At 46.0% G+C, this 576,716-nt stretch overlaps 2 protein-coding genes across 6 annotated transcripts; one reads left to right on the forward strand and one right to left on the reverse strand.

The window, feature by feature from the left end:
• Positions 1 to 116,606: 116,606 nt before the first annotated feature.
• LOC119652770 (cytochrome P450 6a8-like) lies at positions 116,607 to 118,393 on the forward strand. The gene is made up of 2 exons (XM_038057077.1): positions 116,607 to 117,762; positions 117,908 to 118,393. The coding sequence occupies exons 1-2, from the start codon at positions 116,688 to 116,690 to the stop codon at positions 118,321 to 118,323; spliced, it is 1,491 nt and encodes a 496-aa protein (XP_037913005.1). The 5' UTR covers positions 116,607 to 116,687; the 3' UTR covers positions 118,324 to 118,393.
• Positions 118,394 to 186,414: 68,021 nt separating this feature from the next.
• Positions 186,415 to 457,793, reverse strand: LOC119651796 (5-hydroxytryptamine receptor 1). 5 transcript variants are annotated; one of them, XR_005249494.1, is made up of 4 exons: positions 457,650 to 457,793; positions 456,442 to 457,026; positions 310,921 to 310,999; positions 238,678 to 238,717 (listed from the first exon to the last, which is right to left on the reverse strand). XR_005249494.1 is itself a non-coding variant. In XM_038055579.1 (3 exons), exon 3 carries the CDS (start codon positions 189,654 to 189,656, stop codon positions 188,229 to 188,231), a length of 1,428 nt encoding a protein of 475 aa, XP_037911507.1. In that variant the 5' UTR covers positions 189,657 to 190,660; positions 238,665 to 238,717; positions 247,525 to 247,584; the 3' UTR covers positions 186,415 to 188,228. The 5 variants fall into 5 exon arrangements, 1 of the variants encoding a protein (XP_037911507.1); XR_005249492.1 differs by having other exon boundaries at positions 457,276 to 457,791; XR_005249493.1 differs by having other exon boundaries at positions 457,553 to 457,790.
• Positions 457,794 to 576,716: the final 118,923 nt, after the last annotated feature.

The raw sequence follows: 576,716 nt of genomic DNA on the forward strand, positions 1-576,716 counted from the left end.
TTTTAAGGGTAAACGAAGCCATTTACTCTCTAGAAATCCGAGAGCCAATCAGACTGCCTCATAGAAAATAATGGAGTAAATGAAGCCAACAAGTCCGGAGGTAATGCCTGGATTAGTGTCACGCTTGCGAATTCTCAGGGCCAAAAACTCGGTGGTGGAAGTTGACGAATAATACGCGAGGAAACTTCTTAAGAGCGAGAAAATCAGATTTGGTTGGGTAGTATGTAGACTACAAATTCGGACCACCCCCACCAAATGTTACAGATGTTTAGATTATAGGCGTACGTTTGCAACCTGGCAGGGACCTGACAGGAGGGCAACATGTTGCATTTGCGGCCAGGTATGTTATATACCGAAAACCTGCAATGAAAAGGGAACGTGGGGTCTTTGATGAGAGCGTTTCGCAGACTGTGGGGGGGGGAGGGGGTGGTGTCCAGTTTTTAGAAAAGAAAGTTCTACAGATCAATATGCACCGGAGAGCAATCGCTCAAGAGTTACAGGCGTAGCTTGGTGGGGGAGATGAAAGCTGATCTAGTGCTCATTAGCCAACAATACCGAAACAAGAACCCAGTTTCACGCCACCCCGATATATCAGGTACCATTGCCATTTGAACCCGCGTGGTTTCTGCTGGGGGCGAAGTGATGTGGCGGCTGATCGGAGGTGCGTACCTGAACGTCACCGCCTCTGCCGCCGCATTGAACGACGGCCTGACAGGAGACCGAAGCGAGAGATGTCAAAGTGAAAAGAAACTCTCAAGTAACGTTTAAAAGTAAATAAAGTCAAAAAAAGTCAAAACGAATTTTTATTTCACATTGGGGAAAACCTATCCCCAAACACTCCCTTGCAGCGGCCAACAGAGCCTTCAACCCCTTTCGTTCGCTTCCACGATAGCGTAGTCAGCTAAACTTTATGCCACTCCATCGGGACGTGACCGATGTCGTTCGTAGCACCTAAGAGATTTTTGATGGCTGCCCAAAGTATATCTGCCGTCCGAACAGCAAGATGGTTCTCCCAGTGTCGTGTGACAGCTGGAAGAGAGCTGTAGAAATCGACAAATGTACCACCAATATCGTTACGTTGGCGATCGATTGTGTTTTCCCATCACATATCCGTGCAATGTGTTGTTAAATCCCACCTTGGTATTCAGATCATCCATCACTATCACAATGTCTTCTTTAGGAAGCTTCCTTTGAACTTGTTGTTGTTGCAACGGTTTGTATACTGGTTGAAGCTACGTTTAAACTGTTGACAGTTGGTAAAGTGACAAAAGGCTGTTCATCCTCTGATTTAGGGAGCACTAAGGGCGATATGAACCGGAGAACTTTAGGAGAAGTATATGCGAACCTTCGGGGTAGGTTTTGGTAGGCCATACACCTAAGCTTTTTGAGGAACTTTGCGTGGAGGCAGACTTAAACTCGTGGGGAATAGTGTAAAACCTTTTTATGAAAAAGATGAGGGGACGAACAACTGATAAGCCTGCATTTTTTTCTCGATATAGGAATGGTGTCCTTCCCCTTGTATAAAGTGGATCACAAAAAGAGTTACCAAGCGCTGGACGACTTTGCGGTGATTTAGAAGGAACATGCGGAGGTTTTCCAGAGAATCGATGGTAGTTAAGTTCCCGACGTGGATACTATTTTCATTAGAACCCTTAAGCTCGTTGGTAAGATCAGACCCGAGTGGTTAATCAGCGCATTTGAGACCTACATGTCAGAAGTAGTTTGCCCCGCTCCGTGGAAGAGGCAAACAATAGTTTCTTTTACCGAAACTAAATAAGCCACTACGTGACACATCATCATGCCTCCCTGCTTTATAATCACAATAGGCAAGATACCAGAAAGGGCCATCCATAATAGGCACCCTCTTTCATACAATAAAGAGGTTGGCCTATCGGACTGACAATTTGGTAGTATTGAAGCTGGTTCGAAATATGAAGTCCTGCAACAAATGCTGTCCAATGGTGACCTTGGACGTCAAGAATGTATTCAATTTTGCCAGCTCGGTAACACGGGTGTTCCTAGTTTCCTGACTAAGTTACCCTGAAGTTATTCTCGGATATTACACTTTGATACGGTATGGTTGAGGGACTTAAGCATTTTATCTTCAAGGCAGGAGTACCACAGAGCTGAGTGTTGGGTCCTCTCCTGTGGAACGTGATCACAAGGGAGTCCTGAGGGTGGCGATTGACGTAACGATCAATTTCAAGGGACAGCTGGACTATGCCCCTGAGAAAGCGGCAAAACAAGTGTATCATTCGCCCGGATGACGTCTCACATTAGAGGCCTAAAGTACGGCCGCTGATTTCTTGTGGCTGGAAAATTCGCTCTACGCTATTAAACGCAGTATTGGTCTGGAAGGAAGCACAGGCGCGTGAGAGCAATCGGAGGAGGGTAAATATAACTTATCGTGTCGGCGACGTCTTCAGAGCAATCTCAGGGAAGATAATGTGTGTTATTGCTGGAATGGTGCCGATGGTCATTCTGGCAAGTAAGGCACGCTGTCTGTACGGGAAAAGGAGAATAAATTTATCTGAAAAGGATACAGAATACCAAACATCTGATAGGTACTATTCGTTGAAAAGGTGGCAGCAATGATGAGGTAACTTGTAGGAGGCTCACTGGACCCACGCATCGATTCCCCTCATTGAGGAGTGGATTTAGCAACGACAAGGCAAGTTTAACTACCACCTGATCCATTTCCTGTCAGGACATGGTGATTACGCGATACTTCCTGCAGATTCGGGTTGGATGAGTCCCTTTTGATTGGTGCCCAGTGAACTCGGCATTGAAAAGGATTTAGGCGGAGTTTGGGAAGCCAAGAGTGTGTAGGGCCGGGCTGGGAGTAGGCCCATCCAACTGACGAGGATCTGCTTGTCTGCTGGTCATGTGCTAGGGGCAAGTAGATCTGGCGGGGGGATGGACCGAAGCAACAGCCCGGGGATCATCCTCCCTGCACCGGAGAAGGTGCTAATAGACCCCAAGCCAAGGTGAAACAGCATACGCCGAGGGCTGCGTGGCCAATGGGGAGCTTGGTCTTTAGTATGCGAACTCTGAATACCTTGGGCACCTTCAGTTTCAAATAAGACCCTTACCCTGGTGGCCGGGCCAGCCAGGGTGGACATTCTTCCGGGACTACTCGTGGGACCAAGACATGGACTCAATTAACAAAAAAACTAAAACGACGATAGAAGAGGAGGAGATGATGCCAGGCGCATCATCGGAGGACGAGCTGCTGGCCTCTAGCCAGGAGACAGTGTCCGTCGAGAGCAGTACACTCGGTGCCAGCCGTAGCACCGTTGTGCTGAAACCAACCGCAGGGACCTCCCGGAGCGAGGCGTCAGACGGACTAGTGGCTTCCAGCCTAGAACCCACTGCCGTCAAGCTGGGTGTAGCGAGTACCAGACATAGTACTCCTGACCCGAAGCCCTCAGCGTCGGGGGATCCCTCGAAAGCAAAAACCGACAAGAGTGTCGGTCGCCGGAAACCGGTTAAGAAGCGAAGGTCCACGGGTGTCCTACTCAAGAGCCAGTACCAGAAGGCCATGCATATTCTCGGCAAGATTGCCAAGAATAAGGAGGCCGGCATTGTCGACGAGCGGGATGAAAAAGACTTCGCTAAATACCAGGCGATTGTTGATGAATACAACAGCAAACCCCGGGCTGACGAGCAGAAGGCAAAGCCCATCGCTCTAAAACGCAACCGATTTCAAGATGAGGTCGAACAAAATAAGAAGCGGAGCAGAGTAGGCAAGAGCGCAGACGCCAAGCAACATACGGAAGAAATTGTACAGCAACCGTCAGCCGGCGGGCCAGGTACTGCGAAGCCCTTCAGCGACGTGGCCAGGAGTCACTTACGTGTGGCGCTGGCGGATGGCAATTCTGCTAGCGGCAAACTAACGCTGGAGGTGTGGACCAGTGTTGAGGCTAGGCTGTCGGGCATGGTCTATGAACATCTCGTGGAAACCGGAGGCAAACACCCGGGACTCACTCCCCACTTTGATTCATCTCAGGTGGTCCGTGGGTTCCACGTAATAGCTTGCATGGACCAGTTCTCTAAGGACTTTCTCGGCTCGTGTGTCGCTAAGATCAGCGACGCCTGGGAGGGCGTTAAGCTCAAGATTATTCCTTACGACGAGATTCCCAGGAGACCGGTCGCTCGCATCTGGTTGCCGAAGATCCGCATGGAGAAGGACAAGCTCGTCCATTTCCTGCGCCTTCACAACCCCGGGATTCCCATGGACGACTGGGTTGTTATAAAGGAGGAGGAACCTCAGATACACAGCCAGCCCGTACTACTCCGCAGAAACGAGGAGTGCCTGGAGGCACTGAAAAAGGCTGATTATAAAGTGTGGTTCGGAGTCAGGAATGCCAAAGAAAAAGTGTTCCATTCTGCGAAACCGGACGACGACCTAGACCCAATCGACGCCGCCAACGAGCTGTTGGAGGAGATGACGATCGACGGTCCGACGGGTGCTGACAAACCCCCACGCAAGCAGATCATGCTGAGGGTAACGCAGATAAATCTGCAGCACTCGAAGTGCGCCTCGGCTAATCTGCTCGTCGACATCGCATTAATACAGGAGCCCTGGGTCGGAAGCGACCGAACCATCAAAGGGCTCCAAAGCAAATATTTTAATTTATTCCACAGCACGGGAGACGCTGATCAGGCTAAATCTAGAGCATGTATTATTGCGAGGAAGAGTCTGCACGCTTTCCTGTGCCCGGACCTGAGTTCCAGTGACCTAGTTGTGGTCAAGCTGGAGCAGGTGGGGGCAGAGAACGTGTATATTTCTTCGGCGTACATGGCTCATGACCGATCAGCTCCGCCAGAAGAACTACAACATCTGACGAACACCATAACACCAAAGAAAGCCAACCTGCTGATAGGCTGCGAGACAACCTCAAAGAAACCCAACCTGCTGATAGGCAGCTGTCCGAGACTATCAATCGGTAATTACCGAGGATAGGATCGGCTGGGCTATAAACAGCTTCTCCGCATACAAATCTCCAGGCCCAGATGGCATAATGCCAGTCATGCTACAGAAGCAGCAGGAAAGGGTTGTGCCGTGGCTTGTTGAGATTTACCGGAGCTGCATCACTTTCGGATACGTATCGCCGTCCTGGAGGCGCGCACGGGTGGTTTTCATACCGAAAGCCGGCAGGCGAGGTCATGAGTCCGCGAAGGACTTTCGGCCAATCAGCCTGACCTCTTTCGTGCTGAAGACGCTAGAACGCGTTCTGGACATTCACTTAAGGACGATTATGGAGAGAACGCCTTTCTCTAAGTCCCAGCATGCCTACCTCAAAGGAAAATCCACAGAAACCGCCCTCCACGAGGTAATTGGCACGGTTGAGCGGTCGCTGCAGTACAAGCAGTATACCCTTGCTGCCTTCTTGGATATAGAGGGAGCTTTCAACAACGTTAGTACCAACGCCATCAAGGAAGCCTTGACCGGTGTTGGATTGGAGGGGTATCTCACGCATTGGATTATATCCATGTTGAGTACCAGGATAATCCAATCCGATCTGGGAGGCAACCACTTGACTAGAGCTGTGAACAGAGGCACGCCCCAGGGTGGTGCCATCTCACCGGTGCTCTGGTTAATAGTAATAGACAAAATTTTACGTACATTGGACAGTAGCGGGGTGAAGGTGGTGGCGTATGCCGACGACTTGGTGATATTAGTATCAGGGATGTTTCTGTCCATTATGAGCGACATCATGGAAGGAGCGTTGCGAAAGGTGTTCCTGTGGGCCGCAAGATGCGGACTCAGCATAAACCCAACCAAAACGCAATTGATGCTATTCACCACCAAGGCAAGGATACTTGAATTCCATCTACCACGGCTGAATGAACAAAGATTGGTTCTTTCCTCTAATGTAAAGTATCTGGGTGTATTCCTGGATCCTAAGCTAAATTGGAGGTTGAACATAGAACTGAGGGTTAAGAAGGCCTGTATAGCCTTCTATGCCTGTAAGAGAACCTTTGCGAAGAAATGGGGTCTCCGGCCGAGGATGGTTCTCTGGATGTACACCGCTGTAGTGCGTCCGATCCTGACGTATGGATCTATTGTATGGTGGCAGGCTTTGAAGAAGAAATACAATAGAACGAAGCTTAGTAGGATTCAAAGAACCGCGTGTGCAGGTGCTACGGGGGCTCTGCAGTCCTGCCCGGCAGATGCTCTCAATGTACTCCTGCATCTCCTCCCCTTAGACCTCCACATCAAATATGTTGCAGCGTGCAGTGCCATCAGACTACGTGAGTCCGGATGCTGGGCAGCGAAGTCCTACGGCCATAGCAACATTCTAGATGAAATACCTCGAGAAATCTGGGCATCCCCCACGGACTATGTCACACGCAAGCTGAACTTCACGAGAAACTTTACTGTGGACCTTCCAACCAGGGCAAAGTGGAAGACCGGCGGCGTGTTGCGAGACTATAACACGGTATTCTTTACAGACGGATCAAAGATGGCCTACGGAGTCGGAGCGGGGGTTTTCTCGAATACACACGGTGTATCCAAGTCGTATGGTCTCCCAGGTTTCACCAGTGTATTCCAGGCGGAAGTACGGGCGATATTGGAAGTCTGTCGATGACTGCAGCGTGATTCGAGCCCCAAGCGTAACATAGCCATTCTGACCGACAGCCAAGCGGCCATCAAGGCCTTGTACTCAACGACGACATCTTCCCGGTTGGTGGGGCAGTGCAGAGACACGCTCAACCATCTGGGCGGTACGCTCAAGATCACTCTCCTCTGGGTTCCCGGGCATAGGAACATAGAGGGGAATGAGCGGGCTGACGGATTGGCCAGGCAAGCCTCTGCTCTTGGCAGTCCCTCGGGGAATACAGTCGGTGTTCCGCTGGCGACTGTCGGGGGCCGAGTCTACTCGCATTACCTAGCAGCCGCGGGCCTGAGATGGCGAAGGCTTACAAGCTGTGCCAAATCAAAGAGAATTTGGCCCGCTTATAACATAGCCCGATCACGAGAGCTCCTGTGCCAGACGCGCGCAAATGCATTCAAGATTACGGCGGTCTGCACGGGGGCACTGGCCCATAGGCGACTATGCCGCTAGGCTCGGCTTACCCTACAACTCGCATTGCCGAAGCTGCGATTGCCCAGTTCTGGCTCGAGTCAGGCTGCGGACACTGGGTAAACCATTCATTGGGGACCTCAGTGAGATTTCTAGCTGCAGGGTCGGAGAGCTGCTTTCCTTCGTGAATGCTACGGGCTGGCTCTGAAGATCCGAGCCAGCTTGACTCTGCTTCCCTGTTCCTATAACAACAGTCACGGTCTTAGGAGTTTGTGGCATCAAAACGGCGCACCAAAGCGCTAATTGGGCTCCTCGGAGCGGCCACTGATACCTACCCTACCTACCCTTGGGAAAGCGTAGCAAGGAAGGCTTGGAGAGGTTGACTAACTTGTGTTGACCCACTCAAAGCTCACTAGCGTCATAAATTGCTGCAAAGCCGTATCCACAGTGTAAACCGATTCCAGTATTCTTCTTAATCCGCGGAGGCATTTTGTGTTTCCACGGTAGAAGATTCCCTAAAATTAAATCCTTTTTCGAGGAAAATCACCAGATGTTTGTATAAAATGTTTAGAATCCTTACGCAATCGATGATGCCGTTGAGTGAGCAATGTTTGTTTGGTTGTCGCCATTCTATCCAACAAATTATTTGGATGCTTTCAGGATTTGGTATGCATGGTTTTCCCAGGGGCTGAATACGAGCAGCCAAAATATTATTTAGAGTTATCTCTCTGCAGCGTTTTTGCATGTGGTCCTAACGCTTGTAACTTGATAATATGAAGGAGGATGTGTATTTTTATTCCTGCTGTGTCGAATACAGCCTTTGAGGCATCAACAACAAAGACAAGTCCTTTCGATCCCAGCCGTTCCAGTTGTAGACATTATGAATATGAATATTATAAAGGCATCAGCATTGTTCAAGCTAAATACCTACTCATTCTCTCCTATTCGATTAGACTAATCAATTTCTCATCCTTTTGTAAGCAGCTTAATCCTTGCGGTTGCTATCTAGCGCTTAGACAGTCTGTTTTACTTTGGAGAAGGACCTTCTCTGTTGTCTCTTTACTGTTTTAGCTAAAGATTCAGTTTTACATGAATTATTCATTTGGTCTCTTCTTTAATTTTATCGAAGGACTAGGTCCTAATTTCAAGGACTACCGACTATGTTCTGGGATAATAAGGCAGTCATCACTGGTTGAATTCGCCTCCGTATAATATCTTAACACGTTCAAATATCCTTGCAAACAATTCTCGCAACAAGCAAACATCACATCACAGTTGGACTATTTCGAAACCCTATCATATGCTTCCCTTCCCACATTTTGGGCGGGAAACCCTTTTCAACATTCCCAAACATCGTCCTTCTTCCACAACAAAACATATTCGTTCAAGCAAAAACTTCCGAATGAAGCCATTTATAGCATCACATGAAATTTTGAATAATACATTATTTTTGTAGACCCGATAGCAAGGAAGAGTGGAAGACTTGGGAGAAATCGTGTTCATCCGGTAGAGGAGATAGAAGCATTCATCCAGGACCCTTGGGGGATTAATACTTCGAGTTACAATTCACTTAACAAAGACCATTTAAATACACATGTGTAAGTCTATTGGCGTTGTATTAACACACATAAGAGAACCAGGAAACAGGATAACAACAACGGTCTAGGGAGCCATTTCTCTGTAGATTCAAAGCGGGCTCAAATATTCATATGCCGGAAATTGTGAAACCGCAACTAATGCAGAGCCTAAATGGGCCACCTGTGTTGTTTGCTTGGCATATTTGTGCCAGGACTTAATTATGTATTACCATTTTACTATTTATGGGATGACTTCATCAGCGCGTATCTATTCAGCCATTGTTCATGCTCTATCTCATTTCCGTTTTCCATTTGATTTCACCGGCCCAGATTGATTAATTGCTTTCTAGTTGCCTGGTCCGTGATTTATTTTTAGTCCTTTAGGTTAAGTTGAGGACTGCTAGTCAAGTGGAATATCTTGAAGCTGTAAACCTTTGATGCTGGCTTGTCCCATCACAGATAGACTAATGATGCTATTAATCCCACTGAGTCAATGGCTTTGATGTTAATCCTGCCGAGAGGAAAGATTAGAAGTGAATGTTCGTTTTGAAGTTTTTATGTCCTAAGGTGCGCTGAGAGTTGTGTATGAGAAGAAGGTTAGGATCTTAGTCCTTGCCACGCTATTTTAGTTCCAGGATACCTCGTGATTAGATATGTCACCATAAAGTTTTTGATGGAGCATAAATTGCAGGAGGTACTAACGTCTCTTTTTCCTTTCATTGCGTCTAGGTACAGAATCCTGCGGAGCTTGATGAAAACAGGTGCTTACTATAAAATTTGTTGAGATGATTTACGAGCAAGAAAAAAGGACTGTGACACAAAATGAAGCCATTGGTTATTTGTGTGTGGTGATTTGTATAACATCACAAGTGTGATATCACCTTAAAGTTTAATATCACTTCACTATCACCGAGCGCGACCTAAATACCACCAAACATCATTGCATCACTTAACATCACAACATCACTCCGTCACCATTCAGTAGAGAAGTGATGGTGATATTAATCTCGTGGTAAATAATGTTTTGTAATGTCCGTGGTGATATGATATCACATTATGAGTTACCATTAGCACTGTATCATTCAATGTATCACATCATGCGTTTCCCTTGAGATGGATTTGTTGCTCACGTATAGCCAGTTATTTGGTGTCATCAGTTCCTTCCACGATGTTTGGTTGGCTGTTTATTATCTTGTCCATTAGCAACCCAGGTTGTTTGCTCTATCGTAGATTATTTGTCAATGAAGAGTAGAAAATGTTGTGCTGCTTGTTGCATACTATGAGCTCAGAATCATTCATCTCGAAATAATTTCCTGTTTGCAGTTTTTTTTTTGGGATAGGGAGGTGAAATGCGTTTATGTCCAAAGTGCCGCTAAAACACCCCCGGAAGCGTCCAGGACTATTCAGTATAGGAGCAAAACCTCGCGGATTCAGGGAGCCTCAGCTACCCTGGTATCTCTCTTATCCATCTCCCCCTTTTTCAATTATGAAACACTCTTCCATCAATAGGTGCGGCGATGGTGCTCCCATCTTCTGCAGAAGGAAAAAGTCTGGCAGACATCATCCATCACGTCCTTGCAATAAATACAGTTGGGTGACCATGATTTCCTCATTTTGTCCAGGTAAGATTGAAAACATCCGTGTCCGCTGAGCAACTGGCTTAATATTCAACCTCACCGTGTTTTCAATTGAACCACGGCCCCATGTTTTTTTATGAGATGCGCGGTCAATTTACTTCTCGATTCACTTTCCCAGCCTTGTTGCCATGCACATAGAGTACGGGCCCTCTTTTCACCAGCGGTTGTTTCCTTATTTTCCTCCCCTTTGCGGCGGTACACAAGCCCTCGTTCGGTAACATGGAGAGTGAGCCGAATAACTTCCGCTATCACTATTTCAGCAGGCTTCGAGACGGTATGATAGGCAGACGCAACTTGCCGAAACTCTCGTCTTTGTACATTTCCTTACTGAGGGAGTTAGCCCATATTTTAGAACCGTAAAGGAGGGCGGACTGAACCGCACTCGTCAGCAAGCGATGCTTGCTGGACAAGGGACCTCCAAAGTAGAACATCAGTCGGAAAATCGCAAACATTCTAGCAGCAGCCTTTTCTGCGATGTTGCGAATTTGCTCGAAGAAGCTCATCTTCGTGTCTATCATGATGCCCAGGTATTTCACCGCTGGCTTGAAAAAAATCATGGTTTCACCAACCTGAATAGTGAGAAATGTGGGAGTTCTCTCCACGGTCAGCACAACGACTTCAGTTTTCTCCAGAGCGAGGGAGAATCCATGCTCAGCTATACATTTGCTTACTCGCCGTATCACGTTTTCCAGTGTGCGTTAAGCTTGCTAAACTGTGCGTTCAGTAGCCGGTACCGCAGCCTCGTCCGCGGACGAGATGCAATCCATGAGGCATCTCGAATCTTAGAAGACTATCGTATAAGGCGTTCCAAAACTCCAGACCAGGGGTAGATCTCTGAAACACCCCCGATGTTAGTTTCATTCTGCGTCGTCGTTTAAGGGCCTCATAGAGTAAGGTACGGGCCTTTGAATAGTCCATCAACATCCGCAATAGCAATAGCCTGGAGTATGGAAACGATCTTCAAGTGCCTTAAGCATGTCGCACCACCTCACAGAATTAAAGGCGTTTCTTATGTCGAGGGTTACAAAGAACACCACTCGTCGATAGTCGCGACTGTGTACCTCGGCCAGTTTGACCGTTTGTACCACTCCCTACCAAATTGTGTTGGTCAGTAGCCTTCCGCAGCACATATTGCGTCAGTCATTCGTGGCTTGATGAACTTCTTAAGCAGCTTCCAGCTGTGTCCAACATGCTGGGCAGACGGTAAGCTGATGCGTCTCTGGGTCTCCTTTACTCTTGCTAATCAGCACAAGTCTCGCAATATTCCAGCGGGAGGGAAAACACCCGCTGTCAAACATGCGTTGAATGCACCGAGTAGAAAGTCCGGCTTGTATTTACATACTTCGCTGGGAATAGCGTCCGGTCCTGGTGCCTTTTTTTCTTCATGGACAGGATCGGTTTCTCTAGTTCCTTTAGAGTGAAGATTGCGCATTCCTCAACAGCGTCAGTTCGGATAAGGCGGACAAAAAAAGGGCCTGCACGATCACTCCCATCTTCACTGTTTCCATAGAACAGGGAGATCGATGGGCACCGAGTTTTTCTGGAAACCAGCTTATACCCGAGGCCCCATAGCTTTCTATTTGTGTCGTTGAATAGCTCCTCCCAACAGCTTGTCTGCGGTTTGTTGATTTTGTGATGGAGTTCCTTTTTCCCATTCTTATGCTCTGTGGTGCTAAGCGCCGTCTTGGCGTCTTGCGCGCTGAGTAATCCCCCGGTCTAAAGCTAAATTGAGGAACTTGCCTATGCCTTCAAGAGAATTTTTACAAAGAAATGGGTTCTCTGGGAAAGGATAGTTCTCTGGATATACACCGCTGTAGTGCGTTCGATCTTAACGTACTGCTCTATTTATGCTTTACGCAAAAAATACAATCGGATGAAGCTTAATAGGATTCAAAGAACTGCGTGTGCAGGTGCTACTGGGGCTCTGCGGATGCTCTCCATGTACTCCTGCATCTCCTCTTCCTAGACCTTCACATTAAATACGTTGCAGCGTGCAGTGCCGTCAGACAACGTGAGTCCGGATACTGGGCAGCGAAGTCTAATGGCCACATCAACACCGTAGACGAAATCCTCGGGAAATCTGGGCATTACCCATGGACTATGCCACACGCAAGCTGAAATTAACGAGAAACTTTGCTGTGGATTTTGCAACCAGCACAAAGTGGAAGACCGGTCGCGTGTTGGAATGTTATGACTCAGTATTCTTTACCGATGGATCAAAGTTGGTCTGCGGAGTCGAATACACACAGTATATCCAAGCCGTATGGTCTCCCAGGATTCGCCAGTGTATTCCAAGCGGAAGCACTGGCTATATTGGAAGTCTGTCGATGACTGAAGCGAGATTCGAGCCCCAAGCGTAACATATCATAGCTATTCTGACCGACAGCCAAGCGACCATCAAGGCCTTGTACTGAGCGACGACATCTTCCAAGCTGGTTAAGCAGTGTAGAAACGCACTAAACCGGTTGGGCGGCACTCTCAAGGTCACCCTTCCTCCGATTTCCGGGCATAGGAACATAGAAGGGAATGAACGGGCTGACGGCTTGAACAGGCGAGGGTCTGCTCGTGCTAGCTCTTAAGTGAATACAATGGGTGTTTCCCTGGTGGCCGTCAGGGGCGGATCCTACTCGCATTACTTAGCAGCCGCGGGCCTTAAATGGCGAAGGCTTACGAGATGGGCCAAGTCAAGGGGAATTTGGCCCGCTTATATAAGATTACGGCGGTCTGCATATAGCACTTCAAAAGTGTGCAGTTCAGAGTTTCTAATTCATCTTGAAGCGTCAACGGAGCCCTTAGTCGCCTAGGGAGCTGCACATTATTGCCAAGAAGTTCATTAAACTTTGTCTAATCCGTTTTCCTAGGATTCTATCTTAGTATTGCAGACTTTTCGCCCGGAATTGTCAGACTGAATTCTAGGTATCAGTGATCCCACAGAACATTCGTCTGTTTTCCACTTAGCTCCTTGACTGTTCGGTTTGTATAGATTCGATCACTCGAACCGGCATCAAGTCAGTTCTGTTCACCTCTCTGGCTTCCTTTTCTTTCGCCTGTAGGCGCAGGTGAGATTCACTCTGTAGTCTCTTCACCAGGCCCAGGCCCTCCCTTCACCGTCACTGTATGCACCATCCTCCGCGCGCAGCTCCACTGTAAGATAGCACACCGAGGATGATCCAATTTGCTTTATGTTGTGTGAGTCGAAGACCATCATTGTTATTCGCACTGAAAATGGAGATGATACTTTACAGTTTCCTGATATAATAGAATTTCAATCTATCTAGCAAAAAGTGGAGCATCATCTGTTGACTTCCCCTGAGTACATTCAGACCCTTTTGGACCAGTTCGAATACCAAGCTGAAACCCTCCACGTTTGTGGATTTTTTCTTCCTGGCATTCATTAACTTTACCCTCCAGTCTCTAAGGTCCATGCCCGGGTTCTGTGCACCCAGCATGTGAATGTTCTCTGCCTTCCTTCCAGGGGGCAACTCAGTGTTCGCAATAGTGAACGAGAGCCGATCGCCACAACTCAAAGTCGGGATTACCTGCTGGAACCACTTTAAGGCAGCCTCATCAGTGCACTCCAAATGGAGAAGCTCATCGTGAAAACCGTGGTTGTTAAATATTGGCTTCGTTCTAGGTTCCCGCATTTTTTCCACAGGCATTCCCGGATGGTGGTAAATTGTCCCTCTGACATTTTGCCATTCTTAGAGGAAACTGCCATGGCAGCTGTCAGAACTGAGGCTGCAGCTTGCGCATACGTTCTCTTCCTTTCTGCCTTCGTGTCCGTATTCCTATGGGAGGCACCAGTTTCATTGAGATATCTCTTGTTGATTTGATCACCTGTCGCCACACCGGTCCGTGGACGCGTGGCTATAAGCTCTGGTGTAGAGCAAAATAAAACGTAGGCCACCACAGATGTGTTGGTCTCACGCTTCTTGCCCGCATTACCGCTGATAAAAAAGTTTGGTGCGCCCAGTGTGGATCTCACCGGAGTTACCAGCTTATCTCCACCTTCCGCCGAAGATTCAGGCTTCCTTGTGTCCGATTTCTCTGGACATCATCGCACTTAGTGGTACAGCCACGTCCATGTCCTCATTCCCAAGGTGTTTCATCTTCCTTCGCAAAGCCGTCTTCTGCTGCCGAATTGGGGCCTTTCGTCCACGTCACCAGCTTCCCCTTTCTTCCGCTCTTCCCGATAAGGGTAAACGAGAAAGCTCTGACACGCAGGATTCAGTCTGTAGTCCCCCCTCCTTTGTGGCCGAAGTTGTCTTCTGCCGAGCCATCCTCTTCCGTTTGCGGGTAGATTTGGGGTGTAGTACGGTGGAAGGACGGGCGTAGTGGGATTTCTTGTTTCTCCCAAATTGACAGTTTCTGGCTAGCTTCGCCGTGGGCACTGAATGCAAACTTTCTACTGAGTCGAAAAGTATGCCTACAGATTTATCCATAGGGGTATGAATGTGATGAGGCCTCCAAAATCCGCGCTTCGGCCGTGACATGATTGCTCATGGTCGCGGGTGAATCCGAAGTCTGTGACTTTTTACCACTTGGAGAGTTTAAATCCTTTGTTTCCATATTCACGTTTTGGACACCCCCGTGTAGTAGTAAACTTTTACAGGCTCCCCCACCACAACAAGGTAGTAATGGGACCAGGCCTACGATAGTTCACCACTAGGTTGACTGGAGGTTACTCGGGACTACCGACTGGAAGGTGTGAGTCGACTTGTTCCGGGAATAAACAAGGATCATTTCAGTCCAGTAATTTGGCCCATTTGGCCCCACCATGGAGGTGTTGATTTTACGCTTCTTGCGCATCTTACCGCTAGCCAAAGAGTCTGCTACGCACTGGGAAGGTCTCATTGAGGTTACTAGTTCATACCAACTTCCCACCAAGGTTTCCGTTTTTTGCACTCAATTTCTTTTGACGTTACCAATCTGGTAGTGTAAGCGCGTCTCATTCCCAGGGAGCTTCCTTTTCTCCGGCAATGTTTTCCTTCCTGCGCCTGGCGACCTAGCGATGTTTATGGTGTCCGGTCCACATGGCTCCATTTTGACAGATCGACATTGGAACAGTTGCGTCTACATCACCAGCTTCCCTTCCTTCAGCTGCTTCTAGTAAGGATGGGAAGAGGCTTCCATGAGGCAGAATTTACTCTGCAATCCCATAGACTTTGTGGCTGGAGCTTCCTATTCCCCAGCAATCCTCTTCCGTTTTCTGGTCGAGTTCCTTCAATATGAGAGTTTCCGCACTTCCTTCCGGTAAAACCCCTTAAAAGCGAGGTGAACATGATCTTATCGTTTAGAAAAAGATATTCTGCTGAAGGACTAAGTGACCTAAATAACGTTCAATTTACAAGGATAATACGCGTTGGCTGGATGCGTAACACTTTACTCCTTCAGGATTTATGTGTTAATCTCTTAATCCTTCGAGCTTTAAAAATCCCGTTTAATTCATATAGCTCCCATATATGACCGAATTTCAACAGAAACCACGACAAATTTCAATTTCCTGCACTTAAAATCCACACAACCACACTTCGGTCAAACAACATTTCATGCAAACTTGGTACACGTAAATGTTTGGTCACCTAAAACCACTACAAATATATCCTAGGGAAATTTCGTTATTTTATCAAAAACCCTGAAACCGTCCCTAATTGACCTCCATTATGCCTGTCATAACAATAAAATGCATAATTAACTGCTAACATTCATCCTGACAGTTAAAAGCGGTTCCGGTCGAAACCTTTGCCTTTCTCCAGGGTTCATCCCTTGGTCCTTGCCGTCCAGCGTCCCGTTTTCCAGTTCTCAGAATTGAAAGTTTTTCCCTTAACCTAATTTACTTTGACCATTTCAACTGCTGCTATCGTTTCCAAAGTTTCGTAATGAAAGTCTCTCCACATTCAACTCATCCTTGTCACAGGACAATTACCGGGTTCTAAAGTATCTTCCAACGAGACCATCAGATGCATTCGGGGATGTGTTCATATTAGATTTTTCCTCGCTGGGGCGCAAGGACTATATGTTCATGTTTGGCCAGGCATTGTCGTTACTATAAACTTGTTTTTGCATAGATTAATGGATACCGAGTTACCTTCGTCTTGGATATTTCTTTGCTATTGTCATTATCTGTATCTGGAGGAAGGAGAGTCAGGTGGGAGGAGAGGCGAACTGAAATGGATAATGTTGAGCACTTCCGGGAGTAAAATTTAAATTAACTCCATTGCGAGTCCTTTTTGTCGGTGTACCCCTTGTTACCGGTCGCAAGTGCTTATTTGAGTGTACAATGGCTCCCGTTGGCTGCCGTATAACAAAGTCTATCCTAATTGGATTAGACTAGTTCGACCAGAAAGTAACTTCTCCTATTTGTCTCTTGCTGTTTGCGAAATAGTGAACTGAATTAAGGGAGGTTTTGGTCAAGGCTTTTGCGTTGATCCTTCACGAAAGTACGTTTGCTATTTCGGGAAATAGAAGGTGAAGAAGTTGAGGGAGTACCATGCGAAGACCACGTATGGAAGTGAGTAATTACTGGATTACATTTTGGAAGTTCAATTTTAGTTGATTTAATTAAATTTGCTCACAGGATCTACTCAAAGGATCGCGTGAAGTGTGACAGATGCTTTTGTAGGTCACCTTTAAGTCAGTAAGCAAGCTGGACCGAAATTTCCTCATTACTTTATGGTATGAATTCCGTCTGGTGGGGTTGAAAGTTGTGAAAGGGTTGGTGCATGGAAAGGATTCCAAGAAGTCTATTAGTGGAGATTAAAAGAGGTAGGAAGGAAGGCAACAACGTATGGAAAGTGGAAACTTTATCTTCTTCCTAATCGCTCCTATATTTAGGTGTGTTGAGCGGAGAAAAGTTGAACTGGAACCTCGGAAAAGCAATGGAAAATGTGAATCGATGGAAAAAGTTTCCTTTTTTAGGAAGGATCCTCTACTGGATTTTGGCAATCACTTTCCTCATATTTTGACGACAATAGGAAACTTTTTCTATTACTTCTCGTTTGAGGACATGCTAACCGTCACAATCCATACTTAATGAAGAAATAGAAAGGTTTCTTCATTTTGATTATTATTATTATTCTGTTAGGGGAAAGTCGCACCGCATCCTTGAAGAACTATTGTGCCCCTTTTACTGGCTATAGTACACCTGTTGATCATAGTATCTCAAGCAGGCCTGTAACCGTTAGGAACTTTAGTATGTTCCCCACTTCCAGAAGTTTCAGCTTTGCATCTGGTATTAAGTGTTCTCCCAGATGTATCGACCTACTTTGCACAAGTGCCGGACACTGCCCCAGGACGTGTATAGAGGTTTCGTCCTCCTCCTCACAGAACCTGCAGGCAGTGTCCGTAGATATCCCTGGCTTCCCTAGGTGATAGTTCAGCTGACAATGACCAGTGAGAATTCCCACTATGATTCGGAGGTTCTTTTTGGTGAGGTTTAAGCAATCCTTTGTGCGCATGGGTTCGTATCCCCCCATAAGTACCCTGGACTGCTCCATCCCTGGTAGGCCCGCCCAATATAGTTCCCTCAACCGTTTCTCTTCGTTTCTTAGAGTCATAGTCATGAAACCGTTTCCGATTTCACAGAAGGGCTCTGGCCCGTGTAAAGGCATCCCTGCTCCCTTCTTGGCTAGTTCATCCGCTGCCTCATTTTCTTCCAACCCAGCATGGCCTGGAACCCAAAGTATCCAGACCTTGTTGGACGAGCCGAGTGTATTCACTCTCTGAAGGCATTCCCATACCAGTTTAGAGTTCATCTGGTTGGACCTAAGTGCCTTGATCGCTGCTTGGCTATCGGTGAGAATATCTATGTTCTGCCCCCTGTAGTTCCTTTGCAGATTAAAGGAGGCACATTTGCCTATGGCGTAAATTTCCGCCTGGAATATGCTAGTGTACCTGCCCATTGGCTCAAAGTACATTCTCCTTGGACCAATGACACCGGCACCCGCTCCCTCTGCTTTGAGGGATCCGTCAGTGTACCAAGTAATCAGTTGCTGGTTTAAGCCGTATGTCGCAGCCACGCTCTCCCAGTTTGCCTTGTTACTGCAACGTGTTTCAAACTTCTTATCGAAGTGAAACCTCGTTATCATGTTGTCCTCGGTATCAGTAATTCGGGATACCGCCTAGAAAGGATATCAATCTTCCTTCGATTTAGGCAGCTCCCCGCCTCACTCATACTACCGGCCATCCTGAATATTGATCTCCTTGCCTGCATCTGTATGTGCAGATGGAGAGGGGTTAATCCGAGAAGGACCTCCAGGGATGCCGTTGGGCATGTCCTCATTGCCCCACTGATACACACGCAAGCCAGCCTTTGGAGCTTATGTAATTCCCTGACTTGTGTGCTGAGTTGGGTTCTTTCTGCCCAGATTACCGCTCCATACGTAATCAGTGGCCTTACTATTGCAGTAGTATCTTCGGGCTGCAACCCCATTTTTTTCCTGCTATGGATCTGCAAGTCATCAGAGCCCTCGTGGCTTTTCGACAAGTGTTTCCGACATGTGTCTTCCGGAGTAATTTTTGGTCTAGCGTGATTCCCAAATATTTGACTTCTGTTTCACGTTTCACCTCCATATCATGTAATGTTATGGCTTTCAGGTGATCCAGCTTACGCCTCCTAGTGAATGGTACTATGGTGGTTTTGGTTGGGTTGATCCCCAGTCCCGCCTTCCTGCACCAGGCACTAGTAACCCTTAATCTAGTTTGGATTCTATCACATAGGGTATCTTCATATTTGCCCCTACAGATTAGAACAATGTCGTCCGCGTAGCCCTGGACTTGTATTCCAGTATTAGTTAACACGTGCAGGAGTTCATCCACTACCATACTCCACATCAGCGGCGATAGTACTCCGCCCTGTGGACAGCCTTGAGTGGTGTTGATGATAATAGAATTTGTACCTGTTTGTACCTCCATTTGTCTGCTTTCTAGCATTTTGCCCATCCAGAGTGCCAGGGTGTTTCCCACTCCTTTGCGGCTCAGGGCATCCTGTATCTCTGTGTGCGATGTGTTGTCGAATGCTTCTTCGATATTCAAAAACGCGCACAGTGCAATTTCCTTTGTTTCTATGGCGTCCCGTAGTACCTCTGTCAGCTGATACAGAGCAGTTTCAGTTGACCTTCCTGCCCGGTAAGCGTGTTGACAGTGATGTAGGGGATTACGCTTTAGAACGTTAGTTCTAATATAGATGTCTATGATCTTCTCCACCGTTTTGAGTACGAACGATGTTAGGCAGATTGGTCTGAAAGATTTAGTGGAAAGGATCCTTTTTATCCGCTTTCGGAATAAAGACCACTTTTGCCCGTCTCCATGCCCTTGGTATATAACCCAGTGCTATGCTCCCCCTTACCACCCTCAGAAGAGACTCTAAGATAATTCCTAGGCCTCTCTGGATAAGTGCTGGGAAAATGCCATCTACTCCGGGAGATTTCATTGGTTGAAAAGTTCCCACTGCCCATCTTAGCCTAGCTTCTGAGCATACCTCTTTTGCTAGTTTCGAGCTTTCTTTCCTTCCCCTTTTATTCGTTGTTGGGGTGCCAGGCAGATTATTGTCGCCTGCCGCCGAGGGGTAGGACCCCGGGAAATGAGTTCTGAGAAGCAGGTGTACCCTGTCCTCCTCATTCTCGGTGAATGTCCCATCTTCCTTTTTCAAGCAGACAGAGGATATTCCCCCGTCTTTCGCTACAGCCTTGAACAGCCTGGTTGCTTCTGTGATCTGTTCAATCCCCTTCATTTTGATAATAAGACTCTAACTTATAGCAGTAAGTCAAAGGAAGTTTCCTTTTCTCTTCACTTCGTCTACAGCCAACCATCCTACTCGGTCGATGCGGTTACTTCTGGCAGGGTCCACCAGTCAAGAATGACACAGTAAATGTGTTTGTTGTTGTCACGCTGACTAGCCAGAACTAGGCTCATTAGATTATCAATGGATGATTAGTTATCCTGTTTGACCAGCACATGTTTGATGTGCATATTGGGGAGCCGTCATCGGTTTCTGCTGCGAACCAGAAGTGCAACCATAAGCTCATTGCACCAATGGTACCAAAGCGCTGGATGGATTTTTTGGAGTCAGTACTAATGTTTTGGAGTGTGGTTATCGCCTAAAGGACACAAGGTCCTACCGGAGAGAAGTGATATCCTCGGAATTAAGGCATCTATTAATGCACTTGGTAAATGGATGTAATGATTTGAGCCAAAGCATGTCTGGCAATGAGGTGAATCGAATAATGCTTGGCCAAGTTGACCGCCACTGTCATTCCGTTCAAGTAGTACCAAATTCCTCCAAAGTCGTAAAAACCTAAAAACTTACGTACCAATTGGAAAAGTGATCACTCTTTGGGGAATTCACAACACTGAACGATACAAATACTAGGATGAACCGTCCACGATGGCTCTCGTGAACCTGCGAAAAGTGGAACAGACTGTACTTGCCGTGTATAGTCTACCAACACTCAGAACGGAGAGCAGGAACGCCAGGTGTGGACCGTCACTTCATCCAGTGACACGCCTTGATCATATCTGGAATCAGGATATTCCCGATTTCGGTCACTTTGCAGCAGCATGTACTGTGAGCATGATCCCTCGAAAATGTGTAGAAAGTGTGGAGATGGGGGCCTATTTGGCAAAAATTGCACAGGAGATCTACGATGCCCGTTGTGCAAAGGGAAAAAGGGAGTGGATGGGGTAGTGGCAGGACATCAGAAATGGACGAGGCGACAGTCGAATCAACAACAGAAGTGGAAAAGCCAGGATAGTTCTCGAACTTTCGAGGAATAGACATTTCTGGCGGACTTAGAAGGAGGCCACGATCCGGAGGGAGCGACGGTGGCAAAATTGAGCCAGCTATGTCAGCGGATAACTGAGGCATGCGACTCTACATTGCCGCAACAGAGGTTCCACCGCAGAAGGAAACCAAATTACTGGTGAAACCAGGAAATCCCGCTGTTGAGATCACTATGTTTGTTGCGAGGAAGCTTTCATCGTCATCATCATCATCATCAACGGTGCAACAACTGGTATCCGGTCTAGGCCTGCTTTAATAAGGAACTCCAGACATCCCATTTTGCGCCGAGGTCCACCAATTCGATGTCCCTAAAAGCTCTCTGGCATCCTGGTCTACGCCATCGTTCCTTCTTAGGCAGGGTCTGCCTCGTCTTCTTTTTCTACCATAGATATTGCCCTTATAGACTTTCCGGGTGGGATCATCCCCATCTATACGGGTTAAGTTACGCCGTAACCTATTGAGCCGGATTTTATCCACAACCGGACGGTCTTGGTATCGCTCATAGATTTCGTCGTTATGTAGGCTACGGAATCGCGGAGCGCTGTCTAAGATCGATGCAATAGCAACGGTCGTGGTCGGCGGGAGGTGTCAGCCGCTGGTAAGTGATGTCCAGTGGTGATGCTTGATGTGATGCTCGGGCAACTAAGGCAACCTGGCTAAACTGCGTCTCCTTGGTTAGGTAGTGTTGAATGGTTTTGCAGACCACTTGGTTAAGTATGGTTAGTGACCGATGCCTAATATTGGAGGGCCAGAATCAAGTCGCCGACTGCTTATCGCAGCGGTGGTGAAATCTATCCTGCTATACGCGGCTCCTGTCTGGGAGGGAGTACTGGATAACACGGTAAACCAGAGAAGGGGGAGTTCGGCATATCGGTCAGTTGCAGTGGAGGTTAGGCAATATGTGTCATTGCGGGGATGATTCGCTTGGATCTTCTAGTGAATGAGACACACTGTCTCTACAGGGGACCCTCAACGGGGCCCTCAATGTAGATATCGGATCTCATAAACTCGTGGAGGAGATGCTGATGTTAGAAGTAAATTAGAGCGGCGTCTACACGGGACGCAGTTCCATAGCCACGAATAGAACCTTTTAGGCCGAACAGGGCAAAGTTCCTTACAAATAACTCTCAGATCAGAGGAAACCACTTGGCTGATTATTCGTAGTCTTGAAAATATGTACTCCTCGCAAGAGATTCTTCAAGTAAGGAATGTCAAATATGCTGCCTGATAAGCCATCGTTTCATCCAAGGCAAAGTAAGGGCACTGTAGTCCGAACTTGCGTCTAGTTAAGCCCTGCCTATTCGCTTCCAAAGGGGTAATGACTAAACTAATTGTTCAATGGAAAAACTGCCAGCGTTGCGCTAAATATGTTGTACGCACGGACCAGGTGGGTATTCTCCAAATGCGTGAACTGTGAAATCGGTGACTACTCCATCTACTACCTCAAGTATTTTGGCTTCATTAGAATTATAGTGAGCAGGGAAGCCTAAAAACGGGTGTATCATCCTGGAGTAATGCACAGGGTAATTGGCAAAAGTGTTAGCCCCAGTGGAATCTTCCTTGATCCACTCAATCTGTAAAAGTTGTCCTTTCATCTTAACCAAACTTTGGTTATCCAAGCATGGATTGACTGAAAGAAGCGGACTCGAACCTGTAGATAAAGAACGGAAGAAGTATAGTGTCTTCGTAAGCCTTGCTTCCCAACCAACTTTGAAGGTGATTGAAGCGACCAATGAAAAAATTCAAGGTCCAGGAGATATCCTGGTATGTAGCGGGGCTTACAGTCATATGTGATAATAATAATAATCGTTGGCGCAGCAATCCATATTGGATCAGGGCCTTGAAGTATGTTAGAGCACTTCATTCAAGACCGCAACGGTACACTAGGAGGCAATGTGGTCAGCATTGCGCTCGTCCGAGATTATTACCCTGATTTGACTCAGGTACTCATTCACAGCTGAGTCGACTGGTATCCGACATCAAGTCACGATACAAATCCCACTGCCACCAGCGAGATTTGAATCGCGGCCTTCCGTATGACAACCCAGTGCTCTAACCACTGAGCTATCCGGACATATGTGATGTGATAACCCAGGAAATTGCGGGTAGTGGAGGTCGTTCGAGCCCTTGTGAAATACGATCCGTGTTTGAGCTGAGGAACCTGGAAAAGGCGTACTCAAATCAAAGTCAATGAAAGCTCCGAACTGTTATAGGGTCGAACATTCTGGACATTCGGATTTGTCGAAAATGAGAGTATAATTCGGAACAAATGCTTCCCTTAGTCCTTATTCAATCGCATGTACTGTACTTTACTGATATGTACTCATGCACGGCTCAAACAGGTTGACAAAATTTAATCAATCTCAATCACTATTCTTACAAAGCATTGGGGAAGTAACTGAAGTTATGGCGTTAGTTTGCGAATCGTACTGGAATTATTGTAGCATTAATTGGATGATGCATAAGTCTGGCGATAAGGCTATATGAGGAAGTAATAACACTCCTGAGAGCCAGTTTTGTAAGGACAAACGTTTTAGTGCAGTAATCGTACTGTTTGAGGAGACTCTAGGCGGAATGTTTTTCGACACTACAGACCAATGCGAGTTGTAATCATGCACCCGGTCTTTCTTGACAACCCAAGGTGTTGGTTCACTTTAATTTTCCTGGTAGCGGTCAAAGGGTAGTATAGGTCCCAGGGCGAAACGTGGATTGGTACCCACGATGGAGTATAAAACCTGGGAAATGCCTGCTGAACCAACACCTCCACGTGGTGACCGCTGGGAGCTCTTTCTTAACGAAAAGCTGCAGACGGAGAAGGATGAAGGCGAGTCTCCCGCGCCTAAAAACGGGACAAATTATACCAACTGGTCTTCCAGGTTGGGGGTTGGGTAGGGCTGACAACCCTACACGGAAAACCGATGTTACAAAGTCACAACAGGAGCCTCGGACTGGACGGACAAACCCGGCAACGACAAAAGAAAAACGATTTGCGCATTTCCTCATGGAACGTGCGCTCCCTGTACAGAGATGAAGCTGATGAGCAGCTGGCCGAAACCCTGTCCCAAAATAGGGTTGAAATAACAGTGTTACAGGAGATGCGTTGGACAGGGGCCGGTTTCCTGGAGAACCATATATTATAGTGGCCATCCAGTAAACCATGTGCTCGGAGTAGGTTTCTTAGTCAGCCAAAAACTGAAACCTGCTGTTATCGGCTTTGAAAATATAAGCGAAAGGCTATGCACTCCGCGTTCGAGAAGCAAGCTTAGAAACATAAGCCTCATAAACGCTCACGCCCCTACAGAGGAGATTGCAGAGTCGGAGAAGGATACCTTCTACGAGGCAGTTGAGCGGACCTTCGAAGCCTGTCCCAAGTATGATATCAAAATCATACTTCGAGATTTCAACAGTCAAGTAGGGACGGAGCCAGTATTCAGGCGATACGTTGGCTCCCATAGCTTACATAAGGATACCAATGATAACGGATTGCGCATTATCCAGTTAGCAGCATCACATGAAATGGTTGTTGGAAGTACCTGGTTGGCATGGAAAGCGGTTCACAAACATACGTGGGCCTCTCCAGACGGGACCACTTTCAACCAAATCGACCTCGTGCTGATTGAACATCGCCACCTCTCAGCCTTGATGAATGTCAGAACATAAAGGGGGGGGGGGCAAGGGGGCCAATATAGACTCGGATCACTATCTCGTTGGCATGGTGCTCCGAGCTCGAATTACGACACCACCTAGAATCCCCTCTGACAATCAAGTGAGAGTTAATAGTGAAGCCATCCACAACACAGCCCTCTGTGACACCTATAACAGGGAAGTGGATGCCGCAATAACCGCAGTCAACAGAGGTCCTGGAGATGAAGCATCGACAAATGATCTTCACAACCACCTGAAGAACGTTATCATGGATACGGCCGCAAACATATTTGGCCCCAGCCGCAAAAGGAGTCGGAACGACTGGTTTGACGATGAATGTAAGCTAGCAACGGAACGGAAGAATGCCGTATACCGAGTAGTGTTGCATTCTCAAAGAACGTGGGCACGTGAAGAGACTTATCACGAACTCCGTCGAGCGGAGAAGCGACTTCACAGACGGAAAAAGGAAACCTAGGAGAACCAACAGGTCTGTGAATTCGAAAAATACAGGGAGGAACCGCACCAGGCGCGGAAGTTGTACCAATAAGTCAGCAGGATGAAGCCTTATACACCTCGATGCTCATCCTGCCGAGACAAAGAGAGAAATCTGATTTCCGACAGAATGGGCATATTGGAGCGATGGGTTGAGTACTCTGATGAGCTCCTGAACAACCAGAACATCGGCGAGTTGGAGGTCCCGGCCAACTGCAGACGACGGACAAATACTGCCACCACCAAGTATAGGAGAAACAGTCCGTGCAATTCATCGGCTAAAAAATCATAAGTCGCCAGGAGCCGATGGCATTACAGCCGAATTGGTTAAATATGGAGGCGACCAATTACACTAACTGGTTCATCAACTGATGTTCAAGGTATGGGACAGCGAATTAATGCCTGACGATTGGCAACGAGGCATTATATGTCTCTCAGCAATTATAGAGGTATCACGTTGCTGAGTACCATCCATAAGATATTCTCTGCTATCTTGCCAGGCCGGATAACCCCATATGCCCAGAACAAAATTGGCCCATACCAAAGAGGCTTCACTCCAGGCAAATCTGACTAGGCTGACCATGACCAATGTACGAGGTCAGTTAAAAGCAGCAGGATCACTCTCAACACCATTCATGCTCTATCATGCGTCCTCTTTAAACTGGCCCTCGAGAAAGTGATCCGTGATTTTGAGGTAAATGCAAGAGGTACGATCCTCTTTAAGTCCACCCAACTACTGGCCTATGATGACGATATCGACATCATGGGAAGAACCACCCGAGACGTACCAACTGCCTTCATCCAGATTGAGCAGGCGGCAATTGGCGCGAGATCTTGGGCTGCACATCAATGAAATCAAGACAAAGTATATGCTGATCACGTTAGCATCGAAGACGAATCAACCAACAACATCAAACCACACTGGTCAAACACAAACATGAAGAAGAATAAGGATAGGGGAATACAACTTTGAGACCGTTGACAATTTCTCCGATCTAGGGTTGAAAATCACAACCGATAACAACTACGATGATGAAATCCGCGCACGGTTGTTGTCAGCCAACTGAGCCTATTTCAGCTTACAAAGACTTTTCCGCTCGAAACGTCTCACCATAGGGTCAAAGCTCTTACTGTACAAGACTATGATCTTGCCAGTCCCCATGTATTCCTCGGAAACTTGGGTTCTTAGCAAGAGGAATTGCGAACTCTTGGCCGCGTTCGAGAGAAGAATCCTCCGAAGAATTTTTGGCCCCCTACATGAGGATAGACGATTCCGTAGCCTACACAATGCCAAAATCTATGAGCGATACCATGACCGTCCGGTTGTGGATAAAATCCGGCTTAATAGGTTACGGTGGGCGTGTCACTTAATCCGTAGGGATGAGGATGATCCCACTCGGAAAGTCTATAAGGGTAATATCTATGGTAGAAAAAGAAGACGAGGCAGACCCTGCCTAAGATGGAGCGACGGCGTAGGTCAGGACGCCAGAGAGCTTTTACGGATATAGAATTGGTGGACCTCGGCGCAAAACCGGGATGTCTGAAGTTCCTTATTAAGGCATGCCTAGATCGGATACCTGTTGTTGCGCTGTTGGTGATGATGATGGTAGCGGAGACCTAGCTTAAGGTTTTTTATTATTACTTGTGATCTAGGAAGTTCGAACAGACTTGTCAACGCCTCATAATAATACTCTTTTATAAAGGTTACATCGTTTGGTATCGTATGGTAATCCAAGTGAATCCTCAGGTGTTTCATGAAGCATAACTTCAGCGTGTCACTCTTGGCCATATCGGCTTCAACTTCTTTTGGAAATTTGCTAGAATCTTCAGTTATGACCTTGTATCCGATTCTACCATTCCTCCTTAAGTCATTTGGCCCGAGTGGCGCCCCCTACCCTGAATCCTTTATATATCCTGCTTCCACCAATCACATATTTCCACCCAACTGTGATGGAACCGCTCTGCCTCCTACGTTTGATCAGAAATCTGGTCACTACCCGAATAGATCCAATTATTTCATAAAAGCAATAAAGTAAGATTTTTTATTACCCTTCAGAGTACATTCACCCAACTGTTACTAAGAAAGCGATTGCCCTACCATTCTCAAACGCCATAAATTGCACATGTAATTCCAAAATCAATGACTCCCTCTCAGCCAGATATTGTGATATTCCACTGAGACACGGAGGAATTGTTTCTGACTTGGCAAGAAACTAAAGGGTTCCTTCTGCTCTTCTGCCTTTCAGAATGAACAAAAGATTGAATTTCCGATTCCGATGATTGGGAAAATTTTATTCTTCACTGGAAAGGAGAAAATAACAAATTCTAGAAGGCAAACGTGAAAGGTTCGGCCATTAGCTGGCACGTGATGGTACGATAGGTACAATAGGTTTCATGCTATTGAGATGGAAGTGTTCGTTTCAAAGTCCTTTTTGATTATCAAGTCCAACAAGGACGAACATTATTCATGTCAAAATGCAGGGCTGATAATGGGAATGCTTTCGTATGAATGCGAATATGATATGAATATCCTTTTCGGATTGTTCATTTGTTATTGCTGAAATTGATTCTAATGGACTGACTTGGTAGCTGTCTTCTTCATATATAGAGTTGAACGGAAAAATATCTGGTTTCAGAAGGATCATATGCGCGAGAAATATATCATATGAATTTCTAATAGTATCCTTTAGATATCCCAGTGTCTCTCTAATCACTGATTGGGAGCTTCTGTTGTAATTATTCCTGAAGCTTACAATATTCAATTTGTCAATCAAAAACTTAACCTAGTCTTCACATAAGAAAGTTCTTCCTGAAAACTAAGTTAACCAGACCTAAGCCATCATTAAAGGAACCAAGAAAGCGAAGCACATGAGGGGAAGGCTCCCACAAAACCCAAACCTGAACCCAAAAAGGAGAAAACCCGGGTAAGTCAGGGGTGAAGGCAGGAATCAGAAAGCCCACCATTAGCTATGCTAGTTCGGTCAAGGGTATTCGACTGGCCATACTGCCAAAAATGTTTTCCGAGGAAATACTCACTCGTGAGGAGCAGGAAACTATCGAAGACCTTGTCGTCAGGCAGATGTGCAAGGGATGTAGTGCGAAGATTGTCTTCGGGATACGCTGTCGACCAGATCATATACTAGGGTGCTGTCTGACGGAGGACACTGAGGAGTCGCTTAGGACTATAGTTCCTAAATTGCCTAAATTCCACTAGAGGAACATAGAAGTGGTCCCAGTCGGAGGGTAGTTGTCTCTTTGGTTGTGACAAAGGAACGTTTCCGTCTTTGTAAACGGGTTTGGCTTCAGATTCGAAGCCGCCTGCCATGAACCCCCCATCTTTGACGCGAACGTCAATTTGTCCGTCCATCTCTCGAATGAATGGTGTGTCCGGATGAACATCGGGCAATGGCTTGGTGTGGCGGTAATTGTGCTCAACCGGATAGAGAGGAACTTTCACGGCTGAGCTGGAAAGTTTCCCGACTTCCGTTGCCTAGAAACTTGACCAATTAACGAAGAAGTCGTACTTTATCCGGTCCGAAGTTGTGACCACGCCTGTGACTTTGCCTTCTGCTTGCTCGACCTTTTTCACCGCGCACTGCTCGATCACTGTTACGCCCTTTCGATGAACTTCCTCGATTAGGGAAGTGTACACTTGGTGGGGGTTGCACACACTGTTTCCTGGAACAAATAGGCCGCCGACAATGTCGCCCAATTATATTATGGGGCAACGCACTTTGCATTTTTCTGGGGTGAGGAGTTCACAGTCGATTCCCCAGGACCTAAAATGAAGATTGTAAGCCTCAGTATTTATGTGAAATATGGAAAGAGGGATGCTGCCTGCCTGAGATTTCAACCTCCTGAACATAGTCACCCGGTTGAACTCCCTCGCGACATTCACTGCGTTGCGCTGCTTTCAGCCCGCCGGAAGTCCTTTGACCTGATCAAGGATCGGGTCAATCGAGTAGTGCGACAAGTGGACCATAGTCTGCGATGATTTGAACGTTGGCGTCAGGCCTTTCTGATGCCAAGGGGTGACACCATCGGCCTGAGCCTGTTCTACGAGCACCGTGTCCTTCCACCACCATGCCTTGGTGAGATGGTAAACAATCTAGCCACCCATGATTCCGCCTCGTACTCGGTCCGGCAGGGCGACATTGTAGTTTCCGGTATCGAGGGTCTTCGGGATGAACTCGCACTTCTGCGACTCGTCGGGCCGCAGTGATTTGTGGCCTGTTGTGATGACTCGGATTGAAGTTAATCCGTGCCAGTGATTTGTCCTACATAGGTACGACCCATGGTTGGTGAGGTGTCTCACGACAACTCAAGCCAGGTGGCACACCTGCAGATTATGCAGCATTAGCAATCACTGTCTCTGAGTTGGTATAGACCGTCTTTTTTTTTGTGCGTACACGGAGGTGGAAAATCTTAGAAAGACACGTCCGCCGCAGCTCCGCCGCCCAAACGGCGGAACTACAGCGGGCGCGTGTGGGATTCACACCCGCTAAAAACCACCTCCGGTCTCTCCAGCCCCAGCCCCGCGGGACCACCATTGAGGTATTACTTCGCGGGGTAGGTTTGCTCTTAGGCACTCATCCTTCTCCTATTTGCAGCTTTCCTCCTTCTTTGTTCCTTCAGCAACTCCTCCTGCATTTGGATGATTGCGGAGCCAATCGCAAGCCACTTCTTCTCGAACTCCAGCATCTCAGTAACCAAGCTCTCCGGGGTCCCGTTCCTGCCTAACACCTGGTTTAAACTCCTTCTCTCCATCGTAAATAGTGGGCAGTGAAACATCACATGCTCTGGATTCTCCGGTATGCCATCGCATCTGGGACAGTTCGGAGAATCATCCAACCCAAAGCGGTGCGGATACTGCCTGTAGCAACCACCGTATCCCGTGAGGAACTGGGTAATGTGGAAGTTGATCTCCCCATGTTTTCGCTCATGCCACACCCTAATGTTAGGAATGAGCCTGTGCGTTCACCGACCTTTCGTAGACTCGTCCCATCTGCGTTGCCAGAGATCAAGCGACTCTGACCTTGTCGCATTTCTACGCTGTGCATGCCCCTCCATACGTCTTGCATTGTACAGGAGATTCATTTCTTTGGCCAGAATGTCGACTGGGATCATGCCTGCCACCACCAATACTGCCTCATCTGATGTGGTTCTAAAAGCACTGCAAACCCTCAAAGCCATCCGCCGGTAAACCGAGTTCACCTGCTTCAGTTTTTGAGAGTTTGCAAGCGCCTCTGCCCACACAGGCGACGAGTAGAGCAGGATGGAGCGCACCACTCCGGCTAGCACCAACCTCCGGCAATGTTTCGGTCCACCAATATTTGGCAACATTTTTGCAAGTGCCGTGGTGGCACTGGCTGCCTTTTGGCCTGCATACTCTAGGTGTTCCCTAAAACTCAGTTTGATGTGAATTATTACCCCCAGGTATTTGATAGCCGGCTTTGATACGACCGTATGTCCACCGACCTCCACTTTCACAGTGTACCGTTCGTTATTAAGACCGCTTCCGTTTTCGTGTCCGCCAAGGTCAGCCCGGCCTTTTCTAGCCAGGACTTTACCGCTCTCACTGTTTCCGTTGCGTAAACCTCCATATCTTCTGGGTGTTTTGCTGCAACAACCACAGCTAGGTCATCAGCAAAGCCGACAATCGTAGTCCCCTCTGGGACGGGAAGAACAAGCACCCCATTATACATGATATTCCACAGCAGGGGACCAAGTACCAATCCCTGTGGTAACCGGGCTGTGACAATGTACTCTTTGGGGCCCTCATACGTCCCGTGCCAGAGAGTCCTCTCTGAGAGGTAGTTTTCCATCAAATTCGATAAGTATCCGGGGACACTTATGTCAGCCAACGTCCCTTTAATTCTATTCCAGTTGGCCGAGTTGAATGCGTTTTTGATATCCAACGCCACCACGGCACAGCAGCCGCCAGAAATCAGTGCACCTTTTGCCAGGTTTACCACCATGCCAATTGCGTCCACCGTAGAGTGGGCGCGTCGGAAACCAAACTGGCGTTCCGATAAACCATTGCTGGCTTCGACGATGGGCTCCTGCCCATCGTCATTTAGCTGGACAAAAGTTTGCCTTCCCCTATTTTCATGGTGAGCGAACAGAGTGGTAACAATCTGTTTCAGGAGGCGCGGACAGGTCTATGCCGCGCGGTATAGACCGTCTGTGCTTTGCGTTAGGGCAGTAGGACTAAATTAGATTCTAGATCCGCCTTCCGAAATGGACGATCGGGATGTTCGGCAAGTACCAGGGCATGTTGGTACCATCGTAAGTTCGCTGAAAACACTAAGACCACCGTCTTGCCGGGAGTTTTGGCGGCTGCTACCCGAAATACAGTGCCACGTCGCCCCACAATCTATGCCACTACAGGCGCTGAAGTTTCGTTTCTTCCTGTATCCCGGCATCTGTTTAGAGGTGGCGGTGAGGAAGATGGGGCGGTAACCCTATCGGCCAAACCAAAACCAAGTGGCCGAGGAGAACCTCCATAGTGATGGCACCGGGAGACGCTGTAATCACTTTGGTTTGTCGGCCGTGATTCAGTAGGTGAATGCTCCAAAGGCCTAATCAGGGCGACCAGACCCGAGTCTGCACGGGGACTCATCTGAAGTGGCAAATTGGTCACGAAACATTACCAGGGCTATACTGGTACCATGGGAACCGGGAAAGTCCCTGGGCTCACATAATTCGGGTGAACTCCTGTTGTATGTGAGGACAACTCGGTTATTTGCGGTTGGCCCCCCTAGTGGGAGTTTCATGGTGATTGTGGTTGTGCTCAAGCGAGAAGAGGCCTTCGGCCCCGACGTGGTGTTGCGTATCAACACGGGTGCCGTACTCTATAGTCGGGTAGAAATTTAGGTAATTCTTGCATCCACCAGTATGAATGCTAAGCCATGCACTCGGTATAGACTGGTACCGTTGTTGCTTGTCTCAGCGGGGCCCGGATTGTGGTCACAAAATCAATCCGTGTCTTAAGAGGACCGTAGGATTAAGTCTCACGACAGGTGTCTACGTAAAACACCATGGGTTTCACTGCATGCCGGCATCACAGTTAGCACTGGAACCATTATCACGGATATCAGCATACCCATCTTAGGCGTGGATTTCCTGTATCACTGTGGTTTGCTAGTGAATCTACATAACAAGTCCTTCATTGACCCAATAATTTCCCTGAGGTCATCAAGGAAAATCTCATCCTGCTCACTCAGTACTCTTTCCATCGTTTTTGGAGACGTTGTCGGCCCACGTATTCGCGCACTTCTTCAAAAATACCGCAACATTCACTTCGATAAAATGTTTAAAACATGTTTGAGTAACAAGATAAACTGGGAGAGCATGACTGTGACATATGGCGTAAACCAGCAACTGATTATTTGGTATACTGACGGATATCGCGCAGCAGAGGGAGTGGATACCGGGGTTACTGATCCAGGCGTGCCTCCTTTAATCTGCAAAGGAACTTCAAGGGGCAGAACATTTCTATTCTGGCTGACAGTCAAGTGGCGGTCAAGCAATTTAGGTCCAACCAGGTGAACAACTCTAAATTGGTATGGGAACGCCTTGAAGGATTGAATAAGGTCTGGTTACTCTGGGTCCCAGGCGAACTGGCGAAGAAGGGAATAGGGACGCCTGTGCACGGGCCCTTCTGTGGAATCGGAAACGGGTTCATGGCTATGACATTAAGAAATGAAGAGGAACGACTGAGGGAACTGTGCTGGGGGAACCTTCTAGGAATGGAGCAATCCAGTGTGCTTATTGGAGGATCTGAATTCAAGCGCCAAGGACTCTTTTACCTTTGCCAAAAAGAGCCTGCGAATCATAGTAGTAATTCTCACTGGTTACCCTCAATCACCTAGGGAAGCCAGGGATATCTACGGGCACTGCCTGCAGGTTCTGTGCGGAGTGTCTTGAAAACTCTGGGGGAGCGCCCGGGACTTAATACTAGATGCGAAGTTGAGAGATTTGGAAGTAGGGAATATACTAGAATTCCCAACGACGTGAATATATGATAACTAAAGGCGCTTGAGAACTACGGATACTTCAGCACTCTAGATAAAGATTTGTACTCAAGAATTTCATAATTGCAGGCTGACCTCAATTAAATCACGAATTAAAGCAAACTCCTTCAATTAACCGAAATTCAACCTGTCCTCGTAGAAACACTTCCACAACTTAGAACTCTCTAATCCTTACATAATGCTTTTACCCAACTTTTCGTCCATAAATATTGGAGTAGGTTAAACCAATTTCTCTCACATGAGCGCCACAACAAACTGCCATTAACTGGGATCCTCTAATTAGCCAATTTCCCTCAACTCCAATCTTAGGCGCCAGAAAATTAGACCAGTTGGAGCCTTGAGTTAGGATTCCGTCGAAATAATTGCATTCCGCTCGTAATCGAATTAGTCTAATAGTATCCGAGGAGCATTACTTGCACACCCTAATTTTGCGAAAAGTTTTAATTTACAAATCACGTAGCGTTTTCTGCAGCAACTTTTCGAATTAATGTTTACAAGTGGAAATAATCCATTCTGTTAGCTCCGCTCCTGGTTCTCCCGTTTCAGTTCAATTGTGTACATGTGGTCCTGCAGCGAGGGAGCATACCAGGGGGATTTCTAGAGAGTATTCAAGGTGTTCGAAGGATACGAACACACAGGGTGGTTTCAGCTTTATATCATTGAAGTGTTAAGATTCCGTATCTCCTGCGTCTCCATAGTCATCTTTCGCAGGACCCAAATGACACCTAGAGAGATCCTGCTTTTGATTCAGATTCACATCTCAAGTTCACTTAGCAATATCCTTAGTCGTTGCCGACATAACCGCCATTTGAAAAACATCCTGCTACCAAAAGCAACTAAGTCACCCTGCCTATACGGCATACTTGTATGCGGCCGACCAAGTTACTCTACCAGGACTCGGCCTCAGAATCCTGGCGGTTTTTCCTCATCATCTCTACCACAACTTGCACCACTACTAATGGCACTCTAACTTGAGCTAATCAAATTAAGGACAATCTAATTCTGCGAATTGTAGTGAAAGTTCGGTTCAATTTTTAATTAGTTTTCCAGCTTTATATCTTGTGCCTTTAAAGATACTCGACCTGCAGATTTCAGGAGCTCTTCTGTGGAACTTTCTTGAGAGTCGTGAATCCGCTGCGTTGATATTAGAGGAATTGAAGGTTGAAATCGAAGAATCGTACATTTCTGAGAAGGCAATCTTAGAGATGCGATAGGAAGTAACAAGTTCCACTCTGGGGATAGTTAGGACGCTTATTTGGATAGTTTCTGGGTCAGTCATTTACAACATGCGTGCCCAGTCTTGATGCTATACTGGAATGCTCATATGTCAATAGTACCTGCTTGTTGTGCACCTCTATGTGCCCGGGCGGGCTGCATCAAAAAGCGCCAAATGGACAGGGAAACTGCCAATGCGAAATGGCGGTCCCTCAGGGGTCGTCAGCGATCCTTAACGGGTCGCTTATAATACGGGTAGTGACGTCCCTGAGGTGTCCTACTATATAGTTCTGACCCCTTAGCTAGCAGTATACCTGCGTTCTAGGTAGTAGCCCTCTGTCGACGTCGATGGGGTTATGTGAGCTTAGCTCTGCCAAGATGGTAGTTCCGACGTGCAGCAGGGGTCAGCCCGTTGGGGGATCTGGTTGGATAGTGTGCATTGAACCGGTGAACCGTGAAACCTTACCAAGTTCCGCGACTGACGGTGCGGAGACGGCCACTCCAATACCCTCTAGTGTCCCTGTTCCGGAAAAAAACCCAGTCAGAATCGCTAGTCATGAGCAGCTAGATTCGGACACAATCCAAGTAGAAGTGCAGCCTATTGTCCTAGCTAGAGCCGAAAAGGAAAGGTTCATCAGGAAACACGCGGCAGTGGTGAAGCGTATGCGGTTGGCAACATTCCTTCAGAGGAACATCAGCAAAGGCGTCAAAAATCGGACTGAAGAAACTGGAGGAACCACTGGATAGAATCTCCTGCTGTAGGCAAACGAGGAGTGACGTGGGAAGACGCTTGAAAGGCAGAAACAGCCACGCTTCCCGCTAAGAACACTGTTAGCGCCAAATCGATCGCAGATAGCGCACTGCAAAGCGAACTGGAGAAAAGGAGAAAGTTGTAGGAGGAGTAGTTTCCAGGGCCTTAAAAAAAAGGAAGCAAAGAACCATAAAAGAAAATAATTGGCTACGTCGCCAAAGAACCCTCTGTCTAAAGACAATGAGGTTACAAACCAAATGCCAGTAGCAGAAAAACGAGGAAACCAAGAAGGACTAGACCTTCGGCTCTGCTCATTAAGTCGACGGAAGACAAGACATTTGCGAAAGTCCTTAGTTACATCCGCTACAGGATGAAACCCGAAGAGAACGGAGCAGAGATGTTTTCCATACGGAAAACGAAGGGTGGTCGAGTTCTCGTCGAACTGGGTCCGAAGATAACTAACAAGAGTAAGAGTAAGAGTAAGAGTAAGAGTAAGAGTAAGAGTAAGAGTAAGAGTAAGAGTAAGAGTAAGAGTAAGAGTAAGAGTAAGAGTAAGAGTAAGAGTAAGAGTAAGAGTAAGAGTAAGAGTAAGAGTAAGAGTAAGAGTAAGAGTAAGAGTAAGAGTAAGAGTAAGAGTAAGAGTAAGAGTAAGAGTAAGAGTAAGAGTAAGAGTAAGAGTAAGAGTAAGAGTAAGAGTAAGAGTAAGAGTAAGAGTAAGAGTAAGAGTAAGAGTAAGAGTAAGAGTAAGAGTAAGAGTAAGAGTAAGAGTAAGAGTAAGAGTAAGAGTAAGAGTAAGAGTAAGAGTAAGAGTAAGAGTAAGAGTAAGAGTAAGAGTAAGAGTAAGAGTAAGAGTAAGAGTAAGAGTAAGAGTAAGAGGTCAAGAGGTCAAGAGGTCAAGAGGTTACTAGGGGAGAGAGTCTTCTGTTTCTAGTCTAGCGCCGATGTATTGTCTAGGAATCAGAGATTTCGACACTGCCTCACAGAAAAGCTCGAAGTGGAAGAGGCCAAAAAGCATGAATGTCCAGAGGTAACCAATGTCCGGATATGTATCATCTCTGTAAATTCTCGAGTCGAAAAACTCGTCATGGTGGAAGTCCCCGAGCAATATGCGAGCAAACTCCTTAGTAGGGTGAAAGTCAAAATTGGAAGGGTAGTATGCAGGGTACGAATGCGGATAGTCCTCACCAAGTGCTGCAGGTGTCTGAACTATGAATACACGTTAGCAACTTGCAAGGGACCGGACAGGAGAACAGCATGCCGCAGATACGGTCCGGTAGGTCACCTGCAATGAAAGCGGAAAGGGATCGCGGCGCGTTTGGTGAGGGCGTCGGACACACTTCGGAATCGGGACGATGTCTAATCTTTAGGGCGGAACTAGAAAAGGTTTGGACGCAAATGGCATGATCGGTATTCTACTAACTAACATGCATCGCAGTGCAACTGCTCGCCAACTGCCAGCACAGTGCAGAGGCAACGGCTGATTTAGTGCTAATCAGCGTGTAATATCGAAACAGGGTCTTGGTTTCATGGCGTCTTAACTTATTGGGAACCGGTGCCGTCTGAGATCGGGACGACGTTTAACTTCGTGCTATTGCCTAAAGCTGAGGGAATGACTTTATCTGGATTTGGTGTTTAAGGATAATATTTTTTAGCGTTTACCTGACGCCGAATGAGACGACGTCGGATTTTCGGCGTCAGTTTGATTTTCTGGTGGAAACCGTTTCGGGCATAGCGGGGTGAACCCTAGTACGCTGTGATTTTAATGCTAGGGTCTTTGAAAGGGACATGCTTCAGCCAGACTCCAGTGGGAAACGGGTCCTGGAAATGGCGGTGATAACCGGGCTCGTAGCTCCAAATACTTGATCCACGCCAACGCTTTCCTGCCCAGGCTACGAAGGAAGCATCCCTGACATCACTTTTGCGTCGGAATCTTTGGCACCATCGGTGCACGGGTGACGAGTCCTGGAAGACTTTTCAGCAAGTGATCACCAGTACATCGCGTTCGAAGTGGTTGACGCTACTTGCCGGCGTGCACCACCCCGGCGCTCCCTCTGTGTTTGGAATATCGCGAGGGTGAACGTCGGGAAGTTTGTCGAAGTTCTTCGAACAGGCAGAGTCGCGCTGGAGGGCGCTTCGGGGTGGTAGCGTTACAGTTGACACTGTCGTAAACTCAGTGATAAACTTGATAACGATGGCGGCTTCCATGCTACGGAGGCGCACCAACCTTCTATATACTGGTGGCCAGTGGAAATTCCCGACCCACAGAGGGAGTATCATAAGTTCCGCCATTTGGCACAACATTTACACCCCAGCGAGGAGGTATGCGCCATAAAGACAGAGTATATCTCAGCAAAAAAGGAGACTCCACCGCGTGATAAATGAAAACAAAGCCCGCGGCTGGTAGAACGTGGTCAACAAGGTGAATGAGAATCCGTGGGGTTTTGGCTATTAGCTTGTCACCCGGCAAGTCGGGGCTCGGTCGAAGCCTTGCATATTAAGTACTGACCAGATGCACCGCATTGTACGGGGATTATTCCCCAGAAATACTGTACAGGTTGATGTCAATAGCGCGGGAATCGTCAAGCATTGCCCGCTGAGAGAGAGATCGAAGAAGCGGTTCTCACCATGGAAAACGAGAAGGCGTCACGTCTTGCTGATATCCCGGCGGAAGTTTATAAACTAGTGTTCCGCCAACGGCTAGACTTGCTGCTCGGTGTGTTCAACACTTGCATGAAGGAGGGCATTTTTCCTTGTTGCTAGAAGGTAGTGCTCAGAGGTGGCGGTGAGGAAGACGGAGCAGCAACCCTGTCGGTGAACCAAAACCAAGTGGCCGAGGAGAACCTCCATAGTGGTGGTACCGGGAGACGGTGTATCTCATTGGTTTGCCGGCCGTGATGCAGTAGGTAAATGCTTCAAAGGCCTAATTAGGGCGATCAGACTCGAGTCTGCACGGGGGCTCACCTGAAGTGCAATAGGTCACGGTTGGTGTGGTTGGCCCCCTAGTGGGAGCTTCATGATAGGGGTTGTAGGTTACGTTCAAGCGAACAGAGGCCTTCGGGCCTCGACGTGGTGTTGCGTTTTAACACGGGAGTCGTAGTCCTTAGTTCGGTAGGAATTTTGGTAGGTCTGCATCCACCAGTATGAATGCTAAGCCATGCGCTTGGTATAGACTGGTACCGTTGTGCTTGTGTCAGAGGGGCTCTGATTGTGGTCACAAAATCAATCCATGTCTCAAGAAGACCGTGGCATTAAGTCTCCGAGACAGGTACTCGCGTAAAACCACAGAGACGTAACTACCGCGGGAAGGTAGCGAGACTTGCGCTGATTAACAAGGGAAAAAGCGGTCCGGAGCTGGCGCCTGCATACCGACCGCTGTCTATGCTTGACACGGCCGGGAAAGTGCTCGAAAAGCTCATCAGGAGTAGATTCGCTAAAGAGATCTGCGCTGCCGTGGATTTATCCCAAGGCAGTTCGGGTTCCGAACGGGAAGGCCCACAGTGGATTTTGTTATGGAGGTCATCTTCGCGATTAATTAAACCGAGGTACACAGCCGCCGATCCTGATGGATAGTGCTCCTCATAACGCTTGATGTCAGAAATGCCTTCAACTTCTTAAGATGGACAGATATGCTAGGTAAATTAGAAAACTCATTCCATTTGCTAAGCTATCTCCATTGAGGGATTATCGTAAAGACCGCTCCCTGTTCTATGAGATGCTAGAGAGCCAGAGGAGCATAGATATCATTTCGGGAGTACCACAGGGATCCATCCTACGATATTCTGCTACCACTCGATATATGGGAGCAACGCAGCCGGTTCTGCTCTATAGCACAGAGGTTTGAGCTGATGCCTTCCACAGGGAGGTCCATAGTAAGCGCCTTGCTCAAGTGCAGAGACAGGAAGCTTTACCAGTGTCATGTGCTTATCGCACTGTCACAGGGAAGTGATCCTTGTGATTGATTGTCTTCCTTGCCAAGCCCCGTAAAGCTATCTACAACCGTAAGGACGAAAACCTAAACGAGGTGTTTGCCCGTGAAAAACGTCAACGCACCCTTACCGAGTGACAATTCTCTTGGCAAAATGAGCGAAGTGGCAGGTGGCTGTGCGGCTCATCGATAATTTAGATTTTGGGCTTAAAATAAACGCATGGGAAGATTGATTACTTCGTTACCTAACTTCTAAACGCGTGTGGAGATTTTCAGTCTTACCTGCACAAGATTGGCAAGGCGCGATCTCCTGATTGTGTGTTCTGTAATGGAGTGGCGGGCGACGCTGATCACATCCTTTTCTCTTGCGAGAGTTGGGGGGAGCTCTCTCCAGACAATATTGTCAGAGAGATTCTGAAGCGCGCTGGCGACTGGAATCTTGTTGCCCATTATGTTCAGGCTCTTCTTATTGCGAAGATTGAATTCGACTACCAGAGGGACCGAAAGGTAAGGGGTTCTCTCAACTAACAACTTCCTTGCTCCCCTCCCCTCTCGTTGGTGAAAGGGACTCCCTGACTTGAAGGCTCCCAAAGCGGAGAGAGCGGGAGGCTATTTCTCTGATGACAGGGAGGTGTTTAGTTGGTAGTCCGATAGCGCACTATTGAGGGAGTCCAACACTTTGTGCGTCAACGCATTCACCTACCCAACTCCCTAAAAAAGGATAGTTTTATTGGGCCTGAGTAAGCTTCTCTAGTGCTATTATTGCCTTCTTTTGTTTTTGGCATTGATGTGACCAATAACTTAAAGAAGCTAAGCTAGTCTAAGATCATTTTCAGAGTGTGAAAGGCCGAGATAGTTTTCTCAGGCCATTTTCTTCATTTCTTCGGTTCATTAAAAAGTTCTTCGCTACTGGGTTTCTCGTCAGAGTATAGCCCGAGAGTAAGGGCTTGCAAATGTTGGCGAAGGCACATTCAGCCACCAGCTACGTAGGTGAATAGCTTCCACTTAAACTTTGACTCCTGGGTCTTCCGGACACCTAGACTCAGTTCCGGGGGTCAGGTCCTCCAGATGACGCACGTCAAGGAGTTTTCTCCCATTGCATCAGCTGCCTCAACTGGTCGTCACTGGGAAAATGGGTATCTGTGGTGACGTTCGTGAATATCGCTGCAACGTGTTACTAAGTGGGTGCTTTAGGCATTCCACGTTTTCCCCGCAAGACTTTTCGAAGTTTTCAGAAGGTGCCAGTTTATTTCTTCAGATCAATCCTTAGAGGTCCAAGTCTGACGATGACCCCCTTGAGCGGAGGGCCGTACAACGATTTCGCCACGGCCAAGAGGAGGACGTGAGGCGGCTGGAAGGGCAGGCGCTCTTCTTGGTTCAAGTGTACGCCAGTAGTGGGAAGACCCGGCGGCAGGTGGAGATCGTCCTGCGACAACATAAGGAACGACAGAGGGTCGAGAAATTGGTGTACCGGGAACGAAAAAAGGAAGATGCAGCGATCGAACAATCACAATCTCAAAACTAACAGATGAAAGGATTAATTCTTGAGGCACACTATTAGAGGAAAGGACAGGATACCCACTGCCAGCGAAAAGGAAGAGGCACTTTACAGCACAAAGAGTTCACTAACATTTGCTTCTGGAGAAATGTAGTGAAGTCACATGCACGTGGAGCCTAGTTGGGAAACATTTGTCTCTCTATTCGACGCAGCAAAACGAAGTTCTGAGCCGGAATAGGCTACCTTTCTACAAGTTTATCGTAATGAAACCGAAAGAATGTGTGGCCCCACGTTGGGCGCCACTTTTTTAAACTTTGGTATAGGTCAGGGTTGACTTCGACAATTCTGAATGTTTTTTTTTTTGAAACATCCTTAATTCGAAAGTTCGTTACAGAAGTCAGGTTAATACTAGATTGGTTTCTTTGATAATGTCAATTGTCAACTGAGTAATTTACCAAAGGAATGGTGATAAAAGGATATATTTCCTGCAGCTTTTAAGCATTGGTCAGGGTCCAATGTCCTTGTAGGAAAGGAAAAAAGGTCGTGCTAAATCCACCCTGCTATCGGAATTCCTTTATCTACTCATCCATTACCATCTTAGGAGCATACCTATAATATTGCATCGTCTGTCTGAGCTCATCCTTAAAAAGGATTCAAAGGTAAGATTTGTATTTATTAGCAAAGCACTGCACACAATACACAATTACTTCGATATAAAACCTGATTTTCACTAACTTCAGCAAAAGAAAACCCCCGAGTTTCCTCATTAAAAATTCTTGGCCATAAATACTTATCAAGAACTCCCACTGAGCACGACTCCATTGGTTGTTTAATAACCTGGGAATCCTCCTGCGAGAAAAAAGGTTCTAATTGAATTAAGTCTTTTATCGTCTGAATTCGTTAATATTTCATCCTTTACCAGCCACGTCATGCTCAAAAGGCACTTCTTCTTCATTTCAATAAATATTTCACCTTTCAATGGCAGATGATGCCTTCCTTACTCCTTGCTTGCCTAGTGTAGAAAAAAATATCCTCAGATCAAGGCTGGAAGAATCTATAAAAAGGATTTCTTGATACCATCTTGGGTTCTTGCCTGATCCTGACCTCTAATCGTCGTACAACTGTCCCAATATAGACGGAATATCTGCAGACCAGCCAATTGAAAATGGACTCAATTCAGTGCCATAATGAACTCCACAAAGGACATCCTGTAAAGTTTTCCACTCCCAAAATTGGTCCTTACGAGTAATTTGTAAATTGCAAAAATTCCTTCCTTCTTAACTTATATTTTTTGTCTGTTTTCCGGTTTACAAACACTTTCTCCGCCCCCAAAAACGTCCGGATACAACCTTTAGTGCCGAACACAGAGTTTTCACAATTTGTCAACTGACTTTAAAGGTGGCAGTAGTCACCGAACAAGGCGAATCGTTATAAATAAAAGAAAAACGGATGCTTTGAGACTTACCCGATTGTACGCATTCCAAGGAATCCAACTGAAAAAAAAGCAGAAAAGATCTTCAAGGATATTACCTAGTGACAGAAAAAGGCAACCTCTAGGAATCTTGACAGTTTTGAGAAAGGCAAAAAGTAGTATGAAAAGGACACAAGTGAAGGGTAAGTAATTCATTGCTATTTGCCTTAATGCTATGGGATTTCGTGGGAAAGGGTAAACGATGTGATACCGAAAAAGGTCCTTTCATATCATCAGATGCGAGTAAATCGAACAAGTGCAGTGCCGAGATTTTCCTTTAAGTAAGATAATACCCTGAAACGGATACCATAAATAGTAGAAATTGGACTGCGTGTGTCTGTTTTTAGGTGATTTGTCCGGGAATATGTTTTCATTTCCATGAAATATAGATGATGATGGTCCTTTTGTGATGGAGCGGGTTTTCCCGGGTATATCTGCAACTGGTTGGGTTGGTTCAAGTCCTATTGTGATGGAGATTTGATGAATCTTTCTGTGGGACACCTATTTCATTTTGGATTAATGCGTTGTCAACATGCTAGGATACTAGGCAATATGCGACCCTAAAACAGAATGATTCGTTATTTGGTATACCAGTAGATGCAACCCTGATATTTGTAGGAACACAGTGAATTTAAAAACAACTTAAAGCATAGACAGGAGAGTCAAAATCTTTCAATTTCGGGAATGGGCCAGGAAGAAGCTGGGTTTGTTGTGGCTTAGTTCAGCAGGAGCTCCAAGCAATTAGGCCTCCTGGTAAATCTATTGGACTGTTCGCTAAAATGGCCTATCCGATGACATCCCGACTGCGGCGTTAGAGAGCGTGAAGCAAACCTTATTGGGAGGCCTAAGCAGCCCAGGGCAGCTGCATATGAAGTGCGGAGCCGTTTCCCCCGCTTTATGTCGCGAAGATTAACGCTCCAATTTTTTCCGTGTGGTAGTTTAAGGTGCAGAGTCCGTTTTTATGTTCCATTTCCTAAGGGCAATAAAAATACCGCCCTACGGGCAACAGGTTCCTCAAAAAGTTCCTTCGTTCTATTGTGTCATTCCCTGCAATTTCACATTACAGAGCAGACTTGACAGTAGAGGGCCGGGTGCCAAATGCTGGCTAGAGTCCCGCCATTGTGGAACCAGATCCTTAGCGAGTCAATCTTCCCAGCGATCTCCAGGTGTCCTGGCGGTGCGACCTTGCCCTTTGGAAAATGGTCGTTACTTTTCCTAGCAGTTGGACCAGTTTCATAATCCGGTTTCCCAAGAACACTCCTGAACTCAATTTGTCTTCCATGACTGACCCGTCGGTCAATATTATCTTCCCTTTTGATGATTACGACAGAGAATGTTTTATCAAAGATAATTCTGGAAGCCTATGATCAGTAGGCATCAGAACCACTTGTTTGCCAAGGATTTCTAGATAGGCCTATGACGGTATGTTTGGTTACCTTTCCAGGCGCCGATGGTATCGAGCCTGTACGCGTCGTTGGCTGGTTTCCGTTTCACGCCCAAATGAATGGAGGGTAGATTTAGGATAATTTCGAGTATTGCGCTTGGCATAGCACTCATTCGGCAAATAATAATTTAAGCAATCGATCCAGCTTCATGTTGTTAGCAAATTTCAGTCTCGGCCACCAAGTGATGCATACCTTCCACTAAAATAGGCTTACATTGTGATGAACGCTTCCAAGTGTTGCCTAACGTGGTCTTACAGCAATAGAACAATCCGCAGGATCCCTCATATTGTTCCTGGACATGATGCTTCCGACTTAGCTGGATTTTCAGCCTTGATAAGGTGGGAAGCGTATAGTTGCCCCTCCTTACGTCCTCAGTGAAGTCTGTAGAGCCTTTAGATCCTTTACGAAGACACCGATTGTGGATTATCTCCAGAGTTGCATTTATACGGCCGAATACTGTACCTGCGAATTTTTCGATAATTATTACGGCTTGATCGTCTGCAGATACTTGTCAAGAGATTTTTTTTCTTCCAGGAGCCCCCTACTGGTACTTGCTAAGACATCCTACCTTAGTGGCTGCTCTCATGTTAGTTGTGATCATTTGAGTTGTTTTCTCAACTCCTCTAAGAAATTTTATGCGGCTTCCAGCGATCGTAACTCGGACGCTCAGTTCTGTTTGGTAGGTCATCCAATGCGGCTTTGGCGGATTCCGAAATGAGGTGGCTGGAGGTGAACTCCCCTAGCAGATGAGATCGACGATGGTATCGCATCAACATCAGCATCGTTGAGGGAGAAGCAGCACCGCCTCAACAAATTGTGCCTGCTTTCAACCGCAAGCTTTAGCCGTAACATTTCATGGAATACACCTTGGTACCCGAAGAGACACTTAATGCCTTGTGATGATGCAGTGTTTGCAGTTGAGAAGGCTTTCCTTTTAAACGGTCCAAACTGCTTCCTACTGTAGCTGAATTGATTGATGTCGTTATAAAAGACCCATCGATTTGCAAAAAAAAACTCAGCCATTGCTGACCTAGGATATTGGCTGCCCTTTGTGATAAGGAGTTAGGATCACCGTAGATTTGCCCGGAGGCATTGTTTTGTCAGCCCGGAGGCTGTTTTTTGTCCGGAGGTAGATGTCTACCCCTGGGCAACACTTTGGCCTCAGCAAGTGGCAACGAAGGCACCCGGGGCCAGGAGTATGAATCTAGACTTAGGTTTTCCATCGCTCAGGATTACCCATCACCCAGTTTTGGATCATTACGATTGAAATTTAATTTTTTTGTTTCTAGGTTTCATTGGCTGCCATGGATTCCAAAAACTGGTTCTGGCCCCACCATTGTGGATCCAGACACTAGGCGAGCCAGTCTGTCCGCCTCCTCATTACCAGCGATGTTTGAGTGCCCCAGTACCCACATCTGGAATGTTTTGTTCAGTCGACCAAGTTTCAGCAGTACCTGATGACATTTACTGGCTTGATATGTCGTTGCTGTTTAGTACTGATAACGCCATCTGACTGTCGGAACAGATCCGATTGGTGCGACCTCCAAGTGAATGGGAGGTGAAACGGAAGGCAGCCAGCCGAGACTGAACTTTGCTAACAGCAAGAAGCTCCGAATTGGAGCCAGGAGTGCTGACTGAAGGGGCCTGCTTCAGCTCGTCCATTTCCTGGAGGATTTTCCTTACTGAGCTCTCTTATCACGACAAGGAAAGTAATCGTTATCGTAATCGAAGAGCATAGTTAAAAACCCGTTAAACAGGACTTCAGTACTGAAGGTTGATTTAAGCGAACCTAAAGAGAGGTGGGGTCTAGTTTGTTGGTGGAAGCCGTAGCTTCAAGCGCGGAGGCCTTTGTCAGGCTCATTGTGCTATACCAAAAAATGCCTGCAACATCCGCATACTTTGATGAATCCAACCATTACCAGTGATGTTCCAATATTCTCGCAATTTCATCATATACATATATTTCCTTCAGCCGACCTAGTTTCACCAGCAACTGGTGGCAACTATGGCAGCTGGCTTGATATGTTGCAGCTATTTAGTACTGCCTGACTCTCGAAACAGATTCGAATGGTTCGGAGAGGTTGGGTCAGTGCCATAAACCGATTTTCCGAGAACACCCCGGATATCCCGATCAGGCTCCGAAAACTGACCCGTCGGTGAACATTAAAAGATTCGCAGCATCTTGTCGATGTTTTATTGATTACGACGGAGTATGTCTTTTCAAAGATGATTTCCAGGTTCATCTTTGGGATATGGTTGGCAGGCATTAGAGCTACCTGATGTTTGTCAAAGGACTTCAAGATGCCTTTCCACGCGCTTAGTGTATCAAGTCTACATTCGTAGTTCCCTGTTCTTCATTTTACCCCCAAATTCATGCGGAGTAGATTTTGGATTAACTGAATTGCCGCGGTTAACGTATTACTTGTTGCTCCAGTAATAGTTAGGCAACCGATGCATGCTGGCATCAAAATTGGCTTTATTATGGATGTGTATATCCAATGAATCCCTTTTGGTCCTCAGGTCTTGCCTGCATCAGACCAATCTATTGGATTTCTAATGTTGTTCCTGGATATGATGCTTCCACTCCTAAAGTTGTTACTGAGCATAGTCTAGTCTTTCTAGAGTTCACCGTTAGGAGTACTAGTCTTTTCGGAAAAGTGTCTCGATAATGATCGTTTAGCCGAATTTATGCTCTTTTTAGAGCATTCTGAGCTATTTTATACGGGTTTCAGGCTGAATCGGACTTCAGGACTTGGTTAAGGCACCCCTGTCATTCTTCTATTTTTTGGCAACTCCAAGTTCTACCATGGTATTTCGCCCTTCATTGGCGTATTAAGTAGATAGCTTTTATCATGTTGTGTTCATCTGGGTTGTTTTCTCAATTCCAATAGTGGATTCGATGCGCCTTCTAGGGATCTCAACTTGGACACTCAGGTCTATTTCGTACGTCGCCCAATTAGACTTCCGTGGATTTTGAAATGGAGCGGCTGAAAGTATCTATTCCGAAATCAATGTCGCTGCGATCTGAGAGCCTGATATAGTTCGGTACTCTCTTTTTCTCCCCGAACAGAGCTGCCATGTTAGGGGATGCTACCGTATTGTTGATGGCCTCTGGCCTAACCGCATTGATGAAACCATGTGCATTAACCCAAACTGAGGAATTTTAGTTCTGTTTCTTTCAGATATTATAATGCTCACGAAAGATCGTGTTGATATTAGAACTCCCCTAACAGATGTGGTGGGTGTTGGTATTACATCCTGCTATTACCTCCACGCCTTTACTGTTGGCATACTCTAACGAATGACCCACTGAGAATTTCGTTCTCGTCATTGGGATAATAAGCAGAGAACAAGGAATCTCCTTATTCTCCTGTTTTTCATGGTTAGTCTGGCCGTTCTTTTATAACGACCATTCAGATGTGGAATCTAACGGTCCCATTGACCTATAAAAAGTCAGCATGTTGGAAGTTCAAACCCCTGATTTCTCTAGAAACAACCAGGATATTTATATACCTCAAACATGGACCATGTTGTGTGACGTGTATAAATGTTCTCATCCTACGACAAACAAGTGCAGTAACAACTTTACAATGCTGCACCCAATCCTGTATTACTGCTGGCGGCGCTTTTGTTCCCGAACCTTCTTAATATCAGGCTGCTCCCCTGCTTTGCTGGTGGTGTTAACAATTTTCTGGACTGCAGGCTGTTCCAGAACGTCAATATCATTACGCTCTTCATTTGAAAGCCAGAAAAAAACACTTTTTGAAGTTCCGAGAACTTTTTTGGGGCTATCCCTGCACCCCCTCATACATCTTTGTGGTAAGAGCAGTACTGCTTGGGCCAATTGTTCGTGCTTCCGTTGGCAAAGGTACATTTATCGAGGAAGGAAGGAAGGGAGCGTTCTTAAAGCTAGGAGGAGCTTCCTCTTAAGCAGTTCGCACTGCTCGGTCGTCATACAATACCCAATAATCAGCTTTGATAGACAAGGCTATAAATGAAGGCTTAACCGTTGTTGTCATAGCCTTCTTGGCTGTCCTTTGGTTTGAGGAGTTAGGGTTGTCAGAGGACGGATGCTATTTTGGTTTGCCCTTAGTTGACGTTTCTTTCCCTTTAACCTTGGCACAGCCCAATGGTTGTGGTTTGCCAGAAAGTGGTTTGAGCGAAGTTGATTTGCTTGAAAGCAGTTTGCCCGGCGGCATTGTTTTGCCAGAAGGCAGTTTGCCTGAAGGGAGATGTTTACCCGTGGATAACTTTAGCTTCAGTAGGCGGTGCGATTGGACCCCAGAGTCAATAGTGTTGCTTGAAGACTCTTGCTTCGGCTCATTTCGAATTGGGTCTAAATTGGATTGGTTCGTGATTGAATGATTGAAGCTTCTGAGTCTGGATTCACATTCTCCATCGATAAGCTCAGGGTGGCTCACTCACTCAGGCCACGTTCGAAATTTAAAGCGATTAGCTTTAGGGTGACCTTTCTTGCCTTTTCGGTTATAGGGTCATCTGCCTGTGTTTAAATCAATAGGACAAAGTAGGTCTCCTTAATTTCTTAGCATATTGAGTTAATGCTGAGTTAAATACGCATTGGTGCTGCTCAGAGATAGACTACCAGCTAAAACACCGCCTCTTGCTTTCGGGGTAGCAGCCTGGAACTGTTTAATATATTACTCTGAGCTAGGTATATTTGTATGGCTGGCGCCTGGTCCATTCTTAGTTGAGAAGGATTCCCCCCGAACTCGCGATATCGTGCCGTAGAGGATTTTCCCAAGGTATAGCTGTATATTATCTTTAATGGTGGTGCGGAAGCTGAGTAAGACTAGATTCTGTAGTTAGGCCATGAGGTTCTCGGTTCACACGAGAGAGCTGTTTTTAACGTGCGGTGGAAGCGCTCTACCATGTCATTTGAGAGAATTCGCTAATTTTGGAGAACAGGGCGGATTCGAACTGATCGCCGGGCTCATCCACCTATCGATAAGGACTCTGGCAACGGTGACAACTTGGTACTCTGCAAAGGGGTATTGTTTCTGAGCATCTTGTAAATCTGTCCGCAATAGTGAAGAGTGGAAGTGTGCTGGAAACCTCAGCAGGGAGGAAGTTCCATGAGGTGGACATGTAGCCATTGAACTGTCCCTCCAGTGTTGGGAAATGGCCCTAGACGTGCGCGGATATACCGTTGAATTTTATCTGTTCGGCAGAGTTCGTACGAAGGCGTTCAACGATTAAGATCTTGGCACATGTCTGGTTAAAAGAATTGTGAGGATACGAGGTGTCTGGTAGAACTGACGCTTGGGTGTGAGAAGTTATGAAGAGCCTGAAAAGATGCCGCAGGAGCTCGATATACTTGGGGTGTGCTGAAGTTCCTGGTCTGCGGCCTGCACTAAGCTAAGCCTTGGATTTAACATTGCGGACATTGATTTTGAAGAAAATCTTTGGACATTTTGCCGAGGGACGCCAGGATATGGGTTGCTTTTAGGATTCATCGTCGATAGTAATTTGGCAGTTCCATGTAGTGACTAATTTTAGTGATGATGTTGAAAATATTGTGCGTGATTACCGCAAGCGATACTAATGTCGTCCAGACATACTATTGTGAAGGGGAGGTCAGGAAGAAGATGGTTCATAGTCCGCTGAAAAGATTGTGCCGTACAGCGTTGTCCAGGGAAGATTGACCTTCAAAAGGCCAAAAGGCGTCTTGATAGCGGCTCTCGGTATGTCCTCCTCGGATCTGGTAGAATGGGATCTTCAGATCTTCAGCCGATCGGTAAAGGGTAACAATCCGAGGCCAGATTCGTTTGTTTTCGGGGTGGTTGGATGCAATCAGATGTTTGAAAATAGGCGGGTCAGACGTATATATTTCGTGGTGGATCTCAAGTCAGGCAGTTCGAATGTTGAGTCGTCTGGTTGGGTAAGGTCGACGAAATATTGCATTATGCTGTGATTTTTGGCGCCCAGATTACTAGGAGGCGAATTAGTATGGCTAGCGGTGGAGACACTATGGGCTGGCGTCAGGATTGTGGAGCCTTTTGACGCGAGGTTGCGGAGAGGCATCGGTTAGCGTTCGATTTCCAAGCTCGATGAACTGGTTTTGCTACAGCCATGTGTACGTCAAGTCGCCTGCCGTAAAAGTTCATTCGAAGAGTCGATTTAACTGTATATTGCATTTTATAGCTTCCTACGTGGCAATCGATGAGAAGTTAGCTGCAGCGATCACATCCCCTTTAGTGCCGTTTTCGAGAGCAGTGAGGTGACGGGGTTGAATTCGGCTTAAAGTTTCGTGTGCGAACCTCCCTGGTACACGAACCTGCGATTTTCTGTTGGATCTGAAGTAGCGCTGACCATAGTCGTCTGAATCGGGGTCCTGTATTTGCGTTCGTTATTGCCGTAGCTGGTCACCATGTTGGGTTGTCGGTTTTGAAATTTTGATGTGAAGTATACATAACGCCAGTTTTCTCCCTGCCTTCGACTAAGGGAGAGGAATTGGACAATCGAGACGCGGATGATTGTTACATCCTCGGTCAAGGATTCAACTCTGGGGAGTTGAGCTGTGATAGTGGTGGATGTTGATGTGGCATCATTGTCCTTTTCCTCGTCAGATATTATAAGGTAGGGGGTCATCATTTAGGTAGTTCTTCAATTTCCACAAGAGGCAGCTGGAAACATGAGAACGATTTTCTTATGCCCAAAATATGTCAGCGTTGCGAGGAGCACAAGGGGTATTAACGGTGGTAGCTGTATACCTCGGTCGGACTACAAGCTTGGAACATGCGCTGAATAGCAAGTCTGTCTTATATCTAAATAAATGCTTCAGCACTCTATTGGGAGCAGCTTCCATAGCAATCTGTTTATTGTCTTCAATAGATGAGACGAGCCGTGAGTCTTTAGTGCTAGGGTCGGCTACGATACACCAGACAGGAAAACCCCCCCCCCCCCTAACTTTCGCTCGATACGTATTTACAGTAGGTCAAGGTTTTGAGGAAAGCTGTCGATGGCAGCGTGATTTTTCAACCCCTTCTGAAGTTATTTTGGTAGCATAAAGGCTCTACAGTAAACATCGTTTCCTGGATTATGCCCCTGAAACCAGTGTACCAGGATGTTGGAATACTACCACTGGTTAGAACAAGGAATTGTTTCCTAGCATTGTGTGTGCACTCTAATAAGCGTTAATTTTCTTTCAGATTGAATCTGAGGGATCAGATAAGATTCCAAAAATATGGATGCATTGTAACTGTCTGACCAAATTACCAACCAATTGAGTCCTGAACATAGCCAAATAAGCTTTGTTTAACTCTGAATCACTCGTTCAACAAAGTGTTTTACGACGAAGAAAATAGGATTATGGGTCGTAAGCTAAAATTTATTAGATTTTCGTGATGATTTGCATAAAAAGAAAAATGTATAAAACATGTTATCCCGATATTATATGGACCCTGTTAGACCCATGTATACACAATAAAATTCAATATATGCGTATGTTCACTGTTATCTCCCCATTCGTTCATTTAGGATGCTCCCATGAGTGCATAAATCATTCTTATATAGAGTAGCGAACAACATATTTCTGCCATTGGGAAAGTTAAATATTTTTCAGAAAATCTATTTTTTTTTCTGAAATAACATACTTATACATATCTTCTATAAGTTATCCACATAATATTTTTCTTTATATTGAGATTTGTTTTTAAGGTTTTGTGTAAAACAAAACCTTATTAAAATCGATTCAATGTCTGTTTGTTTGTCTTTTTTTTTTTTTTCCCGATGGAAGGTGGAAAGCTTCAAAAGCTACCGCAGGCTCCTACCACACGGTTATGTGGGACTCTTACCCACTAAAATCACCTCCTTCTCCTTCCACTCTCCCCGCGGGACTCCCATTTGGTATTACGTCGCGGGGCTGGATCAGAATTTATTCTGCGCTCATGTCAACATTCGTGTTCCTCTCGCGTTCATTCTTTCGGATGACTTCCTCCTGCCAAGCTTCTTTCCGATGGCTGTAATAACTTTTTCAACTTCGGTCCATATCCCCTTGGCTTTCACCATAAGCTCCATGATATTTTCGGGTGTAAAGTGCTCCCAGGTTGTAGCTTCTAATGTAGCCCTTTGGGTTTCGAATCTGGGGCAGTGAAAAAAGACGTGTTTTGCGTCCTCTGGAAAGTTTGCACACTGTGGGCAATATGGCGAATCATCACGCCCAAATCGATACAGATATGCTCGATAGCCTCCGTGTCCGCTCAAGAATTGGGTTAGGTCGAAACCTATTATACTTCGCGGTGAGGTCGTTCGATCCATTTCCGGATATCCCATATGATTTTGTGAGTCCAACGGCCTTTTTCTGACTCGTCCCACTTCTCTTGTGATTCCGCGACAGTTTCAGCTCGTGCGAACTGTCGCCGACGGGCAGGAGATTCTCTGGTGAGGTACGTTCGATCGTAAAAACGTTGTATTTCTTTCGCCAGAATCTCAATCGGGATCATTCCTGCTATCACGCAAGCTGCTTCATTAAAAATTGTTCTGTAAGCGCAACATGTTCGGAGTACACTTATGCGATACGCAGCTCCACTCTTTTTCTTATTTATTGTATTTTCCAGTGCATCTGCCCATACTGGGGCTGCATACAGTAGGATCGAACTGACCACCCTTGAAATAAGGAGTCGACGGCTCGGCCTTGGGCCACCTATATTTGGTAGCATTCTCGCAACCAGCGCTCCGATGTTATATGCCTTGGTTGCTGCATCCTCCACATGCAATCTGAAATTCAACCTACCTCTGGTCAATCATTACACCTAAGTACTTAAGTGCAGTCTTGGAATAAATTGTTTGCGTTCTAACTTTGATCTTCATGGAAGTGCACTTTCTCCGCTTGGTAATAAGTACTACTTCCGTCTTATGCTCTGCGAGCTGTAGACCAGCATTCTCTAACCAGGATTTAATCTCATAGACTGCTTCATTTGCATAGAGCTCGGCTTCCTCGAGGAGGCGTGCAACAACCGTCACACCAATATCGTCCGCGAAACCAATGGAGGCCACACCAGTAGGAAGGTCTAGGGTCAGTACCCCGTTATACATAACAATCCACAAGAGTGGCCCTAGGACAGACCCTTGTGGAACTCCGCATGTCGTTTGGTAGGATTTCATTCCTTCATCTGACTCGCAGCACAGAGTCCTATCGATTAGGAAGTCGGCAACAATACGCACCAGGTACTTCGCCACGCCTAAGTTGATTAGGGACTCAAGTATCTTGCTCCATCTAGCGGAATTGAAGGCATTCTTCACACCAAGTGTAATCACTGCACAACATTTGCCCTCGTCAAGTGCGGTCTTAGCTGTGTTAGCTACTAGGACAAGCGCATCGGTTGTAGACCTCCCCTTTCGAAAACCGAACTGATTTTCGGAGAGACCGCCATCCATTTCGGCAATTCGAATTAATCTGTTATAGATTACTCGTTCGAATAGTTTGCCAGTATTATTTAGAAGGCATATCGGCCTGTAGGACGAAGCTTCACCCAAAGGTTTGTTTGGCTTGGGGACTAGAATTAATTTCTGCTTCTTCCATTGTGTAGGAAATACTCCTTCTTTAAGGCATGTGGTGAACGCCTCGGCAAACATATTTGGAGCTATTTTTACTGCTGCCTTCAGAGCTTTATTGGGGATGCTATCCAAGCCAGGTGCTTTGTTTCCAACAATTTTATCCGCAGCTTCGAGGACCTCCTTTTTGTTTACCATTGGAACTTCGGCGGTGTCTATCTCGACAGTGGGAAGGTCAGCGGTACTCACATTCTGTGGGAAAAGATCCGTTACTATTTCATTAAGCAGAGTAGGGGAAGAGATCGGTGGGGAGCGTTTGCCTTTAACTTTCGATATTACGGTTTTATAGGCGCCACCCCAGGGGTTCGTATCAACTTCATTACACAGTCGCTTAAAGTGTACGCTTTTACTTTTCATGATGGCCACATGTAGTTTCTTCCGAGCGTTTTTATATTCTTCATGTAATTGCTCGTATCCAGATCGGTTTCTATTTCGCTGACTGCGCCTTCTGGCCTTAAGGCAGGCCTTGCGGCATTCTCCGATTTCAGAATTCCACCAAAAGTTCGGAACTCGCTTCTGTGATACAACATACCTTGGCATGGATGCGTCACATGCTCGTTGCAACTTCTCGCCAATCTGCAGAGCTTTATTTTCTGCGCTTCCTTCAAGCGCTGTATTTTGCAGCAGAACCTCTCCGAAAATCTCCTCGTCAAACCTATTAGCTGCCCACCTTTCAGCTCTCGTCCGAGACCGTTTCATTCGTTTTCCATGTCTGATTTCAAAAATGATGGCCTGGTGGTCGCTATGTGTATATTCGTCACCGACATACCACTGCAGATCCTTAGCTAAAACATCGCTAACAAAAGTGACATCTATCATGGACCCCATTTCTCTCTTACGAAAAGTGTTCACGCATCCAGTGTTAGCCACTACAAGATTCAGACGAGAAAGAGTTTCGAGTAATATTCGTCCTCTTGCGTTCGTTTCTCGGCTGCCCCATTCGTCAGCCCATGCGTTGAAATCTCCAGCCACTATCTTAGGACTATGGTTTTGTGCGTCTGTTGCTAGCCTCTCCACCAAAGAATGGAACTCCTCTGTCGTAAGGCTTGGAGCCGCATAACGGCTGTAAATAGATTTTCCGCCAATTTTTGCTCTAGTGAAGCCATTCTCAAGGTTCTTGGTGGTTCCTTCTATGGCCCGATTTCCGCATGTCCATATCGCTGCCTTTCCGCTCTTATCCGCGACCCATACTCCACTGTCTAGGTTTTTGTACTGCTCGCAGATAATAGCAACGTCGATTTTGTTTTCCAATATCGTCTGGGAGAGCAGGTCCTAAGCCGCTTGGCAATGGTTCAGGTTTAGCTGTAGGAACCTCATTGCGCATAGTGTTGATCGCCTTCCTATACACCGGACATGTGCTGCTGCCTGTGACATGGGCGCTGTCAATGTCGTTTATTTGCCTGCAGAACAGACAATTGGGTTTTTCTTCGCAGGCTTTTGCAATGTGGCCTTTATTTCCGCATTTACGACACAGGTCGGACCTATCGTGAACGCTAGTACATTTCTTCGCCACGTGCCCAAATTCCAAACACCTAAAGCGTCTTTTCAGAGTTACCTGCTCTCGTAGTCGGCAGACGACCCAGCCAATCCGAACTTTACTGGCTGTGATAGCCCTTTTGGCCGCTTCAAGTGATAGGCTTATGGACGCAGTTTGTGTGCCGCCATATGCCTTCCTCAGCCGTAGAATATCTCGCTCCTGGACCGACTGTATTCCCAACTGGGATCGTAGCGCTTGACAAACTTCTTCCTTCGTTGTGATCTCGTCCAAGTCTTTACACTCAATAACCACTCGATTTTGACTGACCTTCACTTCTGCTGCCTCACCCAGTGACGACTCGATTTTTTTCTGCAAGTCTTCTGACTTGTTTTCTCCTGGTTTGAATTCCAGCAATAGGTCGCCCTTCTGTGTTCGCCTTATGCGGTTCACACTTTCACCTAGCTCCATTAACGAGGTGTCTGTTTTGACCTTGCGCAGAATATCAGCGTACGTAAGCTCACTTGTTTTTGTCTGTTTGTCTGTCTGTCTGTCTGTCTGTCACACGCATTTTCCTCCAAAACGGCTAAACCGATCCGAACGAAATTTGGTGGACAGATGGGAACTATGAAATCCCCCGCATACAGCGAGTGGCATAAATTTAGGTGGAGTTTAAAGGGGGGCTCCCCATACATGCAAAGAGGGGATTCAAAATTTTTTTTCACCGGATATAGGTGCGTAGGGTATCAAATGAAAGGCCTCGATTTGTACTTTCCGAAACTGACATTAGTTCTGGCATAAATTGCAAAGTGCGTGAGTAGTGAGACAGGACTCATTTTCGGAAACTACCCAACCCAAAAATCCGAAAAAAATCAGAGTGGTGCGCCTAGATGAAATCTAGCCCTCAAAATATGTCCCACTCCGATATCTGCTCAAATAAACTTACTAATAGTTTATTACTACTTTTTAGAAATTTACTGAAAAAACCCCCTTAAATTCATCCTAGGACGTGTATATGCGCTAAATTTCATAGAAATCAGGCAATTAACGCCAAAGTTATAGCAGTTCAAACTTAGCAATTTCGCGCGAGTTTACTGCTTCGGATCCTGACGTCATAATTACCCTGAATAATTGACATTCGCGTGGAATATTAAAGTCACATTTATGAAGAATCTATTTATCCGCAGCCCTTTTTAAGGTTTTGTGTAAAACACTTATGTGAAATCTAATCTTCGAGAGATGTCCCATTCCGGTATCTGCTCAAAAAATTTACTAATAGTATATTATCAACTTTTAGAAATAGACTAAAAAACTCCCCTTAAGTTCATCCTAAGTGTACTAAATTTTGCACCGACATAGAGGACAGCCACATGCATACACATGCCAAGTTTCATGAAAATCCAACTATTAATGGGAAAGTTATAGCAGTTCAAACTTATCAATTTCGTGCTAATTAACAGCATTCTAAGTCATACAAATAAGATGCTGACGTCATAATTAACGAGAATAATTGACATTCTAGTGAAATATTAAAATTCCTTTCAAGAAGAATCTAGTTCTCCCTAGCCCTTTTTAAGGTTTTGTTTGTAAAACAAAACCTTATTAAAATCGGTTTACTGTCTGTCTGTCTGTCCGTCCGTCTGTCTGTCTGTCTGTCCGTCACACGCATTTTTCTCGGAGACGGTTGTAGCGATTGGCACCAAATTTGGTAGAAAGGTGGGAACTGTGAACGCTCACGCATATAGTGAGCTACATCCTTTTACGTCGAATTTAAGGGGGGGTCCCCATACATGCAAAGGGAGGGTGTAAATTTTTTTTTCATCAAATATAGTCATGTGGGGTATTAAATTAAAGGTCTCGATTAGTACTTTTCGAAGCCGGTCTTAGTTTTGACATTTGTTGAAAAGGTGGGGGGTGCGGGGGGTTGAAAGTGGTCATTTTTTTAACGAACCCATTCTCAGAAATTACCCAACCGAAAAATCTGAAAAAAATCAGGGGGCTGTCACTACATGGTGCCTAGGCTCCGAAATACCCTCCATACCGATACCTGTTCAAATAAAGTTAATAATAGTACATTACTGTAATTTTTAGTAATTGACAGGAAAACCCCCCTTAAGTTCAGCATAGAGCATGATCCTGCCAAATTTGGTGAAAATCGCACTATTACTAACAAAGTAATACTAAGTCAAAACTGTCGCTTCTCTACAAATTCGAGACTATGAATGTCAATATCACTTGAAAGTGGCTATTTTCACATAATATATGCATATTTTACGTGCTACATGCTAATGGGACAAATGCACACCCAAATCTCTTCATAAAAGAAATAAACAAAACCTTTCATACCTGAAGCGTCTAGCTTCCGGTGTCCCGACTTGTTTATATTTGATGTTGGTTAAATTGTTGGCATTTGCTAATAATATTAAACTCATAATAATAATAAACAGGGGCGTATGAAGTTGACCATTATCAACACAGGGCTTTCCATCAAATGATTTATTTAAATCGCTTTGTAGGAAATAGAGGGTAATGGAATTTTTAGCTATATTACACGGAGCTGTCGTGCCCTTGTCGCTCCTCACATGTTTTTCTTTTTGTTCAGCCATCAGTTCACAAGCGGGGTCGGCCTGTGGTGATCGGTTTCGTCATTTTATTTTATCAAATGCCTGATCAGGATGTAATCTTGAGACCTTTAAATCCCCATCCAGCATATTAAACCACCATTGTTTTGGCCGGATTTTTGGTTGCTTACCATTGTTTTTGATGTTGTGACCAATACTGGTCGTTGAATTCTCGTTAGTGTGAGTTACGTGACCACACCGTCGAAAACGCCCCTCTTGCAGTTTTTCCACGATCGGTGCAAACCCGTTCGATCGCGGATATTCTCATTTCAGACCTAATCAAAACGTGTCACGCCACCAGTGCAATGCAACTTCTTCGTCCCCATTACCGCAAGACGCCGTTCATTGACCTTTATAGTCGGCCAATACTCAGAACTATAGAGAGCGGCAGACGGACGACATTGCAGTAAATTTTAGATTTGGGACGTGCGCTGATACGTCGATCACAAAGAACACCAGTTGGGGAATGCCACTTCATCCAGGTTGCGTTAATGTGTGAAATAATTTCATTACGCAGTTCTCCATTGGCAGATAGCATTGACTCGAGAGATTTAAATCGTTGAGTTCTGGCAATGGCAGTAACCTGCCCCTCGAGATATTTAAATCGCTGAGTTTTGGCAATGTCGGCAACCTGCCCTTCGAGATATTTAAATCGCTCAGTTCTGGCAATGGCAGTAACCTGCCCAGAACTGAACGATTTCAATATCTCGGGTCAATGCTATAAGCCAATGGAGATCTACGTTATGCTCCTCACATAGGGAAACACAAAACCTTTTATACCTGAAGCGTCAAGCTTCCGGTTTCCCGACTTGTTTTATTTTCAAGGAGATTGTACTTCAGCGTCGTTCGCATTACATTTAATACTGTCAAAGCCATAAGCCTACAGCAGCGGGGCAAGCACAAAGATAGGTTCAAACATCCAAGACGATCCGGATTCAAACCAGAGACAAACCGAAAAAGACGCTTACCTGGGTCGGTTTTCAGATTTTTTTAAGCGTTGGAAATCTGCAAAAGACCAACCTCAGGGCTCACAATCTTTGAGAGAGTGAGATTTTTATCCACTAAAGCCACCTTTTGCCAAGCTGCAACTGAGAGCAGCTTTCTTTGCATATTTTAGTTTCGTTTTTATTGGGAGAAGACCTCAGGTTTTTACGCTGGTCTGCATTACGAATGAACCAGAGAGCGTCTACTATATTTCTAAGCACTTTATTTTGGAACGTTTGTATGACCTTTGGATTTGATTCTTTGGCACAGCGGCAGTCTCTTAGCTTGGCTATAGTAGGAAGTTGCGATACTGGTCGATGCGATTCTACTCTACTTGGTTCCTTCCCCAGTTTGGGTATCATTATAAGTTCGGCCACCTTCTATTGTCGAGGGACGTATTTTAATCAGAAAGTTTCATTAATTATTTGTAATAATTTAACTAGACCCTTTTTTGACAATTCTTTTAGTATTCTCCCTGTTTTAAGCCAGGATCTTTATTAGGAGATTTCTGTCCTCAACTCATTTTGTTTTACACGGCCTATTGAGTAATGGCCCACTTTTCTGATTGGTTTTAAGCATGTAGATGCTTGTGTATCTAGAGGCTGGAAAGTCCTTTAAAGAAGCTTCGCAAATTATCCTAATCAAAACGAACCCATTGCACGTTTTCCTGCTTAATAGGTGGAATTTGTTATCAGATCTTTTGTGTGTGCTTTTTTGTGCTGTAAGATTTGAGATATATCTGTTGAAGGACTCGTTTCTATATTTGGTAATGAAGGCCTTTAGCTTGTTTGTTAGGTTTCAGGTTTTTTCTCTTTGCGTTGTGCGATTTCTTTGCTGTAGTTTGCTAGCTCTACGTTTCCCTGCAATTATTAGATTGTTGCATATGAAATGGCCGATTTGGCAATCAAGTGAACTTAGTTGCGATTTTGCTGCATCAAACCACAGCCAGTTGGCGCTGTTGCTGTCGGATAATGAAGTATAAATACTCCTACATTTAATAAAGGAGAAACTTCAGTTTTGACCATCGTTATGATAACAGTGAATGAAAAGGAAAAAAGGATGGAAAAGAGCCAAGAACGTATACTTTTTCTGTATGAGTTCAAACTCGGTCATAAAGCAGCGGAGGCGACCAGGAACAGTAACATCGCATTTGGAGCTGATACGGTAAGCAAACGAACCACACGCCGGTGGTTCGAAAAATTCCGGTCAGGCGACGTAAACCTTCAAAGTGAGCGACATGAACATCCAGGACCATTGATTGATAACGATGAGCTGCGTGTGCTAGGCGAATCCGACACACGTCAGTCTGTGAGAGACATTGCAGAGAAACTAGGTGTACACTATTCGACAGTTTTCCGGCACTTGCAACAACTCGGAAAGGTGAAAAAGATCGACAAATGGGTACCGCAAGCCCTTACGGAGCAAAACATGGTGCTTCGAATGAACATTTGCAGTTCTTTACTCTCCCCCAACAGAAGCAACCCCTTTTTGCACCTAATAGTTCGTTAATCTCTGTAGGACAGTAAGGATATTTGTTATTCAGTCCATGATGAGCAGGAGTAGTTTTCCCACCCGCCTGTTATATTTTCAGTGTTGTTCAGTGCTTTTTGAATACTGCTCAATTTTTCTGTCTATTAGTCAGCCTGGAGGAGATTGTTGTTCCCCCTTTTGTCGGCCGACTGGGTGTGTTGCAGGATATCAGCAAGAGCCACCGTGAGGTAGCTTTGTGCAATAAGACAGCTGCCTATCATCTCAGTATAAAGAAAGACTTCCAACTCTTGTTGGTGCTGTTGCAGCCCTTTCGGATTCTACGTTATGATTTTCAGGACATTTGTCAATTTTTTTGTTATATTTTTGTCTCCATAGGTTGTAGGTTGATTTTGTGTCGCTTAGTTCGTCGATTTTCGGGAACAGCTAACTTTGGCGGCAGCGGTCCTTTTGCATCTCAGTTTGTCTAGTTTTTTCATTATTTCGCAACCTCAATAAATGGCCGGGTGTTAGCCTTTTCAATTTACACATTTTGGCAGGGAAACTCTATTGTTTGGATATTTTGATGATTTGAGCTTGGATTTGGATTACAATACCATTGTGTGTTATTGAAACCTTGGCGTATTAGGTTGCTGGTTTTACCCAGTGCTTCTATTTTGACCTTCATATTAACGATAGCTCTGTTTGGGTCTTCACTATTGTCGAACGTAAGCATGAACAGTGGGAGACCTCGCTTTGTGATTACTGTTTCTCTTCTTTCTCAGCGTCAATGATCTTAAACACCTTTTTCTATAGATCTTCTACAATGTCGCCTTTTTTGGTACGTTGGGTGGAGTCCCCTAACCATAACCTTGCGAAGCATGTTGTTTTTGCCTTCATAAGTTTACCATTGGATTTTTTCCACGTTCAGCTTTTTCGTGAGGGCTCGGTCAGTCTTTTTGTGACCATTTGTACTTCATCTGTGTGGTATTCTTTTGGTTCATCTATACTAGGAGTGCAGCAGTTCACTGGGAATGAACCAGCCGAAGTTGGTTTCTTGAGGATTTCATTTTCCTGCTGTAGTTCTTTAATTTGCGAACTAAGCTGTAATGTAAGATTGTCTAGTTTGTTGAGCCTTTCGCGCAGTTCCTTATTTTCCATTTCCTGAAGTGTTTTCGCTACATTATTAGATGGTTTATAGTTTTAGGTTTTCCTTCCTTCGGTGTTAATGGTATTTTTCTTTGTTATTTGGGTAACATTTTTGGTCGATGGTGGTGATCTTCTAGTCCTCGAACTCTTTTTAAAAGGGTCGATCAAATACAATAAAAGGTCTTTCCCAGAATCAGTAGGACCAATCTCAAGAGAGGGTCGATTCTCCAGTACAACTGATCTGCCGCTTGGGGCGGTACTTCACCTCTGCTGGGTTTATATGTACGGTTTGCTGGGGTTACATCTACCCTGGCCACTTTTGAGATGTTGGGCATTCGTCCGAAAAGAGTGGTCCATGCACATCTACTAAATGGAATCAGAACCTCTATATCCTCTATAGTGTAAAGGTTGGTTCAACCCCATCCCTGGAGAAGGTTTTAGTAGGCCAATCCAAACGTAGCAAGTAATCTTAGTATTCTGCAGCTGACAAGCAAAGCTTTGCCAAAGGGTAAGAAGAATAGTCCTAGATCTAGATTAGGGAGATCTGCGATGTATTGGAGATAACAAGATTCTGGGATTCGACAGGGTTTATTGATTTGCCTCGGGAAAACGATGGTCGTGAGTAAAAGTTAACCATTAGTGATGCTAGATGACAGGGATGCCTATAATTCAATCAACAGGGGCTGGATTAATGGTGTTTTGGTTAAACTGGGTATCTCTAGCTACTTATATACGATAATTTGGCTCTGGTTGGATGTCGGGACGAAAGAGTATATTGCGACAGTAGGTGTTCCTCAAGGTTCTGTATTGGAACACCTTACATACGGTCGAATCCTAGGTTTTCCTTAGAGTCAGTTTTCTTTATGAATAGGGGTCGGTGATAAATTTAATTTACACATTTTTGGCAAGGTTATTTGGGATTGCTTGTAAGAGTTCCAATTTCGCTGGGATTAGAGGTTTTTTAATTCGACTGTTCTTTCTTTAAACCTGAATGGACTTCAAATGTGACTGTAGAACAATTATTTGTTCACTTAAGAGTGAACTCGGTGGAGTGAGGCTGTCCGATTCGGTGTCGTGCTGCCTTACGCGAATTATTCCTTGCTATGGTGCCCCCCAGCCAGGTCGGCGTGCTAATTTTGAGCCTGCGCTTCTGTGTTGGCGAGCATGGGACTCAGTATTTCGCCCAAGCTCGCTCAGCTTAAACCTGCATTAATACCCAACCAGCTCTCATCAATTGTACAAAACAGTACGGCAAATGCAGTCGTTTCGATTCTACCAGCTCTTACGTTATCTACGTTCTCTGGTAATCAGGGATAATGGGAAAGTTTTAAGCAACGATTTTCGTCGCAATCATCAGTGCAAAGCTCCGAGCAATCGCGACTCTCACTCAGGTGAAAATGCAACGAATGTCACCAGTGTTCCAGGGGCTTCTGGTGATTCGAGCAGTAACGTTGCTTCGCATAACGTTTTTACCGAAGCTATGGTGCTATTACCAACAGGACGCGTGGTGATCGCAAATTCCTCCGGAAAATCTTTAGCGATTTGTGCATTAATTGACCCGGGTGCTGAGAAGTGCTTTATTACGCAGCGTACCATGCAGCATCTTAGGTTCGACACACAAAGAACCTCACTTTCAGTATTTGGATTTGGTACTACGGAATCGTCAAAATACAATTCCCTTGTGTACAGGATCCTACAATCAAGCAGAAACCAGGAATTTGGCATGGGATTTTCCGCTCTCACACTCGTCGAACTAATGCGTTTCTTGTCGAAAGAAAAGATTTCATACAGCAATTTTCCGGATCTCGCAGGTGTGAATCTCGCTGATCCTGGCTACGGTGACCATTTGAAGGTAGACTGTATTCTAGGCACGGACATATATTCAACTATCATCTTGCACGGACTAATGAAAAGCCCAGTCGGGACTCCTGTCGCTCAGCAATCAGTGTTTGGATGGCTGTCATATCTATGCCTCCTGCCCAAGACTCTTCGTTCGGCATTCGAGTATTCCATCTCTGTATTGAGTACTCCCTCTCGCACGTGCTCACGCAGATTTCGGAAATCGAAGAGGTTCCACGTAAATCGTTACTGATTCCTGACGAGAAAAGATGCGCAAACCATTTTTCTAATGCGTTTGCCTTTTGCCCTTTGCAACAAGATCCTCAGCTTGCAGAGCGTTCTGAGACCTTTATGCAAGAATACGTGGACTTGCAGCACATGGAGTTGCTTCCCTCTCATGAGTTGAACAGACCAAACTATTACATGTCCCCAAAGCACATGTGAACCATGAGAATCCAAAAATCCCTTCTGTCTGACCCTCAATGACTTACTCCTATCAGGGCAAAATTGCAAGCGGACATCTCAATGGTTTTCACGGATTGGAAGTTTTATAAATTCGTATCAACGGCTGACGTTGTCAAGATGTTTAGGCAAAAACGGGTGCACCATGACGATACCGATTGGCAACGCATCTTATGGCGACGCGGTTGCAGCCGAGAGGTTAGGGACTTCAGGTGCATGACGGTAACATACAGGACTTCACCGTCTACGGAGTATCCTGAGGCGGCTGCTACTCTTCGGTACACACTCTACGTGGACGACCTCTTTGGTGAAGCAGACATGACCGAAGAAGCACTTCATTGACGAGGGCAACTAGTGGCATTATTGGCATCCGCAGGTATGACACTCGGCAAATGGGCAGTGAATGAACAACAACTTTGGAAAGGTTGACGTGAATGTTTCTGCACGAGGTAAAGGTCAAACTGAATGAGGTCATATCTGCCCTTGGTTTCAAGTGGTTCCCCAAGGACAATGCCTTTATATTTAAAACCTCAGCTGCGCCTTATAAAATGGAGATAAAAAGCGATTAATTTGATCTGAGATCGCCCGTCTATTTGATCCATAGGCTGGCTTGCTCCAGTGATTGTCATAGCCATTATGTAGGACTTGTAGCTGGACAACTTGAATTGGGATTCCGCTTTACCGCAACACTTTCGAGATCGTTGGATGCGCCATTTCAAGGCAACCTTGTGGCGATCTCCGCCGTGTTTGAGGACGACTACCGACCGCTTCAGGGATTTGGAGACGCTTTGCATCAAGCTTATGCTGGCGCTATTTACACTGTCGTTTCTGGACATGTATCTACGCTGCCAACAGCAAAAGCGAAGGTTGCTCCAACAAAGGTTCAATCCTTACCTCGATTGGGACGTTGTGCAGCGACACTTATCGCTTGATTGGTTTCGCATATCCTCGATAGAGCGGACCACCGAAGGCGACTCATGTATGGTCAGACTCCCGAGTCGTACTAGAATAGCTCAAGGGCGATGCGTCCAAACGGCAAAAATTTATTGCTAACCGCAAAAGTGAAATCATCACCCGGCTTGCAATGGCTACTTGGAGGCATGTGCCATCAGCTGACAACACCGCAGATTGTGCAAGCCGAAGCCTGAGCGCTGCTGACCTCGCTTCCTATCGCCTTTAGTGGGATGGATCAAATTGACGAAACCGATTGGGCATCCTAACTGTCTGTCGGCTCGCAGGAGGACGTGCATTCCCTTGCTATCTTGGAGGAGAGAACAGAATTGTAATGTTGTAATTGTTTGTCGGAGCTGCAGCGGTTTTCAAAATTTGAAAAAATCTCCACCGCTTGTTCTCGATGACGAGATGTTCATCAATCGCCACTGGAGTACTTCGTCGGTGCGTTCGCTGTACTCGATTCGGTGCAGAAGACTTGTGCAGTAAATGGGCCCGTTACCCTTCGAGCGCGTCCTTCCATAACGAATCTTCGCCGTTCCAGGCTTAGACTACGCTAGACCAGTGCTCTTGCTGTTCTCGAAAGGTAGATGAGCTAGAACCACGAAAAGCTGCATAGCTACTTTTATCTGTTTTGTAATTCGAGTAATGCACATCGCAATTGTATCCGACCTTTGTTCGAATGCATTTTTTCCAGCTAACTCCTGATTCTGCGTTCATCGAGGAGTCTGCGCGAAGTTCTACTTCAACAATGCTACAAACTCTGACAAGGAGTTACAAGCTCTTTTCGCAAAGTCGTGGACTCCTTCATGGACAACCATAGCCACGGCTTTGGCTTCCGGAGGCGTCGAGTTGCCATTCACGCGCATTCGCGCTCTACACTTTCCCGGCCTCTGGGAGGCAGCGGTGAGTAACTTCAAGTATCACTTTCACAGAACTATCGCAGTTTTCACTTTTACCTTTGAAGATGTGCCAACGCTGGCTGCAAAAGTCGAAGCATGTCTCAACGCGAGGCCTCTCTGCCCACTAAGTTCAGATCCCCACCAAGGACGCTGCGGCCCTAATGCCGGTCTATTTCTTAGTTCGATCATCCTTGGTGGTGCCCTCCCGAATCATACAGCGACTCAGACCAGCGTATGTCCATCAAAAACTGATGGAGGCTACTCACCAACCTGCGCGACTCCTTCAGTGCTCGCTGGAAGAAGGAGGTCTTATATTATATGCAACGACACATCCTGGTGCTGACGGCCATGTCCAACTATAACCCTCACTCGACCAGAAGTTAAGCTTATCAAACTACCGACTGAGCCCGAATTGAACGCTTTCTACCAAAAGCAAACAAAGTATTGTTCAACTTCAGCCGCGGGAGGCGAAGAAAAGATCGATTTAAAAAAAAACAAACAAAGAGTTTTTTTCCTCTCACATCTCTGTAAATTACCTTAATAAGGCAGAATAATTATTGATTTTGTTCCTTGTTAATGTATGGATTTTCATCTCCGGGCGATAAAAGACAGCAGGCGGTTTTTTTCTTTGCCGCTCATTGAGAGGAACGGACGCTCCCGCGATGTGATCCCCCTTTTAAAGGTTTTGTTACAAAACCCTTATTAAAATTGGTCTGCTTGCCCGTCTTTTTTTTGGACGTTGGCAGGTGGAAAGGTTCAAAACCTACCACTGGCCCCTGTCATATGGTTATGTGAGACTTTTACTCACTAAAACCACCTCCTTCTTCTTCCCTTACCCCGCGGGACTGCCATTTCGGTATTACGTCGCGGGCAGGATCAGTTGTGAACTGCGGCTCCTGTCGTCGTAACTTTCCTCCGAAGCTCCTCCCTCCTCAGCAGATTGTGTATCGCCTTCATTAGTTTTCCCGCCGCTAGCTAGAGGCTAGCATGTGGTCCAAGATACTCGGGTGTCAACCGTGCCCCGCTGTCAGTTTCCACTTCCACTCTGGGTGCGGCGAACCACCGGTAGTTAAAAACAACATGCTCCGCATCCTCCGGAATCATCATGCATGTCGGACAATACGGAGAGTCGTCACGACAGAAGCGATAAAGATATGAACCATACCCTCCGTGTCAACTTAGGAATTGAGTTAGGTGGGAACTAACCTCTCCACGCCTTCATTTGATCCATTAGAGACATCTGGAATAATCCTTTGTGTCCAGCGTCTTTTAGGTCAATCATCTTATCTTTTTTACCATTCCAAAATTGATTCACTTCGTGCCAATTGTCGACGATTGGTATAAGACTCACCGATTGCATATAATGGGTCATAGAGGCATCGACACTTGTTCGCCAAGATGTCGATGTGGATCATGCCTGCTATCACATAAGGTGCTTCGTTTGAAGTTGTACTGCAAGTGCACGATGTTCGCAATGTACTCAATCGGTATGGGGTTGCGATTTTTCTTCTATTTGCTTTCAACTTCAAAGACAGTGCACAGACTGGAGCTGCATAAAGCAAGATGGAGCTGACAACTCTCGAGATCAGAAGCCCACGGCTTTGTCTAGGGTCACCTACATTTGGTAACATTCTTGCCCACAATGCAGCCACTTCGGAAGCTTTGGTTGCAAAATTTTCAAAATGGGACTTGACTTTCAGTTTTTGGTTGACCATGACTCCTAGGTATTTAAGCGTTGGCTGCGACTGTATAATGTGTTCACCAATCCTGATCTTTATCGACGTTTGCTTTCTTCTACCACGGTTTTATGCTCCGCGAGTGCCAGGCCAGCTTCCTCTAGCCAAGAACTGATTTCGAAAATTGCCTTGTTTGTGAGTACCTCGATCTTATCAATATCTTGTGCCACGATAGTCACTTCGATGTCGTCTGCGAAGCCAATGTTTGTCCACTCCTCCACAGGAGAGGACAGAGGTCTGATCCTTGTGGAACCCCGCAAGTTGCTGTATACGTCTTAAGTGAAGAGAAGTTCCATGAGTATGTGCACTAGGTATAAAGGAGCGCTCAATTTGGCTAAAGCCACAATTATTTTGCTCCATTTTGCCGTATTAAAGGCATTTATTTATTGGTCTCCATTGCTTTTTTCGCAATTTCCGTGCTGATGTCATTGACAGTAGATCTTGCCTTTTGGAATCCGAACTGTCTGTCTGTGAGACCACCCTCCTTTTCTGTGATTGGTACAAGCCTATTGAAGATGACCCGTTCGAAGAGTTTGCCGATGTCGTTTAGCAGGCATATAGGTCTATAAGACGAAGGATCTCCCAAAGGTTTATTTGGCTTAGGGATTAGCATAAACTCCTGTTTCCTCCACCCTTCCGGGAAAATCCTATTTATGAGACTCGTCGTAAATGTTTCAGCGAACCACCTTGGAACTGTTTCGACGGCCACTGTCAATGCTTTATTCGGAATGCCGTCTAAACCTGGGGCAACAATGGTTTCTTTCTATAATTCGGCAGCATGATGTCATGCGGGAGTTTGTTGTATACAAACTCATCGACTTTGATCAGTCCGGTATTTCTGCGTGTAACAGTATTGATGGCGTCTGTAGCCAAAATGATTGCTTCGTCAATTTCTTTGTCTGACAGATTGCGATCTGTAGCGAGTTTTTTCAAGTTCAGCATTGGTGCTAAATCTGACTTGAATTTGTCCCAATCAGTGTGGGCGAATGATCTGATGGTTACCTTAGCTCGCTTCTGCAGTTGTGAAGTTGAGGCCATTTTGAGTTCAACTGCAAAATGGTCGAACTTGCCTGGCAAAGTTTTACAGAAAGTTATCTGAAAACTTTGCTTGGTTTCATCAGACGGCAGGAAAAACTCAATGATGGATTGACTAGCGGACCTTGTCGACGAATCCGACGAGACCACCTCAAGGTTGACTGGCGTGAAAGGGTCGTGGATCCAGTTGTATAGGGTTTTCTGTTTCTGTGCATCGATTTCTTTATGGGAAGGACCAGAAGGATCGAGAAGAAAGTCCGTCCGTCCCTTGACCTTGTCAGTCTCATTGGTGTCCTTTGACAGGCTGCTACCCAGATATTTAAAGCTGTCTGCGAATTCGATGTTAAGGTTCCCTATGTTGATGCTCGAATGAGCTGGCGTTCTACTGCTTGACTGCATCATTATTTTCGCTTTATCCCCATTGATGCGTATTCCAACTTCTTTTGCAGCAGTGTCCAGAGTATGCAGAAGTTCCTCTGCGTCCGTCAGGTTTAGAGACATGATGTTGAAGTCACCTGCGTACGCTAACAATTGTTTCAACTTAGTAGCGTCCCGCTGACTTTGGTATCCATTGCTCGGATAGCGTATTCCAGTGCTTGGCTGAAGAGCACCGACGTGAGTCCGCCGCCATGCTTTAAAACGGTATACGCTTCAAAAGTATTAGTCAACCGAAATATCGACATGTGCATAATAAAATCACTACTAGGGACGGAGACGGTGTTACCTTTTAATTTCCTGTTCTGGATCCTGACCTGTGAGATGGAGTTGGTCATATTCATCCTCGTCAGTCGTACTAGTTTAGCTGATATACCAAATTGCAGCATTATGTTGGAAAGTACTTCACGATCTTTACTGCCGTATGCCTACTCCATTGGATTTTAACAGCTCGGCTGGAATCTCTTCCGCGCCCGGTGCTTCATTTGATCGTCGCAATCAACTTCTCCTGTTTTCAACAAACTTCTTCGCGGCTTCCAGGACTTCTTCAGTGGTTACCTCTGGAATTTCACGGGGATCTATCTGGACAGTGGGTAGGTGCCGGATTCGCCGTTGTCCGAACGTCTTTTTGTGGCTTCGTAACCCCCAACTTGGGGGCCTGTTGGTACAATTTGTCCTATTTTTAGGCGTCGGAGACTCGCTTTCATCCTTCTCCGTCTACAGCTTTTCGTTAAGAAAGAGCTCCCAGCGATCACCACGTGGAGGTGGAGTTAGGGTTTGGCAGTAGAGCTGTTGGTGTTGATTTAGCAGGGCTTTCTCAGGTCTCTCAGGTTCTCAGCTCAGGGCGGGGTCCATGGGGACGTTCGCATCCACGAGAAAACCTGGATTTAACTTATCGCTTCCCACTGTAAACGCGAATATATTATTTTATTAGAATCATTAAAATTTAACAATAAAACTTGTCATATGCAACATTTTACTCCCGCGGTAGACGCATAAATCCCCACAATAAACGGAAGATGCCAAAGCACGTTCCAGAGTAAATCATTGCCGGATCTACATACATCCATAACATTTGTCACTTATTTGTATCTGTTCACCTCTGTCCCTCCCTCGGAGGAAGTTTAATTACAATAAAACATGTTTCCCAACTTTATGTCATATGCTGGGAATTTATATCACTTGGAGTTGTACATATGCCGCGAGATTATGTTCACGTAATAAAGTTCGCCTTGGCGAGGTCCATGAAAGTTGAGGACTCTGCAAAGAATATTATTTTCAGGAAAAACAGAATATTTATCTTAGACACATAAAATGCTCATTGCAGAGTACATTTATGCCGACAACAATAATTAATCTTTTTTCAGTGACATCTTCATTCGTTACGCTATGCCTCCTTATTCAAATAGGATTTGTCTTGTGGGAGCCATAAAATAAATTGTAATTTGTGAACACCTTCATTAGGAAATAAATCCCAATAGTAAGCCTGTCAGGATTTACTTCTGAGTAATACGTAATGAATGCTCTAAGACTCGTCCCAAGGCCATTCCTTGGATAGGGAAACTAAGAAGATATTCCAAATAGATACATCCGCATATAAAATTAAATTCTCAATTCCAGGAACCATTGGTTACCATGAGTTGTTCATCTGAAATTTCAAATTTCAAATCTAATATTTCTTCCCTTCAGTAGGATAACATTCACCAAAAAAGATTTTTTCTATTTTGATTCGCTTTTTCTTGGAAAAGTTCTGTTACGAATTTCCTGAGGAGCCCTCAGGACTAGGATTTCCAAGATTATTAGCTCGAATTTTCCTAAACAAAAAGAAAGCTTTGACCGGAAATGAAACGTGGACCAAGGATATTTAACGGGCATGGGTGTATATCGACATATTTTGTAGTTGATTTCTTGACGAAACAAACTAGCGTCCCTCTCAAAAATATTACGTTGTTGCACAGGAAATGGCCGATTTGGCAATCAAGTGAAGTTAGTTGCGATTTTGCTGTATCAAACCACCACCCGTTGGCGCTGTTGGTGTCGGATAATGAAGTATAAATACTCCAACATTTAATCAAGGAGTCATTTCTCGAGTTGGTGTTAGTCGTCCGAGACGAACGGACGTGTCCATAAAGTGCTCCGAGTAAAGTGCAAAGTGAAAATTAGAACCGTGACCATAGTGACTCCCAAGGATCCATCAGTCGCGTGGCGTTATGTCTAAACGCCCGGTTGACGACAGGTCACTGTCGCCCCAGGGGATGGATCCTGAGCCCCATCCAGCCCCGAAGACAGTTGGGAATCTGCCCCCGAAGATAGCGAGTCGGATATGGCTCGCGATACCGCCGATGAAGATGAAGATGAAGTCGCCGTGCTATGGAGACAACTAGACGAACTAGTTCAATGCCGGAACTGCCAGCGCATTGGGCATGCTGTGTCAAACTGCAACCTGCCATACCGTTGCGTTAAATGCAACACCCCCACGGTCCACGTCAATGCCCTAAGAAACAGGATGAGAACCCATCTTGCATTAACTGCGGAACCAACACACATCCAGCGAGTTATCGCAACTGCCCGATGTTCATTCAAGCTCGCGCCCGCCAGGCACAACAATCCCTCCCCACAAAGCCAAAGCCCATCCCACCAACCAAACCCGATCCCCAACTGAAACCCGATCAGATTACTCCTTCACATAACCCTACATCCCCACCATCCTCATACGCTGCAATGGTTAGGGACGTCTCGCGCCCGACGCCCATTTTTGACCTCGACTCCGAGATCCCCATCCTCCTAACTCACCATATTCCTCCCCACATACAATTCCCTTTCCTCGCCAATGGAGAAGAGACTCGCGTTCCTCTCCTTCCTCTGCCAAGTGTCCCCCCGTAATGTCCACTAAAGTGGTTTTTCTGAACGTCAATTCTGTTGTCAGTCGACGAAAACGCCACGAACTGACCAACTTTCTTTCCGCCCACAAACCCAACCTACTCCTTCTCACTGAATCCAAACTCAACCCTAGGCATAAGCTACACATCCCCAATTATACCACCTTCCGCTCCGATCGTATTGACCGCCAAGGCGGAGGCGCAGCCATATTAGTAGTGAATCCTCTAGACGCCCAACGGGTTTGCATCCCATCCAGCATCGCCCCATCCATTGAGTTAACCGTCATTTCCATAGCCACACCGTCCTCCATCATATTCATAGGTAGCCTCTACTGCCCCGACCAAACCCTTGCTCCCGCCGACATCTCCAACCTAGCACAGCACCTCAAAGCCCTACCAGTTAACGAACACGAACGTTTCTCCCTCGTACTAGGGGGTGACCTAAACGCCAAACATAATACATGGTATAACACCACCATAAACGCCAATGGCAATAGGTTAGCCAACTGGTACACGCTACACTCCCACAAACTGTCGACTATTTGCCTCCCGCCCCTTTCCTTCCGAAATCGACTCCGCCGTGGAAAAGTTCACGGAGTTAACTCAACAAGCCTGCAATGAAACCATCCCCTCAGACTCCTAAACTACCAGGGCCTAATCACCCTCCCACCCCATGTCCTTGACCTCATCAAGCAGAAAGCCACCCTAAGACGCCAACTCCACCGCCATAGATACGCTCCCCAGTTTAACTTCCTTAAATCACGTATCTACTCCCTGTCACACCTCATCCAATCGCACATTCAGACGCTATACGCCGACCACAACGCTGTGAAGCACGCGAATATCTCGCTCAATCGGCAAACGTGCAGCAAACTACGTGGTACTTGCACTCGCCTCGCGAAACCGCGCGTAGCCAGCGTCCTCCCCCATAACACCTCCCCCAAAGCCCACGCCGACCTGATTGCCAATAGCTTCCTGGCAGCCCATAGCACCACTCTACATCTGTCCGACCCACCCACGACACAACCAAACTACCACACCATCCATATACACCCATTTCCCAATCCCCCCACCCCAACAGACAACACCCAACTGCCTACCAATACATGCCGTCACACCCGAGACAGTAGAATCCATCATCCTTTCCCGAAACAACAAAAAATCATCCGGCCCTGACCATCCTTATCATCATCCTAAAAAAATGCGCAAAATCCCTAAGCCCGTTCCTCGCCCAACTCTTCAACCTATGCCTCTTATCTGCATACTTTCCCTCGCCATGGAAAGAATCCCACATCGTCCCAATCTTAAAAAAGGAACAGCCCTCAGCCTTCCCGAGCAGCTACCGCCCCATCTCCCTTCTCAACGTGACATCGAAAATTTTCGAGCACGTCATCCACGACATCATGCTCCAACACATCACCGACCACGACATTATCCCCCCCCTTCCAGTTTTCCAACACGCGTGGCCACGGCACCTCACACGCCCTCCTAGTTCGCAAAACCGACATCCTAACCCAGTTAAACAACAACATCCCCACCACCGCTTGCCTCCTTGATATCCAAAAAGCCTTCAACGCAGTCTAGCACGAAGGCCCCACATACAAACTCTCCCACATTTTCAAATTCCACCCACAATTATGCAAACTCATCCTTAACTACCTGTCTGATCGCCAATCCTTAGTCCGTATCCACGATACCCTATCTGGTCTTTATAGTCCTCCCGCAGGCACCCCCCAAGGCTCAGTTCTGTCAGTAACCCTCTTCTTCCTATACACCGCCGATATCCCACTCCAGCACCCTACCAACTCCCCCCAAGCAGTCAAAACCATCCAATAGGCCGACGACACCTCTTCCCGGAGCATACAATCCCCCCAAAGCCGCATCAATACCATAATCCGAAACCTCAACAAATTCCTCCAATCCTGGAAACTCCTACTCAACCCCTGCAAATGCGAAGCTGTCGTCTTCCGCGGTAGAGCCACCTTTACCCGCAAAATGCTGGCCGACACCCGCAACCTCACGATCAAGATCGGACCATCCACCATTCCCTCCGTCCAATCCACTAAATACCTGGGAATAACCATGAAGTCTCGCCTGTCACCCGTGCCTCAAGTAAATTCCATCCTTTCAAAGACCCTAACAGGCTTAAAATCCCTATAGCCCATCCTCAAGAGAGACTCCGCCATCCTCCCAAAAGTCAAACTCTTCTGCTATAAGCAGTTGATCCGACCGATAATCACGTATGGATTCGTCGCATGGTGTGACTTCTCCTCAGCCCAGATGGAACGTCTACGGGTACGTGAAAGGAGGTTCTTCCGCTTGTCCCTGAACCAATACAGGCTCCACTCAAACCAAGTCGTCTATGACGAGATAAAGTGCTCCCGCATAGACCAGATCCTCCTTACCTCGCTGACCAAATTCCTCAACAAATGCCTAACCCACGAAAATAACCTCATCCAATTATACTCCCACACACGCAGCCACATCACGGACCCATCATACCGCCACCATCCCCTCCCTTCTGACCTCCTAACCCTCTCCTCCGCCAAGAGGTGTAAGATGATACACCCCGAGGAGATGTCATCGGAAGAAGAAGGCAGTTCCTCAGAGCTGCAAGCATTGAACGCGACCCTCCTCGAAAAAATCGAGGGACTAAAACAAGAAAAGGCCGCGATGGTCCAGCAGCTGGACTGTCAGCAAAAAATTAAAAAGCAGTTAGAGGATCGCTTGGCATTCCTCGAAGAGAGGATGCCAATCGCAACGTCGGAGCAGCAGCAACGACAACATCTGCAACGTGGAGAACGCGAACAACGACAACATCATCGTGAACAATAACAACATGAACAACAACTGAAGAAGCAACAACAGAAGGATCAACAACACCATCATGTTCGAGAGATGTGCTTTGTCATCCAAGAAGAGGCAGACGACGAGTTCAACTTCCTTCAGCGGAGGAAAAAGAGAAACAAAGAAAAAGTGAGTCTAAGTAGAGTCAATGCTCCTCCGGCAAACCCTCAGGCACCCTCCCCCCAGGCTACCCGCCCAAAAAAGGCAAAAATTCTGCCCATCACTGGGTATAAAATCAATGTTCCTGAATTCTTGAGGATACTAAAAGAGAAAAGGTTAAAAGCAACCCTAAAAAATACGAGGGCTGATAGGACCCTCATTTTTGCGCAAAGCCTTGAGGATCATGCAGCGATCTTCAATCTTACTAAGGATAAGGGACTGCATGCCATGACCATTACCCCTCCGTCTTTAAGGACTCAGTCCTTAGTAATCCGTGGTCTTCATAACGCGCGAACTCAACGAAGAGTATCCGCACCTAAAGTTGAAAAGCGTGTCAAATCTAGTCACGCGAGCCGACAAACTTGCTGACAGCCTGAACCCACCGCTTTCGTTGAAGTCGCAATCGGGGCTGTTCATGGCTACTTTCGAGCCAGAACAAGATCTAAACGAAGCATTTAAGGTGAAATATATCCTTCACCAGAAAATTTCGCTTGAGAAAGTCAAGCCGATTCAAGAAGTGCAGTGCTACAACTGTCAAAACTTCGGGCATATCGCCATCCATTGCTCCATCGTACACCGCTGCGTGAGGTGCACGAAAACACATATGCGAGGGGAATGCTCAAATCCCATCGCAGACAAACCAACTTACTGCAATTGCGGCCAGTCCGGACACCCCGCCAACTACCCCGGATGTCCGGCATACAAGGACATGGTTACCAGAAGGGAAGCTGGCAGGGCAAAAAAAAAATGCCGAGACCATGAAAGCCAAACAGGCGGTGACTCAGATGTCACAAGGCTAGGCCAAACCGGGCGTTTCTTACGCTCAATCAGCTAGGAATACTCTCCCTAGAGCTGCAGCCCCCCAAACTCCTCTTACCCAAACAACTAGGAACACTATTCCTAGAACTTCAGCCCTCAAGTCCCTCAAGGCAACAAGTTGGCCTTCAAAAACTTGGTCGAAACTCTCGCTTCGGCCCAAACAAATGAACGTCGACAATTAGCCGCTATTCAACTTTTGATGAGTTTATGGAGTTAAAAATCGTCACATTTAATTTTGCGTCCTTGGTATCACACGCCCAACGTGCCACCGCACAAGAGTTGGTCGATTCCCTGAAAGCAGACTTCTTCTGTGTTTCAGAGACACATTTAAAAGGCAGGCACAACGCTAATATTACCGGGTATAACATTATCCGGGCCGAAATCAACAACGGTACCGCCCTTTTAGTCAGAAAAGACTATGCATTTGACCTGCAGGCCTGTTCCGCGGCAGCGGCCTTAGTTAAAACTAATGACAATAGACGCATAAAATGCAACTCTCCCTCTGAACAGCTGGGCCAAGACTTACAAATCTTGGGGGGGACTTTAACTCACGGCACACTTCTTGGGGCGATTTGGCAAAAAACCGAAATGGGGTAGCCCACGAAAAATGGATCCATAATCAAAGTCCATTGAACCAGCTTGAGATGATCTTGCCGGATACACCCACAAGGCCTGCAAGTCAGTCAATCTTCTTTTTCTTTTTTTTCTTCAGCCTTTGTCCCGTTCACAAGCGGGGTCGGCTCGTCGTGATCGGCTTCGCCATTTGGCTCTATCGAATGCCTGATCTGGATGCAATCTCGAGGCTTTCAAATCCCTATTTAGTGTATCAAGCCACCGTTGTTTAGCTCTGCTTTTTGGTCGTTTACCATCGACTTCGATGTTCAGACCAATCTTGGCTAGTGAATTCTCGTTTGCACGAATTGCGTGACCATACCATCGAAGACGCCTCTCTCGCAACTTTTCCACGATGGGTGATTTCCCTATCCCGGTGATCAGACTTATAATAAGTATCTTCGAAGATAGGCATTTTTACGTCAGCGTGAGAAATGATTATTCCGATCTCCTACCTGTCACTTCTGGAGTACCGCAGGGATGCATTTCAGGACCTACACTCTACAACATTTTCACAGCCGACGCTCCAATCCCAGAGAGCGGCACAGAACTATTATAGTTCGCTGACGACACGCTTATCTTCTCGTCGAGCCTCCGACCCTGTAAGGCAGCTAATGCTATAGAGAAATACTTAACATATCTTTGTAAGTACTGCCAGACCTGGGGGATAAAAATCAACGAGGCCAAAACACAGGTTATTACTCTTGGAAGAAAATCCTGATACTTGGGACCTAGATCTATCCACAGGAAAGCTAAACGCTTAAAGCTACGCATCATAAGACCGATTCTTTGCTGCGGAGCCCCTATATGGATCTCTTGTTCGACCAAAGCTACGAAGAAGTGCGAGTCCTTCGAGCGGAAAATTTTGAGACACTGCGTCGGCTTGTCATACAATTGGAAAACCAAGAAGTGCGGCCGCAACGCTGAAGTGTACAGGCGAGCAAAAGTTAAACCTCTTCGAGAGTTCGTTCTCAACCTGTTAGAAAGATTTTTCGAAAGAACGTGCAGCGGAGGCGACCAAGAACATTAACAGCGCATTTGGAGCGGATACGGTAAGCGAAGGAACTACACGGCGGCGGTTCGAAAAATTCCGGTCAGGCGACGTAAACCTTCAAAATGAGCCACGTGGACATCCAGGACCATCGATTGACAACGATGAGCTGCGTTTGCTAGTCGAATCCGATACACGTCAGTCTGTGAGAGACATTGCAGAGAAACTAGCTGTACACTATTTGACAGTTTCCCGGCACTTGCAACAACTTGAAAAGTTGAAAAAGCTCGACAAATGGGTTCCGCATGTCCTTACGGAGCAAAATATGGCGTTTCGAATGGAAATTTGCAGTCCTTTACTCACCCGTAACAGAAGCGATCCCTATTTGCACAGAATAGTGACATCTGATGAATCGCCGATCAGCACAATGGCTAGATGCTGATGAACCACCGAAGCATATGCCGAAACCGAACCTCCATCCGAAGAAGGTAATGGTGACTTTTTGGTGGTCTACACCTGGCGTTATCCACTATTCTTTTTTGGCACCTGGAGAAACGATAAATGTACAGAAATACTGTGCCCAACTCGAGGAGGAAATGCACCAAAAATTGAGTATTTAACGGCTGAGATAGGTCAACAGAGATGGTGTGATACTCCTTCACGACAATGCACGACCTCATGTATCCAGAACAACGGTTCAAAAGTTGAACGAATTGCGATATGAGACTCTGTCTCATCCACCATATTCACCGGACCTTTCGCCCACCGACTACCACTTTTTTAAGCATTTGGATCATTTTTTGGCGAAAAAATAATTTAGGAACGAAGAGGCTGTCAAAATTGCCTTCGACGAATTTATCAACACCCGGCAGTTGGACACTTTCTTCGAACCTGGTTGAACTGATCTGTATATCTCTATGCGGCAGTCCCAAGGAAATCTGTTTCCACCATAGGGTATGCAGCGAGAAGGTACTGATCGTGTGGGCTCCGGTTGATCGTTCCGCCACAATACTCCAACCCCAGCAGAAACCAACGCGGTTTCAGCGAGGAACCAGACGCATGGTTCCCTGAGCTTTAATCGAGCCCCTGAAGATGAGGCTATAATGGTGGACTTCGAACGGGCCCTTCTAAGGTGACTGCAGCGGTCTCCGAGAGGTATGCGTCCTAATTAATAATTGCCTGCAGAATTCGTGATCCCTGGTCATGTCAGCCACCGTTTTCGTGTGGTTGGCGGATGGTGGTGGCTTCAGCTTCGGCATTGCGTCCTTGAGGAGACGTAAGAAACTGGTTGTGATGAGTCTCGACCAGATGTCGAGAACAGGGTTACTGGGGAGTCTTAGCGCTGCAGGACTTGCAGCAAATTCTTCTCGATTGGCTGCCCGGAGGCCAAGTAGAACGAGTGGCAGGAGGGTCGTCTTGGGCCATTATAGCTGCTTTTAAAGTCCTGTGCCACCTTTCGAGCATCCCGGCTCAAATCGATCTGGATTGTGTGGAAACGCTTGGTCGACCGGGGGAGCGCGCCTACCTCTTTTCTCACATGCTTTGCAATTTGGCACTTTTGGCATGGGATGCATCTAGGCCAAGAATTAATTTCCGGGTTCCTGGACAGCCAGAAATGTTCTGCAGTGACTGGCTGACCCGTTGTCCGAATGCCTGAGTGCGCCAGATCGTGAACGGTGTGAAATACTTCCTTTCTAAAATTGGCCGGAATACATGGTTTAAGTTCCTTGTCTGGAGTCTCGCAGTATATACTGAATGTTAAGCCGAAGTTAGGAAACTTTCTAAACATGTATTTGGAGTTGGTCCTCAGATCCTGAAGAAATGCGTCATCCGCTGTAGCTTGCTGAGGGAATACCAGAAGTGCAGCATCCACCAGTTGTTGCTTGGTGGTCGTCTGGACAGCTTCTGGGGACCACACAATCAGGCTAAAGTCTTTCATCTTCGGCCGAGACAAATAGATGTTAAGGATCGATTGATGGTGGGGGGCCTTGGGCAAGAAACTGCCACAGAAGTTTAACATCTCCAAGAACGGTCTCAGAATGCGACCCACGTATTCGGTTGGTAACGTCTTCAAAAACGACGGAAAGAGTGCTGGTTCGTTGGTTCCTGAAAAACTAAGGAAAGTTGTGGGGTCAATGAGGGTTCTGTTACATAGATCCACTAGTGGTATAGGTATTCAGCGCCTTAGAAGGGAATGCTGATGTTTGGGATAATGAAAACGCTCGTCAATGTCCAAAACTCAAGTCTACCTGCCCTGTAGTCATACGTGCGGATCGATGAAGAATTTGCTGTCGCCAGTTTTAAAAATTGCAGTATTCACCGCGTGTTGCACGGCTTAAATGGTCTTAATTATAAGGCGACGCTGTGCTGTACTACGGGAAGTAGTCGTCAGAACTCCCGGTAAGTCTATTTTTGTTTGGTGACAAATTGGAGGGGCTGGTACATTTCTTTCTCTTTTCTCTAAACCTACGATGGTACCAGTATGCCTCGGTACTTGCCGAAGGTTCTGATGACTTGCTATCCGATCGCCCACTTCGGTAGGTGGACCTAGACCCTGATCTAGTCCTACTGCCCGAACGCAATGCACCGACAGCTTATGCGGTAGCTGTTAATGCTACCACCGTCCGCTGTAGCTGAGCCACTTCCCCAACTTCCCCAACCATGGGTCGCACGAGGACCTGATAAATTTCGTCCGCGCTAGCTGTTAACATGCCCAGACACTCCGAATCCGCACATGTCAGAATGGCCTGTGTGCTCTCTCATAGACTGTAGCAGCTCGGTGGCGACTTGGTCACCAAAGATTAAGTTTAGCTATCTTATTCACTGACAGGCGCTTTATGAGCCTTTCTTTTCGAGAAAGTCGGAGACAAACTCAACTGTCTCCTCATCTAGCCCGACTAGCGCGTGATTGAAGCGAATGCTGTCCAATAGTGACGCCGTCAAAATGAATTGAGCCTCGAGCTGGAGGAACTACGCTGCCGGGCTTTAACGCCAAAACCTCGGTACCGGTACGGCCACGGTAACTACCGAGGGACTTGCCTCTATTTTGGTGGACATCGTGAGTGGAAGCGCACAACATATAAGAGATCAAAAAACGTAAGCGAAGCGAGTGCAGAAAGAGCAGAACGACGAAGTGCGCGCACTAGGCTTCTGTCTATTGGGTTGAGTCTCGAATATCGAAATCGGCTGCATGATCTGTATGGTGAGCTTTTCTCTTTTGATGGGCGTTTGGCCAACGGGGATTGGCAGCGGTTGAGGTGGACTGAGGATATGAACCTCTTCATCATCTTACCCTGCGAGGCAGGTACACTATCCTACCACCCCTAGTTTCACCAGAGATTCGTCAGGAGTTTCTCGTAACCCGTGACCGTGACGGTGTAAGGAGTTGCAGAGCAGTATCGGTTTCTTACTCGCAGTGGGACAACCCCGGCCGTCATCAGGGAGTGTGTTCGACTTGAGGTCATCGTGGAAACTGGTGAACAAGAGTCGATGGGGCAGAGTCGGCGACATCAACAAGACCACCCTGCAATCCGGGCAACAGTTTTGGTACTTATCGAAGCACTCTCCTTCACCGACCTCCTGACGTCTGAGATTAGGGACGAATTCCAAAGAGCGTGTAGAAAATTCTGAAAACACTAGAATAGAAACTTTGCGACGGTATAGAAGAAAATACTCCAGAGTATTCAGAATCCCAGGCCACCAAAGGAACTGAAAAATATTTGGTGTTTCTCTGTGAGTTCGCCCGGTGTTTGGGCACTAGGATAAATGAGGATTGTCTAGTTCAGGAGACGATCTAGATACTTAGGCTGTAGATGTATCCGTACGAATGCTAAATGCTTCAAAATGAAAATCGAAAAAGGAAAGTGGAGGGCCCATAAACGATAACAAACTTCCTATTTTGCGCTTCCCTAGGAGAGAGGAGAGAGGAGAGAAGAGAGAGGAGAGGGGAGAGGGGAGAGGGGAGAGTGGAGAGAGGAGAGAGGAGAGCGGAGAGAGGAGAGAGGAGAGAGGAGAGAGGAGAGAGGAGAGAGGAGAGAGGAGAGAGGAGAGAGGAGAGAGGAGAGAGGAGAGAGGAGAGAGGAGATAGGGGAGAGGGGAGAGGGATTTGAAAGGTCTAATCGTCCTCTATCCATGTGTGTGATCACGAATTAGGCTCCTTTTCTGGGAATTCTCAACATTACGGGAGATGCGGTTAAGAGGAGGTTCCATATGTGCAGGGGGGGGAGCAGCCAACTTTTTTTTCCAGGTGAAATCGTGTGGGGTATCAAATGAAAGGTTTCGATCAGAGCTTTCCGAAACCGATATTTGTTTCGATAATGGTTCCAGTATCATCGTAAAATAGCGGGAGAAGATATCAAGCCATCAAGGTCCATATTTTCTCTTAAATTTAATAAAACTTTGAGAGTTTGTTTTGAAAGTTGAAAATTGCTACGGAAAACTTTTGATCTTATCCAATCATTTTCATTTGAATGCATAAATTATTCACATACACATGGAAACCATCCAATCTGATGCGATGCATGACCCGATAAAAGGGGGACAGCATTATTCCTTACACTTAGCCATCCATCAGCATAATTCTCATTTCGTATTCAATCCTTTGTAAATCTCAGTTGATGGTTGAAGGCAATATCCATTAGAGTGTATCCTTCCATACTCCCTGCATTTGCTCCGATTGCTTCTATTTTCCTTGGCTAAGACTATCCTCCTCTTTGTTGGCAATGTGCTTCGGAGTTTCCTTCATTGGATTCCATCTTCGACTAAACGTTTCTATAGAAGGGTGGGGGGTGGGTCGTTGCATATTCTCGGTATTAGAAATAGTGCAATGGTGTCTGGGGCACTTCCATGGCTGTTGGAGGATATTCTATTTGCGCTTGGCGACACATTATCTTCGATTGTTTTAAATGAAATGAATTTTCTTGAAATGAGTCTGGAAGGATTGCACTGGGATCCATATGCTTCATTTAACAAGAATTAATCATGATTTTATGTGGAAATTCTAGAAGTAATTGAGGGTCATGTCGAACGTGTGGAACTTTCCAACCTTTGCTTAAGACTCGACGAGGAATTCGTCTTGAGGATATGACATCGGTGGCTTAATTGTTATAATAAATTTACTCTTTCCATAGGCGCGAGCCCAGAACGCCTTGAAGGATTTGCCTCTGCCGCCGCAATGAACGGGCAAAAATGGCTCTTTTCTCAGCGGGCTTGTTTCGGACGTGCTTGAGGATTGCTCGGACGTCCGCTTGAAGGAGAAGCTAATTCGGTGACTTTCGGTGAGTGATGAAGCAAAGCTTAATTACTTACTGAATGAGCTGACATTGGGCTATCGTACCCCCAGCCAGTTGCTTTGGGAAATGAGGCAGTTGGGTGGGGATAAGGTTGGCTCAGAGTTACTAAAGTCCCTCTGGCTGCAACGACTGACATGAGATGTACACGCGCCTCGTGGAACAGACGTCAAAGTCGACACGGGCGCTGAAGTCTCGGTTCTGCCTGTACCTCGTCCAAAAACCCTACTTCTGCAGAACTTACGACTGGTTTCCACGCACTCCTCCCCCATCCGCAACTATGGCTTTAGGGAGGTGGACGTAAATCTCGGACTGCGCCGAACAGTAGCACCCCCCATATTGGGGGCAGACTTCCCCTGTCACTATGCGCTATCGGTGAACCTGCCAAACAAAGCCTTGATAGACCCCGTAACCTCTCTATAGACGTCAGGGAAGATTTCCCCACGCAAAGGCGGCATCTCTTCGACAATGTTGTCTGGAGAGAGACCCCCGGTGTTTCAATAGAACTGCTGACGAATCCTATCCTACCTTTCACAAGAGAAAAAAGTGTGATAGGTGTCGCCCACAGCTCCATTGCAAAACACACAATCCGGAGATCGTGCCTTTCCAGTCGTGCGCAGGTAAGACTGAAAGCCTCCATGCCCACTTAAAAATTGGGTAAGGAAATAGTCAGTCTCGCCATGTTTCCGATTCAGCCACGTACTTAAGTTGCCGATGAGCCGCGCAGTCCATCTGCCTCTAGTTTCATTTTGTGAAGAGAGTTGCTACTCGTCTAGGGTGCATTGCTGTTCTTCACGAGTAAACACCTCCCTTGTGCTTGTATATGGCTTGACGCTCTTTAGCAAGAAGGGCAAGGGGAATCAATCCTGCGATCACCATCACAGCCGGTTGGAAGACGGTGCGGTACGCAGACGCCACCCGTAGAACTCACCGTTTCCGTACTTCCGCGAGACGTTTACGAAATATCTCCTTGTTAAGAACGTCAGCCCATACCTCTGTGCCCCTAATGTTTGCCATTGGCCTTCTTAACGCCGAAACTCCACCGTAGTGTTGTTCGCTGCTGCTTTGATTTGATCAAGAAAGCTCATTTTTGAGTCCGCTGGTTTTGGCTCGATAATCGACTCGCCGAACGATATGGGATGCAGGGTCGGAATTCTCTTTTTGGTCAGGGTGACTACTTCGGTTTCTTCCAGTGCAAGCTTGAAACCATCCGCTTACCCGTCGCATCAATATGCCGAGCCTGCTTTACGCCTGTTCGACAGTGCGTTCAGCAACAAGCGCCGCGACATCATCTGCATAGTCGACCAGGCACGAATCTTCTGGCATGTCCAGTTTAAGTAGACTATCATAGGTAGCGTTCCAGAGGTCCGGCCCTAGGATGGATCCCTGTGTTACTCCGGATGTAACCTCCATCCTCCTCTGACCCTCCAGTGTTTCGTAGAGCAGGGAGCGGTTTCTAAGGTAGTCCCTCAATATTCGCAAGAGACAGTTCGGCATGTTTAAAATATTGTCTAGTGTGCCTAGAATGACTTTCCATCTTACGGAATTAATGCGTTTTTGACGTCAAGCGTTACGAGGAGCACCAGCCGTCGACCTCTGCCGCCGTGTGTCTCCACCCGCTGAACGGCATCCGGCAACTGCTCTAAAATCAAACCAAAACCATAGTAATAAGTCACCTGCAGTGCATATCGCTTCAGCCACTCTACTTCTGATGAGCTTTTCGAACACTTTTGCAACAGTGTTAAGCATACTAAGTGGGCGGTATGAAGCCGGCAACTCAGGGTCGCCTCTCCCATTGTGGATCAGCGCAGGCTTCGCCACCTTCCAACGAGGAGGGAAAATGCCTTCTTTCAGGCAAGCGTTGAAAACGCCGAGCAGTAGATCTGGCCCGTGTTGGAATACCAGTTTGTATATCTGTGCTAGAATACCGTCGGGTCCTGGCGGTTTCTTTTTTTTCATAGAGAGGACTGCCTGTTCCAACTCTTTTATAGAGAAAAGTGGACAGTCCTCTGCGCTCTGAGCGTCGACGTCATCATCCCATACGGGGTACGCAGGGAATAGTGCCCTTACAATGCGGTCTAACTGCTCGGCCTTAAGTGAACTGGATATCCGCAGAGCCCCGATTTTTCGGGTTGCCAGTTCGTAACCGAGCCCTTACGGGTCCCCACTCACCTCGTCGACCAGATCCTGCCAGCAGCGAGCTTTGCTTTTGTTTATTGCGATGCGGAGGGTTCCCTTTTTGGCTGATTTGTACTACGTTACTATGGTTCAGGCCTCCTCCCGGTTACTTAGACGTTGTGTTAAGCGGCGGAGCCTTTGACACTCCTTCCAGAGCTATGCGATTTCCACTGTCCACCAGTACATAGAAAGTTTGCTACGTCTCCACGCTTCTGCCTCCAGGATTATCCTCCAGCGCGGCCCCACCTGTTCGGAACTTAATAAGCAGAGCTGGCGGTCTAGTCCTCCTTTGTCTCCCCACCTTTTCTTTTGGTGCTCTGTCCTTCGTGTCCGCCTTAATTTTGGGCAGAGGTTTTTCTGAGGGCGCGATGTGTTATTGTTTCTTGTTCCTCTTCGTCTTCTTCTTTTGAGCCCTGGAGAGTTCCTGACTGAAGTCTCCTTCAGATGTCCCTTCCTCCTTTCGTTTTTTTCCCAGTTCGCTCTGCAATGTTTGCGATCCGTTTGGTACTCGTAGTGTTCCTGTCGAGAGGCGCGATTATTTCTGCTTCCCGCGGATTTTCTCTTACTTTTCATGTCCGCTTGTAATATGAAATCCTGTCCAGGAGCTCCTCCAGTTCCATTAGCCCATTTCCACCTCTTTGCTAACGTTTTTCAGGAGCAATGCCGCAGATCGCATACGCTTCACAACTGCCTCGCATTTCTTAATAAACCTTTTCTCTTCAGCATGCGCCAGAGTAGTCTACAGCTCTCCCACTCAGCTTATATTCGAAACCACTTGGTTAGTTTCTGCAGTTTCCACTGTGCCTCTTTCCGCAACTATAGCACTGCGTGGTATGATCTGGGTTTCTGTCTCCGTTGCAGGTGCCGCATCACTTTGCGAGTCCTTCTCGCGATGTCTCGTCGGGTATTTCAGCCTTTGTTGCGTCCTTCACTGGGCACTGGGGAGAGTGGTGCATTTTTGTGCTGCGAATAAACGCAGCCAGCTCACTCTCCACTTCCTCTATCTTCTCGTTTGATTTGTTTTTGTTCGCCATTTGACTTGTTTACCAGCGCATCGTGTGCAAGGGAGGTGGCCGCAATAATCAGGAACGGGTATACCCTCGGGGACAAAGCCCCTACCCCAGTTCCCTGGGGCCTGACCTACGATTAGCTGATCCTGGAACGCTCGGGGCAATGCGGTCTACCGGTTCAATGCATACTACCTGACCAGGGTCCCGAAGGGGCTTGCTCGTGATACACGCCACAACTACCACTTTGGCAGAACTAGGCTCCCCACCTCACCCCATTGACGTCTACAAGCAGTTTTTGGTGACTCCCAGTGTGTCCCGGCATGTATCGGTCATTAGAGCTCTTCACCGAGAAACTTTCGGGGGGTTAGTACCGAGGATGCAGGAATTATGACAGCTAGGCGGTCAGAGCTACTTGCTCGGACACCTCGGGGACCCTACTCCCCGTATCGTAAGCGACCCGTTAAGGATAATTGACGACCCCTGTGAGGGGCGAACCTTAACGCCTACTTGTCTTGGCACAAAACTAAAGACTCCCGCGAAGTTGCGTGGTCTGCTGAGGCCATCCATGCGTTTCAGTCAGTCAAACAACAGTTTGTTGATGAAATACTGCTGGCATCTCCTCAGGTAGATGCACCTCTAGCTGTGTTCGTCGATGCTTCAGATACAGCGATAGGCGTCGCTCTTCACCAACGGGTGAATTAAATCTGCCAACCGTTGAGTTTCTTTTCAAAGCAGTTCAACGTTATTCGCTGCGTACCCTCGGTATAAAATACTTCCGTTTCTCCCTTGAGGACACCGTTCACGGTGTTCAGGGACCACAAGCCGAGGCTACTTTCGTGCTTAGAGAAAAGCCCGACAAAGCGTTCCCTCGCCAACTTCGGCACCTGAGTTATATCAGTCAGTTTACTTCTGATATCGAACACGTGTCTGGAAATGACGATGTTGTTGCAGACCCATTCTCTAGAATCTCGGAGGTCATATTCCCTGCTGCGGTAGATTATACGGCAATTGCCGAGGCGAAAAACGATGCCTGAGGACAAACTTCAAATACAAGTTCAAGGAGTTTCCTATTTTCTGCTCAAATTTTTATTTACTCTGCGAGACCTCAGATAAGGGACCTAGTCCGTTAATTCCGAATGATTTTCGCAGGGAAGTACTCCACGGAATACACGATCTTGTGTACCAAAGCATCAGGACGATGAACCGGTTAGTCATCGAAAAATACTTCTGGTCGTCCATGAACAAGGACACAAAGGAAGCAGGCGTATTCGCTAGGTCAACCAGGCGCTTCCACACCATTCATCGCGACATCATTGGCCTTTTGCGAGACTCGCACGGATACAGGTATTGGTTCATAATTATGGACAAGTTTACGCGGTGGCCTGAAGCAAGACCTCTGTCTGAGATTAAGACGCAATCATGTGCCCAGACCCTCTGTTGGGAATGGATTCCGCGCTTTGGTGGACCAGCCGTAATCGTTACGGATCTGGGAATGCAATTCGAGTCTACTCTACAGCCACCGAGAGGAGTTCACAGGAGGAGTTCAAGTTCTCCCCGCGGAGATTGTGCATGAGGAGAGTTCGCGCCTTTCCGCGCTCCCTGAGGTGGCCATCAGAGAATGCTGTTCAGAGACCTGGCACGCGACAACGGAGGACAAAACTGCCAGGGACCTTGGGACATATTCACACGTCCTTATTAGGGTGGACTGTCCTCGGAAGTCGCTGCAACCACCATCCGAGGGATCCTTTAGAGTTCCGTAATGAGGCGAGAACTCGTTCAAGCTTGATGTCCAAAGCGGGCCCAAGTGGGTCACCTAGTCGAGGCTGAAAGCGTTCGATGAGCCGTTAGTCGCTTCAAACAATCGCACATGAAGTGTTAGGTTCGCTCAGTGACCCCATTAGAGGGATTACGTGGTCAGTTTGCCCCGCTTAACCCGCGCTATTTCAGTTGGGGTGGAGTGATGTGGTGCCACATCAGAGGCACGAACATGGAGAATTCGCCTCTGCCGCCGCAATGAACTGACATGAAAACAGAAGTCCAATGCGAAGAATCCTGTTTTAAATTTAACAATCAACAGCTATATGTTGGGGAAAATGGTTCCCATCTCCTAGCACCTCAATAGGAATTCCGAAATAGAGTCATTACCCAGTTGAGGCCCTAAAAATAGGATAGATCCAAGCAAGTACTCGACATCCATAAAACTTCAATGACTCCTATTAACATGTTCATATTTTTGTTCGCATTAACCGAGCCCATGTCCTCAACTCAGAACTGTCGTTAACAATTTAAGACGACGATTTTAAGTAATATAATTCCCGAAATGTCATCAACAATTCCAATTGGTATCCTGAAAAATTCCCAAATGGACGATATAACCCGGGAAAGTCGGAAAATATTTTCAACGAAAACTTTTCTATTACCTCATTGTAGCCATCATTGTCGTCGTTGCCCTTGTCGTCATGGTCGTCAATAAATGAATGTCCTTACATCCACATAGTGTGGGTGTTACGAAGGAATGAGATAATGCCAAAACTTGATTTTGGGTGGTTTTCCATTAGTCCATTATCCAGAAAATTTTCATGTTATTTAGGGGAGTGAGCGAATCAAACAAAAAAAAAGATCTGCAAGTTATGAAATAGGTACAGGATCCTTGTCCAGGACTTGTCCTTACGAAACGTAATTTCGGTTGAATAGCACAAACAAAAAGCGAGACAATAAACCAAGTGGAACTATGTGGAGTGGAGCCAGGGAAAAACTTTTTGCGGCTTCCAAATGAAGCTAACCAAAATCGAGTCCTTGGTCGGACCATGGAAAATTGTTCTTTGGCGTTACCAATGTTTTTAGGGTGATGCAAAACGGATCGCCCAAATGGTTTTGAGTACTCTTCCTTCCACTTTACGTATTAATAATTCCGTGCTTGATGCGGAAGGAGAACATTGATTTGCGACTGTTCTCGTACTTTTTTATGGTTGAAGCCTAGATGAAGATTTCTTTCGAATTAATGGAATGCATTCAGGAGAGGAAGGAGTCAACGAAGCGAAGCAAGTATTTTGGCACACTAACCGGAAACGGATAATTTAACACTGGGAGAAGTAATTGAATTTGAAAATTCCCTGGTCTGACCAATACGAACAAGTGTTTCCATTAAGCGCGACATTGTTTCGAATAACTTTAAAAGGACCTCCAAAGAACTGTAAGGAAACCTCCAATAAAACAATTTCTCCATTACTACCCAATTACGTCGCAATTCGTACGCACCCTGCATCTCACCACGTCCTGACAATTCCTAATAAAAACGGAAAAGGTCAAGCCTCACTCACTCGATGCCCAACAGCCTTTTTCCTGGAACACGAACCCTAGACAATCACGTGCACGGAGCTCGGAAGTGAAATGTGTATCTAAACATAGACCAGGGCCAACCAGTTCAGGACAACATTGTTGAAAATGTTTATCTAATTTTCACATGTTAGCTAATTATCCTGAATTGAAGGTTGAATAGTATGTCCATTTGGTATGCCCAATTCGGATTTGATTGGGGTTCACTGGTCCACTGGAGTTAATTGGATTTTATTGTATGGAAGAAAGTATGAACTTGAGAAGGATATGGAAGGTGTTGAGGAGAAGTGTAACATTTTCTGGGAACAATAAATTTGTGAAGTGAAAATATACAATTCGTCATGGATAAATGTACACGAAGAGGATTTGCAGAAGCGTGTAACGTCTCCACAACGCAAGCCTGATGTTCGTCAGGGTTTTACTGTAAATTGGCTATGGAAAGGATACTCAGAAATAAAACCAAGCATGGAGGAGAAGAATAGACGTAAAATTGCGGTGCAAGGCTTCGGGAATCCAATACCAGCGGTTTTTGGGTGTGGGCAAGCAGGCTCCCACCGCCGATATCCAACGACCGCAGTAACACAGTAGTGGGAATATTGTCTACTGTGGCATCAAAGGTTACAAGCGCGATGGATGGCAGATTTACACTTTTACACTTTTTGGTGGTGATATCTTCACCCCTCACTCCCCTACGTTTCACTCGATATTAAATATGGAACCAGTTTCGAAAAGTACTAACTGAACCCTTTCATTTGATACCCCACATGATTATATTCTGTGAAAAAAATGCTGCACCCCCTTTGGCATATATGGGAAGCCCCCCTTAAACCCAATACAAAAAGGGATTCACAGACCGCATATTCTCACCAAATTTCGTAACAACTGGTCTAGCCGTTTCCCAATAAATCGGGTGTGACAGACAGACAGACAGACCGATCATTCTTGAAGCCGAAGAAGATTTCAGGCTGGTCTGCAAAAGCTTTGGATGAGCAGACCTTTATAGAGGCATGGTTAGATCAACCTGATAAAGCAGGCGCCTCTATGAAAAAAACCGTCCATGTGGCTCAATGCATCGCCAAAGTATGTGAGACGTCCATGCCTAGGAGGTACTCATTCCCCAGTAGAAGACCAAACTACACGTGGAATGATAAACTGGACAACCTTCGGTTAGCCCGACACGGAGCCAGAAGAGCGGCTCAGCGCGCGATAGGTAGAGTCGATCAGAGGTAAAAGCTGTGCATTTATAAGGCAGCCCGCAAACACTCAAGCTCGCCATCTAGAGAAGCAAGATGGAATGCTTTAAGGAGCTCTGCTCTGAAAAGAGCATAAACCCGGAGGGGGGGGGGTGTTTATAGAATCGTGATGGGACGATTCAGAAGCCGTTCATTTCTATTGCTCACGTATCCTACCCTCTTGTTGAAATTCATTCAGGAGGTTATTCCCCCAGCAAGAGGAGGATACCGACACATCCCAACCACCCCTCAATGTGATGGGAATTGCCATCCGGTTACCAGAGGTGAGCTGGTGGAGCCCTGTGGTAGAATAGGAGAGAACAAAGCGGGGGCCTGGACGGATTACCGAATAAGGCCCTTAAAATTACAATGAAATCTAGACCGGACAGCGTCCATATCAGAGGGAATATTTCCAGCGGCATGGAAGCGGCAAAAGTTGGTACTTCCACTTAAGCCTAGTAAACCCCCAGTTGAACCACACTCATACAGACCCATATGTCTTTTGGACACTGTGGGGAAAATATTAGAGCGGGCAATCTGTAATAGATTACTCCCGGTTGGCTTTCAGATTGGCAGTATGGGTTCCATAATGCCAGATCAACCATTGATGCCATCAAATTGGTTACTGGTTTGGCCAAAGATGCAATTCACGGAGAGGCTAATATCAACAAATATTGGTGGTAGTAACCCTGGACGTGAAAAGTGCATTCAATTTAGCCAATTGGAATCGAATACCAAAATCCCTAGCGAAGGCCGGTATTCCCGCCTATCTCGCCGCAATTCATCATCATCATCAAAGGCGCAACAACCGGTATCCGGTCTAGGCTTGCCTTAATAAGGGACTCCAGACATCCCGGTTTTGCGCCGAGGTCCACCAATTCGATATACGCCATCGCTCCATCTTAGGCAGGGTCTGCCTCGTCTTCTTTTTCTACCATAGATGTTGCTCTTACAGACTTTCCGGGTGGGATCATCCTCATCCATACGGATTAAGTGACCCGCCCATCGTAACCTATTGAGCCGGATTTTATCCACAACCGGATGGTCATGGTATCGTTCATAGATTTCGTCATTCCGTAGGCTACGGAATCGTCCATCCTCGTGTAGCGGGCCAAAATTCTTCGGAGGATTCTTCTCTCGAACGCGGCCAAGAGTTCGCAATTTTTCTTGCTAAGAACCCAAGTTTCCGAGGAATACATGAGGACTGCCAAGATCATAGTCTAGTACAGTAAGAGCTTTGACCCCATGGTGTGACGTTTCGAGCGAAACAGTCTTTGTAAGCTGAAATAGGCTCTGTTGGCTGACAACAACCGTGCGCGGATTTCATCATCGTAGCTGTTATCGGTTGTGATTTTCGACCCTAGATAGGAGAAATTGTCAACGGTCTCGCCGCAATTGTCGATAGTTATTTAACTGAAAGGAGGCTCTGGTACGACACTGATGGCGGACCGCAGGAGTACGTCGTTTCAGCCGGTGTCCCGCAGGGCTCCGTTTTGGGCCCACTACTGTGGAACATCATGTACAACGATGTACTTAATCTTCCCCTTCCGGAGGAAGCCACAGTGGTGGGTAACGCTGACGACATAGCACTGGTTGTTGTCGCAAAGCATCTAGAAGATGCTGAGTTATACTCAAGCGAAGCAATCAGTGCTGTTAAAAGTTGACTAGAGAGCTCAGGTCTGACACTGGCGGAGGAAAAAACAGAAGCAGTCCTTATCACTAAGCGCTGGAAAAGAAATTACGCCTGTATTAGAATCGGGAGTCATATCATCACTTCCAAGCCGACCATCAAATACGTGGGGGTGGTGATGGACAGGAAGCTCAGTTATAAGCAACACGTGCAGTATGTTTGCATTAGATCGTCCACTGCTAGTATGGCCCTGGCGAGGATGATGCCGAACGTGGGAGGGCCACGGCATACCTCTAGGTTGCTTATAGCGAGGGTGGTGGCCTCAATCATGCTCTATGCGACCCCAGTTTGGAAGGAGGCATTGCAGATGTCAGATAACATTAACAAACTGAGTGCAGTATACAGGAGGACAGCCTTGAGGGTATGCTCTGCCTTCAGGACTGTCTCAGGTGATGCAGCATTCGTCATATCTAGAATGATGCCGATAGATATCTTGGCAGATGAGATGGCGAATAATACAACGCGAAGTCAATTTCTTCCTTATTACAGACGAAGAATACTGAGTGGGAGAGATCCATAAATAGATGGCAAGAGCGGTGGGAGAGCTCGCGAAAGGGTCGGTGGACTCACAGGGTCATTTCTGCCATCAAGGAGTGGTTGGAGAGACGACACAGTGAGATTAATTATAATCTCACGCAGTTTCTCATGGGGCATGGAGGATATCGCCAATACCTGGATAGGTTTAAATTGGAGACCTCACATGACTGTCCAAATTGCGATGGAGTCCCAGAGGACCCAGAGCATGTATTCTTCCACTGCTCGAGATTTGTGGAGGAAGGGAGGAAATTAGAGGGCACTCTAGGAGAAGTGCTGGTACCAGAAAATCTAGTGCCGAAAATGCTAACACATCAAGAAAATTGGGACAACCTCATGATTGCATCTATCTAAACTAAACTGCAAAAGGCAGAGGAGAGGAGAAAAGCGCGGTCGCATGCGCCGCGTATAGAAGAAAGGTGACTAAGCTAGAGTGAACTGACTCCGCCCCGTGATGTAATACTTTATGGTGGTTCCGCGGGGCAAAGAGGGAGTCGGGGCTGGTTTTAGTGGGTAAAAATCCCACACGCTGGTGTGTCCAGATCAGTGTCCAGATTTCCACCTTCTGAAAACAAAAAATAAAGAGGGACAGACAGACGGACAGACAGACAGACAGACAAACAAAACCTTAAAAAGCCAAAGTAAGGATAGCCAACCTTGAAGGAAAAAATGGCGAACTGGCGAAGACACTTGAAGATCTGCCAATCAAATGCCAATATTAATGGAGAAAACTGAAAAGGTTACGGAGCAGCTAGTGGCTGGGAAGGCGGGCCCGCCCTCTCCAGAAGTGGTCAGGAAAAAAGTGAAGGTTTCTTCGAATACTTCTGTAGCCATGGAGGAGCCGGGCTGCCTTGAGGGCGAGCAAGTTTTTGGCGGGAAATCTGTCCATCAGTTATGGAGGACATGGGAAACCATCAAGCTGACGATGTGATAGGCGGTGACAACTGTGATGCTAGAAATGTCCCAGACGAGGGTGATAATCAGGCTGCACTGAAAATTTAAAAAATGATCCGACTGAGGACAGAGGTAGCACCCAAAATAAAGAAATGGGGAAACGGTGCCCCTATTAATGTATATAAATTAAGTGGTACAGATTTAGCCACTGTACTTAATGGGAGCCTGGGACTCTCGAATTATATTATCAAAAAGACGGGAACCGAGAGAGTCCAAACCAAATCTAAAAAAAATAGCGGATTACAAAAAAGCACAGGAGGTCCTCGAGCGAATGAAGGCACTTCACCTACACTCAAAAGGAAGAGAAGGTGCAAACGTTCCTTCTGAAAGGCTGCGGAGGAAGAGCCCAATGAGGCGCTCGAAATGCTCCGGGAGACGGTAAGTGAGGTCAAGTTTTTCTCACTGTCGTTCAGAAAAAATCGTCTGTCACAGACAGACAGACAGCATGGACATCTTTATGCGCCGGGGAAAAACACCTACCAGTGGACAAAAATGACTCTGGGAGAGACACCCAGAACAAGAAATCAACATGGATGAAGAAAGAAAAATTTATGGTACTGGGACTAGGAACTCCAGTACCAATGGCTTTTCGGGGGGCAAGCAGGCTCCCGGCCGTCGATATCCCTCCAGTGCAGTGCCTCAGAGGTGGATTACTTGGTCACCGTTAATTTGAATACTAAAAGTAGCCTTGAGAAAGAGGCATTGAAAAGGAGTACATCACTCCAGGGAACACAAACACAATGTCCACCAGGACACCATAAACATGGCTCGAGTCATTCATGTACTGTACAATAGTGCCAAGGATGAGAAAAATGCGTCGAAGAAATCAAAGAGCACTCAGGCAACATAAGTGACACCCCTTCAAAATCTAAAGGGCGGTAAGTGGAGTAAGAGGAGTAGAGAGTGCGCGAACGATTATTTCAGATCCTCGCAGGAAGCCTTTCACCGGCAAAGGGGAAGGAAAAAAAATAACCAAAATCGTGGAAATTGCGGCGCCATCTCCAATCGACAAAAGGAAGGTAAAGCAGGATAAGCAGGATAAGGATAAGCAGGATAAAAAGGAACCAAGGAAGCATGGACCATGGCTGGCGGAAAGGCCCGAATTGATTATCATTTGATTCTGGAGCTGGAGAAGTTTTCGGGCAAAACGGTTGAAAATTTTCTCGGCAAGATTGAGAAGTCCTTAGGAGACGGGGCACAAGTACCCGTCAGATAGCAGGGGATTGCTATAAAATGTAAGGCATACGACGCGCAAACGCCAACTATAAGCTTACCAATTGAAATAGCGTTCAAACTGCTGGCTGCTGGTAGAGTAAAATTTAGTGCTTATCAGTGAACAGTACCGAAACAAGGCCCCAGCTTCATGGAACCCTGACATATCAGGTATCGCAGCCATCTGGGTTTGGGACGGCATCCTGCTTAGGGTTCACGCCCAAGGCAGAGGAACGATTTTGTCTGGATTCCGTATTTAGGAATAACGTTTTTCAGTGTCTATCTTACGCCGAGTGAGACGATTCCGGGACACCATCTTGGGCACAGAGGGCCGAGTCCTGGTCCCTGAGACTCCTCAGGGAAACGCATTTTCGAAATGGCGACGAGAACAGGACTGGTCGTTTTAAACACCGGATCCACCCCAACGTTCTGGCGCCCAGGCTGCTAGGGAAGCATTCCAGACGTAACCTATACGTCGGAGTCACTGGTGTTGCTGGTGGACGGGTGGCGAGTTCTGGAAGACTCCTCGGCAAACAACCATCAATACATTGCCTTCAAAGTGGTGGACACAAACTCTCGGTGTGCGCACCCCGGCACTCTTTGTGTGCATGGAACGTTTCGAAAGTGAACACCGGGAGATTTGTCGAAACTCTCGGAACAGATGGGGTCGCGTTTGAGGGACGTCCTGGGGGTTGTGGCACTGTAGTTGACACTGTCGTCAATTCAGTTATGAACCTGCCTGCGGAGCTTCCAAGCTCAGGAAGGCGTCGAGACGGGGTAAACCCTCTATGTATTGGTCGACAGTGAAGTTTGCAGAGTTCCGGACGGAGTGTCACATGCTCCACTGCTTAACACAACGCCTAAGCTACCGGGAGGAGCCATGTACCATAATTACAAAGTACAGATTAGCTAAAAGGAGACTCTGCAGCGCAATAAACAGGAGCAAAGCCCGTTGCTGGTAGGATCTGGTCGACGAGGTGAATGGGGATGGGACTCGTTTACAAATTGGTAACCCAAAAATCGGGGCTCTGCAGAAACCCTGTTTACTTAAGGCCGAGCAGATGGACCGTATTGTACGTGCACTATTCTCTGCGTACCCCGTACGGGAGAGAGAGCACTGAGAACTGCCAACTTTTCTCTATAAAATAGTTGGAACACTCCTCTCTATGAAAAGCAACAAAGCGCCAGGACCCGATGATATTCCAGCAGAGGTATACAAACTAGTATTTCAACATCAGTCAAACCTACTGCTCGGCGCATTCAATGCTTGTCTGAAAGATGGCATTTTCCCTTCTCGTTGGAAGGTGGCGAGGCTTGCGCAAATGCAAAGGCGACCCTGGGTTGCAGTTTTCATATCACCCACTTAGTATGTTTGACACTCCTAGGAAAGTGATCGAAAAGCTCATCAGAAGTAGACTCGCTGAAGCAATACGCGCTCCTGGAGATTTATCTTTATGGCAGTTCGTTTTTAGAGCATGAAGATCCACAGTTAATGCTGCCATGCAAGTCGTGGATGCCGTTCGTCGCGCGGAGGCATATAGCCACCGAGCTCGACGGGTGGTGCTTTCGTAACGTTTGACGTCAGAAACTTCTTAAATTCCGTAAGATAGAAAGACATTCTAGGCACACAAGACTATACTTTCCACGTGCAGAATTTTGGAGGACATTTGACTGACGCTCCCTGCTTTATGAAACGCTAGAGGGTCAGAGGAGAATGGAGGTCACGTCGGGGGTAGCGCAGGGATCCATCCTAGGGCCGGACCTCTGGAAAACTTCCTATGGTTCACTTAAACTCGACACGTCAGAAGAGTCGCGCCTGGTCGGTTATGCAGATGATGTCGCGGCGCCTGTTGCTTGAAGTACTGTCGAACAGGCGCAAAGCAGAATTGACATAATGATGCGACAGGTAAGCGGATGGTTCCAGGCTTGCACTGGAAAAAAACGGAAGTAGTCACCCTGACCAAAAAGAGAGTTTCAACCCCGCATCCCATATCGTTCGGCGAGTCGATAATCGGGTCAAAACCAACGGTAAATGACCTTGGACTGACACCTGACTCAAAGATGAGCTTTTTTGAGCAAGTCAAAGTAGCAGCGAACAAGTAGGCTAACGGCAAATATTGGGGGTCCTACGTTTAGCAGGCGACGCCTCCTGCTCGACAGTGCAGAGGTGTGGATTGACGCTCTCAGCAGGGAGGAATATCGTAAACGTCTCGCGCAAGTACAGACACAGGGAGCTTTGCGGGTGGGGCCTGTGAACTGCACTGTCTCTGAACTGGCTGTGATGGAGATCGCAGGAGTGGTCTCCGTCGCCCCTTTTGCTAAGGAGCGTAAAGTTATATATAAGCGCAAGAGAGAAGAGCCAAGGGAGGTGGTTGCTCGTGAAGAATGACAATGCACCCTGGATGAGTGACAACTTTCTTGGCAAAATGAAACTAGAGGCAGACAGACTGCGATGCTAATTGGCAACTTAGGTGCGTGGCTGAATCGAAAGCATGGTGAGACTAGTAGTACTTTCTGAAACTTCTTCGATCTTATTTCTGATATTGAGGGAAATATAGGTTAGATAGGGCAGACAATGTCGATTTTGGAGTGCGTAGAGTTTTTCACATGATGATGATGAAGATGAACAGAAAACCTTTATACACGAAGCACCCAGCTACCGATATTCCGATATTATTGTTTTATCTAATTTTTGAGCAGTTACTGTATTGACAACATACAAATGGAATAGCTGCGTACATTATTCTGACACAAGAAAGAAATAAACCCTTTCATACCTGAAGCAGCAAGCTTCCTGATTTTGTTCTAATATATTTACAATGCTACGTACATATCCATGCTAGCGTCCAATTGAATGCATTTTGTCGAGCGGGTGGATGTAGGCAACTAAAAAATATTGATTCAGTTGATTGTCGGAGGGAGGGAGGGAGGAATGGGTTTTTGTTCTTCGTGTCGAGTAACCTGTTGATCCTGTGAAATATCGAAGGGGAGAAAGCTTTCGGGGCACTGGACATTTGAAATTGAGGTTGCCGAATTTCGGAGAGGAGAATGGAAAATCAATCTTTGAATAGTTGGGTGATATTTTTAAAATCTGTAATGAAAAATCATATTGGAGAGTATCGAGGAAAAGGCAGCTTTTACGGTTTGAGTTTCCAATTGGGGTGATGATCACGTGTACAGGAGCAGATGGGTGCATTTGGCGTCTATTACGTGTCATGTTTGGTCCCCGCATGATGGTGGGAGGGGTCCTTTGACGTCCAGATGGACCAGCTGGCACCTTCTGTTAGGGATATCGAATGGCTGGAACGGATTATTTGTGTGTAGTCCGATTTTGGCTCGCTGGTAACGTAGGCAGCTACGTGTCCAATGCATTTACCCTTCCGCATTCCTGGCTAAAGGATTTTTTTTATTAATTGCGTTAAGCGTGGCTGGCTTCTACAAACCCAGGCGCAAGGTTTCTTAAATTTCTGTGCATGCTGCCGTTATTTCCTATGAACGCAGTACGCCTGGTTGGTTTCCGATTCCCGGCGCCTCCTGGACCCTGTGCGCTTACCCTTGCTGGGATCGCAGCGTTTCGGGGATTGAGTCGTGTCAATCCGTTCTAGGCGACTGCGGATTTTAATCAATTCATTATGAAGGCCGCCATGCATTGGAACTGGCGAAGGCAAATGTGCAGCTACAGCGGGGACTTGGAACGGCTCTCGGACCTCCAAGGTGTGATTGACCATTTCTGACGAACGCAATAAGTCTGTGGCTTTCGAGATGCTCAGGATGGCTTGAATGCTGGCCGGCAAGCGTTATAGTCACAGTGATTTAAGCATGGTGTCTGTGACTTTGTTGCGAATATTTCTGGTCTTCCAGTTCCAGGTCTGTGAGTATATTACGGAGTTCAAACTGCATGGGTGAAACATTTTCAACAAATGGCGGAGTCTTTCACCGCTTGACATCGTCGTCGAAAAACTATATGTGCGGTTCCGACTGCTGTACAGGCGCTGAAGAAAACAAGATGTTTTCGTCCCTTGTTGGGACATACACCTGGGCGTCGTGGGCGACCGTTCAATGCACTATTTTTGAAATGGAACCTGGCCGTTGGTTTGTCACCAATGATGATGTTGCGAGTTTATTCGCTGGTCGTCTGCGTCCCCAATGTAGTGAAAACGTCGTTGTATTCAGTGTAGAAGAGGGTGTTTGTTGCCAGAGGCAATGCGCGATCACCGATGTAATTCAGGTGAGGAAACGCAATGACTCCCCCTTGTTGAGGCGTCGATGTAAGTGAGGCGTGTATCTGACGCGCTGATCTGATTTGATGGTGACCAATGTAGGTGACGATGCGAGTGATTTAGCACTTTGCCCTTAGTGGGGATCACTAATGTAGGTGACAATGCGCGCGGATTGTAATCTGTTCCGCTTGGGAGTCACAAATGTGATCAAGGCGTGCGCGCGAGTCGTCGGATGGTCACCAATGTAGTGGGACTCGTTTTAAATGCAAAGCTTTTACCTGTCGGTCCTTTGATGTCAGTAGACGAATACGAAAGTTAATAGATAACAAATAAAAGTATATTTACTTCAAAAGAATACAAGATCGGCTAGTTGAGTTCAACTGTGCCCACGTACAAGTCAGTGCCTCTATTGGTCAGCCTTCGAAGATAACGTAAAGAGTAAAGTTCGGTGCTCTTAGTTGAAACAGATCTGGCAACTTCTCAGAGGTCTGTCCGCCTGTCTGTCTGCCTGTCTGTCACATACACTTATCTCGGGAACGGTCATAGTGATTGACAGACTTGTGGAAAGGTGGGAACTGGGAACGCTCACGCATACAGTGAATTACATCATTCTACGACGAATTTAAGGGGGGGGGGGGTCTTCATACATGCAAAAGGGGAACGTATATTTTTGTTTCATCAAATATCATCGGTGGTATCAAATGGGCACTAATGGTGCAACTGTCCACTCAAATATTTTTATGAAAGAAATACACGAAACCTTTCATACCTGAAGCGTTCAGTTTCTGGTTTCCCGACTTGTTTTAAGCCTTACATTGTGGCCGGCGTCCGGAGAGTACGGACGCCGGTCGGAATAAAAAGAAACAGGAAGAGCAACGCCACGGGCTCATACCAGGCCACCAGATATGTCGGCGGCAATGCAGTGCGTCGACGTAGGTCTTCTCACCGCCGGCAATGCAGTTGGTGGTTCTTGCCTCCTCTGTGCTGCCACAATATATTCCCTTCTGATCCCATCAAAAATAGTGTATCACAATCCATCTTTCTTTTTGGTTATTCTCTAATCTTAAATTCCTCTCGAACCGGGCAAGCCGGATTTCGGTGGTAGTATGCCAATTTTCCTGCTGCCATTCATTTAATTCATGAGGTTGAAATTTTCCTAATTTGTGGACTTGTCTTATTTCATATTTAACTGATTTTTGCACTGTTCATAAATTTTAACGTCATCTTTTCCCAATAAGGCTGTGGCGCGGCAGGATCTGCAGCATTCGAAATTTATTTCGAATGTTGCGGATGCGGACGAGTAGATGGCGCGGAACTCTCCACTCACTCATTTTAGAACGGACCAAGGGAGTGGAGAATTAGCGGTGGGAAAAATGCCGTTGGTTGGGACAGTAAGGACCGCATGGAAATAAGCCGGTCTCTTCAGTTTCCAACCGCGGTGGTGAACACAGCAACGGCCGTCCCCAGCACCGCCAGCGCAGCCGCTACAGCCCAGCTCCGCTTCAGTGTTGTTCAGTGTCACTCCGCCGGGAATCCTCCACAGGAACTACACTCTTAAAAGCTGCCAAGTATCTGGAGCTACAAGAGCAGCTGAATTCTACATCATCAGCAGTCGCGACATCACTAACAACCTGACTGCCAACACTTCCGTCATCATCATCATCGTCTTCATCAGGCATAGCCTACTACAACTTCATTCCAACTAATGCTACAACAACCACATCTTTTACTATAAAAACCACATAGAAGTTTTCTACACTATTTATTCCGCATTTGTATATTTAATATATATTATTATATTATATTCATAGTTCAGATAATAATAATTAAAAATCGCTGCAAGAGACGGCGGTGAAGTGTTTCTCATCGTGGGTTCTCCGTTTTCTTGGCGGGTTTCTGGGTGGTGATTTCGGTCTGCTCTGGAGAGCGTCCGCTTCGGTCGTCATTTCTGTGTTCGTGCGTGCATTTGTGGGTGCGGCCTGCCGTGTCGGAGCAAAATTCACCGCGTTTCATTATAAACTCACCGCGTGTTCATTGCAAACTCGTACTTTTCGTTACTCAAGATGTCGTTCGACAGCAAAGACGCGGCAGGCCCATCGGACCCGCAAGTGACCGCCCTCGCCGTACGCGTTCCTCCGTTTTGGCGGCGGAACCCGGAGCTGTGGTTCGTGCATTTGGAAGCGCAGTTCCAAATGTCCGGCATCACATCAGACGCGACCCGCTTCAACTACGCGGTGGTCGGCCTGGACGAAGAGTCTATTCTTCTGGTGTCCGACGTAGTGAAGTCGGCATCGTATACACAGCTCAAGAGCGAGTTGATCAGGCGCCTGTCGGCAAAATTAGACCACTTGCTGGCGGGTTTAACGTTGGGTGATCGAACTCCCAGCCAATTGCTTCGCGAAATGAGGCAATTGGGTGGGAGCAAGATTGGCGATGACCTGATCAAGACGCTCTGGCTGCGACGGCTCCCGGAGGGCACCCAGGCGATCCTAGCTTGCGTCTCCGGTTTCTTGGAGGAACTGGCAGCGACAGCCGACCAGGTGCAGGAGGTGTATGTACGCCCAACCATAGCGGCCGTTCAACCACAGTCGGATGAGGTGAGCGACTTAAGGCGCGAGATAGCTGCTTTAACAGCCAGTGTGGCCGAGATGCGGGCGACGTTGGACGCTCAGCGTTCGAGTGCCAGATCGCGAGCTCGCTCACGGTCTGCCACACGAAAAGGGCGTTCGAGTAGCAGGTCGTCAAGACAGCCTGCGAACAAAGGTATTTGCTGGTACCATCTGAGATTCGGAGATAAAGCGACAAGATGTACGCTACCTTGTAAATTCGCGCCTACCGCAGAAAACTAGGTCCGCGGGGGGTCTTGGCGACGGCCACCCAGAGCGCAGCGCCACTTCGCCTAACTATTTTCGACCCCCTCAGCAGGCGCAACTACCTCGTCGACACGGGTGCGGAGGTTTCGGTTCTTCCCGTACCCCGGCATCATAAATTCTATCCACAACCCCTCAAACTGGCGGCAGCAAATTCCTCCCGCATCAATACATACGGGTACAGGCAAGTGGACGTGAGTCTTGGCTTGCGTAGGACGTTTTCGTGGCGTTTCATCCTGGCGGATGTCAGCTTCCCCATATTAGGCGCAGACTTCTTGTGTCACTATGGATTGCTGGTGGACTTGCAAAATAAGTCCCTTATAGACCCCACAACCAACCTTAATTCGTCGGGCCAAATGGTATCTCACGCTGACAATAACCTTTCCGTTCTTTTGGAAGACATCACCGACTCTCGTGTTCGGACACTCCTCCAAAAGTTCAGCCAGATTACTACCGAGTGTAGTCTCTCGAAACCAGTGAAGCACAATGTGCAGCACCACATAAATACTACTGGTTCCCCGATTTTCCCGAAGGTGCGTCCTCTACCACCCCAGAAACTGGCTATTGCGCGGAAAGAATTTGAACAACTTGTTCAACAGGGTATCTGCAGGCCCTCAAACAACCGTTGGTCTTCCCCATTGCATATGGTCCCTAAGCAAAATGGCGAATGGCACCCCTGCGGGGATTACAGAAGGCTAAACGCACAGACTGTTCCTGACCGATATCCGATTCCACTCATCCACGACTTTGCGCATCACCTCGCGAATTGCCGCATCTTTTCGACCTTGGACTTAGCCAAGGCATACCACCAAATCCCAGTAGCTCCTGAAGACATTCCAAAGACGGCAATATGCACACCCTTTGGACTCTTCGAGTTCACCGGAATGACTTTCGGATTGTGCAATGCGGCGCAAACCTTTCAAAGGTTCATTCACTCAGTCCTGCGAAACCTCGATTTCTGTTTCGTCTATTTGGATGATGTTTTGGTCGCTTCTTCCACTGAGTCTGAGCACTTAGCCCATCTCGAGTGCATTTTTCAACGTCTCCTTGAGGCCGGTTTAGTCCTAAACGTTGAGAAATGCAAATTCCTTCAACAACAGGTGAGATTCCTCTGCCACTCCATTTCCTCTGAAGGAATACAGCCCGACCCAGACAAGGTGCAAGCAATTACAAGCTTCCCGCGTCCGAAAACAGTGAGGGAGTTGAGGAGGTTCTTGGGCATGCTAAACTTCTACCGTCGTTTCCTGCCCAAGGCCGTTCATCACCAGTTCGTTTTGAACGGGTACTTGTCTGGCCCCAAAACAAAAGACACACGAGAGATTGTGTGATCTGAAGAGGCTGTCCGCGCGTTCGATAAATCCCGACAGCAACTGGTTGATGCTACACTCTTGGCATTTCCTCTGCAAGATGCACCCCTAGCCGTTTTTGTTGATGCCTCTGACATCGCAGTAGGTGCTGCCCTTCACCAAAAGGGGGATCAAGTTTGGCAGCCGTTGAGCTTCTTCTCGAAACAGTTGAATCCCGCTCAACGGAACTACAGTACCTACGATCGCGAACTGCTCGCCGCGTACTTGAGCATCAAATACTTCCGTTTCTCCCTAGAAGGCAGGCCGTTCACAGTGTTCACGGACCATAAGCCTCTCACGTATGCTTTGAAGCAAAAGCCCGACAAAGCGTCCCCTCGTCAACTTCGACACCTGAGCTTCATAAGTCAATTTACGTCAGACATCCAGCACGTGTCCGGCAAGGACAACATAGTTGCTGACGCTTTGTCTCGTGTCTCCGAGGTTAACATTCCCGCCTCACTCGATTTCTCGGCTATTGCCAAGGCGCAGGTGGATGACGCAGCACTTCAGAGCCTCAAGTCCAACCCCAAATACAAATTTCGGGAGTTGCCCATCTTCGGCTCAAACATCTCGCTCTGCTGCGAAGACTCGAAAAAGGGACTTCGGCCATACATTTCGGCCACATTTCGCAAGGAAGTGTTCCACGCAGTTCACGACTTGGCTCATCCCGGCATCAGGACAACAAACCGGTTAGTCACCGGAAAATACTTCTGGCCCTCCATGAACAAGGATATCAATTCCTGAGCCAGAGAGTGCATCGCATGCCAAAAGTGTAAAGTCTCCAGGCATGTAAGGAAAGAAGTGGGCTCATTCTCCCGCACTACCAAGCGTTTCCACACGATACACCTCGACATAATAGGGCCCTTGCGAGACTCGCACGGTTACAAGTATTGCCTCACAATCATCGACAGGTTCACGCGGTGGCCTGAGGCAATACCTCTGAAAGACATTACGGCGCAATCTTGTGCCGAAGCCCTCTGCCGAGAGTGGATACCTCGCTTTGGCGGCCCTGCAGTGGTCATCACTGACCAGGGAATGCAATTTGAATCCACCCTTTTCTCGGAGTTAGTCAAACTCCTTGGTTTTAAACGCCAGCGGACTACGGCATACCACCCGCAATCCAATGGGATGCTAGAACGTTGGCACCGGACGCTGAAAGCCGCCATTATGGCACGCGACGACCCGTCCTGAACTCAAATCTTGCCTCTCGTCCTACTCGGCCTACGTACAACCCGCCGAGAGGAATTTGCTGCCAGCCCCGCGGAGCTGGTTTACGGGGAGAACCCAAGACTCCCAAGCGATCCGGTCTTCGACAAGAGATCGGGTCTCACGGAGTCGGGGTTGGTGCGTCTGCTGAGGGGCAATCTCCGACGCATCAAAGCGCCACCACCCACTCGACACTCGCCCATACCTGCTTGTTCGCCCAAGGAACTGGATACATGCACGCACGTGCTGATCAGGACGGATGCCGTCCGGAAGCCGCTGCAGCCTCCATATGAGGGCCCGTACCGCGTTCTCGAGAGGGGAGAACATTGCTTCCAGCTCGAGATCGGTGGACACAGGAAGGCGGTCTCTTTGTCCAGGCTGAAACCCGTGTGCGCCCCGAAGCAGCGTCGTGTCCGCTTTGTGGATTAACGGGGAACGAAGTTCCGGGATCCGTCGCCGAAACCCCCTAGGTTTCGTCTGGGGGCGGAGTGATGTGGCGCGGCAAGATCTGCAGCATTCGAAATTTATTTCGAATGTTGCGGATGCGGACGGGTAGATGGCGCGGAACTCTCCACTCACTCATTTTAGAACGCACCAAGGGAGTGAAGAATTAGCGGTGGAAAAATGCCGTTGGTTGGGACAGTAAGGACCGCAAGGCTTCCATGTCGAAATTTTCTAATTTTTCCAGTGGTCTACCATACTAGCGATTCTGGCGTCAGAGTCACCAGCATGTCAGAATTTATTGAACCGCTCCTGGTACCTAATTATTTATTTTTAAAGGCTGAGATCTAAAAGACTGTGACTTTCTGACTCCTGAGCCAGAAGGGACATTGGATGAGATTGTGATAGTTTCTAAATTGCGGTATTCGGGGTAGTTTTTTTCAGGTCCACCTGAGGCGCCTTTTTATTTATAACCGAAAATTGTCTGCTTTGAAAAAAAAACAGTACGCTTAGTCTAAAAAGATGGATCCAGGGTCCTAAAAGTGGAAAAATGTTGCTCTTCAATTGGTCCGGTCTTCTATCAAGTAGATGGCGGACTCAGGACTTTAGGATCCCTAAAACAAAAATATAAGAAATTGGCAAAAGCTTGGGAAATGAATCACTTTCTGTGTGGACTATGAAAGGGGTGGGAGTTCCAATTATTCCAATTATAGCTGAAATTTTCACTTCAGGGGCCCTCTCTAACTCCTTTCTTTAGATCGGATATAAATTGTAATCTTTAAAGCGCTTTCTATTTTTAAATCCTTTTGAATTCTATTCACCTTCTGGGAAATCCCCATAAGAAATTTATTTCCATGATAATGCTCAAACTTCTTAAGATTAAATTGATTGGAAATTAAACACACATCTCCCAACAAAACGGAAAACTCAACAATGAACGCTTTGATCTTATACAAATCCTGCTTTATTCCCACTTCAGGGTAACTTACTACCGGTGGCGGAAAATAATAACAGCACATGCACCCACACGCTTCAATGCTTCTCAACAGGATAATACGGATACCCACCCCTCATAAATAATACTTTCACTTTAAACGGGCCTTTGATGCCGAACGCTATGAAATATCAAAAACAAACAATAGATTCATCCCTCCCCCGCCCCCCGTGGTAAGGGAGCTTTTATTATTTCCCAATAATATTTGCGACGTTCTTTTCGTGACTGGTGACTCCCCATCAACCCCGCAAGTAACCCTTTTTGGAGCCCCGGCAGACCGTGTCTAGGGAAAGCATGAAACGGAGGGAGCACAGGATGGAGGTGAAAGAAAGTAACATAATACGAAAAAGGAGCATGGAAACTCCGAAATGAAAGCAAGAGAAAGTTACCTTTTTGGAGATACTTTTGGGGCATATTATAATAAAGTCATTGAATTTTATTTTAAGGATTTATGTGTAGAGGGTTGTTTTTATGATTGTAACTGAGTTTGCTTGGCTTGGATTTGTTTGTGTGTTTGTTTTATTGATTACTGGAAATCCTTCCTAAGGTTATAAATGTATTAAACAGATGACCCTTTTTTTGCTATTTAATTTTGCAGTTATTGGAATTTTCTTTTTGGTATATCATCCTGGATTCGGCAGGAGTTAGCCCCGGACATTGAGGGAACAAGGAAAGGAAAATGTAAATATACAGACCGAAATAATTGGGTGTTTTCATATCAGTACAATTCAACTAGAAGGTCCTTAGTGAAGGTCCTTAGTCCTTCACCAAGGACCTCTACAAGGATATAAAAGTGGACGATGTTACCTTGAAATTGTCAAGATTGTCCTCAATTGAGTTAGAGTTTATTTGTAGCTTTTGTTCTATATTTGCAGCTAATCTGTCTCCTTGACGCAGATTATGGAGATAAAAGGAGCTAATTTCCGGAAATTAAGTGCTCAGAGTCCTTTGTGCCGATATCCTTCTGCAATTGCGACAGACGGATTAAATCTTGCTAACTCGCATTAGCTGGTAGGGTTTCATACAGGCGCGTATCCATGCAAACTGAAAAAGTTCCCTACGTTTTCCCTTTCACCATATTTCCGAGGTCCTTTATTTGAAAATATGCTTTTCAACACCCTCAGCGATTTACGACACATTTCACAAAGTTAGTGAAAATCATATGAAGCAATTCAGCTTGGAGATGCAATTAGAGGGACTCATTATGCTCCTTGACGTGAAATTGAACGAGAAAAGGATTTCATGGTCGAATAAGTGTCATTTCAATAGAATCCTGGGATGATGGGATGAGGGAAGAGTTTTTTGATGGTGACAAATGACAGAGGGCTTTGCTTTGAAGCCGCTTAACAAATGAGGCCAATTTAAATTCGAAAGAGTGAAAAGCTGTGAATTATGTTGGACCATTCACTATGTCAGCCGCTTCCCATTGAGTTATGGAACGGTAGAGGTAGATCAAAGGAGATTACTGGTGCGAAGGCGCTTTATTCAGTTGAGCGCAATCCAAGCATGTCGTTTGAATCGTCATCATTAGCAAGGGATGAATGAATCTGCTAGAGCTGGTGGTTTAGCGCTCTTTGTTAGTATATACAAGAGGAATAACAATTGGGTAAGCAGTTGAGTGAGTTTGAAGTTATATACTTCGTAAAAAACTGAGGCTGCTACCCTTACCTAGCCAATTCGTCTGATGCGTTATTTAAGTCGCTGTCTGGCTTGAAGATTCATTGAACTTTAGGATAGCAAATTTGCAAGTGAACACTTTGTTGGGAGACTCAGACAGATATGATATCCTGAGAACACTTCGTTCTGAAGAGCACTCAGGATGCGCAACCTGTTGACGCTGTAGAAAGCCTCCTTGATACATATCAAGGGTAGATGAAGGGGAGTTCTGAATTAGGCAAACCGTCACAATAATCTGTAAAGTGTCGATATGGTCAGTACACGATGATACAGACTAGAATTAAGACTGTTCCTTGTCGATTTCTGAGGTATTCCCAGATACTTTCCAGTATTAGCTTTACGAGGATAACGTTTGCAACAGCAAGGAATACGCCAGCACACGTTCAACTTGTCTATTGAAGATACGTGCGCTTTTCAGAATCTTAACAATTATCTCTTTTTCCTCTCACTGGGGTTGTAAGAAATCTTTCTGCTGGGTTACCGTCAGGTCCTACATTTGCCACTACGGTCAATAAGGTATTCAACCCTGTTCATTGGTAGTCAGCCAGGTCTTGTATCGTCCTCCCTGGATGTGGTCTAGCGGGAGTAGAGGCAGAGAAAACCAAATTTTGAATAGCAGGCCAATGTTTGCCAGTAACTCTCGAACGACGTTATCTGGCTGAGAGCCAATGTTCATCAACACTCTCAGGGTTATTTAGGGTATCTGCCGCCCAATGAACTAAATAGCGCTCCCAACAGTTGAGCGATAGCTGGATCTAATAAAAGGTCAGTGTTGCAGTTGAAGGGGTTGAAGTTCTCCAACTCTGCGAGATGCCATGGAGTACAAGGAAACTCAAGCGACCATAAGCTGATAATTCCTTTCGAGGCCGATGTCAACGCTTCTCTTGCTACGTACAATCTTTTTGGCAATCTTAAGTTCATTGCTAATCATAATGTGACTTTATCAGTGGTTCTGTCCTTGAACAATGCGTCGCCAACAATGAGGCGCTCGAAGCTACGATCACCAAAAGTTGGGTTTCTTCAAATGTCTGAGAAATTGACCATAATCCAATTGTAATTCAGATCCCTCACCAAGAAAACAATGTAACTTTTAAGTAGCCTTTTTTGAGGGGCACTTAGTTATTCGTAGAAAGCCCCTTCCTGCTTCGTATAGGAAGTTACAGTATTATTGAAATGTTCCTGATTTTGAACTCGAATTCTGGAATCCTGGAGTCGTTGCCGTAACGGCCCCCAGGTAATGAGGGTATTGAAGTTAAGCAGGGTGGGTGACTCAAAGAACTGGTCCGTTGTGCGGACTGATGATGAACTCGGGAAGGATTGATCTGTTGTGCGGACTGATGATGAATGCTTCCCCTATGCTCGATATTGAATTGGACCTTGGGTTCGCCTTGTCGACCGCTTGGTGGTATAGTTTTCTTGGTCTGAATTCCCTGACGGCGGTGATTGTATTATCTCGGTTCCTTCGTAGCAGGTACGCTGGTTTGAACCTGTCCGTTGAAATTGTTGCCTCCTTGTCGGATATCTGCATGGTGTGATACTTCCCCAAAAATTATTAGAGAACTTTCAGAGGTCTGAAGCGGAAGTATCACACCATCCAAATACCCAAGAGGCAACAATTCAGGAATTCCTTCTACCAACGACGAGGGGGAGGGGGAGGAGGGAAGGAACTGTAAGTTCAAGGAACATCTTGCCATCCAGTTCCTCCACCGGTCGGGCTCCATCTTCCTTGCAACGAGATGGACCTGAACGTAATGGATCACAGGGGCTCAGCTGTCAACACTCCTCAGCATCTCCTCGACAATGTTATTTGGAGAAAGATCCCTTTGTTGATACATCACACATTCCACAAAAAAGGTGTGCTGGGCGTCGTCCACAACTCCATTGCAAAACATACAATCCAGAGATCGTGTCTTTTCCACCTTGTGCAGGTAAGACTGAAAACCTCCACGCCCACTTAACTGAGTAAGGAAATAGTCAGTCTCATCAAGCTTCCGATTTAGCCACGCCCGTAAGTTGCCAATGAGCCGCGCAGTCCATCTGCCTATAGTTTCAGTTTGCTAAGAGAGTTGTCACTCATCTAAGGTGCGTTGCCGTTCTTCACGAGCAATCACCTTCCTTGGCTCTTCTCCCTTGGGCATGTATATAACTTGACGCTCGTTAGTAAGAATATGGGGCACTGAGTCGGAATTCTCTTTTCAGTCAGGATGACTACATTGGTTTTTTCCAGTGCAAGGTTGAAGCCATGAGCTGTCATTCATCCGCTTACCCGTCGCATTAATATGCCAAATCTACTTTGCGCCTGTTCGACAGTGCGTCCCGCAACAAACGCACGACACCATCTGACCATGCGCGACTCTTCTGTCATATTGGGTTTAAGTAGACTATTATAGGTAGTGCTCCAGGGGTTCGGCTCTAGGATCGAGCCCTGCGCTACCTCAGACGTTACCTCTTTCATAGAGCAGAGCAAAGAGCGATTCCTCAGATAGTCCATCGATATCCGTAGAAAGTAGTTCGGTGTCTCGTGGCAAGTACGCTGGTTTGAGCCTGTTCGTGAAATTGTTGCCTCCTTGTCGGGTATCTGGATTGTGTGATATTTTCCCAAACGTTTCAGAGCTCTGAAAGGTCTCTACTAAGGAGGTTTCAGAGGTCTCTTGGCGCCACCTAACAGAAAAACATGTGCCCAGGACGATAGATTTTTGGGCCAGTAGACTCGTCCTGGTTGATGATAGATATCATCCTCTTCGGAGTCGTCTTTAGTCTTCCTATTAGTGGTTGATCATCTGTGCTGATTGCTGTTGGTTCGGATAGAGTTGAACCTAGGAACTGGGCGAGAGTGTTCAATAAGTTCGATTTGAATTGACATTCTTGGTCCATTATGATGCAGTGAGGTGCACGGAATCTAGCTATCCAGCGGTCCTAGAATACCCTGGTGATAGTCTTCGATGTAGTTTATTCGACAGGAATAGCTTCCGCATAGTGTGTGCATCTGTCGATCATGGTCAGGGAGAACCCTTTTGCCTCGGACGTAAGTAAAGGGCGTATGGTGTTGAGGTGGAGCCCCTCTGGGTTTGAAGGTGTGCTTATGGATCTTCGATCGTTGGTAAGCTTTCCAAACTGGCGAACATTCTCCAATATTGTGATTCATGTTTGACCAGAAGCAGCGTTGAGTAACGAGTTTTCGAGTAGTTCGGATGACGTAATGGCTGAATTCATGAGGGTTACCGAAGATGCTTCTTCTGAAGCGGTTGGCATGTAGGGCCGTGGTTTTGAGGTTGTTTCATACAGAGAAGAGGCTTCCATTCCTGGGATTTCTATCCATTTGAGTTGGAGGTTCGGTTTAGCCTGCAAGTCTCGCAAGGATGAGTCGTCTCTCTGTGCGTTGGCTAGTCAAGTTACATTTCTAGATAAACTTATTTCTTCCACCCTAGAGGGTACATCGGTGACTACATCCGCTTAGGTACCTTATGTCGTCGGCGACTAATGTAGTTGAGTTGCCTGATCCTCATGGTTTGCCTCCCTGCCGGGTAGTTGGCTAGTGTAGTGCTTCCCCGAACGTTTAAGAACTCTAAAAGGTCCATCAAAAGGTTGTTTCAGAGGTCTCTTGAGGCCAGTTCGTGGAAGGAGGAGAGATCCTTGGGCAAGCAGACCCGTCCTGATTGCTGATGATCGAGGTCATCTTCTTGCGAGTCGTGTTCAGTCTTTCTACTATTAGCTGATCCTGTGTATTGAACGCTGTTGGAAAAAAATGCATCTGGAAGCCGCAAGCTACTGCCGTAGATCAATTCGGAGGTGCTATCCAGTATCTTCTCTCGGAGTGGAACGAAGTCCTAATAGAACTGTGGGCAAATGTCGAGTCCACTGCGGATCATTGGAGTGAACCATGATATTGCTTTTCAGCGATCGGTGTTAGCGTTTGACACGACCGTTGCGTGCGATGCGATAAGTTCGCCTCGAATTGACGTCCTTGGTTACGTCTAATGCCGTGAGGTGCACCGAACCTAGATTCAGCGGTCGCAGAATGCTCTGACGATCGTTTGCACTGTTGTTTCTTCAACTGGAATAGCTTCTGCCCAACAGGTCGATCGATCATGGTCAGGCATCTGGTTGAAGGTGAACACCAAAGGTTTGTTTTCTGTGAGGATGGTAAATTGTCTGGCTGAATTATTTGCTGAAAGAGACGTACGCACTGTTGAAAGTTGTCTATCATATGTAGAGTGCTTGCCCTGAACCTCGTTGAATGCCTTTTAGCTGTTATCAAGTTCCTTTGACTCGTTGGTGGTACAGCTCCCATCTCATTATCCGAGGCATCACAATAAAACGATATTTCTGCCTCTGGGTCTGGATGAACTAGTAGTGTAGCTTTCTGAAGATTTACTTTGGATTTTCCGAATGCAGCTACTGCAGAGTCGATCCAGAGGATCGGAGACTTGTCTTTCTTCTCCTTGATGTGTGTAAAAATACGTTTAGCGGCTTCTGGGTACTGGCTGCATGTGCAAGGCATATTCGGTTGAAATTCAACATCGTGATGAATCTCCTTAGCTGCATTACCGTCTCCGGGCGTGTGTAGTCCTGGATTGCCAGTACCTTCCTACGTAGTTGACCTAGAAAGTCGATTTCTGGCTGCCAAGATTTTGCTCTGAGAGTCTCTTAAAGATTATCCTGAGATGGTGCTCGTGCTCCAAATTGTCTTTTTAGGCGATGAGTAAATCGCTCAGGTATTCGAAGACGAAGTGTAGATCCATGAAAATCAAATCAATGAATTGCTGGAAGTTCTGTGCTGCATTCCTGAGGCCCAAAAGCATTCGAAGGTATTCGAACAACCCAAATGGTCGTTCCAGATCGCGCTTAGAGAAAATATGTTTGCCGTACGATTCCGAGTTGAAGTCTGCTATGTTATGCATACCATAGTTGCCAGGTAGAGTGTGTGCGTTGAGTCGGCGGTAGTCGGTACAAGGGCCACAGAGGACTGGATCAAGAGGTAATGAACGGTCGGCTGATTACACTGAAGTTCTTGTTTTACCGCTTGACACTTTGCAGGGGAAGTCTTCTAGCCTTAGCGGTCACGATATGGCCTGCAGTTTCTATGATGTCTTCCACAGCGGGCTTTGTCGTTCTTTAGGTTGCGCTAGTCTTGTCAGTTCAGAAAACTGGGTGATGAGATGCTGGAAGCGATTGTCTTCTGGGACCGTTAAGACTGTGGGTAGATTGCTTTGCATAACTTTTCCTTTTGTAGTGAGGCCGATTTTGCGATCAGCTGTCGACACTGGAGATTTGTTAGCAGAAGGTCGCCAAAAAGTCCTATGAGACTCCTATGATGGGACGCTTTATTTGTACGATGAGGAATTTGCACTGAAGAAGTCGTCTTAAGTTCAAATCCAGAACCTTATTGGTTCTACCGAAAGTCTATCGGTGGCTGCGTAAAGAGTATAAGACTCTGGTGCCGCCTTGGAGTTTTTAGGTGTCGCTGATCGTTGATGAAAAGGTGGAATGGTGTACCAGCAGAAGTTTCCGCTATTAAGGTTACTGGTGGTTTTTAACTTACACGCAGCGTGACACCTGCGTTCTTCTGCGCCAAGTTTATGATGGTAGTAACAGTAGCTATCGTACAATTTGGGTTTTGAGCTCCTGCGCGTTCTCGCGTTGTTTCGATGTGGCGTCCTTGAAGCTGTAGTTGGGGGATTTCCTAATGGAATACAATTGCACAGTGCCTCAAGGGGAGAGCAGTGTTCTTCCGAGCTCCACTTTCTCATTTCTCCTAATCTCAAACAGCTCAGCGCTGGAATTCTCGCTCATATGGAAGAAAGCGGGCATTCTAGAGTCCTAAGACACTGTTGTAGAGGAGCGTATGTACATTCCAGGATCCAATTCTGTCCTTGTAGGACGGTTAAAACTTAGGACTAGAGAGAGAAAATTGAGGCCCGGGGTGAAAATTCTGCTTGCCCCCATATTTTCCCTCTTTGACTTGCCTTCAAGAAAAGTCCAGGCTTGGGGGGAAATTTCCTTCTCGGTATGACTGTCAAAAGCGTACCATTAGCAGAAAGGGGAAATATAGGTCCCGAGGCCATATATTTTTAATTTTTTCAACACTTTGACTGAATCCTTAATTGTCAACTCAACGGGGGGTTACTATGCAGGTGTGGATATTGTTATTACGGCATGAGATTTCCCTGCCTACTCCCTGAGGTGCTAACCAGCCATTTAGTGAGTCATTTATTCACCAATCATGGGAGAAAAGCTGTGTTGGTGTACAGATTGACCGTTTACCGAGTATCTGGAATTGACGATTTGGCACACTTATCTTTATGAGATGTCTAAATTTTGCCTGTGAGATGGCGATAACCATTGGCGTATTGCCGGAAGGATGATGGGCAACATTTAAGATCGGGTAAGAGAATTTTCGGCGGGGTGCCGTAAGATACCTCCTGATATGTGGGGGAGCTGTCAGCATGAAAAGTAGGAAAATTCCATTTGAAGGAGAGACAGAACATGGAAAAGCTGTAAGAAAGGAGCCAATGGGAAGGTAACACCAAGACCGACTTCTTGTATCGCGGAGTGAATCCTGCAAAGACAAGACATTATTGGCCACAATGCGAGAAAATTCCAGTGAAAATATGGTGCCCACCTAAAGTAACCGATTCGATGATTCCCCCTTTTTCCCTCTCTTATCCCTATGGTCGGGAACTCAGAGCAGTGCACAGTCCAAACTGTTCAGCGCGTCCCTGACTTCCCCACCAGCCGAGCCACCACTGAGTAGTCAGCCTTAAGGGTCGTTTGGGAGACTGTACGACTGAACCTTCTTTGATCTGTCAGTGAAGAATTGTGCATCACAGTCTCCGAAACTCCATCTTGAAGCTCAATATGCGTGTGACATAGTCCATTAGGAACGATCTGTCCCGTCCAGGTACTTCACTAGGATGTTACCATGGCCGCAGGGTTTCACTGGAGTCTAATGGAGCCACATTACAGCGTACTTACTGTGGTCGTCCTGAGAGAGGAGGCGCATTAGTTCATTGGCAGAGCTCCAATAGCACCCAGTAGCCTCGTTTTATTGTACTTTTTGCTCAGCGCTTGCCAACACACAGTAGAATCGTACATTATCTTAGGCCGAGAATCCCATTTCCTTACAGTTCCCAGTTCTATGTTCAGTCTCCAATTTAACTTAGGGTCCAGGATTTCTCCTAAATACTTTATATTGGAGCAAAGGACCATGGAACAGCCATGCGAGGTGAAATTCATTCGGGAACCCTTTTCTTGGTGGTAAATAGCATCACCTTCGTTTTAGTTGATTCATAAGGGGTCTCTGGGGTCTTCAACACGAGAGGGGTTAGGATGATAAGCTTAAAGTCAGTTTTTTTTATAAGGATTGAGGAGTTCTTGGTCGGCATCCACTTGATGTCGGATCGGACGAAATAGAGAGCATATTTTTTTGTCCACCGACTCCTCCTTTCGGGCTTAACACGCATTACCTCTGCCCTGAGAGCAGCGTGACTTAAGCCGTTCGCAGGTGTTATACGCTCTTTCTTATAATTGGAAAAACACAACATGGGTGTTAATCAGAAAAGGGGGCGTATAACCTCTGCCAACACCTTCGGCCACGCTGCTCCTAGGGCAGAAGTGAGGCAGTGTATGATGAGCTATTTCAGCCCCGGTCCGAAACCGCCCCCTTTTAATTCTTAAAATCATATCATATATTAGACCTTGTGGACCTTGTAGAAGTCAGTAGAAAGCATAGGCTTTTTCATCGTATTGGGTTGATTAGAATACAGGAAATAGGCGCTGCATAAGGAAGGTAAGTGTTTAGATTCACAGTGTCCAGATTCTTAAAATCTTTTTTATCACCTAGATAAGGAAGTATTCTGCGTGCCCTCTACATCTTAGAAGCACGCACATATTTTAGTAACCAACCCTTTTCAAAAGGTAGTCTTATTTGAAAAACAAGCCCATGTTTGAGCTATGAAAAATCTCTCATTATCAAGCAAACACAAATTTTGGAATTGGGCAAATGTTATAATCATCCGTTAAGTCGATAAACGCCGTTCGAGTAATGCTGTCAGGGCAGGCTGCCTTCCTTTTTCTTCACTTTAGGAGTCACCAGAAGAGCATATACAGGAGTATCTTCTCCCGGCACATTGCTTGAAGTTGTATGGTGGAAGAAAAGTATCGCACATGTTCGTCGCTCTTCAATTACTTACGCATTGACAGCGTTTTGCTGGTGTTGGTGTCGCGTCGGTGATGAAGTTGTCCAGATTTTGATAGGGTACTTCACACGTTGTGAGATAATAAGCTGCTTGTGATGCAATGGAAACCTCAATTTTGGTCCCACGATTCCAGCCATTCATTTAAGGATATCAAATAAAGTTCGTTTGAGCTGGGGTTAGAATTCAGTTAAAGTTTTCTTGTTTTAAAATGTAACTAAAAAGGATATAAATTGATGGGTTCGTAACCTCGAAATATTGAAACTACCTTACTTTCGAAATGTCAACCACAATGGGGGTGGCCTTACGATTAGGGCCTTTAGCTACCGAAAACGGTTTATGACTGGTTTCTGAAATTTGCACGCACTCATTGACAATAGTAACCAATCCCCCCCCACAAGGACCGCTTTTTCCAACTGGAGGGAGAATCCCGATAATGTAAGGTGGCCATTCTAGGCCCAAGCAAACTGAGATAGTGAGACACTTTTGAGTCCTTCTTTCCATCTTGCGCTACCGTGCTTTTGTACTCTGTAAAGCCAAGTGATAGCAGACGCGAACCTGGACTGCTGAAGATGGATTCTGCAATATGCGTTCGCATGACTTTGAAACCTGTTTCAAGATTTCAGTCCACGTTATAAAACATCACAATTGTACGATGCTACACACCAACAGCAATGCATAGGAGAAGGACATTTTCTGTGAGTTACTACACACAGTGTAGGAGATGCTTATTGAAGGTATTATGGTAGGGAGTGACAATACCCTGTGTGGGTAGCTGGTAAGAAGCGGGGGATGAAAGATTTGCAGATTTCTACATCGTTCAACGTCTGGTCATCCGGTTTGAGCAGGTCTATCACAAGGTCTAGGTTTTGACTGACGCGTAATGAATATCTAAACATATCGACGATATCGTAGTTAACAGTGGATTTAGGAGTTTTCTTCGGAGTACACGAATCAAAATAGGTACTCACGTCGGCTTCATAAGGGATCTGCATGTGATGGTTGATCATCTTCGTTTGCGTGTCCCTACTGCGTCGGTCCTGAGTTCAATACGGGTCGTTTCCATGGTGTAGCTGTCTATCAGCTGTGAGAAATCTTTTCTGCTTTGCGACAGATATAAACTGCGCTATTGTTAGAAATGTTTTTATTTCTGGTCCAGATGATCGCAAGATCTGACTGAACTTGGAGACAAATCGATTACCGTAAAGAGTTGAGGGTTGCGATTGGCAGTGAGCGCGACGCTCTGGAGCTAGTGTACGAGAAATGAAGGGGAGTGCACGCAATGACAAATGGAGTTGCATCTGACACACGTATCAAAGATTTCGCCACCGCACATCGCATCACAAGAAAGTTTGCAGATAGTCGTGAGCCTTTAGATAGCGCATGAAATCAAATGGTAGAGGAGGGGGACTACAAGCTTCTCGGGAAGTTCTGGAGGGAGCTGAAGCACATTTAATTAAACCGACAACAATGGTATGTAGGCGTGGGTAAGTCCAGTTTCTGGTACCATATTAATTTGCGACAAAATGAAACTACAAAGGTGATATATATTTCACAAATTTTGTAAGACCACAATTAACGATTTCCACTCTATAGAGCCACTAATCACGGTGTTGCTACTCGTAATTAATCTTTATCAAAAAGTATCTCCACTGAGCCTATTTATTAGCATTTGATTTCCAATCCACTTGTCAATTGCTACTTGTATTTCACAACACCAGAAACAGATAATTGGGCCCCAAAAGTTAAATATGATAGTGCAGCTGATAAGGGAATAAATAACAAACTGCTCGGCTTGATTAGGCTCAGTGTTTTGGTGTTACTATCCCGGTACAGATTGGATTGAAAAGTACTCAAACTTCTAAGATGTTTTTATTAGTGGTGTTAGCAGGTGCTCTAACCGTGGTCTATTTACTGACCTTATGGCTGAAAGACTGGTACTCATTTTGGAAGAAAATGGACGCCCCATACGAAGAGCCGGATCTCTTCTACGGGAATTTGACAAGTGTAGCAAAGAAAATGGACCACCTCGGGGGTAGTATGCAAAAGATCTATGAGAAGTTCAAAGGTCGGGCGCCGTTTGTTGGTATCTATATGTTCCTGAAGCCAGCGGCTCTGCTGGTAGACCTCGAACTAGTGAAGAATGTGTTGATCAAGGATTTCAATTACTTCCATGATCGCGGTGTGTTCTACAATGAAAAAGATGACCCCATATCTGCGCATTTATTTGCACTTCAGGGTCCCAAATGGAAGCTACTTCGCAATAAACTTTCTCCGACCTTCACCAGTGGAAAGATGAAAATGATGTTTCCTACGATTGTCGATATTGCAAAGCGCTTTGAAGCCACTATCGATGAGGTCGCAGAGCGTGATGCCGATCTCGATATCAAGAAATTAATGGCCCGTTTTACGGTGGAAGTAATCGGGGTGTGCGCATTCGGACTTGATTGTAACAGCGTCGCGGATGAGAATAGTGAATTCTACCGCGTAGGACTCAGTGTGTTCAGTAATCCAAGGCATAGCTTCCCCGTTGACTTGTTAATGATTGCATATCGCGAATTGGCAAGGAAAATTGGCTGTAAACGCTTCCGTGATGAAGTTTCTGATTTCTACACGCGAGTGGTAAAGAGCACTGTGAGCTTCCGCACAGCGAATGATGTCCACAGGCATGATTTCATGGAGTTGCTCATTGATTTGTACCAACGGCAAGATGACAACAAAATCACATTCAATGAGCTTTTGGCCCAGGCGTTTGTGTTTTTCATTGCTGGATTCGAGACATCGTCAACTACATTGCAATTTTGCTTCTACGAATTGGCAGCTAACCCTGATATTCAGACTAAAGCTAGGAACCATATCAATGAAGTCCTGGAGAGACATGGTGGAGACTTGACCTATGAAGCGATGATGGATATGAAGTATCTGGACCAGATAATAAATGGTATTTCCCAAGTTTATCAGTGCCAATTCAGTTTTTCGTCCCAATAGTATCTTTAGATACGTAATCTAATCTTAACTAATACCGCATATATTCTATTAAAAATTGGCTATGGAAACTACATAACTTGAAATCTAAAATTTTTCAGAAACTCTACGCCTCTACCCGCCTGTGATGTCACTTTTCCGTGAAACCGACAAGGACTACCCCGTCCCCGGAACGAACTTCATTTTGAAGAAAGGAGTAACCGTCCTTATTCCAGCTTTTGCTATTCAACGTGATCCCGATGTATACCCGAATCCACTCAAGTTTGATCCTGATCACTTTTCTGAGGAGAATATGAAAGGTAGGACTCCAGTCGCATTCTTGCCATTCGGGGAAGGACCCAGAATTTGTATTGGTGCCAGGTTTGGAATGATGCAAGTTCGTGTCGCGCTTATAACTGCTTTGAGGAAATACAAATATAGTTTGTCACCAAAGACGAAATCACCCCTGGAGTTGTCAAAGAATGCCTTCATTACTTCCCCGGTTGGAGGTATATGGTTGAACGTTGAATCGTTATAAAGTAAGCGCGCTTATTGATAACTCTATGTGGAATTAAGGACAATAAAGTTGCTTCTAGATTACATCAAAACAATTTGCCAATACTTTAAGGTCCTCTACAAAGTTTCAGCATAATAATATTTGTGCATGTTTGTGTGGTATCTCGGGGCCTCGCCTAGGTAACAATGGTTCATTAACATGGCTCAAGATGAGCGCCGCCGAATAGCTGTGGCCTATGATGCCAGCGGTTTTAGTTGGATCTCTTGGAAACCATGAAACGATGATGCTTCCTGCTTGACACTTTTCTGCCAAAATAGTAGGTATCAAAGGACAGTTCCTCTCGTTGTGAATCCATTCTAGCTTTCGGGATTATGTGTGAATCTGGAGCCTGGAAACCACTATCGTTGAACTGGATGAAGCAAGTACCAGCCATATACTCCTATCCAGAGACCGTCACCATCCATGGTTCCCAAAGAAAAAGTGGCAGACAAGAGCTACGGAAAGTGAGCGAAGAAAATATAGGTCTCCCCTGCATTGGAAAAGGTGCTAATAGGACCCCAAGCCAAGGTGGAACAACATACGCCGAGGGCTGCGTGGCCAATGGGAAGCTTTGTCTTTAGTATGTGAACTTTGCACACCTTGGGCAGACCCTTAAAACCTTATCCTGGTGGCCGGGCTAGCCAGGGTGGAAATCCTTCCCGGACTACTCGTGGGACCAAAAAACAATAAACCGACAATAGAAGAAGAGGTGGAGGTGGAGGACAAGCTGCTGGCATCCAGCCAGGAGTCAGTAGCTGTCGAGAGCAGTACACTCGGTGCCATTCGTAGCACCGCTGTGCTGAAACCAACCGTAGGGACCTCCCGGAGCGTGGCGGCAGATAGACTGGTGATTTCCAGACAGGAATCCACTGCCATCAAGCTGGACGTAGTGAGCACTAGACATATTACTATTAACCCAAACCCTTGACGTTGGGAGATCTCTCAAAAGTGAAGACCGTCAAGAACATAAGTCACGGAAAATTGGTTAAGAAACGAAAGTCCACTGGTGTTCTGCTCAAGAGCCAATATCGGAAGGCCATGCATATTCTCAGGAAGATTGCAAAGAATAAGGAGGCTGGTACTGTCGACGACCGAGGTGAAAAACACCTCCCGAAATACCAGGCGATTTTTGAGGAATAGAACAGCGAGCGCCACAATTCCGCCATTAAGACCACCAAGAGGCGGTCTTTGTTGGACTATTGTCAGAACATCGAAAGCGCCAACGAATCCGCCAGGCGAGGATTCTGCCCAAGGAATATAGGAGCCCAGCCTTTCTTAAAAAGTTGGAAGGCTCCTGGATGGAATCTTCTAGTGAAAACTTAGAGCTACTGGTTCAGACGCACTTTCCCGCCAGCGAGGAGGACTGTCAGTCAATACCTTGCTTGGAGGGTTTGCAGCCATCCCAGTCATATGATAATATCGAATCGGTAATTACCGAGGATGAGACCGGCGGGGCTCTAAATAGCTTCTCCGCATATATCTCCGGGTCCAGATGACATAATGCCAGTCATGTGGCAGAGGTAGCAGGAAAGGGTTGCGCCGTGGCTTGTTCAGAGCTGTATCTCTTTAGGATACGCACCAATGTCCTGGAGATCCGCACAATTAGTTTTCATTCCGAAAGCGGATATGCATGGTCATGAGTCCGCGAAGGACTTTCGACAAATCAGCCTGACCTCTTTCGTGCTGAAGACCCTAGAGCGCGTCCTGGACATCCACTTAAGGACGATTATGAAGAGAACGCCTTTCTCTAAGTTCCAGCATGCCTACCTTAAAAGAAAATCCACAGAAACCGCCCTCCACGAGGTAACTGGCACGGTTGAGCGGTCACTGGAGTACAGGAAAAATACCCTAGCTGCCTTCTTGGATATCGAGAGAGCATTCAGCAACGTTAGTACCAACGCCATCAAGGAAGCCTTGATTAGTATTGGATTGGAGAGGTATCTTATAAATTGGATTATATCTATGCTAAGTGCCAGGACCCGAACAGAGAACAGAGTCACGCCTCTGGGTGGCGCCATCTCTCCGGTGCTCTGGTTAATAGTAATGGACGAAATTTTACGAATATTGAACAGTAGCGGGGTGAAGGCTGTGGCGAATACCGACGACTTGGTGATATTGGTATCAGGGATGTTTCCGTCCATTATTATTGACATCATGGAAGGGGAGTTGGGTGGGCTGTGGGCCGCAAGATGCGGACTGGGCTTAAAACCAACCAAAACGGAACAGATACTATTCACCACCAAGCAAAGGATACCTGAATTCCATCTGAATTACATCTAATGTAAAATTTCTGGGTGTTATCCTGGATCCAAAGCTAAATTGGAGGTTGAACATAAAACTGAGGGTTAAGGAGTTCTGTATACCCTTTTAGCCTGCAAAAAGGGGAAAAGGGGACCATGCCACCAAGCTTGGCATACCCTCTGCTATTATCCACCTCCAGGTGAAGTCAGGCTATGGACATTGGGTAAATCATTCTTTGGGGACCTAAAATAAATTTCTACCTGAACGCTACGAACCGTCGCTAAAGCCTGCTTTCATAACAGCAGTCACGGTCATAGGAGTTTGTGGCATCATAACGGCGCACCACAGCGCTAATTTGGCTCCTTTGGGCCTACCGGTGGCTTAGTGGACAGAAAATCTCGTTCAAAACGAGCATCTCTTAAACTCTCGGATCCCCATAGACGGCTGGGTTTTTATGAAGGAGGGGGAGCCCCAAGTGAATAACCGAGCTTTTTCTACTCTGCAAGTCGTTTCGTTAAAATGGTAGACGACCTGGACTCAGCCGACACCGCCAATGAGCTCTTGTAAGATATCGAAACCGACGGTTTGACGGAGACTGAAGAACTCCCTACCCAAGTAGATTACGCTGAGACAATAACGCAGATGAATCTACAGCAGTTAAAGTGCATCTCAGTTTATCTGTTGGTTATCCCCTAAGAGGACCTTGCATTGGTATAGCAGCTCTGGTTTCGAGGGGGCCGATCGATCAAAGGGTTTGAAAGTACATATTACAATTTATTTCACAGGACAAGGGATTGATTGATTGTTTGGGGCAGACCTAGAGCATGTACCCTTGGAGCGAAAAGCAAGCACGTGATCCTGTGGTTCAGTGCCAAACACAAACAACCTGACCGTGGCAAATGTGTTTATCTCCTCGGCTAAAATTGGCTCACGACTGATTTGTTCTACCAGAAGAACTGCAACACCTGATGTTTAACATCGAGACTAAGGAAGCTAATCTGCTGAAATCAAATGCAAGGCATATGTGGCTTAGAAAGCAGCGAAGGAGGTGAGTCTTACTTTGAGTTTATAATTAACGAAACCCTATCGGTGTGAAACAGAACCAGTAGACCAACGTTCGATTTTTTGAGTTTGGAGACCTGTAACGATTGGGAGGAGGTGCTTGATACACCGTCAATGGGACTTTTAGGGTAAAGAACTGGTATAATGATGGATCAAATCTCACGTAATTGACCAGGGAGGTCTTCAACATTTACTACAAGGACGAATACTGTCCACCATACAAGGACTGTCTCAAGAGGTTCAGGAAGCGGTCCTGACTAGTCTTCGCGACCCAGTAAGATTTTGGTCTCACTTGAAAATTCGGAATCGTCTGGTGAGAAGCTGGAGCTATTAGTACATAAGCACTTTCCGGCCAAAGAGGAGGACTGTGAGTCAGAATCTGGCTTGGAAAGTTGGGATTCCCAATCTTGCTAGGTTATCAAATTGGTAATTAGTAATCGTTGGCGCAAAAACCTAATTGAGGCATATTAGAACACTTGACTGACACTTGACGAAAACTCAATGTGATCAGCGTTGCGTCTGATTTGGCTCAGGTACTCATTCACAACCGATTTGATTGATGTAGCACTTCCATCGGTAATCACCAAGGATAAAATCAGCCGTGCCCGGATAACTGAATGGTTAGAGCACAAGGCTATCGTACGGAAGGTCGCGGCTCAAATCTCACTGGTGACAGTGGAATTTGTATCGTGATTTGACGTCGGATACCAGTCGACTCAGCTGTGAATGAGTACCTGAGTCAAATCAGGGTAATAATCTCGGACGAGCGCAATGCTGACCACATTGCCTCCTACAGGGTACTATAATCATGTAGTGTACCATTACGGCCTTTAATAAAGTACTTAAATACACTTCAAGACCCTAATCCAATTGGTTCAATAGGTCCCGATGGGTTTCCTAACTACTTTCTTGTTAATTGTAAACAATATACTGGCCTCTCTCTAGGTATTATCTTGAACAAAAGTAAGAAAAACACCCTTATTACCCCTATCCTAAAGGGCGTAGCCCCTTATCAAGCTGAGAACTCCAAAATCGTCGAAAGATACGTCTACGGGAGGCTGACCATGCACTTCGGCCAGCTCATTGTAAAAGAACAGCATTGCTTTTGGCCTTTACCAAATTTGTTGTAATTCACGCCAGGAGGTGCTCCATCGGGACGTTGTCGACAACCTGTGTAACACCTTAGAAAAGGGCGTTCTTGATGACTACCTAATACTTAGTGATATTCTCAGGCGGGTGACTCAGCGTACCTGCCTGTCAATCAGCAGGGCAGCTTTCCTATTGTCGAGTGACAGCTGGATAATACAAGCGTTCGAATTTGCGGGGCCAGAACCCCGTCCCTGCGAGAAGTGGAGGACGGTCTATGGAAAGAATCATGAATTCCGGAAGGCTGGCTCGCGCAATGTGACAGGTAGGGACCATGGATTGGAGTTCAGCCGATTTGATGACAGATGCGTCTGGTCTTGGTTTGTCTCTTGGCTTCCCATTGCGTACCTAATATTATAGTCGTTTTCTTACTTCCCTCGCTGTTACTTTATTTAATTTATTTTAGATGTTTAATGGCGAATGGTATGTCATGAGCTCGCAAGGAGACTACTGCAGGTACCCCAGGACAGGTGAACGCCGGTTTGTTTTAGGACGTAGGTGTAGCAAGCTATTAGTATCTGGTGTATTCAGAATGACATCAGACCAGAAAAAGGGTCGGAGGAGGGGGCTCACGATGGTGTTTTTGTAGCTTTTATTGTGGATGATATCTTCCCATTCCAGACAAATAGAACTACTAAATTAGTCTCCCCCAATAACAAGATAGAGTTCTTTGCCGTTATTGAAACTTTCAAATTGTGACTTAGTTGATGCTATCTGCGAAGCTATTAGGTGTTCTTTAGATACATATCACTAACACCAGAACACAGGTGCCATCTTAATGTTAATACCCCAAAAATATGAAAGCCAAAAGCAACGTAAATTTTCATGAAAACCCTAAGTGCCATGGCCACATGTGCACCTCATACACATATGCTTTCATAGCCTCGAAACCCATAATTTACTGTTGAAGCAAAGCCATATAGTCTACATGTATACACGTCAAGATGACCAAATAGAAGTCATTCCCGACCCAGCAGTTCCAAATACAATCAGGAAAAGTATTTTCAATTGTCCTCCGTTATCACCACTAAAATTTCACATAGAACCACCCATTACACTTGGTACCACTGTCTCAGGACTCCCATACAATTTTCAACTCAAACATGGTTGAACATTTTGCTCAGCTGATGCCACCGGAATTTATTTCCACTCCAGAGCGGTCGTGGCTTCCATTTCTCAGCACTCATAACCCATTATGCAAATTTGCACTTAAAATGGAAAATGTTTGCTGGAAATTGGGAAGGTTTTCCTCGAGTGTGTATAAATGTCGGTTTGTATGTGAGAATTTTGGGAGCTGGGCAAAGAGTCTAGCTTTGCTGCTCTCTGTTATTTGGGGGTTGGTTTTTGGTTAACTAAAAATTGAAATCAAGTGGACATAGGACAGGATAATCATATTTTACTTCACATTTAGTTGCATTTGACTCCACTAAGAATTTCTCGTTAAGTCAACTCTTGGTTTTTCAACAACTCCAGGTGGTCCAAATTTTATCTAAATTAGTTCAAGCTTATGGCTACTGATGCCAGGATGCCAGGAATTCTAATCATCTCTAATTATTGATATCTCGATTTTGGGGCCTATCAGAACGTGGCTCAGGCAAACGAGTCCTTGACGTCGGGGTAAATACTTAACAGCTTTGCCATGGTCTACTTTTGGCCACTTAACTAAAGCTCCATAGATAAGCACAGGTCTCACTACTACTTTATAATTCCAGTATCCATGGGTGGAGCTCGTGATGCTTGTTCTAATTGAGGTTTGTATTCAATGCAGTTTCCAGATACTTAGCCTCATTTGACAGCTGAAGCTATTTCTCCAAAAAAGTGGGTCTTGGTTTTCCTTTCTGGTAGAGGCTACCTTTGTCGGGGTTTGTCGTAAGATTTTCCAGTTACACCTTGCTTTCACAGCGCAGAAATTGCTGATCAAGTTTCAAAAAACTTTGTAAGAATTTTCCAATAATGAGTATGCTGAAATCATCAGCTGTCAGATACTAGTTGATGCAAAGTTATCTCACAGGATTTCTCTGCTTGATAAGCATGCTGGCAAGGATGTACAGGGTGGAATCTCCATTTTGTGATCCTCAACCAACTTTTTAGAACTATTGCCAAGCACATGAAGTCAGATTGATTGTCTTAGAACATTTACCATGGGTTTCGTCATAGCTTGTTCCTTCTAGAGAGGCTTCTCCTTCCACTTTGCAGGCCAAGTATTACTCTATTGTGCAAGACCAATTCATTCTACTGTTTTGTTTTTATTCTAGAACCTAAGAAGTAGATTTCTGGAAGGATTCCCTGAGCTTCCTTCCCGGTGTCTGTAAATAATCCGCCAGGTTTCTTCATTGTCCGAATGGGATCAGCTGGATCTTCAGAGTCATTTGAAGGCGCATTATTCCTTGAAGTGCTTCCATTTCCTCACAAAGTTTCGTTTGCGAGACACTTTTAATTTTGAGAAGCTCATTGCTGGATCGGGTGGGGGTTCGTTTGTATTCCTCCCATTCACTTGTCATCCTTGCCTTATTAGATAGTCGTCATGTTTAGCAACGTGATGATTTCACCAGCTACATTTAGCTAGTTTGTGTTTCTTTGTATAGAAGGACGAAACATCATGTTAGTTGATAATGTAATTTTTTTTTTTTTCAGGGGTAGGGTAGGTGAATGCGTTTACGCACCGGGTGTTGGACTCCCGCAACAGCACGCTGGCGGATTACCAACTAAACACCTCGCTGTCATCAGAGAACTAGCCTGGAACCGTTTGACATATTACTTCGGGCTAGCCCTCCCGCTCTCCCGGCTTTGGGAGCTTTCAAGTAAGGGAATTCCTTTCACCAACGGGAGGGGAGGGGAGGAAGGGAGTTGTTGTTAGTTCAGGGAACCTCTTAACGTCCGATCCTTCCGCCGGTCGAGTTCAACCTACAGCATCTCTCTGACAATGTTGTCTGGAGAGAGCTCCCCTGTGTCTGCATAAAGCTACTGACGAAGGCCGTCCCACCTCTCGCAAGAGAAAAAGGTGTATTCAGCGTCGTCCGCCACTCGATTGCAGAACACACAACCAGGAGATCACGCCTTCCAATCCTAAGCAGGTAAGACTGAAAACCTCCATGCCCACTTAGAAGTTGGGTAAGGAAGTAATCAATCTCACCGTGTGTTCTGTTCAACCACCGGTCTAATTTGTCGATGAGTTGCGCAGTCCACCTACCCCTTGGTTTATTTTGGCAAGAAAGTTGACACTCGGTAAGGGTGCGTTGACGTTCTTCACGGGTAACCACCTCTCTTAGGTTTTCACCCTTACGGCGGTAGATAGCTTTGCAAGCAGGGCAACGGCGATCACTCCCGCGATCACCATCGCAGCCGGTTCGAAGACGGTCCGATAAGCAGACGCCACTCGTAAAGCTCCCCGCCTCTGCACTTGAGCAGACACCAAGCGTTATGAGGAGCACTATCCGTCGAATTCAGCGGCTGTGTGTCTCGGCTCAATTAATCGCATCTACGACCTCCATAACAGCATCCACTGTAGATTTCCTTGTTCTAAACCTGATCTGCTTTGCGGATAAGTCTCCGGCAGCACGGATCGCTTCAGCAAGTCTACCCCTGATGAGCTTCTGGAGCACTTTTCCGACCGTGTCAAGCACACACAGCGGTCGGTATGCAGACGGGAGCTTCGGGTCTCCTTTACCCTTACTGATCGAGTCTGGCCACTTTCCAGCGACAAGGGAAATGCCCTCCGTCAAGCAGGCGTTGAACACTTCAAGCAGCAATTCTGGCTTTCGGCGGAACACCAGCTTGTAAACTTCCACCGGAATGCCACCAAGACCTGGCGCCTTCCTGTTTTTCATAGTGAGAACCGCCTCCTCGAGCTCTCTCATTGCGAAAAGGGGGCAATCCACGACGCTTTCCGCGCTATTTACATCGACCCGTACAAGGTGTCTGGGGAACAATGCCCGCACAATGTGGTCCATCTAGTCGCTGCTCAGTATGCAAGGCTTCCGCATAGCTCCGATTTTCCGGGTGACAAGCTTATAGCCAAGGCTCGACGAGTCCTCATTCACCTCGTCAACAAGATTCTGGCAGCCGCGAGATTTGTTTTTATTTATAGCGGAGTCTCCTTTTTACTGATCTATACTGTGCCTTTATGGCACATGCCTCCTCGTTGGCGTACAAACGTTGTGCCAAACGGCGGAGCTTATGACACTTCTTCCGTAGGTCGGCAATTTCTGCCGTCCACCAGTACATAGAAGGCCTGGGGCCTCTCCGGGGCATGGAAGCCTCACACGCCGTCGTTATCAGGTTCATCACTGAATTTACGACAGTGTCAGCTGCGACACTACCACCCTCTGGAGTGCCCCCCAGCGCTGCTCTACCTGTTCCAAGAGCTTCGACGAACTTCCCCATGTTCACCCTTGCGACATTCCACACGCAAGGGGAGCGTCGTGTTGGTGCTCGCCGGCAAGTAGCGTCAACCACTTTGAACGAAATGTACTGATTATCACTTGGCGATAAGTCTTCTAGGAGTCGCCACCCGTCCACCGATGATGCCGGAGTTTCCGATGCAAAAGTGATGTCAAGAATGCTTCCTTCACAACCTGGACGTCGAAATGTTGGCATAGATCCGGTGTTTAAAACTACGAGCCTGGTTCTCGCCATTTCCAGAATCCGTTTCCCTTTGGAGTCTGACTGAGGCATGCCCCATTCAAGAGCCCTGGCATTAAAATCCCCACCAAACAGGCGTCCTTCAGAGCATCAAGCTGGTGCCGAAAGTCCGGCATCGTTTCATTCGGCGTCAGCTAAATGCTAAAAAACGTTATCCCTAAACACCTGGTGCAGAAAAATCCGCTCCTCCGGCCTTCGGCAAGAGCACGAAGTCGAACGTTGTTCCGAACGCAGATGGCAGCGGTGCCCGATAAGTCGAGATGCCATGAGGACGGATCCTTGTTTCGGTATTGCTTGCTAATCAGTAGTTGATAATGTGATAGCACATTACTATGATAATCGTTGATATTACAGTGTAATATCACAAACATCATCTTTTATTACAAAAAAAAAATTACACTCGGCGGACGATATTACCTTATATAGAAGTGTTTATCGCTATGGTAATATACACTTTCTATTGCCTTACCCGGGGTTGTGTTCACCGCTGGGCCATTGACAATCTTATCCATTGTATTTGCTGAAATTCGGGTACCTTGCTTAAACTATAGGTGGTGTGCTACCAAAACCATACATCAATTCCACTTTAAGCAAATATTAACCTGAAATCATTTTTCCAGGGGAAAGCCAGTCAAGAGCACAGGGAATCATAACAACTATAGATTTACAAGCAGTACTCGACGTCGCTATCCGCTCGGCATTCGACAATTGCCACCGCCACTTATACTATGAAGAGCGGTGATGTATGATGATGTTTTGTAATATGGTGTGTGATATTACATTATGAAACATTACCTATTACTAAAGTAAAATCACCATTACTTTGGTAATGCTGTAATGTTAGGTATTGTGGTGATGTTTGGTAATGCGATGACGTTTGGTAATGCAGTGATGTTTGGTTATGTTTGGGTCTTGCTTAGTGATGGTAATGTGATATTACACTCTAAAGTGGTTTGTTTCCTTACATTCTAAGTGGTAGCTTCGATGATACTTTTATTCGAGCGTGCCCATGATTGGACTAACAAACAAAGGAGATGCCCTCCTGTCAGTGCTTTAGCAGGTATAATTTTCGCAGCCGTTGCAAGTACTTAGTTCTTTACAATCGCTAAGGTTAGGTTCCTTGCTTTACGATACCTTGCAAGCTGTGGTGAGGAGATTTCATTTCCTTTTTTTCGACCTATAATATTTGTTCCACTGGATTGGTCTCAGTGCATAGGAGATGTTGAAAACTCTTCAGTCTCATTTTGGTCCTTCTGAGATCATGTAGAAAATGGGTTTTCCTCAGATGATTTGGAATTCGAATTCTTGGAACATTTGGAAGTTTGTGGAATGCTTTGTGATAGCCCACATGTTCTGAGGTTGCTTAGTCCATGAGTCAAGTAGGTCACTTTCCAGTCATTGTCGTTGGTTTTCCATGTATTCCATAGTTAAAGCCTACCTTTCTGATACATTCTGAGAATTCCTGGTCCATGTGTTTTTGCCCTAGTTATTTGCAGTTAACTGCTGGGGGTTGTGGTTACGTCCATATCGCGAACAGGGTCTGTCTCAAAAGGGGTTTAGTTCGGTAGAGATTTGCAGACTTGCATCCACCAGTATGAACGCTGAGCCTGCACTCAGTATAAACTGGCACCGTTATTGCTTGCCACAACGGGGCTCTGACTGTGGTCGCATAATTAACTAGTATCTTAAGATAACTTTGGGATTAGTCACTCTCCACTATCATAATTATCATCATCAACGGCACAACAGCAGGTATCCGGTCTAGGTTTGCCTTTGTGAAGAACTTAAGGCTCGTGGTTTTGCGTCGATATCCCTAATAGCTATCTGGCGTTCTGGTCTAAGCCATTGTTTGATCTGAGGACGGATCTGCTATGTCTTCACACTCTACTATAGATATTACTCTTACAGACGTTCCGGACTGGATCGTTCTCATCGCGGATCTGGAGTCTAGGGGTTTGTTGCTCTTCCAGGCTTCCTTTTTCAGTCTGCGTTCGACGAAGTTCATGATAGATTTCTATGTATGCCCCCATCGTTGTTGTGAATTTTTTTTTTCGACTTCTTCAAATGACAACAAATTTAAGTCGGCATCAGATGCCCCAGAAAAGTTCCTGCCTAAAAGCGATGGCCTTAGCAGTATTGAGCGAGTCCGTTCTTAAGGTAAAGTGGGGTTTGCTTTGCGCCTGTGAAGGCGGATTTGGTGTTCTACAATACAGCTTCTGCCGCATGCATCCAGCCTATACAGGGACTTCCAAAGAGTCGGTGGAACTCAGTAGCCATCTTTGGCTTTACGAAGTCTTCGTTGACTTGGTGTCTGCACGCTAAAAATTTGATCCTTTTTGCGATGGTAATGTAGCCGAGATATTCTGCTTCCGTTCCTCGAGCGAAATTTTGAGAAGTTACTGTAGGGATTATAGGATTTGCTAATGCTTGAACCCACACTATAAACCTGGCGAGCGGACAGTCATGGTTTATGATGCGTTGAGTGAACTCACAGGGGCCATAGGCTGCTGTAATAGGAGTTCGGGATACTTTTCCCCGCTATTTGGTATATTAACAGCGCTAGATCGGCTTTCATTGCTAAATCACAGAAGGCGGAATTGCCAGTTAGTAGGTCACACATTAAGGAGGGGCGGCAATAGCATCGCTTTCGTCACCATGCACTAAAACCCAGTCTCCCAAAATGGCCGATGAGTGACTTGGCTGGAGAACACTTGGGGCAAAACAGTAGAGAGGAAGTGGTGGCGTCTCGAGAAGTCTAGCGGGAGCTGAAGCGATATACCATCGCGTAAGCAGGTTTGAGCCTATCGATGTATACTGTAATGATACGTCAGGCAACTTCAAATTTAAAGAACCTATCTGTTCTGCTGATCACCCGATATGGACCCTGGCATGGATGCTGCAGTATTTTCTTTGGACCATCATTGCAGATGAAGACATAGCTTGTTGTTGTCAGGCCTTTGAATATGAAAAGTCTTTTGCAGTCTGCACGTAACATTTGAAAACGCTGTCTCAACTTGTTGGCGAAATTAGACGTGTATGTCTGCTGGTTGTTGGATTGTAAGTCGGAAAATTCAGTTGGGAGGCGTAATGGCTGGCCATACACCATTTCTGCTGGAGTTGCGCCTAGGTCTTCCTTGCTCTGTGGTTATCCGAAGTGGTATGCCGAACCTGAAGACCCATGTGTCAAGCAACGCTCTGACAACTGTGATTGCTTCTTGATAGGGGATCGGTGCTACTTCCGGTTAACGTGAGAAATACTCTACCATGGTTAAGCAGTAGCGATGCCAATTACAATAAAACATAACGATAATATTCCGACGAACCCGCTCGAATTTAGATGATGAGTCACTTTTGATCGCTGGCAACTATTGCAACCACGCGTCCAATCCCTGCAACGGGTTTTGATAGATCGTCCAACATACCGCCGTATTACAAGTTTAACGGTGGCGTTTGTTTCTGGGTGGAATAGTAGTGTAAGTCGTTGAAAACAGTTTTTCGGAATGGTTGAGTGATGTAAGGCCAGATGGTACCACTGGATACATCACACCATAGCTTGCAGCTGACAACAGTTGTAAAAGAGCATCCACACGAGTATTGCTCTGGCAACGATGATGCCGAACGTAGGAGGCCCGCGGCATACTTGCAGACTGCTCATAGTCAGGGTGGTGAGCTCTATCATGCTGTATGCAGTCCCAGTTTGAGGAAAAGCACTGCATGTTTTAGGCAATACACATAAACTGAGTACGGTTTACAAAAGAACATCCCTAAGGGTGTATTCTGCCTTCAGGACCGTCTCGATGCAGCGTTCGCCATCTCGGGAATGATGCCGATTGACATCCTGGCAACCGAAATGATGAACATTTATAACACCAAGTCCATCTCTCCCTGAAAAAAACCGAAAGGGAGAGATCCCTAGGCAGATGGTAACAGCCATGAGATCAGTTAGGAAAGTGTCGTTGGACTTACAGGTTGATCCCTTCCATCGGAGAGTGGCTGGAGAGAAAGCATGGGGAAATCAATTATGATCTCACCCAGTTTCTCTGCGGCCATGGAGGATATCGGCAATACCTGTATAGGTTTAAATTGGACACTTCATCTAATTGTCCAAACTTTGGGGTCCCAGAGGACCCAGCGCACGTTTTCTTCTAGTGTCCTAGGTTCGTGGAAGAAAGGAGGATCCTAGAGGAGGAGTGCTATCAGCGGAAAATTTTGTACGGAGAATGGTAGCCTGTCAGGAAGACTGGGATGCGATCAATTCCATGATCGCTCTAACCCAGGATAAACTGCGAAAAGCAGAAGAAGTGAGGAAGACTCGGTTATGAACCCCGCGGGTAGACGAAAGACGCCCCGTGATGTAATACCTAAAGGTGGTTCTACGGGGTAGGAGGGGAGTCGGGGGTGGTTTTAGTGGGTAAAAATCCCACACTCTGGCGTGCCCAGGCGAAAGTCTTTTGAAGATTCCCACCTCCTCAAAAAAATTGCTTTAGTTGATGCCCTGTGTTTCCTGGTTGCATTATTTTGAGCCCTTCGTCCGCGGACTGAGACGCTGCAAGCTTTGCATAATCGATAATTGATTGAAACTCCTCAATAGGCGATAAAGTGTCCGCGGTAACGTTGTCGCAACCGAGTACGTATTGGTGGTAAACGTCATTCTTTTGTGGAAGCCGGAAGTTAGCGGCTTGGAATCCGTGAAGATAGTGAACTCCCTTTCCTCAACCATATGACAAAAGTGTTTTATCGTTAGGTACATATCCAGTAGTTCCCGGTTGTACGCTCCATAGTTACGTTCCGCTGGTTCGATCTTTCTTGAAAAGAAACCCAACGGTTGCCAGCAAGACTTAATCCGCTGCTGGAGTACTGATCCAATGCTATTTTGGAAACTTCAAAACCTGCGTTAAATTTGCTGGTCCAGTTGATTGGTGAATTTCCTTTAGTGCCTGTACTACTGCTGCTCTGGGCATGAACTTTCTGTAAAAACCTAACATACCCAAGAATGCTCTAAGCTTCACGTTGGTTGATTGCGGGTACTTGGATTGACATGGGATGTATCTCCTCCTTTGAGACTAGATTAGGATACCTAAACTGGCCTTGTGCTGACCAAAGACGCCTATGCCTGGATTCACGACTACTCCATATTGTTCCAAGTTTCAACCTTTGGAACAGAGTTCTTAAGTAGCTCGATGCAGGTATAGTAAAAGTCAAAACCTCTCAAAGCCTGCAAAGCCGCATGGTCTTCACTCGTTATTCTTTTTAGGCATCATAGGCAAGGGTGCAGCTCACGGACTATTTAATGGACGCGCCAACTATAGCGGGGGGGGATGTTCAACTTGCCCGAGACTAATCTGGGGGTCCTGCTTTGTGACTATATAATGCTTAGTTCGGTGACACGTCATTTTCCCTGTTACGTCCGGACGAGTTATATCCGTGATAAGAGGTTCCTCCAGTACTTGTTTTCAGGGTCGGGATTGTACATTCTGTCATTTCTCGTTGGCAGCTAAGGAGAGTTGTTGAATCGTAAAGACCACCGTGCTGAAGATCTGGAAGGAGTTCTTTATGTGGTGGGAGGAGCCTGCTTGGCCCATGAGGTCAGCAGTAAATTCATCTACTATCTAGATTGATTCGCGATGACATCTCCTGTGAACGCATATGCCTCCGGAGCTGCTTGGGTTTTTGTCGCTAAACCCTATCTCGGTGATGAGATAAAGGCGGTGTCAGGTCAAGGGAAGAAGGGGAGAACTGGATCGTAAGGTATTCAACCAACGAACATAAAATGATAGAATCAAATGAAAGTGGTGTACCCTGACCCAACTACACGAATCGAAATAAAAGGAAGATGAAAAAAATTGCTGCCTGTTATCTACCAAAATACTGTTTCTCCTAATTTCAATATATATCAAATCAGACCCGTCTCCTGTTATCCTTCTGTCAATATTTTATCTTGTCAATGTGTACTTATGTAAAAATCAATTTGTATCGTCACTCACCTCTTCACTGTCTTCTATGAATAGCATCAAATTGAAACCACACATATACAAAGAGGTGATACCGATAGAGGAGCATTTTCTGCCGACAGCAGTTCTCCCATCAACTGACATATGAGAAATGGGAAAGGACATAAAGGATTCTTGGTTAATTTAAAATTCATGAAAATGATCGTAATGTAGTCAAGATTGCTTACATATGCGTCACTTGATTTGGATCTGGATATTGTCACAAATGGGGCACTTGTGCTCCTCTAGTTGTTCGCCGTAGGCAAAAAGGAGTCCTTAAATATTTGATTTTTTCCATATAATAGCGATGACATCGTAAAATGTTACGTAGGTCCATTGATGCAAAGAAGATAGCTCTAAGAAATTTACAGAGATTTGTTGGAAAGAAGCATTTCAACGTTTCTTTTGGGGAATAAATGAATGGGAAATTTTAGAAATGGATTCCATGAATCTTTTGGATCAGTCATTTGGGAGCAGTTCAACTACGTAGTTTAGGGTATGACAAATACAGGCAGTTGAATTGTAGATAAATTGGGTTTTACAAGTGCAAACCAGACTGATTTTTCGAAAACTTTGACGGGGATTCATGCTAGTATATGACAATTTGAAGTTATCTACAATTTGAATGCTAAAAGACGTACCTTAAGTTCGTTTTTAAAAGGAGTAGGATTCTGTCATTATATTCTGAATGGCCAAGGCACTTCTAGGCTACGCAGAGAATGGGTGCTAAAATTTCATGCATGGTTAATAGTAGCCATCATTAATTTATCTTCTCCCAAATTCAGAGAGTGCAGCTCCTGTGAGACGCGGACTAAAAATTCGTCAAAAGGTGACAGCTAACATAGGGGGGAGATATGCGGTCAAGTTAACTCTAAATTTCAAAATTTACATGTGCTATGGAATTATAATCCATTCCTGGAATAAGGACTGGTTACCATTTTTGGGTATCGTAAAAGAATACGGAATACTTTCAGAGCAGATGAACTGGAGTCAAAGGCCGGGGCTCTGAAAAAGGCATTCGATACCGTCTTTAAATTCTCGTGTCGTGCTAAATATAGCAAGAAGACACCGCCACCGTGGTGGAATGAGGATCTCTCTGGCCTCAGAAAGATGACGGGGGACATCTTCAACATCTACAGGCATAAATACTGGTAGTCATACAAGGAGTGCCTGAAGAAGTACAAGTCGGCCATTAAGACCGCCAAGAAACTTAACTGGACTATTGTCAGAACATCGAGAGCACTAGCGAATCCGTGAGGCTCAGTGAGATTTTGTATAAGGAACATAAGAGCCTACCCTTTTTTAAAAAGTCGGAAGGCTCCTGGACGGAATCTTCTGGTGAAACCATGGAGTTGCTGCTTCAAACGCACTTTCCTGCCAATGAGGAGGACTGTGGGTCAGAACCTTGCTTGGAGGGGCCACCCCAGCCGTGCGAGAATATTAAATCGGTAATTACTGAGGATAAGATCGGCTTGGCTATAAACGGCTTCTCCGGGCCTAGTTGGCATAATGCTAGTCATGCGATAGAAGCAGCAGGGATATGTTGTGCCGTATTTTGTCGAAATTTACGGGAGCTGTATCTCTTTAGGATACGTACCACAGTCCTGAGGACGCGCACGAATGGTTTTCATACCGAAAGCGGCAGGCGGGGCCATTAGTCCGCGAAGGACTTTCGACCAATCAGCCTCCTCTTTCGTGTTGAAGACCCTAGAGCGCGTCCTGAACATCCACTTAAGGGCGATTATGGAGGCAACACCTTTCTCTAAGTCCCAGCATATCTACCTCGAAGGAAAATCCACAGAAACCACCTTCCACGATGTAATTGGCACGGTTGAGCAGTCACTGCAGTACAAGCAGTATACCCTCGTTGCCTTCTTGAATATAAAGGGCCCATTCAACAACGTCGAAGTAACGCCGCCATAAAGAAAGCCTTGACCAATATTGGAGGGGTATCCTACGCATTGGATAATATCCATGCTAAGTACCAGGATAATTCAGTCGGATCCTGGAGATAACCAGTTGAAGATGCAGACAGTGGCACTATCTCTCCGGTACCCCGGTTAATAGTGATGGATGAAATTTTACGAATATTGGACAGCAGTGGCACCCGACGACGTGATGTCAGTGTAAAGGATGTTTCCGTCCATTATGAGCAATGAATGAACAAAGATTGCTTCTTTCCTCCAATGTAAAGTATCTGGGTATAATCCTGGATCCAAAACTAAATTAGAGATTGAACATAGAACTGAGGGTTAAGAAGGCCTGTATAGCCTTCTATCCCCGCAGAAAAACCTTTGCAAAGAAATGGAGTCTCCAGCCGAGGATGGTTCTCTGGATGTTCACCGCTGTCATGCGTCCAATCCTAAAGTACGGCTCTATTGTATGGTAGCAAGCTTTGAGCAAAAAGTACAATAGAACGAAGTTTAATAGGATTCAAAGAACCGTATGTTCGAGTGCTACTGGGGTCCTTTCCGACAGATGCTCTCAATGTACTTCTGCATCTCCTCCCCCTAGTCCTCCATATTAAGTAGGTTGTAGCGTGCAGTGTTCACAGGCTGGGGGGGTTCGCTTGCTGAACAGCGAAGACCTTCGGCCACAGTAACATCCTAGACGAAGTACCTCAGGAAATCTGAGCATTCCTCACGGACTATGCCACATGTGAGTTGAACTTGACGTCACACTTTGCTGTGGGCTTTCCAACCAGACCAGAGTGAAAAACTGGCGGTGTGTCGCACGGCTATGACACAGTATGCTTCACCGATAGATTAAAGATAGTCTATGAAGTCTGTGCGGGGTTTTTTTCGAATACACATAGTGTATCCGAGTCGTACGCTATGCCAGGTTTCGCCAGTGTATTCCAAGGGAAAGTACTGGGGATACTGGTAGTCTGTGGATGGCTATAGCATGATCCGAGCTCCAAGCATAATATAGCCATCCTGACCGAGAACCGACCGGCCACTAAGGCCTTTAACTGAGCAACAACATCCTTCAGCCACGCTCAAGATGGCCCTCCTTTGGGTAGCCGGGCATACGAACATAAGGGTGAATGAGCGGGCTGGCGGATTGGCCAGGCGGACTCTGCTTTTGTTAGCCGCCCTGTGGATAAAGTCGGTGTCTCGCTGGCGGCTGTCAAGGGCGAAACCTACTCGCACTACTTAGCAGCCGCGGCCCTTAGATAGAGAAATCTTACCACTGGTGCCTAGTCAAAGAGGATTTGGCGCGCTTATAGCAAAACCCGATCACGAGAGCTTCTGTGCCAAACGAGTACAAATGTATACAAGATTACGGCGGTCAGCACGGTGCACTGGCCCATAGGGGACTCGATATACCCTACAGTCCGCATGGCCGAAGTTGCAGAGAAGGGGGGGGGGGGCGGGGGGGAGGCTCAGGCACTTCCTCTGCGATTGCCCAGCTCAAGCTACGGACACTGGGTAAACCATTCTTTGAGGACCTCAGAGAGATTTCTAGCTTCCTTCAAAGCGTTTTGGTGCTGAATATGACTAGATTTGCAAGCACGACACTGCAGGTAAACGCCTGTCTTTAAGAGGTATTGCCTCAGGCTACCAATTGAACCTATCCTTAATTTTGAGGCAATACTGTGCGAGTCTCATAGAGGGTCGATTATGTCGATATGGATTGTGTGAAAGCACTTGGTTGACCTAGGGAACATGCTTGCCTGTTTTCTTATCTGTTTCGTTGCACTTCTGGCAAGCGATTCACTGTCTAGCCCAATAATTAATGTCCTTTTGCATGGACACGAAGAAATATTTTGCGGTTCGTTGTCCAGATGCCTGGGTGCGTTAGATTGTGAGCTCCACTGGTACCCTGTCAAATGTCTCACAGTATATGTATGGACGTCGAACCGAAGACAGAAAACTTGATGCTACTCCTGAGGCTCGGAGCAACTGCGTCGTATTTCTGCGACCACGGGGTTACCGGTAAATCGAAAGTGTCGGGGATTTCTACCTCTACAACGCGTTCCAGATACGTATTGAACGTTGAAAGTGTACTGGCTGATGTACTGTTGTCAAAGTTGGGAGGGGAGGGGAAGGATTTGTCCGGCTTATGGTCTGTGAACACTGTGGAAGACTTTTTTTTTTTGGGAGTAGGGTAGGTGAATGCGTTTACGCACAGAGTGTTGGACTCCCGCAACAGCACGCTGGCGGACTACCAATTAAACACCTCCCTGTCATCAGAGAACTAGCCTGGAACGGTTTGACACATTACTTCGGGTTAGCCCTCCCGCTCATCCGGCTTTGGGAGCCTTCAAGTCAGGGAATTCCTTTCACTAACGGGAGGGGAGGGGGAGGAAGGAGGTTGTTGTTAGTTCAAGGAACCCCTTACCGTCCGATTCCTCTGCCGGTCTAGTTCAATCTTCTTCGTAGTAAGAAGAGCCCGAACATAATGCGCATTACGATTCCAGCTGCCAGCGCTCTTCAGCATCTCTCTGACAATGTTGTCTGGAGAGAGCTCCCCTGCGTCTGCATAAAGCTGCTGGCGGAGGCCGTCCCACCTCTCGCAAGAGAAAAAGGTGTGTTCAGCGTCATCCACCACTCTATTGCAGAACACACAATCAGGAGATCGCGCCTTCCCAATCCTGTGCAGGTAAGACTGAAAGCCTCCATGCCCACTTAGAAGTTGGGTAAGGTAGTAATCAATCTCACCGTGCATTCTGTTCAAACATGGGTCTAATTTGTCGATGAGCCGCGCAGTCTACTTGCCTCTTGGCTCATTTTGCCAAGAAAGTTGCCACTCGCTAAGGGTCCGTTGACGTTCTTCACGGGCAACCACTTTTCTTAAGTTTTCGCCCTTACGGCGATAGATAGCTTTACACTCCTTGGCAAGGAGGGCAACGGGGATCACTCCCGCAATCACCATCAAAGCCGGTTCGGAGACGGTACGATAAGCAGACGCCACTCGCAAAGCTCCCCGTCTCTGCACTTGAGCGAGGCGTTTACGATGCACTTCCTTGCCATGGGCATCAGCCCATACCTCCGCACCATAGAGAAGAGCGGACTGCGTTACTCCCATGAGGAGACGTCTCCTAGTTGATATAGGGCCCCGGCATTCGCCATTAGCCGACTCAAGGCCGCGACTCCTGCTGCAGCCCTGTCCGCTGCTGTTTTGATTTGCTCGAAGAAGCTCATCTTCGTGCCGAGCATTAAACTCTATAGTCAACTCGCCGATTGATATGGGACGCAAGGTCGAAATTCTCCTTCTGGTCAGGATGACTACTTCGGTTTTTTCCAGTGCAAGGTTGAAACCGTGAGCAGTCATCCATCCGCTTACCCGTCGCATCAATATGCCAAGTCTGCTTTGTGCCTGTTCAACAGTGCGTCCGGCAACAAGTGCCGCAACGTCGTCTGCATAACCGACTGGGCGCGACTCTTCGGGCATATCGAGTCTCAGCAGACTATCGTAGGAGGCGTTTCAGAGGTCCGGCCCTAGGACGGATTCCTGCGTTACTCCCGACGTGATTTCCATCCTCCTCTGGACATCTAGCGTCTCATAGAGGAGGGAGCGGTCTTTCAGATAATCCTTCAATATCCGCAAGAGATAACTTGGCACGCGAAAGGAGTTCTCAAGTGTGCCTAGTATATCTGTCCATTTTACGGAATTGAAGCCCTTTCTGACATCAAGCGTTATGAGAAGCACTATCCGTCGAGATCGGCGGCTGTGTGCCCCGGCTTGATTAAACGCATCTACGACCTCCATAACAGCATCCACTGTAGATTTCCCTGTTCTAAACCCGAATTGCCTTCGGGATAAGTCCTCGGCAGCACGGATCGCTTCAGCGAGTCTACCCCTGATGAGCTCCTCGCGCACTTTTTCCGGCCGTGTCAAGCATACACAGCGGTCAGTATGTAGACGGGAGCTCCGGGTCTCCTTTACCCTTACTGATCGAGTCTGGCCACTTTCCAGCGACAAAGAAAAATGCCCTACTTCAAACACGCGTTGAACACTTCAAGCAGCAATTCTGGCTGTTGGCGGAACACCAGTTTGTAAACTTCCGCCGAGATGCCATCAGGATCTGGCGCCTTCCTGTTTTTCATAGTGAGAACCGCTTCTTCGAGCTCTCTCATTGTGAAAAGGGGGCAATCTACGATGCTTTCCGCGCTATTTACATCAACCCGTACAGGGTGTTTGGGAAACAATGCCCGCACAATGCGGTCCATCTGGTCGGTGCTCAGTGTGCAGGGCTTCCGCAGAGCCCCGATTTTCCGAGTGACAAGCTTATAGCCAAGTCCACACGGGTCCTCATTCACCTCATTAACAAGATTCTGCCAGCCGCGAGCTTTGCTTTTATTTATAGCGCTGCGGAGTCTCCTTTTTGCTGATCTATATTGTGCCTTTATGGCACATGCCTCATCGTTGGCATACAAACGTGGTGCCAAACGGCGGAGCTTATGACACTCCTTCCGTAGGTCGGCAATTTCTGCCGTCCACCAGTACATAGAAGGCTTGTCGCGCCTGGGGCCTCTCCGTGGCATGGAAGCCTCACACCGTCGTTATCAGATTCATCAATGAATTTACGACGATGTCAGCTGCGACACTACCACCCCCCGGAGTGTCCCCCAGCGCGGCCCTACCTGCTCCAAGAGCTTCGACGAACTTTCCGATGTTCACCCTCGCGATATTCCACACGCAGGGGGAACGTCGTGTTGGTGCTCGCCGGCAAGTAGCGTCAAACACTTCGAACGCAATGTACTGATGATTACTTGCCGAGAAGTCTTCCAGGACTCGCCACCCGTCCACCGATGATGCCAGAGATTCCGATGCGAAAGTGATGTCAGGAATGCTTCCTTCACAACCTGGGCGCCGAAACGTTGGCGTGGATGCGGTGTTTAAAACTACGAGCTCGGTTCTCGCCGCCATTTCCACAATCCGTTTGCCTCTGGAGTCTGACTGAGGCATGCCCCATTCAAGAACCCTGGCATTAAAATCATCGCCAACCAGGATTCGTCCCTCCGTGCTCAAAACGGCGTCCTCCAGAGCATCAAGCCGGCGCCGAAAGTCCGGCATCGTCTCATTCGGCGTCAGGTAAACGCTAAAAAACGTTATCCCTAAACACCGGATCCAGACAAACCCGTCCCCCGGCCTTCGGCAAGAACACGAAGTCGAACGTTGTCCCGAACCCAGATGGCAACGGTGCCTGATAAGTCGAAATACCATGAGAACGGGTCCTTGCTTCGGTATTGCTCGCTAATCAGCACTAGATCAGCATTTACTACCGCAGCGAACTGTGCTAGCAACTGGTGAGCGGTTGCACTCCAGTGCATGTTAATTTACAAAATCCGGATCATGGCGTTCGCACTCTAGCCCTCGCCAATTCCGCCCTGAAGATCGGAGACCGTCCCGAGCCCGCAGTGTGTGCGACGCTTTCGCCAGACGCGCCGGGATCCCTGCAGAGAACGCAATTCTCGCTTTCCTTGCAAGTCTTTGCTTGATGACCCACTTGGCGCATCTCCGGCATGCTGTCCTCCTGTCCGGACCCTTGCAAGCTGCTAATGTGTGTCCCTAGTCGAGACACCTGTAGCACTTAGTGGGGACTATCCGGATTCGTACCCTGCATACTACCCATCCGATTTTGATTCTCCCGCTGTTAAGGAGTTTCCTCGCATATTGCTCGGGGACCACCACAGCGAGTTTTTGGCCTCGAACATTTACAGAGGTAATATCTACCCGGGCATTGGTTACCTCTGGACATTCACGCTTTAGCGCCTCCTCTACTTCGACATTTTCTGTGAGGCAGTCAAGATCCCGTATTTCTAGAGAGCACATGGGTTCTAGGCTGGAAACAAGAGCCTTCTCTCCCAATAGCCCCTTGACCGCTTCGCAGAACGTGCTCTTGTTGGTCGTCTTTGGGCCCAGTTCGACGAGAACTCCACCACTCCTCGTTCTCCGTATCGAGACACCTCTGCTCCGTTCTCTTCGGGTTTCATCCTGTAGCGGATTTCACTAAGGACTTCCGCAAATGTCTTGCCTTCCGTCGGCTTAATGAGCAGAGCCGACGGTCTAGTCCTTCTTCGTTTCCTCGTTTTTTTCCGCTCCTGGCTTTTGGTTGGCAGCCTCCTTGTTTTTGGACAGACGTGTCTCTGGCGACGGAGTCCCTTGTTTCTTTTTCTCCTTTTTCGCCTTCTTTTTTTGGGCCCTGGAGACTACTTCGACAAAGTCTCCTTCAGGCACGTCGTCCTCATTCCGCTTTTTCCCCAGTTCACTTTGCCCTCTGCGGTCCGTTTGACACAAGCAGCATTCTCAGCGGGGAGTGTGACTGTTTCTGCTCTACAATCGTCTTTCGTTGCTCTCCATGTTCGTCTATAAAAGGAAATGCGGTCCAGTAGTTCCTCCAGTTCCATCAGCCCATTTTTGATGCCTTTGTTGACGTTCCTCTGAAGGAACGTTGCCGACCGCATACGTTTCACCACTGGTGCGCACTTTCTGATGAACCTTTCCTCTTCGGCTCTAGCGACGACGGTCGAATGCACTTCCACTCGATTTGTGTCCAAATCCATTTGCTCAGGACTAGCGATTCTCACTGAGCTTACTTCCAGAACAGGGGCACTGCAAGGTAATGGAGTTGCCATCTCCTCACGGTCAGTCGCGCCACCTGATGAGGCTTCCTCTTTATTTGGGCGTCCCGGTGTCACATCTGGTATGTCAGCCCCCGTTGCGTCTTTCACTGATCGCTGCGGTTAACGACGCATTTTTGTGTTCCGCCCAAACGCACTCAGCTCTTCTTCCTTGTCTGTTGTTTCGTCGTTTTTCTTTATAAGTTTTTTGATATTCTCCATGAAAAAGTAACCAGCGCATCGTGTGCAAGGGAGTGGGCTGCAATAGTCAGGAACGGGTATACCCTCGGGGACAGCCCCTACCCCAGTTCTCTGAGGCCTGACCTACGCTTAGCTGATCCCGGAATTCACGGACGGATCAGCGCTCGCTCGGGGCAACGCGGTCTACTAACACCGGTTCAATGCACACTTCCCGACCAGGGTCCCGAAGGGGCTGGCTCCTGATACACGTCGCAACTACCACCTTGGCAGAGCTACGGTCACATCACCCCGTCGAAGCCGACAGAGAGTTGTCGATGGCTCCGGAGACTCCCAATGTGTCCCGACGTGTACCGGTCATTCGCGGTTCGCTCTTCACCGAGAAACTTTATCGAGGCTACTACCTAGGACGCAGGTATGCTGTCAGCTAGGGGGCAGAACTACTTACTCGGGCACCACGGGGACGTCACACCCTGTATCGTACTGTGGACGGCTTGCCTTCAAGGGGATATCTGAAGTATTTTATTGTGACGTACACGGCTAAACCAGCCCAACCACCTCCCTCCCTACCCCGACCGGCTGTCAAATTCCGTTCACCTTCGACGATCTCTGGGGGATCGACGAATACGGCTAGGGGTGCTTCTTGTTGAGAGAATGCCAGAAGTTCAGCTTCCAACATATGTTGCTTAGTGGTCCCAAATGCCTGAAAAACCTCTGGAGAGCACGCAATCAAAACTTAGGGACCATGTGAGGTTGCGAAGACCAACAGCTGTTTGAGGGTTTGGAAACAGCCTGATTAGGGATTTCTTCGAATACTTTCTACGCAATTAGCAGCTTCTGCGGTGCTTATGGACGACCATAAGGGCTGGAACATTCAGTGGCCTTCTCGAAGAGTTTCGGTGATTGCAGTATGGTACGGTACTTGTTGAGAGTCCCTAATAGTTGCTACCCGATGGGTCTTTTTGGGAGGCGAATCTAGACAAGGATCCGGGATTACATCCTTCTGCTGATATTGATAAGTTCCTGTGTGCAATATTCTGACGTGATTGGACCTTCTTGACTTTTCTGATACTTTTTGAGGATCCACTTCTGAAAAGTTTACCTCGCTCTCCGAAATATTTCTAACACTCCAATTTCACAGGAAAAATTCCTCTTCATAACTAGGATACCAACAGTAAAGTGAACATAATCCCTTCTAAGTGCAACACTAATTGTAAGACAAACTTTTCAACCCTTTCTCACCACGAAAACATCCTGCAATTTGGCCGTAAGTTTTCCTCCCCCCCCCCCCCCCCCCGAAACACAATTTCCTTCTGAGAACTACTCATATTTCAGGAAAATTCAAGTCGTAAATCATCGAAAAGGATCTTTAAGTCTTTAAATTGCACTCCTTGCTCTGAACAGTTTTCCTGAACGAATGTACTTTTAATGATAATTTTGAGGGAATTCATATTCAAATTTTGTATTCCTCTTCAACTGGCTCGAAATTTGATTTTGATATTGAGGGAGTAGTTGGAAATTGCTACCCCATTAATTCTAAGTACATGTAAGTCTTCGGATTTGCAATTTCAATTGGGGGGGGGTGGGTTTGGGAAATCCTAGATCGACCATATTCTGTCGGCAACTCCTGGTTGTTATAAACTGAGTAAATAAGAAGCAATTGCATGACTAGGGAGCGCAATTAGATTTATAGGAAACATGGTAACTTCTATCTTATTCAGGGAGGGCTATGATGAAGGTTGAGTGGGGAGTGGGGAGTGCGAAGGACTTGGGGTCAAGCACTGACAAAGCCCGGTAACTCTATATTATCCTGTTCTTCTTGCTCAGATAATTTGCAAAGTAATTTTTGAGTCCTGTTCTGAATACACGAAATATTTGTCCAAACTCAGAGGCTTAAGATCCAATTACAGTCCAGGTATTTTTACGCTCATATCCTTCGTCGTTATTTCTGTAATAAAACTCTGTAAACGATTTCAGCACCTACACACATTTCCAGCATTCATAAAAGGATTTCTATCCATCCAACTGCTCCTGAAATTCAATTACTTGTCAACTTAGCATGAGGTTCGCGATAAAATCGTACCGATTCAACTCCTGAGAAAATGAAAGGACTCCAGACCGAAATCTCTCCCTCTCTCTGGGTTGTCTGGTCCTTGTGTCCATGACACGACCCCTCTAACCAAATTACAATGACAGACCTCGAGCTCACCTGTAGCAAAAGGAGTTCCTCGTTGAAAAGGCGAAATTCATATCGTTTCGCAGGAAAGCTGTATTCACCCGGGTCGTTTTCCGGCTGGCTTCCATAATGTGAACAGCCATGGCAGGGGTTGTTTGTGAGTTGGCGGTCGTTTGTGTGTAGTTTTTCCTTTTGCTGGCTGCCGGCTATACCAGCAAATAAACAAACGAACAAAAATTCGATTTATCTCTTCCCAGCCCTTCTGTCCTGGTCCGAATGGAACATGTTGACAGTATGGGGGTTGTTAAAGGCAACCCGGTGAATATCATCTTGAAGATGTCCTCGAGCGACATAGTAATTTGTGTGTTTGCGAGTAATGGCTTCTATAAAAATATTAAGGAAAAATGTAAGGAACCGAGAAGAGTTTGTAATTGGGTTTTTTTTTCGACTGTAATGAAAGGAAAGTTCGCTTTGCACAATGTTGAAGAACATGGAAAGGTTTTTTGTCGATGCTTTCTTTGGCTTCATTTTCAATTGATGAAAATACTTTGGAACAGCAATTTCAAAAGGCAAGTTCAGGGGGGGGGAGCGGGGGAGCATCCTCCCTGACTACAATCAACGGAGGCTTTTAGCCCGATCCTGGAGTGAGACTTTTTGCAGATAGTGGGGCGAGAATAATTGATCATATACCGGCACCAAAATAATTTCTTTTGCTGAGCTACATGGCCTGTTATAAGGGCACCCTCATAAAACAAGGTGCTCCCTAGCCTAAATTTTCCTAGAAGGTTCTGTAAATTCTGTCTGTTAATGACGCGGTCTTAGGAATCTGAGCACCCTCTGTAGTTAAGTGAAAGACAAAAACTTGAGATTGTCGAAGTGTCCTCCAATGTTATTAGGATCCCCATACAAGGTGGAATAGCATGCCCGAGGGCTACGTGGCTAAGGAGGGTGCCTAATGTAAATGCTTTGAATGCCTTGGGTACCTTTGATTTCAACTAGGACCCTTACCATGCCTGTTGGGCTAGACACGTTGGACACTTTTCCCAGATCACTCGTTGGATCAAGACATTGACTCCAAATAAAAAAAATATAAAAACTGACAATGGAAGAAAATGTTGTATTGACGCCAGACACACCATCAGATGACCAGCAGCTGGCCTCAATTCAGGAGAGAGTAGCTGCAGCCATCCGTAGCACCGCCGTGCTGGAACCAACAGCAAGGACTTCCGGGAGCGAGATGGCAAGCAAATTAGCGGTTTTCAGTCTGAAATTGCTGTTGTTTCTGGCGTAGCGAGTACTAGGCGCAGGCTCCTAGTCCGATCCTTCGACATTGAGGGTTTCCCAAGTAATAAGAATTGGCAAGAATGTCAGTCAGTTGCCAGAAGGCAGCGGAGAAGCGCAAGCTACAATCTTGTTCAAGAAGCATTACCAAAATGTCATCCATATTCTAGGCAATATAGTGAATAATAAGGAAGCTGGTACTCTTAACGATTAGGCGGAAAGCTCCTCGCTAAATAACATCCGATCGTCCTGGAAAATTCACAGCCTACCGCCTTGAAGGGCTATCCATCCCAGGATGAAGTCGAGCAGGAGCAGGGATTCCAAGTGCATAGAAACCAAGCAATTTCTACGAACAGTGAAGCAGCCTCCTGCAAAACACAATGGAAAAACATTTCTTCCGTAATGGAGTGAAGATCTGCCCAACCAATCACAGGCAGGTATTGAACATCCACTACAGGCACTAATATTAACCGTCATACAAGGACTGCTACAAGAGGTACAAGTCGCCCATCAAGAATGCCAGAAAGCGCTCCTGGCTCGACTATTTTTTGAAATCCTGGAGCTGCTAATCAACAGGCTCTTCAAATCGGCTCGGATTGGAACATCGGCAACGAGGAGGAACAATTATACGACCAACATTGGGGCGACGTCCCGCTACCAGCATCCACCCTCCTGGAAAATAAACCCCAGTCTGTTCTTTTTGAAGGTTAGGGTGACGTTCAATATGCACCGTATCCATTCGGACGAAAACAAATGCGACTTAATCGTGTCCTTTCTCGATCGCGACATTATCCAGGAAATGGGTTCCAGAAACCGACAGATTTGTGCACATTAAGGCTGCCATCCTCAACAGACTTACTGATTCAGCCGACCGATAACTTCACAAGTTTCTTATCGAGAGCTCCCCCCCCCCTCAGAAAAATGCACGCTTTGGCTCCTGCTCCACGGATGACGCATTACGTGTAACGTGGCTGAACCTTCTTCTTTCAAGCGCAAGCAGGCTGCTGCAGGTCCTCAAGCAACCCCCGCAGACGAGTTCATCTCAACGGACTCTTCCATCAACGCCGTCGGTGCGCGCCAGCCTCGACCTTCATCCTTTGCCCAATCAAACGACAAACCGATAGCCAAGGAGCTAGCAGCGCTCCGTATGGACATAGCTCAGGATGTCTTCCTGACTATGCCCTTTAGGAAACCGCATGAATGTTCCAGTTGTTAGGAAGAAGCCTCTCCAGGCTCAGCCTGTCGCCGTCTATGCAGTTAACGCCTCACCGATCGTCACATTCAGCATTCACGCGGTGACGCTGAATTTGGGCCGTCGTAGACGTACAATCAAAGATTATCGGCGCAGATTTCTTATCCAAGAACGGCACACATTCGGCAACTTAGAAGCCCATCCCATACATAGCATCTCCATCATCACAAAAATCGTTACACCTTCAGGAGAGATCGGACTTCGGTACACGGCTTTACTCCAAGTATGTATTTAAGGTCGTTTGCTTCCCGCTTAGCGCAGCCTTCGTGCTTCCAGACTTGACGCTGTTTCACGACATACAAACAATGGGTCCGCTGGCCTTCGAGCGATCACTCAGGCTGGTCGGCAATCGCCTCAAAACCACCAAGGAGCAATTTGGCGACTTACAAGAGCAGGGAATCATCCATCCATCATATAACAAGTGGGTCAGCCCGTTCCGTCTGGTTTGTAGGCTATGAAACTTCAGTCTTGTAAGATTTCCAAATCGGTAATTGCCAAGGATAAAATCGGTTGGGCTATAAAAACCTTCTCCGTATATAAATCACGTGGCTCAGAAGTCATAAGTCATTGCTCGACAAAGGTAGCAAGGGTCCTTTTTCCTACTCGAGTAGCAATTCAAATGATAGAAGCTGGAAATTCTTGGCCTAAGTGAAGTTAAATGGTGGGACTCTGGAGAGAACTCCTTTGTGGAAAGCCAAGTAGTTGCGGAATCTGGTGTCAAATTGCTTTTGACGGCTGCCGCAAGGCACTCTCTCTTGACCTGGGAGCTGATTTCTGACAAACTCCTGAATGCAACATTCCAGTTCATGCACCAACGGAGACTTCTGTTATAGAGGAGAAGGTTGCTTTCTACGAGCAATTCCATGTTGTTCAAGAGAGCCTTCCTTAAGGTGATACTGCAATCGTGATGGGTAATCTGAATGCCAAAGTGGGCTTTGACAACATCTTGCTCGGGCATGTGATGCAGAAACATGGTCTTGACGACCGTAACAATAATGGTGGGGCGTTTGTGGATTTCTGCAACTTCGACCGCTTGCGTATTATATCCGCCACTTATCGCAGGATTGGAGAACTATAATCTCCCAAGTTCAACATCGACCGCTTGTATGATCCAGTTGCCGGTCGACAGTGGGAGACTTACCTTGTTGATAATATGACAGACATGTTAAGGTATTCGCTTGAGAGTATAAATGGGCATTGGATGGTTTCTCGGATGCTATACATGTTGTTCGCCACTTTCCGAAGTAGGCACCGTGACAAAAGGGAATTTGCTATTGCGCTAGTCAGGAAAGTGGAAGCAAAGAGCAGTTCTGTGGAAATGCTGTCAGGCCGAACAAATTCACTTTCCTTGAGCGCTTTGCGGACAAAAGGTTTGAGGGAGCAATCCATATCCGCAAGTTACGGTCGCTAGCTATTTGATACACAAGAGTCGCAAATTCACCAAGTGATGCGTGGTTGAGCACCAGCATGAGGTGCTTCCTCAATCTGATTTGCGACCACCTGTAAGCCTTTTCGTGATTTGTTATATCATAACGATTCGCTGCAGCTCCTGCCTCCATTGGCTTCCTCTGAACTCCTAAGTTCTAACCCTAAAAATACCTCGGGAAAGTGTTATTCAATAAGGAATCTACTCACCCTCTGTCTCCACCCTTAGATTTGCAATGAACTGAGAATGTAGTAGGCAGGATATTTTCTAAAGAGATTTACTTGGGATTTGCACTATAAGGCTAATTTACTCTATCTATCAGAATGGACAAGGATCATCTATAAAATCTGGCATTCCACATCTGGTGTCATCTTTCTGATCGGCGTATCAACGCATGCAAAATGCAAAATTTACCGTAGTGTCGTCGGCTTTGTCGCCTTCTATGGTTCTGAGTGTTGGCCGACTATCAAAGGCAACAAACGCTACCTCGCAGTAATGGAGATGAAAATGTTCCGTTGGACTAGTGGCGGAATACTCAGTGAGTGTACATATCTTTCACTATATCAATCGAAAAATGTTAGCTCAGACCATCGGAGAGCGTCCGATCCATAGCTTCGCGAAGATGAAAGAAAGAAAGGGATCCGGTGGGTTCTTTCCCATTATTATCCTCATGTTAAGCAGGAGCACGGTTAGCCACTGATGTCAATGGGAAAAGTGCGGTCATCAATGTGCAAATAGTCCTATAAGGCTGGCCCGGTAGTTTCCGGATTGATTTTACTCGCTTGGAAACATGGGAACAGCTCCGCAAATCCTTGTAAGATAATTTTTTCAAGGTCAACGAGCGATTGTTTGAATGCTGGTGCTGGCTTAATAGTCTAAATGAAGTGACCTAAGCCTTCCATGAACGATTAAGGATTCGACTATTTGTATTCCGGCAAAGAAAAGAATTCTGCAGGGATTCTGGGCGTTATTCTAGACAGCATCTTGGATGATGAAGCTTGAACGTCCTCGTTGAAAACTGTTCGAAGGTTGAAGACGACTGTCGGTAGCAGCTTCAGTCAAGTAGTGTTACGAATGAACATCCGTGTGGCCTTTAGCTTTCTATGGAAGCGCTCAACTATGCCGTTCGATTGAGGGTAATGATATGTTGTTGGTATTCGTTTGACGGGGAGGAGCTTAGTCGGTTTGGTGAAAATCGCTGATTTAAACTGCGTGCCTTCGTTTGATATGAGCATGAACGACTAACCGAAGGTATAGATCATCGATGAGAACAGGGCATTAGCGATGGCCAGCGAGAAAATCTCTGTACCCGTTAGATCTAGCATCCGAATTATAATATATCAACGTGAATGCAATCGAACCGGTTGGTGGGTATATCAAAGGGCGTCCCAGGGCACTGCAGTTGTGACGGTACTTCTGCGAAAGCGGGCGAACTTAGGCTCTCACGAGGAATGTGCCAGGTTGTGAAGTGCTTCGAAAGCTCCCCTGTGCGGCTGGTAGAGAGGAACTGATGTTTCCGATGAAACGGTCGCACAGGAGGAGGGTGGTCGTCGAGGTCCAACTATTTGAGAGCAATCCGGGGTTTCTGAGTAGATCTAGGATTTGCCGGTTGCTTACTTGAACTTCGGTGACGGCGTCCGCATTAAATATAGAGAGTACATGGCGAACGTGTCGTCAGCTACTTTGTTGCCCGTTCCCTTGAAGATTACCTGGTGCTGCAGGAGTCCTTATCCGAGTGCTGATGCTGATGATGAAGGGGTGGCCTTCCGAAAAGTGTTAAATGCACCCAGCTCTAGATCGTGGGCTTTCTAACGCTTCTTCGCATTTGACAGTTTCTTAAAGAAGAGACTTATAGGGCGCCAGGTACCACGAGGAAATTTCAGCGTGAGGAAAGCGCCCTGGTGGTATTCGATGGATCCATCCTCGGAGCTAGAGTGGCTATTTCGGTGGCAGTAATGAGGTTGTCGTCGCACTGTCAATTAGGCGGAGCTTCTTGTTTTTGGCAGGAACTCCCTTAAGGAGTTCGTTCAGTGGCTACGAATACTATAGATGCGAGAAATGTGTTCGGAGGAATACTTCCAAAATCCTGAGCACTTCCATCCTCCTCGTATTCTGACATACCTTTTGCTCCCACAGTAAACACTTTTACTGGAAAACAGGCGTTCGTTTTTTTGGATGAATTCGTCACAACTCGGCAGAAAACATTTTCGTCAAAACTGGCATCCATAATATCTGTAGCCCACAATTGCCATCGGAAGCAAAATTTTCACACTCTCTGAAGAGACATTGTAGTTGAGGTATTCCACTCCATTTCTTCTCAGGTTGATACGTAAGTACGTATGTCTCGCGGAAAACAAGTAGCATATACAGTATCGTAGGACGTGCTCTTTTAGAGCGCCTAGGTTGCATTTTATAGTCCTACTGATGACCGGGTGAATTCGAAGAGGTCAAATGGAGTTGTAATGGTCGTTTTTGGAATGTCCATTTCTGCGGAACCTGGAAAACCGCCTTACGGAGATCGGTCACAGAAAAGACATTGCCTCTCACCTCCTGCAACAAATATTTAATGGTTGACAGAGGTTAACTATCGGGAGTTGTGCTAGAATTCAGACGCTCTTAGTCGCCGGTAATTGGTCATGCACGATCTGACTTGGAAACGACATGGATCAGTGTGTCCCACTGGTAGGACGACGGTCGAATGATGCCCTGCTCCTGGAAATGGCGGTTTTGAGGCAAGGTCCGACAAACCTGTGCGGCGCGTTCGAAAATCAGGGGAACCGTTGTGTCAATCTTGCGATTCACTAGTAGGACTGAAACCAAGATGGTTGTGTTCTGTGGGGGAAATCCTTATCAGATGCTTTTAGGGGAGCTGCATAGTGACGCTCAGATTCTCCCGGAGGTGTGAAAACTTCCAAAGTGATGGAAATGTTGTGAATCCAAATAGATTATTGTGATTGTATGAGGTAAGTCGGTTCAAAGAATCCTTTAATACGAATGTGAGAGGACGCCGTGTGAAGGCAGGTGGTCTGGCCCCCATGATAGCATGGCGATGTGTGTACTATACACAGTGATAGGCATCGCATTGGCTGCGTGCAGTCTGAAGATTAAGAACAGGATATACGAGAGATACTAAATCGATCAACTACTCCATTGCGGTATCATATCGGTTGACTAAATGCATGCGCTTTTTTGTAGGAGTAGTAGCGCCGATCTCTGCTGTCTCAATTGCTTGTTGCTGCTGAAGGAGCAAGGGGCCCTGCATTTCTGCGCTTGTGGGAGTTGTTACTAGTGGTATTAACAACAGTGTGGGTTAGATGCCGGAGTGATAAGGCGACTCCTTTCTTCCCTGTGTTTCCTTCCTCTATAACGTCCTGTTGAGCCCAAGGTCCGCTAGCTCCTTTGCCACCAGATTGACGTCTGGTGGAGAAACGGATGAAGAGTGCGGTATGCGTGTACCAACGGCGGAGACGGGGCCTCCAAGGAAACGGTTCTTTTGTGAATGTTGACTACTCTCGAAACTAAAGGCCTTGAGCACCTTCAGTAGTCTGCTCACGTTTGGAAACAAAGCTTCACTCGCAGCGCGTCGTCATTGTGAAGCTCCAATTTGGTGAGCACCTTGTGAAGTTGCCCATCAACTAAACCTCGGAGGCTGTCAAGTATCTCAGTTGCTCTCTGGCGGGTTGAAGGGAATGCCCGCCATCTCCTGTACGACCTCGGAGTAAAGGAAAGAAATGACCGAAAGTGGTGAGCGTTGAACCTTGCTTCCACTTTCAAGAAACATAGTCTGGGGTTTCTCTTCGAAAAGTGCTTCTCCGCAGTCAAGAATTGATGTCCGCTGTCATTGCTTTAAGCCTTTAGAAAGCTCATCTTTGGAACTATGTTTGTAGCCGGCGATTCTCCTTAGGTTTCTCCGAGGTTAGAACCACAGATGTGGAATGAAGGATAATAAAAATGCCGGTCAGGTACACGTGCCAAAAGGCGCATATGGATGATCGTTGCGTTCTTCAGGGTCACCATTATAGGGATTCAAAAGGGTCACCTACAAGAAGTAATAGATAGTAATGCGAATACTAGTTATATTTTATTAAATGCGAAATATCAGCTCAGATCCTTGAAGAACGTCCGATCTCTGGCTAGGAGAAGATGAAAGAAATGAAAAGAGAGAGGGAGATCTCGAAGGACGATGGGGACGCCCTTTATACTCATATTATTAACGACAAGGAATAGTTCAGAGCTCGTCAATCGCGGCAGGGGGGATCGATTTGCACCTGTCTAAAGATGCAACAACGTGGTATGAGGATGCGCTAGCAAAGGGTGCTGCCAACGGTAAAGACAATTGGTGGTGTCGAAAGTTCAAATTGACAAAATAATGTTTAGCCTCTGTAAAGAGGCACCGTTTACCTCTGATTGATCATTAGAAATACTACTCACTTTCTGTCACTCTCAAACAAGGTATAGGAAACCCAAAAAAATCAAACGGAGAACTTTGAACCATTATTAAGTGAAATTTGTGGGAAGGGAGCGTAGGTTTAATGAATCCAAAATCATTAACAGAATTTTTGTTCATTAATAATAGGCACATTCCTTAGCGCTTTTGGGGATGAAAATTTCCTGAGAACAGCATGGATTCCTTATAAAGGGTTGTAGCTCTAGCTCCTGTTTTGAACACAATAATCTGCTTTATAGTCGTAGTGCGGTGGGAAGGAATACCTAAAATGACTGCGGGGAGTGTTAAAAAGCAACCCCCAGCCTTTCCTATTAAAAGGAGTCTATAAAAGAGTAAAAGGGTTTCGAATTATTACATATTTCCGGTGGTTTAATCGACTCTTCACCCAATAATTTTTTTCAATTAAGCGACACGTGTGTATGCTATTCAACAATCCACGCAATGAGTCGAAAGAGATCCTTTTCAATCTTCTCATTCCGGGAAATCTGAATTTTAATTTTGAGGCACTTTAGTTAGAATTTGACTCCGTATGTAAATGGTGAAGGCTTATCAGATTCAATCGCCAAGAGCCCATAAACATTGGAATTGAAATGAAATTGAGTTCTCATCCCTGACGTCTTTCCTTTTCTTTTATGCATGAGGGGTTGAAAAGTTGGCAGTAGGCAGGATGAATTTAGTGGAATTTATTAAGGGATGCATCAATTGTAATTCAATTTGAGAAAACCTACCCAGTTGAAATTTTGGTTTGTTTTGCCTGCAAGGTGTAAGTGCGGATTTGGTGGGACCGTGGGCTGGAAGTCGATCTCTTTATCTGCTTGACTGACCACGCCAAAGGTCTGAGCTTCATAGGTCGTGGGTGAAAATCCGTAGTTATTTTTGGATTTGTCTGTTTTATGTGGGCCTAGATTCCTTTCATTTCCAAAAGGCTGATCCACACAATATGATTCCAAACCTGGAATAAATCCTTTTGAATTTGAATGTTTAACAAGCGTTATCAAGCGATTCAAAATATTTTGTTAGGAAATAAAGGTAAACCTTTGGCAATCGCTTTGCAATTTCTTATAGATTTGTGGGAATCAATTTCGAGGGATATCTGAGTAGCGGGTTGACGGCGGAGTTGGCAAATTTTTCACTGTCTTATGATTTCGTGGTCATTAACCTTTGGGATACACTGAGGACTCCCAAGTCCTCGCTGCGTTGATAGCTCTCTGCAGATGTCAGTGTGGTGAAGTCAATCTGTTGTTAGTTCCAGGGTGTATCAGCAAGCAGACCGTGATCCGGTAGCAAACGCTAATTTATCCCTAAGTTCCGGGATCAACTGCTGCTGGCTATGATCCCGAGGCTGCAACCATTCCTCACTTTTGTAGCTCGTCTCCTGGCACAAGATACGCTGGTGCAAATTCTGTGGAATATAAAAGAATTAAGACCCAAGAGATAGTAGGAAAGGACGAAGCGCAGGCTGCATTTTTGCATAGTACGAAAATGCGCCGTTGCGTCCAGCAAAGGAGAGGCAGAAACTCCAGTACCGTGCAGTCTTCCTATTCCCCAAGGAAACCGAGAGTAGATCATAGAAACCGAGCAGATCGCTTTGAACATAGACCAAGTGGAAGCCAAGTCGACTATCCTTGTCAGGACTGAAAAGAAAAAGCTGATCCATAAATGTATCGCAGTTGTCAAGCCTAGGCAGTCTGTAACTTTCTCTCAGAAAAACGTCTGCAATCACGTGAAATCCAGTTGATTGAGCTGCAAAAACCACCGGACTGTATTTCCTTCTATGGGTGAATATGTAAGACGCGCAAGTAGCGTTGGGCACATAGGCCATTGTAGAGTGAATTATAGGTAAGGCGAAATGAGGAGACTTCATGGCCTAAAGAAAGAAGGCGATGAGATGTATATATATTTTGAACCACACCTACTGACCATCGCTCGTAGCTACCTGATATGCCATCCTTCTCTCCCAACAATTTCCTGAGATCCATGCACTCTTTTTGTACTGTTTTTGCACAAGATTGCTGTTGGGGTGACGCAACCGTCGGTCATCTTGAGAGATTGGATTCCACTGGATAGCCAACAATGCAATTGTCGCCCTTCCTTCATGTATGACCTATTCATTGCCACTTCTGCCTTCTGATCACAGCGGGTACGAGTGCCAGACCTGTACCCCGACCAAGTTTTTCGTTTGTGATAGTATGAGGCCAGCGTACCCCAATGATTCAGAGACAATGGATCAGCGTTGTTAATGCGTCAGCGAATATCCAGGTCGGTGCCACCACGCCTCCTAGATAGACAAATTGATCCATGCCTTCAATGTTCTGCCCATAAATTCAGATAGAGAGAGTGACATGTCAGACTGGGTACTTTGATTTTGTTAGCGTTCATCTTCAATCCAACTCTACTTGTCTCTCTTTAAAAATTCAGAGGGATTTGGTCAAGGGCCATGACCCAATCAGAGAACAAACAGATGTCATCAGCGTTGTCGAGGTGTCTGAGGAAGGATGTCATCGTCTATTAAATTCGCCCACGTCTTCCGGACAAGACAGCATGAAACCATCCTGCTCTCTATCGAGCTAGCTTTCCTGATGTTCTTAATTGTGTTCCAGGATTGGTTCAGCTATTATCTTTGCGACGAACGGGAGGACGCAATTACCCCTCCTATTGTCATACTCAAAACGGGTGCCTTTCTTGGAATCTTAACAATCATTCCCACCTTCAACTCTCTGGGAAATGTTTTGGATTCTCAACGCACAGTGTAAATAGCAGATCTGCAGTAACTACATGATATCGTCAAGCCCAGCGACGGCCGAAATCATTTCTCTTCAGCTTGGAGTATAGGTGGTCAGTATCCGCAGGTTACGGTGACTAGCCATTTCATCCACAAGAGGGGGAACTTTACCGGATGAGATACGGTTCTTTCTACCTTTTCAGTTGCTTGTCGTCGTGGATGAGGTGTTGATCGTTAACATTCTTCACAGGACCATCGTAAGATCTGCGACCACATACAAGTGCTTTCGTGATGCGGTATGGACTTCTGAAATCATTAGGTTCTGCGGTATCTTTCGCTTCCTTGACCAGCGCAGTATTCCCTTTCGTTATGGCGCACACTAGTTCGAAAGCGTCATGTCCGCCATCACTTGCAGCAGTCAGCAGGGTCTTCAGCCCCTTCTTCATCGGTCGGTTTCCACGATTACGCAGTCAGCCAGACGGTCCCTCGGGACGTAGCCGAATACCTGCGCAGCATCCGAGATATTTTCAGTCGGCTTACTCAGTATATCTGCCGTCCGTTTAGCAAGATAGCTCCCCTACTATCCAACGATAGCTGGATCATTCAACGGTCGATGTTGGACTCGGGGGTAGTAGCTCTCCAACTTTGCGAGAAGTGGCGGACGGGACACATGAAGGAGTTTAAGCGACCATTAGATGGTGATCCCTTTCGAGGCCAATGTCAGCGCCTTTGTTGTTAGGCACATCCAGGAGACAACTTCTAAATCTACTGTTGATCGCCAAGTGGTTGACCTAATTGCTCGTACGCTGTCGATCAGTTGAAACCCAACCGATATTATGGCAGACTCTGCGCTCGAATAATGTGTAACCAATGAGGAGGCGGTGGAAGCTACAGAAATCCACAAACCTCCCACATACGCTAAGGTTGTGCTTCCCATATGTCCGAGCAAAGTGTTATCAGAGTCCACCTTGGCATTCAGATCAGGATGCTTCCACAGAACTGCCTGTAATTGCTCGTAGAAAGCATCCCTCTCCCCTATACCGAAAGTTCCCGTTGAGGCATAGTACTGTACAATAAGGACGCTCCTTAACCTGGACCGGAATATTGAAGTCAGATGTACCGTCAGAGTACCGTTTAAGTATAATACCTTCAATTGATGAAGTGAATTTCTGGCTGCATATTGTTCTCAGAGGGAGGAGCAATTTAGTAGATAAACTTATGCTTAAAACTAAGGAAGGAGACAAAGCCGAAGGACCTAGTCTAAAGGGTGTTGCAGGACCGGCATAGTAGTGAAAGAGTAAAAGTAAATGTCAACCTCCTACAAGGGGCGTTCAAAAATGTCCCTGCCACGTGTTCTACAAAAGGCGGTGCGGGAGATAATATCGGAGTTAGCGGAGCAGTCCATTAGGCAGTTTCAAACTTTGAAAGGGATGCACATATTAAGGAAGATGTGGCGTTTTTGCGGGGATAGGATGTTGAGGGTGTGCAGTCGTGAAGGACAGTCGACGCCAGGAAGGTTCTTTTTGAAACTGAAAGTTCGGGTGAATTTGCGTTGTAGAGCTTCATGAGCCCGACTGTTATGGTTGCCGAAGGCAGACCAGTTAGTTAGTTTAGTTAATTGTGGGGAGCCGCAGCTCCGAGCACTCAGGCCATTATTAGGCCCATTGTACTATCCCCGTAAGTTGCCTATTCAATGGCTTCCCGAAGTTCCTCACCGACGTTTATACCCAGGTCTTGAAAAGAGCTCTGTTGTGAAAGGGGTTGTCCATCGAGAGAGTGGAAAAAGGATTTTGGGGGTTATAAGCGATTAGCGCATTGAGTAGCATTTGCACATTCAACAAATGGTTTGGCAGTAGAATTGGACTGCAAGAGACGACAGTCCAGTGGGGATGAAATAAAGTCAAATTATTTAAGGTCGTCTGCGTAAACCAAACACGTGCAGGTGAGGATGGAGGGGAGATCAGTGATGAAAAGCTGGAATTGTAGGGGTCCCAGTACAAAAAATTTTGGGAAACAACCAGAGGAAGGAGTCAAGGAATGGGATGAGTAACCCTGAGAAGAAAGGAAGGGTATGGATGACTGGAAATCCAGAAGATGATTGAGGAGGGGAAATTGAGTAGAGATAGTTTGGAGAGAAGAATATTATAGTCAGCAGTATCAAAGGCTTTGGAGAAATCGGTGTAAATAGCATATACCTCCTGTCGTGCATTAAAGCATTTAGCAATGAAGTTGGTAAAGACCAGAAGGTTTGGAACAGTGGGTCGATGTTTCACGAAATCATGCTGCTCTTTCACAATGAGATAACCAAAGTTCATGGTTAGTAGTCGTTTACGTATCTCTAATTTAGAGCAAGAGGAGAAAAGGAAAATGAGGTGATAGTTCGCAGCTAGAGAAGGGTCACCGTTCTGGAGAATAGGGATAATAAGGGTCTCTTTCTGACATAAGCAAAGTAGAATTAATCGAGACATATACAGAGGGAGGGAAATGTCTACAATTAACAGGCATAGGGGATGCGCAAGAAATAAAGAAAGGTGGCGCTCGGGCAGGCTGGAAAAGAGGAGGTTGGAGCGCGGTCCGTTGAATTTTTCATGATATTGAATTGCAAGGCAGAATTTTTTTTATTCAGCCTTTGTCCCGTTTACAAGCGCCATTTGGTTCTATCAAATGCCTGACCTGGATGCAATCGCAAGACTTTCAATTCCCAATCCAGCGTATCAAGCCACCTTTGTTTTGGCCGTCTTTTGGTCGTTTACCATCGACTTCGCAGTGTGGACCAATCTTGGCTAGTGAATTCTCGTTATCGGAAATTGTGTGCCCATACGCCAGACGCATCTCTCCTCTCTCTCTCTCCTCGATCGCGGATATTCTCATTTCGGATTTGATCTAAACGTGTCACGCCACTAGTCCAACTCAACATCTTCATTGACTCTTATAGTCGGTTGACACTCAGAACCATAGAGAGTGAATTACAGGGAGAAGAGAGAGTAAAAGGAAAGAGAGAGAGGACCTCACTGCCACTGGACGTGATGCATCCTCTTTTTTTTTTGTGCGTACACGGAGGTGGAAAATCTTAGAAAGACACGTCCGCCGCAGCTCCGCCGCCCGAACGCCGGAACTACAGCCAGCGTGTGTGGGATTCACACCCACTAAAAACCACCCCCGATCTCTCCAGCCCCAGCCCCGCGGGACCACCATTCAGGTATTACTTCGCGGGGTAGGTTTGCTCTTAGGCACTCATCCTTCACCTATTTGCAGATTTCCTCCTTCTCTGTTCCTTCAGCAACTCCTCCTCCATTTGGATGATTGCGGAGCCAACCGCAAGCCACTTCTCCTCGGATTCCAGCATCTCAGTAACCAAGCTCTCCGGGATCCCGCTCCTGCCCAGCACCTGGTTTAAGCTCCTTCTCTCCATCGCAAATCGTGGGCAGTGAAACATCACATGCTCTGGATCCTCCGGTATGCCATCGCATCTGGGACAGTTCGGACAATCATCCAACCCAAAGCGGTGCAGATACTGCCTGTAGCAACCACCGTGTCCCGTGAGGAACTGGGTAATGTTGTAGTTGGTCTCCCCATGTTTTCGCTCAAGCCACACCTCAATGTTGGGAATGAGCCTGTGCGTCCACCGACCTTTCGTAGACTCGTCCCATCTGCGTTGCCAGAGATCATGCGACTCTGACCTTGCCGCATTTCTACGCTGTGCATGCCCCTCCATATGTCTTGCATTGTACAGGAGACTCATTTCTTTGGCCAGAATGTCAACCGGGATCATGCCTGCCACCACCAATACTGCCTCATCAGATGTGGTTCTAAAAGCACTGCAAACCCTCAAAGCCATCCGCCTGTAAACCGAGTTCACCTGCTTCCGTCTCTGAGAATTTGCAAGCGCCTCTGCCCACACAGGCGACGAGTAGAGCAGGATGGAGCGCACCACTCCGGCTAGCACCAACCTCCGGCAATGTTTCGGTCCACCAATATGGCAACATTTTTGCAAGTGCCGTGGTGGCACTGGCTGCCTTTTGGCAAGCATACTCTACTTAATTTGGTGTCAATTATTACCCCCAGGTATTTGATAGCCAGCTTTGATACGACCGTATGTCCACCGACCTCCACTTTTACAGTGTTATTTTTCCTGCGTTTCGTTATTAAGACCGCTTCCGTTTTCGCGTCCGCCAAGGTCAGCCCGGCCTTTTCTAGCCAGGACTTTACCGCTCTCGCTGTTTCCGTTGCGTAAACCTCCACATCTTCTGGGTGTTTTGCTGCAACAACCACAGCTAGGTCATCAGTAAAGCCGACAATCGTAGCCCCCTCTGGGACGGGAAGAGCAAGCACCCCATTATACATGATATTCCACAACAGGAGACCAAGTACCGATCCCTGTGGTACCCCGGCTGTGACAATGTACTCTTTGGGGCCCTCATCCGTCTCGTACCAGAGAGTCCTCTCTGAGAGGTAGTTTTCCACCAAATTCGCTAAGTATCCGGGGACACCTATGTCAGCCAACGCCCCTTTAATTCTATTCCAGTTGGACGAGTTGAATGCGTTTTTGACATCCAACGCCACCACGGCACAGCAGCCGCCAGAAATCAGTGCCCCTTTTGCCAGGTTTACCACCATACCAATTGCGTCAACCGTAGAGTGGGCGAAACCAAACTGGCGTTCCGACAAACCATTGCTGGCTTCGACGATGGGCAGGAGTCCGTTGTAGATGACTCTCTCCATCATCTTCCCCATTGTATCCAACAAGCAGATAGGACGATACGACGCTGGGCTTCCAGGATGCTTGACAGGCTTCGGAAGCAACACCAACTTTTGCTTTTTCCACTGGGCAGGGAATATTCCTTCTTTTGGGCACGCCTCAAAGTTGTTGGCGAAAAGGTCGGGCCTAGTCTTCACTGCCAGTTTCAAAGCTCAGCTGGGGATGCCATCCAAACCTGGGGCCTTGTTGTCACCGAATCTACCACATATTTCCCGCAGCTCCTCCACATTTACAGGCGGTATTATGCCGTCATTTAGCTGGACAAAAATTTGCCTTCCCCTATTTTCGTGGTGAGGGAACAGAGTGGTAACAATCTGTTTCAGGAGGCGCGGACAGGTCACCTGGGGTGATTTCCGCAGCCTTTTCATCACCACTCTGTAAGCCTCGCCCCAAGGGTTTATGTCGGCATGGTCGCACAGCTGTTTGAAGCAGTTCTTTTTGCTCCTCCGAATGGCTTCCTTTAGGCGGCCACGCAATTGCTTGTGTGCCTCCTCTCGACCGTCGCCACCGAGTTTTCCCCTGAGCCTCTGGCAAAGCCTCCTTGCCCGAAAACATGCGGCTCGCAAGCTTGCGATTTCGTTGTTCCACCAGTCGTTGGGTTGCTTACTGGGGAGCAATCGCCTTCTGGGCATAGTAGCATCGCATGCTTCCGTCACCCATCGAGTGATCTGGGTGGCTTTCTCTCCAGCCGTACCATTCAGGGATATGTCAGAATTGAGCACCGCGGAAAACGTGTCCCCCTCGAAAGCTTTCACTGTCCAGCCAAGCATACCACCCGGCATTTTGCGAGAACTCTTTTTCGAGCTCGATCCGCCCTTGATCTCTATGCAGATTGCTTGGTGGTCGCTGTGAGTATAGTTCTCACTGACATGCCAAGTGATTCTACTGGCTAAAGTGGCACTCACGTATGTCAGGTCCACTATAGACCCCAGGTCCCTTCTCTGGAAAGTGTACGAAGACCCAACATTCGCCAGTACCACGTCCAACTACGCGAATGCCTCGAGGAGGACATTAGTTATCCGGCTGCCCCATTCAATAGCCCACGCATTGAAATCGCCTGCTATTATGGTCGGCCAACGTCCTCTTGCATCCAAAACAAGAGCAGCAAGCATCCGCTTATACTCGACGAGTATAGCGCTGGGTGGAGCATAGCAGCTGTAGATGTGGATGCCCTTCACCTTCGCTCTGATGAAGCCCTCCTCCGGGTGCTCCATTATTTCCTGCAAGGCTTGTTCTCCACAAGTCCATGGCGCTGCTTGGCCCGTTTGGTCTTTGAACCAAACGCTACCACCGCGGTTTCGGTATGGTCCACTTAGTATGGCCACATCGATGTTTTTCTCGCGGATGGTTTGCGCGAGTAGATCCTGCGCCGCCTCGCAGTGGTTGAGGTCGATTTGTATCAATCTCATCTGCAATTTGTGCTAAGGGCTCTTCTGTATTCCGAGCACTTGCTGCTGCCCGCAATGTGCCGATGGTCCACACCCTCCTTTCCTTTGTACAGTAGACAATTTGGGTCAGCTCCGCAGTCCTCGCTGATATGGCCTTCCACTCCGCATCTCCTACATTGCTTTGACTTATCATTTGGGTTAGTGCATGCCCTCGCAATGTGACCAAAGCCAAGGCATCTAAAGCACCGTTTTAACGCCACCTGTTCCCTAAGGCGACACATAATCCAGCCTATTCTCACTCTCCCTGCAGCTAACAGTTTGAGTGCGTTCTCCACTGGTAGGCTGATGATGGCGGTTTGTGTTCCCCCATAGGCTTTCCTTAGCGTTTTCACCACTGACTCTTGTAGTCCGGCAAAATCGAACTGTTTCTCCAACGCTTCGCGAACCTCCTCCTTCGTCGTGATTTCATCTATATCTTTGCAGATTATAGTGATCTCCGGCCTGCTAGCTCTTATGTCGGCTTCCTGTCCTAAAGTCTTCCCGATTTGGCTTAAGAATTTGTCCGCGGTTACATCCTTGGATTTCTTAAGTTCCAACATAAGATCTCCCTTCTGCGACCGTCTTATGCGGCTGACATTGTCTCCCAAATTGGTGAGTTCGGGGTCTGCCTTCACTTTCCTGAGAATGTCGGCGTATGACCCTTCGCCCCGCTTGGAAATGAAAATCACCTCCGGTCTAATCTTCCTCCGATAATTTCTTTGCCGCGGTTCTACCTTCCTCCAAGCTTCCGCATCCGCCTTTGAAGGTTCGATCCCTTTTCTCGAGGTAGCCACTGCAGTATTTTCCTAGAGTTTGGAACGGACCCCATCCGGACAAAATTGGGATGGGGTCCGTTCCAAACTCTAGGAACTACAGGGGAGCTACCTCGGGACAAAATTGGGATGGTTTTCGTCACCAACTCTATGAGGTGCGGGGGAGATCGCCCCAGGCAAAATTACCACAAAGTCGCTAGAAAGCTATGACAGATAGAGTCGTGTTATGGGATAAAGATTAATGTCGACTGGTCGACTGGTCTCTCCATGCCTCTCCTGTTGGTGAAGAGAATTTCTTGACTTGTAGACCTCTAAGGCGGTAGAACGGACGACTATCCCGAAGTAATATCGAAAAGGGTTTCAGGCTAATTCCTTGATAACAGGGTGGTGTTTATTTGGTAGTTCAACGGCTCGTCAACCCTATTCTACCGGAGAAAAATGGAGAAAATTAAGAGAGTCATAGGAGATATCTCAAATAAAATTTATCGCTTTCAAAAAAATTTGGTAGAATATTATTTCTGCTATTAGAGAAAGCATTTTTAATCTCATATTTAGTCATGGAATGTTTTCCAATAAACTGCTCTCTTAACTGTATAGAAAGTTTAATTAGCGTCGTCCTGACACTGGGATGGCTCTTCGGATGTAATCTCAAGTTTATAATAGTAATTGGACGCTACAATAAAACAATTGTAATTGTAGTTTACATCAGTTGGCGGAACAGTTCAATTCTATATACAGGATGGGAGTTTCATATTGGATTCTGATGGTCCATAATTTTCCTTCAAAGCCTTTTGTAGTATCCTCGGTTTCATGCACGCAAACCATTTTCTTTTTTCCTACTACATAGCACTTATTTTCATCATTCTATCTCCAATTTTCTGTATCCTACCCCAAGTTCATAGTTTTAAAAATAAACGCCTCTAAATTATTAACTCCTAATGAACATTTGAACTTTCCCACGAAATTTTTACCCAAAATCCTGCAACTTTAGAATCACCCGTGCTATGTGTCAGTTCATGTCACTGTACAATTATCTGCATTTCCTCTAAGAATTTCTCTCAAGCAATACATATAAAGGCATTCAAGAGTGATATTATGAATTTGTGGATGCGCACTGCACTGGGTCATTTTCGGATGGTTGTAAAAATGTGTGTAGACCTGTACTTAAAAATAGCCACAGTTTATGGCGATATTGTTGATAATCTGATAATATGCTTGTATTCTTAGAAATACGAAGGAAAATAGAAAATCTCAACATGTTTTTGGTTCAAGTTGAAACGTAGGCTTCCCATGACCTGCATAATCCATCTGGTTCTCGATTAGTTTTCCCAGTACCACTCACTCTTTGTGTGTTTTCATTCCCTACATGCAACCACCTCTCTTGAGTCCTCTCCCTTCTGGCCTTAAATTGTCTACAGCTATGGCTATATTCAGTCGAAATTTGAAACTCCATTACCAAGTTCCACGCAAGAATGTCTGCCGCCAAACAAATGAATTTATTAAAAATTTAAGGACACCAACTTTGCCTTTATTCCCGCTGATATAAATAGGAAATTACGTTTTCTTCACCACCTGTTGGTTTTCAGTTTCACAAAAATTTAAAATTAGATCCCAGACGTATGGTTGGATGATGCAATTAAAGCAGGTCCTTGTCTAAATCCACTCAAAACAGGAGCTGGATCAATACTACTAAATTTTGAAAGCCAATAATTTATCTGAGCACTCGAATGAAGTCCTGGTGATTACTTTCAAAACATTAATTACCCTCGGCTTCTTAGCTGCAATAATACGCTATCTTTCATGTCCTAACACCGTAACATTACCGCCAATGACATTGAAAATATCCTTAAAGCGAACCTAAGTAACTTCCTCTCCATTTATCCCTGCCTTCGGTTGATTTACATTAAACGATGTTCTGCGTGTCCTTAACACATTTGCCGTGTTAACCAAAAATCGATGACGTTCAGACCTTTCGAATATTCCTACATAATCCTTGGTGGATAATATCAGGGTAACGTGTAGGAAAATCAATAGAGCTTAAACCTTGAAAATATCGTGGTCATGGCTTGTAATTATAGGAGTCAACGCAACCCCACTAAGAATTTTGGGTCAATGGTACGGTGGGGTTTCTTGGGAGCTAAGATTTTTTCGCAAGATATGTGGATTAAGGATAATTGTACGTTTTGGTGGGTATTTTACTGGCTCCGTAATTGATTTTCTTGACGAATCAGGATTTCTTGGAATATATTTTCCGCATTTGGTTGGATAATGCCCACTTGTCGTTTTATAATGGGCGAAATAAAAAAGCGAGAATTAAGGTAAAGGTAGGAAGCAAAACTGCCTTGGAAGCAGCACCATATGGGGAAGGGGTATATTTGTTATTTGATATTTGGTTAATTCCTGGTAATTCCTATTTGGGTTTACTGATGAAGTATTTTTCCAGTTTGAACTTTGTGAAGGTTTTTCTTTCATTCGGTTGTTTGAGTTGTTTTTGAATGAATCTGTTTAATCAACTTTGGACAAGTGGTCAACCTTGATACTTGTCATCCCACATACCATTTGTTTGGTTTATACGAATATTTTTCGAAATAGGCCTCCAGCAGCGTCAATTCAAACCACGCAATATGAACAGAAAGTGCTTTTTGCGTCTCCTCAAATTTGAAGAGATGATCACGAATGAATCCTGTCATAAGCAGTTCGTTCACTTTCATCGATCGATAAAATTCATCACTACACTGAATGGTTTCACTTGTATACAGTACCACGTCCTGTAAGTGTTTTGCATCCACTACCACTGCTAGGTCACCTGGAAAACTAATCAATGTTGCCTCCTTTGGTACGCGAACGCCGAGCTTTCCATCATCCGTTTTGTTCCACAGTACGGGCCCTAGTACGGAGCCTTGGGGAACGCCTGCTGTCTCAACATATTCCTTTAGCCCGTCGCGTCGTCGCGAAGTCTCTCCGAGAGGAACTCTCGATTATGCGAGCTAAGTTAACCAATGACACATAGTTTAACCAGGGTGCCTATCATTTAATCCCAGTTAACCGAATTAAAGGCATTCCTGACATCCAGCGTGACCACCGCGTAGCACTTACCAGCTTTGGATTGCGCTCTGCGAAACCTATACTGCCACTTCGATAGACCACCCCTTAGCTCGACGAAGGAAAGGAGCCTGTTGGATATCAGCCTCTTCAACATCTTCCCCATAGTCTCTAAAAGACAGGTAAGACGATTTGAAGAGGCCGCTGGTGTTTTTGTGGATGCGGTAGCAGAACCAACTTTTGCCTTTTCCACTGAGCGAGAAACACTCAGACCATGAACAATTCAAATGTACTTATGAACCATGCGGGCCTGATTTGACTCAAGGCACAATTGCTCGAAGCAATTCCGCCTACTTTCTCGTATAGCTTTCTTAAGGTTACTTCGAAGATTGCGGCATTTCTTCTTCGTCTGCCGATGTCCTGGCTTTCCTCTAGTCCTTTGGTAAAGCCTCCTCGATTGCAGACACGATGCTCTCAACAGCGAGATTTCTTGGTTCTGGCAGTAATTTAGTTTCCTACTGTGGTGGGGCTCAGTTACGCGTTGACACAACTGGCTCACTTTTTCCATGGCTATCCCTTTCGGATCGTAACCTTTTTCTAAACGCGCCAGGAATATTTCTTCCTCGAATTCTCCAGGTGACCACCCAGCTATCCTGTTTTTTCCGCTTTTGATGCTTACTCAACTGCCCTGATCATGATGTTCAGAGAAACGGTTTGGTGGTCACTGTGGGTATAATGCTCACTCACCCGCCAGACCATCCCTCTCACGAATGAGGTACTGCGGTAAGTCAGATCGACGATTGAGCCTAGCCCTTCTGGCTTGGAAGGTAGGCATGCACCCAACGTTGGCTAGTATGATGTCCAGCTCTTCAAAGATTTTAAGCACTCAACTTCCCCAGTCTAAGGTCCAAGCGATTATTTTGGGGCTGTGGTCTCTTGCGTCCAACACTAAGCCGTCTAGCATCTCCTCATATTGCGCTAGTGCTGCACTGGGAGGAGTATAAAAGCGTAGAACATAAACATAGATATTGACGCTATTGACTTTTGCCACATTCGACTCTCGAATGGTTTGCGAGAGCAAGTCTTGAGCTGCCTCGCAATGATTGAGGTTGATTTGTATAAACCTAACTTAGCCCTACGATTCAACTCCCTCCAATGTCCCGGGCACCTGCAACTTGCCCGTTGTCTTTGCACAACATGCATCGTGGATCTCCCGTGTAGTCTTTGATAAGGTGGCCCTTTTCTTCACACTTCCTTCAGTTTTTCGGCCTATCGGGTCACTAGTGCATGCTGCTTCAAAGTGACCAAAATCGAGGCATCTAAAGTATATCTTGAGGAATACTTGCCGCCTAAGTCGGCACATAGCCCAACCTGCTCTTACCTTGCCCCTCGTAATCAGTTTAATCCTTGATTCTATTGGCAAGCTAATAATAGCGGTCTGTGTACCTCAGTATGCCTTTTTTATCCTTTTGATGGCACTTTTGTGTATTCCGCTAAGGTTGAATTGTTCCTTTAGCGTAGCACAGATATCCTCTCGTAATGTGACCCCGTCTAGGCCTTTTCAATCGATTACTACCTGTTACTTTCGAGCTTCCACGTCTACTTGCTCACCTAGCACCTTTTCCACCTGACCGCGAAAACTACCCCCTGTCTTCTCGCTAGAGTTGTTTCCCTGCAGCATCAGATTCCCTTTTACGCCCGTCAGATGTGACTCACACTGCCATCCAGGTCTGTCAATTCCGCATCGGCTTGGATTTTCTGGAGGATATCTGCGAAGGATATATCTCCTTCTTCGAAATAATAATTATTTGACGACGAATCTTCTTTTTCTCTTTCTGCCTTGTTTTTTTCCGTTAACCTTTGTCCATTCTTTGGGTGTACGAGCTGTAGACTCTCCCCCTTTTGTCAAAGTTGAAACCGCAATCGAAGAACTACCCAGAACTTTCGCCGGTCCAAATTTTTTCCACGAAGAGGGCTTTTCCTTGTTGGCCACTTGTTAGGCACCAAGAAATTCACTTATTCCATCCCCACTCCATTTGCTCGTGTTCTCACCTACCTTATGTTGATGAAGCATCCCCTGCGTCTCCCGGGTGACTTTGGCTCATGATGCTTGGGCGTTTTTCTCCTCCACTGTCTGCTGCCTTCCGCGATGGTTTTTTACAGCACCAGTTCCGAGACTGTCCAAGTTCCTTTGCGAGTCCTGCTATGAATTTCGACTGGCTACGAGTTATTACTCTGGGTGGTGACTTCCCAAGTTTTGAGCTTTTGCGAAAAGGATCCGGTGTAGATCTCATTTCCACTCCACTAAGATCTCTTGTAGTATTCGATGCCAAAGTAGCCAAGTTTCCCATTACTGAAGCATTGCAGTCGCAGGATATCGAAGGCCGAGAGCAAACTTGACCACTCCCAAAGACCGCCGATACTGGGTTTCCGAAGGTCTGCACCGTAAAAAAACGAATTTTTTTCCAAAGGCGGACGTTTAATCCGTCCTACGTTCATGCACACACATCGCTTGATGCGTGCACCGAGCGTTTTCTTATCTGCACGAAGGGACGCGCTCGATGGGAGATTTGGCAGTTCCATGCAGCTGTTGTATCTGTCCCTCCTATTGCTTGAAATGTTTCCCCATTTCTTCCATAGATTTTTTTTTTAATTCGTTATCCCGTGTCCAATCTTCGGTACCCATCACAAATTCACATCAACGAAAATTAAGATTGTTTACATATAAAATCTAAATGATCAATTATTCCATTCTTCTTTGAAATGATCCAAAACTGTGCTAACCTGTTGGCTCTAAAATCCCGTTTGGTAACTATCCCATGACATTAATTGCAAACTAGAATGATCATTGCTCTTGGATTTTTCTCCTAATTGCCTACCATAAAGTGCAAATTACCTCACGGCTCGATAAAGGCAATAGAGGAATTTTTGTGTAAGTAAGACCAGAGGCAGCTTATTGTCATCGTCATATTTTGTGGATTGAACTCTCCATCTTTCCTTTTATTCAGCAACGGAGCTCCTGCAGCTTTTTCGGAATAGTGAAAATCGATCGCTTCGAGGACGATCGTCTGCCCGTCCTGTCGCTGTGGTAAGGTATAAACCTGGTTCTTCGCAAGAATGTGCTTGTTTTCCTTGTTTTATCTGATTTTCTTTTGTCAGAAAGTCCTTGGAAACAGAGTGAGCTCTACTACTTCTACTTTTATTCAGCAACGGATTTCCGGACTATCAAAAGGTGGTTCGACGATCGCTTCTGTACACCGTCCTGTCTCTGTGAAACGTTTCACAGTTCTGTAGACCTTCGTTAGTTTGAAACCAGTCGTTTGAACAATGTCAGCAGTAATCATTCGTTCATTTTCCAACTGGACGACGGTGACATGAAAAGTAAGTGTTTTTGTTTAAGGGTTGACGGGGTCTTAAAGCACTTTTTTGAATTTTTCAATTATTCTGTATTTAGCTCAAAAAAAGAGGGGTCAGTAGACCACAAATCTGGAAGAAAGTTTCTTCCCAATGGTCTGGTTCGACATCTACTGGATGAGGATTTAGGACTCCCTCAATCCTCAAACAGAAATAATTTCGTTTCAGCGTAGTTTGGGTCTGAATATATAAGGCGGATTTTACTTGGATACATTTCATACCCATGCCGTGTTTGCGATCATACATAAAGGAACGATTGCCACCGGTGGCGACTTTCGGTCACCATGCTCCCAAGGCAGAGGCTTCCTGACACAGGAAGCAGAGTAGCGTCACCTACATCTCCAGTGGATCCGTGCCAAAATATTCTTTGAAATATTGCCCTCATCTCCAGCCTAGTCCTTACAGGGTGCATTATAAAAGAAATGCGCATTTACCAGGAAAAATAGATTTATTCATCCGATTGGTACAGACGGTTAAAATTCTTCAAAATAGTTTCCTCCTGCGGAGACGAATCCGCCATGCCTGGAAAGCATCCTGAAACTCCTCGACTGGAATGCCTCTCAAGAACCTTGTAACTTCAGTTTGATTGTTCCAACCGATTCGTAGATCAGAGTGAAATTATGCGGTGTTTCCAACGATTAATTAATAGAAGTAATGAAAACTTGTTGTTTCTTTTCCTTAGAACCTTAATGTCGACAGATGAGCAAACTTGTTTGCACTGATGAAGGGAACAAGTGGTTCCCGAAATATCGGTATTTGCAAGAATAAAATACCTACACCAACGGAAAAGAAACAACAAGTTTTCATTACTTCTATCGATTCGTAGAGCTTTCCCTTCAGCTCTTTTTTCAGTAAGGGGAATAAGGGGAGCCAAGTCAGGGTTGTAAAGAGGCTGGCTGGGGTACCACGGAGGTCTTGATCTGGATCAAGAAGTTGGTAACGACAAAGTCGGTGTGGCTCGGGACATTGTCGTGTTGGAGCTTGAAAACGTCTTTGATATCAGGTCTGACGTGTGCGACCCGTCATTTCAGCTTCTTGAGCACCTCCAGGTAGAAGGCTGCGTTGACAGTTTGTCCTTAAAAGTAGGCAATTCCTCTGACGTCGAAGAAGACAATCGGCATCATTTTCAAGCGAGGGTCTTCAGTGACCTACTCCCGGCCATCCTTGAAGGTCTTGTACCACTTTCCACACCATGATTTCGAAATGTATCCCTCCTTAAAGGCCTCTTAAAGCATTTGATAAGTTTGTTAATAGCATTCTTCTCTAGCCGCACATGAAACTTGATCGTGTACCGCTGTTGCAGTGAGCGCTCCTTTACGCAGTGACCCATTCGAAAGACAGACGCAAAGACACGTCTTGACACTCCTACTGCTCGAAGCAAACTGAGATAAGGCGCATTTGAAAGGGCACAACGCTATTCACAATTTCCGACTGGTTTGATCGCGCTGCCATGTACAGTTGTGTCATAATAAAATAATGTGCATTATTTTCATAATACACCCTGTATGAATGTTCTCCAGTAGCATTGCGAAAAACTAATGGTATATGGGGATCAATGCAGCAATTTTGTTGTTTCCAATCCAAACTTCTGAGTTTCAGTAATAAGTAAAGTAGGAAAATGAACGACTCCTTTCCTCCTAATCACTCCATCGAGCCGAATCGCTTTTCTTTTTGTCATTATGAAATTTAAAGGGCACTGCATGGTTCCAACTCGAACCAAACCTCTATATAAGTTGTAAAGCGCAAATCGCGAATCATCATCATCATCTCATGTCCGATACCCTGCCCACTCCAAGCAGCTGATTTCCTTGGTTATTAATGACCTCCTCCGTTAGCAGCTTTTATGGTCGGATCATCATTTTCGAGAAATTGCATACGTGCACAGCTCATTCCATTACTCTACAACAATGAAGTGAAAGGAATTGACTTAAGCATTATCCATCTAATTGCCCTATGAACAAGTGAAAGTGCATAGCATTGCAGTAAATAACATCTCTCCTAAATTTTGAAGGATTGACGAAACTTTGAGAAGATTGACGAAACATTCACCTATTTTTGGGAGCTGTTACTTACCAGGGATAATTTCCAAAAAATCCTGAATAAAAAATTCCAATATTTCCAGTAATAATGCTCAATTTTCTTATTTTTTTTTTGTATATTTTACATTTCTCATTATTCCATAGTTTTTGGTTTTTCTTGTTTGCATTTACAAATTAAAAATAATCTCTCAATACATAGCTGCCATGTGGAAAACAATTCACAGATACAGTCAAAAAACAAGTACCAACTGTGTCCTGCGAAATTATTTAATAAATAACTAACAATTAATAAGAGAAAGCAGTTTCCGTTTCAAAACAATAACAACACTAAGAAAGAAGGGAAGAAATTGTGATTGACAGGCAACTTATGAAACGACAATCTAATACTGAAATTTACATATCCTTGCTTCCATGAGAAGGTGGTTCCCCGAACTGGCTGTTGTATGAGTTCTTATTGGAAATCGGCGAAGGAAATGATTTTTTTCGGTGAAAATTATAATTTTTTTGTTGTTTGTAATCATTTCTCCTTCATGTATAATACGCTTGGATGTGTGGATATTTAAGGAGTCTAGCTATGCCTTGGTTTCAAACAGCGCGCGATACTATTACACGATGACGATAGAAATTCAACTGATTTTTTACTTAGAAATAAATAACATTAAATAAAATAGTACAAATTTCCATTGTTCGTTATAAACAGCATTTTTAACATTTATTAAACATTTTTTTATTATTTATTACTTCTGTTTTTTGTGTTTATTCCATTTAAAATGTTTTTTTTTCATTATCCATGATTTTTTTTGGTTGCGTCTGCTTAAAAGTTGTTCTAATTTTTTTTTTTATTAATGTTACTATTTGCTACAGTTGCGTTCCAGTTTTTGTTATATTTTCTGATGGATTTGGATTGGTTTTTTTTCATATTTATATTATTTACTACATACAATTCACTGTTTGTTTTTTTTTCATTTAAGTTTAGTCACTTTTGTTTGTTTTTTGAGCTTCTGATGACATAAAACTGCACCAGGTGGTATTATTTTAAAATTTACTACAATAGAATTCTTTTGTCAATTTTCTGGTTAATTTTTTTAATTTTGTTTCAATTTTTTTCTCATATTTCTAAGTTAATATGGTTTTTTAAAATTTTAATTTTTTCTTAGATTTTTGTATCACAGAGAGACGTGACGTTTGCTTACAATTAAGGTGAAAAGAGAGGGAGAGAGACTAATTTAATTTCTCTAGTTTGATTTAGTTTGGATATTGATTTAGTTTTTTTGGTATTTTTGCGGTTGCTGTGTTAGCTAGTTATGCTTATAGTTTAGTTGCCTTTTTTGGTTAATTTTCAATATCCTTTTTAGTCATCTACTTGTCTGTGTACTACTTGATGCAATATGAAACACTTTTGTCCGACTTTATATTATTATGCACATACAAATTTGTTTATTTGGTTGCATTAATGATTAATGCAATTAGTACTAAGTTTACACACTAGAAGTTTTGTCAGCACTCTTTAGTTGCTCCTTGGGTCCAGTGCATATTGAGTGAAACTGCTGAGCATGGGATGAGGCTTGAACACTTTCAATCTACTCTGATGGTAGCAAATTACACCCATGGTGATTCAAGGATCGAAAAACCCATATTTCTAATAACTTTATTACGTCAAACAATTATTCAAAAATTGTAATTTAAAGAGCCCATCCAAACTTTTCTTCTAATTTTCTTCCTGGTGAGTTGGTAAAAATGTCGACCACTACGACACTGAGCTTGAGAAATGTTGACATACGTACAGTTATCACCCTAGAAACGCCTACTAAGAAATACAGATGTGCTACCACAAAAGAGATTTTGCTGTAAAGTGTGATATCACATCACCATCACCGAACATGATCTTAACATCGCCGGACATAACAGCATCAACCAACATCACAGCATCACTACTCAATAGAGAAGTGATAGTGATATTACGGTTCTGATAAATAATCACCTAACATCACCAAGTAGCGCCGGTGATAGCACTTTGTGATCACTTTGTGATATCACTTTTCCCAAAAAGTAATGTGGTATCACATTACCTAATAAGGTAATTTTTCACGCATCTCTACTTTGAAGGCGAGATAACAAATTGAAAAAGAGATAATGTGGGTTTAATTTATAAATCGGGATGCATATTTGGAAAACATGTATATTCTCACAATGCAAGGGTTTTTGATTTTTTCTTAGAAAAGGAGGTTGAACATTTTGGTCCTTAGATAGTCACAAATTCTGTTAAGTGAAATTGTACTGCGTCCTAGGACTATTGTCCCAATAAAAGGTAAGGGGAAGTGGTTGCGACATCTATCTAATCTACTGACTAAGGTAGAAATTTTATCAAAAAACATTGGTCAGTTCAATCCCCATGCCCATGCCATAATAAATCAGGTACTGATGGCTGCGAACACACTAGATAGGTACTTTTGGAAGGGACTTCGATGTGATTACGGAGTGAAAGTCGTACACCAATATGTTGCCGTCTGGCACTTTCGAATCATAGAAATCAACATTTTCCTAATGCTGCTCTCATAAGAGTTGATGATGAGTTGACAATATTTTAGATATTTATTTTTTAGTTTTTATTTCACCCTATTTGCAATAATTGGCATGATTCTTTTGTCCATACCTAGGTAGGCCAAATATTCTTCGCCTGTTATATTCCTCCTATTTCTGCAGATGAGAGAAGTGCATTGGCCCTTGAAACTGAAAGCATCAGTTCGTCGCTATTACGTATCATCATTTTGAGTCTTGGTGTCGATTTCTGCAGCTCTAGGGCCATTTAAAAGTCGAGGAAGTCTGAAGCTTTCATCACAATTGAAATTTTTAACATTTATTTGTCTGGAGTGGTAATGAGCTTTGCGATTGGAAAAATATCTGTTCATATTAAATTTTATGAAGTTTCCAAAAATGGTGTCAAATCTGGAAAATATTGATTTTGTTGAGGAGGTCAATCTTATTGGCACTATTCACGATAAACAGTGTAACTCTGTGAAGGTAAAAAATAGAGTCATCATTCCAGGGAACAATCAGTCTTTTGTCATCTGTCATCCTTCATAAGTCAGCTGTCATCCGTCATCTGTCATTATCTCATCTGCCATCTGTCATCTGACATTTGGCACCTGTCATCTGTTATCTGTCAGCTCTAGTCCTTCATCAGTCATTTGTCATCCGTCATCAATCAACAGTTATCAGTCATCAATCATCAGCCATCAGTTCGCAGTCATCAGTCATCCGTTATCTGTCATCACTCGTCTCATCTGCCATCTGTCATCTGACATTTGCCACCTGTCGTCTGTTATCTGTCACCTTTAATCATTCATCAGCCATTTGTCATCAGTCATCAGTCATCAGTCATCAGTCATCAGTCATCAGTCATCAGTCATCAGTCATCAGTCATCAGTCATCAGTCATCAGTCATCAGTCATCAGTCATCAGTCATCAGTCATCAGTCATCAGTCATCAGTCATCAGTCATCAGTCATCAGTCATCAGTCATCAGTCATCAGTCATCAGTCATCAGTCATCAGTCATCAGTCATCAGTCATCAGTCATCAGTCATCAGCCATCAGCCATCAGTCATCAGTCATCAGTCATCAGTCATCAGTCATCAGTCATCAGTCATCAGTCATCAGTCATCAGTCATCAGTCATCAGTCATCTGTCATCTGTCATCTGTCATCTGTCATCTGTCATCAGTCATCAGTCATCAATCATCAGTCATCAGTCATCTGTCATCTGTCATCTGACATTTGCCACCTGTTATCTGTCACCTTTAATCCTTCATCAGCCGTTTGTCATCAGTCATCAGACATCAGTCATCAGTCATCTGTCATCTGTCATCTGCCATCTGCCCTCTGCATTTGCCATCTGTCATCTGTCATCTGTCATCAGTCATCAGTCATCAGTCATCTGTCATCTGCCATCTGCCATCTGCCCTCTGCATTTGCCATCTGCCATCTGTCATCCGTCATCTGTTATCTGCCTTCTGCTGTTTGTCAAATGTCATCTGCCATCTTTCATCTGTCATCCGTTATCTGTCATCTGTCATCTGTTATCTGTCATCCGTCATTCGTCTCGTCATCTGTCATCTTTCGTCTACCGTTTTTTATTCGCCACCTGTCATCTTCCAATTGTCTTCTGTCTTCAGTCAGCTGTCATCTGTCATCTATCATTTATCATTAGTCATTTTCGATTTCGTAACCTACATAACGACGAAATCGACGTAGCCTACATAACGACGATACCATGACCGTCCAGTTGTGGATAAAATCCGGTTCAATAGGATACGGTGGGCGGGTCACTTAATCCGTATGGATGAGGATGATCCAGTCCGGAAAGTCTAGAAGGGCAATATCTATGGTAGAAAAAGAAAACGAGGCAGACCCTGCTTGAGATGGAACGCTGGCGTAGGTGAGGACACCAGACAGCTTTTAGGGATATCGAATTGGAGGACCTCGGCGCAAAACCGGGATGTCTTGAGTTCCTTATTAGGGCAAGCCTAGACCGGATACCAGTTGCTGCGCCGTTGATGATGATTAGTCATCTTTCATATGTCTGCTCTCGTCTGTCATCTGCCAGCTATCAGGTGGGAGTGGTTAAAAAAACTCATTGGCTAAAAGAGCGGTCTCTAGTTACTTGACTAAGGTTCTCGGAAATTATCTCTCGAAAAGGATACGTTGGTACGATATGGATGAGAGACCCAAGCAGAACCCCATCACAGCAGGAGTACCATAGGGATCAGTGCTAGGTCCTCTCCTATGGAAGTTGATGTGTAACGGAGTCCTTGTCCTTCCCGTGCCAAAGGAGGTTACGATAATCGGTTTCGAAGATGATCTAGCCATGGTTGTCGCCGCGAAACAGCCTGAATATGTTGAAGGCTAAGCTAACGAAACCATCAGTGCCGTTAAAGTGTGATTGTAGATGGTTCGGCTTGACTTTGCAGAACAAAAGACAGAGGTGATCTTGATTAACAACCGTAGAAAAAGGAATACGATTAGTATTTGCATTGGTGGCAACATCATTACCTCAACCGTGAACAAATACCTGGGGGTTACGATTATCGCAAAGATCACTTTAAAGAGGTGCCTGAAATATGCCTGTGAGAAAGCGTGGACCTAACATTAGGGGCCCAAGGTACAGTCGCAAATTACTAGCGGTTGGAGTGGTTCACTATACAGTATTATACGCGGTACCAGTTGGAGAGAAGGGACTAGTATGTGAGAGTAAACATGGCTTACCTCTCAGGCGAAGGAGCATGTGCTATTGCAGTAATGATTCCGGTAGACATGCTGCCAAGTGAGGCACGCTGTTTGTTTGAGAAAAAGAGAATTAATCCACCTGAAAAGGATACAGAATATCGAAAGGTAAGACGCGAGTCTCTCGAAAAGTGACCGCAACGGAGGAGCGGGTTCACTGTTTAACTACCACCTGACCCAATTCCTCTGGGCGCATGTAGCGCATAGTTAGAGGATGTATCCGCATCAATTCAGGTTTCATTATTCTCCCTTTTGCCCTGAATGTTGTTACACACCCTGAGGACGTGGAGCATGTTATGTTCTACTGTCTGACTGTCCGTCAGAGAGGAGGAGCCTGGAAGACTCTTTGAAAATTATCATAAGCCCGCTGAACATCGTCGGGGAAATACCGAAATCGGAGGAACTCTGCAATCAAAAGGATTCAGTCATTTCTAATGACTTTTAAGTGAAAAGGACATAAGTGGACATGGTACCTTCCAGACCTTTTGGCAGACCCGTCAATTATTGATGCTCCTCCCATAATTCTGGCTTAGTGCTGATGATGTGGTGAATGCGTCTGCAGATTTTGAGTTACAAAACACAACCGTTGGATGTAAGATGACGAAGCCGAAACCCAGTTGCACTCAATAAATGGACGAAGCTATAGAATCTAAAAACACAGTTTGTCAGACCAATGAATATACGGCGAAACTGGCAGAGAGAATGGGGATTAAATAACGTTTCAAATGTGGTTGATAGGGAGGAACCTTAGCTTTGGCTACCACTGCAATTGACAGTTGTAAATTTATTATTTGTCTAGGAAAAAACGGGGGGGGGGGGTTGACAATTTTCATTAAGCATTTTGAAGTTAGGTTTCTGGTTTGCCATCCAAAGGGAAAGGGATCAAAAATGTTGCAATTATGAGTACTGAAGTGGAATGACTAAAATCATGAACTCAATGTCCCGTACCAGAGCACGGTGATCACGTCACACTAGGATCAGAGGGTAGTCCGCTTCTGCCATGAAAGTTCTGGTGTTTTTTTTTCGGAAGAGTATCGTAGATGTGGAATGGAGCTGTTACGCGACACCGTGCAATGGATTCCGGAGGAAGATCTGCAGAAATTCCGTTCCACCAAAACAAACCTTCTGCTGAAACGGATTCATATTTACCAAGATGAAGCAATTTTCTAGTTGGCGGACACTCTGACTCATATTTGGTGGACCGCCGAAAGTAAACCTGTGGTACGAACATGCAAATACCTTCAAAAGTTCCTCATACACGGTGTCTTCAGCAAGCGAGGTTTTGGTACTTTGAGCGTATTCACGGGCAATTTGAACGCCGATCGAATATTTAGATTGTACCGTCCTGCACTGTTGCTACTGTCAACAAATAGAGCAGGGGAAATCGCGGTTGGGTTTTGTTGAAGGACCTTGATCCGAAGCACAAAAGCCGACTGACTGCACGAGGCAAATGAGATCACAACATTACGAGTAGTTTGGTCGACAAAGTTTCCCGTCTGTGATCCAACCAAAAACGTCTTCCCATTTTACAGACTCAGAGCAAAGGATTTCATTAACTCAAGATGTGAGCCAAGGTATGCCATCTTGATATGAATGCGTTATTGACAAACAAGACAATTGGATAAATTATTGTTTTGTCAGTACCCCCCGGGCTTGCGATTTAGAGCACTGAACTAACCGGGATGAGAGCTTGCTTCGGTTCGTAGACGTTGTAGAGATAGAGATAGCAGGGACCTCTACACCACAATTGGGCACGCGTCGCTGCTTGTAGACTATCGTTGGCTTGTGTGCTGAAGAACATGTCCATTCTGAACGCCCGCAATTATATCAAAACGATAAAAACGTTGAAAAACAGACCAGCAAAAAATCGGCAACAAAATTTCAAAAGAGGCAAGCATGAGTTGGACCCTTTACCACCGGATTTTGACTCAAGATCTGCAAGTTGAGAGTAGAACCACAACCAAAAAAAACCCATCGACTAACTTGAGCCAGGACTTGAAAAAGGGATTGAAATGACAGCATAAGCTTCTTGTCAAAACACATTTATGATGACAGTTGCTGTTACGGATATGACCCAGAAAACCAAGCAAGTGACAAGCCGTTGAAAAACTCCCAGTTTTCTCAGACCAAAAAAAGCGCGACAAGTCAGGTTATTGGGAAGACCATGGTCGGTCCCTTTTATGATGCATCGGAAATTTAGTTCTCTAGGCCTCACTGTTAACCAGTACTTTTATTTGAAAGTTTCAACAATTCTGGGAGGGGATGTTCGGAGAAAATGCCCAGAACTTTGGTCATCAGCCGTCTAATTCCTTCTTTCCCTATTGACTCCGCTTTCAGCAAACATCCTTCTGATCTTGCAGGAGTGGTTTGCCAATTCGTACCCTTCGTATTCGCTGGATTTAGGTCCTTCCACATTGCTCTGTTTTCCAGAATGAAGAGACATTTAAAGGGGAAGTGCTTTCATGTGGTGGAGAACTTTGCAATGACCATTGTATGATGTAAAAATTGAACGGTTCCTGAGGTGTGTCAAACACTGAGAAAAAAGGCTTAGGAAGTACATCACATTTAATGGACAGTACTTTGAAGTCGTGTGAGAAAAAATTGTACAAGAGATGCAGCAATTCCTGGGTAAACATCAACTAGTTTTTATCCTTATGTGATGACCCGATCATTCTTTGAGGAACCGAAACTACTGTGCCGGTGACCAGGGCCTTTTTAGATTATGGACATGATCATTTTTACGGTCGATTTCAAAGGCGTTTTTGGAGTTGATCTGGTTCAACCTCCTGGAAAAGTGGTAATTATATTCCAGGCTGACAGACACGATCTTGTTTTGGCTGACGATGACAGATTGGTTCGTCAAGAAGCTGGCTTTAGAAAGACCAAAGTGGAAACTTATCTTCATACCATTGTCAAGATTGTTCAGAAGGAGAAAGTTTCATGAGTTCTTGTAACTGAAAGGTTCATGTTAATTTCATCTCCTGTCAGCCGTGGTCGCTGAGCGGCTTTCAAGTAGTTCCTGAAGAAGGAAGGCATAACTATCCTAGTAAGGCTTCGAAGAGGCCACTATTACCTGGAGAGAATGGAAGTCATGGGATCAGTTGTCAGAAGAAGAAAAGACGGCCGTAAATTTCATATTCAGATGAAGATATTTCGGAAAGGTCTATTTCAACGAAGTATCCTCTCGCTCGTGCGACAAACGATACACAGAAAAAGGTAAAAGTAAAAACAGTGGCAGCAGTTACTTTCCCGGGTAGGTGGAGAACAGAACTTTGAACGGCAGTCCAGCTAATTCGTTGGGGATCAACCAGACCTGCTGGGTCCAAGAATGAGGACCGCCGTCCCAGTAATCACAACTGTCAGGAAATGATAACTAATCGTACCTTGGTATGTCTGGCCTGCAGACATGTTTGGGGGTACTTTAAATAAAGTTGGGATTGAAATAGGGGGTAGTGGGTAAAAAGCTGATTTTACTTTTAATTTCAGGTGGTTTGATTTATCTCGACAAAACTCCTCCACTACGAGCTTAACTGAGAGACACTGCTAGTGGGTTCACATTCGTCCAGCGAATTTGATCTGAGGAGTTTGCCGAAAGATCAGTTTCTTGCTTCTTTCGCACAATAGGCGCTATCTTGGATAGTTTAGTGTACCCAAAAAACGCTAACACGTCATAGGATGGCTAGTCCGGATTTTATCTCCATCCTTCTTTCTTGACCTGCAGCCATCCTGTCATATTTAGCCCTTTCAGTTTACTTGTTCAAGAGTGGTATCTATTTCGAAGAATTTTGAAAGAGGTGGCCTGACTTAATGGGTAAACAGAAATACGAATTTGGCAATATGCAGTGAACCTGCTTTTGCTGATTCCCTCTTCTTCAAGGGTTGGACTATTATCGTACGAATTTTGGCAAGATGGTATCAAATGAATGGTCCCGGGGAGTACCTTTCAAAGTCGTCTAATTTTAGGAAGAATTTGAAATATCAAAAAGCGGCCACTGGTCCAAACCATCTCCTGGTTTGGACCAGTTCTAATTTTGAATCTGACATCGGGTTTGAAGGAATAGCACTCGCGTATATTCCTATGTAACTAGAGCCGGAGAGGAAATATTGGACAACACAATCCTTTAGAGTTTTACTCCACCTTTGGTTTGAGTAAATCAACAGGGAGCATCAAAATCTGTTAAAATAATTCAAAATTAGCTTGAATCGTAATACACTTTTGTAAGGCAGATGATGTGGTAGCACCGAATAACCCAGAGACTTCCTTGACAGTCAGGCTCGAAAGGGATTTGGGTAGGAAAACTAAAGGTCCAACTCCGAACAGTAAGGTAGGAGGTACCTCCTTCATTTTAACTGAAAAATAATTTCAGCAATTCTTCGGAAGGAAATGTTTAAAATTTGCATCCAAATATAGAGACTACCTAAAGCAGGGACTAATTTAGGAACCACCTCAAAACAGTATTACTGAGGAGTTCGTTTATAGATGATGTCCTAAAGCGGCAGCAACCAAATCGACAGTCGAAAATCAGTGGAAAATTTTTGTGAAAGCAGAACCGGTACCCTGATTAGGAACATAGACAAGGGGAGGTTTTAACTACGTCTACGTAGGCCTGCTATGACGGAGTTGAAACACTGTTGAACAAACTGGAAACGATTTAGACGTCATTGCTGATTATTTTGATGACACCCAGGTCAGAAGAAAACAGGTTGTCCTCGCTAAAATTTCAGATTGGTTGTTGGCAAAGAAAAGACGCGAAAGTTGTAAGGAGCTGTGATAATAAGTAGCTGACGATAGGTCCACAAAACGAATTAACTGAATCTGAATGTTGGTCCCGTGAAGCAGGGCCGGAGATATCGAGACTTCTTGTTAGTTGCTGAAAATCTCAAAAGTATCCCCTCCACTTTGGATGTCTGACGTGCCTTTCAAAGTTTGTACATACCTCCATGTCAAAAAGGAGCTAATACCAAGAACAGATTTTTCACTTAGGACTTGAATTTTTACAGGGCAAATTGTCGCTTATTATTGAAACCCACAGAGAAAACATTGAAACTTGGGCGTGCGGATAGTAGTCCTCGCAGGTCTGTCAACTCCGCTCCTCAATTTCCGTTTCTGCAAACCAAGTGACATACTGGCTCAATTTTTAAGGTTTTGTTTGGAACAAAAATTTAAATCGATTTAGGTTATGCCTGTCCGTCTGTCCATTTGTCTGTTTGTCCATCTGTCACATGAGACTTACTCTGAGACGGCTAGAACTATCGTTACGAAATTTGGTGAGGCTGTGTGCACTATGAACCGCTGCGAAAGGGAGATGTATAGTCATGTGGGGTATCAAACAAAAGGGCTCAATTAGTAGTTTCCGAAGATCTGATCTGATCTGTTCACAAAGGAATAAGGTTGTTGTTTAGGATCTGCGGGATCCTAAGTCCCCATCCACTTGATAGTGGACCGGACTAAATGAGGAGCAACTTACTCCCTCGTTTTTTAGTCCATGGATCCCTAGTATTGGAGCGTAGCACCCCAAGCATTAAGAATTGAAAAAATCAAAAATTTTGACTGACGGTTTCGTCCAACTCATCAGACGCTGCCTCACCTCTGCCCTGGGAGCAGCGTAACCAGCGTGCGAAAGTGGACGAAACCGTCAGTCAAAATTTTTGATTTTTTCAATTCTTAATGCTTGGGGGGGGATTCATTGAAGGTAGCACGAAATGCGGTCAGTTTTAGAAAGATTGTTGACAATGTCGTGAACGTACTGCTTGAAGATCGGAAGATCACCACCAGCCAACTTACTATTCAGTTTGAGGATTGAAGGAGTCATCAACCCGTGTCGACTTGATGACGGACCGGACCATTTGGGAAATAATTTTCTTGCTCTCTTGTGGTCCATGGACTCCCTTTTTTGCGTCAAACATCCAAAATTTACTGAAGATTCCGTCTAGGGCTGAGAGTACTCATCAGACGCTGCCTCACCTTTGCCTTGGGAGCAGTTGAACCGAAAGTGGCGACTCAACATGCATGCGCTTGCGATCATATATAAATAGAGCCATTGACACCTGTCAACACTTTCGATTATGATGCTCCCTAGGCAGAGGTGAGGCCTTTGTTAGCGATTCATTATCTAAGGATCTCCAATGGCATGTGAGCGAGGAATATACGCACAGTGACCATCAGGCTATCATCTTCCAGATGGAGCATACGACAGGAGCAAAGCGAATCAAGAACACTGCAATATCGGGTTAGACCTCCAAAAAACTTGATGAGGAAATGTTCGAGGAAATACTTCTGCAGGAAGCGATGCCGGTGGGAAATGCACGAGAAAAAGTGGCGCAGGTCCTTGAAAAGTTACAAGAAGCTTGTGACGTTTCCATGCCTCGCCGCACGGTACTCAAAAAACGAATGCCCAACTTCTGCCGAAATCGAAGAACTTCGTAAGGTTTGCCTTAAAGCCAGAAGACACAGCCAACGTAGCAGAAACCGGTCTGAGTCTGAAGAGTTGCGCAACCAATATAAGAAGGCAAGGAAAGAATTGCAAGCAGCCATCTCAAGAAGTAAAACTGAACACTTCAAGAGATTATGCAAGGAAGCGGACTTCGACCCATGGGGAGGTGCATACAAGGCAGTTATGGCAACAAACAAAGGAAAGCGCTCACCGCCGATCACCAACTCTGATTTGCTGCGGGAAATCATTAGCACTCTCTTCCCATACGCTTCAAGTGAGTCGAACCTACCCACTGTCCAGGTAGATCCCAGTGAAATTCCCGAGGTAACCACGAAAGAAGTCCTGGAAGCCGCGAAGAAGATTGCCGAAAATAAAGCCCCAGGTTTCGACGGCATTCCGAATAAAGCATTGACAGTGGCCGTCAAGACAGTTCCAAGGTGGTTCTCTGAAACATTTACCACGTGCCTCAAAGATGGGATTTTTCCGGAAGAGTGGCGGAAACAGAAGCTTGTGCTAATCCCGAAGCCAAAAAAACCTTTGGGTGATCTATCGTCTTATAGACCTATATGCCTGCTAAACGGCATCGGCAAACTTTTCGACCGGATCATCTTCAATAGGCATGTACCAATCACAGAAAGGGAGGGTGGTCTCTCAGACAGGCATTTCGGATTCCGAAAGGCAAGATCTACTGTCAATGCCATCAGCACGGTGACGGAAATTGCGGAAAAAGCAATGGAGGCCAATAAATCTTGCGCGGTAGTTACTCTCGATGTGAAGAATGCCTTTAATACGGCAAAATGGAACAAAATAATTGCGGCTTTAACCAAATTGGGCGCTTCTAAATATCTGGTGCACATAGTCATGGAATTTCTCCGGGAGAGGATATTGCGTTACGATTCGGACGATGGACCTAAAACGTATACAACAACCTGCGGGGTTCCACAAGGATCAGTCCTCGGTCCTCTCCTGTAGATAATAACGTATGACGGAATTTTAAAGTTGCAACTACCCAAAGGAGTGACAATAATTGGCTTCGCAGACGATATCGGAGTAACTATCGTCGTACAAGACATTGATGAAATCGAGGTACTCACAAACGAGGCAATTTTTGAAATCAGGTCTTGGCTAGAGGAAGCCGGTCTGACACTCGCGGAGCATAAAACCGAGGTAGTTTTGATTACAAAGCGAAGGAAGCAGACGTCGGTAAAGGTCAGGATTGGAGAACACATAATACAGTCGCAGCCAACGCTTAAATACCTGGAAGTCACGGTTGACCAAAGACTGAAATTCAAGTCTCATCTTGAAAATTTAGCAACCAAGGCTTCCGGAGTGGCTACATTGTTGGCAAGAATGTTGCCAAATATAGGTGGTCCTAGGCAAAGTCGTCGGCTCCTGATCTCGAGAGTTGTTAGCTCCATCTTGCTTTATGCAGCTCCAGTCTGGGCATCGTCTTTGAAGGTGGAAGCAAACAGAAGAAAAATCGCAGCCCCATACCGATTGAGTGCATTACGTACGTCATGCGCTTACCGTACAACTTCAGATGAAGCAGCTTGTGTGATAGCCGGCATGATCCCCATCGACATCTTGGCGAATGAGGGTCGACGCCTCTATGACCCATTATATGCAATCGGTGAGTCTTATACCAATCGTCGGCAATTGGCACGAAGTGATTCTATTTTGGATTGACAGAAAAGGTGGGATGATTCACCTAAAGAACGCTGGACACACAGGATTATTCCAGATGTCTCTAACTGGATCAAGCCAAGACACGGTGATGTTAGTTACCACCTAACTCAATTCCTAAGCGGACACGGAGGGTACCGTGCATACCTTCATCGCTTCGGGCGTGACGATTCCCCGTATTGTCCAACATGCGTGATGATTCCGGAAGATGCGGAGCATGTTGTTTTTAACTGCCCGCGGTTCGCTGCACACAGAGCGGAGGCGGAAATTAACGCCGAGCACGGTTGACACCCGAGAATATCGTGGACCACCTGCTAGCCTCTGAAACATCTTGGAGGGCGGTTGAAAAATTAATGAAGGCGATCCACAATCTGCTGAGGAGGGAGGAGCTTCGGAGGAAAGTGACAAATAACGACAGAAGCCGCAGTTGATAACTGATCCTGCCCCGCGATGTAATGCCGAAATGGCAGTCCCGTGGGGTAAGCGAAGGAGAAGGAGGTGCTTTTAGTGAGTAAAAGTCTCACATAACCGTATGGCAGGAGCCAGCGGTAGGTTTTGAACCTTTCCACCTTCCAACGTATAAAAAAAAGGCAGAGGTGAGGCAGTGTCTGATGAGCCTGTGCCCCAAATGAAACCGTTGGTCAATTGCTTTACTATTTAAGTTCCAGAGATTTTCAGCACCATAACTTGCAAGATTTTGATATGAAAAATTGATGTATCAGAAGGTATGAGAGTCTATGGTTTAGAAAGCGGAGGCGCGAGGGGTAATCCACACGAGGGAAGCTTTTCTTAAAGAAGAGGGAACGGGTGAATTTACGTTGCACATTTTCAAGGGCAAGACAATCACAGTTACGAGTGGGTGACCAGATCACGGAGCAATACTCGAGGGTATTCCTCACAACGGAATTGAAGAGAGCTAAGGAGGGTTGGATGGAGTCAAAATCAGAGGAGGAGCGAAGAATAAAGCCTGACAATTTTGCTGGTCAATTGATGACATCGATGCAATGGGTGTCAAAGCGGAGCTTATTGTCGAAAGTGACTCCGAGGTCTTGAGTGGAATTTAAACAGGATAAGGAATGTCTGTCAAGCGAGTAGGAGAAAGAAGTGGGTGAGGATTTTAGGGAGTAGCACATAGTGACACTTTCTGACGTTTAGCGCTAAACCATTAGTCGAGCACCAACGAACCAGAGTGTCCAGGTTATTCTGAAGGGAAACACAGTCCATAGGCGACGATATAGGGGAAAACAGCTTAAGGTCGTCTGCATAGAGCAAACAGGGACAAGTAAGGAGGGGAGGAAGGTCGTTAATAAAAAATAAAAACAGCAAAGGAGCAAAGGACCCAAAATAGACCCTTGTGGGACGCCAGAAGAGGGCGAGAAGGAGCGGGAAGTACAGCCGTCAAAAAAGACGCGGCAGGATCGGTTGGAAAGGTAAGAGGCAAGCCATAAAACAAGTGGTATGGGAACGTTTAGGGACGAGAGTTTGGATAGAAGTATCTTGTGATCTACAGTGTCGAAGGCTTTCGCGAAGTCAGTCTAAATGGTATGCACTTCTTGCCGTGAATTTAGACATTTGGCGACAAAGTTGGTAAAGTCAAGCAGGTTGGAGGCAGTGGACCTACGTTTAACGAAGCCGTGTTGTTATTTCACTATGTGTTGGCCAAAGTGGGTGGACAACCAGTCGCGGACATATCTTTCCAGGATTTTGGAACAAGAGGAGAGGAAGGAAATGGGACGATAATTCTCGGCAAGCATACGATCGCCACTTTTGTGAATGGGGATAATGAGAGCCTCTTTCCACAAGCTGGGAAAATGATTCTCTTCAAGGCTTTTGTTGAAAATAAGAGATAGGGGAAGGGAGATGGACTTACCAGTTTTGATCAAAAAGAGTTCTGGAAGACCATCGTAGCCAGGTCCGACCTTGGCATCAAGTTCGCCAATGAGGTATTCGACAGGGATAGGGGTAAGAAGGGGAATGGTAGGCGATGTGGGGCAGGCTACATCTACTATCGGGAGGGATTCGGAGGAAGGAGGAGGAACATAGACTGACGAAAAGTAGCGGCAGAGTAAACTCAATTTTGAAGAAACCGGATAAATTTAAGCAAACTCAGTCAACTGGCAAAGTCATGGCAGGCGACTTTTGGGACAGGAAATAGCTGTTGTTGGTTGACTTTACATTTCTTGGAACATTAATAAACTTTGACAGACGGTTCAAAAATATGAGGGTACCCCATGACATCGCTTGACCTCAAGTCTCTGTTCAAAGGCGGTACTTGCTTACAGATTTTGAGGGGACAGTCATGGTCCACCTTTTATAGTCCTGATCTATCCTCAAGTGATTACCATTTGTTGTCAAAATTAAAGGAAAACTTGGATGGAATACCCTTAAACACAGGTGGTGAAGACAAGGAAAAGGTTACTCAAGGAGTTGGTGGTAGAATTTTATGACCTGGGTGTACGATGGTTGGAGCATCGTAAGCAAAAGTGCTTGAATAGAAACGGTGACTATGTAGAAGGAGCTAACGACAGGTGCTCAAATTTGCCTGATGTTGAAAAGGTAGGGGCGTAGAGGAAACATCCGGACCGGGATGAAAATTATACGGCTTCTCTTATTATCCTTTTTCGTCCCTGAAGAGTCTTTTCCGAGTCCCCCGAGAAAACTGTATGCCCTAGTGGGAGGGGTTGACTCCTTTTCCCACTCTCTCAATTCAGGCTTGTCTACCAGGTCACTAGACTATTGAGTGGAGTAGTTTGTCAGCGACTCGACACATTTATCCTTGCTCCTGATCGTTAGCCGTATCTTTCCCAATTTTTGTTTTTTGTTTTTTGAAATCCGCAGTTGCCGGCGCCTTATTTCCTATTTGAAGAAATTGATGCTGATGTTTCCATTTTTTCGTAGCAAACAAGTCGCCCCCCCCCCTTTTCTCGAAGAGCCGACTTATTGGAAGAATTTGGAAACATTCGAAAGTAGAAATCATTATCTTCATTGATTTGAAACGGCTTCCCTGAAGTAGGGCCTATTACCCCCTTTTCCGATACATCTAATTTCAAGGATCCTATTCTGCTCCAGCGAAAAGTATTTCATGAATAACATCCCCATTACTTGCATCCCTTCCTCATATGAATATCCAGAAATTTTCTCCTCCATTGGGGCCTTGATTACTGGTCCATTTGCATGCGATGACCATTGACCGAACACAGCCTACATTGAGGGCGTTGAGTCTCCTATCCTTCGTTAAATTATAATGTACACGTAAGCCAACCTCAAAGCTACCCCAAAACGTAATCAAATGCCCAACAGCAAAAAGCCTAACCCTAGAGTTTCCCTAACTGCAATCCCAGCAAATATACCGACGAATTTGACGTAACATGCTAGTATCCTTGTGGTCACTGGGTGGTCTAATGAAGTTTTTTCCATGCAGATGGATGGAAGTCGTCCCTTTAATTAACGTAACCACAGCTCGCATCCTCACAAACAGCTTATCGTCGCACTCAAGCACACACGGAGCGTAGAAAATCGTTACAAAGAAACATAATGATAAGAGCAAATGAAAGGACGAAAGGACTTCTACATTATACTTTAATTAGATACATGCTCATCATACTCACTATTATTATACGTTTAAGCTATACATAGTCTTCGTCATAGTACCACATAATGCAGCGCTTTGCGATGCATCTTACAATAAATCTACGGTGAAAAGGATATCCAATGGGGTTGTGTATGTATGTGTGTTAGCAAAGTTGAAATCGGGATGATAAATGGCTAGGCTACAAGACATTACAGGCAAGGTGGGAGTGGGTTCAGAGAGTCAGTTCTTGCACTTGGGCGCAGGATTTAAGGGAGTTGACCACGGTACGGTCTGTTCATTTTTTCAATAATTTTCAGAGAAAACTCTCGCGTGCTCCTTGTCCTTCACCACCAAGTACAACTCGCTGGGACGGCGGCTCCCCGTACTGACTGTGGTAGAAATCCTCGCGCATCATCAAGTTCAAGCTGGAACATCGAAAGTACAGTATCTCCTGGAAGGGTTTTCGGAAGTCCCGATTTAGAGTTGCATAAATTATTGGATTTAGAAGTGAATTGGCATAGCCAAGCCATAAAAATAATGACGAAAGAGTCTCGGGAATGTGGTGATTCTCCCGTTCTAAAAATGGACGAATTAGAGCTAATATAAAAAACGGTAGCCAGCATATCGTAAATGCTGACATTATAATTCCTAGAGTCGTGGATGCTTTTCGTTCTTTGGCTAGTTGAAACCGAAGCTTCTTCTGATGCGGCGAACCAATCAGTATTGTTCCCGGACCGCCCGGTCCAGGTGTATTGCAACCTACACCGCCTGAGGAGCAATGGATCCCGCCCCCTGAATCGATCTGTTTTTGGTCCTGCATCGCGCCATTCAGAGCGTTCTCTAAGCGGGTCTGGGCACGCTTCTCGTCCATGACTATTCGACGGGCTGCTCTGAATATCTGGTAGTAGACGAACAACATGACCGTTAGTGGGATGTAAAAGGAACCTAAAGTGGCATAGATTTGATAGCCGAAATTCTGACATACGAAGCAGACAGCCTCGCCGTGTTCGCCGACATGTTCGTTGCCGAGTATGAGGAGGGGTGGTAGTGAGATGCAGGCCGCTGCTAGCCATACCAGGCCGACGCACATCATCATGCGTCTGGGAGTCCTCTTCACTCCATATTCCAGGGGCTTTGTGATGGCCCAGTAGCGATCCACGGATATGGCACACAGATTGAGAATGGAGGCAGTGCAGCACAGGACGTCGAACGAGACCCATATATCGCAGAATACGGAACCAAAACTCCATTTCTTTAGTACCTCGTACAGCAAGGCAGTAGGCATGACTAGAATTGCTACACACAAGTCCGACACCGCCAGGGAAACCAGGAGGTAGTTGCACGGCCGGCGCAGCTTCCGTACTAAACACACTGCGACACATACCAGTACGTTACCAATAACGGTCCCAAGGATGATAATGAGAAGGATGATGCTCACGATGATGGCCTGGAATGGCGGTAGACTGGCTGCTGCGATCGCTGATAGATCGGAGGCAGTCTGGTTGATTCCTACCCCAGCTTGCAGGGCAGTTGTCTGATTGATGCTTATGTTAAGCGTGGTCGTTGATGTTCCAGATGCAACGATGTTACTCTCCAAAATGCCACTGCCTTCAAGAAATGTCACTGCAACAGCCGCGGCTGCTTCGGAAGGATACGAACTAATTGCTGTGGTGGTAGCTGTTGCTGTTAAGTTGAACGGAAACGCTTCGGTTAGAATTTGATTTACTGTAGATGGATCCATGCAAGTGGGTTAAGAGTATGTTCAAAGGATAACAGGGGCCTGGCATACGTCCTACTTGGCGTTGGTCGTATTACGCCCCCATCATCTTCTGCACGAATGTTTTCTTTTCTTTCCAAATAACAGTTGCTGGTGGACGAGTAAGGGTCGACACTGCTTCCAATTCACTTTTTCATACATACGATGTTAATTATTCGAAGAACCGCGACAGGATTTTCGTTATATCGTCCACTTAAGCGGTAAGATTTCCCGTGGTATTTCACTCTTCGCACTCACTATGTCCTTAACTCAGTCCTCATGCGACCAGGACTTGAATTCTTCTGGCAGGAGAAAGGGTTTCTTTACACATTCCTCTAAAGCAAGTTTATTCAAATCCTGAAGTGGTGTTTTCTCGTCAAGAGTCCTGGAGTCACCTGGAGTGCTTTCTTTACACACATGCATTTATGTCCTGAACAAAGGAGGTCGCTTGCTTGCACAGTAGAGTTACAGGCACTAGTCGTCGACAAAGTCGGGTAACGTTTCCCATATCACATGTAATGGAATCAGCAGACTAGTAGCGACAGAAGCACCGTAAAGGACCTGCAATCATATTCATTTCTTACTACGACCTAAATACACACTCGAAGGACTGAGGACAATTCATCCTGATGGCACTTGCGTAGGATGTCGCCGTTCTGTGGGTTCCAACGTGTCGGTAAACAACATGCAACCGGAGAAGAAAGTAGAATTTTTATGTCCTTAGCCGCTTTGTTTGTTTTTATGCAGGAGACGATCCTCATTTACGAGTCCTGCTGGTTTTTTTTAAAGGAGTTGGCTGTTTGTAATTAGGTGCTCTGGAATACAGGAGTTACGTTTCCCTGTTGCATGAATTAATTTCTTGCTTACTGGACTGTGCGAAATGGGTTCAGGTTTAATGCTGTGCCTGGTACTCGTCCCGGAGTCGGATATTTCGGGGATGTGTTTCCGTTTAAAGAAGCAGGTGAACTATTCGTTCTATGGCTGTGCACCTGTAATTGAAAAAATAAGAAATAACCGTCAGTGAAATTATTTATACCAAATTAATTTTGCTTTATAATAAAATATTTGAAAACAGATGACATCTTTGGACAATATTGTCGGGGGTAGTGCGAATAGGTGTACGAATATGCTAGTGTCCTCGAAAATTTATGGAACTGAAAACAAGTAACTTTTCCAGAGTGCCGCGAATCTTTGCAATACTTTTCAAAAAATACAGGAAACATAGAAGCTCTTGACATTGTCCTCTCTAACCTTCCTGTGCATTGCCTTTCCCAAACCCTTCATGTTCCGTCTGAAGTTACTCTTGACGCCCATCATCCAGCTCTCGAGTTCCATGGTCAGATAGGCCGACTCCACTGTCACTCGCAATCCTACCATGTTCAACTTTCGTAAGGCGAACTTCAAAGGTCTGAACTCAGCCCTGACGGTAATCAACTGGGTTCCCCTCTTCTCTCCATTTGGGTCTGACCAAACATTCAATGCCTTCTATATCATTTTATCTGATCTTCTTACTTCTTAAGTCGCCTCCTTTCCTAAGTGCTTACGGTCTTACCCCGTCTGGTCCACCACTGAAGTCCACAAAAAACTACGTCAAAAACAGGAAGAAGTTCCTCCCTTCTGGAACCTATGCGGACTAAGTTTTTTTCAAATCTCTACGTTCTCGGTCAAAACCTTAATAAGTAAGTCCAGAAACAAATATTTTACAAGTGTTGAAGACTGACTAAAGCGCGGAAACCTGAAACCTTTCTGGTCCCACATTCGCAACTCCCGCTGCCCTACCCAGTTATCCTTTCCGTCCATTAAATTCTCAGGCTCCTCAGATAACTCCCCCCAACTATTATATCTTGTGATTTACTCTGCCGCTACTTTTCCTCACTCGATGTTCCCCCTCCTCCCTCCGATTCCCTCCCGATAGTGGATGTATCATAGTTTGCCCTGCATCGCTTACCATTCCCCTCCTTCCCCCTTCCTGTCGAGTACCTCATTGACAAACTTGATGCCAATGTCGAACCTGGCAACGAGGGCCTTCCAAATATCTTTTTGCTCGAAACTCATAAGTCCATCTCTCTTCCCCTATCTCTTATTTTTGGCAAAAGTCAACTTCCATTACCACTTGATTTATGGCTTGTCCCTTACTTTTCCAACCGATCCTGCTGGGTCGCTTTTGGCGACTGCCCTTCTCGCCCCTTCTCCCCCTCCTCTGGCATGCCACAGGGATCTATTCTGGGCCCTTTGTTATTTTTATTTTTTATTAATGACCTTCTCCCTCCTTACTTGTCCCTGTTTGCTCTATGCAGACGACTGTTTTCCGCTTTATCGTCGCCTATGGACTGTGTTTCTTTTCAATCTAACACACTAGTTCGTTGGTGCCCGACTAGTGGTTTAACGTTAAACGTCAGAAAGTATCACTCTATGTGCTACACCCCAAAATCCTCACCCACTTCTTCCTCCTACTCTCTTAACGACATTCCTTATCCTGCTTCAATTCCACTGAAGAGCTCGGAGTCATTTTCGACAATAAGCTCCGCTTTGGCACCCATTGTCTCGAAGTCAGCAATCGGTTTTGGACTACCAGGCTGGAACTGTTTGCGACATTACTACGGACTAGCGCCGAGATTTCCTGCCTTGCAGATCCTGCAAATCAAGGAATTCCTTTCACCAACTGAATGGGAGGGGAGCAAGGGAATTGTTAGCTCAACTGTGAAGGAAAAATTTGGGTCTGGGGTAAAAATTATGCGGGGCAGTCACGTGCCCGGTCTTGTCTTTACCATGACCAGGAAGGCCTTAACAAGTTTGCCTTCTGGACCTAAAGATTCGATTCTCCATGTCGTATTGGAAATTTCCTATAGCTCTTTTTTGATTTCTGTGGGTAGTACTCGCCTGTCAAAACTCTGATGACAGTCATGATTTCAGTAGGAAATAAGTTCACGTGATTTGTGGGGACATATGGGTTTTGAGTGGTCCTATCATAACCCCAAAGAAATCCATTTAAAACGTATGTTCATCCTTGAGCAGTGCCCTTCCAACCGTGCTCTTTATTTCGCAACTCAGCTGACTTGAGGTCCTTCTGGGAACTACTTCGCAACCCAACTGACTTGATGTCGTCCTTCTGGGCACTGCTTCTACTTCACTCGGTCTAAGCTACGACCTTCTGGATAATGATCTTTCCTATGAGTAGTTAAGGAGGGGGGATATGTAGCTCAGTCTGAACTGGGGTCCAGATTGACTTCCGAGGAGGTCTGGGAATATCAATCATGAGCGACTCTTCAAGAGTTGAGTCAAATTTATTAACTTTATTTTTCCGACCCAATTAATATCTACCTCAGTTCCAGGCATATGATGCTCTCAGCAATATGGTTATCTTGTAAACCCTCCATTCCTTCGGGCCCGAAATGCATGCAGTCCCCTCTGTGTTGTCAAACAAGACTAATCATTTTAAAGTCTTTTTCCGGACCTTTGAGAATTCTCCAATCCCGGGACGAATCAATACATAATTGACCGGTGAAGGTCAAGTTCTACCTTCTTTGCAATGGGAAGAACTTGAACATAATGCGCAACATATCTCCTCCTGTCAGCACTACTCAGGATCTTCTCGGCAATGTTGTCTGGACAGAGAGCTCCTGTATTTAATAAAGTTGCGTGGATTTTTTTACCTAGCTTCTATGTGGGCATAGAGGGTTTCACCATCTCCAGATTGTATATTTTGCAAGGGGGTTGACGAATCTCATCCCACCTTCCACAAAAAAAGGTGCGATGGGTGTCGTCAACCTCCTTGCAAAATACACAATCTGGAGATCGTGGAAACCTCCATGCCCATTTAGGAGCTAGGTGAGGAGACAGTCAGTCTCACCATGCTTCCGATTAAGCCACGCACCTAAGTTGTCAATTTATCGCGCAGTCCATCCTCTTCTTGTCTTATTTTGCCAAAAGAGTTGCCACTCATTTAGTGTATGTTGTCGTTCTTCACGAGCCACCACCTCGCTCGGCTCTTCTCCTTGCGCTTGAATATGGCCTTACGCTCCTTAGAAAGAAGGGCAACGGGAATCACACTCGCGATCACCTCCCGTAAAACTCCTCGTGTCTATACTTACGCAAGGCGCTTACAATATATTTACTTGTTAAGAGCGTCAGTCCAGACTTCCACGCCGTAGAGCACAACAGACTGCGTTGAACACATCAGGAGACGTCGCCTACCAGACGTAGGACACCCAATGTTTGTCATTAGCCGATTTAAGGTCGAAACTGCAGATACTGTTGATTTTAATTCGATTATTGACTCGTCGATCGATATGTGACGCATCGTAGGGGTTCGCTCTTTATTCAGTATGACAAATTGGGTTTTTTTTCAGTGCAAGGTTGAAACCATTAGCAATCATCGATCTGTTTGTTTGATAGTGCGTCCGGCAACAACCTCCACAACATCATCTGCGTATCCGACCAGGCACGACTGTTCTGGTGTTCTGGTACGTAGAGTCTAAGCAGACTATCATACGAAGCGTTACGAAGGTCCGGCCCTACTACGGATCTCTGCGCTACCCCTCACATGACCTCCATCCTCTTCTCACCTTCTAGAGTCTCATAGGGCAGGAAGCGTTTCTACAGATAATCCCTCAATATCCGTAAGAGATAGCTTGGCACGTGGAAAGTATTGTCTAGTGTGCCTACAATATCTTCCCATCTTACAGAATTAGATGCATTTCTGACGACAAGCGTTACGAGGGGTGCAACCGTCGACCTCGGCGGCTATGTGCCTCCGTTCGATGAACAGCATCCTTGGTTTGCATGGTAGCATTAACCGGGACTCTCCCTGCTCTCAAGCCTAACTACCTTGCAGATGAGTCTCCGGAAGCACGTATCGCCTTACCGAGTTTACTTCAGATGAGCCCTTCTCGGCACTTTCCCGGTAGTGACAAGCATACAAAGTGGTCGCTATGAAGGCAGCAACTCAAAGTCGCCTTTGCTGATCAGCCCAAGCCTCACTACCTTCCAACAAGAAGGGTAAATGTTCTTTTTGAGGGAAGCGGTGGTCAGCTCGATGTTGTTACCAGTTTATTTGCCTCTGCCGGGATACCATCGGGTACTGACGCCTTCTTGTTTTTCATAGAGAGGCCTGCATTTTCCATCTCTTTTATAGAGAACAGTGGGTAGCCTTCGCGACCTCTGCACTGCTGTTATCATCCCATACGGGGTGCGCATAAATAGTGCCCGTACAATGCGGTCGATCTGCTTGGTCATAAGTTAACCAGGTTCAGGATTTTTTAGGTCACTTCGTCGGCTAAGCCCTGCCAACAGCGAGCTTTGTTTCTTTTTATTGTGCTTCTCTTTTGGCTGATTTATGCTCTGTCTTTGAAGAAGAAAGAGATAAACAGGATGTTCATCATCTTGTCTGTTAGGTTGTCAATTGGCATCATTCCCGAGGCGACGAACGCTGGATCATCTATGACGGGCTTAAGGGTAGACCCCACCCTTAAGGCTGTTCTTCTGGAGACTGCACTAAATTTATGTGCAGTGCCTGAAACATCCTGCGCTTTTCACCAAACTGGGACTGCATATAACAAGATAGAACTCACCACCCAGGTTATGAGCAGCCTGCAAATACGCTGCGGCCTTCCTACGTTCGGCATCATCCTTGCCAGAGCCATACTCATGGTGGGTGCTCTTTCGTAAGTATGCTCTATGCGACTCTCAAAATTGAGTTTTCCGTCAGTCATCACTTCCAAGTATTCGAAGGTAGGCTTGGAAGTGATGACACGATTCCCAATTCTAATACAGGCGTTATTTCTCTTGCGGGGCTTAATGGTGAGAACCGCTTCCGTCTTTTCCTCCCCGGGTGGCAACCCGGATTTGAGAGCTTGATTGATCCTACCTGTTGCTCTCTGAGCTCTGTCCGTCGATGTGCCTGCTTTGTTAAGCGGGCCTAACCACACCTCCATGAGCGTTTGTTCGTCCATCACTTTTTCACATTATCCTGGTGTCCTTTTTGATTTTAGCTTCTGGGATGCGGGTCTCCTGTCCTGTGGCTCCGTCCTTAGTTGAAAGGCGATTGCCTGTTGGTCTCTGTACGTGAAGTCCTCGCTAACTTGCCAGGACAAAAGTCAGATCTACAATTGAACCAGATCCCCCTTTCCGATAATTGTTTACATAACCCTCATCGGCCAGAACTGTATTTAACTGGGCAAATGCTTCTAATAAGTACCGCCCCTTTCCATTAGCCCCTTTGCTGCCCCACTCGATGGCCGCGCATTAAAGGACCTCGCCTTGGTCTTCAAACTCAGGCAGTGTGAGGCTCAGTGGGGCGTAGAAGCTGCAAGCGTGTATATCACTTATTTTTACCCATACAGAGCTGTTAGCTACCTGATCCATGCTATATTGTATGGTTTGACGACCGCATGTCCGTCGAATCTGTGACCCATAGACCACCGCTAAGGTTTCTGTACGGTTCACCAAAAATAGCAATCTCGCGGATTCGTAAGTGGTATGCGTACATAGATCTGATGTTTTTATCACTTGGTCACTAAAGTCAGTTTTTTCCATGCTCGATTTTTTCAGCTCAAATATGAGATAGCCTTTCTGGGTCGTCCGGATTTTGCTGACATTTCTGCCTAGGTCTCTTAGGTGGGGGTCAGATATCACCTTTTCTAGAATCTCCGCATACGATAGGTTTCCTTTGCTGGAGATTACAATTGTCTCTGGGCGAATTCGCACCTTTGGTTTCATGTTCCTATTTTTGTTTACGACCATAGTTCACCCACCGTTTTTATTTGCCTTTGGTTTCGCTTCGCTTGCTGGCATTTCCATTTTGGGCACATGTTTTCTCCCTTCTGAACTTTTACTTCCATTTGTTGGACTGGTCAGGGCTCCTTTCTGACGCCTGTTGATTTCCTAAAGCTTCCCTTTCTTTGTCTCGCACTCTCTTACTTGATCAAAAGTGTCACTTGGGGCGCCTGTGACACTGCTGGGGCAGAGGTGTTTGGCCTTTTCTTTAGGATTTCTTTTTTCTTCCTGCGACCAATTATCAAGCACCCTGATTACTCTCACCATGTACTTAATGACTTGGTGCACGTTGTATAATACTTGTCCTTGATGATTTCGGACAGCTCAACTATTTCAGCCCCAAGCTGCATAAGAGGTAGTTCTTTTGGATCACGGCTCTGTTATCGGTGAGGCTTGGCCAGATTTCTCCTTTTATGGACTCCTTCACCCTTTCCAATTGCTGAGCTCCCATGAGTTTTCTCTTTTGCCGTCTTTGGAATTGGAGGAAAGCGTAAAATTGATGCGCTTTTCTTAAATGGATCTACTTGCTGCTGCTGGAGTACCTCTTGTCCAGATCTGGTGGGTGTCGAAATCGCCTTCTTTGGCCAGTTATCTCCCTTTTAACCCATAGTTCTTTGCCTTTGCAATTGGTGATCTTGGCGGAGTTGTTCTTCGTTTGAACACCTCCTTTTCTGAATCTAAAACATTTGAAGCATTAGATAACACAGGGTCCAAGTTGCCCATCACCGGGGCACTGCAGTCGAGGAATATTTATGGTCGGGAGCCCGCTTGCTCACTCCCCCAAGCCATTTAGACTGGGGTCCTGAACCCCTACAGAAAATCGCTTGAACACATATTTACACACCAATAAGTATGCCCCTATCGTGCGCCTAGTGTCAGACCTGATGGGGACTTCCATCTATTCCACATTTGTTTCACCCACACAGGACGACTCTTCAATTTTATTGAGCACTTGAGAGGGTGGTAAAAGTCCACTCCAACTCGGCAAGAACAATTTCCAGTCCACAACCCCAATCGAGCGCGCCACAAATACTTGAAAATTCGTCCTGAGCTTTGTATTTCAATTTTATCAGGACCGTATCTGAGCAGGAATTGCGTATTCCGTATCCTGCAACTGCTGGGTTTTGTTATTACTTCCGGATGTTCTGGAAGTTCTAGTCATGATGAATGTTCGGATTTTAATGGGTTTCGCCAAGTTTCTAGGTGTATCTGGAATTGGTGTGTGTTCTAAAAACGTATCTAGCAATAGAAGGATGTTGGTTTCGAAGGCGAGGTGCGTTTATATAGATTTGAATTGCATTTCACAAAAAGGATTCGGCGAAAGCAATTTAAATCTAAAAGACGAAAACTGCACAAGAAGGACTCACCTGGACAATTGTTAATCAGGAAAATAAATGGATTTCAAGCGGTAATTTAAGGTATTATCTAGGAAGACTGCAAGTGTTGGAATAGATTAAAGTGGTTTTAATCCAATAACCGGATATTTTGTCCTTAATAGAAATCAGAAAACAAGAGATTGGACCAATTGTACAGTTTTGACAATAATTTCTGAGCACTCTTATCGGTTTCGTGTTCCCCATTACCCTCAAACCGTTTTCGGGAATGCAATCTCTTACTTATTTTTTGGCATCTCCTCAGCAGTGATTGTATATATCGTGGATTCGTTTGACAGTTTCAAAGTTCTTCTGATGTTTAAAAGGGTGACCAGTATTCCTTGAGAATGTGTGGATTGGTTTCCTGGAGGCACTTTCGTCCTCGTAGTCCTTCCTTTACGACTCTTAACCAGGGGCTTTTGTCAGCCCCCTCATATAACTGAGGGGTCCCAAACGCAAAGAAAACTGGTATAGACCATAAAAATGTGGACCAGGCAATATTGAGGTCTTCAACATTTCCAAGCAGTCCAGAAAGTGTTGAACAGTTCCTTGATCATCTCCAAAATCACTTTAGACTGTAGAGCTGCTTTGAATATCTGGATTCAAAACAATGAAGTCACTCTGGGTCCCTGCTCAGCTTGGCTGCTTGGAGCTCTTCTCTGATGTCGGAGTGCTATTCTTCTCTTCCTCTGACATAACAATTGAGACTTAAGCCGTTTACGCGGAAATGGGTGGCAACTGCAATACAACGTGTCCATTTCGCCAAATGCAAGTAGGTCGCAGCCACGTCCCGGGACTTCTTAGCTGAACCCGCAACTACAAAGTGCATTTCGCCCGAAATTATGTGAAATCCTTTAAAGAATTTCGTTAACTACTTCCCCATTCAGCGTATCAAGATACTGTTGGTTAGGCCGGGCTTTTGGTTGTTTCCCGTCGACTTCGATATTCAAGCCAATAATGAGAATTCAGTTAGCTCGAATTAGGTGACCATACCATTGAAGACGCATTTCACCACGGTCGCTGCAACCCCATATCGATCCCGGATATCCTCATTTCGGATGTGATGAAAATGTGAGACGCCACTAGTTCAACGCAACATTATCGTCTCTATTACCGCAAGACGGCATTTATTGTCCTTTATAGTCGGCCAACAGTTAGAACCATAGAGAGCGACACAACGGACCATATTGCGGTAAATTTAAGATTTGAGACGTTCTTTGATACGTCGAACACAAAGAACACCAGTTGTGGGACGCCACTACATCCAGGTTGGTATGGTCGGGAGCCCGCTTGCTCACTCCCCAAAGCCATTGAGACTGGGGTCCTGAACCCCTACAGAAAGTCGCTTGAACACATATTTATACATCAATAAGTATGCCCCTATCGTGCGCCTAGTGTCAGGCCTGATGGGAGATCTGGTAACTCTTCACAGGCTGTCAGTCTGTCACACTCGATTTACTTCTTTTCTAATATCCTGGGCCCTTTAAAGTTTAAAAAAATACCTTCGCGAAATAGTTTACATTACTTACTAAGTGTAGTCTTGCATATAACTCTATTCAGGACTCAGGTCGAGTTGTCAGTCTTTGTCAAATTCACCTTAGCTCTCAAGAAGTACCCTTAACTTAGCTTGAAAAAATATATCCTCATATCTTTGTTAACCTTTTTAAATCTTCTGGCGTTGTCCTTGGGAAAGGAATTCTCCTTTTATTTATTCGCTGCAATGCATCATCTGCAACTTAAGCCACTGCCGGAAAGGATTTGTTATGCACATCTCCAAATCTTTCCAGTAAATCTTCAGGAATCTTATGAATAAATAGGACCTAAGCTCAGATAAGTTCTTGTGGAAGCAAATTGTGTGCATGTTTCATGATTTCACTTACAATTCCCGAGGTTGCACATATTTAAATATCCTGTAAAAAGTATCTCCCTCTCTCTGTTGAGGGGCCAGATATCACCTCACTCAGTGCGAAATAAATTTTTCACCACATTCATAGACGAATCCGCCTAAAACGTAAGATTGGATTCCGAAACAGTCTGACTGCCGTTGAAACGAGAATTTCGCCCCAGGGAACACTTTACTGAAAGAACCACTTTCCTGGGACGAATTCCAGCCCTCCATGGTGCATGGAGGACCATCAAGCTGCCACAAACATCTGCAATTTTTTTATTTTACCGAAATAGTGCACCCATTCAATTAAGGAGAAAGCAAGCAGAACATCTGTTGGGAACGTTCCAGCTGGAGGAGCCATGTAATCCTTGAGTGGAGTCACTATCAAATTGCAACCAAAGCATTTCTAATGCTTCGGTTGCAGGATTGCCAGGAATGCTTTTCCGAATTTAACTTCGGGGGAGGGGGGAAGGGGGAGGAAAGTGTTCAGCCACCGAGGAAGTTAGTAAAAAATTTAAAGAAGCTCCCACAGGATCAGCAGTGAAAATGATACGGAGCATCTGTTTGAGTCCCATGTGTTTGTCCTTGCGTCAAGCCATTTCTGGGGGGATGAAAAATTTTCCTGGCTGGAAGCCGTTTGGAGTTCCGTATGCGTCTTGAGTTCTGGTTCCCTCGTTCAGATAATGTGATGCTTCGAATTGTGAAAGTCTTTAAAATTACTTTTGTTTTTATTGCTTCCAATAAATTCTACTTAAATGGATGGTTTGGAAGAGGACTTTCTTGGATTTGATTTTCGAGTTTGGCGAGGCATTAAATCTCACCAAATGGATTTGGGGGCGACTATGTAAAGATGCTGAGCGCAAACATTAATTTAATTAAAAAATGCGTTGGAGTTTTATGGCTCTGGTTATGGTGTACTAAAAGCTACATGGTGTTGAACGAAATCGCGGAATCGAAGGAATTAAAAATCATAAAATGTTGAGACAAGGATGAATGGGGGATCTTTCTTGTTAATATTGAGAGCGGAAGTAATTTCCCCTTAAGATACTCGAAGTTGGTCAATGCTTGATAATGTAGTTGTGGAAAAGCGCTTACTTTCCATTTTTTTGGTAAGGCAAGTCAGAACAGGACAAAAGATTAAATTGGCAATTCCTGGGGCAGAGTGGAGAACCGGCGGCGTGTTGCAAGGTTATGACACAGTATTCTTCACCGATGGATCAAAGATGGTCTGTGGAGTCCGTGCGGGGTTTTCTGGAATATACACAGTGTATCTGAGTCGTATGATCTCCTAGGTTTCGAAAGTATCCTGTGAGAAGTGGCCAGATCTCCCATCAGGCGCGACCCCAGCTGGCGGATTGGGGCATATCTATTGATGTGTAAATATGTGTTCATACACTTTTCTTTTCTGACTGTGCATGGGCTAGTGTTTGCTCATCTCTGGTGCGCGGACCTAAATGGCTATGGGAAGGATACCCAGAATATAAAACCACCATGGAAGACGAGAGAAGGAGTAAACTTACGGTGCAGGGGCTTGGAACCCCAGTACCGGCAGCTTTTGGGAGTGAGCAAGCGGGCTCCCGGCCGTCGATATCCCTCGACCGCAGTGCCTCGGTAGTGGACAACTTGGCCACCTTGGCATATAATGTTACAAGTGATTTGGATCTGGAGAAGGAAGTTTTCAAGCGAAGTACGACCTTACCGAGAACACCAGTAGCAAGAACAACCAAGGATGAACTTAAGACGGATCGTTGGACGACAAAAACCGTGACAACACCCAGCACATATGTTAAAGATGCGCGGCAGCAGGAGGTGCTCCAGGAACAAGAAAAGGATCCGTTCAAAAGAAGCTTATCAACTTTGAGATCTCCACCAATGCTAAAAACGATGAAGGATAAAGCACAGGCAAGGTCAACAACCGCCAAAAGTGAAGGAGCGTACAAAAGGAGTAACCCTGTCGGGGCTTATAGGGAGCGGAGTCCCGATCCGGAGGAATTACCCTTTACCCAGCTTGGGGCAAAAATAGTTGAGCTGTCCGAGTTCATCAAGGACAAGTACAACGTTCACCAAGCCATAAAGAATATGGTGAGAGCTATTAGAGTCCTCTATAACAGATCGCAGATGGAGGAAAAGAACACCAAGGATACGCCGAACCCCGCTGTGCCAACAGTGTCACAAGTGACCCAAGTGACGCCTAACCGTACTACCACTGAATCAGCGCGAAATAAACGAGTACGTGAAAAAGAGGGGGATCCTTTAAATAATCAGCAGGCGCCTAAGAGAAAAAAAGGCGGACAGGAAACTCTGAAAACCAACACTAATAGCTCTGAAGGAGGAAAGCGTACAGCGAATGTAGAAAATTCGACCAGCCTTCCGGAGCCCAAGACGAGTGGAAACGATGGATGGACTAAGGTTACGAGCAAAAAAGCCAAAGGAAAAACAAAAATGCGAAACTGTCCAGATGCGATTGTTATCTTCAGTAAGGGCAATCTGTCCTACGCAGAGATACTCAGAAAGGTCAAAGCGGATCCCGACCTAATAAATCTGAGCGGAAATGTGAATCGAATCCGAAGAACCCAGAAAGGGGATCTCATGTTCGAGTTAAAAAGATCCAGCATGGGCAAGGCTGATGACTTTTGCACTCGGGTGAAGGACTCACTTGGGGAGAATGTCGCAGTGCGTGCCCAAAAACATCTACCTACAATGTAAGGATCTCGATGAAATAACATCAAAAGCAGAAATTTGTACTGCTCTGAAGGATCAATTCAAGTTGCAAGAACTTGCCGAGGAGTCTGTTGTGAGTTTACGAAAAGCCTATGGCGGTACTCAAAAGGCCACAATACGAGTACCCGCTGAGACAGCGCAGAAGTTGTTGGCAGCCGGAAAAGTTCGGATTGGATGGGTTGTCTGCCGGTTAAGAGAACATGTTTGGGCACTTCGCCAAGGTATGCACGAGCAGCATTGATCGATGCAGAAGGTGTGGGGAGAAGAGCCATATTGCCAGAGAGTGCAGTAGGGACCCCAAATGCCTATTGTGCGAGGTGAGAGAGGGACAGGATAACCGGCATATTGCCGGAAATAGTAAATGTCCGGAATTTAGGAAGGCGCTCACTGCAATAAGAAAATGAGGTTTATTCAAATAAACCTCAATCATTGCAGGGTCGCTTAGGATTTACTTGAGCAGACCACGTTCGAATCTGAGATGGAATCACCAGGCAATCTTCTTTGAGACTGGTGTGGAGCCTCAGGGCAAAGAGCTATCATCCCCGAAACCGAAAAAGATCAACCTGATAAAGAAGGCGCCTCCACGGAAAGAGCCGTCCATCTGGCTCAATGCATTGCCAAAGCATGTGACGCGTCCATGCCTAGGAGGTGCTCATTCCCCCGTAGAAGACCAAACTACTGGTGGAATGATGAACTGACCGGTCTTCGATCAGCCTGCCACCGAGCCAGAAGAGCGGCTCAGAGGGCGGTAGGTAGAGTCGACCAAGGACAGAAAGAGTGCGCCTACAAGGCAGCCGGCAAAACCTTCAAGCTCGCCATCCAGCGAAGCAAGAGAAAATGCTTTAAGGAGCTCTGCTCAGAAGCGGACATAAACCCATGGGGGAGAGCTTGTGTAATCGTGATGGGACGATTCAGAGGCCGTTCATCTCCGCAGATCACGTGTCCCACCCTCTTGCTAAAAATCATCCAGGGGTTATTCCCCCAGCAAGAGGAGAGCACCGACACATTCCAACCACCTCTGAATGTGACGGCAATCCCGCCCGTCACCAGAGACGAGCTGCTGGAGATCTGCAGCAGAATAGGAGACAATAAAGCGCCAGGCCTGGACGGAGTACCGAATAAGGCCCTTAAGCTTGCCGTCAAATCCAGGCCGGACATATTCGCTGAGTTGTTCGAAGCGTGCATGTCCGAAGGAATATTTCCAGCGGCATGGAAGCGACAGAAGGTGGTACTTCTGCCTAAGCCTGGTAAACCTCCAGGTGAACCATCGTCATACCGACCCATATGTCTTTTCGACACGGTAGGGAAAATGCTAGAGCGGGTAATCTATAATAGATTACTCCCGGTTGTTGAGAGCCAAGGGGGCCTTTCAAATCGGCAGTATGGGTTCCGAAAAGCCAGATCAACCATTGATACCATCAAATTGGTTACTGGCTTGGCCGAAGATGCAATTCACGGAAAGGGTAGTACCAGCAAATATTGCGTGGTAGTAACCCTGGATGTGAAAAATGCATTCAATTCGGCTAATTGGAATCTAATACGGAAATCTTTAGCGAAGATTGGGATTCCCGCCTATCTCGCTGCTATCGTCGATAGTTATTTAACTGAAAGGAGGCTCTGGTATGACACCGATGACGGACCCCAGGAGTACGTTGTTTCCGCCGGTGTCCCACAGGGCTCTGTATTGGGCCCACTACTGTGGAACATCATGTACAACGATGTACTTAATCTTCCCCTTCCGGAGGAAGCCACAGTGGTGGGTTACGCTGACGACACAGCATTGGTTGTTGTCGCAAGGAATCTCGAAGATGCTGAGTTATACTCAAGCGAGGCAATCAGTGCTGTCAAATGCTGGTTGGAGAGCTCTGGTTTGACGTTTACGCCTATGTTAGAATTGGGAATCATATCATCACTTCCAAGCCGACCATCAAATACTTGGGGGTGGTGTTAGACAGGAAGCTCAGCTACAAGCAACACGTGGAGTATATTTGTGATAAATCATTCACTGCCGGTATGGCCCCGGCGAGGATGATGCCGAACGTGGGAGGGCCACGGCATACCTCTAGGTTGCTTATAGCCAGGGTGGTGGCCTCAATCATGCTCTATGCAACCCCAGTTTGGAGCGAGGCATTGCGGATGTCAGTTAATACTAGCAAACTGAATGCAGTCTACAGGAGGACAACTCTGAGGGTATGCTCTGCCTTCAGGACTGTCTCAGATGATGCAGCATTCGTCATCTCTGCAATGATGCCGATTGACATCTTGGCAGATGAGATGGCGAATATATACCATGCGAAGCCAATCTCTCCCGTACTGCAGACAAAGAATGCTAAGAGGGAGAGATCCATAAATAGATGGCAAGAGCGGTGGGAATGCTCGGGAAAGGGTCGGTGGACTCACAGGCTCATTCCTGCCATCAAGGAGTGGTTGGAGAGACGACACGGTGAGATTAATTATAATCCAATACCTTCACAGGTTTAAATTGGAGACCTCACCTGACTGTCCAAATTGCGATGGAGTCCCAGAGGACCCAGAGCATGTATTCTTCCACTGTCCGAGATTTGTGGAAGAAAGGAGGAATCTAGAGGAGACTCTAGGAGAGATGCTGGTACCGGAAAATCTGGTGCCGAAAATGTTAGCACATCAAGAGAATTGGAATGCGGTCAACTCCATGATCGCATCTATTCAAGATAAATTGCGAAAGGCAGAGGAAAGGAGAAAAGCGCGGTCACGTGCGTCGCGTATAGAAGAAATGGGATTAAGCTAGAGTGAGCTGACTCCGCCCCGTGATGTAATACCTTATGGTGGTTCCGCGGGGCTTGGAGGGAGTCGGGGGTGGTTTTAGTGGGTAAGAATCCCACACGCTGGCGTGTCCAGGCCAGTGTCTTTTGAAGATTTCCACCTCCTCAAAAAAAAAAGGTTTCGAAGTGTATTTCAAGTGAAGGTACTGATGATACTGGAAGTTTGGCCGTTCTGACTGGCAGCCAAACGGTCATGAAGGCCTTGTACTCACCGACGACATCCTCCAGACTGGTGGGGCAGTACAGAACCGCGCTGGACAATCTGGGCGACACGTTAATGAGCACGGAAATGAGCGAGCTGACGGATTGGCCAGGCGGGGCTCTGCTTTTTCGCGGGTACAGTCAGTGTCTCGCTCGACTAGCAAGGACGGAATCTATTCACTCACTACTTAGAAGCCGCGGACCCTAGATGGTGAAGGCTTACCACCTGTGCCAAGTCAAGAAGCTGTTGGCCCGCTTAAAACAAAACACGATCACAAGAGCTCCACGGCGTACTCGCCCATAGGGGCATGCTGCTAGGCTCTGCATACCCTACAGTTCGCATCGCCGAAGCCGCGGAGCAGGGGGAAAAACCTTCAGTCACTTCCTCCGCGATTGCTCTAGCTCTAGCCAAAGTCAGGCTACGGACACTGGGTAGTTCATTCTTTGGGGACCTCAGGGGATTTCTAGTTGCAGGGTGGGAGAGCTGCTTTTCTTCGTGTATGCTATGGCCTGGCTCTGAAGACCAAAGCTGGTTGTATTCAGCCCCCATGCTCCCATAACAGCAGTAATGGCTTTAGGAGTTTGTCACATCAAAATGGTACCTATCTATCCTGGTTGTGTTAGTCCAGAGTTTATAAAAAGTTAGTGTCATCATAGCCTAACCCATGAATGAAGAAACTATAACCAGTTCATCGGGAATGCATATCCGGGCCTACCCTACGTCATTTCTGGTCGCCGTTTTTCGACATGAGCTTTCCCCCGCATATTTGACTAAAGTTAAGTCAAGGGTAATATTTTGAGAATTCCCATGGCATTAGGACCACAGAAAGTCGCTGGATCTTTTTCGTATTCCTAAAATTAAGTGACCTTCGTGTAAAACGAAATGGTAGAATGCGTCGCTCCACCCCCGGGTCCCTGCAGACGGATGGAAGGATGGAAAGCGGCATTGGTTTTACTAGTCACAGATAGAAAGAAGTGGTTCATATCAATAACAAGGGTTGGGACAGTGCTGGCGAAATTACTCAGGATGGAAGTGAGCACGTTAGCGATACTGGTAATACCCCAAGTTCGGCGAACCCAGCGTTATGCTCCACCTCTCTGACAACGTAGTTGCCTGAAACCTCAAGCACTCTTGCATGAAAGGCCATAGGTCAGATGAGTTCGTTGTTCAAATCTGGAGCGAATTCATGTCTCTCGTAAACTTCCAAGGAAGCTCCTTTCGAATTAAAGGCACATTGTTATTGAATAATGTCTGGCAGTCCAATTCTAAACGATGGCATTTGAAGCTTTCCGCGTGCGTTAATGAATAAAAGACGAAAAGGCAGACATTATTTTACGAAGTTGCCAAATCTGTCCCCTAGCACTTCCTTTCGTTGGAATAAGGGAACTTTTGGCGGAGGCATATAACAGATCGGTTCATCCATGGATGAAAACCTAGAACAAGACAATAATATGGGATCAAAACCTAGCCCAAGAAAGTAATATGGGGGAGCAAACGAGAAATTTACGGCAGATATGCAATTGACAAGTAGGTTGTCAGCCATCAATGCCTTTGACGGCTACTGGTCAGCGCTGGTTTACTTGTCATCATTGTAATTAGTGTTACGGGTAGTGTAGGAGAAGAGGTGTTTCTGGGGATACTCCGCTGGATAGAAGTACCATTGCAAGGGCCCGGAAAGGTGTCATTCGAAGGACTCTACACAATAGTGACAAGCCACACCCGAGATACCGCAAAAAGGGGAAAAAAATGAAAACTGCAGCAGACAAAGATAAAAGGAGTAATGCACGGTCTCTCTGTGGAGAAAGCACGAAAATGCGAGAAAACACCGGTCTAAATGACTGCAGAGTAGGTAAAGCCTCAGAAAAGCTAAGAGGGAAGTGTATCAACTTTGGTCAATAAGAGGAGAATACATTCCTTATTGGTTACCACCTCTAGAGAAATCAATATGACATACGTTCTCTGGAAGTTCAAATCTAATCCGGAGGGTAAGGCTTGTTGAAAATTTATTCCAAACTAGATTGTCGGAAAGTAGTTGGAGAAAGCAATGAATAAGAGCCTCTGTCAGCTTGAAGTACTGGCCAAAAGCCAATTTACCAGTAGAAACAGCGTTTAAACTGCTGGCAGCGCGGTAAACTAGAAATAAACTAACGTTGTTTCAGATATCGTAAATATGGCCAAATAACGACAGTACACATCGGTGGGCGTTAGAAAGGTTTGATTACATCTTGGTGGTTTTACGAGAATACGCACCGCAGAGATTGATTTGGTAACCATAATCAGAGCCCCATTGTGGCTACCCCAACGTTTTTTTTTAGTAGGGTGAGTGAATGGATTTACGCACAAAGTATTGGGGTGCCGCATTGGTACGTCGTCGGACTACCAACTGGACACCTCCCTGTCGTCAGAGAGCTTGCCTGGAACCGTTTATCACATTACCTCGGGCTAACCCCCGAGCTCAGGGAATCTCTTTCACCAATGGGAGGGGAGAGGAGGAAGGGAACTGTCAATTCAATGGAACTCCCTGCCGCCTCCTCCATCTTCACGGGCAATCACTTCTCCGCTCTCACGATCTCCTCCTTTGCACTTATAAATGGCTTTACGCTTCTTAGTAAGAAGGGCAAAGGGGATCACTCCCGTAATCACCATCATGGCCGGTTTAGAGACAATGCGTACGCACACGCCACCCGCAAAGTTCCCCGTATCTGTACACGAGACGCTTACGATATTTCTCCTTGCCAAGAGCGTCAGCCCAGCCTCTGCGCCGTAGAGCAGGACAGACTAAGTTGAATTCATCATAAAACATCGCCTACTAGACGTAAGACCCCCCATATGTGCCTTTAGCCTACTTAAGGCCGAAACTCCAGCTACAGCCTTGTTCGCAGCTGCTTTGATTTGATCAAAAAAGCTCATCTTTGAGTCTAGGGTCAGGCCAATATACTTTACCGTTGGTTCTGGCTCGATGATCGAGTTGCCGAACATATTAGTGCATACTGTTTGTGCTGTGCAGGCTCAGCATTCATACTGGAGGATGGAAGACCTACGTGAACTCTCTTCCGAACTAGAGAGTATGGCACACGAGTCACAACCTAACCCTCAGAGTTCCCAATACGGACCAACTGCCAATAACCGTTCCGAGAATACATAGTCCCATAGTACCAGATAACCTTTGGCTTAGATCTGATTGCTCTAGGCTTTGGAGCATTCACCATAACCAGCAAGTCAATGTGAATACAGCGTTTCCTGGTTTGACAACTTGGAAGGTCTCCTTGGCTATTTGGTGTTGACTCTGCCAACAGGATTGTTGCCGGTCAGCCACTTTGCCACCTCTGAATACCAATCAAAATGGTGCAAGAAATATAAAGGAGCAAACCATGAGACACAAAGTGATTTTTTGAGTAGTCCTGAGATAATTGTACCTTAGATAGACAGAGCCTCTTCCATCTCCAGTAACGAGCTCTAGTTCAGGGGAAAAAGTCTTTTATGTGTTTCTTATGCTTTTGTGCGCTCTCCTAGAATATCTTTTGTGGCGTTACTTTGGCTCCAGGCTTAATTTCGCTAATTACTAACTTGCCAGATTGTTGTCAAAACTAGGGCCGGTATCGGAAAGTACTAACCGAGACCTTTCATTTGATAACCTACATGACTATATTTGGTGAACAAACAATTTATGCCTCCCTCTTGCATGTGTGGGAACCCGCCCTTAAATTAAACTTAAAATTATGCAACTCACTGTATGCGTGAGCATTCACAGTTCCCACTTTTTCATCAAATCGCTACAACTGTCTCCGAGAAAAACGTGTGCGACAGACGGACAGACGCACGTGCAAAAAAGCATCCACCGCGAGTGTGGCTCTGGCAAGGATGATGCCGAATGTAGGAGGATCGCGGCATACTTGCAGGCTGCCAGGGTGGTGAGTTCTATCTTGCTGTATGCTGCCCAGTTTTGGAAAAAGGGCTGCATGTTTTAAACAATGCACATAAACTGAGTACGGTCTACAGAAGAATAGCCTTATGGGCCGTATCAGATAATGCAGCGTTCGTCATCTCGGCATCCTGGCAACCGAAATGATGAACATTTATCGCACCAGGTGCACATCTCTTTTATGGCGGATGAAAAAAGTAGAAAGGGAGATTCATAAGCAGATGACAATAGCGATGGGACTAGTCAGAAAAGGGTCGTTGAACTTACAGGTTGATCCCTTCCATTGGGCAGTGGCCGGAGGGAAAGCATGGGGAGATCCATCATAATCTTACCCAGTTTCTCACCGGCCATGGAGGATACCGTCCGGGGAATGGTAGCTTTCCAGGAGAATTGGGATGCGATCAATTCCATGATCGCAGTAATCCAGGATAAAAGCAGAAGAAGTAAGGAAGGCGGGGTTACGCATCCCGCCGGTAGACGGAAGGAGACCTAGCTAAGGTAAGCTAACACCACCCCGTGATGTAATACCTAAAGATGCTTAAGGGGTTAAGGGGGTTAAGGGGGGGTTAAGGGGGAGGAGAGTTGGGGGTGGTATTAGTGAGTGAAAATCCCACACTCTGGCGTGCCTAGGCCAGGGTCTTTTGAAGATTTCCACCTCCTTCAAAAAAAAAACAGATAGACGGACAGACAGAACCAAACTGGTTTTTGAACTAGCTAGAAAAGCTTACGACGAAGGGAAATACTGCGCACTGTTGACTCTTGACATCAAGAGCGCGTTCAATTCTGCCAATTGGAACCATATCATCGAAGCGCTCTTCGCGGTACAAACACCAAAATATTAGATATAATCTTCGATACCTTCCGATAGCGGAAGCTACTTTATGATGCGGACGAAGGGTCGAAGATATATATAATAAGGACAGGAATTCCGGAGTGGTCTGTGTTCTGGGCCCTCTGCTATGGAACTTAATGTATAATGCCGTTTTACGGCTTCCAGTAGCTAAACAAGTCGTTGTCGTCGCATTCGTAGATGACATTGGGGTGGTCTTAGCATCCAATCACCCCAACGAAGTATAGATGCGAATGAGATCATACGGATGATCAACTCATGGCTTAAAGGCACCGTGCTGGAGCTCCCCCAACACAAGACGGAGTTGGTGCTTGGTTGGTGGTGAAACAGAAAACTGTTGAAATTTCCATCGGGGTGCATGCCGTTAGCTCTCAGCTATCCCTGAAATATCTGGGAGTAACATTCGACTGGGCAGAAAGCGGCGACTATCAACTCAACATTGGCAAGGATGCTTCCAAATGTAGGTGGCCCGAAACGCAGTCGACGATTACTCTTATCGTGAGTCGTCAGCTCCGTACTTTTATACGCGGCACCAGTGTGGGCGTCAGCGTTCAAAACCGGAGAAAATCGCAGGCAGCTTCAAACTGCATACCGGTTAGGTACTCTTCGAACATGTTGCGCCTACCGAACAGTATCATACGAGGCGGCATACGTGATTGCGGGGATGATCCCGGTGGATATTCTTACCGATGAGGCAAGTCGTCTATCCGCGAATCTGGAAGCGAGCCTAAAGAACCAACGTGAGTGTATGCAGTCATTGCGGCCGGTGGAGACACTGGTTTATCCCAGACATAAGTACGTGGGCTACGCGGAACTGCGGTGACACGAGTTATGATCCGACTCAGTTCTTAACCTCAATCACCTCTAAAGGTCCGGTCTGGATGAATCGTCCGATTGTCTAGGTATGAAAGTGTAGCCGAAAAATGTCTAGGAATTAAAAGCTCAAGGAGAAGGCTACAACTAAAAGCATCTGGAGCGCGCGGAGACATAGAAGAGAAGCTACTGCAATTAACGCCAGGATTTCAGGAAAGACACTAGATGAAAGTGACTTCTACTACTGTCTTCGATAGATCCGAAAAATTGTTGTCATTCTTTGGGCCTGTGGATACAGATCGTTCGTTACGATGAACAAGATTGGACGAGGCGCACCGCATAAATTCTTTCCCACAGCGCCTGTCATTGGCTCGAAAACCCCCTTTGATGTATCTTGCAAACCCTTGGGAATAACTCACGTCATCAGACAGAATTGCAAGACAAAAACGCTGCATACTCAAGCAAAATCCCTCCGCAGAATGTGCGTACCCCGGACAACTCCTTCCAACTGCCCAGTGAAACCGAAAACATCGCCCGCAGCTCCTCCAGTCCCTAACTGTGGAAGTTTACCGAACGGACGAATTTCACTTACGTATACCGCATCCTAATTGATGCCAGTTTTTGAGCCACCACCAACAAATCTTCCATATACTCGACAAATACTAGGATTAATAATTTGATAGTTCTCCCAATTCCGTGAAGGCTACCGACAGCGTTTTACCACTTTATATTAGAAAGATATTCATAAAAAGATTTGGCGCACTGCTTGTGGCTTGTTAGTTACAAAAACTGCTTAAAACACTAAACAAAGTGCGTACAATTTTCCTTAAAATTGCAACCAAACTGTCCTATGCTGGCGACCTTTCTCGGGCCGACATTCACCCAACAGCGGTACTATTAGATCCCAGCACTTGTAAGTGGAATATTTCGCTTTAGCCAGAAGCACGTGTAGCAATGCATTTCGTAATATGCAACAATGATCAAATCTACGTACGAACAACAACCAAAAAGGTTAATGATCGTTTTCGAAATGTTGGAAAAATTCTACGCTAACCGTGACATATTTAAATGAATTTTAAGGTTTTGTTGGAAGTTACAAGGTGATACAGTTATGTAAACAAAATTATGAAAAAATGAAAATTATCATTTTAACAATTAATGTTTGATAGTAAGCCGATGTTGGGATAGGAAGTTGAAAGGAAGGTAATGAGTTTCAAAGGGCATATATCGTGCACCTATGAAAAAGCTGAAAAAACGTAAGTGGATCAAAACAGTGTCGCACGGTTATAGGTATTGTCTCACAATCATCGACAGGTTTACGCGGTGGCCTGAGGCAATGCCTAATGAAATTACGGCGCAATTTTGTGCCGAAGCCCTCTGTCGAGAGTGGATACCTCGCTTTGGCGTCCCTGCAGTGGTCATCACTGACCACGGAATGCAATTTGAGTCCACCCTTTTCTCGGATTTAGGCAAACTCCTAGGGCTTAAACGCCAGCGGAATACTGCATACCACCTGCAATCCAATGGGATGCTAGAACGTTGGCGCCGGACGCTGAAAGCCACCATTGTGGCACGCGACGATCCGTCCTGGACCAAAGTCTTGCCTCTCGTCCTATTCGACCTACGTACCCCCCGCCGAGAGGAATTTGCTGCCAGCCCCGCGTAGCTGGTATACTGGGAGAACCCAAGACTCCCAAGTGATCCGGTCTTCGACAAGAGATCGGGTCGCACAGAGTCGGGGTTGGTGCGTCTGTTGAGAGACAATCTCTAACGCATCAAGGCCACTCCTCCCACCCAACACTCGTCCGCATCTGTCTGTGCGCCCAAGGAACTGGACACGTGTACGCACGTCCTGGTCAGGACGGATGCCGTCCGGAAGCCGCTGCAGCCTCGTTATGAAGGCCCGTACCGCGTTCTCCAGCGGGGAGAACGTTTCTTCCAGCTCGAGATCGGTAGACGCAAAAAGGCGGTCTCCCTGTCCAGGCTGAAGCCTGTGTGCACCCCTAAGCAACGGCGCGTTCGCTTCAAGGACTGATGGGGAACACAGTTCCGGATTCGGTCGCTGAAACCCTTCGGTTTCATCTGGGGGCGGAGTGATGTGGCGCGGCAGGATTCGCGGGATTCGAAATTTATTTCTCCACTCAGTTTAGACCTTGCTACAGGAGTGAAGAGCAGAATAGGTGACGAGAAATGGCCGCGCCACAGTCTGATTGCGCTGAGGGTATGCAGCACCTTTCGAACTAGCTCGGATGATGCGGTGTTCGTAATCGCAGGGATGGTCCCTATTGACTTGTTAGCGAGAGAGATGCGATTCCTGTATGAATGCAAGCAGCGGGTCTATCAGGAACGGAAGCAGATCACCGGCAAATGCAAGAGGGGAGTCGCATAGACTCTGGCAACCACGGTGGGGTGAGTCGTCGAAGGGTCGGTGGACATACAAGCTTATTCGAGGAGGTCACCTGTCGCAGTTTCTCACAGGGCACGGTGGTTGCTACCGAACGTATCTGCATCGTATCGGTGTGAATGATTCCCCGAATTATTGCAGATGTCGTGGGATCCCAGAGGACCCGGAGCATGTGCTGTTTGAGTGCCTGAGATTCCGGGAGGAGAGAAGAAGCCTCAGACTTAATCCGGGAGATGCTTAGGTTGGAGGCAAACTGAACTTCGGTTATCCACAGAATTGTGCGGATACAAACCCAACTCCTGAGAGAAGCACGCGCAAGAAGAGCGCAAAGAAATGGTGAAGCTGTTGAGGAATGGATGTGCCTTTCTAAGATTTTTTAACACCTCCGCGTATTAAAAGGAAAAAAAAGCTGCTGAAGGGAAATAAGTAGGAGAAAAAAAGAAGAAAAATATGTTGAAACTCTGAAGTTAGTCTCCCAATCGTTCGCCACAAAACCAAGAGAGCAAAAAGGATGCGAATGCCGAGGAGCCATGGACACTAAAATTTAATTTTATCTAATTTTACTCAGGAATTACTTAAAATATTGTCGGTTGGATGCTTTCTTTCCATCCATCAAACAATTCTTCCAGATGAAAAAATAACACCGAATCCTTGCTAGGACATAAGAGCGGTACGTGACACTCTAATTCGTTAATTCGCTAGCGCCAACTTCCTTATCTACAAGTTTTGTTAATTAAAATCCACCACCTCAGAGTAATGTCCTTTTGAAAAGTTATCTTCCGGTATCTCCGGTATCTCCAGTATCTTCTTACACTTCCTCAATGGACATAAACCATTACTTATCTCTTCAATGACATTTTTACGCGCTCCAAGCTAAGTATCGTCAGCCATGAATAATTCCTGGCAATGGTAAAAACCGCACCTGCTCACATTCCACCCCCGACGGTTGACTACAGCGGTTTTTCCTGCAGCACACTGTTCGCCCTAATGAGAAACGCCGCAGTATGATGTCAGGATTGGGGGGGTGTGACAGAAAGTGATTCTTTGAGTAGTCGTGGTATCCTAAGATAATTGTACCTTAGATAGACAGAGCCTCTTCCATCTCCAGTAACGAGCTCTAGTTCAGGGGAAAAAGTCTTTTATGTGTTTCTTACGCTTTTGTGCGCTCTCCTACAATATCTTTTGTGGCGTAACTTTGGCTCCAGGCTTAATTTCGCTAATTACTAAGTTGCCAGATTGTTGTGAAAGCTTCAAACACGCTCGAAATGGATGGCTCGTAAGTAACCAGATATTAGACAAAGACCAGGAAAATTTTCCATTTGAGCGTGAATTGAATGGCGGACGTCGTTTCTTTTTTGTTCGACAGGGAGAGGCAGAGATAATTGGGATGGTGTTTGCTGATGGGATTTCATCTCCCACAGATAAGCACCTCAGGTGTAATAGCTCCCGTTTTTTGTGATGGAAACAAGAGAAAGTGATGCCTTATGAGTCAAAGATTGGCTAGAATTTCTATGGACCTTGACGAAAGCTTGTCAAAAGTGAAATGCCTGATCAGTCTGAAGCCCATTTATATGGTACTCTCGAGCGAAAAGGAACCATTCTTTTATTGTCAAGATAGATGAATATAAACTTATAAAAAAACCACCACTCGTTGAGTATATTTAAAAAAGGGTGGGGGGGGGGGGGAAAGGGATTTTTTTTGGGGGTAGGGTAGGTGAATACATTTGCACACAAAGTGTTGGAATCCGGGTTCGGTACGCAGTCGGACTACCAACTAAACACCTCCCCATCGTCAGAGGGTTAGCCTGGAACCGTTTGTCACATTACTTCGGGTTTTCCCACCTTGCGGAGCCTTCAGATCAAGGAGTTCCTTTCACCAATGGGAGGACAGAGGAGGAAGGGAACCGTCAGTTCAAGGAACCCCTGCCATCCGGTCCCTCAACCTGTCGAGCTCTATCTTCTTAGCAATGAGAAGGACGCGAACGTAATGGGCAACTTAATGCCGAGCCCACAGTGTGCGTCCTCATCAGTCACGTCACGCTCCCTGCATAGGACGCATCTTTCCTTTTCGTTGCAGGTGTTCGCTTGCCTGACTGACCGCATTTACATGCCGTCTTTTGTCAGGCCCCCGACTGGTTGCAGATGTGTTCCCATAATCCAAACATCTGTAAAATTTGATTGGGCGCAGTCTGGATGATGTAAGCCTCGTTCAAGTGCTCTGGTATTAAATTCACCCCCGATCAGGACCCGCCGCTCTGTGCCCAAGATAGCATCCTGCGGAGCATTAAGCCTGCCTCGAACGTCCGGCATCGTCTCATTCGGGGTAGGATAGATACTGAAAAACGTTACCCTTGAACACCGAATCCAAACAAAGGTCTCCCCTCGACTTTGGGCAACAACCCTAAGAAGGGCGCTGCTCGAACCCAGGTAACAGCTGTATCTAATATATCGAGGTGCCATGAAGCTGGGTCCTTGTTCCGGTACTGCTCACTGATGAGCACAAAATCAGCTTTGGTCTTCGCAGTGAACTGCGCCAACTCGTGAGCGGTTGCCCTCTGGTGCATATTGATTTGTAGGATGTCAATCATGTTGACCGCGTCCTAGCTCTTTCCAATTCAGCTCTAAAGACCACACACCGCCCCGAGCCTGCAGTGTTCGCAACGTTCTCAGTAGACGCACCACGGTCCCTGTATAGGACGCAGCTTTCCTTTTCATTGCAGGTGTTCGCTTGCCTGACTGACCACGTTTACGGCATATTGCTCGTCTGTCAGGTCTCCGACAGGTTGCAGATGTGTGCCATAATCCAAACATCTGTAACATTTGGTTGGGGCGGCCCGGATTCGCATCCTACACACTACCCAATTCTTTTTTTCCTGCTGTTTAGAAGCTTCCTCACGTATTGCCCGACAACTTCCACCACAGCAGGTGTTTGTCCTCGGGAGTTCGCAGAGGGGATACCAATCCGAACATTGGTTACCTCCGGATACTTGCGTTTGGTGGCCTCTTCTACCTCGTTCTTATCTTTGAGGCAGTGAAGGTCTAGGATTTCCAGAGAACACGTGGGTTCCAGGCTGGTAACCAAAGCTTTCTCTTCCAGAAGCCCCTTGGCTGCTTCACAGAACGTAGCTTTATTTATTGTCCTCGGGCCTAGTTCGACAAGGACTCCACCACTCTTCGTTTTACGAATGGAAGACACTTCTGCTCCGTTATCTTCGGGTTTGATCGTGTAACGGATTTCGCTGACGACTTCCGCAAAAGTCTTACCTTCCAACGGCTTAATAAGCAGAGCTAGTCCTCCTTCGTCTCCCCACCTTTTCTTTTGGTGCTCCGTCCTTCGTCTCCGTCTTAATTTTAGCCTGAGGTTTTTCTGATGACGTAACGTGTTGTTATCTCTTGTTCCTCTTCGCCTTCTTCTTTTGAGCCCCGGAAAGTGCCTGAGTGAAGATTTCTTTAGACATCCCTTCCTCCTTTCGTTTTTTCCCCAGTTTGCACAGCAATGGGTTGTCTGCGATCTGTTTGGTACTCGTAGTGTTCTCGTCGAGAGGCGCGGTTTTCTCTGCTTCCCGCGGATTTTCTCTTACTATCTATGTCCGTCTCTATTATGAAATCCTGTCCAGCAGCTCCTCCAGCTCGATTAGCCCATTTTTCACCCATTTGCTGACGTTTTTTGAAGGAACGTCGAGATCTCATGCACTCCAGAGCTGGGGCGCAGTTTTTAATAAGAAGCCTTTCCCTCTCCAGAGTAGTCGACGGCCCTTCCACTCGGCTTGTATTCGGAACCATTTGGTTAGTTTCGGCAGTTTCCACTGTACCTCTTTCCGCAATTATAGCAATGTGTGGTAAGGTCTGGGTTCCTGTCAGCGTTGCCACATCCCCTCCTTCTGCGCACCCCGATGTGTTGGGTATTTGAGCCCTTGGTGCGTCCTTTGCTGCATTTTCGTGCTGCGTATAAACGTTTAGTTTGCTTTTGTTCGCCATTTGAGATGTTTACCAAGAAAAGGTTTTGGGGCAGGACGGGTGGTATGCAGGACAGGGGTTGGAGTCAGAACAAGAAGGGGCCCTAATAATGGGAGGTTTATAAAATTGAGAGTCGGAGTAATTCCCTATGTAAAAGACTACTCAACCTTGGGGATCAAAAAGACGGTTCTCAGATTGGGGAGGGATAAGAGGAGCTGGGGAAACAGAAGAGTCCGAAGACGGTTATCTTCAACGATCTCGATCGGCATTGCCTTGGGGACAAGAGGATTGGGATGGGATTGACACTTGAGCAGCAAGTTGAGGGCATGGCGGGCAAAGAAGGCATCCATATGTGGGGTTTGGCAGGACTCGTAGAGGATCAAGTTGTATTTGGAGCGGTCCTCGTTTTTAAAAATGTTGGCGCAGTGGCAAAAGATTTTGCGCTCTTTAAGGCGAAGTCTTTCCATTTGGGATGTGGACAGTCGGATCAAAAATTTACGTCGAAAATGAGGAGTAGTCGGATAAGCTGCTTATAACAAACCAGCTTAATCATTTTGGAGGTAGGGATATTATATTTAAGGATGGGATGCAAGGACCTGAAGGCACATTTTGCACGACCTTCGTTATATGAGGTACGTGGTAGAGGGTGGGACGGGGGGGGAGAATTCCTTGTCACTCCAAGGTTCGTGACTTCTTTCACAGTAGGGATGTGATCGCCATGGATTTTGAGTGACAAAGATCTGATGTCACTCCACATTTTCGACGTCATTCTCATCCTTCCATGGAAGACGTTGGTCTCCCATTTGTCGGGATTTAAGGAAAGTTTTCCACCAGTGAAATAATGGTAAAGCTCGTCTAAATAAGAATTCCGACGAGCTTCACCGTAGGAGATGTCTTAGGTGGCGGCATAAAGGATTAGGTCATCCGCGTATTGAAGGATTCGGATAGGACACGGGTGTGGAGTTGGTTTGGGGATGTCAGCGGTGATTAAGGAGAAAAGGGTTGCAGAAAAGACTGAAGCCTAAGGAATGCTGGCGGGATAAGCATAGGGCGAGGAAAGGTGCTGTTTGATGTTGTCTAAGGATTTTCGCCCATCTAGAAAGCTAGCAGTTAGCCTACAGAGGTGCGGATGGTAAATGAGGATTCCAGAAAGCTTATACGCGAGTTCGTAATGCTATACGGAGGCGACAGCTTTCCTTAAGTCGAGGAGACAGGTATGTCAGTGGGTGTCCTCCGATTGATACCTAGAAGGATATCAGTTTTGAGGACAAGAAGTGCGTGCTCAACCGAGTGTTTAGTTCGGTTGGCGAATTTTAACTCAGGAAGAGTGTTTTTGGAAATACAGTGAGGGAGGGATGAGGGGAGTGAGGGATTCAATGATGCGCTCGAAAATTTTGGTGGAGGAAGGTAGGATAGAGATAGGCCTGTAGCTATCAGGATTAAGTGGATCAAGGTTATTTTTTGGAATGGGTACAATGTGACCACTTTGCCAATCGGTGGGGAAGGAAGCGTTCAGGAGGGAGGGATCAATGATAGACGAAAGTGTGGTGGAAATGTTGGGAGTCCATTTTTTCAAAACTATGGAAGGAACCTTGTCGAGACCCACTGATTTTTTGTTCTTGGAGGCTGCAATCGCAGGTTCTAATGAACTTGGACTGAAGCATCATCATGTTTATCGGGATGGATAAGGGGTTGGGAGAAAAGGTTTAGGCTAGGATGTGAATGATGAAGTTAGTGAAGAATGGAGTTGTTCTATGGATTCGCTCACAACACTTTCGAAGTATTGATTGCGAATGTGGAGGGTGCAATGGTACCCTTGAAGGAAGTGGTTGGCTAAGATTTTCGCCTTTTCGGGAGTGAAAATATTTTACGGAAGGATAGTGGTTTGCTGGGTCGATTTACCTAGACGGGGCAATTTTTCCTGAGTCCCCTAAGGGTGTCAGGGTTCAGTTCTACGTTGGACAGGCGTTTGTGGAGGTAGTTGGTGTAAAAGGTTAAAATTCTATCGCTGATTCACCTGTTCAGGGAAACTATTTCGTCACGGAGAGGCGAGGATTGCAGAGAGTATCTATTTCTAAATAGCCTCCCCCTTATGGTGCGTTTGTATTTGATATTCTCGAGGATATCACTTGGGAGAGAAATTAGGTTGCGGTTGTTTGAGAACGAGATGGAATCAGTTCGTCACATACTTGTTGAACTACTTCAGTGTATTGACGAACTGTCCAATATATAGTCTCATTGGAAACTATTTTTTTGGAAGGGAGGAGGAGCGATTCAAGTTTGGATTTGAGTGTTCGATTGATGAGTTTCCAGTTCGCCTTCTGGAAGTCTGGGACTAAGGTTGGAGAGGGCCCGATGACTCTGTCGGGGAGTGAAATATCCAAGCCAACTACATCGTGGTCACTGACACCGGGGGCTATTTCTAGGAAGGGATAAGTAATTGGGATTGCGTTTGAAAGTTAGATTGCTTCTGATTAGGAAGTCGTCGTAGTAGGAGTGGTAATAACCTTTATTAAATGGGGGAAGGGCAGGGCTGAAGTGGGAAAGGTTGATATTGGAGGTAATTGGGAAATGGTGGAACCATGACAGGTGCCTGGCATTGAGGTCTCCACCTATGATTATGAACCAGGACTTGGCTGCTCTCGACTAAGCGACATAATAGGATAGGATATAGCGGATGTCATGGGTATCAAGGGATTGATCCGGACAGTAGATAGTAGCAACGAAGACCAAGGACGATTGGGGTTTCTAAGGAAATAAGAGTAACCTCAATGGATTTGATAGCTATTAGGTGGAGGGAACAATTGTTTGGCAAGGAATTTGTCAGAAATAAGGATGGCCGTTTCACAATAGGTGTCTCGGCCTTGAGGATTGGGCTGAGGACGGTCAGTTCTGAAAATGATTAAATTCAGGAAAATGGGCCTATGCTGATAGTGCAGCCTGGTTTCACACAGGAGCACTATGTGGGGATTATGCTCGCCAAGAGTTCGTGTCTGCGGGCATGGTCGATGATCGAGTTAATGTGTAACTTAATTATCTTAACGTCCATTATTGGACATTAGGATACCGACCATTGCGTTAAATATGTGCAGGAATTCCTGCGATTTCCTGGTAAACTCAAGGAAATCGGGGTTGGAGATGTTCTGGGGGTTTGTGAGTTGAAATTATGAGCAAGACGGGGTTTTACTCCGCACGGCATTTGCGAAGGACATAGATGACCGTGTGAAAGCGGGATTTGTGGTTGTTCTGGGAGTTGGACTAATACGGGAGGGTGGTGCTCGTTTTTGAGCATTTCTCCTCTCCATAACTTGGACGAACATCAGGCAGTTACGGTAGTTTGCGGGGTAATCGTTGCTGCCACAGTTCATACACTTTGCCACTTGCTCAAGTGTTTTGGGAGCATTCGCCTGGACATGAACCTCGTCACACTTCACACAGCGGTAAGAAAGGTGTCAGTTTGTTGCTGCGTGACCCACTCGTTGGATATGGTACTCTCGAGGGAAGTCATTTTCTAATAGATGTCTTCAGCTCGGTTGATAAGCCAGTTAGACTTTTATGAATGCTCCTAAAACGCTTAATGCTATTGGAACAATCACATCACTATCACTTAATTCCGTGCAATTCCACAGATTCTCCTGTTCGGAATCAGTTTATAGCATTCAATGGGGTGGTCTGCACAATTGCACTGGCCGGCGGGCGATGCATTCAGTTGGCTATCGCAAAGATCAAAAGTATCTTCATTAATCTTTGATTAGTTGTATCTAATTATGGCTGCACGCCCCATTACACATCGTAATTACAGTAACCGAGCCATACACGCGATTAATTTTGCATACAAATTACACAATTATCGTTGGGGTCCGATTTGAATTCTGCGTTCACATAGGGCAGTGGGAGATGTGAGGGTAAAGAATGGCAAGTATCCAGTCGGTGACTGGTAACAGAATTTTAATGAGGCGACGAGTATCAGATACAATTTTCTAGATTGTCCCTGACAATTGCATACCTCGCAACTGATTAAATTTATTTATTAGCCCTTTTCGATACCACCCCCTCTCCATGTATCTAGTATCTTCTTCCGGTCGTTTGTCCTGTGAATCCATAGCAAAACATTTGCAATGCTGGAGGGGTGTGTTCACATTTGCCAGGATACAGAGCAGAAAATATTCAATTTCGGGAGCGTCATTTTCAATTATAGCTCACAAACCGCTAAATCCATTTCAATTGGGTCCAATTGTATTTCCCGAAAGGGTTGAATGCAAAGTGGCCAAATGTGTTCGAGTGGTTCTTGGTTAACCAATATTGAGTAGACAGGGATGAAATCGTGCTCCCTCGGGCCCCAGGACCAAAATGCAATCGTTGTAACTGCATCCGTTTCAATTATGCATTTCACAATTCCATTTGCATTAGCATTCGGATAAATTATTATAATGCACTTTGACTGATACCCCATTTTGTCAACGCGGAAAATCAATTTACAAAAGGAGGTATTCGGGGCCAACGGGGCGGAAAAACTGCTCATTTCACACAGCCAATTACTGAGTGGAATCAAACATTATACGCTAATGGATTCTAAATGCGATAGATTCAAAAATATCCAGCTTTGTAGTGGTACTTGAAAGTCGAAAGGCTTGAACTTCCACCCCCCTTTCCGCACTCCTGGGGAAAATCGGTCCCATATCTCAACTTTGATGTTTTATCTGTAAATCAACGGAAAATTCCATGTGCCAAATTTTGAAAATTTACCCAGCAGGTGGTCAAAAAGTACCCGGTCAGCGAAAATATGAATGGGTTGCGTTGAAGGACGTAAGCTAACAGTTGTACAATGAAGGAGATCCGCAAATTACGTCGGTCTTTCAAAAGAAAAAGAAAATAAATTTGAGCTATTTTTGGATGGGGCTATTTTAAGTTGGGAAATTGGCAGAAATGAGAAGAATTTTAAATATTCACATCTTACTTTGTAATTTTTTTGTGAATACCAATTAGAGTTGTCCCTATAGCTTCTTCGGCACTACAATAAATAGCTGGGCAAATAGCTCTAGTAACAGGGCCCTACTCTCAACTCCATGTTGGTAACCACTAGACAAGACAAAGTAGCAGACTACAAAAGGTGAAACGGCGAGTTCTCCGCCTCGTAAAACAGAGATGAGCCTACTGGTCGTCCATGTTGAGGGCTAAAAACCTGTTGGCAGTATACGAAATAGTGTCCCGGATTGGATTGGATACAACATAAACTACCGGAAAGGAAAAGGACTACGTTCAGAACTGGCGCCCTTAGAGCACTCACTGACCGGGTCGAAAAGTATAAAATAGATGTTTTAGCGCTCCAGGAAACGAAATAATTTAACTCTCGAAAGCCCAATATTTTTAAAAGTTTGGAATGCAAGAATGCCTCTCTTGCCGACTACTTGAATTTCGGTCGAAAGCCTGATGATTCTTAGATAAACTTAAGGGGATCACCCTCTTAAACAAGCAACCAAATTTCGTATCAATAGGAGTAACCAATTGATGATACGGTGCCCATAAAGAACCAGCATTGGAAATCGAAAACGGCTTCTCGCCTGCAAGCCTTCATCAGTTATGGCTATTGATTAATCGACTTCATTTTCTAGTTTTGAGTTACACGCCCCTCCCCTCTGAAGACAATGTTCCTTTTCCTCATTCCCATCTGTATTTTAGAGTCTCTTATCCCCTTCTACGTAGGACACCACAACAAGTATTGGTATCCTAGCGGTTGTCTAGGGCAGACTCTAGATGGCGAGATCTTCGAGACACTGATAGTGATCAATTCCGGGATCGATTGTTGGCATTATATCTGCGAAAAATGCGACTCTTGCAAACTTTATATATTCAGGGAATTATATAGTTGGGAATACAAATGCGTCACATATCTGCCCATTCTCCTCATCACGTCGATAATTTTCCAAGGTGTATTGCCAACTTTCCAAATGCGTTTGGACCGACAGGACAAAGTTGCTGGATGCAAACGATGCTTGTTATTTCCGAATCGACTCACACTTCCCCTGATAACCACTAGTCAACTTGTTGGTGAACGACGACGACCCGGCATTGCATTGATTTATGATTTGTCAAAGGATTCGAAAAAGGTTGCACATGAACTGGCAGCTGCGGCATTTAGTTACCTTAGTACACAAGAGTCACACCACATTTCGTGGAAAAGTGCTTTCAGGTTAATGTTACAGTTGCCTCCTTCCCAATAAGAACCTTGGCAGGACTGCTAGTACGTACAAAGCTATGACACGATTAAGTTGGCAGTGTAGGCTCAGTTCAGATGGACTTCTGACTAGTGCCTGATCCTGATTTTGAACAAAAACTCCCCAATTCACTACGCCCACCGCTTCTGACAGCTAAAATGGAAGGTTTCACTATTACTTCATTGCCAGTTACGGCGATCACCTACTGGAAAAGTAGAAAGGATCACTGTCCTAAGGACGAAGGAGACTGGAAGTTAAAAAGGGGTGACACCATGGAGGCTAAGCCAAAAAGGAGAGATGTCATTGAATTCGAATTCCGAAAAAACCGCAAGACCTCAAAAAGAAAAGGCAAACTCCAAGCTGCGTAACAAACTCCCCAGGTGGTCCTACGGAAAATGAAGGTGGCTACTGTCGTCCAACGAAACATCTTCATGGATGTCAAAAACGGCATAATGGAGATGAAATTGTTGAACCTTATTGCACACTAGCTAATTGCTAGTGCAACCCATAGTTGCACAAAACGCAATGCTCACAGTCCCCCAAGGGGCGAATAAACAATCAATAAAAGGATGCGAGGGGAAAACAGCGTGGATATGCTGACGAAGACGCAACAAGAAAAAAACCGCGAAGTGGTAACCAAAGGTCGAAAAAAGGAGGAAACTCAGCAACAACAACCTAAGTTGAATGGCAATGGCAGCGGCTCCACTGTAGCAAAGTCGAAGTTGACTACAACGGCAACATCAGTGAAAAGAGAAGGGGCAAACCACTGCCGGAGACCATTTTCATCAAGCCAGGCGAAGGGAGATCTTTCGTGGAAGTTCTTCCAGGATTCCGTAACAATGCAAAACCAGAAGACCTGGAAAATATTGTGCGACTGTGAATCTGAAAACGAGAAATGCCTTATACAAAGGTCCCTGGTGGCGTCAGGAGTTCCCAACTAATACGCTGTTATTATAAATAGTTACCTAGAAGAAAGAAGGCCCTGGTGATGATATCGAATGTAGGAGGGCCGTGGTAAATTTGTAGACTACGTACTGGTTACCCCGATATTGCTCTATGCGGGGAAAGGTGCTTGGGATCTCATGTAACGTACACGGATTCTACAGAAGGACAGCCTTAAAGGTACCTTCCATTTTCAAGATCGTTTCAGGTGAGATCTTCTTGCTGGTCCGAAGCCCAGGTAAAGGAGAAAGGTTCAGGGCGACCTATTTTGTACTACCCGCAGTAAAACAAAAACTCTGAAACCAAGGAAAGAGATAAATAAAGTATAGTAGGAGTTACTACACTATGCTAAATCCTATCTGATCTCTCTTGGGCCGGGCCAGCCCAATGAAGAACCGGATCGAGTAACAAGGTTCAGAAAAATGCTAGGGCATCCACTTCATTCGACGTGGTAGGGCGGACTTTAGGCCTGTCGAGAAATGGGGAAGGCGTCAGGATGTAGCTAAGTTGGTCTGAACAAAACAACTACGTGTCTGGACGCTAAATGTTGGCACCCTTTCTGGAAGGACCGAGGAACTCGTAAGAAACCTTCGGAAAACGCGCATTGATATCTGCGCTCTACAAGAAACCCGATGGTCTGGTGCGAAAAGCAGCGACCCAGAACGCGGATGCCGTAAAAATGGCTGTAAACTTCTCTATTTTGATAGCCAACACAGTCAGTACGGTTGGCATTACCATCTCAGAGGGTTTCCGTGACGCCATTAAAAAAGTCTAATGATTTGATGACCGGCCGATAAAGCTCACCATTATATCAACTAATCATACTATTCACTTCTTCACCGTATAGACAGATCGACCTGATGCCGAGCAAGATGCCTTCTGGCTACTTCTAGATGCAAAGACCTACAACAATCATGGGGGATGGAGGGAAATTTCCATAGCCTCGCTTCCTGACATCCAAAGTAGAATTCACTGGGTTGACTGCTGAGCCACTCGGATGCTACCAAACGAACGTGTAACACAGACTTTACCAAGTCCCACTCCTCACTTACAATTCGAAGGCAGTCGGAAAGCAGTTAGAAAACGAACCTTTGGGGCGGCAGTGGTGAAGAAAGAAGAAAACAAAGCGCCAGCGATAACGGCAAAAGGTGCCAAACCATCAAGTCTATTACTTGTTTCGCCAGCCTGCTTATGCGATATATAGGTGCAAAGGATGTTGCATAGACCTCTGGGCACCTGACGGGACTAGCCAATCATCAGTAGGCAGAGTATACGCGCATACCACACGCATTGAAACAAATCGATGGCGTTCCTCCTTTAACCAAACCCAATGTTAACATCTTGGGGCTGATTTCGTGTACAAGTTCCAACTAATAATTGGTCCCCTGAATATTCAATAAAAAACAAACATTAGTTGACTGCATACCATATAGTAAAGTGCTAAGCTATTAATGACAGTTTATCTATGTTGTGGCAGCACCTTTAAATCTTTTCCACCGGCGAAAAATTTTTTCAAGCTGATATCAAACCGATGCTGGCTTTGAAAATCATTGACCAGTCAGAAAATATCCGCCCACCTTGCGGTGAAACTGCAATGTAAAGTTAATGCCTTCGCTGTAAAGGACACCGTTTCTGTAACTCTCATTATTTCAAAGCTTTTGCGGTAGGCTACATTCATCAAAATTTTCCTGGATATGACGCCTATGGACATTAAATGTATATTTTCCAATTGGGTACTTTCGGAGAATAGGTCATGGTTCATTTTAAATTTGTACCCTTAATGCCAAATCCAAGCCTGGTTTTTTCATATACTGATTCAGACCTTTCATTTGATACCACACATGGCTATATTCAGAAAAAAAGTTGGACCCCTTATGGGGTTGTTTGGCAACCCCACTGTACAAAATCATATCGTTCACTATCTGGATGGGATTAACCCGCAAACCTATGTTCTTCTATGTCCCTCAATGTTAGTTTTGAGGTAAATTCCTCCGATAAATCGGCGACGATATGGCGACAAGCGCATTCCAAAGTAAGGTTTAAAGGATAATGAATTAAATTCGTCATGGATCCCTTAGTCAAGCCTATGTGTTTAAGAATATCGGGCTCATTGTCCGCTTTCGCCTTCTTATTTTTCATTCTTCGTCCTTGCCTTGCTTCGCGATTCTCTTCAAAATATTGACTTAAGGTTCATATTGGTGTGTTAAGTGATTTTCGTAAATGAGGTACGAAGGCCTGAAGTATCCAAACGACCACATTCAGATTTCTAAAATATCGGCGAAGAACTCAAGGAGATCCCGGCAGAATGGACGAACAGTCTTCACTTTCACGTCTCTAGGATAGTTCTTTCCTCCTATTTGAAGATAGTTAGCTCGGATGGTTAGTTTGGCTACAGATACGTGCGTCACACTCCTTTTTCTGTAGTAGGATCGCCATTTCCCTACCCCACTTGGCATCTGTTACCTGGATCAATGTAGTTGTAATTTGCATCGGAACAGGGAACCTTAGTACCGTATTGTCTTTTCTGGCAAAACACTTCAATTCTCCTCAGGCTTTTAACTATCCTGTACTAAATAGCTTTAGAATTACTCACTTGTCGACCGGTAAGACCGACCGACCAAACCGGAATAGTGGGTTTTACTTCACGACCTAGCTTACAACAGGGCTGTCAGCCATTCCTTCTATCTTTCTACTGCCATTTTTATATCTTAATCAATAGGGACCATCCCCCCGAACAAAAAATATAAAAAAGCCCTGATAAGTGGGATCCATACGTTTAAATGTTTGAAGGAATAATTTTTTTCAACCATGACATAGTACATAGTGGGGGCTAGCAGGTACCCCATTAGAAAGTACCTAATGTAGACCATTGAATAGTACCTTATGTCACTGAAAACATCTTATTATTAAGAAGTAGCTTCCGAAGTTCACCATATAATCTCACAAGAAGTTGAAAAAATTAATGAAAATTCTGAGCTATATTCGCTGTTCCCGAGGGCTCACAAATTTCACGTCATTAAAACATTTCCTTGGGAATACAATTTCAACTTATCACAACTAATTACACCCCAAGACTCCACCATGAAATTTGGAATTGCTCCTCTGGGAACGTGAAGAAAGCGTCCAGTCATTAATCTTTCATACAAATTTTGTCTCCTAATTTATCTTTGTCAAGTAAAAGAACCGAATTTCTCCTAAGAGTACTTTATCCATCGAATCAACGTTAAAACAAGCAACTGAAACTTTTGATTAAAGGAAGCAAGCAGATATGGATGCTGCGCTAGATTTTTCGCTTGAAAATAGACGAGTATTACTACGACGTGGTTGGTTTGGTTCTATATGTTGAGTAAGTCGAATGCAATCAGTGTGGGTTGCAGCCCCGGACTATGTAGGTGCAACTTTATTTGCTTAGATTCAGTAACAATTTGGGTTAACGGAGGAGCTATCAAAGGAAAGCTCTGAAACGTGCCAGTTTGTGAAGAGAAGTCCGCTACTCAAGGAGGAGATTTCAAGGGAACTAAGATTGTCCAGTCCAGTAGTTGAATGCAATGCCTACGTCGATGGCCTCCCAATTTTTGCCCAGAAAGGCATCTTGTGTCGTCTGCCACCGATAAATACAGCGTAGTTGAAATACAGGAAGAGAGCGACATACCTGGGAATTACAATCGCGGAACATATGTATTTGTACTCGCATCTAATCAAGCTCAGGATGCCTTTCAACGAAATTGGTGTACATATTAAAGTGTGTTATGAATTGCATTTTCTTTTTGTGCGTACACGGAGGTCGAACGTCTTCAAAAGACTTGTCCACTCCAGCTTCGCCACTCAAACATCGGAGGTAGAGCGGGCGCATGTAGAATAGCCCCCCCCCCCCGCTCTGGTACCATCACGGGATGGGTTTGTCTTTAAGCACTCGTTCTTCTATTCGGCTTTCTTCCTTCAGTAACTCCTCCTGTATTTTTACAATTTTGGAGAAAATCATCTCAGCATCATCATAACTAAGTTCTCCGGGGTCACGCTCCTGTCCAGTTTGGTTAAGATTCCTCCCCTCCATTGCGAACCTTGGGTATTGAAACATCACATGCTCCAGATCCTTAGGAATGCCACTGCATCCGGGACAATTCGGTGAATCATCCAACACAAAGCGGTGCAGATACTGTATGTAGTAACCACCGTGTCACGTGCGGAGCTGGATAATGTGGTAGTTGGTCTTCTCAGTACGTCTTACAAGATGCAGTACACTCATTTTGTTAACCAGAATGTCGATAGGGTTCATACCCGGCACCCAGTACCGTCTCATCTGATGTGGTTCTAAAAGTACTGCAAACTTTCAAAGCCATCAGCCGTTAAATCGAATTTACCTGTTTCGGTCTTCGCCATCCCCGATCCGTACCAGGGAGTCCTCTCTGAGAGGTAATTTCCAACTAGATTCGATCCCCGGGAGCACGTATGCCAGTCAGTTGCCTCTTAATTCTGTTCCAATTGATCGAGTTGAATGCTTTTTTGACATCCAATATCAACATGGTGCAGCAGCCGCCAGAAACTAGTGCACCTTTTACCAGATTCACAACCATGCTCAATTTCCATCCACCGTAGAGTAGGCTTGCCGGAAAGCAAACTGGCACTGCGAGAAGTTATTGCCTGTCTTCGACGATTGATAGTTGTAGATGACCCTCTCTATCATCCTCCCCGTTGCATCCGGTAGGCAGATCGCGCGATATGATGCTGGATCTCTAGGTGCATTCGGGCAGCAGCACCAATTTTTGCTTTTTCTACTGGACGTGAAATATTCCTTCTTTTTGGCACACCCCGAAAGTATTAGCAAAAAGGTCGAACGTAGTCCTCACAGCCAGCTTCAAAACTCTGTTAACGATGCCATTCAAGTCTGGGGCCTTGTTATCACCGATCCTACAACATATTTCTCGCAACCCCTCCACAGTTACTGAAGGTATTATGCCCTCATTGAGCTGGACAACCGTTTGCCTTCCGCTATTTTCGTGGTAAGGAAACAGAATAGTAACAACCTCTTTCAAGAGGCACGAACAGGCCACCTAGGGTGATCACCGCAGCCAATTTATTTCCACCCTATCGGCCTTACCTCACGGGTTTATATCGGCATGGCCGCACAGCTATTTGAATCAGTTCCTTTTACTCTTTCAAATGGCTTCTTTCAAGCGGCCAAGCAGTTGTCTGTGGACGAGGGTGGTCTGAAAAAGTTTCCGACCTCAACGTGAAAATGGCAACACTCGTCAATAAAAGCTAGAGAATGTGGTTGTGCATCTTTTGACAGATATTCACCAAAAATTCAGCCATTTTGGATCCACAGTTGTTGTTTGACAATCGTTGAAGTGAGTCGATGTGAGTGTTTTTGTGAAAATGGAAAAAAATCGAGTATCGAGCTATCATTAAATACTTGTCTTTGAAAGGCAATACGCCTAAGCAAATCTGCACCATCATTTACCACTTAAAATTTTAGGCAGCTGAATTCAGTCAGCTCCAAAAAAGCAAAAACTGCTTGTTCGGCTGGGAAAGTGAAACCAAATAGGAAAAACCATTACAGGAGCGCACTATGTATCATTACTAGACAAGATAAAGGCGGAAACTGGGGAAAACCCACAACATTTGAAGAAAAAATGATTCTTTTTCACCAAGACAAAGCGCCATCTCACACCTCTGTGGTTGCCATTGCGAAAATCCACGAATTATGGTGCTTGACAACCCTCCTTATTCACCAGATCTAGCGTTTTGTTCCCTAATATAGAAATTGCGCTCGAAGGACAAAGATTTTCGTCATCATCACCTTCGTAAACAAATATTTTGCAGAGAAAGACGTCAAGTACTATTCGGACGAGTTAAAGAAATGGGAGCATCGCTGGGAGAACTGTGTAGACTTACGAGGAGACTATGTAGAAAAATTAAAATAAATTTAAAGAAGAAATATCTTGTATCATTGTTAGGTTGGTAGCTTTTCAGCCCACCTTCGTATCTCGTCTCGCCTGTCGCTTCAGGGCTATCCCCTGAATCTCTGGTAAACCCTCCTTGCCTGGAAACATGTGGCTCACAAACTTACAATTTTTTTGTTCCATCAATAATCGGGTTACCAACAAGGGAGCAATCACCTTCTCGGCAAGGTAGCATCGCATGGTTCCTTGACCTATCGCGCGATTTGGGTGGCTTTTTTTCTAGCTGTACCATGCACGGATATGTCGGATTTGACCGCCGCAGAAAACGTATCCTCCTCAAAAGCTTTCGCCATCCTGACGAGCAAATCACCAGGCATTCTGTGTGAGCTTTCTTCGAAGTGGCCACTGTGAGTATAGTCTTCACTGACTTGCTAAGGGACTCTACTGACCAAAGCGTTCTCTTCCCTTGAGAATGTATGAAACCCTTACATTTACAAGTACTACGTCTAGCACCGCAGATGCTTCGAGCAGGACACGGATTCGTTGTTCGGCTGCCCCATTCAAGAGCCTACGCATTTAAATCAACTGCTATGATGGTCGGCCAACGTCCCAAGCCAGAACGCTCAGCATCCGCTCATACTCAACTAATGTAGCACTAGGTGCAATAGTTGTAGATGTGAACCCCTTTCACCTTCACTCTGATGAAGCTTTCCTCCAGCTGCTCCATTATTTCCTGTAGGCTTGTTCTCCGCAAGACCTTAGTGTTGCTGGGCCTGCTTGGTGGTTGGCTCAAATGCCCCCCCCCCCGTGGTTTCAATAAGGCTTACTAACTACGGTTACATCGATGTTTTCCTCGCGGATGCTTTGATAGAGTAAGTTCCGCGCCGACGAGCAGTAGTTGAAGTTAACTTGTATGAACCTCATCTGCTATTTGTGTTGAGAGTTCCTTTGTGTTCTGAGCACCTCCTGCTGCTTGCAATATGGCAATGCTCTGCGCCCTCCTTCCTTTTGCATAGTAAGCAAATTGGGTCAACTCCTCAGTCCGTCCCTCCTCCTGGGTCAATCCACTCCACATATCCTGCGTTGCTTTGACCTATCGTTTAAACTGGTGGATGTCTTCGTGGTGTAACCCGACCCAAGGCATATAACGCATCGCTTCAGTGCCACCTACTCCCTAAGACCGCAAATAACCCAACCTATTCTTCCTCTTTCTGCTGTTAACAGTTCGAGTGCCGCCTCCACTAGTAGGCTGATTATAGCCGCTTGTGATCCTCCGTAGGTTTTCCTAAACGTTGTCTCCGCTGACTCCTGTCGTCCGACAAGATTGAACTGTTTCTCGAATGCTTCGCAAGCCACCTCTTTCATCGTGATTTCATCTATATTTTTCCAAATTATAGTGATCTATGGCCAGCTAGCCGTTATGTCGGTTGCCTGTTCTAACGACTTTGAAATTTGGTTGAAATATTTGCCCGCGGTTATATCCTTTGATCTCTTTGGCAATAAACAGCATAAGGTTTCCTTTCTGGGACCGTTTAAAGCTGCTAATAACATTATCTCTCAAATTGTTGAGTTCAGGGTCTGCCTTCACTCTCCTAAGAATGTCCCCATATGACCCGTCACCTCGTTTGGAGATGATAGTCACCTCCAGTCTTATCTTTCTTCGGTCCTTCCTTTCCCGAGGGGCCACCTTTCTCCAGGCTTCCACATCTGCCTTGAGGTATCTACTGCCTTTTCCCAGAGTCGCGGCTGCGAAAGTTTTGCCGACAGTTTCAGCAGCCATTCTCAGGTGCCCCACTTTTCTGGGAGTTGGGTCCTTTTTCCTTTTCCGGGTTTACTGGCGTGTTGGTTCGTTTAACCATTTGCGCAGCCTCTTCCCCGATTTCTCCCCTTTCACGTTTTGAAGAGGCGTTACTTGTGTCGCTTGGCTCACTTTTTCGTTCAACGTCTTCATCCCGCTTTCATCCTGGCCTCGCCGTACGCCAACCGAATACCCCTTATCATGGCCTTTATTTTCTGGTCAATATCCCGGCGTTCTTCTATGAATTCACACAGTTCCATTGTTTGTTTACCCAGTGCAATAACATCCCTCGGGTGGTTTAACGTCAAGGTTTATTCCTCGTCATATACTTCTGCTGCACGCTTTCCGCTGAGGGAAGCGCCTTCGATCGCGAGAGCTTGTGCTCATATGGGCGGGGATCGGCGAAGAATAGAACTTCAAGTGTCCATCAGTGGAACGAGTTTTAGGATCTCCTAACATTAGTGGACGCAGTAGCCAAGCTTCCCACTACTGAGGCACTCCGGCCGTTGGATATCGGTGGTTGTCTCCCGAAAACTGCCGGTGCTGGGTTTCTGAAGACTTTCGCAATAACTCTATTTCTTTTTCGCTCCTCCATGTTGGATTTTATTTGCGAGTATCCTTCCCATAGCCAATTTTCATTTGCGGGCAGGATTTTTGTTCCCACTTACCTGGCCTGGATGGATGCCCATAAACGGACTCTCCGGATGGATGGCTATAATAAGTCCGTCAAACATTCCCTTACCACCACGATGGAACGCATCTAATGGCAGATTTAACAAATCTACACAGTATGAGGTGTGGATGGGGTCTTAGATCTAGAAAGCTTCCTGTGTGGAGTTGCCAAATCTCCCATCAGGCGCGTCCCTTCGTGCGGATAAGGGAATGCTCGGCGGATGTGTCATGGCCATGCACATGCACGCATCCGGAGATGTGGGTGTATGGGCATGTTTATGCGCAGGCCGGGTAGGTGGGAAGTAAACGTCCACCCGTGGATAAAAATTGGCTATGGGAAGGATACCCAGAAATAAAACCAAACATGGAGGAGCAGAAAAAGAATGAAGTTACGATGCAGGGCTTCGAAAACCCAGTACCGGCGGTTTTTGGGAGTGAGCAAGCGGGCTCCCGGCCGTCGATATCCAACGACCGCAGTGCCTCAGTAGTGGGAACCTTGGCTACTGTAGCATCTAATGTTACAAGCGTACGCGAGGAACTTGAACTGGCTCCAGTGATGGATCCGTTTAGAAGGAGCTCGATTTTTCGCAGATCCCCTCCCACACGGGCACAAGCCCCCACGATCGCTACTTCCAGTGGGAAGCGTATAGCGGGAGTCTTCGATGAGGAAGAATCACTGACGCCGATTCACCCGAGCGGTGTTTTGGGCAATGATCAGTCTGGAGCCGCCTTTACTGCCCTCGGTAAAAAGATCATGGAGCTGTGTGAGTTTATAAAAGAGCGCAGGAACATTCACCAAAATATAAGGGCCATGATAAGAGGCATCCGTTTGACGTACGGCAAGACCCAGGATGAACGAGTAGGGAAGTCGCCGATTGGAAAAGTGAACCAGGCAACTCAAGTAACGCCGGTTCAAAACACAAAAGGGGAGAAACCGGGGAAGACGCTGCGCGAGAAGCTGTATGACTTAACAGGCCAGCAAACCCCGAAAAGAAAAAAGGACTCAACTCCCAAAAAGGCAGAGTTCATGAAAAAAACGTCCGAAGCTGCCAGTGAAAATACTGCAGTGGCTATCTCGAGAAAAGGGATCGAACCTTCAAAGGCGGATGCGGAAGCTTGGAGGAAGGTAGAACCGCGGAAAAGAAATTATCGGAGGAAGATTAGACCGGAGGTGATTTTCATTTCCAAACGAGGCGAAGGGTCATACGCCGACATTCTCAGGAAAGTGAAGGCAAACCCCGAACTCACCAATTTGGGAGACAACGTCAGCCGTATTAGACGGTCGCAGAAGAGAGATCTTATGTTGGAACTTAAGAAATCCAAGGATTTAACCGCGGACAAATTCTTAAGCCAAATCGGGAAGACTTTAGGGCAGGAAGCCGACATAAGAGCTAGCAGGCCGGAGATCACTATAATCTGCAAAGATATAGATGAAATCACGACGAAGGAGGAGGTTCGTGAAGCGTTGGACAAACAGTTCGATCTTGCCGGACTACAAGAGTCAGTGGTGAAAACGCTAAGGAAAGCCTATGGGGGAACACAAACCGCCATTATCAGCCTACCAGTGGAGAACGCACTCAAACTGTTAGCAGCAGGGAGAGTGAGAATAGGCTGGGTTATGTGTCGCCTTAGGGAACAGGTGCTTTAGATACCTTGGCTTTGGTCACATTGCAAAGTCATGCACTAACCCAAATGACAGGTCAAAGCAATGTAGGAGATGCGAAGTGGAGGGCCACATCAGCAAGGACTGCGGAGCTGACCCAAATTGTCTACTGTGCAAAGGAAAGGAGGGTGTGGACCATCGGCACATTGCGGGGAGCAGCAGGTGCCCGGAATACAGGAGAGCCCCTAGCACAAATCGCCGATGAGGTTGATATAAATCAACCTCAACCACTGCGAGGCGGCGCAGGATCTACTCGCGCAAACCATCCGCGAGAAAAACATCGATGTGGCCATACTAAGTGAACCATACCGAAACCGCGGTGGTAGCGTTTGGGTTAAAGACCAAACGGGCCAAGCAGCGTTGTGGACTTGTGGAGAACAAGCCTTCCAGGAAATTATGGAGCACCCGGAGGAGGGCTTCATCAGAGCGAAGGTGAAGGGCATCCACATCTACAGCTGCTATGCTCCACCCAGCGCTGCACTCGTCGAGTATGAGCGGATGCTTTCTGCTCTTGTTTTGGATGCAAGAGGACGTTGGCCGATCATAATAGGAGGCGATTTCAATGCGTGGGCTCTTGAATGGGGCGAACGGATAACTGATGTCATGGGACGTGTTCTCCTCGAAGCATTCGCGGAGCTGGACGTGGTACTGACGAATGTTGGGTCTTCGTACACTTTCCGGAGAAGGGGCCGGGGGTCTATAGTGGACCTGACATACGTGAGTGCCACTTTAGCCAGTAGAATCGCTTGGCATGTCAGTGAGGACTATACTCACAGCGACCACCAGGCAATCTGCGTAGAGATCAAGGGCGGATCGAGCTCGAAAAAGAGTTTTCGCAAAATGCCGGGTGGTATGCTTGGCTGGACAGTGAAAGCTTTCGAGGGGGACACGTTTTCCGCGGTGCTCAAATCTGACATATCCCTGAATGGTACGGCTGGAGAGAAAGCCACCCAGATCACTCGATGGGTGACGGAAGCATGCGATGCTACTATGCCCAGAAGGCGATTGCTCCCCAGTAGGCAACCCAACTACTGGTGGAACAACGAAATCGCAAGTTTGCGAGCCGCATGTTTTCGGGCAAGGAGGCTTTGCCAGAGGCTCAGGGGAAAACCCGGTGGCGACGGTCGAGAGGAGGCACACAAGCAATTGCGTGGCCGCATAAAGGAAGCCATTCGGAGGAGCGAAAGGAACTGCTTCAAACAGCTGTGCGACCATGCCGACATAAACCCTTGGGGCGAGGCTTACAGAGTGGTAATGAAAAGGCTGCGGAAATCACCCCAGGTGACCTGTCCGCGCCTCCTGAAACAAATTGTTACCACTCTGTTCCCTCACCACGAAAATAGGGGAAGGCAAATTTTTGTCCAGCTAAATGACGGCATAATACCGCCTGTAACTGTGGAGGAGCTGCGGGAAATATGTGGTAGGTTCCGTGACAACAAGGCTGCAGGTTTGGATGGCATCCCCAACCGAGCTTTGAAACTGGCAGTGAAGACTAGGCCCGACCTTTTCGCCAACACCTTCGAGGCGTGCCTAAAAGAAGGAATATTCCCTGCCCAGTGGAAAAAGCAAAAGTTGGTTTTGCTTCCGAAGCCTGGCAAGCAACCAGGAAACCCAGCGTCGTATCGTCCTATCTGCCTGTTGGATACAATGGGGAAGATGATGGAGAGAGTCATCTACAACAGACTCCTGCTCATCGTCGAAGCCAGCAATGGTTTGTCGGAACGCAGTTTGGTTTCCGACGCGCCCACTCTACGGTGGACGCAATTGGCATGGTGGTAAACCTGGCAAAAGGTGCACTGATTTCTGGCGGCTGCTGTGCCGTGGTGGCGTAGGATGTCAAAAACGCATTCAACTCGGCGAACTGGAATAGAATTAAAGGGGCGTTGGCTGACATAGGTGCCCCCGGATACTTAGCGAATTTGGTGGAAAACTACCTCTCAGAGAGGACTCTCTGGTACGGGACGGATGAGGGCCCCAAAGAGTACATTGTCACAGCCGGGGTACCACAGGGACCGGTACTTGGTCCCCTGTTGTGGAATATCATGTATAAGGGGGTGTTTCGTCTTCCCGTCCCAGAGGGTACTACGGTTGTTGGCTGTGCTGGTGACCTAGCTGTGGTTGTTGCAGCAAAACACCCAGAAGATGTGGAGGTTTACGCAACGGAAACAGTGAGAGCGGAAAAGTCCTGGCTAGAAAAGGCCGGGCTGACCTTGGCGGACGCGAAAACGGAAGCGGTCTTAATAACGAAACGCAGAAAAAATAACGCTGTAAAAGTGGAGGTCGGTGGACATACGGTCGTATCAAAGCCGGCTATCAAATACTTGGGGGTAATAATTGACACCAAATTGAGTTTTAGGGAACACCTAGAGTATGCATGCCAAAAGGCAGCCAGTGCCACCACGGCACTTACAAAAAAGTTGCCAAATATTGGTGAGCCGAAACATTGCCAGAGGTTGGTGTTAGCCGGAGTGGTGCGCTCCGTCCTGCTCTACTCGTCGCCTGTGTGGGCAGAGACGCTTGCAAACTCTCAGAGACGGAAGCAGGTGAACTCGGTTTACCGGCGGATGGCTTTGAGGGTTTGCAGTGCTTTTAGAACCACATTAGATGAGGCAGTATTGGTGGTGGCAGGCACGATCCCGGTTGACATCCTTGCCAAAGAAATGAGTATCCTGTACAATGCAAGACGTATGGAGGGTCATGCATAGCGTAGAAATGCGGCAAGGTCAGAGTCGCTTGATCTCTGTCAACGCAGATGGGACGAGTCTACGAAAGGTCGGTGGATGCACAGGCTCATTCCCAACATTAGGGTGTGGCTTGAGCGAAAACATGGGGAGACCAACTACCACATTACCCAGTTCCTCACGGGGCACGGTGGTTGCTACAGGCAGTATCTGCACCGTTTTGCACCGTTGGATGATTCTCCAAACTGTCCCAGATGCGATGGCATACCGGACGATCCAGAGCATGTGATGTTTCACTGCCCACGATTTGCGATGGAGAGAAGGAGCTTAAACCAGGTGGTGGGCAGGAGCGGGACCCCGGAGAGCTTGGTTACTGAGATGCTGGAGTCCGAGGAGAAGTGGCTTGCGGTTGGCTCCACAATCATCCAAATGCAGGAGGAGGAGGAGGAGTTGCTGAAGGAACAAAGAAGGAGGAAAGTTGCAAATAGGAGAAGGATGAGTGCCTAAGAGCAAACCTACCCCGCGAAGTAATACCTCAATGGTGGTCCCGCGGGGCTGGGGCTGGAGAGACCGGGGGTGGTTTTCAGTGGGTGTGAATCCCACACGCGCCCGCTGTAGTTTCGCCGTTCGGGCGGCGGAGCTGCGGCGGACGTGTCTTTCTAAGATTTTCCACCTCCGTGTACGCACAAAAAAGCAAAAAAAAGACCTAGAAAGCTTTTAGATTTATATACATGGGAGTCTATGTTTCCTGTTCTACGTATGGGTTCCCCTGTTGTACAAATTTCAGCAGGTATTGCTGATCTGTTGCTAGTCCAGCATGCTGCTACAGGATCAGGAGGGCCCTATCTTTCTGCAAAAGAATCTAAGGGTCTGAGTAGTGGTCAGTTTGAGGTCTGTTGAGCAGAAAGTTTTTGGACGACAGTGTTGCCTTTAAGTGACAGATGGATCGAAAGTAGGAATGGTCGAGTAGCATATGACCACGTGAAAAGGATATCTGGCATAAGGAGCTCTCTCGTGAGCTTCGGCCTTCAGATAAGCTTTCTCTTGACGGACCATAGTAGCTTCAATGAATTTCTCTGCTCATTGAACCTTGGCCCCAGACAGGGTTGTGTTTTGTGAGGGCCCAAGTCTGAGAGCTGGTTACATGTCCTCTGTGTCTGTTCAGCGTACAGGTACGGTCTTTATCTAGTGAAAGGTATCTTTGTTATTAGTCAGTGTCTCATTGTTTATGTTCTATTCGTAACTCTAATGTCTATATTTTTTGGAACGCCAACACTCCATTTGATAAACCCATTCAGAGGCTTTATGGTTATCCTTAAAGCCGAGTATTTGGAGGTAACCTTCACTGGGACCAAGGGAGAGCATATCAAAGCTCATGTTATCATATATTTGATTCAAAATTAATTTAACTTACATTTTCTGTTCAAATTAAATCCTCTTCCATCCACATCTGATTCCAAGGATAATCTGAAAGCGGAAAAAAACAATGTTTTTATTTGAACAGGATACATTTTCAAGGAGTTGAAAAGTCGAAGTAAAAGAGTCAAATTATATTGTCTTGGACGTTGTTATTATCCTGGAAGTATTTGCTAGATATTTCGGAATTGGCACATCCTCTAAAAGGATATAGGGAAAAGGGAATATCTTATCTTATCTTATAGACGAAAATATCTTATCCAAATATGTCTCCCCCCGATAAACTACTTAGAAAGGATTTCTTCCCCCGTTTAGTCTACATCGCATTCTCCTTACCTCTTGAAGCTTTCATTATCCTGCAGCCTTTTAAAGCAGAACCTATCTGAGTGCTTGTCATTTCCCTGTGCGTAAGGATATTGCCCTCTTATCGAATTTTGATGCACCATTAACTCACCCTTCCTTGAAACAAAATAGTCAAAGTCTCTTCAATTTTCATAATCCCCTTCCACCCTTTCTTTATCCTCCCACCTAGGAGCATAGTTCGGGAGCCCGGAATTCATGAAAAGAGCAAAGGTAAGGATCCTTGAATCCTTGAAAACATTTCCGTTTCTGTTCTGCCAAATAATTTTGCAGAAATGTTATTTGACATTTCCTTGAGGGAGATTAGAATTCCTGACAGTGAGAAAGCTTTTGACATTGCTGAGGGAGTTATGCAGAATCTGGCTTGAGGGTAGGTGCGAGGTAGTCACAGCAAATATTTTGAATGATACCTCCTTTCACCATAACCCCGTAGTAATCTAAAAATGTACAGATATCTACATTCAGTGCATGCGAACAATCACAAAAAAGCTTGGGCTATTTCAGGAATAATACGATGTCTGCCATTTCCGACATGATGGCATCAACGTCGGCTGCTACCCTATTTCTGAAGGATACACATGAACATGCATTAGAGGCTCAATAGACAGAATGAAGTAATCTTTGAAAGAATAAGTGTTGTCTCGGATATTTGAAGGGAATCCAGAATACATACTTGTGTTAAGTCGAAACACGTGTATGAATATTCGGGAACATATCCACAAACATATGTATGGAGATGTCAATCAGGACCCGCATCACTTTTGTCATCGGAGGAACGTGAGCAAAATGCACAGTCAATTTCTCACGGGATCCATTGTTATGTGTGGATGGGTCTGCGTATCTGATCTTGAAAGATTCGATACCTTAATTAAGTTTCATAATTTCTCGGGACGCTTTTGGAGCACAAGATTTCATTCAACTTCAAAGCCAGTTGTCAGGATAAGTCTAGACGGCTCCATGAATACGTTGAATATACAAAGGCATTGATATCTCATTAGATATCGAGTCAGTATTTTCCAATTGTTCTCCCCCCAGTGGAGACACTTTCCAAACCCCGATTCAATTTTCCCATCCCCTGGGATATTGACAAACAATGAATGAAATACTACAGCGAACTGAATCTAATTAAGAAGTTACTATGCCGACACAATTGTTAATCGATACTGCCAAGTCGTCCCTGACAAATTCCCATAACCCCCACGGTATGAGAGCCTGTTTTACATCTTTCCATTTCAAAATGTTTTCTCAGCTCCCTGGCACGAAAACAGACGATCTAAAATTAAAAGTCAACTTGTCAAGAGAGTATGTTGCCTGCCACCTCGGACACCCCCCCCATACCACCGTGAACAACCCAAATGTCGGTTCTTCCTGCTGTTCCGCTTGAAGCTAGCATGGCTGTCTGTCGGTGAATCCATCGGTCGGGGCCGTCAGCTTTTAATAATGGAAAATTGAAACCAGATCAGTTATTAGCGTTTCACTTTGCGAACATGAAAACAAATTATTGAAAATTTTCTCAAGTGGTCATCAGATGTCTGACCGGCCGCCTGTGGATGCCCCACTTCAATTACACACGTTCTATGTGGCGATGTTTGGCAAGAAGCTGGAAAATTCTTGGTCATATTAATTTCAATTAAGATAGCTTGAGGAGATATTGTTCCTATTTTTTCCATTGCGAACTAGAAGTGTCGGTGGAAATTCTTGTTCGGAGCTTGGAAATTAAGATGAGGGTGGCATTAAGGAATTTTAATTGGCGTTAGAGTGCTTGCAGAATGGCTAGAAGACGAGTAGGATACATCCTGGTGCTTCGATTGGATAAAATGAGACTCGACACACATGTGTTATCTCCACTTACCTCGTTAATTCAACAACTAATTAGAGTAAGTGCATGTAGTATTCTTGTAGTTAGGGGCTAGGAGTCTACATAGATGTACAAAAAAAGACAACCTGATGGTAGGCGTCTTGTGAGCTGCGGGGATTTTCCATCACGACGTTTGGCAATGGTCCTCACATTTCAATTGACTCTTCGAACATGCATACAATTCGTTGAAGTCATCATGACTATATGATTCCTAGAAATCCCATAATTAGAACCACATTCGTGACGTGGAAGAGCTGGGTCGTCTCCCAAGCAGCTCGATTTACTTACATTAAACTTCATGAATGTCAAATGGTGTTCACAATGGGGGGCGACTGGCCTTACAATACCTTGCTTGCCCATCATTCATATCTATGGGCCTTCGTTCGGAGTTACCTGAAATGCGCTTCAGCTCCCCCACGACTTTCCGAGACGTTCGCACTCCACCTCTACGGTTCTGCGCCCAGTGCCCTTGGTGCAACCCACTCGTTGGCCATCTTGGGAGAGTGGATTCCACTACATCCATTGTCATTTCCGTTTCCTAATCACAATGCCTACGGATGACAGGCCTGCGCACCGACCAAGTTCTTCGTTTGTAATAGTATCAGACCAGCGTACTCCGAATGTAAACAGGTGTTGGCAAAGGCGTGGAGCTTTTAAACTACAGTGTGCGGCATGCGCTACTCCCATATAGAACACAACATAGAAAGAACAGTAGCACAGAACGGTCTCAACTTCATCTTGGTATTGAGACAGCTGCATTCCTAGATATTTGAGAATGCAGCGAAAACAGATCTAACATGGTTAATTTGTCTGGCAAAATCCAGTTCCGTGCCACCGTCGACAGAAACCACGATACCTAGATATACAAATTGATCGACGTCTTCTATGCTCTTTCCATAAATGCAGGTAGGGAGAACACGGTGACTTGTCAGACTGACAATCTTAGTTTTGTTCGTGTTTATCGTTAGCCCACCTCTACTTATCTCTTTTTCCAAACCCAGACCCATTATGACCAAAATCTATAACCCGGTGAGAGAGCGAACATCAGGGTTGTCAAGGTGTAGTAGGGAAGATGTCAACTATTGACTACCATTGAACTTATTCACGTCTTCTGGACAAGGCAGTATGAAGAACGTCGCAGATAATGAGAAGGAATTATATCGATGACAAGATGCAACTCTGGCGGACTCCAGTTTGGGCCTCAAAATCTCCTGAGATTTCACCTCGGTGCAGCACATGATATTTTGGGCCATCATATTTCGCTCTGACAATAGTTATTAGTTTCCCCGGAATACCTGCTCACGTTACCGGAAGCTTTATCGAAATCGATGAAAAGCAGGTGCAGGGAAGATCTAAACGCCACGCATTGTTCCAAAATGATCCGTAGTCACAGTCTCTGTAGATCAAATTTTCGAGATGTTCTTTGATGCGTTTCAGGATTACTTAAGCTAGTATACCTTTTCAATTGTCACACTCAGAACCAGTACTCTTCTTTAGGATGTTGAAAATCATCCCCTTCTTCCATACTCTGGGAAAGGTCTCGGATTTCACAGATTTCCGTACGAGTGGAAATAGCACATCTGCAGAAACTGCAAGTGCAGCGATAACGAACTCTGCAGAGAGGTCGTCAAGCCCAGCGTCTTTACTCCGAGTGCATTGGTAGCCGGAATGATTTCTTCTTTGCTTGGAGGAACAGTCTTATCCGAATTTTGCTATGACTAGCCATTTCATACTGAGATAAGTGAGTTCCGCATACTCTTAATTAAGTGAAACTAAGGGGGCTGTTCTGAATGCATCCCTACAGCTGAAAATTCGGAGTACAAAACGTTTCTTATCAAAGATTCTTGAAAAGATGACGGAAGGAGCACGTCATAAATATGGACCAACAGTTTCATAGTCAAAGAGTCTATTACTCCCTGTATTGTACACTGTATGGCCGGTGACTACTTTGCCGATAATTTGGCCGATAACCTCAGCGATAAAAGCAAATGATGCTAGTTCAGTTTAGATTTAGTAGGAGGAGCCGCAGCTCCAAACATTCAGACCTTTGTTAGGCCCATTTTACTATCGCTGGAGATTGCCTGTTCATCGCCCTCTCGCCGACGGTGTTTGCAGGCTTTCGAGAATCTGAGAACATGCTCCAGAGACAGAGAATGTGTAGCCTCTTCGTTGAAGAAAACCCTACCAAGGTATCTTCGCCTCACGTCTGAGGAAGCCGGGCAGCTACATACGAATTGGAGGGCCGTCTCTCCTTCCTCCTCGCATTGGCTGCATATGGCTGAGACCACAACCTGATTTTTTCCATGTGGTGGTTTAAGGGCAGTGTCTCGTTAAAACCCCTGCCAGGGTTTTCATGTCCCACTTTGTTACTAAGTGCCGCCCTAGTAGCTCCAGGTTTCTTCACAAAGATTTTCACCTGCCGGCAGAAGTTCAAATTTCTCCAATCGGCTGCGTGAATCCTTGCCATTTTCCCCTTTAGAGTAGACTTGGCAGTAAATGGCCGGATGCCAAAAGGTGTTTCTGTGCCACCATTCGGGATTTAGAACCTTGGCAAGCCAGTCTCTCAGCTTCCTCATTACCAGCTAAGTTTGAGAGCCGTGGCACCCACATCAGGAAGGTTTCGATCAGTCGGCTAAGTTTCAGTCATTGTCAGTCATGTCATTGCTGTTTAGTGCTGATAATGCTGCCTGACTGTCGGTCCAGATTCCAATGATGCGACCCCCCATTTTTGCCGGAAACTTTTCCTGTTGCCAATAAAATGGCATATATCTCCGCCTGGAATATGGTCTTCTTTTTTCAAGAGGTCGAGCCAGTTCCATAATCGGATTTCCCGAGAACACCCCAGCGCCTGACTGACCCGTCGGTGAAGATGATTAAATCTGTAGTCCCAAAAGATTCGTGGTCAGTTATTGACCATTTTTCCCTTTAGGAGATTAGGACGGAATATGTCTTTTCGAAGACGAATCAGGAAACCATATGATTGGTGATTCCCAGATGACCGTATGATTGGCGGCCTTTCCACTCGCCAATAGCATGAAGGCTATATGTGTCGTTAGTCGTTGGATTGGCAGTCAATTTAGAGTAGCTTCGCGTTCCACGGTCGGCGTACTACTCATTGCTCCAGTAATACTTGGGCAACCGAGCCTCTAAGTCTGCGTCAGTAACTTCCTGCTGTTAGCAAAGTTCAGTCTCGACCACCAGACGATACACGGATACATCAAAATGAGTTTAATTATGGATGTATAAATCCAATGAATCCGTTTTAGTTAAAGTCACCAGGTCTTATCTATTGCAGTCATACAGCACAAGAGCAAACTATTCTTGTTTCTGGATGTGGTGCTTCCATGTTAATTTGGAGTTGGGATGTAGTTATAAATGTTGTTTGTACCAGCTGGATTTCTGCCCCCCTTAAGGTGGGTAGCTTATATGCCTCACCTGACGTTCCTAGCGAGAAAAACTAATCCAGTCTTGCTAGCGTTCACCGTGAGTCTATTATGGAGGCATCAATTGTGGATTAGATGCGGTGTTCAGGTGGTCCCATACTCTGTCCGCAAACTTGCCGATAATGGTTACGATCAGATCGTCCGCAAATACTTGTGCGAAGACCTTTCTGCCTTTCAGAAGCCATAGCAGGGTGTCCATAACCAGGGGCCATAACAGGGAAGAGAGAACCCTCCCTGTGGGCAATCTCTAAGACTCCCTGCCTCAATAGACTTCTGTCTGACGAATATATCGATCTTTCTCCACTCTGGCATCTGAAGGATCCAGTTGATTAATGGCGGATCGATTCCATGCTGCCTTGCCGCGTCGTCGATGTCCATAAATGCGTCTAAGGCGTATTCTTTATTCGACACTGTCTTCTCAATTTTTGTCGTGAGTTCATGGAGTGCAGTCTCTGTGGATTTGCCTTTCTGGTAGACATGCTGCCTACAGTGAAGTGACCACTTTGGGATATATGTATCCCTTATGAACCGATCTACTAGCCCTTTCAGTCCTATTAGCAGAAAGAGATCGATCAGTCTGATCGGAAGCCCTTTGCCTCTGCGTAGGTCTATTTTCCCGGTTTGGGAATAAATATTACCTTCACACCACGCCAGCTGCTTGGAATATAAGCGTGTGCTAGGTAAGCGTGGTATATTCCGAATGTGTTGGCCCAGGGTAAGCATTTCGTCTATTACTAGCGCAGGAATAATGCTAACTTTTAAGAGTGAGGCCTACAAATTGCTGATTTTAGTTTTCTGCGCCTCAACAAATTGAAATTCACCATCATGAGTCTCTGCAAAAAGCATGCCCACACATGACCGGGCAGGAGAGGTGGGAACGCCTTCGCCAGCAGCTTTATGCAGACACAGAGAAGCTCTCTCCAGACAACATTGTCAGAGAGATGCTGAAGAGCGCTGGCAGCTGGAATCGTATTGCGCATTATGTTCGGGCTCTTCTTATTGCGAAGAAGATTGAACTCGACCGGCGGAAAGATCGGACGATAAGGGGTTCCTTGAACTAACAGCAACTCCCTTCCTCCCCTTCCTTCCCGTTGGTGAAAGGAATTTCCTGACTTGAAGGCTCCCAAAGCCGGGATAGCGTGAGGGCTAACCCAAAGTGATGTGTCAAATGGTTCCAGGCTAGTTCTCTGATGACAGGAAGGTGTTTAGTTGGTATTCCGCCAGCGTGCTGTTGCGGAAGTCCAGCACTCTGTGTTTAAAAGCATTCACCTACCCAACTCCCAAAAAAAAAGAAAAGCCTGGACTGTCCATCCGGTGGTCCGTTGGATTGAAAACACCATCCATGTAACGGCAAGCTGGACAGCACCATCAGTTCAGTTCTGGAAATGAAAGGCGTTGACACGTAAAGCTGAGATGTTTTTGTGCGCTTATATTTTTAACAGAACGCTCACTACTTAGATGGCGGCCTGAAACCCTAACCCACATAAGTGCCGGTATGCAAAATCTCCTTTCCGGCCAACCAAATGGCCCAAACGTTTTTCATTCGTTTATCGAACTATTCAAACCTTCCGGACAGCCGGATCCCACAAACGTTCCCGCCAGCAATTAACTGCCATCAAGTGGATGGCGGAATTAGGAATCCTTTGGTTCTCAAACAAAAGTCTCTTTTGGTTTGTCCTCTCACGTTGATGCTGCTGTTGAATGCTACAATCAAGACATCCTTACAGCCGACAATTCAGTATTTTTGTCACCGACGGAGCTACTAACGTGGCATTTGACCAATAGCAACCCAATGATATGTGAATTCCGGTAGGTTTTTTTCTCCAAAAAGCTCTTGGAGTCCAAACGGCAATACTTCATCGACGATCAGGCTTGTCGATGCGATCAGGCTTTTTCAGCGCATCTTGGAGGGTCATCACTTTGTAATACATATCGACCGTTGGCCGCTCGTATTTTTCTTGACACAGTGTTCGAATAAGACCTCACTACATAAGAGCAGTCAACCCGACTAGAGATCCGCATAGAATATACGCTGAAAACACCATTGCTTACGTTCTCTCTCAGGTAGAAGCAGTCACGATACTCAGCGAGTTTGAAGCCGAGGACGAACTTCCTCATCTGCTAGCCAGTTCGCGACTAGACACGGTCCCTTAGCGTACTATGTGGAATCCCAAGGCTCACTTAAGCCATACCTATCAGTTCTGCTCCGTCGTCAAGCCGTTGATACCGTGCCCCAACTATCACACCCAAGAGGTCGTGGCACAGCCAAGCTCGTAGCGTTAAAGTTCTTCTGACTGGGTTTATGCAAGGAATGCGTACCATGTCATCTCTTTAAAAGCACTTCGATTCATTCACCTACCTGACCAAGCTGCCACTGTATGATGGATACAGAAGTAGCCTTACCATAATCAGTACCATTGCGGGACACCAAGTCCCACATCGCTTTCAGACCACTTTCCGGCCACTGCATCTGAATCTTCGGTCTTTCACTTGAGATCAACCCCGGCCAGGGAAAACTGGTCGGGCCTTTTTGTTCAGTCTACTGAATGCATAGGGGCTCACCATACCGACACAACGCCACACAACCCCCAGTATCTATGAATATGGTTGCCACTTGCCCCTAAGTGTTGTATAGCGCATTATCCACATCTATGCGGCTTCGTTTGCGTTTACCTGAAAAGCGCTTCAGCTACCTCACGACTTCCCGAGATGCTCACACTCCTTCCTACCGTTCTGCGTCCAGGGACCTTGGTGCGCCCTACCCGTCCGTCAACTTGAGTGTGTGTGGATTCTACTGCCGTTCTTTATGTGTGACCTATCCACTGCTACTTCTGCCCTCTGATCATAATGCGTACCGATGACAGCTCTGTGCGCCGACCAAGTTCTCCGTTTGGAAAAGTGCTCCGAAGATACGACGCAGACAGATTTGGACGTTGACTTGGAGCTTTTGAGTAATAGTAGGCGCCACTTTCCATATGCTACTGCAATATAGAACACAACACAGAAAGAGCACTAGTTCAGAACGCTCGCAACTACCCAGATAATAGAGAATACAGCTAAGGCAGATCTAGTAAGGTTAAGGGCTGGGAGCATCCTATTCGGTACCACCGTCCATATAAACCATGGTTCCTAGGTATACAGATAGGAAGAATACGATGACCCGTCAAACTGAGAACCTAGGTTTTCTTAGTATTTACTGTCAGTCCAACTCCACCTGTCTCTTTTCCCAAATCCAGAGTGATTTGATCAAGGTCCTTGTCGCAGTGAGATAGCGAACAGATGTCATCAGCGTTGTCGAGGTGTTTTAGGAAAGGTGTTAATTATAAACTACCATTGAACTCCCCCACGTCTTCCGGGCCAGACAGCATGAAGAACGTCACTGAAAACAAAAGGAAATAATATTGGTGACAAGATGCAACTCTGGCGAACTCCAGTTTGGACCTCAAAGTCCTCTGAGATTTTAACTCGGTGCAGCACATGACATTTTGGCCCATCATATTTCGTTCCGATAATAGCTATTAGTTTTTCTGAAATGCCACTCTTGCGTAGAAGTTTACGTTATCGAAAGCTTTCTCGAAATCGATGAAGAGCAGCGAAGGCCTAATCTCCTCGCATTGGTCCCAAATGATCCGTAGTCAATGCAGATATATGGGGAGCGAAAATCAGCCTGCTCTCCGTCGATCAAGCTTTCGAGATATTCTTCGAGGCATTCCGGACTACTTTAGCCATTATATTTGCGACGGCAGGAACCACACAGATACCCCTTCAATTGTCACTTTTTGAACGAGTTCCCTTTCTAGGGGACTTGACAATGATCATCTTCTTCCAGTCTCAAGGAAAGGTCTCGGATTCCCAAGGTTCCCGTGCTAGTGGAAATAGTAGATCTGCAGTAGCTGCAAGTACAGCGATAAATAACTCTGCGGAGGAACCGTCAAATTTTTCTTTTGCTTGCAGGAACAGTCCATATTCGATTGTTACGGTGACTAGTCATTTCCTCCCAAGATAAGCCAGTTTCGCATACTGTTGAGTGAAAATATCGGGGTTGTTTGGAATGCACACCTACTGTTACACCTGAACAGAAATGAAGACCAACGGCTCTAGAAGTTTGCAGTTTGATGGTCAGATAATTCATTGCTCTCTGTATTGTGCATTATATCGTTGCTGATTACCTTCCCCGTTAGTCTAGCTGCTAAGCTTACCGACAAAAACAAATAATGCTAACTTTTGAGAGCGAGGCCTACAAATTGGTGCTTGGTGATGCGGCTTTCAGGCTCTCAGTATATTCAAACTGGCCGTCATAAGTCTCAGCATAAGACCTACCATACATGATCAGATAAGCCTGTCAGTTATGCTTGATTGGTCCACAATCTATCCGGCACCCATTTAACTGAAAACTCCATCCACGTACCCGCAAGTTGGACGGCACCATTAATTCTACTCTGGAAGTGAAAGTCGTTGAGATCTTAAGTTGAAATATTTTTTGTGTGTGAGCATTTATCAAGAATACTCACCGCCTAGACAACCTGTCCGGAGACCTGAAGCCTCAACCCACATAATTGACGGTTTGCATGATCTCCTTTCCGGCTTACCAGACGGGCCAAACGTTTTTCAATCGTTTACCAAACAATCCAAACTGACTGGATAGGCGGACCTCACAAAACTCATTCAGGCATAATTGACAGGGTGGCCTGGTCGTGTATGGCACACATAGGTAGCTATACAGGTGAGTCGTCTTTGCTCTTAAGGGGAATAAGGAAAAACGGGAACTTTTAGGAAGGAAACCTCCTGCGAAATACCTCAAGACAAAGTGGGAAGGCTTTAGGTTCTACTAGTTGCAATGAGCTGAGGTCATCATATATGGACGCCTCTAGGTACCTGGGCTTAATCGGGATCTACCTATTTTTCTGCTTAAAGATGAGGCTATACCATAGTACCAGCAGTGAGAATGAAATAGAAAAAGCAACAACAAAATACTTTCGATTCGAACATGCGGGAACTCGAAGCTTGTCAAGGCGGTGTTGCTTTCTCGAAGCATTTCATTAGAACTCAATACTGGAAATCTGACCTCTGTTTCTAGAATATCTGGTCCTTCGGTCCAGACTTCCACTGGCATTACCAGCTCCGGTTCAAAGTCTCTCGAAGAGTTAGCGCCAACTCCGGGCAAGCAACCACTTTTGACCAAAACGCTTCCCTTCGAACAAGTCAATACCGGACAAACAACTTTCTGGCAAATGATAAGTCTCAAGTTCAAGCAGGGCTGATGAAGGGAAGAAACGTCAACAGTCGAAGATAAATCGAGACGATCTCGACTTCCCAAACTCATAATTTAACATAAAAGCTTGTTGGACCATAGTCAAACTGCGCCTCTGCTGAAACCATTCTATTGCTGCAATAATGAAGGGCACAATAGCAAGCAGTTCAGTAAGGTGCATGAACGCCCATTTAGTAAAACTGCTGGATCTAAGCCCCAGATCTTATGCGGGGTCCTACAAAAACAAAAGTGAAAGAGAGTTATCAAAGCTTACTAATGGATAGATGCTTTAATAAAGCGTATCACCTCAAACAGTAGGCGCAAACCAGAGTTCGCTGGAATTGACTATCAACATCAGGACGTTGGAGGCAGATTGTCTAACTGTTGGAACAAACCGAAGAAAATCAATTAAGCATGGGTGGCATTAAAAGTGATGCAGCTACAGGATCAAGAGACTTGACATGGAAATTAGGCAAACAGAAAATTTCAATCCATGGATAGATGATGAAAGCTGTGTTTCCTATATGCAAACCGCTAGTAGTGAAGGGCCAGAAATGAAAATTGGCGTTCCTTTCTGTTCAAAGAATGGTGAGGGCGCGTCCGAAATTCTGGTGGGCTTTCTGAAAAGCAGCATGTAAGTCAGCTCTGGGAGCAATCAAAGGTGTAGCGGTCACTGCAAAATATGACTTACTTGGAAAATACTCTTAGAGCGCCTTCAATAGCTTTAGATGTCTTCGATAGCCTCTAAAGCAGGATTAGTAGTCTGTTCGTTCTGCAATGTATTTCACATCGATTTCACTAATTTTTAGGGAAAGTTTTGGACCATCAGTTCTACCTTCAAATCCCATAACATTCGAGATGTCATATTGGGATTATACTGAATAAAAAACTTTTCTAGAACGTCAACATGTATACCAAACGTTTCCAAAGTTAGTCACGCAGTTGACTGAGCTTAACAACCATCATCCTTAAAGAATGCCATGCAGTTATCAATTCTCTCCTATCTTCTCTGATTAGTTATCGTTTGCTTGACGTCCCAATTCATATCACCCCAACCCCAAAAAGAAAACGAAAATCAATCTCCCTCATCAAAGGCCTATTTCCATCCTCACAGCCTCCACCAAAATTTTCGAGCAGGGGATCAAACTAATCATCTATGAACACTGCAATAAAAATATTACTATCCCAGATTTCTAGTTAACCGATGAAACAGTTGAGCACGGTCGGTCCGGTCCGCCATTAAATGGAATCCCTCAATTCCTAAACATAAATTTTAGTTGAACACGCTTTCTTAATTCTCTAAACCGATATCTTACACATGATTACCCGACATTCCTAGCTCCTAGCCACAGTCCTAACAACGCTCTCCAGAAGCGTTAACATCTGTGAGCCGCATCGATGACGAGTTACACCTGCCAAAGACGAAACTGTAGCCCATCTTCGTTCCTAATTTTTGAATACTTGTGTGCTAAGTCCAAAACTGGAGCTCCGTGGACCGAAAAAAGTAGCAACAAGCTGCTCCTCATTTTGTCACCCCTCAACCCTTAAACAAAAAGATTTTGCTGTTGTTGCTGTTGTGCCCAGGATTAAGGGGAAGCAACGGCCTTCCTTCGGGAAAAGGAGTTTATTCCATGTCGAACCACCTTTTCATTTGAAATGAAAGCCTGTCATGGCTGGCCAGTAAAGGAAATCAGAAAACAGAAAAAAATAAAACAAAAGGGGTATTACCGAACTCATCAAAGGGAAATCTAAATTTAGACCCAGGTATTCTAATGGTATATTTTTTGGCCAATGAATGCGGGAAGAGGCTGTTGTTCCCATTATAAGCTCCTGATAAAGCTTGAATAAGGGGTGACAAAAAAGGATGGTCAAATCATTCGGTCAGACTACTTTCTCCTGAACCATAACCCTGCCTGCCTTACTCTTCCTATCATGCAAAACAGGTTCCTTGGCCATACACTACATGATCTAACGTGAGACCTTGCCATGTAGGCTCAACTCCACGTTTGAGCCCACGAGGAGCTCTGTCCGCGATGTGGGCATAATGACAACCATCATCAAACTCCCGCAAGGAAACGAACCGCTAGTAACCGGACCGAAAGCACATCCTCCATGAATTCTCGTGGAACATATGCTCTCACAGGGCCATCTCAGTTCCCATAGTATCTGATAACCTACGGTGAGGGTTCTTAACAACAACCAATCCACTTCAGATGAGTCCCTTGCAAATTCGTGTTTAATCTCCCTCTTCGAGTACGTGAGGATCGTGCGCTGCAGTCACGTCCTGGTAGTTTTACGTGAGTACTCGTCGTTTAGACCTAACCCCAAGGTTTTCTTAAGACACGGATTGATTTTATGACTACTATCAAAATCTCGCTCTGATAAGAACCACGGTACCAATCTACACAAAGTGCATTCATATTGGTTGGCAAAACTTAACTCAAGCTAGTAATGTTGTTCTACGACAGACTTAGGAATTAGGATATTAAGACTAGTTAGCACTGATGAAGGGAACTACTGGCTCCCAAAATATCGGTATTTGCAAAATTAATAAATATTACTGACGAATAGAAGAGGTGAGTCTTAATTATTTCAAATAATTTAATCGCTAGAAATATCGCGAGATTACACTCAGTATACCTAAATTTCTACAAAAGTAAGGACTATGGCATCCGAGTTGTAAACGCAACTCCACATGTGAGGCCCGAAAGTCTCTTGTCCGTTTGGGCGTAAACAACAACCCCCACTAAACTCTCATTAGGGGGCCAACCGCTAATAACCGAGAAGAAAGTGAACGCCTCAGAAATTCTCCTGAGGCAAGTAAATTCAGCTGGGTATCCCAGTGGTGGACCTCGGCGCAAAACTGGGATGTCTGGAGCTTCTAATTAAGGCCGGCCTAGACCGAATACCGGTTGTTGCGCCGTTGATGACGATCATAATCTCAGTTCCCATGGTACTAGTTTACTACTACTCCTTAAAAAATATGATCTGCTCTGGTAAGGTTTTGTGACCGAAGCCACTTCAGATAATTCCCCGTGCAGACTTGGGTCCGATACCCTATCTAAGCCTTAGAGCATTGGTCTACTGCATCGCGATCAGGAAGTCACAGCGAGTACAGTGTTTTCCTGTACCATCAAGTAGAGGTTATCTCCGCCACTTGGTTTTGGTACAGCCGACAGGGTTGTTGCCCCGTCGTTCCCCGCCATCCCAGAACACCGGCCATGCGCTACAGGCAACCTTGCAGTTTTCCAATTCAACCCACCTCCACTACAGACAGGAAAACTGAAGCTGCTTGCGTTTTATTTGGCGACCACCATGCGGAAGATCACCTCTATGTGCCGGATCAAAGCATTAAGACTCACTTAATGGTGAACTCCGGTTTCGTCCTCTTCATTATTCCCAAGCGGCTCATAGCAAAACCTCCTCGAAAGCAAAGTTTCGTTGACGAATTTACGCTCAATATAGTGCCCAGTCATGTCGTCTTTTACGAATTATATAATGGAGCATTTAACATCTGCGAACCGCTCCGGTAACGCTTGTCTCAGGGCGCCTGATGAGTTGCCTCTGCCTTGGTAAGAAATCGTAAACCTGTTATTTTTTTGCACCAAAGTTTCCTTTAGTAAGCAGTAATGGCGCATAAATCGTCATCTTCGGCACTCAGCTGGTAATCCTGGACCCCGGTTACGTTGACCTCTTCAACCCACTGCTATTTTGGGAGCAAATGCACTCAGTCATCATGATCAAACCATTGACATCCACACTTGGCACATCTAGGCCGGTAGCGTCTTCTAATCTACAGGCTTTACGTTCGGTCTTGTTCAAGTCATTCACTCAATCCACGCTGGGCCAACTCCACTAACTCCAGGGGAGCAAATTGGTGTGACCTGCGAACAGCGGGTTGCCAGGTTCTTAAAGACCGCCTTTCTACCTTGTGAAAGGATCTGTAGTGTACACTTTCGGGTCCACCATCAAATTATCCCTACCGGACAGCTAATCTTTTCACCACTTAGCCCCTCGCAAGTGAACGTCTCACCGCTGCTAAGGTGTTATTAGAGCGTGGTGTTATCCGATCACCGTCGTGTCAAGGGCCAACTCTCAACACATGCTACCCAAGGTCGCATCATTGGGAACTTTCATCTGATCAACGCACATACTCACCCCAACCATTATCCAGTGCCAATAATGGAAGAACTATTTCAAGACGCCAACGGTTCAATGGTTTCTGTCATCGACCTCCAGCGAGCTTTTATCGAATACCGGTTGTCCGGAAGACGCATGCAAGACTGGACTCACAGCAATTTTCGGGCTGTTCGTACATTTAGGCATTTCGGAATGTAGGCCAGGCGATGCAACTTACACTGTCTCATCTGTTCAGGAAGCGGCCATTCGTCCGTGTCTACCAGATGACATTCTCTTGCTCCCGAGGAACCATGAGCATGCATCTACAACAGATTCAACAGCTCGCCAAGGTACTCCATGCTTCAAAATTCAAAATTGTTTTCGGTCACTAGTCCCAAAAATCCAGGCTATTTCGGAGTTCCGCCAGGCCGTTTTTGCATTTCGTAAGTCACCGGGTTCCATGTACCCCCTTTCGAGCCTTGAGAAACTCGGTTTTTCTGCGAAAAAAGCTGTTTTGGTTTGTACATAACTTGCAGTTTCGTCCAGGGCAGAGACAACTCATCAGATGCTGCCTCACCTCTACCTTGGGAGCAGCGTGGCCGAAGTGGTTACAAGGTAGCATTTGTTCCCTTATGTTAATCGAAAAACAAGACATATGTATGAATTCTAACGCGAACAAAAACCGCCTTGAAACCCTTCAGGCCTAAGACGGGCGAGGCTAAACTAGACTTTTGTTTGTGAATCGAGGAATTCCTAAGTCCGCCATCTACTTGATGACGAAACCGCAAGTCATATACTTTTTGCAACTCGGTGCTTGCCCAAGAATGAGGGTCTTATGGACCATAATCGTGGAAGTATGTCGCTATCCAACTGATCCGGTCCGCCATCAAGTGAATGACGGATTTAGGAATCACTTAATTCTTAAACAAATGTCTCTTTTGATTTGCCCCCTCACGCTGAGGCTGCAGTTGAATGCTACAATCGACAAATCCATACAATCGCCATTTTTGTCATAGACACGAGTGTTTTGGGATTGTAAGCTTAATAATCTTCGGAAAGAGCCACGGGGAAACATTGCAAACTACGAGCTTTGTGGCGCTCCACTGGAATGGACCTCACCTAAGATACAATGGCGGGGTGAGATTGGCTACTCAAGAAGTACGGGGCGGTCTCGCATCAAGTCTATGGGTGTCAAAAATTGCATAATGGAGATGAAGGAACTCCTGGACCTTATCACATATGAACAAAAATCCTGAAGACCGCGAAGAGAAGCTGAAGCTTAGACAATTTACTTTTTGTAAATCCCTAACGCAACACCTAGTTGCACAAAACACGATACTCCAGCCTGTCAAAGCAGGAACAGGCAGCTGATAAATACAGACAACGTTTAAATCCCAAGTCCGAAGCGCTTTTCGGGATCCTTCCAAACATTGTAAGTTCATCGATCGGATTGTGACTATTGCGGAATTCACTACAACTCAATTCACCGCAGATCTTAACATTTTTCGTAGAAGGTTGAGGATCCGATGTCTGTTTTCAGAACGTTCTTCAATCAATCTTCAATCTTCAAGCAGTAGTTTCAATATGGAACCTTAGGCGATACCTGCTAGCACAATGTGTTCTTTCGGCCTATCGCCCGTCTCGTACCAGAGAAATCTCTCTGGGAAGGAACTCCCGATAAACCGAACCAAGTAGCCAAAGACATACAGTTTGGCCAAAACACCCTTAATCCAATCCCAGATGGTCGAAATAAAGGAGTTTTTGGCATATAGTCATTATCATCATCATCATCATCAACGGCGCAACAACCGGTATCCGGTCTAGGCCTGCCTTAATAAGGAACTCCAGACATCCCGGTTTTGCGCCGAGGTCCACCAATTCGATATCCCTAAAAGCTGTCTGGCGTCCTGGCCCACGCCATCGCTCCATCTTAGGCAGGGTCTGCCTCGTCTTCTTTTCCTACCATAGATATTGCCCTTATAGACTTTCCGGGTGGGATCATCTTCATCCATACGGATTAAGTGACCCGCCCACCGTAACCTATTGAGGCGGATTTTATCCACAACCGGACGGTCATGGAATCGCTCATAGATTTCGTCATTGTGTAGGCTACGGAATCGTCATTATCACACACCCGTAAAGGGGTACCTGTTTAAGGCGCGACGATTGGAGAGATATTTGCGTCCTCCTGCTGCCGTGTGGATAATAGATACAATTATCCTGAAACATATGAAAGAATTCTTCGAATATCTTGATCGACATAGAGCAGGCCACTGTTGGGCTTCTACTCTGGATCCTTTTGCACTAATTGCCCACCTCAACATCCTTCGGATCATTTTGGAACAGTGTTTTACCTGCTCTTCATCGATTTCGAGTGTCAACTGAGAGTGTATCCGGATTGCTCTACACATGGGAGGCATTTCGCATAAACTGATTGCTATAATATTATCAGAGCGATAACACACATTTTCGGAGTCAACTGAGTATTTCTGTCGACCAAGATGGATTCGTATTTCTGGGGTTGGGGTTTCCATTTGGAGCAGTAGTGGTAGAGCTCGTCTAAATAAGAACGATCCGATCTTTCACGTATTGAAGGACTCAAATGGAATTCGGGTGTATTGGTAATTTAAGGGGGTCGACCGTGAAGAAGGTGGCAGCAAGGGCTGATTCTTGTGAGATGTAGCTGGACACGAGTATGTAGGCGAGAGGAGGGGCTATATGAGAAGTTGTTATTTCTGCCTTCTGAAAAACTAAGGATTGGTTTGCAAAGGTGCAGTAGTTTAGGATCTCGGAAAGCTTAGAGGCGAGTTAAAACTGCCATACGGAGTGGTAAGCTTTTCTGAGATCGAGGAGACAGCCTATGGTTGGGGTTTTTCAGTCAATACCCAGAAAGACGGATGATTTCAAACTGCCCAAGCGAGTATTTTGGGCATCGCAGTGCGTATCTATATGAGATTTTATGCTGCTCTGGAAAATTTTGGCATATGAAGACAGGTAGACTCGAGACTAGCTGTCGAAATTGAGGGATTAAGAGTATTTTTTTGTTAGTATCTGGACAATGCAAGCAAACTTCCAGTCGGCAGTGGTTGTTAGATAGACACCGGTTTATGATAAAGGATAGAATGATAGAAATAATGGAAGATATTTTGTCAACATCGACTGATTTTGGATGCGGCTTTTGAAGCCGCAACAATATTCAGACTGACGAAATCGATAGGTGGGATGTTTTCCCGGAGTTCCGGATCGGGGACTGATAGAAAGAAAGGGGGTTGACTTGCCGATGTAGGAAGAATAGCCGTGATCGACTCGTTGGTCGCTTAGTTCGAGCGACTGATCAGGGCAATGAATTGACGATACTAGGAGCGTGGAGACGGGGTTTGGGAGGAAATAAGGGAGGATAGTCATACCATCGCAGCTATTGCGGCATTGGCGGCTGAGTTGGGGTCTGTTCGTACGGAAAAGGTTAGAATTAGGGGAACTCTTGTTGTATCTATAGTTTCACCTGCCTTCACACAGGAGAACTATTTTGGAATTATGTTCAACCAGAAAAAAATCGAAATAGTTCCTACAAGCTCGACCGATAATGAAGTTGATATTTAACTCGATTAACTCGATATCGACTATGGCGTTAAAGATCTGGAGGAATTCTTGGAATTTGCTGGAGGGCTCGAAAAAATCAGGATTGAAGATAGTGGGGTGGGGGGGGGGGGGGGGGGGGGGGTGTTGTTGGACAGGACTAAGGTGTGGGTAAACGACATCTGTGGTGGGCATGGCTTCCGCTATTGTCGGGAACCTGGTTGTGGCAGTGGTGGTGGTTGTAACCGGCTGGGAGGTTCCCACCTACGAGAGATCCATCTCTTCAATCAATGGTGCGTAACTGGCTAAGGTTGAGTTTCATTGAAGGCTTATTTACTAGTCGCTTTTGGCGAGCGCTTTCTTGAGTTTCCAAGTAGTGGTTCGTCTGTTTTACTACGTCTGTCTGTTTACTACGCAGCCGTTGACCCTTCGCACGGATGCATCCAAAATCTCTATTTGCTTGGCACTTGGCCGATAGCGACCCAATAAAATGCGAATTGCGGTGGTTATTTTTTTTGTTCAAAAAGCTGTTGCAGTTCGAACGGTAATACTTCATCTGCGATGTAGAGCTATTAGCAGTTTTCGCAGCGATCAGGCTTTTTCAACGCATCCTGGAAGGTCGTCGCTTTGTAATACATATCAACTGTTGGCCACTTGTATTTTCCTTCATACAGTGTTCGAAGAAGACCTCACTACATAGGAGCAGGCAATCCGACTAGAGATTCGGATGGAATATACGTTTGGCGTTGAAAACATCATCCCTGACGGTCTCCTTCGAGTAGAAATAGTAACCATATTCAGCAAGTTTGAACCCGAGGACGTTCAACTTTCTCACCTGCCACCCAATCCGCGACTAGAGGTTTACTGCGCATACTAAATGGAATCTAATGATACCTTTAAGTCGTGCCTATCTGTTCTGCTCCCTTGTCAAGCCCTCGATACCGTGCACCAACTATCACACACTAGCAGTCGTGCCACAGCCAAACACGTCCAAAGGTACTCCGATAAGATCCATATAGGCCTGAGCAAGCTGCCACTGTGGAATGGATACAGAAATAGCTTTACCATCATCGACCGCTATACAAAGTGGCCCCAAACAGTATCATTGCAGGATACCAAGTCCTCCATCGTTTCTGGAGCGCTTTCCGACCACTGGATCTCAAACTTCGGCTTTTCACTTAAGATCACCGCCGGCGGGCCTTACTGCTCAGCCTGCTCAATTCATAGAAGCTCACCACACCGACACAACGCCATGCCATCCCAGGGAAACGGTATGGTTGACACATGCATAGGACACTTAAATGTGCGATTAGGTGAAGTCCGGAGACGCCCTGGCTCCGAGCACTACCTGCAGTATTTTGGTCGACATGCATACCACCTTCAAGGAGGACCTCCGGGTTTTACCGGCTGAGACGGTCTTCAGAAATTCGCTAGATTTCCTGGGTGAATTCTCTGTGCAACAGAGTACACCTATCAATAGTCCACCCCAAAGGACATCAGTTCTGGCAATGTGCTAACGCGACCTTGTACATTTGTTCACGACTTTCTGCCTAGCTCTCTTTTTCATCAGCTTTTCCGACTCCCAGCTCCTATATCTTCAAGTTGAAGTAATTTCGGCTATGCATACATAGTAACCTAATCGAGACATTTTGTATGGTATCCCATATGACTCCGTTTGGAATATACTTAAGTACATTTGTCCCCAGTCTTGGTTGACGCGTAGACATGAAACAAATATTCCCGGAATCCTGGATAGACTTAACCCCGAAAACTGTTTTAATTACGTTTGCTGTAAATGTAGGAATTTCCATAATTAAAACCACAGTCGTACGTATCATCCATTCGTATGCTTGAAAACTATAGACTTTCCCAGAATTATCAGGCAGAGCGGTCCCTCATATTGACAAAGTTTTCCTCACCCAACACCTGACACCCAGAAAGGGGGTGAGTCCCAATATGGAACTGTCATCATCAGTATCCTAATTTTGAATTTAAATCAACCCCGCAGTGCACCTCGAACTCTAGTCGTCCTTCAGAAATCACTTGTGAAGCAACCCCCCTGGAAAATATGCTGAATGCTAATCGGAGCGACCAAAACGCCCCGGGGCTGAAAACTTTCTGCTAAACCGCCACCGAATGCAAATCATTTTAAATTTTATGACAAGTAACAAGTTTCCACCCCATTGTTAGCGTTTCAGCTTCCAAGTTTTCTGCTATTCAGTGTACTCTCGTTCGGGACGTTTGATGGGGCGGGTCAATCCCACATGGGGCGCTCTATCGACCCGAAACGCCAATCTGTAGTTAATTACGGCGTGAAGTTAATGCGTCACCTTATTAGTTGCGATTTCGAGGCATCATTAGGAGAGTATATCGCATGGGGCCCAAGAACGAACAATTTGTTGGGAACTATTCTAAATTGCCTGATCTCATCCATTTACGTGGTTATAAAGTAGAGGGTAGAAGTCGGCATGAAGGAGTTCCCAACTAATTTTGCTGATTCATCGGTTCGATGGGCTCCCAGTGGCACTAAATGCCGAGCGTTGGTGGTTAGGCTTTTATTGATAGAGCACCATGTGCCGTAAATTGGCGGTCTAATCGACAGTCAACTAATGCCTTTTAGTACGTATGTGGTGCACGTCCACATTACCATTCAGTATTGGGCCGAAAGGTGAAAAGTCCGGCATGTGGCTGCCACCACAAATTTGAGGTCAACCTCAATCAGATGGATTCAACAATCTTTTGTTTCCGGGGCTGACTATTAATACCATGAATATTTGAATGCCATACTCTTGACACGTCTTAAAAGGCATCTATTTTCCCTAACCTTCTATCTAGATTCACTGCTGGCTAGAATAGATAAAAAGAAAGTGCCGGACAAACACTGAATGGCACCGAGAGAAACTAAAAAGAAAATATCTTTTGCCGAAGATTTACCTCTATTTATCGCAGCCCCTTGTAGCGTAAACTCAGTATACAAGTTACGTATCCATTTAATTTACAAAACAGGATGTATCCTTTTATGGAATTCCAGAAAGGCGACTGATCTACTTTTTCCTTTACCTCAGGTACAACAGGGGGGAACGAACTCAAGATACTGCCTATCTTTCATTCATTTAAAATCTTCTATTCAGTCCCGTCTCATCCCAGCTAAGTAACTTTCAGTATCTGAGAAAATGATAGGCAGAATCTCGTCTCTATTTCACATAATGGACTTAGCATCTTGCTCTGAATGGAAAGAAGGATCTTTGCATTTCCTTTGAGGTAATACACACAAGAAAGATAAAGTTGCCGCTTCCGTTGACATCGTAGCTCGTGCTTTTCTTATCTTTGTTATCCCAGCCTCTCTGAACTTGTTCATCTCACTGTCTACACCATCTCCATATATTATTGCCATTAGGGCTTCGTTTTTATCCAGGAAGTCGTATGGGCTTTCTTTCAGCCATAATCATCTGGCACGATGGTAAGGCGAGGATGATTCCTATTTCTGTGTGAGACAAGTATCTAAAATGTCCTATGAGGTGTGATATACATTAGAGACAGTGGGGAGTCTATTAATGGATGGCGTGAGACTTTCTTCATTTCCCGTCGTCATTTTTGGCTCCGAGCGATGAATTGGGGTGGAAAATGGTGAGCTTAAATGGAGAGGAATATGTAGCAAATGAGGCAGCTAGGCTGGAGGACGGAAGAGGTTCTGAATCCAGTTTATGGAATATTCATCTGTATGTATAATCTATAGCCAGACATTAATATTCTGCGACAAAACATTTGTCTCCTGCTTGGGGGATGACGGAATATTTACGGAATCTCTTTATTTGAGTTTAGCTGTTTGATTGAATCAAGCGCTCAATTGAAAGAATGAATTAATTTTTATTTGTGTGCCAAATCTGGTAACATGTTCATTACTTCGGTTCGCCAGCAGCCCTGGGCTTTTCTAGCGAAAGGTCAGGGCGACTTGACAGAAGTGGGTCCTAGATTCCAAGCAAGCTTAAATAGCGAATCGCACAAGCCCACACTGGGGATTTTTTTGGGGGTGGGGCAGGTGGGTGCAGAGTGTTGGACTCCTGGTTGGGTACGTCTAACGGACTACCAACTAAATACTTCCCCATCGTCAGAAAGCTAGCCTGGAACCATTTATCACCTTACTTCGGGCTAGTCCGTGAACTCTCCCGCCTTGCGGAGCCTTCAAATCAGGCAATCCCTTTCACCAACGAGAGGGGAGAGGAGGAAGGGAACTGTCAGTTTAAGGAACCCCCTGCCATCCGGCTACTCCACCGATGAAGCTCTATCTTCTATCAACGAGAAGGAGCCTCAGCATCTCTTCGAAAATGTTGTCTGGAGGGAGACCCACTGTGTTTAAATAGAGCTGCTGACGAATCCCATCCCACATTCCACAAGGAAAAAAAGTATGCTTGAGGGTCGTCCACAACTCCATTGCAAAACGCACAATCCGAAGATCGTGCCTTTCCAACCTTCTACAAGTAAGACTGCAAACTTACACGCCCACTTAAGAACTTGGTAAGGAAATAATTAATCTGAGCATGCTTTCGATTAAGCCACGCACCTAAGTTGCCAATAAGCCGCGCAGTCTATCTGCCTCTAGTTTCATTTTACCAAAACAGTTGCCAATCATCTACGGTGCGTTGCCGTTCTTCACGAGCAATCACCTCTCTTGACTCTTCTCCTTTGCGCTTGTGTATGGTTTGACGCTCCTTAACAAGAAGAGCAACGGGGATCACCCCCACGATCACCATTACGGCCGGTTCAGAGATAGTGCGGCACGCAGACACCACCCGCAAACCTTCCCGTCTCTATACTTGCACAAGACACTTATGATATACCTCCTTCCCAAGAGCGTCAGCCCATACCTTTGCGCCGCACAGCAGGACAGACTGCGTTGAACTCATCAGGAGGCGTCGCCTGCTAGACGTAGGACCCCCGATATTTGCCATTAGACAACTTAACGCCGAAACTTCTGCTGCAGCTTTGGTTTCCTCAAAAAAGTTCACGTTTGAGTCAGAACAATCTGCCCGAGGTACTCTACCGCTGGTTTTAATTCGATTATCGACTCACCGAACGAAATTAGACCCAGGGGCGGAGTTCCCTTTTTAGTCAGTGCTAAGGTGAAACCATGAGTAGTCACCCATCCGCGTACCCGTTGCAATATACCAAACCTGCTTTGTGCCTGTTCAACATGCGTCCAGCAACAAGCACCGCGACGTCATCTACATGACCGACCAGGCGCGACTCTTCTAGCATGTCGAGTTTAAGTAGACTATCATAGGTAGCGTTCCAGAGGTGCGGTCCTAGGGTGGATCCCTGTGCTACTCCCGACGTGACTTCCATCCTCTTCCGACCCTCTAGCGTTTCAATGAGCAGGGAGCGGTTACCCAAATAGTCCCTCAATATCCGTAAGAGATAGTCCGACACCTGGAAAGTATTGTCTAGTGTGCCCAGAATGTCTTTCTATCTTTCGGAATTAAAGGCGTTTCTAACGTCAAGCGTTACGAGGAGCACCACCCGTCGAGTTCGGCGGCTATGTGCTTCCGCTCGTAGATCGGCATCCACGACTTGCATAACAGCATCAACTGTGGATCTCCCTGCTCTAAACCCGAAGAGCCGTGGCGATAAATCTCCGACAGCACGTATCCCTCAGCGAGTCAACTTCTGATGAGCTTTTTGAGCACTTTTCCAGCAGTGTCAAGCATATATACTGGGCGGTATAAAGACGGTAACTCGAGGCCGCCTTTCCCTTTGCTGATCAGCGCGTGTTTCGCCACCTTCCAACGAGCAGGGAAAATGCCCTCTTTCAGGCAAGCGTTGAATGCGCCGAGTTGGAATACCAGTTTGTATATCTCTGCTGGAATACCGTCGCGTCCTGCCGACTTCTTGCTTTTCATAGAGAGAACTGTCTGCTCCAACTCTTTTATAGAGAAAGATTGACAGTCCTCCGCGCTGACGTCATCATCTCATACGGAGTGCGCAGGCAATAGTGTCCGTACAATGCGGTCCATCTGCTCGGCCTTAAGTGAATAGGGATTCCGCAGAACGCCGATTTTTCGGGTTACCAGTTTGTAACCACGGATGGCCATTCACCTTGTCGCCCAGATCCTGCCAGCAGCGAGCTTTGCTCTTGTTTGTTGCGCTGCGGAGTCTCCTTCTGGCTAATTTGTCCTCCGTCATTATGGTACATGCTTCCTCCCGCTCGGTAAGACGTATTGTTAAGCAGCGGAGCCTGTAACACTACTTCCAAAGCTCTGCAATTCCCACCGTCTACCAATACACAAAAGTTTTGCCACGTTTGGATGCTCCCCGGCGCACCAACGCGCCACAGGCCGTCGTTATCAGAGAGCTACCGCCTCTAGGAGTACCTTCCAGCGCGGCCCCACCTGATCCAAGAGTTTCGACAAACCTCCCAGTGTTCACTCTCGCAACGTTCCATGCACAGAAAGAGCACCGGGGTGGCGTACACCGAGAGCTTGTGTCTACCGATTCGAAGGCAATGCATTGATGATCGCTTGCTGAGAAGTCTTTCAGAACTCGCCACCCGTCCACCAGCGAACCCGGTGATTCCGACGCGAAGGTTATGTCTGGAATGCTTCCCTCGCAGCCTGGGCGCCGGAAGGTTGGGGTGGATCCGGTCTTTAGAACTACCAGTCCTGTTATCACCGTCATTTCGAGAATTCGGAGGCGCGTGTGAGGCATGCCCCATTCAAGTGCCCTGACATTAAAGTTACCCCCGACCAGGATCCGCCCATCTGTGCCTAAGATAGCGTCCTCCAAAGCGTCAAACCTGCGCCGAAAGACCGGTACCGTCTCATTTGGTGTAAGACACTGAAAAATGTTATCCCTGAACATCGAATCCAGGCAAAGCCTTGAATAAGAGCCCTAAGGAAGTCACCGTCTCGAACCCATATGGCAGCGGTACTTGATATGTCAGGATGCCATGAAACTGGGTCCTTGTTTCGGTACTGCTCACTGCTCAGCACTATAATAAATAAGCTTGTTTTCCGCAGAGAACTGTGCTAGCAACTCGTGATGGGTTGCACTTCGGTGCATATTGATTTGTAGGATGCGAATCATGCGCGTCGTATCTCTTTTCAATTCTGCTCTGAAGACTGGATACCGACCCGAACCCACAGTGTGCGCAACGTTCTCAGCAGATGCACTATAGTCCCTGCACAGGACACAGCTTTCCTTTTCATTGCGGGTGTTCGCTTTATGGCCTAACTGACCGCATTTACGGCATGTCCTTCTGTCAGGACCCCGGCAGATCGCAGATGTGTGCCCATAATCCAAAAAGCTTTAACATTTGTTTGGGGCGGCCCGGATTCGTATCCTACACACTACCCAACCAATTCTGGTTTTTCCGCTGTTTAGAAGCTTCCTCGCGTATTGCTCGGCAACTTCCATCACAGCGAGTTTTTGTCCTTTTTCGCAACGGTGATATCAATCCGCACATTGGTTACATGCGGACATTCGCGTTTGATGGCCTCTTTAACTTTGTTCTTTTTTGTGAGGCAGTCAACCTCGCGGGTTTGCAGGGAACACGTGGGTTTCAGGCTGGAAACCAAAGCTTTCTCTCCCAGAAGTCCCTTGATTGCTTCACAGAACGTAACTTTATTTGTTGCCCTCAGGCCTAGTTTGACTAGGACTCCACCACCCTTCAGTTTATGAATGGAAGAGACTTCTGCTTCGCTATTTTCGGGTTTGATCTTGTAACGGATTTCACTGAGGTGCTCCGTCCGCCTTAATTTTAAGCAAAAGCTTTTCTGATAATACGGTGTGTTATCTCCTGTCTCTCTTCGCATTCTTCTTTTGAGCCCTGTAGAGTGAAGTCTCCTTCAGATGTCCCTTCCTCCTTTCGTTTTTTCCCCAATTTGCTCTGTAATTGGCTATCTTCGATCCGTTTGGTACTCGTAGTATTCTCATCGGGAGGTGCGGTTGTTTCTGCTGATTTTTTTTTACTCTCCATGTACGCCTACAATATGAAATTCTGGCCAGGAGCTCCTCCATTAGCCCGTTTTTCACCCTTTTTGTTGACGTTTTTCTGGATGCATGTGCTTTACAACTGCCGCGCATTTCTTAATAAGCCTTTCCTATTCAGCTTGCGCCAGAGTTGTCGAAAGCCATCCGATTTGACTTATATTCGTTACCATTTGGTTAGTTTCGGCAGTTTCCACTGTGTCTCTTTCCGCAATTATTTCCCGCCTCCGTTGCAAATGCTGCATCACTTTTCGAGCCCTCCACTTCGCCTGCGCATCCCGATATGTCCTCGGGTATTTCAGCCTTTGATGCGCTCTTTGCTGGCCGCTGGGGCGAGCGGCGCATTTTCATGCTGCGGATCAACGCAGCCAGCTCACTATCCATGCCCCCTATCTCCTCGTTTGATTTGTTTTTGTTCGCCATTTCAGATTTTTACCGGCGTATCGTGTGCAAGGGAGCGGACCGCAATAGTAAGGAACGGGTATTCCTTCGGTGAGAAAGCCCCTACCCCAGTTTCCTGAGGCCTCACCTACGATTAGATGCTCCCGGAACTCACGGACGGATCAGCGCTCGCTTGGGCAAACGCCGTCTTCTGATACCGATTCAATGCACTCTACCGACCAGGGTTCAGAAAGGGTTGGTTTCTAATACATGTCACAACAAGGAGTTCACGGCTCCGGGGACTCCCAGTGTGTCCCGGCGTGTATCGGTCATTAGCAGTTATCTTCATCGAGAAACTTTCTCGAGGTTACTACCTAAGACGCAGGTATTATGTCAGCTAGGGGATTAGAACTACTTGCTCGGGCACCTTGGCGATGTCACTCCCCGTAAGTGATCCGTGAAGGATCGGTGGGGTACCTCAAGGTACTGTCCTGTCACTCACCCTCTAGAATGGGTACTATATTAACAGCTACCGACATAGGACATGAAATTGCATGGAGTAGGCCGCAATAGAACTTCCGCCCTTCCTTAATATGTGAGCTATTCATTGCCAATTCCGTCTGTTCATCAAAAAGTCCATGAGTACCCGCCCTGGACGGTGATGGAGTTCTTCGTTCGAAATTTTATCAGACGAGAGTAGACGAAGCCTGGGAGTTTTCAAGTAACAGAAGTGAGTACTCCCCCATGTGCTGTTCCCATATAGCAACCGAAAAAGAACTTCAGTTTCAGCTTACCATTAGTATCGGGATATTTTCAGACTCTTAGAAAAGACTGGGAAGTTGGATCTATCACGTTTATGCACCAAGTGAGCATCAGTTCAGTGCCACCGTCTTGAGAGCCATGGTTTCTTTTTTCTTCATTCCAACTCCATGTTCCGCTCTTTCTAAAGCCAGAGACATTTGAATCCACGGTTCGGAGAGGGAACAAATGAACGTCATCAACGTAGTTGAAGTGTTTGAGGAAAGATACCATTGAACTTGTGTTCATCTTAACGTCGACAAGGCAGTATAAAGAACGTCACCTTGAGTAAGCAGAAATAATATCGGTGACAAGACGCAATAAGGAACTCCCAGACTCGACTAGACCTCAAATTCCTCTGAGATTTTATCTCGGTGGAGAATGTGGCATACTACTATGTCGCTTGGATAATAGCTACCAGTTTCCTTGGGATTCCACTCCGGCATAGAGCACACCAGGAATAGCCCTTTTCACGCTATTGAAAGCTTTCTCGGAATCGATGAAGAACACGTGAAGCGGGAACTTGAGATCCGCGCACTGTTTCAAAATGATTCGTAGGGTGTTGTTGTGGTCAGTCCAGGAGTATGCAGAGCGCAAACCAACCTGACATTCTTGGATGTGTTTCAGGATTATTTTAACTAATATCTCTGTGGCGACAGGGAGCAGGCAAATATCCCTCCAATTATCGCACTCAAGATGGGTGGCCGGGTGCTCTGCTGAATTGGTGGACTTCGGCTCAAAACCGGGATGTCTGGAGTTCTTTATTAAGGCAGACCTTGATGGGTTACCGGTTGTTGCGCGGTTGATGATGATGATGAATGCTCATCAATATTCACAGATGAGTTATTCAAGGTATCTGCTGTCTAATCAGATTTTATATGCGGTTCATATTAAAGTTGGGAGTCGCATTCCTCCAACCCTGCAAGGAAGAAAGAAAGCAAACCGCACTTAGATGAAGACCCCTTTTTGGAGGCCGACATCACCTTTCTTGATACGCTGATTTGGAAGACAACTCCTGAATCTGCTACTGATTACAATTTGGTCAAGGTTATACTTGTTCATACGTTGTAGGTCAACTGAAACATAACTGTAGCAAGCGTTGTTCCCGAACAATATGCCACCTATGCTATCCATTATCATTACCCTTGTCAAGATTTGTCTGCTAGCAAGCAAACCTCCTTTTGTAATTGCTACCAAATGTAAAGTCGGCAACATTTTGTTCACTGTAGCCTATGTGTAGTGAGAGATTCATTTTTTTTTGTGCAAGATATTTCCCTTTTCCTCTACTTAAATTCCTTCAGTACCTCCATTACCCGACTTTTAATTTGCTACCTCTCAGCTCGACATTCACTCGTTTTAAAGGGTCAATTCTTCTTTATAACGACGAAACGTAAAATTCAACTTAAACTTCTAATGTTCTCAAAATGATCATCAACCTTTTTGTTATTGCTTTCACATATGCATATCTTTTCATCTTGCGTATTACTAAATTCATTTCTATTGTTTGTTTCTGGCTAAGGCGAAACGCCCGCGATTGTAAATGATGCTAAGTATTTTGCGCTTGTAGTGAGGCCAATTTGGGACAGGACGGCTCCTTACAAATTATGGAAAAATTCGAGACAGCTTCTGCTTTTGCCCCAGTTAGTAGGCATAGCTATACATACTACTCCAGCGGGCGAGGTTTTGGGTTCAAGTTCTGGACGGAAAAATTAGCAGAAAATTGAGCAACTGAGGAAGGAGAGCCGGTGAGGTAGCGGACTGGGGAGTTGGTTTGCCGCCGCTGTTGGAGTCATATTGAATTTCTTTTGAGTTCCGACGTTTTAGAAGGAAAAACCCTGAAGTAGGGGAAGGATTTCTATTTGATATTTGCTCGTAAAGGGGGAGAGAGTTTCGAAAAATTAAACGTCGCATTGATGAACTAAAGTCAGTATCGGAGGAAAAGCGCAATTGCTTTCCACTGATTTCACTTCGCTGTTGTATGTAATAAGGATATAGTTCAAAAAGCCCACGGACCCTCTTCCCGCCCAACCTGTCCGAGGGGCGACCAACCTAAGGATGGGCTGAAGGCAACATCCAAAGGCCCGCATCACAGTGATGATGCGTTTTAACGCAAAGTGTGTGCGACCATGCGAAAATGTATTCCTACATCCCGATTGTCGCCAGTTAACCCGTTGGGGAGTTCCGTCCCCACGTACTCGAGGAGGGTGATCAGACCCGAGTCTGCAAGGGGTTTATCTGAAGTGGCTCTGCCACGAAGCCTCTCCGGAGGTTATCTGGTACCATGGGAACCGGGATGGTCCTCTGAGAGCATATGCTCCAGGAGAATTCCTGGAAGATGTGTTCTCGGTCCGATTATTTGCGGTTGGCCCCCTAGTGGGAGTTTCATGGTGGTTGTGGTTATGCCTACATCGCGGGCAGAGCTCCTCGGAGCTCGAGCGTGGAGTTGTGCTGTACAACTCGGGTGCCGTACTCCTTAGTTGCGGCAGAGGTGCTAGATAGGCCTCGCATCCACTGGTATGAATGCTGAGCCTTATAAACCAGGACCGCTGTGCTTCCATGGCGGGGCTCTGATTGAGGTCTCAAAATCAATCCGTGTCCGAAGGGGACCGTGGGATTATGCCTTCATGGCAGGTACTCACGTTAAACCCCTAGGACTTTCATTCCGATTGTCGCAAACACTTCAGCCAATGACGCGGAGGCTCTACACTACAGAGTCATGGATCTTGTATCGAAGACAGTGCGGATCAAGACTGAAACCCATTAGGTCAGATTGTTACCGGACAGGACTCTTCGGACTATAGCACAGGTTGCAAGGATAACCGCTTTTTGCATATCCATGTATAGTTCAGCCCTAAGATCGAGCGAGTTCAGCGCTTTATGTAAGTTCTACGGGACTAATCCCGTCGCTGAAATTACTACTGGGACTACTTTGATCTTTTGTAGTCTCCAGGTCTACTTCATATCGTCTGCCAAGGGGCCGTAGTTCCGGATTTTTTCGTGCTGTTTTTCAACAGTGTTCCGGTCCAACGGTACGGCTACATCGATTATAAAGCACGCTCGTTCTTCCTTCAGAAGCAGAACTAGATCGGGTCTGTTATGATTAACACTGTGGTCAGTGGCAATAGTGTGATCCCACAGTAGTTTGACCCGATCGTTTTCCAAGATTCTCTGCGGAGTATACTTATAGTAAGGATGGTAGGTTGCCACTAAGTTATACTTCAACGCAAGGTTTTGATGGAGAATCTTGCAGACGGAGTTATGACGATTGGTGTACTCGGTACTGCTCAACATCCTGCACGCAGATGTTATGTGCTGGATGGTCTCCTCTTCACAGTTGCATAACCTACAACTGGAGTTGGTGATTGAGGAGTCGTGAAGAATGTACCGTTTATAATTTTTTGGTGGTCAAAGGGTAGTATAGGTCCCGGGGCGAAACGTGGATTGGTACCCACGATGGAGCATAAAACCTGGGAAATGCCTGCTGAACCAACACCAACAGCTCTACTACCAAACCCTATCTCCACCTCCACGTGGTGACCGCCGGGAGCTGCAGACGGAGAAGGATGAAGGCCAGTCTCCCGCGCCTAAAAACGGGACAAATTGTACCAACTGGTCCTTCAGGTTGGGGGTTGGGTAGGGCTGACAACCCTACACGGAAAACAACAAGTTACGAAGCCACAACAGGGAGCTTACAAAGACTGTTCCGCTCGAAACGTCTCACCATAGGGTCAAAGCTCTTACTGTACAAGACTATGATCTTGCCAGTCCTCATATATTCCTCGGAAACTTGGGTTCTTAGCAAGAAAAATTGCGAACTCTTGGCCGCGTTCGAGAGAAGAATCCTCCGAAGAATTTTTGGCCCCCTACATGAGGATGGACGATTCCGTAGCCTACACAATGACGAAATCTATGAGCGATACCATGACCGTCCGGTTGTGGATAAAATCCGGCTCAATAGGTTACGGTGGGCGGGTCACTTAATCCGTATGGATGAAGATGATCCCACCCGGAAAGTCTATAAGGGCAATATCTATGGTAGGAAAAGAAGACGAGGCAGACCCTGCCTAAGACGGATCGATGGCGTGGGCCAGGACGCCAGACAGCTTTTAGGGATATCGAATTGGTGGACCTCGGCGCAAAATCGGGATGTCTGGAGTTCCTTATTAAGGCAGTCCTAGACCGGATACCGGTTGTTGCGCCGTTGATGATGACGATAATTTTTTTGTTGGGAGCGAAGCATCCTGAATTGAAGTTAGGAATGCTTCGGTCTCATAGAAAAGTACACCATTTGTCAACCATTTGTTGGAGGCTTCGATGTCAATGCCTGACAACAATAAATTGTTGATATGACCTCCGTGAATGGGTTTCTCTTTCCACATGTCGATCTTCTGTTGGACTGAAGTAACCCGTATTTGCTTTCATGCAAAAGATGGGATAGCGCATTCAAAGCCAAACAAAACCACAGTCGCCTTGGAAAATGCCACGCCTGATTGGTATCTCTCCTGATGTTTGTGAGGATACCGATAGCTTCGTGCTCCAATTCTTCATTACTGTTCTCAGAAGAAGAACGACATTCGGGTTGATTTTATACGAGCGTAACACTTGTAGTAACCACGAATGTGATATGGAGTCAAAGGCTGATTTATAATCGATGTAGGCTGTCGAGATGTTTGGTTTTTGGTGGACAGCCTGCTTTACAGCTACCGTATCGATTATAAGCTATTCTTTGCAGCCTCGGGAGCCTTTTGCGCATCCTTTTTGGTCCTCAGCTATCAATTTATGAACATCAAGATGTTTTGAGATGTTCGCGCACAGAACTGAAGTGAAGACCTTGTAGATGGTAGGAAGACAAGTAATTGGTCGACATTTTAAAGGGCAAGAGACACCCCTGTTCCTTGGGGATGAGGAAAGTTATCCCCTTGGTGAAAAATGGTGGAACTAAATCAGGATCGGCAATCATCTGATTAAATTGATTTGCCAATATCCTGTGAGTGCTCTTGAACCGCTTCAGCCAGAAGTTGTGAATCTTGTCAACTCCTGGCGCCTTCCAGTTACCTGCCTTGTCAAGGGCTGCTTTAACGTCGACTTCAGTTACGTCAGGCATGGTCATTTCAGGGAGGGCCTCGCATGAACGCATAAGGTGTGGGAGCCACGCTGCTTCTAAATTGCAACGGCTGGATTCACTCCAAACACTTCACCAGAAGTCTTCTGCCTGATCCAGATCGAGGTTACTTTCCCTATCTGAGTTGGTGAGATTTTGTAGAATCCCCGTTGGTTCTGGAAGCACATGGTGTTGTCTGTCCTTCGCTGAAAGCTTTTCTGATACCTACAGATGCGATTGGGGCATACCGCAAGTTCCTGTTTCAGCACCTCGAGGATTTCTTCGATTGGCATATCATTGGACAGATGGTAGTTTCCAATGATGTTCGCAACGCATCTGTGCACTCTTGGTGATGGATTTCCAAGGAGTGCTTACGTCACACGACCAATCTCTTTTCTCAACTTTTCGACCCTTTTGTTGAGTCGAAACACCCAGAACGGTAAAGTCCTTCTGCGCATACCTCTGTTATTCGCTCTAAGATGTTGATTATGGAGACGAATAACCGTGGCAGCTGCAACGTAGATCAGGCTGTGAACCTCTGTAGCAGTAATCTCGCTAGCCAAACGATCAGCCAAAATTCTGTCAACGGCAGCAATTATGTTAGTAGTTGCCGAAGTAATCTTCAGTTTTGGAATCTTTGGCCTAGCGTCTGGGAGAATCTCAGCATACTCTGTGAATGCGACCTGGAATGCGGTCAAAGCCTCATTATAAATTGGGTCGACATCCCCAGTTACTAAGCTTCTCCTGACTACTGGATTCATGGAGTGCCTTACAGGTGGAGTACTTGTGTTACTCCTTTCACTAGTCCGGTAATTTGATGACTCCAGCCCGAGCTCAAGTGAAACCTCTTGGAAGATTTGTTGCCTAGTTGGTAAGGCAACTCGGTTGTTATTCACGATTACCCGGTATTGATTGACAGCGTTCTGCTCCGGAACATGGCTTAGTTCCGGGAAGCGGGTTATAAACGCGTCATGGAGTCGATGTCTGTACCCTGATGGATTGCGTTCCAAATCCGTGACACGGTAATAGGCGCGGACGATGAATTCGTTGAGTTGGTTCGTCCAAACCATACGGCGCCTAGGTCTCCCGTCCCTGATGGTTGACGGCATAATCACCAAAACATCCAAGGGCGAAGAGCCGCTCTGGTGTTGCTGAACGACCCTTAACCGTGTTGGGTACTGTCTTCGTGTCCCTGGGGTCCCCTTAAAAGAATTTGAAATATTTTCCCCAATTTTGTTCCCACGAGTATTGGGGAGGCAGTCAACCCTGCAACAGAGCCCCAATGTTGCAATGCCCCATGGTTACCTCCAAAGGTAGGGAAGGTATTTGGAGGGGAGCCGCTGAAATACAGTGTAACGTCACTGCAATTCATCCGATAGGCGCGTCGATCCCTGCACCCCGGATTGCGGATTTGTTAAGGAGGTTTACTCCCCCTGAAAGGGAAGAATCGGTAAGGGAGGATGAACACAAAGGGAAACGTTCTGCTTGTCCGCGGCTACTTATTTACAAGATTAACTTGCGGTATTCGTGGCTGACCCGGTGGGTCGCGCCTGGTCGCATGTAGCTCTGCGTTTGCAACTCAGGTGAGGATAAACCTGGTACGCCAGGATATATATATAGTTTTTTTTAGGCATTCAGGAACATAAATAAACTGCGGAACCAACCCCACTAACAATTTGGGAATAATTTTAATTTCCTAACCTTTTCGAAAACCCACTTCAAGGCAGTCAACATACATTTTTAATATCCACAGGAAACGTTATCAGCTCGTGAGCGGAAAATTCAATTCTACTTCAACCTTTTCCTTCCCCCAAAAGGCTCCCTTCTAATTTTCCGCTGTCATCTATTACGATAGTAAAGCCATGTCTATACTATGTGAAAAGCGCCTAAACTTCATTTCATACACGTGTGAGCCCCAACTTTAAATAATTAACTAAGTCCTAAGTGAAAGTAAAATGTCAGTTTACAACCAGAATATGGAATTAGAAGGCGAAGGTAACGAAAATGTAACTAAAGGAAATTATCTTACACTTGAAATGGTTGGAATCGTAAGAAGGAAGCCCGGGAGGAGGGGAGGAATTGAGTTGTTAGCAAAGGACGAACGTTGCAGGCATGTCCTTTCTCCATTTTTAAATTTCCAATCGATAGTGGGGGTTGAAAAGTTGTTTACGTTTTTGACCGGATCTATTTGTATTTTACGCGCATGGGAAGGATATGGTGGAATTCGAGAAGGATGGAGGAGGGGGATGGGAGGCTTATAGAACGTGGAGTGAGGTTTCTGAAAGATGAACTCAGAAGCGTCTGATTCCACATGTGATTCTTCCACTACTCAAAACAGATTGTCTATGTACCATTAACACTCCTCCAATCTATCAAAACTTTCTATCTTTATAGACTTAAAAAATCTCCGAGTACATCTGATCCAATCTATCAATCAATCAATAATTGAAAATTACACCACGAGGGGAGGAACGATTTCCCATTAGCGATGTCGCTTTACCAATAATGATCGCACGCGTACTTACGCATGTACGCTTGGATAAACACATCCATTTCGTGGAAGTTCCTAAAGAAAAATGCTCCCAAACTCTTGGGATTTGTTTGAAATTTTTGAGGAAAACTTGACAAATTAGAAGGCAACGTAAATGTGCTATTTCTGGTTGGATCGCATGTGATGAAATCCTATCCTTCAGTCCACTGACTTCACGTCGATTTCGTAAATATTTATGTATTGTTGTTTTTGAATTTGAATATAGCAAGGGGGTGAGTTGGAGGGTGCGGTTAAGGGAACTATGTATATCCCAAGATGAATTGTCTGATTTATGGAGATCTATCTGTCTGGAGCGTGATTTGATGTTTGTTATACAACATTTGAAAGTTTATTGAATGAATGAATTGGTTCAAAACAACCCCCAAATGAATCATTACCACCGTCGACTGTGCCAAAGAGTTACCGACGTCAATTTTTAGGTGAAAGGCCTCAGTTTTTCCTCTAATTTTCTGAATATTTTGAACGATTGCCATACTGCTGTCAGTGAGTTGTTTAAAATCGATTTTAAGGATCACCTCCATTTTCTTCTCTAGGAGCCTTATTCATCCAAAAGTCTGTGATAATTCCATCATCATCATTTCCATTTTATGTGAAAGTTTTCCGTTTGGCCTATGGTTCAAATTACCAATAAAATCACACCTAATTTGGCTATTTATAGGTAGGACTCCCCTATAACCTTTTTATGTCGCGTCGTCGCGTCAATTTCCGCCTCAGCTCTGTGTGGGGCGAACCTTGGACATCCTCCGGGAACATCTCGCATGTCGGGAAATATGGGGAGTCTTCACGTCCGAAGTGATAAAGGTATGCATGGTACCCTTAGTGTAAGCTTAAGAATTGAGATAGGTCGTAGCTAACTTGACCGTGTCTTCGTACAATCCAGTTGGTGACGTCTGGACACACACATCGCGTTGATTCGTTCGATGTTGTACGGTAAACGCGCGAGGTTCGCAATGCACTCAATCGATATGAGGCTGCGATTTTTCTTCTATTTGCTTCGGAAGCCTTTGTCGCTAAATTCTCAATACAGCGCTTGAATTTTAGTCTTTGGTCAACCACCCCGTATTTAAGGGTTGGTCGGGAATTGTGACCTTTATCGACGTTTGCTTCCTTCTCTTGGTGATCAAAACTACTTCGATTTTATGCGTTGTGAGCGTTAGGCAAGATCTTATTTCAAAAATTGAATCGTTTGTGAGGACCTCGATTTTCTCAATACCTTGTGCGACGATAGTCACTCAATGTCATCTGCATCGATAGCCTACGATAGTCACTCCAATGTCGTCTTTAACGGGTCGCTTACGATACGGGGTGTGACGTCCCCGAGGTGCCCAACTAAGTAGTTCTGACCCCCTAGCTGCGTCCTAGGTAGTAGCCTTGAGAAAGCCTCGCGATGAAGAGCGAACCGAGGTGACTGGCATACGTCGGGACATACTGGGAGTCTCCGGAGCCGTCGACAGCTCTCTGACGTCGATGGGGTGATGAGAGCGTAGCTCTGCCAAGGTGGTAGTTGTGACGTATATTAGGAGCCAACCCCTTCGGGACCCTGGTCGAGTAGTGAGTATTGACCCGATATTAGTAGACTGCGTTTCCCCGAGCGAGCGCTGATTCGTCCGTGAATTCCAAAATCAGTTAAGTGTAGGTCAGATCTCAGGGAACTAGGTTAGGGGCTGTGTCCCTGACTGAGATGGCAACTCGAATACCTTGTAGTGTCTCTGTTCAGGAAAAAAAACCCAGTCAGAATCGTTAGTATTGAGCAGATGGATTCGGACACAAACCGAGGGCAAATGCAGTCGACCGTCCTAGCTAGAGCCGAAACGGAAAAGCTCATCAGGAAATGCACAGCAGTGGTGAAGCGTATGCGGTCGGCAACGTTCCTCCAGAGGAGCGTTAGCAAAGGCGTTAAAAACGGGCTGATGGAACTGGACGAACTATTGGATCGCATCTCCTTCTATATGCGAACGTGGAGAGCAGCGGAAGATGATTGGGGAGCAGGAACAGTCGCACTCCCCGTTGAAAACGCTGCTTGCGTCAAACGGACCACAGATAGCCCACTGCAAAGCGAACTGAGGAAAATGCGGGAAAAGGACGGCGTATCTGAAGGAGAGTATTAAAGTAGTTTACAGGGCCCAAAAAAAAGAGCGAAGAAGGAAAAAAGGTAACAACTTGCTTCGCCTGAGACCCGCCTGTCCGAAGACAAGGAGGCTGCCAGTCAAAAGCCTGGGGCAGAAAAGACGAGGAAACGAAGAAGGATTAGACCGTCGGCTCTGCTCGTTAAGCAGAACGCAAGACATTTGCAGAAGCCCTTACTGAAATCCGAAGACAACGAAGCAGAGGTGTCTTCCATACGGAAAACGAGGAGTGACGGAGTCCTCGTCGAACTGGGTCCGAGGACGACTAGCAAGAGTACTTTCTGCGAAGCGGTCAAGGGGTTATTTGTTTCCAGCCTTCTTGACTGCTTCATAGGGTCGGTCGCAGTGGAGGAGGCGATAAAGCATGAATGTCCAGAGGTAATCAATGCACGGATAGATATCACCTCTGTAAATACTGCTATAGAGGAAGTTCCCGATCAATATGCGAGGAAACTCCTTAATACATGAGCATCAAAATTGGATGGGTAGTATGCAGTGTACGAATAGGGACAGTCCTCACCAAGTGCTACAGTTGTCTGGACTATGGACACATGTCAGCAAGTTGCAAGGGACCGGACAGGAGGACAGCATGCCAGCATGCGGCCAGGTGGATCACCAAGCGAAGACCTGCAATGAAAACGAAAATTGCGTTCTGTACAGGGATCGTGGCGCGTCTGGTGAGAGCGTTGCACACACTGCGGGCTCGGGACGGTGTCGAATCTTCAGGGTGGAATTGGGGAAGGGTTGGGATGCGAATGGCATGGTTCGCATTTTACAAATTAACATGCACCGGAGTGCAACCGCTCACCATTTGATAGCATAGTTTGTTGCGGAAGTGATTGCTGATCTAGTGCTGCTGCCAACTGGGTTAGGGACACCGTTTTACTTCTTTTTCTGGAAGAAGGTGTTTAGAGATAACATTTTTGAGCGTTTACTTGACGTCGAGCGAGACTATGCCGGATATTAGGCGCCGGCTTGATGCTCTGGAGGACGCCATTTTTAGCACGGCGGGACGAATGCTAGTATGCGCTGATTTTAATACTAGGGCCCTTGAATGGGGCATGTCTCAGTCAGACTTTAGAGGGAAACGGCCTCGTAGTTTTAAACACCGGATTCACGCCAACGTTTCGGCGCCCAGGCTGTAAAGCAAGCATTCCTGCAATCAGTTTTGCGTTGGAATATTTGGCATCATCGGTTGAAGGGTGCTGAATCCTAGAAGACTTCTCGGCAAGTGATCATCAGTATATCGCATTCGAAGTGGCTGACGCTATTTACCGGCAAACAACAACGCGATGGTCCTCCTGCCTGTGGAATGTCGTGAGGGTGAACATCGGGAAGTTCTTCGAAGCTCTTGGTGCAGGCAAAGCCGCGCTGAAGGACGGTCCGGGGGTGATAGCGCCGCAGCTGACGCCGTCGTAAATTCAGTGATGAACCTGATAACAACCGCGTGTGAGGCTTCCATGGCTCGGAGGGGGCCCGGCCGTGAAGAGCCTTCTATGTACTGGTGACGACAGAAATTGCCAACCTACGGAGGGAGCGTCTTAAGCTCAGCCGTTTGGCACAAGGTTTACATGTCACCGAGGACGCATGCGTCATAAAGGCACAGTATGGATCAGCAAAAAGGAGACTCCGTAGCTCGATAAATAAAAGTAAAGCTCGCGGCTGGCAGATCCTTGCCAACGAGGTGAACGTGGACCTGTGGGGACTTGGCTATAAGCTTGTCACCCGGAAAATCAGGGCTCTGCGGAGGCCCTGCATACTAAGTATCGACCAGATAGACCGCATTTTGCGGGCATTGTTCCCAGACTTCCTGTACGGTGTGCCTGATCGTGAACGAGATAACGAAGCGCCGAGAAACGCTAAAATCAAGTCTACCTGCCAGTAGTTATACGTGCGGATCGGCGAAGTATTTGCTGCTGCGAGTTGTAACGATTGCGGTGTTAAATTATGATACGGGAAGAACCGACACTTTAACGCCTGTATGGACCAGGTAGTTATCCGATTGCCTATTTCGGGAGGCGGATATAGACCTTGGAATACTCCTACTCTTGCAAAGCACCGACAACTTTTACTAATTCAGAGACGGTAGCTGGTAATGCTGCCAAGATCTCCTGCAGCTGAGCCACTTGGTTTGAGTTGCCGCGAGATGCCTCACCAACCGTGGGTCGTACGTGAACCTCGTGAACTTTGTCCGCGGTAACGGCTAACGTATCCAGATTCGCAGAATCTACACGCTCTCCGGAAGCCCTTCCAGCACAAAAACTGTGGCAGCTCGGTGGCGCCTTTCTTATTTAACGAGAGATATTGCGAAATCTTAGCAGCGTTCGAGAGAAGAATCCTCCGAAGATTTTCTGGCTTCCTACACGAAGACGGACGATTCCGCACCCTCTATAATGGTGAAATCTATGAGCGATACCACGACTGTCCAATTGTTGATAAATTCACTTGGGTCACATAAACTGTATGGATAGGGAAGATCCAGCCCGCAAAGTGTATAAGAGTAATATCTATGGTGGAAAAAGGAAACATGGTATGCTTTTCATGAGATGGAAGTATAGCATAGGTCAGGATGCCAACCAGCTTTTAGGGATATCGACTTTGGTCTAAAACCGAGATGTCTGGAGTTCCTTACTAAGGCAGGCGTAAACCGGATAGACACTGTTTGTTAGGCTGTTGATGATAAAGATGATGACGTTAGGAGGAGTTTTCCCCGATCGGTTGAAGTGACAAAAACTAGTTTTGCCCCAAAAGCCCAATAAGCGACCAGGACATCCATCATCATACCGCCCGATTTCGAAAGAGCCAGGGACAGTTTGGTTTTTTTCCAAACAGTCGATACTCTAAACGTAGTTTTGAAGCTGGCTCGAGACGCGATGGTCTCTCTGTTCGGAAGCGGACGTAAAAACGCGGGGGAGCGCCTATAGTTCCGGGTCTGGATGGCTTGGCGAATAGAGCCCTTAAGATTGCCGTGAAATCCAGAGCGGACATGTTCGCTGAGTTGTTCGAAACGTGCATGTCCTAGGGCATATTTCCTGCATAATGGAAGCGATAGTAGTTGGTGCTACTGCCTAAGGCTGGCAAACCTCTAGGTGAGCCAACCTCCTATAGACCTATTTGTCTTTTGGACACTGTAGGGAACATGCTAAAGTGAGTAATCTATAATAGATTACTCCTAGTTGTTGAGAGCCATGGAGGCCTCTCAGATCGACAGTATCGATTCCTTGAAGCCTGATCAACCATTGATGCCATCAAAATGATTACTGGCTTGGCCGAAGATGTAATCCACGCAAAGGGTAGTACTAGCAAATATTGCGTGGTGGTGACCCTGGACGTGAGAAATGCATTCAATTCGGCCAATTAGAATCTAATACGGGAATCTCTGGCGAAGATTGGTATCCCCGCTTCTCTTGCAGCTATTGTCAACAGCTATTTACAAGAACGGAGGCTTTGGTATGACACTGATGATGGATCGTAGGAGTACGTTGTCTCTGCGGATGTCCCGCAGTGCTCCGCACTAAGCCCACTGATGTGGAACATCATGAACACACATAAACTTAACTTAAAGCATCCACTGCAAGTGTGGCCCTAGCAATGATGATGCTAGACGTGGGAGGGCTACGACATGCTTCTAAGTTGCTTATAGCTTGGACAGTGAGTTCGAACCTGCTCTATGCAGCTCCGATTTGGGGAAAGGCGTTGCAGGTTACGTTTAACGCTAACAAACTAAGTTCAGTCTACAGAAGAACAGCCCTAGCTCTGCTCAGTATTCAGAACTGGTCGCATCTATCCAGAGCAAGCTGGAAAAGGCAGAGGAAACTAGAAAAGCGCGGTTACGTACGCCACGTAGAGATGAAAGGGAACCAAGCGAAAATGAGCTGACTTCGCCCCGTGATTGGACGAGGCTTATGGGTGGTTTTAGTGGGTTAGAATCCCACACGCTGGCGTGTCCAGGCGAGTGTCTTTTGAAGATTTCCACCTCCTCAAAAAAAAAAAAAAACAACCAGACAGACAGACAGTAAACTGATCTTAATAAGGATTTGTTTTACACAAAACCTTAAAAACGACAGCTCGATCGCAAACGTGGAGCCGAGTGTCGCGATCGAAGGGGAAAGATCCACGACTGATCACAGTCTCGATCATTACGTCTCTTGCCTCATATGGTTATTGAGTCGCAGCCCATGAGGTTATTTCTCTTCCTTGACAGCTTCAGGCCATCTGAAGGATGCCTCTAAATGTATGAGCTTTGCAGGGACTAAGGAAGAGAAGATCGAGACTGTGATCCGTCTTGAATATCTCCCCCTCGATCGCGGCACTGGGTCCCGAGATTTATGGCTGAACTAATGGGAGATCGCTAAAATGCAATCTCCTTCGTTTGGAGTCAGAGAGCAAAGTGAAGATAAGCCATTGGGGACGGAACGGAACAGAATATAGACTACCTACGTATTCCATTAGATATTTATCTCACTCATTACTTTATTCCTACGAAGAAGAAAGAATATTTATCTTTTCAATTACTGTAACGAAGAGATAACCGTTTAACATAAAGGTAGGGAAGGAGTGTCCTTCCACAGAAGCTTGGACGGCCATACCTTTCAGCATATAGCCGCAAAGACCCGTAGATCCGTCTTAAAGTCTTAAAGACAAATACAACAAATGACTAGCTCTTGTGTTATTTTACTAAGGAAAGGGCAGGAAATTCAATTCATTCAATTGAGGCTTAGGAACCCTTGCTTCCGGAGGAAGAAGGTTAGAAAGGTGAAGGCATGGAGCCTAGCATGAACAATGTTGAGAATCTATTGTTTCTCTATCTACCATCAACAAAGTTGTGACCCGGAATAGGCTATCTTCTACAGATTCAAGGAACCTGAACCTTAGAAAATGCTAGGCCTGGATTTAGGAAATGTCGGCCCTACGTTGGGCGCCATTGCAATGAACTAAAATGGAATTGTAGTGGTCGTTTGACCAGCTACAATGGGCTGCTCACGTTCAACGTATGACTGACACTCGAATATCTACAAGGGTATTTGAAGGGTTAACAGACGGGCGAAGGACAGTGGGGAAAGCCCGAAAGCGTTGGATAGATTTTCTGCTGATGAAGACAGGCCATCAGTGCTCGGATACCTTCAAGACCGTTGGGGGAAGGAGACCCTCGGAAGTGTAGAGCCTCGACGGCGATGACGAACTGAATGAATAATAAAATATCTTTTCATTGATAGAATAAAATGTAGGGACGAAAATGGAGTCTCCTACTCTTGGCTGAATCCGTAACAGTTGAGCTTTCATTTGTATCATGTTTACCAGGTGTACTCCTAGTTAATTTCCGGGGTTTTTTGTGAATAAAACACATAATTCCAAGGGAACCGTAATAGTTATTTTATTCGAAATTTTTTTCATCGCTTTCTACACATTTCTCCCACCTTTCTGGTAATTTGTGAGTAGCACGCCAGTAGAATTGATTGTCTTTGGAGTTGAACCACTCAGTGAGCCATTTCCGCAAATTTTCCGAGGAGTCGAAGTGCATCTCAGAAAGTGCGTGGTCCAATGAAGCAAAGAGGTGGAAGCCCGATGGGGCTAAGTCTGGTGAGTAAGCCGCATGGTTAAGGACCTCCCACTTGATTTTTTCAAGCGTGTCGCGAACGACTTTCGACTTATGCGATGGTGCATTGACGTGGAGCAAAATCACCTTCTTCTGTCTTTCTTGATATTCTGGTCGGTTCTCCGCAACCGCTCGGCTTAAATCTTTCATTTGTTATTTGTAGCGAACAGCGTTCACAGATTCACTAGGTTTCAGCAGTTCAAAGTAGATCACACCGGTCTGGTCCCACCACATACACAGCATGACCTTCCTACCGTAACGATTTGGTCGTGCCGTCGATGTCGATGCTTCACTTGGACTTACCCACGATTGGTTGCGTTCTCCAAAACAATCCACTTTTCGTCGCCCGTAACAATTCGATGGAGAAAACACTTTCTTTTGTACCGTTGAAGCAGCATTTCACACGTCACTTTTCGGTTCTCCATTTGTCTCTCGGTCAGTTCATATGGCACCCACTTTCCACACTTCTGAATTTTTCCCATGGCTCGCAGACGTTTCGTAATTGGTTGCTGTTGAATTCGCAACGTATTTGCAAGCTGTTATTGCGTTTGCGTGCTGTCTTCATCCAATAATGCTTGCAATTCGGCGTCATTAAACGATTTTCGCTTGCCGGAGCATGCAGCGTCGTTCAGCTCGAAATCTCCATTTTTGAATTGTCGAAACCACGTTAATGCACGATCGCTATAAACTTTCGCAAGCGCACGTGGCTCTCGGACATTTTTTTCCTTGATTGAACATGAAAAGCAATGCATGGCGCATATGCTCGAAATTCATTCAATAAAAACTTGCTGGAGGAGCTTTTTGGGGAAACGTCAACGCAGTTTAGACACTCGACAACAAGTAAATAAAATGACAGATATGTGTGACCAACAGCGACACAAAACATAGAACGCCATCTATCCAAAAAAATCGGAAATTAATTAGGAGTACACCAGGTATTAGTTCAAATCTGGCTAGACTGAATAATATCTTTTCAATAACATCCTCAATAAGTAGCTCCTCAACTTTCTCCCAAGAGTTACTTCTGGTATCACGTCGTGACCCGGAATTTCAAGTTCTACTCACTGTGATTATCCTAAATTTGAAATAACTAGAACAAAGCGTGCGAGCGTGTTGGTGTGTATCTAAGTTATTATCTAAATTTTTCACTTTAATCACCTGTTTACGGTGATCTCTTGGCTTCCATTCCACCGAATCTGATTCGTTTTCAAATAGTAACAAGCGATACATTTGCGAACTCTTTAAAGTGGAAAATGAGTTGAATTTCATCGTCATGAAATCATCAACAATTCATCCGCCCACGCACTTAATTATAGTCGTTACCGTTTCAATTTCGAGTATCTTTACCTCTTCAGATTCTTTTTTTTTCTATTTTATTATTTACACTTGAATGGATATTTTTACACCTTTCAATTTATTATTAATATACGCACAGAAGCACTGTGTGTAAATATTATTTTGTTCTGAGTAAACACAGGCTCCCCTGGCATCCCCCAGTGCTTTCCATCACTTTCAGTCTGCGGCTTATCGTTCGCATACTAGTTCGCCTATTGTCACGGCGATAAATCATTACAAAACGAATTCAGTAGCAACACCGCGAAATTTATATGGCCAGATATAGTGAACATAAGTGTCTGCAAGAGATGTGGGGGTGGGAGTTCTGGCACTTCACGCTGATTCCATTCACACTGATTGCGAGGCATAAGTCATCGATCATTATTTATTTTCACTGATAACGAGGCACTTGTGCTGTAGTTTGCGGACTACTGATTACGGCGGTTAGTGATGCGACATATTAGGAATATGGAACATAAATAAGGGGCCTGGAGTACCTAGCTCCGATTGCAGGTTCAATACAGATACTGAGGGTGTTTGTTTGATAGGAAGATACTTCAGGTGTAATTGCTAATTGCGGAAAATTGATTTTCCAATTAGTTTCCATGATTTCTTCCGTATTTCACTGTGTTTCAGACAAACCGCACTTAACCGATTTTCAATCATCAAAGGAGGGGGTGGCCTGGCTTTCTCAACCCCTCAACACGAGATTACTATCTGAATCTCCTCCGACTTTAATCTATTCTTTTCAACTTATGATTGACCAACCTGAAAAGCACCTGGTCTACCACTCACTGAACACTCCACTGCATTTCTTCTTCCTCCAGATTTTTCCCGGTCACACTCACACCCGGCCTTAAGCGAGACATACTGGCTACCGCACGGCTTCCAATTAATAGACAGATACAAGATACAAGATACTGTTCTTAATCAAAATCTTGTTGCATGATTAACGCTAAGAGCCGGATTAGGTAGGAGATGAAGATTTATTGTATCCATCGTGGAGGCGAAATGTCTTTTACGCACCAGAGTGGACAAATTTGATTGTGAACGGTTTGAGCGAGTATGGCGAAGGTCACGGGAGTGGGTGGTAATCTAAACTACATATAATCGAATAGTGGAACATACCATAGTGTACGAGTCTGGGAAGCTTTCTTGGTATCTTGTGGATTAATCCGGTGAGGAGGGAGTAAAAGAAACGAATTATAGACCTGAAACAAGTATGGGGTAAGGGGCTCCTTTCAATTGGTGTCATACCTCGTAATTGCCTAATTTGAAATGTTTGTTTATTCATTTTTAAGGTTTTGTTTTGCAAACATTATTAAAATCGGCTCAATGTCTGTCTGTCTGCCTGTCCGTCTGTATGTTTGTCTGTCTGTCTGTCTCTTTTTTTTGGGGAGGTGGAAATCTTCAAAAGACTCTGGCCTGGGTACGCCTGAGTGTGGGATTTTTACCCACTAAAACCACCCCCGACTCCCCCTATCCCGTGGAACCACCTTTAGGTATTACATCACGGGGCGGAGTTAGCTTACTTTAGCTAGGTCTTCTTTCGTCCACCCGCGGGGTTCGTAACCGCGTCTCCCTCACTTCTTCTGCTTTTCGCAGTTTATCCTGGATTACAGCGATCATGGAATTGATCCCATCCCAGTCTTCCTGACAGGCTACCATTCTCCGGACAAAATTTTCCGGTGATAGCACTTCACCTAGAGTTTCCTCTAGGTTCCTCCTTTCTTCCGTGAACCTAGGACACTAGAAGAAAACGTGCGCAGGGTCCTCTGGGACCCCGCAGTTTGGACAATTAGGCGAGGTGTCCAATTTAAACCTGTACATGTATTGACAGTATCTTCCATGGCCGGTGAGGTGGGTGAGATTATAACTGATCTCCCCATGCTTTCTCTCCAGCCACTTCCTGATGGAAGGAATCAAGCTGTAAGTCCAACGACCCTTTTCTGACTGGTCCCATCGCTGTTGCCATCTGCTTATGGATATCTCCCTTCCGGCTTTTTCCACCTGAGATAAGGGAGAGATGGACCTGGTGGTATAAATGTTCATCATTTCGGTTGCCAGGATGTCAATCGGCATCATTCTCGAGATGACGAACGCTGCAACGCCTGAGACGGCCCTGAAGGCAGAACATACCCTTAGGGATGTTCTTCTGTACACCGTACTCAGTTTATCTGTCTTGCCTAAAACCTGCAGTGCTTTTCCCCAAACTGGGACTGCATACGGCATGATAGAGCTCACCACCCAGGCTATGAGCAGCCTTTAAGTATGCCGCGGGCCTCCTACGTACGGCATCATCCTTGCCAGGGCAACACTCGTGGTAGATGCTCTTTTACAAGTATGCTCTATGTGCTGCTTAAAATTAAGTCCTCCGTTTATCATCACCCCCAAATACTTGATGGCCGGCTTGGAAGTGATGAGACGATTCCCGACCCTAATTTAGGCGTAATTTCTTTTGCGGCGCTTAGTGATGAGGACCGCTTCCGTCTTTTCCTCCGTGAGTGCCAGTCCAGCACTCCCTAGCCAACCCTTAACAACACTGATTGCTTCGTTTGAGTACAACTCAGCATCCTCAAGATGCTTTGCGACCACAACCAGTGCTGTATCATCGGCATAACCCACCACCGTGGCCTCCTCCGGAACCGGAAGGTTGAGTACATCATTATACATGATGTTTCACAGTAGTGGGCCCAGTACAGAGCCCTGTGGGACGCCCGCAGAGATAACGTACTCTTTGGGTCCATCATCGATATCATACCAGCGTGTCCGCTCTTTCAAGTAGTTATCGATAATAACGGCGAGGTAGGTAAGAACACCAATCGTCGCCAGAGACTTTCGTATAAGGTTCCAATTGGCCGAGTTGAATGCATTCCTCACATCCAGGGTCACCACCACGCAATATTTGCTGGTACAACCCCTTCCGAGAATTGCATTTTCGGACAAGCCAGTAACCATTTTGATGGCATCAGTGGTTGATCTGGCTTTACGGAACCCATACTGCCTATCTGAAAGGCCCCCTTGGCTCTCGACGGCTGGAAGTAATGTATTATAAATGACCTGCTCCAACATTTTCCCCATAGTGTCTAGAAGACATATGGGTTTATAGGAGGGCGGTTCCTCTGGGGGTTTGCCAGCCTTAGGCAGCAGCGCAAGCTTCTGCCGTTTCCATGGTGCAGGAAAGATACCTTCCGACATGCACGTTTCGAATAGCTCCGTGAACAAATCCGATCTACATTTGACGGCAAGTTTGAGGGCCTTATTCGGTATGCCGTCAAGACCCGGGGCTTTACTGTCACCTATTCGAATGTAGATCTCCATCAGCTCGTCCGTGGTAACTGGTGGAATCGGCGTCACATTCGGGGTGCGCTGGAAGTTGTCAGTACCCCGCTCTTGCTGGGGAAATAACTCCTCAATCTGATCTGCGGAGACGATTGGCCTCTGAATCGTCCTGTCACAATTTCACAGGCGCTACCCCACGGATTTATGTCCGCTTCCGAACAGAGCTCATTAAAACATTCCCTTTTACTCCGCTGGATGGCGAGCTTGAGGTTCTTGCGAGCTTCCCTATAGGCATGCTCCTTTTGCCCCTGATCGATCCTACCTATTGCCCTCTGAGCTGTTCATCTAGCTCTGTGGTAAATTGATCGAAGGCTGGCAAGTTCACTATTCCACCAATAATTGGGTCTTCTAGTGGGGAATGAGCATCTCCTAGGCATCGACGCTTCACATGCTTTAGAGATGCTCTGTGTGACATGGAGAGCTCTGTCCGTGGAGGTGACTGCTTTGCTAGGCAAGTCTAGCTACACCTCCATGAATGTCTGCTCATCCTTCGCTTTGGTAGACTAACCTGGTGTTTTTCTGGATTTCGGCTTCCGGGCTGCGGGTCTCCTGCCTTGTGGCTTCGTTCTTAGTTCAAAGGTGATTGCCTGGTGGTCGCTGTACGTGAAGTCCTCACTAACTTACCAGGACATGTCAGGTGCTAACGCAGGGCTGACAAAAGTCAGATCTACAATTGAACCAGTTCCCCCTTTCCGATAAGTGTTTATATCCCCTTCGTTGGCCAGAACCACATTCAACTGAGAGAACGCTTCTAATAAGCACCGCCCCCTTGCGTTACTCTCTTTGCTGCCCCACTTGATAGCCCACCCATTAAAATCACCCGCTTTCACTTTGTCCTCTTGCGTGGTGAACAAGATCGTCTAGCAAGTCTTCAAACTCAGGCAGTATGAGGCTTGGTGTGGCGTAACAGCTATATACGATTATACCGTTTATTTTTGCCTACACAAAGCCTCTAGCCGCCTGACCCATGCTACATTGTATGGCTTCACGACTGCACGCCCATGTCGCCGCTCCATCAGTCGAATCCGTGACCCATACACCACCGTTAAAATTTCTGTACGGTTCACTAATGATAGCAATCTCCATCGCGGATTCGTAAGTGGTCTGCGCAAGCAAATCATGTGCGACCCTGCAATGATTAAGGTTTATTTGTATTAACCTCATTTTTTCACTGCAGTTAACGCCTTCCTAAATTCTGGGCATTTACCACTTTATCCTTTTCCTCCTTTTCTTCGCACAAAATGCATTTAGGGTCTCTATTGCACTCCTTGGCAATATGTCCTTTCTCCCCACATCTTCGACATCGATTGGACCGATCAATGCCGTTAGTGCATGTCTTCGCGAAGTGTCCAAACATTAGGCATATGAAGCACCTTTTTTAAGAAATCTGTTCCCTTAGTCGGCAAACAACCCATCCAATCCGAACCTTCCCCACGGCCAACAACTTCTGCGCTGATTCCACTGGCAGTCGCATTGTGGCCGTTTGAGTACCACCATAAGCTTTTCTTAGGCTCACGATAGATTCTTCCCTGAATTCCTCCAACTTGAATTGTGTCTTCAAGGCAGTGCAGATCTCTTCTCTTGATGTTACCTCATCGAGATCCTTGCACTCGGTATAGATCTTATGTTTTTGGGAACGAACCGCGATTTTCTCCCCAAGTGAGTTTATAAGTTGGTTACGAAAGCCGTCGGTTTTTTCCACGCTAGATTTTCTCAGCTCAAACATGAGATCCCCTTTCTGGGTCCTCCGGATTTTGCTGACACTTCCGCCTAGGTCTTTTAGGTCGAGGTCAGATTTCACCTTCTTCAGTATCTGCGCATATGTTAGATGTCCTCTGCTGGAGATTACAATTGCCTCCCCCCTGGTTTCTTATTTCTTTTTTTATTCACGACCTTAGTCCAACCATCGTTCATATTTTCTTTCAGTTTCGGTTCACTAACCGACTTTTCTACTTTTGGTACTTTGGGCCCTTCTGAACTTTTACTTCCATTTGTTGGACTGGTCAAGACCCTTTTTTTACTTTTTGGGGCCTGTTGATTCCCCAAAGCTTCCCCTCTTTGTATCGCACCCTTTTACTTGAGCGAAGGTCGATGACTTTATGCTTGGGTGTCACTTGGGTCGCCTGTGAGGCTGGGATGTCCGGCTTTTCTTTAGGCTTCCTTATTTCTTCCTGTGACCTATTGTATAGCACCCTGATGGCTCTCACCATGTTCTTAGTGGCTTCGTGCACGTTGTGCTTGCCATTGATCAATTCGGACAGCTCAACTATTTTAGTCCCAAGCTGCATAAAAGGTAGTTCTTCTGGGTCAGGGCTCTGTTCTCGGTGAGTCCTGGCCAGATTACTCCTTTCACCTTTTTCAGTTGCTGAGCTCCCATGAGCTTTCTCTTTTGCCTGCTTTGATATTGGAGGAGATCGTAAAATTGATGAGCTTCTCCTGAATGGATCAATTTGCTGTTGCTGGAGTACCTCTTGATCAAATTCGATGGGTGTCGAAATCGCTTTTTTTGGCTTGCTGTCTCCTTTTAGCTCAACATTCTTTGCCTTTGCAATTGGTGTTCTTTGGAGAGTTGAACTTCGTTTCAACACCTTCTTCTCCAAATCTGTAGCATTAGATGCCACGGTGGGCAAGTTTTCCACCACCGAGGCACTGCGGTCGAGGGGTATAGGCGGCCGGTAGCCCGCGTGCTCACTTCCAAAAGCCGCCGGTACTGGGGTTCCGAGCCCTTGCACCGTAATTTTACTCCTTCTCAATTCCTCCATATTGGTTTTATTTTCTGGGTGTCCTTCCCCTAGCCATTTTGGTCCACGCACCAGAGATGAGCAAACACTAGCCCATGCACAGTCAGAGAAGAAAAGTGCATGAACACATATTTACACATCAAAAGGTATGCCCCAATCCGCCAGCTGGGGTCGCGCCTGATGGGAGATCTGGCCACTTCTCACAGGCTCCTCTGTCTGTCTGTTTGTCTGTCTGTCACCGCCACTTTTCTCAGAAACGACTTTACCGATTAGCACGAAATTTGGTGAGAAGGTGGGAACTGTGGATTCCCAGACATGCAGTGAGTGATATCTTTTTACGTTGAGATTTACGAGGGGATCCCCATACATGTAAAAGGGGGGTGTAAAAATTGTTTTCTCTAAATATAGTCATGTGGGGTACCAAGTGAAAGGTCTCGATTAGTACCTTTCGAAGCCAGTCTCCGTTTTGGGATTTATTAGAAAGGCGGGGAGTGGGAGGGGTCGAAAGTGATGATTTCTTTAACGGAGCCATTCTCAAAAACTACCCCACCGAAAAATCTGAAAAAAATCATGAAGCTGCCTCTATATGGTGCCCAAGACTCAGGTTCAGTGGATAAAATTAGTTTAGGAACCTCAACTGTAGGAGAGCAGTAAAGAACCTGCTTTACTCTTCACCAATCCGCTTAAAACTTTGCATTCTCAGATAAAATCTTCAACTGCTTGGCAACATTATCCATCTTTCGCCAGCATGTATCTAGAAGATCTCATTAATTTGACCAAAAGATATTAGCCTACATATGCTCACCCTCCACACATCTCATCCAAACTACACTTCCGGCTATCCAGAAAAAAAAGAGGGGCCCGCCTTGCTTACTCACTTTACACATATTTTTGTGTTTTGCTTTCAGTAACTCGTGTAAATTATCCACTTTATCTTTCATCTTTCGCTGTAGATAAATAGGCATATGCGATAAAATTAAAAATAATTTTAAATGCTAATAGTCCATGAAAATGTTTTTTGGCTTATTAGCTGCGTTTGTAATCTGCAGACATTGATAAATATTCCTGTATTTCATTATAAATAGTATCTTTCGTAGAATTATTAGAGATAAATCGAAATTTTATCGAATGCAATATTTATTTTAGGGTTAGTGTTGGTTGCAAGTGAAAATCTAAATATTTACTTTGAGCTAATGAACAATAAATCTTAAATAAACAGCGCGTAAGCAGCTTAAACCGGTTAGAGTTTGTATCTTTATGTTGGGTTTTTTTATCTTGCCATCTAAAACTTTGGTGGCCGTACCATATAGCAGGTAGGTCGGTATCGGTGTCCTCTCCAAGGAGCCAAAATTACGCTGTGGCGCGCCGTTTTGATGTTGCAAATTCCAAAGACCATGGGTGCTGGGGGAAGAGCAAGGGAGCAGGGCCCAGCCGGCTTCAATCTGCAGAGTCAGCCCTTAACATTCACGAAGCTAGCAGCTTCTTCCCCCCCCTCCCAGGTCCCAATTTATTGGCAATCGTAAAGAAGGAGACTGAAGGTTTCCCTCTCCTCTCTTCTTCTCTTCTTGATCGGGTCTTCCTACAAGCGAGTCAAATCCTCCTTGGCATGGCATAGCTGGTGCACCTTTGCTATCTGAAGTCAGTGGTTATTAAGAAGCATGAGTAGATTCCACCTCGGACAGTTGTCAGAGGGATGCCAACTGCCCCTCAGGGAAAATGGCAAGAGCAGAGTCCTGCCCCTTGAGCGTGTCACCCAGACTATTCAATGCGACCCTACAGTACCCTATCAGCCTGGGAGATATCGTCACTGAGTATAAAGTCTTAATGGCTTTTTGGCTTTTGGTCTGGCTGGCTATGTTATACTTGAGGCTCTGATCATGCTCCAGTCGTCGTTCTGGTTCTAAGTGTTGACCGACTATAAAAGACAATGAACGGTGTCGTGCGGCAATGGGGACGAAAATGTTGCGTTGGACTAGTGGCGTGGCACGTTTTGATCACATCCGAAATAAGGATATCCACGATCGGGGTTGCACCGATCATGAAAAAACTGCGAGAAATGCATCTTCGATGGCATGGTCACGTAATTCACGCTAAGGAAAACTCACTTTGCCAAGATTGGTCTGAACATCGAAGATGGTAAAGAACCCAAAGGCCGAACGAAAGAACGGCGGCTTCATACGTTAGACGGGGATCTAAGGGCCTCGCGATTGCATTCAATGCAGGCATTTGATAAAATAAAATGGCGAAATCGATCACAACGAACCGACCCCGCTTTTGAACGGGACAAAGGCTGAAGAAAAAGAAAATTGCCAGTACGTTCGCCTGGAATACACAGCCGAATCCTGGAAGACCGTATGGCCACGTAGTAGCGTAGTTCAAGAAAACCCCCCCGCATAGACTCCCCAGACCATTTTTCATCCATCAATTGAGAATATTGTGTCACAACCTTGTAGAATATTGTTGCAACCTGGTTGGAAAGTCCACAGCAAAGTAAGTTCAACGCTGCTGCGCCAGGTTGCAACATATCCTCGCGGGACCACCGTCAAGTATTACTTCGCGAGGAGGGTTTCGGTTTACACTAGTGTAACTAAGTTACGCGTCCGTCGCGCGTTCCAGTTCCTGCAGCTTTTCCTATATCACAGTTACTGTTGCGGTTATCGCACTTCAATTGGCTGTATACTTCAGCATCTCCTCCACGAAATTATGGAGTCCAATAACTGCGTTGAGGAACTCGTCTAACTTCTCTCTTTCATTCGCGAATCTCGGACAGTGGAACATAAGATGCTCCGGGTCCTCGGGTGAAACGGCGTATTCAGGACAGTCGATGCAAGTACTTCCTTTATTCACCGTGTCCTGTATGAAACTGCGTTTGGTGGTAATTCAATTCTCCATATTTGCGCCCCAATACGGACCTTTGGGGAGCACCTGCTGTCACAACATATTCCTTCGGTCTGTCGTCCACCTCGTACCAAAGAAGTCTCTGCGAAAGGTAGCTCTCGATTTTACGAGCTAAGTAATCAGTTGGCTGAGTTAAAGGCATTCTTGACATCTAGCGTCGCCACCGGGCAGCACACTTCCCAGGCCAGATCGACCGTTACATTGACAGCGACTGTGGACTGCGCTCCGATATACTACCCGCTAGCTCGACGGACGGAAGCAATCTGTTGTATACTACCCTTTCCAACATTTTTCCCATAGTGTCTAGAAGACAGGTAGGGCGATATGAAGAAGGTGCGCCAGGTGCAGCCAACTTAAGGGCTTTGTTCGGAATCCATTAGCCCCAATTGGTCCACAAATTTCCCGGAATTCCTCCTCGATAAGCCCTGGTATTGTGAAGGAGTCCTGTCACACCATTGGTCGATGTCCACTTTTTTCCTGTTGGGGGAAAAAATTCAAATTATTTCGGACGAGAGTCGTGAGCACGCCAATTGGGGTGACTTTCATCCACAAATCTTGTTCTTTACAACCTTGTGAACAGCGACCCACGGGTTCGTATTTGCCTCAAGCCCCAACTGCTTGTAGCACTTCCGCATACTTTCCCGTATAGCCTTCTTAAGGCTACTTCGAAGGTTGCGGTATTCTTTCTTGGACTGCCGATGTTCTGGCTTTCCTCTGGTCTTTTGAGAAAGCCTCCTCGTTCGCAGGTAAGGTGTCCTTAACAGCGCGATTTCATAGTTCCGCAGTAGTTTGGTTTCAAACTGTCGGTACACTTGCGTCATGGCATTGTAGAGTAGCATGCCTCAGTTACCCGTTCACGTAACTGGCTTACATTTTCCAGCGCCATTCCTTTCGAGTCGTAACCTCCTTGTAAATCCGCCAGGACTGTCTTTTCCTCGAAAGCTCCAATAGACCATCAAGCTATCCTCGTTTTTAAGATTCTGTTGGTCACTCGATTCTCGCCTGCTCCATTCCTGATGTCGAAAAAGATGGCCTGGTGGTCACTGTGGGTGTAGTGTTCACTTACCCCCCAGTCCATCCCTCGCATCAACAAGGTACTGAAATAGGTCACATTGACGATTGAGTCTAGGCCTCTGCCTTGGAAGGTGGGCACGCATCCAAGGTTGGCTAGTACAATGTCCAACCCCGCGAAGGAGTTTCAAGCAAGACTTGGCCCCTGGTGGCTGTTACTTGACTTCCCCAGTCTGAGCCCCATGCGTTGAAATCGCCGACAATGATTTTGAGGCTGTGGTTCCTAGTATCCAACACCAGCCCGTCTAGCATTTCCTCATATTGCGATAATGTTGCACTTGGAGAAGCATAACAGCCGTAGCCGTAGCTCTAGCATCAGATCCCCCCTTTGCGTATGCCCGATACGACACGTATGCCTCCCAAGTCTGGTGATCTCCCAAGTTTTGAGGTTTTGCGAAAATTATCCGGTGTAGATCTCATTTCCACGTCACTAACATCTCTTGTAGCATTAGATGTCCAAGTTGCCAAGTTTCCCACTACCGAGGCAATGCCCTCCGGTACTGGGTTTCCAAAGCCCTGCACCGTACCTTTCCCATTCTCCATATTTGGTTTGATTTGCCAATTTTTTTCCACGGATGGGCGTTTACTTCGCACCTAACTGGCCTGCGCATAAGCATATTCACAACGCATCCATTGAGCCCTTACCTTATTCGTATGAAGGGACGCGCCTGATGGAGATTTGACAACTCCACACAGACGGTACTTCGTCTAGGATGTTATTATGACCGCAGTACTGTACGTTTCAACGTATTTAAGGTGGACGTCCAAACGGAGTAATGTAATTAGCTCGTGAATTATCGTTTCTGGGGACTTTTCTTTAAGGTAGGCCCTCTCTCCACAATCGTGAGGCTGATTGGTCGAATGCCCGAAATTCGTGGCCACGAATGTTCTCTTTCTGTATGAAAACCACGAGCGCACGCCTCCAGGAGTGGTATTCAAATATGAACGAAGTGCAGAGCAGTCCATTAGCCAATTACAGAGTTTGAAAAGACTAGACATATCAAGGAAGACCACAACCAACAAAGTATATCAGACATCAAGGAGGAGACAACCCTCAGTGGCACAGGTGCTAAATTTTATCAGCGCTATCTAAAGGAAGGTCTGGAACCCAAATGGACCCTTATAAAGGCTCGGGACAAAGCTACGCCTTCAACAACAGAACCAAGGAAGAGGAATGCCCCTATGGAATCTAAGGCTGAGCCCAAGACAGAGGAAATTCCGAATAGGTGAGGAACGAAGGTAGGGGTTATGTGGTCCGCCGTTATCTATGCTAGTGCGATGATCTTGTCTTTTTCAGATGTGTAAGGTATGGATTAAGAAATCTATCCTCACCGGCATTCGCTTTCGACCAGGGGTTATACTGATTAGGACTACAACCGAAAATTACTAGGTTGGAAAGGAGCACAACTGACGATATGTGTCGGTGGTATACCAGGGGTACACATGGTGACAGTCTCCTTTGTCAAAGCTGAGATTGAGATGGAGAATCTCCTGGGTCTCTTAAGTGGGGAACCAAATTAGGTTTTCAGTAACGACCTTCAGCGGACTAATGCCGCGCAAGTTTGTTGTTTTTGGTTTATTTTATTCAAGTTCAAACTTTATTTAATTCCAATTAATTCTTCCCAATAAAAAAAATCTCTAAAAAGTACGTGAAAATAAGTCTTCTAATGCTGTTGCCCCACTTAATTGCTCACAATACGCGATCGCCAACACGCGATCGTGGAGAGTCCTTAGAAGTAAGGCCTTACTGTCGGGGTAGATGATCGATTCCTTCATTATCTGCAGATTTGGCAAAATCCTTTAAACAAGAACATGGAGGAACCGTGGAGAGATATTTGAGAGAACATCTAGAGCGCAAAGTCTGCCGAGATCCCCGAAGAACTCGCGGAAGCCGTAGAGGCCGAAACGGCAGGATCGATGGATCTGCTGGGTAGGATGAGCTATCAAGACCTGAAACTTTAAGGTGTCAAGGAAAACAGCGAGAGATAGGAAAGCGCTATGTCAGAGGAAGAGGAGTATAATACTCCGACATCAGAGAAGTGCTCCAAGCAGCACTGAGCAGGCGCCCAGAGTAGCTTCAATGTATTGAATCTAGATATTCAAAGCAGCCCTACAGTCTTAAGTGATTTTTGAGTTGTTCAAAGGACTGTTGAACATTTTTTGGACTGCTTAGAAATGTAGAAGAGCTCAATATTGCCTGGCCCGTCTTCTTGTTGGGACCAGCCCTTAACGGACGAGCCAAGCGAGCCCCTCCTATCAGTATTTGTGACCCCAGGCTATAGTCAACGCAATCAGCTGGAGCTAAAATATTACCCACTTGTAAGCCTCTATTTCGGGTATAACGCAGCCTTCGGATAAACCGCCTTCTGACAAAAACATTGCCTCCAGGCAAATTACCTCCGGACAAACTACAGGCCCCAAGGTTTAATAGAAAGAACATTAAGGGGCACCAATCCTAAAGGCAAACTAAAGTGACAGCGATCCTCCGACGATCTTAACTCCTCAGGCAAGCGGCAGCGAAGAGAGCTCGGCTAACAAAGTAATCATTTGCCGCCAAGGCGGTGCATACAGTCTAGCAGGAAACTCCTCCTTCCTCCTAGTTGTAAGGACTGCATCATCGCAAGGTATCAAGCTTTGCGTTGAGTCGCAATGTGTATACCGTCAAGTATTACGGCTAAAGTTTGCCGAGGAATGGACAAATGATTGGCTCGGACAGTCTTGCCCCCGGCGGAGTGCGGGAGAGGGTGTGAATAACCCTGAAGAGGATCTTTGAACTGTGATCGTTCAAAAAGTGCTTTCTTTGAGTTCCAGATATAGAGCATAATAACAAATTTCCGTATAGCCCAGCGAAAGGGATTTCGCGGCCAATTCAGCGGAGATGGTTTACAAGGAGAATCAACGCCTCCCCGCCGATCCTATTCTGGACATCAGAGCAGGGCTAAACGACTCGGGAAAGCTGTGTCTGTTTAGGGACGCGATTTCTCAGATGCGGCCCACTCCACCGTCCAGACACGCGACATTGAAGTTCAACACCCCCAGAGGTCTCGAGACGTGTGACCAGGTCCTCGTCAGGGTGTATGCACCATGGAAGCCGCTGCAACCACCATACGAGGGCCCCTTTAAAGTTCTGGAATGTGGTGAGCCCTCTTTCAAACTTGACGACCGAGACGAAACCAAGTGGATGTCCTTCTTGAGACTGAAGGCCGTCGACGAGTCAGCGGCCGCTTCGAGAGAGCGCCCTTGACGCGTTAGATTCGCTCGCTGACCCTATTCTGATAGCTTACCCCTGAGGAATACGTATATTGTTGCATATCACTAGAAAGGGAATTCCCCAAAGTGGTATCCAAGCAAACCAAGAACTTCCGAAAAAAGATAAAAATTCAAAACAACTTTGACGAAATCAGCTGCAATTGCATCAACGAAAAATATGTAGGATGAATTAATTAAGCCCAGTGTCTTCCTAGCAAGCCAAACGATGGTAAGTCTTCTTGGAAGATTCTCCTGGCAATTTGTGACAGCCCAAACTCTGAAGGCACCGGGGTTCGGTGTCAATCTACCCGACGGACTCGAAACCGCGGTATACTTACAAACTTATGACAACGACCTACCAAGAAGACTGCATTCTGTGAGACAGTCCAGAGCATTCTGGAGATGAAAGCGCTTGCAGATGCATTCCTGAAATAAGACTCAAAGACAAAAAAGCTGGAGAAAATAATTCAAGGTGAAGGCCACATTTGTCCACTCCAAAAGATAGGAAAGGACAGTTTTCATTTGGTATTTCAAACCTATATGTACACAGCGTAGGCCGCGAGCCTGATGCCATATTCTTGAAGAAAAGCTGCAGAAAGTGGAAAGTCAAGCAAGACGATCTAAATGCTGCAGATGAAAATAACGTTAACTCAGGAATACGATATAGTATGGAAAAGGGGGAGTTCTAGTTGGAGTCGACTTCATTATTAAAGTCTTTCAATTTCGAAGTTACAGATGGTTCCTCCCGGTGTTCTGATGTACTGCAGGCATCTACTAGGACAATTGTCTCTCAAATTTAACTGAGCCGCAAAGCCCGAACGCGAGTAAAATAACCATCAGTGAACCATTGGCGAACTTAATAAGGAACTTTTATCACAGCTGCTTGTAATGCTTCAGTGTCGAAAAAGGAAGCTTTTTCCTGTCCACCATATTTGAGACGATGAACCGATGAGGGAGGACTTACTGAAAACCTTCTCATTGTAAAAGAATTGGAAGGGGGGGTGATCCTCATCCTCATGGAGGACTAAATAGTATACCAGTGCTGATGTTTGTGTTCAGATTCTTCACCGGAGATAGCGTCAGCACTTCACTCTCGCTAATTGCGCTAGTCAATGCTGGCAGTGGAATACGATTATGGACAAAATATCCAACAGTCACCACACTCCCATTTGCATTTCTTTAAAAGGAAACAAATCGCGTATAGGCGATTCAAGGCTAGATCAAACACCACAAATTTTCTCCTCCTTTGGGAGGTCAAACGCTGATGGCGTCAGATTTTGACTGACTTAACTGTGACGAAGGATGTCAAGTCCATTTGGAAATCAATGAAGGGTTTTCGCAACTACCTTAGTGATTAATCCCCGTGCTGGGACCCAAGAAAAAAACCTTGAATATCTTGAGCTTCTGGCTGGGCAGTATAGCCCCCATCTCCCTCTCTTCCGAATGTCCTTGAATACCTCATAGTTTATCGGCCCTTCTCCGAAGAAGCAGTAACTGCTGCCTTGCTTAGGCTGGTTGGCGCTGGAAACTTACTCTGCGTTGTTGCAGGGTCTGAAACTCATGCGGTGCAAGTTAAGTCCACCTGTGTGGAGTTGCCAAATCTCCCATCAGGCGCGTCCCTTCGTGCGGATAAGGGAATGCTCGGCGAATGTGTCATGGCCATACACATGCACGCATCTGGAGATGTGCGTGTATGGGCATGTTTATGCGCAGGCCGGGTAGGTGGGAAATAAACGCCCACCCGTGGATAAAAATTGGCTATGGGAAGGATACCCAGAAATAAAACCAAACATGGAGGAGCAGAAGAAGAATGAAGTTATGGTGCAGGGCTTCGGAAACCAAGTACCGGAGGTTTTTGGGAGTGAGCAAGCGGGCTCCCGGCCGTCGATATCCAACGACCGCAGTGCCTCAGTAGTTGGAACCTTGGCTACTGTGGCATCTAATGTTACAAGCGTACGGGAGGAACTTGAACTGGCTCCAGTGATGGATCCGTTCAGAAGGAGCTCGATTTTTCGCAGATCCCCTTCCACACGGGCACAAGCCCCCACGATCGCTACCCCCAGTGGGAAGCGTATAGTGGGAGTCTTCGATGAGGAAGAATCACTGACGCCGATTCACCCGAGCGATGTTTTGCGCAATGATCAGTCTGGAGCTGCCTTTACTGCCCTCGGTAAAAAGATCATGGAACTGTGTGAGTTTACAAAGGAGCGCAGGAACATTCACCAAAATATAAGGGCCATGATAAGAGGCATCCGTTTGACGTATGGCAAGGCCCAGGATGAACGAGTAGGGGAAGTCGCCGATTGGAAAAGTGAACCAGGCAACTCAAGTAACGCCGGTTCAAAACACAAAAGGGGAGAAACCGGAGAAGAGGCTACGCGAGAAGCTGAATGACTCAACAGGCCAGCAAACCCCGAAAAGAAAAAAGGACTCAACTCCCAAAAAGGCAGAGTTCATAAAAAGTACGTCTGAAGCTACCAGTGAAAATACTGCAGTGGCTACCTCGAGAAAAGGGATCGAACCTTCAAAGGCGGATGCGGAAGCTTGGAGGAAGGTAGAACCAGGAAGCTGACATAAGAGCTAGCAGGCGGAGATCACTATAATCTGCAAAGATATAGATGAAATCACGACGAAGGAGGAGGTTCGCGAAGCGTTGGAGAAACAGTTCGATCCTGCCGAACTACAAGAGTCAGTGGTGAAAACGCTAAGGAAAGTCTATGGGGGAACACAAACCGCCATCGCCAGCCTACCCGTGGAGGACGGACACAAACTGTTAGCAGCAGGGCGAGTGAGAATAGCCTGGGTTAGGTGTCGCCTTAGGGAACAGGTGGCGTTAAAACGGTGCTTTAGATGCCTTGGCTTTGGTCACATTGCGAAGTCATGCACTAACCCAAATGACAGGTCAAAGCAAAGCAGGAGATGCGGAGTGGAAGGCCACATCAGCAAGGACTGCGGAGCTGACCCAAATTGTCTACTGTGCAAAGGAAAGGAGGGTGTGGACCATCGGCACATTGCAGGCAGCAGCAGGTGCCCGAAATACAGGAGAGCCCTTAGCACAAATCGCAGATGAGGTTGATACAAATCAACCTCAACCACTGCGAGGCGGCGCAGGATCTACTTGCGCAAACCATCCGCGAGAAAAACATCGATGTGGCCATACTAAGTGAACCATACCGAAACCGCGGTGGTAGCGTTTGGGTCAAAGACCAAACGGGCCAATGCGTGGGCTCTTGAATGGGGCAGCCGGATAACTAATGTCAGGGGACGTGTTCTCCTCGAAGGATTCGCGGAGCTGGACGCGGTACTGGCGAATGTTGGGTCTTCGTACACTTTCCGGGGAAGGGGCCTTGGGTCTATAGTGAACCTGATATACGTGAGTTCCACTTTAGCCAGTAGAATCGCTTGGCATGTCAGTGAGGACTATACTCACAGCGACCACCAGGCAATCTGCATAGAAATCAAGGGCGGATCGAGCTCGAAAAAGAGTTTTCGCAAAATGCCGGGTGGTATGCTTGGCTGGACAGTGAAAGCGTTCGAGGGGGACACGTTTTCCGCGGTGCTCAAATCCGACATATCCCTGAATGGTACGGCTGGAGAGAACGCCACGCAGATCACTCGATGGGTGACGGAAGCATGCGATACTACTATGCCCAGAAGGCGATTGCTCCCCAGTAGGCAACCCAACTACTGGTGGAACAACGAAATCGCAAGTTTGCGAGCCGCATGTTTTCGGGCAAGGAGGCTTTGCCAGAGGCTCAGGAGAAAACCCGGTGGCGACGGTCGAGAGGAGGCACACAAGCAATTGCGTGGCCGCCTAAAGGAAGCCATTCGGAGGATCAAAAAGAACTGCTTCAAACAGCTGTGCGACCATGCCGAAAATTTTTGTGCAGCCAAATGACGGCATAATACCGCCCGTAACTGTGGAGGAGCTGCGGGAAATATGTGGTAGGTTCGGTGACAACAAGGCCCCAGGTTTGGATGGCATCCCCAACCGAGCTTTGAAACTGGCAGTGAAGACTAGGCCCGACCTTTTCGCCAACACCTTCGACGCGTGCCTAAAAGAAGGAATATTCCCTGCCCAGTGGAAAAAGCAAAAGTTGGTGTTGCTTCCGAAGCCTGGCAAGCAACCTGGAAACCCAGGGTCGTACCGTCCTATCTGCCTGTTGGATACAATGGGGAAGATGATGGAGAGAGTCATCTACAACAGACTCCTGCCCATCGTCGAAGCCAGCAATAGTTTGTCGGAACGCCAGTTTGGTTTCCGACGCGCCCACTCTACGGTGGACGCAATTGGCATGGTGGTAAACCTGGCAAAAGGTGCACTGATTTTTGGCGGCTGCTGTGCCGTGGTGGCGTTGGATGTCAAAAACGCATTCAACTCGGCCAACTGGAATAGAATTAAAGGGGCGTTGGCTGACATAGGTGTCCCCGGATACTTAGCGAATTTGGTGGAAAACTACCTCTCAGAGAGAACTCTCTGGTACTGGATGGATGAGGGCCCCAAAGAGTACATTGTCACAGTCGGGGTACCACAGGGATCGGTACTTGGTCCCCTGTTGTGGAATATCATGTATAATGGGGTGCTTGCTCTTCCCGTCCCAGAGGGGACTACGATTGTCGGCTTTGCTGATGACCTAGCTGTGGTTGTTGCAGCAAAACACCCAGAAGATGTGGAGGAGGAGGCAACGGAAACAGTGAGAGCGGTAAAGTCCTGGCTAGAAAAGGCCGGGCTGACCTTGGCGGACGCGAAAACGGAAGCGGTCTTAATAACGAAACGCAGGAAAAATAACACTGTAAAAGTGGAGGTCGGTGGACATACGGTCGTATCAAAGCCGGCTATCAAATACCTGGGGGTAATAATTGAAACCAAATTGAGTTTTAGGGAGCACCTAGAGTATGCATGCCAAAAGGCAGCCAGTGCCACCACGGCACTTGCAAAAATGTTGCCAAATATTGGCATCCTGCTCTACTCGTCGCCTGTGTGGGCAGAGGCGCTTGCAAACTCTCAGAGACGGAAGCAGATGAACTCGGTTTACCGGCGGATGGCTTTGAGGGTTTGCAGTGCTTTTAGAACCACATCAGATGAGGCAGTATTGGTGGTGGCAGGCATGATCCCGGTTGACATTCTGGCCAAAGAAATGAGTGTCCTGTACAATGCAAGACATATGGAGGGGCATGCACAGCGTAGAAATGCGGCAAGGTCAGAGTCGCTTGATCTCTGTCAACGCAGATGGGACGAGTCTACGAAAGGTCGGTGGACGCACAGGCTCATTCCCAACATTAGGGTGTGGCTTGCGCGAAAACATGGGGATACCAACTACAACATTACCCAGTTCCTCACGGCACACGGTGGTTGCTACAGGCAGTATCTGCACCGCTTTGGGTTGGATGATTCTCCAAACTGTCCCAGATGCGATGGCATACCGGAGGATCCAGAGCATGTGATGTTTCACTGCCCACGATTTGCGATGGAGAGAAGGAGCTTAAACCAGGTGCTGGGCAGGAGCGGGGCCCCGGAGAGCTTGGTTACTGAGATGCTGGAGTCCGAGGAGAAGTGGCTTGCGGTTGGCTCCGCAATCATCCAAATGTAGGAGGAGTTGCAGAAGGAACACAGAAGGAGGAAAGCTGCAAATAGGAAAAGGATGAGTGCCTAAGAGCAAACCTACGCCGCGAAGTAATACCTCAAATGGTGGTCCCGCGGGGCTGGGGCTGGAGAGACCGGGGGTGGTTTTTAGTGGGTGTGAATCCCACACGCGCCCGCTGTAGTTCCGGCGTTCGGGCGGCGGAGCTGCGGCGGACGTGTCTTTCTAAGATTTTCCACCTGCGTGTACGCACAAAAAAAAAAAAAAGCCCACCTGAGGGCTGGTCTATAATTAGGGTTATATCGATCCCCAAAATACTTAAGGACCCTCCAAATGTTTGCAAATACAGGCGAATGATAGATTGAACCTACCGATTAATCTAACCAAACCCAAATCTTCGAAAGAAGCAGGGTAACACCCCCTGCTCATTAAAATTAACGACCATTCCCTTACCCATGTTAAATCCATCACCTTTTTAGGTCGCCGGATGAAGAAGACGTGCTCTGTAAGATTGAAGTGGTATCTCTATTATTCTTTGAACGCTCTAGGCTGATAGGTTGATTTTTCAACCGGCCTTTCTTGGGGTCTCCGCTCAAAAAGGCTATCAATCTCTATAGATGTTTGGTAAGTTCCATCATGGAATATGCCGCCATTTCCAATATGAGCCCTCCAAAGTACTTTGAAAACAAACTCAGCTCAACTTCTACTTGTATTTTGAAAAGATGCTTGGGGCTTTGCTTTGACCTAGAGTCACTACTCCGTATCAGATGGCATCTTCTGGCAGCCAAAGAACTTCTTAAATTAAAGGAAAGGAATCCCAAAACCAATCAATTGGTGATGCTAACAATGGTCTATCCTCGATCTACAAGTCTTTCCGAAGCTTGTTTGATACTGTAGTTCCTAATGCTATCCCCACAACCTGTAACAAACTTCATGTTATCCTGTCGTATGACTTGTTTGGCCCTGGTAGAGTCCATATGGCTGCTGCGTGTGGTAGAGCTATGGAGGACCTTGAATTAAGGGTTTTTTGGTCTTGCGTCAGGCGCTGCTTTCATGAGGGATGGGTGTGCCTGCACTATAGTTGGTCCTAAAGCAACACATGCCTCACGTCTTTCTTTGAAAATGAGCACAGTCCTGGCTGCTGAACTTTTACCGTTCTTCATCAATGTGGCCTTCAGAATGGGTGCGGAGAAAGTTGTTATCATTACAGACTCTCTCCAACTCCGGATTTCTCACGAACTGTGGAACTACTGATGCAATGCACGCAGGCCGGTTCCTCATGGAGAAAGACCGTGATAAGCATCGGCTTCTTTACATTGCATTTTTGGATCTGGAGAAAGCGTTTGACCGTGTGCCAGACGAACTCGTGAGCCGGGTCATTGGCTCTACCACGATCCGGAAAGTAAACTTTGAAGTGTGGCAGGTGTATCAAAACAGTTTCGTGTCTCTATTGGTGTTCATCGAGGAAGCGCCGTCTCACCACTCCTCTTTGTTTTTGTTATGGACAGCGTGACACGGGACATCCAACGTTCAGCACCCTATACACTGCTTTATGAAGATTATGTTTTCCTAGCATCTAATAGCAAAAATGATCACGAGCAACTTGTCCAGAAATTGAATGATCGCCTCATGCAAGACGGTCTCAGATTGAATCTGAATATTATTGACCGATCCCCATGAAACAGGCACCAATCACTGTCAGCGGCAGTGATCTATCTGCCCAGAACTGCGCAATTCTCGGGTCAATGCTATCACCCAGTGAAAAATTGCGTTATGAAATTGCTTCACGCATTAACGCAACCTGGATGAAGTGGCGTTCCACAACTGGTGTTCTTTGCAACCGGCGTATCAGCGAACATCTCAAATCAAAAATTTATCGCAATGTCGTCCGTTCTGTCCCTCTGCACGGTTCTGAGTGTTGGTCGACTATAAAGGACAATGGACTATGTCTTGCAGTAATGGAGACGAAGATGTTGCGTTGGACAAGTGACACGATACGTTCTGATCACATCCAAAATAAGGATATCCGTGATCGATATGGGGTTGCACTGATTGTGGAACAATTGCGAGACAGGAGTCCCCGAATGTATCGTCACGTAATTGGCACTAACGAGAATTCACTTGCCAAGCTTGGTCTGAACATTGAAGTGGATTGTAAGCGACCAAAAGGCCGGCCGAAACAATGGTGGCTTGATAAGCTGGATGGGAATTTAAAAGCCTCACGATTGCATCCAGATCGGGCATTTGATGGAGCCAAATGGCGAAACCGATCATGATGAGCCGACCCCACTTGTGAACGGGATAAAGGCTGAAGAAAAAGAAGAATGTGGGTGGGCGACTTCTATAATTTATATCCCGAAGACTCGAACCCTTATTAATAATTCACAACAAAAATGCTTGTCGAAAAAAGCTTAGATACCAATAAATATGGTGGATCTACTTTCTGAGAAAGGACACGTCCATTTATTCAAATTTATTCGATCTCTGGAATAACGCATTATTGGGAGTCCTTTACTGATTCAGATTTCAAAGAAAGGACTCTGCGGAAAATATTACTTCCATATGCATGCACACTCGAGTGGTGTAACAAATATCCTTTCAACCAATTTATTGTTATTTTCTTTCAATTGGAAATCAAAGCACGTCATCTGCTGGGTATACCATAAAGTACCGAACAGCAGCCTCCAGGTAAACAAAGAGCCCACAGCGTGTGAGGGATTGTTCAAAGCGCATCCCTTACCAAAGGTACCAGCAAAGAGCGTTATAATCCTACCATCTCCAATTCAGGCTACTGAAGCAACTTGCGTACTACACAATGCAATCCTCATCCCTTTCATTTGCATTCCGCAATATTTCCAGAACTGCATTGGAATCAAAGAGCGGCAAAAGCAGCAAAGGGGTGCATGTGTATCTATCCCTTAACCGCAATCGATGATATGCAGCCCTGAAAATTCCTACCATTAATAGTAGTATCTACGAGGACAATAGTTCATACCATCCCCAACTACACATGCACCTACCCCCTATCTGGGCATTCTAAGTGCATTCAATAAATTTCACGAATGCAGATTTTCTGGAATGCACCCATCGAGGAACTGGTGTTCTAGGATGTTGTCCTGAACACGCTCCTGTTGGAAGTAAATGCTCATTTGATTTTCAATTGGATGCAGATATGCAATCAGCTTCTACTCCATTTCGTCCGTTCAGGTCTGATGGAATTATCGGCAGGTGTGTCTAAGAGCGTCACAATGGCGGGTTGATTCAAAAGCGGATTTCCATGAATATTGATCTGTTGATTTGGATGGATGGGAGGACTATTCGATTGCACATTGTCGGATATTCGCAGGAGCAAATTTAGCTTGAGAGCTGGCATTCATAAGATGGCAAGGGTGATCACTTGGAAATTAAGATAGAGTTAAGCAGAAAAATTACCCAGCAAACCCCTGATACTCTTCAATTAAATCTAATATTTTGATTCTGTTCACCCTTTATAAATGCGGGCAATACACATGCAAAAACTGTAATCTTTTTTTAGGAGAAAATAATTTTGCAAGCAATAACAAAACAGTACATCCAGCTGACACCTATCATTGCAATAGCATGACGATTTAAATAATTCTATTGTATGTAGGACCATGGTAAAATCATAGATGAAGTACGCCCGTAAACTTTTGGTTATCCCAGTAGGCTCCCGGCCGTCGATATCCTACGACCGCAGTACCTTAGTAGTGGGAAACTTGGAAACTTTGGCATCTAATGCTACAAGAGATCATGGTGCAGTGGAAATGGGATCTACACCGGATCCTTTTCGAAAAAGCTCAAAACTTTGAAGGTCACCGCTGGAGGCAACTTTACCCCTAGGCAGTCGAGATTCGTCGAGGGACTCGGAAAGGAGTTTGGAGAGTCCTCGGACTGACATAACTATCGATGCTGTAAAATGCGATCGTGGAAGGCAGCAAACTGCGACAGCGTTTGTTTCATCAGAGGAACGCATAAATGAACTCTGTGAGTTCATTAAAGAGAGGCGGAATATCCACTAAAATATCAAGACTCTGATACGAGGTATTAAGTTGTCCTATATTAGGGCGGTGGAGGTGAGGTCATGTGGCAAAGTCACACGGGAGACGAAAATGACGCCCCCTCAACGTAAGATAGGTGAGAACTTGGGCAAACGGAGTAGGGATGGAATAAGTGAATCCCTTGGTGTCCAACAAGTGGCCAAGAAGAAAAAAGTCTCATCGCCAAAGAAAGCTGCGCCGGCGAAAGTTCCGAGTAGTTCTTTGATTACGGATCCAACTGTGAATAAATGGTAACAGCGTACAGCTCATAAACCCGAAGAATGGACAAAGGTGGGCGGCAAAAAGCGGTACAAGGAGAAAAAGAAGGCTCGTGCGGAAGTAATCGTTATTTCCAAGAAAGGAGATATGTCCTACGCCAAAATTCTTCGGAAAGTCAAAGCCGATTCGGAACTGACAGAACTGGGTGGTAGTGTGAGCCGTATCTGGTGTACGCAAAAGGAGGATCTGTTGCTGGAACTAAACAAATCTAGCGAGAAGATAGTGAATAGCTTTCGCGACCAGGTGGAGGAGGTGTTAGGTGAGTTAGCTGATGTGAAAGCTCGGAAGCAACAAATAGTGATCGAGTGCAAAGACCTAGACGAGGTCATATCACCAGAGGATATTTGTGCTACGCTGAGGGAACAATTCAACCTTAGCGACCTAGAAGACTGTGCCATCAAAACGATGAAGAAAGCATATGGAGGTACACAGACCGCTATTATTAGCTTGCCGGTGGCATCAGAGATTAAACTGAATACCGCGGGCAAGGTAAGAAAAGGTTGGGTCGTGTGTCGACTTAGTCAGCAAATATCTCTAAACAGATGCTTCAGATGCCTCGATTTCGGTCACTTTGCAACACCATGTACTAGCGAGTACGATAGATCGAGATAGTGCAGAAAGAGCGGTGAAGATGGCCACCTTATCAAAGACTGCACTGGAGGTCCACGATGCATGTTGTGCAAAGGGAGAACGGAAGTAGATGACCGGCACGTTGCCGGCATATAAGAAGGAGCTGGATCGCAAGGCTAAATGGGGTTGATACAAATCAGCCTCAACCATTGTGAGGCAGCTCAAGACTTGCTCTCGTAAACCATTCGAGAGTCCAGTGTGGACGTGACAGTAATATGTGAATCTTACCGAAATTACGGTGGTGCTACGTGGGTAAAAGACTCATCGGGAAACGCGGCGTTATGGACATGTGAACGGCAAGCCATTCAAGAAACAGTGGCATTCCCGGAAGCTGGCTTTGCAACGGCGTCCATATCGACTCCTACTATGCTCCTCGTAGTGCAACATTAACGCAATATGAGAAGATGGTAGACAGTTTGGTGTTGGATGCTAGCGACCACAGCCCCAAAATCATTGGCGGCGATTGCAACGCGTTGCCTTTAGACTGGGGAAGTCGAGTGACGAACACCAGGGGCCAAATTTTGCTTGAAACATTCGCGGAGCTGGACATCGTACTCGCCAACGTTGGATGCGTGCCCATCTTCCGAGGCAGAAGACTAGGCTCAATCGTCGATCTAATCTACCTCAGTACCTCGTTAGCGATAGGGATGGTCTGGCGGGTGAGTGAGCACTATACCCACAGTGACCATCAGGCCATCTTTCCCAACATGAGGAACAGGGGAGGCGGCAGTCGTGTGAGCAGCAAAAGCAGAAAAATCAGGATAGTTGGGTGGTCTACTGAAGCTTTCGAGGAAGAGACATTCCTGGCAGCTTTAGAAGGAGTTCACGACCTGAAGGGAACGGCGCTGGAAAAAGTAAGCCGGTTATGTCAACGGCTAACTGAGGCCTGCCACTCTGCAATGCCACGACGCAAGTTCCATTGGAATAGGAAATGAAGCTACCGGTGGAACCAAGAAATCGCGCTATTGAGAGCATCGTGTCTGCAAGTGAGGAAGCTTTACCAAAGGACCAGAGGGAAGCCAGAATATCGGGGTCGCGTATACCGCGATCTTCGAAGTAGCGTTACGGAAGCTATACGGGAAAGTAAGAGGAATTGCTGCAAGCAGATGTGCCTTGAAGCAAATACAAACCCGTGGGTGCTGCTTATAAAGTTGTAATGAACAAGATGCGTGGACAAAAATCTTCCCAAGTGACGCACCCATGACTCCTGCTCAAAATAATCGGAATCCTTCTCCCACAACAAGAAGAAATTCCCGGGGTGACCGAAGAGGATTCACGGGAGATCTGTGGCCGAATTGGTTACAATAAGGCTCCGGGATTGGAAGGGATTCCGAACAAAGTCCTGAAGTTGGTTCATAAGTACATTTGAATGACGCATGGTTGAAGGAGTGTTTCTCGCTCAGTGGAAGAGTTAGAGGTTGGTTTTGCTACCTAAGCCCCAAAAGCCAACTGACATACCCCTTTCACATTGCCCTATCTGTCTTTTGGACACTATGGGAAAAATGTTCCGTTTGTCGAGCTAGCGAGCGGTATATCGGGGCGGCAGTGCGGGTTTCGCAAAGCGCGGTCCACAGCCGATGCCATTGCATTGGTCGTGCACCTGACCTGAGACGCATCGGCCGCTCACAAGTGCTACGCAGTAGTGACGTCGAATGTCAGGAATGCCTTTGACTCTACCAACTGGGGTTGCATTAAGGGCACCCTGGCTAAATTGGGTGTCCCTGGTTATTTAGCTCGGATAATCGAGAGTTACCTTTCGGAGAGACTTCTTTGGTACGAGACGGACGATGGACCGAAGGAATATATTGTGACAGCAGGTGTTTTCCAAGGATCCGTATTGGCGCCCCTGATGAGGAACATAATGTATGACAAAGTGCTCGGCTTTTCCGTGCCAAAGGAGTCAACATTGATTGGTTTTGCGGACGATTTGACAGTGGTAGTAGTTGCGGATCACCACCAGGACGTGGAACTGTATGCAAGTCAAACCATTCATTGTAGCAAAACATGGCTTCAAATGGTGAAATTGGATCTGGTAGAAGAGAAGACGGAGGCGGTCCTTATTACCAATCGCAGGAAAAACAACATTGTTGAAATCCGGGTAGGTAATCATGAGGTCGTTTCAAAATCGATCGTTAGATACCTGGGGTAATGGTTATGCTCGCGGAAAAGTAGCAAAGGCTAGTTTATCTCTAGCAAGGGTGATGGTTAATATTGAAGGGCCTATCTAGTCGCCGCTTGCCTATCGCAGGTGCGGTGAAATTCATCCTGCTATACGCGGCTCCTGTCTGTGCGTGCACACTGCATAACACAGTAAACCAGAGAAGGATAACATCGGCATACCGGCCAATCGCGCTGAGGAAGTGGAGTGCATATAGAACGGCATCAGGTGAGGCAGTGCGTGTCATCGTGGGAATGATTTCCTTGGATCTTCTGGCGAATCAGGGACACTGTCTCTACCACAGAAGGAGTGTAAATCCGGTGGAACTGACTGCGGGCTTCCTGAAAGCCACTAGGAAAGAGCTGTACAGGAGATGGAAATAAGGGTTGGATAATTCCGAAAAAGGCCGCTGGACCCATACACTGATCCCCTGTATTGAGAGATGGGTCAAGCGCAATTATGGAGAATTAAATTACCACCTTACTCAGTTCCTTGGGGGACACGGTGGATACAGGAAGTACTTGCATCGTTTCGGATTGGATGAGTCTCCAGACTGTCCTGAATGCGCCGCTACACTCGAGGACCTGAAAGATGTTATGTTTCACTATCCGAGATTTGCGAATGACAGAAGAAGATTAAACGATGCCCTCAACGCAGTTATTGGACCCCATAATTTCGTGGCGCAGATGCTGAAGTCTGCAGCAAACTGGAGTACGATAGGCGGAACCGCAACTGCGATACAGGAGAAGCTGAAGGAACTGGAACGAGCTTGGAAAGCGCGACGAACGCGTGACTTAGTTGCGTTGAGGTATAACCAGAGCCCTCCTTGCGAAATAATACTTCACGGTGGTCCCGCAGGGATATGGGCCGAGAAGTGGGGGTGGTTTTCGTGGGTGAGAATTCCACACATTGCTGCAATCTGGTGCAGCAACGTCTTTTTAAGATTTCCACCTCCACCTTCCACCAGCTTCAAGAAGAAGTTTGGGGCTAACTTTACCACCAGAGCAATTTGGGCGGCCGGCGATCTGTTACGGACTATGATGCAGTACTCTTTAATGATGGATCAAAAATGATCTGTCAAGTCATAGCGGGAGCATACTTGGACATACCCAATGCAGCTGAGTCGTGTGGTCTTCGAAGATATGTCAAACTATTCCCCAAACCAACCCTAACATAGTAATTTTGACCCACAGCCAAGAGGCCATTAAATCTTTGAATTGAGTGATACCATCTTCTAATTTGGTGAGGTAGTAAGCGCTGAGCAGTCTGGGTGATACGCTCAAAGTCGCCCTCCTCTGAGTTTCCGGTGGTAGCAACCTAGTTGGGAAAGGGCAAGCTAATGAAGTGGCCGGACACGATTCCGCTATTGACAGTTCTTCGGTGCGCGCACTACTGTTAGCTGCTGGTTCCAGATGGCGAAGGCTCGCCGCCTGCATTTTTGTCAAACAGGATCTGAAATATTCTGTAAAGTCCTAAATCAATTGATGATATCTTCTTGAATATTTCATGCTTGGGCAGCACATTATTCCCTCCTCGAATATTCAATAATAATGCAGTTCTAATACTTCACAATCACGAGTTTCACCTCTGGATGTAAAATAAAATGATTTCGAAGCACTCTTCCATTACCTGTCATTGAATACCAACAGAAGGACTATCCACAAGGACGCAATTTCCCTGCAACTCCTTCCCAGTTGGGACATAAAAAGTGAACTCGGAAAAATAGGAAACTTGAAGTAGAAATCGGATAAAAATATCTTGTATTTACCTTGCGATTTACGATCTTCCCTTGCACATGGGGGAAGTTTGATTGCATTATTTGCGACGCTCCGCCTGCACCCTCCAGTCTGAAATGAAAGAAGGGAGAAATTCAATTTTGAGATGCAGTTTTTTGCAATAGTAAAATTTATTTATTTGGGTGGAGTTAGGGAGTAAAGGAGTTGGTTTTGGGATTTTTCCGTGGCAGGCTGGAGTGGAGTGGAAATGAGTGGTTGGATTTTGAAATGGAAAATGTAAAAGATTTATGTAGCCGCCACTCGTCTTGGGGTTGTAAAAAAAATACCTCAAGAAAATGCAATGGCGAAGTCATCCCTATTAATTTTTAATTTCGGCAAATGAACCAGCTGCAGGTAACGCACATTGAACTTCATTTCGATTATCCTGACGCTAATAGAGCTTCAAATAGGAAGCACCTCCAATGATTGTAGTGCAGGACCCCATCCCTTTGCCGAACTGTTCACATTTTTCCAAAAGTGGTGGCCGATAGGTATGCCAAGGTCAGAAACAACTTTTCAGATACTGTATCACCTCAATCATAAGCGTAGTATCGCTTTATTTATATGTAAGTTATCAGAAATCGAGGCAATTTTGTATAAGATCATTGGCACTATCCTGAGTCCACTTCTCTTTGATGACCGTCAGATGAGGCAACGTCTTGCCTCTGCCCCGATTTATAGTTTCAGTTGGTATTTTTGATGTTATTATGTGGCAGTGTACAGTGGATTTACATGAAAACTTCATTTTGGACTTCCATAATTTTATTAGTAATAGTGAGATTCTCACCAAACTTTTTAGTATCATGTCTTACTTTTTAAATCACAACGTTGCAAAATTTTTACAACGAACTTAAGGAGTGTTTTCTAGAAAATTTATAAGATTTAGTAAAATATGAGAATTAACTTTACATGAGTAGATATCGGCAAGGAATTTTTTTTTCTTAACACATTTAATTTATTTTGTTTGATTTTGTTACAGGTAGTTTATGGCTAAAATTAATACTAGACTTATCTCTAACAGCTTAACTTTACCTAGAAATTAACATTTTGCTTAATACTAGACTTAATTTACGGTGGTATTAATTTATCCTATGGCTAATGCTATAGAGGGGAAAGTCAGGAAAAACCCCTCTTAAGTTGTTGTTTGTTCGGTGGATAATTGTGTTGCATGAATGGATAGAGGAAGGATACATATAGGGGAAGGTGGTGTTATTGGGCGGTGGAGTAGACGAGGGCAGGGCGATGTCGATCGTATGGGCGGTTGAATATGATCATCCTACCGCTGCGGTAACTGCTGTTTTGTGAGGAAAGGGTTAGGAGGTCTGAAGGGAGGGGATGGTGGCGGTATGTGGGGTTAGTGTTATGGCTGCGTATGTGGGAGTAAAACTGGATGAGGTTGTTTTCATGGGCTTGACATTTGCTGAGGAATTTGGTTAGTGAGGTAAGGAGGATCTGGTCTATGCGGGAGCACTTTACCTCGTCGTAGACAGCTTGGTTGGAGTGGATATTGGACTGGGAAAGGGAGAGGCGGAAGAACATCCTTTCGCGTACCCGAAGGCGCTCCATTTGAGCTGAGGAGACGTCACACCATGCGACGAATCCATATGTAATTAAGGGACGAATTAGCTGCTTATAGCAGTAGAGTTTCACTTTGGGGAGGATGGCGGAGTCTTTCTTAAGGATGGGCCATAGGGTTTTTAGTCCTGTTAGGGTCTTTGAAATGATGGAATTTACCTGGGGTATGGGTGATAGGCGGGTATTGAGGGTTATTCCCAGGTATTTAGTGGATTTGACGGAGGGAATGGTGGAAGGTCCGATCTTGATAGTGAGGTTGCGGGTGTCGGCCAGCATCTTGCGGGTAAAGGTGGCTCTACCGCGGAAGGCGATGGCTTCGCATTTGCAGGGGTTGAGTAGGAGTTTCCAGGATTGGAGGAATTTGTTGAGCATTTGGATTGAGGTATTGATGCGGTTTTGGGCGGATTTTATTCTCCGGGAAGAGGTGTAGAGGATCAAGTCGTCAGCGTATTGGATGGTTTTGACTGCTTGGGGGGAGTTGGTAGGGTGCTGGAGTGGGATATCGGCGGTGTATAGGGAGAAGAGGGTTGCTGACAGAACTGAGCCTTGGGGGATGCCTGCGGGAGGACTGTAAGGGTCGGACAGGGTATCATGGATACGGACTAAGGATTGGCGATCAGACAGGTAGTTAAGGATGAGTTTGCATAATTGTGGGTGGAATTTGAAAGTGTGAGAGAGTTTGTAGGTGAGGCCGTCGTGCCAGACCGCGTCGAAGGCTTTCTGGATATCGAGGAGGCAAGCTGTGGTGTTGCTGTTTAGTTGGGATAGGATGTCGGTTTTGAGGACTAGGAGGGCATGTGAGGTGCCGTGGCCGCGCCTGTTGGCAAACTGGAAGGGGGGGATAATGGCGTGGTCGGTGATGTGTTGGAGCATGATATCGTGAATGACGTGTTCGAAAGTTGAGGAGGGAGATGGGGCGGTAGCTGACCGGGGAAGCTGAAGGCTGGTCCTTTTTTAGGATTGGGACGATGTGGGCTCGTTTCCATGGGGTGGGAAAATGTGCAGAGAGGAGGCATTGATTGAAGAGTTGGGCGAGAAAGGGGCTTAGGGTTTCGGCGCATTTTTTGAGGATGATGATGGGGATGTGGTCGGGTCCGGTAGATTTTTTATTATTTCGGGAGAGGATAATGGATTCAACTGTTTGGGGTGTGACGGCTTGTATTGGTAAGCAGTAGGGTGTTGTAGGTTCGGATGGTGGGATCGGGAATTCGGTGTGGATGGCTGGCGTGGTAGTGATGTTGTGTATGTGTTGGCGCACCGCTGTTTCTGTGGGTGGGTCGGACAAATGTTGGGTGGTGTGGTGGGCGGCTAGAAAGCTGTTAGCAATCAGGTCGGCGTGGGCTTTGGGTGAGGTGCTGTGTGGGAGGACGCTGGCTGAGCGGGGTTTGGCTAGTCGAGGGCAGGTACCCCGGAGTTTATTGCATGTTTGCTGATTAAGCGAGATGTTCGCATGCTTTACCGCGTAGTGATCAGCATATAGAGTCTGGATCTGGGATTGGATGCGTTGTGTGAGGGAGTGGATTTGTGACTTCAGGAAGTTAAATTGAGGAGCGTACCTGTGTCTGTGGAGTTGGCGTCGTAAGGTTGATTTTTGTTTGACGAGGTCTAGGATGTGTGGTGGTAGGGTGATTAGGCCCTGGTAGTTTAGTGGTCTGAGAGGGATGGTTTCGTCGCAAGCCTTTTGTGTGGATTCCGTGAGCTTTTCCACGGCTGAATCGATTTCGGTAGGAGACGGATTGGACGGGAGGCGGATGGTCGAGAGTTTGTCGGCTAGGTTGTAGTTGAGGCGTTGCCAGTTAGTGGCAGCGTAGTTGGTAAGGAATTTATGCTGGGATTTGGGGAGGCGGTCGGTGATATTGAAGTGGAGAACCACTCCGTCATGGTCGCTCAAGCCGGGGATGGTGGGGAGGTCTTGGGGGGAGGTAGGCGTGCTGGGGTGTACGAGAAGGTGGTTGCTTACCAGGAAGAGGTCGATGAAGGAGTGGGTATTTTGCCTGTGGTAGGTGGGTTGGTTGATGGGGAGGAGGGTAGAGGGTGGGAGTGTTGTCAGTACTAGTTGGCTAACCTATTGCCATTGGCATTTATAGTGGTGTTATACCAGGTGTTATGTTTGGCATTTAGGTCGCCCCCTAGTACAAGGGAGAAACGCTTGTTTCGGCTGACTGGGAGGGCTTTGAGGTGTTGTGTAAGGTTGGAGATGTCAGCGGGATTGAGGGTTTGGTCGGGGCACTAGAGGCTACCTAGGAATGTGATGGAGGAAGGTGTGGCGATGGAGACAATGGTTAGCTCCATGGATGGGGCAATAGTGTTTGGGATGTAGACCCGTTGAGCATCTAGGGGATTTGCCACTAGTATGGCTGTGCCTCCGCCTGGGCGGTCAACACGGTCGGAGCGGAAGGTGGTATAGTTGGGGATGTGCAGCTTATGCCTTGGGTGCAGTTTGGATTCAGTGAGGAGGAGTAGGTTAGGTTTGTGGACGGACAAGAAATTAGTTAGATCGTGACGTTTTTGTCGACTGACCACCGAATTTACGTTCAGTAATACCACTTTAGTGGACATTACTGGGGGACACTTGGCAGAGGAAGGAGAGGAGAGCGAGCCTCTTCTCCATCGGCGAGGAAAGGGAGTTGTATGTGGGGAGGAATGAGGTGAGTTGGGAGGCTAGTTGGGTGGTGGAGGTGTTGAAGAGGGAATGGATCTCGGAGTCGAGGTCAAAGGTGGGGACTGGGCGCGAGGCGTTCCTGGCCATCGCAGCGTAAGAGAGTGGTGGGGACGTAGGGTTGTACGGGGCGGGGACCTGAACGGGTTTTGGTTGGGGACCGGGTTTGGTTGGTGGAGCAGGGCTATGCTTTGTGGGGGGTGATTGTTGTGTTTGGCGGCGCGGGCTTGCACGAACATCGGGCAGTTGCGATAACAAGCCGGATGAGTGTTGGCTCCGCAGTTGATGCAGGATGGATTTTCTTCCTGCTTCTTTGGGCATTGTCGTGGCCCGTGAGGGGTGTTGCATTTAACGCAACGGTAAGCCAGATTGCAATTTGACGCTGCATGCCCAATGCGCTGGCAGTTCCGGCATTGGGTGATTTCGTGTAGCTGGACGGCTTCGAACTTCACGATGCAGTGAAACATCGCCCTGGCTTTCGTGAGAGTGGCCTGCTGGAATTTGGGGGAAAACGTTGCAAGGAAGAGGTGGAGGGGTTTCGCGTTTCGTCGGAAGGAGCTAGTCTCGTATTGACGAACGCTGATGGCTTCGGAGATGCTGAGGCGATGTAGCTCCTTGAGGATTTAATCGGGAGAGTATGTATAATCTAGTCCTCGGAGGACTAGGTTGATTGGTTTGAGGTGTGACGGAGTATACGTGAAGAAGGGGTGGTTTCCTTCTTTAAGTAGGTTTTTTGCAGAATCGTAATCTGCCTGGGAGGTGGCGAGGACGTGGGTTGAGCGTACTGATGTTGGGATATATTGTTGGGGATTGTGGACAGAATTTTGTTTGTGATATCTTTAGTGGTTGTGGGGTCAGCGCGGATAATTAGCAGCGGGAATTTTTCCTGACTTACCCTTGGTGGGGTGGATTTGGCTGGTTGAGCGGCTTGCTGCGTGGTTGTGGTGGTTGTTATCGGGGTGTGTGTGGTTGGTTGTTGTAGCTGTCGGGCTGGATGTTCGGTGACATTCGTTGTTGTTGTCGTTAGATGGGGTGAGGGTGTAGATGCTGAGGCTATTTTTGGTTGTGACTTCGGTGTGGGAATTTCCATTTCTGCCATCGACCGTTATTCTTGGTTCTCATGAATTGATGTAGTTGCTGTGTTGGGTTGCTGAGATGACTTGTTGAGGACGATGGTAGATTCCACTAATGAAGAGATGAACAGCGCAGAGAGCCGGTCGTACCGGCTTGTCATCTCCTTCAGGGAGGTTCTCAGTTCTTGGACCTGTCTCCGCAAGGCGGCGACATCGTCTTGATGGTCGTCTGACGTTTCGCGAGCCATGTCCGACTCGCTATCTTCTCGGGCGGGTTCCCGACTGGCTTCGGGACTTGATGGAGCCTCGCTTTCGCTGTCCCCAAGGGGGTGAATCCTCTTGGGCTCAGGATCCATCCCCTGGGGCGACAGTGACCTGTCCTCAACCGGGCGCTTTGACATAGCGCCTCGCCGCTGAATGTTTGATCGAAAACACTACGGTCGCGATTGTGTTTTGTTTTGTTTTTCACTCCGCACTTTGGATTTTTCACTCGGCACTTTCGTGAGCACACGTCCGATCGTCTCGGACGCTTGAGACTGACTCTCGGCAAGGAATGAATTTTGAAACCACCAGTGTGTTTTTTGGTGCTTCGAACGAAAAAAATAAAGAGATTTCCTTGGGACACCTTGTGGTGAAGAAGGAAACAAGGTACTCCCTACATAGTATATGTAAAATAAAACATTATTCCAGCGACTGGAATCGATTCCATAATTGAGCCTTGGTTTTCATATAGACATTTTCGGATTTTTGATTTACTCGCCACTGAGAACAAGGACGTTCGAATAGAAAATGGGTACATATGCTCGTGGAAGTGTATGCGGTTTTGGTAGTTTTGTACGCAGGTCGAGTAGGTGGGAACAAAATACCCATTTGTGGACAAAAATGACCATAGGAAGGATACTTAAAACAAGAAACCAATATGGAGGACGAGAAAAGAAAGGCCTCGAAATGTCAATACCGGCGTATTTTGGTAGTGAGTATCACCAAATTACAGCACCTCGGCGGTGCCAAGCGACCGTGGTATGTGGTGAAGTTGGTTAATGGAGCTCATTGTACGCCATTTCCTAGAAAGTACATGCCAAAGGTGCAGAAATACATTCCAAGGAGAGAACGATCGGCGAAACAGGTTCGAAAGGCTTTCCTCCTTGAATGCCGAATGATATAACACCCATCATCATCATCATCCGGTCCAAGCCTGCCTTAATAAGGAACCCCAGACGTCCCGCTTTTGCGCTGAAGTCCACCAATTTGATACCAATAAAAACAGTCTGGCGTCCTGACACATGCCATCGCTCCGTCCTGGATCATCCTCATCCATACGAATAAGTGATCCGCCCATCGCAACCTGTTGAGCCCGATTTTTTTCACAACAAGACGGTCATGGTATCGCTCATAGATTTCGTTGTTATGTATGCTACCGAATCATTCAAATACCTCATGTAGGGGGCCAAAAATTCTTCGGAGGATTTTTCTCTCGACCGCGGCCAAAAGTTCGCAATTTTTTTTGCTAAGAATCCAGGTTTCCGAGGAATATGTAACAACCGTGCTCGTCATAGCTGTTATCGGTTGTGATTTTCGACCCTAGATAGGAGAAGTTTTCAACACTCCCACAGTTGTAGTCTCCTGTCTCTATTCTTCCCGTTTGGCCAGTTCGATGTTGTTCGTCCTCTGGTTTTCGAAGCTGACGTTGCCATCATATACTTCGCCCTGCTTCATTAATGTGCAGCCCAAGGTCTCGTGCTGCTTGCTCCATCTGGGTGAAGGTAGATTGCACATCTGAAATTGTTCTTCCCATAATGTCAATATCGTTAGCGTAGGCCAGTAGTTTGGTGGACTTAAAGAGGGTGGTGCTTCTCGTATTCACATAGGCGTCACGAATCACTTTCTCCAGGGCCAGGTTAAAGTGGACGCATGATAGGGCGCCCCTGGTCTTAGACCGTTGTTGATGTTGAATGGTCACAGCTTGCTCAGTCTTAAAAATTTCGTTGGAATACAGACTGTGTATCCAAGTCATATGGTCTCCCAGGTTTCGCCAGTGTATCCCAGGCGGAAGTACTGGCGATATTGGAAGTCTGTCGATGGCTGGAGTGTGATTCGAGCTCCAAGTGTAACATAGCCATTCTGACCGACAGCCAAGCGGCCATCAAGTCCTTGTACTCAACGACGACATCTTCTTGGCTGGTGGGGCAGTGCAAAGACGCGCTCAACCATCTGGCCGGCACGCTCAAGGTCACTCTCCTCTGGGCTCCCGGGCATAGGGACATAGAGGGGAATGAGCGGACTGACGGATTGGCCAGGCAAGGCTCTGCTTTTGGCAGTCCCTCGGCGAATACAGTCGGTGTTCCGCTGGCGGCTGTCGGGGGCCGAGTCTTGCACTACCTAGCAGCCGCGGGCCTGAGATGGCGAAGGCTTACAAGCTGTGCCAAGTCAAGGAGAATTTGACCCGCTTATAACATAGCCCAATCACGAGAGCTCCTGTGCCAGACTCGTGCAAATGCATTCAAGATTACGGCGGTCTGCACGGGGCACTGGTCCATAGGGGATCATGCCGCTAGGCTCGGCATACCCTACAAATCGCACTGCCGAAGCTGTGGAGAAAGAAGGGAAACCCTCATGCACTTTCTCTGCGATTGCTCAGCTTTGACTAGAGTCAGGCTGCGGACACCGGGTAAACCATTCTTTGGGGACCTCAGAGAGATTTCTAGCTGCAGGGTCGGAGAGCTGCTTTCCTTCGTAAATGCTACGGGCTGGCTCTGAAGATCCGAGCCGGCTGGACTCTGCCTGCCTGCTCCCACAACAACAGTCACGGTCTTAGGAGTTTGTGGCATCAAAACGGCGCACCAAAGCGCTAATTGGGCTCCTCGGAGTGGCCACTGATACCTACCTACCTACCAAGTTCTCTAATGGCCGTGCACAATTTTACCCTGGCTATGCTATCATAGGCGGCTTTAAAGTCGATGAAAAAATGGTTCAACTGATGCACATATTCCAACAGTTTTTCCATCGCTTGCCGCAGAGAAAAAATCAAATTTTCTAGATTTTTTGCTGATTTTCCTGGAGTGAAGCCAATGATTTTCAGGAAGTATGGGGTTATCTGCCCTAGCAAGATAGCGGAGAATATCTTAAAGATGGTACTCAGCAACGTGATACCTCTTCAATTGATTTAATGCGTGATATCTCCCTGTTTCTGTTTGGGACAGATAATGCCTCTTTGCCAGTCGTCAGGCATTGATTCGCTGTTCAATACTTTGAGCATAAGTTGATGAACCACTTGGCTGTAATTCTATCGGTTCCTGGCGACTTATGGTTTTTAAGCCAGTGAATTGCACGGACTATTTCTTCTATGCTTAACGGTGACAGCATTTGTCCGTCGTCTTCAGTTGACGGGACCTCCAGCTCATCCATATTTTGGTTGATGAGGAGTTCATCAAAATACTCAACCCATCGCTCATTCTGTCGGAAATTACATTTCTCTCTTTGTCTCGGTAGGATGAGAATCGAGGTGTATAAGGCTTCATCCTGCTGACTTGTTGCTAAAATTTGCGTGCCTGGTGCGGTTGCTGCCTGTTCTTTCCGAATTAACACACTTATTGGTTCTCCCAGGCTTCCTTTTTCCGTTTCTGCGCGTGCCCACGTTGCTTGAGAATGCCACAATCCTCGGTATGTAGCATTCTTCCGTTCAGTCGCAAGCTTTCATTCATAGTCAAGCCAGCCGTTCCGACTTTTCTTGCGGCTGGGGACAAGTATGTTGTAATGAATCAAGAAAATAGGATGATCAGATGATCATCCTGAGTGGCGAAGACGACCTAGAGGGAAGAGCTATCCCACAAATCTAACAAGTTTGCGAAATTGACCGTGAAGGTCCGTCCGCAAAGACTGAAGCTCCATCAAAGTGCTCGGTTGACACGGTCTCTGTGCTAGCCAGACTTGGGAATGTGGAAGGGGCGGGGGGGTCCTTTGAGCGCTTGGTCCCTCATGTGTCATTAATACAAAGTTAACGTGTTTATACCGATTCGTGGGGCCGCACTGGATCTAAAAATAGACAACAAACGAAGGAATTCGCGATGCCTAATGAAAAAAACCAGAACACGAGCTAAACCTCGACAATAAAAAACAACGAGTCGACCGCGCGTGAAGCCGTAAATCGCTGGACCCGAGTGCCGCGATCGAGAGGAAAGATGCACGACGGACCCCGTCCCGATCATTGTTTATTCTTCCTCAGATAGTTATTGAGGCGCGGCCCCTGAGGTTTCCTCCCATCCTTGACCTTTCGTCGTTTTAAATCCATCCTATCCGAGGCTCCTTCTGTGGTTTCGTAACTTGAGTTTTCCATGTAGAGTTGTCAGTCTTACCTAATCAACCAACCCAACCTGGAGGACCAGTTGGTACAATTTGTCCTGTTTTTAGGCGCGGGAGACTTGCCTTCATACTTCTTCGTCTGCAGTTTTTCATTAAGAAAGAACACTTAGTGATCACCATGTGGAGGTGAAGGTAGGGTTTAGTAGTAGAGCTGTTGGTGTTGGTTCAGCAGGCGTTGCATAGGTTTTGTGCCCCATCGTGGGTACCAATCCACGTTTCGCCCTGGAACCTACACTACCTTGCATGCATGGGTAGAGTGATGAACTTGACACTACTCTAAAAGTCGCCAGTCTGGCCAGCTAGGCTGCATTAAGTACCCAGAAGATGAATGCGGTTCACAGATCGACGTTAGGAGTGTATTCTGCCTGAAGGATTGTTTGGAATTATATGACGCTGCTCAAAATTCGGCCAAGGAGCAGGAAGCTTATTTTCCTTGACCATCATTTGAAAGCAGTTGATTGAATCAGCCTGTCTAAATCAGATGGTGCCTAACTTCAAAGTCTGGTAATGGAAAGAGGTAAGAGGTAAGGTAAGGTCCCACAACCCTTCTGATCTTAGCAATAGCAGTAAAGGGTAAGAGATATGTCAAAATCTATGACGTATATCGGCAAATTTTTCCAGTATCCTTCCAACTTGTTAAAAGGGTTGTAATAGTAAGTTCAAATAATTTTCGTCCCTTAACGTTCTGCGGACTTTGGTTTTTGTTGCTGCCTGGAACGTGATAAGTTCACTGACTTACTGAAATCCCAAAAAAATTTTATGCAGTATCAATAGTCATTCCAGAACAAAGGCGATACCATCCTAATCATCTTAATCTTTTAATTAATATAAGTTCCGACTATTTTAGCACATTCCTCCGCAAATTACCCATTTAATCTATCATCCTCCTCGTTCAGCCACTCGCGGAAACACCTCAATTTCACTCCTCATCACTCATTGCTGTCATTACACACTTTCAGCCTTTCCGCGTAACCCCCCTCTTATGAGGTTCTAAAAATATTTATGGACTACGGCAAGTGTGATATTTAATTTTGAATGATGTGAACAGCACGGCGGAGTCTAGGAACTGTATCTTGCAGATGCGTTTAGTCCGCCATTTTTGGAAAGCGTGAACTTTCACATTTCACTTGGGTTTTCCTGGACCAGAAATAGATTCAATCCAGTGTCAATTCATTGCATGTACCCAGTGGAATACTCCGCGCAGGCACAACCTTTATTTGAAGCAATCCAGACTGGCATGTGGCTGGCTTTATCTTGCCATCTTTCTTGGGGCTATCAATAAGAAATGCCGACATTTTTCTTGACTTCTAAGTTCATTATAGTAGCCACTAGCCGGGGCTGCTTAATTATGATAAATGACCATTTTCCAGATAAGCTGGATTTCAGCTGTACAGAACGTTGGTGACACTTTTTGGCTACCAGATAATGAAGTGTTATCTAATCTGAACCGTTCCTGTTACATGTGACAAAATTATGTTGAACAATTCTCTGGGGGTGGACAACTTGATTGGAACTCCGGGCATCAGGCAATTGGAAAGGCGTTCTCCGTGAATCAAGGAAGTATCAATTAGGGAATGAAAGAAATTAGTATTGTATACCCTTCAATTTGGGGGCGAACAATGTTGGTGGTGTCGTTGATGGGGAGGAACAATGCTGGTACTTGTTAACGATAGTAGCAGTTTGCCCATTATTGTGGTGATTTGAAGTGACTGTAATGTGGCTATTGTACATAGATTATCGGCATTAGATTGAATTAACAGCGAGAGGTGCATAGCGATAATGTCAGGTCGGTTGGGAAGAGTGGCAGCAAATGCCTCGGAAACTTGGAGATGGGGCTCATTATTGGATTTAGGCAAAAGAGGACTTCATTGTATTAGTTTTACTCTCAACAGACAAACAATGGATATATGTATCTTTATGATAATCTAAAATAGATTGGAAATCCTTCAAACTCCGCCATGCTATTAAGAACAGTTCGCTCCGAGACTTCGCGAATTTTTTACAGTGAGAGGTGGTTTTGTAAATAAAAAGGTGAAAAGGTGAAAAATAAAAAATCGGAAAAAGTGAATTAACCAGAGTGGAAAAAGGCTTCCAAAGGAAGTATCGTTCCGTAGCGATACAGTGTATCTCAAAATTATTGAGACACTGTGTACTACAGTGCAAGTGATTATAACTGTTCTATTTCAATTTCATTGAATTCGGCGCCAATCGAGGTCGGGCTTGGGGACAGAATGTCCGCCAAGAGGACGAAGCTGATTTTGCCTGACGAAATTTCGTCGGAGGAAGAGGGAGCAACGGGCCCTACAACCAAGATGGACGCAGATTCAAGCCTGCTCATCAGGATTGCGGAGCTCGAACAAGAGAAGGCCGACATGACCCAGCAATTGGAGTGTCAGTTGGCGCTCATCAAGGAGCTGCAGCAGGAGATGGCTGAAATGAAAGCAGCCAACATGGCCGCAAAGTAGCCGGCCCATCAAGAGCAACAGCAGCAACTATTGAACCAGCAGCGGCAGCAGCAGCAGCAGCAACGGAAACAACAGCGACAAGAGCAGCAGCAGCAGCAACCACAGCAACAGCAACAGCCAGAAGAAGATGACGGCATGTGCCTGGAAGTCATCCTTCAGGAGGAGGAAGGAGACCCCTTCAACTTTGTGCAACGAAGGAAGAAGTCGAATAGGACTAAGGTTAGTGTTATCACTGGAAGTGCCCCACCAACCACCCCACAACCTTCTCCCTAAGCAGCTACTCCCAAAAAAACTAAAATCCCCCCGATAACTGGGTACAAGCTGAATGTAACACAGTTCTTAAAACTCATGAAAGAAAGAGGGTTGAAAGCAACCCTGAAGAACACGAGGGCTGATAAGACCCTCATCTTCGCCGAGACGGTTGAAGACCATGCTGCAATTTTCGCTCTCATAAGAGAGAAAGGGCTTCACGCCACCACCAGCACCCCACCGGCCCTAAGAACCAAGTCGCTGGTTATTCGCGGTCTCCACAGGGAGACAGATCCAGCAGACATATTGCGGGAACTCAATGAAGATTGCCCGCAATTAAAATTGAAAACCGTGGCCAACTTAATTACGCGAGCAGAAGGGAAGCTGGCAGGACGCGAAAAAATACAGAAACGGCGAGGACTAAGCAAACGGTGACACAGATGTCACAAAGCTTGCCCGGCCAGGTGTATCGTACGCCCAAGCAGCTAGGAATACTCTTCCTAGAGCTGCACCTCAAGCTCCACAAGGCAACAAACTGGCCTTCAAGAACTTGGTCGAAAGCCTCGCTTCCGCCCAAACGAATGAGCAGCGGCAGATTGCCGCAATCCAACTATTGATGAACTTATGGAGTTAAATATAGTCACATTTAACTCCGCGTCCCTGGTCTCACACGCCCAACGTGCCACTGCCCAAGCGTTGGTTGATACTCTGAAAGCAGACATATTTTGCGTTTCGGAGACCCACCTAAACCACAAACATAATGTCAATTTCACCGGATATACCACTATTCGGCATAACAGCAACACGGGCGCTGCCCTTCTAGTCAAAAAAGACTACCATTTTGAGGAAGTCGTCATCGAGGGCTTACTAGTCTGTTCCGCTGCAGCGGCAATAGTTAAAACTATCGATAATAAACGGATTTTGGTAGTTTCCGTTTATTTCAAATACAATTCCCCAAGTGAGCAACTGGGCCATGACTTAAAAGTCTTGGGCGATCTCCAGTTAAAATCAAAATATCTTATTTTCGGTGGCGACTTTAACTAACGGCACAAATCCTGGGGCGATAAGGCAGAAAATTTAAATGGGAAAACCCTGTATAACTGGATCCACGACCCTTTCAGGCCAGCCAACCTTGAGGTGGTCTCGCCGGATTCGCCGATAAGACCCGCTAGTCAATCCATCATTGACTTTTTCCTGCTGTCTGACGAAACCAAGCAAAGTTTTCAGGTAACTTCCTGTAAAACCTTGCCAGGCATGTCCGACCATTTTGCAGTTGAACTTAAAATGGCCTCAAGTTCACAACTGCAAAAGCAAGTTAAGGTAACCATCAGGTCATTCGCCCACACTGATTGGGACAAATTCAAGTCTGATTTAGCACCAAGGCTGAACTTGAAGAAACTCGCTACAGATCGCAATCTGTCGGACAAAAAAATCGACGAAGCAATCATTTTGGCCACGGACGCCATCAATACTGCTACACGCAGAAATACCAGACTGATCAAAGTCGATGAGTTTGTATACAACAATCTCCCGCATGACATCATGCTACATATGAAGGTCAGACAGATTTTGCGCAGGAACCTCAAGCGCAACTTCCATAAAAATGGAAATAAAGTTAATGCTGAATACAAAGCATTGCTCTCCCGGATTAATTGCCTGAGTACAATTATCCGGGAAATGGTGGCGTAATTCCGCAATAAAGAATTAACCCGTAATCTCGCAGATATTAAGCCCGGGCCAGATATGTTTCAACATATAAATAGGCCAGCGGGGAAAAATAAGTCCCGTAATTTCGTTCTTACCAGGAACAAGGAACCAATCTGCGGAGACGCCAGAAAGGCGCAAGTCCTTGCGGAATCATTTGAGTCTCAGCTCAATACCCCTCCGCCTCAAAGTAACCCGGCAATAGTGTCGATGGTTAAAACAACTATCGCCGACTTTGTCTCTAGACAATCAAATAAATTAACCACATTCTCCCAAACGAACTTCTCGGTAAAACCGACGGATTCGCAACAATTCCTGAGTTTATCACAACTCACCGCCTTGACCTCAAACCTAAACGGTAAAAAATCAGCCGGACCTGACGAAATTCCTAATTACGTAATTAGGCAACTCACCCGAGTCTCCATCAAATTTTTGCTGGCAGTATTTAATAACTGCATAAATAATGGCTACTTTCCCACCACCTGGAAAGTAGCTAAAATAATTGCGATCCGGAAAAAAGGCGGCTCTACTGAGCCTAAAAACTTTAGACCCGTTTCATTACTATCCAATTTAGGCAAACTCTTTGAGAGAGCATGGACAATCGGGCTAGTCCAATATTGCAATCTCAAAGAGATTATACCGAACCATCAGTTCGGGTTCCGCAGCAAGCACGGAACTCAACATGCACTTAGCTACCTTCACGACACCGTCGTAGCAAGACTTAACGTCAATAATAAACCGACCGTAGCATGTGCATTAGACTTAGAAAAGGCCTTTGACTCCGTATGGGTAAACAGACTAATCTACAAACTGATAGATCTTGAGTTCCCGATTCCGATCATTAGAATTGCATAAGCTTCTTCGAAGATAGGTATTTCTACGTCAGCGTGGGGAATGAATTCTCCGATCTCTTGTCGGTAACATCGGGAGTACCGCAAGGATCCATTTCTGGACCCACATTCTATAATATTTTCACGGCTGACGTCCCAACTCCCGAGCCCGGCACCGAACTTGTCCAATATGCCGATGATGCTCTCATCTTCGCTTCAAGCCTCCACCCCAACAGGGCAGCCAAAGCGGTCGAGAGATACTTGAAAGACCTTGGCAAATATTACCTGGCATGGGGCATTAAGATTAATGAGGCCAAAACGCAATTCTGCACCTTCCGGAGGAAAGCTAGATACCTAGGTTCTAGAGGAATCCATAGAAAAGCTAAACGCTTGAAAATGAAGATCGGAAACACTATAGTGAGCAATTCCCACACCATCAAGTACTTAGGAGTTAAACTTCACGAACTCCTTAAGTTCAAGCCACATCTTGAGCTCGCTATCGGTAAGGCACGCGGTGCATTCAGTAGGATCTACTTCCTTCTTCGAAAGAAGGTAGGACTCAGCACCAAGGCCAAACTGACTCTCTACAAGACCCTGATCAGACCCATTATCTGCTATGGAGCGCCCACGTGGATCACTTGCTCCACCCGAACCATGTCCAAATGTGAGGCATTCGAACGCCGGATATTAAGGTACTGCACTGGTCTTTCCTATAATTGGAAAACCAAGAAGGTTGGAAAAAACGCCGAAGTATATCGGCGCGCCAAGGTACAACCTCTTGCAGAATTCGTTCTCAACTTGGTGGAACGGTTCTTCGAAAGAACGGGGAATCATCCAAATCCACTAATCCGGCAACTCTGCCAACAGGGTAGCACCTTCCCATTGGCCAATTTCCTAATTAACGTAAGAATTACACAGAAGGTCGGGTAGGCCAAACAATTGTAATAGCCACCCATTGAAATAAAGTTAAGTTAGTTAAGCTTAATATCTAAGCTAGAATGTAATTAATCATGTATTAGAAAGTAAGCCACTATCATGAATAAAAAAACTTAAACTTAAAAACTGCTATTAACATAGTATGCTGGTCCCAAGCCCAGGTAAAGGAGGAGGGTTTAAAGCAACGTACTCTGTACTATCCTCAGTAAAACAAAAACGAAATGCTGAGATCAGGGAAAGAGATAAATAGAGTATAGTTGGAGTTGTTCCATTATGCTAAATCCTACCTGATCTCTCTTGGTGACAGGCCCCGCGACAGGTCGACCAAGAAAATGCATAGAATGTCGTTACAAACATGATGATCGGATTGAGTCACAAGCCTCGGAGAAATGCTAGGGCGTCCACCTCAGTCGACGCGGCAGGACGGGCCCCGGTCCTGTCGAGAAATGGGCAAGGGTTCTTGACGCATGGACGGTGTCAGGACGTAAGCAAGTTAGTCCGCACACAACGAACAAAACAAATACGTGTCTGCACGCTAAATGTTGATACCCTAACTGGAAAGACGGAGGAACTCGCAAGAGCCCTTCGGAAAAGGCGCATTGACATCTGCGCTCTGCAAGAAACCCGATGGTCTGGTGCCAAAAGCTGCGACATTGAACGCGAACGCGGTAAAAATGGCTACAAACTTCTCTATTTTGGTAACCCACACACTCAATATGGTGTTGGCATTGCCATCTCAGAGGGTTGGCGTGATGCCATTAAAGAATTCGAACGATTTGATGATCGGCTGATGAAGCTCACCATTATATCAGCTGATCGCACTATTCACTTCTTCACCGCGTATGCACCACAGACAGGTCGATCTGATGCCGAGAAAGATGCCTTCTGGCAACTTCTCGATGAAAAGACTTGTCACGTGCCTGCTGACGATTACATAATCATTGCCGGCGACCTTAATGGTCATGTGGGTGAAAAGGCAGACAGTAACAGGTGCCATGGGGGAAAGGGGTTCGGAACGCGCAACGAAGGTGGCGAGCGTATAATCGATTTTGCGGACACCCATGACCTTGTACTTATGAATACATGGTTCATCAAACGATTGTCTCATCTTCCCACATTTTATAGTGGGAACAATAAAACGCAAATCGACTATATTCTCATAAGACGCCAACATTTTACCACTGTCACTGATTGCAAAGCCGTTCCCTATGAGACCATCGCACCTCAACATCGACCGTTGAGTGCCGTTAATGACAAGAACGGTAGTTTGCTTACCAACCGTCGAGCCGCAACGGACAGATGGCGAGAATACTTCAAGCAGATTTCAACTGAAGAATTTGCTCATCCTCCACTTCCCCAATCATTGCCAACATTTGGACCAGTTCCACCAGTCAGCGCAACTGAAGTCGAGGAGGCAATAAAACAAATGAAATCGGGGAAAGCAACAGGACCTGACGACATCGCATCTGAGGTCCGATCCGGTTACTTTCCCATTCCATGGAGATTTTTGAACGCATTCTTGACAACCGCATTCGCGAAATCGTTGAAATGACCGTGAATCAAGTCGGATTTGTCAAGAACTGCGGAACTACTGACCAATACACGCTGCGCGGTTACTCATGGAGAAACACCGTGAGAAGCATCGCCCTCTTTACATTGCCTTTCTGGATCTAGAGAAAGCGTTTGACCGTGTACCACACGAACTCATCTGGTATGCTTTACGACAACACTTCGTGCCAGAAGAACTCGTGCGCTGGGTTCAATTGCTCTACCACGATCCGAAAAGTAAAGTTCGAAGTATGGCGGGTGTATCAAAACCGCTTCGTGTCTCTGTTGGAGTTCATCAAGGAAGTGCCCTCTCACCACTCCTCTTTGTCCTTGTTATGGACACTGTCACACGGGATATCCAACGTCCAGCGCCCTACACACTGCTTTATGCAGATGATGTTTTCCTAGCATCTGATAGCAAAAATGATCTCGAGCAACTTGTTCAAAAATGGAATGATCGCCTCATGCAACACGGTCTCAGATTGAATTTAAACAAAACTGAATTTTTGACGACCGGTCCCCATGAAACAGGCACAATCACTGTCAGCGGCATTGATCTGCCCAGAACTGAGCGATTTAAATACCTCGGGTCAACGCTATCAGCCAATGGCGAACTGCGTTATGAAATTGCTTCACGCATTAATGCAACCTGGATGAAGTGGCGTTCCACAACTGGTGTCCTTTGTGATCGACATATCAACGAACGTCTCAAATCTAAAATTTACCGCAATGTCGTCCGTCCAGTTGCTCTCTATAGTTCTGAGTGTTGGCCGACTATAAAAGACAATGAACCGCGTCTTGCGGTAATGGAGACGAAGATGCTACGTTGGACTAGTGGTGCCACACGTTTAGATCACATCCGAAATGATCTGCGATCGTTATGGGGTTGCACCGATCGTGGAAAAGTTAGGAGAGAGGCGTCTTCGATGGTATGGTCACGCAATTCGTGCAAACGAGAATTCACTTGCTAGGATTGGTCTGAACATCCAAGTCGATGGTAAACGACCAAAAGGCAGACCTAAACAACGGTGGCTTGATACGCTAGATGGAGATTTAAAAGCCTCGAGATTGCAGCCAGATCAGGCATTCGATAGAGCCAAATGGCGAAGCCGATCACGACGAGCCGACCCCGCTTGTGAACGGGACAAAGGCTGAAGAAGAAGAAGAAGAAGATTGGAAATCCTTTTAGCTAAGATTGATGCTGCATCTTCATCTTAAGACCATGTCTTCAATCTGAGTAGTAGTTTTGATATTTGTTCACATCAGATGACCCCCTAAAATGGACAAGCTAAGTAAATTGGTTACTGTTCAACGACCCCAACGCCATATTACACATAATCCATCCTCAGAATTACCAACAGACAGAAGTATGTCCAGATAAACTTGGCAAAAGTTAAGATACCACGATATCTATATAATACTGACATGTGTTTGCATTTATTAAATTATCTATTTTGTAAATTCGATGGTCGTTTTTGGATTAGATTTTCTTAGAGAATTGACTTATGAATCGAAATCGCTGCAGTGATACGCCCATACTTAGAATTCTAAAGTCAACTAAGCATACGTGATTTTTTGCATGATTGCAGGGTTATGACCATAATTGCTTTGAAGTTTTCTTGACTTAGGTGACGCTGTCTTTTAAAACCTTTTTGAAGATAACCTGAAATTGCCCATCTTATGGCGTCATAGGCATAATTTGCCTCGTTTTCTTTACTGTTCAGTGCTTTTACCTTTCAATGTAAGGCACCTTAAATACAGTAAAAATATAATGAGGCCACAGAACACCATGCAGGTCCCTGGCGATATCACCACTTTCACCACTTCCAAGGGATGTCTGGACCACCGCCTCAGGAAGGCACCAAATACTGGAGTGGTTCACTCTTTTACACTCGACATCGTCCTGGGAGGGAGCATGACCATGTGACACCAATGGGAGAACAGTCAACAAAACCTGTAGCTTACTGACACTAAATGGTTTCAGCACTTTCAGTCCCAGTTCACTCCGAGAGTCGAAGCGAGAACACATATGTTGATCGACGTAAATTACACTGAGTGGAGCGGACTTCCTAACCCCATATTAGAACCGAATGAGAACTCAAACACACGCAAAAGAAAAACTCTCTCTGAAACGTTGAGAACCAGGTGATTACACACAAAAAGGGAGAAGTTTGGAAGTCAAGTAGAGGAGCCAAGGTCAACATTGACATACTGTGAGGACTACAACCAACCAAGACCACCGCTCAAAAAGCAAGAACAAGCACGTCTGAGATCAGTATATCAGACATCAGGAAGGAGAGAGGCCTCACTGGTGCATGTGCTAAAAGGTATTTGGTTATCTGCAGGAGGGCTTGAAACCAAAACAGGCCTTTAAAAAAGCTCAGAACTGACCTAAGGCATCTTTATCAGAGCCAAGAAAGTAGCGAGCAGTGGAAATTAGCCCACATTCAGGGAATGATCTCAAAAAACCTAAACCTGAACCCAAGACAAGGAAAATCTCGGGTAAATCAGGGGTGAAGGCAGGAGCCAGGTAGCCCCGCGGTCAATGACATCTGACAGGTCATTCTGAAAACATTTCCCTTCCCCTCCACTCGTGAGGAGCAGCAAACCATCGAAGACGATATCGTGCAGATGTGCAAGGGATGAACTGTTAAGCTTGTGTTCACCGGGATACGTTTTCGACCAGGTCACAAAACTACTGGACTGCACAATGGAGGACCCTGCCGAGTCGCTTAGGACTATAGTTCCGGAATGTCAGGGTAGGAAAGAGCAGAACTGCCGCACACATGGTGACAGTGTTGCTTCCTAAAGCCGCAGCACTAGATATGGAAGATCTTAAGGGCCTCCTAATTGTTTAGAAAGAGGATTTCTGTACGTAGTTACGGAGGGTCTTCAGAAGCAAGGTGGAGAACAAGGGTGGATTCCTCATGATCGGAGTGGAAGAGGTGGAGTCGATCAAGCGCCAAAGTTTCCATATCAGTTATAAATTTGGCAACATACCGATGCAGGTGCACGAACAAAAGCCCAGAAAAGACACTTCGAAGGAAACATCGGATAGAAAATCTTTCGGGGGCAGATTTGCGGTCTGCAACGAGGATGCATGCAAGTAATTTGGGAGTCCTCTTCTGAAAAACCAAGAGCTTATATCATTCTTAAACGTCATTTAAAATATATATGTCCTTCAGAGTTCCTGACTAAAGACGTTGTAGTTATACAAGTGTCACTTGAAGCCGGGGCGAGAGCTCGAAACGCAGTCGTGGCATGCGCCTACTTCCCAGGAGACGATATGCGGATTCCATTGGAGCTAGTCGCTAGACTGATGAATTACTGTAAAAGAAGGGCGCTACCATTTATCTTTGGCTGCAACACCAATGCCTATTACGAAGTCTTGGAAGCAGCGACACTGATCGAAGAGATGAGTACCTTCTTGAATTTTTTCTCAGCATTAAGTTAGAGATGTATAACATAGGGAACACTTCAACATTCGTGACCAGCACTAGACATAAATCTAGAGAATACTCTGGGGAAAGGGCCGGTCAGGAATTGGAGGCTGTTGGATGAGCGCTGTATGTCGGATCACGGAATGATCAGATTCGACAATGAGGGCAATCCCAAAATAAAAAAAAAATAATAAGAAAACCCAGGAGCATAGCGTATAGCAGTACGGTCAGGGAAGTCAAACGGAACAGCTTCGGGCAATTTTGTCAAGGAATCGAAGAAACTACAGAAGCAACCAGGCTATACAAAGCTATAGCCGCAGACAGGGCACTATCTTCTGTCAGCGTGAAGAAGGAGGATGCAATATTTACAGAGAATTAGGAGCACAGAGTACACTTGCTTCTCAGAACTCATATCCTGGGGTCCTACTCCTATTCAGCCAGACACCCGAACAGCGAACAAAAGCGGAGAAAGAAAAACTGGAAACTAGCGAAAGAGGTATGCTCGGAAGCTAGAATAAGGTGGGAAGTAGGAAATTTTAAATCACTGAAATAACCCGGGGTAGATGGAATCTTCCCAGCACTAATCCAGAGGCCTAGAAATCATCTTAGAGTCTCTTCTAAGAGTGGTACAAGACAGCATAGCCCTGGCATATACACCAAGAGGATGGAGGCGGCAAAAGTGGTATTTATTCCGAAAGTAGGTTAAAAGTATCTTTTCCGATGTATATCTTTCAGAACAATTTGCCTGACCTCGTTTGTACTCAAAATATTGGAGAAGGTCATAAACAACTATATTACAACTAACGTTCTAATGTGTCATCCCCTACATCAGTGTCAACACGCTTACCGGGGAGGGCGGTCAGACGAAACTGCCTTTTATCAGCTGACGGATGGTGGAATGGCATAGAAGGGTAAGAAATAACACTGTTTGCGTTTTTGGATATATAAGGAGCATTGGATAACACATCCCAAACAGAGGTACAAGATGCCCTGACCCGCAAGAGAGTGGGAAGCACGCTGGCTCTCTGGATGACCAGAATGTAAGAGAGTAGCCAAATAGAAGTACTGACAGTTGTATACAAGACGGGGTATTATCACCGCTTATGTGGTGTATGATAGTGGGTGAACTCCTGGACGAGCTAACACATAATGAAATACAGGTCCAGGGTTACGAGGACACCATTCTTTTAATCTGTGTGATAGAATCCAAACTGGACTAGCGGTTACTAGTGCCTGTGACTTCAAAGTTTGGGTCCCCGAGTGGAGAAGCACGGAGAGTAGCACAGGGGCCCGAAGTCTATTAGAGCTGGATTTAGTGTTGGCCAATGAAAGTGTCGCAAACACCTTTCGCAAAGTGGCGTCTTCCTCAATGGTAGATCTGACCTTTGCCAGCCCTGCACTGGTACGTGGTATGTCCGGGCACGTTAGCGAGGACTACACTGGCAGCGATCACCAGGCAATCACCTTTAAATTGAGGAGGGAACCACAGGCCAGGGAAGCAAGATACCTAAAGCCGAAAAGGACATCAGGCTGGTCTGCAAAAGCATTCCGGGGGGGAAGCTTCTTGGAAATGTAGCTGGGCCAAGCCAGGCGATCCCACGGAGAGAGCTCTTCATGTTACACAATGCATCGCCAAGGCATGTGACACATCCATGCTCATTCCCCAATAGAAGGCTCAACTACTGGTGGAATAGTGGATTGATCAGCCTTCGATCAGCCTGCCACCGAGCCAGACGAACGTCTCAGACGGCGGTAGGAAGGGGTGATCAGGGACAAAAGGAACATGCTTCGAAGGTAGCGTTAAAAAAACTTGAAGCTTGCCATTCAGCAGAGCACGAGAGAATGCTTTAAGGAGCTTTGCTCGGAAGCGGAAGTAAACCAATGGGAGAGCGCCTATAGAGTTTTTACGAGACGGTTGAGAGGACGGTCATTCCCATAGATCATGTGCTATACTCTCTTGTTTAAAATCATCCAGTGGTTATTTCCCCAGCAAGAGAAGGGCCCTGACTCATTTCAGAGATCTCTGAATGTGACGGCAATTACTACAGTGACCACGAACAAGTTGTTGGAGGTCTGCAGCAAAATAGATGATAACAAAGCTCAGGGCCTACACGGCATACCGAACTGAGCCCTTAAGCTCGTCGTAAAATCTAGACCGGCCTTGTGTGCTGAATTGTTCGAAGCGTGCATGTCCGAGGGAATATTTTCTACAACATGGAACCGACAGAAGCTGGTACTGCTGCCTAAGGCTGGTAAACTTCCAGGTGACCCTATGGGGAAAATGTTGGAGTGGGTAATTAACAACATTTACTCCCAAAAAGGTTACTGACTTGACCGAAAATGCAATTCACGGAACTCAATATTGCGTGATGGTGACCCTAGACATGAAGAATGCAGAACTGCTGGACTGGCGCTTGCGGAGAAAAAAATGGAAGCGGTCCACATCACAAAGCACCGGAAACGAAATTACGCCCGAATCAGAATTGGCGATCACATCGTTACTTCTGAGCCGACCATCAAATGCTTGTGAGTGATGACAAATACGAAGCTAACACGGCCAATATGCTTGTGACAAAGGATCCGCGATAAGAATAATCCCGACTGAGTGAGGGCCTCGGTGTACTTGTAGACTACTTTTTCTCAGGGTGATGAGTTCGATCTTGCTTTATGCCATGCCAGATTAATTATAATCTCACCCAGTTTCTGACGAGTCATGGGGGATATTGCCAGTACCTGTACTGGTTCAAATTGGACAATTCGCCCAATTGCCCAAACTGCAATGGAGTCCCCAAGCACCTAGAGCGCATATTCTTCTAGTGTCCAAAATTCAGGGACGAGAGGAAAAACCTGGAGGAACCTCTAGGAGAAGCACTGATACCGAAAAAGTAGGGAGAAGAATGCTAACATCGCTGGTGGATTGGGATGCGATCAACTCAATGATTGTATCAATCCAGGCCAAACGGCGAAAAGCGGAAGACGTGACGAAGCGCGATTACGAACTTCGTACATAGAAGAGTGGAGAAATAGCTAAAGTGAGCTAACTGTTGAACCTAGAATAGACCTAAAAGAATGGACAAATAACTTTATCGCACCCTCGCACCTTCAACCCAATAAACAGCGGGAAACCCGAAGCTGGACGTTTCAGGTATGACAAAAGTTTTGTGTATTTTTCATGATTCTAGGATGAACTTAAGGTGGGTTTGCAGTCGTACATTAACAATTCTAGTAATATAATATTATTAACTTTATTTGAATAGATATTGGAATGCGGGGTATTTCGAAGCCTAGGTACCATATAGTGGTAACCTACTGATTTTTTTTTGGATTCCTCGGTTGGGTAGTTTCTGAGAATGGGTCCGTGAAAAAAATCATCACTTTCAACCTCCCCCCCCTCCCCGCCCACCCTTTCAAGAAATGTCTTCGAAAAGTACTAATCGATACCTTTCATTTGATACCCCACATGACTATATTTGGTGAAAAAATTACACACCCCTTTTGCATGTATGGATACCCCCATCCCTCGCCCTTAAATTTAAGTTTTACCCAAAATTTTGAAAATCCTTTTGAGGAATAATAGCTCTTCCAGCGATTGGCCAGTACAAGTTTTTTTCGGGGTTGGAGAGGAGGGACCTCCCCTGTCCCCCATAAATTTTCCACCCACTCCGTGATGGGGTTGAAACTTTAACCTTTACCGGTATTTTTTTTTCAATATGTGGATGGGTTAAATGTAACGATTTAACTGCAGAAAATTTTGCCTCAAACGCTTTGAAATGTCGAGGATATTGTTTGAGTTCACTAACAATAAATGGTAAGGGATCAAGAAGTGCAGGAAACCGGAAATACCAAGGGTTATCAATGGAAATATGACAAACACGGGGATTATTCCTTCACATGCTACACCAAGCAAATAACGAACTTCAATAACAAATCAGATTTACATGGTTTGCATATATCCAACCTGAACCACCGGCCTGATAACCCGACTGAAAACTTGGGACAAAAAACAATAACTGAAATATCGATGTCCTTCTGAAATTCCAACCCCCAGTTTCCCCCGGCAACTATCATGTCTATCATGTCCACAAAGTCAAATTATGCGGAAAATCAAATTATTATTGAAGATGTTCAAGCGATCATCTATGATTTTCCGAACCACCCATATCAGTAAATTGTGAATTTCCCCGGATGGCCCAAGTCATGCCGAAAACACAATGGAGACGAATGGCTGTTGGTTCATTGGAATTGCTAAAATTTTCCAGCCCGTTCGTGTAAATTGCGAGACAAACCGCCCGCCCGGAACACTCTCGCATTAGATACTTAACAGATGGCTTTGTTGCCTAAATTTTGATGTATGACCCGCCCACAACTGTCGAATCGGAAGCGCTCCTGGCATTCTCGCAAAAGGTCCTCCCGATAAAAATGAAAAATTATGTGTTAAGTTGGCGAAATCATCCCGTGGAACATTCAATATGGTTCATCCAGGGTGATTTATGGAACCAATCGACCATTTTTGCATAGTTTCGTTATTTATCTCAACACGTTTTGGATATGGAAATCTGGAGTGGATAAGTTATGCGCTAATCGCGGAATAGTGCTATTTCGCGAGGGGTCTAATAGTGGAAAGTGCCATGGTTGCGTGTAAACACTTTCGGAGCTCAACTGCTACGTTGAATTTCCAATAAACAAACCGAAACTATTATTTAAATTCACTGTCAATCACTGAGCAAGCTTGGGTAACGCTAGCTCTCCCGTGCACAAATAAATCATGGACTGACTATCTCGGTACATTCATATAAGCATGACCTGGTCTAGTTGGCTCAGCTTCATTGCTAGGAATTTCATAATCGATTTATTTGAATGGGAAGCATATGGGAATGTTCATATTGCACTCAATTCTTTTCATAGATTCCGTGACGTCCGTAAGCCAATGCCAAAAGCGCAGCAAATCTTCCTTGGAACGACACTGCAATGTCCCCAAGATAATTTGTTTGTTGATGACAATTATCTAATGCGATCAGAAGCGAACGTAATATTCGCTGCCAATAGAAAGGTCATCGGAACAAGGGAATGTACTTGTGAGGCCGAAGGCTACTTTGCGTTAATTGTGGTGACAAATGAATACAATGAAATCCAGGCAGCATCATTGAGAAGTTCGAACTTGCCTCCTGTTCTTATCCAATAGTTTTAGATACTCCTACAATCTCCACAAGCTGCGTGAATATCCTTGAATTCCTATTGCGAAAATCTGAATAGTCCTTGTTTGTTCCACGATGAAACATGTCCTTGAGTATGAACCAAGTGTAATGGAAGTTAGAGGGATGTATACCCCTTAGGGTAGCTTCAATGAAAAAAGAATGGAAAATGAGAGAAAACATATAAACGGAATAAGGGGGTGAGAACTCCGCCGAAGCCGGTCCCAAGCCCGGTTGTGAAAGGAGGAGGGATGGATAGCTTCAATCTGAATGGCTGTACGCCATCGCAGCGTCTCAGGGGGAAGGTGGGGAAATTGCAGGAACTTTGCAGTCTTGCAGATTACTTACTAAGGAAGCTATCCCAACAACTGGCAGCTAGGAATAAAATGCACCACCAAAAATGAGAAGAAGAAGAAATTCGAGGTCCGGTACGGATAACCGGTGGGAGTTGTCTGACTTGGTGACTGGTTCGGGCTCCCGTAATGGACAACACGGCGACGAAACCGCTAGTCGTGGGGCGGTTCAACGTCTGGGCGCCACGACCACCAGGAGCACAGCTGTTTCGCCACAATCTGTGGCGACCACTTCAGCAGGTTCGCCTAGCCAGCGGATGAAACAGACTGAAGAAATGAACCTCTTCATCATCCGTTCCTACTTCGCAATAACGGCGGGGCCGGTACAACATCTTACCGCCCCTTGTTGCACCAGAGATTCGTCGAGCGTTTCCCGCAATTCACGTACGTGACTGTGCAGTCAGTCGCAGACCAGTACCGCTTCATTACTCGTAACGACACAATCCCGGCCACCATCAGGGAGCGTGTTCGACTTGAGGTCATCGGGCACTCTCTTACGCTGCGATGGCCAGGAACGCCTCGCGCCCAGTCCCCATCTTTGACCTCGACTCCGAGATCCACTCCCTCTTCAACTCCTCCACCACCCAACTAGCCTCCCAACTCACCTCATTCCTCCCCACATACAACTCCCTTTCCTCGCCGATGGAGAAGAGACTCGCTCTCCTCTCCTTCCTCTGCCAAGTGTCCCCCAGTAATGTCCACTAAAGTGGTATTACTGAACATAAATTTGGTGGTCAGTCGTCAAAAACGTCACGAACTAACTAATTTCTTGTCCGTCCACAAACCTAACCTAGTCCTCCTTACTGAATCCAAACTGCACCCAAGGCATAAGCTGCACATCCCCAACTATACCACCTTCCGCTCCGACCGTGTTGACCGCCCAGGCGGAGGCACAGCCATATTAGTGGCAAATCCCCTAGACGCTCAACGGGTCTACATCCCAAACACTATTGCCCCATCCATGGAGCTAACCGTCGTCTCCATCGCCACACCTTCCTCCATCACATTCCTAGGTAGCCTCTACTGCCCCGACCAAACCCTCAATCCCGTTGACATCTCCAACCTTACACAACACCTCAAAGCCCTCCCAGTCAGCCGAAACAAGCGTTTCTCCCTTGTACTAGGGGGCGACTTAAATGCCAAACATAACACCTGGTATAACACCACTATAAATGCCAATGGCAATAGGTTAGCCAACTGGTACACACAACACTCCCACCCTCTACAGCTCACCCTCCTCCCCACCAACCAACCCACCTACCACAGGCAAAATACCCACTCCTTCATCGACCTGTTCCTGGTAAGCAACCACCTTCTCGTACACCCCAGCACGCCTACCTCCCCCCAAGACCTCCCCACCATCCCCGGCTTGAGCGACCATGACAGAGTGGTTCTCCACTTCAATATTACTGACCGCCTCCCCAAATGCCAGCCTAAATTCCTTCCCAACTACGCTGCCACTAACTGGCAACGCCTCAACTACAACCTAGCCGGCAAACCCTCGACCATCCGCCTCCCGTCCAATCCGTCTCCTACCGAAATCGATTCAGCCGTGGAAAAGCTCACGGAATCCACACAAAAGGCTTGCAACGAAACCATCCCTCTCAGACCACTAAACTACCAGGGCCTAATCACCCTGCCATCACACATCCTAGACCTCATCAAACAAAAATCAACCCTACGACGCCAACTCCACAGACACAGGTACGCTCCTCAATTTAACTTCCTCAAGTCACAAATCCACTCCCTCACACAACGCATCCAATCCCAGATCCAGACGCTATACGCTGATCACTACGCGGTAAAGCATGCGAACATCTCGCTTAATCGGCAAATATGCAATAAACTCCGGGGTACCTGCCCCCGACTAGCCAAACCCCGCTCAGCCAGCGTCCTCCCACACAACACCTCACCCAAAGCCCACGCCGACCTGATGGCTAACAGCTTTCTAGCCGCCCACCACACCACCCGACATTTGTCCGACCCACCCACAGAAACAGCGGTGCGCCAACACATACATAACCTCACTAACACGCCAGCCATCCACACCCAATTCCCGATCCCACCATCCGAACCTACAACACCCCACTGCTTACCAATACAAGCCGTCACACCCCAAACAGTTGAATCCATCATCCTCTCCCGAAATAATAAAAAATCTACCGGACCCGACCACGTCCCCATTATCATCCTCAAAAAATGCGCCAAAACCCTAAGCCCCTTTCTCGCCCAACTCTTCAATCAATGCCTCCTCTCTGGACACTTTCCCACCCCATGGAAACGTGCCCACATCGTCCCAATCCTAAAAAAGGACCAGCCTTCAGCTTCCCCAGGCAGCTACCGCCCCATCTCCCTCCTCAACGTGACATCGAAAATTTTCGAACACGTCATCCACGATATCATGTTCCAACACATCACCGACCACGCCATTATCCCCCCCTTCCAGTTTGCGAACAGGCGCGGCCACGGCACCCCACACGCCCTCCTAGTCCTCAAAACCGACATCCTATCCCAACTAAACAACAACTTCCCCACCACAGCTTGCCTCCTCGATATCCAGAAAGCTTTCGACGTGGTCTGGCACGACGGCCTCACCTACTCCCACACTTTCAAATTCCATCCACAATTATGCAAACTCATCCTTAACTACCTATCTGATCGCCAATCCTTAGTCCGTATCCACGATACCCTGTCCGACCCTTACAGTCCTCCCGCAGGCATCCGCCAAGGCTCAGTTCTGTCAGCAACCGTCTTCTCCCTATACACCGCGGATATCCCACTCCAGCACCCTACCAACTCCCCCCAAGCAGTCAAAACCATCCAATACGCTGACGACTTGATCCTCTACACCTCTTCCCGGAGAATACAATCCGCCGAAAACCGCATCAATACCTCAATCCAAACCCTCAACAAATTCCTCCAATCCTGGAAACTCCTACTCAACCCCTGCAAATGCGAAGCCATCGTCTTCCGCGGTAGAGCCACCTTTAGCCGCAAGATGCTGGTCGACACCCGCAACCTTACTATCAAGATCGGACCTTCCACCATTCCCTCCGTCCAATCCACTAAATACCTGGGAATAACCCTCAATACCCGCCTATCACCCGTACCCCATCATTTCAAAGACCCTAACAGGACTAAAAACCCTAAGCCCATCCTTAAGAAAGACTCCGCCATCCTCCCCAAAGTCAAACTCTACTGTTATAAGCAGCTAATTCGTTCCTTAATTACATATGGATTCGTCGCATGGTGTGACGTCTCCTCAGCTCAAATGGAGCGCCTTCGGGTATGCGAAAGGAGGTTCTTCCGCCTCTCCCTTTCCCAGTCCAATATCCACTCCAACCAAGCTGTCTACGACGAGGTAAAGTGCTCCCGCATAGACCAGATCCTCCTTACCTCACTAACCAAATTCCTCATCAAATGTCAAGCCCATGAAAACAACCTCATCCAGTTTTACTCCCACATACGCAGCCATAACACTAACCCCATCCCCTCGGGTGAGAAATAATGTGCAGAGGGTTTACCGGAACTCTACCATCCCCAGTGAGATACCCGTAGTTGAAATTCTGGATACACTAAAACAGAAACTTTCTGTCATATGCAGTTGGTTACCACGGTATGGCGAAAGTCATTCCAGAGCGTTCAGACAATACAGTTCTCGGTGACGGTAGCGAAAGAATATTGGGGTTACCTCCCAGAATGCTGAGCATGCTGAGTGGATTACCGCTGAAGGCACCCGCCATGCCAATACGCCTGGCATGAATTTCGCGGATGTTACCGAAGAGGAAGTTCGTCGAGCCATAAACCGCTCGAAGAACTGGAGGGACCCAGGTCTGGATCGGGTGCAGAATTTCTGGTATAAGAAATTTACCAGCATACACAGTCGGTTGGCACGCAGTATAAATGAGGTCATGAGTCGGCCGGAGGAATTTCCACCCTTCCTCGTTGCGTGGACTACCTACCTTATCCCTAAGAAGGACACGGTGCAGAACCTCGCAGACACAAGACCGATCACTTGCTTACCAACCCTCTACAAATTCATCACGTCCATTATTAGTGAAAGGATCAATGCGCACCTCGAGACCAATAGCATTCTCTCCGACGAGAAGAAGGGCTGTCGAGTTGGGTCAAGGGGTTGCAAAGAGCAACTCGTTATCGACTCGGTAGTTGTAGGAGAAGCAACTAGAGGCCAAAGAAACCTCTTGAGTTGCTATATCGATTATGCCAAGGCTTTCGACAGCGTTCCGCACACCTGGCTAATCGATATCCTACATCTGTATCGCATTGATCCGAAACTAATAAAGTTTTTGGCGACAGTCATGGAAGGGTGGCATACCACCTTATCGGTGCGTACATCTGAAGGTGCTAATACCTCAGAGCCCATTCGTATACGGAGGGGTATCTTCCAAGAGGATTTGTTGAGTCCCCTTTGGTTTTGTATGGCACTGAACCCCCTTTCATGGCTACCGAATGAAGCTAGAGGGCATGGTTTTGCAATCAAGTATGGCCTACGTGCTAAGTGCGAATTGACGCACTTGACGTACTGGTACTGACAACCATCTTAGAAGTCTGTTGCGAACAATAGATATGTTTAGCCGTGATATTCGGATCCGCAAAGGTCATCACGAGCCGCATGCCGGACATAGCATTGGTGACCTCCACATTGAAAACTTCTACAAGCACCTAGGAATTCTGCAAGGAACCCATGCTCGAGTTGGTGATCTGAAGGAAGCTCTGCTGTCCGAATTCCTGCGACGTGTAAAGCTGGTGCTGAAATCGCATCTCTCGGGGAAGAATAAAATGAGCGCGTTGAATGTATTCGTTATCCCTTCACTGGCTTATGCATTCGGAATATTACCATGAACGAAGACCTTCCTGGAAAAGTCCAGGGGTGAATACGGACAACTATGTCCAAATTCCGAATGCATCACCCAAAGTCTGCCGTGGAGCGGATGAACCTGCCTCGTGACATCGGAGGTAGAGGCGTGGTTGACGTGGCGGCACAACATCATCGCCAAGTCGACTTGCTGCGCGCTTATTTTTACAGCAAAGAGCAGGCGAGTCCCTTGCATGCGGCTGTCTATAAGGCAGACTGTGGCTGACTCCACTTAACTTGAAGGATCGATCTTTCAATCCTCTGAGTGGGGTGAAGTCGGACCAAGAGCGGATCGATGAATGGAAGTCGAAGGCAATGCACGGTAAACACGTGAATTGTCTTTGGCAGCCCTTTGTCGATTTGCATTTGTCGAACAGATGGTTGTGTGCTGGGGAGCACTTTGCTGAGATGGAGGGGTTCATGTGTGCCATTCAGGATGGCGTGGTCGCCACCCGAGCTTATAAAAAGCTCATCATGAAAGAACGGGTGAAGAACGACCATTGCAGAATGTGCGGTTCGGCGTTAGAGACGATGGACCATCTCATTTCTGGCTGTACTGTTATGGCACCGGTGCAATACATCACCAGGCATAATGCTGTATGTAAGGTTATCCATCAAAACGTCGCATACAAGCATGGGCTGATCACGGGAACATGTCCGGTTTACCGATATGAGCCGCAAGCAGTACTTGATAGTTCTGCTTGCAGCATGTATTGGGACCGGAAAGTTCTGACTGATCGCCATATTCCACACAACAAGCCTGACGTACTGTTAGTTGACAAGACAGGTCGCTCCGCGTATATTATTGATGTTGCTATCCCCCACCATAATAGCAACATTGAACGGAAATACGTGGAGAAGAAGGTGAACTATGAGCTATTGGCTTGGGAAATCAAAAAAATTTGGCGTCTCGAGCGGGTGGTTGTAGTTCCCATAATATTGTCAGCTACAGGTATTCTATCCAAATCCCTCACGGCTTCCTTTGATGTCCTGGGACTTTCGACCAGTCTGGCTCAAACCATGCAGAAGTACACCATTCTGCATATGTGCTCGATGTTGCGGGGAGTACTCGACGGATTCTCCCACTGACCTACCACCGGCCACCACCACCGATCGTCCGAGCCTAAATGCTGGGCACTTAGTGCTAGTATTAGGTAAAATCCGGCATCTGTCGAGATTGTGATAAATTGGAATAAGAGGGTGAGATGATTCTTTTCCATTATTTAAGTAACTTGGCGTATAGAGGAACCCCGGTAGGCCGGAAATGCAACTTTGGAATGTTTACGGAAGGAACTCACGCTCTACATTGGAATAGATGCCGCGGATTTTGGCTTCTAAATCTTGCAAGAGGGAAATCTACATCATCTTATCTCATTCATTTGATACAAAGATTTTAATGGTCAATCCAAGAAATTCTTTGCAACTTAAGTTTACTAATGGTTGACTGACAAATGAAACTGAAAATAAACCCCAGATCAACTGTCAAATGTCACAACTCTCCCCTCAATTTCCAACCTTTCCAATCATCAATATCAAAATGGAAAAGTTCAGCCATAAATTATCTAAACCCAAGGTTCGCTTAGCTCCTGACATGGACTCCATCCCTTACCAGGATTTGAACTGCTTTAAGTTTTCAATAGATGCCAGCATAGCCTTCATTTTCCAGAGGCCTGGTTTTCCACTAAGGTAACTCCCAACAGAGATCTTCTTCGGTTGGGTAGTTTCTGAGAATGGGTCCGCGAAAGAAATCATCACTTTTGATCTACCAGACACCTCACCTTTCCAGCAGATGTCAAAACTAAGACCGGTAATACTAAACGGGACCTTTCGTTTGATACCCCACATAACTATATTTGATGAAAAAAGTTACCACCTCCATTTTGCTTTTAAGGAAACCCCCCCCTTAAATTCGACGTACAAAGATGTAACTCACTGTATCCGTGAGCATCCACGGCTTCCCCCTAATTTGGTGTCAATCGCTATACCCGTTTTCGAGAAAAATTCGTGTGATAGACAGACAAGCAGTCCAAAACTTGTGAGGAGTTGTCAGATCTCCCATTAGACGCGCCCCTTCGTCCGGATAAGGGAATTCTCGATGGTGAACGAACATGCCCTTGCATGCATTTGAATGTGTGTATGCATGGACATGCTTATGCACAGGACGGGAAGGGGGGGGGGGGGGGACGCCGATTTGTGGATAAAAATGGCTCTGGGAAGTTTACCCAGAACAGAAAACTAATAGTCGTTGGTATGTGTGACTGGTTGGCAGTAACTGCGTCCCAGGCACATGCTCACGCACCAGTTACTGACGCAAGCTGGTACAGTAGCCATCAGCATCGCGCAGTAAGCGAACTTACCACCTGTATCAGTAGGACCCCCATTCTCCTCCCCGTAAAAGCGATACCGCGACCCGGGTAGGGTTGTGACTGATCGATTGAGGTGAACGTTTCCTGCGGGTTTCGGAATCCAACACGCCACTATCTGACAATCCCGACACGACTGAACCGCGATTTAGTGGGGGGTAGCACGCCCTAAACTAGGGGAAACACCTGAGTTAGTCCAGCTAACTCAGGAAATGTGCAGGAGAAACTCTTCGGAACTTTCCGCGACTGTCTACTTTTTAGTAGGTGGGCAGTTCAAGGAGAGGAAAGGACGGCAAGATGAATTGAACCTCCTATGGAAAAGGGTAGCGGGAGGCGAAAAGCTGGTGACTGCCATGGATATGGTCCGTGAACGCGAGCCTGTGCCTAAATTTCGGGCTAATACCCGAATAAAAATATCGATGAGGCAAACAAAATACCATTAATATTGAAGGAAAAGAGGATATTGATGCTGTTCTTGTTGGGACTATCAAAGTAGATACTGCAATAGGTGATTAGCAGGAGGTAACGAACCTGGATTCCTTTAAGCGAAGTAGGAAAATGCTACGCTCTCCACCCAGGTCCGTGAAAATGGATGGACGACGAGATATTGATAGTGGCAAAGGCTGTACCGGGCCCAGCAAGGAAGAAGCGGTGCATGCCAACAACAAGAGAATTGATCCCGTGCTAGCAAAAGTATTCAGAGTGGAACATTGCCTGAATCAGATGGGTAATACCATGAACACGCTCTAGTTGTGGAAAGTGTAAAGAGGATCAGAGAAAGTATGGAGGACACTTATGTAAAGCGCCCAATACGAAAGAAAAACCGGGGGTCTAAAGAACCAGTAACGGAGGGAGTGCAACGTTTGGACCCTCTCCACCGGCTCCATAAATGAAATTCCAGGAAATGAGAGCAAATGTCTGGACAACCGTGAAGCCAAAGAAGCAGGTACAATGAAGTCGGCCAAGCTCGGATACAGTTGTTATCGAAAGCAGAGGTAACCTCGCTTAGGCTGAGATTCTGCGAAACTTCAAAGGAGATCCTAGGTAAAACGGTCTGGGAGACAATGTCACACGGATCAGAAGAACGCAGAAGGAGGAATTACTCCTGGAGGTTCGGGAAGAAGGACGAAAGGACGCTTAGCTACCAGAACGAGAAAGCTATGGTGAGGCAGTTAACCTACGAAATAACTATGGAGTGCAGGGACCTTGACGAGATCACGATGAAGGAGGACATGGGGAGAACTGATGCGGCAATTTCAAATTTCATAAGGCGATGTCGATGCAATAAAGAATTTACCGAAAGAATACGGTGGCACGCAGACGGCAATCAGCAGCTTGTCAGCTGTTTGGGCAAACAAGTTGTTGGAAGCTTGCAAAGTTAAGATCGGATGGGTTGTCTGTAGGATTCGGGAGCAAATATTTCCTGCTGTGTGTTTTAAACGTCTGGAGTACGGTGACAGGCAGATCTTGCACAAGCAAACAAGATAGGTCTGACCGGTGCAGGCGGTGTGGTGAAACAGGACACCTAGCACGAAATTGATAGAAAGACCCTGAATGCATGCTGTGTAAAGATACAGATTTTGATGATGAGGGTCACACCCAAGGAAGCGGAAAATGCCCGTTGTCTAGGAGGGAACCAAAAGTAAAGTGTAAATGAGATTTATTCAGATAAATCTCAACCATTGTGAGGTCGCACACGATCTTTTGAGCTAGTCAGGCTTAGAGCTCGATGTGGACATGGTGATAATTACTGAACCATACAGAGGAAAAGATAACGCGGTAAGGGCTACCGACCAAAGTGGAAAGTCCGCTAATTTGACGATAGGACAGTACCTGCTTGAAAAAATAACCACAACGCCTGCGAATGGGTCCGCAAGAGCTAAAATTAACACTATTCATGTCTATAGTAGCTACGCTCCCCCAAGTGCAGCAAGCGTGGAATATGAACGAATGTTATATGAACTGGCGTTAGACGCAAATGTACGATCCCTAATTGTCATTGCGGGAGACTTCAACGCATGGTCTACTGAGTAGGGAAGCAAGGTTTCAAACAACAGCGGGCTCATATTGCTGCGAAAATGATGAGCAAGAAGTTGCACAGAGTAAGGCGAGGTATAAAGCTAGTCGAAGAGAGTGGAAGACGGTCCGTGAAAGTAAACGAAATTTCTTTTAAGAACTCTGTGAAGAGGCCCACATCCACCCCTGAGGAGGAGCCAGAGCGGTAATGGCTAAATTGAAACGAAGCAGAGATAAAGTGCCCAGTTTTATTGCAAATACACTATTGCGGTCGAAAGTATAACAGAGGATTAGCTTACCATTGCCTGTGAAGAAATAAGGGCTAAAAAAGCACCCGGGCTGGGGGGAATACTGAACGTGGCTTTGAAGGCGACGATAACAGCCAGACTGGAGTGGTCCACTTCCACTTTTCATGCCTGCTTGGAGGAGGGCACTGTGCCAACATCACCCTCGACGTGAGGAATGCTTTCAACTCAGCGCAATGGCAGCATATAATAAGATTCTTAAGCCAGCTGAATGTGCCCAACATTCAGCCAACCATTCGGAATTACTTCGTGGATAGAAAGCTCCTCTATGACACTGACGTAGGCCCAGTTGTATATTTGAAAACCGGCGGAGATCTTAAAGATCAGTGACGTATGACCATGTGCTGCGCATCAAACTCCCGCGGCAAGCTATCCGGTTAGACTAATCAAGGGTTGGTTGGTATCGCATGGGTTAGATTTGGTACAACACAAAACTGAGGCTGTACTGGTCAGCAGCCGTGAACTGAAAGTAATTCTACGATTTGTGAAGGACAGCATGTGATAGAATTCAAGCCTTCCATCAAATATCTCGGCGTTATGCTGGATCATCGATTGACCTTCAAAAAACAATTGAGGTATGCGGACGAGAAAGTAACCAAAGTTGTAGCTGCCTTAACTGACATGATGCCCAATATTGGAGGACCCAAACCATCAAGAAGGTGTTCATCCATTTTACTGTATGCAGCACCCGCTTGACAAAAGCCCTTAATGTTCAGGCGCACAGGAGAAAATTATCTTCAGTATATAGTCTGAGTGCGATAAAAGTCGCTAGCGCATTCTGAACAACGTCAGACGAAGCAGCTTTCGTAGTCACGGGAATGGTGTGCATTGATTTTTTGGCAGAGGAGATGCGAACACTATATAACTGAAATGCACCCAGTGACCATAATGCCGAAGATCGACGACGAGAAGAGAGAGCGCGTACAATCAGGGTGTGACAGGAACGTTAGGATAATTCTCATAAGAGGAGGCGGACGCACAGACTGAATGCAAATATCCAGCTTTTGATTATGCCATGGACCTCCCCTATCACTTGACCCAGTTTCTGACTGGGCATGGTTGAATCCACCAAGGTATCTACATCATTTTGAACATGACGATTCCCCCTTCTGTCCTGAGTGTATAAACGAATACGAGGACTCGGACCGCATACTCTTCATATGTCCGAGATTTACAAATGAGAGAAAGCAGCTTTAACTTCTTTTGACAAGACCCTTACAAGAAGGGTAATATAGTCACTGATAGATGTTACATTTGTTAGTGACACTTTAGGTAAGGATCTTCAGTCGCACGTTAGTGAAACACACAAGCGACCATCAGGCCATAATTTTCGAAATCAAGCAACTTACAAAAATAAGTTTGGCTGCAAAATGGGCAGTCAACAATTTTGACCAGGAAACTTTCAAAGAGGTCCTGCTGCCAAACACAATGTTAGAAAGAAACCCAAATGATAAGGCTTCCCAGATTGGCAGAAAGTTACGACGAGCATACGACAAGTCCATACCAAGGTGTACTGATTCCCAGAGGCGAGCACTGAAGTTCCAATTGAACCCTGAAATCGAAGGATGCGGTAAGTCCTACCTCAAGACCAGAAGACGCAGTCAGTGAAACAGAAAGCGATCTGGATACGAGCAGCTTCATGAACAATACAAAACGGCGTGGAAAAAATTGCATCTGGCTATAGTAAGAATTAAAAATGAACACAGCGGCTGCGTAAGGATACTGATTCGGGCCCTGGGGCGGCGCTTAAAACACGGTGGTGTCCAAAACCAAAGGCAAACGCTCTCCGTCGATTACTTGCCCTAACTTGCTAGACGAGTTAGTGACGAACCTTTCCCCACAAAATGTGAATACCGCTTGCCTTTCTATTGTCCAACTGGACCCCGTCGAAATCCCAATGTTAAGCGAGAAAGAGGTCCTGGAAACTGCAAAATCAAAAAATAGTAGAAAATAAGGCTCCTGGCTTGGATAGTATCCCCAACAAAGCCCTTAAGGCGGCAGTAAATATAATGCCAAATATGTTTACTGAGGTACTCACCGCATGCCTTACGGGAGGAGCATTTCCCACAGAGTGTAAAAAAGAGGTTAATTTTCACATCCAAGCCTGATAAACGGCTGGGTTAACCTTCATCATAGAGACCGATAGTTGACAAGACGGATCGCTCCGCAAATATAATATTGATGTTACTATCACCCATAATAGTTACATTGGGCGGAAATACGTGGAGAAGAAAGTTAACTATGTGTCACTGGCTTGGAGAATCAAAGAAATTTGGCGTCTCGAGCGGGTGCAATCCAATTGGATCAGAATCTTAAAGTGTGTTAGAGCACTTCCCTCAAGATCGTAACGGGAGACCACAGTACACTATAGGAGGTAATGTGGTCAGCATTGTGCTCGACCGAGATAATTACCCTAATTTGACTGAGCTATTGATTCACAGCTGAGTCAAATGATATCCGACGTCAAACCACGATACAAATCCCACTTCCACCAGTGAGGTTTGAACCGTGACCTTTCGTACGCCTTGCGCTCTAATCACTGAATTATCCGGACACCCTGGTTACTTAGATCGGATAATCCAGAGTTACCTCTCCTGATGCTCCCGCAGATATGTGAACTACCGGTTGATTAGGCACTGTGGTCATCTCATTGCGAAAAATCAATATGGATTCATTCATTTGCACGCGACATAAGAGCTCCTGTGAACGGTTCTTTTCGTAGGCGGGCCAAATCTGCCTCGACTTAAGTGATGAGCTTCCTCATATGAAGTTAGCTTCTAAGAGTTGCAATGTGGGCGCAGACTATGCCCACCGAGGAATTGTAAACAGGAGAGCCCCCGTGGCTAGCCCGTCAGTCGGCTCATCCCTCTCTGATCGAAATGCCAGAAGAGGGTGACTTGACGCCCAAACGGTTTACCATGTCTCTGCATTATCCCACCTCAGTGGCCTCTTGGCTGTCGGTTAGAACGGCTATATAACGCTTTGTCAGGCTGCCTGCATCACCAGTACTTCCGCTTGGAATATACTGCCGTTTCCTGGGAGACTGTACGACTTGCACGTGGTGTAATCCGCCCGGAACGCCTAGGGTTCCTGAGGTACTTCATTTATGATGTCACTATGGCCATAGCTGGTCTCTCGTAATCTGAGAGATTTAATGTGGAGGTCCAGGATGCGGTGGTGTAGAAGTGCGCTGATGGCATCTGACGGACAGGAATGCAGATCCCCGGTGGCACAGGTGGTTTGCCAAAGTTGAACCTCATTGAGCAAGAAAATTTTTTTTGCCAGTAGTGGACCAAAAAGTCCTGCATCAGTATAAATGCTGAACCATGCACTCAGTACCGCTGTGCTTGCCAAAGTGGAGCTCTGATTGTGGTCACAAAATCAATCCGTCTCTTTAAAAGACCATGGGGTTAAGTCCTCGAGACAGGTACCCACCTATCCATTAAGACGTAACTCGTTATCTTAGGTGGAGATAAAGTTTAATAAGCATTCAATGTGCTCCGGATAGCTGAGTGGTTAGAGCGCAAGGCTGTCGTACGGAAGGTCGCGGTTCCAATCTCATTGGTGGCAGTGGAATTTGTATCGTGATTTGACGTCGGACACCAGTCGACTCAGCTGTGAATGAGTACCTGAGTCAAATCAGGGTTATAATCTCGGGCGAGCGCAATGCTGACCACCTTGCCTCCTAGTGTACCGTTACGGTCTTGAATGAAGTGCTCTAACACATTTCAAGGCCCTGATCCACCATGGATTGTTGCGCCAACGATTATTATTATTATAATTCACAGTCATGTTGTGTTCTGCGAATTATATATAGGAGGATTTAACATCTGCCAGCCGCTTCAGTCACGCTGCTCCCAAGATAGAGGTGAGACAGCATCTGACGATTTGCCTGTGCCCTGATAAGAAACCGTAAGGCCATCATCGCCTAATATTTCGAGGTACACAAACTGGTGCTCTAACACTGGCTAGACCTATTCTTCAGCATAATCAACGCTTGCCTGAAAGAGGACATTTTCCCTCTTAGTTGAAAAGTGGTGGAGTAAAAGGAAAGGCGACCCAGAGTTGCCGGCCGGTGAGTTGACTATAAAGTTAAAACCATCGGATAAATACCTTGGTTTATTGCTCGACTCGAAGATGAGCTTCTTCGAGAAAATCAAAGCAGCAGCGGACAGGACTGCAGTTGGAGTCTTGGCCTTGAGTCTACTAATGGCAAATATTGGGGACCCAATATCTAGTAGGAGACGTCTCGTTATGGGAGCAACACATTCGGTGCTGCTCTATGGTGCGGAGGTATGGGCTAATGCCCTTAACAAGGAGGGAGATCGCGGGAGTGACCGTAAAACTATCTGCCACCTTAAGAGAGGCGGTTGTCCGTAAAGAACGTCAACGTACACTTACCGAGTGGCAACTCACAAAAACTCACTGAGGAAGAGGACAACTGTCCTCAAAATACCGGCATATGAGAAATAAAAGACTCGTTATTCGGCATTTAAATAATAAAGAAAACTCTCTTGGCAAACTGAGAGATCGATTACTTCCTTACCCAACTTCTAAGCGGGCATGGAGGTCTCCAATCTCACCTGCGCAGGGTTGGGAAGAGGGAGAAATGCCAAAGGTGGAACGTCTTTCGTCAGCAGCTTTATGCGGACACAGAGAGATGCTGAAGAGTGCTGGCAGCTGGGCTCTCCTTATTACGAACATGATTGAAGTCGACCGGTGGAGGAACCGGATGGCAAGAGGTTCCCTGAACTATCAACTCGTATCCTCTCCTCTCCTACCGTTGGTGAATGGGATTCTCTGACTTGGAGGCTCTTAAAGCCGGGGAGTTTGAGGGCTAGCCCGAGGTAATGTGTTAAACAGTCCCAGGCTGGTTCTCTGATGATAGGGAGGGGTTTAGTTGGTAGTTCAACAGAACACCTGTTGCGTCCAACATATTGTGCGTTCACCTACCCTATTCCAAATTTCTGAAGAAGTGGGGGAATATAGGTTCCGGTATAGAAAACAATTTGGTGTGGAAAAATTACTTTTCGTTGGAAGATTTCACAGGATGTAATGACATTTAGCAACGCGGTGAATTGTCCTTTCTGGACCACCGTAAGGCTTAAGGGCAGTTTTTCCAATATTGCGGAGCTCTTAGGAGTCGCTCAGCTTATTATGCTGGACATTTCTGCAACCAGTCGCATTAGTAACGCTCCCTTGGAATGTGCGCGATGATTTAATTTTCATCAACGATGGAATGAGTGTTCAGTATTCTCTGGGTGGCTGCCAAAGTTGAACCTCATTGAACCTAAGGAATATTTTACCAAGAGTAGGACAACAAGTTTATGTGCAGCATTACACAGTTCTGAAGCTCCTTAGTCAAGAACAGAATCTCACCTTTTAAATATCTCGCGAAACCAGTTTTCAGTTCATGAGGATGTGCCTTGTGGGAGTCATGAGCATCGAACTGGAAACTTATTAGTATCTATTACTGCAAAGCTTTATAAGTTCAATAGCACGATACCCCATGTGGGGTGCTTACAAAGGTACAGTATCTTAATTCACGCAAACTGAGAATGTCCAGTTATCGTATTCCTGCAAAAATTGGAGAAGGCGATCCAGGCGGCTCTCATTACCTTTACCGAGGAGTGCATGTCCATTCCAGAAGCGAACTTTCGTTCTTGAGCGTCTATGTATGTCATCCCTTATCTTAGGTGGTGCTCAGAGGTGGCGTGGAGGAACACGGGTCAGCAACCCTGTTGGTCAAACCAAAATTATGTGGCCGTGGAGAACCTCCATAGTGGTGGCACCAGAAGACGCCGCGTCACATTGGTTTGCTGGCCGTGATGCAGTAAGCGAATGCTCCAAACGCCTAATCAGGGTGATCAGACCAGAGTTTGTATGAGGACTCATCTCAAGTGGCAGTAGTTCAGCAAACCTTACTAAGGCACCATGGAAACCGTGATAGCTACTTTCAGCTCGGTTTTTGCGGTTGGCCTCTTAGTGCTTCATGGGGGTTGTGGGTACGTTCAAGCGAGAAGAGACCTTACGGCCTGAAATGTGGTGTTGCATTCCCACACGGGTGCTGTATTCCATAGTTCGGTAGAAATTTAGGTAGGTCTTGTATCCACCAGTATGAATGCTGGGTCATGTACTCAGTGTAGACTTATACCACTGTGGTTGCCAAAGCGGGGCTCTGACTATGGTCAAAAAATCAATGCGTCTCTTCAATAGATCATGGGATTAAGTCCTCGAGACAGGTACCCACCTATGCATAAGGATGTAACTCCTTATCGTAGGTGGAGTGTTTGCTGGAGTGGAGTGGTGGAAGTTTAATAAGCATTCAATCAGCTTTAAAATTTTCAGGTCGGTGACCCGCAATTGCAAGGACAATGTCATGGGAAGAACCAGATTTTGAGTAGAGCTTTTGTTCAAATCCACGTTGAATTAAAAAAAAATCTAGTTTACCTAATTATGGCCCCATTACACCACCTCCGTTGTCACACAGAAATCCCAAGAAATTGACTCATCCACCAAAAGGCAAAACGGAAATAGTGAAACCTTGTGAAATTGATTGATAGTGTGACTAGTTGGTTTTATCACAACCATTTCACAAGCCAATATTATCCAATGATACATTAATATTTTACAGTATTTGTAGATAAGAGTATCTATTCCATGCTATAATCTTTTAATTCCAGCAAGATGGGAATGGCATGGCGGAAAGCAATAATACGCTTAAGATAAAATGTGCTAGACTCGCATCAGATACGGTGCAATGCCACGCTTTTCTCCCCCTCCCATTCAACATGCCTCCATTACTGAACATGCCGACATTTCACTCAAGGCCATTGTAATCTTTTCATGAAAAATTAAAATTAATCAATCATTTTGTCGACAACGAATTCAGAAAATTGGCGACAAAAAGTTGGTAAACGGGAGATAAGTTCAAAGGTATTTGTTGGGTTTCCAGGAGACCATGCCTTAGTCATGCTCTTAGTGGTTGCTTCAAATATGTCGGGGCTTCACCTGTTTCGCTGGAAAGCCTGAAAAGGAACTAAAACTGAATGAATTGTTCTGTTAAGAACATTGAAGTTCCTCACTCTAAAGTTTTCCTCAGCGGAGGAAATACTCGGGACGTTCCGATAAGTGGACTTTTCATTGAAGATAGATGAATGAGAGAACACAGTTGAGTGAATCAGGGAAGGGTATCGCTTTGAGAATTGTATCTATTTGACTGTAGTCAAATCATTGGATTGATACACAAACTTAGACCATTTAAGATAACAACACGGAAAGCTACTCCGGCTGACCTTCACGGTTAATTTCGCGAACTTTCTTTTCTTCTTGGTTTTTAGAATAGCTCCCTCCTCTTACCGGTATCCGGCCTAGGTATCCTTTAGTAAGGAACTCCAGACATCCCGCCTTTGCGCCAAGGTCCACCAATTCGATATCCCCAAAAGCTATCTGGCGTCCTGAGGCAGACCTCAGTGACGCAGTAACTGCGTCATCTCAAGAAAAGCCTGAAGTCAGAAGAGGCAATTAAGAAGCCTCAGGACAGACCTAAGTCATCTTAAATGGAGCCAAAAACGGAGCAGCGGAGATTAGTCCACATAAGAGGAATGCTCTAAAAAACCCAAACTTGAACCCAAGACGGGGGGAAATCCCACGTAACCAGAGGTGAAGGCAGGAGCCAGGAAGACCGGCATTAGCTATACTAGTGCCGTCAGGGCATTCCATTGGCAAAAACTTTTCCGAGGGGGGGGGGTGGAGTCCGCAGCTTGTGTTAGGTATGATACGCTTTCAACCAAGTCATATAGTGGTGAACTTCGCGACGGAGGACACTGCGAAGTGGCTTAGGACTATAGTCTCTAGATTGGCAGGTCTTGAAGGAGCTGAACTGCTGGCATGTGTTGGATATGATATACCAGAACCACACATGGTGACAGTGTTTGTTCCTAAAACCGCAGTACTAGATTCGGAAGATCTTAAGACCCTCTTAACTGTTCAGAATGAGGATCTCGATACGCGACTATGGAGAGTGTTCTGAAGCAACGTAGAGAGTAAGGTTAGACTTCTCACTATCGAGGTGGATGATCAATCTTTGGGGGCAATCAAATGATAACATTGCCTTATAAACTACAAATTTAGCAACGTATCTGTGCATGTACACAGGGAACAGCAATATACCGAGGTCCTCAATGAATTTCGGAGGCCATAGATGCTGAAAGGACAAGATCAAGAAGGGGAAGAGACCTGCCAATGAACAGAAAAAGTTGAACGACTTAGACATAGATCTTCCAAGACTTAAGGCAGACAGCGACGTGCAGGAAAAGTCAATGTCAGAGGGGGAGAGTGGTACTTCAACAGTGGGAAAGAGCTCCAAACATTAACGGAGTCAATGCCCAGCACTAAGGCAGCGCATGTAAACCTCCACCATGAAAAAGCTGCATCTGCAGTAATTGCAAGGGCAAGTCCAGTGCTGGTTCAGGAACATTGGATGTACTGAGGGCAGATTGGTCTGCAAATAGAAAGCATGCAGGCAATTTGGGACTCCTCTTTCCCTCTTTCGAAAAATCAAGAGCTTACATTATTCCTAAGCGTAAATATGCCTATCAGGATTTCTGATCGAAACTTTTGTGGTTGACCAAGTCTCACTGGAAGGAGGGCGCAAAACTCGAGAGACAGTCTTGACATCGGGCTACTTCCCAGGAGACGACATCCTAATCCTACCGAAGTTAGTCGCTGGACTGGTGAAGAACTATGAGAGGAGGGTGCTACCACTTCTCTTTGGCTGCAATGCCAAGGCACATCATGAAGTTTGGGCAAGCAGCAATACTAATCGGAAAGATGAATAGCTTCTTGAATTTATTCTTACCAGCAAGTTAGAAATACATAGCATAGGGAACACATCAACATTCGCGACCAGCGCTGAACCACAGGTACTAGACACAGTTTTAGGGAATACTCTGATGAACGGGCTGGTCAGAAATTGCAGGACATCGGATAGAGGGCTTATCGAATCATAGAACAATCAAATTCGAAATTGAGGCCAACTCCGAACTAACAAAAAATTATAAGGAATCCCAGGAGAACGGATTGGGACTCCTATGCAATGCGTCTGAGCAACTAGATGGTTGCTCATCTGCAAAGGAGCGTTGATATAAGAAGAGAACAGGAACTGGAAACACTGGTGGAATACCTCAAAAACAATGCCATTGACGTATATGAGACCAGCTATCCGGATAAGATAGTTAAGTCATCGAGGGGTGTACCCTGGTGGAATAATAACCTAGCCAAAGTGACAACAGTCTTTCGAAAACTCTTCAATTGGACAAAACAAATCGGGGACTGGCGGATGTCCAAAAATGGACTGACTGTGTATAGTTACGCGATCTGAGAAGCAAAATAGCGCAGCTTCAGGGAAGCCTGTGAAGGGATCGAACAAATCACAGAAGTGACCAGACTATACAAAACTATAGCCAAAGACAGGGTATGTACTATCTTCTGTTTGTCTGAAGAAGGAAGATGGGATATTGACCGAAAATTAGGAGGACAGATTGCATCTGCTTCTCAGAACTGATTTCCCGGAGTTCTACTCCACATCGAAAATAAGAAGTGCTGGAAACTAACAAAAGAGGCATGCTTGGAAGCTAGGGAAAGGGTAGGCAATGGGAACCTTTAAACCATTGAATTCACCCGGAGTAGACGGACTAGGGCGGCTACGGTTTCTCTTCTTCTGTCCTCCATTTGTTCCGGTCTGACATCAAGTGAATTCGGTCTTAGGACTCCTCAATCCCTAAACGAATATTGTGCAAAAAAAGAAGGCGAAGAAGGATAAAAGGAGACAACTGATGGCGCTGCCAGGGGGATGGGTAGTATGCAAGGTACAAATACAGATAGTTCCCACCAAGTGCTACGGGTGTCTGGACTATGGACGCAAGTTAGCCACTTGCAAGGAACCAGACAGGAAGAGCAGCCAGGTGGATCATCCAGCAAAAATCTTAAATGAAAACGAAAGTTGCAATCTCCCCAGGGATCGCGGCGCGTCTGGTGAGAGCGTTGCATACACTGCGGGTTCGGGACGGCTTCCAATCTTTCCGGTAGGATTGAAGAGGACTAGGGGACCGGCATGATCTATGCACTGGAACCACTCACCAGTTGATAGCGGAGTTCGCTCCAAAGGTAAATGCTGATCTAGTGCTAATCAGCGACCAATATCGAAACAGGGACCTGGCTTCAAGGCATCACTACTTGTCGAGTACCGCTGCCATCTGGGTTCGGCACGAAATTCGACTTCGTGTTCTTGCCGAAGGTCAAATGAATAGGTTTGTCGGGATTCGGTGTTTAGGGATAACGTTTTTTAGTGTTTACCTGATGCCGAATAAGACGATGCCCGACTCTCGGCGCCGACTTACAGGACACCGTTTCGGGTACAGAGAGGCAAATCCTGGTAGGCGGTGATGCTAGGGCCCTTGAATGAGACATGCCTCAGCCAGACTCCAAAAGGATTCTGGAAATAGGGGCGTGAAATGGAGTCGTTTTTTTAAACAACGGATCCACGGTCAGGTTGTGAAGGAAGCAGCCTTGGCATCACTTTTGCATTGGCATTTCTGGCACCATTGGTGGACGGGTGGCGAGTCCAGGAAGACTTCTCTACAAGTGATTACCAGTACATGCGTTCGAAGTGGTTCACGCTGCTTCCCGGCGTGCACCAACCCGACGCTCCCCCTGCGTGTGGAATGTCGTTAGGGTGAACATCGGGAAGTTCGTAGAAGCTCTTGGAGCAGACCGCGCTAGAGGGCGCTCCGGGAGTGGTAGCTGACACCGTCATGAATTAAGTGATGAACCTGATAACGACGGCGTCTCAGGCTTTCATGCCCCGGAGGGGTCCGCAGCCGTACGTACTGATGGATGGCAGAAGTTGCCAACCTACGGAGGGAGTGTCATAAGCTCCGTCGTTTGACACAACCTTTACACGCCAACGAGGAAACATGCGTCATAAAATCACAGCATAGATCAGCAAAAAGGAGGCTCCGCAGTGCAATAAATAAAATCAAAGCTCGTCGCCGGCAAAATTTGTTCAATGAGGTGAACGAGGACCCGTGGGGACTTGGCTATAAGCTTATCACCCGAAAAATCGGGGCTCTGCAGAAGCCCTGCACACTAAGTACCGACCAGATGGACTGCATTGTACGGGAATTATTCCCCAAACATCCTGTACGGGTGAATGTCATAGCGCGGAAAGCGTCGAGGATTGCCTCCTTTTCACAACTAGAGAGAGTTAGGAAAAGCGGTTCTCACCACCAAAAACAAGAAGGCGTCAGGTCCTGATGCATCCCGGCGGAAGTTTACAAACTGGTGTTTTGCGAACGACCAGACTTACTGCTTGGGGCGTTCAACGTTTGCTTGAAGAGGGGCATTTTTCCTTGTCATTTGAAAGTGGTCAGACTCGCGCTGATCAGCAAGGGAAAAGGAGACCCGGGGCTCCCGTCTGCATACCGACTGCTCTCTATGCTTGACACGACCGGGACAGTGTCCGAAAAGCTCAGCAGGAGTAAACTCTCTAAAGCGATCCGTGCGGCCCGGGACTTATCCCCAAGGCAGTTCGGGTTCAGAACGCGGAAATCTACAGTGGATGCTGTTTTGGAGCCGCCGATCTCGACGAATAGTGCGCCTTATAACGCTTGATGTCAGAAATGCCTTCAATTCCGTAAAATGGACAGATATGCTAGGCATATTTGAAAACTCATTCCACGTGCCAAACTGTCTCTTGCGGATATTGAGACGCTAGAGGGCCAGAGGAGGATGGAAATCACGTCGGGAGTAGCGCAAGGATCCATCTTAGGTCCGGACCTCTGGAACGCTTCCTGGGATAGTTTGCGAAGACTCGATATGCCCGAAAATTCACGACTGGTCGGTTATGCAGATGATGTTGCGGCACTTGTTGTCGGACGCACTGTTGAACAGGCGCAAAGTAGACTTGGCATATTGATGCGATGGGTGAGCGGATGGATGACGGTTCATGGTTTTAGCTTTGCGCTGGAAAAAAACCAAGTAGTTATCTTGACGAGAAAGGGAATCCGGATCCTGCTTTCGGTGAGTTGACTATAGAATCAAAACCAGCGATTAAATACCTTGCTTTAATGCTCGACTCGAAGATGAGCTTCTTCGAGCAAATCAAAGAAGCAGCAGACAGGGTTGCAGCTTGAGTCTCGGCTTTGAATCGGCTAATAGCGAATGTTGGGGCCCTACAACTGCTAGTAGACGTCTCCTTGTGGAAGCAACGCAGTCCGTTCTGCTCTATGGCACTAAGCTATGGGCTGATGCCCTTGGCAAAGTGGTGTAAGGGCCTTGCTCAAGTGCAGGGACGGAGAGCTTTGTGAGTGGCGTCTCCTTATCGCACTGTGTCAGAACCCGCCGTGGTAATGATCGCGGTAGTGATCCCCGTTGCCCACCTTTCCAAGGATCGTAAGGTTGTCTAGAGCTTTAAGAGAGGTGGTTACCCGTGAAGAGCGTCAACGCATCCTTACTGAGTGGAAACTCTCTTGCCAAAATGAGTCAAGACGCAGATGGACTACGTAGCTCATTGACAATTTAAACCCGTGGCTAAACCGAATGCACTGTGGAATTGATTATTTCCTTACCCAACTTCTAAGCGGGCATGGAGGTTTTCAGTCTTACCTGCACAGGATTGGGATAGCGCGATCTCCTGATTGCGTGCTCTACAATGGAGTGGACGACGCTGAACAAACCTTTTTGTTTTGTAAAATGTGGGACGGCTTTCGTATGCAGTTTTATGTAGACTCAGGGGAGCTCTCTCCAGACAACATTGTCAGAAAGATGCTGAAGAGCACGGGTAGCTTTTTATTGCAAAGAAGGTTGAACTCGACCGGCGGACGGACCGAATGGCAAGGGGTTTCCTGAACTAACAACTCTCTTCCTCCTTTCCCCTCTCGTTAGCGAAAGGGATTCCCTGATTTGAAGGCTATTAAAGCCCTGAAAGCGGTAGGGCTAGCCCGAAGTAATGTGCCAAACGGCTCGGGGGTAGTCCTCTGATGACAGGGAGGTTTTTAGTTGGTAGTCCGACTGCGTACTGTTGCAGAACTCCAACACTTTGTGAGATTTCTACTTTTTTGGAGGGTTTGTGGAGAACAACAATTCATTGTCTGTCTGTCTGTCCGTCTGTCCTTAGAAATTTGGTGGGAAAGCTAGAAGCGCGTAGAGAACAATGTCGCTCTACGATGAGGGTAAAGTAGGGTAGTCTCCGTACCTATGCAAGAAAGGATTGTGAACTTTTTTCACCAAATATAGCTATTTGGGGGATTAAATGAAAGGTGTGAATTAGTACTTTTTAAACGTGTTAATTTTTGGAGGGCGGTGTGTTAGAAAGTAGTTACTGAAATGAACGGGCAATTTTTGGAATCACACAACATAGAGCACCATTTTGAAAACTTTGGTGCAAATGCAACCATTGCCAGCAAAGGTACAACGAGTCCAATTTGTCCGATTTATGCAAATTAATTGTATAAATTGAACCATCGAGAACCCCAAAATCGTTTTTGTCATACTGTCCTTTCCCCTTGGAAAAAGATTGTCTACGGAATAGTAAACACAGAAACGATTGTTTATTGTCTTAGATACAAATCACTTTAAACATCGTTAGATATCCTGGAATTTTTCCATATGGCAGTTGAAATTATACAGAATTCTGGCAGAATGGCTTCATAGATGGGGGATTTATGGAGGCTCATAAGCGTACGAGTTCCATTAACCTAGAAAGGAGCGATACAAAGCAAGGATCTCTTCCTTCTTCCCACTTACGCATCTACAGGAGGCTATATTCAGCCTACATCATAAAAAAGTCCAAAAAATTCTAAATTAAGAGCCATCTATTCTGGGCTGTAAAGAATGGAGTATAGATACTCGGAACGATACGCAGTACATACTCAGTTTCAACTTTTCTGTCCCCCACCATCAATTGTGTATTTCAAGTACGTAATTTCGAGAGAATGGAAACATATTTGCACAGGATCCAGCTATAGTTTGCGGGGCTCAGTATTTACTTTTCCGAGGAGGGTATACAAGCAAACTTCCAAGCTTTTTGTTTGCAAGCACTCCAATTGCGACCAAACGAGTCGGGCAAAGATGACTCCTTTGAAATCTCCTGGAAAAATATGCACCCCCGGTGGTTTCCTTATTAGCGTGTTGATAAATTCAAAATTATTCCAGGGTGACAAGAAATCCAGTAAATTTACAGGGAACTTATTACAACCACAAGGAAAAAAACTTCATTCGTTACTACGAGTACTAGTCAGGGTAGGGTCCTTGTTCAAATGTATTCCTTCATTCACTATTCTCTTTCTATTTGGAATTTTCTCATTTTGCATGGCAAACGATCCAAGTCCTCCTCTCACGGTTGAAGGACACAAATTAGGTTATTATTCAGAAAATTTAAACATTTTCCTGAACTCTGCATGTACCTCGAAGCATCAGCAAAAGGATAACAAGTAAAACTTCAGTTTTCGAATAATTTCCATTCGCGCTGGGGAAGACCCCGGTATCATCCATTTCGCTGATGTGATACCAAACTCCAGGATATTCGCTCCGTGGAAAATACCACTTTCGCGCCAGATAAATCTTTGTGATGGATGTGTACTGGTAGATTTGCTCTCCCTTAGCTGTGTCGTCCTTTTTGGCTGAGTTCATTGTGGACGAAAACGGAGGTTTACCAAGCGCGGGAAATAGTGGAAAAGTTTCTGTTTTAAGTCTTGATTAAATTGGTTCCTAGTGGATTTTAGGGGAAGTGGATATTGGGATAATTTTTCATTTCGTCCTGGAGTGGAATATATTAGGACTGATTGATTCTGTTCCTTCTTTAGGTTATTTATCATGTGGTTGAGTTTTCGGCGTCCTTATTATGTGAAAGGTGGCTCCAGTGTAAAATAATATTTATGATGTGGTTTTTTTTTCACGTTCGCAGCCCGATAGGTAAGGGTAACTCAGGTAGTTGGCGAAGAAGATGAAGGAAGCCAATCCTATTTTGGTAAGAACTTCCGTGATGACTTTGGAACTTAAGTTGTCAAAAGCTCCTTCTATATCCAGTAAAGCAGGTAAGATATGTGGCTTGTAGTCTGATGGCCACCCACCCGGGCTTACTACCTCGTGAAGTGTGAACTCTGTGAATTTTCCTCAGAGGTAGACATACGGATATTTGTAGAAGAACGACCTCTTAAATGAGCTGCTCAGAGGTGGCGGGGAGGAAGACGGGGCAGCAACCCTGTCGGCTGAACCAAAACCAAGGGATCAAGGAGAACCTCCACGTGGTGGCACCGGGAAACGTTGTATCGCATTGGCTTGCCGACCGTGATGCAGTAGGCGAATGCTCCGAGGCTTAATTAGGGCGATCAGACCCGAGTCTGCACGGGGGCTCATCTGAAGTGGCTTCGACCACGAAACCTTACCAGGGGTATACTGGTACCATGGGAACCTAGATAGTCCCTGGAATCATAGACTTCGGGAGACTTCCTGTTGTATATGAGTACAGTTCGTTTATTTGTGGTTGGTCTTCTAGTGGGAGCTTCATGGGGGCTGTGGTGATGCTCAAGCGAGAAGAGACCTTCGGGCCTCGGGGTGGTGTTACGTTTCAACACTGGTGCCGTACTCCTTAGTTCGGTAGAGATTTAGGTAGGTCTTGCATCCACCAGCATGAATGCTAAGCCATGTAATTGGTATAGACTGGTACCGTTGTTGCTTGTCGCAGCGGGGCTCTGATTGTGGTCACAAAATCAATCCGTGTCTTAAGAAGACCGTAAGATTAAGTCTCCACGACAGGTACCTACGTTAAAACCCCAAGGACTTAACCTCTTAAATGAATGTTCATGCTGCGCTCTAAGGTCGTCACAACACGAAAGAGATGACACTGATAGCTGCGCCACACCAGCTCAGGCAAATCTCTGGAAACCACGGAAAGTCTTCTCTTCCTGATTTTAAAACAATATTCTCAACCGATTGAGGCTGCCTAATTTTCAAGTTGGGTTCTGACTCACAGTCCTACTTGCTGGCGAGGAAGTGTGTCTGAGCTTGGAACCCCAGGGTCTCGCCAGAAAATTCTTTTAAGAAGCCCTTCGAATTTTTAAGAAAGGAAGAGGTCTTATGTCCCTTGTCTAACATAGAATCTTATTGAGTCTCGTAAAATCATCGTCTCCGATCGTGATTCCTTCCTGTCACTCTTGGAGGCCGATTATTGATGCCATGCTAGTATGGTTCCCGTATTTACGCCTGTAACAGATGTTAAAAATCTCCCTGGTCGGTATTCTGCCTTTTTGCCGGACACCACACTCTAAAAGCGATTTCGAATGCCATCTCCAGAGCCTCGGCCTTTGATTCTCGTTCAACTGTCGTGTGGATGTTACCATTGGGGGTATCGGTAGTTTTAATTTTCATAAACTGACCAAACTTCCTCCAATCAATTATCCTGGGATCTCCAAAAGGGTAGATAACATATACAATGAGATTCACATTGAAAATTATCCAGCTATGATCAGTCACTCTCCAGTTCCCTACTCAGAAAATCGCATTGTCAATTTCGTGATATCAAGGACTTCCTTCCAACCGTTACAATTCCAAGAGCCGGGCCAATGGATGCGCGCTATTACACACCGGCAGGTTTGTGTTAAAAAAAAAATCGATCAAAGGCTCACCTCTTTCTCCGATTTTGAAACTACCTCAAAGCGTGTGTCTCGCAATGGCATTGCAAGTTGACTCTCCTCGACGCGATGATAAACATCAGATCTTGTAATTCTGCCAGTGGTGCTGACAGGTCATAAGCGAGGAGCCACAACCCCACCCCCTTTCTTCAGTTTACCCACGATTAAGTCCCTGGAATTCAGGCCACAGGCTTCTCCTGATGAAGGTAGATGCTCTAGGCCTTTCCCGATCAGTATGTCTTGTCCTGTGGAGTGAATTCTAATCTTTGCTTTATGGACCTTTGATGAATCGACCTTGTCCGATCCAGGACTCCTGTATTAATGAGATGTCGATGTCCTCCTCCCGGAGAGGGACGAACATATTAGCCGAGGCTTACTTCAAACACGGCAAATTTATTTGCGGTACCTTCAGCATGTTCTGTTTGGACGAGCTTGCCCTTATCCATGCAAATCTGCGGTAATCCTATGCGAGCAACGGGTCTTCTGGAAATTTCGTGATATGAGATAATTTTGGGCTTCACGTCCTCCCTGGTGCCGCTGATTTTAACTACGTACAAACTGAGAAAGGGCCTGGAGAATGGATATCTGTCGTCAACGGTAGACACGGCAGAATCTTGATAGAACTACTATAATAATCATGAGAACTCTCCATGAAGTGGTCCAGCAATACCCAAGTGTAGAAGTGGAATCTGCATCGATATATCAAACACGATCCTGACGCTGTGAAAAGGCGGAAACTGTCGCAACACAATAAAGTCATCATCTCATCCCCCAAATGATTACACCTAGGAAAATGAGGAATGGAGGGAGAAGCGTATTCATACTTACATGCGGACATGACTTAGTTTGAAATAAATCTTCAGAAAGTAGTCGACTCACCTGAAAGAAGAAAAGATAAATTAGATAAAATTTATAAAACCAGCAAAGGGTAAAAGAGTGTTATTTATCTCAGGGGCGGACTCTCCTTTCGAGCGCCCTTAAGAATTCGGAGCTTTGTTTGCCATAAGTCCAAGTTGGCGGGAAATACATGAAGTTTGACATTATGGCTCCATGGCCACCGATAGCCTCAGGGTAAACAATAATCAAAAGAAGTTCATCGGATTAAAACTCGAAGACAGCACTCTTCGCAGCTACTCAGAAATATGGCGCAATCACAGGATCGTTTACCGGCGAAAACAGACTACGGGCAAATTGGCTGGACTTGCTGCTTCCTAATCTGAGCAAACTGCTGAAAGTGATTATACAATTTAGTTTCGACGAGCAGCTATGACTCACAGGTGAAGTCGTTTCTTTAGAACTGACCACCTCCACCATCGTCAGGTGCAGCCACATCTCGCAGTCGTCGACGCTGTTACGAAGAAATTGATGCTTTGACTCAATACCGCACAACTAATCACTCTTACACGGCACCCGAATGAAAGCCAAGTCACTGGCTCTGCAGGGGGAAGGAAGCACAATAAGGAGGCACCCTACTCTATGGCAGCTAACCCACGCTGGAGCTATGCAGATCGCCTTGTTCCTATGAAAGGGGTAACCAGGAAAGCTCGTTAAACCCCTAAAAAAAATCCTTGCATACTTTCCACTGCAGCAGCCGAATCAAGTTCCTGATGTTCCGTCCACATCCTGCTTCCTAAGAACGTCATCAAAGGGAAGCAGCTCCCACCCTGCGTCTTCACGTAACCAACGCCGCCATCACGCGCGGTACCCAAAGCAACTTGGCGTGATGGCACTATTAGTAAGGACTCCTCATCGACATTCGACGTGAATAGTTACGGGATTCATTGACCGGGCTAGCTTTATACAGCAAGGTGGAAAGTACTTCTATTCCCAGTGTCACGGTCCTCTAGAAGAATTCTTGGTTTGACCACGCCCCCAAAACTCAATTTCGCGATTTACAGGAGCGAGCTATTCTTCGATTATCATCTAGCCAGTGAAATCCGCTTCGTTTCGAAAGCAGACGGTAAATGGCGACACAGGATGATTATCTGCTACCGTGATCGAGCATTTGTTACAAGAGATGAGAGGCAAAATCCTTTTTGTGATCGACCTACGCACGGTCTTCTACCAGATCCCGATTGCAGAAAAGGACATTAAACCTCTTCCAATTGCCCCGGTTGTGCCTTCGCACAGTATTATCTGGACGACATATTAGTGGCTTCGAGTGACCACGTTCAACATCTCTAACATCTGCGGCAGCTTCTTTCGACAATGTCTTTCCCGTAAGATTAAAGCCATTGACAATCTTCCAAAGTCAGTGACAATCGTCAAGATAGGCCACTTTCTAGGGATGCTTAATTTCTACCTTCGCTGCATTTCTCAAGTACAATGGCCTACCACGGTCTGAGTGCTTAGAGACTATGCCTCTCCCCCAATTGAGACAACTAGCCAGCAACAGTTTGTCACATTATTGCGGGCTGGCCCGCCCGCTCTCCCGTCTTGGGAAGCCTTCTTTTCGCCAACGGAGGGAAGAGGAGGAGCAAACTGTTAGTTCAAGGAACCCCCTAGCATCCGGCCCTTCTGCTGGGCGAGCTCTATCTTCTTAATGCGCAACATGGTTCCATTTGTTAGCGCCCCTCAGCATCTTTCTGACAATGTTGTCTGGAGAGAGATAACCTGTGTCTGCATAAAGTTGTTGGCAAATCCTATCCCATACTCCACAAGGAAAAAAGTGTGATGGGCGGCGCCCACAGCTCTATTGCAAAATACACAGTCAGGAAATCGTGCTTTCCTAACTTTGAGCAAGTGAGATTAGAGACCTCTATGCCCAATTAGGGGCTAGGTAAGCAAATAATCTGTTTTATCACGCCCGATTCAACCACGTACCTAAGTAAGTCAGTAAGCCGCGCAGTCCATCTGGTCTCCTAGTGGGAGTTACGTTCAAGCGAACAGAGACCCTCGAACCTCATATGTGGTGTTGCGTTTCAACAAGGATGCCGTTCTCCAAAGTTCAGTGGAGATTTAGGTAGGTCTTGCATCCACCACTATGAATAAACTGAGCCATGCAATCAGTATAGGCTGGTACTGTTGGCCTTGTATCAGCGGGGTTCCGATTATAGTCACAAATTAATCGGCGTCTTAAGAAGACCATGGATTTAACCAACATAAGAAGTGCTCACGTTAAATTTCCAAGACATAACTGTACTTTCCAAGCCGCTTACGATAAACTTTCTTGCGAAAAGTGTCAACCTATATCTCTGAACCGTAGGGCAGAGCAGACTGCATTGAACTCATCAGGAGACATGACCTGCTAGATGCAAGACCCCCAATATTTGGCATTACCCGACTTAAGGCCGAAACTCCAGCTACAGCCTAGTCTGATGCTGCTTTGATTTGCTCGAAAAGCTCAACTGTCAGTTTTCACCAATGACCGACGAGCCGATCGATATGGGCACAAAGGTCGTGATTTTCCTTTTAATAAGGATGACTACTTCGGTTTAAGCAGTCATTCACCCCCTTATTCGTCACATCAATATGCCAAGTCTGCTTTGCACTTGTTCGATAGTGGGTCCGACAACAACCGCCGTAACATCATCTGCATGTCCGACCAGGCGCGACTTTTCTGGCATGTCAATCTAAGCAGACTATCACAGGAAACGTTTTAGAGATTCGACTCTAGGGTGGATCCCTGCGCTAGTCTCGACATCACCTCCATTCTCCTCCCTCTAACATCTCACACGGCATGGGGCAGCTTCTCAGATAATCCTTCAATATTCGTAAGAGGTAGCTCGGCAAGTGGAAAGTATTGTCTAGTGTGTCTAGAATGTGTTTCTATTATAACTTACGGAATTAAAAGCATTTCTGATTCCAAGCATTACGAGGAGCACTACCCGTCTAGAATTCGGGGGCCATGTGCCTCCGTTCGTCGAATAGCATCCCTGACTTGCATGACAACCTCAACAGCATCTCTCTGCTTTAGAACCGAATTGCCGTTGGAATAAGTTTCCAACAGTACGGATCGCTTCGGCGAGTCTACTTCTGATGAGATTTTCCAGAACTTTCTCAGCAGTGTCGAGCTTAAAAAGTGGCCGGTGAGAAAACGGCAGGGCCGCCTTTCCCTTTGCAGATCAACGCAAGCTTCGGCACCTCCCAACAAGAAAGAAAAATGAGCTCTTTCAGCCAAGCGTTGAATGCGTGAAGGAATAGGTCTTACTTGGAGCACCAGTTTGTATACCTCTGTCAGGGTAACTTAGGTTCCTGGCGCTTTCTTGTTTATCCTATGGAGGACTATCCCTTCCAACTCTTTTATACAGAAAAGAGATTGTTTACATGTTGTGTTAAGCGGCACAGTTTCTAACCCTCCATGTGGACCTCTGCAATTTCCGCCATTCGCCAACACATACGAGCCTTGCACGTTTCGATACTCTACTGGGCATGAAAGCGCCACAGGCTGTCATTATAAGGTTTATAACTGAATTTGCGCCAGTTTCAGTTGAGTTGTAGTCCCACTACTCCCAGGAATAGTCTCCAGCACAGGCCCACCTGCTCGAACAGTTTCAATAATTCTTTCGGGGTTCACCTTCGTAACGTTCAAAGTACAGAAAGAGCGCCGCACACCGAGAGGTTGTTTCAATCACTTCGAAGAAGATGGATGGATGGTTGCTTGCAGAGAAGTCTTTCAAAACTCACCACCCGTTCACCAGGGATAACTATTGATTCCGACGTGACGGTTACGTCGGGAATGCTTCCCCCGCTGAAGTCACCCCCGACCAGGATCCGATGCCCAAGATAGCGTTCTCCAGAGCATCAACCCTGCGTCGAAAGTTCGGCATCGTCTCATTCGGTGTTAGATATTCACTGAAAGACGTTACCCCTAAATACCGAATCCAGACAAAATCCAAAGGTGGTGCCGTACTCAACCCTGATATGTCGGGGTACCATGGAGCTGTTTTAGTACTGTTCACTGATGAGCACTAGATCAAGTTGATCTCCACAGCGAACTGCGAAAGCCGTCCCACCTTTCGCAAGAAGAAAAGGTGTGTGGGTCTTTCGCCACTCCATTGCAGAACACAAAATCAGGAGTTCGCCCCTTCCCAGTGCTGTGCAGGTAAGACTGAAAACCTCCATCCCCGCTTAGAAGTTAGGTAAGGAAGTAATCAATCTCACCATGCGTTCGGTTCAGCCACGCAGTAGATCTGTCCCTTGGCTCATTTTATCAAGAGAGTTACCAATCTATAAGGGTGCGTTGACGTTCTTCACGGGCAACCACCACTCTTAAGTTTTCGCCCTTACGACGGTAGGTAGCTTTATGTTGCTTGGCAAGTAGGGCAACGGTGATCATTCCCGCAAACACCATCATGGCCGGTTCTGAGACAGTGCGATAAGTGGACACCACTTGCGAAGCCGACTCAAGGCCAAGACTCCAGCTGCAGCCCTGTCCGCTGTAGCTTTGATTTGCTTGGAGAAGCTCATCTTCAAGACGAGCATTAAATTAACAATCAACTTCCTAATCGAAATGTCAGGATGTCTGGGGAATAATGCCGGTACAATGCAGTCCGTCTTGTCGGTAGCTAGTATGCAGGACCGCACGGATCCTCATTCACTTCGATGATCAGATTCTGCCAGCCGCGAGCTTTGCTTTTATTTATTGCGATGCGGAGTCTAGTTTTTGTTGATCTATACTCTAACTTTTTAGTGCATGCCTCCTCATTGACATGTAGACATTATGCCAAACGGCGGAGCATATGACACCCCCTCCGGCTTGTCACGGCAGGGCACCCTCCGGGGCATGGAAGCCTCAAACGCCGTCGTTATCAGGTTAATCCTTGAATTTACAACGGGGTCAGCTACAACCCTACCACCACCTGCTGTTCTCCTGTCCGGTTCTCTTGCAAGCTGCTTACATGTCCCATAGTCCAGACACCTATAAGACTTGGAGGGGACTGTCCGCATTCATACCCTGCATGCAATCTATCCAATTTTGGTTTTCCCGCTTATACGAAGTTTCCTCGCATATTGCTCGGTGAATTCCACCACGGCGAGTTTGGTTACCTCTGGATATTGACGTTTTGTGACCTCCTCTACTTCGACCTTTCCTGTGAGGCAGTTAAAATCTTCGATTTCTAGAAAGCACATAGGCTCTAGGCTGGAAACATGAGCCTTCTCCCGCAGTTACCCCTTTGACCGCTTCACAGAACGTTCTCATGTTAGTCGTCTTCGTGCCCAGTTCGACGAGGACTCCGCCACCTCTGGTTTTCCGTTTGGAAGATGTCTCTGCTCCGTTGTCTTTGGGATTCATTATGTAACGGATTTCACTAAGGACTTTCGCAAATATCTTGCCTTCGGTCGGCTTAATGAGCAGAGCCGGCGGTCTAGTCCATCTTCGTTTCCTCGTGTTTTTGTGCTACTGGCTTTTGGTCTCTGGCGGCGCAGTTAGTTGTTTGCTTTTATCCTTCTCCGTCTTCCGTTTCCTTCAGGCATGTCGACATCTTTCTGTTTTTCCCCAGTTTGCTTGGCAGTGGGCTATTTGCGGTCCGTTTGGCGCTAACAGCGTTCTCAGCGGGTAGTACGGCTGTTTCCGCTTTCTGTTCATCTTCCGCTGCTCTCTAAGTTCGCCTATAAAAGAAGATGCGGTGCAATAGTTCCTTCATTTCCATCACCCCGCTTTTAACGCCTTTGCTGACGTTCCTCTGGCGGAACCTTGTCGACCGCATACGCTTCGCCACTGCCGCGCATTTCCTGATGAGACTTTCCTCTTCGGCTGTTAGCTAGAGCGGTCGACTGCCCTTGTGTTCGGTTTGTGTCCCAATCCACCTGCTCAGGACTAGCAATTCTGACTGGACTTTTTTCTTCAGAACAGGGACGCTACAGATTATTGGGGTTGCCGTCCCCGCACCACCAGTCGCTTCATTTTGTAATGCTTCATCTTTATTTGGGCGTTCTGGTGTCACATTGGGTATGTAAGCCTTCGCTGCCTCTTTCGCTGATCAGTGTGGTAAACGATGCATTTTTGTGCTGGGCTCAAACGCACTCAACTCTTCCTCCTTTCGTTTCGTCGCTTCTTCTTATTGGGTTGGGTTTATTCTAAATGGGAAATTCACCAGCACATCGTGTACAAAGGAGGGGGTCGCAATAGTCAGGAACGGGTGTACCCTCGGGGACAAAGCTCCTTCCCTAGTTCCCTGAGGTCTGACCTACGATTAGCTGATCCCGGAATCCACGGACGAATCAGCATGTGTTCGGGGCAACGTGGTCTGCTAACACCGGTTCAATGCACGCCACTCGACCAGGGTACCGAAGGAGCTGGCTTCCGATACATATCACAACTATTACCTTGGCAGAGTTAGGCTCACATCACCCCATCGACGTCGACAGAGAGCTGTCGATGGCTCCGGGGTCTCCCAGTGTTCCCTGACGTGTACCGGTTATTCGCGGTTTGCTCTTCACCGAAAGGCTTTCTCACCTAGGACGCAGGTATAGTGTCAGCTAGAGGGTCAGAATTACTTACTCGGGCACCTCGAGGACGTCACACTCCTTATCATAGGCAACCCGTTAAAGGTCGCTGACGATCCCTGAGGCAACAATTGAAGGTTTATATCTACCCTCTTTTTGAGATCATCAAAGTCCTCCATTGCAACAGCTAGCTTCTGGAGTGATAGGGGTTGCACCTTTGGGAAGATCGGGAAGAAAAACATTTGGCGCAATCCAAAGTCCACCTACATGTATTTGTAAGTGCGGATGGGAAAGGAGTTCGCGGCAGTCAGTCGTAAGTTTTGCGGTATTAAAATTTTTAGGCGAGGTACGAAGAGAACCGACAACTTCGCGGCCGTGTCGACGAGCCTAGTTTTTCGCGTTGAAATTGCATCCGGTACTACATTTAGTCGTTTGAGCTTCGAATTTACAGTGGTACCAGCAAATTGTCGGGGTCTCTGGGGGCCCCAGTGTGGGACCTCGCCCGGGACTGCGATCGAGATCCACCTCCCGAATGTAAAGTATTCACAGTCGCTGTCAGTTTGGAGACCGGGTCCGCAAGTGACGCCAACATTGTTTTAATGTCCTCAAACGACCGACATGCATCCCGAGACACCTCTCCGACCACAGGGCGCACGTATACCTTGTAGGCTCTATCGGGCTTGGCGGACAGCACCTCCAGCGATCCCAAGTCCGCACATGCCAAGATAGCGCGATTGTTCTCAGGGGACCGCTGCAACCACAGCGATTTCAAAAGCTCTGAGACGACCTTATCCCCACCTAGCTGCCTCATTTCTCAAAGCAGCTGGTTGGGGGTACGGTCAGCTTCGCTTCCTCAATTGCTATGACTACCTAATGTTGATGAGGTAGAGGTTTCTTTTCTTCACTTGATAATAATTGTATCTGTTTCTCAGATACATCTCTTAAAGGCTACCCCACTTATAGCTTTTGAGGTGTGAGGCAGTTTCCAAGTAAATTATTATGTCCAGTTTATGGAAAATTTCTATTGCTGATACCCCTAAACACCTCACAAAATATTCCAATATAAACTTGGGGCTTGGGAATTTATTATATTATTTGCTAACGTATTTATTCATATTTCCCAAGCGCACAAACTCAATAAAACTTTATTAGTGGAAATGGCCGTTTGACGATCATCCATGTGAGTTTTCTGGCTGATCAGTTGACTCACTTCATTCACATCCTCACCTAGAATCCACCAACTTCGACAACATTTCTTTTATTGCTTTTATGGCCCCGTGAATTTACCGCCCAACTATTTACCTAAATAATTTACTCATAATCTTGTTTTCATTGCAATTAGATGAGCTATTATTATTTCCACACATATCTCAACTGGGCGTACTGAAAAATAAATTGAAAAATTACCACGAGGGGAAAATGTTTGGCGCTCATGAGCGGGGTTTTTTTTTGAAAATATTTGATTGGCCAGTAATTCATTGATGAGGAAGGTAAACGCGAATCGATACCGTTTTTTAAGTGCGATTTTTAGGGGTAGAATTCAAGGGGGAGGGGGAGGGAAGTATCTATTTTTGGGTTCTGCAAGAGGCAGCATTTATTGGCCTTTTTAGCCCCATTAGCATGGTCATGGATGTCCAGAATTTCGGCCCCTCTGCACAACCTGCTAACCACATGTTATTTAGAGCTGAGGCGATACAAGTTATTGGAGCGGCTTTTCCGCGGTTTGTTGCTATTTAGATTGTATCAATATTTGCCTATAATTGCCGACAAACGCTGATATGTTTAGATAACACATGATCAAGTTTTTGATGCCTTTTCAGCTAAGTGGCAGTCGTGTTCGCAGTGAGGCATGAAGGCTTGGGTTTTAAAATCATTTTTATTTTTAAGAAATAGATAACAATAGTATCTAGATTGGAAAAATGAACAATAAAAAAAACAATCTTTTAAAGTAACAAAAATAACTTACATCTAATGGCCACTGTGGGCTCTCAAAGTTTCCGAATAACAAGAATCCCGGAGCCCCCACTGTCAAATTCGGTCCGTGGCCCGTCCATGTATATGATACATAACCGGATCACCGGGAGAATCAAGAATTAGACCATTCCTGTCAAGATACACGAACGCTTCGGGAGGGATGAAACCTGTCGTGAGAGCTTTCTCGAAATACCAATCATTTGGGTAGAACGGCTGCGAAACCCAAGGGTTTTCACCATGCGAAGCAGATCGTACTATATGATTCCGAATCAATTTGACGATAACTGTGTCGATTCTTGGCACAGCAGCAGCTGTATACATCACTTCATTAGTTACATAGTGCTCATAGTTTGACGAAGCATTCCTATTAAGTCCCGTGCAAGCACGCAGACATTTCCTTTCAAAGATCCTTATTTTGTCCATTTGGCTAGCACTCAAATTAAACCAGATAGCACACCCGTAGGTGAGCACCGGTCTAACTACAGTAAGATAGCAAATAATCTTAACCTTCCGGCTAAGATGTGGAGCATAAAAGAGTCTTCGAAGAGACATGAATGCCCTGCGAGCGCCTACTGGCAAACGCCAAGAAATTTCGAAACAGAATCGTTTCACACTTTTGCGCATTGATTTTCATTCGCCAACTGTTCGTGAAGAACTTAATATCATTGAACATCTTTTGAAGTTCAACTTGCACCTCAGTTACCTTCTTCTGTGCCATGCAGGCTATCAGATTGTCAGCAAAGGCAACCAACGACCTTTTAGGAGATTTATTAAAATCGAAAGAGTTGAGTAATTCGCCGGCAAATACCGCAAAAAGTGTAGGCGCAATCACTGTCCCTTGCTGTAATCCATTCAGAGCATGAAATTCTTTGCTAGTAGTGAGGTTTCCGTCCGTAATGACAAAGCACTTGCCATACAGCATACTACACATCATCGGTACAAGGTGGCTGGGAAAATCATTCTTCAGGAGCCTGAAAATCAGTCCATCCAACCAGACGGTATCAAAGGCTTTCTCCATGTCTATAAGGCAAGCGCCTACGCACTCACCATTGTTAATCTGCCAGCAAATATCAGACGTTACCTTCGTTATTGCATGTATTGTCGAATGTCCAGATCGAAATCCGAATTGCGCGTTCGGCAATAATTTCTTCTTCTTGATTTGCCCGTTCAACGCTTTCAATACCAAAACCTCAAACACCTCGCTGATGTTAGGTAGCAAACTGACTTTAATTCTCGGTACAGTTATTCGTGACTTCTTCCGGAATAACGTATTTGCCTTAGTAAACATGGAATCTGGATCGCTTGGTGAAATACCCTTTAACTTTTCCCGCCATTGGAAGTTTACTTCATTTACGTAATGTTGACGGATAAGATCTCGCGGGATCTTTAAAAGTGATTTGAACTCAACCAATATGGGAGTCCCCATATCTCCGATAGATTTTGTTGACGCAAGTGAACAGAAGGCTTTTCATTTTTTTCAACCGTTTTATGGCTGCAGTTTCATATCCTTCCATATTATTGCGAGGTTTAATCTTAAGGACGACTTATTCAATTGTATCCAGCGTCAAGTTCTCCCGCTTGAGAAGATACTGAAGTATTTCCCCGTTGCTCAAGTTCCTGTCACCTGGTGCAATTGTACCATCGTTTTCCCCATCAATAGGTGGGCATTCCTCTCGATATCCCCGAATAAACCTCTCTTGGAAGTTCTTCCAATTTGTTTGTTAAAAGTTCAGCCTGTGGACGCCACTGTCCATCGGCAGAAGGCGAACTCTTCGTCCTTCAAACAGAACTTCAATAACAATAGCATTATGGTCGCTATCGTAAGGAAGAGTCTGTAGTTTCCGTTGAGGATTCCTAAAATTAAAGTTGTCGAACTACTTCTGCAAATGGGATCCCCGAGACGATTGGTGCCGAACGGACGGTACCATTCGACGCTGCTGATACCTTCGTTCTTGGGGCCGAACTGGGTGCCTGCTGCCTTGTGACCTTAACATTGCGGTATGCAGGACATCCACGGTATGAAGCCGGATGCCCTCCGCTTCCGCAGTTGACACAGAAAGTTTTTTCCTTGCCATCTGCTTCAGTCAGCGAACATTCGGCTGCGGTATGGTCTTTCCCGCACTTTACACATCTTAAGGTCATTTGACAGTTCACTGCCAAGTGACCTTAGCGCTGGTATCTTCGACACTGGACTATTTCGCTCCTTAGCAGGCGCTCAAAACGAATGGCCTGGTAATTAAGCGACCTGATGCCGATCAGATCGCTTCCGAGCTTATCTGCACGAGGAAGTGCGGTAGGCTTCGTTTTTTTCAAAACGGATCTCTTCGTACTAAAGCGTGACACTGGGAGGAACGTGACCTCAGTTCACGTCTCCCGGAGCATTTTGAGCACCTCATCGGGCTCTTCCTCCGCATCCAAGCCTTTCAGAAGACAGAGGACCTGATGCCGATCAGATCGCTTCCCCGGTTCTCCGGGCTTATCTGCACGAGGAAGTGCGGTAGGATTCGTTTTTCCAAAACGGATCTCCTCGTACTAAGGCGTGACACTGAGAGGAACTTGACCTCAGTTCCCGTCTCCCGGAGCATTTTGAGCACCTCATCGGGCTCTTCCTCCGCATCCAAGCCTTTCAGAAGGAAGGTTTGCACTTTCTCTTCCTTTGGAGTGTAGGTGAAGTGAGGAGCCTTCATTCGCTCGAGGACCTCCCGTGCTTTTTTATAATCGGCAATTTTGTTGCATTTGACTTGGACTCACTCGGCCCCCGTCTTTTTAATAACAAAATTCAAGAGCCCCGCGCTCCCATTAAGTAGAGTGGCTAAATATCTACCACCTAATTCATAAACATTAATGAGGGGCACCCTTTCCCCCTTTCTTTATTTCGGGTGCTAATTGTATCCCCAGTCGGACCATCTTTAAATTTTCACTCGTACTTGCATTATTTTTTACATTATTTAACATTTTTTCTTGAATTTTGTTTTTCTTCTTTAATTTTTTGGAAACAGAGAGCAAAAACTCACCCAATTTTCCATCTTCACTACTACAACTTGCCTGGTTAGCACCCTCTTCTGGGACATTTCCATTGCCACCGTTGTCGCTGACTCTCGTATCGTCAGCTTTACTGTCCTCTAGGTCCTCCATACGGACAGATTCGCTACCGAAAACTTGTTCGCCCTCAAGGCAGCCCGGTTCCTCCATGACTGCAAAAGTAGTCGAAGAAAGCTTCACTTTTTTCCTGGCTACCTTTGGAGACGGCGGGCCTGCCTTCCCAGCCATTAGCTGCTCCGTAAGCTTTCCATTTTTTTTTTTGATCAATATTGTCATTTGATTTTTCAAATCTTCGAGTGTCTTCGCCAGCTCGCCATTTCTTCTTTCAAGATTGGCTATCCTCACTTTGGCTATTTTCAAGTCTGGATCCTCCTCGTTGCGGACTCCACGACCGATCCGAGTGCCCCTAGGCCTTATGGTGGGGGGCAGGTCTGGTCCGCCACCCGTCGGCGGCTCGCCGCTCATTCCCGCCAAGCCAAAAAAACGAATTTTTTCTCAAAACTTTTTAAGGAAAAAGTAACTTAGATAACCATAAGCTCCATAGGCTGGCTTACGTGTGTATCAGTGGGGCAATGAGGACATACCCAACGGCATCCCTGGAGGTCCTTCTGGGATTAACCCCTCTCCATTTGCACATACAGATGCAGGCAATGAGATCAATATTCAGGATGGCCGGTAGTATGAGTGAGGCGGGGAGCTGCCTTATTCGAAGGAAGATTGACATCCTTTCTAGGCGGTATCCCGAATTACTAATACCGAGGGACAACATGACAACGAGGTTTCACTTCGATAAGAAGTTTGAAATACGTTGGAGTAACAAGGCAACTGGGAGGGAGTGGCTGCGACATACGGCTTAAACCAGCAACTGATTACCCTCACAGCAAAGGGAGCGGGTGCCCGTGTCATTGGTCCAAGGAAAATGTACTTTGAGCCAATGGGCAGGTACATTAGCATATTCCAGGCGGAAATATACGCTATAGACAAATGTGCCTCCTTTAATTTGCAAAGGAACTACAGGGGGCAGAACATAGCTATTCTTACCGATAGCCAAGCAGCGATCAAGGCATTTAGGTCCAATCAGGTGAACTCTAAATTGGTATGGGGATGCCTTGAGAGACTGAATACACTCGTCTCGTCCAACAAGGTCTGGATACTTTGGCCATGCTGGGCTGGAAGGCAACGAGGCAGCGGACGAACTAGCCAAGAAGGGAGCAGGAACGCCTTTACACGGGCCAAAACCCTTCTGTGGAATCGGAAACGGTTTCATGGCTATGAATCTAAGAAATGAAGAGAAACAGTTGAGGGAACTATATTGGGAGGGCCTACCAGGGATGGAGCAGTCCAGCATGCTTTTTGGGAGATACGAACCCATGCGTACAAAGGATTGCTTACACCTCACCAAAAAGAACCTCCGAATCATAGTGGGAATTCTCACTGGTCATTGTCGGCTGAACTATCACCTAGGGAAGCTAGGGATATCTACGGACACTGCCTGCAGGTTTCGTGAGGAGGAGGACGAAACCTCTATACACGTCCGGGGACAGTGTCCGGCACTTGTGCAAAGTAAGTCGAGACATCTGAGAGAACACTTAATACCAGATGCAAAGCTGAAACATCTGGAAGTGGGGAACATACTAAAGTTCCTATGTTGGTCTTCAAATATTGTAGGGTTCTTGGACGGTTCACAGAAACACGGGATTTCAAAAAACCCCATAGAAAAAAATCACAAGGGGGCAGATCGGGAGAGCGTGCCGGCCATTCCAAATCGCCTCTAATTGAGATAAGGCGCTCTGGAAAGTGTTCCCTCAAAACAGCCATCGATGCTCTTGAAGTGTGTGCTGTTGCACCGTCTTGTTGGAACCAAGTGTCCCCCAAATCCAAATTTTCTAGTCGTGGGAAGAAAAAATTCTGTAGCATGTTAACATACCGGTCCGAATTCACTGTCACTGTAACCTCATTTTCCTCAAAAAACCAGGGACCAATAATTCCAGCTGAGGAAATTGCACACCACACTGTGACTTTGGGTGAATGCAAAGGCTTTTGATGCAAGTCTCGAGGGTTGGTGTCAGCCCAGTAGTGCATGTTTTGTTTGTTAACCGACCCACACAAATGAAAATGGACTTCATCGCTAAAAAAAACAATAGCACCCTCGGGAACGACATCAAGAAGAAGCTCACACGCGTTCATCCGCGAATTGAAGTCACGTTCTGAAAGTTCCTGCACTATTGCCATCTTATAGGGATGAAAATGAAGATCATCACGAAGAATTCTTCTCACAGAACGATCGGATAGTCCAAGGGCAGATGCGTGTTTGCGCGCAGAACGCCGTGGCGATCGCAACATTGACGCTCTCACTGCTTCAATGTTCTCAGGTGATCTAACGGGCCGAGGGACTCCAGTTCTTCTTTTTGTCGCACTTGCAGTTTGTCTGAATGTAGTGACCCATGTAACAATTGATTTGCGGTCTGGGACGGGAGCCAACGGGGCTAAATTAAAGCGATCCCGAAATGCACGCTGTGTTGCAATAACCGAACATCCGCTTGAAAAGTATACCTCAACGGCAAAGGCGCGCTCCTCACTATTCCAACGCATGATGGCGACTGATCCGTGTCGGGACAAAACTTTACAGTATCCCCTCTTGAACGAGACCACTAGCGCTCCGCTATGACATCAACTAACTGGGTGGCGCGCATTTTAAAAAAGGGAGTTATGCTGCCGCACCCTGTATAACACATGATCAAGTTTTTGATGCATTTTCAGCTAAGCTGACAGTTGCGTTCGCAGTGAGGCATGAAGGCTCCAATGTGCGAAATAGCATTTGCGTTATTTGTGTTCTGCTTCCTTCGTTAATCCAATGAACAGAGATTCAAATGATTTGTTATTAATCAAAACTGATCGACAACAATTTCAGTTTAGAAAATTATCCTCAACACCTTGTCCCCATGAAAAGATTCCTGCACAAATCCTCCTTCGGATTCTCGGAATCTTCCAAATGAGTTCCTCAACTGTGAGTGAGTTTTCCCATCAACCACTCATCACTGCCATTACTACTTAGGATAATCTCCGTCAGCATCCTCTGCAATGATGTCAAATAACTTTTTCATGAACTTACAATGCTCTGAATTTATGAGCCATTACACGGTACAAGAGCACAAGATTTTTGACGAGTTCATGCCGCCCCAACTTTTCCCCGAATATCTCCGCAACTTTCACGCCTCCAGCCAACCACCTAAATGACTAACAGACTCGATTTTATGCAAATTGGAATTATGTTAGGGTTAAATTTACGAGAGATCCTCAATGGAACTTCTCCCGAACAAATCATTTTCCTGGAAGAATGTCAAGTGGGTGTGTGGGAGGACAAAGATGGGATTTTGGGAATAATGCTGAGAATGAAGCCCCCGGGACGTGAGGGGAGTGAAGCCACGGATCTTACAAGACGAAATTCAATTAGAAAATTTATTCGAGTCATAATCATAGAATAGGGAGAATTCTATAATGCGATAACAATGAGGTCCTGTTGGCAAGGATGTCGACAAAGTGTAGAGACGCTGAAAAGTTGTTGAGTGCGAAGTTATTTCCAAGTCTGGAGTTGATAAAGTGTAAATTGTTTGAGCGAGTGATTAAAATTTTAATTGACTTTAATTGACCTCCGGAAGGGTCAGCAGTCACACCCCCATTTCCTTGGAACATTCTGGGGATTTCTCTGGGAGATCAAAAACATAAAAGCGAACTCAGGACTAAGAGCTGGGTTACATCACAGTTTCCTACTCGTTGTTGTGAGGATTCGACCACAAGAAGTCCTTCATACAGAAGGGAAGTGAACAGTTGAAGGCATCATATGAGCGTTCAACCTTAGGCCTGATGTTCAATTGTAACTTCTCCCAGAGGAGACAAATCATATACACATATCTGGACTCCAACTGAGTCATTTCCTTCCACTAAAGTCTGTCAGCAAATACCTTCCTTTATGTTCCGTGAACACATATTTGCCTACTCCAATTTTGAATGCAGGAAGTCGACATTTATTTGCAGAAGCAAACTTGGATGACAGTTTTCAGGAAAAGTCTGTATGTGGGCAAACATCCACAACAGTCGCCAAAAGCAAAACGGAAATTTCACTGCATGACTGATCCACCATTTTAAATGGAAATTATTTAAAAATGTTTCAACTTTTAATGAATATTCATATATCGCCCCAAGATAAAAGCGTTTTAGTTATGGGTGGGTGGTGAACTGAAGGCATAGGGTGAGATTTTGGCCTAAAGAGTTTAAGCTAAGGTAACTTTTTTGAATGGGGCTCTTTGTGGTAACACCTGCACTGACAGATAGCAATAGCCACCGTTCTCTTTACTTTATTAGTCTGACAACGAAAATAACCGAACGAAGGATTACTGGTTTGGCATTCCACTTGACTTAGGATCTTGGTAACACCTCCTCCAGTGCAACAAGTACGATCCCCGGGCTATTGTTTCGAGTTATCTCCCTACTAGATCCATTTACCCCTAACATATGACCAGCAGGCCGCCCGTCTTGGGATAGTGGATTCCACTCAATGGCGTAGCTTCTTCTTCATTTTCTTGAGCCTTTGTCCCGTTCACAAGCGGGGTCGGCTCGTTGTGATTTGGTTATGGACAAAGGATTGGACAGAAATAGATCCTAGTAGCGAAATGATAGCAGCCCATAAATTTATTACCTATTGTGTTTTCTGCAACAGATGGTGTTGGTACAGTTTCAACACCACTGCAGTCCTTGGTATATAAACTTCCCATATGTCATTTTGACAGTTTAAGCTTCATTCCCTAAAAAAGCCTGAGCGGTTTGGCCAAGTTTTTGAGATACTCTAAACAGGTCCTCTGAGGAGAAAAGACGTCATCGCGAGAATTCTAGTGACAAGTCTACTGAAGGGTGTGACATAACTGTGACATGACTCCCACAAACAAATCCCAAGGCACTTGGTTCGCTTTTTAAGGTTTTGTGTAAACACAAAACCTTATTAAAATCGGTTTACTGTCTGTCTGTCTGTCTGTCTGTCTGTCTGTCTGTCCGTCACACGCATTTTTCTCGGAGACGGTTATAGCGATTGATACCAAATTTGGTAAAAAGGTGGGAACTGTGAACGCTCACGCATACAGTGAATTACATCCTTTTGCGTCGAATTTAAGGGGGGGTCCCCATACATGCAAAAGGGGGGTGTAAAATTTTTTTTCATCAAATATAGTCATGTGGGGTATCAAATTAAAGATCTCGATTAGTACTTTTCAAAGCTGATCTTAGTTTTGACATTCGTTGGAAGGGTGGGGAGCGCGGGGGGTTGAAAGTGATCACTTCTTTAAGGGGGCCATTCTCAGAAACTACCACACCGAAAAATCTGAAAAAAATCAGGAGGCTGCCACTACGACGGCGGTCCGATGAGTACTTAGCCTCTCCGCCCGATGGCGCTACTATCGCAAGAAGTATTTACTGTCGTGTAGAACATTCTCGTAGACGGCTACTGTCAAAATTTTAGTCGAATAGGACTTGTAGTTTTGTTTTTAGCGCGTGTAGAAGCGGGCGTGCGGGCGAATTTTAGAAAAATGGAAAAAGAACAATATCGGTCGGTGATCCGATTCTTGTTTTTGGAAGGGAAATCGCGCAGCGAAATCAAAGAACGCTTGGATGCTGTGTACGGTGACGCTTCTCCTTCGATGGCGATCGTCAAAAATTAGTTTAATGAATTTCAACGTGGTCGCACGTCAGTTTTTGATGAGCCACACCCCGGTGCCCCCCACCCCCGGTTTGCGTTACAAAAATCCATGACCTTGTATTGGCAGACCGCCGATTGAAGGTACGCGAGATAGCCGAAACAGTAGGCATCTCAAAAGACCGCGTGGGTCATATCCTGCACGAAATTTTGGGCATGAGAAAGCTGTCGGCGAGATGGGTGCCGCGTTTGCTCACTCCGGACAACAAGCGCAACCGTGAAACCACTTCAGAGCAGTGTTTGACGCTGTTTAAGCGCAATTCGAAGGAGTTTCTTCGTCGTTTCGTGACCGTCGACGAAACATGGATCCACTGGTACACTCCAGAGACCAAGGAACAGTCGAAACAGTAGACTTTACCCGGCGAACGTGCTCCCAAGAAGGCAAAGACTGTGCAATCGGCAGGAAAGGTGATGGCCGCCGTTTTCTGGGATTCACAAGGTGTGATCTACATCGACTACCTGGAGAACGGCAAAACGATCACAGGGCTGTACTATGCCGAATTATTGAGCCGATTTGACGCCGAATTGCGGAAAAAAACGGCCGCATTTGGTGAAGAAAAAAGTGCTCTTCCACCACGATAACGCACCGGCTCACACTTCCGCCGTCGCCACGGCCAAATTGGTCGAATTGGGCTACGAACTGCTGCCCCATCCACCGTATTCCCCAGATTTGGCCCCGTGCGACTATTATTTATTTCCTAACTTGAAAAAGTCACTCGCCGGGCAGAAATTTGTGTCGAATGAGGAGGTTATAGCCGCCACGGAAGCCCACTTTGCAGACCTCGAGAAAACGTATTTTTCAGACGGGTTAAAGAAGTTGGAGCATCGCTGGGAGAAGTGTATCGAGTTAAAATGAGACAATGTCGAGAAATAAATCGCCACTTTTCAAAAATTTTCGTTTTTTTTTTTGGTAGGCTAAGTACTTATCGGACCGCCCTCGTATGTGGTGCCTAGGCTCCGAAATACCTTCCATGCCGATATCTGTTTAAATAAAGTTAATAATAGTATATTACTACAATTTTTTGTAATTGGTTAGAAACCCCCCTTAAGTTCATCCTAGTACCATGAAATTTTGTAGTGATATAGGCTATAATATAGAGCATGACCCTACCAAGTTTGGTATGACTAACAAAGTTATAATACCTCATACTATTACTAACAAAGTTATAATACCTCAAATTTGTTGCTTCTTTAACAATTGAAGACTTCATAGTCACCCGAAAGTGGATACTCCCACATAATATATGGATATATTACGTGCTACGTACTAAGAAATACACAAAACCTTTCGTACCTGAAGCGTCCAGCTTCCGGTTTCCCGACTTGTTTAATAAATAATGATGGAGGATTGCGATCCTCCAAACTTCCTCCCAACACTATAACACACTAACGCTGGCCTGCTAATAATCCGAGTTGAAAATATCATCATCACCATCAGCGATTCAAAAACCGGTATCCGGTCTTGGCCTGCCTTTATAAGGAACTCCAGACATCCCGGTTTTCCGCCGAGGTCCACGGAGGTCTGTCTAGTCTTCTTTTTCTACCATACTTATTGCCCTTATAGACTGAGATCATCCTCATCCATACGGATTAAGTGACCCGCCCATCGTAATCTATTGAGCCGGATTTTATCCACAATCGGACGGTCATGGTATCGCTCATAGATTTCGTCATTGTGTAGGCTACGGAATCGTCCATCCTCATGTAGGCGGCCAAAAATTCTTCGGAGGATTCTTCTCTCGAACGCGGCCAAGTGTTCGCAATTCTTCTTGCTAAGAACCCAAGTCTCCGAAGAATACGTGAGGACTGACAAGATCATACGTCTTGTACAGTAAGAGCTTTGATCCTATAAAAAGTTGGCAACCAATAGCTTGATTCTTCCCGTTGGACCAGTGCGGTTTGATGTTGCTGGTTGGTTAGTTTGTGGCGCTGACGTTGCCACCATATATTTGGCCTTGCCTTCATGCTCGATCTGGATTAGGGCAATTTATACGTCTGGGGCCGTTTTCCCATGATGTCGATATCGTCAGCATAGGAGAGTAGTTGGATGGACTTACAGAGGATCGTGCCTCTCGCATTTACCTCAGCATCACGGATCACTTTTTTGAGAGCCAGATTAAAGAGGACGAATATTAGAGCATCCCCTTGTCTTAGACCGTTGTTGATGTTGAATGGTTTCGATACTGATCCTGCTGTTTTTATCTGGCCTCGCACATTGGTCAGGGTCAGAATAGTCAGTCTCATCAATTTCGTCGGGAAACCATACCGTGATGGCCAGAGAGCAGAGAAAAAATCTGATTTGTTGCTGATTTGCCTGGAGTGAAGCCTCCTAGGTATGGGCCAATGATGTTGTGGGCGTATGGGGCTATCCGGCCTAGCAAGATAGCCGAGAATATCTTATATGCACTGTGTGATATCTCCTTTTTTATGTATGAGGCAGATAATACCTTTTTGTCAGTCATCAGTCATTGATTCGCTGTCCCATACTTTGAGCATCAGTTAGTGAACCGCTTGGTGTAATTGGTCGCCTCCATATTTAACCAATCCGGCTGTAATTCCATCGGCTCCTGGCGACTTATGATTTTTTAGCAGATGAATTGCACGGACTGTTTCTCCTAAACTTGGTGGTGGCAGTATTTGTCCGTCCTCTTCAGTTGGAGGGACTTCCAACTCGCCGATGTTCTGGTTGTTCAGTAGCTCATCAAAGTACTCAACCCATCGCTCCAATATGTTCATTCTGTCGGAAATCAGATTTCCCTCTTTGTCTCGACAGGATGAGCATCGAGGTGTATAAGGCTTCATCCTGCTGACTTGTTGGTAAAACTTGCGCGCCTGGTGCGGTTGCTCCCTGTACTTTTCGAGTTCACTGATCTGTTGGATCTACCAGGCTTCTTTTTCCCGTCTGTGAACTCGCTTCTCCGCTCGTCGGAGCACGTGATAAGTCTCTGCATGTGCCTGCGTTCTTTGAAAATGCAACATTGCTCGGTATGCGGCATTCTTCCGTTCCATTGCTAGCTTACATTCACCGTCAAACCAGCCGTTCCGACTCCTTTTGCGGCTGGGGCCAAGTATCTTTGTGGCTGTATTCACGATAACGTTCTTCAGGTGGTTGTGAAGATCATTTGTTGATGCTTCATCTCCAGGTCCTCTGTTGACTGCGGTTATTGCGGCATTCATTTCCCTCTTATAGGTGTTGCAGAGGGCTGTGTTGTGGATGGCTTCAGTGTTCACTCTCACCTGATTGTCAGAGGGGATTGTAGGTAGTATTGTTATTCGAGCTCGGAGCACGATGCCAACGAGATAGTGGCCCCCTATATGTTCTGACATTCATCAAGGCGGCATTCGATCAACACGTGGTCAATTTGGTTGAAAGTGGTCCCGTCTGGAGAGGCCCACGTATGTTTGTGGACCGCTTTCCGCGCAAACCAGGTACTTCCAACAACCATTTAGTGTGACCCTGCTAATTGAATAATCCGCAGTCCGTTATCATTTGCTTTTTCGTGTAGGCTATGGGAGCCAATGTATCGCCTGAATACGGGCTCCTTCCCTACTTGGCTGTCCTTTTCCGACTCTGCAGTCTCCTCTGTAGGGGCGTGAACGTTAATGAGGTTTATATTTGTAAATTTGCCTCGCAAGCGCAGAGTGCATTGCCGATCGCTTATGTTTTCAAAGCCGATAACAGCAGATTTGTTGGCTGACTAAAAAACCTACTCCGAGCACATGGTTTACTGGATGGCCACTATATTATATGGTGTAGTGGCTCTTCTCCAGGAAACCGGTCCCTGTCCAACGCATCTCCTGTAACGCTGTTATATCAGCCCTATATTGGGACAGGGTATCAGCTAGCTGCTTATCAGCTTCATCTCTGTACAGTGAGCGCACGTTCCATGAGAAAATGCGCAAATCGTTATTCCGTTGTCGTTGCCGGGTTCGTCATTGTATAATCCGTCCAGTCCGAGGCTCCTGTTGTGGCTTCGTAACAAGTTGTTTTCCGTGTAGGGTTGTCAGCCCTACCCAACCCCCAACCTGGAAGACCAGTTGGTACAATTTGTCCCGTTTTTAGGCGCGGGAGACTTCATCCTTCTCCGTCTGCAGCTTTTCGTTAAGAAAGAGCTCCTAGCGGTCACCACGTGGAGGTGGAGATAGGGTTTGGTAGTAGAGCTGTTGGTGTTGGTTCAGCAGGCATTTCCCAGGTTTTATGCTCCATCGTGGGTACCAATCCACGTTTCGCCCTGGGACCTATACTACCCTTTCGCCCCAAGACAAAAGCGTTTTAGTTATTGTGGGTGGTGAACTGAAGGCATAGGGTAAGATTTGGAAGTCGTGGCCTAAAGAGTTTTAGCTAAGACAAGTTTTTATGAATGGGGCTCTTTGTGGTAAGCACTGCAATGACAGATAGCAATAGCTTTTGTTCTCCTCACTTTATTAGTCTCACCACGAAAATAACCGAACGAAGGATTACTGGTTAGAACCAAGGGATTGGACCGAAATAGTACCTAGTAGCGAAATGGAAGCAACTCTAAATTCATTATGTATTGTATTTTCTGCAACAGATGGTGTTGGCACAGTTTTCCCACCACTGCAGTTCTTCGTCCATAAACTTGCCATATGTAATTTGACAGTTGACAGTTGAAGCTTCAATCCCCAAAAAAAGTTGAGCAGTTTGGTCGAGTTTTTAAGACACTCCAAACCACTTTTCTTCGTTACATCTGACTTGGACGGACGTACTTCATATTAGTAATTATGGAGTGCTAGTTCCTATGGAGTAAACAACCCCAGTGTATAAATACAATGAGAACCCCCAATGTAAAGCGTACATAGTATGTGTGGGAAGAAGCAACCCCACGACATACATTGACAAAATTACTGGTCCAAAAAGAATTGAGGCTTTCAAACCCCTCAATTCCCATAAGCTTACGAGGAGTCTTAATCTCAATGGTCAGTTAATTATGGTCAAGGAGGATGGGCCTACGAGAATAAAAGTTTATTGTAAGTCAGCTTTCTGTGCGAACAATCAGTATTCAGTATATTAGGGCTAAAACCCACCATTTCTTGAGAGATACTCACAAATTTGGGATTATCAAAGGTATCCCCGCTGATTTCTCCGAAGAAAAAATATTACAGGATACAAACTCTCCGATTAAAGTAACCAAAGTACAAAGGCTGGATTTCAAATCCAAGGAAAATAAAGGATTCTTCCTTCCATTTCAAACAGTCAACCTAACCTTCGTTGGGTCTGAGATTTCCAAACATATCTCAATTGGTAGCGTAAGAGTAAAGATTGACCATCATGTGAACAGACCACGACAATGTTTGCCGTAGATTGGGCTACATTGCCATGAACTGTAAAGCGAAACCGAGCAGATGCCTAAAAGGACCTAAAGACTAATGTAGTGGCAAATCCTGCGAAAAAAATCTGCCCTATGCGGCGAAACTGATCATGACCCCAGGAACAGAAATTGCACTACCTGGATTGAACATTTGAAGATCATCATGACGGCGGTAATTAAAAATATCTCCACGAGGGAAACTACCAAAGAAGTAAAAAACCATTATGATTCATTACACTACGATGTTGACTGTGACGTTCAATTCCCTCCGTTGGAGAAAAGAGCAAGTGCGAGCAACTGGACGAGGGATCTTCAGGATGAGTTCAACAGAACCATAAGAGGAAGTAAAAAATTCAGTTCAACAGTCAAATCAAATCCATGCCCGAACCCTAGAACACTCTTTCCCAAAACTGATCACCAAGAACAACCCATGCCAAACCATCCTGCCTTCGAACATCCAGGCCAGGTCATTTATACTCGAGGACTCCATTGAAAATGGTTAAGGGAGACATCTCTCAAACACAGTATGCAGATCGGACTTTAGATCACTCAACAACGGTTCGCTAACATTTGTGGACCAGTCAACAAATGACAAAATAAGAGCATCTGGCCCAGATGTCACCCTCACTAATCCCCTTACTATATCCTGGTCCTGGACCGCATTGGCACAACTGATTTCTAACAGTAGGCATAAACCAATAGCCATTCCCAGTAACATCATTAAAATTATACAGAAATACAAAATAGGCCTTCTGCACCTGAAATCTGGCTTGCAGTTCATCCCTCCTAACCGTAAGGGCTCCACCCACAAACCATGGTGGAACAGCGATCTGAATACATTCTTTGTAGAAAAAAGACAAGCTCTGAAAGCTTACCACAGCAATGATAATCATAGCAACTTCATGTCCTTTCTATAGCAAACAACAAATGGTTACAAGCGGTGAAGGCGGCTAATAAAAAAGCCTGGGACGAGATCTTGGAAGAATTGAGTGTTGAAAAAGACACTAAGGTGTTCTGGAAAAGGGGGAAGAAGGTTGAGACTCTGAAAATTACAACAACTAAACTCCAAACAATTTGACATCCCACTTACTGACACCGTCACTTCAACAAATGTTTACTCCTAAGGAAGTGGAACATGAAAACCCTTGTAGGGCTTGTGACGGGGGACTACTCCAAAAACTACCACATGGAAAAAATCGGAGTGGTGATCTTGGTTATATGCATCCAATCCGAGGAGGAAGAAAAGACGGGTCTGTACTTCGTTTGCAGCTGCCTGGCCTCCTCAGACCTCAGACGAGGATACCTTGGTAAGATTTCCTTCAACGAAGAGTCTGCGTACTCTCTGCCTCTCGCGAAGGTTTTCAGATTTATGGAAGCCTGCGAACGCCGTCATCGAGATGCCCATGAATTAGTGATAGCACAATGAGCCTGCCAAAGGTCTGAGTGCTTGAAGCCGCGTCTCCCCTCATTGAATTGAACTAGTTTTTCCGAGTCCTAACTTCACTTTTCGCAGTTCAGTCTTGAAGTTTTCACTGGCGCTAGTGTCTCTCCCAACTTCGTGGCAATGGCTCTGTCAGCGGTGACTGCAGTAGAAGAAACAGCCCAACCAACTTATCGTCTTTGAACCCCGAAAAGGAAGTCCCAAGCCCAGTGGAGAAAGAAGAAGTGATGAGTCACTATAATTTAAATGTCTGTGCAACAAATAGCTGTATCAGGGAGTGGGTCGGGGTTAGCAGTTTGTCCTTTTTTGTTAGTCAAATTTATCCATGCCCAGTTAAGGACCGGTTTATTGATTACGACTTTCGGATTCATTCGTTAATGACTTCTCCATCTTTTGCGGAAGTAACAAGTAGAGTTACTTTTGGCTGGGATGGATGGAGCTGAATGGGCTAATTCGTCTGTTGAAACCTGCTTGAAACATTGTCTGGAATGTGCGTTCCTCGCTATTGAGGATTCTCACAATGCTCAATTCCTCCGACTTTGGCGAGAGCTCCAGCGTTAGAAGCTCTCCACTATGTTGGTTTCGGGCTTGATACTGATTGCGAAATTCCTATCCAGAATGAGAGACGTCTCAATAATTTAATGTTATTCGGAGATCGATATAAAGGGAAACAAAAAGAAGGAAGGGTTTAAGGGAACAACTGAATCCAATTTTAGAAAGGCTTCCTAAAAATTTGGCTTTATCTTGGTGTTGGTTTCGCTGCTCCTTGCAGGTTGGGAGACTTTCGAACCGCGAGTTCAACATCAACCGCTTATGTGACCCATCTGTTTCTCGACAATGGTAAAACTCTCATGCTGACTAGACGGGATATGTTTTGAGGAACATGCGGGAATATCCTGCTTGATGTTTGGCGTAAATATGCTTTTTTAGGTCGGACAGATGAAAGTAAAAAATTGAGTCTCAACTGACTGCTACATCTAGTGCCGAGCGTGAGCCGCTGAAGTTCCAATTATCTTCATCAACGGCCCAACAACCGGTAACCGGTATAGGCCAGCCTTAATAAGGAACTCCAGACATCCCGGTTTTGCGCCACATCCCTAAAAGCTGTCTGGCGTCCTGACCTACGCCATCGCTCCATCTTAGGCAGGGTCTGTCTGTTTGACCAGTGAGGACTGGCAAGATCATAGTGTTGTACAGTGCGCGGATTTCATCATCGTAGCTGTTTTCGGTTGTGATTTTGGACCCTAGATAGGAGAAATTGTCAACGGTCTCAAAATTGTATTCTCCTATCCTTATTCTTCCTGTTTGACCAATGCGGTTTGATGTTGTTGGCTGGTTGGTTTTCGAAAAATTTACTATTGCTATTGGAAAAGAGCAGCTATAGCGAATAATATCGATCTCAAAAATCTCTTCATGGTACGGCGCAGGGTCTTAACGGTCGACTTTTTATGTAGGAGGGTGAGCAGCTGAATAGGTGGAAGGCACTTTTTGCCATTATTTTCTACTGCATAAAATCCGATAAAGGTCAATTTTCCATGGTATCCATGGACTGCTTCTTCAAAAACAAATGAGATGATTTTTGCCCTCAAAGCCAAGTAAAATCGACGGAGTTGACCGGCTTTCCGCGGAATTATCCAGTTTCTGTAGTGCTACCACTTTCGCTCATCCCGAAATACTTCGTATTCAATCCCTCCCCAAAGATAGAAAAAGACCATGATTATTAAAACTCCCAAAAACGGTACTCGTCCTGAGGGCAATAACTGAAGGGGTATTGGTATGAGTCCTACCTTAATCCTAGAAGATATCAACGAAAATCTGAAAGACTTGATAAATAGAATGGACCCTGTTGTGTTGATCACATCATCACCATTTAAATCATTGTAGAGCAGTATGCGGAGTTTAGATGCCCGTTTTTCCCCTTAGTATTGCAGCACGTTTCAAATCTTGGCTTCAGCAATGCGTTGTCACCAGTTTTCTCGATTTAATGAGCGCCTCCGTCAGTTTCTTAAGGAAGCGCCGACGTCGTCTCAATTCTCATTTTCGCAACGTCTTAGCCCTCCTAGAGACATCGATTTATCCTTTGAATACTCTTTTGGGCATTTTCGAGTCGTCCAATCTTTGGACATGAGTAAATCATGGGGGCTTTTTGCACCTTGGTGGCGTCCGGGAAGTCTTGGATACCTTACTACTACTACTCATTTGTACCTGATCCGCCATACCTCATTTCCTCAAACTACTCCAAGGATTTGTTTTGTTTCAAAACTGTTCAGCAACTTTCCAGAAACTGAAACTGTGAAATTCCTGGTAACACTAGTAAGAAATCACCACCCGAAGGCTGCAGTGATGCAAAAAATGGTGCAACTGTGTCAGCGGGTCATTGACGCATGTAACGCTACAATGGTCCTTCGATGTTTTCCTAACAGCAGTAAACCAGACTCTTCGTCAAACAAGGATGTCTCGACCTTGATATAATTTTGCCTGCCATCTTGGGGACTTCAAAATTCTAAGGTGAAGCCAGAACACCAGTAGCTGAAATATCAAGGCCTTAGAAGTAGCCTTAAAAGGCTGTACACAAAACAAACGTTTGCTACAGATAGGTATGGCATGAGGCTCACATGAACCTAGAGGATTGTAATGAATATAATATATTCGTAGGCGAAAAGCACCCCGAATGAGATAGCCCCGGGTCTTGTTGGAAAAAATTACAATTTTTTTTTCTGCAATAGCAAGAAAGTGGGCCCCCAAGCTGTGATCCAACAGAATGACATCTTAATTTCCAGGGCTCAGGGATCGAACGGGATTCAGAGCAACGCCCTTAAGTTGTACGTTAGGACGAAACCTAAGTGGTTCAGAAGCACATTTGAATCGTGTTTGATAGAAGGAGTGCTTTAGGCCCAGTAGAAGTGGCCGATGTTGGTTTTCCCACCAAACCCTCAAAACCAACCTGATTCGATCTCATGAGGTATTGGTTCTGTGATCGATGCGATTTAGTCGCAGACCTGGCTCGGAAGGCGTTGGCTATTGATGAGTGTTGTGCAGTAGTAACACTAGATGTCAGGAATGCCGCTAAGTCGGCCAATTGGTTTTGAGTTCTTCCAGGTTACTTAGCGCCGTTATTCGAAGTTAATACAAGAGGAACGACAAGTGAAAAGAATACAAAATGACTGCGGGAGATCTCCAAGGTTCTGTATTGGGACCTCCCCTATGAAACTTCAAGTGTGGTAGAGCGCTGAATCTTTTCGGGCCAGAGGAGATGACGCTGATTAGTTTTGTAGATGGCTTGGTGGTGGGTCATTTACGAAGCCTACCGAAACGCGACTTAATCGAGGTGAAACTATTCTCCCTAATAAATCATGATCGCAAATGGATGTCTGGGCCAAAGAATCCCGCCTGATTGTGTGATCCCCAGGGGCATTTGTGATCACCAAGTAACAGTTAGTGGAAGTTAGATTTTTGGCATTCCCTCAGCGAATATCTAGCCCTATTCGTTAGTGGCTTAGACATTGCCTTAGATGCTACCCTTTACCAAAAGGTGAACTAAATTTGGCAGCGATTGAGCTTCACTTCCGAGCAACTGGCCCGCTTCACAATTGTAAGTTCTTAGTCGCGCATCTACCAATAAAATACTTCCGGTATTCCTTTGATGGTAGGTCGTTGGCAGTGTTCATGGACCACGAGCCATATTTACTTCCAAACATAGGCCGAAAAAGCGTCTCCTCGCCAACTTTGGCACTTGAGCTTTATCAGCCAGTGCATCTCCGATATGCAACATCTGTCCAGAAAGAATAATGTGGTTTCTGACGCTTCGTTAGGTTTTGGGGTGCGTGTTGAGATCAAGATCTCCACCACTGTCGATCCTCCAGAGCCTCAGGACCTACTTACAATATATATTTAGGGAGTTTTCTATCTTCGTCTAGCATATACTGAGAGACTTTTGGAGGTAAGGGCGAAGGCCATATCCCGCGTTAATGTCCACAAGAAGGTATTTCGTGCCTAGCCATCCATGAACAACGACATTATATCTTGAACCAGACAGAAAATCTACAAAACGACTGAGGAAAGAGGTAGGCATATTCGCTTGGTGTACTAAGCGTTTTCACACAACCCATCACAATATAAACGGCTCTTTGTGAGACTTGCATGGTTTCAGGTTTTACTTCACCATCATCGGTAGGTTTACGTGGTGGTCTGAGGTGATCCTTCCGCGCAGCCTCGTTCGGAGGACCTTCCTGGAGATTGCATTCCATTCTTCGGTGTGCTGGCAATAAATAATTAGGACAAGGAATGCAGTTAAGCAAACTCCTCGACTTCAAACACCACCGGGAAGCGGCGTACCACCCACAGTCCATTCGGATACTCGAGAGATGGCATAGGGCGCTTAAAGCCGCTTTAATGGTAAATGGCCCTCCTCGGCCGCAACTTATGCCACCTGTTTTCCGGACAGCACCTGGCCAAGGATTTGCTGCAAGTTCCGCGGGGCTGGTATACGGGGAGAACCTGAGACTTTCCAACGACCATGTACGCCGCGGATTGCTTGCGTCTGTTCAAGGACGCAGTGCGAAAACTGAAGTCAGATGTTGATTCCTGCATGCACGTCTTAATTAGAGCGGGTGCCTCTCGTAGGCCGCTACAGCAACCTTACGAGGGCCTCTTCGAGGTCCTCGAACGAGGCCCACACCATTTTAGCCTCTAACTTTGAGGAACGTTTAAGGAGGTTTCCCTGGTGCGGTTAAAATTTTTCTTTTCGGCAGAAAGTGTAGTCGGAAAGAGGAGCGTGAGACGTGTCCATTTAGACTAGCGACAGTCCTTTTAGTTTCATCTGGGGGTGAAGTGTTGTAACAAAGGGAGAATTTTGCGTGATGGACGTACTCACGAGGCCGTTTAAAAATAGATCATTAAATATTTTGAGCCTAACGATCGATACAAGTTGAGTATAAAGCGGCGTTTGAACTAGCGTGAGAGATGACAGCAAGGAGAGTTCATCTCTAGTAGGTATGATTCCTGATATCGGACGGCCAAAATAAAGTTCAAGGCTATTTATAGCAGGGGTAGTCAGTACTGCTTAGAAGGGACTACGCATTACATAGCACTGTGAACCGGATGAGGAGTAGTTTGGCATACTGGCCAACCAAACAGAGAGTATGGGGAACGTAGGATTGGTAAATGCAGTATGCGTTGTCTTGGCAGTGATCCCCCATGTCGCTACCAGAATAGGAGGGCGTCTCTTTCTGGGGTGACTACAGAGTTTCAAAAGGCTGGATGGGAGCCATATAGGAAATGGCAGTAACAGTGGGCTAATTTTGGAAAGGACAGCTGGACGTATACACTGATCATGTGTATTGAGGCATAGGTCGAGGAAAACTCAGTGGTTATGGGAAGTGTTTGTGGCGTTTCAGTTTGAATGGGACCCGGAGCTTGTTATGTTCCACTATTCGAGATTTCTAAAAAAGGATGAGGTTTAGCAATGCAGAAGTGGAGCGTGAAAGCAAATTGGAACGAGCCCAGAAAGCGCGGCAGATTCGTGGTATGTCGATGTGGGCTAGAGCTCTCTCCACAAAATATTTTTTCTTGGTGCTCCTGTGGGGATATTTGCTGAGAAGTGGACGTGGTTTTTGTAGGTTCGGATCTCACACTCTGTGTAACTTGACGAAAAAGTGTCTGCTTAAGGTCTCCACCCCCCACTCCATCCAAATTGAAAGTATCTTTCATTATTCCTAACATTTGGAGATAGCTCGTATTAGCTCTGCAGATGAGGGTCCTTCTCTATGAAACTGGATGCCATGTCCTTGAAGATTTTAATTATCCTTTAAAAATCTTTTTTGTTTTCGTTCTTGAATATTAGGAATTGCTCGTACCTCAATTTCGTACTTCTTCTCGACGTAGGCGGTCTTTTGACTTTTCTCGGTAAGTTAAGAACGTGAAAGTCGTGGTTTCCAGGACCCGTCCGTTTGCTACCTTGACTAGCAAGAATGTGTTGTTTCTGAAAGTGAAAGCCACGAATTTGTTCTATTTTTTTATTTATTGGTTTTTTCATTGTCAATTATAAATGCTGAATTGCATTTTCAATTGGAAGCGCTGCTAAGAGGATTAAACCTAGGCAAGCTTTTCTCGAGAAACGTCTTCATTAGTCCCACTCAGCGTTAAAACTCGCGTGTTTTGTTATTCTGTGAAATCCACTTTATTCTAAAGAGGATTAAAAGAATATTAAATTTACCATACGGAGGTGCAAAAGTTCCAAGGATCCGCTTCCGAAATTGCAAAAATCGAAGGATTACGCCTCTCAGCTTTTGAAATTAATATACATAAGCCCCTCTTAGCAGGACCTCATTTCCTCCGTCAGTAGATCTACAGTAGCGAATTGAGGTCCTGTAAAATCTCCAAATTGTTTATAAACTCCACAAAAGGACTTTTTTATTCTGCTTATATTTTTGTCTCTTGAATAACTGATTGCATGGAAGATTAGAAAGTAAGCACTGCTTGGCGACAGCTGTTCATTCGAAGGATATCCTTACAAAACATGGAGATATATACGGAACGTGCACTTAAAAATAACAGCACTCATTCCCTAAAATGTGTACAATATCATACAATATTTGCTCATCTGCCCTAAACAGCAGGAAAGGACCCAAACTTAATATCGCAACACAAACATTTCCTTCCAAACTAACAAAATTTTCTCTCTAATATTCGCATCTGCAGTATCTCTGCAACAATTTTCCTAGTTGAAAGTATGCTCCTGCTGCACTTCGTCATATGGTTTCGCAGCATGCAACGTCTTGATGAGAAATCCTGCTGCTTCGAAGGATTAAAGCAGTTTCCTTGGAACGAGGAGTGCACTCAGGAGCATCAAGATAATCTCATCTAACTAAGTATCTTCCATCTTTTGTGCATCTTTAGAACTAGAAGCGGGTTATGATAGTAGTTTCCTTTCTGTACAGCAGATAAGCTGAACTATTAAGAACGGAGTTGGGAAAGGTGGGCTTGGTCGTGGTAGCTTGCTTAGATTTGTGGGAGTAATATATCAACAATAGGATACAATGCGGTTCTTGACTATGAGGATTAGGGTTAGAAGTTTTCATCCAAGGACTTGGTTAGATTGAAAATCGATACTGTCTATGTTGTCATTGTTGAAAAATTGGAACAACATCAGAAATTGGAAATACATCCTCATCCTGCACGTTCTGTCATTTATAACCCACTCAAACTCCGGCCAGCATCCTGCATGTTTTCCTCCCCAGTCTATATATTCCCGACCACTCTTGAAACGAATATCCTTCCGTTATCCATATGTGGTCCTCAGTTTATTCCCTTTTTTGCTAGTCCTGTAATCAAAGCCAAAACAGTGGCAGGAGGAACAATACCCCAAACATGCCGACGAGCTTTATGCAGTACCCAAAATAGAAACATCCATCCCTTATGAATCAATACCGCGGATGATAAAGTTTGCAACACAGAATTGAATCTCGGGCTTTTTCCGTATCACCCTTCCCCGTTCGTACAGTTACCGCTATTCCGAAATATTAGAACTAGTGTTGGAGTAGTAGCTGCACTAGCGCACAGATATCTGTACTAAGTCTCAATCCTATGCCAAAAGAAAGTTTTGCTGAGCAGATAATCTGACCGAAATCCTGCCTGAATTCAGGATTGCTTATGCTGTGCTGACATTCGTAGGAGCAACATTACGATGGCATCCTCTGGTATTTGTTTATTTTAGGATATGCATAGAAGCACAGTAGGAGGATAAGAAGGATTTTGCCTGGCCATCGCAGTTTTTATGACTCCGTGCTATATATCCATCCAGCTTGGTAACGATTTGCAGGCAAAGTTTTAAGGTAGGGCGAACTTTTTTGATTTTTTCCACGAGTGTCATGAATTTTTAATGAAATCTTTTTTGAGACTTATAAAAAGTATTTGCGGAATAAATCTAAAAATAGAGAAGTTTTCCTCAACAGGAGAAAGGAAAATAGAACACGATTTAGGAAACTTATCAAAGGAAATAACCACAACACCCACCAGAAATATTGGTATGGTGGGCAGTTTCTGAGAATGGCCCCTTAGTTCTGGTGACCTTTTTATGACCCTCTCACTCCCCCGTTTCGCAATGGTTTTAAAACTAAGGCTTGATTTGGAAAGTACTAATCATGACCTTTCATTTGATACCCTACATGACTATATTTGGCAAAAAAAATACAGCCCTCTTCTGCATACATAGTGACCCCCCTTAAGTTCCATCTACAAAGGTGTAATTCGCTGCATACAGGGTCGCCTGTAGTTCCTACCCTCCCACCAAATTTGATGCCAATCGGTATAACAATTTCTGAGAAAAGCGCGTATAACACACAGACAGACTTGTGGTGAGTAGCCAGATCTCCCATTAGGTGCGAAAATGAAGTGAGAAGAAGTTAAGCTACGGCCCAGAGGCCCGGAACCTCAGTACCTCAGGGGGAGGGGTGGGAGTGAGCAAGCAGGCTACCAGTAGTTGATATCCCTCGCCTGCAATACCTCGGTGGTGGAACACTTGGCCACCATGGCATCGAATGCTACAAGTGATTCAAGGAGAAGGAGGTGTTCCAACCAAGTAAGACCTTGCTAAAAACACAAATAACGACGGTAAAAAATGATGGGCTGAAAGTGAATTACTAACCCACGAAGGCGGTTTCGACACCCACCGCATCTGTCCAAGAAGGGCGATCGCAAAAGATATTCCAAGGTTAAGGAATTGAGCGAAGAACGGAGCTAAAAATATGGAAAGCCTGAGCCCTAAGCGAACCTAAGAAACCTAAGGGAACCGAAAATGTTGGGTTGACCAAGGTGATCCACAAAAAGGTGAAGAAAAACTGAAGGTGCAAATTCTTTTAGAGAGAATTGTTATCTCTAGTAAGGGCAATCTGAAGTACGCAGATATACTAAAAAAGTTCAAAGCTGATCCTGACCTAAAAGATCTAGGTGGAAATGTCAGAAGGACCCGAAGGACCCAGAAAGGCGAAAAATCCAGTTTACCCAAAACTGATGACTTCCGTGGCCAAATTAATAACTCATTTGAGGACTCAAAAAACAAAGATCTTGAAGAAATAATACCCGGAGGAGCAATTTCAGATTTAAGAACTGAGTTAAGAATCCATTGTGCGTCTGAGGAAAGCCAATGACCGTTTTGCAACTACCAATGGAGACAGCGCAGAAACTATTAGCGGAAGGAAAAGTTCGAATCGGATGGGTTGTCAGCCGTTTGAAAGAGCAAATTTCATTAAAGATGTGCTTCAAGTGCTTCATGTTTGGACCCTTCGCGAAGGCATGCACCGACGGTATCGATTGATCCGATCAATGCAGAAGGAGCGAGGAGAAAGCCCATATTGCCAAGGAATGCAATAGGCACCCCAAATACCTATTGTGCGAAGCAAAGAAAGGACGAGACAATCGCCATATTGCCGGAAGCAGTAAATGGTCGGAATTCAAAAAGGCTTTGACTGCCATGAAAAGATGAGGTTCATTCAAATAAACCTTAATAATTGCAGGACCGCTCAGGGATGGAAGTTGCCATCGTAAGTGAGCCATACAGGAATCGTCACGGTGCATATGGGTCACAGACTCGACCGATCCGGACCAGAGCGGTGGTAAGGGGTTGCGATGGGCAAGCTATACAATGTACTAGGAGTCGGTCGGCCAGTGGATCTGTGTGGGCGAAAATACGCGTCGTGCACGTGTACAGTTTCTAAGTCTCGCCCAGTTTAACATTGTTTGAGTTTGAAGACATGTTGGACAAACTTGTTCATGACGCAAGGGAATGATACCCGAATATGGTCGCCGGCGATATTAATACCTGAGCTCTGGTAAGGGGAACAGACAGAATAACGCAAGTTACCGAAATCTATTAGAAGCTTCTGCCTGATTAGATATTATTCTGCATAACGAAGGTAATCTAAGAACCTTTCGAAGGAAGGTCTGCTTCTGCGCATTGCATGACCTGGCAAGTTAGCGGGGACTACAACCATCTTCGAATTAAGAAGACAACCATACGGTAGGCAAATAATACACTCAAAGGCGAGAGAAACAACAGGACAAGGGGAAGGCCGGAGCACCAGGAGCGTGAGGAGGAATACAGGGATCTGCGAAGCAACCTTAAGAAGGCCATTCGAAGAAGCAAGCGGGAATGCTACCAGAAGCTCTGCATGGAGGCTAATACGAATCCGTGGGGTACAGCCTACCAAGTTGTAATGAAGAAGATCCGCGGGCGAAAATCGCCTCAAGTGACATGCCCACGGCTCTTGTTGCAAATAATTACAACTCTTTTCCCGCAGCAGGAGCAGGAACGAAAGAGAACCCCAACTGGCAGTTCAGCAAGACGTCTTCTCGATCCCTGATGTTACCGAAGAGGAACTTTGGGAAATCTGCAGGCGTATTGGGGACAGCAAGGCCCCGGGATTGAACGGAATTCCGAACAGGGCTCTGAAGGTGGCGGTCAAGGCCAGACCAAGGTGGTTCGCAAGCACATTCGAATCGTGCATGGCGGAAGGAGTGGAAGAGGCAGAAGCTGGTGTTGCTACCGAAGCCCCGAAAACCACCCGACGTGCCCTCTTCATATCGCCCTATTTGTCTCTTAGACACAATGGGGAAGATGTTGGAGAGGGTGATATACAACAGGCTGCTCCCGTTCATCGAGCTTGCGGGTGGTCTTTCAGAGCGGCAATATGGGTTTCGGCAAGCCCGTGCTACGGTCGATGTAGTAGCAAACGTCGTGGAATTGGCTCGAAATGCAATGGCCCTGGGCAAATGCTGTGCTCTGGTGACGCTGGACGTCAAAAATGCTTTTAACTCAGCCAACTGGGGCTGGATTAAGGGCGCTTTGGCCAAACTGGGTGTTCCTAGCTACTTGGCTCGGCTCATCGAGAGTTACTTTTCGGATAGACTTCTCTGGTACGAGACGGACTACGGGCCGAAGGAGTACATTGTGACAGCAGGTGTGCCTCAAGGTTCTGTATTGGGACCGCTGCTGTGGAACATAATGTACGAGGGAGTGCTTGGCATTCGTGTGCCGGAGGAGACAACGCTGATTGGTTTTGCGGACGACTTGGCGGTAGCTGCAATTGCAAAGCATCCCGAGGACGTGGAGCTTTATGCAAATGAAGCCATTCATACCATCAAGTCATGGTTACGAATGGTCAAGCTGGACCTGGTGGACGAAAAGACGGAGGCGGTCCTCATTACCAACCGTAGGAAGAACAACACGGTTACCATCCAGGTTGGTAATCGTGAGGTCGTCTCAAAATCGGTTGTCAAATACCTGGGGGTGATGATCGATGTCAAGCTGAGTTTCAAGGGACACTTGGATTATGCGCGAGAGAAGGCAGCAAATGCCAGCTCATCCCTTGCAAGGATGATGCCTAACGTGGGAGGGCCGAAGTATAGTCGCAGACTACTCATCGCGGGAGTGGTGAGGTCGATCCTGCTATACGCGGCCCCTGTCTGGGCGGGAGCGTTGAACCACGCCGTCAACCGGAGGAAGATAAGTTCGACATACCGGCCAATTGCGCTAAGGGTGTGCAGCGCATTTAGGACGGCGTCGACGGAGGCAGTGTGTGTTATCGCAGGAATGATCCCTATAGATCTTCTAGCGAGCGAGGCACACTGGCTCTACGAAAAACGGAAGGCAAATCCAGCCGAGGTGAATGCGGATTTCCAAAAAGCCATCAGGAGAGAGTTGTGTGGCAAGTGGCAACAACGATGGGATAACTCCGACAAGGGCAGGTGCACCCATACATTGATCCCATGTATCGAGAAATGGGTCAACCGAAAGTACGGAGAATTGAATTACCACCTGACATAGTTCCTTACGGGACACGGTGGCTATAGGAAGTACTTGCATCGTTTCGAGTTGGACGAGTCTCCTAACTGCCCTGAATGCGGTGCTACACTCGAGGACCCGGAGTACGTTATGTTTCATTGTCCCAGATTTCTGCAGCAGAAAAGGAGGTTGAATAGCATCTTAGGGGCGGACATCGAACCCTCCAACTTGGTGGAAGAGATGTTGAAGTCGGAGGAAAACTGGATGGCGGTAAATGAGGCAGTAGCCGTGGTGCAGACAAAACTCCTGGAGTTGGATCGAGCTCGGAAGGCGGCGCGACGGAGACGCGACATGGACGAGCTGGTATAGCGAACCAGGGCCTCCCCCGCGAAGTAATACTTCACGGTGGTCCCGCGGGGAGCGGCGGAAGAGTGGGGGTGGTTTTAGTGGGTGTGAATCCCACACACTGCTGCAACCTGGCGCAGCAACGTCTTTCTAAGATTTCCACCTCTATCCATAAAAAAAAAACATCAGGCTGGTCCGTAAATGCACTGGGTGGCCTTCGTGGAAGTGTCACTAGACCAATCTACTCAGGCTGGCGGTCACACGGAAAAAGCTCTCCATGTCGCATAATGCATCTCTAAGGACATGTCCATGCATAGGAGTTGCACATTCCCCGGAAGAAGACCCTACAACTGCCATTGAGCCAGACAAATTGCCCAAAGGACGGTAGGTACTATTGATCAGGTGTCAAACGAGCATACATATCAGAATGCTCGCAGAAATATCAAGCGGCCTATCCAGCGGACCAAAAGGGAATGTTTTAAGGAGCTGTACTCTGAGGCGAAAGTAAACCCTTGGGGGAGCACCTACAGAATTCTTATGGGACAATTCAGAGGTTGGCCATCTCAGTAGATCACGTGTCCTTCGGGTTCTCGAAATAATCCAGGATTTATTCCCCCCCGAAAAAGTGAGCATTGACACCATTCAAAGAACTCTGGATGTGACGGTAATTGCAGCTCTGGGAGATCTGCAGCAGAATAGATGACAACGAAGCTCCGGGTCTGGACGGAATACTATGATATATAGGGCCGAGTTGTCCGAAATGTGCATGTCCGAAGGGATATTCCCTATAGCGTGGAAGCGGTTGAAGTTGGTATTGTTGCGTAAGGGTGGCAAACCTCCAGGTGAGCCTGCTCTTTGGAGACATTTTGGCAGGAGTGAGTTTTGATTAGACGAGCGCATATATGTCATAATTACCTGCCCGTACGTCGCTTGGAAGATATACCTGCGTGTTTGACGGTTTAGTTCATCGCGTGAAAGGATTGGATTTGGGGCCGGATGAGCTATCTCCGCCAAAAAAGGGGCTTTTCCTTTATTAGGTCATGGATGTCCGGAGGGAGAGTGATTATTCCGTCGTAAAATAAGGGTTCTGCTAAAAATGGTTTGCCGCCATACTTCTTGAGTAGCTCTTGTGTACCTGAGTCACTCTGAGCAGTAGATAAGGAGGTAGGGAGGATTACGGAAGGAAATTTGCTCGTGGGTATCTTGGGATTGCGGAAGAAGGTTCTTGTTCACCAGAAAAGGTCGATGTGAGAATGGATATTTTAGCAGTAAAATAAGAGTTGCTTTGTGGAGAGTGAGGCCAGTTGCCGTTTGGGTCTATGGTGGTCTTATTTCATGAATTGTGCTTGGTAGCTAGGTTTATTGTGGGTCATTAGAAGAACTTGGATTCACTATGATATATGATGTCGATATCATGCTTTGGGGATTGGTGAGGACAGTATCTATCGAGCTATCGAGAAATATGATGGAGGAGTGAATGGAAATCGAGAGAATAGTTAGTTCAATGAATGCAGTTCCTTTGCCTTGCCCGACTGCTCCGCCGTTGCGAAATGTGGTGTAGCTTAGGACGAAGAATCTCTGTTTTAGGTTTAATTTTGTTTCAGTAAAGAGGAAGAAGTTTGGTTTGTCGGGAAGAGCCGAAGTTGGTGAAGTTGTGTCGCTTCTATTTGGTAATTGCTGAGTTGACTTTCAGCAGGACTAACTTAACCGACATGCTTGGGGGCACTCTTCATCGAAAAAGCTAGGCTATTGTAAGCGAGGGGGAGGGAAACTGAATTGCACGCCAAGTAGAGAGGTGGATTTATTACCTGGAAAAGGGACCGGGAACGAACATTATACTTCCGGTTGGCTGCATAGGAGAGTGGGTGGGGTTGAGGGTTGGGAGTAGTGAATGTTTGGGGGAATTTGGGTAGCGGGGTCGTTTTTGTGGGAGAGATGAGACTCGGTTTGACGTGAAATCCAATCTTCGTAGGATTAGGTTGGCTACCTTTAACTAGCATGGTGTGATCCTAAAGAAGGGCTGAACGACCTTATTTAAGAAGTTATTTTCTAAAGTCATTTTCTGCCTGTGTCGAGGCGATTACGTGCGTGGAATAGAAGGAGGTTTTTTAAACATTAATTTGAAAGGTTTGTGGTTTTTGTGGTTATGGGATGGGTACGGATGATAAGGGGAGGGGGAATTTCTCTCAGCTTGCTTGATTATATAATGAAGGGGGGTGTGTGAGCGGTTTTCACGATTGGTAATTGGATCGTGATTGTCGGCTGTTATGCCCCAAACAGATGCAGACTGTTCGTGATCCTTTTGAAGGCTTCGTTGAGGTGGCAGACCATCTCGTAGGTTAAGTCGCAGTCCATTTCCCACTCACTGCTATGGGATGCTTCACTCCGACTCACGTTTAGGCTCCATAGAGCATTCTCCTTATTATTTCCAGCGGGATGGGTCCTTTAAGAGTCAGGGTTCCACTTCTAGGACTATAGGGATATACCATTCACGTTGCGCTTTGACACCAGCAGAACCCCGCCTGGTCAGTCTCTCGGCCTCCTCATTCCTTTGGCCAGGAACCCAATGAAGGGTGACGTTGAGCAAACTGCTCAATCTATTAGAAGGATTCCATCACTACCCCACTAGGCTGAAAGATAGCAAGAAGATTTTCCAAAAATGTTTAGACTATTAAGGATTGTATGCACCACGTTAGTCAACTCTGCTCTAATAAGATTATTCAAGGCTTGCAAGTCGCCATTTTTTTCCTTGAAGTTTTAAAGGAATAATGACGAATGGGTGCGAAGTTAGTCTCCCCAAAGTGTGAATGTAATTCTGCCTCTGACACCCTAATTTGGAACCACTTTTAGAACCTCAATAGTTGTGTCCATTGGGGGGGGGGGCAAACCAATTTTTTTCTCTTTTTTTTTCAAAACCATTATTTTTCTGCAGCTTGGAGGAAGGCCCACCGTCCCTGTTTATTATTTATGACACTGCTCGTACTTCTACTTCTAAGTTCATTTTTTTAACTACCTCCTTCGCGCACAAATTCTCCTTAATCTCCATGATTCCTTCGTAGTTACCTTTATTTACGAAATTGTCGATGTGCCAGCTAGGGCTTTCCAATCGTCTGACAATTTCCCTGCTGAAGAGTCCTTTCTCACCTTAAGCCTTGTTTTTCCTTTAATGACACTGGCAATCACTGGGTGCTCAGAAACCATTAGCTCGCTGTAAGCGAAATGTATAGTATGTGTTAAAGTTTTAGCTTGTTTGAGACCTGTTATGATTCCCAATTTCCTCTAAGTAGAGCATACGCTTATTGAAATGTGTTCCAGTTCCCTACAGGACTCGGCGAAAAGCTTGCACTTGTTCTTCACTGCTCTTCGCAATATGTTTCTGTGGTGCTGCACTTGCTCCACATGTTGGGACAGCGGATTCCATTACATTGCGTAATCTGCAGGGCATAGGGTTGCTGAAATGTGTTCCAGCTCCCTTCAGGACTTCGCGAAATGCTTGCACTCGTTCTCCACTGCTCTGCGCTATGTGTCTCTGGGGAGATGCACTTGCCAGCCATCTTGGGATAGCGGATTCCGTTGCATGGCGTAATCTGCAATATGCGGTCTATACGCTGTTACAATGTGAAGGATACTCCTGAACTGGATTTGGGGCCGATAACTATCATGCTCAGACTCCCAGTAAGCCTATCAATACCTGATAGAAGTGACCCCCATTTTCACATCAAACTTTTGCTCTTAGAATCAAAAGTCTTTTCACCTTTCCATTCGTAGATAATGTCCTCCAGGCCGGACAAAGGGGGTGGTATATGGAGAGCAGAATTATGTGCATATGAAGGTACATAGGTACAATAGGATTGCAAGACTTCTCTTAAGCTTCATATTCGACTGATATTTTGCATCTGTGCCATCGAACTTCTGATAACTGCTTGCTCTTCTCGAACGTTGCCCTCGTGTTCACATCACGCCACTTCAAATCCTCCTCGCTCTCTACCTTAAAAATTTAATTGAACAATATCATGTTGCCACCTTTATTTCAAGCAAAAAAAATTAATTTTACACATGATCCGACTGCCGCATTAAATTGATAATTCTCCAGCAAATTATCTGCGCACTACATAATTAGTGAATACTCGTTCAATCAATTCAATCAATCATCAACTCGCCGGTTGATTCACTGTCGGGGTTTGAAAACTTCAGGGAATGATAGAGTGAACACCTTCAATGCTATCTGGCTAACAAAGGTGATAATACAATTATCTGAAGTGCTGGAAAAGACAATTCTTTTTCCAATTATCTCAGACAAAAGAAACAAGTCGTGTTGTAGTTAGCGTCAGGTGCTTCGGCAGCAGACTTCCAATACAAACACCTGTACTACCTGCTATGAAAATAATTGGAGCAAAACAGAAAACTAGTGGTCGAATTCCATCTTTTTTTTTTCGTATTTCGTTCGACTCTTATCAGAGAAACGTTTGATGAATTGCGAGAAGAAAATTTGTTTATATGCACCGATATCAGAAGCACGCGCATGTGTAGGTACCTCAGAAATTTCAAAACTCCATCTTATCACCCCACTAAGCTTCCAGTTTGGGCTTCCTTATCAACTGCGAGATCGATGCGATATCGCTTTTCCAGTTCAACTACTAATTTTCTCGTGACTTGATTCATCAGTTCAGCGATATCTCGGCTGAGGAGAGAAGCAAAAAATGAATGGAGGCTCAGTTGGAGATTTCCCGATGACTTGAAGAAACCGCTTCCCGTACCTTGTTCCCAAGCTCCGATCTCCTCTTGACGCCCACTCCTTTCCAGTTTCCCAACCCTCTTCCTATGAGCTGAATGTCTGGGCTTTGTTTTGATCGATTGCAATAAATTTCTGTTTGAAGTAAAAAAAGCAGAAAATATTTGTGGCGATAATTAGACCTTTACCGGCATCGTAAATCATGCTAGAAGTTATGGAGGAGATTGTTGCTAATTGTTTGATAAGGTTGTACTGGAAAAATGAAAATTCGCAATGAAATGGGAACTTTATGATATCATTTTACGAGGTTAGTCATAGTAGGAAGTCAAATGGTATTGCAGGGAAAAATACTGTGAAGACCCAATGTCTTTATTGATGATAGTCGTTGTCTTATCTATTCGAATTGGGGCAGTAATAAGCTTCCCATTGGAGTGCCACACTAAACTTTTGACTTATTTAACCGCCATTTGTACTCTATAAATGAGTTCACTGCCGCATTGTTGAAAATGCCTTTTACGATGCAAGGAGGCGCAGTCTCAATGAGCCTCAATTTCCGCAAAGACAACTTCGACGTTCTCCCTTTCCTTTCTACCTTAACTTACTACAAAGCTCTTAGTAAATCTTACAATATATCCCCGATCTCCTCACCTCCTTCCCTTCTTCCTCTACACGCGTGCACTCTTGTCCTTCCTAGTTCACAATGGAGATCCATAAAAGCATTTCCCTAAAAAATACACTCTGGAAGAAGTTCCTTCTAAGGCTCTGCATTCCTCTATGTTCATAGCGACGTGAAACCGTCTTTTCGCTAACCCTACCTAAACTTTCTCGACTTCCATTATACCCAACCACAATCCTGCGACTACTATATTCCTAATTCTCTTCCGTGTTAACCTCTTCGATTCATGCGCCGAGACTGTCCGAGTCGGTTGGCGTGCCTCTCCTTAGCACTCCCATGATTGAGTTCCTCATTGATAAACTTGTTACCAATATTGGAATTGGTCCCGATGGGCCACCTCAATTATCTCGTGACTCGCATCCTATCTACCTAGCCCTCCCTTCAGAGCTTCTTTTTCATGGTTTTCCATCCCAATCCCTCTCTTTTCCCCTGGAGTTCCTTAAAGTTCCGCACTAGGCCCTTAGTATTCCTATATTTTATTCATGACTTTTCACCTACCCTTAACTCTTCAGTTTTTTCCTACTGTCCAGTGCTCTCTGTCAATCCAATTTAGATACTTTGGCACGTTGGTACTCGGTGAACAAGCTGGCACTAAATGTCAGCAAATACCACTTGATGTGCCTCTTAATTAAACCCTCCTAAACATCCTTTTCTTACTCCCTTAGTGGACAACCTCTGTCACTTCTGAGCTCTTTTTTAAAATTTGGGTGTAACCTTCGATGGCAAGCTTTGTTTAAATTCGACTTCGTTGATATGATCGGCCACGCACATTTTATCCTGTTAAAAACTTCCTTGAATATTGTCCCGTAATTTAGTCTCCCTTACGCAACTGTGACTGCCATGCTCTTGAATTGAACAAAAATGCTCACCCTGTGGATTATTACCTGTTCTCTTGGGGTCAAGCAGTGCACTGCTGACTGACGCGGAATATAGCTCCCTGAGGCCAACCTATCTCTCTCTGAGGGTGAGCTGTCTCTCCTTTAGGGCAATATTTGGCTTTTCAGGGGCCAAGAATCTCGTCTACCAAGGCCGCTAGTAAGTAATTGGTGATAGCGACACCCTGTACGAGGTGACCCTACTATTAATAAAACGCTACGGATCTAGCCTGGGGAGTCGAAAAACACCTCCCCCAGTTAAGAGTGTCATGCGAACCATGCCCATTGAGTAGTTTGCAGTCTGGAGTAACTGATTGTATTCGAACGGAGCCTCACTGAGTAAGTTAGACCTTACCGTTCTACGGAGGCTATGTCACGACGGACTTCCTAACCCCCATACTCGTGGCAATCAAATGAGTAATTTCTTTTTTTAGGGATTGGGGAGCCCTAAGTCCGTAGAATATAATTCGCACCATTGTCGTGTTTTCCGAATTATAAAAGGGAGCGCATAACATCTGCGAGCCGCTTCGATCATGCTGCCCTCAGGGTAGAGGTGAGGCAGTATCTGAAGAGCTGCTTCTGCCCTTGTAAGAAACCGTAGCGGTCTTCGTCCTTCTTTTAATCAAATGAGTGCCAGCAACAAAAACAAAAAAAATATAAAATCAATAAAGCGGGACCCCGTACCGCACACAAACTCGTCAATCAGGCGGAGGCACATCTCCGAAATACTGAGAGTCCGGTGATTACACCCAAGTAGGAAGAAGTTGGGACGTCAAGTAGTGGATTCAAGGTCAACATTGGTATACTGCGTAGACAACAACCAATAAACGCACTGCTCATAAAGCAAGGACTAGCAAAAGATAAATATATCAGATGGAGCAGGTGGTAAATAGTACCCGCGCTACCTTAAGGAAGGCTTGAAACGAAAAGAGGCCCTTAAGAAGGCTCAAGATAGACCTTAGTCATCTTTACCGGAGTCGAGAAAGCGGGGAGCAGCAGAGATTAGCCCGTATGAAGGGATTGCTCCCAAAAAACCCGAACTTGAACCCAAGGGGGGAGAAAACCGGGACAAGTCAGAGGTGAAGGCAAGAATCAGGGTGCCCGTTATTAGCTATACTAGTGCGGTCAAGGACATTCGACTGGCCATACTGCCAAAAATGTTTCCCGAGCAAATACTCACTCGTGAGAAGCGGGAAACTATCGAAGACCTTTTCGTCAGGCGGATGTGCATACGCTTTCGATCAGGTCTTATACTGCTGGACTGCGCGACGAAAGACACTGCAGAGTGGATTATGACCATAGTTCCTAAATTGCTAGGCTGGGAAAGGGCAGAACAGTCAACATATGCTGGGGATGATATATCAGGAGTACACATGATGCAGTTTTTCTCCAAAAAGCCGCGGCAATAGAGACGGAGGATCTCACGGGCCTCCTAATCGCTCAGAATGAGGATCTCCATACGCGATTATGGAGACTCTTCAGAAGCAAGGTGGAGGGAAAGGGTAAAATTCTCACGATCGGGATAGATGACTGAATCTGGAGACAATCACACGTTGGAGTTGCCGCATCAAATATCAATTTGTCACCATGCCTGTGCACGTGCACAGGGAAAAGCCGAGGAAAGATACTTCGGAGGGGACACCGGGTGAAAAGCATAGCGGGATCCCCGTAGAAGTCTCGAAAGTCATAGAGGCGGAAAGGACTGGATCAACTTGTGAAGTAGACCTGCTGCCCAGTGAAGAGCAGAAGCTGGACGATCTAGACCTTGGACTTCTAGTGTTCAAGGCGGACAGCGACGCACAGGAAAGCGCCATATCTGAGGAGCGGGGCGATACTCCGACATCGGAGAAGAGCTCCAAACAATAATGGAGCCAATGGCCAGCACTAAGATAGCGCAGATAAACCTCCACCATGCGAAAGCTGCATCTGCGGTTATTACGAGGGCAAGTTCCAAGGAGAACATTGGAATAGTGCTGGATTGGGAGCCCTGGGTGTACCAGGGGCAGATTCGCGGTCTGCGAAGAGAAAGCATCCATGTAATTTGGGACTTCTCTTGTGAAAAACCAAGAGCTTGCATAATTCTTAAACGTCATTAAAAATATATAAGTGTTTCAGAGTTCCTGACCGGGGACCTTGTGGCTATCCAGGTCTCATTGGAAGTCGGGAGGAGCACTCGAGAAGCAGTCGTGCCATCGGGATACTTCCCAGGAGACGAAATCCGGGTTCCACCGGAACTAGTCGCTAAACTGGTGAAGTACTGTGAGAAGAGGGCGTTACCACTTCTTTTCGGCTGCGATGCCAACGTCCATCACGAAGTCTCGGGAAGCAGCGACACCAATCGAAGAGGTCAGCACCTTCTTGAATATATTCTTAAACAAATAATTCAATAAATTATAAATATATAACTTAGGGAATAATCCAACATTTATGACCAGCACTAGACAGGAGGTACTAGACATAGCTCTAGGAAATACTCTAATGAACGGGATGTTCAGGAATTGGAGGATGTCGGATGAACCCTCTATGTCCGATCACAGAATAATCAGACTCGATATTTAGGGTAATTCCAAAATGAAAAGAATAATAAGGAATCCCAGCAGAAGGGTATTGGGAATCCCTTGCAGCGCACTTGAGCAACAGCATGGCCCACTTTCAAGGGGGCGGTGACATCAGGAGCGAACTGGAACTAGAAACACAACAAAGTCATCATTCACGCTTATGAGGCCAGCTGTCCGGCTAAGACAATTAACTCATCAAGAGATGTACCATGGTGGCACGAAAACTCTTCAGCCGGCCAAATCAAACCGGGGACTGGCCAAGGTACAAAAATGCACTGACTGCGTATAGCAATGCGATCAAGCAAACAAAACGCAATAGCTTCAGGGAATTCTGTGAAGGGATCGAACAGATCACAGAAGCAACCAGGCTTTACAAGCTCTGGCCAAAGACGTGGCAATATCCTCTATCTGTTTGAAGAAGGAAGGTGAGACATTTACCGAAAATGAGGAGGTGTACCCTGCTTCTCAGAACTCATTTCCCGGGGTCCTACCCCAAGGTGGCAGGCGACAACATTCTGCCTGACACTCCAAGAACGAATAAAAGGGGGAGAAAGGAGAACTGGAAACTAGCAAAAGAGGTATGTTCAGAAGCTCGGGTAAGGTGGGCAGTGGCAACTTTTAAGCCACTGAAATCACCCGGCGTAGATGGCATTTTCCCAGCACTAATCCAGAGAGGCCTAGGAATCATCTCAGAGTCTCTCTCTTCTGAGGGTAGTAAGGGAGGGCATAGCACTGGTATATATACTAAGAGCATGGAGAGGAGCAAAGGTGGTCTTTATTCTGAAAGCGGGTAAAAAGGATCCTTTTCACCCTAAATCTTTCAGACCAATTTGCCTAACATCGTTCGTACTCAAAACGGTGGAGAAGGTCATAGACAACTATATTAGAACTAACGTTCTAAAGCGTAATTCCCTTCATCACTGTCAACACGCTTACCGGGTAGGACGGTCAATTGAAACTGCTCTGTATCAGCTGGCGGTTATACTACGGGATGCCAATGAAACAAAAGAGATAGCATTGCGTGCGTTTTCGGATATCGAAGGAACATTCGACAACATATCGCACACAAAGATACAAGAAGCCCCGAGCAACAAGGGAGTGGGAGACACCCTGGCATTCTGTATGGGCAAAATGCTAGAAAGCAGGGAAACAGAGGTACCGACAGGTACAGATTCTATTGTTATGAAAAGGTTGTCCACAGTTGACGAATTCCTGGACGTCCTAACAAATACTGGAATACAAGTCCAGAGTTACGCGGACTACATTGTTCTAATCTGTGGAGCAAATATGAGGATACTCTATGTGATAGAATCCAAACTGGAGTAATGGTTACAGGTGCCTGGTGCAGCAAGATGGGACTGCGGATCAATCCAGCCAAAACCATCATAGTACCATTGACTAGGAGACTTAAGCATGATCACCTGAGAGCCATAAGGTTACATGATATATGATATTTTTTCCAGGCGGTATTCCTATTGTTACTAAAGGATAACTTGACAACGAGGTTTCACTTCGATAAGAAGTTTGAAACAAGTTGGAGTAACAAGGCAAACTGGGGGAGCATGGCTGTGATACACGGCTTAAATCAGCAACTGATTACTTGGTACATTGACGGATCCCTCACAGGGGTGGGAGCGGGTGCCAGGGTCATCGGTCCCAGGAAAATGTGCTTGTAGCCAATGGATAATCACGCTATCATATTCCAGGCGGAAATACAGATGAGCCTCCTTCAGTCTCCAAAGGAACTCCAGGGGGCAGAACCTTGCTATTCTCATCGTGAGCTAAGCAGCGATCAAGGAACTTAGGTCCAACCAGGTGAACTCTAAACTGGTATGGGAATGCCTTGAGAGACTGAATACGCTCGGATCGTCCAACAAGGTCAGAATACTCTGGGTTTCAGGCCATGCTGGGTTGGAAGGTAATAAGCCAGCGGACCAAGTAGTCAAGGAGGGAGCAAGGACGCCTTTATACGGGAATTGGAAACGGTGAAGAGGAGCGGTTGAGGGAAAGTTGAGTGATACGAACCCATGCACACAAAGGATTGCTTGAAGATTGGCGAACTTTAGGCGTTTCCGTATGAAAGATACATGTGAAATGTTCAATATTACTCTTCTAAATTGATCGCCCATATCTTTGATAAGAGCTTAAAAAACGCCACAACCTTTCAATCCAATCACACTTAGAACATGACCTTGCCTGATTGAAGTTCTACTTGGAAGCAGTTTGAGACGCATCTACTAACTTTAAATGTTTCAAAATTTGCAAAATTCGAATGTCCCTTAATCTGGATTGGAATCTTGCAGTTAAGATACTGTCAAAAATCTATTCCTAGGTTACTCTGCGTTAGACGCCAGATTCGCTACTACTTGGCTTTTCGGGATACAAAAGCACAATACCGAAAAAGGAAAGGAGTACCCTCCAGAGTCACTCGTCACTTCGTTTGGGCCTAAGATACGATTCGGGATTAATTCCAAAGAGCGTATATATAATTCTTGGAAATGGATCCTTTGCAAAGATCAGGTATTCCCAGGCTGTATGCATCTCCAGTAACTTCGAAAATTCTATCTCAAATCAATGATGAGATTGCATCTCGGCTGTGTGCTGATATGTCGCTGCTGCAACTACAATCACTTGTATATTGTGGTGCAGTTGCGGATATCAGATTGCACGGTCAGAAGATTCGCTATCGTCTTATTGGTTTGAGTGACCAAAGAGATCCACCATGGAAAATTCGTCTGGAACGTCGGCGGGACTTACTAAGGCAGGACATTGCTAGACTGATTCAGATCAGCACTGGCAATGCCAGCAGATGGATGAGAAATAAAGTGCAGAGGGTTTACAGAAACTATGCCATCCCCAGTGAGACACCCGTAGTTGAAATTCTGGACACACTAAAGCAGAAATTTTCTGTTATATGCAGTCGGTTACGAAGGTGTAGCGAAAGTCACTCCGGACGTGTCCAGAATGCAATTTGCGCGAGGAACCTGTGGAGATTTTTCAGATCTCTAAACGAAACCCAGCAGACTGTGCAGTTTTCGGTGACGAAGCCAAAGAGTATTGGGGTGGACTTCGGGGGATACCCGTCCTGCATGTTGAGAATGCTGGGTGAATCGCTGCCGAAGACACCCCACTGTGGGGGTTACCCGCCCAGAATGCTGAGTGGATTACCGCCCAAGGAACTCGCCATGCCAATACGCCTGGCATGAATTTCGCGGATCTTACCGAAGGGGAAGTTCGACAGGCCATGAGCAGCTCGAAGAACTGGACGGGCCCAGGTCTGGATCGGATACAGAATTTCTGGTATAAGAAATTCACCAGCGTACACAGCATAAATCAGGTGATAAGTCGGCCAGAGGCCCATCTTCACTGCGGGGATTACCTACCTTATCCCTAATAAGGACATAGTTCAGGACCCCGCAAAGACAAGACGATTACTTACTTAGCAACCCTCTTCAAATTCAGAAGGTTCATTATCAGTGGAAAGGTCAATGCGCACCTTGAGACCAACAAAATTCTGTCCGAGGAGCAGAAGGGCAGCCAAGTTGGTTCAAGAGAAGCTTGAAGGATCGATCTTTCAATCCTCTAAGTGGGGGAAGTCGGACCAAGAGTGGATCTATGAATGGAAGTCGAAGGCAACACGGTAAATACGTGAATTGTCTTTGGCTATCATTTGTCGATTTGCATTTGTCAAACAGATGCTTGGGGAGCTCTTTACTGAGACGGAAGGGTTTATGTGTGCCATTCAGGACGGTGTGGTGGCTCCCCGAGCTTATAGAAAGTTCATAATAAAAGAACGGGTGGAGAACGACCAGTGCAGAATGTGTGGTTCAGCGCTAGAACCGTTGGACCATCTCATTTCTGGCTGTACTGTTGTGGCACTGGTGCAATATATTAACAGGCTGTATGCAAGGTGATCCATCAAAACCTTGCATACAAACATGGGCTGATCACGGGAACATGTCCGATTCACCGATATGAGCCGCAAGCAGTACTTGATATTTCTGCTTACAGCATGTATTGGGACCGGCAAGTTCTAACTGATCGCCATATTCCACATAACAAGCCTGTTCAAATCTCTCACTTCTCATCTCATCTCATCTCTGCGTCAGCGCTGACTGTTTGTGTAAATTTACAGCGGTTCTTTTTCTACATCTCCGCTTGACATTTATCATCATCTTTCACGCGCAATTCGCTGTTTACTGTTTTTCTCGTTCTCGTTTTCGTTTCCATCTTCTTTTTTCTTCTCATCCTGCTTTGTGCGGGCAATAAAACCAACTAATCAAAATTAATCTTTGTGTTTTGTTTTGATATCAACTCGTTCTCACCCAACCGTGAATTTGGTTGAATCTCGAAATAAGTCCGGTCCCAGTCTTTTCAAAGAACGCATTTTTCGAACATTGTATTTGAAGCGTTTCTCGAACAAAGCCTGACGTACTGTTTGTTGGCAAGACGGATCGCGGACAGCTGAGTCCACTGGTATTCGACATCCAGTCACGATAACAAATCACTCTGCCACCAGTGAGATTTGAAACGCCACCTTCCGCTACGACAGAACACAGGCATCCGGACACTCAGTTTCAATGGTACCTTTTAAATGAGGAAGTATTTCAGTGGTATTGGCTCAACATTTCAGCTCTATGCAAACTTAGACATTTGGGTTTGACTACTATTTTTCTCTATGTGACGTTGATCTCCTGAGCTCAGATCCTTCAGATCCTTGGTAATGACCTACAAAGTGCTCTTTTATTATATGAAGGCCGTCCTCATTTTCAATTTTGCCTACGAGAAGCCAGACTAGGGAATATCTCAACTGATCTGAATGGAATTCAGGTGAGATGCCCTAGGTATGACATTCTGGAGAAATCGATTGTCAATGTGGAGTCAAAACTGAGCCAAAATGTTACCCAGTGCTCGATGGTAACGTGGAAAGTTATGTGAGCTTTGGTCCAAGTTCATATATCAGTTAGATGGAGCTCTATCCTGTTTGCTAGCGCTTTCGTTCGTTCGCTTCAGGACAGAAGCAAACTCATCAGATGCTGCCTCACCTCTGCTCCTGCCTAAATAAAGGTAGAGTTGTTGTTTTGGATCAGACCAGGTACGGTTTCAAAGCGATGGGTTTCGGGGATTATGGCATTCGCCCAAAACCAGTGGTTTGTGCATTAAAAGGAAGGGGTATTTGCTCCTCAAAGTTTCCCCTCGATCCCTAACCTTTACTCGGTCCCCGAGTTCTTTTTGGATCATCAGCTTCTCATAACATACTTCCTTCCATATTTTTAGAAAATAAGGAAAGTTCGATGAACAGTGACGTCCTCTATGGATTTTTCTACTAATTGAGAGTAGTCACCCATGAGTTTATTATCAGCAGTTATTCTCTTGACACTAACATAAGGAAGTAGGCCCTGGTTACTAAGGTTACTAGGTTATTCTATTCGCCTTTAGAATTTTTTTAAACTTGATATCTGGATACCAGGAAGCGAAGACTACATAGAATGTCAACAGCACGTTCAGCAGGACCATCTTTATGCTAAAAAACATCAAGGACTCTACTTCATTGTAGGTAATTGCCAATTCATTTCCAGAATAATATTGACACCATTAACAGAAAAAGATATTCATTACTTAGCTGAAGCTGCATTCAACAAATTACCGAACTGATTGGAATGAATTATTCATATGTTAACCTAAGCACATGTGGCTCATCTCCAAATGACTAACAACGACATACTACATATGTCCCTGAAATACCATCTCTGACTGGAAACTTAATAGCGTTCATATCTGTTGGCTCCGGGAATTATGTAACCAAAAATTATACACAACATCGGGCATGGTTCATTAGCGTAAATGACTGTACTTAAACAGCAAATTAAGGAGCAATTTATCATAAGATGCAACTCCTTCCGCATCTGTTGGGTAAAATGGCGAGAATTAATTTCTGAGATAAGAACTAACTTGGTCTTGAGGCGGAGCGTAATTAAGGCTTTTCTTAGTGATTACTAATGACTATATGATTAGTTCCCATTTCCAATGGAAATATTCTGAACGACGGTAAGAATCCACCTCGAACAGAATCTTTGAAGTGTTGTTCAGGGGTTTTATGCTAACTTCCTTGGTAACCCTCTTTTCTCTATTAAAATAATACCTTCCAAGGTTTTGTGGAAATGCAGCTTCGTTCTCCCTAATTTCACATGCAGAATCGATTCACAAACATATGTATACTCGTACAATGATAGACTCTATATGTATACTATCTAAATTTGTTAAATCTGTCGAAGAGCAAGTACTCGGAACTGCAAATTGCAAGATCTACAGGTTTTCGGTTCTCTTAGGCAGATATATTCGGGATTGCTTCCAAAGGCGTCTTGTTCAGAAAGTATATCGAATATGGTGACACTTTTATTACTCGACGGATCAGCGATTATTAATATTTACTTTCGATAAACATCTACTGACCCCAATCTTTTCTTTTTACTGCTATATGGAAGCATCCCACGAAAAGTTCCTTGAACCGTCTGCTGTCATCTGCCAACCTTCTTGCTGGGCATTTCATGGGGGTACTCCCATAGGAAACAATCTATGATAGAACAGGTTCCCTGTTCACTATCATACACGCCAGGAAATAGGTAGGTCTTATAAAAATATAAGGGGAAAATTCCCTTGCTGACAATGCTATGCAGTGGATCCCATTAGTCAAAGAAAACAGACAAGTCGGCCATCCAAAAATGATATATTTAGGTGGCTGACGAAGTCATATAAAACAAACAATTAACGAACGACGTCTAAGGCCTCACTCAAATCTGCCTAACTGATCCATACTCAACCTCCCTCGATCCTAACCGGAAAGATCGCTTCTATTCTTTTCTCGGTTTTTGAGTGGAAGTTGATTTTGAAAAAACAGCATTGAAAGCAATCATGGCAGCGTGTCGACCTCAAAAATTGTTGTGGAAAACAGATTGTCTGATCCATTTTCAATTCGTTCCCAACCAGGGATACAGGAGAGCAACTATGCTATCCTATTTGATTGTGGATCAATTAATAAAAAACTATTTCGATTCGAAATCCCATCAAATATCTAAACGCAAACAATGGTATCTAAACGTCATCAGGCTAATCTTTCCGTAGCCTACATAACGACGAAATCTATGAGCGATGGATGAGGATGACCCAGCGCGGAAAGTCTATAAGGGTAACATCTATGGTAAACAAAGAAGACGAGGCAGACCCTGCCTAAGATGGAACGATGGCGTAGGTCAGGACGCCAGACAGCTTTTAGGGATATCGAATTGGTGGACCTCGGCTCAAAACCGGGATGTCTGGAGTTCCTTATTAAGGCAGGCCTAGACCGGATACCGGTTGTTGCGCCGTTGATGATGATGATGATCTACAACCACTGAATTATAAATTCATCTCTGTTGTTAACAGGGAAAACCATAGAATCCGACCATCAAATTTTTTTGAACTATATGCAAGGCTATGAGGCACCAAAGGCCTTGTCGACGCAAAAAAGGTGAGGTCCTGCTCGTCTCCGATAATTAGTGAATTTGATGACATCTACTCCTCATAAAAGATTGTGGAGATCTTAAAGATCAAAAGCATGGTAATGAAAAGTCTGTTCACTCTGCTACAAAAAAAATCTGTATTTTTTCAACTCTAAAGATATTAAAAAAAAAGTTCAAGAACACCACGCAAACCTTTCAAAGGTACTTTGACACCAGCTCCTCCAGCACAACTTATTTATCAATAGTACTAAATGGCACTTTGCCGAAGGATAGTTCGCTAGGAATTGAAGAGAAGCAACCAGAAGTTGATGGAGGGAGAGCAACGTCAGCCGGATCAGCAATTAGATGATAACTCTAGAAGTAGAGACCTAAAGTTCCCAACAGAAAACTCAAAACCTTCGTTTTTACAAACATCTAGCTCCCGATTTTCCATTTATATTTTTTTCGTATTTTAAAAGGCTCTAAAATCTCTGGTTTTCGATGCTTTTATCTTATTTTGGGTTGTATTTTGGTCTTTAAGGTCCATTTCGTTTCAAGCCTCTATACGCGGGCCTTAACATAGGTGACTTTTTTGAAAATTATGTATAAGAGTCTGAAATACAAAGGACTGATCCCTTCTAACTGTCATGTCGGCTGGCACTTCCATTGAGTTGCATTTAGATGCGTGCTGGCGTAAACGATAACTAATTTTTTTTCATCTTCAATACTTTACTATGTCTGGATGGCTCGAAGGGTTAGGGCGCTGGACTGCGTAGGCGCTGATGAGCATCTGAATCAAATCAGGGCAATCATCTCGGGCGAGCGTGAATCTGACCACATTGCATCCTCCAGTATACTATAGTGAACCGTTACGGTTTTGAATGAAAGGCTCCAACAAACCTCATGGCCCTGATCAAATATGGATTGTTATGCCAACGATTATTATTATTATCCGTAATAGATCTCCCTCGAAGATTACCTATCTTGTCGTGGTGAGGGAGCTCAGTAAGGAAGGTTCTCTTGGAAACGACAAGGTACACCTGAAACCGAGCGGAAATCAAAACCCTAATCTAAGGTGTGGTGACTGTGCCACAGCGGTTAACATGTGACCGTAAACGATGAACTCTGAGTACCTGGCGATCCCCAGTTTCAACAAGCCTTGCCTCGCCAAAAAGTGGCTCAGCCGAGATCGACTTACTTTCCCCGATAAAACTGAAGTCATGGCAGCCAATTATGAGAAAACAAAAAACAAAAAAAAAGACAAAAACCTCTTAAAAAACCATAATTAAATCTTGATCGTGACGATCCAACCCCGAGCGAAGGAGCAACCCTAAGCTCATCGATGGAGAACCTGAGTCTAGACTCAAATTTTCCACTTACTCAGTTGGGAACCAGTTTAATTAGAACCCAGTCTTTAATGGACAAGCCGAAGCAGGCCCCTTCTGTCAGCACTCTTAATCCCAGGACCCAATCGGTGCCACCTGCTGAAGCTAAAGTTTTGCCCATGGGTAAGCACCTGTCTATGGACAGTAAACAGCATTCAGGCAAACCACCTCCGGGCAAACCGCGTTCTTGCAAACCACAACACACGGGCTGTGCCAAGGTTGAGGGAAACGGATCGTCCGGGGCACCTGCGGCTAATGGAAAACCGAAGCGGCAGCGGTCCTCGATCGATCTCAACTCTTCGAAGTAAAAGACAGAAAAGGGCTCGGCCGGCAACCGCTAGGGATTCATTTGCAGCCAAGGCTATCCAAGCCGATGGATGGGTCTTGTATTACAACTCTAATCCATCCGGTTAGGATACTGAGCAGTGTGAACAGCTTAGGAGGAAACTCATCCCAGCTGTAAGGACTACATCCTTGCAAGGCATTAAGCTCTACTTTGAGTCGGTAGGTGTATAGCGTAAAATATTACGGCTAAACTTTGTCGACGAAGACACGAACAAGAGACTTAGGCAGTACTGCTCCTCCCTCAACGATGTGTGGGTGTCTCTAAGTTGCCATCGTTCAAAAAGTGCTTCCTCTGGCTATCAGAGTGGTGCTGAGGTTCCGAAACAACTTGGTGTCCAGAACAACCTCAACACTTCCACCTGGATGTTGTTAGGCAGCAAGACACGAGGGAGAGCCGGTAGGCTGTCTCTTTCCTTACTATCGACATTCCCGATGTTAAGAAGGTTCGGGAACTAGTCCGGCTCTATTACGGGTTAGGGGCCGTCACGTAACAAGTATCGGCATCTAAAGTCATTGAAAGAGACGTGGAGCCTTCGGCCATCCAATGTCCCAAAAGTAAAAGCATGGGGTAATAACAGGATGCGATGTCAACGATCACCACATATGCTGGAGAAGTTCCAACATCAATACAAGAGGATCGAGACTACTGGAGTATCCAGTAGGAACCGATCTGCAGATCCTTGATTTGGGTAATAAAGGTCATCGACATCACGGTGCCCCCCCTGACATTACCGCTCTTGTCGGAGAGAAGAGAGTATGAAACGATATTACACTTTCATATGCCCATTGATTTCATAATGGGCATGGGTCCACCTGTACTTACTCCATTTCGGAATCCGCGACATATAAAAAAGAACTGAGCTCCCAAGTCACGATCCCTGGGAAGCGCATCAAATTAATTGCTGGAATTGAAAAGACAAGCCAGATGATCATAACTAGCATGAGAGAAACTTTCGAAGAAAACTTTCCACTCAAGACGACAAAGAAGGGTAAAACACAACTCGGAAAAATGACGACCATATTCCAGTCGGAGATATATGTCATTTCATTGGCAGGAGAAGAATATCTACGACAAAAATGGGGGGGGGGTCGCACCATTCGAATCCGTTCCGGCGCTTGGATAGCATTATCAGCACCAAACAGCAACGACATATCAAGTCAATTGGTGTGGAGTTCTCATCAGGAGCTGCTGAAACTTGGTCGACTGAACGAAACATTAATGATCTGTACTAGAGCGCTCATCGTTGGTAATGAAGAGGCGGACAGACTGGCTCGCCGAGGGTCTGGATCCATAATAGTGGGCCGGAAAGGATTCGCGCAGTCGAGGGGAGAAATTTTAACTTTTGTCAGCAGGCGAAAACCGTTATGAAAGAACCTGGGGTCGCAAGCGCGGTATTCTTGTTGTCCCTTAAGAAGTGGGACATGAAAACCCTAGCAGGGCTTTTATCAGGACACTATTTGGTTTACGTTATCATAACGACTACAACCTCAACAACAGCAGCTCCAGGAACAGCAAACATTGGTCTTGTCGACATCGGGCAAGTTCCACTGTGTTCATCTGGTAGCGCATGCTATGTGAAGTGGTATGGCATGCTTGCAGCGTTTCGTCGCGGACAGCAGTGGCAGATTTCCGTACGTTATTTGAGTTAAGAAAAGATAAAAGATTGTAAGAAACTGAATACAGCTGAACAGAACTATAGCACCTATGATCGTGAGCTATTAACCGCGTACATGGCAATAAAGTACTTCTTATACTCCCTAGAAGGCAGGCTGTTCACAGTGTTCACGGACCACAAGCCTCTTACCTTCGCGTTTAGGCAGAAGCCCTACAAAGCATCCCCTCGCCGACTCCGGCACCTGAGTTTCATAAGCCAGTTTACTTCGGACATTCAGCATGTGTCCGGCAAGGATAATGTAAAAATCAAACTAGGTAGCTTTCTCCTACTACAATATATTTTAATAGTTAGTAAATACGTATTTCGAGAGCTAGTTACTCTCTTCCTCAGTATTTAAGCTAGGTAGCTTAATTGTAGTAGGAGAAAGGTACTTAGTTTTATTTTTATTTAGAAGAACTACAAGCATCGGAGCGATAACTATTTTGAGGATAATGTAGTTGCAGATGCTTTGTCACGTCCTTCAGATGTTAAAATCCCTGCCATGGTTGATTTTTCGGCAATCGCCGATCACAGAACCTCCGAAATAGTCTGCGAGACCTCTGAAAAGGGACCTAGGCCATATATTCCGGACGCTTTTCGCAAGAAAGTATTCCATTCACATCCATGCATTCGGACAACGAATTGGCTTGTCAATTGTAGATATTTTTGGATATCAAGGGATAAGGATGTAAACTCCTGAGTCAGACAGTGCATGGCGTGCCAAAAGTGTCATCAAATAGGTACAGAACGGGGTAGGCTCATTTCCTCGGTCTACAAACCATTTCACACGGTCCACATCGACATTATTGCCCCCTTCCGATATTTGCATGACTTCAAATATTGCCTCACAATCATCGATAGGTTCACGCGGTGGCCTGAAGCGACACCTCTGGTTGACATTTCCAAATAATCGTGCGCCGAGGCCGTTTGTCGTGAATGGATCCCACGCTTGCGAGTTCCAGCCGAAGTCATTACTGACCAGGGAATGCAATTGAAGTCTACCCTGTTTTCGGGGTTGGGCAAAATCCTGCGTTTCAAACGCTACCGGACCACTACGTACCACACGCAATTCAATGGGATGTTGGAAGGTTGGCATAGGATACTGAAGTCCTCGTGGTCGCAAGTGCTGTCTTTCGTTTTACTTGGCCTACGTATAGCCCATCGCGAGGAGTTTGCCGCAGTTGTGCCGAGTTGGTATACGAGGAGAATTTGAGACTCCCCAGCGATCGGGTAGGTCCTTTCCACCATTACGTTTTTGCGTTTGCTCCGGGACACCGTCGATTTAATCACCCCTGCCATCCCGTCTTTCTTCGACGAGGGCTGACACCCCCAGAAACCTGCATGTCTGCACACACGTCTTGGATCGCGTGGATACTTCCCGGAATCCCTTGCAGCCACCATATGGGGGTCCATATGAAGGAAGCACTTCGTTAGTCTTGACATCGGTGGCAGGCTCAAGAACATCTCCGTGGCGGTCCGAACGACGATCGACTGACCTCGCTAAAAGAGCCACAATTGGCACCAGAGAGCAACAATCGACCTTACAAGACTTTTTTGAAGGAACGGAGGGTGCTCTTTATGGACCAGGTGTAGCAGATTAATGGTGGGCTAAAATTTTATTGTTGATAATCACATTTAAATTTTCAAATGCGTTTTTCTCGAAACTGCATCTTGAAAATCGGCTGTCACCATAGCTCAAAATCTATCCAACCAAATTCTTCAAAATTTTCGCGACTTATTCAGAACATATTTCTACGGTCCGCAAACTAGGATAATTGGAATCGGATGGGTCGTTTTTTTTATTCATCAAAAAAGCCGTAAAAAAACACCAAAATCCAAAAAATTAAGTTTAAAAGCCAACAAAAAATTTACCTTTTAATATTTTCTAATTATCCTAGTTTGCGGTCCGTGGAATATTGTCGGCATTAAAATGACGTTTAGCTTTTTTTCCTCAGATGAACACAGCGCCCTCCAGCGTGGCAGCAGAAAAACACCTTTTTTTGGAGATGGGTGCATAAATTAACACCTGTTCCGAAAATTAGCTACGAAATCACGCTGAAAAATTTATCACATATACTAGAGATATCAATAAATATATGGTGAAAAAATCACGTTTCTATCTATATCCAGTCCTTCAAAATAATTTTTCAAAGAAAGGCAAAAAAACGGCCTTCACACGGGATGACCCCCTTAAGCAGACTATCATTGGAAGCGTTCCAGAGGTCCGGCCCTAGGATGGATCTCGGCGTTTACCCCGATTTGACATACGTTCTGTTCTGAACCTCTTACGTCTCATAGAAAAGGGGGCGGTTCCTCAAATAATTCCTCAATATCCATGAGACATAACTGAAAAGTGTGTCTAGTGTGCTTAGAATGTCTTTTTATCTTACGGAATTAAAGGCATTTCTGACGTCAAGCGTTACGAGGAGCAACACCCATCGATCGCCTCCTCTCGATGAACGGCATCTACGACTTGCACAACAACATAAACTGTGGATCTCCCTGCTCTAAAGTCGAACTGTTGTGGGGCTAAGTCTTCGGTTGCACGTATCGCTTCAGCGAATCTATTTCTAATGAGCTTTTCAAGCACTTTTACGGTAGTGTCAAGCATATAAAGTGGTCGATATTAAGACGACATTTCGGGGTCGTCTTTCTCTTCGCTAATCAGCGCAAGCCTCGTCACCTACAATATTGCGAAATGGTTACTACAAGAAGAAGAAGAAATATGTCGTAAAAACAGCTTCCAGGTGGTCATGAAGCTGAACGATGCTAAAATTAGGCAACATGAAATCCTAGTTTCGTTTGATGTGAAAGCACTTTTTCAGAGTACACCCGTCAAACATACCCTACACCGAGCGAAAACTATAAAACCACCGCAGGCATGGCACTGGGTAACCCACTCTCCCCTCTATTAAGTGAAATGTTTATGGCAGGTCTAGAGGAACTAATGGAACAGCGTGGAATAATGCCCATTTTTTGGGTTAGATATGTTGATGATGTACTAGCCATCGTGGACAAATCGCTGTTGACATCAAAATAATTAGAAACGGGGAAGACTTCGAGTTCGATATACTTAGGAAGCCCACAACCACCCAACGAGTCATTCCTAGCAGCTCTAGCATGTTACATAGAATGCTAAATATCCCGCTTACAAGATCGAGATATATCAAAGAACTGGCTTATATAAAAGACGCTGCGAAAAAGAGCAGATACAGATATAATAAGGAAGAAACAGGCTGTCAATAACAGGAAGCAATTGACGTCGTTGATAGGCATCAAGGTCGTGTCAACGAGAATTACATACTACTCGTTGTGGTCCAGGATCAATAATACGCTTAAAAATTTCAAAATAGAGGCTGTCCCAACAACCAGATATGCGCAATTTAAAACTCGACTTAGGAGCGTAAAGGACCCTAAATCGAAGAAGGAAGAGAGCGGGATCTATAAGATCACATGCCCAAAATGCACCAGTATATATATAGGGCAGACTAGGCGGTTAGTAAAGATACGATTCGAGGAACATACCAAAGAAGCAAAACTAGCGGCAAAAAACCCACTACTTGTTAGCACTGATGAAGGGAACAAGTGGTTCCTGAAATATCAGTATTTATATATATGTAAATATCCACACGAACGAAAAAAAAGCAACAAGTAAAGTCCACAAAGTAGACGCCGCAGAAAGTTTGTAAATATTTAAACAGAGTAACGCCTAGTTGTTGAACACCAGTATGGGCGCGGGGAATAGTGTCCGCCCAATGCGATCCATCTGCTCGTCCTTAAGTGAGCATTTTTCGGGTTACCAGTTTGTAACCGAGTCTTCACGGATCGCCATTCATCTCGTCGATCAAGCTTTGCCAGTAGCGAACTTCGCTCTTGTTTATTGTGCTAAGGAGTCTCCTTACGGCTGATCTGTACTTCGTCATTATGGTACGTGCCTCCTCCCGTTCGTTTAAACGTTGTGTCAAACGGCGGAGTTTGTGACCCCCCTTACGGAGCTTTGCCGCTCGGCCGTCCACCGGCTCGGACATCCACTCGGCTTGCCGAGGATTCGAATCAGTTTTCGGACGCAAAAGTTACGTCCGGAATGCTTCCCTTGCAGTCTGGGCACCGGAATGATGTGGTGGATCCAGTGTTTAAAACTACAAGTTCTGTTCTCGTCGCCATTTCGAGAATTCGTTTACCTCTGGAGTCTGAGTGAGGCATGCAATGCATTCAGGTGCCTTGGCATTGAAGTCACAAGTTACCAGGGTCCGTCCCTTTTTGTGCAAGATTTCTTTTTTTTTAGTACACGGAAGTGGAAAATCCTAGAAAGACACGTCCCATCCAATACCGCCGCACAAACGACGCGGTAAGAGCAGGTGCGTGTGGGATTCGCACTCACTAAAAACCACCCCCGGCCTCTCCTGTCCCAGCCCCGCGAGACCACCATTTAGGTATTACTTCGCGTGTTAGGTTTATCTTTAAGCATTCGCGAGTCTCGTCCTTTGATCTCTCCTAAGCCTATGTGTCCACCGGCCCTTCGAAGACTCGCCCCATCTGCGTTGCCAGAGATCATACGACTCCAACCTTGCCGAATACTCTGAGTGCTCCTTAAAGCTCAGTTTGTTGTGTAATTAGTAGCCCCAGGTACTTGATAGTTGGTGTAGAGACGATAATATACCCACCAGCTTTCGACTTAACAGTGTTTCTTCCTACGGTACGTTATTAAGACCGCTTCCGTTTTCTCATCTGCCAGGGCCAATCCAGCCTTTTCCAGCCAGGTCTTTACCGCCCTAACCGTCTCCTTCCTCTGGGTACTTTGCTACAACAACCACAGCTAGGTCATCGGCAAAGTAGTAGCCTCTTCTAGGACAGGGAACACAAGCACTCCATTATACATTACATTATATGATGTAGAGAGATCACCTTCACCATTGTATCTAGCAGGTAGATTGAACGATATGATGCCAGATCTCTAGGTATCTTACCGGATTTGGGAAGCAATACCAACTTTTGCTTCTTCGACTAGGTAGGGAATATTCCTTCTTTTAGTCACGCCTTGAAGGTGTTGATGCCAACTTTTTGTCCAAGATAGCGTCCTCCAGTCCGGCATTGTCTCATTCGGTGTTAAATAGACACTGAAAAACGTTACCAAAGTTGGGCAAACTGTGCCTCTGTTGCCCAGTTGGTTCTGCTAGTTTTCATTCCACTGTCGACAGTGGGGCTTGAATAATTCTGCTCCGGGTGTGAGCTCCTCTTTGGTGACTGTGTTTTTCTTTCGTAGTGGGGTTCGGGCGACTCTTTATTTTTCTTTTCTATGTGATTCGTGTTTTTTTTTACGAATGTCAGTTAATAACAGCGCGGCAAACGCCTCCGACGTCTCCACCCTTTTGGCAACGTAACCCGGGGGTCTGGTTCCGGCAATTGGAAGCGCAGTTCCCCCTCGCGGGCATCACTGCTGATGCCACATAATTTAATCACGCGTTCGTCGATCGGGACGAAGAGTCGATTGGGCTCGTCGCCGACATTCTGGAGGAGTGTGCCTACTTGAAGTTAAAGTTCACCATGTTGCTAAGTAAACCGGCAAAGCTGACAGAGCACACCTTAGGCGACCGCCCCCGGATCTAACTGATATGCGAGATGAAGCAATTTGGGCGGGGATAAGGTTGGTGGTGAGCTTCTGAAGTTGTTGTGGTTGCAGCGACTTCCGGAAAGCATTCAGGCCATTTTGGCCTGTGCGGACTCCGGCTTGTTGGACCTGTTAGCAAACATTGCTTGGTCAATGAAGTGTCGCGGGAAGCCAGGGGCCAAATTGCTGAGCTGTAGTAGACGGTGGCAACCCTCGCGACTACAGCCTCCAAACTGGCGGGAACAGTTGGAGCTTTGCGTTCAGGTTCGCCAGCCGAAATGGGCGATCGACCCCTTCGACTCAACCTCTGAAAAGGGACCTAGGCAATATATTCCGGCCGCTTTTCCCAAGGAAGTATTCCATGCAATACACGATCTTGCGCATCCAGGCATTCGAACAACGAATCGGTTTGTCACTAGTAGATATTTTTGGCCATCATCATTTTCAATGGGATTTTGGAAGGCTGGCGTAGGACACTGAAGGCCTCCTGGTCGCAAGTCCTGTCCCTCGTTCTACGTGGCCTACGTACAGTCCATCGCCAGGAGTTTGCCGCTAGTTCCGCCGAGTTGGTATACAGGGAGAATTCGAGACTCTCCAGCGATTCTGTGTTTGATACCAGGTCAGCCTTTTCAACCACTGGCTTTTTGCGTTTGCTCCGGGATACCGTGGGAAGATAAAATTCATCCATGGCATCCCATCATTCTTCGACGAGGGCTGACACTCCCAGAGACTTAGATGTCTGCACACACGTCTTGGTTTGCGTGGATGCTTTTCAGAAGCCCTTGCAGCCGCCATATGAGGGCCTATATGAAGTGTTGAACAGAGGGTAGCACTTCGTTAGGCTTGATGTCGGCGGCAGGCCCAAGGACGTCTCCCTGTTTAGGTTAAAGCCTTTTGTCATCGGAGCTGAGGTTTCGGGGAGAAGGGATGCACGGCACGTGAGATTCGATCTGCGCTTCTAAAGTTGGCAGGCCAGAAGTCGGGTTTGTTGCTGAAGCATGGTATCAGCTGGAGGTGGGGGGGTATAGGGACATAGGCTAATTAACAGAGATTCGTCCGCGCTTCACACGGGAACCATGCAATTCACCACGAAGTGAAACTCACCTACCTGGGTGGCTATCTAGATACTTAATTTTGATACTTAATCCTTACTCTGCAAAGATTAAATTTGGTATCTTCTAAGATAAGGTTGTTCTATTCGTAAGAAACCCAGACACATATCAACCCCTTGCGAAAAACAATTCTGTTGCTATTGTGCCATTTAGTTCTTTCCACAGTTTGCATTCAATATTTTCCATAAAACGTTTCCCGTATTAGCAGCCAAACGCTAATTCCACCACCGGCATATCATCAGAATCCCATTAGATTGCTCTCCATTAATAACAACTTTTTCAAAGTAAACAAGATTTGAATTTTTTCGCTATCGCAACACACATTCGAACATTTCAAAACATAACGCGAATTGCAAATATTATTAACTGTTGCCGCTGTATCTGAACGTACTCAGATAAACGGTTTTATTTGCTCACCTATTCGTAATAGGTAGCACCGTAGCAGACGATAAATTCCGAATCTATAAATAAATAAATAAAAAAACTTTGCATATTGATGAGTTGATACTAGAAAAAAAGTCAACACTTAAAAGTGAACGCCAGCAACGGACAGAGAGGGTGCTTGGATAAGATAGATTACGCTGCCAGATAATCACATTATCTTTTTTTGGATAGGAACATGTACATATGTAGCGTGTCGACGAAACAATTGTTTCCTCAATTGATAAGCCTTGAGAATGCTTTATTGTCTCGCCTTGACTTGAAATCTGAAATCTGTTGCGCTATTTCAGTTGCGCCACTTTTTATGGGTCGAATTTCGGGGACGATCTATTCCAACCCCAATTTCGGAGTTGAAATTCCAGTGAAAGTCCTGTCTGCCCGGCCTGGATTGAAATTCAAATCCGATTCAGATGAAACTCTGCGACCATTTCTAAATTTCATTTGCAATTTTGGCCGGTTTGGTATCTATGGTCGCGGAAATGCATTACCATATTGAAGGCATCTGGGAATATCTTGCACGACTTCCAAGAGCGTATTCAAAGATACAAATTTGCAACAAAGCGGGAACAGATAATATCTCGAAATTCACGCTAGATTTCAGCTAAAATTGGAACGCGTCTTGAGGAATTCATGCTAGGGCGAAACCACGACGGTTGCCAAACGCTCATGACGCGGACAATTCAAGATCAATAGAAATTTAAATGTTTTAATAATTTCTGGGGGAGAGAAAAATTACAAATTTACACTTGAAGATGCCAGAATTGTCTTAGAAATGGACCAGAAATAGGTTGAGACATTTGTTTGGCGATCTTCAGAATAATTCGATTATAATGAGACTGAATAAATGGTTTGTTATTTTATCAAATTTACAGTGAAAATGTGCAAATAATAACTGCCAAATACGAGGGTGAGTCAGTACTGCAATGGCGCATTTTGGTCCTATGACTCAGAATTTTCCGGCGATAACATTGACCGGGAATTAGCGATAATTTAATAATCTTTAGCAATCGAGGGAACTCTCTGAAATTGCCTGTTTGCCAGCAAAATTATGCATTAAATTTTGAAAATCGATTTTTGAAAGGACACCCCCTCCCTGCCAGGTTGTCAGAAATTTACATATTGCGGGGGTGTGCAGTTGTAATGAAAACATTTCAAATTTCAAACGAGATACATCCAGTGAAAATGTGTTCCCAAAATTACATGATGTACAGCCAAAATTTATTTCCCACCCCCAAATTCGCTTTGATGTCGGAAAATGTTTATTTATTTTGACTTGAATTAACAGAGTCAGTGAATTATTATGAAGTGTATTTTCACGTAATCTGGATCCGTTTTCAAACTATGGAAATATAAAATTTAGTTAATGGGAATTGTGTGGTTTTTAGTTACCATAAATTTTGAGTTAACAAGGTTGTGGTCTACATGGTACGGGAAAACTAGGAAAATGATGTTGAAATTACAAATACCATTAGGGATTAGGAATCGACCTGGGAAATGCTGGTTTATCCTCTTTGTGGTGCAGTACTGCAGTATAGCATTTCAGCATATCATATCTACGCAAAGAGGTCCATTAAAATTTCCCACGAAATAAGCTGGAATCTCATGTTTCTTGATGACTGGCAAACCAATGATTTCGTCCGAATTTGGGGCTCTTGAAGACAAATTAATGTGAGGTTTGTCAGTGGAGTTCATAATATTTTCGAATATTCACTAGAAGTGACTTTTGTGACTGTATAGGCAATTATTAACCTAATAATCTCCATCAGTCCACCTCCAAGAAGTTTACTTCTTTCCTCTGCTAATCTGCGCCACTTAGTCCTTGGGCCATTCTGGGATAGTGGGTTCCATTACATTACCTCACTCGCGATGGGGTCGTTACTCTTTCTTAATGTGTGACCCACACACTGCCTTCTCACCAACATGTCCTCGAGTATCTGGCCGGTATGTAGACGATGTTTTTTATTTGCTACTGTCTCAGGCCAGAGTATCCAGGTGACACGACGGCATGCGCTAGTCAAATTGGGTTTATTTATGTCCATTGATAGGGCGACGAGCGGAGGAGCGACTTCATATACAGAAAAAGGAAGCCTGGGTGAACCAACAGGCCCTTGAACTCGAAAAATACAGGGAGCAATCGCACCAGGCCCAAAAATTTTACCAACAAGTTAGCAGGATGTAGCCTTATACACCTCGATGCTCATCCTGCCGAGACAAAGAGGGAACTCTGATTTCCAACAGAATGGACATATTGGAGCGGTGGGTTGACAACTTTGATGAGCTACTGAACAACTAGAACATCGGCGAGTTGGAGGTCCCGCCAACTGAAGACGACAGATTCCCGGTATCGAACCCGTCGTCAGACTACCAATTAAACATCTCCCCATTGTTAGAGAGCTAGCCTGGAACTATTTGTTACATTATTTCGGGCTAATCCCCAAACTCTCCCGCCTTGCGGGGAATTCCTTTCATAAACGGGAAGAGGGAGGAGGAAGGGAACTGTCATTTCAAGAAACCCCCTGCCATCCGGCTGCTCCGGCTGGTTTTGACTCAATTATCGACTTGCCGAACAATATAGGACGCACGGTCGGAATTCTCTTTTTAGACAGGATGACTACTTCGGTTTTTTCCAATGCAAGGTTGAAACCATGACTAGTCATCCATCCGCTTACTCGTCGCATCATTGTGCCGAGTCTGCTTTGCGCCTGATCGACAGTGCGTCCAGCAACAAGCGCCGCGACACCATCTGCATAACCGACCAGGCGCGACTCTTTTGGGATGTCGAGTTTAAGTCGACTATCATAAGTAGCGTTCCAGGGGCCCGGCCCTAGGATGGATTCCTGTGCTACCCCCGACGTGACCTCCATCCTCCTCTGATCCTCTAGTGTTTCAGGTAGTCCCTCAATATCCGTAAGAGATAGTTAGCAGTGTGAAGCATGCATAGTGGGCGGTATGAAGATAGCAATTCGGGGTCCTCTTTCCCATTGTGGATCAGTGCAAGCCTTGCCATCTTCCAATGAGCAGGGAAAGTGCCCTCTTTCAGGCAATCGTTGAATGCCCGAGCAGTAGATCTGGCCGGTGTTGCAATATCAGTTTGTATACCTTTGCTGGAATACCATGGGGTCCTGGCGCTTTCTTGCTTTTCATATCGAGGACCGCTTGTTCCAACTCTTTTATAGAGAAAAGTGGAAAGTCCCCCGCGCTCTCCACGCTGACTCCGTACGGGGTGCGCAGAGAATAGTGCCCGTGCAATGCGGTCCATGTGCTCGGCCTTAAAGGAACAGGGTTTCCGCAGAGATTTTTCGGATTACCAGCTTGTAACCGTGACCCCACGGGTCCCCATTCACCCTTTTTGTGTACACCATTTCAAAGGCAATGTATTGATTGTTGCTTGCCGACAAGTCTTCCAGAACTCGCCACCCATCCACCAGCGATACCAGTGATTCCGACTTGAAGGTTACGTCTGGAATGCTTCCCTCACAGCCAGTCTTGTTCTCGCCGCCATTTCCAAAATTCGTTACTCTTTGGAGTCTGTATGAGGCACGCATTCAAGTGCCCTGGCATTGAAGTCAACCCCGACCAGGGTCACCATTTGTGCTTAAGATAGCATCTTCCAAAGCATTAATCCTGCGTTGAAAATCCGGCATCGTCTTATTCGGCGTAAGATGCGCTACGAAATTGGGCCCTTCTTTCGGTACTGCTCACTGATGAATACTAAATCAGTTTCACTCTCTGCAACGAATTGCGCTGGCAACTTTTGAGCGGTTGCACTCCGGATCATATTGATTTGTAAGATGCGAATCATGTTGACCGCGGCCTAGTTCTATTCAATTCTGCTCTGAAGACCGCCCGAGCCGGCAGTGTGCGCAACGTTCTCAGCTCCACGGTCCCTGCGTAGGACGCAGCTTTCCTTTTCATAGCAGGTGTTCGCTTTATGGCCTGGCTCACTCTTCTGTCAGGTCCCTGACAGGTTTCAGATGTGTGCCCATAATTCAAACATCTGTAACATTTGGTTGGGGCTGGGCGGATTCCAATCCTACACACTACTCAACCAATTTTTATTTTCCCGCTGTTTAGAAGCTTCCTTGCGTATTGTTCGGCAATTTCCACCAGAGCGAGTTTTTGGCCTCGAGAGTTTGTAGAGGTGATACCAATCCGCGCATTGGTTACCGCCGGACATTCGTGTCTGATGGCCTCTTCTACCTCGTTTTTTTCTGTGAGGCAGTCAAGGTCTCGAATTTCAGAGAACAAGTGGGTTCCAGGCTGGAAACCAAAGTTTTTCTCCGAGAAGTCCCTTGACTGCTTCACAGAATATAATTTTATTTGTTGTCCTCGGGCCTAGTTCCACTAGGACTTCACCAACCTTCGTTTTACGAATGAAAGACACTTCTGCTCCGCTAACTTCGGGTTTGGTCCTGTAACGGATTTCACTGAGGATTTCCGCAAAATGCTTACCTTTCGTCGGTTTAATAAGCAGAGCTGGCGGTCTAGTCCTCTTTCGTCTCGCCACCCTGTCTTTTGGTCCTCCGTCCTTCATGTCGGCCTTAATTTTAGGCAGAAGTTTTTCTGATAGTGCCACTAACAGGTATAGAAGTACCAGTCCGTGCAATTCATCCGCTTGAAAATCATAAGTCGTCAGGAGCCGATGGAATTACAGCCGGATTGGTTAAATATGGAGGCTACCAATTACACCAAGTGGTTCATCAAATTGTGGTCAAGGTGTGGAACAGCGAATCAATGCCCGACGACTAGCAATGAGACATTATCTGTCCAATAAATAAAATGGGGGATATTACGCAGTGCACCAATCATAGTGGTATCACGTTGCTGAGTTCCATCTATAAGATATTCTCCGCTATCTTGCTAAGTCGGATAGCCCCATATGCCCAGAATACCATTGGATCCTACCAAAGAGGCTCCACTCCAAGCAAATCACCAACAGATTAGATTTTCTCTCCGCGGCAACGCTGAAAAATTGTTGGAGTATGGTCATCAGTTGCACCATCTGTTTATCGATTTTAAAGCCGCCTATGACAGCATAGCCAGGGTGAAACTATACACGGCCTTGAGAGAATTCGGTATCCCAACGAAATTAATAAGACTGACTAGGCTCAAACTGGCCAATGTGCAAGGCTAGATAAAAGCAGCAGGATCACTCTCAAGACCATTTGACATCAACAACGGTCTACGACAAGCAGATGCCCTATCATGCGTCCTCTTTAACCTGGTCCTCGAGAAAGTGATCCGTGATGCTTAGGTAAATGCGAGAGGTACGATCCTATTTAAGTCCACCCAACTACTATCCTACGCTGACGATATTGATATTTTGGGCGCCAGAACCAAAGAACCAACACATCGAATTGGCCTGGTCAAACGACAAGAATGAAGATAGGAGAATGCAACTTTGAGACCGTTGATAATTTCTTCTATCTGGTGTTAGAAATCACAAAGGATAACAGATTAAATCCGCGCACGGTTGTTGGCAGCCAACAGAGCCTTTTCCAGCTTGCATAAACTGTTCCGCTTGAAATGACTCACCATAGGGTCAAAGCTTTTAATGCCCTCCTGTATTCCTTGGAGACTTGGGTTCTTAGCAAGAATAATCGTGAACTCTTAACCTGTCGGGAGAAGAATCCTCCGAAGAATGTTTGCCCCCCTATATGTGGATGGACGATTCCGTTGCCTATAAAACGGCGAAATTTATGAGCGATGCCATGACCGTCTGGGAACCTGACTTTAATAGGTTGCAGTGGGCGGGTCACTTAATTCATATAGATGAGAATGATCGAACCCGGGAAGTCTATAAACCAATATCTATGGTAGAAAAAGAAGACGTGGCAGAGCTTGCCTCAGGTAAAAAGATGGCATAGGCCCGGACACCAGACAGGTTTAAGGGATATTGAATTGGTGGACCTCGGCCCAAAACTGGGATGTCCGGAGTTCTTTACTGAGGCAGGCCTAGACCGGATAACAGTTGTTGCGCAAAAAAAAGCCTACCCCTCACTTTTACCTGAGAGAAAGCCTCCGACCCAGAATCTTGCTTTTGGAGTCATCTGTGTAAGAGGTCTTAGCATTCGAGTTCATTTCAACTTTGCTTCTATGTGCTTATTCTAGATTTGCTTCCTATCTAGAATATTTCATTTCCTTGGAGGGTTGAATGGTTATTCCCTTCATTTTTGGAAGGTGAAGAACATTCGTGTCTGATTACCTCAAGCGGTTTGAGCGCTGCGTTGTCGTAGCGGAAGGTCGCGAATCAAATCTCGGTGGTAGCAGAGGGATTTGTTGTCGTGATTAGACGATGGATTGTTGCGCCAAAGATTATTATTAAAGAACATTCGGTTTCCTATATTTATAAATAAGACCATCGGGGCTTTATTTGAATTTATTAACAGGTAGGTGTTGTGAAGGTGAAGGTATTGTGCCACGCAAAAGTTTTTTTCAATTTAATAACGCAGTTCTCCATTGGTTGATATCATGGGCAGTTTGCTACACCAACTGCTAAAGTGATGCGCTGGAAAAAACCGAAGTAGTCATCCTGACCAGAAGGAGAATCCCGACGTTGCGTCCCATATCGACCGGCGAGTTGACTATAGAGTCAAAACCAGCGATTAAATACCTTGGTTTAATGCTCGACTCGAAGATGAGCTTCTTCGAGCAAATCAAAGCAGCAGCGGATAGGGCTGCAGCTGGAGTCGCGGCCTTGAGTCGGCTAATGGCGAATGTCGGTGGCCCTATATCAACTAGGAGACGTCTCCTCATGGGAGCAACGCAGTCCGTCCTTCTCTATGGTGCGGAGGTATGGGCTGATGCCCTTGACAAGGAGATACATCGTAAATGCCTCGCTCAAGTGCAGAGGCGGGGAGCTTTGCTAGTGGTGTCTGCTTATCGCACCGTCTCCGAACTGGCTGTGATGATGATTGCGGGAGTGATCCCCGTTGCCCTCCTTGCCAAGGAGCGCAAAGCTATCTATCGCCGTAAGGGCGAAAACTTAAGAGAAGTGGTTGCCCGTGAAGAACGTTAACGCACCCTTAACGAGTGGCAACTTTCTTGGCAAAATGAGCCAAGGGGCAGATGGACTGCGCGGCTCATCGACAAATTAGACCCATGATTGAACAGAAAGCACGGTGAGATTGATTACTTCCTTACCCAACTTCTAAGTGGGCATGGAGGTTTTCTGTCTTACCTGCACAGGATTGGGAGGCGCGATCTCCTGATTGTGTGTTCTGCAATAGAGTGGCGGCTGACGCTGAATACACATTTTTCTCTTGCGAGAGGTGGGACGGCCTCCGTCAGCAGCTTTATGCGGGCACAGGAGAGCTCTCTCCAGACAACATTGTCAGAGAGATGCTGAAGAGCGCTGGCAGCTGGAATCGTATTGCGCATTATGTTAGGGCTCTTCTTACTACGAAGAAGATTGAACTCGACCGGCAGAGGGATCGGACGGTAAGGGGTTGCCTGAACTAACAACTCCCTTCCTCCCCTCCCCTCCCGTTGGTCAAAGGAATTCCCTGACTTGAAGGCTCCCAAAGCCGGGAGAGCGGGAGGGCTAGCCCGAAGTAATGTGTCAAACGTTCCAGGCTAGTTCTCTGATGACAGGGAGGTGTTTAGTTGGTAGTCCGCCAGCGTGCTTTTGCGGGAGTCCAACACTCTGTGCGTAAACGCATTCACCTACTCTACTCCCAAAAAAAAAAATAGTAACACCAATAGGGACCTAAAGATAGCCGTTGCATACAATAACTGAGAGGTATCTGCATCCTTCCTACTTCCGAAAATCTAGAGTAAGAAAACACTCGAGTGCTTAGAAAAACCTGCATATTCTCAGCAAGATTGCTAAGAATAGGGAGGACCGTACTGCCAACAAACGAGATGAAAAAAACCTCGTTAAATACCAGGCGATTGTTGAGGAATATAATAGCAAACGTTTGATAGACGAGCAGAAGGCGAAGCCCATCGTTCTGAAACGCAATTGACCTCAAGACGAAATCGAGCGAGAACACCAGCGAAGAAAAGTTCGCAGCAACAGTCAGTCGACGAGCTACGAACTGCAAAATCCTTCAGCGATGTGGCTTCTGTGTGATGTCACTTCTGTGTGGATGGTAATTCCGCTAGTGCAAACTAGCGCCGGAGGTGTGGACCAGTGTTGAGGTCCAACTATCGGAAATGGCCATTGAGCATCTCCTGGTACCGAAGGCAAACACATGGGATTAATCCCCTGCTTTAATTCGTCTCAGGTGGTCCGTGAGTACCACGTTATTGCTTGCGAGGACCAATTCTTCAGGGACTTTCTCGATTCGTGCGTCGCTAAGATCAACGACACCTGGGAGGGTGTAAAGCTCAATGTCATCCCTCCCAGGAGACTGATCGCTTGCATTTGGTTGCTAAAAATCTGCATGGATAAGGGCAAATTCGTCCAATCTCTGCGCCTTCAAAACCCCAGGATTTCCTTGGACGACTGGGTTGTTATTAAATAGGAGGAACCCCAGATAAACAGCCAAACTTTTCTACTCGTTATAAACGGAGAGTGTCTGGAGGCACCGGAAAAGGTCAACTATAAAGTGCGGTTCGGAGTCAGGAACGCAAAGGTAAAAGTGTTCCGCTCTTCAAAACCGGATGACGACCTAGATCCAATCGGCGCTTCCAACGAGCTGTTGGAAGAGATGAGGATCGACGGTCCAACATCGCACTAATACAGGAGCCTTGGGATGCGACCGAACAATCAAAGGGCTCCAAAGCAAATATTTTAATTTATTCCACAGCACAGGAGAGGCTAATCCGGACAGACCTAGAGCATGTATTCTCGCGAGGATTTCTGTATTCGGACCTGAGCTCCAACGGCTTAGTCGTGGTCAAGCTGGGGCAGGCCGAGGCAGAGAACGTATACATTTCCTCCGCTTACATGGCTCACGACCGATCAGCTCCGCCAGAAGAACTACAACGTTTGACAAACACGATAGCAACAAAGAAGGCCAACCTGTTGATCAGCTGCGACGTGGGGGTAGCTCGCAAATCAACGAGAGAGGTGAGTCATTCTTTGATTTTATTATTACTTCCAACCTATCGGTATGTAGCAGGGGCAGTACACCAACCGTTAATTTTCCCAGTTCGTAGAACTGTGACGTTTGGGAGGAAGTTCTTAATATCATCCTAATAACGGACAATGGGATCCTTAAGGTGGAGAACTGGAGAGTGTCTAACCAGAGATCCTTCTCAGATTATAGTTGGATAATTTTCAGTCTAGATTTCACCGCAGAGGTCACCAAACCTTTCAGAGACTCCAGGAGGATTGACTGGAGAAAATTTGGTCAATTAATTGAGATCAAACTCGATGGTGCGCAAATTGATAAGACTGGCACGACAGACGAACTGCAACCAAAGGTCGAAGCTCTGGCAAACGCATTCGATACCGCCGTTAAAGTCTCGTGCCCTAGTAATACAGCAGGAAGACACTGCCACCGTGATGGTATGAAGATCTCTCCAGCCTCAGGAGCTGACCAGAGAAATTTCCAACATCTGCTACAGGTATAGATATTGACAACCATACAAGGACTGTCTGAAGAAGTACAAGTCGGCCATCAGTATCACTAAGAGGCGGTCTTAGTTGGACTTTTGTCAGAACATCGAAAGCACGAGCGAATCTGCGTGGCTCAACAAGAATCTCTCCAAGGAACATAAGAACCCATCTTTTTTTAAAAAGTCGAAAGACTCCTGGATGGAACCTCCTAGTGAAACCTTGGAGCTGCTGGTTCAGACGCACTTTCCCGCCAGCGAGGAGGACTGTGAATCGGAGTTTTCCTTGGAGGGTTTGCGGCCACCCCGGCTGTGTGAGACTACCAAATTGGTAATTATTGAGGACAAGATCGGCTGGGCTATAAACAGCTTCTCAGCATATAAATCTCCAAACCCAGATGGCATAATGTCAGTCATGCTACAAAAGTAGCAGGAAAAGGTTGTGCCGTGGCTTGTTGAGATTTACTGGAGCTGTATCTCTTTAGGACAGGTACCACAGTCCTGGAGATGCGCACGAGTGATTTTCATCTCGAAAGCGGGCAGACGTGGTCATGAGTGCGCGAAGGACTTTTGACCAATCAGCCTCACCTCTTTCGTGCTGAAGAACCTAGAGCGCATCCTGGGCATCCACTTAAGCACATTATGGAGAGAACGTCTTTCTCTAAGTCTCAGCGTGACTAGCTCAAAGGAAAATACACAGAAACTGCTCTACATGAGATAATTGGTACGGTTGGGCGGTCACTGCAGTTCAAGTAATATACCCTAACTGCCTTCTTGGGTATAGAGCGAGCTTTCAACAATGCTAGTACCAACGCCATCAAGGAAGCTTTGACCAATATTGGATTGGACGCTATGTACCAGGACAATCCGGTCGGATCTCGGAGGCAACCACTTGACCAGAGCTGTGAACAGAGGCACGCCCCAGGGTGGCGCCATTTCTTCGGAGCTCTAGTTGATAGTAATAGACGAAATTTTACGAATATTGGACAGCAGCGGGGTGGACGTGATGTCGTATGCCGACGACTTGGTGATATTAGTGTCTCGGGATGTTTCGGTCCATTATGAGCGACATAATGGAAGGAGCGTAGCGAAAGGTTTGCTTATGGGCCGCAAGACGTGGACTCGGCATAAACCCAACCAAAACGGAACTGATGTTATTCACCACCAAAGCAAGAGTAGCTGATTTCCCCCTGCCACGGTTGAATGAACAAAGATTGGTTCTGTCCTCCAATATAAAGTATCTGGGAGTAATCTTGGATCCAAAACTAAATTGGAGATTGAACATAGAACTGAGGATTAAGAAGGTTTGCATAACCTATGCCTGCAACAGAACTTTTGCCAAGAAATGGGGTCTACGGCCGAGGATAGTTCTCTGGATGTACACTACTGCGGTGCCTTCAATCTTAGTTTAGTTTAGTTTAGTTAAATGGGGGGAGCCGCAGCTCCGAGCACTCAGGCCATTATTAGGCCCATTCTACTATCCCCGTAAGTTGCCTATTCAATGGCTTCCCGCCTACGGTGTTCGCAGGCTTTAGCGAATCTGAGAACATTCTCAAGAGGCAGAGAGTGTGCAGATTCTTCATTTAAGAAAACCTTGCCAAGGTGTCTTCGTCTGAGATCTGAGGATGCCGGGCAGCTGCATAAAAAGTGCAGGGCAGTTTCCTCCTCCTCCTCACATTGGTTGCACACAGCCGAAACCACTACCCCAATCTTTTCCATATGGTAGTTTAAGGGGCAGTGTCCCGTCAAAAGCCCTACTAGGGTTTTCATGTCCCACTTCTTAAGGGACAACAAAAATGCCGCTCTAGTGGCCCTAGGCTCCTTCACAAGGATTTTCGCTTGCCGGCAAGAGTCCAAATTTCTCCACTCGGTTGCGTGAATCCTTGCAATTTCACCTTTCAGAGTAGACTTGACAGTAGATGGTCGGATTCCAAGAGCTGGTTCTGGGCCCACCATTGTGGATCCGTGACTCCGTGACTGACCCGTCGGTGAAGATTATTAGGTCTGTAATCTGAAAAGACTCATGGCCACTTGTCGACCATTCTTCTCTTCCGGTGATTACGACAGTGTATGTCTTTTCAAAGACGAATCTGGAAACCATATGATCGGTCGGCATCAGGGCTACCGGATGTTTTTCAAGGAATTTCCATATAGACGCATGCCCGTTGGATTGGCCGCCTTTCCACGCCCCAATGGTATCGAGCCTATATGCGTCATTGGCTGCTTTCCGTTTCACCTCCAAGTAGATGGGGGGTAAATTTAGGATGGCTTCAAGTGCCGCAGTCGGCGTAGTACTCATTGCTCCAGTAATACTTAGGCAACCAAGTCTCTGAATCTGCGTTAGCAGCTTCCTGCTGTTAGCAAAGTTCAGTCTTGGCCACCAGACGATGCATGCATACATCAAAATGGGTTGTATCTTACCTATCGCATTCCTACAGCACCAGAGCAATCTGCAGGATTTCTGGTATTGTTCCTGGATATGATGCTTCCACGTTAACTTGGAGTCGAAATGTACTGCTAAGTACTTGACTGTTTGTGCCAGCTGGATTTCCGCCCCTGCTAAGGTGGGTAGCGTATAGCTGCCCCACCTGACGTTCTTAGTGAACATAACTAGTCCAGTCTTTCTAGCGTTCACCGTGAGTCCATTGCGGAGGCACCAGCTGTGGATTACATGCAGAGTTGCATTCAGGCGGTCACATACTGTGTCCGCAAAGTTGCCGGTAATTATTACGGCTAGGTCGTCCGCAAATGCTTGCGCGAAGACTTTTTTGTCCTCCAGGAGCCACAGCAGGGTATCCATCACCAAGAGCCATAACAGTGGAGAGAGAACCCCTCCCTGTGGGCAGCCCCTGAGACATCCTGCTTCAATAGACTTCTGGCCGACCGATATGTGGATTTTTCTCCACTCTAACATGTGAAGGATCCAACTGATTAGCAGCGGTTCGATTCCATGCTGTCTTGCCGCATCACAAATTGCCGCAAATGAGGCATAATTGAAGGCACCTTCGATGTCCATGAATGCGCCTAAAGCGTATTCTTTATCGGACATCGCCTTTTCAATTTTTGCCGTAAGTTCATGGAGTGCTGTCTCCGTGGATTTGCCTTTCTGGTAGGCGTGTTGCCTATGGTGAAGTGGCCATTTAGGAATGTGTGTATCCCTTATGAACCGATCTACTAATCTTTCTAGTCCTTTTAGCAGAGAGGACGTTAGGCTGATCGGTCGAAAGCTTTTTGCGTCTGTGTAGGTGGGTTTTCCTGGTTTGGGAATGAACACACCTTCACATCCCGCCATTTAACTGGAATATAAGCGTGTGCTAGGCATGCCCGATATATATTCCGAATGTGTCGACCCAGGGCATCCATTCCTTCTACTACTAGCGCAGGAATGATGCCATCCGGACCTGCAGACTTATATCTGTGGAACGAGGTAAATGCCCATTTCTGTATGCACCTGTTTGCCCCGAGATTAGATTTTGGATGCTGCCTGGGAAGTGTACTTCAAGCAAATGATTTGCCGTTTCTTCATCGCTTTCTGTGTACTTCCCATTCTGTAAACGTAAATAACCCAGTTTCTGGCTACGTTCTTTGACCAGAATCCGCTTCAGCTTTGAGGTTGCCTCAAGAGAGTTAGTCTCTTCGCAAAAGCGTCTCCAAGATGATCGTTTAGCCGATCTTATGCTCTTCTTTAGAGCCTTCTGTGCCTCTTTATAGCGATTCCAGCTAGTGCTTGATTCACCCTTCAGAGCACGATTAAAGAGCATCCTTGTCGTTCTCCTCTGTTTTGCCAAATCCGAGTTCCACCATGGTGTTTTACCCTTCTTTGGCATCTTGAGTGGACAGTTTTCTTCGAAAGCTTCTCTCATGCTAGTTGTGATCATCTGGGTTGTCTTCTCAATTCCAGCAATGGATTTGATGCGCCTCCCAGGGATCGTGACTCGGGCGTTCAATTCTGTTTGATACATTACCCAATCTGTCTTCCTCGGATTCCGAAATGGAGTGGGTGGAGGTGGATCCATGCCCATAACGAAATCAATGCGTCTGTGATCCGAGAGTGTGATATCGTTTGATATTCTCCACTCTCCGATCAGAGCCGCGATGTCAGGAGATGCCACCGTGATGTCGATGACCTCTCGCCTGACCACGTTGAAGAAAGTGGGTTCATTACCCACATTTAGGATCTACAAATCGGTTCCTACTAGATACTCCAGTAGTTTCGATCCTCTTGCATTGATGTTCGAACTTCCCCAGCATATGTGGTGAGCGTTGACATCACATCCTGCTATTACCCCCATGCCTCTACTTTTGGCATATTGGATAGCTCTGATGAATGTTCCACTTCTTCCACGTCTTCTGCGTCGTAGGGGAAGTATGCAGAGCACCATAGTATCTCTTTATCTCCCTGTTGACTTTTTATGGTTAGCGTAACCGATGTGGTGTAGCCATTACATAGGTCGTTAACCAGGTTAGCTTGGAAGTCTTTGGAGACTACCATGCAGGTGCGGGGTCGATCACTTCCATTGGCATATCATTTATGTTTCAGATGTAGATGCCGGGGGCTGCATGTCCCCTTCAATGGTTTTAGGAGCCGACACTTGTAACGTGACGGTCCCCAGCCCATAGTAGAGCCGGCAACCCGATTTTTCCCGAACTTTCTTAACATCAGGTTCGGGAACGCCGATAGTGAGAAAAGTTCCCGGGCTATCGGTTCTCTCTCCTGTTTTGCTGCCTAGCAGCAACCAGGTGGAAGTGTTAAGGTTGTTCTGTACACCAAGTTGTTCCAGAACCCCGACACCATTTCGCTCTTCTTCTGGAAGCCAGAGAAAGCACTTCTTGATCGATGGCAGCTCAGAGACCCTTTTCAAGGTTAGTCGCGCACCCTCACACACATCGTTAAGGGAGGAGCGGTACTGCCTGAGCCACTCGTTCGTGTCTTCGTCGGCAAAGTTCAGCCGTAACATTTTACGGTATACACCTACCGACTCAAAGCAAAGCTTAATGCCTTGCGCAGACGCAGTCCTTACAGCTAGGAGGAGTTTCCTTCTAAGCTGTTCGCACTGCTCAGTATCGTAGCCGGATGGATTAGAGTCGTCATACAGGACCCATCCATCGGCTTCGATAGCCTTGGCTGCAAATGAAGGCCTAGCCGTTGCCGGCCGAGCCTTCAATCTTAATGCACGACTCTATTGAATGGTGGCAGGCTTTGAGCAAAACATTCAACAGGATGAAACTTAATAGGATTGAAGGAACCGTGTTTGCAATAACATCCTAGATGAAGTACCTCGGGAAATCTGGGCATGCAAGGTTATGATACCGTATTCTTTACCGATGGATCAAAGACGGTCTGCGGAGTAGGAGAGGGGGTTTTCTCGAATATACACAGTGTATCCGAGTCGTATGGTCTCCCAAGTTTCACCAGTGTATTCCAAGCGGAAGTACTGGCGATATTGCAGGTTGGTCGATAGCTGGGTAATGATCTGAGCCCCAAGCCAGTCTGACTGACAACCATGCGGTCATCAAGGCCTTATACTCAGCGACGATATCCTCCAGGCTGCTGAGGTAGTGCAGAAACGCGCTGAACAATATGGGTGGCACGGTCAAGGTCACCCTCCTCTGGGTTCCCCGGCATAGGAACATAGGATGATGAACAATCATCATCATCATCAACGGCGCATCAACCGGAATCCGGTCTAGGCCTGCCTTAATAAGGAACTCCAGACATCCCGGTTTCAAGCCGAGGTCCACCAATTCGAAATCCCTAAAAGCTGTCTGGCGTCCTGACCTACGCCGTCACTTCATCTTAGGCAGGGTATGCCTTGTCTTCTTTTTCTACCATAGATATTGCCCTTATAGACTTTCTAGGTGGGATCAACCTCATCCATACGGATTAAGTGACCCGCCCACCGTAACTGATTGAGCCGGATTTTATCCACAACCGGACGGTCATGGTATCACTCATAGATTTCGTCGTTATATAGGCTACGGAATCGTCGTTTCCCGTGTAGGGGGCCAACAATTCTTCGGAGTATTCTTCTCTCGAACGCGGTCAATAGTTCGCAATTCTTCCTGCTGAGAACCCAAGTCCCCGAGGAAAACATGAGGACTGTCAAGGCCATTGTCTTGTGTAGCTGTTATTGGTTGTGATTTTCGACCCTAGATAGGAGAAATTATCAACGGTCTCAAAGTTGTATTCTCCTATCCTTATTCTTCCTGTTTGACCAGTGCGTTTGATGTTGTTAGTTGGTTGGTTGGCATCTTTGGCTAACTAACTAACTTCATAACTTCATCACTGAACTCCTCTACGTCCTCAGGATAAGCCGGCATGAAAGACGTCACCGTGCTAATGAGGCACTTTATGCGGTCCTTTTGATAATTAGGCCGATAAAAGTACACAAATGCCATAAGCCACATATTCGTAAGATGATCGTATCTACGTGGCGAGTCAGATATAATCATGAATTGTATGAATCATTGGATGATCCACCAGCCTCGCTACTAGTCAAAATCCGGAAATTGCAATGGGCTGGCCATACCGAACGAAGGAACAGGGGAAGGATTCTGAAATGAGTGGTGAAAGGTAGAGCCCACGGTAGTCGACCAAAAGGCAACCCAAAGAAACGTTGGGAGGACTCAGTGGACGCAGATTGTAGATCAAATCTAAGATTTTCTAACTGAAGGTGATGGTCCGGGAGGTCAAGGCTTGATTTAGGCTATAGCGCCATTGAAGAAGAAGATCAAAAAGGAGCACGGATGCAGTGTCATGGAAATTAATACCCTGAAGCGATTCCCTATTGGTTTAAAATATTGATTCATGGCAATGAAAGCACTATGCTGCCGCTCGTTTCACAGGGGTCGGTCAGTTTTAGCAGTTTTGCCGTTAAAACGCCAGATCACATTTAGCATGAAATGATGAGGTCGCAATTTTACATATGGCTTTTGGTGTGAATTATCGAAAAATAAAACGTCAAAACCAGATTGCGTATTATCTATGATATCGGTGATATCGACACCGTCGAATTTCAAAATTTCCAAGATAAATAGTGAGAGCAGACTTTAATGAAACCATTAATTCCTTAGAAAGCAGCAAAGTTTGTCACACAAAACGATTGCTTATGACGCTATCAGCCAATGGAGAGCTGCGTTATGAAATTGCTTCACGCATTAACGCAACCTGGATGAAGTGGCGTTCCACAACTGGAGTTCTTTGTGATCGACGTATCAACGAACGTCTCAAATCTAAAATTTACCGCAATGTCGTCCGTCCAGTCACTCTCTATGGTTCTGAGTGTTGGCCGACCATAAAAGACAATGAACGGTGTCTTGCGGTAATGGAGACGAAGATGCTATGTTGGACTAGTGGCGTCACACGTTTAGATCACATCCAAAATGAGGATATCCGCGATCGTTATGGGGTTGCACCGATCGTGGAAAAGTTGCGAGAGAGGCGTCTTCGATGGTATGGTCACGCAATTCGTGCAAACGAGAATTCACTTGCCAAGATTGGTCTCAGCATCGAAGTCAATGGTAAACGACCAAAAGGTGGACGTAAACAACGGTGGCTTGATACGCTAGATGGGGATTTCGAAGCCTCGAGATTGCACCCAGATCAGGCATTCGATAGAGCCAAATGGCAAAGCCGATCACGACGAGCCGATCGTGCTTGTGAACGGGACAAAGGCTGAAGAAAAAGAAGAAGAATTACCACCCTCAGGGAATGTTCTGACTTCTATAAATAGAATTACCCATCGGGCAAGGAAAACAAATTGATTTTCAGATGCAGAACAATGAAAGTGAAAGAAAGATACTGGACAAGGATTTAAAACAAGCGAAGTCTGATTCGAAGAAGCCCAAGGACATACACATATATGAATACACATGCCTCTTGAGCTAAAGTTCCTGGGGACCAATTCCTGACCACTATTCAGAATTTTAATCTAAAAAGGACACAACAGTACTCAGTTTTTCAACAGATACATGTGCTAAATATAGGACATACAGAAGTATGGGACGCTTCGTATTGGGGTATGCCACATGCTTAATAACATGTCAGAGGATTTGTATCTTTATATTGACGTGACGAAACAAAATAAAATCTTTATCCTCACGAAGATTCGTTCATAACCGCAGGTGAAAGTAAAATTGGATATTCAGTGGTTAGAGGTGGTAAACAAGATTTAATGGAAAGTAGAAGATGAACTAGGGGTTGAGGGTAGAAATGTATGAAACACGACAACCTCTCTTGTATCCAACATACCAATATCATGAAAATTCTTCTGGAAAATTCAATTGCCATGAATTATTGCATTGGGTCAGGGTCAGGTCGGTGCACACGGTTTAATAGAGCAATCCAACCCACCTCCTTTGGCTAAATTCAAAATTATTCAGAGAAGATTGCGCTAATTGCCTTAATATCTTCCCTGACTGCATTTAAATATTGATATTAATGATGTGGCAATTGGATCTGAACTGCATGGACGTTTCAGATACAAATCTATCTTCTTGTAAAAGCAGGGAGCAGTGCATTCGAGACAACATAAAGTGGGGGTGGAGCTCAATTAAGTCGCCCACGAGCAAGGGGATGAAAATTTCGCTGCATCTTCTTCAAATTCAATCGAAAACTTTGCCTTCTACAGATACGTCTTGAAAAGATAATTCGGAATGCATTTTTGTATATTTCGTGAATCAGAAATTAAGTTGATTGCAGCTAACTAATTACCCATGCAATTGAAAATCGAATGCATTTATTACCGATATTTTTGCATCTCTCGAATTTACGTTTTTCTTGTTTATAATTGGTAACTGAACTTATAAGAAAGTATCTATTTACGAAACTGTCAAGTTTTATTCACAAAATTTATTGATAATTTGAACTTTGAAGGTGGTTTCCGCAATAAATCAAATAATTATGTGAATCAGTTTGATCGAATCAACAAACTGCTACTGATCCCAATGATGGAAATGGAAAAATGGGAAGTAACAAGTTTCTATTTGTGTAGTTGGAAAATGTTGAATTTATATTAACCAGCAATTTATGGAAAGTTCTACGTTTATTAAGAATAATACGGAGAAAATCGTTATGTAACTTGCTTTGTTACAGTTTTCTTTTAAGTTTCATAATGAGTCGGCTAAGTAGGGTGAGTTGTATCGTTATATCACAACAATGGGTAATTAATAGAAACTCCGCCATGCTATTAACATAGTATGCTGGTCCCAAGCCCAGGTAAAGGAGGAGGGTTTGAGGCAACGTACTCTGTACTATCCTCAGTAAAACAAAAATAAAATGCTGAGATCAGGGAAAGAGATAAATAGAGTATAGTTGGAGTTGTTCCATTATGCTAAATCCTACCTGATCTCTCCTGGTGACAGGCCCCGCGACAGGTCGACCAAGAAAATGCATAGAATGTCGTTACAAACATGATGATCGGATTAAGTCACAGGCCTCGGAGAAATGCTAGGGCGTCCACCTCAGTCGACGCGGCAGGACGAGCCCCGGTCCTGTCGAGAAATGGGCAAGTGTTCTTGACGCATGGACGGCGTCAGGACGTAAGCAAGTTAGTCCGCACACAACGAACAAAACAAATACGTGTCTGCACGCTAAATGTTGGTACCCTAACTGGAAAGACGGAGGAACTCGCAAGGGCCCTTCGGAAAAGGTGCATTGACATCTGCGCTCTGCAAGAAACCCGATGGTCTGGTGCCAAAAGCTGCGACATTGAACGCGAACGCGGTAAAAATGGCTACCAACTTCTCTATTTTGGTAACCCACACATTCAATATGGTGTTGGCATTGCCACCTCAGAGGATTTCCGTGATGCCATTAAAGAAGTCGAACGATTTGATGATCGGCTGATGAAGCTCACCATTATATCAGCTGATCGTACTATTCACTTCTTCACCGCGTATGCACCACAGACAGGTCGACCTGATGCCGAGAAAGATGCCTTCTGGCAACTTCTCGATGAAAAGACTTGTCACGTGCCTGCTGACGATTACATAATACAACATTTGCCGGCGACCTTAATGGTCATGTGGGTGAAAAGGCGGACGGTAACAGGTGCCATGGGGGAAAGGGGTTCGGAGCGCGCAATGAAGGTGGCGAGCGTATAATCGATTTTGCGGACACCCATGACCTTGTACTTATAAATGCATGGTTCATCAAACGATTGTCTCATCTTCCCACATTTTATAGTGGGAACAATAAAACGCAAATCGACTATATTCTCATAAGACGCCAACATTTTACCACTGTCACTGATTGCAAAGTCGTTCCCTATGAGATCATCGCACCTCAACATCGGCCGTTGATTGCCGTCCTGCGAATTAAGCCACCGATAAAACGGTGTGAAGAACGCACTGGCCCGCCGCGCATCAAATGGTGGCGATTTGGTGAGAAGAAAGAAGAAACGGTCTCACTCATACGATTGCCAACCATTACGAATGTGGAAGAATCATGGAACCAATTGAAAGACACGATCCACAAAGCGGCCTCTGCAACCCTCGGGGTCACCAAGCCGGGTAAGCGGTACATCAACCGAGATACTTAGCTTTGGAATGATGATGTTGAAATGAAGGTCCGTGAAAAGAAACGCCTCTACCACAAATTTCTCGACGATGAGGGATCCAAGCAGTACACCGTCACCGCAGGAGTACCACAGGGCTCAGTGTTGGGTCCTCTCCTGTGGAACGTCATGTACAATGGGGTCCTTGTCCTTCCCGTGCCAAAGGAGGCCACGATAATCGGTTTCGCAGATGATCTAGCTGTGGTTGTCGTCGCGAAAGAACCTGAAGACGTCGAAATGTACGCTAACGAAACCATTAGCGCCATAAAAGCGTGGCTGGAGATGGTTCAGCTTGACCTTGCGGAACAAAAGACGGAGGCGGTCTTGATTACCAATCGTAGGAAGAGGAATACGATTAATATTCGCGTTGGTGGTCACGTCATCACTTCGAAGCCGGTTATCAAATACCTGGGGGTGATGATTGACGCTAAGATCAATTTCAGGGGACATCTGGACTATGCCTGTGAGAAAGCGGCAAATACCAGCGTATCATTAGCGCGGATGATGCCTAACATTGGAGGTCCAAGGTACAGTCGCAGATTACTTGTAGCCGGAGTGGTTCGCTCCACACTATTATACGCAGCACCAGTTTGGGAGAAAGCATTAGCGTGTGAGAGTAATCGTAGGAGAGTGAATATGACTTACCGCTTAGTGGCGCTAAGGGTGTGCAGCGCCTTCAGAACAATATCAGGCGAGGCAGCGTGTGTTATTGCGGGAATGATCCCGATAGACATTCTGGCAAGTGAGACACGCTGCCTGTACGAGGCAAGGAAGATGAATCCTCTTGAAAAGGATGCAGAATGCCGAAAGGCGGCAAGGCGAGAGTCGCTGGTAAAGTGGCAGAAACGGTGGGATGACTCGCAGAGGGGTCGCTGGACCCACACTTTGATTCCCCGTATTGAAGAGTGGATCCAGCGACGACACGGTGAGATTAACTACCATCTGACGCAATTCCTGTCAGGACATGGTGGTTACAGGAAGTAAGTGCACCAATTCAGGCTGGATGATTCTCCCTTGTGTCCTGAATGTGGTTGCACACCTGAGGACCCGGAGCATGTTATGTTCCACTGTCCACGATTTCTCTCAGAAAGGAGGAGTCTGGAAAACTCCCTGAAAACCACTCTAAGCCCGCAGAGTATCGTCGGGGAAATGTTGAAATCGGAGGGAAACTGGTGTGCGGTGAACACCGTCATCAAACAAATACAAGAGGAACTGGCAAGAGCGGAGCGCGCAAGGAGGACGCGAAGAACGGAAGGCGTGGTCGCGTAAAGCGCAGTCCACCCCGCGAAGTAATGCTTTGCGGCGGTCCCGCGGGGAAGGAAAAAGGAGAAAGTGGGGGTGGTTTTAGTGGGTGAGAATCCCACACGCTGCTGCAACCTGGCGCGGCAGTGTCTTTCTAAGATTTCCACCTCCATCCATAAAAAAAAAAAAAAAAAAAAAGACAGACAGACGGACAGACGGACAGACAGACACCGTCTCGATTCTAATAAGGTTTTGTTTCACACAAAACCTTAAAAAAGGTAGACAGACGGGCATTGAACCGATTTTAATAAGGTTTTGTTTTGCAAACCAAACCTTAAAAATGTCAAAACTAATACCGGTTTCGGAAAGTACTAACCTTGTTTTACACAAAACCTTAAAAGTGTGTTCTCCCCTGAGTCAATATATATCAAGCAGTCATTCCCGAAGGTTCAGTCCTTTGACCCTCCTTGTTTTCTTTGTTCACCGCTGAACTTCTTAACCCGAGTTTTGACCTCAATTTCATCGAAGTTCTGCAATAAGTAAATGACCTGATCCTTTACACGCGTACTAAAAGTAATTGCCTTGGCAAAACTCGAATTCATATCTGGACGAGCCCCTTAAATATGTGTGAAAAAATTATGTTTCGCACTAACATGAAGATTACGTCGAAAATAAGGAGAGATACTGCCGACCTTTCCATCAAAATCCATGAGACGCTCATTCCCATTGTGATTAAAGTCGAATATCTAGGTGTCATGGTCACTCCCACTTTTCTGTGAATATGATGTCTGCAAATGCCTCTATCATCATCATCAACGGCGCAATAACCGGTATCAAATCTAGGCCTGCCGTAATAAGGAACTCCAGACATCCCGGTTTTGCGCCGAGGTTCACCAATTCGATATCCCTCAAAGCTGCCTGCCCTACGCCATCGCTCCATTTTAGGTAGGGCCTGCTTCGTCTTCTTTTTCTACCATAGATATTGCCCTTATAGACTTTCCGGCTGGGATCATCCTCATCCATACGGATTAAGTGATCCCCCCACCGCAACCAGTTAAGCCGGATTTTTACACAACCTGACGGTCATGGTATCGCTCATAGATTTCTTCGTTATGTGGGCTACGGAACCATCGTCCTCATGTAAGGGGTCAACAATTCTTCGGAGGATTCTTCTCTCGAACGCTGCCAAGAGTTCGGAATTCTTCTTGCTAAGAACCAAAGTCTCCGAGGAATACATGAGGACTGGCAAGATCATTGTTTTGTACAGTAAGAGCTTTGATCCTATGGTGAGACGTTTCGAGCGGAACAGTTTTTGTAAGTTGAAATGAGTTCTGCAAATCCCTGTACCCCGTCCACAAATACAGCGCCCTTACGCCCCAAACAATTAAGCTGTTCTGTTACAAGTAGCTTATCAGATCTCTCCCCATTGGCTTCATCTTCTGGTCCAATAGCTCCTGCTTCCAAATAGAGAAGCTCCGTCTGAGGGAATGTAAGATCCTCCTGGTGCTCCAGAATCTACAAGGATATGCTATTATTGTCAAACTCCCAGCCGGGAGTTCATCATCTTCCAAAATGCCATTAGAAAGAGAATGTACACAAGGTAGTGAAACGATAGTACAGTCCTGAAAGAGGCCTCTGGATCCATGTTGATTAAGATAAGGTAGTCTAAACTTCAACCCTATTAACTAGTATTTGGCGATGGTCTCGCCTACCTATGCAAAATGTTCATCCCCCACAGGTTTATGCAACCAATTTTTTAGTTCTCTTTCGTTGGAGGACACTTAAATCTGCGAACAGGGGGAGGCAGGAGATGATTTATCCTAGGTCTGTAATTTTCTCAAAGGGGTCAAATGATAGTGAAATCATGTATATTATGACATTCCAAACGGATCTATATTTACTATGCTCTCGGATCTTCTCTTGATCATGTAAGCCGATGGTAAACGACCGAAAGACCGACGGAAACAGCGGTGGCCTGATAAACTGGATGATAATTTGAAAGCCCATAGTCGAAGAAGAAGGAAGAGATGTCAAAGGTTCGTTCCATACAGGATTTGTAAAGATAAAGGTCACATTGCCAAGGGGTATGACATGACTTTAAAATCATGTTGTGCCCATGAAAAAAGAGTTTACATAATACCCTTGAAATAGAAAAATAAAATTAGTTTGACCTAAAGTCGGCCAGCATGGATCACAGATTAAACTATTGGAGCTGCAAAATTAGCAATCAGCAGTCAAACTGTTCGGAATTGCAGGAATCGGTTTTGTCTTAGTTATGGTAGGCTATGAATTTGTATCAAGGCTAACTCAACTTTGCCACCTCTCCCATGTGTGAATCTTACCAAGGATCTTCCTTTCCGCTAGAAGGGCTCTTCAAGCCTTATCAGAGGACTAAGCTTCGAGAAAATTTCAAACAGGCCCTCCTACCTTGCCGAAATTAAATGGTTTTCACAACTTCAGACTGTTTTACTAAAATGTAAGGGTACTATGGACCAAGCTGTCAGATTTTCAGCTGTCTGCCTTGGCATTCCACCTGCATTTCTGCAACCAGGTTGGATGATAGGTTTTTAAATTTGGAACTCCTTGAAGGTTACTCTGTGTTTCGTTCGATTGCGCTGCACTCGGCGAAACAACCGGCGGGGGTGCCCTAATAGCTGTTAAATCCGTGCGGAAATCATCTTTTCCTCCTCGTCTTCCGAACATTTGAGTTATTCCGAAAAGGTATACCCCTTTATCATATCCTATTTTCCACTACTTCACTCTTCTTTATTCGAAGATTTCTTCGACAAATTATCAGAAGTTCTAATCGTTTTGTTCATCTCACCTCCTTTCATCCTCTGTGACGACCTTAATCTTCCTATCCTCTGCTGGCCTATTACTCCCGGTCTTTCCTACCTCCCACATAACTTCATGTACATCTATGCCACCCTCCAATTCAACCTTTCTAGAAAACACTTAGATGGCACTCTTGATATTGTCCTCTCTAACCTTCTGCGCGTTGCCTTTTCCGATTCCGGCATGCCCCCTAGACATTGCCCTAGACGCCTATCATCCCCTCGAGTTAGCTGCTCAGATATTCCAACTCCACTCTTCTGTCGCGCGTAAACCGACTTTCATAAGGAACATTTTGAAGGTCTTCACTCAGCCCTGGCGACAATTAACTGGGTTCCCCTCCTCTCTTCATTAAGTTGAGACCAAGCACTCAACACTTTCTATACCGCTTTATCTGATCTTCTTCATCAGCTTCTTCTTCATCTGCTACGTCTCCTCCTCTCCTAAGTGCTTGCACTCCTTCCTTGTCTGGTTCACCACTGAGGTCCACAAAAAAATTCGTCAAAAGCACACTGCGAGGAAGAAATTATCTACTAGAACCTAAGCTGGCTTACTTTCTTTCAAAACCCTGCGTTCTTCGACCAAATTCTTAATACGTGAGTCCAGAAAGGAAAGACTCACTGAAGCGCACTAGCAACTCCCGTTATCCTGCCCAATTATCCTCTCAGTCAAATCAATTCTCTGGCTCCTCTGCTAACTCCCTCCAACTCTATGATTTGCTCTGGTGTTACTTTTCTTCAATCTATATTCCCTCTCCTCCCTCCTCTTTCCTCCCACTAGGAGATGTAGTCTGCCCTGGCTCGCCTACCATTCCCCTCCAAATCCCTTTCCTTGTCGAATACCTCATTGGCAGACTTGATGCCAATGTCGGCCCTGGCTTCGACGATCTTCCAAATTTCTGTTTGCTTAAAACTGGTCAGTCCCTCTGCCAATGTCGGCCCTGGCTTCGACGATCTTCCTAATTTCGGTTTGCTTAAAACTGGTCAATCCCTCTCCCTTCCTTTTCCTTTTCAACGAAGCATGTACATTTCCTAGCAAAAAGTTGAACTACTGTCGTGGAATGTTGAATTATCTAATCTTTGCTCAGGTCATCATTGAGACGAAGAGGTACTTAGAAGGCGATCCATAAGACAGATTAAGAAGGAAAAGAACTAATCTTTTCCTTGTAGTGGAGTAAGGGACGTGCCTGGTTATAATGAGGCTACTCAAAAACCTCAGAATGCTCACTCGGATGTTGCTGGAAGCAATGGATTAGAAGACAAAAATAGTATCTGCAGTAATGACAGAAGACCAACAGGCAATTTGCATTAGGATATGGTGAACCTAAGCTTGAAGGTCGTAAGACAAACTTGATAAGACCATCAAGCTATAAATGCCAGGTCGGACACTTTTGGTAGGGATGCAGAGCATGCATTGTAAAGGGACTTGCCAATATTTTAGGAGTAACAGAAAATTATACTGGTTTGTCTGGATGGCTTGGTATGGTACCAAACCTTGTAGACCTTCAAGCAAACCATCCCTGTACAGTCCTACACCTCTTTCAAGCACTGTGGGGAAAATACCGAAGCTGGTAATGACTTCTCTGGGGAGTTGTTTACTTGTGAGCTTTTTAGATTGATGGTCCAATTTTCATGAAGTGACTTTACTGTTGAAACCATTGCATTATATGCGGCCAAATGAAACAAAGTCGAGATATCCATTACGTTGACTATTATTCACCATTTATTTTGTTGTTTTTATTGATATCTATCCGAAGGGAAGACTACCCCACTGATGATGGACTTATGGAATATGTTATATGCACGGGTATACCAAAGAGCTGTCCCCCTTGGACACCACCTTGTCATGGTGGAGACCAGGTGGTAGTTTTTACACACATGAAGATGGAAACAAATAATTGTAACCCTCCAAGCGGTAAGAAGCCAAGGACTTCGAATCCACCCACGATGAGAAATTAGGTCGTGGTAGAAGTACGGATTTGGGAGGCCGCACCAGATTCATGTTCCTCCACGGAGAAATCTGTGGAAGACAGTCTCTCCATTCCAGTGGAAAACCTACACCAAAAAGTATAGTGCACCAGCTACCTTAATGAGAGGAACTGGGAACTAGGGACAACCTGTTTATGACACCGTAGCCTAACTCTTCCAAAAAAAAAACGGGGGAGGAAACTTCAGCCGCAAAGGAGAAGGAGGTACAGACTTGTCTGTCAAAACCTTCTCCTCCGCCTCTACCACGAAAAGCGGAAGCTAGGAAAGGGAAGCTGGTGATGTGGACGCAACTGGTCAAGTTCCAGTATCTGGAAACAGATTCATGCTTCCCGGGCACCGCGAATCTGGGAAGGCTTCCAGCGCCGACAACGGAAGGCACTGCGAAAGGTTGCCCTCAAGGCGTGCTGTCACCACTTCTGAAGAGTATGTTGATCGACTCACCACTGTGCGAACCGCACAATCTGCGAATAAACGCCCAAGCTTATGCGGATGACATGGCTGTGCTAGCGGCTGGTCGAGATCTGAAAACAATGTGTAGAAATATACAATGCGCCGTTGATTTGATTGATATTTAGTGCTTCAGGCGTGGACTTTCAATAAATTCAAATAAAACCACAACGGTACTATTTACAAAAACGAGGACACTTAATGGTTTTTGCCTTCTAGAGATGAGGGGTACAACCTTCAACTCTTCGGAGCTCTGAATGCATTACTCAATTTGCAGCCCCAGGATTTGTTTATTCAGAGCACTGCACTCCCATGAGAAAACAATGGACATGGCGGGCACAGAGCATTGGACGAGTTATTGGGAGAACTGGATCCAGTTTTCGCAATGCCTTCTGATTGTCTGATCCTCGTTCATCTGTTTGGCAGAAGATATGAAGTTATCTTGGAACGAAGAGAAAACTAGGACGTACCAGGATAATGCGTGTCAGGATATACTGACGTCTTCTACGGAGATGGCTCAAAAACCGTACAGAGTTCTGGAGCTGGAGTCTAACTCTCGAATGAAAACCAGAAGTGGGCTTTTCTCTTGGGACAATATACAACGGTTCTTCAGGCTGTAGGATATGCGATGCTAATGGCGGCAATCTGGATGTTTGACTAGCGGTTGAAGGGCAGGCGCATCGTAATCTGTTGTGGCAGTCAAGCTGCATTGACGGCGTTGGGCAATCCTTTGATCACTACAAAAATCGTCTAAGAATTTTGAAATCGATTGAACTTTGTTTCTAGATTCAATACGGTGAAGCTACTCTGGGTGTCCGGTCATTGCAGTGTAGGGATAAATGAAATCTTGGGTGCCTAAGCAAAAGAGAGTTCAATTTCTCCCTTTCCCGGACCGGAACCAGCAATTGGGGTGTTAGTAGCATTGACTAATGCTGCTATCAAAAACTGGGGACAAGCCTGCCATTATGAGAGGTAGTTGAGCCTTAATGCTGCTAGACACACCAAACTTTTCCTGTCAGAACCAAACACACATACGGCAAAGTTTATCCTGTTGAAAAGCAGGAAGACTTGTAGAAGCATTGTGGACATTCTGACAGACCATAATTCACTATGCTGTGATGCCGAATGTAGGAGGGAAGTAATAGACGTTGAGATTGGCGAGGCCTGCGGAAAGATGAGAAAAAGGAGGTGATCTTCTTTAAGGCCGGAATTCTCTCCGGCGCCCCGAATCGTGGCATGTAATGGAAGAGCTAAATTTCAGCAGATAATAGAGAGATCCGCATAATTTTCCTCCAGGGGGAGGATTGACTATCTACAGCTCTGAAGATAGTTTTTGAAAATCATGTTTTTGGTTTATTTTTTGGTGGGTCTATTTTCCGTCTAAAACGTCAAATTCTGGTTCGCAGTCTTTTTTTCAAGTACTACCATTATACCCCCTTTGTCAGTTTGAAACAATCGGTTCTCAATTGCGACACCTTTCCAGGTTTGTAACTATATTTTCTTGTTAAAAGAGGGAGGAAGACGGTTACAGTTTCGTACCAAGAAAGAAGTAACTTATCAGATGCTGCCTCAGCTCTGCCCTAGGACAAGCCTGACCGAAGCGGCTTCCAGGTGTTATACGCCTCCTTTTATAATTCCCAGAATATATTAAGGGTGCGAATTATATCCCACGTAAATCCGCCCACAGTTCGGACCAAAGCTAGGTTGGAGCTAAACAATTTTTGTTTAGGAATTAAGGATTCCTAAATCCGCATCCACTTTATGTCGGACCGGACCAACGGAGAGCAATTTGCTCCCACTCTTTATGGTCCACGGACTCCTTCTTTTGGGTTTGTGTTTTGCGAATTCGGTCACGCTGCTCCCAGGGGAGAGGTGAGGTAGCACCTGATCAGTGCCCTCTGCCGTCTTGGTTAATCTTTTAATTTTTGAACTTTGGGTGTTAACCGGAAAAAAGTCCGGTCCGACTCAAGTGGATGCGGACTTAGGACTCCTCAACGCCTAAAAGCATATTTTCTTGCTTGGTCAAATTTGGGGTTTTTCCGGCTGTGGATTTTCCAACCGAGAATCTCTTGAAAATGGAGTTAGTTTTCGATCATTTAGTAATGAAAAAGTTTAGAAATTGATTTCAAGGTCCCGAGCATAACAACAAATGAATTCCATTCTAATGAGCAATCTCCTGCGCTCCAAGAAGGCAAGTATCTGCCTCGAACAGAACGCAATGCAAATGCATCTTAATGAGCGATTTTTGTATCTTACCGGTCAGCAATAAAATGTCATACACAATGATAAACGTTCCAAATGGTCAACAACAATATACATGAATAATATATCAGCGGAATATCATTAGCCGCGCTCCTCGAGTCGTCCAAGCTATCCAAGATAACGAATATAATTACAACTTACGTTCAAGGCTGCCGGGAAAATTAATCGTGGAAATGCTATAAAAGCAACTTTCGATGCGAAGAAAACCCCAAAGACAGAGCTGCTGGTCTGCCTAGTGGAGTCACAATAGCGCAAGATTTATGTCCTCCGAAAGGCTGTTAGACGGGATGCTGTTGTTGGTACCCTCGCAATTGTTGTTCTATGCAAACGCACGATTTCGTCACTCCGTCCACACTAGTATGGCGACATTAGTAAGACAATGCGGGGGTGGGGGAGAGTTGTTGTTACACAGAATTCACTTCTTTCGATTTTCAGATGAAACTTTTTTTTTTTCAGAAATACACTTGAACCCACTTGTGATGTTAAGACACCAAACTTTCCACTAACTTTCTCCTCTTATCTCTCAACGGATTCGACACTTGGAGGACTTTCACATTCATTCACTTGAAATTCGGTAAGGAATACTTCAGGGAAGAACGGAAAGAGCGTTATTTTGATTTATGTACGTTGTCTGTAACTGAACTCTCTCTTTCAATAGCAGCTAGTTCGCGATTGATTGAGTTTCGATCTACATACTATAACCGAGCGTTTTGTTCGAAGCGGTTTCTGTGATTAAGAAATAAAGACGTTCAGATAAGATTTTCGTGTACTAACAAAATCTAGTTTGATATTAGATTACTACGTTTTACGGGAGTTCAAATGAAAGAAACGAAATTTGAAGATATTTCCCATAAAACGTATCAATCTAATAATCAACCCGAAATACGCAAGAAAGGGTAGTAAAATTTGATCGAAAAAAATCCTGAAGATACCACTATAAAAGGAATTCACGTCGCGTGCACCTTCTTTCCTTACCACCAACGAACCCCTTTTACTCGAATGTACTATTTCCTTGCGCCTCTTCTCTATTGTTATCAAACTACCCTTGCAAGTTTCAACCCTAACACAATAGACCGCCTATTATCAAGCGAGTTTCCTTCTTTTCGTATTTTTTTTTTCATTTCATTTATTCGTGGATTGCTCTAAACAATACACATAAGAACCAGGACTAAAAGGATTTGAATTCGGCACAGAATTGCTTGAGTCCAGGGTTTAATTGGGGATGTAGGGACAAAAACTACTGAAAACGTACATCAACCGGTCAATTATAATCGATAATAGATACAGCATGGGCGCGAACCACGAATCTGTAGGATATCCTACTAAACCGTTGCCACAATACTACACACTATGTTCCTCGGCAGGATCTTCTGAACCTCTTCAGACAACCTCTTCAAAAGAAAAAGCGGCGTACAACTGCGGCATCGCGAAACGACCTCTACCAGACGATACTTCAGTTACAACTGAGGAGAAACGAGGAAATTGTTGCCGTGGTCCTCGTCTAGCCGCTGCGTTGAGCCACCTTTGAATTTTCCGACCAGATATGCCTACAACCACCCACAATCCCCCCACCCCCTCTTTGCGCTCATTCGATGAATTTTCTTAGCGAAAATTCACTCTGTAGCTATCCCACTGTGAGCTTCACCACGTACGGGTGAGCGCTTCTCCATGGACAAATTCTCGAGCCCCAACTGGAAGAGCTTTTGCATTTTCCCCCCCGTTGGTGATAGTGGCTTGGGACTGATAAGCAGAAAGTGGTGAATGTGGCGATTTCCCCACATTTTCCAGTGGAAACTGCGTTCATTCATCCACTGAAATTGTGGGGAAACGGCACGCAGTGGGTTTTCATTCATTGTCGTCCCCAAGTTTTCAGCGGAGGCGCGTGATTTATGGTGGAGACGGGCCTCATTGTAGCGAGAAAGTTTTTAAATACTTTCAACGCAATGGGCACGCACTTGCTTGGACTTCTAAATTTATCTGGGAGAATTCAAGTGAAGGTGTCACTTATCCAGTGGCACGCCAGCCACAGGAAATGATATGTGATCCAGCTGTAAAGGTCAAATGTTTACGAGTAGTCCAAGTGCCGTGGGGACTCATTTTCACATTGTTTAATTTATCTGAAATAGCATGTCAACTTGTTTGTAAACGAATTCTAATTTATTTATTTCTCGCAGAACGTGATGAATGAATCGAGGGGATGAAAAAAGTACTCCGTGACTTTAGAAAAATTCTCCCTTTTCCATTCTTTCGTTCCTTCAATACATTATCCACTTTAATTTCAGCGAAAAAGTTCCTCCAGGTAAGGGGTTGGCGCGGTCACTAAATTCCTTTGTCCTTTTGCTTCCAAACATATTAATTTTAACGGTTCATTATGAATATCGACAGTAGGAGCTTTGGTAGATTTCGTCTCAAAACTAACGACCTAAATACTTTCTTTTGCGGATAAAACTACTTCGTTATTGTTATCTTTTACGAGAGTCCTTCGATTTGGAAACTTAGAAATTAGTAATCAGTATAAAAGGGAAGAAAGGGAATAGGTCATTTTTAATCACCACCGCCACCTCCACCTCTTAGCTGTTGATAGACGAAGATAAGCTGGGGACTAAGAGAAAAGGAATAGCCAAACTTTGTGAGGTCCAACTGGTTGTTCAGAAAAGTCAACAAAAAAAAAAAAAAACTGAAAAAGATAAAATCTGAATACAACAGGATGCGGAAAAAGGACAGGCTTACTGTAGCATTATGGGAGGCCGCAACAAAGGACGTACACGAAAAGAGTCCTTGGAAATCACTGTCAATCGGAAAAGGAAAACAGGAACAAGAACCTACATCAGAAAATAGAGACACTGTTCTTGACTGAAAAAGTCAGGTGACCTTGCTAGATAAGGGATGATCAGAAATAAGCTTCGGTTTATTAAATTTCTAACAAGGTCCCCAGCAGGTATGGAATTTCATTTGGAAACGCTCGGGGTGCGACACTGTCCTTTGTGGTGCAGCGAGCTGCATTCGCCCAGCCCTAAATACCTCTTCAGCCAGGAAGAATTTTCTTTCCACACTTGAGGGTATCGACTTGGCCTTAATCCACCGTCGGAGCTCTACATCCCATTTTAGGCCGTGGTCTGCCGGATGTCTTCCCTTCAACTATTTCAATCCATCGATCGCGTTCTCCTATTTGAAATCTGAGCAATGATGCGCGGTTTTCGTCAAAAGAATCTACTCAGCGCTTTCGGGCTTTTGCTACCGATCTTTGTCCTTCTACACTCCCTTCGAGTGTTGCCCATAGATCGTTGTGTATTGTCCCAAAAGAAAAATCCATTTCTCGTTTTTACTGGAGAAGTAGAGTCCTGCTCCAAAACCATTTTCTATCTTCTTCTTCTTTCTTTTTGAGCCATCGGTGTAGAAGATGTCAGTATATCCTGACACGCATTCTTCTAGTTCGTCCCTGTTTTCTCTTCGTTTCAGGATAACATCATATCTTCTACCAAACAGATGTATGGGGATCTGAGATTCGGAAGGCATTGTGAAAACTCGATTCAGTTGACTCTTCCAATGCTCTGTGCCCCTCACGTCCATTCTTTTCCAGTAGATCTAATCGAATTATTCTATGAGCTGCTCTCATTGCAGTGAGCTGAGTAAACAAATCGAGGGGCTGCAAATTGAGTGGTGCATTTAGAGCTGCGCGGGAGTCATGTTCAGGGCACCAGTGACAGCTAGACACGCAGTTCTTTGCAGTGAGGTAAGTTTACAGCCAAAACTCTTGTGTTTCACCTTAACCCACCACACTACGGATGTATAAGCGAACATGGGCCTAATGATAGCAACATATATCCACATTACTACCTGAGCCCTAAGTCCCCATGTTGAGGCAAAGGTCCGCCTACACAGCTCATAAACTGTAAGACCTGGTTTCATCATTATCTCTACATGTTTGTTCCAAAGAAGCTTCTTGTCTAGAATAACTCCCAGATATTTCACTCCTTCGGAGAGTTGAATGGTTGTACCCCTCATCTCTGGAAGGCAACGACTATTCAGTTTCCTCCTTTTTGTAAATAATACCATTTTGGTTTTATTTGGATTTACTGAAAGTCCATGCCTGAGACACCAACTGGTAATCACATCAACGGCGCGTTGTATATTTCTGCACACCATTCTGAGATCTTGACCAACAGCTAGCGCAGCCAGGTCATCCGCATAAGCTTCAAGGTATATTGGCAGATTTTGCAGTTAGCATAGTACTGAGTTGATCAGCTCTCACTACTCCACAGACGTGGCGATAGCACACCTCCTTGAGGACAGCCTTTCGTTGCTTCTGTTGTTAGGTAGTGATCAACACCAACTTCAGCAAACCGTAATCTCTGCGTTAGCATAGCGTAGATCCACTTTATTAGAGTTTCGTCAACACCATGCTCTCTGGCGGCATCACAAAACTTTTGGAAGGGCTCACAGTCAAAACCCCTTCAATGTCCACGAACATCCCCATCGCGTACTCACCCTTCAGAGTTGCATCCTCTATGTTTGAAACCAAAGAATGAAATGCAGACTTGCAGGACTTTCCACGTTGGTAAGCATGTTGGTTTTCATTTAGTGGGTATGACCTTAGCACTTTCTCGTGAATGTGACACTCAACCAGTCTTTCCAGACATTTCAACGGAAATGGTGTTAAGCTGATTTGCCTGAAGTTCTTTGGATTAGTCATCTTTCCCAGGCTTAGGTACGAAGACTTCCTACACCTTCTGCCAAGAGGAAGGTATGTAGCTCAGAGCAAGACATCTTGGAAAAATAATTAAAGTGCTCTATACCCTCCTTTAGTCTCGCTTTGTAGATGCGTTCCATGCCAGGTGTTTTGAAGTGTTCAAGTGATAGTATAGTAGCTCTCGCCTTTTCATTGGCAATAGCTGCTCTCGAAGTGTCCCAATTCCCCTTGCGACGCCTTTGTGTTGAAGGCTTTGCAGAAACCGCCAATTCACTTCTTCGCACTTCTAAGACCTGGTTTTCCGGATGGAGAACTTCCAAGAGAATCTGTAAAGACTCAACTTTGGAGTTCGTGCAAGTACCATCCGATTTTCTAAGGTAGTCCAACTTGGCCGACTCATCTTTATTAGGGACTCTGCACAGCCTAGAAGTCTCCCTTTCACCTTCCAGTTCCTCACAGTATGCTCTAAAAGAATCTCCTTTCGAACGTTTTACAAGCCTCTTATATTCACGCTGCGAGTTTCGCAAGTTTAGCCAGTCTTCACCTTTATTGCTTTTGAAAGCTAATTTAGAAGTAATCTGGTTGATTTCCTGTGTCACTGCAGTTCTCGGTTCCACCATGGAACTGTTTTACCGCGCTGGCCTTGGGAAATAGGCCAAGCCTATTCAAAGCACTCTAGAAGTGTGCGATTCAGAGTTTTCAATTGATCTTCTATCGCGGAGCCTAGGAAGCTCAACTTTGTCGCCAAGAAGTTCATTGAACTTCGTCCAATCCGTTTTTCTAGGATTCCGCCTTTCTATTACAGGCGGTTCTCCTGGAAGAGTCACACTAAATTCTAAGTAAATGTGATCTGGGAGTGAGACTTCATCTAGTACTTGCCAGTCTCTAATCAACTCTAACAATTTTGAAGTGCAGATTGTTAGGTCAATTACTTCACTTCTTCTGGGCCCCACGAACGTAGAAGCACACCCTACCTTCGCGGTGATCAGACCAGCTGAAGTAATAAAATCAAACAGCTTCTCTCCTCTAGGATTTCATTTGCCACTGCCCCAACAAATCTGCTCAGTGTTCGCATCATAACCAATTAAAAGTTTAAGGCCACTTGATTCTGCATGCACTATCAGATCCCTTAGTTCTCGCGTAGGCGGGGGCATAACGAATCATAAGGTAAGTAGGCAGAGGCAACTATGACGTTTCTCCTCTTATCATTAACCTGGTATTGAAAGTTGACAGGAACAAGATCCTGGGAATAGCATGGTTGTCTCCAACAATTTTGACATCAGAACGCAGGTCCTCGGTGTGAAGGATCTTTCATCGAAGAAGATTCTGGTCCCCCTGACTGATCCAATACCACAGATTCTTTTAAAACGAACCCATGTCTCTTGAACCAGAAATATATAAGGACAGTCCTGCATCTTTGGCAACTTTGCCGCCAGTAGATAAGAAGAAGCTCTGGCATGCTGCATGTTATTTTGACTAACTCTTATATTTGTATTTTGTAAAATCCCCACTAACTGAAAAGTTTGCCGCTTTCAGTGTGAATCTCACCGGGGTTACTAGCTTGTCCTCACCTTCCGCTTTTGGCTTCCGATTTTTCTGGATATGACCACACTCGGTGGTGTAGCAACGTCCATGTCCTCATTACTACAAAACATCGCTTTCTTTCGCAGTGCCTTCCGTTGTTGTCGGCTAGAAGCCCACCTAGGTTCACGGAGTCTGGGCTGTACGGATTTGTTTTCACATACCCGCGTTAGACCAGTTGCGTCCACATTACCAGCTTCGCTTTCTTCCGTTTTTCCGGGTACAGGCGGAGGAGAAGGTTCTTATCGGCAAGCCTGTAGTCCCTTTTCCTTCGCGGCTAAAGTTTTCTTCTGCCGAGCCTTCCTCCCCCGTATTTTAGAAGAGTTAGGCAACATTGTCACCGACAGGCTGGCCGTAGTCAGATTTCCAATTCCTCTCATTAAGGGGGTTGCTGTAATATCCTTTTTGTCTGACCGCGCGGTAAACACTGGGCGTAGGTTTTCCACTGAAGTGGAGACAGGCTTTCTCCGTGAGGAAATATGAATTAGGTGAGGCCTCTAAAATTCGTGCCTTGGTTACGACCTGATTTCTCAGAGTCGCGGGTGTATTCGAAGTCTGTGACTTCTTACCACTTGGAGAGTTACAATCCTCTGTTTCCATCTTCATGTGTTTTTGAACACCCTTAGTGTAGTAGTAAAGTACCACAAGCTCCTCATCACGACAAGGTGGTGTCCGAGGGCGAGATTTGTTCCAAGAGTTTCGGCAGATCTTCCGATATTCACTTTCGCAAATTTCCATGCACAGAAAAAGCGCCGGCTTGGCGCACACCGAGAGTTTAGTCTTACAGCGACATCAGTGACTCCAACGCGAAGATTATGTCTGCAATGCCTCCCTCGTAGCCTGGGCGCCGGAACGTTAGATCGGATCCGATGTTTAGAACTACCAGTCTTGTTCTCGCCGCCATTTCGTGAAATCGTTTCGCTTTGCAGTCTGCGTGATTAAATTGTCCTGGCATTTAAATCACCCCCGACCAAGATCCGCCCATCCGTACCTAAGATAGCATCCTCTAAAACATGAAGCCTACGTCGAAGGTCCGTCATCGCTTAATTCGGCGCAAGATAGACACTGAAAAAAAAATATCCCTGAACACCGAACCAAGACAAATCCGCCCCCTCGGCCTTGGGTAAGAAGCCTAAGGGAGATGCCTTCACGAGCCCATATGGCAGCGGTAGCAGATATGCCACGGTGCCATGAAACTAGGAGCTTGTTTCGGTACAGCTCATTGATGAGCACTAAATCAGCTTTTGTCTCCGCAGCGAATTGCGCTTGCAATTTGTGAACGGTTGTACTCCGGTGCATGTTGATTTGTAGGATGCGAATGATGAACTGGAAAGAGCTAGGACGTGGTAAACATCCTAGCTCTTTCCAGTTCCGCCCTGAACCCCCAAAGTGTGCAGCGTTCTCATTAGATGTGCCATGGTCCTCTGCATAGGACGCAGCTCTCCTTTTGATTGCAAGTTTTCGCCTTATAGCCCGCCTGACCGCATTTGCGGCATGTTGCCCTTCTGTCAGGGCCCCGACAGGTTGTAGGCGTATGCCAATAATCCAAACATTTGTAACATTTGGTTGAGGCGGCCTGGATTCGTATCCTACGTATCATTCAATCAATTCAGATTTTCCTGGTGTTTAGAAGCTTCCTCGCGTATTGCTCAGCAACTTCCACAAAGCGAGTTTCTCTGGAGTTCGCAGAAGTATACCAATCCGGACATTCGGGTTTCATGGCCTCTTCTAGCTTGTTCTTTTCTGTGAGCTTGTCAAGGTTTGGAATTTCCTGAGAACATGTGAGTTGCGGGCTGGAAACCAAAGCTTTCTCTCTCAGAAGCCCCTTGACTGTTTCACAGAACATAACTTTATTTGTTGTTCTCGGGCCTAGTTCGACTAGGACTCCACCACCCTTCGTTTTTCGAATAGAAGACACTTCTGCTTCATTATCTTCGGACTTGAGCTTGTAACGGATGTCACTGAGGACTTCCGCATAAGTTTTGTCTTCCATTGGCTTAATAAGTAGACCTGGCCGTCTAGTCCTCCTTCGTCTCTTCTTTTCTTTTCTTTTAGTGCTCTGTCCTTCGTGTTCACCTTCATTTTAAGTAGACGCTTTTCTGATGACGGCATGTTGTTGTCTTTCGTTCATCTTTGCCTTTATCACCTGAGTGAAGCCTTCTTCAGATGCCCCTTCCTCCTTTTGTTTTTTCCACAATTCACTCTACAATGGGCTGTATGAGCTCCGTTTGGCACTCGTAGCGTTCTCATCGGATCCCGCGGATTTTCCCTTAATGTTCACGTCTGCTTATAATATGAAAGTCTGTCCAGGAGCTCCCCCAGTTCCATCCGCCCGTTTTTCACCCCTTTGCTGACGTTTTTCTGGAGGAACGTCACAGATCGCATGCGCATTTCTTAATAAGCCTTTCCTCTTCGGCTGGCATCAGAGTAGTTGAGAGCATCACTTGGTTGGTTTCGGCAGTTTCCACTGTGCCTCTTTCAGCAACTATAGCACTCCGTGGTACTGTCTGGGTTCCCATCTCTGCTGCAGGTGCCGCATCACTTTGCGAGTCCTCCTCTCCGTCTGCGCATCCCGATGTCTCATTGGGTATTTCAGTCCTTGCTGCGTCCTTTGCTCTCCATTTCTACTATCTCTTCGTTCGTTTTGTTTGTGTTCGCCATTTAAGTTTTTTACCAGCGCGTCACGTACAAGGGAGCGGGTTGCAATAGTCAGTAATTAGTATATTCTCAGGGACACAGCCCCTACCCCATTTCCCTGAGGCCTGACCTACAATTAGCTGATCCCGGAACTCACGACGGATCAGCGCTCGCTCGGTTCAATTCACACCACTCGACCAGAGTCTCGAAGGGGCTGGCTCCTGATACATGCCACAACTACCACGTTGACATAGCTAGGCTCACATCCCCCCATCGACGATGACAAGGAGTTGTCGACGGCTCTTCACCGAGAAACTTTCTCGGGGCTACTACCTACGACGCAGGTATTATGCCAGGTAGAGGGTCAGAACTATTTGCTTTGGGCACCTCGGGCACGCCCCTCCACGTATCGTAAGCGACCCGTTAAGGATCGTTGACGACTCCTGAGGAGATGCCAGCCGAACTTGAGTAGGGAGAAGAAAGGTGTTGTTGGAGTTGAACTTGGGATTTCCGTCCGTCAAGAAGAATTAGCTTCCAGAGGTGCGCATTAAAATTGAGGACTTCGGAAAGTTTATAACCGAGTTTGTATTGCTATACGGAGTCGTAAGCCTTCTTTATGTCGAGGTGTCAGACTATGGTTGGCGCCTTCCGGCTGAGGTCGGGGATTTGTACAATGTAACAATGTTCGTCAATGATCCGCTCGAAGATGTTGGTAGGAGCGCATTTTTTTAAGACGATGGAGGGGATTTTGTCAAGTCCAACCGATTTTCAATTTTTGGAGGAGACGATGGACGCCATGACATAGTCTGGACTGGCAAAGTGGACGGGGAAGGTACTTTCACGCTGCTTCTGTCGGTGAGAGTTTGGCTGAAGGAATTTTGGACAAGTTGAAAGATGTGCAAGGAAGGGAGGGAAAGAAGTTGGGAGATTTTCCCACTTACCTCGGTGTCAAAAGATGGTTTACGGAAGTGGAGGGTACCGTGGTGTGCTTTAAGGAAGTGGTCTGCGAGGACGTTCACCTCTTCTGTGGGGGAGAGAGGGGTATTTTGGGGTAGGAAAAGCGTTTTGTTGGACTGATTTGCCTAAAGGTGGACAGGTTTTCCTGAGTTCCCTGTATTTACCAGGGTTCAGTTCAGTGTTGGTGATGTTGGCGGTTGTGGAGGTATTTGGTGTAGGAACAGGACTCTTTCGTGGATGTACTTGTCCAGTTCACGAATTTCGGCAAGTAGGTGAGAGGGTTGCGGAGACTATTTCTAAGTAGTCTGTGCCTGAGGATCTTTTTGGGATATCGTTTGAGATCAACGAGGTTAATGAGGTTGCAGTAGTTTAAGGGACGGGATTGGATCAGTTCGTCATATACTTTCTGCATTGCTTCAATGTATTGAAGAACTGTTTGGTCTATGGGGTCGTTGGAAACTGTACTGCTGGATGGGAGTAGGAGGCCTTGAAATTTAGATTTGAGGGTCAGGTCGATGCGGAGACTGAAGTTCGGGTGGAACCAATGACTCTGTCCGGGAGTTTGATGTCAAGGATTATGGCATCATGGCCAATGATGCCAGGAAGGGAAAGGTGTTCGGGTTGGGAATAACAATTGGTACTGCTAATCAGGAAGTGGTCAAGGAAGGAATGGTAGTAGGCTTTGTTGAACGTTGGAAGGGCTGAGCTGAAATGGACCAGGTTGATGGCGGGATGGGTGGCTGTGGGGAAACTCTGCTTTCCGGGATGGCGGAGTTGAGAGGCGATACGGATGATACGGATGAAGCCATGTGTGCTGAAGGATTGATTAGGGCAGTAAGATGGAGGCGAAGAAGACCCAGTTCGATTGGAATTCGAAAGAGATGAGGGTGGCTTCAATTGATTTGAGAAGGTGTTGTGGGTGGTGCGTGTATTTGTTTCGCTAGGAATTTTTCGGAGATGAGGATGGCATCATTCACCGCTTTTCGCCCTACTGCATTGAATACCTCGACATATCTCGACTGGCTTGGGGAACAAAGCTATTCTGAGTTTCAATTCCACCTCCGCGTTACATTCAATTTAAAGTCAAGAGAATTCATCTTTCCTTGGTTTTCGCTCCTCTTTACTAGTTTAAATATTCAGATTTCTTTCACCTCCACTGCCTAAATTCGACTCCCGGAAAGATTACAAAATTGTTTTATGCATAACTCCCGGAAAAATATCTGATGAATTTCATCCTGCGGAATGCAATTACGCATATACGCAGATTCAGATACATTATTAACCTGAAAGGAATTCACATTGCGCTCACCGTGGCTTTTTGCATTACATTTTTCTGGGCCCAAAAAAAAGTTAAAAAGTTACCAAAGTCGATGGCTGAGCGTGGGATCGCGTGCACTTCAAACGCGTTTATTCAAACAAATCTCCATGTAAATAACTGAAATTCTTTTGTAAAGCTTTTATTAAGCAAATTTCTTTTATATCAAACTCGAACAAACATTTTTTTTTGGCGTGTTTGGTTCTGTTCTGGCTTTTTTTCGAGCCGAGATACAGAACGTGTGTAAATATACCTGCCTGGTTAGGCTCTTTGTCTTCAGGTGTACGGCCGGGCGTACGGTTTGCACGTAGTAAAGAAGATACAAATTTCCATTGAGAGCAGGCTATTTGCTCAGCAGAGTAAGGTGTATTTGCGAAGCAAAAATAGCTACGGGTAATTGCCAATTGCACTCGTAGCTCTTGATCTCAGTAAATATTTCCAAATACTGAAGGGATCATAAAAAAGATTTTAATGAATGGAAGATGCCAACTTTATGACTTGAAGCAGGATCCGTGATTGTGCGGGTTGGACGCCGTCATGTCTGGTGAAATTTGAGCTGCGAATTTGATTGAATTGTATTTGATAACAGCCAAGGAAGGTAGGTAGGCAGGTAATTCCAGGAAAGCAGCCTTCAGAGCTACGAGCTCCATACCTTATCCGGGGGCTAAAAAGTGTGTTAACTCGAAATCACCCACTCATTTATGGCTTCTCATCCGCCTTCTCAGTTGTGCTGCTGTTGTTCGCAGTAATTGAAATTTAATTGCATCAACTCATAAAATGACTATTTCAGAATATTTAAGAATATTTCTTTGGGGGCCCCTCGTGTTCACTTCATTTGCAGTTATCGCTCGGTCATAATAGAGCCACTATTATGAGCTTCAATCTAAACGTTCTGCAAGTGTTCATTTATCGCAAAATAAACATGAACAATGCATTGAAAATTTATGGTCATTATTATTGTTCGGGAAGCACCAATTTTCCACGGTAATGTATATTTGCAATAAATCCGAGCCTTTATGGCATCTTAAACGTCAATTCAGATTGATGGATGCATCTTTTAGAGGAAATAAAGCTTTGAGTAATTATAATGAACAATAACACATTGGAAAATTGAAATATGAATATTATCAAAGATGTTTAGCAAATGATATAATTGCAGTTGCACGTCTACTGCTAGATATACATAATTTCACTCCTTATAATTGCACAGTACCGGATTTGAATCATTTCGCTCGTTACTAGGGTTTTGTGGGAAACACAAACTTTGGGTCTCCCTTATGATGGTCTAGTTAATTTCCTCCGACAAAAGTAATCAATGGAGTTTTCTTCTTGTCAAAAAAAAAACCCTTAAAAAGTAACCAGTAAAATGGCATTTTAATTTGTTAAGAAGTCTTTATTCCTGCCCTTCACGGGCAACCACATCTCTTTAGTTTTCGCCCTTACGGCGGTAGATAACTTTACGTTCCTTGGCAAGGAGGGCAACAGGATTCATTCCTGCAATCACCATCACAGCTGGTTCTGAGGCAGTGCGATAAGCAGACACCACTCGCAAAGGTCCCCGTCTCTGGACTTGAGCAAGGTGCTTACGATGCACCTCCTTGTCAAAGGTATCAGCCCATACCTCCTCGCTATAGCGCAGAACCGACAGCGTTGCTCCCATAAGGAGACGTCTCATAGTAGATATAGGGCCCTCAACAAGATGACTACTTCGGCTTTTTCTAGCGCAAGACTGAAACCATGACCAGTCATCCATTCTCTTACCTGTCGCATCAATATGCAAACTGTGCTTTGCGCCTCTTCAACAGTGCGTCCGGTAACAAGCGCCGCAACGTCGTCTAGATAACGGAACAGGCGCGACTCTTCGGGCATATCGAGTCTCAGCAGACTATCGTAGAAAGCGTTCCAGAGGTGCGGCCCTAAGGCGGATCCCTGTGACACTTCCGACGTGATTTCTATCCTCCTCTGGCTCTCGAGCATCTCATAGAATAGAGAACGATCTTTTAGATAACCTCTAAATATCCACAAGAGACTGCTTAGCACGTGGACTGAGTTTTTTAATGTGCCTAGCATACCTGTACATGTTACGGAATTGAAGGCATTTCTCCCATCAAGCGCTATAGGGAGCACTATGCGTCGAGACCGGCAGCTGTGTGCCTTCGCTCGATGAACCGCATCCACAACCTCCATAACAGCATCCACTATGGATCTCCCTGCTTTGAACCCAAACTGCCGGGAGGATAAGTCTCCGGCAGCACGCATCGCTTCAGCAAGTCTACTTCTGATGACCTTCTCGATCACTTTCCCGGCCGTGTAAAGCATATACAGCGCTCGGTATGCAAACGGGAACTCCGGGTCTCCTTTTCACTTGCTGATCAGCGCGAGTCTGGCCACTTTCCAGCATTAAGAAAAAATGCCCTCCTTCAAGCAAGCGTTGAACGCCCCAAGCAACAAGTCTGGCCGTCGGCGGAATACTAGTTGGTAAACTTCCGCCGGGATGTCATCAGGACCTAGCGCCTCCTTGTTTTTCATAACGAGAACCGCTTTTTTGAGCTCTTTCATTGTGAAAAGGAGGCAATCTTCGGTGCTTTCCGCGCTATTGACATCAACACTGATCGGTGCTTATTATGCAGGGTTTCCGCAGATTCATAACTGAATTTACGACGGTGTGAGCTGCGGCGCTATCCCCCCCCCCCCTGCTCCAAGAGCTTCGGCGAACTTCCCGATGTTCACTCTTGCGACATTTCACAGGCAGGGAGAGCGTCGGGTTGGTGCTCGCTGGAAAGTAGCGTCAACCACTTGGAATGCGATGTACTGGTGATCATTTGCCTAGAAGTCTTCTAGGACTCGCCGCCCATCCACCGATGGTGCTAGGGATTCCGACGGAAAAATGATGGCAGGAATGCTTCTTTCACAGCCTGAGTGCCGAAATGTTGGCGTGAATCCGGTGTTCAAAACTACGAGCCCGGTTCTCGCCGACATTTCCAGAATCCGAAAGTCCGGTATCGTCTCATTCAGCACCGAATCCAGACAAACCCATTCTCTCGGCCTTCGGCTAGAACACGAAGTCGAACGTCCTCCCGAACCCAGATGGCAGCGGTGCCGATAAGTCGAGATGCCAGGAAGCGGGGTCCCTGTTTCTGTATTACTCGCTGATTAGCACTTTACCTCCGCAGTAAACTGCACTAGCAACTGATGAGTGGTTGCACTCCGGTGCCTGTTAATTTGTAAAATTTGGATCATGCTATTCCCACTCTAGCCCTTTCCAATTCCACCCTGAAGATTGGACTCCGCTCCGAGCCTGCAATGTGTTCGACGCTTTCACCAGATGCGCCACGATCCATGGAGAGAACGCAACTTTCGCTTTCATTGCAGGTCTTCGCTTGGTGACCTACTTGGCCACATCTCCGGCATGCTGTCCTCTCATCTGATCCCTTGCAAGTTGCTGACTTGTGCCCATAGTCCAAACACCTGTAGCACATGGTAGGGACTATCCATGCATTCGTACTCTGTATACTACCCATCTAATTTTGATTTTTCCCGCTGCTAATGAGTTTCCTCGCATATTGCTCGGGGAATTCCACCACGGCGAGTTTTTGGCCCTGAACATTTACAGAGGTGATACCTATCCAGGCATTGTTACATCTGGATATTCACGCTTTATGGCCTCCTCCACTTTTCTGTGAGGATTTCTTGTAAGCACGTAGGGTCTAGGCTAGAAACAAGAGCCTTAACCTTCTCCCCTAATAATCCCTTGACCGCTTCGCAGAACGTACTCTTCCTAGTCGCCTTCAGGCTTAGTTCGGCAAGGACTCAGCCTCCGCTCTTATTGCCCATGGAAGACACCTCTGCTTCGTTGTCTTTGTGTTTCATCCCGTAACGAATAGGACTAAGGAAGGCAAATGTCTAACCTTCCGTGGGCTTAATGAACAGAGCCAATGGTCTAGTTGTTTTTCGTTTCCTCGTCTTTTCTGCTACTGGCTTCTGGTTTGAAGCTTTCTTGTCTTTGAACAGACGGGTCTCTAACGGTGAAGTTAGTTATTTCCTTTTATCCTTCTTCGCGCTAACGGTGAAGTTAGTTATTTCCTTTTATCCTTCTTCGCCTTCTTTTTCTGGCCACTGGGAACTATTTTGATAAAGTCTCCTTCAAGGACGTCTTCCTTCTTCGGCACTTTCCCCAATTCCCTTTGCAGTCCGCATCTTGCAACCGACAGGTATACTTTTCCCAAAGCTTCTTCAATGATATCACTCATCATCAACGGCGCAACAACCGGTATCCGGTCTAGGCCTGCCTTAATAAGGAACTCCAGACATCCCGGTTTCCAGCCGAGGTCCACCAATTCGATATCACTAAAAGCTGTCTAACATCCTGACCTACGCCATCGCTCCATCTTAGGCAGGGTCTGCCTCGTCTTCTTTTTCCACCATATATATTGCCCTTATAGACTTTCCGGGTGGGATCATACTCATCCATACGGATTAAGTGACCTGCCCACCGTAACCTATTGAGCTGGATTTTATCCACAACCGGACGGGCATGGTATCGCTCATAGATTTCGTCATTGTGTAGGTTACGGAATCGTCCATCCTCATATAGGGGGCCAAAAATTCTTCGGAGGGAGGCTTGGCGATGATTTCTCCCTCTTAAGAGAGCTTCGACAAATTTTGCAAGTTCGACTTGTCCAATGTTCCATATGGTAGAAATTTCCCCGATGTCACTTCGAGGGAAATATACTGATGATCACTAGCATTGAAATCACCCACTATCTTCCATCGTTGGATGGCTGACTCAAAGGACTCCGTAGCAAAAGTTACGTCAGTGACGCTTATACCCCTAGTGCTTCCGGCACTTAGGACCATAACTGCTGTCCTGGCGGCCGTCTCTAATTTGTGTGCCTCGAAAATCTGGTTGATGCATGCCTCATTCGAGGGCTTTGGCGAAAAGCGGAGATAGATTCATTTGGTCGTCACTTCTGCACAACGAATCCAAATGAAGCCGTCTCCTCGACCATAGGCATGCGCTCGCGTTAATCGTACCTCTCACTCAGATGGTAGCGGTGCCAGATATATCGGCATACCACGATGGCGGGCTCCTATCTCGGGACTGTTCGTTGAGATGCAGTAAGTCAACAGTCAAGAAAGAAGACTTCTTTGCACTATCTGCCCTGTCAGGTTGTGCATGTTTGCTTGTAGGATGTGAGTCATGGTGCTTGGCTTTTCGCTTTTTGTAACACTTCTTTGAAAACCTGGCACCACCCAGAATTGCGTGCATGAGCCACGCCTTCTTTCTATAGACCATAGTCCTGGAAAGGCACGCAGCACTTTTCCGACTCAAAAGTCTTCACCTTGTGCCCACGCTCGCTACATTTGTGCTTCTGTGCTACCTTTTGAAGCTCCTCACTAAGTGTCCATATGCCCAGGACTTAAAAAAGCGCCTTGGAACTGCTCTTAGTCTTATTCTGTGAATAATTCATTCTATCTTAATTTTACCGCAATGGAGACGGCGCCCTGTCTGCTTAGGGACAGTGCCTCATGACAGATGTAACTCTTACCTTAAGGTTACCCACATTTGAGTAATCCCTTTTTATCGCTTCCTCTACCTCTTCCGTGTTAGTGAGACAATCCCATATTCCAATGGCGTACATGGGTTATAAGCTGGAAATCACTGCTTTCATGGCTAGAATGATCTGGAATGCCCCGCAGAAGTTACTTTTCTAATCGCCCTTCGACCCAAGCTCAGAAAGTAAGTCCTCAGTTCGAGTCCGCCGGATGGATTTAACATCTACTCCAACGCCTTCTGGTTTGGCATTTTACGGAATCTCGAAGAACTTCCGCGGAAGGTCCCTCTTCGTTCGACTTGATGAAAATGGTCCCCGACAATGGTTTGCCCTTCTCCTTTTTCTGTGGCGCTGGTGCTAGCGTCGTAGTCGACTTCGACTTTGTTACAGTGGAGTCACTGCCGTCGCTATTCAATTTTGGGAGTTGTTGATGAATTTTCTTCTTTTTTCGACATTGTTTGGTCCATGTGGTTACCACTTTGCGGAGTTTCTTATGCGGTGTTCTGAGCTATTTTCTCCTTGCCTCCTTTCGTCGATTGAGCAATGCATTTTCTGCAGCTAGATGCTGTGTGATATGTTTTTTCTTTAACTCCTTTTCGGCTGTCTTCCAGGAGTTTCCCTGGTCTGCAATAAGGTCAAGCAGTTCCTCTTTTACCTTTGTTTTTCGGATGAGGTCATACTCTCCAGTGAGATAACATCTTTTCTCGTGGCCCCTTTTTCGAACTCTAATTCAATGGTGTCTCTCCTTTTTGGTTGTTAGCACTCTTAGACAATGCCGTGTCACTTCCTCTCCTTTCTACTTTTCCAGTAGGTGACTAATAACTGTTTGCGCATGTGATTGCGGCAGGCTTTCTAGTATGATCTATTGTTAATCAGCGATCCGTGCCGGAATAAAGAGCCAGCTTAGATACGGTACCTTACTTCGGGTAATGACCCAAAGTAGTGTTTAGGGATAACGTTTTTAAAGGCCATCTAACACCAAATGAGATGATACTATACGAAACTATAACTTTCGATGGAGGCTTGATGCTCTCGAGAGTGCCATGTTGGGCACGTAAAGGTCGATATCTTGAATGCCAAAATGCTTGATTAGGATATCCTCACCTACACTCCTGACGCAAATAGATCTTAGAAATATGGAGTCTGTGTCTATTGCACTGTGCCTTAGGAGTGCCTGAGCCTTGCGGCCGTACCCCCCTCCCTTTCGGGATGGCTTGTTTTCTGGCTGGGCCAGATGGTAGATTTCTTGCAAGGATGCGTCCTTACAAGTCCCTCACCGGGGGATGTGACTCTAGCTTGTCGACTTGTTTAACACCACAACCACCTCGAGTCCAACACCAATGTTGAGTTTCGCGCTAGGGCGCGAATGGGCCTTACTCAACCCCGAGGTACGCGTTCGATGTATATTCCTCGACATCCGGTGCGATCATCCGTTCGACAGCCTTTAGGCTATTCTCATAGATTAAGGAAACTCATTTCCGAGCTCCACGTGGGCTCATTGCCTACAACAATAGTTACAGGCAATGCTCGTTTCGCATCGCTGACCTTGCCAGCGGGCTACGCGAGTCTTTTCACACACCCTCTCTAATTCTCATCCTAACTCATCCATTTAACACTCATTCAAACTCCCTGCGGCCCCATTAGTTGATTCATTCAACTATCCCACTCCAACTTATTTCCCTCACTTAATATCCTAGATAAGTTCGTTCACTCACTGGCATTTTTATTCTCTCCCTTCCTGACTCATTCGTAACTTCCAACTCACTTATGTCTAAAACCCGAGAAGCCTTTTTACTTTTAAGTATTTCCCTGCAGAAATCATTAAACGCGGGTAAGACTTTCTCCCCCACCAGCTCCTCAGGGGAAACAGGCCATTTCCCAAGCTCCCTTCTACATCTAATTTTCATGCTCATCCTCGTACGTGGGACATTCAAATAGCACGTGTAGTGCAGTCTCTTCCTCACCGCAGTCACTGCTTCTGCTGAGTCCCAATTGAGTTAATTTGCTTCTAAAATCCCCGTATCCCGTAAGAAATCGACTCATATAATGGTTGATAAGGAGCCATTTCATCTTAACTCTCTTTGCGACATCTAGGAAGAAACATTTCGTGATTCTTCTCTTTTCGCTAATATCCCATTCCCTGTGCCATTTCTTTAAGATGGCATCTCTCAGCCTCCCCTTTTCTTTCCTTCCCTCAGACAGCCTCTCGTTGAAGACCTCTCCTTCAACCGAGAACCTAATTCCCCTCCTAAGCTTATAGGCAAAGTGTCTCTCAATTGCCGCAAGCTATATCGGTAGATCACCAGCTACCACGCACAGAGCATCCGTTGAGACAGTCTGGTATGCCCCTGTAACTGCCATGAGCGCCATTCGTTGAGCAAATTTAACTGGCCCAATATTTGTATCGCTCGTGAATGGTGCCCACCCTACCGCTCCATACATTAGGATGGGAACCGACAATCCTCTATATATGATGGTCTTGACCGTATGACCTAAACCCCAATCAGCGTTAGCAAGTCCAACAAGGTTGCTGAATATCCTTTTGGCTTTGCCTGCTGTCTCCGTCATATGCCGGCGATGGTTTGTGCTAGCACTTAACCATAACCCCAGGTATTTCAGCTCTGATACGACTCGTATCGTATTACTGTGGATTTTTAAAGTGGCCCTTCTGGAGACCTTAGAAACAGTGGCAAGGACCTAACCCGTAGTTTTAACCACCAAATCCACGCCGGCATTCCAGTACCCAGGTTACGAGGAAGGCAATTTTAGCGGCGGAATCACTGGTGAGCGGGTGTCCGCGCAGGACGGTGTTTTGTGACGTTTTTAGGTTACAGCTCACACAATTAAGGCTCGTTGTTGGGAGGATCTCATCGATCCGGGAAGACTCGGTTATGAACTTGTCTCTTGGAAAATCGGGGATCTGCGTAAACCCTCATCTCTGGACCCTGAATAGATGGATTCCATTTTACGTGCATTATTCCTTAAACATCGCATATGGGCTGATGGCAATGGCGTGGGAAGCGTCGAGGACTGGCCACTTTTTATCACAAAAGAGCTTGGAGTGGCAGTTCTCAAAGGGAAAATAAGAAGGTGCCGAACCTTGAAGATGTCCCGGCCAACAACTATACTACCACCTCCGCGCATTCAAAGTTTGGGTGAAGAAGGACATCGTTTCTTGTCACTGGAAGGTGACGGAGCTGCTACTGATTAGCAAAAGGAAGGGGCATCCAGAACTGCCTGTCTACGGTAAGCGCCTTATATAAGTCTAGAGACGGAGTGCTTTGAGGGTGGTGTTTGCATATCGCAGTGTCTTAGAACTGGCTCTGATTTGATCTAATTCCGCCTTGCTAAGGAATGTAAATCTATCTATTAGCGTAAAGCGAAAAATTTAAAGGAGTTATTTACTCGTGAAGAACAGCAAAGTACACTAAATTAGTGGCAATTCTCTTGGGAAAATGAATCAGCGTTCAGGTGGTTTGCGTGGCTCATTGCTCACTTACTCCATGCCTAACTTGAAAGCCTAATGAGGCTGATTATTTTCTTACCCAGTGGACGTGACTGTGTTTTCCACAATGGGGTGGTGGACGAAGCCGACCTCCCCTTTTATCTCGTGGAAGATGAGGACGGGATTCGCCAACAATTTTATGCAGACACCAGGAAGCTCACTCTGGACAACAGTGTCGGAAAGATGTCGTGAAGCTCAGACAGATGGAGCCGCGTTGCCCATTACGTTGCGGTTCGTCCCTTTGGGAAAGAGATTGAACTCAACCAATTGTCTTCCTCCGCTCCTGAACCGTTGGTGAAAGGGAATACCAACGCTCATTAAAACCGGGGAGAAGGAGGGTTAGGTTCAAGTAATGTGTCGAAAGGCTGTAAGCTAGTTCTTTGGTTACAATGAGGTATTTAGTTGGTAGTTCAATGGTGGATCGTTGCGGAAGTCCAACACCCGCTGGTACCCTAGCAACGTAGAGAAAATTGAATTTGGATTGCTTATCAATTTGGGTGGTCTCACTTTTCAAGATATCAACTTGCAAGTGGGAAACAGTCACGATCATGGAGACAGTGTAGTTCCAAAGCAAAAAATGCCCATGCAGCCACTACCAAATGTAAATCCTGGTCTTCGTAAAGTCCGCTCACTTTCTCCACAGGCGGATTTGGAAGACCACTAATAACACCGTCGGCCAGGTCAAAATTTGTAGGGTAAGTCAACTGTCCCAAGAGTGTATTTTCCAATGGTGAATCCTGCAGTGACAATATCGCCTGGAAAGTAGCGAATCTACCTGAGCGTTACTCATTCTCCCCCGAAGCGTAAAAAATAAATTAATCTCTCTCGTCGGACTGTGCAGATACAATGAAATAAATGCTATTTCCATTGAATTGCAATCAATCAAATGATATCGATAATTTGTTTAACCAATAAATCAATATAACTCAAATATTAAAATACTCCCCGCGGATGGTTTTTGTTCTCTCTGCAACGGTGAAGTGGTGGAAACGTGCTAGTTCCCACCGCTGACATTATTTATTTTGCTTTTCACTTGGGGAAAATGAAAAATTTCCGATCAAAGGTTACCAATATTTTTCCTCAAAAATAAACAATTCAGAAAGTGATGGTTGAAAAATTATGCACAGTGTGAAGTATTTGAAGATATCTCATTGCATTTCACAGGTAGAAATTTGTTTGAAAGCGAACGGCTCCATGAATCACCTGGAGGAAGGTGGAAATGAAGTTTTTGCAGTTTGGAATTAGTGAATTTTTCACAGGATTCTTTGAAAATCCATTGGAATGAACGATGCTAGTAACGAATACGAGGTTATGTACTCTCGGCTCAAAACGAGGGTTTATTACCTTTCCATAAGTTGACCGAAACCATTTATTCTTCTTCTTCTTCTTCTTTCTAGAATTATGGTTGGGATGAGGAGGGGGGGGGGGGCGGATGACAGATTTCAAATAGGATCATGAAGTACCTGATTTATATGGATGTCTCAATGGGGGAAAGATTCGGAAGTCTTATTATTTGTGGTCCCAAGTGGGATTTTTTGAGGGCAGACTACAAGCTGACTGCTTTGCAAAGCTCAACCAGGAGGCTCGAGGATTCCAAGATGTGAAGGAACTACCATCTGCCATAACCTTGTCAATCAATTTATCTTCAATTTTTGTATTGTGTAATGAATATTATAATTCCCTTGTTATTATTGTGGTATTGCTGGCACTATAAGCAACCGGATGGATGGTGTAAACATTCTATGAGTGAGTTGCCAGTGGATAACACAAGCATTCTATTCCACTTTATTGTAAGAGCCTATTTCTATGGACAAGAGATTACAATACGTGCGTACATACGTATGCAGAGCTGAGCTTTGACTCGGCGTTGGACTTTGTCCCTACTTCCTTTAGCAATTCGTATTGGCTGACGTTACGAGGCTAATCATAGGAACAGATTTCTTCGCACATTGCGGCATATTGGTGGATTTGACGAACCGCCAGATCATCGACGGAGAGACAAATTGTACATCTTGTGGACGTGTCTCCGTGTGGGATGTTCCAAGCGTAAAAATCTTGGATGAATCGACTTACCACCAGCTATTAGCTGAATTTCCCGAGATTACTCGCACCGACTGCCGTGTTCCAGTGGTCAAACATACGACGAGACATAATATCGAAACAACTCCCGGACCACCCGTTGTCAGCAAACCTCGCGTCTCGCGTCTCGCCCCCAAGCGAAGCCTATGAGTCCATCACCCAGCAGCTGGGCAGCTCCGTTTCATATGGTTCCGAAGAACAATGGAGACTGGCGACCGTGCGCGGATTAGTGAGTATTCAACGCGACCACTATTCCTGATAGCTATCTGGTATGACACATAGCCGACATCACACAGATCTTCTCCACAATTGACGTGGTGCGAGCGTTCAACTAAATACCAGTGACAGGGGAAGACATTGGAAAGACAGCCATCACGATACCATTTGGCCTGTCCGAGTCAGCGTTCATAATTTTCGGATTGCGCAATGTTGCACAAACATGCGACGAGATTACCTGGAAACCTGATTTTTACCACACATATATGAAGGACATCCTCGTCCCATCCATAGACAAAGAGGAGCGTTTGAAGCACCTACGTATTTTACTTCAACGCCTGAACGATTACGGGATCGTGGTAAAAATGGTGAAATGTTAAAAGAGGTACAAAGGCGGCTATGGTTTCATAGCAGGGGAGAGGCTACACATCAGACGCTGCTCAGGCTACTCATCAGACGCTCTGCGCTGGGAGCAGCGTGACCGAAGTTGCTCACAGATTTTATCCGCTTCCTTTAATAATTCGCAAAACACGACAAAAGTGCGAATTACCATAAATCTGCCCACAGTTCGGACCAAAGCTAGGCTGGAGCACGACGGCCTCTGCCCTGGTACGAAACCATAGCCACTTTCGTCCCTCATTTATTTTTTTATCCTTGGGTATTACACCTAAAAGAGGAGTCCGTGGACCATAAAGAGTTGCTCTCCTTTTGGTGTGGTCCGGCATCAAGTGGATGCGGACTTAGGACTCCCCAATTCCAAACAAAAAATGGTAAAATGTGTTTTCGGCGTGTCCGAAGTGCGTTTTCTTGGCCATCTCATCAACGCGGACGGTATTCGCCCACCACCCGAGAAGGCCGAAGCCATCCGCAGCTAGCTCCAAGGAGTTACGTCAGTTCCTTGGCATCATTAACTTTTACAGGAGCTGCATGCCTCTTCTCGTCGGCAATATCAAATGAAGACATCACTTCGTTGGACTCCTGAAGTTGGAATGGCTTTTCACAAGGCAAAAGACGACCTCCCCTACGCCACCTTGCTTTCCTGTCCTCATGCTCGAGCGCCATTAGCGCTTCTCACGGACGCCTCTGATTTCAGCGCTGGTGCAGCTCTTCAGTAGCAAGCATTTTTTTTGAAGAAGTTTAGCCCTGCGATTGAGACGTGCTCGCTGCTTACCTGGCTGTCAAGCAGTTCACATGACACATGAACGAGGGACCGACTTTGTGATTTTCACAGATCACAAGCCACTTGCCTTCGACTTCATCAGAAGGTCGCCCAAGCTTCACCACGCCAAGCTCGATAACTAGACTTCATCGCCCACGGACATCTGACACGTTGCTGGGAAGGACAATATTTTGGCCGATGTGTTCTCCTTAAATCGAGGAAATCTCAAGCTGAAACCACTTCATCTTCACTCCAGCTGAAGGAAATAAATATTCCGGGCGTGGACGCTTGAATTCACTGGGATATTTCCACGAAGGTTGCTTGAGCATATGTGCCCCCAGCTTTGAGACGAGGAGCCTTCGACTCAATCCGTCGCTTATCTCATCCATGCATCAAGGTGATTGGACAGGCTGTCAGTAAACGCTTCATCTAGCCATCCATCCGAGCAGACACGTGGTCATGGTCGCAAGCATGTATCCAGTGCTAACTTTCACAACCATCATCACGCTTTGAACATGTACATATGTCATACTATGCCCAAAGGACAAATGATGTTGTCTTACGTGTGAAGACAGATTCTTTCGCTAGCCTGAAGCCTTCACAATGTCGAACCAAGAAGCTGACACCGTTTTTCGGGTGGATATGTCGTTTCGGTATGCCTCTTCGAGTAACAATTAATTAGGACCGACAGTTCTAATCGCACCTGTTCAAGTAGCTCAGTCAGTTGACAGGGAGGACTCATTTTCGTACAACGCTGTAACACGCTCAAGCCAACGGAGCTTCGGAGCGCTTTCATCAGCACATTAAAGCCGCTACCTGATGCCACAAGATTGCACAATCGACGAGCGTATTACCAACGATTCTTTCTGACATTCGCGTAGCGTGGTACAGGGATTTAGAAAGCCTTACCGCTGACCTTGTTTTCGACCCTCCCCTCCGGGTTCCTGGCGAACTGCTTAGGCCGTCCAGTCTGAACATCCAGCATCCGACTGCGTCAACATTTTCAGCAGCTCAGGCCGACAACCAAGCGACGACACGGTGAACCTAAAACGTACATCTTCAGGACCTTGCTTCTGTGAGACATGTCCTCGTAAGACACAACGCTGTCAAAGGTATGATGCGAATTCCATGCGATGGTCCTTTCCCTATCATTCGCCGCGCAGAGAAGACTTTTCTCATTGCTTGATGATTAAAACCCTAAATTTGTATCGCGACTTCATCACTGGCAGGGAAGTACTTGACACAGCACGATTCCGCGCCACACCTCCTTTTCGTTCCTTTTCGTATGCCTCCAGGAAATTCTGGATCGGAATACTGTTTTGATCTCTTGTCACGGCCTGTTAAGTCGTCTCTACTGAACCGTAACGCTTCCTATTGAACGTTGACTCTATTCTCAGGAATAGAAAAAAGTTTGCCGATGACAAGTTCAAAAAGTTGCGGACCTCATTCACACGATGAAGAAGATTCTGGCAGATTGTTTTTTTTTGGTTGATCTTTCGTTCCTTTGACGACACTCGCAGCAACAACTTCGCACACACTTTTCTCACGACTAAGTTTCCTGTCACTATCTCAAAAGCTTGGGTTGAAGGGATGCTCAGATACATTCAGATACTTATTCTATGATGGGTAGGTAGGTAGGTATTAGTGGCCGCTCCGAGGAGCCCAATTAGCGCTTTGGTGCGCCGTTTTGATGCCACAAACTCCTAAGACCGTGACTGTTGTTATAGGAACAGGGAAGCGGAGTCCAGCCGACTCGGATCTTCAGAGCCAGCCCGTAGCATTCACGAAGGAAAGCAGCTCTCCGACCCTGTAACCCTGTGTATTCTATGATGACCGTTCGTTAAATTTTTCATTATCGACTCACTCTCGTCAGCCATGTCTAAGCGGACTCACTCCCACCCCCTCATGGCCTTCGTCTTCCACTTGTCCTCAAGTCCTTCGAAACAGCTTGTGCCACTAAAAAATATCCGATCCACCTATGACAGCACCACCGTAGAACTTTATAATCGTGTCGTAAGTCTCTTTGCCTGTTTTACCAAGTCGGAGAGGCGCCAAGACCGCCTCTCATCGACCTGTTCCCTCAGGAAAGACTAATTCTACTACTTTTAAAATAGACAATGGTCTTGAAAAAGTGACTGTCATAAAAGGACAGTAGGCACCATTAGCGTGAATAGTGACTCTGTTGAGGTCTTTTACCATTGTCTCCAGTTTATCGTTGTGTATACTATTCCCTTTTCTCCCTTCTCTGGTGAACCACAAGGTTCCATTTTGGCTCCATTATTATTTTTATTGTTCACCAAAGACCTTCCCCCTCTTATCAAGGTCCCTTGCGTGCTTTACGACGATGATCCTAATATTTTTTAATCTCTAGTTTGCCCGTAGGTTGTGTCTTCCTTCAGTATTTTAGATACCTCGGTTCGTTGGTGTTCCCTAAATAAGTTCGCGCTAAACTTTATTTTTGCTATTCGATGTGTGTCTCTCTAAAATCTTCCCCAACTCTCTCTTCCTCTTTTCTCTCTTGGCTGCTTATAGGTCCTCCCCCCAGTTTTAATTTAGTTTTGATCCTTTAATGATTGGAACTCTTAACCAGTACTAAGGTCCTCTTCCTGTGATTTGAAATTCATCTTGGGGTTTAGGAGAGTAAGGTTGCGAACTTCCAGCCTCTCCTCCTCAATAGGGAGCAGGTCCACCTCTTCGCTTGCTCCTGCAATTTGCAGCTTCCATAATCCGCGTAATTCCGTCAGTGGTCACGGTAGATTTTGCACTCGTATGTTCGCTGAAGTATCCTTTTGGGGTTTCTTCATGTGAATGTTATGTTATAGTTGTATCCCTCTCCAATCTGACAATTTAGAGGCTATGTCTTGAGTCATTCCACCGCGTCTTCGCTGCGCAGTTTACCATTATTAGATCTGATTGAAACCTAATACCGCTGGCACTCCGTCCCTTGACTATGCGCCCTCATTCCTTGCTCTTCGCGGGTAAGTTTTCGCGCTGGATAAAATAGCCAGCCTGATACCCTTGATCGCGCTAACACAAGTGATGCCAGGTCCCTAATTTTGCCCTTGACCTAGTCGAGTCTTTTTCCTTCCTTCAAAAGAGGAGTCAGCTATTTGTTTGCGTTTCTACGGTTAGACGTGGCAGACTTAAGATATTGAAGTAACTTGCATAAAAGGAGGGTAGTATGGAGAAGAAAACATTGGGGAAAACAGGGAGAACAAATTTGAAAATTCCATAAAATGGAATCCGTTCCTCCAGCGATCTGGGATTTTAGGAAATCAGAAAATTATCTAAGAAGTGACTTCAATCAATCACGAGGATAGAGCTGAACCTAGTATTGGAAACTATTGTGTGAGGAAGGCTGCAGGGATGTTCCTATAAAATCAATTCGATAAAGCACAAGGGCATACTGACAAGTTTGAAGTGTCCTTTTCTCATTGTATCTGATTTTATAATAAAAAGATTCATCATCATCAACGGCGGAACAACCGGTATCCGGTCTAGGCCTGCCTTAATAAGGAACTCCAGACATCCCGGTTTTGCGCCGAGGTCCACCAATTCGATATCCCTAAAAGCTGTCTGGCGTCCTGACCTACGCCATCGCTCCATCTTAGGCAGGATCTGCCTCGTCTTCTCTTTCTACATAGATACGATAGAGACACTGTTCGAGGAGGCTCCAGTGAGTGGCTGCATAATTAAGGAAACATTTTGGTTGGGTTTTGGGTAGCTGTTCTGAAAAATTGACTAGCAGCACTACACTATCGTGGTCATTGAGGTCTGGGATGGTTGGAAGGTCAGTAGGAGCAGTGGTGCCATAGGACAGAGTAACAGAAACCAGCTAGGAATATGACGGATAATTCCGCCGAGATGGGCCGACAGGAATGTAAATTTGTTGGGCTAGGTTTGGAAGGATGAACAGATTGAGTTTAGCGGGCGCGAGCTTTAGTAAAAATCGGGCAGTTATGGTCCCTCGCGGTGCTCGTCTCGTATTGGCGGACATTAGTTGTGCCGCTAACTCCTATTAAGTTCGTCTGGGGTCTGCTGAGGGGAGTATGCAAAATCTAGTCCACGGAGGACTAGATTCACCATTCTAAGGTGCGTCATCGTGTACGTAAAAAAGGTATGGTTCGCTTCTTTAAGTGACACTCTTGGGGATTCATATTCAGCCTGGAACGAAGTAGATCAAGTCTAAAAAAAGCACGATGAAGAGGATCCTGGGGATTGCTTTTCGACTGGCCTTCCGTTCCTCTGAAAACACTCGCGGCACTAGCTTCGCACAAGCTTTCCTAATGACTAAGTTTTCTGTCACGATCTCAAAGCTTGGGGTTGGGGAATGCTCAAGTCATTATCAATAATTTAGATACTCATCATTTTCACACGCGATACATTCTCGTCGGCTATGTTTAAGCGGACCCACCTCTACTCCCCCGCGGTCTTCGTCTTCCACTCGTTCTCTAGTCTTTTAGAACAGCTGGTGTCACTCAAAAATACCCGATCTACCTATGGCAGGATCACCGTAGGCCCCATTAATCATGTCGTGAGTCTCTCGCTCGTTCTACTAAGCTTTGCATAAAATTTGATCATGTATCACTGCTCCATGATTCTTCTTGACAAGGCGTTTCGACAGGGTTTCAAAGTATAAGCGACCTGCAGGCTTCAATGGTCGAAAACTGACTGCCTAAATTGGCCAATGCCCCCCCCCCTCCCTCCCTCATCCTTCTCATCCACCTGTTCGCTCGCGAAAATTAATATCTACTACTGTCAAAACAGACAATCTCTGTGCCTTGAGGAAGTGGGTGACTTAAAAGGACAGCAGGCCTCAGTAGCGTGAATGATGACTCTGTTGAGATCTTGTTTCCAGTTTATGGTTGTATATACTATTCCTTTACCCCTCGTATGGTCTACCAAAAGGTTCCATTTTGGGTCCATTATTATTTTTATTTTACACCGATGACTTTCCCCCCTCCTCAAAGTCTCTTGTGTGTTTTGTGTAGATGATCTTTTTCAATCTATAGCTTCTCCAGTAGTTTGTGGCTCCCTTCAGTAGACTTAAGACACCTCAGTTCGCTGGCGTTCTGTCAATAAGTTCGCACTAAACATTGTTTGTGCCATGCGATGCGTGTCTCTCTGAAATCTTCTGCAACTATCTTTTCCTTCTACCTCTCTTGGCTGCTTCATGCAAGACCTCGCCGTAGTCTTCGAGAATAAGTTCTGCTTAGACGGGCAGAGCCTAAATGTTTGCAATCACGCTTACAGAATGTCGGCTTAATTTGAACCTGGCAGCACCCTATTGCAGGAACTGTCTTATGAGTTCTTCATCAGTTTTAATTGAGTTTTGATCCTTTAATGATTGGAACTCTTGTCCAGTGTAAGAGTCCTCTTCCTGTGACTTGATATTCCCTTTGAGGTTGTGGCGCGGAGGAGAGGCCTTGATGCGTCGGAGATTGTCTTTCAGCAGACGCACCAACCCGAGACTTCCAAGTGATGCGGTCTTCGACAAGAGATCGGGTCTCACAGAATCGGGGTCGGTGCGTCTGCTGAGAGATAATCTCCGACGCATCAAGGCCACTCCTCCAACGCGCGGATAGCCTCTTCAGACCACACGATCTTTGAGGCCAGACAAGTACGCGTTCAAAATGGACTGGTGATGGGCGGTCTTGGGCAGGAAACGACGGTGGAAGTTTAGCATCCCCAAGAACCTCCTCAACTCCTTCACTGTCTTTGGACGCGGGAAGCTTGTTATCGTTAGCACCTTGTCTGGGTCGGGCTGTATTCCTTCAGGGGAAATGAAGTGGCCGAGGAATCTCACCTGTTTTTGAAGAAATGTGCATTTCTCAACGTTTAGGACTAAACCGGCCTGAAGGAGACGTTGAAAATTGCACTCGAGATGGACTAAGTGCTCAGACTCAGTGGAAGAAGCGACCAAAACATCATCCAAATATACGAAACAGAAATCGAGGTTTCGCAGGACTGAGTGAATGAACCTTTGAAAGGTTTGCGCCGCATTGCACAATCCGAAAGTCATTCGGGTGAACTCGAAGAGTCCAAAGGGTGTACATATTGCCGTCTTTGGAATGTCTTCAGGAGCTTCTGGGATTTGGTGATAAGCCTTCGTTAAGTTCAAGGTCGAAACGATGCGGCAATTCGCGAGGTGATGCGCAAAGTCGTGGATGAGTGGAATTGGATATCGGTCAGGAACAGTCTGTGCATTTAGCCTTCTGTAATCCCCTCATGGGCGCCATTCGCCGTTTGGCTTAGGGACCATATGCAGTGGGGAAGACCAACAGCTGTTTGAGGGCCTGCAGATACCCTGTTGAACGAGTTGTTCAAACTCATTCAGTGCAATAGCCAGTTTCTGGGATGGTAGAGAACGCACTTTCGAGAAGATCGGGGAACCAGTAGTGATAATGTGGTGCTGCACATTGTGCTTCACTGGTTTGGAAAGACTGCACTCGGTAGTAATTTGGCTGAACTTTGGGAGAAGTGCCGGAACACGAGAATCGGTAATGTCTTCTAAAAGAACGGAAAGCTTATTGCCTGGGTGAGATACCATTTGTCCCAGCGAATTAAGGTTGTTCGTGGAATCTATAAGAGACTTGTTTTGCAAGTCTACCAGCAATCCATAGTGACACAGGAAGTCTGCGCCTAGTATGAGGAAGCTGACATCCGCCAGGATGAAACGCCACGAAAAGGTTCTACGCAAGCCAAGACTCATGTCCACTTGCCTATACCCGTATGTGTTTATGCGGGAGGAATTTGCTGCTGCCAGTTTGGGCGGTTGTGGAAATAGTTGATGTTGCCGAGGTACGGGAAGAACCGAAACTTCCGCATCAGTATCGATGAGGTAGTTGCGCCTGCTGAGAGGGTCGTAAATTGTTAGGCGACGTGGCGCTGCGTTCTGGGTGGCCGTCGCCAGGACCCCCCGCGGACCAAGTGTTTTGCGGCAAGCATGAATTTGCAAGGGATCGTACATTTAGTGGCTTTATCGCCGAATCTGCGGTGGTACCAGCAAATCCCTCGGTCCGTGGACTGTCCTGACGACCTGCTACCCTATCGCCCTTTTCGGGTGGCAGACCGCGAGTGAGCTCGTGATCTGGCGCCCGAACGCTGAGCGTCCAGCGTCTCCCGCATCTCGGCCACACTGGCTGTTAAGGCGGCTGAGGAGTGGCCTTGATGCGTCGGAGATTGTCTCTCAGCAGACGCACCGACCCCGATTCTGTGAGACCCGATCTCTTGTCGAAGACCGGATCATTTGGAAGTCTCGGGTTGGTGCGTCTGCTGAGAGACAATCTCCGACGCATCAAGACCACTCCTCCGCGCCACATCACTCGGGGTCGGTGCGTTTGCTGAAAGACAATCTCCGACGCATCAAGGCCACTCCTCCAGGTCACAAGGCTTAGGAGAGTAAGGTTGCGATCTTCCAGCTTCTCCTCCTCAATGGGAAGCAGGTCTACCTCTTCTCTTGCTTCCGCACTTTGCAGCTTCCATAATTCGCCTGATTCCGTCGGAGGTTTCGGTAGATTTTGCACTCGTGTGTTCACTGAAGTATCCTATTTCGGCTTCTTCTTTTCAATGGTAGATTATAGTTATGCCTCCAATCTGACAATTTAGGGGCTATAGGTTGAGTCATTCCACCATGTTTTCGCGCTAGCATATTGAATACCAGGTCCCTAGTTTTGCCCTTAACCTAAATCAATCAGGAGGATAGAGCCGAATCTCGTATTGGAGATTATTGAGTGAGGAAGCCTGCAGGGAGGTCCCTACAAAATCAATTGGCTAAACCAGGAGGGCATACCAACAAGCTTAAAGTGTCCTTTTCTCATTGTATCTAATTTTATAACAAAAAGATTCTAGCTCTTCCATTTCGGATCTATTGTTCTCCAATCCTAACATCAAATGGCACTCTGATTTCCCATTTTAAGCTTGCATGTGTACGTTGAGAACTAACAGGAAACCTTTGTATCTAGTTTTGTGGAAGTCCGAAGTGTTATTTCCAACCAATTTATTGCCTTTCATTAGTTGATATGCAAATACCAAAATGGTATGTAAATAGCTCACGTCGACAGCTTACGGGACGGGACTGAGGTGATGAGGAATGGATGCAAGCTCGTACCATAAACATATGCACATGTAGATACTTACGGTATAATGTCTATTCAAGTATCTACCTCTGGAAATTAATTTCGCATGGGAAGTATCTATTATTGGGATCTTTGCTTATATTTCCGTATCTATTTACTCTAACAAGTCGTATAGACATTAGATGTTGATGGGATTATGTAGTCATGCCCATGGGCTCGTAGCTGACTTGCAGCTTGAATGTCCACTTGATATTCTTTACATTGCAAAGTCTGGAGAATAAGCCACAAGCAATTAAGAAGCAGCTCATCTCGCTTGAAGCATCTTATTTACTTCTCAGACAATTGCACAGAGCCCTTGAATGGTCGAAGTAGTTATGGAAGCAATCTGGTATGCACTCAGTTGTCAAGAGCTATTGAAAGGAAATTTAAATTGGATTTTATGGAAGTATTGTGATGTGTTCGATGAAAGATGATGAAATTGATAGTTTTGGCAGGTTTAAAGGAAGAATTAAATCCAAAGGTTGCAACTATTCAACATGAAACAAAATGAAATCTAACTGACTCCGGGTATGCTAGGAGTATCGCCAGAGACTCGTCTGTACCAAGACAAGGCTCCAAACCAAAAGCTAGTAAGAGAAAAGACGAGGAAACGCAGAAGGACTAGACCGTTGATTCGCCTCATTAACCCGGCGGAAGTCAAGATATTTGCGGAAGCCCTCAGTGAAATCCTCTACAGGATGGAACCTGATGACTGTGGGGCAGTGTCTTCCATTCGAAAAATGAAGGTTGGTAGAGTCCTCGTCGAGCTAGGCCCGAAGACGACTAGCAAGAATACCTTCTGCGAAGCGGTCAAGGGGGCCATAAAGCGTGAATTCCGGGAGGTTACCAATGCCCTGATAGGTATCACTCCTGTGAATCGGGGCCAAAAACTGTGTGTGGTAGAAGTCCCCGAATAATATGCGAGGAAACTCCTTAGCAGCCGGAAAATCAAAATTGGATGGGTAGTATTATGGGCACGAATGTGGATAACCCCTGTCAATTGCTACAGGTGTCTGGACTATGGACACACGTTAGCAACCTGCAAGGAACCGGAAAGGTAGACAACATGCCTCAGATACGGTCAGGTAGATCACCAAGCGAAAACCAGCAATGAAAGCGAGAACTGAGTTTTCTGCAGTGATCGGGAGCGTTGTACACACTGCGGGTTCGAGACGGTGTCCAATCTTTAGGGTGGAAGTAGAAAGGGCTAGGACGCGACTACCATGATCTATGATCCTACAAATTAACATGCATCGGAAGGCAAACGCTCATCAGTTGCCAGCGGAGTTCTCTGCCGAGGTAAAGACTGATCTAATTCCATGGCATCTAGACTTACCGGGTATCGCTGCCATTTAGGTGGGGGACGACGTTCAACTCCGCGGTCTTTGCCAAGGCTGGAGGAATGGGTTTGTTCGGACTTTAATGCTAGGGCTAGGCATGGCTCAGCCAGTCTCTAGAGGAAAATGCATCCTGGCAATGGCGGCGAGAACCGGATCCACGCCAACGTTCGAACTTTTGAGTCGAAATCTCTGGCACCATCATTGCACGGGTGACGAGTCTAAGAGGACTTCTCGGCCAAAGATCACCAATATATTGTGGAATTCGTCAAAGCAATATATCGTGAAATTCGTCGAAGCCTGTTCTAAAGCAGTGTCGTGGGAAGCAGTGTTGCTGCTGACACTGTCGTAAACTCAGTGATGAACTTGATAATGGCAGCGTATGGGGCTTCCATACCCCGAAAGAGCCCCAATGGTAACAAGCCTTCTATGTACTGGTGGACGGCAGAAATTTCCGATCTACGGAAGGAGCGCCATAGGTTACGTCAACGAGGTAAATGAGGACTTGGCTATAAACTTGTCGGCCGGAAAATGAGAGCCCTACGGAAACACTGCGCGCTAAGTACCAAACAGATGGACTGTATTGTATGGGAATTATTCCTCAGATATCCCGTACGGATCGATAACAACAGGGGGGAAAGCGTCAAGGGCTGCCTAATTTCACAATAAAAGAGCTCGAAAAAGCAGTTTTCACCATGAATAATAAGAAAGCGCAGGACCTGATAGTATCCCGGCGGAAAATTACAAACTGGTTTTCCGTCAACGGTCAGACTTGCATTTTGCATTTTTCCTTATCGCTGGAACGTCCACATGTACTCGAGGAGGGCGATTAGACCCGAGTCTGCAAGGGACTCATTTCAAGTGGCTCTTGCCACGAAAATTCACCGGATGTTATCTGGTACCATGGGAATCGGGATGGCCCCTTGAGAGGATGTGCTCTCGGCCTGGTTATTTGTTGTTGTTTAGGATCTGCGGGATCCTAAGTCCCCATCCACTTGATGGTGGACCGGACTAAATGAGGAGCAACTTACTCCCTCGTTTTTTAGTCCATGGATCCCTAGTATTGGAGCGTAGCACCCCAAGCATTAAGAATTGAAAAAATCAAAAATTTTGACTGACGGTTTCGTCCAGGGCAGAGGCAACTCATCAGACGCTGCCTCACCTCTGCCCTGGGAGCAGCGTGACCGAATTCAATTCTTAATGCTTGGGGTGCTACGCTCCAATACTAGGGATCCATGGACTAAAAAACCAGGGAGTAAGTTGCTCCTCATTTAGTCCGGTCCACCATCAAGTGGATGGGGACTTAGGATCCCGCAGATCCTAAAAACAACCTAGCTCTAGTCTAGCTTAGACTACAACGACTGGGGTTTCAAGTCCAATATAATTCGCAACCTTGTGGTGTTTTTGCGATGATAAAAGGGAGCGTCTTTCCACCTGTTGGCACTTTCGGTCACGCTGCTCCTAGGGCAGAGGTGAAGCAGCGTCTGATGAATTGCCTCTGCCCTGGACGAAACCGTCAGTCAAAATTTTTGATTTTTTCAATTCTGGTTATTTGTCTTTGGCCCCCTTGTGGAAATTTCATGGTGGTTGTGAACCGTTGTGCCAGCTGTGTATGCTTGACATGTCCGGAAAAGGGATCGAAAAATTCATCAGGATTAGACTCCACGCAGCCGGGGACTTGCCCCCAAGGCAGTTCGGGTTCAGAGCAAGGATATTCATAGTGTATGCTGTCGACGGGCGGAATGAAGAAACCTGGCTAAACACCAGGCGATTGTTGGCGAATATAACATCGGAACGCGAAGCCCATCGCTCTCAATCGCAATCAATCTCAAGACGAGGTCAGACAAGAACACAAGCGGAGCAGACTGGGTAAGAGCGTGGACGCTAGCAACCTCAGGAGAAAAGTGATCATCAATATCCAGCCGACGTCCCACGAACTACAACACCCTTCAGCGAAGTGGCCAGGAGCCACTTTTGTGCCGCTAGTGGATGGCAATTCCGCTAGTGCAAACTAGCGCCGAGTTGTGGACCAGTGTTGAGGCCAGGCTGTCAGAGATGGTCATTGAGCATTTCCTGGACGCCGAAGGCAAACACACGGGATCCATCCCCTGCTTTGATTCTTCTCAGGTGGTTCGTGGGTTCCTCGTTATAGCTTGCGAGGACCAATTCTCAAGGAACTTTCTCTCTTCTACTACGAGATTCCCTGGTCTCACATCTGGTTATCAAAGATCCGCATGGATAAGGATAAGCTCGTCCAATCCCTGTGCTTTCAAAACCTCAAGATTCCCATGGGCGACTGGGATTTTTTCAAGGCGGAGGAACCCTAGACAAACCGCCAACCTTTTCTGCTCCGTATAAACGAAGAGTGCCTGGAAGCATTGAAAAAGGTTGACTATAAAATGAGGTCCGAAGTAAGGAACACTAAGGTGAAACTATTCCGTTCTGCAAAACCGGACGGGCCCAATCCACGTTGCCAACAAACTGTTGGCAAAGATGAGGATCGGCGGCCCGACGGATACCGACGAACCCCCACCCAAACAGAACATGCTGAGGCTAAGGCAGATGAATCTGCAGCACTCGAAGTGCGCCTCGGCTAATCTGCTTGTTTTCGCCATAGAGGAAGAGGACGTTGTACTGATACAGGGGCCTTGGGTCGGAGGGGACCGAACCATCAAAGCCCTATAGAGCCTAGAGCATGAATCCTTGGATAGAAGAGTCTGCACGCTTTTCTGTGTTTGGATCTGAGTTCTAGCATCCTAGTCGTGATCGAACTGTAGCAGGCGGGGCCAGAAAACGTGCATATTTCCTCGGCTCACGACCGATGAAGTCCACTAAAAAAACTACAACATTTGACCAGCACCATAGCAACAAGGAAGGCCAACCTGTTGATAGACTGGGAAGCCAATGCAAGGCATACGCTTTGGGGCAGCTGGGAAGTCAACGAGAGAGGTGAGTCATTCTTTGATTTTTTACTACGAACTTATCGGTGTGTAACAGGGGCAGGGACACCAACCTTCCATTTCCCCAGCTATGGGGATGACAGTTGGGAGGAGGTCCTTGTTATCACCCTACTAATCGATAATAGGGTTCTTATGGCGGAGAACTGCGAGCGTCTGAACAGAGATCTTTTTCAGATAGCAATTGGATATTTTTCAGTTTAGATTTCACCTCAGAGGTCAATAAACTCTTCAGGGACACCAGAAGGATTGACTGGAGAGAGTTTGCTCAAGAAATAAAGAACAATCTTTCCGTTGCGCAAATTGGTAAAATTGGCACGATGGACGAACTGGAGTCAAAGATCAGGGCTCTGGAAAAGTCATTCGATGCCGCCTTTAAAGTCAAGTGCCCTGCTAAATACAGCAAGAAGGCACTGCCACCATGGCGGAATGAAGATCTCTCCAGCCTCAGGAAGCTGATTAGGGAAATCTTCAATATCTGCTACAGAGATAAATATTTGCAATCATAGAAGGACTGCCTGAAGAAGTACAAGTCGGCCATCAAGTCGAAAGGCTCCTGGACGGGATCTTCAGGTGAAAAATTGGAGGTGCTAGCGAGGTGGACTGTAAGTCAAAGCCTTGGTTGGAGGGTTTGCGGTTGCCCCAGTCGTGCGAGACTATCACATCAATAATCACCGAGGATAACATTGGATGGGCTATAAACAGCTTCTCTGCATATGAATCTGCGGGTCCAGATAGGGTAATGCCAGTCATGCAACGGCAGCAGCAAGAAAGGGTTGTGCCGTGGCTTGTTGAGATTTTCCGGAGCTGCATCTCTTTAGGATACCTACGACAGTCCTGGAGATGTGTACAAGTGGTTTTCATTCCGAAAGCGGGCAATTGCAGCCATGAGTCCCAGAAGGACTTTCGACCAATCATCTTCACCTCTTTCGCGTTGAGGACCTTAAAGCGCGCCCTGGACATCTACTTAAGGGCGATTATGGAGAGAACGCCTCTCTTTAAGTGCCTACTTCAAAGCAAAATCCACAGAAACCGACCTCCACGGTTGAGCGGTCGCTGCAGTACAATTAGTATACCCTAACTGCCTTCTTGGATATAGAGGGAGCTTTCAACAACCTTAGCACCAACGCTATCAGGGAAGCCTTGACCAGTATTGGATTGGAGGGGATCTTGCGCATTGGGTTATCTCCATGCTAAGTTCCAGGATAATCCAGTCAGAGATGGGAGGCAACCACTTGACCAGAGCTGTCAACAGAGGCACGCCCCAGGTTGGTGCCTTCTCTCTGGTGATCTGGTTAATAGTGATGGACGAAATCTGACGAATCTTGCACAGCAGCGAGGTGACGGTAGTGGCGTATTGCGACGACTTGCTGATATTAGTGTCAGGGATGTTTCCGTCCATTAGGAGTAACATCATGGAATGAGCTTTGTGAAAGGTGTGCCTGTGGGCCGCAAAATGCGGACTCGGCATAAACCTAACCAAAACGGAACTGATGCTATTCACCACTAAGACAGGGGTACCTGAATTCCACCTAGCACGGCTGAATAAACAAAGATTGGTTCTTTCTTCCAATTTTAAGTATCTGAATGTAATCCTGGATTCGAAACTAACTTTTTGTAGGTTAAGAAGTCCTGTATAGCCTTCTATGCCTACAAGCAAACCTTTGCAAAAAAATGAGGTCTCTGGTCGAGAATGGTTCTCTGGAGGTTCACTGCTGTGGTACATCCAATCCTGACGTACGGCTCTAAGCAAAAAGTACAATCGAACGATGCTGAACAGGATTCAAAAAATGCAGGTGCAGGTGCTAATGTGGCTTTGCAGTCCTGCATGGCAGATGCTCTCAATGTACTCCAGTATCTCTTCACCTTGACCTTCGTATTAAATACGTTGTAGTGTGTAGTGCCGCCGGAATTCGTGAGTCCGAATGCAGGACAGCGGAGGCCTATGGCCACAGTAGGATCCTAGACGAAGTACCTCGGGAAATCTGGGCATTCTCCACGGACTATACCACACGCAAGGAGAACTTCATGAGAAATTTTGCTGTGGACTTTCCAACCAGGTCAAAGTGGAATACCAGCGGCGTATTGCACAGTATTTTTCGCCGCAGATCAAAGATGGTCTTTGGAGTCGGTGCGGGGTTTTTCTCGAATATACACAGTGTATCCGTGTTGTATGGTCTCCCAGGTTTTGCAGGTGTACTCCAAGCGAAAGCACTGGTGATTCTGGAAGTCTGTGGATGGCTGGATCACACACGAGCTCCAAGCGTAACATAGCCAAGCAGCCATTAAGGCCTTGTACTCAGCAATGATATTCTTCAGGCTGGTGGGGCAGTGCAGGATCGCGCTGAACAGTCTGGGTGACCCGCTCAAAGTCACCCTCCTCTGCGACAATCGGTGTCGCTCTGATGACCGTCAAAGGCGAAATCTACTTGTACTTTCTAGCAGCCGCGGACTTAAGATGGCGAAGACTCATCACTTGTGCCATGCCAAGGAGGATTTGGCCTGCTTATAACATGACCCGATCACGACAGCTCCTGTGCTAGACGCGTGCAAATACATACAAGAGCAGTCTGCAAGGGACACTGGCCCATAGGGGACTATGCGTCAGGCTCCGCATACCCTAGAATTCGCATTGCGGAGGAGAGGGGGGCAAACCTCCAGGCCTTTCCTCTGCGATTGCCCAGCTCCGGTTAAAGTCAGGCCACGGACATTGGATTAACCATTCTTAGGAGACCTCAGAGAGGTTTCTAGCTGCAGGGGGGAGAGCTGCTTTTCTTCGAGAATGCTACCGGCTGGCTCTGAAGATCTTAGCCGGCTGGACCCTGCCTCCCTGCTTCCATAGTAACGGTCACGACCTCAGGAGTTTGTGGCATCAACGCGGCGCACCATAGCGCTAATTTGGCCCTTTGGAACGGTCGGTCATGCCTACCTACTTGCCCAGGGATAACATAGCCATTCTGATCGACCACGAGAGTAATTTGCTCGGGGCATGAGCCAATAGTGTGTCAGTCCACCAGGCTTGGAATACCCTACAGAGTGCCCCAACTACCTATTACTTGGAAAAATAAATTTTCCATGTAAGTCTCACCATTCACTTTTTTTCATTTGCTTCCACAAATGCGACCTACGGCTACTTGCATATTTATCAGAATAAAATCCTTCGTTGAAATGTGCCGCCTATTTCATATGCACACTTCCCCCTCCCCTCCGAATTTATGCATTACCATAAAACCAGTTGGAGATACAACATCCCAGGAATTCGTATGTCATGCACAGAGTTTCCAAATGACCACATTCCAAATTTAAACTACTCAAAATTTGCATATTCCAGGACGACTAGTTGCCATCCATCTCGCAACCAAGATGTCCTGGATCTTGAGTTACGACCGTACCCGAAAATTTTCAGTCAAGGTAGGCGAAAAGCTGGTTGGTTCTCGGACCACTGAACTTTATTGCCGCCATACCTTTTCCCACTTGGTATTTTCTCTCTTGATGCCGCTTCCTTGGAACTACATTGAAGGAGGCGCCGGAAGTTGGGAAAAGGTGGCAACTTGAAGTCATGCAAATGGCAATCATCGTTATCCATTATTCATTTCCCCGGTCGGTTGTGAGTTCCGTCATGGACTTCATTTGGGAGTGATTCACAGAATGCCATGCTCAGGAGCAGTTGATGGTTGTACTTTTATGTTTAGACCTATCCGTGGAGAGGGTGTAATTAAATTTGAGGAACGATTGCCAAAAAAAACTGAATCCTGGCCTTTTTATAGTTTTCGCTAGACTAGGACAATGCCTTAGAGCCTTAATGTGGTGCCGGTACTAAGCAAGTAATTTGCAGTTTGCCTGTAAATTGGCGAATATAATTGGGCTCTCGAAAGTTAGATATCAAGATTAATACTTTTGCCCCGAAGTATCCGAGGGTGCGCCAATTATTTCGATACAGGTACCGAACGTGTGGTTCAGTACTTAATCAAGATACACTTAAAGCTAAATTTTGAAAAGGTTAAAGCGTAGTAAGGCCGTTTAGGGAGTGTGCATTTAGTTAAGGCTACGATTATTTATGGTGCGAAAAAGGGACGAAAACCGTCACTCCCAAATCACTCAGCTCTTTTATTGGAGTCCGGTTGAAAGATGAGTAATTTAAGATCCTTTCACTACTACGGGGAACAGCTACTTATATCTTCATACAAGAAATAAGGACTTCTTTTTTTAAAAGTTTTTCCTGCTTCAAAAAATCCAGGGACATTTTCTTTTGGAAGTTGACGGAGACACATTCACGGCCTGCATCCTTTCCTTTAGACTCCTTAGAACCTCTATGATGTCGGCAGTAATGACATGCTACTACCGCCATAGTCGAATTAATATTTAACATGGGATACCAGGTGAGGTTCCTTCTTTACAATGTAAGTAGCCCACACATAAATTGTTTGTCTCGAGCTCGTCTGGGTCCTTGCAAGTCATAAAGTCATAGAGCTTCGTCGCTATTTTGGAATATCATGCCAGATCGATACCACCATTATAGAAATGAGTTAGTCATAATTACTCCATGAATATTTCGGCAGCGGCTGTTAGTGGAATGGACGGTAATAGGTTCATCATCATTAACCTTTACTTGATAATGTAAGTGGAATTTTGATATAATTTCACCGAAGACAGCAGGAATTATGATATTATTTTAAGTGTCCTGCATTTATGTAGATTAAAGTTTGAATTAATGAGTAAACAGGAAATAGGCTGAGTTTTGTATATAGTATCCTTGAAGAGTAAACCCTGGCTGTATATCACCTGATAAGGATCACATCTACCTTTGTAGATGGGAAGATGGCACTTCTACAGGGGCTAGTTTTTGAGACAAACTCCAAAGTGAACAAGGTGCACAGTAGGTTCTCGAAGTCTTGTGGAAAACGCCTTTTCTGACACTGAATTTACCCCAACTTGTTCTTCTGGCTCAGAAGCATTTCCTCAGTCAGGGTTTGTCACGCTACTGTCCTTCCTATTGTCTCCTCTAGACTCTTCCTTTCCAATATGAATGTAGGACAAAGGGGGAGCAGATGTAGCCCGGGTCCTCCAGGAATCCTCGTCATGATCCGTGAGAAAATATGTCAGATCATAGTTATTCTCTCTGTGCTGTTTCTACGTCCATGTCTTGATGTTGGAAACCAATTTATAGGTTCAACGACCTTTTTCCTCTTATTTCAATCGTTATTACCACTTACCTAAAGATTTCTCCCTTTTTGTGTTTTCTTCGTCCCAATTAGAGGAAGTGATCTTCCTTAAATCAATGCAGTTCTTCAGATTCTTGGCATTAAGGGCAGCCCTCAGGTATCGTCAACGATCCTTCACGGGTCGTTTACGATACGGGGAGTGGCGTCCTCGAGGTGCCCGAGCAAGTAGTTCTGACCCCCTAGCTGGCATAATATAATACTTGCGTCCTAGGTAGTAGCCTCGAGAAAGTTTCTCGGTGAAGATCGAACTGCTAATGACCGATACACGCCGGGACACACTGGGAGTCCCCGGAGCCGTCGACAACTCCCTGTCGACGTCGATGGGGTGATGTGAGCCTAGCTCTGCCAAGGTGGTAGTTGTGACATGTATCAGGAGCCAGCCCCTTCGGGATCCTGGTCGGGTAGTGTGCATTGAACCGGTGTTAGTAGACCGCGTTGCCCTCAGCGAGCGCTGATCCGTCCGTGAATTCCGGGATCAGCTAAGCGTAGGTCAGGCCCCAGGGAACTGGGGTAGGGGCTGTGTCCCCGAGGGTATACCCGTTCCTGACTATTGCGGCCCGCTCCCTTGCACACCATGCGCTGGTAAACAACTTAAATGGAGAATAAAAACGAACGAAACGAGGAGATAGTGGAAATGGAGAGTGAGCTGGCTGCGTTTATTCGCAGCATGAAAATGCGCCGTTCACCTGAGCACCCAGCGAAGGACGCAACAAGGGCTGAAATTCCCGACGAGACATCGGGACGCGCGGACGAAGAGAAAGACTCGGAAAGTGATACGGCACCTGCAACACAGATAGGAACCCAGATCATACCGCACAGTGCTATAATTGGGGAAAGAGGCACAGTGGAAACTGCCGAAACTAATAAAATGGTTTCGAATATTAGCCGAGTGGGAGGACTGTCGATTACTCTGGCACAAGCTGAAGAGGAAAGGCTTATTAAGAAATGCACGGCAGTTGTTAAGGAAATGCGATCTGCGATGTTCCTCCAGAAAAACGTCGGCAAGGGGGTGAAAAACGGGCTAATGGAACTGGAAGAGCTCCTGGACAGGATTTCATACTATAGGCGAACATTGAAAGTAAGACAAAATCCGCAGGAAGCAGAAACAACCGCGCTTCCCGAGGAGAACACTACGAGTTCCAAACGGATCGCAGACAGCCCATTGCAGAGCGAACTTGGTAAAAAACGAAAGGAGGAAGGGACATCTGAAGGAGACTTCACTCAGGTACTCTCCAGGGCTGAAAAGAAGAAGGCGAAGAGGAACAAAAGACAACAACACGTCGCGCCATCAGAAAACCCTCTGCCTAAAACTAAGGCGGACACGAAGGACGGAGTACCAAAAGAAAAGGTGGGCCAGCTTTGCTTATTAAGCCGACGGGAGGCAAAACTTTTGCGGAAGTCCTCAGCGAAATCCGTTACAAAATCAAACCCCAAGACACCGGAGCGGAAGTGTCTTCCATACGTAAAACGAAGGGTGGTGGAGTCTTAGTCGAACTACGCCCGAAGACTATAAATAAAGTCACGTTCTGTGAAGCAGTCAAGGGACTTCTAGGAGAAAAAGCTTCTGTTTCTAGCCTGAAACCCACGTGTGCTTTGGAAATCCGGGACCTTGACTGTCTCACAGAAAAGAACGAGGTAGAAGAGGCCATCAAACGCGAATGCCCGGAGGTAACCAATCTCCGGATTGGTATCACCTCCGCAAACTCCCGAGGCTAAAAACTCGCTGTGGTGAAAGTTGCCGAGCAATACGCGAGGAAGCTTCTAAACAACGGGAAAATAAGAATTGGTTGGGTAGTGTGTAGGATACGAATTCGGGCCGCCCCAACCAAATGTTACAGATGTTTGGATTATGGGCACACATCTGCAAACTGTCGGGGACCTGACAGAAGGGCAACATGCCGTAAATGCGATCAGGCTGGCCATAAAGCGAACACCTGCAATCAAAAGGAAAGCTGCGTCCTATGCAGGGACCGTGGCGCGACTGATGAGAGCATTGCACACACTGCGGGATCGGGGCGGTGTCCAGTTTTCAGAGCAGAACTGGAAAGAGCTAGGATACGGTCAACATGATTCGCATCCTACAAATCAATATGCACCGGAGTGCAACCGCTCACGAGTTGCTAGCGCAGTTCGCTGCGGAGACCAAAGCTGATTTAGTACTCATCAGTGAGTAGTACCGAAACAAGGGCCTAGTTTCATGGCACCCAGACATATCAGGTACCGCTGCCATCTGAGTTCGGGACGGCACCCTCCTGGGGGTTCTTGCCCAAGGCCGAGGGGATAGCTTTGTCTGGATTCGGTGTTCAGGGATAACGTTTTTTAGTGTCTATCTTACGCCGAATGAGACGATGCCGGACTTTCGTCGGAGGCTTGAGGCTTTGGAGGACGCTATCTTAAGCACGGATGGGCGGATCCTAGTCGGGGGTGACTTCAATGCTAGGGCACTTGAATGGGGCATGCCTCACACAGATTCCAGAGGGAAACGAATTCTGGAAATGGCGGCGAGAATACGACTGGTAGTTCTAAACACCGGATCCACCCCAACGTTCCGGCGCCCGGGCTGCGAAGGAAGCATTCCAGATGTAACCTTCGCATCGGAATCACTGCTGTCGCTGGTGGACGGGTGGCGAGTTCTGGAAGACTTTTCGGCAAGTGACCACCAATACATTGCTTTCGAAGTGGTGGACACAAACTCACGGTGTGCGCCACCCCAGCGATCTTTCTGTGTATGGAACGTCGCGAAAGTGAACACCGGGAAGTTTGTCGAAACTCTGGGAACAGGTGGGGCCACGCTGAAGGGTACTCCTGGGGGCGGCGGCGCCGCGGCTGACACTGTCTAAATTCAGTTATGAACCTGATAACGACGGTCTGTGGAGCCTCCATGCCCAGGAAGACATCCAGGCGCGGCAAACCTTCCATGTATTGGTGGACAGTGGAAATCGTAGAGCTCCGGAAGGAGTGTCACAGGCTCCGCCGCTTAACACAACGTCTAGGTGACCGGGGGAAGTCACGTACCATAATAATGGGGTACAAATCAGCCAAAAGGAGACTCCGCAAAGCTCGCTGCTGGCAAGATCTGATCGACGAGGTGAACGGGGATCCGTGGGGACTCGGTTACAAACTTGTAACCCGAAAAATCGGGGCTCTGCGGAAACCCTGTTCACTTAAGGCCGAGCAGATGGACCGCATTGTGAGGGCACCCTTCCCTAAGCACCCCGTATGGGATGGTTACGTAGGCGCGGAGAGCGCAGAGGACTGACCACTTGTCTCTATAAGAGAGTTGGAACAGGCAGTCCTCTCTATGAAAAACAAGAAGGCGCCAGGACCCGATGGTATTCCAGCAGAGGTATACAAACTGGTATTCCAACACCGGCCAGACCTACTGCTCGGCGCATTCAACGCTTGCCTGAAAGAGGGCATTTCCCTGTTCGTTGGAAAGTTGCGAGGCTTGCGCTGATCCCTAAAGGGAAAGGCGACCCCGAATTGCCGTCTTCATACCGCCCAATATGTATGCTTGACACTGCTGGGAAAGTGCTCGAAAAGCTCATCAGAAGTGGACTCGCTGAAGCGATACGCGCTGCCGGAGATTTGTCTCCCCGGCAGTTTGGTTTTAGGGCAGGGAGATCGACAATTGATGCTGTCATGTAAGTCGTGGACGCCGTTCGACGAACAGAGGCACATAGCCGCCAAACTCGACGAGTGGTGTTCCTCGTAACACTTGACGTCAGAAACGCCTTCAATTCCGTACGATGGAAAGACATTCTAGGCACACTAGACAATACCTTCAACGTGCCGAACTATCTGTTACGGATTTTGAGGGACTATCTGAGGAACCGCTCCCTGCTCTATGAAACACTCTCTATGAGGGTCAAAGGTGGATGGAGGTCACGTCGGGGGTAGCACAAGGATCCATCCTAGGGCCGGACCTCTGGAACGCTACCTATGATAGACTGCTTAAACTCGACATGTCAGAAGAGTTGCGCCTGGTCGGCTATGCAGATGATGTCGCAGCGCTTGTTCCTGGTCGCACTGTCGAACAGGCGCAAAGCAGACTTGGCATATAGATGCGACGGGTAAGCGGATGAATGACTACTCATGGTTTCAACCTTGCACTGGAAAAAACCGAAGTAGTCATCCTCACTAAAAAGAGAATTCCGACCCTGTGTCCCATATTGTTCGGCGAGTCGATTATCGAGTCAAAATCGGCGGTAAAGTACCTCGGGTTGACGCTTGACTCAAAGATAAGCTTTTCTGAGCAGATCCAAGAAGCAGCGAACAAGGCTGCGGCTGGAGTTTCGGCGTTAAGTAGGCTAATGGCAAAGATTGGGGGTCCTACGTCTAGTAGGCGACGTCTCCTGATGAGCTCAACGCAGTCTGTCCTGCTCTACGGCGCTCGTAAAAAGGAGGTGTATCTTAAACGCCGCAAGTACAGAGACGGAGAGCTTTACGGGTGGCTCTGCGTACCGCACAGTCTCTGAACCGGCCGTGATGGTGATCGCGGGAGTTATCCCCGTTGCCCTTCTTGTTAGGGAGCATCAGGCCATATACAAGCGCAAGGGAGACGAGCCAAGGGAGGTGGTTCCTCGCGAAGAACGGCAACACACTCTAGACGAGTGGCAGCTCTCTTGGCAAAATGAAACTAGAAGCAGATGGACTGCGCGGCTCACCGGCAACTTAGGTGCGTGGCTGAATCGGAAGCATGGTGAGACTGACTATTTCCTTACCCAATTTTTAAGTGGGCATGGAAGTTTTCAGTCCTACCTGCACAAGATTGTAAAGGCGCGTTCTCCGGATTGGGTGGTTTGCAATGGAGTTGTGGACGATGCCCACCACACTTTTTTTCTTGTGGAAGGTGGGATGGGGTTCGTCAGCAGCTCTATTTAAACACAGGGGATCTCTCCCCAGACAACATTGTGGAAGAGATGCTGAGGACTGCTGACAGGTGGAACCGTGTTGCCCATTACGTTCGGGCCCTTCTCGTTGCGAAGAAGATAGAACTCGGCCAGTGGAGGAGCCGGATGGCAGGGGGTTCCTTGAACTAACAGTTCCCTTCCTCCTCTCCCCTCCCTTTGGTGAAAGGAAATCCCTGATTTGAAGGCTCCGCAAGGCGGGAGAGTTCGGGGACTAGCCCGAAGTAATGTGACAAACGGTTCCAGGCTAGCTCTCTGACGATGGGGAGGTGTTTGGTTGATAGTCCGACGACGTACCAAATCGGAAGTCCAACACTGTGTGCGTAAATGCATTCACCTAACCTACCCCAAAAAAAAACGGGCAGTATAGATCTCAACACTCTAGGTAGAAGCAAATTACGGTCACATCGCGAGCCCTCAATACCACACTTGCCAGGGCCTTGCTGATATAGGACGCCTTAATGAAAAGGGTAGTATAGGTCCCAGGGCGAAACTTGGATTGGTACCCGACGATGGAGCATAAAACCTAAGAAACGCCTGCTAAACCAGCACCAACAGCTCTACTACCAAACCCTATATCCCGCTGAGAGGTCTTTCTTAACCAAAAGCTACAGACGGAGTAGGAGGAAGGCGAGTCTCCCACGCCTAAAAACGGGACAAATTGTTGCAACTGATCCGCCAGGTTGGGGGTTGGGTAGGGCTGACAATCCTATATGGAAAACAACTTTTTACGAAGCCACAAAAGGAGCCTCTGACTGGACTGACAACACAACGACGAACTCAGCAACAAAAACGGAATAACAATTTGCACATTTTCTACGCCCATATACCCTGATCATCATTAGCCCATATCAAAGAGCCTTTACTCCAGGCAAATCAGCAACAGATCATATTTTCTCTCAGCGGCAAGCGAAGGAAAAACTGTTTGAATGTGGCTATCAGTTGTACCACTTTTTCATTAACTTTAAGCATCATCATCATCATCAACGGCGCAACAACCGGTATCCGGTCTAGGCCTGCCTTAATAAGGAACTCCAGACATCCCGGTTTTGCGCCGAGGTCCACCAATTCGATATCCCTAAAAGCTGTCTGGCGTCCTGGCCCACGCCATCGCTCCATCTTAGGCAGGGTCTGCCTCGTCTTCTTTTCCTACCATAGATATTGCCCTTATAGACTTTCCGGGTGGGATCATCCTCATCCATACGGATTAAGTGACCCGCCCACCGTAACCTATTGAGCCGGATTTTATCCACAACCGGACGGTCATGGTATCGCTCATAGATTTCGTCATTGTGTAGGCTACGGAATCGTCCATCCTCATGTAGGGGGCCAAAAATTCTTCGGAGGATTCTTCTCTCGAACGCGGCATAGCCAAAGCAAAACTGTATACAGCCAAGAAAACCGGGGTGTCTGGAGTTCCTTATTAAGGCATGCCTCGACGAAATATCGGTTATTGCGTCGCTGATGATGAATATCCTTTTCCTACTCCCTTGGTGGACAACCTTTATTACGTCTGAGCTCCCTTCAAGATTTGGATGTCACCCTTGATAACAGGCTTTGTTTTAATTCCCTCTTCGTTGGCATTGTCGGCACTTCCAAAATATGTGGTTTTATTCTTTGATCTTACTCCGACCTTACCTTAAACCAGCTGACCCGAACACTTTTCAACTTCCTTCTTAGAAAGTTCCTTGATTATTGCTTTGTAATTTGGTCTCCCTTTTCCAACTATGATTACCACGCTTTTTTAACAAAAAAGCCTGCCCATGTGGACTATCTTTCCCGGCATCGCACCCTCAATCTCCATTACCTACAATTTCCCACCGTGGAGTCCGAAAACTATCTTCAGTCTCCGATCTCGAGACTGCGCCAGTTCTTCTGCAGATTCCCTATAGGATCCATCTCTAGCTGAAACATTTGCAGTTGAGTGTTAAGAAGTGCTATGCCCCCAGTCTTATGAATGATTCTGATGCTCCTTTTTGGGAAATCTTTTTATCACCTTCGTTGGTTGGTATCTCCTACAATTGTGCAAAAGTCAACAATGAGCTGCTTTTCCTTCAGCTATTGTTAGTCATCAGCAATCATGTGGATGTCAGAGAGTAGATCGCCAAACCTTGTTGTCAAACTTCTCAACATAAGGCTTGGAGGAGCGCAGCAGCAATACACGTGTACGGTGTTCATCAGGGCTGACACAACCTACGTCATGCAGTTTCATATGCTTTGGCCACCGCATGCTACTACAAGTCGATTCTGCTTGCCTTCTTCATAATATCCCAAGTTATATGGTCAAGGTCCATGACTTGGTGTTGCTCTTCCTTCGATGCCATCAGCAGAATTGTGGTGTTTCGAAAAAGATAAAACCGTCCATCGTCTTCTGGCCAAGGCACCATGAAGAACGAAGTGGGTAGGTATCAGTGACAAGTTTGGAAAGTCTAATTAGTATTGAGGTGTGCGTTCTAATACCAAGACTTCTAAGACCCTGTCTGCTGTGGAATTTAACCCGATGAGATCTTCAGAACCTGTCAGTATACGGACTACAGCAAATTATCACCCTACAACCTGAGATCTATTCGAGGTCCTTAGCCTGGCTACAACTAGAGCTTGTTAAACGGAAAGGCATTGCCTAATGGTTTCTTTTTGCTCTCCGCAATTACAGCAATGTCAATTATAAGATATGTTGACTCAGGCGGCATGGTCTCCTATGGACTAACGCGCTGTGTAAATCACCATAACATACATTTGCAGGCTTCCAAAAGGTGTTGCGCTCCAATCTTGTTGTAGGCCGACCAAATCCTCCTCGAATTAAGCCAGATAGCGCGCCTTTTCCATCTGCAGTTAGTGGCTGTCAAATAATGCACGAAGATCCCTCCATGCATACAGCGGGATTCCTACTGTGCCGTCAAGATGCTAACAAGAGCAGGGTACGGCCTGACCAGCCCGTCGATCAGTTCATTCCTCTCAATGTTGCTATCCACGAGAGCCTAGACAAGAGTGACTGTGAGCATACCATCGAGACCGTTCACCGCGTTTGTGAAATAGCTGTCGTCTTTTAGTACGAAACCAACCATGTTGCGCTTAAGGTTTGGATCATTTCCCAGGCATCGACAGGCCTTGAGTATTGCCAGTACCTTCGCTTAGAATAATCTTGTGAACTCTGGAAGGCCATATGACTTGACTATATTGTGCGTATTCCAGAAATTTCCCACATCAACTTGGAAGACCATATTTGATCCGTCGATGAAGCACATAATGTCATAACCTTACATCGCATCGGGGTACATGTTGGAGAGCCCATTCTTGAATTGGGTAAACCATGGCTTTGTATATTCAGAAAATCATCCTAGGCCGAATATATAAATTTTGATACCAAGGTCCTTCTACAGGCTTCAAAGCCTTCTTAACCTCAGTACTGAGCACTGCTTCTAGTCTCTTGTTTAACTTAGAATGAAGGGTCACACCCAGATACTTTATATTGAAGGAGAGTGCCAGTCTGTTCAATGCGCTCAATTATTGCATTCATAACGGAGGAGAACATTCCATCATTAAAACGCCGGCCGGATAGTGGCGTATCTTAACTCCGCTCCTAGGCAGTATCCACACGATACCATCAACAAAAGTATGGGAGAGATGGTGCCACCCTAGGGGTCTTTTTGCTACCAGATGTGGTCAACTGACTACCTCCCTGGATCCTTGGATTACCCAAGTTCTTAGCATGAATACTAAGGCATAAGACATCCCTCCAATTCTATTTCGGTTAGAGCCCTGTAGATGGTTCCGACTTTGTTGAATTCTTCCTCTATATTCAGAAAGGCAGCTAATGTAAGTTACTTATAGTGCAGCAACCGCTCAACTGTGCTAATTACCTCGAGGAAAACGGTCTCCGTGGATTTGCCCTTGAGATAGGTGCACTGACATTGGATGTGGGTTAGGGCCCGGAGGTTTACATGCGGAGAAGGTGTTTATAGCCCACCGGATTTTACTCTCGGTAATAACCGATTCAATATTCTTAAACGACTGAGACTGCTTCCTGACGAGGAAGTACGTATGGACTAGCAGCTCCAGGGTCAGACAGGAGAAAAAGCCGTTCTTCGACTTGTTAAGGCTTGTATGTTCTATAGCCAGAATTATATAAGCGCTATTTCTCATCCTAAGGAACCTCTTGCAATACCTACGCTCGGATGCGGTTGGTGTCATCAGACCATCGTTCCCCCTGGGCGTATATTTATGGACTTTAGTTCAACCTTTTCTAGGGAGAGACTCCCAAGCTTAAACACCTCTTTTTTATGGATGGAGGCGGAAATCTTAAAAAGATACTGCTGCCCCAGGTACTATCAGTGTGTGTGCTTCTTACGCAGTCAAACCAACCCCACTTCTTCTCCCATGTACCCCCGGTACTCCATTTCGTCCGGTGGTCAGTTTGTGGTCTACGCCAACACGATTAAGTCGCGCGGCTGTCGCGCTTTGCAGGCCCTATCCAGCTTTTCGTGTATGACAGCTATTATTGCATTTACGGCCCTCCAATTTCTTTCCGATATCAACATCTCCTATATGAAATTATGGGGTCCGATAACTACGTTGAGGGCGTCATTTAACCTATATTTTTCAGCCACGAATGTCGGGCAATGGGACATAACATGGCCGGGATCCTCGGGTGTCTGGTGCACTTGATATAGTCGGGGGATTCATCCAATCCAAGCTGATATAAGTACTTAAAAAATATTAGGCAATGACGGCTTTACGGTTTCTTACTAGGGCAGAGGCAAATCGTCAGACGCTGCCTCACCTCTGCCCTGGGAACAGCATGACCGAAGCGGCTCGTATATGTTAAGTGCTCCTTTATATAATTCGCAGAACACAACATGACTAGGAATTATATTGAGCGCAAATCCGCCCATACTATTGGCCAAAGCTTAGCCAGAGCTCAAAATACTTTTTTTTTGGAATCGTATACACAACGTACTATAAGGAACTGTGTTTGGGGGTAATTCAATTCACTGTATTTTCTTTCGACCTACTCTCAATACACGGTATCAGTGTATAGGTCCAGCGGTCTGTCCCGAAATGACCCAATTTTTACTGTCATCTCTTGTATAGCCCTTTCATAGTGGCTTTTCGGAAGTCCGCAGTCACATTGGCTGGATTGGCTCCTTCTCTGGTGGAGACATTGTGCCTCATTCGTTAGAAAATGCAAGGGAATCATCCTGTGATGACACACACTCAGTGTGACTAGATGGAATGCTGAACTCACCCTCGCTTCGTTATCCAGTGCCCCCACCTCAGCGTATTCAATACCCTCGTGGTAAGTAGCCAGCGACTATATTTTGGCTCTCCTGCTAGGCATGAACCAACTTTTGCTGTCTTTTCTCTTCCGTAGTCCAAGTGGGGCTCAGTTTGGCATCGATCATTACCGCTTTTGGAATGGTCTCCTAAGTACCGACCACAATCTTTGCTTATTCTGCGATTGATTATAAGGATCGGCTCCGTCTTTTCGTCCGCTAGGTCCAGTTTAACTATTCGTAGCCATGTTTTGGTGTTTTCATCATCATCATCATCAACGGCGCAACAACCGGTATCCGGTCTGGGCCTGCCTTACTAAGGAACTCCAGACATTTGCGCCGAGGTCCACCAATTCGATATCCCTAAAAGCTGTCTGGCGTCCTGACCCACGCCATCGCTCCATCTTAGGCAGGGTCTACCTCGTCTTCTTTTTCTACCATAGATATTGCCCTTATAGACTTTCCGGGTGGGATCATCCTCATCCATACGGATTAAGTGACCCGCCCACCGTAAGCTATTGAGCCGGATTTTATCCACAACCGGACGATCATGGTATCGCTCGTAGATTTCGTCATTGTATAGGCTACGGAATCGTCCATCCTCATGTAGGGGGCCAAAAATTCTTCGGAGGATTCTTCTCTCCCAGGGCCAAACACTTCGTCATATAATATATTTCACAACTGAGGCCCTCTGGGGAGGACCTGCTAGCTCAACATATTCTTTCGCCCCGTCATCGGTTCGTACCAAAGAAGTCTCTCCGAAAGGTAACTCACCTCTCGCAATGATGGCCAAAATTGTCCTTTACAGAGGGTCTGTAGTCAGGAAGTTATCGATGATGGAAAGCTGCTAAAAGTCGCCTGGTTTGGGATCTCGTCGTTCTTCGTTGGTTTTTTGTCCTGCATGTTCTTCCCGTAGCCATTTTGGTCCAATGGTTGGCGATTTCCTCCCACATTTTCCATCGGGGCATGAAAATGCCGGTGCAATATTTTCCTTCCCAAATCTGCAATCAATCCACTTATTGTTTTATAGTCTTTCAGTTTATTTACTGTTCATTCCCCTCATTTAGATGATTTTGGTTGCAGTTTCGTGAAGCAGTAAATATTTATAGAAAATTAATGAGAAAAGATCCCGGAAAATAATAGAATTTCTTTCTTGGATCACATGCACTTTAAAATTTATGCGCGCATTCCTAATGGGTAACGAGAGCATCCGCATATTGAAGCTGATTGGATTCATTTTGCTTTTTAATTGTTTGGATTAAGCAGTTTAAAAATTGGGGGCTCGTGGGGCACAGTCGGTGGTTGAGAGCTGGCCCCAACGACCACCGCAGGGGACAAAGCGTTTCAGGCGTGTGGAAAATGCTTAACCATCTGACTCAGAAAATAATTGTTACGTCAATTGAAGAGAAATGGACCTTGTATTCTGCAAATTGCCAGCTTCCAAAACGGTCTGCATTTGATGAAACTATCACTATGAGCCCCATGATTCATTTTATAAATTGGAGAATCTGGATAAAAAGATACAAATTAATATGATACGATTACCAAAGTATTGACTGCCTTTCTCTGTGGGCAGAGGATTTTATTACTGCATAAGAGCTACTAAATTTAAGAGAGCATAATTCGCTTTATAAATAACGTTCAAAATATTTCCTAGAATGAGGTCTACCCAGGTGCAAAGTATTTTTTTCTCAAATTCAAGCATTTATTTCAACCAGGCACCACCAGAATTTTAGGGGTGTTCGATTTTTGAGGAGCATCCGCACATTGAGGAAACCAATAAAATATAAACCGTTTTTGATAGTCAAACGTTCTAGACGTGAGACCACTCCCTTTTTGGGGCGAAGTTTTCTCCAATCTTCCATACCTCATTTTACGATTATCTAGGTTTTTTGTCTATTCAGTTGTTACTTTACTGTTTCACTCACCAAGATTGGCGCGTATGTAGGCACCATTATGAATTCGCCTTCGCCGCTGCATTCAATGGCCGCAGAAACAGCTGACGGGCTGACATGAGATTGGGGGACAAACGTCAATAATGAAATTAGTAAACTTTCTTATACTCACTTTAGTCCGGTCCGCGGACCCGCAAAAAAGTGATAGCAGTCATGTGTATTAAACTAATTTGCAGTGATTTAGTTTTAAGTATAATTTTCAAATAAATAGAAGAGAATTTTAGTCTCGCGTCATAGTTGATCATTGTTCTAGTAAACAACAACAAGTCCCTATCCTGGAAATATCACTTAAACAGTCATGAAAGGAGCGTCCTGAACTTGAACTTCCAGAAATTCCACTGAAGAAGGGAAGATCTAGATCCTCAGAACACCGTGGAAAACCTTACTTCAGGAAATAAATAATTGGCGATGGAGCATGAATCAGTGTCGCAACTTAAAGAAAGAAAATTTAGTACATGAAACTTCATATGGGGAAAGCTTTTAGTGACCTCGACAGGAAAGAGAAAGAAACGGAGTGAGAAAAATGTACGGTACTCACCACGGCACACCGGGAGGTTGCAATCGAGCTGTCGATCCCGTCGGGAATTCATGCGGACTACACACACCATTACACTGAGATGGTGGCTCCCTAGTGAGATGGAATCCTCAGAATTCTTTCGTAGCATTCTCTTTCTGTCGTGAAAGGGATAGAGATTTATGTGCTGGCAACCTGCTATCCCGAAATTCCTTATACTTCGGAAACTGCCACCAGCGTGGTGCGATGGCGTCACTCCACTTTGCAGCACCGCGGTATTACCCTTTGCCTAATCCGTTGGAAATAAACGTCAGTCCAGTGTCAGATTAATGCTTATCACATTTGCTAGACGCACCTTCAGACTCTGGGAACCGGTATCAGACAGAATACCAACTTCGGAATTCCGGTCCAGAGTGAGGAACATCTCAGTTGCACAGTCTTAACCATGAACAGAGATTTCTGATGCGAATTGCAAGGAAATGAGTAACTAAATGCAGGCCAGAAGTGACTTCTTAAAGATAACATTGCGAACAAGATGGGTGATTTGATTGACAGAGTGCATATGGAAACAAGATTGGGGGAGAGCTTACCCCAGTATAAAGAAGAAGGGCCACCACTGTTACTCAAAGGCTTAGCGCCACCGAACGTTATATGACATTTTGATATTGGCTAGTATTTTCTTCGGAAGACTCCGCCGGTAGAGGACATTCCAGATCTCCTTGTTCACGTTTTCCAAATTTTCCTCGAAATCGATGAAGGGAGTGTAGACCGGAGAATTAAATTGCACACATTGTTCTACAACGATCCAAAGCATATTAAGGTGGTCGGTACAAGAAGATGTAGGGCGGAAACCCACCTGCTCTCTGCCGAAAATATTTTCGAGGTGCTCTCTGGTATGTTGAAGGATTATTTTAGCTACTTGTGCTATAGCCAATGAGTTTTTGCTTTGTTTGCAGTTTTTGGAATAAAACCCTTTTTTGAAGGTGGGAGCCATCACTACACAAAACCTGTCAGAAGTAGCCACTTTTCTTCTGCCTTTTGGGGTGCGGGAATGCGTGATCTTGTTATGGATTACCCCCGCTACCATATTTCCCATTGAGTCTAGCAGGCACATAAGGCGGTATTGCGCATACTTTACTGGCATACATTCAGCTTTGGTCGTTGCTGAGGCTCTATAGCCCACTTCGGGTCTTCTTGCCCAACCATCTCGATCTATCGATCGCATCCTGCAATTTCCAAATTCAAGTGGTGATGCGTTGTCCTCGTTAAAAGAATTTGCCGAACACTTTTGAGGTTTTCCTTCCGGTCTTTATCCTTCTGTTCTCTCTTATAATATCCTTTTAGCCATTTAGGTGCCGCCCATACGTTGAACAGAGCAGGACTTAGCCAGCAACTTCTGAAGTATGCGTTTTGAGAATGAAGGGGGTCCTAAGTCCGCATCAACTTAATGCAGGACCGGACCAATTGAGGAGCAACTTACTCCTTCTTTTCTGGTCCACGGACCCCTCGCTTAGGGCTTGCACCCAAACTTTTTTAAAAAAAAGTCAAGCGAACGAATTATATAAAAGGAGCATTCAACATCTGCGAGCCGCTACGGTCACGCTGCTCCCAGGGCAGAGGTGAGGCAGCGTCTGACGATTTGCCTCTGCCCTGGTAAGAAACCGTAAAGCCGTCGTCGCTTGACTTTTTTTTTTTCTGAAGTATGATTAGTTTGGAGACTTCGGGGTCGTCAAATGTTTGCTATAACTTATGGTTGCATTTGATTCGCGATTGGTCTCCTCAGGACCTTTATCTCTCAGCCTTTGTAATAGTATCAATTTGAAATGTTTCCAATAGAAAGGAAATGCAGTGTTGTGATCTCCTAAATCCCATTAGACGTGTCCTTCCCTACGGATAAATGGACGTTCGGGGGATGTATTCCCGAGATTTGCATGTATGGGCATACTTAGGAGCAGGTCGAGTAGATGGAAATCAAACCCCCACCCGGGAAAAAATATGCTATGGGGGTGGGGATACCCACGTATAAAGCCGAGAATATAGGAGAAGCTGAGAGGTAAAGTTTCGTTGCAGGGCCTTAGAAGTCCAGTATTGGTTTTCGGCAGTGAGCAAGCGGACTCCCAGACCTCAATATCCCAAACCCCGTGGTCTCAGTTGTAGGAACTTTAGCTTCTGTGGTTTCAAATTTTACAAGGGCAGGACGAGACTGAAACTGTATAGAGGAAGAATACATGAAGGGGGAACGTTTCACGCCTAATCACCTGACCAACACAGGACCTGCCTTAATTGCACTGGTTAATAATGGAGCGCTGTGGATTCATCAAGAAATGCCGTAATATTCATCAGAATATAATGGCCATCATAAGAAACATCAGTTTGGCGTACGGCAAAGTTCAGAATAAAAATGGAGTTAAGGCGTCGAGCGAAAAAGTAAGCCTAGTGACATAAGTAACGCCTTACGAGTGGAAACTGGCGAAGAAGCTTCGCGGTCTACTCGCAAAAAATGGAGCAGATAATGAGGATGGCTGACGCTTCCGACGAAACTCAAGTAACTGCAATTTTGGGGTAAGGGATTGGAACCAAAAAGAGGATATGGAACCTGGGGAAAGGTGGTACCTTGCAAACGGAGACATCAAACGACGATGTGACCGTATCCTATACCGTCATCTTAAAATTAGGGGAAGGGTCATACACTGATATTCTCAGGAAAGTAAGGGAAGTCCCAGAACTTACTAATTTGTTACGTTAGCTGCTAGCCTGCTAGCCGGATGTCGGCTTTAGATCTTAAGGACTTCCCACTTTAGCTAAAAAAATTTTCCGTGATTACATCATCGGATTTCTTGAGCGTGGGGTCGTCTTGCTCTGCTGAATTCCGTAATGCAACCACGGAAAAATTTTTAGCCAAATTGGGAAGTCCTCAAGACCTAAAGTTGACATAACGCTACCAGGGCGGATATCAAATAAATGAATGAGTTCACCACGAAAGATGAGATTCGGAAGGACTTGAAAAAGAGTTCAACTTTATTGATTTTCTATAGTTAGTTGTGGAAAGCCTACGGTGTAAGAGTAAGAAGAGGGGTCGTTTTAGGGTAACACTGAAAGGGAAATTGATGTGCCTTCATTTCGGTCATGCCGGCAAGACCAGTTCAGCTGACAGGCGGAAGCAATGAAGCAGTTGCGGAGGGGAGGGCTATATCAGCAAGGAATGTGGAGCTGATCTAAATTCCTGGATATATTTGGATTCTGTCGAGGTGAACGCAACGGACATTTGGGGAACGGTAAAGACCCGGCTGGAAAACGCCGTGCTAATCCTGCCGTTTGAGAAAACGCGGTCTTATTAATGAACCGTAGAAAGAACAGCACTGTCAAGGTGGAAATCGGCCGTCTCTAAGCCGACTATTAGATAGCTAGGACTAACGATTGAATTGCAAAAAATTTGCCGACTGTGGGAGGGCCAACATACTGTTACTATTTTACACGTCCCCAGTGTGAGAATGAACAGGAATACGGCAAGGTGAGAGTCACATGACCTCTGGTAACGCAGATAGGACGAGTTTTCGAAGGGTCAGTTGACGTATAGGCTCATTTCCAACATCAGTGTGTGGCTTAGACAGAAACATGAAATGACCAATTACCACATTCCCCAGTTTCTTGGGAGACACGGACAGTATGTGCATCGCTTTGGGTTGGATGATTCTCCGAATTGTCCTGTAGGCGATGGTGCACCATCAAATGCAGAGCTTGTAATTTTTTGCTCCCAAAATTCACGATGGAAAGGAGGAACTAAGCGTTGGGAAGGAGCAACGGAGCCACCCCTATCTTCTAGCGCAGCTCGGAACAGAGTAATCAAGGCAAAGTTTGCATTCGATCCAAAGAGCTTATGGAATAACATCTCATTCTAGAACTACCAACTAGCTAGACACATTGCTGTTAGATGGAGAAGAATTAAGATAAAGTTTCCTCCGAGCACTTCCTAATATACTTTCTAGTGTCAACTGGTATGAGAGCGTCTCCTCCTCAATAGTTCCTTTACCCTAATCTGTTTTCCTACAAATGAATCTCTCAATTGATTCCCCACTTGCAAATTGTCGGTCCCCACTCAATTATGCAGATAACGTGCACAATCCTTTCTAATTTCCATACAAGGTCCTTTTCACTACGACATATTTGTTCTTGTACCTGAACATGGCGCACTCACTAGGAAACTACTCATTTCTTCAAGGTACCTATAATCGGTACTTCCACGTAGGGCATTTGTCCCCGTCTTTTCTCCGGGACATGCAGACGGGGTTGTTGTACACCTTCATGTTAGCAAACCACCGATATTATGTAGTTGTCAATCAACGGGACGCTGCTAATATTTATCTAATCGATTGGCTAAAAGGTAACTTGTTTGCTTCCTTCTAAATAATGAATCAATGAATAGCATAGCAGGACGAAAAGGTATAGGAATTGACTAGTAGGGATCCCAGAAGGAAAGACGGTAAGAGTTGTATATTCAGGACACGTTTTTTATGGGTACACTTCGTATTAGTCCAAATGGTGACGGTAACTACTGTGTCCATCTTAATGCATTTAGGACTAAATATTTTCAATAGATACTTGTATTTCCCTTTGAAGGAGTAACTCAATTGGGCGCCCAATGTGGGGGGCTGTATATGTGCTTAGCCTTATCTGGATACACCTGAAAAGATCCATTAAGGAAATTCGAATTTTGAGCGTATTTCCTATCGGTTGATATTCAAGCGCTCCACCCTCGGACCTTTTCCAAGCACTTCCTCTCAGTGTTCTATTACCAGTTTGTATCTGAGACCGTTGTTATCTTTATTAGTACTTTGTAGGTGTACTGCCTTCTATCCCTGGTCCTGTTCTCTTCGTTATCATCAAATTTCCTCCGATTTATCCAGGCAAGGTAAACATCTCGATAAATGTGTTTGTACGTAGGCAAGGCCTTAGCTAGGGTACCTTTTTGCCTAAAACGACGGCCAATTATCGGCTTTCTAAATTGGTTTCGCTCACCTTACGGGATAAGGTGATGATTTTGATAGTGAATATTTTATCGATTCAAATATTTGATATACCATTTTCTCCTTAGAAATTGACTTAAGTTGGGAGTATGTACTTTTGTGACAGTGCATTAATGACTCCCATGATTAATACAGCAAGCGTTGGAGGGTAGTTGACACGACGTTTGTTTGTTGAACTGAATAAATGATTGTAGCGCTTGGGTCCCTTTGAATAAGATACGAAATTAATGTAGAAAGATATGAGGTAAAGTAACAAATCGGGGGGATCGGGGATTCCATGGAATTTCCAGCGGAACTTTTCATCGGTTTCTGCACAATTCAACAACGTTTCCTTTCTTTAACTTTCGGCCGTTCAATTCAGCCCCAGCTGAAACCGTGTATATTTAGCGGAGGAACCCGGGACGTGATGGAGTTATCGCGAAGGCCTTCCGCCTAGAAAAAGAGACTCACTTGGGCCCGCCCCAAACATCGATCTTAAAGGAGTGCTCCCGTCGCTCCAGGACTTTAAGGGAGCCCTTTTATGATGGGTGCGGCGGCCTCCGAGGAGCTTCCACTCTAATGAGGGGGTGTTTACCTCCGGCGTCGTGTGTGGTGAAGGAGGAGTCGGCCACAGTTTCGAAACTGCGTTCCTGAGCAAGCGCAGTATGCTGGAGTCACTTAACCCTGCTCTGATATTCAGCGCAGGGTCGACGAGGTGTCGCAGATTCTTCCCTGTTCAACATCTCTGCGGGGCTGGCCGTAAATTCTTTCCAGTGGGCTGTGCGGAGGCTGAAGAGGGCGAAAGGCAAGGACCGCGACCATGACGAATCGTCGGGGGGCAATTTCGCGGCTATTAGCGTCCGATTCCAGCATACCATTGTACTGCGGGTGGTATGCAGTAGTCCTGTGACATTTGAGACTAAGGAGCTTGTCTAATTCCGAGAAAAGAGTAGACTCAAACTGCATTCCCTGGTCCGTGATGAAATCGGCTGATACACGAAACCGCGGGATCCATTCTCGACAGAGGGCACATGATTGTACCGTAATGCCGGTGACAGGTATTGCTTCAGGCCACCGCGTAAACCTGTTGATGATTCCGAGACAATACTAGTATCCGTCTAAGTCCCGCAAAGGGTCAATGATGGCGAGGTGGATGGTGTGGAAGCGCTTGGTCGACCTAGGGAATACGCCCACTCCGTTCTTACGTGCTTGTTGATTTTGCACCTTTGGCACGCACTGTTTGGCCCAAAAATTTACGTATTTGTTTGTGGAGTATTTTTCAGTGGCTTACCGGTTCTGCATCAGGGTACGCAAGATCGTGTATTGTATGGAATACTACCTTGCGAAAATTCGCCGAAATGAATGGCCTGGGTTCCTTATCTGAGGTCTCGCAGAGTAAGTAAGAGTTTTAAGCGAAGGTAGGAAACTCTTTGAACTTGCATTTAAAGTTTGCCATCAGGTTCTGAAGCTCCGCGTTGTCTTTCTTTGCTTCAGCGATTGCCGTATAATCGACAGCGACGGGACTCTGACCTCCGAGATTCGAAGCAAAGGGTCTGCAATAACATTGCCTTTTCCAGACATGTGCCGGATGTCGGAAGTAAACTGGCCGGTGAAGCTCAGTCGCCGGAGTTGGCTTTGTCGGGATTTTGTCTAAGGGCGAAAGTAAGGGGCTTGTGGTCCGTGAACATGGTGAACGGCCTTCCCTTCAAGAAGAAACGAAAGTATTTAATGGAGAGGTACGCTCCAAGTAGCTCATGATCGTAGGCGCTTTAGTTACTTTAAGCTTGGTTGAGTTGTTTTGAAAAGAAGCTCAGTGGTTGCCAGGTTTGATTAACCCGTTGGTGAAGAACGGTGCCTACCACTGTGTCTGAGGCATCGATGAACACGGCATATAAACGAAACAAAGTTTAATGTTTCGCAAGGTAGAGAAGCTGAATCTCTGGAAAGTTTGCGCAGCGTGGCACAAGCCGAAAGTCATCCTGGTGAACTCGAAGGGTCCGAAAGGTGTGCAGATAGTCTCCTTCGGAATGTCTTCGGGAGTGACAGGGATTTAGTGATACACCTCGGCTAGATACAGATCGTAAAAGCAGGGCAGTTTGCAAGCGAGTGTGTAAAATCATGGATGTGTGGGATGGTGATCGGTCTGCAACCGACTGAGGGTTCAGTCACCTATAATTTCCGAATGGCCGCCATTTGTCGTTTGGCTTAGGGACCAAAGGTCTGCAGATACCCTGTTTCATTAAGTTATCAAACTCTTTTTTCACGACAGTAAGCTTCTGGAGTGAAATAGGATGCACCTTTGAGAAGTTTGGGAGCCAGTCGATGATGGCTGCACATTGTGCTCCTTTCATTAGTGATCTTGCGGTATTTTCAAAGGATTGCGCGAATGCGATGGTCGGCAACGTGCTCAAAAATAATAGGAAAAGTGTCCTTTTCGCAGGCGGAAATGTTCCCGAACGACTTTAAAAAGTTAGCGGTGGTACAGTGCCTCGGCAGAGGCGAATTCACCATCGCAATGCGGTCGTAGTTCATGCCTCCGATATGCCGCCACAAAATCTCTAAGATTACGCCTCCAGAAGAGTAGAAGAGAGGGAAATTATTTGCAATTTACGAGTTACAAGTGAAAGAACCCAGGATTACACGCAGGTACTATACATTGGAGGAAAGAGCCAGTCTTTGTTCCTTTAGCCGCTGGAGGAATTCAGGTATTTTTTTCTTAGCGGTGGATAATATCAGTTCTGTTTTGGTTCGGTTCAAACCGAGTCCGTATTTCGCAGCCCACAAATGCACCTTTCCCAAAGCTCCTTCCATGATTTAATTCATAACGGGAGGAAACATCCCTGACACCAATATCACTAAGTCGTCTGCATTCACCACCACCTTCAACCCGTTCCTGTCTAATATGCCAAGAATTTCGCCCATCATCCTAGGGCGTACCTGTGCTCGCAGTTCTGGTCGAGTGATTACTTTGACGACCAGTAAACTTTTCTGAAATGATTACAATCTACGGCAACTTCCACTGACCAAAGGCGTTAATTATGTTGAACTTCCCGAGATTTCGCACGGTATCACGCCCACCATCGCCCACAGCAACCAATAGAGCTTTCAATTCCTTTCGTACATCAATCAGCTTCCACGATTCTGCAGTCAGCCAGATCAGGTACTGCTCCTTCGGGATGTAACAGACGCACGGCATTTTGATATTCTCATGTGGATTACTCATGGTATCTGCCGTCCGATCAGCAAGATAGCTCTCACTATCGAGCCACAGCTAAAGCATATAAGCAATCGATGTTGAACTTAGGGGATCGCAGCTCTTCAACTAGTAAGAAGCGACGGACGCAACACGAAAGTGACGGCAACCGACCATTAGATTGGGACTCTAGGCCAATGTCAGAGCTTCCCTTGTTACGAAAACTCTGAAGACAACTGCTAAATCTACTGCTGAGCGCAAAGTGACCAACCTTTAGAATAGGGAATATTTTGATTGTATTCTGAGACAGTAGCGGTCGAGAGCAGCAATGTCGGTGCCAGCCGTAGCACCGCTGTGCTGAAACCAACCGCAGGGACCTCCCGGAGCAAGGTGGCAAATAGACTAGTGATTTTCAAGCCTGCAGTCCACTGCCGTCAAGCTGGGTGTAGCGAGTACCAGACATAGTACTCCTAATCCGAAATGTTCGACGTTCAAGGATCCCTCAAAAATGAAGACCAACAAGAACGTCGGTCGTTGGAAACTGCTCAAGAGCCAGTACCAGAAGACCATGCATATTCTTTGCTTTGTACTGCCGACGAGCGGGATGAAAACACCCTCGCTAAACATCAGGCGATTGTTAAGGGAAATAACAGCAAACGCCTGGCAGACGACCATTAGGCGAAGCCCATGATCTCATACGCAACTGATCTCAAGATGAGGTCGAACAAGATCGCAAGCGAAGCAGAGTGGGCAAGAGCTCGGACGCAGCAACAGCCAGCCGATGCCAGCTGGCGGATAGTAATTCCTCTAGCGGCAGACTAGCGCCGAAGGGGTAGACCATTGTTAAGGACAGGCTGTCGGAGATGGTCATTGAGCATCTCCTGTACGCCAAAACCAAACGCACGAGATCCACCTCCTGCTTTGATTCCTCTCAGGTGCTCCGTGGGTTACACGTTACAACTTGCGAGGACCAATTCTCCAGGAACTTTCTCGGTTCGTACGTCACTAAAATCAGCCACGCTAGGGAGGGCGTACAGCTCAAAGTCATCCACTACGACAATATTCCCGGTCGCTCGCATTTGGTTGCCGAAAATCCACATGGATAAGAATATGCTCGACCAATCCCTAAGCAATCAAAACCCCATGATTCCCATGAATGACTGGCTGGTTATCAGGGAGGAGGAATCCCAGACAAATAGCCAACCTTTTCTACTCTGTATAGACAGAGAGTGCCTGGAGGCAATGGAGAAGGTCGACTATAAAGTGCGGCTCGGAGTCAGCAACGGAAAGATGAAAGTGTTCCGCTCTGAAAAACGATGACCTGGATCCAATGGACGCGCCAACGAGCTGTTGGAGGACTGACGAACCCCTCCCGCAAGCAAATCATGCTGAAGGTAGTACACATAAATTTGCAGGTGTCGAAATGCGCCTCGGCTAATCTGCTTGTCTTCCTTTTAGAGCAGGACATCGACATCGCACTTATACAGGAGCCTTGGGTCGGAAGCGACCGAACCATCAAAAGGCTCCAAAGCAAATATTTTAATTTACTCCACAGTACAGCAGACGCTGTCACGATAGACGTAAAGCATGTATTCTCGCGAAAAAGAGTCTGCATGCTTTTCTGTGTCCGAATCTGAGTTCCAGGGACTTAGTCTTTGACCACGACTAGGTCGCAGGAACTCGCTGGAGCAGTATATAATTCCTCGGGTTACATAGCTCACGACCGATCAGCTTCACCGGAAAAACTACAATATTTGACGAACACCATAGGACACAAAGGAGGGCAACCTGTTGATAGGCCGCGACAGCAATGCAAGGCATACGCTTTGGGGCAGCTCGTAAATCAATAAGTCAACAGAGGCTTCAGTCTCTTCTTCTTATTGATCTGCTTTCATGATTTCCCCATTCCTTTTCGGGACGTTATCGGCAACCTGCGTACGGCGCCAGCAAAAAGTTTTTTTGATGGCAGAATCATGGAGGGACGAGTTATTTCGAGCGACAACAGAATGACATAAGTGGTCGATCTTCAACTTGGGGTGTTGAAGTTATCCAGTCCCGTGAGAAGTAGCGGACGCAACACGTAAACAAAGACAAGCGACCATCAGTTGGTGACTTCTTTTCAGGCCGATCTCAGCCCTTATCTTGTAATATACATCTAGAAGACAATTCCTAGATCTACTAGTGATAGCAAGGTGGGTACTTCTGTGTTCTTCTCCTCTGGACCGGGATCTGCAGTTAGTATCCTGTTCGCAGTAGGGTAGTGCCTTGCGATTGCTGCAAGCATTAATTCAACACCGGATTCTCACTCACTTTCAACAGGCTTTCCGTAGTACAGTAGCGCGGTAAAGCAAGGGGAAAAGAAGCACTCTCAAGAGCCCCATTAGCTAAGCTGATTTAATCCGAGAATAGGATGATCGCCTCATACAACACGATCTCAGATTGAATCTGAATAAAACTGAGTTTTTGGCGACCGATCCCCATCAAACAGGCATAATCACTGTCAGCGACAGTGACTTGCCCAGAACTGAGCGATTTAAATATCTCGGGGCAATACTATCAGCCAATGGACAATTGCGTTATTAAATTTGTCCATGCCTTAAGGCAACCTGGATGAAGTGGCTTTCCTCAACTGATTGATTGACGTATTAACGTTCTACTGCCCTCTATGGTTCTGAGTATTGACCGACTATAAAAGACAATGAACGGCGTCTTGAGGTAATGGAGACGAAGTTGTTGCGTTGGATTTGTGGCGTGACACGTTTTGATCACATCCGAAATGACGATATCCGCGATCGTTATGGGGGTTGCACCGATCGTGGAAAAATTGGGAGAGAGGCGTCTTTGATGGTATGGTCACGCAATTCGCGTTAAGAAGAATTCACTTGCTAAGGTTGGTCTGAACATCGAAGTCGATGGTAAACGACCAAAAGGTTGGCCGAAACAACGGTGGCTTGATACGCTGGATGGGGATTTAAGTCTCGAGATTGCATCCAGATCAGGCATTTGATAGAGCCAAATGGCGAAATCGATCACGACAAGCCGATCCCGCTTGTGAACGGGACAAAGGCTGATGAAAAGGAAGATATCCGGTACTGAGGACTTGCACACTCCAGCGTATGTTACTGTTGAGAAGAGGTCTAAAGTCGTTATTACAGATACTATTTACAAGGATGTTGACATTTTGCCAAGTTAATCGAGTCCTTAAAGGCAATAGATCTGGCAATGAAGTCTCCCATGATAATAACATTTTGCAGGTTGCAGAGAAAGTTTATGAGTCTCGGAATCTCATCGGGGGTTTCCAGGAATAGCACATTGCTAGAGTTTTAAAACCTTTCTGTCATAACTCTGATGTATGGTATCTAGTCTTAAATTCCTCAATCCTCATCATTTTATGCAATAATTTTTGATGTTCAGATACTATAAAGTAGGTCGAATGTTCAAACACTGGACCCTTGTTTGTATTTGTAGTTATTTGGTCCAGCTGGGGAAAGGACCTGTAAGTTGTAACGGGGTTCCTTTTCTTCACAGGCGCACTGTACTTTCTTTGACCCCTGAGGGTGTTGTTTACATCTGAAATGCTATCTCTGAAGTTTGTTTGGTTTGAACTGCTCGCTTTTAATAGGGGGAAAGCGATGTTGTATTCAACCTCATTGTCGATCGGCTTGTAATAATTTCTGATCGTGTTGGGCGTCCTCCGTCCATTTAGGTCAATTCATATTCCCTGTATTATGTTCCAGGCTTCCACAAAAGATACATTTTAATATTAGCGACTAAGCTCACTTTCATATAAGGTTGATCATCATCAACAACCGGTATCCAGTCTAGGCCTTCCTTAATAAGGACCTCCAGGTATTCCGGCTTTGTGCTGAGGTCCTTCAATTCGATATCCCAAAAAGTTGTCTGGCGTCCTGTGTTGATCAGCTTTTAATATCCCTAAGATCTATTGTTTTAAGATAGACTGGCAGCCTTTCTTTGATTAGATATTGCAGCCAATATTTTGGTGTGGTCCTCAACGGACTCAACAAAGCCAAGGATCCCATTTACCCTGAAGTTTTATACAGATTCTTTAAGGCTATTTTGATGTACCGAATGCAATAATTGGCAGTATTTTGATTTGTCTGTTAATCCAGTTTTGCAGAAGTTGCAGGCATGGTCTGCTCGTTGGTAATCTTCTATTGGTTGGTAGCAAAGTGGGATGGCTCGGCACCATCGTGCAGAGGTTTTCGCATTGTCAGCTTCCTCTGACGTCCTACTGATCGATGCTATCTATGACAATGTCGGGCTATTCAAATTATTAAGGAGGTCATTTTTTAAGCCAGTCATACAGGTTCTGGCAAACTTGACAGTTGGTCGTTTGCTGTCCACAGTTCATCCGGCCACCTCTTGAACTGAAAATTGCATTGCAAGCCGGACAGCAACATCAGTTCAGCCTTAGTTATGAAAAGCGTTGGACATAAAATTCATATGGTAAACAGGCCAGCGTCGATTCCAACCAAATACCGGCTTGCCTGAACTCCCTCCAGGACAAACTGGTTTAATCCAGAACAGGCCACCTGCCCAGTCGAAACTGATAGGCCAACTGGACCCCGCATATGTTCCGGCCACGAGGCGTAACTGGCAGACATGCCGTGGCCAGTATGGGGAGGCTTCAGTTGTGCCTACAGGTAGAACAAATAAATCGCTGAGTAAAGGAAATCAAACGACTCCTAATGACTGAGTATACTTTGGAAATAGGCGAACCTATGAATATTATGAACCAGATCAACTTGGTTTAGACTCTAAATGCTATTAAGCCAGAAATCGCTCGTGAAATCAATCTAGTTTAGGTTGAATAAAATATTAGAAGAAGAGATATCGGAGAAAATGAACTAAATGGTACTGTGATGGGAGCTAAAAATATGTTCAAAGTCACCGCGGTCACAGTGTCACAAGGAGATGACGCCAACCCATGAAAATAGCCATTACAATTATTAACAAAGTAACCAGAAGAGTCTGCTAGTGTCACAATAATTACCATTGAAAGGAGCACCTTGGCAGGGAGTACCACTTTTAAATTATAATTCCTCGGTAGAAAGTACTCTTTTAAATCTACATAAGGTCCGCGCTGGACGAGTCACCAGCTTGCTGCAGTCTTGATGACACCTTCTTCAAAACTAAAGGGGTCTCTCGCTATGCCATTCTAAGTGACTGACCAGTATCTCTGTGGGTATGAGTTGCAACCCCCATTTCTTTTATGGAAACCACTTACAATGAATGCATATGCATATCCTTGGAACGTACAATGTATTCCGCTATGACATTTCAATGACTTTCAAAAGTGCATCGTGATATATACCACCCTTAACTTCTGCTTTTAAATTAGCTTGAAATTCGCACCCGTCCATCACTCTCCTGCCGGTGTCCTTCTTTCTTCCAATTATATATAGAATTTGCAGCAGAAATTACTCAGGCGAGTCAGTTTACATTTGTGAAGTGACAGAATTAAAATGAGACTGTTCCACTGAAGCAGGAGAAGGGGGGTTGACAAATGCATCTGGAAAACCTTTCGCACCCCTGGTGACGGTAGCCGAGTCTTGGTGTTTTTACAACGACAGGATGGCACTAGCCACATTAAGCGCATTAAGTATGCAAGCTTTTACCGTCAAGGATGCAGCCATGCTAATTGCAATTGATTTATTCAAGGTGGGAGAGAATAAGTGCCATTGCAGGGGATGATTATACTAGAGGTGGATAATGCTTTGGATTGGTAGTTTCCTGGAGGATTGTTTGGTTTAGTGGCAGCTAATTAGTACTGTAGAGGGGTGCTTTGCATTGAGGTGGGTGATTGGAAGTGAAAATGAAGAATATTCATGGAATGACTTTAATATTGTAGTCAGTTAACGTGTACATGTACACATGGGCATACCTTTGAGCCAGGAATAACCCTGGAGCTCTATACTTCAGATACAAAAGGTTTTTGGTTAACTTGTAAAAGAACTCTGAGGCTAAGTTCTGAGGGAGACGTTTTGTTTGATATTTCAAAAAAATATATTTTAAGGGAAATAATTTTACTTCCTCATGCCGTATGTGAGGGAAGTCAGCATAAAGGCGTGCCTTTCGTTTTCCAGTAAATCGGATATGTCGAGTAGACAGACCTGCATACGTGCTTATATTGAAGATACTCGACGACTTAAAGCCTACGTTGAGTTGGCATTTTCTGCGAATGTCCTGAAGGCTAAGCCATGTATCTAACTAACCAATTTACAGGATCAACTATGTTCCAGTTTTGAATCACACATTGTCGTTGACTATCTGGCAGAAACGTTTCGATCAGATTTGGGGGGAGGGGCGGTTGTTGTATTTAAGGCGAGCACTAACCTCTAGTTGATTAAACACGAAAGGAGCTTTGGTAAACTTGAGCTGCAGTTACGTCTTGGTGGGTCAACATGAGGTCTTCTTAATACACGGATTGATTTTGTGACCACAATCGGAATCCAGCTGTGACAAGTAACAACGGTACCAGTCTATACTGAGAGCATGCAGATCATTCATACTGGTGGATGCAAGACCTACCTAAATGTCTATCGAACTAAGTAGTACGGCACCCGCGGGGTAACTCCACGTTTGAGGCCCGAAGGTCCCTATCCGCTTGAACATAACCAAAACCCCATGAAACTCCTACCAAGGTTGAGAACATATGCTCCAAGAAGTCTCCTGAGACATATGAACTCAGAGGACTATCTCGATTCCTGTCATGTCAGATAACCTCTGATGAGGGTTTGTGCCCGAAGTCATTTCATATCACTGTCTCTGTGTAGACTCCGCTGCCACCACATGGAAGTTGGCACGACAGGGTCGCAGCCCTGTCTGTCACCTCGTCAGCTTAGAATCAATAGTTTCGAAAACACTTGATTATTTCGTATACCTTAGTTGAGAAGAAGTTGCTTTCCAGCTAGTGTAGTTCGTCATTAAGCTGATGGAGACTTAGAACCAACTTAGATCCTCAAAGAAATTATTTTTTATACAATGTTATCTAAGTATATTGTTATAGTTCCGTTGGTAACAGGCCTACCCGAGCTTCAACTACTCTTGCCTTGCAAAAAGAGGACCTGCAGAGATCGATTTATGGTCCCTGGTAAAACAGAAACATGGTAGCACAATATCAATTATCTACAAAACAAAAAATAAGCTCGGTTCGTGATTAACCCAACTCTAAGTAGGAGCGCAACCTTGTGCTCAACAAGGGGAGCCTGTTTCTAGACTCAGATTCTAATCTTATCTAATTAGTAATCAATCCAATTGGGACCAAGTTCTTAACGAAGGAGGCAGAGCAGACCTCTTCAGTGACCTATAATCCTAGACTCCAGTAGGCGCTATTTGCTGCGGCCAAATTCTTCTTTTTCAGTCAAAACAAGGTCTTCTGGCAAACGGCGACTGGGTAAACCGCCTTCGAGCTAACCAAAATTACCGCGCTGTACCAAGGTCGGGACATAAAGATTGTGCAGAGGGTAAGCCGAGGAGGAAGCGCTCCTCTGACGGTCCCAACTTTTCACCCAAAACGCTGGCAAATAAAGTCCGACCGGCAGCGGGTACGCCTTAATTTACAGCTTAGAACGGTATGAACAGTCCAGGAAGAGAAGAGCTTCCTTCCTAGACATTTTAATCAGCTACTAGTGCGAAACCACCATTCCAGTCAATAACAACACCAGATCACGCATTTGTCCTAAAAATTCCCCGGATCGAATCTTGTTATCAGAGCGCTGAATTGTCCTTGACTTTATCTGGATGGTGAGCTTTTGTCGTCTGAAGTCAGCCACTATTAAGAGAGAAGATTTTACTCCTCACCGTTGCCGGTAGGACGGTGACTGCACTGATCAACAAAGTCGACCGGGCCAACTCACACTTCGAGAAGTGGATGACTTTGAACATGTCGTTTAGACTATTCATCGCGGTCTTTGCCTGCTCCACCAGCCTGGATGACGTCGGTACTGAGTACAGACTCTTACCGGAGGCTTAGCTGAATGATTGCGTTTCGCTTGAGGATGGGTCATGCCTTCCACCAATACCTTCGCCTGGAAAATATTGGCGGAATACCGTACGACTCAGCTGCACTCTGTGGATTCCAAAACACTCCCGCGGAGACCCTACAGACCATCTATCAATGAGAAATACTGTGTCATAGTCTTGCAACACCTCACCGGTATTGCACTCTGCGCTCATTGGAAAGTCCACAGCAAAGTTTTTCTTGAAGCTAGGCTTGGGTGTGGCGTAATCCCTTGGGAAAGTCGGGAGGTCGCGGGATACTTCTTGTAGGATGTTACTGTGGCTGTAAGGCTTCGCTCTCCAACACTCGGGCTCACGCAATCTCACAGTACTCCACCCAACATTTAATGTCCAGATTCACGGGGAAAAGTGTAGTACATTGATGATATCCGCGAGCATGACTGATGAGCCTGAGTAGCACCTGCATAGTTTTTTTAATCCTGTTAAGGCTGGCTCCTTTGTGCTTTTTGCTCAGTACCAGCCATTAGCGTACATTAAGATGGGATAAGCGTCCTCGGCTGAAGATTCTATTTTTTTACAAAGATCCTCCTGCAAGCAGGTAGGGCTATACACTGCTAGGTTCAGCCTCCAATTTTACTTAGGATCCTGGATCAAATCCAGGTAAGTTGGAGGAAAATACCAACTTTTTTCCATTTACCGGCGAAAGATGAAACTCGGGGACCTTAGTCTAGGTGATAACTAGCATCAGTTCTGTTTTGGTTGGATTTATAACGAGTTTGAATATTACAGCCACAAGTATACCTTCCCAACTTCTCTGACACCAATATCACAACCCGTCCATCTAGAGTAGCAGAGGGATGGCGTCACCCTAGAGCTTCTTTCTGCTCACAGTTCTCGTGAAATGGTCAGCTCCCAAATCAAACTGGATCACCCTAGTTCTCACCGTGGATACCATCCAATGTGTAAGATATTCCCTTCGATCCTCTAATGGTTAAAGCCTCCTTGATGGCTTCGATGCTAACGTTACTGAATGCTCTCTCTCTATATCCAGGAAAGCTGCTAGAGTACTCACTGCCTTGCGAAAAGCGGTTTCTCTCTATTTGCCATTGATTGCTTTAAGTTCGTGTCGACGAAGCAGTCTAGGTTCTTCAACACGAAAGTTCTTCGCCGAATCATGGCTACGCCTGCCTCTTTTTGAAAAACACGTAATGGGTGTTTTTGGAAATGTGATTCGTGTTCAAACGAAATACAGCCCCGGTGAATCACCACGCCACAATCTTTTCTTGCTGCTTCTGAGCCCGGAGATTTATATGCCTAGAAGATATTAATTGATTTTATCCTCGGTAATTACCAATTTGATGATATCACACGATCCTAGGTCCTGACTCACAGTTCTCTTTGCTGACATATGGACTAGTGGTTCGAGAGTTTCATCAGAAGATTCCATTCAGACCTTTAAGGAAGGAATGGACTCCTACGTTTCTGGACTTTTTATAGAGTATTCGAGTTTTAATGTTCTGACAATAGCACAGTCAAGACAGCTTGCATGCAGTTTTGATGGCTGACCTGGACTTGTTCAGACAGTCCTTGTATGGTTGCCAGCATTTGTGACTCCTTCACCAGTTTCCTAAGATTGCCCAGATCTTTACTCCACCAAGCTGGCAATATGCTTTTGCTTTACTTGCTTATTTACTTTGGACAGGACCAAACTTTGAACGCTTTTGACTCTAGTTCTTCTACCGTGGCCACGTTACCAATGTGACCACCGGAGAGTTCGCTCAGAACAACTTGGCAAAACTTTTCTTCGTCAAACCAGGTTTAACTGCTGTTTTCTACAGGTCTGCCCAACTAAACCTTTGCAGCTTTCCCGCCAAAGTAGGGCGTGGTTTTCCTTCTTGACGGTTTCCTAGCGTGCTTCTGGTTTACCTTCTGCCTCAGATCACGAACCATGCAGACCTTGCCCTGTTGAGTCTGTGAATTTTTGACCCGGTGGCATAGAGGAAGAGGGAGACGTTTCTTATGGTAGCCCTTCAGTGGGAGAGGGGAATCATCATCATCAACGGCGCAACAACCGGTATCCGGTCTAGGCCTGGGAGAGGGGAATGGACGTGTGATATACAAACTTATGTGAAGCTCTAGGTCAAGATAGGAAAAGCTACCTTGTGCTGGTAGACAATGTGATATTCGTGAACTCTGTTCCTTGCCCAGGACATCCGTAGTTAAGGTCCTCTCGGTCGAGCTGCTGGGCTCTGGCAAGCCATAAAGCTATCACGTGACGCAAAGATCGACAAAATTATCATAATAATGTATTACTTCTAGGCCATTAAAGTAAGGCCCCGGCCAAATACTTGGCGGTACAGCTGCACGTTGCAATGAGAAAAGCTTGGCCTAAAGATGTCCTTGTCGTGTGGTGCTCTGGATATAGCGGTAGTTTTTATGATGAAATGGCAAGTGAGGCTGCTAATCGCAACAGGGTGGCTAGTCCCCTCCTCCCCCGTCCTCTGCTTTCTTAGATAAATAGCCCGCGGTGAGCAACACGAAGAAAACAAAAATAACTTCCTTGGCTAAAGACGAGTTCTTTGTTGGAATTTACCATGACATTCCTCGGTGTGCCCAGTTTCCGAGGATTGCTCCCTACTGGACTAAAGTATACAAACTTTATTATGCCTCTTTGCGGCGGTGTACTGGTCTCCATGGATAGACCTGGCCGGGTCTATAAGGAGAGCCACATTCAGACTCTAACTTCGATCTTCCTCTGTTTCCCTTTTTAAGGTTTTGTTGGCTAAAGGCAGCCCAGCGTGTGTGATTTTTACCTGCTAACATCACTCTCGACTCCTCCCATGCCCCGTGAAATCACCATAAGGCATTACATCACGGGGCAGAGTCAGCTCACTTTAGCTTGGTCACCTCTCGTCTCTACGGGCATAAGTAATCGCACTTTTCCTGACACCTCTGCTTTTTGCGGTTTGCTCTGAATAGATGTGACCACGCAGTAGGGGACTGGGACGCCCTCCTGACATGAAAGCATTCTTCCCCCAGATTCTTCCTCTCCTCTTCTAGTCTCCCCTCTGGGTTCATCTTTTCTTCAACAAATCTGGGAGAGTGGAAGAATATGTACTCTGGGTCCTCTGGGACTCTATTGTAGTTTGAACAATCGGGTGAGGTATCCAGTTTAAGCCGATTATACAGGGTGCGCCAGCATAACTTCCTTTTTTAAAATGCGCGCCACTCAGTTAGTTGATGTTATAGCGGAGCGCTAGTGGTCTCGTTCAAGAGGGGATACTGTAAAGTTTTGTCCCGACACGGTTCAGTCGCCATCATGCGTCGGAATAGTGAGGAGCGTGCCTTTGCCGTTGAGGTTTACTTTTCAAGCGGATGTTCGGTTATTACAACACAGCGTGTATTTCGGAGTCGCTTTAATTTAGCCCCGTTGACTCCTGTCCCAGACCGCAAATCAATTGTTACATGGGTCACCATATTCAGACAAACTGCAATTGCGACAAAAGGAAGAACTGCAGTCCCTCGGCCCGTTAGATCACCTGAGAACATTGAAGCAGTGAGAGCGTCAATGTTGCGATCGCCACGGCGTTCTGCGCGCAAACACGCATCTGCCCTTGGACTATCCGATCGTTCTGTGAGAAGAATTCTTCGTGATGATCTTCATTTTCATCCCTATAAGATGGCGATAGTGCAGGAACTTTCAGAACGTGACTTCAATTCTCGGATGAACGCGTGTGAGCTTCTTCCTGATGTCGTTCCCGAGGGTGCTATTGTTTTTTTAGCGATGAGGCCCATTTTCATTTGCGTGGGTCGGTTAACAAACAAAACATGCGCTACTGGGCTGACACCAACCCTCGAGAATTGCATCAAAAGCCTTTGCATTCACCCAAAGTCACAGTGTGGTGTGCAATTTCCTCAGCTGGAATTATTGGTCCCTGGCTTTTTGAGGAAAATGAGGTTACAGTGACAGTGAATTCGGACCGGTATGTAAACATGCTACAGAATTGTTTTTTTCCCACGGCTAGAAAATTTGGATTTGGGGGACACTTGGTTCCAAGAAGACGGTGCAACAGCACACACTTGAAGAGCATCGATGGCTGTTTTGAGGGAACACTTTCCAGAGCGCCTTATCTCAATTAGAGGCGATTTGGAATGGCCGGCACGCTCTCCCGATCTGTCCCCTTGTGATTTTTTTCTATTGGGTTTTTTGAAATCCCGTGTTTATGTGAACCGTCCAAGAACCCTACAAGATTTGAAGGTCAACATCCAAGAAGAATTTGCCAACATAATACCTGCTATGCTAACAAGAGTCATGACAAACGCCAGAAATCGGTTTACGCAATGTATGGAGAATGGGGGACATCACCTAACAAATTTGATCTTCAAAAAAAAAATGTAAATAAAAACTTTAGACATGTGCCTACATTATAAAAAATTAATAAATATTTTCCAATGTATACAATAGTTTTTATTGAGTTTTGAAAAAAGGAAGTTATGCTGCCGCACCCTGTATATAATTAACCTCACCGTGCCGTCTCTCCATTCTTTGATGGCAGGGATGAGCGCGTGTGTCCACCGACCTTTTCCCGAGCGTTTCCAATGCTCTTGTCATTTATTTAGAGATCTCGCTCTTTCGGCGTTCTTCGGCCGCGATAAAGGAGAGATAAACTTCGCATCGTATTTGTTCGTCATCTCCTCTACCAAGGTGTCAATGGGCATTACTTCCATTTATTTGTATTTGTTCTGGGGTGCTCTGAGGTGGCGGAGAGGAAGACGGGGTGGCAACCCTGTCGGCTGAACCAAAACCAAGTGGCCGAGGAGAACCTCTACGTGGTGGCACTGGGAACCGCTGTATCGCATTGGCTTGCCGGCCGTGATGCAGTAGGCGAATGCTCCAAGGCCTAGCAAGGATGATCAAACCCGAGTCTGCACGGGACTCATCTGAAGTGGCTTTGGTCACGAAACCTTACCAGGGGTATACTGGTACCATGGGAACCGAGGTAGCCCCTGGACTCTTACACTTCAGGAGAATTCCTGTCGTATCTAAGTACAGCTCGGTTGGTTGCGGTTGGCTCCCTTGTGGGAGTTTCATGGGGGCTGTGGTTGTGCTCGAGCGAGAAGAGACCTTCGGGCCTCGACGTGGTGTTGCATATCAACACGGGTACCGTACTCCATAGTTCGGTAGAGATTTAGGTAATTCTTGCATCCAGCGGTATGAATGCTAAGCCGTGCACTTGGTATAGACTGGTACCGTTGCGCTTGTCTCAGCGGGGCTCTGATTGTGGCCACAAAATCAATCCGTGCCTGAAGAGGGCCGTAGAATTAAGTCTCAAGACAGGTACCTACTTTAAACACCGAGGACTTCACTGTATTTGTTCTGGAAATACTTTCGGCAGTATGGGTAGTTGAATGCTTCTTTGGGCAATAGCATAGCTAGCAGTGGGTCTCCAGGCTCCTGCCTTCCTCATTGATCCCTCCGAGATTTCCCCTCTCTTAGACTTGAGTCCAGGTTTCTTGTGAGTATTTCCCTCTTGCGGACTGATTTCCGTTGCTTCTCACTTTCTTGGCTCTGATGTGGAAGGTTTAAGTCTGTTCAGTGCCTTTTTAAGAACCTCCTCTGATTTGAGGCCTCCCTAATCCGCGCGATGGATACAATTTGGCCCTTAATCCACTCAGGTCTGTTTTCTGCCTGGCGTCTGGTATCCTGACCATTGTTGGTTGCGGTGTTCACAGTTGACCAGCTTTGGCTCCACTGATTGGCCTCCCAACTTCTCTCTTCTTAGGTATGATCACCTGGCTTTCAGTGTTGTGGATGTTTGCCTCCGCCTGATGGGCCAGTTCGCTTAAGCTGGCTTCCGGTAATCTTACTAAAGATCGAAAATTCCTCGAGTCTGCTGCATTCCCAGATTCAGCCGACATTTCTGTTGTTTGAGGAGGCGACAACCATGCTGGAGACTGTCCTTCCCTAACGTTGTCCTTTTTATTTTTAGTGGTTGCAGGGGGACAACCACCCGACATAAAGTTTGAAATATACAATAATTCTGCTGTGATTACACGCTCACTACTAGCCCGTTTTTACTTAAAAAATTGTTAGTATTTCCCACCCCCACCCGCACTATATGCGCAACCTTCCCCACAAAAATCAATGTTTGCTCCAATTCCCGTGAATGTAAGCAAATAAGTCCTTCCACCTCAAATAAAAATTTTTCCTTCTTGACTTCAAATTGCAAATGCCAACAAATCTCCTGGAATCATGAAATGTAGCAATCAAAGTCGATTCATCATAGAAAATGAGGTACTTCGTCGTGGATGTTTCGATGGTCGGTAAACTCAATATTGCTCCATATTCCAGCCATGGTTTTATGTCGATATGATTCCTTGTGCAAATTCATTTTGGCACGCGATCAAATTGCATATGAACCCTCGAAATTGCCCTCAAAGGAGGAGCCGTAACATGATAGTCAAAGGATTGCAAGTTTGTATGCAGACATGTGAGCCACGATGTGAATGCCAAAGGACCTCCATCCACCCTTATCGATGTAATTTTGTATGCATGCAAGTTACTGGCGGAATATGATAATAAGGTTTGTCTGTGCTGCTGATTCGAGTGCTAGAATAGTACGAGCACCAGCGATTTTTCCCTCGCGTGTATTTAATATAAAATGTAGTAAATTAGATAGAAGATATTTGAACTATCTAGGAGGGATCCTACTTCAGAGCTTTCCTGATGGGAGTCGAGTTATGCCATATTATGTCATGTGCAAGTGTACGAACCTAAAATTACTCAATATCTGCGCTCCAATCATGTTTTGGAAGCGTAGAATGAGTTTGAAAAGGGTTATTAGTGGGACGCCTTCATCCCCTATTTAGTGTTGAAGTAAATCAGAAGAAAGAAGTTTTTGATGGACAGCAGCCTCCACATAAGACAAGACAAGACAATTGATATCCGTCATCAGATTAATTAACACTAAAATCTTACCAAATTTGTTCCTATAATCATCCATTTTCAACCCCATTCCCTGCAAGCAGGTAGAAACTATTCCGAGTGCTCCCCAAATAAATTTCTTTGCAAACAATAAATCCATTTATTACCGAATAAATTGCTTTATCTCTCCGTTCACGTACGCTCGTCCCCGATCCCGTGCTCCAGCTGTCTAAACGGCACGACCGGTGAACGAATGTCGGATCGACCACTAACAAATTGTATGAATCGTGTGCAACAACTTATTAACTTAATAAATTATCGCCAATTAATCCATTATACATACCAACAAGCACAATAAAATGGACACCAACCCTCGTATCCTCGAGGAATTTCTTCTGGAACGTCCGAAAAGGATAATTACGGCCACAATTAAATTAAGAGATTTCTCTGTTGTTTTAAACTTCCCACCCTGATGCCGTCTTTCAACCCCAAGAAAGACGACCGTATATTGTAACGCTTACGGATCTGACAAGGTTAGAAATTCCCCGGAGTACCTTTGATAGAAGATTCGGGCCGAAATGGCCGCTCTTTATCAAGTCATGGCTCCTTGGCCCATTCGTTCTAATGTAAGTCACACGTGGAGGGGGTGCTTCCTCGAGGCAATAATTTCAATCGCAATTAGAGTATAACATCGAATTGTCTCGTAATTAACCCGTGAGAAAGGTGGATCCCAGCCAAGGGAATGCCTTGGTCTGGATGGGTCTATTCGAATGGAATTTATGGTTTAAGTTTTGAATGAGTTCCTTTGTGGGTGTATGAAATGCGAGTTTGGGGTCGATGTTATCGGGAAGGTATTTGTAGAGAAATATGGGGATGACATTGAGTTGGAGTTTGGGGCTGTACATATTTAGTTCAACGTTTCTAATAAAAGAGAAATTAGTCTTTTTCTTTAATAGAAGTTTCGCGAAAACGGAGGTCGATGTTAAAAAGAACTTCGTAAGAATAGCCGAAGGATTCTCGTTCTCGCACGGGATCAATACTGGCTTGCGTCGAGCGACACCACAGGTCCTTCCGCAATGACCGAAGGGAGTGAAAATGTAGTTCTCCTTTTGGGTGCCACTATGTTGGGATCGTGTTGTCGAAGAGCCGATGAAATCAACTGTAGATCCAAAGGCTGTAGTTTAGCGGACAGAGATTGCGGCTACTAAGGTGTCTGCGTCTGCGGCAGCTGAGATGGTGGAACCTGCGAGAATGCGGCATCTGCCCACTCGAGGTAAGCAGGTTTCGGGTGGTCTACGAGGAACGTGGGGCTATCAAATCGTCTTATCACTCGACGTGGGCATCTTAATTGCATTGGATGGAAAACGTATTCGTAGTTGAACACACGTTGATGGCGAAAGGGCGGTGAGCTTGATGCTTAGACGCTAAATCTTGGCGAATAGTTCTAAACAAACTGTGCAGGTCGGAGGCAAAGTCCTTGAGGCTGGTGGCTGATTAATCCTGGAAACAATTAACTCGTACGAAATATGGAGTGCTGGGGAGAAGGCCGGCGAGGCTTGAAGATCCTTTTTAAAAATAGTGCGTAGCGCAAGGAGGGCCGCTGGAAGAGCTCGGAACTATGGAATCTTGGGCATGTATTTTAAGGCGGCCTTGAGAGTACATTGCATCCATTCCACCATTCCGTTGACCTGTGGGTAGTAAGATGTCGTGTAGGCGTGTTCTGAACTCACGAGCCGGTTAAGCTGGACGATCAGGTCAGCCTCAAATTGGCGACCTTGATCTGCGGTGAGAGTGTAGAGAGACGTACCAAAAATTGATATCTTGTGATCAAATATGGCCCGTGCAATGGTGGGAACGATCGGATCTTGGTCTGGAATTGCTTGCAGCCAGCGTGTATATAGATCAATAATAGTAAGGTGACTCCCATCGCCTTGGCAAGAAGGAAGCTTGATGAAATCCACGTGTATGAGATCGGAGTGAGCGTCAGGAGTTTTGAAATTACCGAACTCTGTTTTGTTGTGGCGAAGAACTTTTGACCGCTGGTATGGCACACATTAGCTGGCCCACTGTAAGGCGTCCTTGAATATCGCCCGGCCGGCTGCTGTGTGGCAGTTGGTGAACGGTGTCAAAAACCTGACAGCGAAGCGAAATCGACAAATACAGCTTGATCGTACCGTTGAATTCCGCATACTAGGCTGCATGAAGCTTAAAACGCGTCTGCGCCTTGGTGATAGCTCGAGAACTTAATGTGATGGGCAGAGAGACCGCCTAAACGCGACTGCCACAACGTTTTGCTGGCAGGAATGTACTGAAATCGGGTGTCAAACTGGCAGATGAACTCAAGTTGCCTCACCTGACGTGGTGAGACCTTGTCGGAAAGTTGCGTCGGCGCGAAGGATAGTGGATAACGGTCGGTGTATATCGTGCCCCTCTAAGAAGACTAGTGGAACCCATGTGCATCTGCTTGCTGTTGCTCCAAGGCCGTACCGATAACCATATTGGAAGCATCGGTGCGCAAAAGCTATCCTTTGGCTAGATGATAGGAAAGCTGAAGTAGCAACAGAGGCGATGCCCCGCTTGCGACTCTCAAATACAAAGTCAGCCTTTATTGTGTAACTAATTTTGGACTTCTTGCTCATCCAGTCCTTAAGTACCTTAGTTGGCGGAACCTGCAGCTCAGCAACGTGCGGCACGCACTGTCTTTTGGATGCAAGCTCTTGCTGATGTGGTAACCAGACTGGCCGATTTGATATTTGTCCAAGTTGACCTGGAGTTTAGCTGCCTGCAGGAAGAAAATAAGTTTCTCAAAGTGACGCTGATGTTCTGTTTCAACTTCGCTGCAGTGTTTGAGTTGCGTTTGTCAATGCTGCAATGCCTGCAATGCTGTTACATCAGCTTTATATTGGGACAGGGTATCTGGGAAGCCTACAGCCAGTTGACGAAGACCAGAAGACAATGGAGAAGTGTTAGACATAGAGGAGAAGTAATTGGAGAGTAAGTTTCACGATAACTGGGGCAAGTCAGCAAAGGACTCACTGAAATGGAAGAATGCCTTTGAGGGGTTACAAGTATTGTAAATGTGAGCCAAAAGGGGTTGAGTCTTCCCCATGCTTATGGGCCCGCGACATTGGAAAGATATTCCTTCCAGGACTTAGTAATCAGTGCCTTTTTTGCAAAAGTGGTTATTATGCAGCTAACTCTTAACATATTGGAAAAGTCTTAAACTAATAACTGGTTGTTTATTTAATTATTTCTTCTTTGGCAAAATTTAACGGAAACTCCTCGTAGCTAAGAGGAAGGTTGGGCGAAGTCGTCGAGGTCGTAGAGATACGAGTATATTACATTGGAGGAAGCTATTGCGCGACCTGGGATACTATCCATCGTCGGCTTCAACTACAAGAGGAACAGATCAAGAATGTCGTTTGAGGAGTTAGATCCTAAGCAGGTTTACTTGAAATCCTACTACCACCAACTAAGCTATAGAAGGTTGTAATTGTGGGTTTGGCCGAAACTTACACTAACCATCATGTGTCGAATGCTAACATCAAATTATGGTGAATGGTCTGGCAATTGCACTACAATTTTTTGTTGAGGATGCATAGAGGAAGTTCAAAGGGCCCAGGAGAGTTAATCCTGGTTCTTGAAGCTAACCATCCAGCGGGCCTTTGGGTTAGCTAGTCCCCGTCTTTCGAACTGGAAGAAGAACCAGAAATGGCAGATTTATCAGCCCCAATAAATTCCTCATTCCATCCCCGCCCAAGAAACAAGCTACACCATCCATCAACTATAGAACCTCCCAACCTACATTTATTTATTTTATTACACAATAGTTTCAATTTAGGTAATGAGGAGATACGTCGAAAGATTCTACCACTCGGGGTAGTTGAGCCTCTCATCAATTTTAAATCTAGAAAGGACAATATTTTCCGTGTCCTTCCTAACAATTACCTGCTTAAAAATCAGGTAGTTCCCAATAAATTCTGACAAAGATCCCTAAAGACTACTTTGTGGCAGAAAAAATCCTGGTGGGGAGCAAGAACAAGTTGTTCATCTTTATCCTCCCCTCTCGAAAACAACTAGCTTCATCCTCAGAGGTCTTAACGCTATGTTACCACCTGCTGATATTGCAGAAACCTGAAGACACAAGGAGCCTCCAGCGTCATCATCGTCAAACCTTTTGTCACGACTTGGGCGGAGACCATGAACGTCCGGCTGGATCTATGGCTGGTGACTCCTCATTCTCTTAACCACATATTTCAGGCATAAGGGCTATACAGCACACCCTGGTGCGATTCGAAAGAATCAAGAATAAACAGATATTGCAATGTAAAAATTACCAATGACAGGGTCATGCAACAACCAACTGTCACCCTCAACATCTACAACCCCGATTTCCTTGAGTTTACGAGGAAAGCGCAGGAATTCCTGCAGATCTTCAATGCAATAGACGACATCCTGAACAATGGACGTAAGGATCATTGTGCTGAACATCAACTCTACCATCAGCCGAGCTCGCAAACACGAGCTCGAGCTATTTCTTGACGGACGTAATCCCCACATAGTGCCCCTGTGTGAAACCAGGCTGTACTATCAACATTGGTTCAATTTCCTTAAGTTCAACCTTTTCCGTACTGATCGTCCTCCGTCCAACCCTCAAGGCCGAAACGCCTGTGGTGGAACAGCCATCTTGATCCATTTCTCACAAATTCTTTTCTAAACAATTGTTCATTCCACCCAATAGCGTCAAATATATCCTTAGAAACCTAATTGTCCTTATTTTTCGTTGCCTCTGCCTACTGCCCCTATCAATCCTTTAATACCCATGACATCCGTCGCATCCTATCCTTCTACGCCGCGCAACCGAGAACAGGCAAGTCCTGGTTCATAATTATAGATGGAGCCACAACGCTAGGCACCCATCCTGGTTCGATATATGGTCGAACAAGAGCGGAGAAACTCTTCATCGTTTCCACACCATCTCTCATCCCAATATCAACATATCGCACTTCAGCCCGGCCCTTCTCACCTTCAGTAAAGGATATTCCATACCTACCTTGACCACTTCCTAATCAGCAACAATCAAACCCTGAAACCCAATTCCAATACTTATCCCTTCCTAGATACAGTCCCCGGAATCAGTAACCACGATGCCATGGTCTCAGAGGTTTGAAGGAAGTATAATGGAGGAGGTCATCTGCGTATTGAAGGATTCGGATAGGATATGGATGTGGAGTTGGTTTGGGAATATCTACGGTAAATAGGAGAAAAGGGTTACAGAAAGGACTGAACCCTGAGGAATACCGAAGGGGCAAGTAGAGGACGAGGAAGGGTGCTGTTGGATATTGGCTATGAATTTCCGAACGTCAAGAAAGCTAAGAGTAAGCTTATAGTGCAGGTGGAAATTAAGGATCTTAGAAAGCTTATACGCGATACCGTATTGCCAAACGGAGTCGAAAGCCTTCTTTAGTTCAAGGAGACAAGCTATGGTGGGTGTCCTTCGATTGATACTTGAAAGGATATCAGTCTTGAGGACAAGAAGTGCGTGTTTAACCGAGTTTTAGGTTGGTTGGGGAACTGGAACTCGGGAAAAGTGTTATTGGAATCACAGTGCTCATCTATGAGAAGATAGGATTGAGATAGCCCTGTAACTATCAGGATTAAGTGGGTTAAGGTTGTTTTTTAGGATGGGAACAATGCAAGCACTTTTTCAAACGGTGGGGAAGAGGACGTTGAGGGGGCGGTGATTAATGGTAGAAGTAAGTGTGGTGGAAATGTTGGGAGCAATTTTTTTTAAAACTATGGAGGGGATCGATGTGGCTCGCCGGTGTTATACGCTTCCTTTTATAATTCGCAGAACACAACAACACAACTTTGGGGGAATTTAGGTGGATATAATTCGCACCTTTGTTTTGTTTTGCGAACTATAAAATGGAGGGTCTAACATCTGCTAGCCGCTTCGCTCCATAGTTTTGAAAAAATGCACTACTGTGTTGTGTCAGTCGATCTTTACTTGATGAGTTTGACATGCCTCGAGATTGCACCCAGATCAGGCATTTGATAGAGCCAAATGGCGAAGCCGATCACGACGAGCCGACCCCGCTTGTGAACGGGACAAAGGCTGAAGAAAAAGAAGAAGAAGTTTGACATGCAATTCCCCCGCTGTTTGCAACATATTGAGAGGACGATACGCTAACGGCGCCTCAGGGTCGTCTTTGTCTTTTCTTGTTAGTACGAGCCCTGCAACCTTCTAGCGGGGTGGAACATTCTCACTTGGAATTGGTGGACCTCGGCGCAAAACCGGGATGTCTGGAGTTCCTTATTACGGCAGGTCTAGACCGGATACCGGTTGTTGCGCCGTTGATGATGATGAGTTTAGTTTACGGGTATTTGCCGGACGTGGGAGCATTAGGAGGAGCCAATCGTCAATCTGCAAGAACTGTGGTAATGATTACTGGCGAGGAGATCTTCCAGTTCCCTGCATTATTGCGCTGCCGATACGAAGCACTCCTTAGGAAGGGTCAGTGTTCGATCCAAGTTCCTCAGGTACCCACCATCTTTCGGTTGGGTTTTGTTACGAATTTCTCTACGAGATTCCGCGAAAGGCTTTCCTTTGTTCGGCTTGACGGGAAGAGTCTCTCATCGTGGTTTGTCCTTTCTCTGTTTTTTTGGGGGTGATTTTGCAGTGGTACTTGACCTCAACTTTGCTTCAGTAGAGTCATTGTCATGGATATCCAACTTACTTTGCAGCTGCTGCATTTTGGTCTTTTTATGGCACTGCTTGGCCCGTTTCGTTACCATATCATAGGATTCTTCTTGCTACGTCCTTGGTAGTAGATCTACGTAGTTTTTTCTGGTTCCCAGTAGTCATTTGTCTACCCTCCCTGGCGAGCTAAGGTCACATTTTAGATGGCTAGGGGCTGCAGCGGTGCTCTCTGAAGAGTTTTAATGATATATGAGGAGGAGGATGTGTAGGAGTTCAACTAACTTCATTATACCAGTTTTGACATGAGCGATGATAGTAGCCTTCATTTTCTGCAAGACCGCCTCACACTTTTTGGGTAGTCCTTCTTGCTATTGGCTGTTGAGTTGCCGTAATTATTGTTGCTGTTGTTGGTAGTGTTGTTGTTGATGTCGTTGTATTATGGACTGCAAGCCGCTATCATCCCTAGAAATTGGTGTCGCCTTAGATGGTCCTATGCGAGCAGGGGGATCGTGAGTGGGATGACAACATCGGGGTGAAGCGCTAGTTAGGTTTCCATCTCAATGGAGCCTGTACTGACAACTGAAAGGTGTCATAGCTTTGAGTGTACAGCCTTTCGAGGATTATTATATGGCCAGTGGCAGTTGCAACATTAGCCTGAGATCCGTTTTCACGAGTTTCACTCTGGTCCATTCCCTTGCCTATTTGGTTTGCCAAATCATAAGTCCGTGTCGTGCCGGGTCATAGTCGTTGTTGCTTACAATAGTTCGCCACCACGTTGACTACTGGTTATCTGGGGCTACCAACTGGTAGGTGTGATTCGTCTTCGTTTGGAAATAAGCAAGGATCGTTGCCATCCAACATCTTTGCTCTGTTTGTCTGAGCCCATTTGGTTCAATTATATGTAGGAATTCGACCCATTTAGAGAACTTCCTCCAAGCAAAAAGATTGTCAAACCCGTTGACAGCTGCTACCCGCTTGATGCATAATTTTACGCCTTTCAAAATTTTTTTTGTTAAATATGGTGGTCCCAAAGGGCTCGCTCTGGCTGATATCTGAAGTTGCAAGGTAAGTGTTTGAAGTTTAGTGGATTTTTCAACCAAAGTGCTGGTCACTTCAAGAAGAAGAGATATGGAATAGGTTTTCCATGCTTGGCTTCAACATATAAAACCCATCTTCGAAGTCCCTCAGTTTATTTATTTATTTATTTATTTAATGAGGACAATACACAGAAAGCAAATTTCTTATTATATATTGTCCTCAGAGGGAGGAGCAAGTAAATGGCATATTTTGCGCTTAAAGCTAGAGAGGGACATAGAGTCAAAAGAACCAAGCTGTAGGATCGGCAAAACCTCGGGATCGGAGAGTGAAAGTAAATCTCGAGCTCGGTGAAGGGTACATCAAAAATGTTCCGCATTACGTGTGTTATGAGACGAGGCGACACGGAAAGTAATATCCGAGTTGGCGGAGCAGTCCATCAGACCATTGCAGAGTTTGAAAAGAGTACACATATTAAGGAAGATACGGCGTTGCTGTAGGGAGGGGAGATTGAGGGTGCGGAGTCGTGATAATCAACCCGTGGAAAGTTCTTTTTGTAAAAGAGGGACCGGATGAATTTGCGGTGTACAGCTTCAAGAGCGCGGCCGTCACGGATGCGGTAGGGGGACCACACTATACAGCAATATTCAAGGATGTTTTTGACGAGGGAATTGAAGAGTGTTAACGAGGGCTGGATTGAGGTAAAGTCGGACGAGGAACGTAGGATAAAACCAGACATTTTGGAAGCTCTATTGATGATGTCAACGAAGTGGGAATTGAAACGAAGTTTATCATCGAATATTACACCCAGGTCTTTGAAGGAGGTCAGTAGTGAAAGAGGTTGACCACTGAGAGAATAGGAAAAGGATGGTGGGGAGGGTTTAAGGGAATAGCGCATCCAGTGGCATTTGTTGACATTCAGTGTTAGCTTGTTGACCGAACACCAACGGGCTAAATTATCAAGGTTGGATTGTAAGAGAGCACAGCCCAATGGAGACGAAACAGAGGCAAACAATTTGAGGTCGTCTACGTAAAGCAAATACGATGGAGGCGAGGTCATTGATAAAAAACAGGAAGAGTGGGGGACCAAGTGTAGAGCCTTGGGGAACACCAGAGGAAGGAGAGAAGGAACCAGATGAGTGACCATGAAAAGAAACTTTGCAGGAACGGTATGAGAGATAGGAGGAATGCCAGGAGATGACTGAGGGAGGGAAGTCTAGCGGAGAAAGTTTAGAGAGGAGAATGTTATGGTCAACGGTGTCAAAGGCTTTGGAGAAATCAGTATAAACAGCATCAACCTCCTGTCGTAAATTCAAGCGTTTAGCAACAAAGTTGGTAAAGACCAGAAGATTTGAAACCGTTGATCTATGTTTCACGAAACCATGCTGCTCTTTGACAATGAGGTGACCGAAGTGCGCGGTCAACCAGTCGTTGACGTATCTTTCTAGGATTTTGGAGCAAGAGGAGAGAAGGGAAATGGGGCGGTAGTTCACAGCAAGGGAATATTCTCCGCTCTTCAGGATAGGAATGATAAGGGCCTCTTTCCAGAGACGGGGAAAGTAACATTCGTCTATACTTTTGCTGTAGATTATACACAGGGAGAGGGAAATGTGTTTTCTACAGTTAAGGAGGAAGAGATTAGGAAGCCCATCGGGGCCAGGTCCGACATTGGGGTCAAGGTTACCAATGAGGAACTCAACCAAGGAAGGCGTAAGGAGAAGAATGGCTAGTGATTCAGAGGAGTCTGTGGTTATGAAAGGTGTAGAGGGTGAACGGTTCGAGGGAGAAAACACTGAAGAGAAGTAGGTGCAGAGAAGGTCGCAGGATTGTTGTGGGGAGTTGGCAGTGGAATCAGCGAAGCTGATAGAAGAAGGGGCAGATTGAGTTGGATTACGAGAGTTGCGAGCGTGAGACCGAAAGGGTTTTAAGTTACCGCGTGCAAGGGCGGCTTCGACGCGCAATAGGTACCTTTTACGCGCTTTTCTGACCATTGACTTCACAGTAGATCGTATAGCCTTAAAGTGAGCAAGGTCGGCGTCATTGTTAGAAGCCCGAAACTTCTTTTGCAGTGTATGTTTCAAGCGAATGTTAATATGAAGTTTCGTTGTGAACCAAGTTGGGTACGAACGTAGGCAGGGAGAGGAAGAAGGGACATAACAGGAGAGGAGATCAGAGAGGATATTGTAGAAGGTGTTAAGAGCTTGATCATACGATGAATTGCTTAATATATGTACCCAGTTGAAAGACGCTAAAGCTGAGTTCAGACCGTCAAAATTGGCTTTGCGGAAGTTGAACTTAGTGGGTTTACGCTTGGTTTTGGGTTTTGAACGAAGGAACTCCGCTTCAAATTCAACCGCGGGGTGGTGAGCGTCGGTTTTTACATACGGGGATGTGCAAGGAAATAAAGAGAGGTGGCGCTCGCGGAGGTTGGAAACGAAGAGATCGAGAGTGCAGCCCAAGGAGTTTTTGGTGGTATTGAAATTCAGGGCAAAGCAACTATACATAAAGGAAGAAAGTGGGAGGGAAGAATGGGGGAGGTTGTTGGAAGGAATTGGAAGGCTAGGATGATTAGGCCAGTTGAGCATGGGGAGGTTGAAATCTCCACAAAGGAAGAAAGGGACGGAAGGGAATCTGACGGTAAGGAGTTCAGACAAACTGTCAAACAATTCTTCATAGAGGTGAGAAGGGCTAGCACAGGGGACATATACACAAGAAACAATGAATGGGAGGAATTTGGGCGGGGAGACACGAAGAGCAACACAATCAAAAGGAAAGCCAGAGGAGAAGACGAGTTCAGCAGGGAGTGAATCTTTTATAGCAATTAGGACTCCACCGCCAGTGGACTTATGAGAAGCATTCCGGTCCCTGTCACAGCGGAAAGTGGAGTACCCTTCGGGGAGCTCGGAATATAATATGGCATCGTCTAGCCAGGTTTCGGAGATACAGATGGCATGGTGTTGCTGAGCCAGCGCGGATAAATTGAAGGCCCCCAGCTTGGTTCTTTAACCCCTGACATTCTGATAAAACAGACGGACAGTGAACATGGATCCAGTTATATAGCTCGGCGAGGCAGGCGGGTTGCCCTGAAATTTACCGGCGAATTGGGGCGCTTATATGGCTTGATGAATACACCTTCAGGCCAGAAAGAAGGGTTGCCGAGGATATCAACTTCGTGTGGATAAGTAACCTTGAAAGATGCAATCACCCGGTCGGTGTTGTCGTCTTTTGTGAGTTTAATGCAGGACAGAGGAGAAAGTAAACCAGTTTTGCTCCTTATATACTCCAGAACATCGTCCGTAGAAGTTGTGAACGCTAGCCTGGAGATGAAGAGCTGTTTAGGTGGAGACACCACATTTAACTTGGGGCCACTGGTATGGATGGATGAAGTGCCAGGATATATGGCGGTAGCGGGAAGCGGAGCTTCGTTTGCGACAGGAGCGATGTGAGAAAGTGGGGCGGCTTTGTTTCGATTCGAAACTTGCTGAGGAGGCTGCGGATATTGTCCCGTCGTAGGCGCGATGGAACGAGACAGGATCGGACGCTCGGTGGACCGTAACTCGTCGCATGGGGGCCGCTGGATTAGGGGTGTAGAGCCAGTGAAAGCAACCCTGATGTAGGAGGGCATCGCAGGCGAATTCAACACAGATTGAGAGGCCTGGTGCATAGACTGCTGAGATGATGTTGAGGCTACATTGTTATGCACAGTAAGAAGCGCCTTTTCGGAAGTCACAGTCTTGTCTAACGGATTCCTGAGCCGCCGGGAACACGCAGATGACGACGTCGATCGCCGCATTTTTGGCACTGCACCAGTGTTGCGGTTCACGTTTTCGGAACATATCCTTGACCGAGGCTTCTAACTTTATCTGAAGGACTTATGGTGAACATTTTTCCTTTTCTTATTATTCGCTTCTTTCCTCTGCCTACCGTACATGTTGGTTTAACCCTAGTTCCACCATGGTGGGAGATATTTTAAATGACCTGGTAGCTTTCATCGAATTAACCGGGATTGAATGCATTCTCTCGAATTAGATTATGGTAATTTGACGTTATATTACCTTAAATATGGCCCAACTGCGACACTCTGTACGATAGTCCCTTGGCCATCGAGTTAATTAAGGCCCGGAATCATCATTTCAATTATTCAAACTAGTGCTTCCGTTCAATGCGTCCAAAATAAAAGGTGTGAAAATCATCAACATGAAGTGTGTAATCTAATCAACCAATTTGTGAAAACTTCCGACTATTCCAGCTGTGTAATCGTGTTATTAACAATTCATGTGTGTACAAAATACTCAGGACCTACTCCCCAGGATCGATTTCCGTACGTGGCCAGGCCTGGCTGAAATGTTGACTCTCATGTTACACCCACATGTGCACGGAAGGACAACTAGCTGAACGTGTGTACTTGTGCTCTGCACCACGTAGGCTACATTATCCTTGCACTCAGTGCTGGAGCCTAATGTGCCAAGTGTGTACAAAGTGGCCACATTTCCACTAAGTCAGGCTGAGGTTCGACCACTCATGCATTGTGAAATTGTTGACCCGGTTTTCACTCCGAAAAACTTAATTGGAAAAGCTGAGCAGAAAGCACAATTGCACTGGGCTGAATGTCGAAATATTTGTCCATTATATCATATAATATACAGGATACGTGCAGTGGAGATAGGAGAACCTGAAACCAGTTGAGATATTTCTCAGCCTTCTTGAAACTGTCGAAAGGACTGAAGAATACCACTGCCTGAAGCATGTGTAGTTATTTTCCCAATTATCCCTTCAGAGGCTAGGAATCTCCCCCGATACCTTGCGTGAACAAAGTCTCCAAAAGGAGTTAATACCAGATGGTTTGACAAATAGTCTGCTCCTGAATGTAAGCAAGGAGGGTCAGGAACAGCACCTACACTAAGGGCCTTCAGCAAGTACTTGATTCTGACCTTAAATAACTCCCTCAGCATCCTTCTGCACTCCCAACTGATGGTGAGAGTCACAGCAAATTCCAAATTCAGTTCCCTACAATTATCTCGAAAGTCAGCACCTGTCCTCTATCGCAAGCAACAGTAAAGTGCTCTTCTATCCTCATATGGTTCTCCGTCATGCATGAGCACCTTTTGTGTTGTACAAACATAACTTAAGTAATCCATTCGGGAATTCAGTAGGGAAATGAAAGCAAGGAAGGTTTTCCCTGAATTAATAATGCCCATATAGAGCCAGTGAATTAATAAAGGACTTTGCTGGCAAGGGACTCAAGACTCTCAGCCTTTGGATTACATAAGTCATAACTTTGAGCCCAAATTAATGCTAATTTCATTCATTATGCAATTACAATTTCAATGCTTGAGTGTAGGAAAGTAGTTTAAGGATTACATACGTATGCGACGTATTCAGAATTTGGGTCCATTCTAAGATGGTTTAAAGTCAGGAGCAGTCTTAAGATGTTGTGGACAATAAAGACTAAGTAAAATAGATTCATTGTCTGGCTACCCCTTGAACATTTTGCTTGTTCGTCATAGCTACCCTATTTGTTAGGTATCTACTTTATTGCCACAAAATTTAATAGCACTATGTTCACATTAGGGTGGATGTGACCTCTTTCCATTCAGATGAAGCCAACCAACCAAACCAAAAGCATCACGAACTTCCTTTTGAAAATGGGATTTAATTTGGAATTGGTTGAAAAAAGGGTGCGTCTAAGGCATAAATCTTCTTCTTCTTTAGCTTTGATTACGTTTACTATCGAGGTCGGGTCACTTAAATCAGGTGTCCTACTTCAGCAGTGAGCTCAGTCCATGCCAACTCAGGAGGTCCTCAAACCACCGTCTAGCGAGTCAAGTTCTAAGCCAAGCGTTCGTCAGTTACTCTGTTGCAACCGAGCCTAAACACCAGCAGGATTTTTGTTTGCTGATGGCTCTTATTCTGTTAGCACTTTCCGCATTTCAACACCTACCAGTACACATTTTCTCCTTTCCACGCCACCTGAAAATTCTTGCCTGCACCCAGGTAGCCCCTGGACTTGGAATCACGATAGTCCCGACAGACCAATTCAACATCATTATAGTCCTCTACCTCCCTCGGCCCCTCATCGGAAAGCTTTTCGGGAAGAGTCAATCTTCCAATGACTACCCTTCCTGTGCCGCCTTGCTTTGTGGGTCAGTCACCACCAAACAAGTATCCAACCCAGCCTCCTCACTGTCACCACTTACCATACTTCATGAAGCATCTGCATTTCCCACCAAATATCGCAGGTTCCAAATGATTGCTGGTGTTGTCCCGCTTTTAACTGTCCGCTAAGTGGCTTGTGACCCGTCGTAACCTTGAAAGGTTTTCCCAGCAGGTAGTATCGATAATTCTTAACCGCTCATTGTATAGCCAGACGCTCTCGCTCCGTCTTGCGCTAATTTTCCTTCGTCGAAATAACTGCCCTAGTAGCATACTCAATCGGCCTTTCCTGCCACTTCATCCGCATCCGCTACTAACGTAAATCCCTCCTCGAAATTCGGGAAACAATGGTGGCAATGTCAGTTGATTCTTCAGCTCCTTCCACCTTCAACTTCTTTGCTTGTCTAATTTTTTCATCTAGGAAGTTCTACACTCTCTCCGTTAACCCTATTAGGAGCTGATTCAGCAAGACCTGAGAAGAACCTGGAACTCTTATGATGCCAAACGGCAGTCATTCCCTGTACCAAGCCTAGTCTGGAAAAATACTGGGAATTTCCCAGTTCATCGAGGATATCACACGTCTCAGTAAGAGGTAGTACATGGGAACAGCGTCAATATTCAAGTCCCTATAATCCATAGATAGCCAGAAACGTCGTCGGCGAAGACAACAAGGCAGCAACTCTGTCGGTCAAACCAAAACTAAGTGACCGAGGAGAACCTACACGTGGTGGCACGGGGAGACCCTGTACTTTGACTTGCTGGTAGTGATGCAGTAGCGAATACCTCAAGGCTTACTGAGGAACATCAGACCCGAGTCTGCACGGGGGCTTATCTGAAGTTGGTTCGGCCACGACACTTTTTTTCGGGGGGTAGGGTAAGTGAATGCATTTACACATAGAGTGTTGGGCTCCCGCAACGGTACGCCATCAGACTATCAACTAAACACCTCCCCATCGTCAGAAAGCTACCCTAGCACCGTTTGTCACGTTTGTTCGTTACTTCGGGCTAGCCCTTGAGCTATTCCGCCTTGTAGAGCCTTCAAATCAGGGAATTTCTTTCCATAACGGAGGAGAAAAGGAGGAAGGGAACTGTTAATACAAGGAACCCCTGCCATCCGGCCCCTCCACTGGTCGAGCTCAATCTTCCTTACAACCAGAAGAACCCTCCACCTTCCACAAGAAAGAAAGGTGTTATGGGTGTCGTCCACCTCTCCATTGCTAAACACATAATCAAGAGATCATACCTTTCCTATCTTATGCACTTAAGACTGAAAACCTCCATATCCACTTAGAAGCTGGACAAGGAAACAGTCAATCGCACTATGTTTCCGTGCTAACCAGCCGCGCAGCCCATCTGCCTTTAGACCCGTTTTATCAAGAAGATTGCCACTTATCTAGGGTGCGTTGCCATTCTTTACGAGCAACCACCTCCCTTGACTCTGCTCCCTTGCGCTTGTATATGGCTATAGGCTCCTTAGCAGGAAAGGCAACATAGATCACTCACACAATCAACATCATCATCGGTTCAGAGACATTGAGGTACGCTAACGCCACCAGGGCTTTCCGTCTCTATCTTTGCACGAGGCACTTAGGATATACCTTCTTCCAAAAGCGTCAGCCCATACCTCTGCGCCGTAGAGCGAGACAAAGTGAGTTAAGCTCATCAGGGGACGTCACCTGTTAGACGTGGCACCCCAAACATTTGCCGTTAGCTGACTTAAGGTCGAAATTCCAGTTGCAGCCCCATCTACTGCTGATTTGAGTCATGGAAAAAGCTTATCTTTGAGTTAAGAGTCAGTCCAAGGTACTTCACCGTTGGTTTTGCCTTTATTATCGACTCGCCAGTCTACATGGGACGCAGGGTCGGAATTCTCATTTTAGTCGGGATGACTACTTCGGTTTTTTTTTTCCAGGGCAAGGTTGAAACCATCTGATTACCCGTCGTATCAGCAGTTCGACAGTATATCCTGCAATCAGCTCCGCGACATATTCTCTATAACTGACCAGGCCATGCCGAGTTTAAGCAGACTATCGTAGGAGGCATTTCAAAGGTGCGGCGCTGGGATGGATCCCTGTGCTACTGCCGATGCGACCTCCACCCTCCTTTGACCCTGTAGCATTTCATAGAGCAGGGAATAGTCCCTAGATCTTCGTCTTTTTCTTCAGCCTTTGTCCCGTTCACAAGCGGGGTCGGAATAGTCCCTAGATAAACTCTCTATATCTGTAAGAGATAATTCGGTAAGTGGAAAGTATTGTCTAGTGTGCCTAGAATGTCTTTCGATCTTACGGAATTAGAGGCATCTCTGACGTCAAGCGTTACGTGGTGTTCCACTCGTTGAGACTGGCGGTTGAGTGTCTCCACTCGATAAACGGCATCCACGACTTCCACGGCAGCGTGAGTAGTGGGTCTCCTTACTCTAAAGCCGAACTGCCGTAGAGATAAGTCTCCAGTTGCAAGTATCGTTATAGCGAGTCTACTTCTGATAAGCTTTACGAGCACTTTCCCGGCAGTGTCAAGCATACAAAGTGGCCGGCATGAAGACAACCTTGCTGATCAGCGCAAGCCCCGCCACCTTCCAACGAGAAGGGAAACCGTCCTCTTTCAGGCCGAATATGCCGAGCAGTAGGTCTGGCCGATGTTGCGATGCACTCCGTGATATGAAGGGCTCTTTCCAAGGTTGTACCTTGTATAGTGTCCTGGTCCAACCACATATCTATGAATATTTCCTCATTAATTGCTTTCACAAACGAACCTGACGTTCTCCTCATTTTTGGACGAGAAGATTTCCAACCGCTTGACTTGATCTTTAGGTCAAAGACAATTACCTGGTGATCACTATGGGTGTATTGTTCATTGACTTTCCAGGACGTATCGCGAGCTAGTGAAGGACTAACAAAAGTCAGATCCACAACCGAACCGGACCCCCCTTTCCGGCAAGTATTAACCTGACCATCGTTAGCCAATATAATATCTAACTGTACGAAAGCCTCCAAGAGACAACGCCCTCTTGCATCCGTCAGAGAACTTCCCCATTTTGTGGCCCATGCATTGAAATCATCGGCGATGACTTTTGGTTTCCATCCTTTTGCATCCAGAACCAAACTGTCCAACATGTCCTCGAATTTGGCCGACGTCAGGCTTGAAGGAGCATAGCAGCTGTAGATGTATATGCCGTCTATTTTTGCCCATACGAACCCACTTGTGGACTGCCTCATACATTCCTGTATGACTTGGTCCCCGCATTCCCATAAGGAAGCCCCACCTGTTGAATCGGCCACCCATATATTATTGTTATGGTTTCTATAGGTTCGCTTGTTATAGCCCTTGGCACCTCTGATTCATGCGTGGTCTGCGAGAGCAGAACTTAACCGACCCTACAGGGAATGAAGTTGATTTGTATGCATTTAGCGCCTTTTTGAGTTAGTGAGACTTCCTGCTCTGGTGATATGACCGCTTCCAGGCCCTCCTTTTCATCATACAACGTGCCTTTGTGATTCTTGTTATTATCCCGAACAATGTGACCCGTTTCACCACCACTCTGCATCGGCCAGACTTTTCAATCTCGCTTCTGCGCACTCTCGCTGCCCATACGAGAGACGCTTGAAGTTTCTCTTCAATCAAATTTGCTCCCTAAGGTGGCAAACTACCCATCCGATACGGACCTCCCCAACATCCAACAATTTGCGTGCTGCTTCTGCTGGCAGCCGGATGGTCGTCCTCTGTGTACCTCTATACGCCTCTCTGAGGCTTAATATGGATACCTCCTGCAAGTCGTGCAGCTTGAACTGCTCTACTAAGGCAGTTAAGATTTTCGCCTTAGAAGTGACCTCATCTAGGTCCTTGCACTGTATAGCGATCTCATGCTTTTGAGCACGCACGGTAGCATTTTCCCCAAGTAAATTTTTGACTTGGCTGTGGAAACCCTCGGCTTCGCTCTCTTCGGACCTTTTCAGTTTCAGTATGCGATCTCCATTTTGATTTCTCCGGATCCTGCTTTCAGAGATCAGGGTCAGCTATCACTAGATCTGCATAGGACATACTACCCGTGCTTGAAATGATGATCTCCACGGGACGGGTCCTCATTCTCTCCTTCCTCTTTTTGGCTTCTTTGGTCCAACCTTAGTCCAACCGTCGTGTACCTTTTGACACATCGGCTACCTTGGTGTTTTAGGTACTATCATATTTTCCGCCTACCAAGGTTTAAGGTCCTTTCTTCAAAGCGAGTGATACGCCTTTTTGTTTTTTGGGAACCAGCTGATTTCCTGAATGTTCGTCTTCCTCTTACCTAGCCTTCCTTTTCCACGAATATACGGTGGGGTGTCACCTGCGTCGACCGCGTCACCACCGAAGGAGTACTTTTAGGGCTCTCCTTTAAATTTTTCTCAACTGCCCGCGATTTCTTATTTAGAACGCTAATGGCTCTCACCATATGCATGATTGCTTGGTGCACATTGTGTTTATCTTTGATGAATTCCGACAGCTCAACTATTTTCGCTCCAAGCAATACGATGAATAACCCTTCCAGGTCGGGCTTCTGTTCCAAAGCCTTCATTATTTTTTCCTCACATATCCTGACTTCAATGGGATTCCTGTGATCCAGGTCCTATTCCGCCTTGGATATTGAGGGAGATCTCATAATCGTTGAGCTTCTCCTAAACGGATCCGGCTCTCGATACTGAGGAGCCTCCCTTATCTCTTTATTCTCGACGATCAACGTTCTCCGTTGGCACATCCTTCTACGCATTTGCTATGAGTGTTCTAGGAAGCGATGTGCTCGGTTTAACCTCCTTGTCTAAGTTGCTTGTGACATTAGATGCCAGGATTGCCAAACTGTCCGAGGCACTGCAGTCGAGGGATATCGACGACCAGGAGCCTGCTTGCCCACTCCCAGAAGCCGCCAGTACTGGGGTTCCGAGTCCCTGCACTGTAAGTTTATAAACTTCTCTTCGTTCATATTGGTTTATTATTCTGGGTAACCTTCCCATAGCCATTTTTATCCGCGGGTGGTGTTTTTCTCCCACCTATCCGACCAGTGCATAAACATGCCCTTGCAAGCACGCCTTCGAATGCGTACAAGTACATATTCATACGCATCCGCCAAAGATTCTCCTATCCACACGTAGGGATGGGAAATCTGGCAACTACATATCTGTCTATCTATTATCTTTTTTTTTCAGGAGGTGGAAATCTTCAAAAGACACTGATCTGGACACACTAGCGTGTGGAATTTTTACCCACTAAAACCACCCCCGAGTCCCTTCCTGCCCCGCGGAAGCACCACACGGTATTAAATCATGGGGCAGAGTCAGCTCATTCTAGCTTAGTCACCATTCTTCTATACGCGGCGCACGTGACCGCGCTTTTCTCCTCAACTCTGACTTTCGCAGTTTGGTTGACGTGGTTGATGTGCTACCATTTTCAGCACCAGAATTTCTGGTACCAGCACCTCTCCTAGAATCTCCTTTAAATTCCTCCTTTCTTCCACAAATCTCGGACAGTAGGAGAATACATGCTCTGGGTCCTCTGCGACTCCATCGCAATTTGGACAGTCGGGTGAGGTGTCCAGTTTAAGCATGTGCAGGTATAGGCAATATTCTCCGTGCCCCGTGAGAAACTGGGTGAGATTATAATTAATCTAACCTTGTCGTCTCTCCAACCACTCCTTGATGACAGGAATGAGCCTGTGAGTCCTCCGACCCTTTCCCGAGCGTTCCCCATCGCTCTTGCCATCTATTTATGGATCTCTCCCTCTCAGCGTTCTTCGTCTGCGATAAGGGAGAGATTGGCTTCGCCTTGTATATATTCGCCATTTCATCTGTCAAACGGCATCATTGCAGAGATGACGAATGCTGCGTCATCTGAGACAGTCCTGAAGGCAGAGCATACCCTCAGGGCTGTCCTCCGGTAGACCATATAGGTCTGTCGATATGTTTATCTGTCAGTCTGCCAGCCACACGCGATTTTCTCAGAAATTGTTACATCTATTGACATGCAATTTAGTCCAAAGGTGGTAACTGTAAGCGCCCAGGCATGCAGTGAGTCGCATCATACTATGTTGAATTTAGGGCGGAGGGGCTCTCATGCAAACAAAAGGGGGGTGTAAAACTTTGTTGCACCGAATATAGTCATGTGGGATATCAAATGACACGTCATATCATACCGATATTCAAGAATCAATGGGTCAAGCCGGTTCAGTCTTCAGTTTCAAAGAGCTAAAGTACAGGGTGCGGCAGTATAACTTCCTTTTTCAAAACTCAATTAAAACTATTGTATGCATCGGAAAATATTTATTTATTTTTTATAATGTAGGTACGTGTCTAAAGTTTTTATTTATATTGTTTTGAAGATCAAATCTGTTAGGTGACGTCCCCCATTCTCCATACATTGCGTAAACTGATTTCTGGCGTTTGTCATGACTCTTGTTAGCATAGCAGGTGTTGTGTTGGCAATTTCTTCTTGGATGTTGGTCTTCAAATCTTGTAGGGTTCTTGGACGGTTGACATAAACACGGAATTTCAAAAAACCCCATAGAAAAAAATCACAAGGGGACAGATCGGGAGAGCGTGCCGGCCATTCCAAATCGCCTCTAATTGAGATAAGGCGCTCTGGAAAGTGTTCCTTCAAAACAGCCATCGATGCTCTTGAAGTGTGTGCTGTTGCACCGTCTTGTTGGAATCAAGTGTCCCCCAAATCCAAATTTTCTAGTCGTGGGAAAAAAAATTCTGTAGCATGTTTACATACCGGTCCGAATTCACTGTCACTGTAACCTCATTTTCCTCAAAAAACCAGGGCCGAATAATTCCAGCTGAGGAAATTGCACACCACACTGTGACTTTGGGTGAATGCAAAGGCTTTTGATGCAATTCTCGAGGGTTGGTGTCAGCCCAGTAGCGCATGTTTTGTTTGTGAACCGATCCACACAAATGAAAATGGGCTTCATCGCTAAAAAAACAATAGCACCCTCGAGAACGACATCAAGAAGAAGCTCACACGCGTTCATCCGAGAATTGAAGTCACGTTCTGAAAGTTCCTGCACTATCGCCATCTTATAGGGATGAAAATGAAGATCATCACGAAGAATTCTTCTCACAGAACGATCGGATAGTCCAAGGGCAGATGCGTGTTTGCGCGCAGAACGCCGTGGCGATCGCAACATTGACGCCCTCACTGCTTCAATGTTCTCAGGTGATCTAACGGGCCGAGGGACTCCAGTTCTTTCTTTTTGTCACACTTGCAGTTTGTCTGAATGTAGTGACCCATGTAACAATTGATTTGCGTTCTGGGACGGGAGCCAGCGGGGCTAAATTAAAGCGATTCCGAAATGCACGATGTGTTGCAATAACCGAACATCCGCTTGAAAAGTAAACCTCAACGGCAAAGGCACGCTCCTCACTATTCCAACGCATGATGGCGACTGAACCATGTCGAGACAAAACTTTACAGTATCCCCTCTTGAACGACACCACTAGCGCTCCGCTATGACATCAACTAACTGAGTGGCGTGCATTTTAAAAAAGGAAGTTATGCTGCCGCAGCCTGTATATACCTCATACAAGGACCATGGACTGACGCTCTCTCCAAGGTCTCTCAGCTCCAGATCGGATTTGACCTTCCTAATGATATCGACGTATGTCATGGCACCTTTTTTGAGATGACAATCAATTCGAATTGTAATCTTCCTTTATGTCTCGCACTTTTTCTTCGCCAACTTTGATTCTTGCTTTCCCTTTTCGGGGTAGGGTTCCTTATAGTATTCGATGTAAGGGTGACCAAGTAATCCACCACCGAAGCACTGCAGTCGATGAATATCGACGGCTGGGAGTCTACTTACCCACTTTCAAAGGCCGTCGGTACTGGGGTTCCTTGTCCCTGCATTATAAACTTTTCCTCCCTTCCTTTCTTAATATTGGTTTCTTTGGGTGCCTTTTCTTAGGAACACAGGTGGGTGATTTCCTTCCAGATCTGGCAAGTATGCACAGGTCTTTCCGTCTGTCTGTCTGTCAGTAACAAGCACGTTTCGCAGAAATTGTTACACCTATTGAAATGAAATGTATTGCAAAGGTGGCAACTGTAAGTTCCCACGCATCCAGTGAGTTACATTATTCTACGTTGAATTTAAGCCCCCCCCCCCCCTTATACAAACAATAGTGGGGTGTAAAACTTTTTTGCACCGAATATAGTCATGTGGGGTATCAAATGAGACGTCTCAATTAATACTTTTCGGTATTAGTTTTGGAGCCGGCTGCAAAACGGGGGCCATTCTCAGAAACTACCCACGAAATCATGAGGATGCCTTTATATGAAATGCAGATCCCGAAACACTCTCCATACCGGTATTTGCTGTAATAAAATTAATAATAGTGTATTATTCTATTTTTAAAATTCACTGCCAACCCCTCCCCCCTTAAATTCATCCTAGGCCCCGTCAATTTTTGCATAAATATAGGCTTTCATATGAAGAACTATTCTGGAAAGTTTGGTGGAAAAGTTTGTTAGGAATACTCAACGCATGAGGAACGCTTCCAATAAGATTTAGTAACTTATTCTCAATGGCATTACTAGGAAAGATAACAGTAGATGATTGAGGCTGTAGGAAGGACACCCAGAAATTAAACTAAATATGGAAGAGGAGAAAAGTAGTTTTTTTACGGTGCAGGGCTTCGGAAACCCAGTGCCGGGAGTGAGCAAGCGGGCTCCCGGCCTTCGATATCCAACGACCGCAGTGCCTCAGTAGTGGGAAAGCAAACGGGAACATACCGGAATGGCTTTCGTTACACTCGGGGAACGAATAAATGAACTGTGCGAGTTCATCAAGGAGAGGCGGAATATCCACCAAAATATTCGAGCCTTGATAAGAGGCATTAAATTGTCTTACCTCAAGGCACTCGAAGAAAACAATTCCCAAGCGTCAGGTGGCAAGGTCACAAGGGAAACGCAGGTGACACCACCCCATGATAAGACAGGCGGGAAGACAGGAAAACGGGCTAGAGACGGTACCAGCGAGCCTCTAGGACCACAGCAAGTCCCGAAGAAGAAAAAAGCCTCTTCACCAAAGAAGGCGGAGCCGGCGAGAGTACCCGCGAAAGTCGGTAATCTCACGATTGCAGTCACAACACCTACAAAAGTGGAAGAAACCAACGCCCCCCGAACAATGGACTAAGGTGAGCAACAAGAGGAAAAAGGACAAAAAGAAGCTCCGCGCGGAAATAATAATTATTTTCAAGAAGGGAAATATGTCCTATGCCGACATCCTCCGAAAGGTGAAGTCAGACCCGGAATTGAGGGATTTGAGGGATATTGTAAGTCGTATCAGGCGAACACAGAGAGAGGATCGGATGCTGGAGTTAAGTAGATCCGCCGACAAGTCGGCCGATAACTCCCGCGGAAAGGTGGAAAGTGTACTAGGAGAGGAAGCTGAGGTAAGAGCTCGGAAACAGGAGATAGTGGTTGAATGCAAGGACCTAGATGAGGTCACCTTACGAGAGGACATCTGCGCTGCGCTAAAGCAACAGTTCAACCTTAGCGATATAGACCAAAGTGCCATAAAAAGGATGAAGAAGGCATATGGCGGCACACAGACCGCTATTATTAGTTTGCCGGCGGAATCAGCTATTAAGTTAATTACCGCGGGCAAGGTAAGAGTAGGCTGGGTCGTGTGCAGGCTCAGGGAGCAAATATCTCTAAAGAGATGCTTCAGATGCCTCTATTTAGGCCATTTTGCGACGGCATGCACTAGCCAGCATGATAGGTCGAGGAATTGCAGGAAGTGTGGGGAAGAGGGCCACCTCATCAAAGATTGCACCGGAGATCCACGGTGTATGTTATGTAGTGGGAAAGAGGGTGTGGACGATCAGGATGTTGCGGGAAGCAGCAGATGTCCGATATATGGGAGGGAGCTGAACCGCACAGGCAAATGAGATTGATACAAATCAATCTCAATCACTGTGAGGCAGCTCAGGACCTGCTCTTGCAAACCATTTGAGAGTCGAATGTGGATGTCGCGGTTATTTGCGAGCCGTACAGAAACCACGGCGGTGCGATTTGGGCTGTGGATGCGTCTGGCAACGCCGCAATCTGGGCGTGTGGAAGACAGGCCACTAAGGAAGTCATGGCCCCCCCGGCAGCCGGTTTTATAAGGGCGAAGGTCAACGGTGTCCATATTTACAGCTGCTACGCTCCTCCTAGTGCAACCTTAGCACAATGTGAGGAGATGTTAGATAGTCTGGTGTTGGACGCTAGAGACCGCAGCCCTAAAATCATTGCGGGCGATTTCAACGCGTGGGCCCTGGAGTGGGGAAGCCGATCGACGAACACCAGAGGTCAAATTCTGTTGGAGTCATTTGCCGAGCTGGACATTGTGCTGGCCAACGTTGAATGCGTGCCCACCTTTCGAGGAAGAGGGTCGGGTTCGATCGTTGACCTGACATTTGTTAGCACTTCACTGGTGAGGCAAGTGAGTGAGCACTACACCCACAGTGACCACCAGGCCATCTTCCTCCGCATTGGGAACCGGGGAGCCAGTCAACGACGCTCTGGAGGTGGAAAGGCTAAGGCGGTTGGCTGATCTATCGGAGCTTTCGACGAGGAAACATTCCTGGCCGCATTGGAGGGAGCCCATGATCCGGATGGAACAGCGGTGGAAAGGGTCACACAGCTGTCTCAGCGTGTAACCGAAGCATGCGACGCTACGATATCCCGACGACGTTTGCACCACGACAAGAGGCCAAACTACTGGTGGAACACGGAGATCGCTGACTTAAGATCCCCTTGCCTCCAAGTGAGGAGACTTTCCCACAGGACAAGGGGAAGGCCGGAGCACCAGGAGCGTGAGGAGGAATACAGGGATCTTCGAAGCTACCTTAAGAAGGCCATTCGGAGAAGCAAGCGGGAACGCTACCAGAAGCTCGGCATGGAGGCTAATACAAATCCGTGGGGTACTGCCTACTAAGTTGTAATGAAGAAGATCCGCGGGCGAAAATCACCTCAAGTGACATGCCCGCGGCTCTTGTTACAAATAATTACAACTCTTTTCCCGCAGCAGGAGCAGGACGAAAGAGAACCCCAACTGGCAGCTCAGCAGGACGTCTTCTCGATCCCTGATGTTACCGAAGATGAACTTTAGGAAATCTGCAACGTACTGGGGACAGCAAGGCTCCGGGATTGAACAGAATTCCGAACAAGGCTCTGAAGGTGGCGGCCAAGGCCAGACCAAGCTGGTTCGCAAGCACATTCGAATCGTGCATGGCGAAAGGAGTGTTTCCCGCCCAGTGGAAGAGGCAGAAGCTGGTGTTGCTACCGAAGCTCCAAAACCACCCGGCGTGCCCTTTTCATATCGGTGATATACAACAGGCTGCTCCCGTTCATCGAGCCTGCGGCTGGTCTTTCAGAGCGGCAGTATGGGTTTCGGCGAGCCCGTTCTACGGTCGCTGCAATAGCAAAGGTCGTGGAATTGGCTCGAAATGCAATGGCCATGGGCAAATGCTGTGCTCTGGTGACGCTGGACGTCAAAAGCTACTTGGCTCGGCTCATCGAGAGTTACTTTTCGGACAGGATTCTCTGGTACGAGACGGACAACGAGCCGAAGGAGTACATTATGACAGCAGGTGTGCCTCTAGGTTCTGTATTGGGACCGCTGGTGTGGAACATAATGTACGACGGAGTGCTTGGCCTTCGCGTGCCGGAGGAGACGACGCTGATTGGTTTTGCGGACGACCTGGCGGTAGTTGCAATTGCAAAGCATCCCGAGGACGTGGAGCTTTATGCAAATGAAGCCATTCATATCATCAAGTCATGGTTACGAATGGCCAAGCTGGACCAGGCGGACGAAAAGACGGAGGCGGTCCTCATTACCAACCGTAGGAACAACAACACCGTTACCATCCGGGTGGGTAATCGTGAGGTCGTTTCAAAATCGGTCATCAAATACCTGGGCGTGATGATCGACGCCAAGCTGAGTTTCAAGGGACACTTGGATTATGCGCGAGAGAAGGCAGCAAATACTAGCTCATCCCTTGCCAGGATGATGCCTAACGTGGGAGCGCCGAAGTATAGTTGCAGGCTACTCATCGCGGGAGTGGTGATGTCGATCCTGCTATACGCGGCCCCTGTCTGGGCGGGAGCGTTGAACCACGCTGTCAACCGGAGGAAGTTAAGTTCGGCATATCGACCAATTGCGCTAAAGGTGTGCAGCGCATTTGGGACGGCGTCGGCGGAGGCAGTGTGTGTTATCGCAGGAATGATCCCTATAGATCTTCTAGCGAGCGAGGCACACTGGCTCTACGAAAAACGGAAGGCAAATCCAGCCGAGGTGAATGCGGATTTCCGAAAAGCCATCAGGAGAGAGTTGTGTGGCAAGTGGCAACAACGGTGGGATAACTCCGACAAGGGCCGGTGGACCCATACATTGATCCCGTGTATCGAAAAATGAGTCAACCGAAAGCACGGAGAGTTGAATTACCACCTGACACAGTTCCTTACGGACACGGTGGCTATAGGAAGTACTTGCGTCGCTTCGAGTTGGACGAGTCTCCCAACTGTCCTGAATGCGGTGCTACACCCGAGGACCCGGGGCACGTTATGTTCCATTGTTCCAGATTTCTGCAGCAGAAAAGGAGGTTGAACAGCATCTTAGGGGCGGACATCGAGCCCTCCAACCTGGTGGAAGAGATGTTGAAGTCGGAGGAAAACTGGATGGCGGTAAATAAGGCAGTAGCCGTGGTGCAGACAAAACTCCTGGAGTTGGATCGAGCTCGGAAGGCGGCGCGACGGAGACGCGACATGGACGAGCTGGTATAGCGAACCAGAGCCTCCACGCGAAGTAATACTTCACGGTGGTCCGCGGGGAGGGGCGGAAGAGTGGAGGTGGTTTTAATGGGTGCGAATCCCACACACTGCTGCAACCTGGCGCAGCAGCGTCTTTCTAAGATTTCCACCTCCATCCATAAAAAAAGAAAGGTATGCTGGTCTCAAATGTAAGAAGTCAAAACCCCAAGATTATAGCGGGTGATTTCAACGCATGGGCTGTAGATTGGGGCAGCCGAAATATGAACACCAGGGGCCATATCTTGCTTGACGCTTTCGCGGAGCTAGACTTGGTGCTTGCAAATATGGGAAATGTGTCCATTTTTCGTAGGACAGGGTCGGGCTCAATAGTCGATCTGAGATACATGAGTAGTAGAGAGAGAGAGAGAGTATTGGCAAGGGGAATGGCATGGTTTGTCAGTGAGCATTATATTCATAGCAACCACCAGATCGAATATGAGCGACCTCCAGATAGAATATGGGCTATGCGGCGATGTGCGTTCCCACTAAATTGGAAAACAGGGATAGTCTATGAAAGGGTTTGAAGAGGATGCATTCATAGAGATGCTATTTCGAGACCATAATCCCAGTCGTAATGCTTTAGAAAAGGTAGTGCAAATGACCTTGTCGATATTACGCACCTTGCCCACCACTTCAGGACCCTCTCGATAACACACAATAAATGCTCACCCCTCGCAGTGCGAATCGACCTAAACGCCAAACGTTGTTCATGGTACAACACCATCATAAACCCGAATAGCAGTAGCTTGGCCAACTGGTACGCCCAAAACTTCCCCCCTTCCAACTAACCCTCTTTCTCTCGAACCAACCTTCACTTTGCCGAGCGAAAATGCAATCCTTCATTCATCTCTCGAAACCCTAATCCGAACTCCTTCCTAACTACTCTGTCACAAACTGGAACCTCCTCCACCAGCGACTCGTACGTAAATTGTCCGCCTGTTGGCTTGAAACCTGCACTGACCTCACACTTTCTGGTATGTGCGCACGCTTCTCTGCAACGGTAGGGAGGATCCTAAGAATACTCGCTTTCTCCAACTTGAGCGGGAATTCCAGCAATATAACATGCACATTCTGGGTCTAAGTAAAGAAAAATGCTGGGACCCTGGAGAGTACTCCTCTTCCCCTTGCTGTGAAGGCCAATATGCTTTTTTTTACTCTGGAAACCCAAGTTTTAGCAAATGAAAATTCGGTGTCGGGTTGCTTCTGACGGCTATTGCAATGCGCGCTCTCCTGGCCTGGGAGCCGATTTCTGGCAGACTTCTACCTGCAAGATTCCGGTCCAGGTTAAAAAGCATTACAATTGTACAATGCTATGCAGCAACGGAGACTACCGATATAGTGGAGAAGAAGGTTTTCTTCGAGCAATTAAATGCAGATCAGGGGAAGCTTCCTAAAAGTGACATTGTAATCGTGATGGGCGATCTGAATGCCAAGGTGGGATCTGACAGCACCTTACTCGAGCATGTGATGGGGAAGCACGGTGTTAACAGCTGCAACGGTCTCAACTGACAGACACCGTACGAGCAATCAGATCGACCACTTCGGTATCAGGAATAGATTTAGGAGTTGACTGCTGGATGAGAGTATCAAGAGAGATGCTGGCATCGGCCTCGAAAGGGATCGCCATCTAATTGTCGCTTACTTTCGCTTGCGTGTTGCATCCGCCACTTCTAACAAGGTTAGGGATCAGAATAAGGGTTGAACTAATGATGTTGCGGCTTGCTGGTAGGTGGATGGAGCATTCAGTTCAACTGATGGGCGGGAATATTGTGAGCTCTTCCGGCGTAACCGACAGGCCAAACTTTACATGGATGGCGGTCTTTACATCCTTCCTCCAAGCAGAAGAGAAATTATCTCGGCCATTAATGCGCTCAAACGGAGTAAGGCTTGACGGTCTTGTCGCAGAGTTATTTATCGTTGCACCTGCAATCACTGAAGATCTGCTGCCTCCGTTCGTACGGAAATCAATGGACGATGACATCGTTCTTCAAGCAACTCGATTACGCTGATGACATCTGTTAGACCGGGTCATGGACCTTGGCTAAATGGCTCTCGGTTGGGGGGTGGGAAAGAGAAGCAAGTAGAGTTGGACTGAAGATAAATACCAACAAAACAGATATTTTTAGTGTGACGGGTTATCGCACTCTCCCTATCTACGTTAATGAGCAGAGCAGCGAATTCGTCTATCAATTTGAACATTTAGCAAGCATGATTTCTGCCGCTTTCGCTGTCCTGTCTAAAATCTGGAAATGCAGTTACCTCAACACTAAAATTAAGTTAAGACAATTCTGTGCTAATGTTCTTTCTATGTTGCTATTTGGGAGCAACGCATCGAAAGGGAACTCCACTGTTACCCGAAAGCCCCAAGCTTTCGTCAATACCTATCTGCGTCGTATAATCAGAGTCTGCTGGCCTGACACTATTTTTAACGGAGAACTTAGTCGGCGCACAGGCCTGCCACTTGTACGTACTGTGATCGGAAGACGGAAGTCGCAGGGGATGGGTCACACATTAAGCAGGGCTGACAACCGCATTGCAGGCCACTCTATGTGGAGCTATCCACTCTCCTAAGAAGGGCACTTGATGCAGAACAGTAGAGAAGGAGTATAAGCGTCTCGGAAAGTCGCGGGAAAGTCAAGTAACCGCAAACGATGGCTCATAGGTGTGGTTGACCTACACCACCAAGGGGCAAATGACGACCATATATATATATCCAGATTTCGTCAGTTGCAATTTTCGTTACCGTATTGATTGCATTGGCAGTAGATCTCGGCTTTCGGGATCTGAACTGCCTAACTGAGAAACTGCGTGCCTTTCTGTGATATAAATCTATAAGTCTATTTTCGGACCTGTTCCGAAAATTTGCAGACGCCGTTTAATAGGCGTACAGACCTATAACATAAAAGACCACCCATAGTCTTATTCGGCTTCGGAATTAACACTACCTTGTTTTGATTCCCTTTTATCGAGAAAACCCCTTGAAATTGTCTTGTTTTATCCAAGATGCAGTCTAAGAGTCTGCAAACTGTCTGTCTCTCTGTCAAATACGTTTTTCTCCTTAAAGGTGTCTTTCCTGGGCTTTTCTCTATGCACGTGGACAGATATGTTGTCAAATTGATTTGGCAACTCCGACGTTTGATTGCCTTCAGGGATCTGTCATCTACCCCCATCGTGAGGAGTCTGCCCTTGCTCTCCACCTTGCTTCTGAAGACTCTCCATAATCGCGTATGGAGATCCTCATTTTGAGCGATTAGGAGGTCCATGGGATGTGGCTTTCGGGAAATACATCGCATTCCCTTCATGCGGACTAATTTCCGCTGATCCCCGCTTTCTTCGCCTCGCTAAAGATGACTTAGGTCTGTCCTGGGTCTTCTCAAGAACATCTTCTGGCTTCTGCCCTTCCTTCAGAGAACACAGGTACCATTTAACACTTGCACCACTGACACCTGTCTTCTTCCTGACGTCTAATATATTGATCTCAGACGTACTTTTGCATGTGCCTTCTTTTTGAGCAGCGGTTATTGTTGGTTGTTGTCCTCGCAGTATGTTCTTGGATGTAATCACCTAGTTTTCAGTATTTCGGAGATGTGCCTGCGCCTGATTGGCGAGTTTGTGTGCGGTACGGGGTCCCGCTTGTCAGGCTGTATTTTTTTTTTAATTTTAATATGGGTAGCACGATAAGGTCAAATTTACTCACTGAGGCGACTAGGTATTAGTGAGGCTCCGTTCGAATACAATCAGTTCGCATGACACCCTGAATTTGGTGGGGGTGCTTTTTGCTTCCCCAGTCTAGATCCGTAGCGTTTTGTTAATAGGATCATCTTGTGCAAGGTGTGGCTATCACCACGTTGCAGCTTAAGGACCTCGGAGGGTCTGGGATCAGTTTTCTTCAATGGGACGAAATTTGGCCATTTTTCCGGTTGCCTACTATGCAAGTGAGACCTTTTGCTAGAGGTCTAGGAAGGGAAGCAGCTGGTAGACAAAAGTGTGAAGACATCATTAAGTAAGAGTGTAGTCTTCATTCAAAAACTAAACAGGTTCATATTTAAGATCTTGTGGGTTGGGCATACCAATGAACATCAAATTGGAAGAGCTTATGATAGGATTTAGCTTCCCAAGAAAGTTTTCTAACTTACTTTCAGCAATTTATGTACAGCAGTTTTGCGGTACGTACTGACTATATGACCACCCTCCCTAAAGTGGTTATAAAATAGCCGATTATATACTCAACAAACATCACGTCAAGATTGGAGAAGAGAGAAAGTAGCGTTCCAATTCCGCTTTTTGAATGACCTCCACATCATCTCCTCTTCATATACACATCTAGTTGATATAGCTTGATCCTTTCCTGTGCGTCTAGACACCTACAACCAGACAAGACGGGGGGGGACGATTTTCCCAAACCAAACCTTAGTATTACAACGGAGGAGGTTTAGACAATGTCATATTATGAGACCCTGCACTCTCGGAGTACCCTTATGCCTTTGGCTTCGTCTCTGGTGTAGTGAACCAGAAAGCATTCTCAATATCCTTGTGGCATGACCACACTCTAAATCTCCCGAAATCCCGACATAGTCATTTTACACTAAATTTGGGATTTTTCAGTGCTCATAAATCATCATGTTCGTCGAAATAACGACAGACTACACTGCATGCTCACGACCGTGGCTAATATATGCGTGTATATCCAAATCTCCTTAATTTATTGTTACCAAATCCGCTTTTCATATCCGAACATGTACACGTGCGCCCGAATACATTCCCAGAGGATACAGAGCAGTAAACTTGTGATGGGTTAGTATGGCCTCCTAATCCGTTTCAGATACAAAAGGATTGCATTAGATTCAGAACCTGATATTCAGACATTCAAAGACGTTCTAGGACACACAATGCCTTACAAATAAACATTACATGTTGATATATAGATACCAAATCAGTCCCGTCCTGTCCGACAGGGAGTCCTTTCAATTCAAATGGTAAAGCCCCAAGGAATGAGGGAACTCATGAAAAGGGACCAGGCGAATCAATGTCAGGCAAAATGGAACCCAAAAGGATGGGATAGTGTCAGACAGTTCTGCCGGTTATTTGAAGCTGGCTTATATTGAGATTATTGTTATTAATATATAAAACACCCCTAATGACAACGCTGAAAGGACAGTTGGGAATATTATTTATCTCTCCCCGGAGAATGCCCGGTTGGGTTCTCGTTTCATTGTGCCGAGCTTCAAACGAGCGTCGGAAATCCGGGACGGGCTGACTTAAGTCTATGGTAGCGCCTTTATCTTAATAGATTATACCACAGATATTACGGATGTTATTGTCCCCTCCAGGGCTCGAGACCGGAATAAAGTTCTCCAGAAAGCAGAAAGTCCCTTCAGACATTGAATGGAAGGAGCTTTTCATTATTAATTCATGCTTTATTCATATTTCGGAAGAGGAGCTGCTAACGAAAGGAAAGGTGGAATTTCGGGACGTCTTTTCATATTTTGCCTTTATCTTTGGCAGAAGGATTAAAGATAGTGTGTGTATTGAATAGGAAGGTAAAAGGCTTCTTAAGAAAATGGAATTTGCCAGGAATGATGTTTAATAGGTAGTTAAGCTCCCAGTTTTTAGGTGCGAAACTGAGTGGGCATATGTTGTCTGTTCCAAAGTGTTCCCAGTCCCAGCTTTTATGTATCCTTACGCTTCTCAATGATGCAAATTCTTTCACTAGAGTTAAGAGGAGCTAGATCAACAGCTACACGTCCTTGTTGTCTTCCCTCCAAATACATTTTTGCGTTAATAAACATTTGCCGACAGCAATGCAGATAGATATTTTTAGGATATGTGTACTTTGAGTCCTTTTCAAGTTCAAGGAGTAAAGGAGTTTATACGAGTTTGATGAAAGGATATCCTTCTTTGAGGAAAGAGGTTAATATTTTCCTGTCACAGAATATGCTACAAACGGAAGATCCCAATTAATAATTTTTGGAATTGGATTTTATCTTGCTTCGCTGACCAAATAGCCCAGCATGAACCCGGGATGATTGACATTTTGGAACAATACCAGGAAGTACACGTGGAGATCTAGAAAGAAGAGAGGACCAAGGCTGCTTCAAAGGCTTTTCAAACTCAACTGCTGCTGCCTACTTTTTCAAAGTTTTATAATTATCCTAGATCGCTTTCAGTAATTTATGCATGTGTTCCTCCTTATAAGAAGCTGATTCGGACATTTGTACTCTTGAAATTCATCCACTTCGATGGCTCCAGCATGTGCCAGACCTTTTAGGTTTGACATATGTTTGACGTTTTGGGTTTCGATACATCCATTGGTCTCCCCCTCGAACCCCATCTTGTTGTGGTGGGAAAGCTTGTAGTAGCTTAGGATCGGCTGGGCTATAAACAGCTTCTCCGCATACAAATCTCCAGGCCCAGATGGCATAATGCCAGTCATGCTACAGAAGCAACAGGAAAGGGTTGTGCCGTGGCTTGTTGAGATTTACTGGAGCTGCATCACCTTAGGATACGTACCGCAGTCCTGGAGGCGCGCACGGGTGGTTTTCATACCGAAAGTGGACAGGCGCGGTCATGAGTCCGCGAAGGACTTTCGGCCAATCAACCTGACCTCTTTCGTGGTGAAGACCCTAGAACGCGTCCTGGACATCCACTTAAGGACGATTATGGAGAGGACGCCTTTCTCTAAGTTCCAGCATGCCTACCTCAAAGGAAAATCCACAGAAACCGCCCTCCACGAGGTAATTGGCACGGTTGAACGGTCGCTGCAATACAAGCAGTATACCCTTGCTGCGTTCTTGGATATAGAGGGAGCTTTTAACAACGGCAGTACCAATGCCATTAAGGAAGCCTTGACCGGTATTGGATTGGAGGGGTATCTCACGCATTGGATTATATTCATGCTGAGTACCAGGATAATCCAGTCCGATCTGGGAGGCAATCACTTGACCAGAGCTGTGAACAGAGGCACACCCCAGGGTGGCGCCATCTCACCGGTGCTCTGGTTAATAGTAATGGACAAAATTTTACGTACATTGGACAGCAGCGGGGTGAAGGTGGTGGCGTATGCCGACGACTTGGTGATATTAGTATCAGGGATGTTTCTGTCCATTATGAGCGACATCCTGGAAGGAGCGTTGCGAAAGGTGTGCCTGCGGGCCGCAAGATACGGACTCAGCATAAACCCAAACAAAACGCAACTGATGCTATTCACCACCAAGACAAGGATACCCGAATTCCATCTACCACGGCTGAATGAACAAAGATTAGTTCTTTCCTCTGGGGTATCTGGGTGTAATCCTGGATCCTAAGCTAAATTGGAGGCTGAACATAGAACTGAGGGTTAAGAAGGCCTGTATAGCCTCCTATGCGTGTAAGAGAACCTTTGCAAAGAAATGGGGTCTCCAGCCGAGGATGGTTCTCTGGATGTACACCACTGTAGTGCGGCTCCATTGTATGGTGGCAGGCTTTGAAGAAGAAATACAATAGAACGAAGCTTAATAGGATGCAACGAACCGCGTATGCAGGTGCTACGGGGGCTCTGCAGTCCTGCCCGGCAGATGCTCTCAATGTACTCCTGCATCTCCTCCCCCTAGACCTCCACATCAAATATGTTGCAGCGTGCAGTGCCGTCAGACTACGTGAGTCCGGATGCTGGACAGCGAAGTCCTACGGCCACAACAACATCCTATAATAGATTAAATACCTCGAGAAATCTGGGCATCCCCCACGGACTATGTCAAACGCAAGCTGAACTTCACGAGAGACTTTGCTGTGGACCTTCCAACCAGGGCAAAGTGGAAAACCGGCGGCATGTTGTAGGACTATGACACGGTTTTCTTTACGGACGGATCAAAGATGGCCTATGGAGTCGGCGTGGGGGTTTTCTCGAATACACACGGTGTATCCAAGTCGTATGGTCTCCCAGGTTTCGCCAGTGTATTTCAGGTGGAAGTACTGGCGATATTGGAAGTCTGTCGATGGCTGGAGCGTGATTCGAGCCCGAAGCGTAACATAGCCATTCTGACTGACAGCCAAGCGGCCATCAAGGCCTTGTACTCAACGACGACATCTTCCCGGCTGGTGGGGCAACCTTGCCTCCAGTCAGGGTTGTGTTTTATGTGCGGCTGACTCGGAGGACTGGCTTCATGTTAGTGCTGTCTTGTGATGTCTTTTTGTGTTGTATTGTACGCAGAGCGGTAGTTAGCTGGTGAAAGGTTCCGTTGCGGTTCTCCTTCTCGGGCTGATTCCAGTTAACCCGTTGGGGAGTTCCGTCCCCACGTACTCGAGGAGGGCGATCAGACCCGAGTCTGCAAGGACTCATCTGAAGTGGCTCTGCCACGAAGCCTCACCGGAGGTTATCTGGTACCATGGGAACCGGGATGGCCCTCTGAGAGCATATGCTCCAGGAGAATTCCTGGAGGATGTGTTCTCGGCCCGGTTAGTTGCGGTTGGCCCCCTAGTGGGAGTTTCATGGTGGTTGTGGTTATGCCTATATCGCGGGCAGAGCTCCTCGGAGCTCGAGCGTGGAGTTGCGCTGTATAACTCGGGTGCCGTACTCCTTAGTTGCGGCAGAGGTGTTAGATCAGCATCCACCATAAGTATTGCTCTGGCAAGGATGATGACGAACGTAGGAGGCCCGCGGCATACTTGCAGGCTGCTCATAGCCAGGGTGGTGAGCTGTATGCGGTCCCAGTTTGGGGAAAAGCACTACAGGTTTTAGGCAATACACATAAACTGAGTACGGTTTACAGAAGAACATCCTTAAGGGTGTGTTCTGCCTCCAGGACCGTCTCAGACGATGCAGCGTTCGTCATCTCGGGAATGATGCCGATTGACATCCTGACGACCGAAGTGAAGAACATTTATAACACCAAGTCCATCTCTCCCTTATCTCAGGTGAAAAAAGCCGAAAGAGAGAGATCCATAAGCAGATGGCAACAGCGATGGGTAAAACTGTACACGGCCATGAGAGAATTTGGTATCCCCGCGAAATTAATAAGATTGACTAGGCTGACCCTGACCAATGTGCGAGGCCAGATAAAAGCAGCAGGATCACTCTCAAGACCATTCGACATCAAGAACAGTCTACGACAAGGTGATGCCCTATCATGCGTCCTCCTTAACCTGGCCCTCGAGAAAGTGATCCGTGATGCTGAGGTAAATACAAGAGGTACGATCCTCTTCAAGTCCACCCAACTACTGGCATATGCTGACGATATCGACATCATGGGAAAAACCACCCGAGACGTACAAACTGCCTTCATCCAGATCGAGCAGACGGCGTGAGGTCTTGGGCTGCACATCAATGAAGGCAAGACAAAATATATGGTGGCAACGTCAGCACCGAAGACGAATCAACCAACAACATCAAACCGCACTGGTCAAACACAAACACGAACAAGAACAAGAATAAGGATAGGAGAATTCAACTTTGGGACCGTTGTATCTAGGGTCGAAAATCACAACCAATAACAGCTACGATGATGAAATCCGCGCACGGTTGTTGTCAGCCAACAGAGCCTATTTCAGCTTACAAAGACTGTTCCGCTCGAAACGTCTCACCATAGGGTCACAGCTCTTACTGTACAAGACTATGATCTTGCCAGTCCTCATGTACTCCTCGAAGACTTGGGTTCTTAGCAAGAAAAATTGCGAATTCTTGGCCGCGTTCGAGAGAAGAATCCTCCGAAGAATTGCTCTCCCCCTACATGAGAATGGACGATTCTGAAGCCTACACATTGACGAAATCTATGAGCGATACCATGACCGTCCGGTTGTGGATAAAATTCGGCTAAATAAGTTACGGTGGGCGGGTCACTTAATCCGTATGGATGAGTATGATCCCGCCCGCAAACTCTATAAGGGCAATTTCTATGGTAGAAAAAGAAGACGAGGCAGACCCTGCCTAAGATGGAGCGATGGCGTAGGTCAGGACGCTAGACAGCTTTTAGGGATATCGAACTGGTGGACCTCGGCGCAAAACCGGGATGTCTGGAGTTCCTTATTAAGGCAGGCCTAGACCGGATACCGGTTGTTGCGCCGTTGATGATGATGATGAACAGCGATGGGACCAGTCAGAAAACGGTTGTTGGACTTACAGGTTGATCCCTTCCATGAGGGAGTGGCTGGAGAGAAAGCATGGGGAGATCAATTATAATCCCACTCAGATTCTCACCGGCCATGGAGGATACCGTCAATACCTGTACAGGTTTAAATTGGACACCCCGCCCTAATTGTCCAAACTGCGACGAGGAGGAGGAGGAGGACCCCCATCCCCCCCCCCCCCCCGTTTTCTTCCAGTGTCCTAGATTCGTGGAAGAAAGGAGGAACCTAGAGGGAGCTCTAGGTGAAGTGCTATCACCGGAAAATTTTGTCCGGATAATGGTAGCCTGTCAGGCAGACTGGGATGCGAATGATTCCATGATCGCTGTAATCCAGGAACAATTGCGAAAAGCAGAAGAAGTGAGGAAGGCGCGATTACGAACCCCGCGGGAAGACGGAAGGAGACCTAGCTAAAGTAAGGTAACTTGGCCACGTGATGTAATACCTAAAGGTGGTTCCACGGAGTAGGGGGGAGTTGGGGGTGTTTTAGTGGGTAAAAATCCCACACTTTGGCGTGCCCAGGCCAGAGTATTTTCAAGATTTCCACCTCCTTCAAAAGAAAGCTCTCAAAGTCACATAAATATCCCTGACGGTCCAGAGGAAATACTGTTGAGGTATTTATTTGGGAGAATCTTACCGAGGAGGAAGAGGAGCTTGCCGAAACCTTCAAGATTTTAACGGCAATCGATAATAAACTTAATGAATTTATCGATGTCCATCTAGATTCTCTCATAGTGATCCAAATGCCTCCTAAACAATAGCAATAAAATGTTAATTCGATAATACCCTACATTCTCGGCCAAATAAAATCAAAAGATACAACCTGAAGCTATGCCGACAGTATGTTTTGATATGCCCAACATAATAGGTTTCTATCATGCTAGAAAACCCAATAAGCTTTCAATTAAGTTCTATAGCCTAATTAAATTTAGTATCGATTTGATTAAACTAATCGTCAAAGATATCATCAAGATAGGATTGCCTGGAAGGAAGCGCTACGATGTGCAGCCACAGGTCGTTCTTACTAAATTAACTGGCGATATCCGTATCGATCCAGGCTCTTGAAATGGTGTTCGCTTGTGTGGATGTAAATAATATCTTTAGTAATTGAAGAGGATACCCGGAAGCCTAATTACATATATATGTATGGGCGCAATAGTTGAAGCTTGTTATCTGCAGGTTCCAGAAAAGCAGGCCACCTTTAAGTTTGCTCTGTCTTTATCTATTTACACACTTATCCGGCGAACCTTCTCGACTTGGAGACAAACGATATTCAGCACTAAAGTGTGCCCCAGATGTCTTCCCTGTCATTTATTAGATCCCGATAGAAACGGGAGCTGGGCGGAGTTGCACATTTCATGCCACAAACGCCGTTCCAAGCCATAATTTCGCCAAGTCCCATTACATCCAGATACAAGACAGGTAAGGACCGCGGCACTTCTACGTGTGCCTCTTAAAGCCATGACTCATACAAAGCATTTGACGAGACAATATTCTTAATCAAAGGACAAAACATTAGATAGCAGCGTCTATAAACCAAATGAATGGCTTGCCAGGCACACTGGCAGGGGTATGATGTCCTTGCTGTCGATGTAATCAAAAGAATTTTAATGGGTCAGTGAAGCGTTTGGGAAGCTACTACGAGCGCCAAGTGACTGAGCACTTCATTTTTTTAATTGCCTCTCTCAATTACACGACCCAACGAATGTTTTCAGGGAATTTATCAAAAATGGCGAGATAGCGAGTCCTGCGAGCTTTATTGCTTTAATGGCGATGTTGGTAGCATGTAATTAAATTTTTGCTGAATTCAGAGCGCGCTTCATTATCTTGGAGATAATTATCTTTTGATGGTATTTAGGGTTTTGTGTAAAATATCTGTCGGTGCGTCTGCCGCAAGCAATCCATTCAGATATATAGAAACTTATTAAGATGGAAACGGATGACAGGGGGGGGGGGCTGTCAAACATCATCGCACGTGGTCTTCTTCGATTCATTCTTTGATGATTTCGTCAGTGACCTAGCCTCGTTTCTGCCCTTCCGGGGACTCCTTGTTGTTTTTAGCTTTGATTATAATTCCAAGAAGAAAGGACCCAACCAGCTTCATTCTTCCCATGTGTTTCTAATTTTAGCTGATTTAATGAACTTTGAACTTTCTTCAGGAGTTTCTTATCAAAGATGAGACATACAACTTTCGTACGAAAGTAAATTCCTGCCTACGTGCTCTTTTCAGGTACCAGTTTATGAAGGATTTACACGGAACTCACGCTCAGTATCTTTACCGGAGCCAAATGGAGCCCATTGTTTGCTTGGGTAAGGCCACTCACTCCAGGAGTGCACCCTTAGCAGCCGATCCATATGAATGACTTCAGTCCACCTCATAGTATGTTGCATAGCATCGTATTACTTATAATGGTTTTCTACCCACTTAATGATTCGCCAATTCCTGAAGGTAAACTCAGGACTTTCAAAAACTGAAAGGAAATCTTTCCATTATCTCCTTCTTCTTCTTGACCCCCTCCCTTGGGGACTAGGGTCAATAATCGGCTCTCTTTTCCGAGAGAGGCTCCGAAAATTGCGGGACAACTCGGGGCTAGATTCGCTAAGCTCTGGCTTAAATCACAAGTTAGAAGGCACTGATTTCCCAGGACCCCGGTTTCGATAGGTAACCCATTACCTATAGACCAATAATATACACCGAGCAGTACATCAGCTACTGTCGGAAGGGGGAAGGCGAAGCCCAGCCATAGATCCAATCACCTGCACCTTTGGTTGGGAGCTTCAAAATTGTCCTGGAACTGTTACTGCCGTGAGAACCCCGCAAGAGGGTTGAGACCACAAGCAGCCGTGATCCTCTGCTTATTTCTTTCTTCTCCCAACAAAGATTCTTGGAGAATTGACCTGGTTTTGGAAACTCATCGACCTACTCCCTCCATCTCCTGAATCTCATCTTCCTTGGGGACTATCAGGTTCAGCTTTCAAGTCCTCACTCCCAGGTTGTCCTCCGCGTACGTATCAATAGCAGGCCATACACTTTTTTGCGATATGCTTGCCTTCGAGGGGGATAGTGGCGAAATAGGTGAGGAAAGAGGCGAGCAATTGTTACGAACTGACCTCTACCGGAATAGACGGTATGTGGTACCCATTCCTTGGCGAATAATAAGAGGCTTAATAAATTATAAAAACGCTTCTTACATGGCTGATCTACTAAATAGACAGCAAGGGTTAAAGCAACCAAATTAATTAGCCAGAAGGTGGCGGAGACCGTGCAAAAAAGTAAACTGCCCTCACCTAAGTTTGCGGCCAACGGGAGGAGGTACTGGCGAATATAGGCAAAGCACGCCATTGATGTCTACATAAAGCCGAGTATTTCCCAAAAATCTCGGGGTTACGCTTCAATCTTCGGGATGGCGTAAGAACAGATCAGTGCACCTTATTTACCAAGCGCGAAATACTAAGTATAGCTGCTCCTTGTTTGATCCAACTAAAAGGCTGTTGACAGTTGTCATGAAGCTACGAATCAGACTTTAGAGATTATGGCAGAATAACTATGATGACAAGATTCAGGAGTTTGCAAAAGTATTATCCTCCTTGGGATCTCCTAATCGAATTCAGTTTAAAGTTCCTCAATTTCAAACTAGTTACCTGAAATGCCCCCAACATTCCCCACAACTTCCCAAGACGTTTGCACTCCTCCTCAACTTTACTTTTCGCTAAGTGTCTTTGGGTAGACCCACTAGTTGGCCATCTAGGGAGAGTAGATTCCACTATATAGCGTAGTCCGTAATGCTATTACCGTCTTTCTTTAATGAGTGACCTATACCCTACCACTTCCATCTTCTGATCATACGAGTACGAATGCGAGGCCTGTGGATCAACCAAGGTCTTCTTTTTAGATAGTGTCAGGCGAGCGTACCCCGATGATATATTGCGAAGCTTGGAGCTTTTAGGTAACAATGCAGTTCACTTTCCAAATGCTACTCCTATATACCAACACAGAAAGAACACTAGCAAAGAACAATCTCAACCTGATCTTAGTATTGAGATAACTGCATTTCCAGATTTTAGATAGGGCAGTGAAAGCGGGTCTAGCGTTGTTAATACTTCGGGCAGCTTTTAGTTCGGTGCCGCTGTCGATAGAAACCACGCTTCCTAGGTATACAAATAGATCGATGCTTTTGGTGCCCTGCCCGTTAATGCAGGGAGAGATGCGATCACCCGTCAGACTAAAAACCATGGTTTTGCTGGTGTTTATCTTCAGTCCGACTTTACTTGCCTCTCTTTCCAAATCCAGAGAATTTCTCTAAGGTCCATTGTCCGGTGAGAGAGCAAACAGATGTCATCAGCGTAGTCAAGGTGTTTGAGGAAAAATGTCATCGTCCATTGAATTTCTCCACGTCCTCCGGGCAAGGAAAAACACCACCGATAAGAGAAAGAAATAATAACGGTAGCAGGATGCAACCCTGGGGGACCCCGCTTTGGACCTCAAAGTCCTCCAAGAGTTCATCTCTATGCAGTTCGTGACATTTTGCGCTATCATATGTCACTTTGACAATGGCTATTAGTTACTCCGGAATGCCCCTCCTGCGTAAGGCGCTGCAGATATACTTCCTGTTGATGTAGTCGATTGAGGAGCATCCGGAGCGAAAACTAACCTACCCTCTGCTGATCAACTTTTCGATATGTTCTTTGATGAGGTCCAGGATTATATTAGATACTATCTTTACGACGATAGAGAACACGCACCGGTCCCCTTCTCTGGGATCTTGACGATCATCTCCTTCTCACATCCTCTTGGAATGGTCTCGAATTGTCAAGATTTCCATACGAGTGCAAGTACCAGGTCTGCAGTAACTGCAGGTGCAGCGATATATAACAATAACGGGGAAAACGGCAAGGCCAGCGACTTTAGTCCGTTTAAATACATTGGCACAAAGATTTCTCTTCTGCTTGAAGGTACAATCCGTATCCGAAAGTTACGGTGAGATATTTCATCAACCAGACGAGGAACTTTACCGGATGCTATACGGTTAGGAACAGCGGTGAAGTATTCTTTCTATCTCTTCAATTGTTCATCATCATCTATAGTTTAATGTGCCACCACTTAAAATCATCATGATCACTCGCTGCGCTCAGAGAGAGGGCCTTCAACCCCTTCCGTTCATTGATCAGTTTCATCGATCCCAGAGTTAGCCAGATATTATGACCCCCTTTCTGGATGACCTGGACAGCACCCGAGAAAAGAGCTTTTTGATAGCAGCCTAATGCTCATCCATATTCTCAGGTGTGATACTTAGTAAATCTTCCGTTCCAGCAGCATGATACCTCTCCCACAGTCGAACGAGAGCTGGGTCGTACAAGCGGTTGATGCTGATTTTTGAGGGCCGCAGCTCCCCAAGCCTGCGAGAAGTGGCGAACGCAACATGCAAGCGAACGTAAGCGTCCATCAGATGGTGAAGCCTTTCAAGCCCGGTGTCAGCGCCTCGCTTGTTACCCACATCCAGGGGACAAGTCCTAGATTTACTGCTGATGGTGAAGTGGTCTATCTGGTTGTTCGTACGGTATCGGTCAAATGAAACCCAACTGACCTTATGGCTCTGCGCTCAAAATGTGCTACCAATGAAGAGGTGGTGGAGATTGCAGAAATCTACGAACCTCGCATCATTACCCTTGCGGTCGTCCAGATCGTGTTTCCCTATCACATATCCGAGTAGGGTGTTGTCAAATCCCACTTTGGCATTTAGATTACCCATCAAGATCACAATGTCAATTGTGTTTATTGGCTCGTAGAGAGCCTCCACTCTATCGAAAGTCTGCGTTCATATGTAATATGGAACAATTGTGATACTCCTTACCCTGGCCCGGAATCTTGTAGTTAGAAGTCTGTCAGAAACTGGCTCCCAGGTGAAGTGAGCGCGCCTTGCGATAGCCGTCAGAAGTAACGCGACACCGGATTCGCGTCTACTACCAGCTTTCTTTCCAGAGTGTAAAAGTACATAGCCCCAAGAGGGAGAGGAGTAGAATGCCAAACTTATATCGCTGAAATTCCCGCTCAAGATGGAGAAAGCGAGCATTCGGAAGACCTCCGCTACCGTTATCGAGGAGCATGCGCACATTCCAGAAACCAATCACAACTCCCTATTTGTTCCGGTCCTACATCAAGTGGATCAGGCCTGTCATTCCTTAAACAAAATACTTTCCGCTCTGGCCTAGACCGGATACCTGTTGTTGCACCGTGATGATGATGATAGTCCGCAGCCATGTCGTGCTCTGCGAAATAAATGATGGAGCGTTTATCATTTTCAAGCCGCTTCCGTCACGCTGCTCCCAGGGTGCGAGGACACATGGAATTGTATTTTCCTCAGTTTAGAACTTGGCTCAAAGAATTCGGTCCCAGAAGAAGATTGAAAATAAAATTCTCAATAGTGAGCCACTGCATTCCCTTTCGGATTATAGGAATGGGTTGAAAGTGCTGACTACTGCACATTTTTAGATTCAGCGTGGGCTTCTTACTCCTCAGTGGAG

This window comes from Hermetia illucens, chromosome 3 (assembly GCF_905115235.1).
Source record: "Hermetia illucens chromosome 3, iHerIll2.2.curated.20191125, whole genome shotgun sequence".
NCBI classification, from domain to species: domain Eukaryota; kingdom Metazoa; phylum Arthropoda; class Insecta; order Diptera; family Stratiomyidae; genus Hermetia; species Hermetia illucens.

Excerpts from the sequence above, each read along its gene's own strand:
- LOC119652770 (XM_038057077.1), top strand. The coding sequence starts at position 116,688 with ATGTTTTTATTAGTGGTGTTAGCAGGTGCTCTAACCGTGGTCTATTTA. Across the intron at positions 117,763-117,907 it reads TCTGGACCAGATAATAAATG|AAACTCTACGCCTCTACCCG; the intron begins GTATTTCCCAAG and ends AAAATTTTTCAG.
- LOC119651796 (XM_038055579.1), bottom strand. The coding sequence starts at position 189,656 with ATGGATCCATCTACAGTAAATCAAATTCTAACCGAAGCGTTTCCGTTC.